Source organism: Manis pentadactyla, chromosome 3 (genome assembly GCF_030020395.1).
Source record: "Manis pentadactyla isolate mManPen7 chromosome 3, mManPen7.hap1, whole genome shotgun sequence".
NCBI classification, from domain to species: Eukaryota; Metazoa; Chordata; class Mammalia; order Pholidota; family Manidae; genus Manis; species Manis pentadactyla.
In genome coordinates, this window is record NC_080021.1 from 33,633,575 (window position 1) to 34,210,290 (window position 576,716).

General features: G+C 36.4%; 1 protein-coding gene and 1 pseudogene across 1 annotated transcript; one reads left to right on the top strand and one right to left on the bottom strand.

Annotated features, from left to right (window-relative positions):
• Nucleotides 1-189,385: 189,385 nt before the first annotated feature.
• Nucleotides 189,386-189,485, bottom strand: LOC118907647 (U6 spliceosomal RNA; annotated as a pseudogene).
• Nucleotides 189,486-198,573: 9,088 nt separating this feature from the next.
• Nucleotides 198,574-473,350, top strand: ANGPT1 (angiopoietin 1). Its single transcript, XM_036876436.2, has 9 exons — nt 198,574-199,154; nt 361,185-361,340; nt 375,330-375,451; nt 404,445-404,674; nt 418,144-418,271; nt 426,143-426,244; nt 435,276-435,442; nt 459,395-459,525; nt 470,809-473,350. Exons 1-9 carry the CDS (start codon nt 198,858-198,860, stop codon nt 470,967-470,969), a joined length of 1,494 nt encoding a protein of 497 aa, XP_036732331.1. The 5' UTR covers nt 198,574-198,857; the 3' UTR covers nt 470,970-473,350.
• The last annotated feature ends 103,366 nt before the right edge of the window (nt 473,351-576,716 follow it).

Consider the following 576,716-nt stretch of genomic DNA (forward strand, 5'->3'; position numbering starts at 1 on the left):
AAGCAAGAACTTTGATTTTGACAGAACATATTGAACCCCGTCTCAGTCATTTCCAGCATTTGAGATCTTAGGCAAACAGCTTTATGTATCTAAGCCTTGTTTCTTCATCTGTAAATGGAGAAAAGAATAGTATCTATTTTACCCAGTTGTTGTGAGGATTAAATTAAACAATGTGGGTAGGATATTATGTTCAATATTTCTCTTTATAGCTCACAAACCCCTTTCCGCCCAAGAATGAAATTGTTTGTCATCACATTTATGAAACAGTTCAAACTAATCAAGGTCTTCAATGGACTTTCACTGGAATTTCCCTGTAGCTTACCTTGCCAAAAATGCCCTTCAGATGGAAGTATGGGGGAGGTTCTTTTTACACGTCTCTAAGTACTGAGGTGCTTCTAAGGCTCTTTAATCATATTCATGATCCACTTTAACTTTCACTGACATCACATTCCCTGACACCTACTTATTTTCCATTAATCATACTTTTCTTATTTTCAGTTGCTTAATAAAGAACCTTGATGGTAATGAAAGAAAATGTCTTTGAATGCCAGCCATTCATTGATGAGCATTAATTTATTTACTCATCTGGAAGTTATGGGATGTTAGGGAGTCGGTGAGTAAATCCCTGCTCTCCCAACTAACTATGGAACACATTTAGAGCTAAGTGCAGAAGGACACAGCTTTAAATATCTTGTTACATTGACAGCACTGATTCTAGATTACGCCTTTAAGTCTAAAGGGGAATGGGTTTGCTAATCCTTTATACTATAATGAAGTTTAGCCGCTATCCCCAGTACTGGTAAGCTAGACAAATTACAGGCATCCCCCACAGAAATAGACTCCCAAGAGCACAGATGGAGCAGTATAGAAAACACTAGTTCAGCCATGTGGTAAATCTCAAGAGGAACACGTTCGAGGGAGCATGCTGAGACATGAGGTTTGTTTTTGAAATTCCCCATTCAGATATTTGATTTCTCCTTTCCCTGTGGGAAGAGTGAGCAAGAGATGAGGGAGACCCTGCTCATCTAGGTAGAGTCCTACACGGAAAAACAACAGCGTGGAATAAACGTTTCTCTGTTCCCCAAGAATAGTTTCCTACCATTCACGGAGCAAGTCACTGTTCAGAGTCAGGGAATGATGAGTTCCTGTCATATTAGGTGCTTGCATGAATCTGGGTCCCTCCATACTACGTTCCTTGGAGTCAGCGTCCTGGTTCTTTCTCCTTTTCCCTCAGCTCTGGATAGAGTGCTTAACACCACGGAGCACACAGTGATTTTAAAGAGATTTTTTTCTTTTTTTTAATAGTTGATACACAATATTGGTTTTAAGTACACAACACAGTGATTCAACAGTTACATACATTATTTAAAAAGTGATTTTATTCTTGAATAAAGAGGTATGGCAAAAATAGAGATAGAGGAATTTGTCCTTGGTTGTCTCGCCAGGAGGGAAAGGGCTAATCTTAACAAAACATTCCCCTGCTGTCAAGGCTTTCCCTTGGCATTGGAGGGGACCTCTCATTTACTATTACATTCATTGAGAACTTCCAAGAAGGAGCATGTTTCTTTTCCTCCTGCACATGAAGATAGCATTTCCATTTCACAAACTCTTTTAAAAGAGAGAAAGAAAGATATAAAGGTTTACAATCTGCCAATTTCAACCTTTGAAGCTTTCATGCAGTTTGCTCTGCTGAAGTAGTTGATATCAATGGATTCCACACCGGCTCCATTCTGGAGAAAAGATGCTTGTCTGTTCAGAAATTGCTTCTCTGTTGAGTCATCTGATTACAGCTTTATTCTAATCATGTTCCAGCACTGATATTTTATAAGGAAGTTTTTAATCCTAAAAAAGTGCTTCAATAAGAAACAGGAAAAGAATCAGTGTTATGATCAAGGGTTACTTGGGATTTTCCCTTGTGAAGTTATGATCTTTAAGTTTGGAGATTTTGCTAATATCTATCATGCAAGGATAAGCATGTGGGTTATTTCTATTCTCTGAGGATCAAATGATAAAAATATAAGCATACAGTGAAACACCAGTTTGCATCAAATTGAAGAACAGAGTGTGGAAAAGAAGCCAAATTTCAATCCTTGTATTACAATTACAATCCATATTATGTGTTGTGTAGGCAGAGAGAAGACCTGGTCATTTTGACTTGAAGATTTTTCCTTCCAATTTTTTTGCATAATGATTAAAATGATACAGAGATAAATTGTTTTATCTCTGTTAATTTCCTGAATCTTATTCAACTAAGAAATGGCAATTTTCATTTTTATAATAACCACCCACGAGGGATCAAAATAGTCCTCTACCTTTTTTCCAAAATACGTCATCCATTATCCTGCTTGTTCTCTCTCTTTTTCCACATACAAGCACCCAGAAACAACGCAAAAATAAATAGGTAAGTTGTTGCCATGAGTATATAATGGCTATTATTTTATTTACATCCACCAAAATATTCTCTATTTTGTTTCTGTGGTAAATACTTTAAAACCCTAGTTCATGGCATTTGTACAAATACAAAGAAGCTCTGCACTATGTCTCCCAATGTCACATTATGCTTTTGCTAAGGAAGAAAAATCACAACTTGATATATAGCGTTAGTTCACCCATCAATTAAAGAAGCTTAATCTAAAATGTTTCAGTAACTTCTAATTGCTAGCTTATAAACAGTCCCTGGCAAAAGCAACATTTCAGATGACAGGCATTAATGACTTACTTGGAATAGAAAAAAAGTATTCTGATCTTTTTCATGATTCAAAAGCAAACAAATCTCAGGTTTTCCCCAGGATGAGATATATGATCTGTTTTAATGTTTTCCTGTACTTACTAGGAAGACAATGATTTGGAGAATCCAGAGTCACTTATGTCATGGGTACTTCCCTAGGCCAATTAAGCCTGGGAATTTAGTTAGGATACAAAATAATCAGAAGTTTTTCTGATTTTTTTTTTCTGTGGTGGTGCCCCATCTTCTCTAGGATCTTATTTGCTTCTATGTACCAGATGATCCTAATTAATCCTGGTTCCCAACTCATGCCCAGAGAGACCACATGCCAGAATCCCAACAGCCTCCTGAACTGTGGTTATTAAAAGAGATTCCCCTGCACAGCTGGAAGGCTTCTTCCTCCATTTTCACCACTGGCATTCTTGCTCTTGCCTTATGAGGAGGACTCTTTTTTCCCCCCATGTAGAGGTACATAATGCACTTCTCAGCAAGGACGTACTAGATAGCTTAAGAGTTTTATTTGGAGTTAGATACTGATTTTAAGATCTGATAGCCATACTAAATGAAAAGAAATAAATCACTTGTTAATAGGCACCTCCAAACCCATGCAAAGGCACCATAACTGGTTGCTAATTGCTGTCCCAATAGAGGCAGAGACTAAATGGAAGCAAGATACTTTTGTGAGCTTTTGGAATTATTACATATCCGACTAGGTTGACATATTTTATTTGGTGATTAATCTTGAATCCAGACTGCTATTTAGCAGAAATAGTTATGTGGGCCGAAGAATTATTTTATTCTACTTTAAAGTTGGTACAACCAGTACTTAAAAGGTACTAACCTGACAAATGGTGAATATTGGTTTGTCACGAGAGGAGAAGCTTTTAGGGATGTTATGTGATAAATTAACTGAGAATGCCTTCCATAAGGGTATAATGATAAAGGATTCGTCCTCCATGACGACACATTAATGTAAACTTCTCTGATTAACTCATTTGTCTCTCAACCATGAAAGCTTTGCAATATTTTTGCCACCATCTAAATGCTAAACTCAGTGCATAAGAGATTCCTGTCCTGGCATTTGTTTTTCCATGATGAGCAATATTCTGTTATGGTTCAAGAGTATTGGTTTCCTGGGCTATATTTCAGACACAACTTTGAAGAAATCAGTATCTTTGTTTTTGTTTTTTCTGTTTCATAACCTTTTTGCTTTTTGAGATATACTTGGTATTTAACATTATATTGTTTACATGTATACAACATAATGATTTGGGCTATGTATATATTACAAAATGATCACCATAATAAAGAGGACTCTACCACAGCATTGTCTCTATGCCTCTGGGGCAACAGGACCAAGGATGGAGCCAAGACCTGGGTAAGTGCAGGTTCCTTTTCTTCCCACAGTTTGCAGAGGAAGTTAACTTGCTAGGCCTGTTTGAGACTGAGCAGCATCCTCAAGCAGTCAGTCCATTTTGCTTCAGCCAGTGGTGGGATCCAGAAGCCCCCTGAAAACTGCTAATTTTCTCCCCCTTCTATCTAAACATATCCCTAGGGTTCAGGCCTGATACAAGCCTGCTATTTCTCTTTGAGGCAGGAAAACTACTCCAGCTAAGAGAAAACAAATTCTCTAACAGAGATGTCATTGATTCTTGAAAGAAGAGTCATGTTTTCCTAATGCTCTGTGTAACAGGAAGACTATATTTACTAGACTACACTAGCAGTGGGGATTAAAGATTGGAAATGCTGTCCCATACTTAGAGCAGGATTTCCAGTAGCAGATCACATATCACCATGCTATTCACAGCTCATGTAACTCACAGTGGAGAAACAGAGATGGTAGTTGAGCTGTGCTTATGTATTAGTTATTCTTAGGCAGTTACACTGAATTGTAGAAAATTATTTGTAGATGGATAGTTGAAACTCCTGGATTTGAATATACTCTGGGTTCAGTGTTAAACAGGGAAATTCAGGTACTATTAAACATTGTATCTCAGTTACAACTATGAAATATTCAGATGAAATATCCTACAAGATTTTGTAGGATTAAAAATGCCACTCATTTTCACTCAAATTTTAGTCATTTTTATGCTACTAATAATAGATAAAACATTAAGCACATCATTGAAGAAAATCACACTCTTAAATTGTTCTTTGAAGATTTGCATTGTATATTTTCCCTTTGTCCTCTCCCTTCATATTCCCTTGTTTACCTTGTCTAAATATTCTTAACTGCACATATTTGAAAAAGAATTATCATATGTCAACAGTGCCCTTAAGCACTCTGCCTGATACACAGTAAGTGATCTATAAATATTTGTTGCATTTTATTGAAGTAAAATCTAAACATGGAATTAAATTCTTTTAGCAAATTGGTAAATAGATAAAAATTAATCTTAGAAAAACATCAAAATATTTATTTAAATATCCTTACTTAATTATAGCACATTTTTGGAAGTGGTTTAATATCCCAAAACAAAAATTTGGAGACATTAATCAATTTTAGTTATTCTGCTACTTTGCTTTCAATCAGTGTATATACAATACAATTTCAAGATAGTCAATGTTTGATAAATCTGGCTCACTTGTAGGCATATATCTGCTTAAATGAAACTGATGAGAATGTGCTCAAAGTTATTTAATTTGAATTTATTTGAAACTCACAGTGAGTTCTATTTAGTTTAAAGGTCAGATATTTGGATGCTCTGATTTTTCTGTCATACACACATGCCATTTTTGATCTGTACATACTGTTTTTTTATTCTTTAATAGCTAAAACCAGAAATGGAAGAGGCAAAAATACCGTGAGAACAGTGGTTTTCTTGTGGTATTTCCAGCTCTTTGGAAGTGGAGTAAACTGGAAATCACGGGAGACAGGCCTTTCCCAGGGGGCTCTAAGTACAGCAACACTAATCCAAGATGTTTGGTTTATTTAAAGCAGTCCTTTCAGGCTCATCTATCACTTGTCTCAAGACCCTGAACAAAAGCCCTAGCAGTCCAAGCAATTATACACATTTTCTGGCAGTCTTCTCTCTCTATGCGGAATTAATGTCCAAATGCACAAACGTTTTCCTTTCAACAAATATGAAATGGGTTTTCATAATTCTGAAAGTGAGGTCTCCAAGTGTATGTTCTCTTTTCATGTCCTGTGTGGACGTTTGGACCACTTTCTGATAGCAAAATGGAAAATAAACTCCCTCTCACTGTTCTAACTCTTTCCTCTGTCAACTTAGTTTTTGTGATGTGACGCCACTGCCTCCAACTCTAGGGCAGGGCACACAAAGAAATCTGAAACACCAGAGATGTGAGCAGTAAATGCAGGGTTTCTCAGTCACCAAGATTTCTTTAAAAAAGTATGTTTTTCTTTGGTCACAAAGAAACAATTCAAGGCCAGAAACATGTAGATAGTGAGAAGGAAATGCAATTTGTTTCAATAAACATTTCCCAACACCCACTCTGTGGCAGGTTCTGAGGATTCTAAAAGGAGTAAGACAAAAATAGGTGACATTTCTGAATGGTGTTTGTTTGTCAGGAGGTCTTCTAAGTCTGCACATGTTATCGCATAGAAGCCTAACAACAACCCTGCAAGGTAAGTACGATACTGAGCGGATTTTGCAGTGAACTTTGGGGTGCAAAGAACTAACTTTCAGTTAACTTAAAGTTTCACAGGTAAAAAATGGTAGCACTGGGATTCAAACCCACATAGACCATCTTTAGAAACTTTGCTTTTAATCACATACTCTTTTAAAATACTGACATTTTAAAGTGAGAGATAGATGTACAAACTAACAGCACAATATAAAATGATAGGAACAATGATTAAAGTATAATCAAGATATAAAGTAACAGTGGGAAGGGGTAGAGGGTAGAAGAGAGAATAGGCCAGGATTCAAGAAGTGATATTTGGGTGGAGGTAGAAAGGTGAAAATGGAGTTCACCATATGGAACATCCAGACAGAGGTATAAGATGGGGAAACTCCTGTGAGAGAAAAACAGCATCTGAGATACATGGACACATGAAATAGCAGGGTGATGCTCTGGAAATCACAAAGGATGCAGCATTTCTGAAACATAAGGCATCAATATGAAGGCAGACAGCAAGAAGTGAGTCTAGAGATACAGGCAAGTGCCAATTCACAGGGGATCTCATATGACAGGCTGAGAGGATATATTTTATCCTGTAAATCAGTATTTCTCCAGACTTTCCTTCAATTTTATAGATAAAATAAACACTGATATTGTGGCACCATAGCTCATGTAGTCCAAAGTCCTCACATGGGAAAAACTTTTGAAGCCTATGCTTTTGTTTAAAATTTATGCATTTCCTTTCAATTACATAATACAATTGTGCTTATATTAATAGGTATACTATTGTTTCAAATTATTTCTCACTAATGGAAATCAGTATTTTAGAATGATTTGTATGTTTCATCTGTGACAATGTACCCTGTGTTTGAGAAGTTCAGCTGAAGATATTGGTGGGACAAGAGGCAAAGCAATGATATCATCATATTTGCCTTTCTGAATGCTAATTTTAAAAGGACAGAGGAAATTTTAAATTTTAAAGGAAAGAGGAAAATACACCAGACCAGATAGAATTGCTGAGGGCCACATCAAGGCAAAGACAGTGATGATTAAGAGAGAAATGATTTTAGAAAGATGTGAAATGACAATTACCTAGTGGTCAAATGGAGAGGATATAAGGGTTAATGGAGAGGACCAAGGTGAGGCTGTGTTATCAGTTAGTGAAAGGGCAATCTCATCAACCAAGATAGAGAACATAGGAAGAAGAAAGGCTTTCCAACAATTTTCAAGAACTTCATTATAAGGAAGTCTTCAGACAGTCACCTTAAATTCATGACAGTTAAGGACACGAAATTTTCATCACTTTCCAATTCAACAAAATCTCACTATGAAATTCTTGATTTTCTTTTACAGTTTTTGAAGGTCTTTCTTCCTAGAATTTAAAAATAATATATGTGTATTATAAAGAATGATAAAATTCAAGGATATTATAAGAAAACCCAGATATTAATAAGTATTGATGAGGATGTGGAGAAACTGGAATTATTGTGCATTGCTGGTGGGAATATAAAATGGTGCAGCCTGTATGGAAAACATGGAGGTTCATCAAAATAAAAAATAGAATTACCATATGATCCAACAACTCCACTTCTGGAATTGAAAGCAGGAACTCAAAGATATTTGTACACCAATATTCACTGTACATTACTCACAATAGACAAAAGATGGAAACAACCCAACTGTCCATCAACAGATGAAAAGACAAAACATAGCATTACATATGATGGAATATTATTCAGCCTTAAAATGAGTTAAAACTTGGAGGGGCAGAAGATGGCGGCGTGAGTAGAGCAGCGGAAATCTCCTCCCAAAACAACATATATCTATGAAAATATAACAAAGACAACCCTTCCTAGAATAAAGACCAGAGGACACAGGACAATATCCAGACCACATCCGCACCTGAGAGAACCCAGCGCCTCGCGAAGGGGGTAAGATACAAGCCCCGGCCCCACGGGACCCGAGCGCCCCTCCCCCCAGCTCCCGGCGGGAGAAGAGCAGGCAGAGCGGGAGGGAGACGGAGCCCAGGACTGCCGAACACCCAGCCCCAGCCATCCGGGCCAGAGTGCAGGGCCCTCGATACTAGGAAAACAGGGCAGCAAGAACAATGAGCGGGCACTGGAGGCTGGGCGCCAGAGGACATAAGAAAAGCGCGCGACCATTTTTTTTTTTTGCTTTTTTGCTGTTTTGTTTTGGCGAGCGCTTTTTGGAAGTCTTAAAGGGATAGGGACCCCAATACTAGGGAAACAGGGCAGCAAGAACAGTGAGCAGGCACTGGAGGCTGGGCGACAGAGGACATAAGAAAAGCGCGTGACCATTTTTTTTTTTTTGCTTTTTTGCTGTTTTGTTTTGGCGAGCGCTTTTTGGAAGTCTTAAAGGGATAGGGACCCCAATACTAGGGAAACAGGGCAGCAAGAACAGTGAGCAGGCACTGGAGGCTGGGCGACAGAGGACATAAGAAAAGCGCGCGACCATTTTTTTTTTTGCTTTTTTGCTGTTTTGTTTTGGCGAGCGCTTTTTGGAAGTCTTAGAGGGATAGGGACCCCAATACTAGGGAAACAGGGCAGAAAGACCGGTGAGCAGAGGCCTGAGGCTGGCACCGGAGAATAAAGAAAAACGAACGACCACCCCCCCTTTTTTTTTTTTTTTTATTAAAAACTTTTTTTTTTTTAATTAAAAAAATTTTTTTTTATTATTACTATTTTTTTTTTGTGGTCGCTGTTTTGTTTTGGCGGGTGCTTTTTGGAAGTCTTAAAGGGGCAGGGCGGGTCACTTAATCCAGAGGTAGGGAATCCGGGATCTCTGGGCACCCTAACCCCTGGGCTGCAGGGAGCAGGCAGGCCCCTTACGGAGATAAATAGCCTCCCAGCAGCTCCTGCTCCAACGCGACTCCACCATTTTGGAGTAGCTGCCCGAGCCAGGCCACGCCCACGGCAACAGCGGAGATTAACTCCATAGCAGCCGGGCAGGAAGCAGAAACCCTGTCTGCACGCAGCTGCGCAGCACAAGCCACTACAGGTCGCTGTTCCCCCAGGAGAGGAGGGCCACAAACCAACAAGAAAGGAAGTCCTTCCAGCCGTCACTGGTCCCAGTTCTGCAGACTATTCCTATCACCATGAAAAGGCAAAGCTACAGGCAGACAAAGATCACAGAGACAACACCAGAGAAGGAGACAGACCTAACCAGTCTTCCTGACAAAGAATTCAAAATAAGAATCATAAACATGCTGACAGAGATGCAGAGAAATACGCAAGAGAAATGGGATGAAGTCCGGAAGGAGATCACAGATGCCAGAAAGGAGATCGCAGAAATGAAACAAACTCTGGAAGGGTTTATAAGCAGAATGGATAGAATGCAAGAGGCCATTGATGGAATTGAAATCAGAGAACAGGAACGCATAGAAGCTGACATAGAGAGAGACAAAAGGATCTCCAGGAATGAAACAATGTTAAGAGAACTGTGTGACCAATCCAAAAGGAACAATATCCGTATTATAGGGGTCCCAGAAGAAGAAGAGAGAGGAAAAGAGATGGAAAGTATCTTAGAAGAAATAATTGCTGAAAACTTCCCCACACTGGGGGAGGAAGTAATCGAACAGACCACGGAAATACACAGAACCCCCAACAGAAAGGATCCAAGAAGGACAACACCAAGAAACATAATAATTAAAATGGCAAAGATCAAGGACAAGGAAAGAGTGTTAAAGGCAGCTAGAGAGAAAAAGGTCACCTATAAAGGGAAACCCATCAGGCTAACGTCAGACTTCTCAACAGAAACTTTACATGCCAGAAGAGAATGGCATGATATATTTAATACAATGAAACAGAAGGGCCTTGAACCAAGGATACTGTATCCAGCACGACTATCATTCAAATATGACGGTGGGATTAAACAATTCCCAGACAAACAAAAGCTGAGGGAATTTGCTTTCCACAAACCACCACTACAGAACATCTTACAGGGACTGCTCTAGATGGGAGCACTCCTAGAAAGAGCACAGCACAAAACACCCAACATATGAAGAATCGAGGAGGAGGAACAAGAAGGGAGAGAAGAAAAGAATCTCCAGACAGTGTATATAACAGCTCAATAAGCGAGCTAAGTTAGGCAGTAAGATACTAAAGAGGCTAACCTTGAACCTTTGGTAACCACGAATTTAAAGCCTGCAATGGCAATAAGTACATATCTTTCAATAGTCACCCTAAATGTTAATGGGTTGAATGCACCAATCAAAAGACACAGAGTAACAGAATGGATAAAAAAGCAAGACCCATCTATATGCTGCTTACAAGAAACTCACCTCAAACCCAAAGACATGTACAGACTAAAAGTCAAGGGATGGAAAAACATATTTCAAGCAAACAACAGTGAGAAGAAAGCAGGGGTTGCAGTACTAATATCAGACAAAATAGACTTCAAAACAAAGAAAGTAACAAGAGATAAAGAAGGACACTACATAATGATAAAGGGCTCAGTCAAACAAGAGGATATAACCATTCTAAATATATATGCACCCAACACAGGAGCACCAGCATATGTGAAACAAATACTAACAGAACTAAAGGGGGATATAGACTGCAATGCATTCATTCTAGGAGACTTCAACACACCACTCACCCCAAAGGATAGATCCACTGGGCAGAAAATAAGTAAGGACACGGAAGCACTGAACAACACAGTAGAGCAGATGGACCTAATAGACATCTATAGAACTCTACATCCAAAAGCAGCGGGATATACATTCTTCTCAAGTGCACATGGAACATTCTCCAGAATAGACCACATACTAGGCCACAAAAAGAGCCTCAGAAAATTCCAAAAGATTGAAATCCTACCAACCAACTTTTCAGACCACAAAGGCATAAAACTAGAAATAAACTGTACAAAGAAAGCAAAGAGGCTCACAAACACATGGAGGCTTAACAACACGCTCCTAAATAATCAATGGATCAATGACCAAATCAAAATGGAGATCCAGCAATATATGGAAACAAATGACAACAACAACACTAAGCCCCAACTTCTGTGGGACGCAGCAAAAGCAGTCTTAAGAGGAAAGTATATAGCAATCCAAGCATATTTAAAAAAGGAAGAGCAATCCCAAATGAATGGTCTAATGTCACAATTATCCAAATTGGAAAAAGAAGAACAGATGAGGCCTAAGGTCAGCAGAAGGAGGGACATAATAAAGATCAGAGAAGAAATAAATAAAATTGAGAAGAATAAAACAATAGCAAAAATCAATGAAAACAAGAGCTGGTTCTTCGAGAAAATAAACAAAATAGATAAGCCTCTAGCCAGACTTATTAAGAAGAAAAGAGAGTCAACACAAATCAACAGTATCAGAAATGAGAAAGGAAAAATCACGACGGACCCCACAGAAATGCAAAGAATTATTGGAGAATACTATGAAAACCTATATGCTAACAAGCTGGGAAACCTAGGAGAAATGGACAACTTCCTAGAAAAATATAACCTTCCAAGATTGACCCAGGAAGAAACAGAAAATCTAAACAGACCAATTATCAGCAACGAAATTGAAGCGGTAATCAAAAAACTACCAAAGAACAAAACTCCCGGGCCAGATGGATTTAACTCAGAATTTTATCAGACATACAGGGAAGACATAATACCCATTCTCCTTAGAGTTTTCCAAAAAATAGAGGAGGAGGGGATACTCCCAAACTCATTCTATGAAGCTAACATCACCCTAATACCAAAACCAGGCAAAGACCCCACCAAAAAAGAAAACTACAGACCAATATCCCTGATGAACGTAGATGCAAAAATACTCAACAAAATATTAGGAAACCGAATTCAAAAATACATCAAAAGGATCATACACCATGACCAAGTGGGATTCATCCCAGGGATGCAAGGATGGTACAACATTCGAAAGTCCATCAACATCATCCACCACATCAACAAAAAGAAAGACAAAAACCACATGATCATCTCCATAGATGCGGAAAAAGCATTTGACAAAGTTCAACATCCATTCATGTTAAAAACTCTCAGCAAAATGGGAATAGAGGGCAAGTACCTCAACATAATAAAGGCCATCTATGATAAACCCACAGCCAACATTATATTGAACAGCGAGAAGCTGAAAGCATTTCGGCTGAGTTTGGGAACTAGACAGGGATGCCCACTCTCTCCACTGTTATTTAACATAGTACTGGAGGTCCTAGCCATGGCAATCAGACAAAATAAAGAAATACAAGGAATCCAGATTGGTAAAGAAGAAGTAAAACTGTCACTATTTGCAGATGACATGATACTGTACATAAAAAACCCTAAAGACTCCACCCCAGAACTACTAGAACTGATATCGGAATACAGCAAAATTGCAGGATACAAAATCAACACACAGAAATCTGTGGCTTTCCTGTATACTAACAATGAACCAACAGAAAGAGAAATCAGGAAAACAACTCCATTCACAATTGCATCAAAAAAAATAAAATACCTAGGAATAAACCTAACCAAAGAAGTGAAAGACTTATACTCTGAAAACTACAAGTCACTCTTAAGAGAAATTAAAGGGGACACTAACAGATGGAAACGCATCCCATGCTCGTGGCTAGGAAGAATTAATATCGTCAAAATGGCCATCCTGCCCAAAGCAATATACAGATTTGATGCAATCCCTATGAAACTACCAGCAACATTCTTCAATGAACTGGAACAAATAATTCAAAAATTCATATGGAAACACAAAAGACCCCGAATAGCCAAAGCAATCCTGAGAAAGAAGAATAAAGTAGGGGGGATCTCACTCCCCAACTTCAAGCTCTACTATAAAGCCATAGTAATCAAGACAATTTGGTACTGGCACAAGAAAAGAACCACAGACCAATGGAACAGACTAGACAATCCAGACATTAACCCAGACATATATGGTCAATTAATATTTGATAAAGGAGCCATGGACATACAATGGCGAAATGACAGTCTCTTCAACAGGTGGTGCTGGCAAAACTGGACAGCTACATGTAGGAGAATGAAACTGGACCATTGTCTAACCCCATATACAAAAGTAAACTCAAAATGGATCAAAGACCTGAATGTAAGCCATGAAACCATTAAACTCTTGGAAGAAAACATAGGCACAAACCTCTTAGACATAAACATGAGTGACCTCTTCTTGAACATATCTCCCCGGGCAAGGAAAACAACAGCAAAAATGAGTAAGTGGGACTATATTAAGCTGAAAAGCTTCTGTACAGCAAAAGACACCATCAATAGAACAAGAAGGATCCCTACAGTATGGGAGAATATATTTGAAAATGACACATCCGATAAAGGCTTGACGTCCAGAATATAGAAGGAGCTCACACGCCTCAACAAACAAAAAACAAATAACCCAATTAAAAAATGGGCAGAGGAACTGAACAGACAGTTCTCCAAAAAAGAAATACAGATGGCCAACAGACACATGAAAAGATGCTCCACATCGCTAATTATCAGAGAAATGCAAATTAAAACTACAATGAGGTATCACCTCACACCAGTAAGGATGGCTGCCATCCAAAAGACAAACAACAACAAATGTTGGCGAGGCTGTGGAGAAAGGGGAACCCTCCTACACTGCTGGTGGGAATGTAAGTTAGTTCAACCATTGTGGAAAGCAGTATGGAGGTACATCAAAATGCTCAAAACAGACTTACCATTTGACCCAGGAATTGCACTCCTAGGAATTTACCCTAAGAACGCAGCAATCAAGTTTGAGAAAGACAGATGCACCCCTATGTTTATTGCAGCACTATTTACAATAGCCAAGAATTGGAAGCAACCTAAATGTCCATCGATAGATGAATGGATAAAGAAGATGTGGTACATATACACAATGGAATACTACTCAGCCATAAGAAAAGGGCAAATCCAATCATTTGCAGCAACATGGATGGAGCTGGAGGGTATTATGCTCAGTGAAACAAGCCAAGCAGAGAAAGAGAAATACCAAATGATTTCACTTATCTGTGGAATATAAGAACAAAGGAAAAACTGAAGGAACAAAACAGCAGCAGAATCACAGAACTCAACAATGGACTAACAGGTACCAAAGGGAAAGGGACTGGGGAGGATGGGTGGGTAGGGAGGGATAAGGGGGGGAGAAGTAGGGGGGTATTAAGATTAACATGCAAGGGGGGGTAGGAGAAAAGGGAGGGCTGTACAACACAGAGAAGGCAAGTAGTGATTCTACAACATTTTGCTATGCTGATGGACAATGACTGTAAAGGGGTTTATAGGGGAGACCTGGTATAGGGGAGAGCCTAGTAAGCATAATATTCGTCATGTAAGTGTAGAGTAGTGATACCAAAAACAAAGAAAAAAAAAAAAAAAGGGCAGTTCCTGTGTGGTAACCTCCAACGAGTTCTACACAAGGGTATAAAGGGCATATAAAAGTGTAGGCAAAGGGTCTGTTTGTGTTTATACAGAGGATCAAAGCCTAATTGGGCTACCCCAAAAATGAACTAAGATACTATATGAAAAAGAACTTCCAACATCAGCACTCTCTGGAAGACTCATGCCAGAAGATGATCATCAAAAAACCCCAACAAAGATCCACGCACTGCTACAGCTGTAGATGCACTCATCCCACCCGTTCCTGGACTTGCCATGGGAATGAGGAAGGAGATATCTAAACTGGCCTGTGCATACAGTAAAACAGCAAATTTGACTGGATCTATACTGTTGGAACTCAACCAAGAATTTGGAGAAGTGCAAATTGTAGCGCTCCAAAGTCTTACAACTACAGACTATTTACTGTTAAAAGAACATATGGCATGTGAACAGTCCCCAGGAATGGGTTGTTTTAATTTGTCTGATTTCTCTCAGACTGTTCAAGTTCAGTTGGACAATATCCACCATGTCATAGATAAGTTTTCACAAATGCCTAAGGTGCCTAACTGGTTTTCTTGGTTTCACTGGAGATGGCCGGTAATTACAGATATGCTTTGGTTATGTAACTATACTCCTATTATGTTAATGTGTGTGCGCAATTTAAGTAGTAGCTTAAAACCTATTCATGCTGAAGTTACTCTACAAGAAGATATGCCAAAGAAATAATCAATCTTCCCATGTTTTCTTCCGCCTGCTACTTCTACAGCTTTTCTTCTTCCTTCCTAATTACAACCCTTAAATAGAATTCGTGCCTCGTATCAAATTTATCGAGTATCATAATTCTTCCAAGTGGTAAAGATACCTCAAGACAAATGCTGGGCAAAGAAGCCACAGGGCATAAATATGCAAAGATGTAAAAAGCTAACCTTTTCAAACAATAAGGCTTCTCTCTCACTTACCAACTTTACATTTCCCTGTATGGCCCCGGAAGATGACTGGTTAGCCAGAGACGGGTAAGATTCCTCAAGGGAGGAACAACCTAAGACAGGCACAGTCGCAGGGGGGCCATCAGGTGAGAAATTGGGGATCAACAGAGGTGAGGCTTAGAACCTCACCCCCCCGTTCTGAGAGAAATCTTCTGCATACGTGGATGTTTTATTGCCCTGGTCTAGCTTGGATTAACACATAGTCTACAGGCACACACCTGATCATCTACATTTGCTCTCTTACAACACTAAACTATGTTTTCTACCTTTATCTTGTATCTACCTACCACTTCAGCATTTTATTAAAAATAATAATAATAAAGAGAGAAATGTAGTATCCACACATAAATCAAGTATAAAAACCAAATGAGTATTCATATTTGAACTGACTGTTTAGAGTTCATAATGCATGAGCAAAACTGAAAGTTTCTGTGATGACTGCCCTTGGACTGTTCACTATGTAACTTACTCACTATGTAAGAATTTGTTCTCCATGTAAGAACTTGTTTGTTATGCATCAGAAGATTGGAGACTGACGAAAATTAGGCTTGGGGTGGATTAATGATTGTGCATTGAGCATTGACTCCCCTATACAGAATTTTATTGTCGTTAACAATCATTTGATCAATAAATATGAGAGATGCCCTCACAAAAAAAAAAAAAAAAAAAGGACAGACTTCCAATGGTAAAATAAATAAGTAACCGGGATGTAATGTATAGCATAAGGAATATAGTCAAGATATTGTAACAGCTTGGTAGGGTGATAGCTGGAACCTAGAATTATGTGTATAAATGTTCTACCACTGTGTTGTACACTTGAAACTAATGTAATGTAATACTGTGCGTCAACTACCCTTCAATAAAAAAATAATTATTTAAAAAAAAAAAATGAGTTAAAACTTAAAAAGCTCTAAAAAGGCAAATTTAAAAAGCCTTAAAAAGTGACCGGCTTGTTTCACTTTTTGAAAAGCTATGATAAAACAAAAAAGTCAACTGTCTCAAATTGTTCCATTAAATGATCAAGCACTTCCCCATTGGTTTATGATCCTTATCATGAATCAATTTCATATTTATATAGGGGAATATTTCAGGACCATGTCTTCTGTTGCATGGACCTGTATGGATGGAGAAGCTATGCAGAGCTATGTAGAGCTGAGAATATTGGTTTTGAGTGAAGTGGCTTGTGTTGAGTTGAAGATCCATATATTTTCATTGTGTGGACTTGGGGAAGTTATTTAATCTTTATTAGCCTTGGTTTTTTTATAAAATAGGGATAATAGTATTACCTACCTCATGGATTGTTGCCAGGCCTGAAAATGGAAGCTTTGCAAAGTACCTTGCATATAATCATTGTTTAATCAATGTTAGTTATTATTTTACTGCAGTTTGGCACAGTTATATACATTTATCAAAAATCTGTCTTAATTCAATCATAATATATTTGGTTCCTACAACTTTCAAGCACTTCATTATAGGGAAATACTGAGGCTGACACTGTATTACTGTGTAGTTTGCAGAGCTCTTTTGCCTATGTTACTGATTTCCCTTTGATCCCACAATAACACTATGATACAGTATATTTTTTCTTCCCTATGAAGATGAGGACGCTCTTAAAAGTCCCAAGAGTTGTAAGGTGGAGACTTAGGACTTCAGCTAAAAGCATCCAATTTTCAAATTCAGTGCTTTCTCTGATTTATCATGCTGCCTTTGGGAACAGAATCTCTTGGATCACGTAGCTGTGTAAACTGTGAACACGGTCTTTTTATTTAGGAAAATGTTTATTTTATCCATGAAAAGAATCTGTCTGATTCTTCTAGGGCAGTCCAAATGTCCATAACTGAAATATCTCTAACTCCTAAAGTATGAACAGGAGAGATTAAAGAAACCACTGGAATAATGTATATAATGAGCAGGTGCTTGATTTATCCCTCTATAACATCTCTGGAGGATTTAGGAATCTTACTGTGAAAGTGGTGTCAAAACTAATTATAACACCTGACTCAAGATAGTCATTCTTCAGACTTCTTTCTGTCGGGTGGGAGTTTTCATGGCAGCTTGCTCTCATCACAAAAAGGTGTTGTGAGAGGGAAATTTTTCTCTGAGTAGCCAAGTTGTACTACAATTCCCAGAGGGGAAAAGTGTGTTTAAAGTTTTTCTCATTTATTAAGAAGTAACTGGAATCTTCTTGCTGAATATAAATTGCCTTTTTCTACCTTTCCTGCCCTAGTTTCTCATGTTGACATAACTTTTTACTATAAATTAAATCTTTCAATTCAATCATACATAATAAACAAATTATTTATGTGTTTAAATTATTTTAACATTTTAGAGTTACAATTACATAAAAAGTGCTATTTTTTGCTATTAGGATCCAGAATTAGCTATTCTTCCCAAAATGTTTTCTGTGTTTCCAACTTATTGAGGAAATTAAATCAAGTTTAAAATATCATATTCAAACTGAAAGTTTAAGTCAAAGCCTACATAATCATAAATTCTTTTTGTACTCTGCAGAATGCAGCTTGAAAATAAGTTTCATTTTATTATGCAGAATTGTAAAAACCTAAATGAATTTCAATTTAGTTCCCAAAGAAACCTAATTTACAGGGAAAGATTAGCTATATCATCATATAAATGAGATTTAAAGTGTCTGTAACTAGATTAAATGGCAAAGCTGTAATTTCTTAACCTGTCACAGAATTAATTGACTTGTACAGCCATGTAATTTATTTACTATAGTGGATAGTTAATTTTGTTTCTTGCATTAATTTTTTTGGTACCAATAACTCTTACTTTCTGAAGAACAACCTGCTATTACTCCATGTGGCTCTCATGGAATGAGCTCCATCTCTGGCTCCAGAGATAAGTGTGTTACTCAAGCCCAGTTCATCGGAGCATCTTTTTTACCTTGGCTGAAGTGATTACTACAAGAATGGGCATGTGGACCAGTCAGAGCTAATGGCACTCAATGAGTATTTTGCTGGGACTTCAGGGAGAGAAGACACTCTTTTCCACTGGGATTGAGAGAATGTAAACCTTGCACTGTTGGCAGCCATGTTTGCTAACAGGAGCAGCCTGAGACTGAAGCCAATAGGCAAGAGAGCAGAGCTGAGAAGTCCTTTCAGCTGAAAAGGACTGAAAACTAGCCATGTTATGGTGACCTTGTTTGAAGCCCTGGATCTACCTGGTATGCAAACCATACCTACTGCGGACATTAACTTTTTGACTTGATTGCTAAACACTTATAATTCTTTCAAAGATCTTAACGTATAAAAGATAGTACAAATTGGCAAATACAATGCCAATTTGTAGGCATAGGTAGGTCAAAGCAAGGTGCTACAGGGGAAATTAGGGATGCCTTGGAAGGATCAGACAAGAAATTCAGGAGGAGGTGATCCATTCTTGCTGAGATCTAAACAAAGGGCAGAAAGCAGTAATTATTTGGGAGGAGGGGAATGGCGAGTAGAGGAAAAATTTAGAGAGTGGGGAGAGTTTTGGAGTCATAAGAAATCAAGCTGGGGCACTGATCAGAAGCAAGATGGAGATACATATACATGATGATCTTAGAGATCTGGTATTTTAGAAATATGACTGATAGCTGTGTAGAGAAATGGTCTGAGGGGCAGCAAAACTGAAGGTGATTAAATCTGTTATGGGAGAGATGATGGTTTTATGGTCTGACAGTGACTCTGTGAATGGAGAGAATCACATAGATTTCAAAGAGATTATGAAAGGATAAAAAATTAGATCTTCTGACTGATTGTACTTAACAGGAACCCAGGATGTATTATTAGGAGACTTTAAAATATGAGATGGAGGTTTGATAATTAAATTCTCTTCTAGTACTAAGGCTCTGCTCTATGAAAGGACTCCTCCTTTTTTGTGACTGTTCACAGTAAATAACATCACCAGCCACCCAACTGTTTCATCCTCATCCTTTCAAGTTATTTGTCTTTTTGCCTTGTGGGTGCATACACTACAGTTCTCTGCTAGTCACTATTAGGAAAACAAAACAATCTTGACCAAAAAAAACCCCCTCTCTATATATATACCAATGTAGACGAGAGAGAGCACATGATTTGTTATTGGAAAACTATTAACAGATCTACTTGCTTATAATGAAGTATGAAAGTGACTACAAAGTCCCCACAGAACTTCACACAAATTTCCACAAAAAAGTAGAAGAAAGAACAAGTAACTTCTCTTACCACCTCAAGACAAATGACGCTTTGATTTGCAAAAGAAACTGTGATTGCTACTTTCTGAAAGAGTCCGGTGTTCATTTTGGAGATACATGCTTAGAGTTCCAAGGGTCAGAAGGCCTGTGACCTTATATTGTAAAATCAAAAGGCCTGGCCTCTTCTTGGGCCTGTTTTTAAGGAGGTACCCTAAGAATGGGTGGGTGGGAAGGGAGCCACTTCCCATTTCTTTACTAAACAAAATTCATCATTTTACTCTTGTATCACCAAGCTCTATTATACCCCATCTGGTTCATCCTGCCTCTGTTATCTCCATGAATTCAGTAACTGAGACTAATTTTGATATTACCTAACTCAAATGTAAGGGTAAATGACATACGACGCTAAGTCTCTAACACAGAGATTTCCAAGACCCCACTCAAGTTGTTGGTTGATTTAGTAAATCAGAAGTCCTATCACAGCTTTTATTGGGTGTCTTCATGTGGTTGGTCAAATGTGTTTCCAACCAAGGGACAACATTCAATTCACCCTGGAGGGAGAAGGCCAGGTTCCTTGAACTAGAGTTAGACCAGGCAATGGATACTTGTTTCTCCCTCACTGTTCATCCTCTATCTCCGGGCATCTCAGTTTCTTAATAAACTGCTGTAATGGGTATGTCCCAGGGAGAAGAAAATACGGTGAATCTTAGGAAGGTTTATTTTGTTCTCTGTTGCATTTTACAAATACCTTTCAAGGATATGTATCAGAAGGAAAGATGGAAAGGAGTGCATCCTATTCAGGTACATAGAAATTCTTCCTCAAATCAAAAACCTTCTCATCCTAGTTAAATAAGGCAATTAGTGATCTGACAGCTTCACTGTACATTGGTCTCTGGGTTCTACCTGATGTCTCCCCTGCTGAGAATCCTAAGGGGGATTTTGACTGCAACCTGTAACCTTCTCAAAGACTGGAATTACCATAGTTTTTTTTCAGTTCTCTGGGGTAACTGTAATTCTTACCTATTTCAGCTTTTACTTCCCAAATTCAAAGATAGTCTATTTCATAGCAATCAGTTGGAAGAAAGAAATATATAACTTTCTTGTTCATTTCAGGAAGTTTCTGAGGGACCCATCAACTTTTCAACAGAAAACATCCCTTGACAGTTTACATTACCAGATGTGTTGATCCTCTTGTCTCAAGATTCTTATCTTTCTATGCTCACCAATTCTAAACTACTACATCATGATCCTTACCCAAACCTAACCAAGTCCTTGCACTGATAGATTTACCTTAAACCAAACTTCAAAATCTCAATTAACATCCCAACTTTGACCTTTAAGGACTACAAAGGCTCTGAGAAATAAGTTACATAGTAAAAAATTAACTCAGCTTCATTTTATCAACAGGCTGTTTTGGTGACATTTTGGGGAGTCAGCATTTGACACTTGGAAGATTTAAGAGGAAATGTGCTAAAGCTCTTCTATCACCTTGAAATTGTTAAAAATATGGATTCCTGGGGTACGGTCTGGAAATCTGAATTTGTATACACTCAGGACTATTTCAATATGAGTGCTTCATGCACTATACCTAAGATACACTGGGTCGAACCAGACTATAAAAATATAAAAGCACCAGTTCTTTTCTAAGTGAAATGAACATATTTCAATAATAATTATACTGAGGTTCTCTTTGGGAACCTCAACATCACTATTAATCACTCAACACACTGTTAGAATTGAAAAACACCAGTGTTGAAAAAAATAATTAGTGTCTTAAGTATTTCAGCTTATATATAATCAGACTGTAGCCTTGATGAGACAAGTAGTAATGGGAAATGAATTGTTTATGTTTTTGAGCACTATTACTTGTCAATCCAGTACTGTCCTTTAAAAATAATAATAAAACATTCTTTTATCAAGTTTTTTGGTATCCATCATGTGCTAATCAGGCCATGGAAGGTGCCCATCAATCAGAGACTGTTCTAGGTTTGACTTTCAACTTTATCTCCCAGTCTCAGTTTTCTTATCTTTAAACTGGGAGAAATAATCTCCAAACGACCGTTTACGGTAGTGAATTTGTGACATACAAAATACAAGGAAGGCAGCAATGCTAATTTCATTTCTCTTTCTGAACTTGACCTCCTTTGTTCGAAAGTAAAAGTATGCAATTGGTTTTCTTTTCCTAAAAACTGTAGATATGATGTGAAGGCAAACTTATCTTATTAGTTGTTGAAACATTTATGCTAACTAACATCAGATGTTCAGAGTTCTGGTTGTTGCTGTTGGAGGGGGTGCTATTTTTCTTTTTAGTCGTAATTTTCTTCATGAAATTTGTTTGGGTCTTTTTATTTCAACCATCCTGCCCCAAATAACACTATTTGTTAATCCAAATTTATTTTATAGCTGTGTTACTTAGAGTGGGTTTAGTTTATGAATTCCAAAGATGTCAAAGAAATAAGGTAATTTTGGCAATATTCTAGATTCGTGTAATTTCAATTCTCTTTGAAATAAATCTGCTCATTTCTTTTCTTTTGGATTACACCTGTAAACTGAAAGCCTGTGATGATTAACTATCATTTAAATTTGGATTCAGATTGTTTTGGTAATTAAAAGCAGATGGCAGAAGCTGCAGAAAAATTTGTAGCAGCTGATCAGTTGAAATAAATTAATTTGGAGATATTTAACTTCCAGATAATAGATGGGTCAAACACAGTTTATATTCCAGTGGGTGTGCTTTTAGAGTAATTCCAAACATGATGTTTGATAATGTATCAAGAAGTAGATGTTTGTTCTTCATCTTCTTTTGCTGTCTGTCCCATGACAGAATGCTCACTTTCCTTGTACAGCATGTGAGCCAACACATCAATTTCAGTTCCACTTGGTTACTTAGGTCACCAGGGGCTTCTTGATAAGGATTTTCTTTGCCTGGGGGGATATCATGAAGCTAAGTATGATGTGTTGCTCAGGTTTTTCTTTATGGAGCTTGGTATTAGCTCTTAAAGTCAGTATTCAGCAAAGTTCGGCCACCCTATGAAAGTTCATCTGTCAGCCTAATAATTTTTATTCTAATGCTGAAAACAAAAGCCTTCCTTAGGTAGGATTAAGTTGTTAAGTAAGTTAGACACGTTTTAGATATGTTTATGGGCTGATGTCCATTCTCTCTCAGATTGATGGTAAGATTCTAATTCCCACTCTTCTGGACCTGTGAAATCAATTTGAGAGGTGTAGGTGACTCTAATTTCAATAAACTAGCAATAGGACTTGTATGTCCACAAAGGCTAAAAAATCCATTCTAAACATCAACCTACCAAGGCACTGAATATTCATGTTCCATAAATGAAAGTCACCAAAATAACCCACTCTTTTCACAGAATTTTTAGGCATTCTTTGGGAAATGTCTGCTGGAATGGAAAAAAGTTAGAGAATCAAAAAACATGCCATAGATTCTCTTTTTCAGGACAGTCATCCTTTATTCAAGAATTTTATTGACTTTGGGATTAGCTCTCTTTTTTTTCTTCATATAGTTTTGCCTTGACAGAGAAGGTAGTATATGATACAAATTCTATTATTTATTATTAAAAATTTCACAAGAGCCATTCTGTATGGGTTGAACTGTGTCCCTCCCTCTTCCCCCAGAAGACGTTGAAGTCCTAACTTCCAAAGTCTCAGAATGTGAGGTAGTGTGAAAATAGGTCTTTGCAGATCTAACACAGTGAAGATGAAGTCATTAGGGTGGGCTCTAATCCAATACACCTGGTGTCCTTATAGAAGGGAAATGTGGACAAAGATGTGCAGAGAGGGAAGATGGTATGAGGATGACCTTGTGATGACAGAGGCAGAGATTGGACTGATGCAGCTGCAAGACAAGGAATGCCAAGGATTGCTGCCAACCCCATGAAGCTAGGAAGAGGCAAGGAAGGACTCTACCCAGACTCTCAGAGTAACATAGCCCTGCTGACACCTGAATTTGTGACATCTAGCCTCTAGAAATACGAGACAATATATTTCTGCTATTTTCAGCCACCCAGTCTGTGCTACTTCATTATGATAGCTCTAGCAGTAATACATAATGCATTGTCCATCATGAATATCTTTAAGAAACACATCTGGAAGATTAGATTAGTAATAGAGAATATAATACTCTGTTTCTCATTAATAGATACACTTCCCATCTATTTAAAATACTTTTAAGTTAGAGATTTATATTATTAATACAAAAGCCACATGTTCATCATGGAAAATGTTGAGAAAGAGATAGGTGATTTTAATTAGACCTCACCTCATATAGTCTGTTCTCCAGAGCAGCTAGAGTGAATAAGTTAAAATATTGATCCTGCCTCTTCTCTCATGGAAACCTTCACTGGCTTTTCATCTCTTTCAGACAAAATCCACAGAATTACAGTGACCTATATATTATCCATATAAAAATCATTACAGCAATGGTTCTCAATAAAAGGGGGGCATTGAAAACTGCTGCTGTGTGGGCTCCATCCTAGATAAATTCAAATAGAATCTCTGAGGGTGCAGACTGGGCATGCGTATTTTGAGACTCTCCCCTAACTTATTCTAATGCACTCTAAGATGAAGAACGAAGAACAACTGTTTATCATAATTTCTCCTCCCCATTCTGAAATCCCTCCTTTTTGCCCTTATGTCTTTGACTTCATCTCCTACTACCCTCCACTTTTTTTACTCCACCCTAGCTACGCCATTCTCCTTGCTATACCTTATACACCTCAACCCTCTTCTCACTTGCTTTTTATTCTTGTACCACTGCAGCAGGTGTCCATTCACATACATAACTGGCTCCTTCACTTCATTCACATCTCTGCTCAAAGGAAATTTTACCAGTGAGGTCTTTTCTGATCCCTCAAAAAAAAAAAACTTCTGACATCTCATCCCCTACTCCTACTAAGGTTCCTTTTCCCCCTCTGCCTTTATTTTTCTTTTCATTTACCAACCTTTGATATATTATGTATTTGCTTATTTTTTGTCTGCCACACCCAACTATAATATAAACTCCTTGAGGACAAAGACTGCGTGCTGTTCATTGCTATACCCCAAGCATTACATGTGACAAAGAGTAAGCACTCAATATGTATTTGTTGAATCAATAAATTAATTGTGATAGGATTGGGGAATATGCTAAGATGGAAAATGAAATCATGTCCTAATGGATTCATCTAAGTTTTCTTTCAACTCTGGAGTTAACTATGTATCTCAGGACTGTATATTAATCATCTTATTATAATAAATAAAACAAAATTAAATAAGAGAAATTCATGAACATTCTGAACTATTTTCAGTATTTTCCTGACATTTCTGTTTGTATTCCCCAGTCATTTCCTTTTCTTGACATTTTAATCCTTGTTTTTCTTCCTACTCCAAAAACTCTGGATCAGTCTTCTTTATCTTTGTCCTTTACTGTTTTGAATGTTGGCAATTGCTCTGTACTCATTGCAGCCATCCTTGCAGGTTCCTTTCTGCCCCCAACGGCTTCAGTGGTTTTCACGTTAGCTGCCCTTTAGAATATCTGGAGAGCTTTTTATGCTCTCCAATGACTAGTTCCCACTTTAGACCAACTGAGTAAGAACTTCTGAGTTGAGGCTCCATCATTGGTTTAAGAAATTCCCAGGGTAATTCTAATGGACAGCCAGAACTGAGAACCACATATAGATGTTGAAAACTTTTCAGACCACACTTTAAACTTTTTCTGTATTTTGGGAAGTAATATAAACAAGATGTAAGTTAGCAAGATAGAAGATGGATTGTGTTAGTGAAAGTCAGTTAGGGAGAGAATGGACGGAGGGAAGAGAGTTAGCTATTGAAATACTCTAGGCAAGTGATAAGAACCTGAATTTAGGAGACTGATGTTAGGAGTATAAAGACAAACATATTATACATAGCTTAGGAAGGATGTATCAATTATCCATCATCGCATTGCAAACCACCCCCAAACTTAGTGGTTTAAAAAAGCAACGACAATTATTATTTGCTCATAAATTTGCAATTCGGCTAGGCTTCAGTGGGAATGGCCTGTTGGTACTATGTGGTATTAGCAGGATGGCTGAAAGGGGCCTGCAAAATTCTGCTTTTAAGATGGGTTACTCACATGTCTGTCAAGTTGGTGTTGGCTGTCATTTTAAAGCTGAGCAAGGCCTGGGGCTGAGAATTCTTTTTTAGCTTCTTAGATCTGCTGGGGACCAGGAGTGGTACACATTTGGGAAGACGTCTCAAAATTAGCTCCGAAGGCACCTCCCAAGGGGAGGCCAGCTTTCGGCTGCCCGCCCCTTCTGGGATCCCAGCCTCTGGCCGGAGAGGTCCCGGCCTCCCACGCTGGGCCGTGGACTCATCGCGCAGAGCAGGCTGGGCGACAGCCACAGCCAAGCGGGGACAGGGCAGGGCTTTGCAGGTTAGTCTGGGACTGGGCCCGGTTCTCGCGTCTCACTTGCTGTGGCGCTGAACTCCGCCGGTCGGTCAGCCCCTCTGGGTCCTGCTGGTACGCGGGGCCCTCGGGGGCTTCCCGTGGAGTCCGGGGCCTCTCGCGGCGTTTCCCACCCTTGCCTTCCTTGTGGCTGTGCGTGTGCAGCGATGCCGCGGGGGACGACATCCTCTGGGGCAGCGGCGGCTGTGGACCTGCTGGCCGAGGCTCTGCTTGGCTCATCCACTGGCGACGCCTCCTGCCTGGACCCATGCCAGCCCTCCGCTCGGGCTGTGCGGTGCAGCCACCAGGGCCTGGGAGGGTGGGTGGTGGCGGCCGGCGCCGCGCTGACAGCGCCTCTGCTTCTCCACAGCACAGCTCCCCGGCCTCCGCCCGCGCCGCCTCTCTGTGTCGCCGTCTTCAGTGTTTCTGGTGGCGCTTCTTGCTTCTCCTTGAGGAGCAGCTCGATCTCCTCAATGGCTGCATTGTTTTGCTCCACTCTCCGTGTGCGGAAGCCTGTCGGGTGTCCGGCAGCTGCTTCTCCTCTCCGGCGTCGCCATCTTGTGTCTCCTTCGGGCAGCCGGGCAGGGAGGCCTCGGCTGCGCGGCTCCCGCGCCGCAGACACTAACCGAGGTCCAGGCCGAGAGCTCCGCTCTGCTGATATGAGGCTGACCACAGACCGCCTGGGCTTCCTCACAGCGCAGTGGCAGCGGTTCCGGGAATGAGCATAACAAGAGAACCGAGGCGGCAGGAACTGCATTGACGACCGGCCCTGGTGTGTCACAGAGCGTCACTTCTGCACAGGCTGAGGCAGTCACACAGGCCAGCCCGGGTTCAAGGGGACGGAACCCAGACCCCGCGTCTTCGGAGAGGGAGGGAGTGGCAGTCTGGGATGGGGGGCAGTGTGGTGGACATCTTGGGAAACGACAGTAGGCCGCAAGTCTTGGGGACTAACGGGAAGGGAGCAATGAGAGAAGCAGATGAAGGACAGAGGTCGTTTAAGCAAAAGGAACTTTAAAGGTAGGTGTATTTGGGTTATTACCAAAAATAATGTCCTTAGCTAGGCCTTTGGGGAAATAGCGTTTATACCTGTATTAATACGGTCCTAAAGCCTGGAGACAAGTTCGTTTCATTTGCTTTGTTCAGTAGCTGGATTGGACATTGACACTGGATAATCCTTTTAGAAGGGCAAAGATAGTGTTCTGAAAGCTTTTGGAGACTTTTGATAATGAGGCTGTTTTTACACATTCATTCTATTAAATTATTCGATTGTACGTATCATCTCAAACAACTCGTAAGTAAAACAAAAGCAAAATAAATTTAAAACCAATTACTGAAACTTGAATGACTTTTATTTTAAAAGGAAACGGTCATGCTCTTTTTTTTAAAGAAAGCAGGAAGCCAGTACTTCCAATTCACTTATTATTTTAAGGGATTAATACAGAGAATTTCCCGACTTCAATCTATCTTCAGTTCTATGCCTCTATGATTGATAATATAAAATTGGCCCAGTTGAATCACATCTTTGTTTTAGGTAAATTTGTCAGTTCTTGGAAAAAGAAATGGCAGTTAGAATCATTTTGAAAAATGACCTTCCTGTGTCAGTACTAGAGTCAGTAGCAATAAATAATTATGTGATGATGGTGACTATGATGGGTGGTAGCTAAGAACATAGAACAGTGTTTGGGGTTCCTTTTGGCTCTTTTATCTGCATTGGCAAACACTTCAAAAGAGGGGTTTACACCCAGTTCTGCCTTCTGCATGTGAATTCTTGGTTCACACAGTATCTTAAAGCAGAATAATGAAGTAAAGGGGTGAGTTTTGAGAAATATTTTTAATGGTTTCTTTGAGAGACTAAGTTTATCATATACAGTTTGCATTTTTTTGCCATAGTCAATTACTCAAACTGCTGCCTAGATTTGTTGTTTTGCCAGACTTAAACTGTGTGAATCATGTGAAAAGGTTATACTTAAATTTATCAGATATTTTTATATTAGGAAAATAGTGAGTGACAAAACATATTCATGCATTTGGCAGATACCTATGAAACGCCTACCTTGTGCAAAACTCAGTGGTAAGTGAAATTAGAACCATGTTCTTATTTGGATCAAATTTGGATTGAGAATTGATCTTATAACTATCCTTTTTGTAAGGCCACTATTTCACTTTCACTCAGCCAAGTTTACAAAGCAGCAAGCATATTGCTTACAGTTTGACTCATCAAGTGGTGGGTTTTATTGTTGCTTTCTTTTTTCTTAGGCTTTTCATTGACAGTCTGAATATACATCATTAAATCAGCACCATTGCTTTGAAGACATTTATTAAAACAATGCATTTGTGAGAGGAAATTTTATGAGACCTGTGGTTTATAAACTTCTGGATCTGTTAACTCCAGATGATTGGATCCTAATCCTTGTAGAGTGGGACAGGACCTAATGCTTACGGTGTGGGATGAGAGAAGTTTTAAGCTTATCAGTCACAACTGGGGTGCTCTGCTGCTTCTTTATGATTATGATCCTTGCATTTGTTATTTCTGTCCCTTGGTTTAGATCCAGTCAACATAAAGTTAGAAGTGTGCCTATGTGCTAGGTTCTCTTGGAAAAATGGCCTATAACTACTATAACTGTAAAGGTCTATTTTCTAAGTAGCTAAATTTGAGTGGGTATGTATTGCCAAGATCTGTACATTTTATTCATATAAAATGTACCAAATAGATGTGCAGAAGGAGTTTTCCTTTGGTAGTACTCTTATGTTTGGAGGAAGGATCAAAATAGTAACATATTTTGGCAGATGAATAAACCTTCTGTATGCATGCTAGACACTGGGTAGTTACTAGAGAATCAAGATGATCAATTAAAATCTCTTTTTAACACCTATGAGGCCTGATCCCACCTGAACAACTTTGCTTTAGGTCAATGGTTCTTGATTTAGAAATTTTATTCCCCAGAAGACATTTAGCAATGTCTAGAGACATTTTGGCTGTTTTTTAAAATAATTGTGCAGATCCTCTATCAGGGTATAAGTACCATGAGGGCCTGGACTGTATCCCTAGCTCCCAGAATAGTGCCCAGCACATCACAGGTGTTCAGTAAATACTTGTTAAATAAATGAGTGGGTTGCATCCTGGTTCCAGCCCTTACTAGCTCTATGTCTTTGGCAAGTTACTTAAACTTTCTAATGTTAAACTCTTTATCATATGCAAAATGAACTTTAAAAATATTAACCATTAAAAAGTTTTGTGAGAAGTAATGAAATAATATATACTAAAGTACCTGACTTAGAACAGGTTCTTAATGTTAATTCTCTACAGTATTTAACAGTGGGCCAGTTATGCAACACTGTAACAATATAACATTATGATTAATTAGGCAGTAAAATATTTGATTTGTTTATTTAAAAATCAAGTGTCATTTCCAATAAAGAGAGGGTGAAGTAGTCAAAGGCATTGACTCTGGCATCTTACTCCCTTGGTTCAAATCCTAGCTCCACCACTTAATTTCAGGCATTTGATTTAACTTCTCTGTCCTTCATTTTTTTATCTGAAACCTTGACTATTAATAATGCCACTACCTCACAGGGATCTTACCTTGGGTTTCTCCAAAATACTGAGTCTGAGAATAAAGATTATATGTGGGTAGTTTATTATGGGAAGTAATTGTGGAGATGCATTATATCACTAGAATCCTTGAATGGAAGGAATAAAACAAGGAGACAGGCTGATCCAGACATGACTGAGCTGGAACCTGATGTGGAAAATGGTATGAGATTCTGTTGGGCTGTCCCTGTGAAACTAAAATATAGCTTAGAATCATCTGCCTGAGAAGGGACCCCTGTCCCTGTTAGTCAAAGATTGACCAAGGGGATGTAACCTCCTTGCATTTCCAAGTCTGTTCAGGCACCAAGAGAAGTGAGGAGAATGCCCCAGGCACTCTACCCACCAGATTCACAGAGAGAGGCGGCATCGTTGAGGTAAGATCCAGAAGGTTCCGCCAGAACATAATGGCAAGAGCAGGAAGGTAGACTGAGAGGGTGAAAATGAGGAGCATTTATAAAAAATGTCTAGGGCATCCAGCTGTTGTAAGCATTAAAAGATAAGGAGCACACTAGCAACAATACCTGGCACATCAGTAGTAATTTCTAAGAATTATATTAGCATTTTTATGATGATTATTTCATGTTAAAGTTCCTATTGACCTTCTTTTAATAAGGATTGATGATGTAATTATTTGGTAGAGGGAATACTAGACTGAGAATCAGAAAATTTGGCTCCTGTCTGGTCCGCCTTATCAACCTGTTTTTTCATTTTTTTGAAAATATGCTTTGGGTTCCTGCAGTGTCAGGTGTTGAACTGTTATATTAGATTACACAAAATGATTAGACATAGCTGGCCCTCAGGGACTTAAATCTATAGGGGTAGAGATAAGCCAAGTATGTATGTAGCTCAAACATAAGCCAGAAAGAATTAACACATTTCACCTATTTTAAAATGCCTATTCCTCTTCTGCAGCTCAAATTCAGTATCTATGAAATCAGATTGTTTTAATAAATGCCATTTCAGATTTAGTAAAGTAAGGTAAATTTCACCAGAGAGGTACCAACAAAATTCCATGGGAAGCAAAAGGAGGGGATGATTATTTCTAGCTAGAGAGTTCAGGGGACTGAGGAAAGATGGAGAAAGTGTCCACAAAAATAGTAGTCAACCTGAGAAAGTGTCCTTGGTTTTCTTCTCTCTAAAATGAGTAGCTTGGGCTAGACTAGGAGTTCCTCTGTTAGTAATTTGAAGTCTTATGAGATCTGGAAGCTTATTGCAGCTGCCACAGCCCCCCCTTTCCATATGCTCCTCATACGGAGGAATGTCTAGTTTTCTACTTAGAGGGGAATTGCTTGACTGTGGGATTCCTAAGGTGCCTCTAGGTGCTCCCAGGGGCTGTCAGATTCTCATCACCATTATCATCAGGCTGTGGTATGCTTGCCAGTATCATATCCCTGAAACTATAAACTCTCTTAGGCAGGGACTGTGCTTGTTGGGTGTAGAGTTTTGCCTTTTCACCAAGAACACTTCGTGGCACATCAGTAGACCCTCATTGGTACTAGTTGAATGAATGTTGAAAAGTTAATAAATCAGAACCTGCTAACACTTTGCTTGGTTGCCAGTAATTTTAAGCATTTAGGAAAATGGAAAGGTAGGTAAATATTTTAGTAAGTATTTTGGGTCCTCCAAAACTAGATGATTTTTTCCTGCTTTTAAGAAACTGAGTTTTGTTGCTGATTTTTTACTTGTGATTGAAAAGTTCCAACCTGACCTCTTTTTTCTTTAGAAAGCAAGACTGTGGTTAAGAATTTTAGAGTAGCTAAGCTATATGTTTAGACCAATTCTGGTCAAAATTGAATGCCTGTAGTGAGGATAGACTAAGCTTAAAGAACTGCACAGGGCAAGCCTTCTTGGTAACAAAGTAAGGAGAAGTTACTCTCATGGCTGATTTTTTAAAATAATTAGTTTCACAGCTTCCATTTTTGGAAAAAGCCCTGGGGATACCACTGGTTCAGAAACATTATAACGAGACAGGGTTAGAGGATAAAGAAAATGTCACATTTAACTTGTGAAAAATGTTCAGAGATAAACCAGAAATCTTCCCTGTTGGTAAAACACACAAGCCAAGAGCTGGTGAACCGGACCCAAGGAGCCCTGCCAAAGTCAGATTGCCTGCGGACACTTGGCAGACTCATGCTCATTTCTCTTTCATTTGGTTTTTCTCTATCTTTTCAGTACCTCCAGTGTAGAATTAAACTGGGAAGCAATATTTTCTGGTTTATATTCTATTTTTTCATCCTCACCAGATTGTAAAATTATACCTAAGTAAATATTCATGCTGGAAGATAATGTTCTGAACTCTAACCATAAGGAAGGTTGTACATTCTTAGGAAGAATGCTTTAAAGGAACCAATATTATTATTAATCTTCTTATGAACTCGCAAATTTGTTGCCCACAGTGAAAATTCAGGATAGAAATGTTTTGTGTATCTAGCAGGTTTTTTTTTTTAAGTTCCAAAATTTAAAATTCAGTAGATTTTTACACAAAAATTTAAATTTCTCTCCTTTTTTGAAAAAATGCAAAAGGTCTGCTAATCCAGGACTCTTTCAGCCAGCATTTTGTTCAGAGTCAAAAAATATTTCCTGAGTACCTACTATGTGGCAGACACTAAAGCAATCAATCACCTTAGGAACACTGCAGCAGCAATTCCCTTTAAGGGGCAAAGTGGAAGCTGTGTAAGTTCTTCCTTCAGCATGCCAAAGCCCAATCCACTTCACTCTTTTTTTTTAATCATCACTTTTGCACAGTTGATTTTCTCATAATGGAGAAAAAAATCTTTGTATCAGTATGTGGCAGAGACAGCTAGATGTCCAATAATTATTTGCGCTCTCCATTGAGGTGTTATTGAAAAGTGGCTTCTTCACCAGGCACTGCAGTTCATAGTCCCCTTTATATTCAGGTGGTGCACAAAATTCTCCCCAGTGGAATAAGAGCAGAACTAATGGCTTTCATTATTAATAGGACTTTTTTATATACAATTTTTTATTAAGGTATTATTGATATACACTCTTATGAAAGTTTCACATGAAAAATAATGTGGTTGCTACATTCACCCATATTATCGAGTACCCCCCATACCCCATTGCAGTCACTGGCCATCAGTGTAAGATGCCACAAAGTCACTACTTGTCTTCTCTGTGCTACTCTGTCTTCCCCATGATCCCCCCTACACCATGTGTACTAATTATGATACCCCTCAATCCTCTTCTCCCTCCCTCCCCCACCCATCCCCTTTGGTAACTGCTAGTCCCTTCTTGGTTGATAAGACTTTTAAGAAAAAAAGTAGAGTCTACCTACTCTCTTTTCCCTCTTTTGAAGGCTAATTGGAATATTCTAGATCTTCAGAACCATAAGGTGGAAGTAGCCTGAGTACAGAAAGGCACCCCCCTGAGCACAAACACATTCAGTGGACTTACTTTGGTATTTATTTGAAACGAACTAGTATTAACTTAGGTAAGATAGCATCTCTTTTACCAAAATTGGAAAAGATTATTCAAGAGGGTGGTATGTCTCAAAAATGGAAGAGAGAATTACCTGCTTACATTAATAATTTGCAATACCTACTTGATCGCTTAGACCTTGAGTTTGACACCCCTTCCTTAATGAAACTGTTCAGATAATTGGGTTCCCTGTAATTTCATCCTTTGTCAGTTCTCTATTACAGAAGTAAACAAAATTCAGAAAGTTGAAAACAAAGTTTAAAAATTTTAGACAGTAGGAAATGGCTTGAGAAATCATTTTCAAACATCTCATATTATTTTTTCTTCAGAAGGCTATAAAGTATAATGAAATCAAGGATTCATAGAATTGAAGGAGATCTAGAGTGATCTAGTCTTACTCTCTACATCCAATGTGTGAATTCTCTCAGTTGTTATGTTTGAGTCTCACTTCTTTGTAATATGTGCAGTGATTGGGAGCTCCTTATTGCAAGAGACAAATTTATTGAGTAGTCTTTGCTATTAGAACTTTCTTTATCACTTTAAATAAAAATCTGTCCCCAATACCTACCACTGACTGTAACAAAGTTTGTTCTCAAATGCCTATGAAGACATACATAATAAACCTGATTTCTCTTCAAATGTGCCCATGAAATAGCCCTTTAGTTATTGGAAGACGGATATTGGATGTTATATCCATAATAAATCTTAAGTTTTTCAGATCAGAGACTCTCAGTTCTTTGAACTATTACACATATTTATTGTGCCATCATAATCCTAATTGACTCTAGATATGTTCTTAATTATAGACTTTTTATTATCATTTTGCATTTGCTTTGGGCCATCCTTATCAAATGGTTGAAACATATTTGAACATGTCAGCAATATACCCTATATATTTTCTGATAAGTACATTGCAATATTTGCTATTTATTGTTTCAACATAATTTGTTAATCCTTCATCTGTCAATTTAAAGTATTTCTGAAACTTTCATACATCTCAGCACTTAAAATCATATTGTTTGTACTTTTTGGTCTGAGGGGAACATTGATTTCATTTCCATGGGAACCTATATGTTTATTCTTTAACAATGAACTACTGTTCTGTAAGAGATTCAGAGATAACCTTAGATTTAGGGTTTTTTTTTTTTCACTGTTGTTATTAAAACCATCATTTTCCCATTTTCTTCTTCCCATGTCTTAATTACCTTTAGGTTCCTGTATTTCTAAATATCCATCATTTCCTACATAATTTTGAAGCTTTGTGCATTCTGACTGCAATTTGAGGAAAGGACCATTTTATTTTTCAGTGTATCTGATAGGATGCTTCATGATTGTGATAATTCACAATAGTTAGTGAAGCAAAAATAAACCTTTCATTTTATCAATATACAAACTTTCCTAAAAGAGACACCTCCTGCTTTATCTACCTCAGACAATTTATTCTAGATTAGCAGACTGATACTGAAATTTCTTTAAACAGATTTGGGTATTATAGTCTATTTGAAAACTATATATCAAATTTCTATTTCCTTCAATGGTTTTCTTATTCTTTCTTCCTGGTTCTAATTTCTTAAGATGCTAGAGACTTGTAAGGTGTTGGTGGAAGAGGGGACAGGGATTTGTCTATATATATATGATTGCTCACTTGTCAGCACTGGGAGCTATTCCAAATAGTCCAGGAAAGCTTTTATGCTCACTTCCACATAATTCACCTCAAGGTCCCTCTTGGCGGCTAGTGGATTGAGTAATGTGCTCACCTAACATTTGTCACCTCTTTAAAGCTCACAGAAATTTTAGGATTCTTTTCTATACCAAATTTAACTGCAAAGAAAACTATGGTTGGTCCTTGCCCTTTCCAGCCTAGATATGTTTTGCCCCTATCACTTAGGATCCATCCCAGTTTAATTTGCAGGTTTTTCTGTTAAGCAGCTCCAGTTAGGGAGTGGTTGTTAGTGTTCTCTGTACTGAGCCTTTCCCTCAATTTCCTGGGAGGGCAGTTATTTGTGATACTATATTTTTTCCCAGTAATTAACCGAACAACAGCTAAGGCAATACAAATTACTCTATGAATTACCCTCCACTGTTCATCAACTTTTATAGATGGAAAAAGATACCAGCTTTTCAGTCTTGCATATCTTATGCGTGGAGAGCTGCTTTCAAGCCAGTTGGTTAAGCCATCCTCATTTATTAGTGGTCTGTAGAGGGAATGGAGGGAAGAACAAGGATATGGTCAACATATGGTTCAAGTTGAAGCCACATCTATCACTCAGCTACACGTAGTTTTCACAGACAGCTTTTACCTTCGTGGTTTTATTAGCTCCTTTTTTCAAATCATTGATACTCTTAATGGTCAGATTAATGAAATGAATATTTGTGTTTGATGAAATACTATTCTGACAGAAATGTTGAATTTAGGAATCATCTCATGCAATTGTTCATACTTGAAAGACAATTCTGGAAACTGTGTTCCTTTTTTTAATCTTTTAAAAGCTTCTCTTAAAGTTGACACTTTCATAACTCATATAAGTGGAAAATTAAGCCCATCTCTCAGTTCATCTATCTATATTTAGTAAGCTACTTTGTGGTGTGTAAAATTAAGACCTGCTCCTTGTCTTGAGCCAAAAATGGTTTTAGTGATTAAAGAGTAATACAGACTTTGTGGTCTACAAAACCTAAGATATTTACTATCAGGTCCATTACAGAAGATTTTGGTGGACTTCTGCCTTCATCGAGCTCACCAACCACACACCAGTGACATTATCATCTTAGTATGACATTTTCATATTTTTTGTTACTTTTTATTTTTATTAATTACATTTATTGTGTTTGATATTGATGTGATTTTAGTCTAACATTTGAGACATTTCATCTATTTTCATTAATTGTTCTGTGGTTCTTAGAATCTGTTCATTAGCTTTTGACCTTTCCTTCTTGCTATACAAATGTAGGCAACTCTTCTATTAAGTTCATATAGTCATTTTGACAATGTAAAAAGTGTGTAAAGCCTACATTAAAATCATCAAATTGATTTCCTATATTTGATTTAGGCATTTTTTACTTTGACAGCTGCATTCAATAAACAATTTTATATTTTTCAAAAAAATTTATTTGAATGGATTGTCATGCCATTTGACTTTAATTGAATTTTCAATATAGTCAAAATTATACACATATGTAAGTATAGTGTAGATAGATAGATTTTTTTTCCTTCATCCAGGAAAAATGTAGCATATAAAAATGTTGGATTGTCCTCAAGTTGACACTGCTGCATTTCAACATCACCTTAAATTCAGTGCATTTCACTACACATTTTTGGAAAAACTTGAGTTAAAGCCATCTAATTTCAATGTTTTCTCAGGATATTAAAGAAAAATATTATTTTAAAAAATCAAATGAGTTTTAAGTACTTATATTAAAACCATACTTATATCTGAATTTCCTGAATTTGAAGGGTCATGATGGATTATGTCCTATTTAGTATGAAAGGATTTAGAATCTACAGGTGTTTTGGTGTGTCAGCTTTGTATGTATAGTAATTTAAAGACTTCTAAAACTGGTCTAGCACAACCCATATGCTTTTCATCACTACTTTTACTACTTGAATTATTTTAATCGCTATCATTTATCTGTTGATTATATTATTATTCTACATTTGTTATGCCAAATAGAAATAGGAATCACATAATAATTAAATATGCTAAAACATTTCAAATGATTTCCATGCACAACATTCCTGCTAAATCCAAAGAAAATTTAATGCCGTATTAGAATTATCTCAGTTCCACAAACATGCCAAACATTGCGTTCACAGAGGCTTTTGCTTCTCCTCTCTTGGGATGTTATTTCACCAACACTTTGCTCTAGTAATTCTTTCATTTTGCACCAGAAGTGTAGGATCCATTCAGGGTATCCATGTTTACTTGGATTAGGTTCACCCTGATCCATATTTATAGTAGGAACCATTGTATCCTTCCTTTGTGGCACAAACATCTAGGTTAGTTTTATGTATGTGGAGATTTGTTCCAGGTTGTCTGCTGTTTGTTTGCTCACTATTGTTTTCTAGAATGGGCAGCATATTAAATACTCTCCCAGAAGATGAGGCTAATGTGTTCATTGGAAACAGACTTTTGAAAAAAGAGAGTTGCTGTTTCACATGGTCACTGCCAGGAAAAGCTCCTCAAAACCACCAATCATAAACCTACATCATATATTCTAGTTCATGGAGTAGCATCCTTTTGTGATCCTACTAAGATTAGGGAAATAGTGGAGCAGTGAATCCTTAATAAATATTAACATAAGAATTTGGCATGAAATGCTTAGTTTATATCTATGACAAGTCATTTGGTATATATACCTAGAGTGTGAATGTGAATTTTAAATATAGTTATTATAAAACAGTATTTGATAAAGTGCTAACTTTAAATATCAATTATTTAACTTATTTTCTATGTGCCATTACATGGAATTTTATAGCATGCTTTCTTAACAAGGGTGATAAATTGCTCCCAAGGGGATAAAAGTTGGTTCTTGGAGGAGGTGAAAAAAAATCTTACTTTTTATATATAAAGCATATACATAAATACAGCACATGAACATATATAGAGTAAAGCTGTGGTGGTAAAATTTTATGAGGAGGGTAATAAGGAGATAAATGTCTAGGAAGACTCCTTAGGAGATGATGATACAAAAATGGTTGAGAAAAACTACTTCATAGTGTTGTATAGCAGGAATAAATCTCAGTCTACAGATTTAATGTGGAAGAAATATAATTTCTTACTTCTTGTTCTCTGTGAGCAAACCTGTTATTTCATGTTCCCATTCTACTAGGAGGAATAAATGTAATCTGAGAAATTCAGTGTTTCATTGTTCTCCCTTCCCCCATTCGCAGAATCATATCTGTGTGCTGGGGAGCTTATGTAATGACAAAATTTGTGGGTGCTGACCCTTCTTTGAATTCTAAGATCTCTGTGGAGTCAGTCCTCTCTCACCTGCTTCTGTAGCTCTCTGTCGTTCACAGCTCAAAGCTGGCTGCTTCCTTGTTACTCTAGAGCAATAGGAAACTTGGTAGAACTCTCCAAGGCCTTCTGCCTAAATACTCCCTAAAGATAGTTTTGCTCTGTTCACCTTTTTGAACATGGGGAATTCAGAGATTTTGTTCATGTTTGGGATTTTATACAAATTTAGGAGCCAAGAATTCCTATACATTTAGATTTCTCTAAACTTTACTTGTTCATTTATATTACCACTATCCCACCACATGGTTCAGCCTAGGGGTAAAAAAGTTGGGTGGAGTATGCAGAGTACAAGTCCCTTTGAGCATTCTCAATTCTACTATCTCTTCCAGGTGTTTTAGAAATGCATTTTGAAGCTTAAAGGACATGAACTTACTTCTTTGCATTAATATTTTTATTGTAATAACCCCATCCTGATGAAATGGCTGCCTCATGATATAATATAATGGGGAAGGGCTATGAAAATGCAAGTAAATATAATTATGTGAGTGTTAGATGTATGCAGGGAGCATGTTAAATTTTATTAATAAATTATTTCAGGGTATTTTTCTTCATTAATTCATCATATAGCAAATTATTTTTAAAACAACTTTACTGAGGTATGATTTACATACATAAAATTTACCCATTATAAATATATGATTACATAATTTTTAGTGCATTTATAGAGTTATACAACCATAGCTACTATCCAGTTTTTTAACATTTCCACCACTCTCCATAAATTCTCAGAAGTCTATTTCAAGTCAGTCTGGTGGAATCAATACTTCATTACATTTTACTGCAGAGTAGTATTCTCTTTTATGGATATACTGCATTTTGTTTGTCCATTGACCAGTTGATAGACATTTGAATTGCTTTTGGCTATGATCAGTAAGGCTGCTAAGAACATTCACATAGAAGTCTGGGTGGATGAAAGTTTTCATTACTTCTGTGTAGATTTTTGGAGTGGATCTGTTGGTCTCTGTGATAAGTGTACGGTAAACTTTTTCAGAAAGTGCCAAACTGTTTTCCAAAGAGGCAGTATACTACTCTCTTACATTCCCACTGGCATACATGAGGGTTTCAGTTTCTTCACATCCTTTTTGACACTTGATATTGTATATCTTTAAATTATAGTCATTTTGGTGTGTGTGTTGTTATATGTCCTTGTGATTTTAATTTGTATGTCCCAACAACTAATGATGTTGAACATCTTGCATGTGCTTATTATCCAGGAATATGTTTTCTTTGGTGAATCATCTAATCAAGTCTTTTGCTCATTTTTTAACTGGGTTGTTTGTCTGTTTTTATTATTGAATTTATGTTTCCTTTATATATTCTGGGTACAATATTTTATCAGATAAATAGTTTTCAAATACTTTCTCCTAGTCTGTGGCTTGCCTTCTCATTTTCTTAACAGTGTCTTTGGAAGGACAAAAGTTTTAAATTCTGTGAAGTCCAATTTGTCAGCTTTTTTTTTTTTTAATGGTTTGTGCATCTTTTGTCATGCTAACACTTTGCTTAACCTAAGGTTGTTAAGATTTTCTCTATTTTCTTCTAGAAGTTTTATAGTTTTTGTTCTCTTTCAGTCTACGAGCCATTTTGATTTAATTTTTGTGAATGATATAGGGTCTACATTTTACTTTTATTATTTGCAAATATATTACAGTTGTTTCAGCACCATTTTGGAAAGACTGTCCTTTTTTCTCCATTGAATTGACTTTGTGGCAACCTTTTAGAAAACCAATTTACTGTATCTTTAAGGGCTTGTTTCTGGACTATCAATTTTGTTCCATTCATCTGCCTGTCATCATATCTATACACACTATTGTAATCATTATAGCTTTATAATAAAGTTTGAAATCAGGTAATGTAATTACTCCAAATTGATTTTTTTTTCAAAATTGGTTGGGCTGTTCTAGGTCCTTTGTATTTCCAAGCAGTTTGAAAATCAGCCTGTCAATTTCTACAGAAAAGATTGCTGGGGTTTTGATAAGGATTATGATGAATTTATGGATCAACTTGAAGAGATTTGAAATCTTAGCAATATTGAGTTTTTTAATCCATGAACATTGAATTTCCAATTATTTTGACTTTGTTAATTTCTCTTAATGATGTTTTATAGTTTTCAACTTACAAATCTTGAGTTTCTTTCACTAAATGTGCTCCTAAGTATTTTATTTTTCCTTTGCTGCTATTGTCTAGGTAATTGTTTTCTTACTTTCATTTTCATATTGTTCATTTGTGATGTTAATTTAGATTATTCAAGACCCCTATGACTGTATCCCATTCTATAACTCCTCATTAAATCTCTCTGGCTAATTCACCAGACTATAGCTTGCCTCAAACAGGGCCATAACCTCAGACTAGTGGAGGTGCTGTCCATCACTCTTTGCTTGCCATCAAGGTTACCACTTTTAACTGTCAACACTTTATATCAAAGGAGCCCATTCTGGCAGAATCAGCAAAGCTAAATGATTGTTTTTGACAGTTTTGCCCAACTACATAGTTGGTTCTGTGAGGCTGAAAGTTCGAAACAACTTATGTATATATATTTTTTCTCTATTTCAGTATTTAAAGGCTGGCTCTTTTAATATTAGCAGCTCTTATACTTCTTGCTTAGAACTTTATATGGGAACCAGGTGGTTATACATTTTATTATTTTTACCAAATAAACCACTGCAAAAATGTATTTTATTTCTTGTATGTGTTCATGGATATTTTGTAATATTTGAAGGACAGAAGTAACTGGTAAATAACTAAAATGTAACCACATGTTGAAGTCACTGACTGTTAATTAGGTGAGATCATCATAATGTAGTTTGGGTAGTGTGGTACTTCTCAGTGGTTTATTTGTCTTTACAAAGTTTCAATTTTGCTATTCCACTTGAATGCTTGAAGAGCTGTCATGATTTTAATATTCTAAAAATGAGGATTTCCAGATTCTTAGCTGTAGAATTGATTCATTATATGACTGTGCTCCAAAATCCACATACATTGATACAGACACTAAGTCAGAAGTATTTACATGAGTTTTTACTTCAGTATTTTTCATTGAGATTAATAAATATGTATTGTATAATCTTCAAAGTTTTGAATTCTAGAGATTATAATAAATAATATACTTTAATCTTGTCTAAATGTTAATCCCTTTGAATATAGATATCACATTCTTTTAATAATAGTACTTTAACAGTACTCTTCACAGTACCTTACGTATATCACATGTCCCATTATGAAAAACTACAAACAAATGATAAAGTTGCAAGAACCTAGATATTAAAATAAATATATAAAAATTAGTAGTTTTTTTTCCCCATCTAATCAGCTGATAATTTACTCAGTGCCTACATTATGCAAGCTACTAAGCTAGATGCTGGGGTGGTGGTAAACAATAAAAAGCATTATTCCTGTGCTCAGGGATTGTTTCATAAGGAGACAATCAGCAAATAAGAAAAAAATAAGTATTTCAAACTATTTAACTATTACAAAAGGAATTCACGATCTCCTGCCTTCCCCCTACTCATGGGCCCTAGCGTGGACTGCCAGGCCCTGGCTGAAGGACAGGTGTCTGAGCCCCAGCCCACCCTTGAGAAGTTCTGAGAGGCAGAACCAAGATTTGTGTGAGTGTGAGTAGAGCAGCAGAAATCTCCTCCCAAAACCACATACATTTTTGAAAATACAACAAATACAACTATCCCTAAAAGAGAGACCAGAAGACACAGGACAACAGCCAGGCTACATCCACACCTGCGAGAACCCAGCGCCACGCGAAGGGGGTAAGATACAAGCGCCCGCCCAATGGGACCCAAGCGCCCCTCACCCCAGCTCCTGGCGGGAGGAGGAGTCAGAGCGGGGAGGGAGAGGGAGCCCAGGACTGCTAAACACCCAGCCCCAGCCATCCGGACCAGAGCGCAGACACAGTGCATGCTTGAGGTGCTGGAAACTAGGAAAACAAGACAGTAAGACCTGTGAGCAGGTCCCTGCAGCTGGCACCCCGGGAACAAAGAAAAGCGAGTGCTTTTTGAAAATCTTAAAGGGACAGGGACCCCACAGCTGGACGGGAGCGTCCCAGGACACTTAGCCCAGAAGATGGGAATCCGGGGGAAATCTGGGCACCCTAACCCCCTGTGCAGCAGGGTGACTCGGAGACCCCTCACAGAGATAAACAGCCTGCCGGCCGTTTCCCCTCCGACATGGCTCCGCCATATCAGAGCAGGAGCCCGAGGCAGGCCACGCCCACTGCAACAGCGGAGATAAACTACATAGCAGCCGGGCAAGACTCAGAGGACCAGTCTGCGCGCAGCTGCCCAGCGCAAGCCACTAGAGGTCGCTGTTCTCCCAGGAGAGGAGGGCCACAAACCAACAAGAAGGGATGTTCTCCCAGCCGTCACTCGCCCCAGCTCCGCAAACTATCTCTATCGCCATGAAAAGGCAAAATTTGAGACAGACAAAAATCACAGAGACAACACCTGATAAGGAGATAGACCTAACCAGTCTCCCTGAAAAAGAATTCAAAATAAAAATCATAAACATGCTGACAGAGCTGCAGAGAAATATGCAAGAGCTAAGGGATGAAGTCTGGAGGGAGATTACAGATGTCCGGAGGGAGATTACAGAAGTGAAACAAACTCTGGAAGGATTTATAATCAGAATGGGTAAGATGCAAGAGGCCAATGATGGAATAGAAACCAGAGAAAAGGAACGCATAGAAGGTGATGCAGAGAGAGATAAAAGGATCTCCAGGAATGAAACAATATTAAGAGAACTGTGTGACCAATCCAAAAGGAACAATATCTGCATTATAGGGGTACCAGAGGAAGAAGAGAGAGAAAAAGGGATAGGAAGTGTCTTTGAAGAAAGAATTGCTGAGAACTTCCCCAAACTGGGGGAGGAAATAGTTGCTCAGACTATGGAGGCACACAGAACTAAGAGTATTAAAAGCAGTCAGAGAGAGAAAAAAGGTCACCTACAAAGGAAAACCCATCAGGCTATCATCAGACTTCTCAACAGAAACCTTACAGGCCAGAAGAGAATGGCATGATCTTTTTAATGCAATGAAACAGAAGGACCTTGAAACAAGGATACTGTATCCAGCACGATTATCATTTAAATATGAAGGAGCGATTAAACAATTCCCAGACAAGCAAAAGTTGAGGGAATTTGCCTCCCACAAACCACCTCTACAGGGTATCTTAGAGGGACTGCTGTAGATGGGAGCACTCCTAAAAAGAGCACAGAACAAAACACCCAACATATGAAGAATGGAGGAGGAAAAAGAAGGGAAAGAAATAATCATCAGACTGTGTTTATAACAGCTCAGTAAGCGAGTGAGGTCAGACAGTAAGGTAGTAAACAAGCTAACCTTGAACCTTTGGTAACCACAAATCTGAAGCCTGCAATGGCAATAAGTACATATCTTTCAATAAGCACCCTAAATGTAAATGGACTGAATGCACCAATCAAAAGACACAGAGTAATAGAATGGATAAAAAAGGAAGACCCATCTATATGCTGCTTACAAGAGATTCACCTCAAACCCAAAGACATGCACAGATTAAAAGTCAAGGGATGGAAAAAGATATTTCATGCAAACAATAGGGAGAGAAAAGCAAGTGTTGCAATACTAGTATCAGACAAAATAGACTTCAAAACAAAGAAAGTAACAAGAGATAAAGAAGGACACTACATAATGATAAAGGGCTCACTCCAACAAGAGGATATAACCATTATAAACATATATGCACCCAATACAGGAGCACCAATATATGTGAAACAAATACTAACAGAATTAAAGGAGGAAATAGAATGCAATGCATTCATTTTGGGAGACTTTAACACACCACTCACTCCAAAGGACAGATCCACCAGACAGAAAATAAGTAAGAACACGGAAGCACTGAACAACACGCTACAACAGATGGACCTAATAGACATCTATAGAACTCTACATCCAAAAGCAACAGGATGCACATTCTTCTCAAGTGCACATGGAACATTCTCCAGAATAGACTACATACTAGGCCACAAAAAGAGCCTCAGTGAACTGAAAAAGATTGAAATCCTACCAACCAACTTTTCAGACCACAAAGGTATAAAACTAGAAATAAATTGTACAAAGAAAGCAAAAAGGCCCACAAACACATGGAGGCTTTACCACATGCTCCTAAATAATCAATGGATCAACGACCAAATTAAAATGGAGATCCAGCAATATATGGAAACAAATGACAACAACAACACAAATCCCCAACTTCTGTGGGACACAGCAAAAGCAGTCTTAAGAGGAAAGTATATAGCAATCCAGGCATATTTAAAGAAGAAAGAATACCAAATGAATAGTCTAATGTCACAATTATCAAAATTGGAAAAGGAAGAACAAATGAGGCCTAAGGTCAGCAGATGGAGGGACATAATAAAGATCAGAGAAGAAATAAATAAAATCAAGAAGAATAAAACAACCCAAAAAATTCACTGAAACCAAGAGCTGGTTCTTCGAGAATATAAACAAAATAGATAAGCCTCTAGCCAGACTTATCAAGAGTAAAAGAGAGTCAACACAGATCAACAGAATCAGAAACGAGAAAGGAAAAATCATGACAGACTCCACAGAAATACAAAGAATTATTAGAGAATACTATGAAAACCTATATGCTAACAAGCTGGAAAACCTAGGAGAAATGGACAACTTCCTAGAAAAATACAACCTTCCAAGACTGACCCAGAAAGAAACAGAAAATATGAACAGACCAATTACCAGCAATGAAATTGAAGCAGTAATCAAAAAACTACCCAAGAGCAAAACCCCCAGGGCCAGATGGATTTACTTCAGAATTTTATCAGACATACAGAGAAGACATGATACCCATTCTCCTTAAAGTTTTCCAAAAAATAGAAGAGGAGGGACTACTTCCAAACTCATTCTATTAAGCCAACATCACCATAATACCAAAACCAGGCAAAGACCCCACCAAAAAATAAAACTACAGACCAATATCACTGATGAACTAGATGCAAAAATACTCAACAAAATATTAGCAAACCGAATTCAAAAATACATCAAGAGGATCATACACCATGACCAAGTGGGATTCATCCCAGGGATGCAAGGATGGTACAACATTCGAAAATCCATCAACATCATCCACCACATCAACAAAAAGAAGGACAAAAACCACATGATCATCTCCATAGATGCTGAAAAAGCATTTGGCAAAATTCAACATCCATTCATGATAAAACTCTCAACAAAATGGGCATAGAGGGCAAGTACCTCAACATAATAAAGGCCATATATGATAAACCCACAGCTAACATCATACTGAACTGTGAGAGGCTGAAAGCTTTTCCTCTGAGATCGGGAACAAGACAGGAATGCCCACTCTCTCCACTGTTATTCAAAATAGTACTGGAGGTCCTAGCCATGGCAATTAGACAAAACAAAGAAATACAAGGAATCCAGATTGGTAAAGAAGAAGTCAGACTGTCACTATTTGCAGATGACATGATATTGTACATAAAAAACCCAAAAGACTCCACTGCAAAACTACTAGAACTACTAACAGAATTCAGCAAAGTTTCAGGATACAAAATTAACACACAGAAATCTGTGGCTTTCCTATATACCAACAATGAACTAATAGAAAGAGAAATCAGGAAAACAATTCCATTCACAATAGCATCAAAAAGAATAAAATACCTAGGAATAAACTTAACCAGGGAAGTGAAAGACCTATACCCTGATAACTATAAGACACTCTTAAGAGAAATTAAAGAGAACACTAACAAATGGAAACTCATCCCATGCTCCTAGATAGGAAGAATTAATATCGTCAAAATGGCCATCCTGCCCAAAGCAATATACAGATTCGATGCAATCCCTATCAAATTCCCAACAGCATTCTTCAATGAACTGGAACAAATAGTTCAAAAATTCATACGGAAACACCAAAGACCCCGAATAGCTAAAGCAATCCTGAGAAGGAAGAATGAAGTGGGGGGATCTCGCTTCCTGACTTCAAGCTCTACTACAAAGCCACAGTAATCAAGATAATTTGGTACTGGCACAAGAACAGAGCCACAGACCAGTGGAACAGAATAGAGACTCCAAACATTAACCCAAACATATATGGCCAATTAATATATGATAAAGGAGCCATGGACATACAATGGGGAAATGACAGTCTCTTTAACAGATGGTGCTGGCAAAACTGGACAGCTACATGTAAGAGAATTCAACTGGATCACTGTCTAACCCCATACATGAAAGTAAATTCGAAATGAAGCAAAGACCTGAATGTAAGTCATGAAACCATAAAACTCTTAGAAAAAAACATAGGCAAAAATCTCATGGACATAAACATGAGTGACTTCTTCATGAACATATCTCCCCGGGCAAGGGAAACAAAAGCAAAAATGAACAAGTGGGACTATATCAAGCGAAAAAGCTTCTGTACAGCAAAGGACACCATCAATAGAACAAAAAGGTATCCTACAGTATGGGAGAATATATTTGTAAATGACAGATCCGATAAAGGCTTGACGTCCAGAATATATAAGGAGCTCACACGCCTCAACAAACAAAAAACAAATAACCCAATTAAAAAATGGGCAGAGGAACTGAACAGACAGTTCTCCAAAAAAGAAATACAGATGGCCAACAGACACATGAAAAGATGCTCCACATCGCTAATTATCAGAGAAATGCAAATTAAAACTACAATGAGGTATCACCTCACACCAGTAAGGATGGCTGCCATCCAAAAGACAAACAACAACAAATGTTGGCGAGGCTGTGGAGAAAGGGGAACCCTCCTACACTGCTGGTGGGAATGTAAGTTAGTTCAACCATTGTGGAAAGCAGTATGGAGGTACATCAAAATGCTCAAAACAGACTTACCATTTGACCCAGGAATTGCACTCCTAGGAATTTACCCTAAGAACGCAGCAATCAAGTTTGAGAAAGACAGATGCACCCCTATGTTTATCGCAGCACTATTTACAATAGCCAAGAATTGGAAGCAACCTAAATGTCCATCGATAGATGAATGGATAAAGAAGATGTGGTACATATACACAATGGAATATTATTCAGCCATAAGAAGAAAACAAATCCTCCCATTTGCAACAACATGGATGGAGCTAGAGGGTATTATGCTCAGTGAAATAAGCAAGCGGAGAAAGACAAATACCAAATGATCTCACTCATATGTGGAGTAAAAGAACAAAGGAAAACTGAAGGAACAAAACAGCAGCAGAATCACAGAACCCAAGAATGGACTAATAGTTACCAAAGGGAAAGGGACTGGGGAGGATGGGTGGGAAGGGAGGGACAAGGGCAGGGAGAAAGAAAGGGAAAAAAAAAATCATAGGGATAAAGGAAAATAGGAAAATAGTACCAGCTGTGCTAAAGGATGTATTAATTATCTGTGGTCATTATTTCACAATCTTTGTGTAAGTATATATATAATTCATATGTATATCTGTATATAAGTTGTACACATTGAACATGTATATTTTATTTGCCAATAAAAAGAAAAAAAAAGGAATTCACAGGGTGAAGCAACAGAAATAATGTGAATTGGATGATTCAGAAGAAAGGTTTTCTATATTTCTCCCTACTCTTTTACTTTTCTATATTTTTGTCATTTAAAATTTTTATTTGGAATACTTTCAAACTTATAAAAAATCACAAAGATAAATACAAATAACACATATATACAATTTTTTGGATTTACATAATGCTAAAATTTTATATCAATCTCTATATCATTTGTTTTCTAAGTCTGTCATCTATGTTTATCTTTATCCATCTATCTTCTACTTAGTTTGCTTTTCTGAGTCTTTCATGGGCCTTTAACCCTAAATAGTTTTTTGTGTGTTTTCCAAGAATAAGAATGCTTTCTTATATAACCATAGTACCGTTATCAACTTGAGTAAAATTAAATTAACATTGATGAAACAGTTTTATCTAAACTAACAGTACTATGCCTGTTTTGTCAATTTATCTAGTACTGTCCTATGTAGCACTTTCCCTCTATTCCAGTATAGAATCTACCGAGGGTCAGATAGTACATTTAGCTGTCATGGCTCTTTAGTTTCTTTTAACCTGAAACATTTCCACAGCTTTTCCTTGTCTTTTATGACATGGACATTTTTGAGGAATGCCATCCCATCCCTTGTTTGTTTGTTTGTTTTTATAGAACATTATCTACTTTGAGTTTGAAGTTTCCTCATGGTTAGATTCTAATAACTAATAAGCAATCTATAGGATGACATTTTAAGACCATGCAAATATCCTTATCCTTAACAAAATACTTCCTAGATTTAGTATCTATTGACATTTCTTTTCTGGTTCAACCTTTACTGAGATAGTTACAAAATAATGATTTTCTTCCTCTACTACTCCCTCCATGTTCTTCAGTCATCATTTGTTGTTCATTCTCCTCTAAGCAAATCCCTTCTTACTCCTCTTTATTTACATGATTATTACTGATATTCATGTAATATGAATACTGAGTTCATAAATTCCTATTTTCCAATGGTTTATAATTAATTACTGAACTTAATTTTGTTGGTGCTCAAATTATCTCAGATTTGGCCAATGGGAACCTCTTCAGTATGGCTCCTGTGTTCTTACAACACACCCTTTTAAAAAAAATTATTTACCATTAGACAAGATACTCCAAACTCATCTTGTTGCTACCCTGTATTGCCCCTAAAGTCAGTCATCCCTCCAGATACCCTGCTCAATAGCTCTTAAGTGAGAAACAACCAGTGAGCTGTTTGATTCTAAGATCAGCATTTAAAATAAAAATTACATGTAACCAAAATTACCCCCTAAACATCTCTTAGGAAGGTCAACATATTTTCTACATGATAACATGTAGAGAAAATAGAGCAGAAAGGCAAATTTCATTTTACCAAGTGAAAATTTGTTGAAAATTTGAGATATTTGTTGTGTAGTATGGTATTAGACTCAGTGTGGGTGGTACAGTATGAGAGAGGCTAAAACAGACTAAACAATGATTTTTAGAAAAGGGTTAAGAATCACTCACTAAGTTATAGATTATGTAATAATGTCTATTGAGTAGTGTGGTATTGGGCTTTTTTTCCCTCATTGAGAGAGTTCATTTTAATGGATTTTAAGAGTTAATGTCAAAAATTAAATGTTAAAAGAAAAAGAAGTTACATGTGAATATTTCATTGAATTTAGGATCACCAAGGACTTTTTAAGCATAAAAGCAAAAGAGAAAGATTCAAATAATATTTATTGAATTATTATTAATTTCTATAAGGGTTTTACCTTTCTTTTAAGATCATTTTCCAAAACCAGTTTATTTTGCAAACCTTGGAATGAAAGATTCTAATGAAAAAGGAGAAAATAATTTATATATGTTACCAATGTCTCCCTGGGACTTGTGCTTTCTGTGCCTTCTTAGCTTCATGTCTGTCCACACTGTCCCTTTTGCTTGTTTTATGACTATTACCTAGCATACTGCCTGGCATATGATAGGGCCTGGATAAATATTTTCTGAGTGAATGAATCAACAACATGAGGGAGTTGGAATCAGTAATTTATACATCCCCTTCCTGTTGCAGGATTAAAATGAAGGCTTTCTAACTTCAAGCCCAATGTATAATGTTTTCCATTATACATTATCTGTCACATGAAGACTACTACATATATATCTATGTTGGCTGAGATGAAGATTTGTAAATGTGTATCATCAGTTTGAGCCTTCCTCTGCTTGTCTTAACATTAATCTATGTACATACCACCTAATGGGTTGAATGTTGAAGTGGCCCAAGGACCATTTCAATATGTAAAGAAAATGTGATTTTAAGCCTTTTTTGGGTTTTTTAAATATATGCTCTCACACCCTTGGGTTGACTATAGTTTGAAGAAAGAAAAATGATTGGAAATTACCATGGATCCCTGGAGCACAAACGTTATAAGAATAAAGCCACCAGTTTGGTCCCAAAAAAATGCACTGGGGGACTCCAGGCCAGCAGTGGCTCCTACAAAGATGTTAGCTTGGAATCAATTTCATAAAATATCCATAATGAAAATATATCACTACTTTTTGTGTGTGTTTGAGTAGATGAATAATTATAATAATAGTTATATAATTTAAATAATTATAATAAATAGTTATTTTAGCAGTTTTAAAATACTGGTTAGGTAAAACTAATTGTGGGAGATTCTGTCTAGTATTTTTTTTAAACCTTGCATTATCTAGCCTATTTTATTCATGTCTAATTTCTGTATTGGAGAAGTAAGGTGCTACAGAAAATGTACATAGGTATATGGTACCTTCCCTATAAAAAAATTAAAGCCTAATGCCATGAATATCAAAATGCCAATATTATATTATTTTATTCTTATAAAGAAACTGCTGGGTAGACATTATGCCCATTAGTAGATGAGGAACATAGGTCACAAAAAACTCAGGCAGCTTTCCCATGGAGCACACACCTGTGAAGTAGCAAAGCCAGGGCTTATATTTAGATCTACCTGTCTTTGAATGGGCTGCCCTTGGCTTTTATGGCCATAAAACATTGATTGCCATGTGGTTATGAATTCAGGCTAAGAACCCAAATTAATTTATTAAACATAAGTAATTCTTTTAGATATAGGAGCCCTCATCCCCACATACTCTGTGCGTGCTTGTTATTGGCCCTATGAATTACACATACACATAAACAAACACACATTCATGCATGCACACATACACCCTGATTAGGGAAGAGATGAAGAAATAGCTGATATGACAGTAAGATACCTAAGAAAGAGGTATATATGTTCATAAAATACAGAAACTCATGAATTATAAAATGTCCTTGATTCTCAGTTAATTTTGTTAACTCAGGTCTTTTGGCTCCTGATTTAAAATCTGAAATAGTGTCTGTGGTAGGCACAGTTATGTCCCCTTCCACCAAAGGTGTCTATATCCTAATCCCAGGATCCTGTGAATATATTACTTTACTTGGCAAAAGGAACTTTACATATTTGATTAATTGAGGATCTTGAGATGGATAAATTATCCTGGTAGGCCCAATGTAATGGCTACCAGAGACAGGTCCTTGGTCTCAGCAGGAGAAAGAATTGAAGAACAGACATAAAGTGGTTGAGCTTCAAGAGTTTTATTGGAAAATAAGAGTTTAGAGAAAAGTGAAATTATACTGCTGAGAGTTGGGCATAAGCAGACCCTGAGGGAGTCACACAGAGTAACCAATAGGGACCCTTTTCATGTAAAGGGAGATGAGCATTTATCAAGTGGGGATAGGTTTCAAAGGGAACAGGTGCCGTCCTCTTGGAGCTCAGGCTTTCTCTACCCTCTCATTGGGCAGGGGAGTTTTTGACTGTATTTGATTCTCATGAGAACTGTCAAAGCGAGCAGGGAGGCATGATTTTTACTACGATAATAGTGGAGGGGCATGATTTTTATTCTGTTAATGAGTATGTAATGTATTTTGGGGTGAAGTTTGGGTCAGAGTCTCCTCCATGTTGAAACTAACTGGTTTCAGCTTGTCTGTTGTCTACATTCTCACTCTCCACACAGCTTACATGGAATGTGTGGAATATAGTAGCTGAATGGCCGAAGTCCCCGTCCTACTTCCCTGCTTATATCTGGCTATCTGCCTATTCTAACATAATCAGTTTGTAAAAGTACAAGAGAGAGGTAGAAGTCAGACTGAAAGGAAGTGTGACATTGGAGTAGTGGAATTTCTGTTAAGAGGGCCATGTGCTAAAAAATGTGAATGTGGGCAACTTCTAGAAGCTGGAAAGGAAAAGGAAACAGATTCTCTTACTAGAACCACCAGAAGGAACACCGTGCTAATCATCCATTTTGGACTCCTATAGTCAAATTATAAGATAATAAATTTTATTATTTTAAGTCACTGAGTTTGTAATAATTTGTTAATAGCTGTAATAGGTGAGTACTATAGCTTCCCACCACAACTGTAATAAAATCCATTGTCCTCAGCCTTGACTCTAAGGCCCTTTTAGATAATATCTTGCTCAATTCCCTGCCTCAGATCTGAATTCCATGCTTTTTACTCTGCTCTCTACCAAAACTAAACTGCCCAGAGTTGGCTTACATAAATCCTTGGTTTCTCTGTCTTCTGGCTTTGCTTATCTGCCTCAGGCTATACCTTCTTCCCCATTCTCTTCCATGTCATCTCTTACCTCAACCTCAACTCCACTCATAGTGCCACTGCCAGACTGAGTACTCATGCTCAGCTCATGTTTCATTCATGTAGGAAGCCTTCCTAATACCATCCCTAAATCACTTTCTTCTATCCTCCCTGCGATATTGTGATTTATATGTGATACATATTTGCTCATTCAGATGACCAAATTAATGTTTCTCATATATATTTTGTCTTTATCCAGGGCTCCAAGCTCCTAAAATCCTTGGAATGTCATATGATAAGAGTGATAAAAAGTGTCTTTTGTATGCTAATGAGGTAACATTTGGAAAGCCCTTAGGTATCCTAGAGATGGGGTAGCCGGGTGCTGGTTGCAAGGAGACCAACCATGTGACTAGAGGGTTGACATTTTCAGTCCCCCTGCCCCCCAAATATATATCATGTATAAATCACAATATCACAGGAAGGATAGAAGAAAGTGATTTAGGGATGGTATTAGGAAGGCTTCCTATATGAATGAAACATTGCTGAGCGTGAGTACTCATTAGTCTGGCAGTGGCACTATGAGGAGAGCAGAGGGTCTAGAGATTGAGTTCAATTGTCAATGACCAGTGATTTAATCAATCATGCATATGTAATGAAGCCTCCCTAAAACCACAAGAGGACAAGATTTGGAGAGCTTCTGGGTTGGTGAACACATGGAGGTGGTGGGAGAGTGACATACTTGATGTAGACATGGAAGCTCCACACCCCTTCTGTAAATATGGGGGGAAAATCCCCAGGCAAAATACCTCTAAAACCAAAATTAGTCAAAGAGAGAAGTTAAGAAATTCATTTATTTCTTACAAGCAGTCATCCAGTCTGTCTCTCTTGATCAGGCTGCAGCAGAAGAGAACTCCACCCAACCTCTCAGGTCCAGATAAACCCTTACACGCCCTTGTAATTGCCTATTGATATGTAGATGGAGAATTCTTTCCACTCCTTGGAAACACCTATTGATATGCAGATGTACTAAAGCCAGGCAAGGCATTCTGGAAATATCCAATTTTACCCACAGCCCACCCCTTCAGAAATCTTGCATCACAATCTACACCTTTCCCATTTTCTTCAATGGCCCCTGTGTGAGAAAACTGGAGTATTGTAAGCAGGCTAATAACATAAAATAGCAACAGCAATAAAATCATGATAATCCTCAATCTGGAGGCTTCAGCTAGGTTCAACGTCCTAGGCAGATTAAGTCCATAGCTCACCCATTCCATAGGCCATCAGTAGCTGAACAGGTAGGGAGTTCAGAGCAATCATCAGCTGCATCTGCTGCCAGGGGGCGCATCCAGACCACAAGGACTCTAGAAGAAAATAACTTTGAGAGTGATAAGATAACATGTTTTAGTGATACCACCATAGGCAAATCTTGCCCATCAGGTAGGACACATGCAAGAGAGTGGTCCTGTGACAGAAGAGTGGCAGGAATGGGGTCTTGTCTTGGTCTAGTATTCCAGACTTTTGCCCCCTCCCTGTGGGAGTTACAGATGGGTCAATATATAGGGCGATGAGAGGTACATGCTGGCCATAAAAATAAAAGGAAACTTCCCAATAAGATTCTCTTACTTCCTGGACGTTTTGGGTACACTACCATCATATTTGGGGGCCACTCTGCTATTACTCCAGGAACACACACAAGGCCTTTTCCCCAAGGTGCCAGAAGGGTGAGCTATCACTGGTCCATGTGTCAAAATGTCCAGGGCCACATCCATTCAACAGTGTGTCCAGGGTTTAATGCAGTTGGGGCTGGCAGCAGGATGTTGCTCTGCTGACCATATCCTGGCTTCAATAACCCCTCTGGTTTGCACATACAGTTGTATTGGAGAGGCAGCAAGGTGTGTTAGTTAGTATATCCACAGGGCTTAAGGCTACTTTTCAGGCTTCTCATTCAAACACTGTAGCACTGTCCATAAGCAAACTGACCAGCCTCATAGATTATTGGTGTCTGACTTCAGGCAAGATTTCAACAAACCATTGTACCTCTCTATCATTCCTGCCTCGGTAGGGTTATATGGTACATGAAACTTCCACTTAATTCCTAATTTCTGCACACATATCCTTGTAACACAAGTCCAATAAAGTGGGTGCCTTGATTGCTCTCAATCACCTGTGCTGGCCATAGTTTGCAAAGAGATGCTCTAGGCCCCTCTTGGTGGTTTGCTGATCTGCACAATGTACAGGAAAAAGCAACCAATAGACCTGTAGCTGTATCCACTGAAGTCATGGCATACCGATATCCTGATATGGGCAGAGGCCCAATAGAGTCTATCTGCCACCTGACGAGGGGTATCGGTCCCTTTACTATTGTCCCATGTTGCTGTGGGACTCAGTGTAAGTCCCTCTTAACGCACACAATGCACTCACTCCAGGCTCTGCTGACTTCTTCAAAGTTCAATGGCAAGCCCCACTGATGGGCTATAGCCCACATTGTCTTTTGCCCTGCATGTAACAAACACTGATGTAACCATTGGGCTACATCAGAGGCAGGCTTTCTTCTAGCCAGGGCACCTGGGCCAGTGTGTCTGCTTCATCATTCCCTGGGGATGCCAAAGGCAAATGGCTAGTCACATGATATAGAGTAACAGTCAGTCTGACCAGAGGCCCATAGGTCTTGCCACAACTCTTGCCCCCAAAGGGGCTGGTGACCAGCCATCCAGTTGGCATGGTATCATGTCAGTAGCCACAAGGTCAAGACCCAATAGATGGCTCAGCTGTCAGTGCAGACAACTATTGGGGAAGGCTCTTGGGTGATCACGAGCCATACTGCCCTCAACTCAGCCCATTGACTGCTCTTCCTCTCTCCATTCTCCATCCATATTGTCTCAGTCTTAAGATGGAAAGTCACAGCCCTCCACTTTGGGGGCTGTGCATGACTGGAGCTGTCTGTATACCAAACATCTTCAGGTATAGGGGCTTTTCCCTCCTGATAAAGACTCTCAGGTACCGAGGGCTCAAAAGCAAGTTTTTCCTGTTTTCCACTGGCATATGTCACTGGCCCCGGAAAGTGTTAGAGTTCTCCATTTAAGGGGCTAGTAGAGAGGGTGCTACCCTGCTGTAAATATGTGCCTGATATTGGCCAGAGTAGATGTCTTTGCCACGCCACTCCATGGCCTTTGGGTCCTGTCTTGCACCCACCCCACAATGGAATAGGTGGTTATTACCTTCATTGGAGCTGTTCCAGTGATGGGCTCTCTAGCCAGCAAGGCATAGTACACAGCAGCCAGTTGCTTCTTTATCAAGGTGTACCGGCCCTCTGATCCTTTCCGTAGTTGTGACCAGAATCCAATGGGTTGGCATGTCTATTTAAGGCACTGCCAAAGACCCCATCCATAACCATTTTCAGTTGAATATCTAGCTTACAGGTCCTTGATGAACCCATTACACTCAAGGTCTGTACAGCTTTGATTGATTGCTTAGCAGCAGTAAAAGCAGCTGCACATGTCTCATCCCAGACCCACCTGATGCCCTTTCATACCAACTGGTATAAGGGCTTCAGAATTTGTGCAAAGTGCAGGAAAAACTCTGTCTAGTAGCCCAAAAGATCCCAAAACTCCTGTAAGACTGCCACAGTGGAAGGGGTGGGGAAAGCCTGGACCTTGTCTATGACTGCTTCAGGAATAACTTTAGTTTTACTTGACCAGGCAAACTCCAAGAATTTTACAGACAAACCAGGTCCCTGGACCTTGGCGCTATTCACAGCTCATCCTTTCTCTATAGATGTTGTACCAGTCTAGGAACTGCCCCTTCTAAATATACAAGGGAATCAAATGTGAGCATATCATCAATGTAGGGATACAGCCACACCATTTGTGGTTTCTTCCATGTGGCTAAGTCCTGTGCTACAAGTCTGTGACAAATGGTGGAACTGTGGAGGTATCCCTGTAGAAGGGCAGTGAATGTCCATGGCAGGGCTTCCCATGTGAAGGCAAACCATTCCTGAATTTTCTGTACTATGTCAATAGAGAAGAAAGCATTAGTAAGGTCCACAACATAATGTTACATCCCCATTTCATTAATTGGTGTTGCCGTAAGGGCTGCTATTGAGGGCACAACAGCATGCAAAGTGGGTGTGACTTTATTCAATTCCCTATAATCCACAGTCGTATGCCAGCAGCCATCTGGCTTCTTCACTGGCCACACTGGGGAATTAAAAGGACTATGAGTGGGCTTTATGATGCCCACCTTCTACAACTCCTGTAGAGTTTCTCCAATTTCCTTGTTTCCCCCACCCCCAGGCAATTTATACTGCTTATTATCACTCACCTAGGTACAGGTAGAACTACAGGTGGGTGCTTAGCGTGTCCCCTCAATACTACCTTTACCACACATACCCTCAGTCTGAACTCACCCACAATGGTCTGTAATCACAGACCCTGCAGGATATCCACCCTGAAAATATTTTCAGGGATGGGAGAAATGTACACAGTATATTCCTTTGAGGGTAAACGCTCTATCCCCAGTGGGATTTGGGCTTTCTTCACTCTAATCACCTTATCCCTATAGCCATCTATCACAGCAGGGGTCCTAGGAAAACACTCAGGATTGCCATGAATCAGAAACACTCAGCTCCTGTGTCCACCAGCACCAGGACACACAGATCCAGTGAGGACCAATGAATTGCTAATTCTACATGTGGCCTTGACCCTACCCTCAGTTGAACCATGACACCCTATCATCATCTTGTGGGGTGAGGGCCCAGGTGGAGCCTGAGTACTGTCCCCCAGGAAGTCTTGCAGGGACACAGGCTGGACATGGGGCTTTGCCTATGGCTTCCGTGTCCTGGACCTCAGTGGCTGGAACTGCTGCTCTAGGTTTAGTTGGTGCCACAGTTCTAATAAGATCCTATTGGGCTGCCCATCAAGTTTTTCTTTCTCTACTCCAGCTTTTATCAAATCAACCCACATCTGGGTCCTTGAGACCTTCATGGGGCCTTTTGTACCTCTCCTTTCCATTGTAGCCTGTACTTCCTTCTGGGCTCTTATAGTTTGAACTTCCCCCAGGTCTGCTAAAGTATAAGTAGCCTCACTTATGGGTTGCCCTCTGTTGGGGGCAAGAAGACTAGGGAATCAAAGAGAGATGGGGGAGCTGTATGGAGTATCAGATTTCTCATTCCTACAGTGAACAACTCCTCATTGGGTCCCTGGGGGTCCATATTATAGATGATATTTTTCATGCCCAATTCCTGCAACACCTGTTGGAGCTCTAGTGGGTAAGTATGGTAAATCACCCTGATTAGGCCACACTGCCCTGATGGCTGCTGTCAGCCAATCCAGAAGCACCTGATTCCCTGAGGTATGATAGGCACTTTGCAACAGCTGCCAGAGAGAAGGGTGAGTTGTCAGAGAAGCCAGTCTAGTCATTTCAGAACCTGACATAACAATGTTTTCCACCCCCATATCCCAGATACTCAAAAGCCGTGTAGACAGAGGTTCCAATGGCTTCTGCCAATACCAGATGTTTGTGTCCACCAGCTCATCCTGGGTATGGGGTGGATCACAGAATGCTCCACAATCTGGGGAAAGGGCAGCTCCTCCCCCTGAGGAGCCTATGGTTGTTGTGTTTTTACTTTCTTAAAGCAGGAGAGGCTTGTGCCTCAGGTGGTGGCCTCGGCAGCAGATTGGCCCTAGGCCTCACCCCCTCATACTCTCCCAATACCTCTTCCACCATGTCCAGAGCTGAAGGCACCGCTCTTTCCTCCCCCCCCACCCCACAACCTTCTGTAATGCGGACTCTCCTGCTGCCTCCCCTCTTATTGCTGCTAAGGAATTTTCCAGGAGCGTGACTTGTCTTCTCAATAACTCTCTCTTCCTTAAGGGCGTCCCATAGGTCATCACCTGGCTCCTCCAAACCATGTTGAAATGTGTCTCTCTCCTGGCAAAGTCTCTCTCTCTCCTCTATAACCCTCTCTCTTCAGTAACCCTCTCTCTGTCCTCAATAACACTTCCCACTGTCTCGACGAAAAGAGATCCTACAATGTCAGCTGCTACATGGCCACTCAGGGCCTCTAACCAGTCTTCTGTCTGATGGAGGACTAATTCTGCAGCTTCCAGTGTCTCCATTCTTCCCCAAATTTGGGGACAGCCCCAACCCTCTAGGAGATGCTTTGCTCTAGACCAATTCCTCACTAGGGGCTCCCCAACTGAAAGCCCCACATATAGGGGATTCCCAAATGAAGCTGCACCCTCTGCCACTGTAGCCACTGAGGCCTCCCCATCATCCGAAGAGGCAGCCCCCCCAAGGACCACACCCATTTGGACAGATTTCAGGTTCAGAGTTCCTGCCGACTACCACCAGGTGTATCTCTGGATGGAAAATCCCAGGACAAAATACCTCTAAAACCGAAATCAGTCATACAGAGAAGTAAAGTTAAGAAACCCGTTTATTTCTTACAAGCAGTCATCCAGTCTGTCTCTCTTGATTAGGCTGCAGCAGAAGAGAATTCCACCCAACCTCTCAGGTCCAGATAAAACCTCACACAACCCATGTAATTACCTACTGATATGTAGATGGCTAATTCTCTCCACCCCTCGGAAAAACCTATTGATAAGTAGATGCACTGAAGCCAGGCAAGAGATTCTGGAAATATTGCAATTTTTCCCACACCTTCTCTGCTCCTTGTCCTGTGTATCTCTTCCATTTGGTGTTTCTGAGTTATATCCTTTTGTAATAAACTGGTTATCTAGTGAGTAAATGGGTTTCTGAGTTCTATGATTCCCTCTAGTAAATTAATCAAACCTACAGAGGGGGTCTTGGGAACCTCCAGGGTATAGACAGTTGGTCAGAAGTACAGGTAATAACCTGGGCTTGCACCTGGCATCTGAATTTGGTGGTGGGTTGCAGTCTTGTAGGACTGAACCCTTAATGTGATGCTGTCTCTGAGTAGATAGTGTCAGAAATGAGTTGAATTGTGGAATAACCAGTTGATGTCCAAAGAATTGCTTGGAAGTGGGGGACAATCCCTCTTTCATGAATAAAATTGGGATTTAGACACTTCTGTTCCCTTACTTCCACCTGTATCTCAAATTGATCTTTATGATAGCATCTGTTATATTGCATGAAACAATCTATAGTTTCATCATGATATTGTCCCAAGGCCTAACACAGTGTCATCAGTACACAGTTAATACTCATGAAATTTTATCTGAATTGATGTGCTCAGCAAGTCTGCCATGTAAAGGCAATTGGGTTATTTATAAAGGAGGGAAGCCTTCTTGAAAACTAGTCCTTAAAAGCAGCCATAAGTAAATGACTAGTTTGATTGATAGCCTATATGGCTATCTGTGTCCTAGCACATTTATACTCTTAATAGACCTAATGTTAGGCTCTTGAAAAGGGAAAGGTACAATGTAGCAGCTCTTAAAATGATCACATAGTATAGCTCTTTATATCTGAAGTATAAATACATCATAGCTGATGTATCCAATATTTCCAATATGTACAAGAAGCTATATGGTATTTATTACATCTAGATGTCAAAAATTTGTTTTCATTTTAGTAGTACAGACAGAAAACAGTTTCAGGAAGTGAGAACCCTTATCTCATCATAGTGCTAGAGCTGACTTATTATATAGACTGGGAATTTAAGGGACCCTTAAAGCTATAATCAATGAATGAGAGTTTCACACGTGGAAAGGGTTAGAGTCTGCCAGTGAAGACCTGCCATCCTTAGACTTGCATCTCCAGAAAGGTCAAGAGTAAAATAAAACACATGGAAATTTAAAAAATAGTTTTCTATTCAGAAAATTTAAGTTTTACTAAGCTTGTAGTTACAGCTGGTAGGAACAATTATATTAAACAGATACACTGTGGAATCAGGGACAGTTTATCAGCTTTGCTTATCTGAGTCTGAGTTAGGTCCTCCAATGTTTGAAAAGCTTTGATGCTGCAACACGATGTTTGCCAAAGTGGTGTCTATAATGAGCAGCCAAATTCTCTGTATTTCAGGCACTTTCTTTTAAGCTGCTTTTGAAAGATTGTCAAGTGCTGTATGCTGTATGTCAGTTAACACCAGGGGAGTGAAATTCACAAAGGGCACTTATTGTACCTTCACAACAAGGATATCTTTGCCAACACTTCAGAGCTATTTTAAGTTTTGGAGTTGTAAGTATCTCACTCTTCTTAGAAGTGATAGTAGCTGACCCAGGATGCCTAGGTTTTAAGTGAGTTTGCACTTTCAAGACCCGCTGGCACACGTTGAGATTTCAACTGCATTATATGCCCAAAGATTTGTACCTCTTATTACATGACTTCCTCCGTCTTAGAGTTTTAATAATTATTCTTATTATCATGATACCAAAATAAACAATGATAAATAACATTTATCAATTGCATATTAATTACCTGGCACTGTAAGCATATATCTGTATCTAGTGTATAATCTTAATATACACTAGAATTTAGACATGGGTGTTACTAGTTTGGTTTACCAATGAGAAAATTGAAACTCAAAGTTTAAGTAAAATACTTAAGGAAACAGAACTGGTAAAATTGAATTTGTTCAAGGATCGTATGACTTGAGATCCTATACTTTATATTTCTTTATTCTTAGAAGACAAAGCTGTCAAAGGAGGGAAAAAAGGTGTGTGTGGGTGGCATAGAAGGGGTGGATCATATAAAAAGTACTTAGGCACCAATTAAGTTCTTTATTTATCAGTATCCCTCAGTGGAGTATATTGTGTATGTGTGTGTGTGTGTGTATGTTTGTGTGTACTATGTGTATGTACATGTTTTCCCATTTTCCATTTTTCAGTTTTCTGTGTGCTCTAAAAGGTTGTGAGTACTGATAATCTTCTGTGTTTTACTATAGTAATTTAAGATACTTGTAAATCTCTGTCACTCTTGAAATCTATCCTATTGGTAATATTTGAAAATAGTGTCAATTCCTGCAGGTTGGAGCTGGAAATTTAATATGTAGATTTCTTTACCCTTCTCATTGAAAGCTGACCACAAATTCACTTTGTGCATTGTGCTTTTGAGAATAAATAAATACTAAGAATAAAGGAAGGAATCTAAACACTGGGAAAATAAGCATCAAGCTCATTTTGGAGACAATTGTGGATTGGCCTTGCTTTACAATGCCTACACATTTCCCTCTGCTTTTCATTCATTGGTGTTAATTTCTCTGTTCATTTACTAAATAGATAAGTAGCAAGGAAGACAGTAGAATTAAACTGGAACAAAGTGTCCCTTTCTTCCATTCCTCATTGTCCCTTTCAGAATAGGGACATTTAATACCAGGCAGTTTGAGATTATCTGGAGCCAGTACATTTCTACCTCAGTAGTTACTGCTTTCAGCAACAGAAGGAAAAGCTTGTAAAGGGGTAAACATCAAATCATTTGACCACTATGAAGAGAATTAATCTGCCAGAGGAAAAGTTGGACACTGTAGATTTACTCTTTCCTGTGCAGAACTACCTCATTGAAGTGCTAGCCATACACTGCTTACCTTATTTGGAAGACACAGACTTTTTGTGTCTTCAGTGCTTAACTTCACATCATATCCTCTTCCAGCACCTGACCATTATTCCCCTGACTTGTCTATGTTATTTCTTTGCAGAATTGCTGCAATGTCTACCTCTTTTCTTTAATCAGCTTTATCTTACTAATTAGCTATCTAATTAATCTTCCAAAGTACAGGCCTGAGTAGGATATTTTGCTGGTCAAAAAACTTTAATGGCTTGCCTTTCCCATAAACAACCGAAGTCTTTCTGGCTTGACCTTCAGAACTTCCTATGACTTGGCCCTGTTGTACCTTCTCAAACATTTTCTGCCTTGCTGCTTCAACATTTTTTGTTATATTTGTTTATTTGCTTTTTGGTGTCCTTTGCTTCTACCAAAGTGAAATTTTGCCTCTTGCAATAAAGAGTACATTCTTCAAGGACAGGATTTTTGTCTGTTTTGTTTACTGCTGTATCTACAGCACCAACAAGTGGTTGGCACCTGGTAGGCACTGGATAAATATACGCTGCACTGACTGAATGAATAAATGTCCCTTGTCCACATTTCCCTGGCTGTAACTTTATCTCTTCTTTTACCCCCAATAAAGGTTCAGCCTTTGTTCAGAAACCATTAATAAACCAACTCCCTCATGAGGCAATATCACATTAGCCAGAATAAATCTCTCCCCTCTGTGAGTTCCAACAACTCTTTATGTATATTACAGTTCTCATTCACATCATTTTGTCATTTTCATTTTTTAATTGTAATTTAGATGTATGTCTTATTTTGCTAACATTAATGCTAGTAGAATAAAAATCTTACTGAGTAGAATATACATCTAAATTATTTTTATCTCCCTGTCTTTTCCCCTACAGCAATGGTCCTAAAATATTACTGTGCAGATAGACCCTCAAAAAAGCACTTGGTTAAGGATTTTATATTGTACTCACTTATTATTCCATTAAAATAGCAAAATCCTTGCAGTCTAAGATATGCCTTTTAGTGCTCTTTCGTTATATCCCAGTGAACTATGGTTTTAAGGAAATAAGATTTTTTCATTAATAGTCACTGAATTACTAAATACACTGGTAATGGACTATGTCAGCATTTTTGGAAATAAATCATTGAACTTCAAAACCCATAGAATGTACTACACCAGAAGTGGACCATAATGTAAACTATGTATTTTGGGAGATAATGATCTGTCAGTGAAGGTTCATATGTTGTAATAAATGTACCAGTCTAGTGGGGAATGTTGATAATGTAGGGGTCTGTGCTTATATGGCAGCTTTCTATATCTTCCCTTCAATTTTTCTATGAACATAAACTACTCTAAAAAATAAAATATATTAAAAAAAAACAAAATAAATCTTTTACTACCTCTTCCTTTACATTCTGCTGTCAGATTTTAAAACCTGTACACATCCATTCATAGGAAATCAATAGTACTTACAATAATAGTTAACATTTTTAATGCATAAGTACATGCTTGTTATGTTAAATACTGATATTATGTGACAAGTAGATCTTCATTTTAAGATAAAGCTTAGAAAAGCTAAATAACTTGCTTACATCAGCAACTATTAACTGGTGGGTCTGAAACCCAAATCTGGTAGTCTGACCTAGGAGTTGAGCATTTTAAGCACCAGCTTGCTTTTAGCACTCCACATAAGAAGTTGTCTGGGATTCTGTCTCTGCTTTGTCCTCTAACAACAAAACCTTTCTTCCAACATTAAGTCAAGAGGAGTGGAGAATAAGAAGGTACTAAAATACATCTTTGTCCTTGGTTTAAACTTCTTGTATGTTGCAGGCGATAGAATAAAACACTAACACTTATTTGGCTGAGGTTAATTTCATACTGTTTCCAGAGCTTTTACAGATGTATGTGCTAGCACTACACTTCTTATAACCTTTCTTTTTCTGCCATGTTGCTGTTTCTCTAGTCTACATATTTAAATCTTTTTATTGTTTATATGTACCACTTAGGAAAATAAAGAGCAAAACCAAGAGTAAATGAAGTACAGTTTCCAGCAGGCCCTTTTATCTAACAAAATATACGCTTTCTAAATTTTCAGCTCTGATTCCTAAGTTGGTTATTGTCCTCAAAGGCATGCTTCTTTAGGAAAGAACATGTTTTCCTGCAGGCTTCTCTGCATTTGTTCCTACCACACAAGGTAATAATCTATGTAGAGGAATCTTGGCTTTGGCAAAACTCTTTTCAAGATATATCAATGGTAATCAATTGAAGATTTCTGAAAATATGATCTTCATGCAGGCTTTAATGAGTTGAAGTCTAATTTCATGGTCTTGAAAGTAAATTATAGTGAGAGTTTCAGCTCAAGATTGCCAGTAAGAAACTGTGCAGTTGCCAGTGCCTATACGGTTACCCCTTTTTCTTTATTTTCCTTAACTGCTCCACATGGGGTTATTATTATGTTTATTCATGCCATTGATATTATTTCTGTGTTTGAAGATGAATGTCCTTCCACAAAATCTGTTTTCCACAATAGGGGCTGTATGGATTGTCAGCAAGAGGTAAAGGTCTCAGCAGGACCCTGTGAGCTTATAGAACCTTAAGCACAGGCACCTGTTTTTCCTGGGATGTTGCTAGTGTCCTTGGTGAACAGGGAACATGCTGCTTCCTAAACAGTACAAAAGAGGTTTTGTTTAGATTGTTTTCTAGAATATATATATATATATCCTACATGATATATATATCACTGCCTCCTTAAAATATGGCAATGTCTAAATTGAGTCATTGGATTACCCAAGTGCTATCTGTTTTTCAAAATATAAACAGATAGGGGTCAAACAGATTCAAACATCCTCTTAGAAGTACAGAGATTGACAGCCAAATGGAGAAAAGACTGACCCTATTGTTTAATCCTAAAACTAATCTAAATTTCCATTTTTTAAATATTTAGTATTTGTAGTGGTTTACATACATTCCAGAAATTAAAAAGCAAGAACCCAAAATCAAAACAGGACTCTAGTTCTATTTATGGTTGTTCTCACTTACTCAGAGCCAGAAAAAACTGAAAGTATTGCTAAGTCCTATTTCTTAAATACAATTCCTAGAAAATGATAAATATTTAGTTAAACACAGAAATATTTATTTAGATGTTTCAAATATATTGACATTTTGTTGACATAGAAACCAAATCTAGTTTTGGGTGGTCATAGTTTTACAAGTCAGCCATGTACCAGTAAGCATTCATGTAAATTGAGTTTTGCCATTCATATGCTGATTTATTTATTAAGTAAATACATATTCAGTGCCTTCCGAAAGACAGGCATTGAGCTTGCTGCTGGATACTAAATATTGAACAAAATAGGTGTAATTCCTGCTTTCTTGGAGCTCATAGCCTTTTGAAGAAAAAAATCATTAAAAACAAAGAACTGAAATGTAATTATAAGAAGACTAGAAGATAAGCAGGATGAATCTCAGTACCTGTCACTCTATACAGATAGATTTAGAAGCATTTTCCCTTATTCTTTTTATAAAAAACATAGATATTCATTAACCACAGTGAACTATTGTTATGTGACCCCATATTATGATACTATGGCCCCATTATTATTATAATCTGCATTTTTCTGTTAACCTCATTCTCTACTTTCCCACATGGTCAAGGAAATTCTTGCTCAACAAGATATGAGAACAGTCAAATCAAAATGTGCTTTTGGCTATTTAAGGCTGATGTCTCTTTGACTGGCTGCCCAGTTTTCATGTTGAGTGCTATTTGCATCTCTGTATATTGTCCTCTCTATTCACCTCTTTGTGGTGCACTTTGTCACCTGACATCATCTGCTTACTTTCCAGAAATTTTGTTCCCACGAGCTTTTCCTTTCCTGCTAGTCGTTCCCTCCGCACCCTCCCCCATCCCCATTTCTAATCATGTATTCCAATGTCTGGCATGATCTTCACACTTTTCCCAGTCACCTTTCTCAGTTAAACCTGACTACTTGGCAGACAAGCACTTTGGAACTTCATATCTACTCTTTCTCATGCCACTGACATATTCTTTTTTTGGCATACAAATGTCAACAGGTAGGAACAAATGGAAAAGACATGAAAGGTTAATTCTCCATTATCATTGCCAACTTTTGGAAGTATATTTGCAAAATTACAGCTAAGTGGAGCTCATCGAATGAGCTGTGGTCTGTGACAACTATTAAATGAGAACATTTCTGTCACAATGAAGACAAAATTAGGTTGTTTCAACATCATGAGTCACTGGGTGAAAGCAGAGGAAGCTAGCACTTCTTCCTTATACAAGAGTCCTTCAAACATGGGAGGCCAATGTTGACAGACCCTAAAAGTTTAACCAGATTGAGCAGCTGTTGACAGTTTTTTTAAAGCATGACTATCAGTCTTAATCAAATCCCTGTTTGAACATGGCCAGTATCTTACATGAAGAAAAATAAAAAATATAAATTAAAAAGTGTAGAAAAGTGTTGCATTGTTCATAACATTATTTGAGAAACTGTATAACGATTCTGCCTCTAGAATGGAATCTATGTAATGGATTTTACATCTTTTAAAAATCTTTTTAAATAGTGAATCTTTTAAAAAGAGTGAACATGTCATTTGTTAGTTTAAGTTGAAAACAAAGGTTTAAGTTATTTTTTTTTTTCTTCAAAATGTCTCTCCTCCAAATTTCCTCTTTGCAGGCCAAGTTCTCAATGAAATTAATTTGCTATGGGGAGAGCTTCAATTAAGCATGAAGAAGCTCTTTCTTAATAAAATTTTTATAAGAATTTTTTTGTTTAATTATTGATTTAAACAAAAACAGAAAAGTAAAGCTGAACTAGGGATAAAGTTAATGTTCATAATAGTGGATTGGATTGGAGTTTCCTAGCAGTGAAGACCTTACGAGAAAAAATAATCAAGGATGTAATCCACAGATTTTAGTAGCTCAAAAGAACAGTTATTTGTGTACTGATACCTGAAAAATAGTTTCTTGAGTAACTCTAAAAAGAAGACATAGTGTGGTGGAATGAGCAACATACCCAGCAATATTAGCTCAGTAAAAACCTTATGTGATTTTATATATTATTTTCTTTTTAGTGTGCTCTATTAGTTTCTTACTGTACTATAACAAATTACATAAATTTAGTGGCTTAAAACAACAGATTTATTGCTTAACAGTTCTGGAGGTCAGAGTCTGAAATGGGGTTGGATAATGTTAAGATCAAGGTGTCAGTGGAGCTGCTGTTCTTTTGGAGGCTCAGGGAAAAATCTGTTGCTTGTACTTTCCAGCTTCCAGAGTCCACCCACATTACTTGATTCTTGGTTATATCACTCCAATCTTTGTTTCTGTCATTAAATCTTCTTTGATTTTGACACTCCTGTCTCTGTTTTATTAAGGACCTTTTATTGGGTTTACTGTGAAAATCCAGGGTAATTTCCCCATCTCAAGATCTGTAAATCCCTTTTGCTCTGTAAGGTATACAGGAATTAAGAAGTGGTCATATTTGAGGATGATTATGCAGACTACCACATCTGTTTTAGTCTAGGAGGATGATTGGATGATAAAATGTATGTATATGCTGCCCTCTGATATGCTTGTCTAATCTAGAAAAAAAACTCAATTATGATTAATGAATATTTTTATTAATATTGGGAAACAAAAGATTTTGGCTTTGTTGTCTGATGTCTGGAATACAGATACTCTGTGCTGTTGATTAAGGACTGTGGCTCAGGGAGAAAGGGGGTTCCCCAACAGGGGCAAGTTCCTTATGAACCCACTAAAACTGAAGGAAGACAAGGGTGAGAGTAGGTTGGAGATTAAAGGTTTATTTCTCACTGCTCAGTCTCTCTCCTGGAGCACTCCCAAGTCCTCCCTCTACAGCCCCTATCACTGAGCTCTGCTAGCCAACCTACATCCCTCTGGCCAGAACACTCTCCACTTCCCCTGCCCCTTCCTCTGGGAGGAACTCTGTGGCAGGTCCCTGGTGACTGGTAGGTACCTGACCAATTATGCACCAGGAGTGGATGGAGGAGAGAATGGGTACTTTCTCTCCACTCCCTTGCCTGAGATCATCAAAAATATTACATTGATGTGCAAACAGGTCCTTACGTGCATAAGACTACCAAAGCCAGGTGAGAAAGTCTGGTTGAAACTTTCATATGCTTAACAAGGACAGATTCAAAATTTTGCCTTGCACCAGAAACAGGTGACTTTCTGATGAAAACAGTTTTAACCAGGGTTTCAATAGGAAAGCACCTTCCACATAACTGATTAACATTAATAATATATTTTTTTCTTGTTAATTTTTTTTGATATCATTAATATTCATGAGCATAATATACATGAGCAACATTGTGGTTACTAGATTTCCCTCATTATCAAGTCCCCACCACATACCCCATTACAGTCACTGTCCATCAGTGTAGTAAGATGCTATAAAATCACTACTTGTCTTCTCTGTGCTATACTGCCTTCCCCTTGTCCCCCCACCCCACGTTATGTGTGTTAATCATAATGCCCCTTATTCCCCTTCTCCCTCCCTTCCCCCCACCCTCCCCAGTCCCTTTTCCTTTGGTAACCATTAGTCCATTCTTGGGTTCTATGAGTCTTCTGCTGTTTTATTCCTTCAGTTTTTGCTTTATTCTATATTCCACAGATGACTGAAATCATTTGGTACTTGTTTTCTCTGCCTGACTTCTTTCACTGAGCATTATACCTTCTAGCTCCATCCATACCATTAATAATATCTTAAACAATTATTTATTTCATGCAGATACCTGATTGTAGAATATTATAAGATGTATGGTTTATGCCTTGTATTTCTTTCATTTCCTATCAAATTTCTTAGCTAGTTCCAGGTACCTAGTAGATAGACATTGAATGCTTATGCATAAATGGATCATTGAGTCAAGAGTGAATCAGACTTAGATTTAATAAAGAACACAGCAGGAAACTTCAGAAACATATTCTGCAGTATAATGTTATCTTTTTCTCAACTCTACTAGTTAATAACAATGCCCAGTCTTACTGGCACTGAGGTCTCTGATTTATTCATTAAAATCTGATCCTTACTACACTTTGCTCTTTCAAAGTATTCTGTCTGTTATCATTCCTTGACTATGTCATGTTTTGTTGTAATATTTAATTTCATATTCATCTTTAAAGTCTATTACTTAACAGATGTAGCTATCTCTCTGACCTTCTCTTCACCCAGGCTTCTCTTTAAATTCTGCCAAAAAACTACTTGGAATTGGTGTATTTTCTCAAAGAGATTTGAGCTCTGGAATAGATGTGTGCAGACAAGATTCAATTCTCTAATAGTTTCACAGGATCTGGGCAGTCCAGCCTATTCCCATTGCCTCACTGAATAATGTCAGAAGTGAGAGTTGAAAGTTTGGAGCAGATAGTAATGAGGTAATGCTTTGGGGTATAAGAATCACTATAAACTAGAGCATATGTCAGAAAGACAGATGATTTCTCCTTCTAGGAGTTGTTTCTCATCTTTGTATCATAGAATTTCAATGTTTTCTATTTCCTCTCTCAACATAGTTGGAGAATTGTGATCATATTTCTTATATATTATGTATGTGCTTTCCAGATTGAGTCATAAACATTGATTCTAAAAAGGTCATTTAGAAAAAGCACAAATGGAATGGAGAAAAGATGGCGGCATGAATAGTGTGGTGGAAATCTCCTCCCAAAACCGCATGTATTTTGAAATCACAGCAAATACAACTATTCCTAAAAGAGTGACCAGAAGTAACAGTACACCAGCCAGTCTACATGTGCGAGAAGTCAACATCTCATGGGAAAGGGTAAGGTAACAACCGTGACCTGGCAGGAACCGAGCACTCCCCCAACCCCAGCTCACCGGCAGGAGGAAAAGAATCAGAGCAGGGAGGGAGTGGAAGCACAGGACTGCTAAATACCCAGCCCTAGAAATCTACCCTGGAAGCACAGACCCACACTGCATGGTGCTCTGGAGATTAGAGGGGCTTTAAAGCAAAGTCTAAGACTGCAAAGACGTTCTCACAACCAACTGCCCTATGGCAAAAGACAAGCAGGTGCTATAAGGGACCTCCCAACAGTCAGAGGGCTGCTAAAGGGGCAAGGGTTTAGGAGAAGGAACACGGGGACAAAATTGTCTTGGCATACTCAGCATAGCAGGCTGGGACCTTGAGTAGCTTCAGGTGTCCTATGCCGCTGGTTGGCAATGCAACCCTGATGCCCCTCACCACAATAAGAAGCTGCCACTCCTTCCTCCCTGCTGGCACATACGTGCAGGCTGGCTGTCCCCGCCACTGATGCAGATCAGCCAGAGGGCAGCCTCACCTACAGCAACTACACAGCTTAACACAAAGCCTTCTCCCTGTGCATGGTTAACCAACCCAGAGCCAGTGAATGCTCCCTGCACATGGCTGACTGGCACAGACAGCAGAGATGGGCACTGAGACTGGGAGACATGAAGGGGCTTCGTTATTGTGGTGGAACCCACACCGCTCGCCTGCAAACCCACCATTACTCTAGGCCATCCCAAGGGCCACCCCACCCATGGTAGTTTAGGGGATTAACCCAGAGGCTACTCCATGTATGCGGTTGACTGGCACAGACAGCAGAGACCGTCATGGTGACTGGCAAGCTGGAAGTGACTTTGTCCTCCCAGCTGACACCCCTGTCACTCACCAGCGACCACTCCTATCACTCCAGGACCATGAAAATGCAGAGGAATGTTGTTCAAACCAAAATCCCTCAACACTAGAAAGATGGCTTGGTGAGACTGAAATCACCAATCTTCCTGAAAAATAATTCAAAATAAAAATCTTAACAATGCTAAAGGAGCTACAGAAAAATATTCAACAGCTAAGTGATGATCAGGAGGGAGATAATTGAATGAAACAAAAAATGGAGGGATTTAAAAGCAGATTAGGTGAGATAGAGGAGACAGTGAATGAAATAGAACTCAGAGAACGGGAATACAGAGAAGCTGAGGCAGAGAGAGATAAGAGGATCTATAGGAATGAAAGAATATTAAGAGAACTGTGCGACCAATCCAAACAGAACAATATTTGCTTTATAGGGGTACCAGAAGAAGAGAGAGAAAAAGGGATAGAAAGTGTCTTTGAAGAAATAATTGCTGAAAAATTCCCCAACCTGGGGAAGGAGATAGTGTCTCAGACTATGGAAGTCCACAGATCTCCAACAAAAGGGACCCAACAGGACAATGCCAAGATATATAATACTTAAAATGACAAAGGTAAAGGACAAGGACAAAGTATTAAAAGCAGCCAGAGAGAGAAAAATCACCTACATAGGAAAACTCATCAGGCTATCATCAGACTTCTCAGCAGAAACCTTACAGGCCAGAAGGGAGTGGCATGATATATTCAATGCAGTGAAACAGAAGGGCCTTGAACCAAGAATATGGTATCCAGCAAGATTATCACTTAAATTTAAAGGGGGGATTGAACAATTCCCAGATAAACAAAAGTTGAGGGAATTTACCTCCCACAAACCATCTCTACAGTGTATTTTAAAGGGACTGCTCTAGCTGGAAATGTGCCTAAGACTAAATAGCTGTCACCAGAAAAAATAAAATAACAGCAAAGGACGTAGACGAACTAAATACTAACCAAATACAAAATTAAATCAGCTACCCATAAAGTCAGTCAAGGGATACACAAAGAGTACAGAATATGACACCTAACATATAAACAGTGGAGGAAGTAGATAAAGAAGGAAGAGAAAAAAGAATTATCAGACTGTGTTTATAATAGCATAATAAGTTAGTTAAGTTACACTGCTAGATAGTAAAGAAGCTGTCCTTGACCCTTTGGTAACCACAAATCCAAAGCCTGCAATGGCATTAAGTACATATCTATCGATAATCACCCTAAATGTAAATGGACTGAATGCACAATCAAAAGACATAGAGTTACAGAATGGATAAAAAAGCAAGACCTTTCTATATGCTGCCTACAAGAGACTCACTTTAAACCCAAAGACATACATAGACTAAAAGTGAAAGGATGGAAAAAGATATTTCATGTAAACAATAGGGAGAAAAAAGCAGGTATTACAGTACTTGAATCAGACAAAATAGACTTCAAAGAAAAGAAAGTAACAGGAGAGAAGGAAATTACATAATGATAAGGAGTCAGTCCAACAAGAGGATATAACCCTTATAAATATATATGCACCCAACACAGGATCACCTACACATGTGAAAAAAATACTAACAGAATTAAAGGGGGAAACGGTATGCAATGAATTCATTTTAGTACACCTCAGCCCACCACTCACTCCAAAAGGACAGATCAACCAGTTAGAAAATAAGTAAGGAGACAGAGACACTGAACAACACAGTAGAACAGATGGACCTAACAGACATCTATAGAACACTCCACCCAAAAGCAGCAGGATACACATTCTTCTCAAGTGCACATGGAACATTTTCCAGAATAGACCACATATTAGGCCACAAAAAGAGCCTCAGTAAATTCAAAATGATTGAAATTGCACCAACCAACTTCTCAGACCACAAAGGTATGAAACTAGAAATAAATTATACGAAGAAAACAAAAAGGCTCACAAACACATGGAGGCTTAACAATAAGTGCCTAAATAATCAATGGGTCAATGACCAAATTAAACAGAGATTAAGCAATATATGGAGACAAATGAAAACAACAACACAATGCCCCAACTTCTGTGGGGTGCAGTGAATGTGTATCCTGCTGCTTTTGGGTGGAGTGTTTATCTAAGAGGAAAGTATATAACAATCCAGGCCAATTATAGAAGGAAGATCAATCCCAAATGAACAGTCTAAATTCACAATTATTGAAACTGGAAAAAGAAGAACAAATGAGGCCCAATGTCAGTAGAAGGAGGAACATAATAAAGATCAGAGAAGAAATAAATAAAATTGAGAAGAATAAAGCAATAGATAATACTAATTAAACCAAGAGATGGTTTTTGAGAAAATAAACAAAATAGATAAATCCTAGCTAGACTTATCAAGAAAAAAAGAGAATCTGCACACATAAACAGAATCAAAAAAGAGAAAGGAAAAATTGTTATGGATACCACAGAAATACAAAGAATTATTAGAGAACACTTTGAAAAATTATATGCTAACAAACTGGATAACCTAGAAGAAATGGAGAACTTTCTAGAAAAATACAAACTTCCAAGACTGAACCAGGAAGAAACAAAATCTGAGCAGATGAATGACCAGCAATGAAACTGAATCAGTAATCAAAAAACTACCCAAGAACCAATCTCCTGGAACAGATGGCTTCACCACTGAATTTTATCAGACATTTAGAGAAGACATATACCGACTGTCCTTAAAGTTTTCAAAAAAAAATAGAAGAGGAGGGAATACTTCCAAACTTATTCTATGAAGCCAGCATCACTCTAATACCAAAACCAGGCAAAGACACCACAAAAAAGAAAACTACAGACCAATATCCCTGATAAACATAGATGCAAAAATACTCAACAAAATATTAGCAAACCAAATTCAAGAATACATCAACACGAGGATTATACATTGTGATCAAGTGGGATTCATCCCTCGGTTGCAAGGATGGTACAGCGTTCAAAATCCATCACGTTAAAAAGAAGGACAAAAACCACATAATCATCTCTGTAGATGCTGAAAAGGCATTTGACAAAATTCAACACCAATTCATGATAAAAACTCTCAAGAAAATGGGTATAGAGGGTAAGTACCTCAAAGTAATAAAGGCAATATATGACATACCCACAACCAACATCATACTTAACTGCGAGAAGCTGAAGGCTTTTCCTCTAAGATCAGGAACAAGACAAGGATGCCCAATCTCCCCGCTTTTATTCAACAGAGTACTGGAGGTCTTAGGCATGGCAATCAGACAAGACAAAGAAATAAAAGGCATCCAGATTGGCAAGGAAGAAGTTACTGTCACTGTTTGCCTATGACATGATATTGTACATAAAAATCCCTAAAGAATCCACTCCAAAACTACTAGAACTAATATCTGAATTCAGCAAAGTTGCAGCATATAAAATTAATACACAGAAATCTGTTGCATTCCTATACACTAATGATGAACTAACAGAGAGAAATCAGGAAAACAATTCCATTCACAATTGCATCAAAAAGAATAAAATACCTAGGAATAAACCTAATGAAGGAAGTGAAGGACCTATACCCTAAAATCTACAAGAGACTCATGAGAGAAATTAAAGGAGACACTAATAAATGGGAATTCATCCTATGCTCTTGGATAGAAAGAATTAATATTGTCAAAATGGCTATCATGCCTTAAACAATCTACAGATTCAATGTAATCCCTATCAAAATACCAGTGATATTCTTCAACAAACTGGATAAAGTAGTTCTAAAATTCTTATGAACCACATAAGACCCTGAACAGCCAAAGCAATCCTGAGAAGGAAGAATAAAGTAGTGGGTATTACATCCCCCGATTTCAATCTCTACTACAAATCCACAATGATCAAGACAATTTAGTAGTGGCACTAGAACAGACCCATAGATGAATGGAACAGAATAGAGAGCCCAGATATAAACCCAAGCATATATGATCAATAATATACAATAAAGGAGACATGGATATACAATGGGGAAATAACAGTCTCTTCAACAGCTGGTGTTGGCAAAACTGCACAGCTACATATAGGAGAATGAAACTGGATTACGCTCTAACTCCATACACAAAAGTAAACTCGAAATGGATCAAAGACCTGAATATAAGTCATGAAACCATAAACCTTTTAAAAGAAAACATAAGCAAAACTCTCTTGAATATAAACCTGAGCAACTTTTTCATGAATATGTCTGCCTGGGCAAGGGAAACAAAAGCAAAAATGAACAAGTGTGACTATATCAAACAAAAAAGCTTCCATACAGCAAAGGATACCATCAGTAGAACAAAAAAGACATCCTACAGTATGGGAGAATATATTCATAAGTGATATATCCAATAAGCAGTTGACATCCAAATTATATAAAGAGCTCACATGCCTCAACATCCAAAAAGCAAATAACCTGATTAAAAAATTGGCATATGATATGAACAGACAAATCTACAAAGAAGAAATTCAGATGGCCAACAGGCACATGAAAAGATGCTCCACATTGCTAATCATCAGACAAATGCAAATTAAAACCACAGTGAGATATCACCTCACACCAGTTAGGATGGCAAACATCCAAAAGATAAACAACAACAAATTCTGGTGAGGATCTGGAGTAAGGGGAACCCTCCTACATTGCTGGTGGGAATGTAAGTTAGTTCAACCATTGTGGAAAGCAATATGGAGGTTTCTTTAAAAACTAACGATAGAAATCGCATTTGAGCCAGGAATTCCACTCCTAGGAATTTACCCTAAGAATACAGGATCCCAGATTCAAAAATACATGTGCACCCCTATGTTTATCACAGCACTGTTTACAATAGCTAAGAAATGGAAGCAACCTAAGTGTCAATCAGTAGATGAATGGATAAAGAAGAGGTGGTACATATACACAATGGAATATTATTCAGCCATAAGAAGAAAACAAATCTTGCCATTTGCAACAACATGAATGGAGCTAGAGGGTATTATGCTTAGTGCAATAAGCCAGGTGGAGAAAGACAAGTACCAAATAATTTCATTCATCTGTGCAGTATAAGAACAAAGCAAAAACTGAAGGAACAAAACAACATCAGACTCACAGAACCCAAGAATGGACTAAGTTACCAAAGGGAAAGGGGCTGGGAAGGGTGGAGGGTAGGGAGGGATAATGGGATTAAGGGGCACTATGATTAGCACACATAATGTAGGGGGGGCATGGGGAAGGAATTATAGCAGAGAAGACAGGTAGTGACTCTATAGCATCATACCATGCTGTTGGACAGTGACTGTCATGGGGTATGTGGTGGGGACTTAATAATGGGGGGAGTCTTGTAACCACAGTGTTTCTCATGTGATTGTATATCAATGATACCTTAATAAAAAATAAAAAAGAAAAGGCACAAATGAACTTTTTAGCTGGAGCTTAGTGGTCAGATTATAATCACTGTGTTCACTGGATTTGTGGTCAAGCATAAGACTAGAAATTAAGTCTGATATGCCAGTCTGCAAATGTATCAGAATAATTAATATTTTTTATATATGTAATTTATATTCTATATAGTATATTAAAACATGAAACCAATATATATGAGAAGAAAATGCATTTAACAATTGATTCCTACTTCCCATCAATTTCTTGAGATACATATGGAAACTAAATTATAAAAATTATTTCTTAATTTATAATGTACAAGAGTTATCAATTCACAGGTTTTGGCAGAATCCTAACTCTTATTTTAATAATAGTTCTTTTACTGCAGTGTAAGGTTGTTTCCAGCTCATTTTTTACCTAAAATTCAATAACACATCCTTTGATTGAGTAGTAGTTACGGATAGAAAGAAGCAGAGATACACATATAATAATCTGCTTTAAATATTTATTATTGTGCTGCCACTAAGCAACACTTCCTGTTTTAAACTTATGCAGTTATTTGTTTGTTGGTAGACTTGTTTGTTTTGATACAAATTGAAGTCTTCCTCTATATCACTTCTGATTTCTAACTAGTTGATTGTAGACAATTATTCAGCCTTTTCATATGCTTTTATACCTGTATTCTGCTGTAAAGCATATTTATTCTCCCTCTAAAATTCTTGTTGATCATAAATTTAATAAGCACATATCTTTTGCCTGGTTCAAATGATTGATAAATATGTTGAACAAGATGGATTTATAAACAGAGCCCTTTGGCTCTTAGGCATTTACCAAACTAACATTAATTGACTAGCCATGAAAGTTTTTAAACATTTGCTTTATCAGGAATAATCCTGCCATTCTGGATAAGGATATTTTATAATAATTGCTATATGCGAGAGAAAATAGGCAAAACCTTGTAAGAAGTCTGTCCGTTATGATTAATATCAACTCAGTGTCATGGGTATCTATAATTTAGTTTTTTTGTTTTGTGTCCCTTCCCTTCTTTTCATGATAGCCACACCTTGTCTTATTTGAGGAAATATACCCCTTTCCTGGATCCTTAGTTCTGCTGGCATCTGCTGACTACTACTTAGCTTCTTTCTTCTCCCCTAACTGAGTCTCAGTCATAGAGGCTGATCAGATGCCTCCACCAAGAGTATTTTATATACAGAAACTGAAAGAGCCCTTTTCTTTTCTGGGTTTACATATAGAAAATGGAGCCTTAAACTATCAGTATCTTTTTTGAGCCTTTTCTTAAAAGGTTAGTTTGAGCGACAGAAGTTGAACAGAGAGAGGGGCAATTTAGAGATCATTCAAAGTTCAGATGGTAATTCCTGTTTCTGGTTTTCCTGGTTTCCTATTTGCTTCCACAACTCAATAGATTCCCTTTTTACCTAAGCTAGTTTATGTTAGGTTTCTGTCACTTGCAACCAAAAGAATACTGACTAGAATTTTTGTGAACCCTTCTAATAAACATCTATATCTGAAGAAATACTGGTTGCATATACATTTTCAGAGCTAAACTTGAAAATCAGCAGTACATGTAGTGGGTAAATGGTAGGATACTTTGAGAATCTTTCAGATTCCCAAATAAACTGCTCATCTGCCTCTAGTGAACCTTAAGTTCTGACTGTCTGTACCATGTGTGTGTGTATGTGTGTGTGCGTGCACATGTGCACACAGGAGCTTGTTAAGCAGCCTCTGTAATAATATGTTATTTTCACATGTGATGATGAACTTGAAGTCCTATGGAAAGGTAGTTAGGAAGGAAAAGTGGGTAAAAAGTGCAGGTTAGCAAGAATAAGTTGGGAACCTAAAATACCCAGTGGGGGAGTACAGGAACAAGCCCATGACTTTAGACTGAAATCCTTGTCAGTTCTTAACTGCCTCTGACCTGAATGGCAAGGGTTTCCTACCAAAACCAGGGATCTTTATCATAGAGTGAAACATAGACTCTTGTTCTAGAAGTTGGAAATGCTGAAGGACACAGAGGAAGATGGGGGACTTACAGGTCTGGCTACTGCCTCACATCCACGAGGTGACACAGAAGATAAGCAACAATGTGGCTGAGCAACAAAATGACTGTTGCTTTACTTCCACTTTCAAAACCACATGCAAGAACCTCTCTTGTGGACCATCTTATGCAACATATAGAGAAAGGTATTTTAAGATATATAGATATACTTAGCTAGGTTGATGCATTACAAAGTTACCACATTACGAAAAGCATTGAAATGGTTTAACATATTCTAAAGAAGCTAAAAATGTATATTGTGAGTGTGTGTGTGTGTTTGGAAGTAAGTGATGGTCTACGTCTAGGATTGGGAGAGTAGGAAGTAGGTGCTGAGGGAAGAAAAGGATGTCTTAAACGGAGGGCCAAGTTGTCACTATTTGTTGTTTTCAAATAACACTTTGCAGAGGGATCCTTTCTCTGTGCATAAATTTCTTGATGTTGTCATGAAATTCTCTAATGCTATAAACATATATTTTTGGAAGAGAGAGTAGATAACCTCCGAATTTCCTGAAGAAGTGTGTATTTCAACTTCTAGTTACTAGAGTTTCTTATACTGTTCTCTTCTGAATAGTACAAATATAATTTTATGACCATGGTGTTTTGTTTAGTTTAGAGATGGGTACTTTTGGCCACAGTTTGGATATATTTTACATCTTAAAACTATTTTAGTTTGCTCAAGGTTTGATGAAACATGTAGCCTGAAGAGGTTTTCCTTTAACTTACAAGCCATGTGATTTTGGAAGGAAATTCAATCCATATATTTCTGATTCATTTGTACTGAAATCATTAGCATGTTATAGTGTAAAAGTACACTGTTTTAACATAAACCCTTTTCTCTTAAAACAAAAACTTATTTTTCCAAGAGTAAATGAACTTGGAGATCAAAGATCTAAATCCTATTTGAAAATTGAACTCCATGAAATTGGGGTAGGTTCTTTCCCTGTTTGTCTTTTTTATGTCAGAGCTGTCAATCTGTTTACTTATTTTTTCATCTAATTTTACTAATATCTCATTTTTGGGTGGGGTGTCTCCATCCACAAACATTTTGTTAAAGATTATCATTACATTATTGTCTTACCAGAATGATTTTGCTAGGTGTGCTACTTACTACTTAAATCATTATCAAAGTTCTTTTATTTTTATTTGCTTTCTAGTTCCAGTATATCTCTTCGTTGCAAAAATGTATTTTAAATCTATTTAAAAATTTGTTTTTGAATTAAGTCTCTTGACTAATGAAAGTATTTAAATAATACTATCTGAATTTCTAAATAAAGCTTATATAGTTTTATCATTTTTTCAGAAACTTTTTTTTTTTTTTAAATAATTATTTTTTATTGAAGGGTAGTTGACGCACAGTATTACATTACATTAGTTTCAAGTGTACAACACAGTGGTAGAACATTTATATACATAATTCTAGGTTCCAGCTATCACCCTACCAAGCTGTTACAATATCTTGACTATATTCCTTATGCTATACATTACATCCCAGTTACTTATTTATTTTACCATTGGAAGTCAGTCCTTTTTTTTTTTTTTTTTTTTTTTTTGTGAGGGCATCTCTCGTATTTATTGATCAAATGGTTGTTAACAACAATAAAATTCTGTATAGGGGAGTCAGTGCTCAATGCACAATCATTAATCCACCCCAAGCCTAATTTTCGTCAGTCTCCAATCTTCTGAGGCATAACAAACAAGTTCTTACATGTAGAACAAATTCTTACATAATGAATAAGTTACATAGTGAACAGTACAAGGGCAGTCATCACAGAAACTTTCGGTTTTGCTCATGCATTATAAACTCTAAACAATCAGTTCAAATATGAATACTCATTTGGTTTTTATACTTGATTTATATGTGGATACCACATTTCTCTCTTTATTATTATTATTTTTAATAAAATGCTGAAGTGGTAGGTAGATGCAAGATAAAGGTAGAAAACATAGTTTAGTGTTGTAAGAGAGCAAATGTAGATGATCAGGTGTGTGCCTGTAGACTATGTGTTAATCCAAGCTAGACAAGGGCAATAAAACATCCACATATGCAGAAGATTTCTCTCAGAACAGGAGGGGTGAGGTTCTTAGCCTCACCTCTGTTGATCCCCAATTTCTCACCTGATGGCCCCCCTGCGACTGTGCCTGTCTTAGGTTGTCCCTACCTTGAGGAATCTTACCCGTCTCTGGCTAACCAGTCATCTTCCGGGGCCATACAGGGAAATGTGGAGTTGGTAAGTGAGAGGGAAGCCTTATTGTTTGAAAAGGTTAGCTTTTTACTTCTTTGCATATTTATGCCCTGTGGCTTCTATGCCCAGCATTTGTCTTGAGGTATCTTTACCACTTGGAGGAGTTATGATACTCGGTAAATTTGATATGAGGCACGAATTCTATTTAAGGGTTGTAATTAGGAAGGAAGAAGAAAAGCTATAGAAGTAGCAGGCGGAAGAAAACATGGGAAGATTGATTATTTCTTTGACAAATCTTCTTGTAGAGTAACTTCAGCATATATAGGTTTTAAGCTACTACTTAAATTGCGCACACACATTAACATAATAGGAGTATAGTTACATAACCAAAGCATATCTGTAATTACCAGCCATCTCCAGTGAAACCAAGAAAACCATTAAGGCACCTTAGGCATTTGTGAAAACTTATCTATGATATGGTGGATATTGTCCAACTGAACTTGAACAGTCTGAGAGAAATCAGACAAATTAAAACAACCCATTCCTGGGGACTGTTCACATGCCATATGTTCTTTTAACAGTAAATGGTCTGTAGTTGTAAGATTTTGGAGCGCTACAATTTGCACTTCTCCTAATTCTTGGTTGAGTTCCAACAGTATAGATCCAGTCAAATTTGTTGTTTTACTGTATGCACAGGCCAGCTTAGATATCTCCTTCCTCATTCCCATGGCAAGTCCAGGAACTGGTGGGATGAGTGCATCTACAGCTGTAGCAGTGCGTGGATCTTTGTTGGGGTTTTTTGATGATCATCTTCTGGCATGAGTCTTCCCGAGAGTGCAGATGTTGGAAGTTCTTTTTCATATTGTATCTTAGTTCATTTTCGGGATAGCCCAATTAGGCTTTGATCCTCTATATAAACACAAACAGACCCTTTGCCTACACTTTTATATGCCCTTTATACCCTTGTGTAGAACTCGTTGGAGGTTACCACACAGGAACTGCCCTTTTTTTTTTTGCTATCACTAATCTACACTTACATGACGAATATTATGTTTACTAGGCTCTCCCCTATACCAGGTCCCCCCTATAAACCCCTTTACAGTCACTGTCCATCAGCATAGCAAAATGTTGTAGAATCACTACTTGCCTTCTCTGTATTGTACAGCCCTCCCTTTTCTCCTACCCCCCCATGCATGTTAATCTTAATACCCCCCTACTTCTCCCCCCCTTATCCCTCCCTACCCACCCATCCTCCCCAGTCCCTTTCCCTTTGGTACCTGTTAGTCCATTGTTGAGTTCTGTGATTCTGGTGCTGTTTTGTTCCTTCAGTTTTTCCTTTGTTCTTATATTCCACAGATAAGTGAAATCATTTGGTATTTCTCTTTCTCCGCTTGGCTTGTTTCACTGAGCATAATACCCTCCAGCTCCATCCATGTTGCTGCAAATGATTGGATTTGCCCTTTTCTTATGGCTGAGTAGTATTCCATTGTGTATATGTACCACATCTTCTTTATCCATTCATCTATTGATGGACATTTAGGTTGCTTCCAATTCTTGGCTATTGTAAATAGTGCTGCAATAAACATAGGGGTGCATCTGTCTTTCTCAAACTTGATTGCTGCGTTCTTAGGGTAAATTCCTAGGAGTGCAATTCCTGGGTCAAATGGTAAGTCTGTTTTGAGCATTTTGATGTACCTCCATACTGCTTTCCACAATGGTTGAACTAACTTACATTCCCACCAGCAGTGTAGGAGGGTTCCCCTTTCTCCACAGCCTCGCCAACATTTGTTGTTGTTTGTCTTTTGGATGGCAGCCATCCTTACTGGTGTGAGGTGATACCTCATTGTAGTTTTAATTTGCATTTCTCTGATAATTAGCGATGTGGAGCATCTTTTCATGTGTCTGTTGGCCATCTGTATTTCTTTTTTGGAGAACTGTCTGTTCAGTTCCTCTGCCCATTTTTTAATTGGGTTATTTGTTTTTTGTTTGTTGAGGCGTGTGAGCTCCTTCTATATTCTGGACGTCAAGCCTTTATCGGATGTGTCATTTTCAAATATATTCTCCCATACTGTAGGGATCCTTCTTGTTCTATTGATGGTGTCTTTTGCTGTACAGAAGCTTTTCAGCTTAATATAGTCCCACTTACTCATTTTTGCTGTTGTTTTCCTTGCCCGGGGAGATATGTTCAAGAAGAGGTCACTCATGTTTATGTCTAAGAGGTTTTCGCCTATGTTTTCTTCCAAGAGTTTAATGGTTTCATGGCTTACATTCAGGTCTTTGATCCATTTTGAGTTTACTTTTGTATATGGGGTTAGACAATGGTCCAGTTTCATTCTCTTACATGTAGCTGTCCAGTTTTGCCAGCACCACCTGTTGAAGAGACTGTCATTTCGCCATTGTATGTCCATGGCTCCTTTATCAAATATTAATTGACCATATATGTCTGGGTTAATGTCTGGATTCTCTAGTCTTTTCCATTGGTCTGTGGCTCTGTTCTTGTGCCAGTACCAAATTGTCTTGATTACTATGGCTTTATAGTAGAGCTTGAAGTTGGGGAGTGAGATCCCCCCTACTTTATTCTTCTTTCTCAGGATTACTTTCGCTATTCGGGGTCTTTGGTGTTTCCATATGAATTTTTGAATTATTTGTTCCAGTTCATTGAAGAATGTTGCTGGTAGTTTCATAGGGATTGCATCAAATCTGTATATTGCTTTGGGCAGGATGGCCATTTTAACGATATTAATTCTTCCTAGCCACGAGCATGGGATGAGTTTCCATCTGTTAGTGTCCCCTTTAATTTCTCTTAAGAGTGACTTGTAGTTTTCAGAGTATAAGTCTTTCACTTCTTTGGTTAGGTTTATTCCTAGGTATTTAATTTTTTTTAATGCAATTGTGAATGGAGTTGTTTTCCTGATTTCTCTTTCTGTTGGTTCATTGTTAGTATATAGGAAAGCCACAGATTTCTGTGTATTGATTTTGTATCCTGCAACTTTGCTGTATTCCGATATCAGTTCTAGTAGTTTTGGGTTGGAGTCTTTAGGGTTTTTTATGTACAGTATCATGTCATCTGCAAATAGTGACAGTTTAACTTCTTCTTTACCAATCTGGATTCCTTGTATTTCTTTATTTTGTCTGATTGCCATGGCTAGGACCTCCAGTACTATGTTAAATAACAGTGGAGAGAGTGGGCATCCCTGTCTAGTTCCCAAACTCAGCCGAAATGCTTTCAGCTTCTCGCTGTTCAATATAATGTTGGCTGTGGGTTTATCATAGATGGCCTTTATTATGTTGAGGTACTTGCCCTCTATTCCCATTTTGCTGAGAGTTTTTAACATGAATGGATGTTGAACTTTGTCAAATGCTTTTTCCGCATCTATGGAGATGATCATGTGGTTTTTGTCTTTCTTTTTGTTGATGTGGTGGATGATGTTGATGGACTTTCGAATGTTGTACTATACTTGCATCCCTCGGATGAATCCCACTTGGTCATGGTGTATGATCCTTTTGATATATTTTTGAATTCGGTTTGCTAATATTTTATTGAGTATTTTTGCATCTACATTCATCAGGGATATTGGTCTGTAGTTTTCTTTTTTGGTGGGGTCTTTGCCTGGTTTTGGTATTAGGGTGATGTTAGCTTCATAGAATGAGTTTGGGAGTATCCCCTCCTCCTCTATTTTTTGGAAAACTTTAAGGAGAATGGGTATTATGTCTTCCCTGTATGTCTGATAAAATTCCGAGGTAAATCCATCTGGCCCGGGGGTTTTGTTTTTTGGTAGTTTTTGGATTACCGCTTCAATTTCGTTGCTGGTAATTGGTCTGTTTAGATTTTCTGTTTCTTCCTGGGTCAATCTTGGAAGGTTATATTTTTCTAGGAAGTTGTCCATTTCTCCTAGGTTTCCCAGCTTGTTAGCATATAGGTTTTCATAGTATTCTCCAATAATTCTTTGCATTTCCGTGGGGTCCGTCGTGATTTTTCCTTTCTCGTTTCTGATACTGTTGATTTGTGTTGACTCTCTTTTCTTCTTAATAAGTCTGGCTAGAGGCTTATCTATTTTGTTTATTTTCTCGAAGAACCAGCTCTTGTTTTCATTGATTTTTGCTATTGTTTTATTCTTCTCAATTTTATTTATTTCTTCTCTGATCTTTATTATGTCCCTCCTTCTGCTGACCTTAGGCCTCATCTGTTCTTCTTTTTCCAATTTCGATAATTGTGACATTAGACCATTCATTTGGGATTGCTCTTCCTTTTTTAAATATGCTTGGATTGCTATATACTTTCCTCTTAAGACTGCTTTTGCTGTGTCCCACAGAAGTTGGGGCTTAGTGTTGTTGTTGTCATTTGTTTCCATATATTGCTGGATCTCCATTTTGATTTGGTCATTGATCCATTGATTATTTAGGAGCGTGTTGTTAAGCCTCCATGTGTTTGTGAGCCTCTTTGCTTTCTTTGTACAGTTTATTTCTAGTTTTATGCCTTTGTGGTCTGAAAAGTTGGTTGGTAGGATTTCAATCTTTTGGAATTTTCTGAGGCTCTTTTTGTGGCCTAGTATGTGGTCTATTCTGGAGAAAGTTCCATGTGCACTTGAGAAGAATGTATATCCCGCTGCTTTTGGATGTAGAGTTCTATAGATGTCTATTAGGTCCATCTGCTCTACTGTGTTGTTCAGTGCTTCCGTGTCCTTACTTATTTTCTGCCCAGTGGATCTATCCTTTGGGGTGAGTGGTGTGTTGAAGTCTCCTAGAATGAATGCATTGCAGTCTATATCCCCCTTTAGTTCTGTTAGTATTTGTTTCACATATGCTGGTGCTCCTGTGTTGGGTGCATATATATTTAGAATGGTTATATCCTCTTGTTTGACTGAGCCCTTTATCATTATGTAGTGTCCTTCTTTATCTCTTGTTACTTTCTTTGTTTTGAAGTCTATTTTGTCTGATATTAGTACTGCAACCCCTGCTTTCTTCTCACTGTTGTTTGCTTGAAATATGTTTTTCCATCCCTTGACTTTTAGTCTGTACATGTCTTTGGGTTTGAGGTGAGTTTCTTGTAAGCAGCATATAGATGGGTCTTGCTTTTTTATCCATTCTGTTACTCTGTGTCTTTTGATTGGTGCATTCAATCCATTAACATTTAGGGTGACTATTGAAAGATATGTACTTATTGCCATTGCAGGCTTTAAATTCGTGCTTACCAAAGGTTCAAGGTTAGCCTCTTTAGTATCTTACTGCCTAACTTAGCTCGCTTATTGAGCTGTTATATACACTATCTGGAGATTCTTTTCTTCTCTCCCTTCTTGTTCCTCCTCCTCGATTCTTCATATGTTGGGTGTTTTGTGCTGTGCTCTTTCTAGGAGTGCTCCCATCTAGAGCAGTCCCTGTAAGATGTTCTGTAGAGGTGGTTTGTGGAAAGCAAATTCCCTCAGCTTTTGTTTGTCTGGGAATTGTTTAATCCCACCGTCATATTTGAATGATAGTCGTGCTGGATACAGTATCCTTGGTTCAAGGCCCTTCTGTTTCATTGTATTAAATATATCATGCCATTCTCTTCTGGCCTGTAGGGTTTCTGTTGATAAATCTGACGTTAGCCTGATGGGTTTCCCTTTATAGGTGACCTTTTTCTCTCTAGCTGCCTTTAACACTCTTTCCTTGTCCTTGATCTTTGCCATTTTAATTATTATGTGTCTTGGTGTTGCCCTTCTTGGATCCTTTCTGTTGGGGGTTCTGTGTATTTCCGTGGTCTGTTCGATTACTTCCTCCCCCAGTGTGGGGAAGTTTTCAGCAATTATTTCTTCTAAGATACTTTCCATCTCTTTTCCTCTCTCTTCTTCTTCTGGGACCCCTATAATACGGATATTGTTCCTTTTGGATTGGTCACACAGTTCTCTTAATATTGTTTCATTCCTGGAGATCCTTTTGTCTCTCTCTATGTCAGCTTCTATGCGTTCCTGTTCTCTGATTTCAATTCCATCAATGGCCTCTTGCATTCTATCCATTCTGCTTATAAACCCTTCCAGAGTTTGTTTCATTTCTGCGATCTCCTTTCTGGCATCTGTGATCTCCTTCCGGACTTCATCCCATTTCTCTTGCGTATTTCTCTGCATCTCTGTCAGCATGTTTATGATTCTTATTTTGAATTCTTTTTCAGGAAGACTGGTTAGGTCTGTCTCCTTCTCTGGTGTTGTCTCTGTGATCTTTGTCTGCCTGTAGCTTTGCCTTTTCATGATGATAGGAATAGTTTGCAGAGCTGGGACGAGTGATGGCTGGAAGGACTTCCTTTCTTGTTGGTTTGTGGCCCTCCTCTCCTGGGAGAACAGCGACCTCTAGTGGCTTGTGCTGCGCAGCTGCACGCAGACAGGGCTTCTGCTTCCTGCCCGGCTGCTATGGAGTTAATCTCCGCTGTTGCTGTGGGCGTGGCCTAGCTCGGGCAGCTACTCTAAAATGGTGGAGTCGCGTTGGAGCAGGAGCTGCTGGGAGGCTATTTATCTCCGTAAGGGGCCTGCCTGCTCCCTGCAGCCCAGGGGTTAGGGTGCCCAGAGATCCCGGATTCCCTACCTCTGGATTAAGTGACCCGCCCTGCCCCTTTAAGACTTCCAAAAAGCACCCGCCAAAACAAAACAACGCCCACCAAAAAAAAAGAAAAAAATTTTTTTTTAATTAAAAAAAAAAAAAAAAAATTTTTAATTAAAAAAAAAGGTGGTCGTTCGTTTTTCTTTATTCTCCGGTGCCTGCCTCAGGCCTCTGCTCACCGGTCGGTCTTTCTGCCCTGTTTCCCTAGTATTGGGGTCCCTATCCCTTTAAGACTTCCAAAAAGCGCTCGCCAAAACAAAACAGCAAAAAAGCAAAAAAAAATGGTTGCGCGCTTTTCTTATGTCCTCTGTGGCCCAGCCTCCAGTGCCTGCTCACTGTTCTTGCTGCCCTGTTTTCCTAGTATCGAGCGCCCTGCACTCTGGCCTGGATGGCTGGGGCTGGGTGTTCGGCAGTCCTGTGCTCTGTCTCCCTCCCGCTCTGCCTGCTCTTCTCCCGCCGGGAGCTGGGGGGAGGGGCGCTCGGCTACCGCGGGGCCGGGGCTTGTATCTTACCCCCTTCGCGAGGTGCTGAGTTCTCTCAGGTGCGGATGTGGTCTGGATATTGTCCTGTGTCCTCTGGTCTTTATTCTAGGAAGGGTTGTCTTTGTTATATTTTCATAGATATATGTTGTTTTGGGAGGAGATTTCCGCTGCTCTACTCATGCCGCCATCTTCCGCCCCTCTCCTCAGAAACTTTTTAATGCCATTATATTGCTATAATTTTCAGTGGAAATCAAAAAGATCAAATGGTATTCTTCCTGAAACTTTTTCTTATTCCAATCCTGAGTTTAAGATTATGTTATTATTATATACAACTTTTTAAATTTGCTTTCTTCCCCCAGTTTTATTGAGAAATAATTGATATATATCATTGTGTAAGTTTAAAGCATATAGCAAGCGTAATGGATTGATTTATATATGTTGTGAAATGATTACCGTAATAGGTTTAGCTGACATCTTCTCATATAGGTAAAACAAAAACAGAGGAAATACAAAAAGTATAATTCTCTTGATGCAAAATAAAACAAAACAAATCCCCAAATCTAGAAATATTAACCCAAAACAACATATTTAATGTTTAAGCATTTTTAAATTTATTATGACACACATGTATGTATATACGTATACATATATATGCACATATATACCTACATAAGAATACACATACTCATGTATATGTACACAATATATGTATGTATACATATTCTACTGAGTTTTCATGCCTGTATATGTTAATATATTACATTTTATGTGTCTGTATGTGTTTATATGTTATACACTTAAATGCTCTAACAATTATATACAAATGCTAATTTTAAAAATTAATACACATTGTCAGTTAAACAATTTAATAAAGAAAAAATGAAATTCATTTTTCAGCCACCACATGTTTGAAGCAACACCTTTATCCTGTAATATTTTCCATGCACATATAGGTTAATTCTGGATCCTTATCTGTTCTGCTATTAGTCTGTGTCTATTCCAAACTGTGCAAAATACTGTAGCTTTATAATAATAAATGGTATCTGGCAGGATGAGTACCCCCATCCCATATTACTTTTTCAGAATTTCCAACCTATTCTTGGATATTGTTACAATTATTTTTAATTTACACCTTAAAATAAGTTTCTCATATTTGGAAAAAGTTACAGTTTGAGGTTTTATTGATAATAAATTTAATTTGTAGGTTAATTTAGAGAAATTGATGTGATTACAATATTGCATCTTCTCTTAATATATATTCCATGAATATTTCTTATTTCTAGTCATTTTCTTGTTTCTATCTTTAGAGATTTTTTTTCCTTTTATTTTCTAATTTTTGGGAAATATATACAGTACTTTTCAATTATTTGCTTATAATGAGAATTCTTCAATGCATGGTTATGACGCAAAGGAGGAAATGCATAAAATGTTGACATTGGTTGTTTTCATATGTCTTCAGTAACATAAAATTTAAAATATATACATATTGTAAACATTCTGAATATTAGATATTCTATAGATACTTACCAATTGAATAAATGGCTTCTTTTTTCAGTTCTTGAAACATAGACTCATTGTTAAGGTTTTCTGAATCAGGTAGAGTAGATTATAATACTAGATTCTCATTCTAATTTAAAGTAATGTTTCATTCATTATAAATACCATAAGGATTAGAAATTTTTAAAGCTATTCTTTCAATCACCTTTAGAAGGATTTTTCTCCCAAGAAATATAGAAATATTTTCAAGATCTTCATTATTTCATGTAGATTAGGAAGGAATTACATCATCAAGAATTATACCATGTTAAACTGTCAAGATACAAATATGATTTATTTATTGAACTGCACTAATCTGCTTTCTCACTGACATACTTATATTTTTATTTCAAAAATAATATTTGATTTTAATATACTTCATAGTGAAACCAAAATTTAATTATATTTTTGTATACCAACTTTGTGTTACAGAAAAATAATTTTGCATATTTCTTCAAAATAGATCTCATGAATTTGTTAGTTATCTTATTATAATTTATTCCTATTTGTAGATATGCATCAAAATGAAAATATTGGAAAACAAGTATTTCAAAACCACAAAAATAGCTAGCTAAAAATTAGTGGCAAAAGTAGGTCAAGATTTGAGATGGAAAAGAAAGAGGAATAAAATATTATGAAATAGACATAGAGTTTTCATTGTCTTATGCCTAAGGGCATAAGGCTAATATTAAGGCAATGTTGTTTTAAATTTTTCAAATTGCTCTTTAGAATGTTTTGGGAATTAGTGGAAAGAAAATTGCTAGTGGTATTCTGGTACACTAAAGGGAGTAAGTACATACAAATTTAACACAATAGAGAAATCAGATAATTTTAAGTTCTTTGTCATACTTTCACATTAATTCCTCTTTCATTAACAGTAAGAATTGGTTCTAAAAAAGTTTAGTCATTCAGTGTTCAGTTTCTTCTCCTCCACGGAAAGAATATGTTTAGGAAGAACAAGAGAGAAGTAATACCATGTTTTATGCAGCTAGAATAAAATGCACTTAGATTGTATTTGAGAAGTTGTTGGGAATATTGAAGAAACTATAATTTTTAAGTGAGGAGTACAAAACACAGCTTGGCTAATTTAAAGTAAATGACAATAGGAAAATAACTACAAAATTCCTGAATATCTAAGTTATTTTAAATTTTGAGAGTTAAATGCAAACAAATTAGTACAGAACTACCAACACAACCTAAATTAATAGTAATTAGCAATGAAAGATTATATGCCTTTTAAAAACTTCATTTTCAATATAAAAACTACAGATTCGATAACTGTAGAAGGAAGAGTTTAAACATTGGTCCATGTTGCTTTTGTTTTTTTGAATTTTTATTGTAAATTCAACATTTACTTCTTTATCTGATTATTAATTATGTTGTACTGCTGTGGAGGATTGAAAGAGGCTGCATGTTTTTCCTTCCAGAGTCACCTTTCAAAGTACAGTGGATGATCTCTGTTCTCCTTTTAACAGCTTTAAATTTTAAATAAAAACCCGTACATACTTGGGAACTGGTGTTCTAACAGTGAGAGGAATCTGTTCCTCTCTTTAAAAAAAGTAAAAAAAACTAGTTATGTATAGTGTATTACCCAAAACTATTTCTTCCAAAATTGAGATACCATAAACTTAAAAAAAATAAAATTTAACAATAATTGCATGCATGTTCCAACTATTTGTGACTGTAAAGAGTAAGTCTTTAAATGGGCATATGCTTTAAGAAAACTAGAAAGAATAGTAAGATGTGATAACAATTTGAATTAAGAAACCCTAACACACTTCCATATAGAGTATTAAAGGAAAATGGAAGTCTTTCATTAAAACCTGAGTTAAATGTTTAAAAGCTATATAGAAGCTACTACAATATGTAATACAAGCTAAGGGCTGATTCATAGATCAGTGTTGTGCTAAAATGCTTTTTACTAAATAGTTTTTCCATTTCAATGTACTGGTCCTCTAGCAAAGGCATTGCAAAAGGCCTCTGAAATTAGTTTGGATTGTAGACAGAATATGAAGGCAGGAAGAGTTAGTCGATTTTTATTTATTTATTTTTTTGATAATGATTTATTTACAAGTTTTTTCATTATGTATAGAGCTAAAAACCATGGTGTGAAGATCAAATGTAAATCTCCATCTCATGACTTTTGCATACTGTCCATATGCAGTTATGATATAGGGCTCTAGAAACTTGAAACTGTGAAATAACATAGTAAAACCCTTTTACTTGACAGATGAGATTTGGTACTGTCAACAACAGCATTGTATTTATTTCTGTGAGATAAAGTGAAATTCAGGGAGTGAAAAGATTCAAGAAAGAAGTATATAGGCATCTTTTTTTTTGCCAAACCAAGGAACTTTCTTTTTACCCTGAAAGCAACATTTCAAATGGCACATAAAGAACTCAGGCTACAACAGTATGTACTGTAAGTTGTGCTCTCAAAACCTCAGATAGGAGGAAATCTTGTTCAGAGAAGAGTTTGTTGTGGGTGGAATCAAGGATCTTATCAGTTGGACCTACTTAGTATATATATTTATTTTTAGAAATATCAGAATATTTTTCAACTTTGTACTTCATGAAGAAGAAAAAGTCTTGAGAATGACAGACTGCATTATAGAATGAGAACTACATAGATGTATAGGAATGGATCAATACTATTAAATAATATTATAAGGGGGAGGATAATAGTAAACCGAGCATAGACTGCCTGCTGCGTCTTCTGCACCTAATCCTGAAAATGTAGTAAGAGTATTTAGATAGTTGGTAGAATGTTGAGCAATATAGCAACTGAAGTGAAACCTAGGTCCAAATATATAAGCCAACACCATAATAAATGGAACTAATGGAAATGATAGAATAGTGTAGGATCTTAATCTTTCACAAATTTTCCTAGATACTTCTATACATTTCTTCCATAAATTTTTAGAATCAGTCACCAAGTTTCCTCCAAAAATTCTGCATGGATTTCAGTTGAAATTGCATTGAAATACAGATTTATTTGGAGAGAATTGACAGCTTTGTAATGATAGGATAGACTACCCATGAATATAGAGTTCCATTTAGTTGGGTATTCTTTTTTGTTCTTTAATAGAATTGGCTATTTCTGAGAGTCTATTTTTTGCTGGCATAAACTGCATCTGTATTTTCTGTTACATTTTTAATTTATTGAGGAAGTAGAGAAATGTTATTGTAATTTACTTACTTTGTATCAGTCAATTGATTGACTTCTTATAATATTTCCAATAGTTTGTCTAATGATCCTCCAGGATTTCTAGTATAAATCATAGCATATGCAAATCTAAATATTGTCTTTTCCTGAACTCTTTTTTTTTTTCTTGGTTTATTACTTTGCCCATGAGCCACAGGGTTATGTTGCCTAGTAGTGTTACAATAATCATCTTTGACTTGTCTCCAAAGTTAAAAATGCTTCTGAAATTTCCCTATTAAGCACAATGTTTGCTATAAAATTGGCAACTGTATTTTATTAGTTTAAGGAAATTGCCTTTAACATTTTTTTCTAGAGTGTTAACATAACTGGATGTTCAGTTTCCCTTTATTTTTTTCCTGAATCTCTGTTACTTTTTTCTTACAGTTAATGAAGTAAATGACCTCATGGATAAATACAGTACTATGGAAGATCTCAGGCATTTCTGGTTTAAATTCTCCTTTAATATTATGTGGAAGGATTCAATTGTCTGATACAGTATTTTTTTTTTTTTTTGTAGATAATTATTTTTTATTGAAGGGTAGTTGACGCACAGTATTACATTACATTAGTTTCAGGTGTACAACACAGTGATAAAACATTTATATACATAATTCTAGGTTCCAGCTATCACCCTACCAAGCTGTTACAATATCTTGACTATATTCCTTATGCTATACATTACATCCCGGTTACTTATTTATTTTACCATTGGAAGTCTGTCCTTTTTTTTTTTTGTGAGGGCATCTCTCATATTTATTGATCAAATGGTTGTTAACAATAAAATTCTGTATAGGGGAGTCAATGCTCAATGCACAATCATTAATCCACCCCAAGCCTAATTTTCGTCAGTCTCCAATCTTCTGAGGCATAACAAACAAGTTCTTACATGGAGAACAAATTCTTACATAATGATTAAGTTACATAGTGAACAGTACAAGGGCAGTCATCACAGAAACTTTCGGTTTTGCTCATGCATTATGAACTATAAACAGTCAGTTCAAATATGAATACTCATTTGGTTTTTATACTTGATTTATATGTGGATACCACATTTCTCTCTTTATTATTATTATTTTTAATAAAATGCTGAAGTGGTAGGTAGATACAAGATGAAGGTAGAAAACATAGTTTAGTGTTGTAAGAGAGCAAATGTAGATGATCAGGTGTGTGCCTGTAGACTATGTGTTAATCCAAGCTAGACAAGGGCAATAAAACATCCACGTATGCAGAAGATTTCTCTCAGAACGGGGGGGGTGAGGTTCTAAGCCTCACCTCTGTTGATCCCCAATTTCTCACCTGATGACCCCCCTGCGACTGTGCCTGTCTTAGGTTGTTCCTCCCTTGAGGAATCTTACCCGTCTCTGGCTAACCAGTCATCTTCCGGGGCCATACAGGGAAATGTAAAGTTGGTAAGTGAGAGAGAAGCCTTATTGTTTGAAATGGTTAGCTTTTTATTTTTTTGCATATTTATGCCCTGTAGCTTCTATGCCCAGCATTTGTCTTGAGGTATCTTTACCACTTGGAAGAATTATGACACTCGGTAAATTTGATATGAGGCACGAATTCTATTTAAGGGTTGTAATTAGGAAGGAAGAAGAAAAGCTATAGAAGTAGCACATGGAAGAAAACATGGGAAGATTGATTATTTCTTTGACATATCTTCTTGTAGAGTAACTTCAGCATGTATAGGTTTTAAGCTACTACTTAAATTGCGCACACACGTTAACATAATAGGAGTATAGTTACATAACCAAAGCATATCTGTAATTACCAGCCATCTCCAGTGAAACCAAGAAAACCAGTTAGGCACCTTAGGCATTTGTGAAAACTTATCTATGATATGGTGGATATTGTCCAACTGAACTTGAACAGTCTGAGAGAAATCAGACAAATTAAAACAACCCATTCCTGGGGAATGTTCACATCCCTTATGTTCTTTTAACAGTAAATAGTCTGTAGTTGTAAGATTTTGGAGCACTACAATTTGCACTTCTCCTAATTCTTGGTTGAGTTCCAACAGTATAGATCCAGTCAAATTTGTTGTTTTACTGTATGCACCGGCCAGCTTAGATATCTCCTTCATTCCCATGGCAAGTCCAGGAGCTGGTGGGATGAGTGCATCTACAGCTGTAGCAGTGCGTGGATCTTTGTTGGGGTTTTTTGATGATCATCTTCTGGCATGAGTCTTCCAGAGAGTGCTGATGTTTCTGATACAGTATTTACTGAGAAAATTTTCATTTATATGAATATTACTGTAATGTTATTTTCATTTTTCTGTTGCCCTCAGCTGATTTCAATATGAGATAAAATGATTCCAGTAACATAAGGCTGGCAATCTTTCCTCGTTCTGATTTTTTGAAATAGCTTATATGAGATAAAAATATCTATGTCTTAAGAATTTGGTAACATCCACCAGTAAAACCATCTTGTGCTTGAAATGTGGGAAAAATGGATTTTTATTTGCTATTTTCAGTTCCTTAGTGATTATTGGTCTATTTAAGTTTTTAATTTCTTCTTGTGCCCATATTTTCTAAAAATATATTTGTTCAATTTATATTTTAAAATTAGCTGTTAAGTAATTTTCACGGTGGTACTAAGTTTTTGTATTTTCATAGTTATTTTCTTTCACATTCTGTATTTTATTGTTTTTCCTGCTCTTATTTTCAGCATTAATATCGATTGTTTAACTTATCAACACTTTCAAATAACTATCTTAATTTGGTTTTAATTATCTGTTTTGTAAGCTACTGTGTTTTTTCTCTAGATATGTTGTTTTTTCTTTATTTTTATTGATTTCTTCCTTCTATATTCTTTGGGTTTACATGCTTCATTTTTTCTCACTGATTTGAATACCAAGTCCATTTATTTTCAATATTCCCTGTTTTTCAATAAATATGTGCAAAGCTATTTCCCTATAATTGCTACTTTATTATATTGTATATATTTACATGTACTATTTAAATTAAGCTCTAAATATTCAGTTACAATTTTGCCACTAACCCATGAGCTGTTCTGTCATATGTGTTAGTGTTCTCCAGGCATATGGGGTTTTATTTTCCTATCACTTTGTAATTGATTTCTAATTTGCAACTTGGACCAAAAAGTCTACATGATGCTGTTTTGAATCTATTGTGGCTTTCTTCATGCCTAGTTTTTTTTTATAATTCTGAAAATCTGCTTAAAAATACTTTTATTCTATATTTTGGGCGTTTGAAAATATTCTCTTCTTTCTGTAAAATATATAGATCAGTTATCATATCATTCAAAACTCAGTGACTTTGGCTTTCTTTGGTCTGCTCAATTTTTTAGTTTTAAAGAGAGATGCTTTTTATCATTTCTAAAAGCATTCATCTCAGCAGTTCATACAGTTGTTAATTGATATGTTCAAGATCATATATTTCATGATGCATAATTATATCATGATTATTACATCTTCTGGGCTCTCATTCATTCTATCAATTTATAACTTTCCATTTTGTCTCATGATTTTTTTGCCTTAAATATGTATTCCCTTATTTGCCTTAAATATGTATTTAAATCTTAAATGTTAAAATTGCCTCTAATACTTTCTTTTGGCTTATGTTAAACTAGTATATTTTCTTCAATACTGCATTCAACAAATATTGAATGTCTAATGTCAGGTACTATTCTAAACTCTAAATACAAAGAAATAAATAGGTGATGGCCTTGCTTTTCAGGAGCTTATATTTTAGTAGGAAAAAATATAATGACAGATTAAGGAAAACTAGAAGTAAAACATAAGTGTATATCAGATGCTGGTAAGTGCTAACTGAAAAATAATGCAGTGGGGAAGAAACAGGATTATTGGGATTAGGTTGAAATTTTAGATGGTTTTCGGGAAGGCTTCTGTTTTATTTTGGCACTCAGAATTTCCTGCTGGATGCTGGTCAACTGCTATCCATACCCTCTCATCAAGTACTTGTAGATAAAGAGAGGATTGACACATAGGCATCAATGAGATAGGAAACAGAGGTTATTACTCATGTAATAAGCAGCAGAAAGATTCACCAAAAAAACCTCCAATTCAGGTGAGAGTGAAGCAAGAAGGATCCTTGTGGCTTTGGTATTTTTATTGCAGTTAGCAGATGATCCTGAATAGGGGTTTGGGGTCTTGCTGTTTAGAGGTGGGTCAAAATTGTAAAGGAAAGCTTGGGACCTGGAAGCTGTCACTGATGACCAAACCAAAAATGGGGTCTTTGTCTTTATTATAGACTCAGTGTTGGGGGAGGGGGTTTGACGAGACACCTAGTCTTTCAAACTTTCTTATCCTTTTTTGTCAGGTTACTACATTGTTTTAATTCACTCTAGATATCTATGTCTGGATTAGTAAACTTATCCTATTTCTTACTATTATTGTGTTAAAATTGTTTCCATTTATTTAATATTTTTTGTTTCCTATTTTCATAATTTTATTTCTTTTTATCTCTCTTACTGTTTTACCTTAGATGTAATTTTTTTCTATTTTATATTCATCTGGGGTTTTTCTCTATCAAAATATTTTACTAGGCTGTATTTCCTATTTATCTGAAATTTATCAAATTCTGTGTTCTATGTATTCTCCCAAACTGTGTGCCACAGTGCACTTTTAACTTCTAATCTCCCTTTTCCTGAATATCCAATAAAACCAAAACTACCTCTGATATTGGCATACATGTTATCTTGTGAAATAGTGCAAGTTTATTAAGGACTTAAAATGTTAAAAATCATAATTTAATTAGAAAAAAAGGCCTTATTAAATCCTGTATTATCTTTATTTCCCAAGTATCTTATTCCTGAAATAATCTTATGTAGTAAGTTCTCCAAAAATTATTTCAATCAAAATCTATACATATTAAACTTGCCAGATGGTATCTTTATTTTACTTTGTATAGAAAACTAGAGATTCCATATATTCTTTTCTTGGACTACAGTATGTGATAGATGAATATTTGTTGACAGTTGAGTAAATTAGTATGAATTACATAAGGAGAATATTTTCATGGAAAGCCAGAGAAACCAATGCTTAAATTATCTGGAATCACACACACAGTAGCCCAATGCTCTTTCTTAATTACCTTAAGATTTTAAAATAGGAAAACCGATTTATTGTTCTTCATCCACCACAAATTTCACAGAAAAAAAACTATATTTTTTATATAGATATGGGTTACATGGGTGTATGCACTTGCCAAAATTATTCAAACTGTAATAGCTATGCATTTCATTATAAGTGAATGATATTTCAATTTAAAAAAATTTTAAAGATTCTAGAATATCTTACTTGATTTTCTTAAAAACTTTTGAAAAACACAGAGAGAGATTAAAGTTGATGGTGTGAGAAGTGAGACAGAGAACTCCTTCCTTCAGAACCACATATAATACAAAAACAAAGTTAATACAACTAATCCTAAAAGAACAATAGGAAAGAAGGCTGCTCCAGACTGCATACAGTGAAAAAGAGCATACTAGTGAAAAGAGCTGACCTCATGAAACGTTAAGTACCAAAGCCTTGATCCGGTGGGACCCAAGCCCTTCCCCTACCCCAGCTCACTGGTGGGAGGAAGAGAAATGGAGTGGGGAGGGAGTGGAAGCCTAGAACTACTGAACATCCAGCCCTGGAGATCTGCTTTGGGAACACAAACTTACATTGCCTGGTGCTCTGGAGATTAGTGGGGTTGGAAAGCTAAACACAGGCAGAATACTTGGAGAGACTGAGATTCCAGTGATTTGTGGAGGACAGGGATCAACACTGGGCTGTGCTAGGGCAAAGGAAAAGTGGGTGAACTGAGAGGCTTCATAGCAGCAAGAGGGCTGCTGAAGGGGTGGGGATTGCAGAGAGCTTGCTAAATGGGAGAAGGGACCGGTGGAGTAGGTTGTCTGGGGTGCTCCGCACAGTAGGTTGGGAACTTTGAGGAGCTTCAGGTGTTCCATCCCCCTGGCTGGCTACTCAGCTCCAAGGCCCCCCACTGTGATATGCAGCCTGCTGCACCTTCCTCCTGGCCTGCTGGCACCAACTTGCAAGCCTGTAGTCCCTGCCTTGGCATCAGGCCAGCCATAGGGGAGGCCCCACCTACGGCAGCTACAAATGCAAAGCACAGAGGCTTACACCTGTGTGCTTGGCCCACTGGTTCTGAAAGTGGAGACAGGCACTGAAGCCGGGAAGAGGTAACGTTTCTCCCCCCAGGCACCAGCACCACTCATCTGTGAACCCCCAGCATCACTCCAGGGGCTGAACAGCTCCAGACACTAGAGCTTCTGGGCACTAGAGGGCACAACATATAAATATGAAACGTGAAAGGAACCTAGTTCAGACCAAAATCTCACAAAAACTAGAAAATGGCCCAAGTAAAACTGAACTCACCAATCTTCCTGAAAGAGTTTTCAAAATAAAAATCATTAACATGCCCATAGAAGTACAGAAAAATATTCAAGAACTCAGGGACAAATTTAGGACAGAGATTCAATCATTAAGAAATTCCATATCTGAAATAAAACAAACAATGGAGGGATTTAAAAGCAGATTAGATGTAGTAGAAGAGACAGTAAATGGAATAGAAATTAAAGAACAGCAATACAAAGAAGCTGAGAAACAGAGAGAAAAAGGATTTCTAGGAATGAAAGAATATTGAGGGAACTGTGTGACCAATCCAAACAGAACAATATTCTCATTATAGGGGTACCAGGAGAAGAAGAGAGAGAAAAAGGGATAGAAAGTGTCTTAGAGGAGGTAATTGCTGAAAACTTCCCCAAGCTGGGGAAGGAGAGAGTCTCTCAGGCCATGGAGGTGCATAGAACTCCCAACACAAGGGACCCAGGGAAGACAACACCAAGACATATAATAATTAAAATGGCAAAGATCAAGGATAAGGACAGACTTAAAAGCAGCTAGATAGAGAAAAAAGATCACATACAAAGGGAAACCCAGCAGGCTATCATCAGACTTCTCAACAGAAACCTTACAGGCCAGAAAAGAGTGGCATGACATATTTAATGCAATGAAGAAGAAGAGCCTTGAACCAAGAATACTTTATCCAGCAAGATTATCATTTAAATTTGAAGGAGGGATTAAACAATTTTCAGGTAAGCAAAAGCTGAGAGAATTTACCTCCTGAAAACCAACTCTACAGTGCATTTTGGAGGGATTGCTATAGATCGAAGTATTCCTAAGGCTAAATAGCTATCTCCAGGGGAAATAAAAGCATAGCAAAGAAAGTAGATCAATTAATTACCAAGCAGATGCAAAATCAAATCAACTACCCCTAGTCAGTCAAGGGAAAGACAAAGAGTACAGAATATGATACCTAATATATAAAGAATGGAGGAGGAAGAAAAAAAGAGGAGAAAAAAAAAAACCCTTTAGGTTGTGTTTGCAATAGCATACTAAATGAGTCAAATTGTTAAAGAGAGTAAGGGAATTACCATTGAGCATTTGGTAACTATGAATCTAAAGCCTGCAATAAGTATATACTTACCTATAATCACCCTAATGATCTGAATACACCATTCAAAAGACATAGAGTCACTAAATGGTCAAAAATAAAATACCCATCTATATGTTGCCTACAAGAGACTCACTTTAAACCCCAAAACATACATAGACTAAAAGTGAAGGGATGGAAAAAGATATTTCATGCAACTAATGGGGAGAAAAATGTAGGAGTTGCAGTACTTGTATCAGAGAAAATAGACTTTAAAACACAGAAAGTCACAAGAGACAAAGAAGAACATTACATAATGATATAGGGGTCAGTCCACCAAGAGGATATAACCATTGTAAATATCTATGCACCCAACACAGGTTCACCTACATATGTCAAATACTAACAGAAATGAAGGGGGAAATAGAATGCATTCATTTTAGGAGATTTAAAGACACCACTCAGTCCAAAGGACAGATGAACCAGACAGAAAGTAAGTAAGGAGACAGGCACTGAACAACACATTAGAACAGATGGACCCAATGTACATCTACAGAACACTCCATCCAAAAGCAACAGTATCCACAATCTTCACAAGTGCCCATGGAACATTTTCAAGAATAGATCATATACTAGGCCACAAAAAAGAGTCTCAGTAAAGTCAAAAAGGTTGAAATTTTACCAACCAGCTTCTCAGACCAAAAAGGTATGAAACTAGAAATAAATTACGCAAAGAAAATGAAAAAGCCCACAAACACTTGGAGGCTTAATAACAGGCTCCTAAATAATCAATGGATCAATGACCAAATAAAAACAGAGATCAAGCAATATATGGAGACAAATGACAACAATAATTCAACACCACAAAATCTGTGGGATGTAGCAAAGGCAATGCCAAGAGGGAAGTATGTTGCAATACAAGCCTACCTCAGGAAAGAAGAATAATCCCATATGAACAGTCTAAACTCAGACTGAATGAAACTGGAAAAAGAAGAACAAATGAGGCCCAAAGTCAGTAGAAGGAGGAACATAATAAAGATTAGAGCATAAATAAAAAAAATTGAGAAGAATAAAACAACAGAAATAATCAATGAAAGCAGGAGATGATTGTTCAAGAAAATAAACAAAATAGATAAACTCCTAGACTGAATTTTCAAGAAAAAAAGAGTGTCAACACACATAAACAGAATCAGAAACGAGAAAGGAAAAATCACGACACCACAGAAATACAAAGAATTATTAGAGAATACTATGCAAAATTATATGCCAACAAACTGGAAAACCTAGAAAAAAGGGAAAACTTTCTAGAAAAATACAACCTTCCAAGGCTGACCAAGTAGGAAACCGAAAATCTTAATAGACAAATTACCAGAAATAAAATTGAATTGGTAATCAAAAAACTACCTAAGAAAAAAATTCCTTAACCAGATGGCATCACTGTTGAATTTTATCAAACATTTAATGAAGAGCTAATACCCAACTTTTGAGTTTTCCTAAAAGTAGAATAGGAGAGAATACTCACAAACTCATTCTACAAGGCCAGCATCACTCTAATACCAAAACCCAGCAAAGACACTACAAAAAAACAAAATTGCAGACCAATATCCCTGTGAACATAGATGCAAAAATAATCAACAAAATGTTAGCAAACCGAATCATTCAAAAATACATCAAAAAGATAATCCATTATGATCAAGCAGGATTTTATCCAGGGATGCAAGGATGGGACAACATTCTAAAATCCATCAACATCATCCACCACATCAATGAAAAGAAGGACAAAAACCACATGATTATCTCCATAGGTGCTAAAAAAGCATTTGACAAAATTTAACATCCATTCATGATAAAAACTCTCAACAAAATGGGTATAGAGGGCAAGTACCTCAACATAATAAAGGCCATATATGACAAACCCACAGCCAACATCATACTTAACAACAAGAAGCTGAAAGCTTTTCCTCTAATTTCGGGAACAAGACAAGGATGCCCACTCTCCCCACTGTTATTCAACATAGTACTGGAGATCCTAGCCACAGCAATCAGACAAAACAAAGAAATAAAAGACATCCAGATTGGCAAGGAAGAAATTAAACTGTCCCTGTTGCAGATGACATGATATTGTACATAAAAATCCCTAAAGAATCCATTCCAAAACTACTAGATCTAATATTTGAATTCAACAAAGTTGCAGGATACAAAATTAATACACTGAAATCTGTTGAATACCTATACACTAATGATGAACTACCTGAAAGAGAAATCAGGAAACAATTCCATTCAAAATTGCATCAAAAAGAATAAAATACCTAGGAATAAACCTATGGAAGAAAGTGAAAGGTCTGTACCCTGAACACTACAAGACACTCATGAGAGAAATGAAAGAAGATACCAACAAATGGAAACACATCACATGTTCATGGATAGGAAGAATTAATATTTTCAAAATGGCCATCCTGCTTAAAGCAATGTACAGATTCATTGCAATCCCTATGAAAATACCAATTGCATTCTTCAATGAACCAGGGAAAATTGTTCTAAATTTCATATGGAACCACAGAAGACCCCAAATAGCCAAAGTAATCCTGAGAAGGAAGAATGAAGTGGGGGGATTACCCTCCCCAACTTCAAAGTCTACTATAAAGCCACAGTAATCAAGACAATTTGGTACTGGCACAAGAACTGAGCCACAGACCAATGGAACAGACTAGAGATCCCAGATATAAACCCAACCATATATGGTCAATTAATATACAATAAAGGAGCCATGGACATACAATGGGGAAATTACAGCCTCTTCAACAGCTGGTGTTGGCAAAACTGTATAGCTACATGTAAGAGAATGAAACTGGATTATTGTCTAACTCCATACACAAAAGTAAACTCAAAATGGATTAAAATCCTGAATGTAAGTCATGAAACAATAAAACACTTAAAAGAAAACAGGCAAAAATCTCTTGAATATTAACATGAACAACTTTTTCCTGAACGCATCTCCTCAAGCAAGGTAAACAAAATTAAAAATGAGCAAATGGGACTACATCATGATAAAAAGCTTCTGTACAGCAAAGGACACCATTATCAGAACAAAAAGGTATCCTAGAGTATCAGAGAATACATATATAAATGACATATCCAACAAGGGGCTAACATCCAAAATAACTCACATGCCTCAATACCCAAAAAGCAAATAACCCAATTAAAGAATGGGTGGAGGATCTGAACAGACACTTCTCCAAAGAAAAAATTCAGATGGTGAAAAGGCACATGAAAAGATGCTCCATATTGCTAATTACCAGGGAAATGGAAATTAAAACCACAGTGAGATAGCACCTCACACCAGTTAGGGTAGTCAACATAGAAAAGACTAGGGAATAACATATTGGTGAAGATGCAGAAAAAGGGGAACCTTAGTGCACTGCTGGTGGGAAAGTAAACTAGTTCAACCATTGTGGAAAGCAATATGGAGTTTCCTTAAAAACTAAAAATAGAAATACCATTTGACCTGGTTATTCTCCTCCTAGGAATTTACCCAAAGAAATCCACTTCTCAGATTCAAAAAGACATATGCATCCCTATGCTTATCACAACACTATTTATAATAGCCAAGATATTGAAACAACCTAAGAGTCCATCAGTAGATGAATGGATAAAGAAGCGGTAGTACATGTACATAATGGAATACTATTCAGCCTTAAAAAAGAAACAAATTCTACCATTTGCAATAGCATGAATTGAGCCAGAGCGTATTATGCTCAGTAAAATAAGTCAGGCAGAGAAAGACAAATACCAAATGATTTTCCTCGTTTGTGGATTATAACATTGAAGCAAAACTGAAGGAACAAAATAGGAGACTGACAGACTCCAAGAAGGGACTAGTGGTTACCAAAGAGGAGGCATGGGTGAGGGTGCGTCGGGAGGGAAAGAGAAAGGGATTGTGGGGTATCATGATTGGTGCACATGGTGTGTGTTGTGTCAGGGGGAAGACAGTGTAGCTCAGATAAGACAAGTAGTAACTCTGTGGCCTCTTAATACACTGATGAACAGTGACTACAATGGGGTGTGGGGGGAGGGACTTGATAATAAGAGTTAATGTTATAACCACATTGTTTTTCTTGTGAAACCTTCATAAGAGTGTATATCAATGATACCATAATAAAAAAAATGGATAAAAAAGACTCTTGAAAAATATTGATAAGGTATTGGAAGATTTGTAGGTGTTTGTTATGTTGATTAAATAGATGAGATAGCAGTCATCAACATTCAGATGACTTGTCTAAAACCATATGATCCCTACTAGACATTTTAATTACTCTTGCTGATTGCCACTGCCCTGGTTGCAGATTCCTCCTCCAGTGCTTTTGAGCCCGTTTCCTTCTTAGAAAATAAGAACTGTGCAAGAGATGAGGAAGAAAGAAGCAGTTTGCTTTTTTTTTTTTGAAGGGAATTAGAGTTTAGACCTGATAAAAGGAAAAAAAGATTGAGCTCACTTCAGAATCATGTTTGATTAAAAAGAGGAATCCACGTGCTCCACATTGCTAATTATCAGAGAAATGCGAATTAAAACCACAATGAGATATCACCTCACACCAGTTAGGATGGCCAACATCGAAAAGACAAGGAACAGGAAATTCTGGCAAGGATGTGGAGAAAGTGGATCCCTCCTACACTGCTCGTGGGAATATAAACTAGCAATCATTTGGAAAGCAATATGGAGTTTCCTCAAAGAACAAAAATCAGAAATACCATTTGACCCAGGAATTCCACTCCTAGGAATTTACTCAAAGAAAACAAGATCCCAGATTCAAAAAGATGCATGCACCCCTAATTTTATCACAGCACTATTTTCAATAGCCGAGATATGTAAGCAACCTAAGTGTCCATTAGTAGATGAATGGATAAAAAAGAGGTGGTACATATGCACAATGGAATATTATTCAGTCATAAAAAGAAAACAACTACCATTTGCAACAACATGGATAGAGCTAGAGGGTATTATGCTCAGTAAAATAAGCCAGGTGGAGAAAGATAAGTACCAAATGATTTCCCTAATTTGTGGAGTATAACTACAAAGCAAGACTGAAGAAACAAAACAGCAGCGGACTCACAGACTCCAAGAAGGGACTAGTGGTTTCCAAAGGGAAGGTATTAGGGAGGGTGGGTGGGGAAGTAGGGTGAAAGGGATTGAGGGGCATTTTGATTGGCCCACATAATATAGGTGGGTCATGGGGAAGGCAGTATAGCATGGAGAAGGCAAGTCGTGACAGCATAGCATCTTACTATGCTGATGGACAGTGACTGCAATGGAATTTGGGGTGGGAGCTGATAACATGGGTGAATTTTGTAACCACAATGTTGCTCATGTGAAACTTTGATAAGATTTTATATCAATGATACCTTAATAAAAAAATATGCACATTTCAGGGCTGAGAAATATTCCATAAAAAAAAATAGGAAATAAAATGAGGTATCTACAATAGAGCACATGCACCACCCTGGCCTAAACCCTTTAACCAGGAAGCTGAACCTGTAGGGAATTTTCAATACATTCTTCCAAGGCCAATTTATTTTTCTAAAGCTATATGTTTTATACTCACATTTGAGATATATTGGCAAGATTAAGAAATAAAACTGACATTAGGATATAAAGATACAGAAAAAGAAAAAATCATTTCCCATGTCTGCTCAGAATCAAAGGCATTCCAGTGGTTACCATCCATCTGAATTTGGAATGGACTTTGCTATAGATGAAAAGGAGCTGTGTATATTTGAATCAAAGAGAGCCAGAAAGCCTACCTCTACCTTCAGTGGCTGGTATTCCCACATTAGAGTACTTCTGTCATGTTGAGAGAATCAGATATTAAGGATAGATACAAAATTTATACATAATTTTTCATCTCTCCTTGTATACTATAACTTCACCTGATGAAAGGGTGGTTTATTCTCTGTCCTCTCATTGATGGAATCCTCTCTGGTTTCCATTCTGACAGTCATCATCAGGTTTCTAGCAGCAGAATAAAGGAGAAGGGATAACCTTAAATTGTTATTTTTGTGCAGAAAGTTTGGCAACTTTGTTAAGTTGGAAAAACAATCAGTATGTAAAGTTTTTAAATAAAATTATTCAGAGTCTAACCCAGGAATTCCACTCCTAGAAATTTACCCTAAGAATGCAGGAGGCCACTTTGAAAAAGACATATGTACCCCTATGTTTATCACAGCACTATTTACAATAGCCAAGAAATGGAAGCAACCTAAGTGACCATCAGTAGATGAATGGATAAAGAAGATGTGGTACTTATACACAATGGAATACTGTTCAGCCATAAGAAGAAAACAACTACCATTGTTGGAGCTAGAGGGTATTATGCTCAGTGAAATAAGCCAGGTGGAGAAAGACAAGTATCAATTGATTTCACTCACCTGTGGAGTAAAAGAACAAAGGAAAAACTGAAGGAACAAAACAACAGCAGACTCACAGAACCCAAGAATGGACTAACAATTACCAAAGGGAAAGGGATTGGGGAGGATGGGTGGGAAGGGAGGGATAAGTGAAAAAGGGGGCATTATGATTAGCACACATCATGTGGGAGTGGGGCACGGGGAAGGCAATATAGCACAGAGAAGACAATTAGTGATTCTATAGTATCTTACTACACTGATGGACAGTGACTGTAATGGAGTTTGTGGGGGGGACTTGATAATGGGAATCTAGTAACCACAATGTTGTTCATATAAATGTATATTAATGATACCAAAAAATAGAAAAATAAAAAAAATGAAAGGAAAAAATATTCAGCATCCGTACTCACTTTTGCAGATATTATTGATGTAGAGATCAAATAAAGTAATTGTTTGTAATTCTTTCTGTGCATCATTTTTATAGGTTTGGGTCAATGTAATAACCACATTGTCAGAAATGAGCTTGCTATTATTCATCAAAGTGACCCTTGGTCCCTTTTCCCTTGGTTACTATGTACTTAGGACTCAACTGGTTCTTTTCTTAGCAGTCAAGGATGGGATTGGGAGTTCAACTGTTGGCTTAATTTCAGTTGTCAGGCAAAGTCTTGAATTAGTTGTTTCCATTGCAGCCTTAGTTGTCATAATATGCTACATGGGAGATACTGCAATTTGATTTCTGAGGTTCAGAGCACAGGAATTATCCCAGGAATAGGAGATATCAGAGGAAACTGCATCTCAGATCTTTATTGTCCTCTGATAACTGACCATATTTCTTAAGCTGGAAATCAGTGTCATATCCCTTGAAATCAGTTCTACTTACTAGACCAGAGCACAAGCTAGAGATGCCCATTGATCTTTTCAGAATAACAAATGCCAAACATTGGTGTGTTTGTGATATATATGTGATAGTCATCATGATACCTTGAGCAAGTTAGTTAAGCTGAGTCTTTTTTTATCTTGTTTTATATGAAGATTAAATAAGAAATATGCATAAAGCACTTAGCACATAAAATCCATGAAACTTAGTAAATATTTAAGAATGATGGTTATTATTACCACTTTACTTAGATGGTAATAAAAATTTTATAATATTGAATAAAATTTTAAGAAAAAATGGTTAAAATAGCCTCTATGCCTTCTTCAGTTTCTACTAACATCTCCATAGTATGTAAAAAATATGATAGAGATTTTTAGAAGTGAATAATACATATTTTCTGTCCTCTAAAATGTGAAAATACTGTTTTGGGAAAACCACAATTTATATTGTTGAATGTAATTAGCAAGAAACCAGTCTTGATTTGTATTTAGTGTTTATCCAGATTAGAGCATTCCATTATCTACACAGCCAGCAGTCCAAATATTTATGTTCCTCTAATTTTCTATCAAAACAACAAAAAAGAATTGCATTTGCTTGGCTAATCCCAGGACTTTGAATATTTTGAAACACTTGAAGCAGAATTGAGAAATATTAGCTCCACTTCTGAACCAGAGGAAATGCTACAGTTAACATTATCCTTTCCTTTTTCATCAGTAATGTTTAGAAGCTTTATGTTTCCCCCTTGGCATATTAGAGAATTCAGTAAGATAAAATGTCAAAAAAAAAGCTATTAAATACTAACAATAAAAATTAATTCATTGATTCAACAAATATTGCGTGACATGTTGGTGAAGTAACCATAGCTACTGCTTTTTTATGGGAATCTGACATAGATAGCTAAGTTATGAGTATATTTACAAATCCAGGCAGTGAAGTTAATAATCAGTACTATGGAAAGAGTAAAGCCAGGGCAAAAACAGAATGACCGAGTGGGAGGAAATGGCTACTTTGTCTAGGGTGCGTAGGGAAGGCCTCCTTTAAGAGGTGAGTTTGGAATAAAAACTAAATTGAAATAAGCCATGTGACTATCTGGGGGAAGAACACCCAGTATGTAGAATAGAATAGGTATAAATCCTGAGAAATAAAAAGTTCGAATTGTCCAGGCTTGTTTGATTAGAGTGGAGTGAGTGAGCAGAAAGGAATGACTCAAGGTAAGAGTGGCAAGGGAATGTACTTAGAGACAAAGAAAAGTTAAATTCCAGGAAACTTTAGTTTCTTCCTCTAGTTCTCCATCTATTTAAGGTCTTAACTCTTAGCATCTCAACTTGATTTTTCTATTTGCAATACTAGAGCCCTTTTTGTCTTGAGACTGAGACATTTTATTTATTTTAAAATGACCAGGAATAGTGAAAATTGCTAAACAAATCAAAAGATTTTTCCGTATTAAGAATGGCTTAGGTTGATTACACATTAACTACTAATGCCTTTATTTTAAAGAACAATTTATAAATTCTCATTTCTTGTTTAAATTTTCTTATACAAATACAAAGATTGAAATATCTTGAAGTCAAAGTATACTTTAGTCTGATTATGGCTTGTCTACACACAAGATATAAAGTGTATAATTGAGACAATTACTGAAATAATTAAGGACAAATATTACTTTGTTTTTTCATTAAAAATTATTTTTAATTATTTTTTATTAAGGTTTCATTGGTATACAACCTTATGAAGGTTTCACATGAACAACACTGTCGTCTCTACATTCACCCATGTTATTGAGTCTCCCACACAAACCCCACCACAGTCACTGTCCATCAGCGTAGCAAGATGCCGCAGAGTTACTGCTTTTCTGTGCTACACTGTCTTTCCGTGACCCACACACACACCATGTGGGCCAATCAGAATGCCCCTCAATCCCCTTCTCCCTCCCTCCCCACCCACCTTCCCCAACCCCTCTGCTTTGGTAACCACTAGTCCTTTCTTGTAGTCTGTGAGTCTGCTGCTGTTTTGTTCCTTTAGTTTTGCTTTGTAGTTATACTCTACAAATGAGTGAAATATTTGGTACTTATCTTTCTCCGCCTGGCTTATTTCACTGAGCATAATACCATGTAGCTCAATCCATATTGTTGCAAATGGTAGGATTTGTTTCTTTCTTAAGATTGAATAGTATTCCATTGCGTACATGTACCACCTCTTCTTTATCCATTCATCTACTGATGGACACTTAGGTTGCTTCCATATTTTGGCTATTGTAAATAGTGCTGCGATAAACTCAGGGGTGCATATGTCTTTTTTAATCTGAGAAGTGGTTTTCTTTGAGTAAATTCCTAGGAGTGGAATAACGAGCTCAAATGGTATTTCTATTTTTAGTTTTTTGAAGAACCTCCATATTGCTTTCCACAATGGTTGAACTACTTTACATTTCCACCAGCAGTGTAGGAGGGTTCCCCTTTCTCCACATCCTTGCCAGCATTTGTTGTTCCTTGTCTTTTCTATGTTGGCCATCCTAACTGGTGTGAGGTGCTATCTCACTGTGGTTTTAATTTGCACTTCCATGATAATTAGTGGTGTGGAGGATCTTTTCATGTGCCTGTTGGCCATCTGAATTTCTTCACCGGAGAAGTGTCTGTTCATTTCCTCTGCCCATTTTTTAATCAGGTTATTTGCTTTTTGGGTGTTGAGGCATGTGTGTTCTTTATATATTTTGGGTGTTAACCCCTTGTCATGTATGTCATTTATGAATATATTCTCCAATATGGTAGGATGCCTTTTTGCTCTACTGATGTTGTCCTTTGCTGTAAAGAAGCTTTTTAGTTTGATATAGTCCCATGTATTCATTTTTGCTTTTTTTGCCTTGCCCAAGATGTGCTCGTAAAAAAGTTGCTCATGTTTATATTCAGCAGATTTTTGCCCATGTTCTTTTAAGAGTTTTATGGTTTCATGACTTACATTCAGGTCTTTGATCCATTTCAAGTTTACTTTTGTGTATGGAGTTAGACAATAATCCAGTCACATTTTCTTATGTGTAACTGTCCAGTTTTGCCAACACCAGGTGTTGAAGAGGCTGTAATTTCTCCATTGTATATCCATGTTTCCTTTATCATATATTAATTGACCATATATAGCTGGGTTTATATCTGGGCTCTCTATTCTATTCCATTGGTCTATGGGTCTGTCCTCTGCCAGTACCAAACTGTCTTGATTACTGTGGCTTTGTAGTAGAGCTTGAAGTTGGGGAACATAATCCCCCCAGCTTTATTCTTCTTTCTCAGGATTGCTTTGGCTATTTGGGGTTTTTTGTGGTTCCATATGGATTTTAGAAATATTTGCTCTAGTTTGTTGAAGAATGCTGTTGGTATTTTGATAGAGATTGCATTGAATCTGTAGATTGCTTTAGCCACAATGGCCATTTTGACAATATTACTTCTTCCTATCTATGAACATGGGATTTATTTTCATTTATTGGTGTCTTCTTTAATTTCTCTCATGAGTGTCTTGTAGTTTTCATGGTATAGGTCTTTCACTTCCTTCGTTAGGTTTATTCTTAGGGTTTTCTTTTTTTGATACAATTGTGAATGGAATTATTTTCCTGGTTTCTCTGTCTGCTAGTTCATAATATATACAAATGCAACAAATGTTTGGGTATTAATTTTGTATCCTGCAACTTTGCTGCAATCAGCTTTTAGTTCTGGTAGTTTTGGAGTGGATTCTTTAGGGTTTTTTTTATGTACAATATCATGCCATCTGCAAATAGTGACAGTTTAACTTCTTCCTTGCCAATCTAGATGCCTTTTATTTCTTTGTGTTGTCTGATTGCTGTGGCAAGGATCTCCAGTACTATGTTGAATAAAAGTGGGGAGAGTGGGCATTCTTGTCTTGTTCCTGATCTTAAAGGAAAAGCTTTCAGCTTTTCACTGTTAAGTATGATGTTGGCTGTAGGTTTGTTATATATGGTCTTTGTTATGTTGAAGTACTTACCCTCTATACTCATTTTGTTGAGAGTTTTTATCATGAATGGATGTTGAATTTTGTTGAATGCATTTTCAGTGTCTATGGAGATGATCATGTGATTTTTGTCCTTCTTTTTGTTGATGTGGTGTATGATGTTGATGGATTTTTGTATACTGTACCATCCTTGCATCTCTGGAATAAATCTTACTTGATCATGATACATGATGTTTATGATGTATTTTTGAATTCGGTTCACTAATATTTTCTTGAGTATTTTTGCATCTATGTTCATCAGGGATATTTGTCTTTAATTTTCTTTTTTTTTTGTGGTATCTTTACCTGGTTTTGGTATTAGAGTGATGCTGTCCTCTTAGAATGAGTTTGGAAGTATTTTCTCCTCTTCTACTCTTTGGAAAACTTTAAATAGAGTGGGTATTAGTTCTTTACTAAATGTTTGGTAAAATTCAGCAGTGAAACCATCTGGTTAAGGGATTTTGTTCTTAGGTAGTTTTTTGATTACAGATTCAATTTTGTTGCTGGTTATTGGTCTGTTCAGATTTTCTGTTTCTTCCTGGGCCAGCCTTAGAAGGTTGTATTTTCCTAGAAAGTTGTTTATTTCTTATTTCTTCTAGTTTATCCAATTTGTTAGCATATAATTTTTTATCATGTTCTCTAATAATTTTTTGCATTTCTGTGGTGTCTGTAGTGATTTTTCCTTTCTCTTTCTGATTCTGTTTATGTGTGTAGACTCTTTTTTTCTTGATAAGTTGTCTAGGGATTTATCTGTTTGTTTATTTTCTCGAATAACCAGCTCCTGGTTCCTTTCTATTGTTTTATTTTTTCAATTTTATTTATTCTCTGATCTTTATTATGTCCCACCTTCTACTGACTTTGATCCTCATTTGTTCTTCTTTTTCTAATTTCCTTAATTTTGGGTTTAGACTGTTCATTTGGGATTGTTCTTCTTTCTTGAGGTAAGCTTGTAGTGCTATACACTTCCCTGTTAGGATGGCTTTCCTCCTCTATTCCTTATATATTACTTATCATATTCTGTACCCTTTGTGTATCCTTTGACTGACTTTGGTGTAGTTGATTTAATTTTGCATTGCTTAGTAATTAATTGGTCTACTTCCTGTACAGTGTTTTTTTTCCTCTGGTGACAGCTATTTAGCCTTAGGAGCACTTCCATCTACAGCAGTCCCTGTAAAATACACTGTAGAGATGATTTGTGGGTGTTAAATTCCCTCAACTTTTGCTTATCTGGGCATTTTTAATCCCACATTCAAATTTAAATGATAATCTTGCTGGGTAGGGTACTCTTGGTTGGAGGCCCTTCTGTTTCATTGCATTAAATATATCATGCCACTCCCTTCTGTCCTGTAAGTTTTCTGCTGAGAATTCTGATGATAGCCTGATGGGTTTTCCTTTGTAGGTGATCTTTTTTCTCTCTCTGGCTGCTTTTAATACTCTGTCCTAATTCTTGATCTTTGCCATTTTATTATTATATATCATGGTGTTATCTTCCTTGGGTCCCTTGTGTTGGGAGATCTGCTCACTTCCATCACCCGAGAGACTATTTCCTTCCTCAGATTGGGGAAGTTTTAAGCAACTATTTCTTCAAAGACACTTTCTATCCCTTTTTCTCTCTTCTTCTTCTGGCACCACTATAATGCAAATATTTTTCCATTTAGATTGGTCACACAATTCTCTTAATATTCTTTCATTCTTGAGATCCATTTTTTCTTTCCATGCTTCAGCTTCTTTGTATTCCTGTTCTCTAATTTCTATTTCATTTACCGTCTCCTCTACCTCCTGTAATCTGCTTTTAAATCCCTCCATTGTATGTTTTGTTTCAGTGTATTTTTCAAAGTTTCTATCTCTTTCTTGAAGTCCTCTCTGAGGTCTTGAATATTTTTCTTTACCTCCATGAGCATGTTTATGATTTTCATTTTGAAGTCTTCACCGGGAAGATTAGTGATTGCAGTTTCACTTAGCCCTCTTTCTTGTGTTTGTGGGATTTTGGTTTGTACTAAGTTCTTCTGTTGTTTCATACTTGTGTTGATTACTCTGGAATAATAACTTTCTATAGGCAGCTCTCTCCAGTGCTCAGAAACTCTACTCTGTGGAGCTGCCCAGCACCTGGAGAGATGGCGGGGTTCGTGGGTGAGTAGTGCTGGTGCCTATTGGGAGGAAAGACCTCTTTCCTGATTCCCGACTGCAGTGACTGCCTCCACTGTCAGGGCTAATGGGACAAACATAGGGAGGAGCCTCTGAGTCATGCCCTTGTAGCTGCCATAGGTAGAGCCACCCTCCACCTAGCCTGGTGCAATGGTGGGGTCAGCAGTTTTGTGAGCCAGTGCCAGCTGGGTAGAAGGAACAGCAGGCTGTGTATAATGGTCAGGGGCCTTGGTGCATGTTGCCAGCCAGGGTGATGGGGCACTTGAAGTTCCTGAGAGTTCCCAACCTGCTAGGCTAAGTGTGCCAAGACAATTTTGTCCACCTGTCCTTGCTCCTGAGCAGCAGTCTCTGTGTAATCCTTGCCCCTTTAGCAGCCCTCTTGCTTTTGGAAAGTCTTTGAAATTACCCACCTTTTTTTTTGTCTCAGAGTGTCTGGTTGTGGGTACCTGTTCTCCCCAGTGGTTGGAATCTCAGTCTCTCCAAGTATGCCACCTGTCTTTGCTTTCCAACCCCACTAATCTCCAGAACACCACGTAATGTGTGCTTGTGCTCCTGGAGCAGATTTGCAGGGCTGATTTTCAGCCGTCCTAAGCTTCTACCCCCTCCTGGCTCTGTTTCTCTTCCTCGTGCCAGTGGGCTGGGGTTGGGGGTTGGCCTTGGGTCCTGCCAGATCATGGCTTTGCTACTTTACCCTTTTCCATGAGGTCTTCTCTTTTAACCAGATGCAGGTGGTCTTTTGCAGTCTTCTTTCTGCTTGCTCTTTCAGTATTAGTTGTATTTGCTATATTTTCATATTATATGTAGTTTTGGGGGGAGGTTTATCTTCCTTCTCATGCCGCCTTCTTTAAGCCAATCCTGGACAAATATTACTTTTGTCTTAAATACAATTATCCAGTTAGGGAGACACAAAATTAGATACCCAAGTGGGATTCTTAAGTGATATTTGATTTAAGTGTAAATGAATCATAAACTAGGGTTGAATTTCCCCTGAAAGAATCATGTGTTTAAAATCTATGGAGAAATATACTTGGCTGAGTGTATTTTGAGCTATATAAATCCAAGATATATGAAAATATTTTGACATTGTTTGCTGAAACAATAGCTGGGTTGCCACATGTAATAACTGTGCAGCTAGTGCAATTAGCTGGTCATTTGTCAGACATTCCCTTATCATTACCCAGTCATTTATTCATATGTTCAATGAATATTTTTTGAACCTTACTATATGTTAGTCATTGTTCTGGGTTCTAAGTTTACACAAAAACAAGAGAATCTTGCCCTTCACCTCTTAGGGCCTATGGACTCCTGAGAATATTGATGGATAATAATAAATGTCACTCCTCAACTCTCTTCAGAGGAGAGGGGACTTAACTCTAAGGATATAAAACATAAAAAGATTATCTGGTGTTTATCTGTTTTGTAAAAGTTGAGGCACTGCCTATGTGATGGAGTGTGACTTTATCTTCTCTATTGAGAAAATAGATTAGTAATTGAGGTGTAAGGGAAGCATTGCTTGCATAAGGAATGGTTAATGTTGTCACATGATTCAGTTGTTCCTCTTATTAGCAGTTGGAGAAGGAAAGAGACAATTGAACTTTTGGTTCAGTACCTAGTTGTGTGACATACTAAACAGCATTCTCAACCTATTTGAATTCATTCAGAATTGAGATGTTTGCAAGGATAGCATCAAGGAAGGAGAAATTTTGAAGCAATGGATAATAGATGAAAATGAGAAAGAAGGAAGCAGTGGCTAAGGGGAGAAAGACAGACACGTGAATTGGATATGTGAAATTGAAGAAATTTGTGGTCTCGGAGTAGCTTGACAGCATTTCTAATTTTAGAAGTGGAACATTTCTGTGTCCATGTGAAGGATGACAAGTGAAGTAAAGAAGATAAATTAAAACTGTGTTCAGGTTTGGAGGAGTTATCCAGTAGTTGATCACATTACTTGGTATAGCAGGAAATAAATGATTTGAGCAGGTGTCAAAGATTATCTGAATTAAGGGGAGTGACAAGGAGGGAAAAGATAATGTCAAATATGGGTAAAAATGTATAGTCAATTGGCATGAACTTCAAAGGAACAGATATATTTACTTATTTGTTTATATGAAGATGGGAGAGTCAACAGCTGAAAGTTGTTTAGAAATCCTGAAATATGTGGTATGAGGAGAAAAGGTTTCCACACCTAAAAGGACAAGGAGAACTTGTGGAAGGAGCCAGTGTTAAATTAAGCCAATCTGAAAGAAATAATCAATAGAGAGGAATGAGGAACGTGGTATAGAGTAATTTTTTATAATTATTGGGCAAAAAAACCCATATAATGAATGGGGAGGAGGAGTAAGATTTTTGTGGTTTCAGTCTTCAAATGGACTCTTAGGGTCAAATTTACTTTTAATATCATGTGAATAAAAGTCACATAGCTCCTTAGCCTGTAATACCCAAGAAATTACCTCAGTTTACTTCATTATGTAGGTATAGATCTGTGTGAATATTCTTTTCTCAGTATATTGTCTGATTTTCAGATGTCTTGGGTTTAATAAAATCCTGAGTACATTTTGCCAAGCAAATGTCATCTGAGATTTTAAGCATGTTTATTTTAGGAGAAATATAATCCTTGTGTTTATGATTCATTTACACTTAAAATACTGCTGAGAGAAATCCACAGTACATCTAAGAGTTCTTGTCATTTCTTTATCATTTTAGAGCAAGTTTAAGTTATATAACTATGAAGATTAAACCATATCTAATTTATAAAGTTAAGAGATAGGACTTCTCAATTTAGGGACAAACCACATTGAATTATAAACCTACACAACTAGAAGGGACTTTGGGAATCAGCTGATCCCTCATTATAAAAGAAGAAACTGGGAGACAAAGGGGTCACTGGCCATACCTGCAGTCAAACTCGTCTTTGGAAAGAACCAAACCAAATGAGTTAGGTTGTGTTTAATGTTTCACTTTAGAGCACATGAGCACTTAGCACAGAATGTTAAATAAAATAGGTGCCAAATGTTTGTTGTATGAATAGATCAATGTCATTGGGACGCCACCTTTCAGACAAATGACCTCTAGTTTGCCATTTGGCCTATTTATTATCATCCTGATGAGGGGTCAGTCATGGGATTTATACCAAATTGCCTTTTCAGACATAATTATTGGCCTCTAAAACCAGTGAACAAAAATAAAGTGTTCAAATAATAAAGAGACTTATTAGGTCCATATATAAACACATAAATGTTACTTTATGTGGCTATTAATATGAAAATATGAATCAAAATGTGCACATTATAATAATTGACACACCTCTTTTTATTTCAAGTGCAAGGAAAATGTTTATAGAAGAGAAAGATTTAAGGAGCTCTTAAGACAATACTGCTAGAGCAAACATTCTGTGGAATCATTGAGGAGACTGAGAGATCTAGGAGCTGGAGGAAAAATTTAAGTGGAGTTGATGAGGCAGTTTGCTGCCATGTAGCAAAGTATGGTGAAGAACCTATAGGGGTGACAGTGTGAAATGAGTTTATGGAAAGAGGAAATGTTTCAGGAACTCCAGGATAAGGACTAGTACTTGAAGAGGCATATTTTAATGTTTTGGTGCAGAATTTTAGCTCTGTGATTTTGAACCAGGTACTTAATTGTTTAAATATGGTCTCTTGAGATAGTCTTCAAAATTCAGATAAACATGGTAGCTATCTCATGTCTTTCAGAAGGATTAAATTAAATAATGTTTATTCATTGTGTGTATAGATAAAGTTGAACCTGGAAATGAGATGTGCAAGATATGAATTCTTCTGTGTTTTATCCATAGTTAAGAGGTGCTACTTCAATTCCTTTTTAATCATAGGTCTTAATCAGAGAATTTTCATATATGATCATTTTCCATATGCTTTCTCCTACATGAGCTTAGTTAAGGGCAAAATTTTTCTCCCTCCCTGCCCTTTTTTTAGAGGGATGGGGAGTGAAGATTATTATTTGTTGTTCTCTAAAGAACCTGAAGGTTGCTTTAATCCATCTTGAAACTTATGTGATAGAAGGAAGGAGGAGAACATGAGTTTCTTGACAGAGTAGCCCACCCTGTCAAGGCTGTCAAGGACAAAATAAGCAAGAGTCAGGCATGATGACCATATTAGAGTGGGACAAATCCTGACCATTTATTTGGTAGGAAGTGCTAGACTAGAGTGTAGGTCAGAATGAGGATCTCCTGATGTCTTGTTTGTGCACATGTGATGTAGTGGGAGAAGCACTAAACAGAGAATTGGAAGGCTTATGTTTGAAGCAGAAGCCTGCTTCTGCTACTTGCTTGATGCATGACTTTGAATAAGTTACCTACTATTTCTGAGCCCTCATTTCTCAATCTATAAGAGATATTGTAAACCACAGGTCTTGTGGAAGTTAGATGACCTGTTACAAAGAACCTAGTATAGTACCTGACATTTAACAAAATGTTAATACATATCCCTTTGTTCTCCTCCTTCCTTCTATTCACCTGCAGTGAAAGTTGTTAGGTAATTTTTTAATTGAATGTTAATGTAAATCTTCTCATTTAATCCCCTCTGATCTACCTCTAAACTGAAAGTAACATTTAAATGTGGTAGGTATACTATGTTTTAGACATTTTCAGTCTTGTACAAGCTTCACCTTTGTTCTCTAGACACATTCTCCTTCTGAGGATCAAGTGTCATATATTTTGTCTCTCTGTTGGTAAAGTTAAACCTCCATTCTTTTATTCAGTTCACATTTTTGTAAAGGCAGCTGTATATTAGGTATTCTGCTAGAGATTGGCAGTTCATTGGTGAGCTACCTACATAAAGCTCTGGCCTGATAAAGTTTACAAGTCAAAGGGCTACTAGGAAATACAGTGAACTTGGAATTGTCTGAAGAGCAAAGGCTTCCTGTATACTTGGCACTATTTTAAGTACTTAACAGATAATAGTTTTAATCCTAACAGTACCCTTCAGTCAGTGTAATTATTATCTTCATTTTGCCTTTGAGACACAGAGAAGTGAAGTGCCCAGCTAGTAGGTGATGTCTCTGGGATTTGACTCCAGGCAGCCTGGCTCCAGGGTGTGCCTTTTAACCACTCATGACACAAACCTCAGAAAGATCAGTTTCAGGCTGCTTAATTTTCTTGTAGCCAAGGTGAAAAAGACTAATCATCAGTTATGTGTGTGTGTGTGTGTGTGTGTGTGTGAGTGTGAGATATATATATATATATATATATATAGTGTTTTTGATGAGAAAAGTTATATGCTGAGGCATTTTTTTTTCCTGGAGTAAATCTCAACTCTGAATTAATGGCATGGGGTTTGCATATAATATGTGACACACTGGGCAATGGCTTTTAATTCTATCACAGGAGATGAAAAAATACTGTTTAATCAAACAGTTCTTGTATAACACTTCGAGCAAACACAGAGCATCACATCCAGGCACATTGCTCCTTGAGCTTACGTCATATGAGGATAGTATTGGTCAATCTAGATCATGAGATAGCAGATACATCTGTCTTGCCTGAGGGTTTTAGCACTGGGTAAGTTCACTATGGATTCAGTGAGACTGAGATATGACAACTGAATGTTCTTAGAGTAAAGGTTTTTACCTGGCTTTATTCTCCCAGTGGTAGGTTTAGCACTAGAATCACATCTGCATCCAGCAGTTTGCAGGTCTGTAATCCACCTTTGTCTCTGCCACCGCCCAGGTCACTGGTCAGAGCTCTTTGTATAGTGACTCAGTCAATAATAACTTATTGCCTGTGGGTGTGGAAGAATTAGCCTAGCAGTAGGCCAGTTACATCATCAAATAGTTTAGGGTGAGGTGAGGATCCTGGCCATAGGAACTTCAATTTTCCCTACAACATCCATTAGACTGTCTCTCTGAAATATCAGATGTCTTAAACTTTCACAGGTGCTGGATTTCATGAATTTGTAAACATGTCCTCTCATATACCTTAATTATAGATAATCTGTGTTTCTGACTACCATGAGAACCAAGTAAGAGAGGCAGATGGGAACTTCTCTGGGGGAAGTTGGACAACCAGATTATTACATCCTACAGAAAAAGACCAACTCCCTTCAGTAGGGAAATCAGCATTTGACTAATGACATTTTTAACTGGTTAATTTTTTGCTCTGGGGTGCTGTCCTGTGCATTGTAGGTAACCAGTATTACCATCATCCCCAGGTGTGACAACCAAGGGTACAACCCTTGGTTGAGAATACTGCTTTAATAACTTAAAATAATTTAGAGAAAGTGTTAATATGTTTATTTCAAAACAAAAGAAATAAAAACAATAACAAAAATTCTCATAACAGTTTGAGCCAAATATCATATGTTGAGTCAAAAGATACTGGGCCCCCTAAAATGAGAGTTATAATGTGCACATCTAGGGAACTAAAATATGTAACTTACCATTTGTGGATAAAGTGAAGGTTCCTGTGGCTAGGATTCTCACCTGGCCCTGGTCGGCTAGCTCACTACACATGTGTGGGAAATGCACTGTTATTGACTATAGTAAAGAGCTCTGCCCAGTGCTCTGTGTGACATGGTGGCATGGCTGCAAGGCTGCAGGAGAGGAGAGATGAGACTGGAGTGGTGGCAGCACTGAGCACAGAAACTGAGACAGCTGCATGGGTAGAGAGCTCAGAGGCAGAGACCGGCTTACTGCATGCAGAGTCCTTCTGAGTGAACAGGATCCTAGTGATTGATCTGCTGCCATGAAAATAAAGTTGGGTATAACCCTTTCACCCTAAGAACATCCTACTGTCATTTTTTTGGTGTCTTGCCAATGGGTTTCAGCACCAGGTAAGTTCACTATGGATTCAGTGTGACCAAAGAAATGATAGTAGAATGTTCTTGGGGCGAAAGGGTTTATTACCTGGCTTGTTCTCCCAGTGGTAGGTCGAGCACTAGAGTTATGTGTGCATCTAAAAGTCTGCATGTCTGTCATCTCTGCCTCCATGCACACCACTGATCTGAGCTCTTTATATAGTGAATCAGTCAATAATAGCTTATTGCCTATGGGTGTGGAAGCAGTAGCCTAGCAACAGACCAGTTACATCATCAAGCAGTTTAAGTTCAGTGAGGAACCTGGCCATAAAAACCCAAACTTTCCCCACACTCCACCCCTTCAGAATTCTTGCCTCACAGTCTACATGCTTTCAATCTTCCACAATGGTCCCTGTGCGAGAAAGCTGGAGTAGAGTCCACAACAGCAACCAGTTTCCACAACAGCAACAGAGGATAACAACAACTTAGAGATAATAATAAAAATTAAGATACAACAAGATTTTGATAAGGTAACAAAAATTATAATAATCCTTAAGCCAGAGGAAGTTCCCCAGTCCACGAAGACCTTAGGTGTGTTAAGACACATGTTTTAATGACACCATCATAGGCAAATCTTGTCCATTAGGTAGGATGCATGCAAGAGAGCGGTCCTGTGATAGGACTGTAGCAGGAAGGGGGTCCCATCCAGGTCTAGTATACCGTACTTTTACTCTTCTCCCCATGGCAGGTTACTAAAGGGTCTACATGTAGTGCTACTGGAGGTGCATGCACTGGCCATAATGATAAAACAAAACTGGTAAGGTACTCCTACCTTCTGGATGTTCAGGATATACTACTGTGATCTTTGGGGGCCACTCTTCTGTTACTCCAGGAATACACAGGAAGCCAGCTTCCAGGCCTTGTCCCCAAAGTGCCAGGAGAGCCAGCCATCATTGGTCCATGTGTCAAAAGGTCCAAGGCCATGTCCACTCAATGGAGTCTCCAGGGTTTAGTGCAGTTGGTGCTGGCAGCAGGGTATTATTCTGGTGGCTGAACCTCGGCTTCAGTGATTCTTCCTTGGTTTGTACTTGCAGTTGTATAGGGGAGGAAGCAATATGTGTTAACATGTCTACAGGGCTCAGGGCCCCCTTTTGGGGTTTCTTGCTCAAGCGCCATAGCACTGTCTATAAGCGGACCGACCATCCCTGCAGACTATTGGTATCTGACTTCAGTCCAGATTTTAACAAACCATTGTTCCTCTTTATCATGCTTGCTGCAGTAGGACTGTATAGCACATGAAACTTCCATTTGATTCCTTACTGTTGCACCCATTCTTGCAGTGCACGTCCAGTAAAATGGGTGCCTTGATCACTCTCAATTACCTGTGGTCAGCCATAGATGGCAAAGAGACGCTTCAGGCCTCTTGGTTGTCTGTTGGTCTGCACAACATGTAGGAAAAGCAACCAGAAGTCAGTAGCTGTGTCCACACAAGTCATGGCATACCGATATCCTTCTAACACAGGTAGAGGCCCAGTATAGTCTATCTGCCACCTGATGAAGGGTATAGGGCCCTTAGCTATTGTCCCATGTTGCTGTGGAACTCGATGTAAGTCCCTTTTAGACCACACGATACTCTCTTGCTGAGCTCTACTAACTTCTTCAAAGGTCAAAGGCAAGCCCCACTGACCGGCTACAGCCTACATTGTTTTTTGCCCCTCATGCAACAAATGCTGATGTAAACATTGTGGTATATCAGAGGTAGGCTTTCCTTCTAGCCAACCTATCTGGGCCAGTTATCTGCTTCATCATTTCTTGGGGATGCCAGTGGCAAATGACCTGTTACATGATATACTGTAACTGTTTTAGTCTGACCAGAAGCCCATAAGTCTTGCCACAGTTCTTGTCCCCAAAGGGGTCAGTGACCAACCATCCAGTTGGCATGGTACCAGGTAGGTAGCCACAGGGTCAAGCCCCAATAGACAGCCCAGCTGTCAGTGTAGACAACTATAGAGAAGGACTCCTGGCTGATCACAAGCCACACAGCCCACAACTCTGCCCATTGACTGCTCTTCCTCTCACGGTCTTCCATCCATATTGTCTCAGTCTTAGGATAGAAAGCTACAGCCCTCCATTTTGGGGGCTGCCCACAGCTGAAGCCATCTGTGTACCATGCATGTTCAGGTATAGGGGCTCTTCCCTCCCGATAAGGACTCTTTGCTACTGATGGTTCTAAAGTAATTTCTTCCTGCTTTTCACTAGTATATGTCACTGGCCTCAATAAGCATTGGAGTTCTTCATTCAAGGGGCTACTAGAGAGGGCACTACGCTGCTGTAGGTAAGCACCCCACTTAGCCAGTGTAGGTGTTTGTGCCACACCATTCCTTGGCTTTTGGGTCCAGTCTCATACCCACCCCAAGATGGGATAGGTGATTATTACCTTTATCAGGGCCATTCCAGTGATGGGTTCTGTAGCCAGCAATGCATGATACATGGCAGGTAGTTGTTTTTCTATCAAAGTGTATCGTACCTCTGTGCCTTTCCAGAGTTGTGACCAGAATCCAACAGGTTGGCAAGTTCGTTCAAGCTGCTGCCAGAGACCCCAGCTATAATCATCTTTAGTCACATGAACATCCAACTCACAGGGCCTTGTTGGGTCTACCACACTCAAGGCCTGCATGGCCTTGACTGCCCATTTTGCTGTAGTAAAGGCAGTTGCACATGTCTCATTCCAGTCCCACCTGATGCCCTTTCATACCAACTAGTATAAGGGATTCAGGATTTGTGCCAAGTGTGGGATAAACACTGTCCAGTAGCCTAGAAGACCCAAAAACTCCTGTAGCAATACTACAGTTGTAGGGGTAGAAAAGGCCTGGACTTTATCTAAAACTGATTCTGGTATAACTTTGGTCTTAACACGACCAGATGACCCCCAAGAATTTGACAGAAAAACCAGGTCCCTGAACCTTGGTACTATTCACAGCCCATCCTTTCTCCTATAGATGTTGCAGCAGTTTAGGTGCTGCACCTTCTAGATCTGAAAGAAAATCAGATGTGAGCATGATATCATCAATATAATGGTACAGCCACAATGTGGATGGTTTCTCCCATGTAGCCAAGTCCTGAGCTACAATTCCATGACAGATGGTGGGGCTGTGGAGGTATCCCTGTAGAAGGATGGTGAAAGTCCATTGCTGTCCTTCCCATGTGCAGGCAAACAGTTCCTGACTTTCTGGCTCAATGTCAATGGAAAAGAAGGCATTAGCAAGATCTACCATCTAATGGTATGTTCCTAATTTGTGGCTGAGGGTATCCATCAGGTCTGTAATAGAGGGGACAGCAGCGTGCATATGGGGTATGACTTTATTTAATTCTCTGTATCCATGGTCATATGCTTGGGGCCATCTGGCTTTTTTACTGGCCACTCTGGAGTAAAGGACTATGGGTGGGCTTTATAATACCCCCCTTTTCCAGTTCCTGAAGGGTTTCTCCAATTTCTTTATGCCCTCCCAGCAATTTGTATTGTTTGGTATTAGTCAGCTCCCGAGGCACAGGCAAAGCTATGGGCAGGTGCCTAGCATGTCCCCTCAGAACTGCCTTCAGCACACATACTCTCAGTCTGAACTCACCTGCAGTAGTCTGCAACCATATCAATGTACTCTGCAGGATATCAATCCCCAAAATACACACAGGGATGGGTGAAGTATACATAGTATACACTTTTGGGGGTAGATGCCCTATTCCCAGAGGGATTTGGGCTTGTTTCACTCTGATAGCCTTACCTGAGTATCCATCTATGACAGTGGGAGTCCAGGTAAACCACTCAGGGTTACCATAAATCAGTGAACATTCATCCCCTGTGTTCACCAGTGCCAGGACATGTTGTATGTTCACTGGGGACCAATGGATAGCTATTTCAACATGTGGCCTCTGGTCCCCTGCTGCTCCCTCAGGGTAGGCACCTTGACCTTCCCCTCAGTCAAACCATGTTCTCCAATCATCTTCCCATGTGGGCTCGAGTGAGGTTGGCTCACTCTCCAGCAGAAAGCCTTGAAAACATACAGGCCAGACTTATGGCTCTGCCTGTGATCTCTGCCTCTGGTCTTAATGGCTGGAACTGCTTCTCGGGTTTCAATTGTTGCCATAGCTCCAGTAAGGTCCTATTTGACTTCCTGTCTAATTTCCTTCCATCTACTCCTGCCCATATTAAATCAACTCACATCTGGGTCCTCGTAACCTTCATTGGGCCCTTTAAATTCTTCTTGTGAGTAGCAGACATTATTTCTTTCCATGTCCTCATTGCTTCAGCCTCTCCTAAGTCTGCTACTGTATGTGTAACCTCTCTTTTGGGTTGCCCTAAGTGAGGGGCAAGAATGGCCACTAGAGACCCAAAGAGGGATGTGGGAGCCATTTGAAGCACAGTATTTCTCATCCCTGCAGCAAAAGGCTCCTCATCTGGGCCAAGATTCTCTGGATTATAGATGGCATTTTTTATGCCTATCTCTTCTAACACCTGTTGGAGCTCAGCATACATCTGCCATGTAGCAGGGGAGGATGGTAGATCACCCTGATTGGGCCACACAGCACGACGTGCAGCCATAAGCCAATCGAGGATGGAGTGACTCCCTGGGGTCTGATGTGCATTTTTTAATCACTTCCTCAAGGCAGGCTGAACTGTCAGGGAAGCCAGTTTTCCCATCTCTGATCCAGAGAGAACAATTCCATCCACCCCTGAGTTCCACAGATGCAGGAGTCAAGCTGATAATGACTCTGAGGGCTTCTGCCTAAACTGGAGCCCAAATCCACTAGCTCAGCCTGAGTATAGGGGAGGAGCATAGAGTGCTTCATGACCTGGGGAAGGGCATGCACCTTTTGTGGGGAAACCCTCGGTTGCTGTGTCTTTATTTTCTTTCCAACCACTGGGCATGCTTTCAATAGAGGAGGGGTCAGTGCCTCCGGCACCACCCCTTCATCTTTCCCCAGCTCCTCCATTTCCCAGGGCTGAAGGCACCTTTCTCTCCCCTCCCCTCCCCCGAGTGCCTCTTCTGCTACAACCTTTACCTTCTCTACAGTGCCTCGCAGCAATGCTAGCTCAGTCTTCAGCAGTTCTCTTACCTTCACTTCAATGCTTCGCAGCTGGTGTTCTCATGCTGCCTCCTCCTGTGCTTCCCTCAGGAATATATCTTTTTCCTATATGGCCTTTTCCTCCTTCAGAGCACTTGGCAGTGGTGCTGTCTCATTCTATAAGAAATTTTTTACCTCCTTCACTGGACCTCGCATCTCACATTCTTTCACTGCCTCTTCTTGTGGTTTTTGCAGTGTTCCGTCCTTTTCCTTCATGGCCTTTTCCTCTTCAATAGCACCTTGTTGCCAATGTTCTTGTGCCACCTCCTCTTGTATCAATGCCATTTCATTCTTCAATGATCCACAGCAGATTGCAGCTCATGTTCTTGTGCTGCCATTTCTTGTTTCTCTTTCAGGAGTGTGTTCTTCCCATCTGTAGACTTTTTTATAGTGTGAGAAGCAGCCAACCCACAGTCCCCGCTGCTTCATGGGCACTCTGTTTTTCAAAAGACCTACTACTATACCAATAGGTATCCCTACTGCTTCAGGTATCACCTCCACTTACCTCCGGTCCAGGGTTGGGGCCCAGCCCTCCAGGCGGCAAGCCACCTCAGACCACATACCCACTGGGGGACAATCCACTGTCTCCCCATTCATAGGGTTGCCTGATGTAGTACCCCTCCTATAAGGGCAGCCTGTCTTTTTCCTTGGTCAACAGTGAACCCTGCCAGTTGTCACCAATTGTCTTGCCAGTGGATTTCAGCCCCAGGCACGTTCACTATGGATTCAGTGTGACCAAAGAAATGATGGTAGAATGTTCTTGGAGGAAAAGGGTTTATTACTCAGCTTGTTCTTCTAGTGGTAGGTTAAACACTAGAGTTACATCTGCATGCAACAGTCTTCAGGTCTGTAATCCTCCATCGTCTCTGTCTTTGTGCAGAGCACTGGTCCAAGCTCTTTATACAGTGACTCAGTCAATAATAGCTTATTGTCTATGAGTATGGAAGAGGTAGTCTAGCAACAAGCCAGTTACATCATCACGTGGTTTAGGTTCAGTGAGTAACCTGGCCATAGGAACCCAAAATTTCCCCACATTTGGTCACACTGAATCTATAGTGAACTTGCCAGGGGTAGCAACCCATTGACAAGACACCATTTAAAATATTAGCAAGTGCCAAAGTCTTTCTTCAGAATGAGTTTATCCTGGGAATACTATTCCTTTCTCACCCACCTTGAGATGCTTTCTATACCACCTTGGTTACCATACAGGCCTGAAAACTTGTGAATCCTAAATATTAACACACTGGCATATTATTTTAGCCTCTAAATTCAGATAGATTCAAGGTGGTATAAATCAAGTCTCATATACCCAATATCTAGTTAGACTCAGGTGAGATCAACCATTAAATACATGTTGCTGTTTTCCATAACTGAAAACCATGCACCCAAAGGTCTAGTAATAACAAGATAGCATTCACCTTGTAAGCTTTTTGTAACACACAGTGAAATGAACACTCAATGAGTAATTGTTGAATATTTATTTTTTTAAGTCATATACTGCCTACCTCTTTCCAAAAAAGATTTAAGGTAGGTTTCAAAATGCATACAATATAAGCAGATAAAGGAAAAATGTTTTATTTGAGGAGAAGAAAAAGCAGAGTTACAAAAAATGAGTTGAATTACTGTCTCAGGTTAGCACTCAATTTCTTGTTCTCTCAGTTGCCAAAATTAGGCAACAAATTTGAATTTTAGCAGACATTGCAAAGAGTAAACCATAACTAACTATGTGGTTCAGAGTCTCAAAATAAAAACAGATTAGTTGCTCCAGAGAAGTTTAGTGATTTCTGGTACTCACGCTGAGATATATTTCACTTATTGGAGTCATGAGTCACAGCTTCAGTTACATTCATATAATAATAGATACAATGGTGAGCTTCAAAGAGCAGTCTCTTATTAAATCTATCAGAGTGAAGTGATGGTGTAAAGTTCAATTTGGTAAAAGATCGACAGGGCCTTAAAACAATGAGATGTGAAACTCTGCTTCTTAGATGAATCCAAGGGCAAATAAGGATTGGAGGATGGCAAATACTACATCATCTCATGATTTCACTATTACAACACTTGTTTCAAATGAGGGTTGCTGAGTTTTAAGTAGCTTTGAAGTAAAGTTACATTCTCTAAGAAGTACTCAGATCATTGTAGTTAATGTTACCAATTTTTTCACAGTCCTATTCTTAAACAGTCTGCACATTGGGAAGACTAATATTCCTCTTCAAAATTTGAGTGGCCCCTACCAACGCAGTATGCCTGAATAGAAAGTCATCTCAAATCTTCCTGATATTTATTTGGCTAATAAAGTAGACCCCTTGGACTGGGAAGTAATTATTTTTCATTGACTTTTTATTAAAATGTTATTGTTATACAGAATTATATAGGTTTCATTTATACATTATAATTATTTGACAGTTATATACATTACAAATGATTACCATAAGTGTAGTTACCACCTATCACCATACAAAGTTTTTACAGTATTATTGACTGTCTTCTTTATGCTGTACTTTTCATTCCCATGACTTATTATTTTATAATTGGAAGTTTGAACATTTTAAAACTTTGACCTATTTCACTTGTTCCTTTCCCCACCCCCAAGCATCTCTCCACAGCAACCACATTTATTCTTTTTATTTGTTAGTATTTTAAAATTTTGTCTCATTGTTTTAGATTCCACATATAAGTGAAATTAGGTGGTATTTATTTTGACTGACTTATTTCACTTAGCAAAATACCCTCACAGTCTATTCATGTTATTGCAATTGACAAAATTTCATTCTTTTTTATGGCTGAATAATGTTCCTCTGTGTGTGTGTGTGTGTGTGTGTGTGTGTGTGTGTGTGTGTGTGTGTATACACCACATCTTTATCCATTCATCTATCAGTGGACACTTAGGTTGCTTCCATATCTTGGCTATTGTGAATAGTGCAGTGATAAACATAGGGGTGCATCTGTCTTTTTCCAACTGGAGTGCTGCATTCTTGGGGTAAATTCCTAGAAGTGGAATTCCTGAGTCAGATGGTATTTCTATTTTGAGCATTTTCAGGAACCTCCATACTGCTTTCCACAATGGTTGAACTAATTTACATTCCCACCAGCAGTGTAGGAGGGTTCCCCTTTCTCCACAACCTTGCCAACATTTGTTGTTTGTCTTTTGGGTGGTAGCCATCCTTACTGGTGTGAGATGATATCTCATTGTGGTTTTAATTTGCATTTCTCTGATGACAAGCGATGTGGAGCATCTTTTCATGTGTCTGTTGGCCATCTGAATATCTTCTTTAGAGAACTGTCTTTTCAGCTCCTCTGCCCATTTTTTAATTGGATTATTTCCTTTTTGTTTGTTGAGGTGTGTGAGCTCTTTATATATTTTGGATGTCAACCCTTTATCAGATCTGTCATTTACGAATATATTCTCCCATACTGTAGGGTACCTTTTTGTTCTATTGATGGTGTCCTTTGCTGTACAGAAGCTTTTCAGCTTGATATAGACCCATTTGTTCATTTTTGCGTTTGTTTCCCTTGCCAGGGGAGATATGTTCAAGAAGAGGTCACTCATGTTTATGTCTAAGAGATTTTTGCCTATGTTTTTTTCTAAGAGTTTTATGGTTCCATGACTTACATTCAAGTCTTTGATCCATTTCGAATTTACTTTTCTGTATGGGGTTAGATAGTGATCCAGTTTCATTCTCCTACATGTAGCTGTCCAGTTTTGCCAGCACCATCTGTTGAAGAGACTGTCATTTCCCCATTGTATGTCCATGGCCTCTTTATCGAATATTAGTTTGGGTTATTGTTTGGAGTCTCTATTCTGTTCCATTGGTCTGTGGCTCTGTTCTTGTGCCAGTACCAAATTGTCTTGATTACTGTGGCTTTGTAGTAGAGCTTGAAGTTGGGGAGTGAGATCCCCCCCACTTTTTTCTTCCTTCTCAGGATTGCTTTAGCTATTCGGGGTCTTTGTTGTTTCCATATGAGTTTTTGAACTATTTGTTCCAGTTCGCTGAAGAATGCTGTTGGTAGTTTGATAGGGATTGCATTAAATCTGTATATTGCTTTGGGCAGGATGGCCATTTTGACGATATTAATTCTTCGTAGCCAAGAGCATGGGATGTGTTTCCATTTGTTAGTGTCCTCTTTAATTTCTCTTAAGAGTGTCTTATAGTTTTCAGGGTATAGGTCTTTCACTTCCTTAGTTAGGTTTATTCCTAGGTATTTTATTCTTTTTGATGCCATTGTGAATGGAATTGTTTTCCTGATTTCTCTTTATATTAGTTTATTGTTAGTGTATAGGAAAGCCACAGATTTCTGTGTGTTAATTTGGTATCCTGCAACTTTGCTGAATTCTGATATTAGCTCTAGTAGTTTCGGAGTGGAGTCTTTAGGGTTTTTAATGTACAATATCATGTCATCTGCAAATAGTGACAGTTTAACTTCTTCTTTACCAATCTGGATTCCTTGTATTTCTTTATTTTGTCTGATTGCCGTGGCTAGGACCTCCAGTACTATGTTAAATAACAGTGGGGAGAGTGGGCATTCCTGTCTTGTTCCCAATCGCAGAGGAAATGCTTTCAGCTTCTCGCTGTTCAGTATGATGTTGGCTGTGGGTTTATCATATTTGGCCTTTATTATCTTGAGGTACTTGCCCTGTATACCCATTTTATTGAGAGTTTTTATCATGAATGGATGTTGAATTTTATAGAATGCTTTTTCAGCATCTATGGAGATGATCATGTGGTTTTTGTCTTTCTTTTTGTTGATGTGGTAGATGATGTTGATGGATTTTAGAATGTTGTGCCATCCTTGCATCCCTGGGATGAATCCCACTTGGTCATGGTGTATGATCCTTTTGATGTATTTTTGAGTTCGGTTTGCTAATATTTTGTTGAATACTTTTGCATCCAAGTTCATCAGTGATATTGGTCTGTAGTTTTCTTTTCTGGTGGGGTCTTTGCCTGGTTTTGGTATTAGGGTGGTGTTGGCTTCATAGAATGAGTTTGGGAGTATTCCCTCCTCTTCTATTTTTTTGAAAACTTTAAGAATAATGGGTATTATGTCTTCTCTGTATGTCTAATAAAATTCTGAGGTAAATCCATCTGGCCCGGAGGTTTTCTTCTTTGGTAGTTTTTTGATTACCGCTTCAATTTTGTTGCTGGTAATTGGTCTGTTTAGATTTTCTGTTTCTTTCTGGGTCAGTCTTGGTAGGTTGTATTTTTCTACGAAGTTGTCCATTTCTTCTAGGTTTCCCAGCTTATTAGCATATAGGTTTTCATAGTACTCTCTAATAATTCTTTGTATTTCTGTGGGGTCCGTTGTGATTTTTCCTTTCTTGTTTCTGATTCTGTTAATTTGTGTTGACTCTCTTTTCCTCTTAAGTCTGGCTAGAGGCTTATCTATTTTGTTTATTTTCTCGAAGAACCAGCTCCTGGTTTCATTGATTTTTGTTATTGTTTTATTCTTCTCAATTTTGTCTATTTCTTCTCTGATCTTTATTATGTCCCTCCTTCTGCTGACCTTAGGCCTCATTTGTTCTTCTTTTTCCAATTTCGATAATTGTGACATTAGACTATTCATTTGGGATTGTTCTTCCTTCTTTAAATATGCCTGGATTGCTATATACTTTCCTCTTAAGACTGCTTTTGCTGTATCCCACAGAAGTTGGGGCTTAGTGTTGTTGTTGTCATTTGTTTCCATATATTGCTGGATCTCCATTTTGATTTGGTCATTGATCCATTGATTATTTAGGAGCGTGTTGTTAAGCCTCCATGTGTTTGTGAGCCTTTTTGCTCTCTTTGTACAGTTTATTTCCAGTTTTATGCCTTTGTGGTCTGAAAAGTTGGTTGGTAGGATTTCAATCTTTTGGAATTTACTGAGGCTGTTTTTGTGGTCTGGTATGTGGTCTATTGTGGAGAATGTTCCATGTGCACTTGAGAAGAATGTGTATCCTGTTGCTTTTGGATGTAGAGTTCTGTAGATATCTATTAGGTCCATCTGTTCTAGTGTGTTGTTCAGTGCCTCTGTGTCCTTACTTATTTTCTGTCTGGTGGATCTGTCCTTTGGAGTGAGTGGTGTGTTGAAGTCTCCCAGAATGAATGCATTGCATTCTATTTCCTCCTTTAATTCTGTTACTATTTGTTTCACATATGTTGGTGCTCCTGTATTGGGTGCATATATATTTATAATGGTTATATCCTCTTGTTGGACTGAGCCCTTTATCATTATGTAATGTCCTTCTTTATCTTTTGTTACTTTCTTTATTTTGAAGTCTATTTTGTCTGATAATAGTATTGCAACACCTTTTTTTTCTCTCTGTTGTTTGCATGAAATATCTTTTTCCATCCCTTGACTTTAAGTCTGTGCATGTCTTTAGGTTTGAGGTGAGTCTCTTGTAAGCAGCATATGGAAAGGGTCTTGCTTTTTTATCCATTCTATTACTCTGTGTCTTTTGATTTGTGCGTTCAGTCCATTTACATTTAGGGTGATTACTGAAAGGTATGTACTTATTGCCATTGCAGGCTTTAAGTTTGTGGTTACTAAAGGTTCAAGGTTAGCTTCTTTACTATCTTACTGTCTAACATAACTCGCTTATTGAGCTATTATAAACACGGTCTGATGATTCTTTATTTCTGTCCCTTCTTATTCCTCCTCCTCCCTTCTTCATATGTTGGGTGTTTTGTTCTGTGCTCTTTTTAGGTGTGCTCCCATCTAGAGCAGTCCCTGTAAGATGCCCTGTAGAGGTGGTTTGTGGGAGGCAAATTCCCTCAACTTTTGCTTGTCTGGGAATTGTTTAATCCCTCCTTCATATTTAAATGATATTCGTGCTGGATACAGTAGTCTTGGTTCAAGGCCCTTCTGTTTCATTGCATTAAATATATCATGCCATTCTCTTCTGGCCTCTAGGGTTTCTGTTGAGAAGTCTGATGATAGCCTGATGGGTTTTCCTTTGTAGGTGACCTTTGTTTTTTCTCTGGCTGCCTTTGATACTTTGTCCTTGTCTTTGATCTTTGCCATCTTAAGTATTATGTGTCTTGGTGTTACCCTCCTTGGATCCCTTGTCATGGGAGTTCTGTGTACCTCTGTGGTCTGAGAGGCCATTTCCTCCCCTAGTTTGGGGAATTTTTAAGCAATAATTTTTCAAAGACACTTTCTATCCCTTTTTCTCTCTCTTCTTCTGGTACCGCTATAATGTGGATATTGTTCCATTTCGATTGGTCACACAGTTCTCTTAAAATTCTTTCATTCCTGGAGATCCTTTTATCTCTCTCTGCATCAGCTTCTCTGTGTTCCTGTTCTCTGTTCTGTAGTCCATTAATGGTCTCTTGCATCTCGTCCATTCTGTTTTGAAGTCCTTCCAGAGCTTGTTTTATTTCTGTATTCTCCCTCCTTAGTTCTTGCATATTTCTCTGTAAGTCCATCAGCATGGTTATGACTTTTGTTTTGAATTCTTTTTCAGGAAGACTGGTTAAATCTATCTCCCCAGGTTCCTTCTCAGGGGAAGATATAGAAGATGTCGAAGCTGTCTGGGTTAGTCTTGTCTGGATCAAATTTTTTTGCCTCTTCATGTTGATAGGTGCAATGGTGAGCTATTGACTCATCTGTCAGCTGGGAGAGCCAAGTTTTTCCACTTGCTCCTGGCCTTTCTTTACTGGGACAACTGCGACCCCTAGTGGCTTATATTGGGCAATTGCGTGTAGACTGGGTCTCTGTATCTTGCCCGGCTGGTATGGAGGAAGCTCCCTTGCTGTGGGCATGGCCAGCCTCAGGCAGCTGCTCTGCTATGGCGGGGCCCTGGAGGGGTAATGGATGGGGGGCTGTTTGGCTGTTTACCTCCGTGAGGGGTCTCAGAGCTGTTGCTCAGGGGGTTAGTGCACCCGGAGTTCCCTGGAGTTTCCAGCTGCTGGACTGTGACCCGGGATGCTTCCGTCCAGCTGTGGGGTCCCTGTCCCTTTAAGACTTTAAAAAAGCACTCACTTTTCTTCGTCACAGGTGTGCCAGCTTCGGGACCCACTCAAAGGTCTTACTGTCCTGTTTCCTTGGCATCCAGGACCCTACGCATGCACTGTGTCTGCACTCTGGTGCGGATGCTAGGGCTGGGTGTTTAGCAGTCCTGGGCTCCCTCTCCCTCCCCGCTCTGACTCCTCTCCTCCCCTGGGAGCTGGGGTGAGGGGCCTCTCGTCCTGCCGGGCTGCGGCTTGTATCTTACCCCTTTCACCAGGCACTGGGTTCTCACAGGTGTGGATGTAGTCTGGCTTTTGTCCTGTGTCTTCTGGTCTCTCTTTTAGGATTAGTTGTATTTTTTGTATTTTCAAAAATATATATGTTTTTGGGAGGAGATTCCCACTGTCCTACTCATGCTGCCATCCTATTTTTAGTTTTTTGAGGAACCTCCATATGTAAGAGTAAAGCTGTTTAGGACTCTTCAGAGAAAAAGACTTTCTCCTTTGTATATATTCTTGCTTCCTTTGCCGTATTATTACTCATATAAGTGTGGGCTTATTTTTGTGGGTTATCTGTCAGTATTACATGGAAAGGAGAATTATTCAGCTGAACCCTTACACAATCATGATGCACAAATGTGAAATGTCATAAAAAATAGCCACTAAGGTTTAAAAGAGTTAATAACATGTTTACAAATAGGATTTGACTGGCTAGTTAAATTCAAAGAGGTATCTACTAAAATTCATAATTTGAATTTTGAAACATCAATGTCCTTTCTTATTAGAGAACCCTAATGTTCCCCCTTTTGGTCCATATTCAGGGCTTTGATAAAACCTCTCCCTCCCAATTTACCCTTTTCTCCCTCCCTTCCTTCTTTCCTAATTAATTCTTAGTTAGGAATTCTTCCTTCTCCATCTCTCTCTCTCTCCCTCTCCCTTCCTCTATTTCTCTTCTCTCTCCAACTTTTATGTTAGGTCCTGCTTAGTAAATTACTGCAGACTAACTTTTACTATTTGTGTCTTTATAATGAAGACCACGTGTATATACGATGGTCACTTTTACATAGGCAAGCCTGGAAGTGTAGTCTTATTACAAACATTTCAAAGCATCCAAAAATATTCATTATTTTCCATACATTTGAAGTGTTTATGGTGAGATTATTCTCATTCCATACAAAGAGCAGACTGCATTTACTTTCATGATAAATTCTATTTCAAAGCAATTGTGAGAATTAGACATAACAATTATATGTCTGATTTTTTTTGTATCTTAGTTTTATATGTATCATTGTGTTTACTTTATCTAATTCTCCAGCTTGTTTTGATAAAACGCTTTTCCAAAAGTAATAGAATATCAGACTCTCTTCATGTAAACACCTCAAATGAAAAATTAAGAATATGATTCTCTTGATTCATGCCTTATATTGCTTATATTTTAAATTAAATTTAGTTTTGATGACTGTTGAGGCACACCAAAATATTGCAAATATGTTTTTAATGTTTTCTTTAATCTACTTAATTATAAAAAATGAGGATGGAATGCCAATTTTTGCTGCCATTTGGTCGCACGTATCTCTCAACTTTCTCTGAGACATTGTATTTTGAGAACTTAGACTGGAGAATCTATTCTGTCCTTTTTTAAGTCAGGCAGAATTTTTATTCCTTAAAACTACTTAAATTGTATAAATACAAACTTGCCACTTAAAATTTAATATAATTTTAACATACTTTTTATGTATATGTGTTACATTATAACATTACAGCTGGCATTGTAAGTCTGTAATAAAGACTTGAGAATTATAACTCTGCAATAGCTCACTGAATTGAATCATGCCTTTACTGTGAAATAAGCTGACATGAATTATAAATGATATGGGCAGTACAACTAAAATACTTTTGTAAAAGCATGTTTAATTGTGTTAATGTCTTCCCTTCTTTCTATCTATCTTTCTTTCTTAGTAATGACTTCTTTTCAAAGGGAAAATTCAGGGCTGCTTGAAGATTGAAAAATGTAGGAATGATTTAGTTTATTTTTGACATACAATTCAGTGATTCCCTTAATTGTTTCTAAATCCCAAACTAAAACATTTATGCATAAATGTTGGCCTATGGAATAGTAAGGAGAGTTTGCCATAAATTTTCCTTGGAATAATTAAATTATTTAAAAAGAGAGCCCTTTGTGGAGAATGATTGTAATTGTTCACTAGGACTAAATACAATCTCTTAAAAAAATACATCATCAGAGCTTTAAAAAATGTTATTTGCATGACTATGACTATTTTCCTAATGAAGAGATATTTTCAAAGCAATTTGCTTTGACATATTTCTAAATGCTTAAAATTTTGTATTTCCTCTTTCATGAAAATGTATTCTCCTTTTGAAATGTTTAGGGTTCTAGCAAATTGCACTTAATTTTCTGGCTCCTATGTGTATTGCATTGTTAGTATAGCTAACCATAAAATGCTAAAGAGAATAGCAAACCTGTGATATCACAAATGACTGTGGTCATAGTTGAGACTTTATTTGAATTACATAGTTATGTTCATTGGATTAATTAACAGTATAAGTGCATATTTATTCATTAATCCAATCTGCAGTATTTACTAAGTGCTTAAGATGCACAGTCACAGCATTTGGCATCCAGGATACATCTAAGTGAGGATAAATTCACTAGCTAGTTGATGCTTTCAACAAACATTTCATGAATATTTACTACCATATGAAGGGAAACATCCAAGCATTATAGGGACATTAAAATTGCAAAAACGTACACATATTAAAGGAAGGAAAACTGAATCGAAGCCTTTATGAGTGTCTGTATTCACCATCAGTCATGTAATACCACATTGTACTAAAAGGGTGGTAAATGATGTCTGTTCTGATCTGACTGCCTAATTAATGGTTTGCTTATAAAGGCAACTAAATCTATTGATCATGATCTACTATCATGATCTTATACAAATTTTTGGAATTCTAACCATTTAATTATTACTCTGAGTCAAGTATTTTATCTGTCTCAGTGGATGAAGAACCTATATTTTAACTCAGCAAAGGTATGTTTGTACTATAATAATTGCCCAACTTCATGTCTTGAGTTGACCTCTCAAGGGGTTGAATTACAAGTACCTTTTTTCTAACATGTGATGTGATATTTGACATAAGACAAGGGAATTTCGCAATCATTAATTGTAAAAATTGTGGTGAAATGGCACATTTTCATGAATAGAGTTGCTTTGCTAAGATAGGTTAGTGTAATAGTGTAGGGACCTAGAGATTGAGAATGTGCCAAAGGTTTAGCGACATTGGAACCCTGGAATCTAAATTTCTTTCACTGATGCAATCAGGTGATACCAATTGTTAATTATATTTTTTGAAAAATGTCAAAGCAAAATTTCTAGCCAATTATACTTATTTTTCTGATTGAGTTTAAGTTTAATATTCTAAAAAGTCACCTCCCCAATAAAATTACTTCATTCCATTTACAAGAGTTAATTTTATGGGTGAAATGACTTGAGCTTAATTAGCTAAGACTACTCTCTTTTGATAACAGTCACAAAATATATTTCTTGTTTAGTTTGTGGAACTTTGGGGATTCATTTTTGTACTCTTAAAATCCAGCATGTCTAAATAGTACAGTCCATGCGTTCCTTGCTATTAGCTGGATAAGATAGTAACCTTCCAGGGTTCCAGGGGTTTACACTGCTGCTAGTAAATCCTCTTCTGTAACCAGACACCATGATTTGGACTCAAAAGAAAATTTACTTGTAACATGTGGGAATTCATCATGTTCAAATCTATCAACACTTCTCTCATTGGTTCTACATTTGTATTGTGTCCTCTGGTGAACTGAAATAACTTTAGTATGCTTTGTAAAGTGAACAATGAGACATCTACCCTGAATCATGTCTGTTTTGTCAGAAAACAGATAAAGGGGCACAAAGGATGAACAAGCCTCTTTATCCAACTCTATAATCTTAGTGCCCCTTGTACCTCTGCAAGCACTGCTTTTCTCTTTCTGTCATTCCCTCTTTCAGGCTTCCAAAATGGTCTGTGCTTTTCTAACTCCGAAGGTGTTTCCATGCTAAGGGCTCCAACCATGCCTCTTTCCAGATACACCTCAGATCTCTTTTACTTACTCAACTCTTTCATCTAACAGCTTGCCATGTGTCTCTGGTATAAACAAATTTATATTATTGATCTCCCCATTGGCTCAAACAAACCATCTATAATGCCATCTTATACATTTTTCGGAAACTGGCTGTTCCTTCTGCTTGCAATGCCTCCAGATAGTAATAATATCAGCATGCACAGCACATAGATTCTGAAATCAAGTAGCTCTCTTTTATCTCCTTGTCACCCCCAAAGGTTGTTAAAAATTTCTGTAATGTTTTCATACAAAGTGTTTCTCTTTTCTTTTCTAGCCTTACTACCTCACTCCAAGTCTTGGCCCTTTAATAGTCTTTTGACCCTAGCAAAAAAGAATCCTAATATTCACCCCAGTGCTCTTGTTATTATACCCATCTGTTTCTTTATAAAATAAATTCCCTAAATAACACATTGAACTTCTTTCTGAAAAACAGTTCTCAGTGGTCCTCTGTCTTTAATCTCTCTTTCATTTCCAGGAGCCAGAGCAATCCACTGGAGGGAAAATTGTTGTTATTCATAAAATATACTCCACCTTATTTAAGAAAGTATAGAAAGTCATTTGGTTAAGGGAAGAATATGATTGATAGATGGAGAAGAAAAAAGAGGTGATGAAATGAGTTTTATATAAACTCTCCCCAAGTCTATTCAAGTCCAGATCGAACAAAGCAAATTATATAAAGAAGGAATTTTCTTAAGTATATGATGAAATTTCTAATAAGCTTTTAATGCTCTTTTCCTCATTCCTCTCTGACCCTTCCTGCTTTGTCGTTGCTGCAGTCTCTTTTGCTCTCCACTCTCTGGCCACTGTTGTCCCTGAAGTTCTGTTTTCCACTCACTGATCTTATTTTTTCTGTTGTTTCTAGTCAATCTTATCAACTTTCTGTTGTTTCTAGTCAATCTTGCAGCCACTATCGATCGCTATGCTCAAGATTTAGATCTATATCTCTGTGTAGAGCTCAGACCTAAATTTGAGATTAACTAAAAACTCTATTCTCCTCTAATAGCTAGAACTGCTTTTTTCTTCTCCTGCATTCTTGGTCACAGTACTTGGAACCATCACTAAAGATTATCCAAATTAGAAATCAAGTCATCTCGACTTCTTCCTGCCCTTCATGCTGGACTCTCAACCAGTTCTCAAGTCCTGCTGATTTTACTTGCTAAATTTTTCTCAAATCAATTACCACCTTTCCATGCTTTATATAGTTCTAGTCTTCATCCTTCATCCACTGTTACCTTGAGCTACCATTGGGAACAATTTGTCAGCTGGATAGCAAGTTTGGTCCTTGTTATCCTCAAAGATAACCATCCACATAGTTTCCAGAGCAACCCATCTAAACCTAAAATTCTCCATTGTTCATGCCGTTCTTAAATGTTTCAGCAGTTTCCCATTGCCTATAGGATAAAATCCAAATCATTAATATGATACAAGCCTAAAAGACCCTTCACAGTGCAACCTTGCTTAAACATCTCTTTTTTCTTATCTCCCACCACTCAGTGCTTTGCACCTGTCATGTCAGTAATGTAGAAATCCTGTAGTGCAGCCATCAAAACTCACTGCTTCCTGTCTATGTACTTTTAGTTATGCTTTCCCATTTGCCTAGAATGCTTTCCACTGAATTATGCCACCTGTCTTACTCTTTAATACATAGCTCAGGCATCAATCTCCTTCTTCAAATAAGTCTTACTAGTTGTACCAGTTATCTACTGCTGTGTAACAGTATTACCACAAACAGTTGATCAAAACACACCACTTATATTTATTTTTGTTGTTGTTTATGGTTTCTGTGGATCAATAATTCAGGCATTGCTTAGCTGAATTTTGCTTCAGTATTTCTCATAAGGTATAACCAAGGTGTCAATCAGGGCCAAGATTTCATCTGAATACTAGATTTGGGAAGTGTCTACTTCAGGCTTACATGATTGTTAGCAGGATTCAACTCCTTGAGGCATGTTGGACAAATGACTTTTATTTTTCAGTAGTTGGCTGGAAGCCAACCTCAGTTCCTAGATGACTGTTGGTAAGGGGCAGCTAATATCCGTATTCTCATACAGATAAAACAAAAAGAAAGAAAAAATGAGAAAATGAAAAACAGTTTTTCCTTATGATGAGAACTCATAGGATTTATTCTCTTGATGACTTTTCTATAAGTCATATATCAGATTCTCAAGACGGTGGCATGAGTAGGATGGTGGAAATCTCCTCCCAAAACCATATATATTTTGAAAATACAGCAAATAAAACTATTCCTAAAAGAGTGACCAGAAGTTACAGTACATGAGCCAGGCTACATCTGCAAGAACCCAACATTTCACGGGAAAGGGTAAGATACAAAGCTGTGACCCGGCGGGACCTGAGCACTCCCCCCACCCCAGCTCAATGGCAGGAAGAAAAGAATCAGAGTGGGGAGGGAGTGGAAGCACAGGACTGCTAAATAAACAGCGCTAGGAATCTCCCCCAGGAGCACAGGCACACATTATATGGTGCACTAGATATTAGAGAAGCAGCAAAGTAAAATCTGTGATTAAGACTGCGAACAGGTAACCACAGCCGGCTACCCTGGGATAAAAGAAATGCAGGCACTTTGAAAGTTTTAAAGGGACAAGGATTTAACAGGTAGACAAAGTGGTCCTGGCACACTCAGCCCAGCAGGCTGGTAACTTAAGGAACTTCAGGTGCCCTAATCCCCTAGGTGGCAATGCAGCTCTGAACCCCCTCACGGCGATAAGCAGCCTCCCATTCTTCACCCCGCCGGCACTGCAAGCAAACCACCTGATCCACCATTACTGCAGAAGAGCTGGGGAGCAGCCCCGCCTACAGCAACCACACAGCTTAACACAGAGGCTTTTCCCTGTGTGTAGTTGACCAGCACAGACAGCAGAGACAGGCACAGAGTCTGGGATGCACAAAGGGCATCTCTGTTCTTATGGCAGAACACACACCGCTCACCTGCAACCCCCGCCAGTGCCCTAGGCCATCCCGAGGGCTGCCCCGCCCATGGGAGCTCAGGGGATTAACCCATAGGCTGCTCCCTGTGCATGGTTGACTGGCACAGACAGTGGAGCCAGGCGCAGAGTTCGGGAAGCACGAAGGGGCTCTGCTCTCATGGCAGAACATGTGCCACTGGCCTGCGATCTGTGCCAGTGCCCAAGGCCATCCCAAGGGCTACCCTGCACACAGCAGCTCAGGGGATTAACCCAGAGGAATCTCCCTGTGTGTAGTTGACTGGCACAGATACTAGAGACAGGCCTGGAGACCGGGAGGCACAAAGGGGCTTTGCTCTTGCAGCAGAACATGTACTGCTGGCCTGTGACCCCCACCATTGCCCTAGACCATCCCCTAGACCATGCATCACCCATGGTAGCTTAGGGGATTAACCCAGAGACTGCTTGCTGTGTGTGGATAACCGGCACAGACAGTGGAGACAGGAATGGTGACTGGCAAGCAGGAAGGGAATTTGTTCTCCCAGCTGACACATGCACCACTCACCGGCAACCACTCCCATCACCATGAAAAGGCAGAAGAACCTTGTTCATTCCAAAATCCCTCAAACACCAGAGAAAGGGCTTGGTGAGACTGAAATCACCAATCTTCCTGAAAAACAATTCAAAATAAAAGTCATAAGCATGCTGATGGAGCTACAGAGAAATATGCAAGAGCTAAGGGGTGAATTCAGGAGGGAGATAAGAGAAATGAAACAAACAATGGAAGGATTTAAGAGCAGATTGGATGAAGTGGAAGAGACTGTTAATGAAACAGAAATCAGAGAACAGGAATTCAGAGAAGCTGAGGCAGAGAGAGATAAAAGGATCTCTAAGATTGAAAGAATATTAAGAGAACTGTGTGACCAATTGAAGTGGAACAATATTTGCATTATAGGGGTACCAGAAGAAGAAGAAGAGAGAAAAAGAGATAGAAAGTATATTTGAAGAAATAATTGCTGAAAACTTCCCTGATTTGGGGGAGGAAATATTCTGTCAGACCATGGAAGTCCAGAGATCTCCCAACACAAGGGACCCAAGGAGGATAACACCAAGACATATAATAATTAAAATGGAAAAGATCAATGACAAGGGCAGAGATTTAAAAGCAGCCAGAGAGAGAAAAAAGATCACTTAGGAAAGAAAACCCATCAGGCTATCATCAGACTTCTCAGCAGAAACCTTATAAGCCAGAAGGAATAGCCTGATATATTCAATACAATGAAACAGAAGTGCTTTGAACCAAGAATATGGTATCCAGCAAGATTATCATTTAAATTTGAAGGAGGGATTAAACAATTCCCAGATAAACAAAGGTTGAGGGAATTTACCTCCCATGAACCATCTCTACAATGTATTTTAAAGGGACTGCTCTAGATGGAAGTATGCCTAAGGCTAAATAGCTGTCACCAGAGAAAAGAAAACCACAGCAAAGAAAGTAGAACAACCAAATACAATCTAAAGGCAAAATAAAATCCGTTATCCACAAACTCAGTCAAGGGAAACACAAATAATACAGAATAAAACACCTAACATATAAAGAACGGAGGAGGTAGAAAAAGAAGGGAGAGAAATAAAGAATCATCAGATAGTGCTCATAATAGTGTAATAAGTGAGTTAAGATAGATGGTAAGATAGTAAAGAAGCTGCCCTTGAACCTTTGGTAACCACAAATCGAAAGCCTGCAATGGCAATAAGTACATATCGATCGATAATCACCCTAAATGTGAATGGACTGAATGCGCCAATCAAAGGCACAGAGTAATAGAATGGATAAGAAAGCAAGACCCATCTATATGCTGCCTAAAAGAGACTCACTTCAAACCCAAAGACATAAACAAACTAAAAGTGCAGGGATGGAAAAAGATATTTCATGCAAACAATAAGGAGAAAAAAGCAGGTGCTGCAGTACTTGTATCAGACCAAATAGACTTCAAAATGAAGAAAGTAATGAGAAGGACATTACATAATGATAAAGGGCTCAATCCAACAAGAGGATACAACCATTATAAATATCTATGCACCCAACACAGGAGTACCTAAATATGTGAAACAAATACTAACAGAATTAAAGGAGGAAATAGAATGCAATGCATTCATTTTAGGAGACTTCAACACATTACTCACTCCAAAGGACAGATCAACCAGACAGAAAATAAGTAAGGACAGAGAGGTACTGAACAACACATTAGAACAGATGGACCTAAAAGACATCTATAGAACTCTACACCCAAAAACAGCAGGATGCACATACTTCTCAAATGCACATGGAACATATTCCAGAATAGACCACATACTAGGCCACATAAAGAGCCTCAGTAAATTCATAAAGATTGAAATTGTACCAACCAACTTCTCAGATCACAAAGGTATAAAACTAGAAATAAATTGTTGAAAGAAAACAAAAAGGCTGACAAAGACATAGAGCCTTAACAACATGCTCCTAAACAATGGATCAATGACCAAATTAAAACAGAGATCAAGCAATATATGGAGACAAATGAAACAACAGGACTATGCCCCAACTTCTTTGGAACACAGCAAAGGCAGTTCTAAGAGGAAAGTATTTAGTAATCCAGGCCTATTTAAAGAAGGAAGAATAATTCCAAAGAAATAGTCTAAATTCACAAGTACTGATACTGGAAAGAGAAGAACAAATGAGGCCCAAAGTCAGCAAAAGCAGGGACATAATAAAGATGAGAGCATAAATAAATAAAATTGAGAAGAATAATATGATAGAAAAAATTAATGAAATCAAGAGCTGGTTCCTTGAGAAAATAAACAATATTGATAAACCCCTAGCCAGACTTATTAAGAAAAAAAGAGGATCTACACATATAAACAGACTCAGAAATGAAAAAGGAAAAAATCACAATGGACACTACAGAAATACAAAGAATTATTAGAGAATACTATGAAAATTTATATGCTAACAAACTGGATAACCTATAAATGGACAACTTTCTTGAAAAATACAAGCTTCCAAGACTGACCCGGGAAGAAACAGAAAATCTAAACAGACCAATTACCAGCAATGAAATTGAATTGGCAATCAAAAAACTACCCAAGAACAAAACTCCTGGACCAGATGGATTCACCACTGAATTTTATCAATTTTATTTAGAGAATACATAATACCCATTCTCCTTAAAGTTTTACAAAAAATAGAAAGGAAGGAATACTTCCAAACTCATTCTACGAGGGCAACATCACTCTAATACCAAAACCACACAAAGATACCACAAAGAAAAATTACAGACCAATATCCCTGATGAACATAGATGCAAAAATACTCAACAAAATATTAGCAAACTGAATTCAAAAATACATCAAAAAGATCATCCTCAACATAATAAAGGCCATATATGACAAACCCACAGCCAACATCATACTTAACAGCAAGAAACTGAAAGCTTTCCCCCTAAGATCGGGAACAAGACAAGTATGCCCACTCTCCCCACTTTTATTTATCATAGTAATGGTGGTCTAGCCATGGCAATCAGACAACACAAAGAAATAAAAGGTATCTGGATTGTTAAGGAAGAAACCAAATTGTCACTGTTTGCAGATGACATGATATTTTACATAAAAACTCTAAAGAATCCACTCCAAAATGATTAGAACTGATATCTGAATTCAGCAAAGTTGCAGGATACAAAAATTAATACACAGAAATCTGATACCTTCCTATACACTAACGATGAACTACCTGAAAGATAAATCAGGAAAACAATTCCATTCACAATTGCATCAAAAAGAATAAAATACCTAGGAATAAACCTAACTAAGAAAGTGAAAAAGACCTTTACCCTGAAATCTACAAGAGATTCATGAGAGGAATTAAAGAGGACACTAATAAATGGAAATTCATCCTATGCTCTTGGGTAGGAAGAATTAGTATTGTCAAAATGGCTATCCTGCCTAAAGCAATCTACAGATCCAATGTAATTTCTGTCAAAATACCAATGGTATTCTTCAAAAATCTAGAGCAAATAGTTTTAAAATTTATATAGAACCACATAAGACCCCGAATAGCCAAAGCAATCTTGAGAAGGAAGAGTAAAGTAGTGGGAATTACACTCCCCATCTTCAGTAGCTACTACAAAGCCACAGTAATCAAGACAATTTGGTACTGGCACAAGAAGAGACCCATAGATGAATGGAACAGAATAGAGAGCCCACATATAAAGCCAAGCATCTATGGTCAATTAATGTATAATAAAGGAGCCATGGATATACAATGGGGAAATGACAGCCTCTTCAACAGCTGGTGTTGGCAAAACTGGACAGCTACACATGTAGCTGTGAGAAAATGAAACTGGATTATTGTTTAACTCCATACACAAAAGTAAACTCAAAATGGATCAGAGACCTGAATGTAAGTCATAAAAACCATAAAACTCTTAGAAGAAAACATAGGCAAACTCTCTTGAAGATAAACATGAACAACTTCTTCATGAAAGTATCTCCACGGTCTAGGGAAACAAAAGCAAAAATGAACAAATGTGACTATATCAAACTAAAAAGCTTCTGTACAGCAAAGGACACCATCAGTAGAACAAAAAAGAATCCTATAATATTAGAGAATATATTCATAAATGACATATCCAATAAGGGGTTGACATCCAAAATATACAAAGAGCTCACCCACCTCAACAGATGAAAAGCAAACAATCCAATTAAAAATGGGCAGAGGATCTGAACAGATAGTTCTCCAAAGAAGAAGTTCAAATGGCCAACAGGCACATGAAAAGATGCTCCATGTTGCTAATCATCAGACAAATGCAAATTAAAACCACAGTGAGATATCACCTCACACCAGTTAGGATGGCAAACATCCAAAAGAGAAACAACATCAAATGTTGGTGAGGATGTGGAGAAAGGGGAACCCTCCTACACTGCTGGTGGGAATGTAAATTAGCTCAACCATTATGGAAAGCAGTATGGAGGTTCCTCAAAAAACTAAAAATAGAAATACTATTTGACCCAGGAATTCTACTAGGAATTTTCCATAAGAATGCAGTAGCCCAGTTTGAAAAAGACATATGCGCCCCTATGTTTATCACAGCACTATTTGCAATAGCCAAGAAATGGAAGCAACCTAAGTGTCAATCAGTAGATGAATGGACAAAGAAGAGGTGGTACATATGCTCAATGGAATATTATTCAGCAATAAGAAGAAAACACATCCTATCACTTGCAACAACATGGATGGAGTTAGAAGGTATTATGCTCAGTGAAATAAGCCAGGTGGAGAAATACAGTACTAAATGATTTCACTCATCTGTGGAGTATAGGAACAAAGCAAAAACTGAAGGAACAAAACAGCAGCAAACTCACAGAACCCAAAAATGGACTAACAGTTACCAAAGGGAATGGACCTGGGGAGGATGGATGGGAAGGGGGAGAGAAAGGGGAAAGGGGCATAATGATTAGCACACATAACGTAAGGGTGGGGGTAAGGGGAAGGCAGTATAGCACAGAGAAGACAAGTAGTGATTCTATAGTATCTTACTACACTGATGGACAGTGACTGTAACAGGGTATGTGGTGGGGACTTGATAATGGGCAGAATCTAGTAACCACAATGTTGCTCAAGTAATTGTATTTTAATGATACCAAAAAAAATTAGAAAAAGTTGTATCAGTGTTAGCTATAGTTATCATGTTGTACGTCTCTATTATTTATCTTATAGCTCAAAAGTTTGTACCTTTTATTGGCCTTTCTCCAATTTACCTAACCCTCCCTTCTATCCTCCACCCTTGCCTCTGGTAATCACAGGTCTGATCTCTTATTCTATGAGATTTTCTTTGTTTGTGTTTTGATTCCACATATAAGTCAGCTCATACAGAATTTGCCTTTCTATGACTTATTTCACCTAGCATAATGTCTTCAAAGTCCATCCAAATGGTATGATTCCCTTGTTTTTTATGGATGAATAGTATTCCATTGTATGTATATACTACAACTAATGTGTCTAGTCATCCATTGATAGGTTGTTTCCATGTCTTGGCCCTTATAAATGATGCTGTTATGAACATGGAGGTGTAGATATCTTTTTTAAGGTAGTGTTTTCACTTTCTTTGGATGTACTCCCAAAAGCAAAGTTGGTAGATCATATGGTAGTTTTATTTTTAAATTTTTGAGGCTCCTTCATAGTGTTTGCATAATGGCTGTACCAATTTACAGCTCCACCAACAGTGTACAAGGGTTCCTTTTCTTTGTATCCATGCCAGTATTTATCTCTTGTCTTTTTGATGATATCCATTCTAACAGATGTGAAGTGATAATGTCATTGCAGTTTTAAGTTGCGTTTCCCTTGTGCATGACGACTTTCTTTGGTGTTATGGTTGGACTCCTTTCTCTTCATTTTCTCTGTATTTATTATAGATTTTTGGTTTGTAGTCACCATGTGAGTTTATATATGATGTCTTACATATATAGTAGGATATGTTGCTAGTCATTTGTTTGAATGCATTCTAATAAGCATTATATTTTTACCTTACCCTCTATGTTTTATGTATATTATATATTCTTTAAGACCTTTTATTTATTGATTCCCTTAACTAATTTTTAGAAGTAGTTGACTTTACTTCTTTGGTCTTTTAAACTTCATACTAGTTTTTAAGGGATTGATTTTACCTTTGCTATTTGATTTAAGGGATTGATATTACCTTTGCTATCTCTTTGCTTTAAACAGTGAATTTTTTTTCATAATTTTCTTGCTTCTAGTTATGGCTTTTTCTTTCCTTTTAGAGAATTCCCTTTAAAATATGTTGTAAGGCTGGTTTATTGGTGGTGAACTCTAACCTGTGTTTATCTGAGGAATTATTTGTCTTTCAATTCTGAATGATAAGCTTGCTGGGTCGAGTATTCTTGGTTGTAGATCTTTCTCTTTCACATTTTGAATATATCGTTCTGCTCCTTTCTTCCCTGTTGAGTTTCTGCCTAAAATTCAGCTGATAGCCTTATGGGATTTCCCTTATAGTCTGTTGCTTTTCTTTCACTGTTTTTAAGATTCTCTCTGTCTTTGATCTTTGATATCTTAATTATGTGTCTTTGGGCTCTCTGTGCATCCTGGACCTGGGTTTCTCTTTCCTTCCCTAGATTAGGGAAGTTTTCAGCTATTATTTATTTAAATAAGTTTTCCACCCACTTTTCTCTCTCTTTTCCTTTTGGGAGTCCTACACTAAGAATGCTAAAATGGTTGATGTTATCCCAGTGTTCTCCTATTTTCATTTCTTTTTATCCTTTTTCTTTCTGCTATTCATCTTGAATACTTTCCATTACTCTGTCTTCCAAATCACTGATCTGTTCTTCTGCATTCTCTAGTCTACTGTTGATTCCCTCTAGTATATTTTTCATTTCATTTATTGTATTCTTCACTTCTGATTAGTTATTTTTATGTTTTCTCTCTCTCTGTAGAGGTCCTCTGTGAATTCATCCACTCTTCTCTCAAGTCTGGTGAGTATCTTTATAACCATTACTTTAAACTCTTTGTCAAGTAAGTACTTTGCTTAACTCTGTTTCATTTAGTTCTTTTCCTGAAGTTTTGTCATGTTCTTTTGTTTTGGCATATTCCTGTATCTCCTCTTTTTTTGACTTCCTATGTTTGTTTCCATAGGTTAGGCAAAAGAAGTACCTCTCCCAATCTTGAAAGTGTGGCCTTGTATAAGAATGTCCCCTTTATAAATTCTGTGTGTCTGATGGTTTGAGATGGCTGGCTAGTCAGGTTGGGCATTGTCTGAGGTGTTCCAGGGCTGTGGTTCCCAGAGTGTGGACCTGGAGGGTGTCTTGTGTGTCTGCCATCTCCAGCTGTTTTGGTGAGGTGGCTGGTGTGAAAGGGGCACAGTTTGAGGAACTCCCAGGTGGACCAACAGGCTGGGGTCTCTTTGGAGGGGCAACTGGGGAGAGTTGAGAGTTCCTGGGTGGGCTACAGACAGGGGCAAGCTAATGGGGCACCTGAAGGTGGGGTGCATCCAGGGGTCTCCTGGGTTGGCACTTGGATGGGGCCATGCAGACAGGGCAGCTGGGAATGCAAGGGGTTTGGGCAGGGTGAATCTGCATGAGTGTCATGCTAGTACCAGCTTAGTGGGATTGCTGGATCTGTCACAGGCATATTTGGATGTTGGTGGGGACTGAGTGGCTGCCTTCATCACATTTGGAGCTGGTGTGTTCACCCTGACCTGGTTCCTGTCTACATTATCAATGTGCGTGCGGAGTATAAAGAATGTTGCTCACCCTGTGATTCATGATAGGAATATAGGGTAGGGGAACACAAACAGTGGTTCTCACCAGCAGCTCCGATCCTGGAGAGAGTTTCTGCATTCCCCTACTGTTTGGTGATTGGGTGTAAACTCTCCACCTGGCAGCTTTTCCTCTGTGCCCCAGGGCAGGCGAGTCTGTGCTCCAGTAGCTCAGCAATATGTCTCCCAACTGTAGGGCTGTTACAAGCATGGGGCTTCCTCTGCAGCCATGTCCCTGTGTCTCCTGCTATTGTGTATCTGATCCTTTTATGCAGATCTTCTTTATGCTTTGTTATGCATAAGGCATTCACTCAGGCCTCCATTCTTCCTTAGGATGAACTACTCTGTGTGTACTTACAGATTCACTGTGTATGTGGGAGATAGTGGGCTCAGGCTCTTTCTATACCAACGCCTTGGACCCACCCTTTCTTTCAATATTTTGAATATGTCATTCTGGTCTCTCTTGGCCTGAAAAATGTCTATTCAGAAGTCCACTGATAGTCTTAGGGGGTTCCCTTATATATAACTTCTGTATTTTCTTTTGTTGAACTTAAAATTCTGTCTTTCACTTTTGACAGTTTAATTATAACATATCTAAATGTAGCCTGATCTGGGTTCAACCTACTAGAGTCCATTGGAACTTGGAACTCACAGATATGAATGTACATTACTCTCCTTAGGTTCAGAAAGTTTTCAGCCATTATTTTTCAGTTCCTTTCTCTTTCTCTTCTCCTTCTGGAATTCCCATAATATGAATTTTTTTTTCAAGTGTTCTATAATTCCCATAAGCTTTCTTCACTCTTCTTTATCCTCTTTTCTTTTTGCTTGTCTGACTAGATAATTTGCAATGTCCTAATCAACAGGTCATTGGTTCTTCTTATGGCTTAAGTCTACTTTTGAAACTCTCTATTGAATTCTGCAGTTCAGTTAATGTATTTTCCAGCTCCACGGTTTCTGTTTGTTTTTGATGGTTGCTATTTCTTTGTGGAACTATTTCTCAATTTATTTATGCATTGTTTTCCTAATTTTGTTTAGTTGTTTGTTTATTTTCTTGTAGGTCACTTAACTTCTCTAAGAGGATTTTTCTGAAATTTTTTCTCTGACAGTTCATAGATCTCTGTTTCTTTAGGGTCACTTATTGAAAGTTCATTAGTTTCCTTTGGTAGTGTTATATTTGCCTGATTTTTCATGATCTTTGATTCCTTACATTGGTATCTGCACATTTGAGTAATTGGACTTTTCTTCCAGACTTTACAGGTTTGCTTTGGCAGATGGTTCTTCACTTGTTAGTGTTTGGGTTTCTGAGTGCATCTGCTGCTAATGTTCTTGGGCAGGTAGGACCTGACATTATGGTCTTATTTGGGACAAGGCAACTGTTTTATCTCTGAGAATGGGGCTGAGGAGGTGTGCCACTGGCTGAGAACAGTTGGATAGAACTGTTGGCTTGGATCCTTACTCAAGTGAGTCTGTAGAATGGTTGCTAATGTTCTCTCTGGTCAGGCTCACTAAATGGTTAGGACTAGAAGTTATATTCATTAACAGATGAGGCTACTAATTAGCTTCCTTGTCCTAGCAGGGCAGCAGTACAGGACTTAGAGCCTATACAGCTTGTTATTTGGGGATCCAAATCAGGCCAGGGTGTGCTCTGAATTTCCTGGTCAGGTGAGGTCACTGGTTTTGCAGTGCAAATAGGGAAGCCACAGGGTGTGTTCTCTCTGTTCAAGTGCTACTGTATATAGGGCTGTTGGATAGACTATGAAGCTTCCCATGTGCTGTGGGTATATTAAATGGTCAGACAGGCTGAAGGCTATATTTAGCAACAAGTGGGGCTATGAACTATATTCCCTGCTGGGTACAGGGGAAGAAGCAACTCAAAAAGCTGATAAAGCTCTTTGTTGTCTTAAGTCAAGCTAACCTGCACCCTGTTTCCTGATAAACAGGGTCCCTGGCTTTGTTCTACAAACTTTCAGCTCTGTCCACCTGCCTCTTGGCTCATGTAAAACTGGGCTGCACAGCTTCCAAGTTGTTGCCAACCCTTCTGGTCAGATGGGGCCAGAAGATACTCTCCACAGTGAGGGGGATTATCTCTCAGCTTCCTTGCTTGGGTGTGAGGAGAAGGCGCTGCTCCAGGCCTACTATTAGTTTCCCAAACAAGCTTCCTAGTTGGAAGGGGCTGGGAGCTACCCTTGGCCTTGGCTATGAATTAACCCACCTACCTGAGCATAGCACAGGAATGTGCCATACCTGATAATAGCTTTGCTCTGGGAACAATCAGCTCTGCTTTCCCAACTCTCAGCTTGAATACTGCTGGTTTGCACAGCTTCCAGGGATTTTTGCCAATCCTTTTGGTCAGGTTAGGCCAGAAAACACTCTCCATAGGGGTGATCGATCCCCTTACCTGAGTGTAGGTAATCTGGGCTCCAGGGTTGGCAAAAATCCTCATCTGAGGATCCAAATCAGATAGATCTACACCCTGCCAAGTTCCCTGGTTAGAGTGAGCCCCTGACTTGGTTATGCAGATGAGCAAAGGCACTGGTTGGGATTACTACTTGGTTATCCCAGGTATGAACTTGGTCTGTCAAGATCTGTTTATTAAAAGCCCCTCCTTGCTGCTCCATCACAGTCAGATTCCTAGTGGTTAAGTCTCACAAATTCTCCTAGTGGTTAAGTCCCACAAATTCTCCTGAAATCCTTGTTGTGCAAGATTGGAGTAGGGGCTGCTGCAAAGCAGCCAATATGCTGGGTGGGGCTAGTTGTTCCCTTTGGGTTCTCTTTTCCCACTGGAAGAATTGGAGGCTCAGGGAAAACCCTTGCTCATGTGCTGCACTTCACTGGCTTTGGGGAGTGGCAATTGAGTCAACATGTGGCTGCCTCTCTTTCTCTTCTAATGCAGGCTGCCTGATCTCTGTTGTACAAAGGGGTGCTTCAGCCTCACTCCCATGCTCTGTGATTCTCTCAGTAGTGTCTTGTTCTTGAATAGTTGTTAGTTTTTCTTGTTAGGAGAGCGAAGTCAGGAATGACCTATCTCGCTATCTTGGTGATGTCAACCTTTGGGATTATTTTTTATTTGTCCACCACACCTTCCCTTCCTGCTCTTTCTCCTACATCTGGATTAGGAACTCCCTCTCTGTACTTTTAAAATACTTTAAATTCACCCAATTATTGAATATATTAATCCATTATAATTATATACTTTTTTCCTTACTAGGGTATGAACTCCATCAGGGTAGAAAGTCTATTTTTGTCGCTTCTGTATATTATTCCATGTATCGTAAACTTCTATTGACTGACGATTCATTCATTCATGAGACTATAAATCACTGATCCCTATCCACAGATTTGGAATATTGGCTAGCATATGGTAGTCATACAACCAGAGTTTTTGTCAAATGACTGCTTAAATTAAAAATGCTGCTATTATTGAGCTAATTCAGGAGGATTTTATTCAGTAAAGAAGGCTCCCTCTGTTAATTTAATATTGAGAGGCATTCCTTAAAATATCAGCAACTAGACTGGTGGGAAAGTAAATTAGTTCAACCATTGTAGAAAGCAGTATGGAGGTTCCTCAAAAAACTAAAAATAGAAATACCATTTGACCCAGGAATTCCACTCCTAGGAATTTACCCAAAGAAAACAAGTTCCCAGATTCAAAAAGACATATGCACCCCTATGTTTATTGCAGCACTATTTACAATAGCCAAGATATGGAAGCTACCTAAGTGTTTATCAGATATGAATGGATAAAGAAGATGTGGTACATATACACAATGGAATACTATTCAGCCATAAGAAGAAAACAACTCCTACCATTTGCAACAACATGGATGAAGCTAGAGGGTATTATGCTCAGTGAAATAAGCCGGGTGGAGAAAGACAAGTACCAAATGATTTTCCTCATTTGTAGACTATAACAATGAAGCAAAACTGAAGGAACAAAACAGCAGCAGACTTACAGAACCCAAGAAGGGACTAGCAGTTACAAGGGGAGGGGTGGAAGAGGGTGGGTGGGGAGGGAGGGAGAAGGGAATTGAAGGGTATTATGATTAGTACACATGGTATGGGGTAGTCACAGGGAAGACGGTATAGCACAGAGAAGACAAGTAGTGACTCTGTGGCATCTTATTACACTGATGGACAGTGACTTCAGTGGGGCATAGGGGAGACTTGATAATATGGGTGAATGTTGTAACCACCGTGTTTTTCATGTGAAACCTTCATAAGAGTGTATATCAATGACCTTAATAAAAAATGAATAAAATAAAATAAATATGGGTAACTAGAGTTAAAAATATCTACCACTAAAGATAATAGTGCAGATGGCATTAAAATATCTGGGTAGAAAGGGGATATCCCAGAGAACAAGGACTATTATGTGAATACAATGTCTCCTACTTCTATGATATAGCCTGAACGTGTTCTGGACTATGGTGGGGGAATTTGTACACGTCAAATCACAGACTTAACTTCTCATTGTATGCCAGAGCCTGGCAACCATGCCTTGTGAAGCATTTTTGGCACTCTTCCTTTCATTTCTTTCTTCTCATTTACCAAGCAGAATGGAATGACTATATCTGCAGAATTCTCATTTCTGGAGTGGCTGTAATCCCTTCATCCTGCTGAGGAATGTACTTTCCTACAGAAAAAAATAGTATAAATTTTGGTTGGCTTCACAAGCCAGCCCACAATATAGGTCTAACTAATTAAATGACTGAAATATTGTCTTTTTGCAATATTGTCCAAGTTCTAGAATGCAATATTTGGCAAATATATTTATACCACTGTATTCTAGCTACATTATAGATGAAATAGATTTCTGTGGGCTAACCTCAGGGCTTGAACAATAATTGTATACCTCCATCTAAAATATGATTTTCTGTGATGTTCATTAACTAGTTCATTTGTTTAATAAACTTTTCTGAAGCTATTCCTGTGTTCTAATCAGAGCATTGTCAATACATTGCTGTCATAGCCCTCAGGAGGTGACAGTACCAAAATGAGTATCTATGTGAAATGATAGTTATTATTCAATGTGGAATTTATGTCAAAAGAGAGGCTAGCGTTAAGTGCTCTGGGACACCATAAAGGGGTCCTTCCTGGTGGAGAACTTGAACCTATGTTGAAGAATTAGGAGGCATTTATCATAATAGAAGGGTGTAGAGGGCATTCTAAGCCACAAGAATAGTACATGGAAAACCATAAACTTCTGAAAGACATGGTGTCATTTATGAATGCCCAGTAGAAGTCCCCTGGGGATAGATGATGATAAGTGATTGTAGATGTAGAAAATGCTTGTCAGTACCTTGATTGTAAAGGTACTATACAAGGAATTTGAAATGTTTCTTAAAGGGAATCAGTGAAGCAGTCAGCAGGAGAGAGACTAGATCTGATTTTTTGTAGAACATATGGGGCAGAAATCTTCATTAGAAGGCTCATAAAAATGCCCAAGTGAGAGACAGTGTTGGTCTTATTTATATCAGTGGCACCAGAGTTGCAAAGGAAGGAGGACGTTCCTGCAGAGATAGAGCTGAAGTAGCAGTAATAAGATATGAAGACCAGTTGGAGAGGGAGTTGCAGAGGGCAGGATGGGTAATAGTGCTGGAAGGATTGGGGAAAAAAAGAGTAGATGATATTGCAGAAATCTATGTTTGAGGAACTTTGTAAATTATTGCTCATAGAAAATGAGAGAATGAACTATTTGGAGTGATGGATAATCAATAGGTGATGTTTGAAGTTGAATTACAGTTGTAAAACTCAGGAGCCCACATCATTTCATGAAAATCTCTTCCAAGTGTCCGTCTTCCCCTTTATGTGCTCAATATCTTGGGCCCAAAGAAGAGACCAGTTTTCTTTTTTTTTTCTCTAATGCATCTTCTAGACAATAGTCTCAAGACAGTATTCCTTTGAAATCCAAACCAGGCAGCATGACCATCCCTGCCTTGAGCGCCCTCTCTACTCCATGCAGACAGTTTTATATTACTTGTTTACTTTAATGAAAACTTACCAAGACTCATATCTTAGATGATGTATGGTTTTGGCACCTAGAATGAATTGATAAAAGAATGAAAAAATTAAATCTCTTCTTCCTAAACTCCAGGATTTGCCATCTTTTTCTTAGACTTTAAGTTCTCTATCAGTTAGGATTCAACTACGGAGCAGAAACAGTAGGAAAATATATGTTATCTCTGTATCTATGTATCTATCTATCATCCATCAGTCATGTGAATTAAATAATTAATTACAGGGACTTGGCTTGGGGGTGAAGTTCCTGAAGGCTGTCTCTTGATGTCTGGTGCTGGCTTGATATCCACAGGGTAGGAAGTCAGGAAGAGAAGATCATCAACAGGATGGAGCCCCACAATGATGATCTGGAAACTCATAAGAATAGACTGAAATTTGAACTTATTTTTGCTGCCTCTGACTTGGGGATGTGGGTAACCTTCAGAAGCTGAGGCCCTTCTTCACAGAGCCAGGCACACACATCTGCCCCCGCTACTGCTTTATGCCACTGAGAACAGCCAGCAGACCAGCAAAATATGTATGTTATAGAATGGCTGCTGGCTCCTTTCTATTCTCCCAAATCACCCCACCTGGCTTTGAAAGCCTTTTTATCAAATCTGGGCATCATGTTCTATAATTTTAATCTTTATACAAGCAACAGAAGAGGTCTTTTGCCCATTCATCACATTTACTTTGTCAATTTCTAATCTTGGTTAAGCTAAGAAATTAGCTTTGCTGGAGAGAGCAACATCATTGTGTCAACAGATGCTCCTGAATATGCTATCCAAACTCTACTGCTCTTCACTGCCCACTTCTCAGTCTTTTATTATTCCATAGTGATAATATGCTACTGTTTCTTTTCCAAGCCTTTCTCGTAATTGTCAAGCTCTCAAATTCAGCTTCAACCTGACTCTCAGACTATAACCTTTTCTCTTTCATCTCAGAGAATATAGGAAATGAAATTATGTCAATCTCTGATTTTCCTCTCTTTTTTGCATAAGTGAAAAGTAACATGAATCCTTTCCTAGGTGGGTCACTTTCCTAGAACTGGGTGTGGGACTTTGTTATATCAATGATTTCTTCTTCCTCTGAATCTTCACTCTCTTTCCCTCAATAAACTTAACACATGTTCACATCACCCATTTCCTTAAAAATGTATGTATCTTGACTCCCATCCCTACCCCTTTTTCAAACCAGTTTCTACCGCAACCACTCTGTGAAAAGTCCTAAAGGCAAATAATCTCCTAATTAGAAAATCTAGCAGACTGTTCTCTGTCATCATCCTCCCTGGCCTTTCTGCAACATGTGGCAAAGTTTACTTCTTGACACTGTCGTCTTAGATCACTTCCTAGTCTCCTTTGCTACCTCCTCCTTCTCTACCCAGCTCCTAAATGTAATCTTCTCTCAAGATTCTTTCCTTGGTCTGGCTACCTTACGCTGTTCCTTCTGTGATCACTTAAGAATTAAAAGAGATTTTTCATGAGAATAATTAGAATAATGTTATTCTATAGAGATATAATGCAAGACACATATGTAATTTTAATTTTCTAGCAGCTACCTTACAAAAAGTAAATAACATACAAATTTAATTTTATTATACTTTTAAACTCAGTATATCCATAATATCATTTTAACATGTAATAAATTAAAATTTTTTAATTAAGTATTTTCCATCTTTTTTTGGGTGTACCAAGCCTTCAGTATCCATTGATTATACTTAGAGCACATCTCAATTTAGATTAGTCCCATTTCAATCCCTCAGTAGTCTCATGAGGCTAGTAGATACTGTTGTGGACATCACAACTCTGGAATCTATAAACTCTTCCCAAGTTCTGAGTTCCAGAGCTGGGATTCCAACTCATACTAGGATCTCATTTTCAACCTCTTGCTTGTATAAGCTATCATTTGGTGGCAAAAAACATAAGGCAAAAATTTTAGCCCATTGCTCACATATCTTTACGGTTCTCTACTTCATTAGGCAGCATAATGAGCATAAATCTTGGAGTCACAGAAAACTCGATTTGAATCCTAGCTTCACTGCTAACTTGCATGTGAGTTGGGACAAGTTACCTGACCATTATGAGATTCTGTTTCCTCATCTAAAACAGGGGGCAAATAATACTTACCTTTGGTTTTGTTACAGGAAGATGTGATTCACACAGTGAATGACCCATAGTTATTGCACAATAGATGGTAACCTGACAGTCAACATGACTTTCAAGGTTGTCCATTACTAATATGCATTTCCAATTTTACGGCCTACTCTGAAATCCAGCCATACACCTATACTCTCATGCATCTATGCCTTCGTTCCTTCGTTCCTCAAAAAACATACCCCTATGACTAAACTTCCCTTAAGGAGTTCATTTATTCATTCATTTGTTCATTCAGGAAAAATTGATTAAACATAGACTTTGTAGTAACTACTTTTTGGATGGTTGAGATAAATTACTGAATAAAATAGATAAAACATTTGCTTTTGAAGAATGTATTAATTGGGAAGTCAGAAAATAAAGAGTAAATATAACCAATTAGAAAATTTTAGTGCTGTAGAAGCCTGTAAGTGCTGTGGGAAAAAAAAAATAGAACAGTGGGATCAGGAGTGGAGAAGAGTCTCTTACCCACTGTAAGTCTCTAGATACAACAGTGTCTTGTATGCATCCTCAAATAGTGCATAATTTTTGTTTTATAAACACTTACCTAGAGAGCAACTGCATTCAGTGGGAATGTGTGGGGAAGTAAGATCTAATTTCCAATGGAACTATTTAAACATGAGTTTTACGAACACTTTTTATTTTAAATTGGAACTCCTTTGATATTCTCTAGTAGAATTCCTGGACCTGGCATTCTAATGGGTCTTGTCTTCCCAGTTTTAGTTCTTCAGATGGGTGCAGTGAAATAATAGGAATAGGGTATAGATCCTGCACTAATTGGAACTGAATGCTCATGTAACAATAGAGAATTATAGCTCCATGTTGCATTATTTTAGTAATTATTATGGAAAAATGTTTGGCTGATAGTCTGAAAATTTTGGGGTTTTTGGAGAAAGCAAAGTTGAGCAGCCTTAAATATGCGAATGTATCTTAGACTCCCCAAGAAGACTGCTGCATATAATACACAGCTTTTCTCAAACTTGGTTAACCATGGAATTCCTCATATGTGGAGGAATTAGACTTTAGATAATTGTACATTTGGAAATCATGTTCTAGAAAACAAATGGTAACACAGAAGTGCTTAGACTGTAAATAGGATAGTCATATAATTTAAAGGATTTTTGAGAATTAAATGGCACTGTTAATAATTATGCAGGGAAAACAGGCATCAACCAAGATTGTCTCCAGTAAATTGGAACATAGGGTCACTCTATCCTCAAGGCACTCTTGTCTGTAGTTCAGTGTACACTCATATCTTTCCCCACATATATTTTCTTCTTAGTTTCTCCAACTCCCTTGGAAGGTGGGTGCAAGGGGAAACCCTGCATGAAAGGAAGTAATAGCTATGCACTTCTTTTGGATGAAGATCTTTTGAAATCTTCTAAGATAATGCACCATAGGAGAGAAAATTAAAAATGAAAACTTTAAGGAAATATGTGTTTAACAACCTTTTAGTCAAAATAAGGAACTGTAAGATGTAAGAACTCTGAAGCTACTAACAATGAGACTTTTCATCTTAAGGTATTGTTTTGGTTACCTTTCCAGAGATATTATAAGAGAGGTAATATTAGATATATTTATGTATCTGTGGTTATGATGGATATGGGGACCACTTCAATACCTGTGGAAGTAAGGATTTTAAAATTTTTTATTGGTTTGGAAATTTTATAATAAAAAGTAAATAGTAAGGGTGAAAAGAACATGAAATTTGACAAAATAATTGTGCTTTTTCATGAATACATGAGCACTCACTTGTATATTTAAATTTCATGCATCTCATAAGGATCTACACTAAACAGTCTTCTGCAACAAGTTCTTTTTCTGTTCTTCATATAAGAAACAAAGCCAACTAATGACTTGCCACTTTGAAAGTGGAGCTCATTATCCCTTATAGTAATTTTAGCCTTTCTTCAGCAAACAATTTTTAAACACAACATCTAAATTCAGGAACATTGGGCATTTTAAAAAAAGGAGAATCTTATCAGAAATGCTCCAGAAGCTAAAAGGGGTAATATTTTTATAGAGTTTTGCATAAGTTTTTTATGACTATTGGAAGAGAAAAGTTCTGATTTTATTAAAGAACATTATTCTCCTTCCAAGTTGAATAAATAGCAAAAGTCCCCAATGCAAAGGCATAAAGTGCCTGTGTATTCACTAGAACATAATTATTTTGAGGAGACAGTAACATTAGTAACATTAAAAGAAATTCATTATTAAAGTGAAAACTTTTCTGAGTTGGGTTGCAGGATAATCACGTTGTAATTTTTCTGAAGCAGTATTAACATCATCATTTGCATTTTCTGTTTCCTTGATCTGATAGCCTGATTGTCTCCAAATGAAACAACTGGCTTTGACATGTATAGACAGAGAATATGGTTACTTTGGCAACAGGCACCATGGGCTACATATGACCCCTCTCTGAAGAAAGCCTGTGCCTCCTTTTTGAAACAAAACAAAACAAAAAATCTGTCTCCTACTTAAGCAGAATTAAATCCCTGCTTTTTTTAATACTAACAAAAAAAAAACCACTCCCAACTGATTTCAGCTTTTTTATTGGTGAACTGTTTTACTGTGAATTTTGAGATGGAGCATCACTTCTTTGTGCTTATTTCATCACCATCAGTAATCTAGTTGATTGGGAAACTATAAGGTACTAAACCTCTTTCTGGCATTCACAGTCTGAAGATCCAGCAGAGGGAGCCCACACATTATTGTTGTTTTAAAAATATCAGACTAAAATGATGATAAACTTTTGTTTTAAACCTTCTAGTAACAGAATTCTTGATATTTTGGATTCGAGAGATATTCTAGAGACCCAGCAAAATGTAAATACTCTTATCTCATTTTGTTGTTGCTGCTGTTAAAAGGTAATGAAATTCTGGTATTTCTTAACTTGTGATTTGTTTATGTAAGTAAACAATTTTTAGATCTGTTTTGTGAAATCACTTCAAGAATACCGAATGGGACTGATCTGTTATTTCAGATTTCTCAAAGTTACTAGCTATATTGACCCCTCCACAACCCCCTACCCCCTCCTCCCTCCCTCCCAACAAAATGGCTATAGACAGCACAACATCCATGAAAAATGTCATGGAATAGTTTTTTATCTGAAGACAAAAAACATGAGTAATCTCTAGCTGGTTCCATTAAAAGAAAAGCCAACACAAGTGGCATTGTTATCATGTCAAGAAAGATGTCTTTGAAAATGACATGCCTCCCTTAGGAACCTGTGGAATTCCAGGGCCTGCCTTGCTCCCAAAAGACACACAGAGATCCTGGGTGGTGTTCATCAGCCAGACAACAATCATTTTCTTAATCATTCCTTCAGAAATATTCATTGATTTCCTTCTCTATTCCAGTCACTGTTTCAAGTTTGAAGAACATAAGCATAATAAAAATAACTACCATTTATACATCCTGTCTTCTAAGCCTTGTAATAACCAGTTTATAAATGAAAAGCTGCATCTCAGAGAACTTATATTGCCTATGGTCTTAACAGTAGTAAATGACAGAGCTTGAATCTGAATCAAGTTTGTTAAGACCCTAAAGTACACACTGGCAGCCACTTTGAAGTATTGCCTTCCTAGACTCAAGAATTTCACAGCCTGTTTGAATCTAGTCCTTTCTGATTTTAAAATCTTCATTGTCATCCTGCCACTAATTTATACAATTATTTCTTCCAAGCAATTCTTAAGCAAACAAACATTCTTTTTATTCTATTTTTTTTTTTAAGTAGTTACTTGGATTCAGCTCATAGTAAGAAGTACTTTTAAGGAATCTTTCTAATCCTCAACTCAAATATTTATTCACAGTTGTTTCTTGAGGAGTAAGTATATATATATAATGTACACATATATTAATTTTTAAGTAAAAACATGATTCGTTTTACAGTTGTCAGATAATCTAATCATTAACTATTTAAACAAAGAATCATAGAGTTTAAAAATTGGAATGGGCCTTAGCACTCATTTAGTCTGGTTCCCTTATTTTTTTAGTGAGAAAGCTGAGACCCACAGAAATTGTGACTTGGTTGGTTTCCTATCGTTAGTTTGTGACAACACAGAACTACCACTCTGGCCCAGGAAAGTAGCATTTCCCTACCCTGTTTTGAAAAGAATTGAAGATGACTTGAAAATAGGAACAGGTCTAATCTTCAAGTCATAACCTGGATCATAACTTAATGTTGAGTTTGACCACTTAAAGTCATTTTCATGAGGCTAATGCTGGATTATACTCATGGCAAGGAAATTAAAATGAACTTTTATTCAAAGTTAAAAAAGAATTGATTCACGGCTCAAAATTTAATAAAATTAGTTTTGAAATTCTTTTCAAACTAATGAGAGACAATGAAATTCTCAGAACTTTTATTTGGGTAAAACAGAAAGTTAAACCACATAATGAATATTAAAATACCAAGTTCAGAAGACAGTGTGATTACATCATTGGTTTACTATGCTAAACCACTAACTTTAACTATGTATGTATATTGTACATTTTACTTAATTCAACCGTTTTCTACATACAAGTTTTTGTGGCTCCCTTCTGTCATTTGCAGATGAACTGTTTCTGCAAGTAAATCTCAAAACACACACACATACACTCTGCATGTTTACACAGTTTTAAAGCAATCTATGACACTTTTGCCATGTGCTTGGAGTCACAGTGGCAAAGTTGGTGAGGACAGGCCAGTGGCTAAATCCTGCTGAGGTACTGACCATTGATATCTCAAGCAGTTGTGAGAAAGTGAAGACTCTACTGGGGTGAAGGCATTTCAATGGGAAGACAGGTAAGTTTTTAGACGTCTTGCTTTCATAAAGGTGTTCTAATCATATCAGTCTCTTGAAATGTCCATGATATGATCTCAGCAGTAATAGGACTCATGTGTAAGAAAGTCTGACTGAGCCTTAACTGCTATTGGCTGAGTATATACCTCATAAACTTTCAGAATTGGCCTGTGGCAGAGAAAAATTAGTCAACCACTAAGTAATCATTGTACACTAGAAGCCATTCAAAAGAAATTGCAGATGTGGCATACTGTTTTAGAGGAGCTTATGAGACATTGAAAGAAATAGGGTCAATGGAAAAATACCCAAGAATACAAAAGTTTTTTAAAAAGTTAAAAGTTAAAACAATGCTTTAACCATATTGTCATCCTGCTTTTAGTTCTTTTTTTGTTTCCCATAGCTTAGTTCCTGATAATTGTAGACTTTCTGTGATTGTTGACTGAATGGGTGAAACCTGGCAGCCAGTATTTACTGAGTGCTTTCTGAGTGCCAAACAGTATAATGAGAGCTTCTAACTACATTATCACATTTAAACCACATAGTGATTCTATGAGGCACAATGTAGAAACTGAGACTTCTGTTATATACCCAAGGTCACCCAGTAAATAAAGGAAGCAGGATTTGGAACAGGATCTATGTTTCTCAGGGATAGTGCTTCTAATCACTAGGATATGCTGCCTTAAAGCAGATTAAATTTAGAGTGTTTCCATCATGAGCTAAATTGTTGGTGTACTTTCTCATTCTGATCATACAAACATTTTTTTTAAATGACAGTGATTATAGTATGGTCATATTGTTGCTAGAAGTTTTACTAGCTCATTTCATTTTTTGTTTGTTTGTTTGTGTGTTTTTTTGGCTAAAAATGCCTCCCTAAGAAACATAGGGACCCTGGGCTTAAATGTAATTTCAGGTCATCAGTTGACTCAACTCCAAAATTCCTGTGAAAGTATTACCTCCCACAGGGAAACAATACATTCAGTACATAGGAATTGGTGCACAACATTTCAATTCTTGCCATGAACCCCAGAGCTTCTGTGTATAAATGGGCTTCAGATTATGTTATGTTATAGCATCCTATCACCTTGGCACCTGGTTATCACCTTACTGGCATTCAAATTCCAGGACAGCTAGAAAAATTACTCTTTTTCACAAAATAGTACTTTAAACAAAACTTAAACCCCAGGTGGGATTTGGAGTTTACTTCTGAGCCCACAGAAATGTGAGTAAGGTCTAAGACCAGGTCAAAGTGGTCAAACAGCTTGGAAATTGCTCTAACATTTTTCCTTGTTAATTAAAAAGGGGATTATTTTCTCTTGCCAGTGAGTGGGCTTTGGGTTGGGAATATTGTATAACCCAAGAAACCATCTTAATAAATTAGTCAGGAAATACAGTTCAAGCAATCTTGTGTTTCGGCCTGTGGGAGAATATATAAAGTGAGCCCTGAGGTGGAATAGGGTAGGCAATTTCCATGACGAACTTTGGGGAACTGGATTCTTTGTGCATTCAGGATCCATCATAATTCATTGCACTGATCAAATTCCTCTAAAGCAACTTGTGGTATTTTGGATCTATAAAAAGCATTTTCACCATTTTAGAATAGATTGCCATTTGTTACATAATTGAACAAATTAGTACATTTTCCTGACTGTCCTTCCATACAACAAATTAACTATATTTTTTATTTTGAGTTCCATTTTCTCACAGGATGCAGGTTAAGACAAAAATAGGTTCTAACTGTGCACTCCTCTGCTTATTTTGTTTGGTGCAAATATGGGTAAGTGTCTTGGTTCTTCCAACCTATTCCTTTGAAATAGCCTGAATCAAATGTGATTTTCAGAGACAGTTTGGAGATGGAATCTAGAAACAACTAGATTAAGCCACCCTTTTAATCATAGAATCTCCTGGTTGAAAGGTACCTCAGAGGTCACACAGTGCAACCACATTAACTACAGTTTACCATTAACTACAATCAGTTATATTCATCGAATATTTGCCAGCACCATATGCTACAAAGTTGTTCAATTAAAAAATAAATATTTTAATTTGATTTCCTATGCCTTCATTATTTCAAAGCACCTGAAATTGTTCCTGTTCAATGCTCTGTAAGATGCAGTGTAACTGTGGTTGGGAAAGGAGCATGTCTGTGGAAAGTTTGATGGTAGAGTGGTATTGTGTGACTGCTGATCAGTTGTTTTGCCTGGTACTAAGCACAGGGACTTCTCAGGATACAGGCTGTCTGGATTCAAAGATGACTGTGATGTTTGCTAGCTCTGTGATCTTGGGTGCTGTACCAATGTTTATAAGTCTTGGTGTCCTAATGTATTAAAAGGGATAGTAATGCACTGACCTCACAAGTTTGTTGTAAAGGTCAAATGGAATAATATACATGTGAATTAGCCTGGCATGTACTCGATACATGCAGCCATTATTTGTAGCATTATTATTAATATCCCACTATGGACTTTGTGACAGCCTGATATTTGCCACATAATAGGTGTTCAACATATATTTATTGAATGGGTGAGTGAATAAATGAATGAATGAAAGAGATATCTACTTTAATACAAGGTAAATTAATTAGGATCAGTTAATGAATATTCATCTCAAAACATTTATTATACATTACACCTATGGGCCAGCCCATATGTATAAATAAGTTGATAAGGATGTCAAACTCAGTCAGTGATCTCTGCTCACTCTTAGAAACCTAGATCTTGAATACAAAGGCTTTGAGGTTTAGGGTGAAACATGGCATGAGGTAATTTTATCCAGAAGAAAAGCTGTCATCTTTCAGGAACAGCTAAACATAGGAGGCTTGGCTTAGACCTGCTTCATGGCCGAAACAGGTTTGGTAGGTTTGAGGCAAATAAAATTAAAAACAGCTGTTGTTTAAATAAGATCAGTAAAAGACATGTATTCAGTGTCCTTAAGTTGATTTTAGGTAGTATTTATATTTTAAAGTCCAAATGGTGTTGCTAATTTCCACAGTAGAAAGTTGCCATAATGAATATTTTCAGCAGTTTTTTTCCTCCTCATTCACAATAAAGAAAAAATATTTGAATATCTGATATGAATGATTGAAATTTGCAAATGCAATTGAGAAAATTTCATTATAAATCACAAACATTAATAAACAGAATGACACTAAAAAATGAAATGCATACTATGAACTACTTTTAAAATAAAAGTTTTTGAAATATATTTTGAAATATTGAAGGATTTTAGTATTTTATACATTCTTAAAAAGCTTAACTATATTTTCATCTATTACCTTCATCATGGGCTGGTTTATTTCAGTTTGACAGCTGTGTTTTGAATACTTATTATGTAGAAATGATTTGATCTCTAAGGAGATTGACAAATGGGAGAAATAAAGCTAATTTTAGTTAAAATATGTTAAATGCTATGGTGAACAGAGGACATTATGAGAGAAACCAAAGGTAAGTCACAAAGGTCAGAAAAACTTTCCTAGAGGAGATGAAATTTGAGACGTGTTTTGAAAGATGAATATGCATTAGTCAGACAGTGAAAGTGGGTGGTGGGTATTTCAGGTAAAGAGGGCATTTCAGGTAAAGGGAGCTACGTGCCAAAGACACGTAGGAAGGAACATGCTGCTTATGAGGAACTGCAAGTCATACAGGATTCCCAGAATTTGAATTGTGGAGTGGAGAGGGCAGGAAATAAGACAGGGCAGTGGACTGGGTTAAGCCATTTACTTCACTTCTTCAGAATGATCAGATCATAATATGCCAGCATTTTTAGAGTGTTCCAATGCTTCTTAATAGCTGTTACTTGGAAAAAAGATCGTGGGTCAAATGCATGTGAGATATGCTGGGTTAAATAATATTATGTCTATCTTCAAGTATTTTCAGAGCCTTTCTTATATCAGTGGCCTTTGTAATTGTGCAAGAGAGGAGGATATAGTATGCAGCATATTTTCTAAACTTGTTTGAACACAGATCATCTTGCAGGATTTGTGTTCCATGGAATACACTTTTGGGAACCACTGCTATAGACAACAGGGAGTCTGTAAAATTTTTAAATATGGGACTATAGCTCATTCTAGTAACAAAGTAGAGGAGGAATGTAAAAGGGGAAAGATGAGGTGGAGCAGATTATGATCTCATTGTAATAGCCCTGCAGTGGCTTAGAGAGAGATGGGCTGTACCCAACCTTCATCATTAGACAATGATGAAGAGAAAGTGATTGATTGAGAAGCACTTAGGAATACATGGGAAACAAAGATCTCATTATTTCACTCTCCTATTTAATAAGGAGGCTAAAATCAGCAGGACTAGGCAAATGATTACTTGTGAAGAGAGGATAAATGAATCTATAATGAATGACTTAGGTTCCTGATTTGAGAAAGTGGGTGATAAATGGCACCGTTTTTTTTTGAGATCTCAAGTACTGGAGAACAATTTGGAACTAAGAGAATTGAAGAGACCTATAGACATATAAATGTAAATGTGTCTAGGGAACATACATTATTTGTATGTTGAATATATTTAAATGATAGGAATGTGTGAGAAATGAGTATACAGTGGTAGTTTAATCCCTGTGAGTCTATAAATTCACTCACCCAGGTAAGAACATGGAAAATTTTACCAAAAAGCAGTTTGCAAAAAGCCATACCTTTCAGGAAATTGCTTTCAAAGAATTGGCTATTTAGGAAATTGCCTTTTGACTAACTGTATTTGGCAAATTGACTATAGGCCAACTGACCTAGAGCCACCAGGAAAACTGCAGTGTGAAAGGAATTCAGAACAAAGATGAGCCTTTGAATTAAGAGACAGCAGAAAAAAGAGAAGCTTATAACAGAGAAATGAAGCGTTATGAAATGCCACCATATTTTCACCAGCATGATATTTTATACTGCCAAATGAATATTTATTTATATAAAAATGATTGCCTCAACAGGAAGAATTAATACCAAGCTATTTGAGTTGCAAGATATCTGGGAAGGTGTGTTTGTTCTGTAATATATTTAAATGGTCCAAGGTCAGGATTAACTGAGCTACTTTATTTCTATCAACAGTCTGTGGTTAACCATGCCAACCAGTTTTATTATGTATTTTTAACATAGCTCAAACTAAACCTAGACGTTACCTCCTATAATAGTGATGGCTGTACATAGCTAGACACATTACACACAGAAAACTTAACAGCAGCCGGCGTTTTTCAGGACAGAAATAATGAATATTTTATTTCTGAGATCCTTTGCTTAAATAAGAAATGACTATGATCCTTGGATTTAAGTTTGGGCTCTAATAAACTCAAGAGTTTCTTTAGCAATGATCAGTTATCTTCAGAATTAGTAACTCTCTCTTACAAAGCTTCTGCTGGGCCAGAACTTGTGCTTAAGGTCTCAGGTTGTCACCAAAGAATGAGTGTGTGGCCTCCTATGTGTGATGACCATGTGGCCAGTAGAAGAAGCAGAAGACAGGGTTTCTACCTCAGAGTTTATTATTTATTTATATTTTTATTATTATTTTATTGTGGTAGGAACATTTAAAAGGAGACTTAAATTTTTAAGTGGACAGTAGAGTTTTGTTAAGGGACAATGTGGTATGACAAATCTCTAAAATTTATTCATTTTGCATAATCGAGACTTTATGTCAGTGAATTAGCAACTCCCCATTTTCCCATCCTTCCAGTCCCTGGCAACCACTATTCTAGTGTCCAATTCTATAAACTATTTTAGATACCACATATAACTGGAATCATGCACTATCTATCCTTCCATGACTAGTTTATTCTACTTAGTATATTGTCTTCAAGATTCAGCAATGTTGCCACATACAACCAAACATTAGATTGATTTTAGTGAAAAGAGGAGAAAGATGGATATATTGAGTATATGGCCATTGTAAATGCCCATATAGCTGGAAGGACAAAAGGGATCAGAGACCAAACTGAAAGTCAGAAACAAGCTAGGCATCAACAATAGCTACCCCTCTTCTGACTTCTTAAAATTGAGTTTCAATTATTATGATAAACAATGAGTATCCATTCCTAGAATGAAGATCCTGGGTTGCAAGCTCCTAAAAAAATATGACATACTTGTAGACCATATTTGAATGATATTAACCTCTGTGAATTAAATAAATAATTCTAATATTTTGTCCACTTAAATCCAAGCAGCCACAATGGTGTCCTGCACATTATTTAGAGAGAATGGAAATATTTATCCCACATTTCTATTCTGAGCTTTTCCAGCCCTGGTGCATCTGAAATGCTATCTTTCTTTTATCCATGCAAAGTTTTTCTGTCGTTTATGATTCAGCTAAAGAAGTCTTCTCTTCATGAAGATTTTCCTGACTTCTCTTGTTAACATCTCCTTGCTCTATATCATTAGTTCATTCAAAAATATTTATTGATTGCCAACTATGTGTCAGATCGATTCTTGGACCAAGGATATAGGAGTGAACAAAACCAAGCCCCCTTTCTCATGGAGTTTACATTCTAGAGGGGAGAAATTGACTAATAAGATAATCTCTTTCTCTGTAGATACATAGAGATATAGATGGGTGCATGGATGGACAGACAGATGGTAAGATTGATAGATAAGACAGAGTTGGTAAGGGGTATAAAGAAAAATGATAAATAATAAGAGATAAAGATAAATAGCATTAAAGAGTGATCATTGCATGTGTGGTGATAGGCTAATATTTTAGTTATTATAATAAATAACAATATTTGTGTAATTATAAATATCTGCTGCTGTATTGCAAGCTCTTTGAAGAGTGGGGCTCAGTTGTTCTGCTTCCCTTATCCTCTCATCAGTGCCTGAGCACAGGGCTGGACTTGGGAATAGCCTTAACAGATATTTTTTTATTTAGATAATTTTTCACTTTTCATCAAGATATTTTGGCATTACAGAGGCACAGCTCTAGTTTCTGTTGAAATTGTCATACTGGTCTAAACAGACTGACTTAGAGATTTGTTTGGTTTCATATTTATATGCAGAGCAATATGCTCTAAATAAATCCAAAGGGATTCAGTAACAATTTTTGGCAGCAGTTTCTTTCATGCTTCTATTTTTTCTTTCTTAGTTTTTCCCAGTGTCTTTATGTTACTGGGAGATTTCCTAGTGCAGTTACTGTAGCTCCACCCAGTGACCTTTCACCTTTGACCTGAAAAGATGAAGAAGTTTAGCCAGAAAGGAAAAGAGGGTCACGACAAAGGTTACTGAAGGGCCCTCGTTGGGACTGGGAGGAGTGGGAGTGTGGGTGGGGTATTTTCTCTCTTCCATTTATGCCTCACCCTCTTCAGCTCTCATTAAACCTGTGGCAGAAGGGCACATGCTATTAAAGAAAAAGTGGATTTTTGCCACTTATCAGCAACTTATCAGGGGCAGTACCAGGAGGAAAAAAAAAAGATTGAGAGAAAAGGGAAGGAGGAACAGGGGAAAAAATAAATCCCAAGGCATCAAATGTGAACTAGGCGCAAATTAAAGAAAAAAAATGTTTTACCAGTCTCTTTTATCAGACATGGCATCCCCAGATAGTTTTTCAAACCCAGTGAACTTTCAAATGGCATTAGGAAGAATCATACTTGGAGTTTGGGAGAATTTATGGTATTCTTGGAAAGGTTTTTTAAACATCAGTAGTCTGCAAAGAAACAAAACCAACAATACAATTAGCTCTGTACTGTTTGTGTTTACCCTCCTAGTTATTCATATGGTCTTACTTTATTTAAAAATTTAAATACGGCACTAACTGAGACTCTGTGAATACCAGGCATTCTCGTTATGTTATTTCAACCTTTCTATGATCCCTGGGAGGGATACATGGTTACTTCCTTGTAGAGAGGAAGAAATCCAAATGGGAAGCAACTGAGAGACTTCCCCAAGTACACAGCAGCTAAGTGTCAAAACAGGGATTTGAACCCTGCTTTTTGAGACCAATGGCAGAGTCCATCAATTCTTTATATCCATTAACAGGCATCACATTGTTCAGGTGAGAAAGTACAAGTATGGTACTGAAAGGAGAGTCCCTGTTGTCCCCATCACCGACTCTCTCTCTCCCTCTCTCTCTCTCTCTCTCTCACACACACACACACACACACACACCAGATACAGAGGGATGCAAATGGAGTAAAAAGTCATTTTACCTTTTGCCCTTGCCTAGCACAGTACCAATATTCTGCCTAATTTCTTTTTACTGCTCTGAGTCCTCTTAGGCCCTGGACAAGTAGACTGGCTTTTATGGCAATGGTTATTTATAAGTCATATTTTATTTAGTTTGCCATGTAGGAATTTATCCTGAAGATCTCCAACTCCCTGATAAGTGTCAACTGATACCATGGGATTGGAAAGTACTTTTTATAAAATCAGTTAAGAATCTGAAGAAAAGGTATGGAGAAAAGTTTCTAATGAATAGAGTTCAGAGGTAAAGATTAAAAGTGAAAAATAAAATTTCCTTTTGGTGGTTGGATACTAAAATCCTTATTTGGAGCCTGTCTTTCAGGACATAAATTATAAAAATATGGTGAAATATTATGGGAATTTGTCAGCTGGCTTCTAGTTGAAAGCCATTGTAACCTGGGGCAGATCCTTGAGTCTGTTTTATCTGCAAAATAAAAGTGTTTATTTATATCACTTAATGACAGAATTTTATGATCTTTTAGAATTTCTTGTTTAAAATTAATCTTGTTTTTTGAGAATCCAAAATGACTCAAATTTAATCCTAAATATTCTTTTAGAATATTTTATTTTTTATTCAATAACTATCTGAAAGTTAGACTGATTGCAAAAGGGGCCTGAACTTGTATTTTGCATTTATGATTCACTTACAATCACATGGATTCAATCATCATCACTGTGCTATGCTATTTGTGGAAAATGGACCCATGAAGTTTGTAGGTTCAGGGCAATAATAGTTGCTTTCTTCCTCAGGAGATGTCAGTAACGTTATTCAGTCTGTCTGTACAGAATAAGCCTCCCTCAGGACTTTTGACCTTGTAAAATTGACAGAGCAACTTGTCTGGAGGCCAGCATCCAGAAGTAGTAGACTTACAGTAAATGCAAGGAGCCAGTAGTCTGCTTCTTCTGGTGAATAAATGCAACAGCCTCAGCCAAAAAAATGTCAGAACAGCAGTCATGAAGAATTCACAACATAGGGTTACAGGACATGGCATCCAGGAAGTGGTACAAGGACAGACAGGTAACACTTCAGCAATGGCTAAAGACCAGAAAGAAAAGAAGAGATCTTTTCAGCTGAGGGGAAGACGGAGGCATAAAGAAGCATTTATAACAAATAATTTCCAGTGTAATCTAGAAATGTTCTGCGGAAGTCACTGAAACTTTGTAGTGAAACAAACCACAGTTGTTCTGTGGTCTCAGTTCTTAGTCCTTAGTGGGGACTTTGGGTATGCATGAGAAACAGACAACTTTTCTACCAAACTGAGCTCCAGATGAGCAAAAAGTAAGTCAGCAGATGACTGTGCATTTCTGAATTCTTAAGTATTACTGAACATGCCACCTTATATTTATACAGCATATTCTGTTGATAATAGAGATGCATGCTTTATCTTTCCATAGTCTATGGCAATCTGGTAAGATGTGTATTTGTGCTTTTCCTGTTTCTAATACAGGATTCACCAAAGTAGTGTACATATTTCTTTAAATTGTGCTACTTAGAAATGTGTTTATCTTATGGCTTTTATTATCTTTCCCTTTGGAGAGTGATTTGAATAATTTTGATGTTAAAAACTTAATTTTCTTGGTTTCATTTTTTTAAAAATTTAACTTTGTTGCTCCCTTCTGACTGATACCATAACTGGGCAGTTATATAATAGTTGATGTGCTGGGACTTGAAGGAAATGCCACTGTGCATATAGCTGGTCTCAGAGTGTCATATCACAGTCATACTTGAAAAAGATTTACCTCTCAAAATATTTTTAGAGAGAATTTTGGTAACTTTTGGGGGGTTATCTTTTGGGAAATCTGACACTCACCAGCTGAAGCTGGGAATTACTTGTTCTGGAGTTGTAATTTTGCTTAGCAGTGATTTTAGGAAAGGTCTACAGTGTTTGTATCTGCCCTAGAACCATTCTTTTTAAATGAAGAAGTGAAAGATGTGTCTAGAGAAAAGCCCACAGGATGGTGATACTTGCAGGAGAATAGGGAAGCATGGAGTCCATCTGCTGGCAACTCAGACTGTCCACAAGTGGTAGGACAGAGAGAGAATTGGGTTAAAGAGGATGATGAAATGGAGACACCAAGCCCATTTACTGTTAACTAAAATCAAGGGAGGGGGATGATAGAAATTGCTTCCTTATGGGAAGTGTGACTCCCTTCTGGGAACATGTGCAGGAGATCTGACGAAAAAAAGTCACACTATTCAGGCTATGGCAAGGCATAATCCTGGGTACTTGGGTCCTACCAGCCCTAGATTCCTAGGATGAATTGCCAGTCTGCACAGTGAGACCAGTGGAAGCAGAAGCCACAGCGCATGTGGGAGATGAGGTGAATCCAAGGAACTGTTCCCGTGACTCATTTCCTGGCCCCTGCTCCTGGCTGCCTTCCTCAGGGCTGGGAGCCTGGAAGTAGCAGGTCTGGTGGAAGACGAGACAGCAGAGACAGCAAAAGCAGTAGAATAAATAAAAATTTCGTGCTGCAGTGGGTAGCAGTAGATCTCTGGGTGACGGCAGGACAGTAGGCCAGAGGTGTCCGCACAAATGCCTGGCTTCCAGGAGATGGGAGGAAGTTGAGGAAAGAGATTGGAGGGGCTGTCATTCCAGTGATTCAGCTCTTTTGTCCTCACTCTCTGTTCTCTAACTATATCCAGTCCCGGAAGAAAAGCATTTTTGAGTGAGACAGAATTTGAGAAAAATGAATGAAGAATCAGAAGAATGAATAAAAAACTTACACTGAATATTAAAGGTCTCTGTGTTCATATACTTACTTTATTAGATTATGCCTTCTTTGTGTGTTTGCCAGCAAGTTACTTTAAGAAAACGTTAAAGAAATGTCTTCCTTTCATGCCATTTCATGGTTCAAAAGCACTTTAACCTGCTTTATATTATTTACTAAAAAGACAAAAAACGAGATAAGCAAGATTTGTTTTTCCAATTTTATAGACAAACCAAGCTTAGGATGGTTGTTACTGTTCAAGGTTACATTGTCTATTAAGTAGTCAGGATTTGACTCCAGTTCTTTGTTTTTATTTTATTCAATTTTTTTTTTTTTTTGGTTTAGATAGTTCATACATTTTATAAAAACCCAAATGTAACAGCATTAAGAAGTCTCTGTCCAACCCCTGTCCCTTTCTGCTCTAGTAACTCCCTTTTATAAGTGAAATATATCATGCTGTATACCCTTTGTTTTTCAGAACTCAATTAACAATATATCATGGAGTTCTTTCCATGTCCATACTTAGAGCTTCTTCCTTTCTTTTTATAGCTGAATAGTACTCTCTTGGCTCGATGCTCCACTGTATGTATGACAAGTTTGGGTTTGATGACCCTTGGGGTTTTTGCTATTATAAACCAGATTTTAGTGAATAGTTGAACATATATCATTTTGTGCATATGCTGCTTTAGGATAATTTCCCCAAGCGAAGTCTTGGGTCAAAGGATAAATGCATTTATAATTATATAAGAATCGCCAAGTTTTTCTCCATAGGAGTTAGTTTTTCACTTTGACCTGTAATGTATAACACTGTCAGTTTTCCCATAAAATTGCCAAAAAAATCTGTGTTTGACTTTTGAATTTTTGCCAGTATGATTGTTTAGACTGATTTCTTGGTGTATTTTTTTAACTTTTTATTTTGAGATAATTGTAGATTTACATGCAGAAATAAGATGTAATATACTGAGATGCCATATACCCTCCACCCAGTTTCTCCATTGGTAATATTTTCAATAACTCCAGAACAGTATCACAACCAAGAATTTGACATTTATACAATTTACTACTTTATTAAGATTTTAACAATTTTTCATCCATTTGTGTATTTAAGCCTATGCAATTTCTACCATCTGTGAATCTGTGACTAGCAGCATTATCAAGATGTAGAACATTTCCATTGCAAGGATCTGTTTTGCTACCCTTTTATAGCCCTAGTTGCCTACCTCCTGTCCCTGCACCTTCTCTTCAACCATTAAACTGTTCTCCATCTGAATAAGTTTGACATTTTAAAAGCATTTTATAAATGAAATCCATAATATGTAACCTTTAGATACTGACTGCTTCCATTCAGCATAATTCCCTTGAGATCTGTTTAACTTTTTGCATGCTTCAGTAGTTCCTTTTTATTGCAAAGTAGTATTCCTTGATATGGATATACTACAGTTAAACCATTCACTCATTGGATGACATTTGGGTTGTGGATATCCAGTATTCAGCTATTATGAACAAAGATTCTATAAATATTCATGTATAGGTTTTTGTATGAAAACTAATCTTCATTTTCCTGGGATGAATGCCCAAAAAATATAATTGTTGTGTCACATGATAAAGCAAATGTTTAGTTTTGGAACAAACTGCCATACTCCTTTCCAAAGTGATTGTACCATTTCACATTCCTACCAGCAATGTATGAGTGCTCTAATTTCTCTGTATCTTCACCAGCATTTGGTGTTAGGACTATTCTTCTTTTTCTTTTTATTGAAATGTGGTTGCTATGCAGTCTCATATTGGTTACATATATACAACATAGTAGTTCAATAGTTACCCATAGTATTAAATCCTCACCCAAATTAGGGCAGTTACTGTCTGTCAGCATAGGAAGATGTTACAGGATCATTAGCTATAGACTTCATGATGTACTATCATCCCCGTGACCAACTTTTGCATATGGATTGAGAATTTTTGTGCCCCTTATCCCCTTCAACCTCCCCGTCCACCCATCCCAACCCCTCCGTATGGTAACCACAAGTCACTTCTCAGTGCATATGGGTCTATTGCTATTCTGTTCATTCTGTTTTGCTTTGTTTTTATATTCCACAAATAAGTAGAGTCATATGGTATTTGTCTTTCCCAACTGGGCTTATTTTACTGAGCATAATAGCCTTTAGATCCATCCATGTTGTTACAAATGGCAGGATTTCTTTTTTACAGCTGAATAATACTCCATTTTGTGTATGTACAACATCTTTATCCATTCATCTAGTGATGGACACTTAGATTGCTTCCACATCTTAGCTATTGTAAATAATGGGGCAATAGAAATAGAGTGTGTATATCTTTTCAAATCAGGGATTTTGTTTTCTTTGGGTAAATTCCTTGAAGTGGAATTGCTGGGTCACATGGTATTTCTACTTTTAGTTTTTTGAGGAACCTCCATACTACTTTCCACAGTGGTTGTACCAATTTACATTTCTACCAAAATATATGTGGGTTCTCAGTTCTCCACACTCTCACCAACACTTATTATTGTATTTTGGATAGTAGCCATTCTGACTGGTGTGAGGTAGTATCTCATTGTAGTTTTGGTTTGCATTTCCCTGATGATTAGCAATGTGGAGCATCTTTTAATGTGCTTCTTGGCCATATGTGTTTATTTGGAGAAATCTCTTTTCAGGTCCTTCACCCTTTTTTTAATGAAGCTATTTGTTTTTTTGGTATTAAGGCATATTGGTTCTTTGTATATTTTGGGTGTAATCCCTTATCAGATGAATAGTTTACTTTTTGTTCTGCTGGTGATGTCCTTTGCTGTACAGAAGCTTTTTAGTTTGATGTAGTCCCACTTGTTCATTTTTTAATTTTATTTCCCTTGGCCAAGGAGAAGTGTACAGGAAAAAAATTACTTATACTTGTGTTCAAGAGATTTTTGCCTGTGTTTTCTTAAGAGTTTTATGGGTTCACATCTTACATTCATATCTTTGATCCATTTTGTTTACTTTTGCATATGGAGTTAGACAGTAATCCAGTTTTATTCTTTTACCTATATCTGTCCAGTTTTCCCAACACCAGTAACTGAAGAGGCTGTCTTTTCCCCATTGTATATTTGTGACTCCTTTATTACATATTAATTGACCATATATGCATGGGTTTATATCTGGGCTTTCTATTTTGTTCCATTGATCTATGGGTCTGTTCTGTTTAATACCATACTGTTTTTTGTTTGTTTATTTGTTTGTTTGTTTGTTTTAGGAGAGCAAGTGAGAGGCTTTTATTTAGAGATAAAGCAAGAGAACAGAGCTCCTGGTTCATGCCAGGAGGAGACAAGAGAGTCCCAGTACCATACTGTTTTGATTACTTTATCTTTATACTATATCTTGAAGTTAGGAAGCATAATATCCCCACTACTTTGTTCTTCTTCCTCAAGATCATTTTGGCTATTTGGGCTCTTTTCTGATTCCATATGAATTTTAGAGCTATTTGTTCTAGTTCATTGAAAAATGCTGTTGGTATTTTGATAGGGATTACATTGAATCTGTAAGTTGCTTTAGGTAGGATGGCCATTTTGACAATATAAATTTTTCCTCTCAATGAGTATGGGATAGATTACCATTTATTTGTTTCTTTAATTTCTCTCATGAGTATTTTACAGTTTTCAGAGTATAGGTCTTTCACCTCTTTGGTTAGATTTATTCCTAGGCATTTTATTATTTTTGATGCAATTATATATGGAATTGTTTTCCTGATTTCATCTTTCTGCTAGTTCATTGTTAGTACATAGGAATGCAATAGATTTCTGTCTTAATTTTGTATGCTACAACTTTGTTGAATCCAGTTATTAGTTCTAATAGTTTTTTTGGTGGAATTTCTCAGGTTTTCTATATATAGTATCATGTCATCTGCAAATAGTGTCAGTTTAGCTTCTTCCTTACCAATTTGGATATCTTTTATCTTTTTTTCTTGTCTAATTTCCATGGCTAGGACCTCCAGTACTATGTTGAACGAAAGTGGTGAGAGTGGACATCTTTGTCTTGTCCCTGATCTTAGATGAAACACTTTCAGATTTTGCCATTAAGTGTCATGGTAACTGTGTGTTTATCATATATGGCCTTTATTATGTTGAAGCATGTATCCTCTATACCCATTTTGTTGAGAGTTTTTATTATGAATGGATGTTGAATTTTGTCAAATGCTGTTTCAGCACCTATTGAAATGATCATGTGATTTTTATCCTCCTTTTTGTTGAGTGGTGAATAATACTGATTTATTTATGAATATTATACCATACTTGCATCCCTGGAATAAATCCCACTTGTTCATGATCAATGATACTTTTGATGTATTTTTCAGTGCAGTTTGATAATATTTAGTTGAGGATTTTTGCATCTGTATTCATAAGGGAATTTGGTCTGTAATTTTCTTTCTTTCTTCTATAGTTTTCTTTGCCTGGTTTTGGTAATAGAGTGATGCTGGCCTCATAGAATGAGTTTGGAAGAATTCCCTCCTCTTCTTCTTTTTATAATATTTGAATAAGGATGGGTATTAGCTGTTCTTTAAATGTTTGGTAGAATTCAGCTGTAAAGCCATCTGGTACTGGTTTGTTTGTCTGGAGTTTTTTGATTACCAGTTGAATGTTTTTACTGGTAATTGGTGTGTTTAGATTATCTGTTTCTTCCTGGGTAGGCCTTTGAAGGTTGTATTTTTCTAGGAATTTGTCTTATTTCTTCTAGGTTGTCCAATTTATTGGCATATAACTTTTCATAGAATTCTGTAATAATTCTTTGTATTTCTGTGGTATCCATTGTGACTATTCTTCATTTCTGATTTTGTTCATTTGTACACAGTCTCTTTTTTTCTTGATAAATCTGTCTAGGGGCTTGTCTATTTTGTTTAGTTTCTTAAAGAACAAGCTTTCATTGATTTTTTTTCTGTTCTTTTATTCTTCTCTATTTTATTTATTTCTACTCTTATCTTTATTATGTCCCTCTGTCTAGTTTCTTTAATTGTTTCAGTTTTAATTTTGTAGTTTCTTTAATTGTTAGTTTAGACTGCTTATTTGGGATTGTTCTTGTTTCTTGTGGTAAGCCTGTATTGGTATGTATTACCCTCTTAGAACTGCTTTTATGGTGTCCCACAGATTTTGGACTGTTGTGCTTGTTTTCATTTGTCTTCTTGTATTGCTTGATTTCTATTTTAATTTGTTCATTGATCCACTGAATATTTAGAAGCTTGTTGTTTAGGCTTCATGTGTTTGTGGGCTTTGTTGTTTTCTTTATATAGTTTATAGTTTCATTCCATTGTGGTCTGAGAAGCTGCTTGATACAATTTGAATCTTTTTGAGGCCTAGTATGTGATCTTTTCTGGGTAACATTCCATGTACACTTGATAAAATTGTGTATTTTGCTGCTTTTGGTTGGAATGTTCTGTAGATATCTGTTAAGTCCATCTTATCTAATGTATTGTTCAGTCCCTCTGTTTCCTTAATTTATTTTCTGTCTGGTTGATCTGTCTATTGCGTGGGTGGTGTGTTAAAAACTCCTAAAATGAAGATTTTGTAATCTGTTTCTTCCTTTAATTCTGTTAGTTCTTGTTTTACATATTTAGGACCTCCTATATTGCATTCATTAATATTTATAGGGGTTATATCCTCTTGTTAGGCTGCCCCCTTTATCATTCTGTAATGTCCTTTTTGTCTCATGTCTCTTTCTTTGTTTTATAATCTATTTTGTCTGATAGACATATACTTATAAGTATACTGCTACTCCTGCTTTTTTCTTTGTATTATTTGCATGAAATTTTTCATTCCTTCACTTTCAGTCTGTATGTCTTTGGGTCTGAAATGAGTCTCTTGTAGACAGTGTATAGTTGGGTCTTGTTTCTTTATTAATTCTGTCATCCTATGTCTTTTGATTGGTGCATTCATTCCATTTACATTTAAAGTGATAATTGATAGGTTTGTACTTATTGCCATTTTATTAATTGTTGATTTTCTGGTTGTTCTTATAACTCATCTCTGTTTCTTTCTTTCTCTCTTATAGTCCTCTATTGTTATTTGATAGTTTTTTTTATTAAGGTATTATTGATATATACCCTTATAAAGGTTTCACATGGAAAAACAATGTGGTTACTACATTCACCCGTTATTGTGTCCCCCCTATACCCCATTGCAGTCACTGCCCAACAGTATAGTAAGATGCCACAGAGTCACTATTTGCCTTCTCTGTGCTACATTGTCTTCCCCATGATACCTCCGATAGTTTTCTTTAGTGTTGTGATTAGATTCCTCTTTTCTAATTTTTTGTCTACCTATTATAGGCTTTAGATTTGTGGTTACCATAATGTTCAGGGATATCTAGCTTCCTGACTGTATAACAATCTATATTAAGTTGATGATTTCTCTGTTTCGAAGACAATCTAAAAGTACGTTTTTCTTCTTCTTACTGCATACTTCATGTATTTGATGTCATAATCTGCACTTTCTTTGTATCTCTGATTTTGTGTATAGTTGGTTTAAGTACATTTGTTTATTTTAATATTGTAGTTGCTTAGTAATTAATTACTACCTTTACTGTGGGCTTATTTTCACTGGTGGAAACTGTTTAGCATTAGGAACATTTCAATTTACAGCAGTCCCTTTAACATATCCTGTAATGCTGGTTTAGTGGTTATAGATTCCTTGAGCCTTCGTTTATCTGGGAATTGTGTAATCTCTGCTTCAAATGTGAATGAAAATCTTGCTGGGTAGAGGATTGTTGGTTGAAGGTTCTTCTGTTTGAATACATTAAATATTTCATGCCAGTTTCCTCTGGCCTGTAAAATTTCTCCTGAGAAGTCTGCTGATAGCCCTCTGGGATTTCCCCTATAAGTAATCTATTCTCTTTCTCTGCCTGCTTTCTATACTCTCTCCTTATCCTTTATCTTTGTCATTTTAATTATATGTCTTGGTTTTGTCTTCCTGGGATTTGCTTGGTGTAGTTTTAGTTTGCTTTTTTATTATATGCTATGAATTGATATTAATTGTTTCTGTCATTTGTCTTTTGATTTTACTCATTAAGGGTCTTTTAACTTGGTATTCAGACTATTTTTTTGATAGTCAACATGATCAAATTTTTAAAATATGTGAGTTCTGGATTTAACTTCAGACATCCTACTTTAACCTAAAGATATGTTTTTGTTAATAATTTATTTTCCTTAAAAAACTGAAATAAAGGGAGTTTATCTTGCTGTATAGTTTGAAGTATGGAGCCAGCTTCTTTTTTTCAAAATGGCACCTAGTTGTTCTAACACCATTTATTTTAAAAAATTCTTTGCCCACCAGTTTGGGATGTTACCCAGCTCATACACTAAATTTGTCTAAGTATTTGGGAATATGTTTTTGAAAATAGAATTCTTGAGATGCCAACTCCAATTCTGTTTCCCTTTCATCATGTTTCTTCAGGTAAAATAACCTTTGATCAATAGTTTTTTATGTCACATTTGAGTGAAAGAATTGGGAAGGAGATGTGATGCTCTACCATATAAAGGAAAGCCATGTATAAGCCCAGTAAAAAAATTCTCTGGATATTATTGCTAGAAAATTTCCAAACAACAGGTTTATTGTCAAACTGTAAAGACATTGCCAAGTAATTTCATACTGCTCTGGAGGTCTTCTAATACAAGTGGTCAAAGGGGGAAAATACACATTACTTAAGGGGAAAAAAGTGAAATAAGTTATATACCTCTCCAAGCATTATATCTTCTGTTGCTAGTCACTGCTCTTTTTAATAAGAAATTACAAAGTTTTTGCTCTAAAAAAGTAATTCACTTTAAAAAGTCTTATCAAGCCAAGTAAAAGGGTTATATTGCATTCACATGTCTGTACTTAGACTCATTTTCTGGCAGCAGTACTCCTTAGAATACAGCTTGCTTCATTTGTGCAAGAGAGTTTAGGATAGTTTTTTGGCAAGTTTAAAAATATTATTTAAGTAATTCTACTGGCATAACAAGGTATAAAAAAAGACCAAAGCCAGTATCTATAAAGTCAATGTGTCCAGGTTAGCATGTTTCATACCAGGACTGGAGGTTTAAATCTTGTGTCCTTGTTTCCCATAATGTCAGCAGAAAATGCAGGGCAAAACCTTTTCAAATGCTTTTATGGGTACATTGTTCTCTGAAATTGACATTGCTATTTATAGGAAATCTGCTTGAGAAGGCATCATCATTTACTAATGCTAATTCCTTCTAGTCTTTCCTAAACAATTTGTGATCAGAATCAGCACCCCTCATCCCAACTATTCTTCTGAAATTTCTGTTTTCAAGGGCATCTGCTTCCTCCATGTTGCTTAAACCATTTGTCAATTCTCAGTTCTCATATTTCTTGATCTGAAAATTTACATTTATCATTATTGATCATCATCATCCTTGAAATATATACTTCACTTGGTTTCCAGGACACACATCTTCCAATTTTTTTCCCACCTCACTGGCTTGGCTACTTCTCTTCAACTCCTTTGCTGATTCTTCCTTGTATTTCTAATCTCTTAACACTAGGGCCTTCCCACAGTCCTTGAGTAAGCAAGTAAACCCATTCCCTGTATTAGTGTACTATTGCTTCTGTAACAAATTACCACAATCTTAGTTGTTTAAAACAAGAAAAATTTATTATAGTCTTGTAGGAGAGAAGTTGGACACAGGCCTCACTGGGCTAAAATCAAGGTATTGGGAGGTCTGTGTTTTTTCCTATAGTATCTAGAGGAGAATCCATTTCCTTGTATTTTCTAGTTTCTAGAAGCCACCCAGATTCATTGTTTTGTGGTATCCTTTCTCCATCTTTAAAGCAAAAAAAGATGGTATCTTTCTGACCCTTCCTCCATAGTTGCATCTCCTTCTCACCCTAGCTAAGAAAGGGCTTTGATTTTAAGGACTCAATGTGATTACATTACCCACACAGATAATCCCTTTATCTCAGGATTGGTAACTGTACTAATATCTGCTGAGTCCCTTTTGCCATGGAAGATAACATATTTACAGGTTGCAGGGGTTAGGGTGTGGACATCTTTGGGGGAGGGGCATTATTCTGTCTAGTTATTCATCTCCTTCAATACTTGCTCATATATCACCTTTTCAGTGAGGTCTTTCCTGATCATCCTGTTTAAATCCACCACGACCACCACCACCACCACAGTATTTCCCTTCTTACTTTCTATTTGGTTTTTTTATAACACTAGTCACCATCTATTAATAATTTAGTTTCTTTTCCTTTCCCATTATCAGACTGTAAGCTGTGTTGTATCAGGAAAGTTTATCTGTTTGTTTCACTGCTGTACCCCCAACATCTAGAGCAGTGCCTTTCATATGGTATAGCTTTAATAGATACTTGTTGAGTGAATGGATGAAAGAGTAAGGATAAAAACACAATGACCCAACCTTGTTTTTATTATAAACTTTCCAAATCAAGGGATGAAATACATTTTGAGCCAAAATTCTCATGGATCCATTATAGAATACATAAACTTCTTTCTGTTGGACTTTACTCACCATATATTAAGTAATGGAGTTTGCAGAATTTTAACGTGTAATGAATAGTAGATCCTCACCACTTATGATAGTGCCTGATTCATAACAGGGAATAGATCTCATTTGATCTAATATGATCTATATTACTTTTATAACTTTATCAAGTTAGAATGATTCCCTCTATTTCTACTTTTCTGAGTTTTTATTATGAATAAGTATCACATTTTGTCAAATGCTTTTTCTGTATTAGTTGATATGATCAGGTGATTTAAGTTTTTTCGCCTGTTAATATGGTAGATAACATTTATTGATTTTCATATGTTGAGCCAGTCTTGTATCCTTGAAATAAATCTTACTTGTTCAAGGTATGTAATTATTTTTATATATATTGCCATGTTCTGTTTCCTAATATTTTAAGAATTTTTGCCTATATATTCATGAGGGGTATTTGTCTATACTTTTCATTTTTGTATTTGTCTTATTTCAGAGTCAGAATAATAGTGGCTTCACAGAATAAGTTGAAAAGTGTCCCTCCTCTTCTGTTTCCTGGGAGAGATTGTAGAGAACCTCTGGCCAAGGAACTAAGGCAAGAATGGGAAATAAAAGACATATAAATTGAAAAGCCCCTATTTGCAGATGACATGATCTATGTAGAAAATACAAGGAATTTGCAAAGAACTTCTAGACAATATGGAGTTCAGTAAGTTTATAGAATATAAAACAAACATCAAAATATTAATTATGTTTCTATGTACTAGCAATTAAAGTGTAGAAACCAAAATTAAATAAACAATTCCATCTATTATCACTCAAAAAGTGAACTATGTATAAATTTAATAAAATGTGTAGAACTTCCATGATGAAAACTATAAAACACTGATGAAAGGAATCAGAAATTTAAGGTGGAGAAATGTACCATCCATGGGTTGAAAGACTCAATGTACTAAACCAGAGTACACATTTCAGTTCTCCCCAAATTCACATACAGGTTTGTATAAATATCTCAGCAAGATTTTTTAAATAGATACAGATAAAATTATTCTAATTTATGTGGAAAAGCAAAGGAACTAGAATAGCTTAAAACTATTTATTTTTTTAAAGAGTAAAGTGAAAAGAATAACTCTGAGTTTAAGAATGATGTTCTACTACAGAAACAATGAGGATGTAGTGGTACTGGTAAAAGGAGGCAAATGGGAAAAATAAAGAACTTAGACCCATATGAATAAAGTGAATTGTTTCTTTTTCTAAACATGCAAAAACAATTCAATGGGGGAAGAATAACCTTTTTAGTAAGTGGTGTTAGAGCAACTGGATATCCATAAGCAAAAAAAAAAAAGGAACCTTGACCTAAGCCTCACATGTTATCCAAATACTAACTTAAGATGGTTAAGACATTTAAATGTAAAATGTTAAACTATAAGCATTTTGAAGATAAAATAGGAGAAAAATCTATGGTACCTAGGACTTGGTGAAGATTTCTTAAATAAGACACCAAAATGCATGACTCATTAAAATTTGTTTTTGATAAATTAGACTTTATCAAAATTAGGAATTTTTGCTCTGAAAACTTAATTATAAGTAAAAAAAGACAAGCCACAAAATGGGAGAAAATATTTGCAAGCCATATATATGACAAAGGACTCAAATTTTTTAGAACTTGCAAAAGTCAATATGAAAAGCATATATACCATGACAAGCACACGACCAGGAGTTTAGTATCACTAGCCATTAGGGGAGTGAAAATTTAGCTCATCATGATTAGCTGAAATAAGAAATAGTGACGATACAAAATCTACATTTGGCAAGGATGTGGAGAAAGTAGATCTGTCATCTATTGCTGTGGTAATGTAAATGATACAGACACTCTAGAAAAGTTTGGCAGTTTCTTAAAAAAACTAATGTACATTTACCATACAATCCGGCAGTTATACTCCTCAGCATTTATTGCAGTATGGAAATTTATGTCTATACAAAAACCTGTACATGTTGTTTATAGCAGCTTTATTTGTAATAGCCCCAAACTAGAAACATCCAAACTGTCCCTTGATAGGTGATAGTTAGACAGACTGTTGTACCTCTGTGGAATATTACTCAGTTATACAAGGGAATAAATACACAACAACTTGAAGGAATCTGAAGGACATGATAATGATTGAAAAAAGTCAGTCTTAAGAGATCACATCCCACATAACTGGAAAAAGCCAGTTTCAAGAGATCACATCCCAAACAATTCCACTTATATAAATTATTGAAATGACAAAATTACAGAGATGGAAAACAGATTAGTAGCTCTCAGGGGGTAGGGTTGGTTTTGAGCAGAGTGACCATAAAGGAATAGCAGAAAGGAGATCTTTATGGTGGTGCAACATTTCTGTACCTTGATTGTGGTGGTAGTGATTTGTATACATGTGATAAAATGACATAGAACATACACACACATTGTACTAATGTCCAATTCCGGAATATAATGTAATGTTGTAATTATGTAAGATGTAACCAGTGGGGAAGCTGGTTGAAGGGTACGTGGGCCTTCCCTATACTACCTTTGCAGTTTCTTATTTACCTATAATTATTTCAAAATAAAAGGTAAAACAGTACATGTTTTATTTCAACTAATCTCATAGTAAACCAAAGAAAATACAGGTGCCAGATGTGCTTTTAGGAGATGTGGTGCCAATTATTTTTATAATTATGTTTAATTGAGATAATAAATAATATGTGAAATCACATAATATTAAGATTAAACACTTTAAAGCATACAACTCATCGGCATTTAATACATTTACAGTGTGGTACCAACATCACCACTGTTCAAGTTCAAAACATTTCATCATCCTGAAAGGAGACCCCATACTTAGGAAGCAATCACTCTCTACACTCCCCTACTTACAGCCCCTGGAAAACCACTATTTTTCCTTCTGCCTCTACTGTTGATTTACCTTTTTGGAATATTTCATGTAATTGCAGTCATACATTATATAATTTCTTGTGTCTGACTTCTTTCACTTATCATGTTTTCAAGTTCATCCATGTTGTAGTATGTATCAGTACTTCATTCCTTTTTATAGTTGAGTAATATTCTAAGAATGCACCACAGTTTTATTCATGCATCTGTTGATGAACTTTCAGGTTGTTTCCATCCTTCAACTATTGTGAATAGTGCTACTGTAGACAAATGGTTCCAGTTTGATGTAAGAAAATAGTTATTCCTGAAGTTCATGGTTTCCTTGTGGAAAATGTAGAATCCAGGTAGATTATACAACCATAGGGTACAAAACCAGTAACTCTAAAACCTCTGTATTTTATTTGAGCAGAATGACTTGTCACTGCTATTTTCCTGGTTATTCCCTCATCTCAGATGAAAAATCAGATACTGGAGCAGTTAGAGATAACAACATAGACAATGACTGCTTGTTTGGGGAGGAATAAATAAGAACACTTAATGAGAACACAGACAAATGTATCATAACATTAGTTGTAAATTAATTAGAGAAGAGTCAGCATTGGGCTCATGAGTGATCAAGACATAAATATTGTATTCTTTAGGCTTTACAAATATAAATTTAGGCAATAAGTTACTTAAAAAAAAAAACAATATGAACCAAGGAGGTGCTTAATCTCTTCAGCCCAAATTTTTTAATATGTGGTCACCTTTGTGTCCTTAAATGCTACAGAAATTAAATGTAGAACACTTGGAAGTCACTCAGGTCATTGTTTTATAGTCCTAGAATTAAATAACTGTCTAGAAATGTTTTTAGGTGTATCTCCAAGTAAGTTTATTTCTTTGTATGGCACCAGTCCAGCTCTTGTCACAGCATTTCTTGTTAACTTTTTCAATTAAGTGATTGTAACAATGGTTACACATTAGAACCTCCTGATGTATTTTCTTTTTTCTTTTTTTATTGAAGTATAATTGATATATAGTTTTATATTAATTCAAGTATACAATGCAGTGGTTCAACAGTTGCCTATATTATTAAATAGTCACCCAAACTAATGCAGTTACTGTCAACATAGAAAAATGTTACAGAATCATTATCTATATTGTCCATGCTGGTCTACTGTCTCTGTGACCAAATTATATTAAAGTTGAGAACTTTTGTGCACCTTTATCCACCTCACCCTACCCAGTCACCCACCCACCCAGCCACCCACCCAGCCTTCTGCCATGGTAACCACTTGTCACTTCTCAGTGTCTATGAGTCTACTGCTGTACTGTTAGTTGTTTTGCTTTGTTTTTATATTCCACAAATAAATGGAATCATGTGGTATTTGTCTTTTTCTGCTGGGCTTATTTTACATAGCATAATACCGTCTCGGTACTTCCATGTTGTCACAAATGTCAGGATTTCTTTCCTTTTTATGGCTGAATGATATTCCATTGTGTGTATGTACCATATCTTCTTTATCCATTCAGCTACTGATGGACGCATAGGTTGCTTCTATACTTGGCTATTGTAAGTAAACATGGTGGTGCATATACCTTTTCAAATCAGGGGTTTTATTTTCTTTGGGTAAATTCCTAGAAGTGGATCTACTGTTTCAAATGGTATTTCTATTGTTAGTGTTTTGTGGAACCTCTATACTGCTTTCCATAGTGGTTTTACCAATTGACATTCCCATCAACAGTGTAGGAAGGTTACCATTTCTCCACATCCTCGCCAACACTTGTTATTTCTTGCCTTTTGAATACTGGCCATTCTAACTGATGTGAAGTGATAACTCATTGTGGTTTTGATTTGCATTTCCCTGATGATTAGCCATGCAGAGCATCTTTTCATGTTCCTGTTAGCCATCTGTATTTCTTCTTTGGCAAAATGTCTGTTCTGATCCTCTGCTCATTTTTAATTGGGTTATTTAGGTATTTTTTGGTGTTGATTCAAAGAGTCCTTTATGTATTTTAGATGTTAACCCATTATCGGATAAATGGTTTACAAATATATTCTCACATGCTGTAGGTTGCCTTTTTATTCTGCTGATAGTGTCCTTTGCTGTATGGAAGCTTTTTAGTTTGATATTGTCCCACTTGTTCATTTTTCATTTTGTTTTCCTTGCCTGAGGAGATGTGTCCAGGAAAAACTTGTCATGCTTATGTTCAAGAGATTTTTGTCTGTGTTTTCTTCTAAGAGTTTTATGGTTTCATGTTTTACATTTAGGTCTTTAATTCATTTCAAGTTTACTTTTGTGTATGGAATTAGACAGTAACCCAGTTTCATTCTCTTGTGTGTATCTGCCCAGTTTTCCCAACACCAGTTATTGAAGAGACTTTCTATTCCCCAGTGTATATTCATGGCTCCCTTATCATATATTAATTGACCATATATATGGGTTTATATCAGGGCTTTCTATTCTGTTCCATTGATCTGTGGGTCTGTTCTTGTGTCAGTACCATACCATTTTGATTATTTTAGCTTTGTAGTAGAAATCAGGTAGCATAATACCCCCAGGTTTGTTCTTCTTTCTCAGTATTCCTTTGACTATTAGGGTTTTTTGTGTTTCCATATGAATTTTAGAGCTGTTTGTTTTAGTTCATTGAAAACTACTGTTGGTATTTTGATAGGGACTGCATTGAATCTGTAAGTTGTTTTGGGCAGAATGACCATTTTGACAATATTAATTCTCCCTATGTATGAACATGGGATGGATTTCCATTATTTGTGTCTTCTTTAATTTCTCTCCTGAGTGTCTTATAGTTTTCAGAATACAGGTCTTTCACTTATTTGGTTAGGTTGGTTAGTATTTTATTCTTTATGATTCAATTGCAAATGGAATTGTTTACCTGGTATCTCTATCCCCTAGTTTTCTGTTAGTATATAGGAATGCAACAGATTTCTGTGTCTTAATTTTGTATCCTGCAACTTTGCTGAATCCAGTTATTAGTTCTTATAGCTTTTTTTTTTGGTGAAGTCTTTCGGGTTTTCTATATATACTATCATGTCATCCGCAACAGTGACAGTTTTATTTCTTCCTTACCAATTTGGATGCATTTTATCTCTTTATCTTGTCTGATTGCCATGGTAGGATCTCCAGTACTATGTTGAATAAAAGTGGTGAAAGTGGACATCCTTGTCAAAGAAATCCTTGACATTCTGGATTTTAGAGGAAAAACTTTTAGCTTTTCATCAAGTGTGATGTGTGCTGTGGGTTTTCCATATATGGCCTTTATTATGTTGAGGTATGTATCCTCTATACCAGTTTTGTTGAGAGTTTTTATTATGAATGGATGTTGAATTTTGTCAAATGTTCTTTCAACACCTATTGGAATGACCATGTAATTTTTGTCCTTTTTGTTACTGTGGTGTGTGTTGATTGATTTACAAATATTACACCATCTTGCAACACTGTAATTAATCTCACTTGGTCATGAAATATGATCCTTTTGATGTATTTTTGAATTTGGTTTGCTACTATTTTGTTCTGGATTTTTGCATCTATGTTCATCAAGGATATTGGTGTATAATTTTCTATTTTTATGGTGTCTTTGTGTGTGGTTTTAGTATTAGAGTGATGTTGGCTTTGTAGAATGAGTTTGGAAGTATTCCTTTCTCTTCTTTTTGGAATACTTGAAGAAGGATGGGCATTAGCTCTTTAAATGTTTGGTAGTATTCAACTGTGAGGTCATCTGGTGCTGGAATTTTATTTGCTGGGAGTTTTTTTTATAACCTATTGAATTTTTTTACTGGTAATTAGTCTTAGATTTTCTGTTTCTTCCTGGGTCAGTCTTGGAAGGTTGAATTTTTCTAGGATTTTGCACATTTCTTCAGGGTTATCCAATTTATTGGCATATAATTTTTCATAGAATTCTCTAATTCTAATAATTCTTTGTATTTCTGTGGTATCCTTTGTGACTATTCCTTCTTCATTTATGATTTTGTTTATTTGTGTACACTGTCTTTTTTGTTGATAAGTCTGGCTAGGGGTTTGTCTGTTTTGTGTATCTTCTTGGGGAATGAGCTCTTGGTTTCATTCATTTTTTTCTACTGGTTTATTCCTATCTCTTTCATTTATTTATACTCTTATCTTTATTAAGACCCCCTTCTACTAACTTGGGTTTCATTTGTTCTTTTTCTAGTTCTTAATTGTGAGTTTAGACTGTTTGTTTGGGGTTGTTCTTGCTTCTTGCGATAGGCCTGTATTGCTATGTACTTCCCTGTTAGAAACATTTTTGTGGCATCCCACAAATATTGGACTGTTGTATATTTGTTTGCATTTGTCTCCATATATTATATGTCTCCATATATATTATTTGATTTCTGTTTTGATTTGTTCATTGATCCAGTGATTATTTAGACACATGTCATTAATTCCCATGTGCTTGTGGGGTTTTGTGGTCTTTGTGTAGTTTATTTATAGTTTCATACCATTGTGATCTGAGAAGTTGCTTTATACAATTTCAGTCTTTTTGAATTTATTGAGGGTCATTTTTTGGCCTCCTTTCTGGAGAACATTGCATGTACAGTTGAGACAAATATGTATCCTGATATTTTGGGTGGAATGGGTCTGTAAATATCTGTTAAGTCCATCTGATCTAATGTGTTAGTCAGTGCTGTTTTCTTTTTTCTTTTTTGTCTGGTAGATCTGGCCATTTAAGTAGGTGGCCTGTTAAATTCCCCTAATATGAATGAGTACAGTTTATTCTCTCCTTTAATTCTGTTAGTATTTGTTTTAGATTTTTATGTGCCTTTCTGTTGTATTCATATATATTTATAACTGTTATATCCTCTTGTTGAACTGACCACTTTATCATTAGGTAATGTGCTTCTTTGCCTCTCGTTATTTTCTTCATTTTGAAATCTATTTTGTCTGATATAAGTACTGCTACTCTTGCTTTTCTCTCCCTGTTATTTGCATGAACTACCTTTTCCCATCCCTTCACTTTCAGTCTGTATGTCTTTGAGTCAGAAATGAGTCTCTTGCTGACAGTGTATAGGTCTTGTTTCTTTATCCATCCTTCCACCCTATGTCTTTTGGTTGGTGCATTCAGTCCATATACATTTAAGGTAATTATTGATAGGTATGTACTTATTGCCATTTTATTAATTGTTTTCTTGTTTGTTTTTTAGTTCTTCTCCATTCCTTTCTTCCTCCTTTATACTTTTATTATTTAAAAGTTATCTTTAGTGTTGTGATTAAATTTCTTTTCTTTTTTTTTTTTTTATATATCTGTAGGCTTTTTGTTTGTGGTTACCATAAGGTTTATGGATAAAATTGGAGTGCTTCACATATTTGCATTTCATCCTTGCACAGGGGCCATGCTAATCTCTGTATCATTCCAATTTTATTATATATGCTGCCTAAGCAAGGACCTGATGTATTTTCTAAAGCACCATCATCTATACTGCACCCCAGATCAAAACTGAATCAGAATGTTTAGGGACAGTCCCAAGCATGTTATTTATGTAACATTCTCATGTGATCCTAGGGTGCTGCTGGGGTAACAGAGTGGTGAATCAGCTAGTGATTCTTAAACTTGGATAAGCGTTAGAATTAACCTGCAATGTTTGTTAAGAACAAGAAGCTTTTAAAAGCTTGTTAAAAGGAAATTCAGATTTCTGGTTCAGTAGTTCTGAGTTGGGCCTGGATTTTGCTCTATAAACAGTATTGAAAAGATCAAGTGACATTGATGCTACCAGCGCAAGAGTCAGCTTTGAAGAGAATGAATTTACCCTGTCCTTTTCACTCAGTGTAGATGAGAATATGACTGGCTAAATTCCTGCATATAAATACGTCGTAATTGATTTTTTTCACCTATCTTCAAGAATTTTCTTTAGCATATTTATATGATAAACAGGCCCTAAAATCTGATGGCCTGGTTAAAATACTACTTCTATTTAATTTTGGTCATGTTCCTTACTTTCTAAAGCTTCAGTTTCTTCATCTGTGAAATAGATATGATATGCTTGTTTTAAGATTACATCTGAAGATGTATTGACATACAGTAAATATATCATGATTATTACTTTGATAGATAATGATTTTCAACTATCAAAACTTTCTTTTGGTTTAATTGGTTATCAAGTTCTATACTTCTTATGGGTTTAACAAATAAATAAATGTATGGTAAAAGTCAGGAAGATAATTTGGGAATACAAATGATCAGGTGATTTTAAAGGACTTACTGAGAGTTTGTATGTATGTCATAGTAAAAGCTTCATCTCTAGAGTCAGAAATCCCTGGGTTTGAGTATGCACCTGAAAGTTCTGTAAGTCTGTTTTTTCCTTTGTATAATGGTGGTAATACAAATTCCTACATTTTGGGTTATTGTGATTATAACAGAGCAGATAACGCAGGTACTATGATTAGCACAGTCCTCGACGTACCATAGGCACTCAAGAAACGTTAGCTATTACTCAACTGAGGGTAATTGATTCCCAAATGCTCCCTTAAATATTAACTCTCTCCCCCTCCACTCCTTTTGAACTGATGTGTTTTTCTGGCTCTTTGAGAGAAGTCAGGAAGGAATGTAAATTCTCTAAGGGATATATAACTTTTGAAAAGATATTTATTTACTGTTTCCCCAATACTCTTTCAAATGCAAGATGAAAATGTAGAGAAGACATACTTTTCAGACATTAAATAACTTCACTGTTCTTTCCATGACCAGAATTAAGAGAAGAGCTGTTGAAATTTCTGGTTAATCCTTAGTTTCAGTTTCAGACCTTCAGTTGGGCATTTCTGTCAGTGGACAGCCACTGCCAATCTGTAGCCACAACTCCTGGTTAGGATGTAGGCAAGTCCTTCATGTACTCTCTGGTGGCATAAGCGCAGAACCCTCTGTTTCAATGGAAACAACCCCCAAGCACTCTAGACAAAATGTAAACTGATTTTGAGGGAATGCAACAGCTACGACAGTCTTTTTGCACAAATATATTGATGTGAAGTATTGTTTTCTTCATTTTTCAAGAGAGGATGATTCTATTGTGAATGGCACTAACTCATGTTTCCCTAAGTGTGGTAAACATTTCACTGGAGACAGGAAATATTTTATGGGTGGTACATGAACAGATATTCATTTTAATATATTGTATTTACTTTATATATTTAATGTATATGTCAAAAAGCACATCTGCTTAGTTTCCCACATACTCTTCTTTAAGGTAAGTTTAAGATATTAGAAAGCCTAAAATTTCAGTTAAGGAAGCTATTAGATAAACAGTAGTACATGGGACATGAATACAGTAAACTTTTCAGATTTAATGGGTACTTTGTTTAAGTTTGCCATTAAAATGACTGGTCTTTGCCTGTCAATTTATGAACTAAGAATCTCTTTAAAGCTATTATATTTTCATGTTTCTTGGAATTTATATTTCAATTTAATTGCCAAATTTCCAGTCTGAATAAGAGCCTGAGGGGAAGCAAAATTAGTATTGGAGAAAAAATAGATTAAGTTTCCCTTGCTTAGGTATAAGTCATGTCAAACTGTATATTTCTTACAGATTAATTGTAAAAGTGTTTCAATTCTTTTTCATTTTATCAGAGGCAAACACTTGCTACTCTATTTCCCCATCCCAGGAAACAGAATGGGGTGATATATGCCACAAGTCCAGTCATAAAAGAAGCTCTTGAAAATAAGGTCATGTAGATGAATTGGCTGGAACTAAATCAGATAACAAGTCATGGTGATGAAGCTATAAATGGCATCCACATTGTTCCCATGGTTTCCAGGGAATAAAATTCTCCTCATAGTACCAATTGAGACTAGTTTATATGTCTGTCTGTCCTACTACATGTCTCTGTGGAGTAGTGTATTCTTACTGAATTGCTTCCAACATTTTTCATTCATTCAATACATATTTATTGATCTGTGTCAGGCACTCACTGTTGTTCCAGGTGCCGAGGAGGCCGCAGTGAGGCAGTACATTGAAGTCCTTGCCCTCAAGGAAACCAGAGCTCTTTATATAAGCTATACTGTAAATATGATCAACCTTCCATATTAAAATGTGCTTCTTAAATATTGTGATTTTTAAGAGGTTCAGAAGAAATTTTAAACAATTAAAAGGATGAAATGTTAGGGAATAGAGTTAGGTAAATATAGTCATAAAATTCAACTAAGCAAGTTTAAAAGTAGGACCATTTTTGAGCACAAGAAAGAACTCACGTTTAGAAACAGCAAGAAGTAATATTTAGAGCACTTGATGCGCTCTAGATGCTGTGCTCAGTAGTTTATCTCCATCATCTTATTTAATCTTCACATTCCCCTTATAAAAATGATACTATATCATCATCTTCATTTTGTGGGTGAGGAAACTGAGCTTGAATACTTAAATGTCTTGTCCAATCTAATCCAATCTTGTTTAATAGCATAAACAAGAAATAAACAAAAACAAAAATAAAGCAGTCTGTCTCTCATCTTAGCCACTGTGGAACAGTTTATCCAATCTGACAGGAAGGAAAAGAGAAGATTTTAACAGAGAGTATAAAAACAAGACAAAAAGAATGGTAGATTTTTAAAAATTCAGGGATCTTATTTCCACATTTTCATCTGAGTTAGCAATATTTGTGAGTGATCCCTCTTTTTTTTCATCTCTGATGCACAGAGTTTCTCACAATTCACTGTTCACAAACAAAAGTCCTATATCTTTTAGTGATGGCTCAATCGAGGACATTTATCAGCCTAGATACAAGGGTTACCTACCATCCACATGCCATTAGGTACATGATTCATCATATGTTAATTCCAGCCATTCCTTTCAAATACATGTTCTTTCTGAGTTTCTGAGAACATGTAAAATACATGTTCTTTTTTGAAGCTGGAAAAGTTTATACAAAGAGACACTTGCATTTCTTTTGTGTAAGAATCAAGACTCTTGTAGGGAAAAAGAGAAGAAAGGAAATAGTAATTGCGAAGTGGCTTATATGCTTTTTCCTGTAAAAAAAAAAGTAATTACAAAGTGGCTTATATGCTTTTTCTCATCTCACTGGGTATCCAGCAGAAAACTGCATTCTGGTATGAGGGGAATGTTGGCATCTGTATTTCTGCTTGTGCAGTCTCCATCTGTTTGTTTTCTTTATGACTTGGGTACTTGTAGAGGTAATCTCCATTGTAGAATTAACAAGTAACCTTGCACTGGAAGGTATCTCTGCAATGTTTCTTGAATGGTTGGTCTTCAACCATGGCATGTCCACGAGTGGCTGGGAGTGTTAGGTACTATTCCACTGCCACTCCTGGGATTTGCTTTCAAATGTGTGGACTTTGAGTCTCTTTTGTGACTCTCCAGAAACTGAGGTTTTGGGACTTAGGCAAATCAGCACATGAAAACTTCCAAGCGGGTGTGATACTTCTCTGTCTTCAGATCTCATTATCAAGGATTAAAGTAAATAATAGTCAGTTTTCTGGACTGCAAATATTTGTTGAGTGCCACCTATGTGCCAGGAAGGGGAAATAGATTAAAAGACAGACACAGTTGGGGGAGGCTCTAATCTAGTGTGAAAGACTAACATGAAATAACTGACTTCATGTTCACATTAACAGTCTAAGTAACCGAGACGTTAGCTATGTCCATAAATGGCGCAAGGACCAATGGTTCTTCTCATTCACCCTAAAGAAGTCACTTGCCCCAAAGCATATATTTTACTAAAAAAGATAAGAGGGATTTTATCTCACAGGAAACACCATTTCACTGAACCTCTGTGCTCAATATATCTTCCCAAGTGTCTGTAGCCACACAGCCACATGTTTCTTCTCTCGACTCTTCTCTAAACTTCTCTAGATCCCATCTTCCATTTCCAGATCTTTCCTTTAGTCTCTTCTTTCTTAGAACAAACTGATTGTGTCTTAGCAACTTCCAGCTTGCATAGCTACAATTAAAAACTGATTTAACAAGCAAGATACCCATCAATTACCAGGAATTTCTCTCATCAGAAGGCAGGGGAATATTTATATAATAGTTTTTCTTTTCCTCACCTAATTATATGTCTCCAACAATGCAATGTCTTCTTCACCCCTACCCACTACAGTGTCTCCACCTTTTGCCTCATATTTGCTTCATGAAACACTCACAAAGTGCTGTCAGTCACCAGGTGGTACCCTCCATCTTGTTTTTCTCTTTTAGCCCTGTGTGGTGTTGCCATCTGTTGCAGACACCTTAAATGCCTGCATAGTTGAATGAAGGGGTCTTGGCTCTACCTCCACGATTACAGCCAACTTCCCTCCTTTTAGACATAGCTTCCACTGCCATAGTCCAGCTGATATTCTTGATCCCTAACAGTGCCACAACACAGCAGTGCAATATGGTGCCCTAGAATATCAGATACATATTAAGAATATATTCATAGAATATGTGCTGAATTACATTGTGTTCAGTATGCAAGGAGGAGAATGCTTTCCCACCCCATTTGCATATCATTTGTCATATGAATACTAGAAGAGTGCTGGATGATATTTTTGAGAAATAAACTGTATTTTATTTTATATTGTCTGATTTTATTTTGGAGCATGGGTGATGCTTAAGATATGTAATAGGTGATATGGCACGGGACTAACCATTCAGAATGGATCCAAAGTGTAACCTTAACAATCAGATTGGTGCATACTGGTCATCTTAGCTTAATATTAGCTCTGTTTTGGAAGATCATAACATTAATCCATGAAGGCCATGGGAAGAAGGAGAAGACCAGTCTTAGTTATAGATGTGTATTGCTCCTATCGTCTAAATTTAGGAAATGTTTTTTTCTTGTTTCCTAATAGTGAGGTATTGTTAGAGGCATTATAGCTCAGTGAGACATGAATGTGCATTCCAGGGTTAAATGGACTGAGGATCAAATTCCTGCTCTGTGCCATAAGATATAATAGATCTTGGGCAGTTAACCTCTATGTACCACCATTTTCTCACCTGCAAAATGTGAATAATAATGCATAATTCTGAGAGTGCTGTAAATATATTAAATGAGTAAATTAATTTGCTAAGGGTTAAAAAGTGTTATGCATTATTTTTGCATCATGTTCTTGAGTCTAATTCATTCTTTTAGCATAAGTAAGGCACACTCAGCAAAGAAATGCAGCTGAACTGTACTACATGAAATGTATTACATGAACTATAGTCATGTAGTAGCCAGATACTACAGAATTAATTAGCTCACTCACTCATTCATTTATTCTTTCATTCCTTCAACCAGAGTGGAGAGGTAAGTGCTAGGGAATTGATGATGAAAGACAGGAGACACTTTATAAGCTCATAGCTAGAGGGGGAGACAGGCCAAAAAAAGAAATAATTTAAAAAGGGGTATGAGAAGTACTATTATGGAGATCTGAAAAGAAGGGTTATTTTTATAGAAAGAGCCACTTATTTAACCTAGAGAAATTAGGAAAGCTTCACAGAAGAGATAACTAAGGCTAGTTCTTTAGACAGATTTAGGGTCATCAAATTTCCATATAAATGGAGTTCCAATATAAACGGTGGTCCTTGTCCCATAGGAAATTTCTGGATGAGCCTAACATTTACTAAGACTGTTGCAGAAATGAGATCAGAATCTTAAGGCATACACTTCCTTATTCCAGAGCTCTGATAATGCAAATGAAATAAAAAAAATACAAAGCTTTCAAGATCAAGCTACCTTAGTATTTAATTGAATAGACTTAGTTCTTTAGAACTTATTTTATAAACTTTTTTGGAGTTGTGGTAGAGGAATTTTTTTTTTAATCGCCTGTTCTTGACATTACTTCCTAAATTCTAAAATCTCCTAAACTGCACCGTTTCTGAACAATCAGCCATAACCAACAGTACTGTTATTCATTAGGTTCAGGTCCCTGATTGATCATATGGTCTTTAGCATGTCAATAGGGTCCTCAAATGAACCCAGTGTCTCCTCAGCTGAAGTCCCAAAACATGAGTCCATTCTGCATGTCCCTGTGTGTTCTAGTTGCTTAAAGTTGGTCTTGAGACATTTTTTTCTAGATTGACATTAGTACTTCCAATGCCATGTCTTTTTTTGTTTCTTTGTTTTTATGGAAAATAAATCACTTTTTCTCTTACTGTCTCTCTGTACCCTCCCCCATTTTTATTTGCATTCAGCCTTCCCTTTCTTAGTTGTCTAATTTTCCCTCAGAAAATTATGTATTCTTTCCTTTCATTTATTCGGATTGGAAAAGTTTACATGAATAAGCACATGTAGATACATATACGCACATATGCACATGCACAGAGGAACAGATTGTTAACAATCTTGGCTTTTAAAAAAATACAGGAGCACTTTAATGGAGACCTCACTACTCAACCATGTGTCTTCTGCCGATTTTCGGCTGTATTTAATTCTTAGCAAGTGCTTATAGGTGTTGATTTTGGACTGTCTTCTTTCCAGGGATAATTTTCAAAGCAAGCAATGTTGGAAAGTGTTCTTAGACAATCTGTGCTCTGCCAGTCCACTTTGTCCATTGTGAGGCCTTAAAGACTCAATTGCATGGGCTACCTGTCACATCTGTTTGCCTTTTGGGTACAGAACAAGGATAAAATCACTTTGGTTGTATAAACTGGCTTTTAATCAGTCCTTTATCTTTTAAGTACCATCACCTAACCTGCTTCAGGACTGAATCAGTGCAGCTGGAGTCCTTTTGGAAGCCTTTTGTCTAGCTTGTTGTTTAGGCTTGGAATCAGTTGGCCGTAGTTCACATACTGGCACCATCACTTGCTAGGTATATGAGTTGTGACCTATTAGCTTTCTGTGACTTAGTTTTCCTATCAGTAAAATGGAATTAAACATAATATCTCATCTTAGGTATGTTGGGATAACTAAATGAGATTGTGTGTAAGGAGTGATTATTAGCACAGTCCTGGAAAATAGTAGGCTCTTAATAAATGTCACTATTGTTATTGCTAATGAGTAACATATCAGTCAACAGAGAGACATTCAACATCAGGAGGTCCCTATAAAGGCGGTTCAAAGACTATTTCTATGTTTGGTATTACTTGCTTCCATAATATTTCAGATCAGAAAATTATTTGGTATAGAAAGGATGACACATCTCAGCATAAATTTTTTCCCCCAAGTAAATCACATTCTGAATTTGTTTTGCCTTCTCTGTTAACTTTTCCCTACATGCCAATCTCTAACCTTATTGCCCTTTACCCCCAGGACATTAGAGTCAACATCTGTGGCTTCCATTTTCATACTATGACTGCAGTTGAGAAGTTCTATTCCCAAAATCTCCCAAATCTTGATGAAAACCCTTCTTGTCATTCATTTTTCTGCACATACTTGGTAAAGATCTAAGTGCTATAACCTTAATTCTATAATTATCACCTGTTCTTTAGGTTTTACTGATCTCATTGTTCGAATGTTTTTACCCTAGATTTGGAAAATTACCTTATGATAATTTTTGTTTCTTGCTTAGTAGAAGCACATAAATTTCTCCCCTCCAGACCTTTGTTGGCCCATTGGCACACCTGATACATTATTCTCACATAGTTTTTCTATGCAACCACAGAATTTATGCATTTAATCTACCTTTAAAGTATTAATTAGATGTTAAATATCAACATCCAATATTAAAGCATTAGCCATAATAACATACCAGTATTAAAGATAGCCATAACAACACCAAAGATGTCCTTGTGAAATGTATGACCATAGGAATTAATAATTCTCAGGTCCCTGTGTTAAATTGGTAACCATACTGTTTTTTTAAAAAGGAAGTTGCTCAATTTATATTCACAGAGCTACATTCTAGTCAGGCAATCAGTCTCATTTAAAATCCATATCTCAGAAAGTACTTAGATTATTCTGTTTAATATGCACATGGTATATTCCTTTGACAAGTTTTGAAATATTTTTCTAATTTGACTCTCCCTGATAATTTTCTCCAACTCCTAAAAGTCTAAGTGAATAAAATGAAAGAATACTATCTCTAAAAATGGTTTTTAATACCTTCACCAGAGGCCAGAAGAAATTTTTTTAAATTAACAATTATACATATTTATCATTTACTATCAAAAATAATTTTACAGGACACTGTCAATTTTCTTCTTCCACTTCCCCCAATTAAACAGTAACTTTAAAATACGTTGGTAGTTTGCTGAATTTTAGTAGGTCAGCATGCACACCAAAAGTGTATTAAGGTGGACTGCTTTATTTATTGATTTGCAGTGAATCTGCTAAAGACTTGACGCAATTGTCTGCGGAAGGGGCGGGAGGACCATACATGATCGAGGTCATGCGCATCTAGCCAATTTGTAAGACGATCCCGCTGCTCCAAGCCATCAGCAATCCTTCGCAGAGGGGCACACTCATGCATTCCTGTCAAGTCATCTTGTGAAAGGCTGCCTGCTTCCAGCTTGGCTTGGATGTGCAACCTTAATAAAACTCACTGAGGTCTGGGAGAAAATAGCAGATCTGCAGCAGATAGGGTAGAGGAAAGGGTCTAGAATATGTACACGCAGCTGACTCAGGCAGGCTCCACGCTGAATGGTTACACAGAGAGGAAACAATAAATCTCAGCTACTATGCAATAAATATCTCAAGTTTTAACTAAGGAAACTATCATTACAGTGAAATAAAAAAAATAACACTTTAGAACAAAGCTAACAAATGGCTAGTTTTCTCTGATTCTTCTTCAAAAGCTTTCTTTGAAAGGGGAAAAAGTCAAACAAACAAGCAGTTTACCTGAAATAAAGAACTAGTTTAAAGGTCAGAAGAAAGGAGCAAATTTTGCGAGAAGCACGGAAAGAGTTCTGGCAATACAATGACAGTTTTTCTTTCCTTTGCTTTCCTCGCTGCCATTCTGACTCACATAGGGTGCAGCAACCAGCGCCGAAATCCAGAAAACGGTGGGAGAAGATATAACCGGATTCAACATGGGCAGTGTGCCTACACTTTCATTCTTCCAGAACACGACGGGAATTGTCGTGAGAGTACGACAGACCAGTACAACACAAACGCTCTGCAGAGAGATGCTCCACACGTGGAACCGGATTTCTCTTCCCAGAAACTTCAACATCTGGAGCATGTGATGGAAAATTATACTCAGTGGCTGCAAAAAGTAAGTGATTGCTTTCAGTTTCTAATTGCACGGAGCCTTTTCCGTTCTTGCACTGCAGCTAACAGAGTTCCTTTGGAGGCATCTGCGTGTTTACCTTTTGCTTCAGGGGGGCAGTGTTTGCAAATGCAAGACAGCTCCCCCTGTGAATTCATGAGTGAGCCAAGGCTTTTAGGTTTGTGTAAACCTATCAAGGTATGGTGGCACCGCATTTGTGTGCCTAGTCCATGGCACATTTTATGATATTTCTGGTTTTCTTTTATTTACATTTAGCTTTGAGTTTTCTGATTTTCTGACTGTCAAAAAGAAGTATGTCTTCAGCAAGTTGGTGAAAAAAGTAAATAATAATGACAATACTAATTTGGGATCAAATAGATTTTTACATCAGAAAATTATGTGCAGTTTAGATGAGAAATCATCACCAAATACTTTTTTTTTTCAACCTCTAGTAAAGTTAACATAAAGTAAGAGTAAATGCAAAGTATGGTATTCGGCTGGAGAAACTGCATAAATATGTAAAGGAAGCTTAATTTCAGTAAGTAGTAGAATAGTAGAGGACAAATTTCTGTCATTATCTTTCATCTGTCCTTGAAAAAAAAATCAGGAAGATAAATTTATAATGTGAATTTATCAGGAAGAGGCTGAGAAATTAAGCCAGTGGTGACTGTTCCTGAAGATGTGCACCTGCAGATTTGGGCTGAACACAACATGTAGACTTTGCTTATTGCTGAAATACCTCTTTTCTTAGGACATTGTAGTTACAGACAATGGCATGTTAAAGTCTAAGTATCCAAATGAATGTTAATGTTGAGAATGCACTTCATTCCAATTTATATAAATCAGTTTGAACATTTTATTCAGTTATTTAAAAGTTTTTGTTGAAAATATGCTTATTAAAATATGAACACACTTTCTGTAGTTCATGCTCTCTGTTTAATTGTGTAACAGGTAAGCAGCAGATAGCAAGTATATTTAACTATGTCACTAGAGAGGTGGCAACGTTCCCCATTTGTGAAAAGCTTCCTCCCCATCCCACTCCCAGGATCTCAGCTAAAAGTTCACTTGATGCATAAGGTAGGAGCACAACCAGTCCAGTCTTCTTTAAATTATTCTGTTAACAGAACAAATCATTTAAGAAGATAAAAGATAAGAGAACGGACAAATGCTCTTTTTTGTTCCTGGGCAGTGACTCACTTAGATCACCGCCTTCTGAATCATGCCCAGTAATAGTTATTCTACTGTTGTCCACTAGGGACTGAACTAAGATCACGGTTACTGTATTTGACAAGTTAACTGGGACTCAGTAGTTTTAGAATTTCCAAACTTGGAATTACTAATCTTTCTCTTGTAGATTACAGACGAAAAAAATCAATAGGTAGGCAGAAGAATAGAAAGCAAATAAAATTTTGCAGTCTTTTAATAATTGCAACTTAAATTTTAGGCACTAATTACAGCTGTAGTTTAAAACAGGGTATCTGTTTTTTTCTTTGGCAAAACTTATTTTCATGAATTTAGTTGAATAGCTTATTACTATTCTCAACATACTGTCCAATAGCTTTCAATGAGAATTCAATCACTTTAAATTAGTCTGGATTCTCTGACAGGGTGGGAAGGGAAATTTAGTCACAAATTGTATTGAAAGAGCTATTATACTGAAAATGTAATATTTTGTTTGCTTAAAACATACAGTCAAACTGGTGATTCAAACATAGCAATGCATACTTTTTTGTAGCTATGCAGTTATTCAGCAGTGGTAGGGTAAATACATGATTCTGTTGGGCTTAAACCACACATATTTCATATGTTAATTTATTGTGTGAAATAAATTTGTTTTTTGTTTGCATTGTTCTTGTTCAATGATTACCACATAGTTTTCAGACTATAGCCAAGCACAACTATGAAAATGTTCTTTCCTTACACTGACCTTTGTTAGTGTGAATCAAGGTGAATATATACTGAAAATGTCCCTGTTGTTATCAGAGCAGTTTGGCTTGGCTATTGTCTGTTAAATTTGCATATCTTTTGTCATTGTTAATGTGATTGGTGGGAGGATCAAGAAACCAAATAAATGCATTCAGCAAAGAACTTGCTAAAGGCTCTCACAAGTTTCCCTTAATTAGAGGTTTTTGTCATTGGAAGCTCTAAACATATAATGTGTTTATTTCAATAATTCACGTGGAAATCTTTTTACTGTAACTCTTCAGTAGCTTAACACTGTAATTTGTACTACTTCCATTTTGTTATCTTATTAAAATAAGAAGCAATGCACTGCAGAAGCTGAGGCTATCAGTGTATATGCAATTAATTCATCAATTTATTCAATAAAATAATGAGCCAAAGCATGGTGATAATTGTGCAGCTCTTGGCTTTACTGTCAGCAAAATTTTTGTGGCAAGATGTGTGTTATCAATGCTAGATGCAGCTAGATAATTATTTATGTTTATCTATTACCTTCCTCCAAGTTTGGTAAACTGGTTTCTTTTATTTTCCACAAGACAGTGGCTCTTACTAAAAGCCACTTTATGACACTTAAAACTGTGAAATCTTACTTCTTAACTTTTCTGGTCTTCTACTGAATAAGATGAGAAGCAAGGTATGCAAGGGGGCAGAGGATGTGCTGGTCACCACAAGCGCTTAAACTGTTACGGCACTGGTTTCTTGATGTAATGGATTCAGGTCATGTGGGGGGATTTACTTAATGTATTGAATGAGCAGACAGTTGATAAATATTTTTATTTTAATTTGTCACTGAACTTGATGAAAATACACATGCGTTATTTATGTACAGAGAAAAAAATGGCAGTTGACAAAAAATGTTAATTCTTTTAAATCTACTTGTAGAAATGCCCTCACCAACTTTATTTGAGAATAACCCCTGATTTTCAAAACAAGTAGGAGACCTTCAGTTCGTATCTCTGTATTAACTACTCAATGAATAATTTTTTATTGTTTGTTACATTTTAGAATTGAAAGGCCCAGTAAGGGATAAAAGCCTTACTGGGTCCCAGAAATTGGGCAATTGGAGCTATAACAGCCTTTTGGATTTTCTCTCCCCAAACTGTCTATGATGGCTGATCTCAGGTTTTAGGAGCATGGCAAGTAGGTACTTTTCTGTGTGTGATTGCAGCCCTTCCTTACACCTGACTGTGTCATTTCAGTGAGGCTCCTTTTGTTGTGCCCAAAGTTGTGAATCCCAGAAGACCACCAAGGAGCCAACACCGATGCAAAAGCAAAGAGCCTTTATTCGATCTAGCTCGAGCTTAATCTCTCATCTGCATCAACGCAGTGGCAAGATGCCAGAGAAAGAGAGCGAGTTTCAAAAGTACAAAGGTTTTATTGGGGATCTAGGGGCAGTTGGTGGGGTGAGAGGTTGTGGCTCTGGTCGATTGGCAGGGTCTAAGGGTGGTTGGTGGGCTTCTTGCTGACTGGTGAGGAGAGAGCCCAAGCTCCAATTGGCTGAGGTAGGATCCAGGTCCCAATTGGCTGGAGTAGGATCTGGGTCCTGATTGGCTGAGGTAGGATCCTTGAAATGGCAGCACTTATGCTAAGGGGGGTCTGAAAATAAAATTAACTTCTGGGGGAAAAATCTAAGTCCCCTTCACTTTTAGTAGCACTCATCTCATGTGTAATTATTGGTTCAGTGTAATTTAAATGAATAAAAATGTGTCATTCTTTTCCTTAAAATCCACCTACAGTTTTCTGTTACATAAGAGTAAAATGCAGATTCCTCACCATAAGACATTATATGATCAGCCCCCATGCTCCTTTCTGAATTCATCATTTGCCACCTTTCCCTCATTCCAGATGGAAAGGCCTTATTATTTCTCCAACAGACCAGTTCTTTTCTGTCTCAGGGACCTTACACCCTATTCACTTAGTTAGGAAAATTCTTCCCTTAGTTCTTGGCATGGATCACTTTCTCTTCATTCAGGTCTTTGCTGAGAAGTCTCTGAAAGACTTCTCTGAGTACCATTACCTACAACCTTCCCCCACCCTGCTAAATGACTTTCTGTTAAGTTATACTGTATTACTTCTTTGTGGCATTTACCACTATGTGACCTTTTATTGTTTGTCACATTATTCTGTCTCCCTCGACATGAATGTAAATATACAAGAGGCCCTTGTCTATCTTGTTCCCTGCAGTATACCTTACTCTGAGAAGCACACAGTAGGACCTCAATAAATTTGCAGAATATATTCTCCTAGACCCTATACTCAATGAGATAGACTGTGCCAGTGTTGTTCACTAGATTTTATCTCTTATTTTACTTCTTATTTTTGATAGCAGATCTAGTTTTCTAGTGCAATGCCTGGAACCAAGTTGGAAATAATACTTTTTTTCCTTAATGAATAGAGAAATTAATGAATTCCACAGGCAGCTTTAGACTATAATTAAATATATGTATGAAAATGAGACTCAACTATATAACATACACTACCCAGCTAACTATATAATAGGAGGAATTTTAATTAATCTTCTGAGTTTCCACCCTTTATATCAAAGGTCAGCAAAGTATGGCCCTTGGGCTAAATCCGCCTGCCACCTGTAATTGTAAATAAACTTTTAGTGGAATACAAACACACCCATTCCTTAATATATTGTCTATGCATTTGTAAATCAAATTTTATTGAAACAGAGCCACACCCATTTGTTTAGTATTGTCTATTGCTTGTTTTTCCCTACAAAGACAGAATTGAGGAGTTGAAACAGAGAACAAATGGTCCACAAGGCCTAAAATTTAATATCCAGCTCTTTACAGAAAAAAATTGACTGATCCCTGTTCTATATCATAGGAGGAATATTAATATTGGGACCACTGCAAGGTAAGTTGAGAGATTTGTTACATGGGAAAAGACTGTCCTCCAGGAGGCTGTCATCTTCAGGTCCATGCCAGTTGCCAGAGAGCCTGACTAAGCCATTGCTTGGCTTGGTATTAGGACATGCTGTGTGGTGACATTTTAGAGAAGCACAGGCAGGGAAATTTTGTGTCTTCTCTTTCCCCTCTTCATCATCATGTGAACAGAGAAATACTCCAAAAGCAGATACATATTAAAAAGGAAAAGCACCTAAATAGCCATGCAGATCAGCAGCCTTTAGATAAACAAGTCTGGGTGCCAGGGTAGTCTGCTTATGTGCCTGTTTCATCCTGTTGCTTGTGGCATTAGCAAGAATGTTGACAAAACACTGGAGGCATTCTGTTTTCATAGAGGTGGAATTTTACCTCATCTCACATTCAGTCCATTTGGAAACATTTCTTCCTTCTGTCATCTGCTTTAGATATAAACATTGCAAAGGTTCCCACTCGTGTACATGATGAGGGGAGAAACAACAAGTGGGTTGCTGAGGTAGCCACACAGTAGAGAGGTTTATCAGCCCCTGTACTATGATTTGCTAGTTAGGGAGGTTTTGTTTTCATTCTGCCATGGCCTTGTCTCTGTGTGGAGATTTTAGAAGCCTTTTTGTGGGCCTTGTCCTCTTTTCCTTTCTTTTTTTAATACCTCAAGCTATGATGTATCATTTGCTTAGATACATAACCCTAATTACATTCTGAGTCATCTTTGCCTTTTGTTCCAATACAAGATTATCCAGTAGAAGATTTGCTGTGAATTTGGGAAGTTCCAGACGCCCTTTAGTTCTAGCCCCATGATGTGAGGGAGGGAGGGCCTCTTAGTGTTTAAATCTCTTCACAGAATGTACTAAAGATATGCCCCCTCCCTTACCAAAGAGATTTCCAAAGAATGAAATACTCCATGGATTGTCTTTTCTTTATATTTGGAGGCTTTGTACCTAAACAGTTTTCTCTAATTCTTACATAGAAATATTAGAAGTTAGAGTTTTTCAGGCTTGTTTGTTGTTTGGTCTTAGTTGCCTATCTAAATTATCTAATTTCTTCCTTCAAACAAATGAAAAGGTATTTAACAGAGAAAATGATGTAATATATGTAAAGCCAGGCACAAGCCTCCTGGTAACTAATAAATTAATCAATAATATATTTGGGTACATGAAGATCTTTTCTTTTGTCAGTAAGTATTGGAGAATATAGAGTAAATGTAATAAATATTACTTGCTTATATATACTACATGACTGTTTAGGTCACTATTACAGGTCTACATAGGCATGAATTCCCTAAGTTCATGTTGAACTATTGAAAGAGCATGCAAGTTAGTGATGCTGGGGTTCTTGTTCACAAAGCCAAAGAATGAGCTTCACAAACACTCAAGGTAGGAGAGCAAGGTACGGGCTTTTTTTAGAAATAAAGTGAGAGAAAAGAGCTCCTGGTTCACACCAGGAGGGAACAAGAGAGCCCAGGGTGGTGTGTTGTCTAGGGGATTTATAGGCAGTTAAAGATTTTTTGGGAATTGAGGGCTTAGGGTGTGGACTTGTACCACCTGCCCTGCCCTCAAGGTGGGCTGGGTTGTTGTCTGTTTGTTAGGGCTGTTTGCAGTGAAGTCACAGGTTATGCTAAGATACCTTTGCAGAACACTCAAACATTCCAGGCCAAGTTGCTCCTGGCCTTTTGACCTTTAACTGATCTCAATGAAGATATCTGTATTCCTAGTCTGGTATCTTTACACTGGAGAATTAGTGTGACCTTGACTTTGCATAATGCTGAACACAGAGTTTCGATAGGGACTTTACATTGTTACATTGCTTTGACTGTAAATATCCCGCCTTGCTTTTTTCTGGAGGCCCTCACCCTACTCTGACTATACCCATGGGCCGTTTCTCATTAGGACAAGTATCAAGTGGTATCTAAATCAATAGTTATTAATAAAATACAAGTTAAATGTGAATTTCATTTTGAAACACTGTTAATGTATACCTGTAAGCCACCAAGCTCACTGGCATCAAATAGGTACTTACTGTACATTTCTGTGGAATGACTGATGATAATTTTGAAAGATGATGTATTTTTGAAGTTTAGTTACATGTGTACTTAACTCATTAGGAAGGTGTACACTTTACAGTCTTTGTTTATGAAAGCTGAATGCATTGAATGTTAGTATTAAATACAACAGTTATTGGAGGATTTCCACTCCTAGAAAATAAGTAAATATTTTTAAATTCCAAATTACATTTCACTTTTAAGTCTTTAAAGATTGTCCCAAGATTTTGTAAAGTATTTTAACACTGTTTTTGTCCTCCCTGTTAATGTACAGTTGACTAGATTAAAATCTGGTGAGTATTTATTGCAACTAAAGATTTGCTGCCCCCAGAGGACTTTGCTTCTACCTTATCTCATTTGCACAGATGTAAGAGGTAGGAATTGTACCCTTATTACTAATATCAAAAGTGTTTTCTTTCTTTTCCAATTCTACTGTTTTTAAATAGCAAGAACAAAGCTGTAATAAGCAGTAGCTTTAATACTTATTGAATAAGTGAATAATTTATTGAGTAAATTGAGTATTTAATGACTTTAAAATGTTAATAATATAGTGAAGGTTTAATATTTTTGAACAAATGAGCTGAGAGTTCTAATTGTTTCCTACCATTGGGACCCTATTTCCCAGCAAATTATTAGGTGGAAGCTTCATACATAATCTAGAGACAAATGAAGGAGCTAGAGGAGGACTAGAGTGAGGCCCTTCTGTAACACTCTTCCTCAGCCCATCTCCCAGAGGCATCTTCAAGGGACCTTAGGTATTCAAAAGGATATAATTTCAAAATGGCTACAATGAAAGTTACAAATAATCAAATATTAGGTAGGTAAAGCTGCCAAAACCAATCTACTGATAAGCAGGAAGAAACATAGCACTTGGGAGTTTGAATATTTGTTGGCAAGGTGCTATTAGGTGATGTAAGAATGTACAAGTCTGCCATATGCAAGCAGTTGGAGAATATTAATGTATAATTTTTATTTTTAAATAATTTATTATTTATTATTTATTATTTAATTTACTATTTCAGAAATGAAAGTTCTGATATTTTTTTTCTGGCTTCCCAGTGGCCTGCTTTTTTCAAATGCCAGTTTGCCCATTCTGCATTCCAGAGGATTCTGAGACTTGCAAACCAGGAAAGAGAGGTGGTGAGGCAGTCCTCTGAGCTGGAAAGATAAAAGGATTCAAAGGAACCCATTCCTGGCCTGTCTCTCCTCATTCCTCTTCCCTCCTCTGGCATTGTTTTCAGTAAAGTCCCATATAGTCCTCCTTATACTTTCCATGGAGTGCAAGTGCTAGAAAGACCCTGGGTAGGAGGGAGGGCAAATGAACAGGGAGATGAGTGATGGTCCCTTTATTGGGGTTTTGGGGGACACAGTGAGGGACCATGGCACTATAGCAGTGTTGAGCACTGCTCCATAAAAGATGGCAATGAGTTCTGTGATGGGATTTTAGAATACAGATACGAGTCATGGAGCCAAGCACCTGCCATTAACTAAAAACAGACAGCCAGTTAGAAGTTATCTAATCAAATCCACACTGTGTACAAGGTGGTCTGCTAGGTACTGTGAGGTGGCAATGAATCCATTACAGCCCCTGTTGTTGAGAAACCTAAGCCCACTGAAATAGATATGAAAGCAAATGCATTGTTTGTGTCCACTATTTCCTATGTCAAGTCTGAAGACAGTACCACACAGTGATGAAGTGCATTGTACCTAGAGCCATACTACCTGGATTTGAATCTTGACAGCACCACTTCCTTGCTGTGTGACTTTGGGTAAGATCCTTAACTTCTCTGTGCCTCACCTCAATTACTGGTAATAAAATTGAGGTAATAGCAGTACTTACATTATAGGGTGACTGTTAAGAGTAAATATAATTCACATAAATTACTTTGCCTAAGTTCTGTCACATAGTAAATGTTAAGTAAATATCTGTTATTCCTTGGGGGTAGTTCTGGGTTACAATAATAGATAAATGTTGAGCACTTTTACCAACTACTAGGCCTTTAGAAGAACTTACACATATTACTTTATTGAATACCTGAAAATGCCAATATCAGGTAGATAGTATAATTTTCTCACATGCCAAATGAAGAAGCTGAAGCACAGAGAGGGAAATTAAGTTGCCCAGGATAGCTCGGTGGCTAAGTGGCAGCCCCAGTACTGAATCCCAGGCATTCTGGCTCCACAATGCTTGTTTTTAACCAACTGTGAGATTAACTACAGCAACTTTTGCCATGTCTTTTTAATTTAAATTTTTTTTTTCTGTAGTAGTCTTTCTGTCTAAACCCTTTTAATTCTTTCATACTAAATGAGTTGCACCTCTCTCAAATTCTGTTTCAGACAGCTATTTGTCCCCTCTCAACTCTAAAGCTCCGTGGTTAAATTGGCTGTGACATGTAGGTTATGCTGCAGATTGAAGCACAATAGCCCAATTCTCTCTGCCCTCCCACAGGTCTCTTAACAGACTGAGGAATCTCCTGTCTGTAGTACCTCCTGTCTATCTCCTTAGAAACACTGTCTCTTGAAGTTACAGAGCTTAATTGAACCTGACTATTTATTGAAAAACTTCTAAAACATAAAGAAAGACTTACAATTGCTTTACATGGGCTGAAGCTGCCTATTCTAAGTATCTCCCGTTCAATTTAATGACCTCCCTCTTAGATTTATCTGTGGGCAATCCTTCTTGGAAAAGCAAAAGCACATCCTGGAACTTAAAAAATTATCTGCATGCACTTTCTTTTGCAGGTCATTCGAAGAGTTGTAAAAATGAGAAGAAAACCTTGTTTTCTCAGGCAATGACCTTTTATCTTACTTCCTATTTTATTTATCATTGTCCCTATTAATGAAATATTTCTGGCATTTAGGTCCAGGGCCAAAACACTTGCAGACAGTTGTGATGGCTCTTCCTCTCTTTTTCCTGATCTCAGAGGCCTGACCACTCAGATGCCTGTGCTTTGAGGGTTGCTGCCTTCGTACTGGTTAAGTATCAATTGCATGAGGTGAAGAGACTTCAGATAGCCCTAAATTCCCTCTGTCCATTCTTTTTGTGGAGTCCCAAAGAAGAGAGAAGACAAAACAGAGTGGGGACCAAACAGAATTCAGACATGCTTTTTATCCACTTTTGCATAGTAGGATAGATTAAAACTAATAAACATTAAAAAGAAAAAGAAATAAGTAAAACAACTCAATATGTATCCACTTGATTGACCTGAGTTCTCCATGGAATACTGAGGGTCAGTATTGTATGTCACATCAATGTTGTAGGTACCCCATAGATATTGATAGGATACACACATGACTAAATGCATGCTGTGATGCTTGAACTGTTTGGGAGCAAGTTTTTAGCCAGTGAAGGGGTATGAAGGGTTCTAGTGCTAATGCTGAATAACAAGGACCTTTTCCCAATTTGCTGGAAACTAGTATTGAGGAGTACTACTTTCTTAATCCTAAGGGTTTCTTTCTTCATCCCATCCATATTTTTCATCTTTTATCATTTGTGTCTGATGCTTTTCATGTCCTCTCAAGAGTTAGCTGACAAAATAGCAAATACATACTAATGCAAGTTGGGAGGTGACTTACCATATTTAGTTGTATAGTTTGTACTTTATGTGGATGCATGATTATGGTGTGATTTATCTCATCTGTATAACATAATCACATTTCCTGCCAATTAAATTGTTATTGCTTTGTGTATGGAATATATCATTTTATCTGCAAAGAAGGCAATGGATATCTGTCACCAGAGCAAGTATGAAAATGATGCTCTATTTTAAAAAAGATGTTTAGTAACAAATAGAGTATAAATAAGCCTACTTTGATTAAGCAGTAATATTCCAAATAGATAAGCACATACATTTTTATATTGTAGGCATTATCATATCCATTTTGTATTTTAAACTGAGGACTAATAAAATGAATTTTTTAAAATTACCTATTTACTTCGAGACACAAGGCAGATATTCTGAGTGGTTAATTCTAAAGGTCTTCATTGCTCATGCCTCTTTCACTTTTCCTTCACAAATTAAAACTGTTTTTGATTAATGGAGAATGGGAAAGGGTTCAAAGAATAATGCTTTCCTCTAAGTTTTAGAGAATATATCCAGAACAAACAACAACCTTCTTTGGAGATCAGAGTAATTTGCCATACATGTATAAAAATTGCTTTAAGAAACGTGCTGTTCTCAAGAGAGTTAGTTATTAGCACTTTTACTGACAGAATACCATTTTTATTTCAGTTTAAATATGTCAGAGACAAATAACTAATTGATGTTTTTACATTTTTTTCAAAGAAGTGGGTGCTTATGAAAAATGCCTCAGTTAAGGTTACCCTGATGTGAATATACAAATAAAGATAATATTTCAAGCTAGCTTATCTGCATTTTTGCTTATAGTCTTCATGTTGTGGTGCTTGTTTATATTTCTTTCACTTAAAGACTGAGGGACAATATCTAATCGATAGAGGAGATTTTTAATGTTTCAACTTTAATAAATTAGGGTCCTGTTTGTACTATTTTGGGGAAAATGAACAAATGCCATATATGTTATTTTATTTTAGTTTTTCAGTATATAAAAGCAATCATTGATTCCAGGTTTATGCTTAGAAAAAAAAAGTGCAGAAAATGAACAAACACTTGTTTAAGTGAAACTGTCTCTATTTCTTACTGATAGTCAAGATAAACTAATGAACTAAAGAGACTTTGGTTTCAAATAAATGATTAAAATTGACAAAGCAATTGGAAATCCCACACTCAGCCTTTAAAAAAAAGCTCTTAACTGAGAGTTGAGTATGTAAAGGAGCTAAGAAATCTCCATGTCAGAGAAGGGAAACTATTTTGTGACCATTATGTTTCATATGGAACTAATGCTTATGTGCTTTGAGTTCACCAATCAAACTTGCAGTTTGCAGGGGAATGGGAATTGATTATACTGAGCATGAAATATCCCTGTACATTATTCTACTATTTTCAAATGTCTTCCATCAGCTCTAATTTTAAAAATCATGATCAAAAATATATCATAGGCAACTAAAAAATTCAAATAAACTCTATAAGCATATTTTTAAATTGTTTCAAATAATTCACCAAATATTTTGAGAATTTCTCTTTTGTTCAAATACAAAATATCCCTTGTAGAAAATGAGGTTAAAGTGTGCAGAATCCTTCTTTGATTACTGGGCAATTGAGAAGTCATTGGCAAGGAGGTGATTTTTCTATCAGGAATACACAGTAGTCCCACCTACCCACTCAGTGTGGGTGTATCAGAACCACTGAGGAAGATATAGTTTGAAAAATTATATATAGTTGTAAATTTGGAGGCAAAAAAAGTCCCCACTATGTTTGGGTACTAAAACCACGTGAAGAAAATGCAAGTTTTTTTATTTTAACAAGGTGGAAAGACTATATGTTAAATAGATGGGAACAGGTTAGAGAGTGATTGTTAAGTTATTTTTCCAAAGATGATTATAATAGTATTATATGTGTATATAGAATTATGTCATAGTGTATGTCTTACATTCCATCATCCTATAAAGAATTCTCTTCCCTTCAAGTCTGGCTGGGTCATAAAAGGCAATGAGTTTCTATCTTGTTCCTCGCAATGCTCATACTTGGAGCCCTGAGATGCCAAGTTAGAAGTCTGTCTACTTTGAGGCTACCATGTTGTGAGGAAGTCAGTTCACATGGAGAGGCCATGTGTAGGTGATTTGGGTAGTGAGTCCCTGTTTTTGAGTTATTCCAGCTCAGGTTCTGTATGTGTGACTGAATGAACCTTCAGATGATTACAGCTCCCCCACCACTCTGTTACCTCCAGATGTGGAGTTAAAGTCCCAGACATCTGGAGTAGCAACAATCCCCTCTGCCTTTTCTGAAATCCTGACACTTAGTGTCTGTGAGCCTAACCAAAATCAAATGGTTGTTGCAAACCACTAAACTTGGAAGTAATACATTAGTGCAACAGTAGTAACTGGAACAGTTACCATTTGCTTAAGCCTATGTGCAGGGCTTACTGTGGTACCTGTTATTATGATAATCATTGAAGATCAATGGATTATACATGAGCTCTACCTTCCAGAAGCTAGTATTCTATCTAGGAAGGATTATAATGTGGATGGAACACCGTAAGAGTTGGTTTTTAAACCAATGCTTTACTACCCCGTTCTACTCCTATAAATTAACTATTTTAGTTTCACATAAATTAAGATTCAGTAAATGTAACTTGAACACTTCATATATCTTTGCCTTCCTTTGAGTAAAATAGTTATTTGTAAGGATTTTTCTACCTTCAAAATAGTATATGTAAAAATTCTCTGATCTTTCCTAAACTCTCGAGTTGATCAGAATCCATTATACCAAAATTACATACTATATAGTTTGAATATTAACGCTTCAATTATTGTTTGTAATTTTTCCAATCATTTGAAAATTATAAAAATCTCAGTGAATTCAGATTTTTGAGAATCAAGGCATGAAGCTATCTTATAACTATATACTATTTAAACCTGTCATGTTTAGGCTGTAAGTTTAAATCCAGATATTTCTGAAAGCTGTTATTGAGTATGGTTGACTGGTGGTCTCCTAAATGTAAAATGAGTTAGCAGCATCTGTTCAGTTCCCAGCAGTTTGGAATTTCTGCAGTAAAATCCATCCCAGATTCTCCCCCTCTTAACTGATGAACATAGGATCTGGACTAGAATGAAAGAGGCATAAGAACATTCTTTAAATAAATATATGAGGTGTTTTGTCTTTTACATTATATATCGGTTGAAACTTATTGGAAAACAACATAACAGTACATACAAAGAACATAACTAGTTTTATATCCCTTGTCTCAGTAATCCTACTTTTGGAAATATTCCCAAGAAAATAACTGAAAAGAAGGAAAAAGCAATATACATGAACATGTTCATTGCATCTATCATAGCAGGAACATTGGAAACAATAGATATTATTGTTTGGTGTTTACTATGTTATCTTGCACACATGATCTCTAATCCTAAAAAAATTCTGAAAGATAAACAATATAATCCACAGCTTTGAATGAGGAAGCCGTGCACAAGCTCCCACAAACAGAAAATGGTAGAACCAGTGGACACTTCAACCCAGGAGCATCTAAGGAAAGACCACATCTTCAATGACACTACAACTGTAGCTGTTAAAAGTCATGTTTGGCAGGAAAAACTGCCCACAGGATGTTGAGTGAACAAATCACACACTTCAATAATTCTAGCAATAAAAAATAATAGCTAATATTTTGAGCATTTAGGATGTACCAAGTCTGGGACACTTTAAAGGTGTTATTCTATCTTTACAACTCTGTACTGAGATATTGCCATTGTTTTCATTTTAGAAAAACTCTGCGTGAATTTCAGCTCTGACTGTGTGGGGAGAGTAAATGGGGGAGGATGATTGTGTGTTTTTAAGTATATGCATAAAACCATTGATAGAAAACACATCAAAACTTTCACAATGATTTATTTTCATGGTTTAGTTTTTATTCCTATAGAATTTACTGTAGAATAGCATGTGCCACTTTTATAATCAAAGTATACTAAACTTTGTTTTTTAAAGAAAAAAAGGTGTGTCTAGACTGAGGCCAAATAAAAATAAGCAGTAGTGAAGTGAAGATGATAGGGACTTGACAATGTTTAAATTTTCCATCACCTTTCAAAATAACTGTTCTCAGGGAAAGATATATATGGACGGACCTTTAGAAAGATTAACAGAACCTGTAGATAAAAGAAACCTAAGAGAAATATTTTGGACCAGGGTTTTCCTTTAGTAACTTCACATTTTACCACCTAAGCAGCTACCTTGCTATAAGCTACCAGTTCTGAGTCCACTTTCAGCATGTGTTGATTTTATTAATTTTCTACATATTTATTTCTTATTTCCCTTTTTCTCTACTTTTGTGGATAAGTTGATTTTGAAAGCCCTGAAAATGGTGACAGACAGAAATTGGGTTAGCATTATTCACAATCCTCATCTGATCTCACTCTTTTTATTCAAAGAAATACATTAAAAAAATTTTATTTAAGACTTACAGAAAGGTCAGTTATAAAACAAAGGGTGATGGGTGACTTAGGTTGTAGAATATAAAACCAGGATTAAATGCTCCAGGATTTGATGTAGTAAAGAGAGCAGGAAGGTGTATGGGAGAGAAATTAAGGAAGTTATGATTGTGTGGCATGATATATATGAATTTGCTTCACAAGATCTTATTCTTATTGTACTATCTATCACAGTGCATACTACATTGGGCAACCACAGCTTTTCCAAAAGTCAAAACCTAATCATGCCATTTTCCTAGTTAAAATGCATCAGTGGCCCCAAAGTACTCTCAGAATGTTCCAACTCCATATCTGAATAAAGCTGGCTCTTGCTCACCTCTCTAATCTCATCTCTTGCAGTTTACTCCATTGTTCTCTATGTTCTTTGCATCTCTCCTGCCCCATCCTCCGTATAGTGTTAAATAAATGGATGGATAGACAGCTAGATGATTGGAGGATAAATTAGAAATAGGTGTGATACAGGTACTGCAGCCTCTCTGGTAGGCAGTGAAATTTGATAGAAAAGGTGACTAACAAAATGATAGAAATTTACTGTCAGATTTTTAACGGGCATAAACATAAACAGAAATAATGGTGAGAAAATGGTTTTAGATTCTGCAGTTGCATTATGAAAAGGTAAATGACCAGAAGCTGGCATGGTAGAGAGAGTGGCCTGCACAGTTCTGACACTCATCTCAAGTAATAAGAATAAAAAAATAAGGTAAACAGATGAAGGATGGGAAAATAGAGAATTAGGTAACAGGTGAAATTCTGAGGAGGAAATTGTAGTAGCACTTCAGTAAATAAAGATAAAACAGAAGCCTTCGTAAAAAGTAACACTGATATTTTTAAATTGGGAGCATTGTAAGAGTGTGTTACTCAGGCAACGAGTACTGTGACAAAAGGTAAAATTATGACTAAAAACGTTTCTGTATTTGTGGCATATGGAGCTGTTAACTTCAGATGATTTTAAGAGTAATTCTTAATATTATGTATGATAAGATTGACTGCATTCTTATCTTTTCAAGTGAGAAGAAGAAAAGGACAATCCTAAGGTGCTTTAAAATTTCTTAATTCAGAGAGAGGTAAAGAGCCGCATTCTGTGTTCCATTCCTTGGTGTAGCCCTCACATTTACAGGTTATATAGAATATGTTATGGAATTGAACAAATTACTTATTAAGTCTAAGATGAATAAGGCTTACAATGAAGCTTCCAACCACTTAAAAATCTGGCAAGATACATACTATGCTATTCTTTTTTTTTTTAGTAAAACGTATTTATTCAGTTTACTGACAGTGGCGTTGCAATACGGATTTCTGATATTCCTGTTAGCCCTATGCTTCCAGGCTAAGATGAATTTAAGGCCCCTGACCTTCCGTTTGAGCAAACACTGTGTTCTGCTTCTTGCTCAGGCCAGTGTCAAATTCACACAAGAAGTTGGGGGACAGCAAGATGCTAGCACAGTTTTGAGGTCACATACTATGCTATTCTGTCTGTGTTATATACACACTTACATAAAGGACTGATTTGATTCTTTTAAGTCTGTTTGATCTTTGCAAATTAAGTGACTTCCACTGAAAAAATTTCATAATGATTCCATTTTGAAAATAATGACATTAACCATTTCAGTGAATAATTAGTTAAGTACCAAGAACCCTCTGTTCAGAGAGGTTTTAAGGTATATCAAGTGATATTTTCTGACATGTCTATTTCATATAGCATCTTTTTTTCTTTTCAATGACCTGAGTCCAACCTTGTGTTTTCAATTGGCTCCTTATACATTTGTAAGCATGTGCATTTTGTAATAATGAAATGTAAAATGCTCTTCGGCATTAACCAAGTAGATCATGCCTTACAATACATTTCGTGACTTTGTGCAGCACACAGAGATTCCTGGTTAATATTAGGAATATGCATGCCCTGGTAGTCATAAGTTTCAGATAAAATGTTTGAGTAGAAATTGGGCTCTCTAAAAACATAGAAATTCTATGTTTGCTGAGCAACAATAAAAGGTCTTGTAACATGGAACATGTGAATATTTAAGCAAATGTATATTTATGCCCAGAAATAAAATATGCTCACTGGGAAATTCACATCCTCTTCAAAACACACTCTCCTTTTACATTCTCATGGCTTTATATCATGGAGTTTTATTCACTCAAATGACCACAACCCCTAGGGAATTGGATACCTCAAACTAGGTGATGACCAATTTTAGTAGTAGTGAGGATTGAGAAGCCATTTATATCCTTTGTGATGGAAAATGAATGGGACAAAATTAGAAATTGCCAATTAGGCAACTCTTCTCTTCTTTAAAAAAAAGATAAATCAAGAGTCTTTGATGTGCTTCTTGCCTATGCTACATGTGGGAAGGTATTATTTCATATAATGCCCACATTCATGTGTGTGTGTAAGGACATGTATATAGTTTAGTTTTCTTTGGGTTGTAGGTGTGAATGAAGTAGGCTAGTTTACCTCTCTGTGCCTCAAATTTCTGCATCTGTGAAATGAGAATAATAACACCTTCTTAATAAAACTGTTAGGGTGAGTATATGACACAAGATTTACTAAGCACTTAACAAAAAACTCTGGCATATAGCATGTATTTAACAAACTACAACTACTTTTTATATCTTTAAACATTTTATTTATAAACTGTACTCAGCAAAACAAAGTGACTTTCTTAGGGGTACATGGCTTATTAGTAATCAGATGGGGATCCCTTGTTCAAATCCCAGTGAACAAATCTATTGCACAGAAGAATTTAAAAGAATTTAAAATAAGTACTCCACCCTCAAGGAGATAGAATATAACTCTCCACTCTTTAAAGTGTGGGCTGCACATAGTGTCTTCTTTCTAAGTAGTGTAGGATTGAAAGGGGGAAAAGAGAATAACTTTGCAGGGGAGAAACATGACAAACACTACTAGGTGATGAAAGTCAATATCAACAGTGATAAATCATCTTGATAGGATGTCTGCTTCTCAGTGTTATGAGGATAGCACAGAATAGCACCTTATTCTGTAGTCTCCTCAAAGCTTGTAACTCCAGTCTAATCACAAGAAAATCAGAAAAATCACAGTTTAGGGATATTCTACAAAACATTTGACAAGCATTCTTCAAAAATGTCAAGGTCATCAAGAAAGCAAGAGAACCTAAGGAGATATGATGAGTAAATTCAACGTGGTATCATGGATAAGATCCTGAACCAAAAAAAGAACATTAGATAAAACTAAGGAAAATGGATTTTAGTTAATAAAATGAATAAACAAACAAACAAACACAGACAAATTCTAGTGAAAATGTTGTGCCTTGGGTTTGATAGACTTGCATGATTATGTTATTCACTGTATTTCTCTAGATGTTAAAATACATATCAGCTAATTCTCTAACATGAATAATTCTCTCAGTGAGAAACTAAGAACAGTCTGCAGGGCAGTGCTTGCTTCTCACAATTATTTGAAAATGAAAAGACCTGTAAAAGAATATATTTCAACTTCTTAGATCTAAAGAACACATTGTAACATGTATGTGTGATGTGACAGTTAACTGCAGAAGAGATTGCACTTTTGAAAAACAGAGTCCTACATGAGCATATAAAAGTGAATTTGTCAGGTCAATGAAGATACATTAAGTGTACTTGATATATTTTATTTCCCTCCAACAATAATGTAAATGAAACAAATTAGTAAAATTTGCTAATAGCATATACTTAGCATAATGTTACAGTTTCAATAAATGTCTTTCTTCCAGGTCCTTGAGGCTACAGGTTTATACCTTAAGTAAAAAACACTAGGATATAATTTTTCTTCCAAAAAGTATATTCATTTCCTTTGTCATTAAAGGGGCTATAAGTTGCAGCAACAAGAAAACAGAACTATACCATTTTATATAAATATTTACTATAAAACAAAATGTCCTCAAATATTTATTATGTTACATCAGATTTGTAAAATACTCTGGTTTATTTATATGGATATGGTTTTGACTCCTCTATACTTTAAGAGCTGTAATGAGCATTACACAGAGTGTACACATATCAATTGTGAAATATTCTATGTTCATTTTAGCTTACAGAAAGTGGTTAAAGGCACTATTTAAGCAAGCCAGCAAAATTTGCATCATGTTGTCTTTTGTACACATCATGAAAAGGTATTTTTAAGATATGATGTGATGTTATCCATATTGCCTGATGTCAGATCTCAGTGCTTGGTAACTCATGACAAACCTGTTGTGTGTTAGCAAGGAGCTTATGAAGTACAATTTGAAAAGCCAGAAATCTGACTTGGCTTTGAAAAAAAAAAGATTGCTGTTATAAAATTGCATAAATTATGGATCAGAGAACATTCTAGACTCTGGCCAATTTAAGGCTCATTTGTGGGCTGTGCTTACTATCTTTTTTAAGTTTTCAGAGATGACACAATATATGGTAGTATTCCCCAGCAATGTGAGAATAGTTTTGCCTTAGACTTTTCTGCAGAGACATTCTTTGTATGTAGTAAACTCTGTCCTGAAGCATGTGCAAATGATTTATAAAACCTGTGGTTAATCAAAATTTGCTCTCCAAGGTTGTATTCATTAATTTTCTCTTTCGCTGAATATTTATTGACTCGTCTCTTGTGTGCCAAGCATTGTGCTAAAACACTGGGGACAAAGGTGAGCAAAAACAGACATTATCTCTGATGTGGTGTATAGTCTAGTGAGGAAATGGATATTGCCCAAATGGTCATACAAATGATTTTAAACTAACACAATAAAGAAGAGATACATATACAGTGAGCATATACAATTAAAGGACTGGACTTGGTCAAGATTTGAACTGTTCATCTACTGTCAGGCTGTAGACGCTACAAAAATTTACCAAAAAAAAATAGCGAAAGAAAGAAACAAAGAAACCAAAGAAATAGAATTAACCCGTGAACCACATGGGAGTTAGGGGCACCAATCCCCCCTACACAGTCATTAAATCCAAATATAACTTTTGATTCCCCAATCTACTGTTGACCAAAAGCCAATTGATAACACAGTTAACACATATTTTGTATATTATATGTATTAAATGATGTATTCCTACAATAATGTAGGCTAGAGAAAGAAAATATTTTTTAAACTTTTGCAAATCTCAAAAAAAACTCCAACTTATTTATTTTAAAAAATTCATATGTGAGAATATATTTGTAAATGATTTATCTGATAAGAGATCAACACCCAAAATATATAAAGAACTCTTACGTCTCAACACCAAAAAAACCCAAATAACCTGATTTAAAAAAGGACAGAGGATCTTAACAGACATTTCCCCAGAGAAGAAATACAGATGGCCAACAGGCACATGTAAAGATGCTCCATATTGCTAATTATCAGGGAAATAAATGCAGATCAAAACCACAAAGGGATATCACCTCACACCAGTCAGAATGGCCATGTCCAAAAGACAAGAAATAAGTGTTGGTGAGGATGTGGAGAAAAGGGAACCCTCCTACACTGTTGGTGGGAATGTAAATTGGTACAACTGCTGTGGAAAACAGTATGGAAGTTCCTTACAAAACTAAGCACAAATACCATATGAACCAGTAATTCCACTTCTAGAATTTTACCCAAAGAAAAAAAAATCTCTGATTTGAAAAGATATATGCATCCCTATGTTTATTGCTGTATTTTTTACAATAGCCAAGATATGGAAGCAACCAAAATGTCCATCAATAGATGGATGGATAAAGAAAAAGTGGGACATATACATAATGGAATATTATTCAGCCATTAAAAGGAAAGAAATCCTGTCATTTGTGACAACATGGAAGAACCTAGAAGATATTATGCTGAGTGAAATAAGCCAGGTAAAGAAAGACAAATACCATATAATTTCATTTAGTGTGGAATCTAAAAACAAAACAAAATGAATGAAATAGCAGTAGATTCATAGACAGTGAGAAGTGACTGGTGGTTACCCTGAGGAAGGGGTTGTGGTAGGTGAATGGGGTCAGTGAGTGGGATAAGAGGGCACAAAAATTCTCAATCATAATATAATTTGTTCACAGGGATGGTAGTACAGCATGGAGAATATAGTCAATGATTCTGTAACATCTTTCTATGTTGACAGATAGTAACTGTACTAGTTTGGGTGAGAATTTAATAATGTGGGTAACTGTTGAACCACTGTGTTGTATACTTGAAACTAATAAAAATTAAAGTATATCAACTATACTTGAATAAAAAAACCCAACATATAAATTCAAACCTATGTTGTTCAAAGGTCAGCTGTAAATGAATGAGCCCAATTTGTCTGTAATCTATGTCTGTCTCTGTGTTGGTGTAATGGAAACCATAGAGTTTGTGGTTCTCCTCTCCCAGGTAACAAGTATTTGCTCTGGATTCTCCTAGTTTGTCTATTGTTGCTTCATGCATACAACTTATAGTTACTTTTCTTTCTTTTTTTTTAACCACTTGAATTTGACTTTGAAAGAACTGACAAGAACTGAGGGGAAAGGGAGGAACCTGGCTGTGTCTACATAGTCCATGGGTGCCAATTCGATAGGTAACATTCTCTCATGAATATCTTGTAATTTGATCTCAGTTGGAGGGTTTCCCTCCACTTATAACAGGCCTGCTATAATATCTGAGGAATTATATTTCAGGGAGGATGTAGGTTCAAGAAATGATAGAGGACTCTTAAATTCCATTGCCAAACTTTGGCTGAAATTTTCTTTTAATTATGCCATTAATGCATATTCAGAAACAGCTTACCCATTCAGCAGCTTCAAGCTTCTGCATATGTCTAATGTGGGCAGTGATAGATTTTGAAGTAACTGCATTCTGTAACCTTGTGGATAAAGATCCTGTTACTACTTTTGCTACTAATACGGTATATAGTGATATTCATAAAATTGCTTTCAAAAAATAATAAATCTAAATGAAATGTGACCTCACAGAAATAGATTAAAGGACGTCTACATATATTAACTGGAACAACTATTTTTGTTGAAGAAACCTGTCAGTTCTGCATAACAGCTGGTTTGAATGTAAATTTTTGATTTATTTTGATTTGGCCTAAATAGTATATAATACCAAGGCAACAAAAGATTTTCAGAACCAGAGTCATTGATTTAATGCTGGAAGGAAACTTGAGGGTTACATAACACCACCTTTCAACCAGTACAGGAATCCCTTTTTTCTGCAGATTCCTCCCTGACAGTTCACCTCAGCTTAATCACATGTAGCCAAAGAGAACTTGCTGCTCGGAGGGCAGACCATCCACTCTAACGCAGTTACGAATACTAGTTTCTCTTTTATATCAAGTTACAGCTTCCATTCATTTCCCCATGGAAAAAACAAGTCTTTCTACTTCAGAAATGCCTTAAAATATTTAGTAAGACAGTAATATTAGATAATGTATGCTTTTTTGAGCATCAGATTCTTCATCTGAAAAAGGGAGTTAATACTATTATCTTTTAGGAATTTTGTAGGAGTCAAAACAATGAACTTGTATAAAGTGCCTCTAGCTATTTCAGCACATGGAAAGCACTATTTTATTAGTGTTGGAGTTATTATAGTATTATGTTTTATGGTTATTTTACCTCCCTTCCATTTCTTTTTTGCTCAGCTATGCAGTCTTTGCCTCTTCATCTGTACTTACAGGCTTACTCTGGTCAGTTTTATTTTAAATTATAGAGCTGAACACAGTATCGATACATGGTCCTAACAATGCAAAAACCATGGGACTTTTGTTTGTTGGTCTGGACATTCTACTTTTATTTCAAGCTAGACTTTACTCATTCTTAGTAGCTTTATCACAGCATTGGATCACACTGTCCTAAGTAAGTTCCCAGGTTTCTTTATGAAAGCAACTTTTATGTCTGTGCTTCCTCATTTATCCTTTTTTGTTTTGTTTTAAGATGAAGGTGGGGCCTTTAATTTATCAATAGTAAAATGTGTTTTTCTTTGGGTGAGCTTGTTGTTTCAGCCCATTAAGAAGTTTAAAGAATCTTGACTAAGACATAGATGAGGGTTAGCATTTCAGCACTGTGTTTATAATCCAGCAAGATGAAATGTTCTAATTTAGGGTAGTAATGGTGGAACTGGAGGCTCAGGGACTGAATCTGAATATGTCTTTGACTGTAAGTTTTAACAATTAGAGTTCAGATAAATGCTGAAATCCTTCAGTTTTCTTCTTAGAAAATCATTTTAGAATCAGATGAGATTTAAATCAGAATTATTTTTTCAAAATAATTTTAGAAATGGTTCTCTTTTCTTAATTATTTTCTTACTCTCACCCACACAGAATATATGGGAAATGTCAGCCCTAACAAGTTTAAGGGTGGAGCTGAAGGGAACAATAGATGATAGTAGTTTTTAGTAGAGTAAAACCCAAGTTTAGTAGTAAAAACAAAGAGATTATTCTTTTTGACCATAGAATCCAGTTTGTCAATTTCCATGGGGCTAGATGACAGACTCCTGGAGCCATGTCACTCTAAAAAAAGTTTAATATTTTCTAGTGACAGTTGATGCATTTGGGATTCAAAGGGTACTCTGCTAACAGTTTCATCAAGACAATAGGCATAAATGAGAATATAAAGGAAATCCTCATATTCCTGACTCATTATACACTCAGTAAATGGATACTTAAAGTAATTGAATTGCACTTTAGTATTGAGTGGAACTTTAGAAGTCACTTTGTTTTTCTTCTCTCACCATAAAAGCAGCTTCTCACTCAGAGTAACCTGTCACAGTCCATGTTGTGATATCCCTGGATAGATGATTTTGTAGTCTGCTTTAAGGCTTTCAGTGCTAGGAATGGCACTATCTGTAGGGGCAGTGGAAGGGCTCCCAAACAGTTGAGCAATTTTGATAAATAAGTTAAAGTCCACTTGGCAGCTTCCCAGCTATTTGAAGACAGCCATCATCTGGAAAGACCTAGATGAGTTACGTGATGGCAGGACTACCACAATGCACCCTTACCTAAATTACATAATGCTACCAATTGAAGAGGCATTTTGTTTAGGATCAAATCTTCTTAGGAGAATACTATGGTTATCTAGATTGTTCTTTCTTAAATATTATGACTGCTATTGATAACCTTGACAGATACTATATTGCATTAAATTGGAAATTTAGATGTATAAGTGAATGGACAAAGAGGGTGAATTTAGACTCATCAGTCAGTCTGTATTAAAGTAGAGCAAATATTTAGTTACTTGCTTATATTCTTGTGAAATTCTGTTATACTTATTAAATATGTCACATTGAAATATTTATATATACCTTCTTTAACCACCTCTCTTAATTCTTTAAAGTGAGATCAAATATTGACTCACCTGGGAAACTTTCTTGAACCTTCCATAGCACTTGCGTCCTCTTTGATTTATGGTTCTAGCTCCCTGTGCACTGTCTGCTCCCATGCCATCATTATCATACTTACCATTCGTGTCTGTTTTCCTGTCTGACTCTTCTCCTGACAATAGTAGTATTTACTATTTACTATATTCCAAGTTCCATCTACAAGGCTTATCTCTAGTAAGTCAATTTAATCCTCATACCAAACTTATGAGAGTGCAACTATTAGCATTCTCATTTCAAAGGAGATGAAACTGGGACACTGGGAGTTATGGAAATTGTCCAGACTCATAATGCCCTAAATCCCAGAGAGTCTGATTCTAGAGCTTGGGCTCATAACCACTATTCTGTACTGCTTCTCAATATCCAGAAGGCTTTGATTTTAGTGTTATCAATATCAGGTATCCTGCCTAGAAAATAGTAGGGACTTGATAAATAAGTATTGAATGAATGAATAAATGAATGACTACCTGTTTTCTACCTACTCTAAATATTTTGAGTGATGCAAAACAAAAGTAATAACAAATTTTAAGACTGAATGACTTTAAAAACTTGTCTTATTCAAGCTCTTATTTTGTGCCTGTAAAAACCATTACACATAGAGGTAAGGTTATGCATAAGATCACTTTTGTAGTTTAGTTGACATTTTTTAACATTTGCTGTATACCCAAAACTATTCCAAATGCATTACATAAATTATCCCATCTAATTTATTTGAGTGGATATTCTTATTGTCTCCACTTTAGAGATGGGTATTCTGAGGCATAAAGAGATTGTCCAATACCCATCACACTAAATTGATACTCACATGTCTAATTACTGCCAGATCTAACCACAGGTGAAAACCCTAAGTTAATTCCAAGTCTTTCCATATCCTGTCCATATATTTAAAAAAATACTTATTTTTAACTTTATCTCAATCTTTACATTGCCTAAATTTTATAATGAACTTCATATATTTTACTTTATTTGAACTTTTAAAGTCTCTTGATCTTTAGAATATATTTTACATGTCTACAAATATTGAGAGAAATGCTAATGCAGCTTTTAAAACAATCCTTTCATTTACCCTTGAGAAATTTCTTATTTATATATCTTTTAAATGCTGTTTTCCCTATGTGTTTTGCCTTGTTATTTAAATTTACCTCTCCAATGACAGTGTGAATCTCTCAAACATAGGGTTGATTTTTTTAAATTAATTAATTTTGTTGAGGCTCAGTCAATAAAATCCACAAATCTTAGAGTGGAGCTCAATGAATTTTGACATTTATAGACACTCATGTAAAAATCATCCAGGATATCCAAAATAACAAACATTCTATTTTTTTTTCCCCTTTCATCTGTTTCACCCATCCCCCACCGACCCTGCTATGGCAACCACCAGTTTGTTTTCTGTATTTTACATACAAATGAAGTCTACATATATATGAAATCATGTGGCATTTTTTTTTCTCTATTTCACTTAGTATAATATCTTCTAAGTCCATTCATGTTGTCACAAATGGCAAGAGTTTCATTCTTTTTTATGGCTGAGTAATAATCCATTGTGCATATATATCACATCTTCTTTATCCATTCATCTATCAATGGACACTTAGGTTGCTTCCATATCTTGGGTGTTTGAAAAATGCTGCAATAAACATAGGAGTGCATATATCCTTTTGAATCAGTGACTTTGATTTTTTTTGGGTAAATTTCCGAAGTGGAATTACCGAGTTGTATGGTATTTCTCTTTCTAGTTTTGTGAGAAACCACCATACTGCTTCCCATAGTGACTGTAACACTTTACATGCCCACCAACAGTGCATGAGAGTTCCCTTTTCTCTACATTCTCGCTAACACTTGTTACTTCTTATCTTGTCAATATTAGCCACTCTGATTGGTGTGAAGTGATATCTCCTTGTGAATTTGATTTGCATTTACCTGATAACTAGTGATACTGAGCATCTTTTCATGTATCTGCTGACCTTCTGTATGTATGTCTTCTTTGGAAAAATGTGTATCCACGTCCTCTTCCTATTTTTTAATGGGATTGTTGTTTTGGTGTCAAGTTGTGTGAGTTCTTTATATATTTTGGATATTAACCCATTATTGGATATATCATTTGCAAATTTCTTCTCCCACTGGGAAGGTTGCCTTTTTGTTTTGTTGATGGTTTCCTTGGCTGTGCAGAAGCTTTTCTGTTTGATGTAGTCCCACTTGTTTATTTTTGCTTTTGTTTCCTTTGTGTGGGGAGACACAAACAGAAAAAAATTGCTAAGGCTGACATCCAAGAGTTTACTGCCTTCGTTTTCTTTTAGGAGTTTTATGGTTTAGGGTCTTACATTTAAATCTTTAATACATTTTGAGTTTATTTTGTGTTTGATGGAAGAAAGTGGTCCACTTTCATTCTTCTGTGTGTAGTTGTTCAGTTTTCCTAGTACCATTTATGAAAGAGACAGTCTTTTCCTCATTGTATATTCTTACCTCCTTTGTTATAGGTTAATTGACCATATAGAAGCATGGGTTTATTTCTGGTCTCTCTGTTCTGTTCCATTGATCTATGTGTCTGTTTTGTGCCAGTACCACCCTTTTTTGATTATTTTACATTTGTAGTAATTAATGTGTATTTTTCATACTAATGGTAAGACCCAGTTTTTCTTTGTGGCTGAACCAAATTATCTAGTCCATTTTGGCTTCTTCATGGGAGGCTTAAATCATGTTCATGCTACCTAGAGGCAATTTGTTCTGCTTAGTAATGTTATTGAGAAGCCCTAATAGGACCCATTTCAGTTTTGGCCTTCAGCTTTTGTCTGTTTCCTCTATCTCCTCACATCATCTTTGCCAAGGCCATTATCATTGTCACCACCATCTAAGGCATGTACTTATTCTTCAATTAATCTATAAAGTGCTGATAGTTCACTTAACCCCCAAGACAATTAAATTAAGTATAGTCTGTACCATCTGTCCTCCTGAGATTTATAATACAAGGCAAAGTTCTCATATGGTCATTATACAGTTCATGAATAAAAGTCAGACCACATAAATGTCCTTAACTAGTGGCTTGTTTATGCAACTGACACTCCCTGCACTTGTTTTCAGTATTCTGCAATGAAAAAAATGAGTGAACATAAATGAACATCTGTTACCTTGTTTTGAAAAGAGAATGGTATCTGAGACATTTTGTATGTTTTGTTGTTGAAAGAAAGCCCCATATATCACCAATATACATTTGCTTATGTGTTTATTCATTTATTTATTTGTGAAAATAAACCCATCAACAAGACAAATATAATTAGCATCCAGAACTTATTTACCGTTTAGGGCATATTTTGGTTTTAGCATGTATCCCATTTGAACATAGGATAAAAGTAACTGGATTTTGAAGAATAGGCTTAGTAACAATAAGTTCATAATATAGTGGGGTTGTGCAATGATATTTTTTGATGTATTATATTGACTCAGACAGCAGTGATTGTAAGGAGAATAATTATTTTACATAAAAAATTAAAAACTGCCAATTCAGTTATGATGCCATAACTTCTTATCACTTTGATTTTGAATTGTATGCTGACTTGGGAAGTTAAAATGTTTAAGATTGAATCTTAAGCTGATCAGTAACAAAAATTCAGAGATGAAGAAACACTGAATTGCTTTGTTTAAATATCTATTATGATAGTGACAAGGGGCCTGCTACTTAGGATTTTCAGTAGTATGGTACCTTTCACTAAAATTTAATATAGGTTTGTCCTACTGTAATTAATCACCTGAGTTTTTTAAACTTTCCCTTTGAAATGCTTCTAAGAAAAGAGTGGGAGAATGAGAGAATTAAACCCCAAGAGTTTGAAGTTATAGCCTTAAATGATCTAGCTCAACACATAATGTATAAATCAAGAAACCAAATAACTCTAGATCCTGAAAGATCTCTGAAATAAAAGGGTTTAGTGAGCCTTTACAGATGTTAGCCAAATAAAGGACTGAGTCTTGGGACAGTAAGTTTCTGCTTCAGCAGCAGCAAGGCCAGTTAACAGAACTGCCAGACTCAAGAAATAGAGCACATTAGTGATCTCAAGGTAAGAAAGTTCATGAATTCATATTGACTACAGATAAGGGAGGTGGGCTAACTTGAAGCAGGGAGGGTCTGGGGATAGGAGGTTAGTTCATAGAGAAGACTCATGGATTGGTTTTTGATGATGGGTAGGGACTGTTCAGGTGTAAGAGTGATGTGGTACTTCTGGGGGCCTTCCAGATAATTGTTGAAATGACTTCATCCAGGAACGTGGAGTTTCTGGTTAGCTATGGCCCAAAACCATTGATTGATTAACTTCCCTGTCTCCCTCATTCTCTGGCCCTCTGTCACTTAATTCAGACATTTCAGAATTTTTCCTTATCAGAATAGTAATAAAATAGTGAGAAATACACTAAACTATAACTATCAATTTCGTTTAATATGAAATAATGCTTTTATTTTATTTTATTTACACATTAAAAAAATAACTTTCAAAAAAAGCTTTGTGTGTCCAAGGCATGCTGCAATATGCCTCTGAGCCTCAAGTACCCTTGGAGACTCAGGCAACTAGAAGCAATATATAGACTTAACAAGGGATCTTCATGATATTTTACTTACCTTCAAAAAATATGACAAAAGGCCAAAAATAAATTGCTTAGTCTCATTAAACAGTATTAACATAAATTTTCTGTATTGGACTTTATCCATGTAATGCATTCTTCTGAAGAGTTATGTCTATTACTACTTAATTGCAATTTATATCTAAATGAGAAAAAACTGGAATTGCCTTCTTAATCATAAAACTCTTCTATAATTGAATTGAATGTTAGTTTTCCTCCTCACTCCTGTGTGCATTAATTGAGCAGCAAGTTGATAAGCACATGGTATTCTCTGCATATATTTCTTCAGAAAACCTTTCATTTTCTAGGAAGGATTAAAACCGACACCAGTTAAAACAGTGGCAGAGTTACATTAAGATGTGTAGCTGTTTATTTGTCCTACTACAGAGACAAGTTTTTGCTTATGCATGCACAATGTTTGAGTTATAGTTCACTGGTTCAATCTTTTTTATGAGATGTCAATCCCATTTCATCTTTAGTTTTATTCACAACATCCAAATAAGCAGTCACTAGTTCTTTTTTATGCATCGACATATATACAGACATGGTCTGTAAATAGATCTCCCATCCATATTCTATCCCTATCCTGAGACCTACACCTCAACCTTGCCCCCACCAAAAAAAAAATATATTGTGAATCTCTACATGCTATAAAACATGCTTATAGATACAGAATTAAAATAAGCTTTTTACACTCCACCACATTTTGGAATTGTTGAATAATTCTACTTGGAGAATCCCTGGAGTATTTCACCATATTCTAAACTGTGAAAGACTCAGATGCATCTTTGTCCCCTGAATGAAGCATAGCATGGAGACATGAACGTCCAAGACAAAGTCATGAAATTGTGGTGACGCTTTCTGAATGTTTTCATAAGGCAGGCCACATATGCTGAAAATCACTTGGAGTCCATGAAAATCATGATAGATATTTTTAGCACTTAGTCGCCAAATAATCCTTTGTTCTCTTTTCACTTATTTCTAAAGCAAATCGCAGAAATTGAAAATTAGTTGAGTAAATTTACATTTTCATTCAATTCCCTATTCTGTTTAATGTGTCTTTGGAGCCTGCCATTTTTTCCCCTTACTACAGTGACCTTCTGGAAAGACATTCAAGCATGTTTTAAAAGGTCTAAGACTATATACAAAAAATAACTTATTTTATACAAATTGGTTTGATCATGCAACAAAGTAGCCTAAAACTTGTATTTGTTAATATTAAGTGAAAGTGGTCCTTTTTGTTTTGAACACTGAAACCTGTAAACATTGGTAGTAGGGCACAGTGGGTATGCTTACTCATGCCCAGTTCCTACGTTTTATAGTTTGAATTCTAATCAGTTTCTCATTTTTATTGACTGAAAATTTTTTACTTTATTAAAGTGTTGCATATAAAGTCCCATGTAGTTGCTGGCGCAATGTCAGGTTTGCTCCTTAAATATAAAAATCTCCATGGAAATTAAAAATAAAAAAGAGAAAGAAACAATGGATGGAAAGGTATATATTTCTTCAGCTCTTAGAATAAACTGAGCATTCCAGAAAATAGAGATTTATTGAACAGAGTCTAAATTTTCTTAAATGGGACTAATTTTGAAGTTTGGCTTTCTTGGGTTTGAAATTGCTAACTATGTATTGCTTAACACTTTTGGACCATTTTGTTATATATCATATGTGAAATAGAAGATAATAGAATTTATTTCATAAGGTTATTGGAAGATTAAGTGAGATAACACATGCAAGGCAATTAACATGATATTTTATATGTATCTCCTGGACCCTGCTCAATATGCTCAATATTGACTTAATGAGAGGGCAGAGGAACTTCTATTTTATAAAAAATAATTCACCTTCTTTCTTTTTATTTTTAATAAGAGATATATTGCTGTGCCAAGTTATCGTGTAACATTTTGATGCATTTGGATTTTTCTTTTAATATTTTCTGACTCACTCCTTAGATACAATTAGTCATTTTCACTTAACAGAATAGAGATTAACTACTAGGTATAGTTGCAAAGTATTGTTCAAAATGTTCAAAAATTCTTTTCTTTGTTTTAGTTTAGAAAATATTTTATACTTTATGATACTTCTATTTTTTGATTAGAAGCATTTCCAATCTATAATTAGGTCAGAGAACTCAGAGTTTTTTTTTACATGGACAATTCTAAAAACTTTTGATGAGCTTGCTTATTAAAGTCACATGTCAGATTTTCCATTAGCAATTTTCTGTAATACTCTGAAACAGAGAAACATCAGTTATTAGAATCTCAAGGATAAATAAACTCTGTTTATTCTTGTATATATCCTGCATGTTATAATACTATCATAAAATACTCAATCAGGTTCAAAAGGCCACTTAGCAGATTATTGTAATTAATGTCAGAAGTATCAGTCAAATCTTGTTTATCAGTCCTTACTAGAATTTTAGCTACACATGCACAAAAACTGTTCTAATCCTGACTTGGCCTTGTAGAAACTTGAAAATAATTACTGGGCAGAACAGAAATCAGATGCTCTTCTGTCTTATTTTTGGTTTCACAGTTAGTATGAACATAATTTTCTGTAAAAAATGGCTTTTATAGATAAGGAAAGAGTTGAAATAATTGATTTACTTACTAATTTAATTCTATCATTGTGTTAAAAGAATTCCCTTAGTTATTTTTTCCCTCTTTGGGGAGGGAGGGAGGGGCGTGTGTATGTGTGTGTGTGTGTGTGTGTGTGTGTGTGTGTTTTGTGTTGTGTATGTGCATGTGATTTCCTAAGTTATAAACTTCTTGGGAGACATAGTGAATGATTTAAACTTCAGACAGTGATATAGATTACTTGCTTCTGGTAAAGAGCTTTATCCACACATGTTAATAGTTTCAGTTGACTAAGACTGTGAGATATAAACAACTCAGCTGACTTGTTTCAGGTTTAGTTGTAAAGCTGGCAGTTGTGCTTTGCAATTTACCTCTCAGAAAAGAGGTTGGGGTCAGCAAAGATCTGTTCACTATTTTAAATTTTGCTTACTGGCACTAATTTGAAGTGATTAGGATCAATTTTCACTTCAGCAACCACAAACAAGTCTCATGTGGAAATCTGAGTTAACTGACAATAATGTTTCAGTTTATTCCATTGATACTTAATTCCCCTTAAAAATGGTAACTTGGTTAACTGGTTGATTGCCTTACCCCTTAGCAGAACTTCATTGGCTAATACTATATAGCATAATCATATTAGGTTGATTATTATTATTTCCAAATAATGATAAGCCACATAATCATGTAACAATTATTTTTCCTGCTATGTCTACATTAGATTATTGGGAGAATCTTACTTAGGGGTTTTAGGTTTTATACAATTCCATGCAGTAATATGTATATATAAATGTGTAATGATCTAATGAATGTACAATCTGTAATAAAGAATATGTGATAAATGTTATTTTGTAGAATTTTTATTATCTGTCATACTAGTAAAATTATGATACCAACTGTACAGTTGGATTCATAAAATTAAAAGCATATGATACAACTCTACTGTACTAAGGAAAGTTTACAATTTGAGGCACATTTCTCACTGGTCTAATGTAGAAAGCAAAGTAATTTTCATCATAAAAGTACTGCTTTATCAAATACTCTGTTGATCAAACTCCTAAGAAAGTTAACATGTTCAAAATATGAATCATTCCAAAATTTGCTTTCTAATTTTTAGGATTGGATTTCTAGATTTTATATTTCCATTAAAATATAAGGGACTTAGATTTTGGAAAAATGTCCTAGAAATGTTAAGCCCACACTTAACACTTTCATTTCCAGTTCTTGAGAAGAATTATGCAGTCAAGTTTATTGTGCATTTTACCTTCTCTGCTCAGAGTTCAGTATACTAATTTATCTTCTTTGCAGAAATCTCACATTTGGGAAGGTTTTGGGGAAGAAATTGCACTACATAACTAAAAGTTCAAGTTGAGAGATTTAAGTAAATTTTTACTTTGAATCAGTGTGGCTTTTAGTCATCCATAAATGATTTAAAAGAGAAGTCAGAAAAACTTCTGACCTCCTTACATCTCAATTTTGAGAACAGAACTTTTGACTTGAGATGCTTTTTATTCGGGCTTTGAACCCAGAATACCACAGAGCATGGAGTTACTTTTTAAAGAGAAATATGCATGTGGAATGCTGTTGCTAGAGAAAAGATTATGCAAACATCTCAGCTTTGTTGAAAATATCCAAGTTCACAGAAAACTATTTGTGACTTCAGTTGCTACCCAGCTTTCTGTTTTAATGTTGACCAAGTAATTTTTGGTTGACCTAAATATAATAACATGAAAAACATTTTTTGAACCAGTAAGATTTGTTTTTCACTGTTATTCATTCGAAAGAAAGGCACAGTGAACCCTATTTTAAATACAATGCCACTGCTCTCCCATCAGCTGATTTGCTGGTGCACACACTGGGTCTCAAGGGTACATTCTGCATGGTAGGCAGAAAACCAAAGAAGATCAACTTTCTGACTTCTTGTTCTTGTAAAAACATGCTTTTTACAGCTTCATTCCAATCCCAAAGTCATGTGCTTTGGGTCTTTCTAAAGCTGTTTCCATGCTTGAAAATGTTGACAGAAGAGGCTAATGAGGAGGGAGGTTCTCCAACCAGATTCTTGAAGACAAAAGCCTTGATTGTGAGTTTAGTCAGGCCCTACTGCCTCTCTTATTGGAGATACTTTATTGCAAGTTTGGCTACAGGTAAGGGATATTTAACAACCACCACAGTAAAATTACAAACTTTACCCATAATGACTCATAAGGAGAAGACAGTGATTACCATAAATATCTATTTCCTTATTAATAAACTCTCCTTTTGAAACATTGTGACCCATTCAACCCTAAGTTGGTTCACCTAGGGGCTTGGTGCACAAGCTTTTGTATTTACCTGACTTTCATTCCTAGAATGGAAGGCCAGGGTTAACCACTTACCCACCACATTGCCAGGGAATTCAGTGACAGTTATTAATCATAGGATGTGGGAAAGCAGTAGACACTTGCTGGAAATGTAAGCATAGAATTCAATTAAGACATTTAGCAAATGACTTGATGTGTAGAGTTTAAGTCACTTATTTAATATATGAGACAGGTCCATGTAAAATTATAAAAATGTAAATTTTTTTACTTAGACATGCTGCTATTGGACAAGACTGTTTATTTGTTGTAACAGAAATCAATTTCCAGACAAGTCATTTAGAGCAAGTTTTAAGACAGCTTTCACTCACTTTTGAGTATCCTGTTATAGGCACTTTGACTTAAACCTTCAATCATTAATTTTTTTTGTCATTAGAGGAAACTGATATGTACACAGGTATTACTACATGTATAGGAATACACTATAGAAGTACACTGTAAGTAGTTTGGTAGCACATTTCTACTCAAAAGAAGTATCACATATTTTGTTAGCCAACCTGAAACAAACAGTACTATATTGAGATATACTGTACAACGCACTACTGTGAAGGGCCTTGAATTCAGGATGGGAATGTCAGGTTTCTCTGACAATACTCACCCACCTAACATTGCTTCAGTATATTTATTTTCTTGTTTTAAATATGTACATTAATAAATAAATAAATCTACACTACGATTAAAGTGATCTATAAAATATATTTGTTTGTTCTTGGTGAGAAGGCAAAGAACATACAAGGACCATCTAAAAGGAGTAAATGTCTAGGGTGCACTTTCCCAAAATATTGCCCGAACTTGTAAAATGAAGTGGTTTGGAAATACGTTCTGCCTGCTTCCACTGACCTTTGGCTCCCATGTCTTCCTTTCTACCCACCTTCTCAAAATACTCCCTCATAAGCCATTTACTCAACCTAAAAATAGCTGCCAGATATCTTGCTACCTCACTGTGTAGACTCTCTCCCCATTAGTGAAATTGTGTAATTAGGAAAGATAGCAGGAAGGGTTTAACAGAAGGACTTTTTTTTGGTTCAAAATAAGTACATTGTATGCAAGTCCTTTCTTTATCTCTGTGTGAAGGGTTCAGAATGTAAAAAAAATGTTTTCTGTAACTTATAAATAACATTTGGAAGTTGTAGCATACTTCTTTGGTTTATAGTTTAAATTTATGTATCAGTAAATTTACATTTAAATAGCACATTACATTAAGTATCACATTACAAAATTAATTTACATTTACAGTAGCATGTTGTTTCAGGTTGGCTGACAAAATATGTGATACTTCTTTTGAGTAGAAATGTGCTACTAACCTACTTAGAGTGTATTCCTATACATGCAGGAATACCTATATACATACCAGTTTCCTCTAGTGACAAAAAATAAACAATTGAAGGTTTAAATCAAAGTGCCTATAACAATACAGTATACTCAAAAGTGAATGAAAACTGTCTTAAAACTTGCTCTAAATGACTTGTCTAGAAATTGATTACTGTTGTAATAAATAAACCAAATAGTCTTGTCCAACAGCAGCATGTCTGGGTAATAAAAAGAGATAAAATCTAAATGGTGATGATAACATCTCACAAGCCTAGTCACCGTCTCCACAAAGAACATTCTCAACTGTTGTATATTTAGGCTGTTTAAGGTCACTCAAGTACATTTATTTAAAAAAAAGAAAAGGACAGGATTGTGGACCACACCATGTTAGTAACATGCTATGCTTAGTTCTTTGTTAAACCATCTGCTTTGGAGTGTACCAGTGAAGCAAAAAGCAGAAAGGAAAGGAAGAGTTAGACTTTACGTAGTTCTCTGTTTTTCAGTTAATGAGTCTTATTACATAAGTAGCAGGTGTTCATAATTAAATTTTAGAAAATGTAAACAGACTAAAAGAAATACAAATCACTTGCCGTGTTGCAGAGATGATAGCCACTTTTCACACCCTTTTAATAAGCTCTCAGGTTTTTTTTCATTATAGAAGTATGAATTTATGAAAGTGTGAAACAGAGTCATTCTGTATATGGTATTTCAAGATCTGTTTTTTATCACAATATACAATGCACATCTTTTCATGTCAAGAAATATACTTTGCCATCTCCTTGTATTAGCCAGTTAGAATTCAATTGTTTAAATGTATTGCACTTTACTTACTCATTTACTGTTGAACATATAGATTTCTAAACAATTTTTTATATGATAAGTAGTACGGAAATGAATATATTTATAAATGAATTTCTACATAATCTTAATTAGTTTTTTGTCAGATTTCTTGAAAGTCAAATGTCTGAATCAAAGTTATTAATACAGAGGTTCAGAGACCTCTTCAGACAGTGTGTCAAATTAATGTATGTTCACATTAGCATTATGTGAAAGTGACCATTCCTCAACAAGGAGAAACATACACACATGTACATTAAAAACATTCTTTTATTTACATATAGTTGACATTCACTATTATGTTAATTTCAGGTGTATAACATAGTGATTCAAAAATTGCATACATTTTGAAATGCTCACCATGATAAATGTAGTTACCACCTGTCACCATACAAAGTTATTACAGTATTATTAACTATATTCCCTATGTTGTACGTTTCACCTCCATGGCTTATTTATTTTATAATTAGAAGTTTGTACCTTTTTGTCCCCTTCACCTATTTCTCCTATCCCCCCACTTCCCTCCCCTATGATAGCCACCAGTTTGTTCTCTGTATTTATGAACGTATTTGTGTTTTATTTGTTTTTTAGATTCAAATGGAAGTGAAATTATATGGTATTTTTCTGTCTTTGTCTGACATATTTCACTTAGCAATACTCTCTGGGTCCATCCTTATAGTTGCAAATGGCAAAATTTCATTCTTTATTATGGCTGAGCAATATTCCATTGTGTGTGTGTGTGTGTGTGTGTGGTGTGTGTGTGTGTGTGTGTGTGTGTGTGTGTATTACATCTTCTTTATACATTCGTCTATTGATGGACATTTTGGGTGCTTCCATATCTTGGCTGTTCTAAATAATGTTACAATAAATATAGGAGTGCATATATATTTTTGAATTAGAGTTTTTTGTTTTCTTTGGGTAAATACCAGAAGTAGAATTACAGGGTTGTATGATATTTTTTCAGTTTTTTAAGGAACGTTCATAATGGTTTACATAGTGGCTGCACCATTTTACATTTCCATCAACAGCACACAGTCAGTATTTGTTAGTTTTAGGTACAACATACTAGGAAACTGGATATGTCTTAGATGTTGAATACTGTCAACAGACAGAATATTACTTTTCTTCACATCTTTGTCAACACTTGTTACTTCATCTAGTTAATATTAGCCACTCTGACTTGTGTGAGGTGATATCTCCTTGTGGATTTAATTTTCATTTACCTGATAATTAGTGATATTGAGCATCTTTTTATGTATCTGTGGCCTTCTGTATGTCTTCTTTAGAAAAATGTCTATTTATGTTCTCTGCCCATTTTTTAATGGGATTGTTGTTTCGGTGTCAAGTTGTGTGAGTTCTTTATGTATTTTGGATATTAACCCATTATTGGATATATCATTTGCAAGTTTCTTCTCCCATTGGGAAGGTTGCCTTTTTGTTTTGTTGATGGTTTCCTTGGCTGTGCAGAAGCTTTTCTGTTTGATGTGGTCCCACTTGTTTATTTTTTCTTTTGTTTCCTTTGTGTGGGGAGACACCAACAGGAAGATTGCTAAGGCTGACATCCAAGAGTTTACTGCCTATGTTTTCCTCTAGGAATTTTATTGTTTCATGTCTTACATTTAAGTCTTTAATACATTTTGAGTTTATTTTTGTGTTTGATATAAAAAAGTGGTGCAGTTTCATTCTTCTGCTTGCAGTTCAGTTTTCCCAGTACCATTTATTGAAGAGACAGTCTTTTCCCCATTTTATATTCTTACCTCCTTTGTTATTGATTAATTGACTATATATAAATATGGGTTTATTTCTGGTCTCTCTATTCTGTTCCATTGATCCATGTGCCAGTACCATACTTTTCTGATTGCTGTACTTTTGTAGTATAGTTTGAAATCAGAGAATGTGATACCTCCACATTTGTTCTTTCTTAAGATTGCTTTGTGTATTTGGGGTCTCTGGTTCCATGCAAATTTTAAGATTATTTGTTATAGTTCTGTGAAAAATGCCATCATTTTGATAGGGATTGCATTGAACTGTCAATTGCTTTGGGTTACATGGACATTTTGAAAGTATTTTTCCAATCTATTATCATGGTATATCTTTCCATTTATTTGCAGACAAGTACATTTTTATAAACATTGGACACTATCATTTAAAAGAAATTCATTATCCATTTGTCCTTTTTGGATGTGAAGTTATAGTATATTTCTCCCTATGCAGCCAATTCTGGTAAGGAAAAATAGCATTCTTAAGTCTCCATCATAACTCATTTATAAAACATTTTCAGAATATTTAGTGTTTATTTAGTGAAGATCTACTGAGTAGAGATTTCCTTGAGAAGCATAAGAACAGAACTAGCATTAACTGAGCCTGTACTATGTGTGAATTTATTTACTCTCATTTAAACCTTGCAAGTATCTGGCAAATAAAAGATATTGTCTCCACTTTTGAGATGGGGAAGCTAAAGCTCTAGGAGGTTGGGCAGTTCTTGAAAGTTTACACAGATAGTCCAAGGTAAGATGGAATGGAAATCCACATCTCTTCCTTTTGATGGTCCATGGTCTTTTCACAAGATCTTAATTGTGAAGGGCAGGTGCACATTCCATTGCTTACATTGTCTTTAATTTCATCTTCTATTTAGGGGGAAGAAAATTGTGCACACATTTCTATCCATGGAAAATAGTAGAATATGTAATATATACAATATGCTGGATATTGGTAGGCATTGTGTCAGAATGCTTGTTTATTTTATTTTTCTAAATGTTAATGTCCTTATTCTATTAATTCTATAAAGAAGTTGATGTAGCTAATGTGCATACACATAGACACACATATCTAAATATACACATACATACACATGTAAAGTATAAAATAAACATTTGGGCATTAAGTAAGCACAAAGTAAAAATAGGAAAATAGGATCAACATTGTGAAATACCCACAGGCACAAGCAGTCCTTTAAAATTGCTAGCGTTGAATCAAAATTTAGACTAAATTTTCTGACTGTCAGAGGAAATGGTAAACACATCCAGATATATGAACTTAGGAATTTAGGAGAAACACCTTTTACCTGATTCTCTTAGGTCAGTGATCTAGAAGATCTTCCCTTGTTGTTCGACAAAGGATCACCATAGGCATAGGATGATTTCCGCAATACATCCCTGTTAAAATAAGATTTTCATGTGTTTCCCTATTAAAATGTCCTAGTCAGAACCTCTGACAAATGATTGTCCAAATGATTTATAAAATAACAAGTTATATGTTTGAAGGAGTCACTCATTGCAGACACTTGGGGAAGATGCAAAATGAATAAATTTCACCATTTGATATAGATCTATTCCTATAGTATTAAGGTATTTACAATATTGTTCACAATGAACCAGAATCTTCTATCAGTAAAAGCTCTTCCCATTATTATAAATAAAGCTTAGAAGGTGTTAAGACTTAAATCTTTCAGGGCCAGGACATTCTTTGGAAGATACCATGCTTTGTATCATAATGTGAAAAAATGTAAGTGTGGAAGTTTTGGGAGAGCAGTTTCTCTCATTTTTAATCTCTTTCCTACACCTGTACTTTCCTATACCAGTCAATTCTCAATTGATGTCAACAGTTGGTAATCATTATTTAGGAAACAGGTGGTAGAAAAGAGTTAATTGCAAATCCTAGAAGTGTAAGTACTTTTTTGTACTATTATTTAAGAAATGTACTTATGGATACACTTTCTCTGGCCGAAATTAGAGGTATGACCATAGAAAGTGAGGAAGGGGATACATCTTTTAAAATAATTTTTACCTAAATAAGATAGTACTTGAAATAAAAGTATCATGGTGCATTTACAGAATATTCTTGTAAATATGCAGAAGTTAGTTATAAATTTCCTTATCTGTAACATATACTAACTGCAAGGTATGATTCTGGGGATTAAAAAAAGTAAATCAAGGGAAAGCAATTAGCAATGTCAAGCAGTCAGTGCTCAATAAATATGATTTATTCTACTGTTACTGGTATTACTATAGCTTTAATATTTTTCTTTAATGTCTTGATTGAAAATAGTAATACATATATACTTATTCCCATTTTCATATTCTTGGCAACATGCTTGAATATATCTCATTTGGGTCAATTTTTCAGTATTTTTTTCTTAAGATATTAGACTTTGTTTTGTTTGTTTTGAGTGATTTTGTTTTCTTTTTAGATAGTCTTGGCATTTTCATGTGTGCTTGTTATTCTGATCCAAATCTGGGAGGAAAATACCCCACAACACTGCATGATTTACAAGACCACACAGTGATTTATAAGGCTTCCCTTCCCCATCATAGAGGTTTTAATGGGGAAAACCCATCTATATTGCCGTGTCAAGAAATCACCACCTTTATCACATACCACAGACATCAGTGAACCATATAAAAGCAAATAATCCTTAACTCCTCTACAGGAAGCTAGAGCAGAATTTGAGCTTTAGCAGATGCTTAGAAAGTAACTAGCTGTAGAAACTGTGAAATATGGATGGATATGAACAAGGAATAATATAGATAGTTTATCTGGTGCAATGGCTCCTTCAAATCACTTAAAAAACTGAACTATTTTTAACAAAATCAAATGTATGATTCCTTTAAGAACTCAACTCATTTTTAGTTCTGTATCAACTTTGCTTGGATTTAGATATGACACTTTTTAATTTTGTGCTTTTAATCAATATGCTAATTAATTCATTTTCATATTTTATGGATGTTAACAGTTATTATTGGAGTAACACTTAAATCTTGATTTAAAATCAGATATTTAGCAACTTCTAAACTTTGAAAGTATATTCACATTATAGCAAACTGAAACAAGAGAAGCTTGTTTCATCCAAAGAAAATTATTTCATGAATAAATTTCATGTAATCTCTACCCATAATCTAGGGTAAACATGCAAAGAGAGATACTCATTATCACTAGATTTATGTGAGCTAATATATGTAAAGTACTAAGAAAAGTGCTTTGTACAAATTAAGAAATCAGTAAATGTTACAACGTGGCCTGAATTAAAAACCTTTTTCACCTAACGTAATAACTCATGCAAGAGTTGGAAAACATGTTGATTCCAAGCTGAGGTACTGCTTATTTGATCTGATGCAGAGAGAGAAATAGGACTTGTTTCTATTATATAATAGGTAAAGTCCATCCTCATTTGAGTGAATTTTGTTCAGGCACTTGTCCTCAAACACTGCTTATGTGTTCTGTCATCTTTGGGCCCTAGAATCTCAAGTGAAACTGTTGATTTGGGGTCTTGTCTTCTGACACATTTTTCCTTAAAAACATCAAAAATTTTGTTTTCTTTTGCTTTATTAATTAGGGATTTATAAAGGCAGCAAATATCCCTACTGACACTCTGGATTGAAATGCATAGTTTACCACATAGGTAACTATGTCATATATGCAAATAATAGACCAAAAGCATCACTAAGGAGGAAGTCTTTGGTGACACAGTAAGTAGAACAGTAATCATTGTTGATGTTTCCTTGTCACACTGAGCAGCTCTAACTTATATGAAAGATTTCATAAAACCATAGTAGTACAAAGGGATATATATTCACATAGCATTTGGGTATATCCACTGATTCCACTCTTCTCCATTTACATACTCAGTTTGGGGAAGAGATACTACTTTGTTTTCATTCCCCTTTCATATAGGCCCTCTGGAAGTCCTCAGATCACCCTCACTTCAAGAGCAGACCAGGAGCAATCTTCTTCCAATTAAATTTATGCTGTACCTGGATGTTCTGGTTCTCACGTAGACCAGCATTCTATGTACATCATTTCTTCACATGCAGTCAGAATTTGCCTGCATGTGAAGAAATGATGTACATAGAGTACTGGGTCAGACAATGGGGGAAGAAAATGTTATCTGTTAATGATAGAGACCATATAATGAATAATACCTGACATGGGAAATGACCGTGATTAACAACCATTCCCTAACTTACTCAACAATATCACCATCTAGTTAGCTAACCTAAAAGACAAACAGCAAAAATTAGTTATTACTTGAAGGAGAGTAAAACTAATAATTGAGTATGATTTTCCAGGTACTTTCAGGCACTTTATCTCACTTAAGCCTCACATTCTATGCAGTAGATACCATTTACATCTTTTTAAATTAGGACAATTGGTGTCAGAGTAATTAAGTTACTGTCTCAAAGAGACACAGCTAATATGTGATAGATTCAGGACATACTCCCAAGCATGTCTGATCCTGCACGGTTTACCTTTGCATTTTCCCACACTGCCCTTCCATTTGCCTCAAATGGCAGAATAGTGGCCTGTAGAAGCCAAAATATCTGGGTTTCTTTACTGTCCCCACTACTTAGTAGCTTGATGATTTGGGGAAAGCCATTTTTGGTGCTTCAAGTTTCTCATTTATAAAGTGAAGATAATGATAGTACCCTATCCCAGAAATTTTGGAGGATTAAATATGTAATATGTGTAAAGCATTTAGAAGTACATTGGATACATACTAAATGCACAATAAGCATTTGTTATTATGATGTTAGCTATCATCAATTCAGTAATCTCCTTTCTATTACCATCACCACTTTACTACTTAACTCTTTAATCATCTGTCCTTTCATGCAGCAAAGATTTATTGGGAACCTACTTTGTGCCAAGCATGTTCTGGAGCTTGGAATATACCAGCAAACCAAAACAGACACAGATCCATGCTATTATAGATGTGCATTTTAGTTCTAGGTAGATCAGATGGATAATAAATAGTAAACATATGCATGTCAGAAGGTAGTAAATAATTGTTTATATTTTGCTCCATTTTTTTGTTACTCTACCTATTGATCTACAAACATATAAATATATAGAGATAGATTTTTTTTGTTTTCATTAATCTACAATTACATGAAGAACATTATGTTTACTAGGGTCCCCCCTTCACCAAGTCCCCCCCACAAACCCCATTACAGTCACTGTCCATCAGCGTAGTAAGATGTTGTAGAATCACTACTTGTCTTCTCTGTGTTGCACAGCCCTCCCCATGCCCTCTCATATTATAGAAACTAATCGTAATGCCCCCTTTCTTTTTCCCCACCCTTATCCCTCCCTTCCCTCCCATTCTCCCCACTCCCTTTCCCTTTAGTAACTGTTGGTTCATTCTTGGGTTCTGTGATTCTGCTGCTGTTTTGTTCCTTCAGTTTTCTTTGTTCTTATACTCCACATATAAGTGAAATCATTTGGCATTTCTCTTTCTCCGCCTGGCTTATTTCACTGAGCATAATACCCTCTAGCTCCATCCATATTGTTGCAAATGGTAGGGTTTTCTTCTAATGGCTGAATAATATTCCATTGTGTCTATGTACCACATCTTCTTTATCCATTCATCTACTGTTGGACACTTAGGTTGCTTCCATTTCTTGGTAATTGTAAATAGTGCTGTGATAAACAGGGGTGCATCTGTCTTTTTCAAACTGGAGTGCTGCATCCTTAGGGTAAATTCCTAAAAGTGGAATTCCTGAGTCAAGTGGTATTTCTATTTTGAGCTCTGTGAGGAGCCTCCATACAGCTTTCCATAGTGGTTGAACTAATTTACATTCCCACCAGCAGTGTAGGAGGGTTCCCCTTTCTCCACAACCTCGCCAACATTTGTTTTTGTTTGTATATCTCATGTGGTTTTAATTTGCATTTCTCTGATAACTAGCAATGTGGAGCATCTTTTCATGTGTCTGTTGGCCATCTGAATTTCTTCTTTGGAGAACTGTCTGTTCAGCTCCTCTGCCCATTTTTTAATTGGATTATTTGCTTTTTGTTTGTTGAGGTGTGTGATCTCTTTATATATTTTGGATGTCAAGCTTTTATCAGATCTGTCATTTATGAATATATTCTCCCATACTGTAGGGTACTGTTTTGTTCTATTGATGGTGTCCTTTGCTGTACAGAAGCTTTTCAGCTTGATATAGTCCCACTTGTTCATTTTTGCTTTTGTTTCCCTTGCCCGGGGAGATATGTTCATGAAGAAGTCGCTCATGTTTATGTCCAAGAGATTTTTGCCTATGTTTTTTTCTAAGAGTTTTATAGTTTCATGACTTACTTTCAGGTCTTTGATCCATTTTGAATTTACTTTGGTGTATGGGGTTAGACAGCGATCCAGTTTCATTCTCTTACATGTAGCTGTCCAGTTTTGCCAACACCATCTGTTGAAGAGACTGTCATTTCTCCATTGTATGTCCATGGCTCCTTTATCGTATATTAATTGGCCATATATGTTTGGGTTAATGTCCAGAGTCTCTATTCTGTTCCACTGGTCTGTGGCTCTGTTCTTGTGCCAGTACCAAATTGTCTTGATTACTGTGGCTTTGTAGTAGAGCTTGAACTTGGAGAGCAAAATCCCCCCCACTTTATTCTTCCTTCTCAGGATTGCTTTGGCTATTCGGGGTCTTTGGTGTTTCCGTATGAATTTTTGAACTATTTGTTCAAGTTCATTGAAGAATGCTGTTGGTAATTTGATAGGGATTGCATCAAATCTGTATATTGCTTTGGGCCAGATGGCCATTTTGATGATATTAATTCTTCCTATCCAAGAGCATAGGATGAGTTTCCACTTGTTAGTGTCCTCTTTAATTTCTCTTAAGAGTGTCTTATAGTTTTCAGGGTATAGGTCTTTCACTTCCTTGCTTAGGTTTATTCCTAGGTATTTTATTCTTTTTGATGCAATTGTGAATGGAATTGTTTTCCTGATTTCTCTTTCTATTGGTTCATTGTTAGTGTATAGGAAAGGCACAGATTTCTTTGTGTTAATTTTGTATCCTGCAACTTTGCTGAATTCCACTTTTAGTTCTTGTAGTTTTGGAATGGAGTCTTTAGGGTTTTCTATGTACAATATCTTGTCATCTGTAAATAGTGACAGTTTAACTTCTTCTTTACCAATCTGGATTCCTTGTATTTCTTTGTTTTGTCTAATTGCCATCGCAAGGACCTCAAGTACTATGTTAAATAACAGTGGGGAGAGTGGGCATCCCTGTCTTGCTCCTGGTCTCAGAGGAAAAGCTTTCAGTATGATGTTAACTGTGGGTTTATCATATATGGCCTTTATTATGTTAAGGTACTTGCCCTCTATACCTATTTTGTTGAGAGTTTTTATCATGAATAGATGTTGAATTTTGTCAAATGCTTTTTCAGCATATATGGAGATGATAATGTGGTTTTTGTCCTTCTTTTTGTTGATGTGGTGGATGATGTTGATGGATTTTCTAATGTTGTACCATCCTTGCATCCCTGGGATAAATCCCACTTGGTCATGGTGTATGATCCTTTTGATATATTTTTGAATTCGGTTTGCTAATATTTTGTTGAGTATTTTTGCATCTACATTCATCAGGGATTTGGTCTGTAATTTTGTTTTTTGGTGGGGTCTTTGCCTGGTTTTGGTATTAGGGTGATGTTGGCTTCATAGAATGAGTTTGGGAGTATTCCCTCCTCTTCTATATTTTGGAAAACTTTAAGAAGAATGAGTATAATGTCTTCTCTGTATGTCTGATAGAATTCCGAGATAAATCCATCTGGCCCAGGGGTTTTGTTCTTGGGTGGTTTTTTGATTACTGCTTCAATTTCTTTGCTCATAATTGGTTTGTTTAATTTTTGTGTTTCTTCCTTAGTCAGTCTTGAAAGGTTTATTTCCCTAGGAAGTTGTCCATTTCTTCTAGGTTTTCCAGCTTGTTAGCATATAGGTTTTCATAGTATTCTCTAATAATTCTTTGTATTTCTGTGGGGTCCATCATGATTTTTCCTTTCTTGTTTCTGATTCTGCTGATGTGTGTTGATTCTCTTAGTAAGTTTGGCTAGAGGCTTATCTATTTTATTTTCTCAAAGAACCAGCTCTTGGTTTCATTGATTTTTTTCCTATTGTTTTATTGTTCTCAATTTTGTTTATTTCTTCTCTGATCTTTATTATGTCACTCCTTCTGCTGACTTTAGGCCTCATTTGTTCTTCTTTTTCCAATTTCAGTAATTGTGACATTAGACTATTCATTTGGAATTGTTCTCCCTTCTTTAAGTATGCCTGGATTGCTATATACTTTCCTCTTAAGACTGCTTTCGCTGCGTCCCACAGAAGTTGGGGCTTTGTGTTGTTGTTGTCATTTGTTTCCATATATTGCTGGATCTCCATTTTAATTTGATTGTTGATCCATTGACTATTTAGAAGTGTGCTGTTAAGCCTCCATGTGTTTGTAGGCCTTTTTGGTTTCTTTGTACAATTTATTTCTAGTTTTATACCTTCATGGTCTGAAAAGTTGGTTGGTAGGATTTCAATCTTTTTGAATTTACTGAGGCTCTTTTTGTGGCCAGTATGTGGTCTATTCTGGAGAATGTTCCATGTGCACTTGAGAAGAATGTGTATCCTGTTACTTTTGAATGTAGAATTCTATAGATGTCTGTTAGGTCCATCTGTTCTAGTGTGTTGTTCAGTGCCTCTATGTCCTTACTTATTTTCTGTCCAGTGGATCTATCCTTTGGAGTGAGTGGCGTGTTGAAGTCTCCTAAAATGAATGCACTGAATTCTATTTCCTCATTTTGTTCTGTTAGTATTTGTTTCACATATGCTGGTGCTCCTGTGTTGGGTGCATATATATTTAGAATGGTTATATCCTCTTGTTGGACTGAGCCGTTTATCATTATGTAATGTCCTTCTTTATCTCTTGTTACTTTCTTTGTTTTGAAGTCTATTTTGTCTGATACTAGTACTGCAACACCTGCTTGTTTCTTCCTGTTATTTGCATGAAATATCTTTTTCCATCCCTTGACTTTTAGTCTGTGCATGTCTTTGGGTTTGAGGTGAGTCTCTTGTAAGCAGTATATAGATGGGTCTTGCATTTTTATCCATTCTATTACTCTGTGTCTTTTGATTGGTGCATTTAGTCCATTTACATTTAGGTTGATTATTGAAAGGTATGTACTTATTGCCATTGCAGGCTTTAGATTTGTGGTTACCAAAGGTTCAAGGTTAGCTTCTTTAGTATCTTACAGTCTAACTTAACTCACTTATTGAGCTATTATGATCACTGTCTGGTGATTCTTTATTTCTCTCCCTTCTTTTTCCTCCTCCTCCATTCTTTTTTATGTTGGTTCTTTTATTCTATGCTCTTTTGTGTTTCCTTTAACTGCTTTTGGGGGTTGTTGATTTTATTTTTTGCCTTTAGTTAGTATTTGGTTGGTCTGCTTTCTTTGCTGTGTTTTTGTTTTCTCTGGTGGCATCTATTTAGTCTTAGGAGTGCTCCCATCTAGAGCAGTCCCTCTAAAATACCCTGTAGAGGTGGTTTTTGGGAGGTAAATCCCCTCAACTTTTGCTTGTCTGGGAATTGTTTGATCCCTCCTTCACATTTAAATGATGATCATGTTGGATACAGTATTCTTGGTTCAAGGCCCTTCTGTTTCATTGCATTAAATATATCATGCCATTCTCTTCTGCCCTGTAAGGTTTCTGTTGAGAAGTCTGATGATAGCCTGATGTCTTTTCCTTTGTAGGTGACCTTTTTCCTCTCTCTAGCTGCCTTTAGAACTCTGTCCTTGTCGTTGATCTTTACCATTTTAATTATTATGTGTCTTGGTGTTGTCCTCCTTGGGTCCCTTCTGTTGGGAGTTCTGTGTACTTACGTGGTCTGAGCAATTATTTCCTTCCCCAGTATGGGGAAGTTTTCAGCAATTATCTCTTCAAATACACTTTCTATCCCTTTTTCTCTCTCTTCTTCTTCTGCTACCCCTATATGCAGATATTGTTCCTTTTGGATTGGTCACACAGTTCTCTTAATATTGTTTCATTCCTGGAGATCCTTTTATCTCTCTCTGCATCACCTTCTATGCGTTCCTGTTCTCTGATTTCTTTTCCATTAACAGCCTCTTGAACCTCATCCAGTCTGCTCTTAAGTCCTTCCAGAGATTGCTTCATTTCTGTAATCTCCTTCCAGACTTTTTCCCTTAGCTCTTCCATATTTCTCTGAAGATCCATCAGTATGGTTATGACCTTTATTTTGAATTCTTTTTCAGGAAGATTGGTTAGTCTATCTCCTTCTCAGGGGTTGTCTCTGTTATTTTGGTCTGGATCAAATTCTTTTGCCTTTTCATGGCGATAAAGGTAGTTGTGGGGAGCTGGTGCTTGTGTCGGGTGGGAGAACGTCCCTTCTTGCTAGTTGCAGCCTTCCTCTCCTGGAAGAACAGCGACCCCTAGCAGCTTGTGCTGGGCAGCTGCACACAGACAGTGTGTCTTGTTCTTGCCCGGCCGCTGTGGAGGAAGCTCTGCCTGGTTGCTGTGGGCATGGCCTCTACCGCTATGGTGGAGTCACGCTGTAGGGGGAATGGGCGGGAGGCTGTTTATCACTGTGAGGGGCCTCTGAGCTGCTCTGCCGCCCAGGGGGTTGGGGTGCCCGATTTCCCTGGGATTCCCAGTTACTAGGTGCTTCTGTCCAGCTGTGAGGCCCCTGTCCCTTTAAGATTTTCAAAGGGCACTCACTTTTCTTTTGTCCCAGGGGATCCAGCTGTGGGGACCCACTCTCAGGTTTTACTGTCCTATTTCCCTAGTATCCAGCACACCACACACTGTGTGTCTGTGCTCTGGTGTGGATGGCTAGGGCTGGGTGTTTAGCAGTCCTGGGCTCCCTCTCCCTCCCGCTCTGTCTCCTCTCCTCCCGCTGGGAGCTGGGGGGAGGGGCACTTGGGTCCTGCCAGGCTGGAGCTTGTATCTTACCCCCTTCAGGAGGCGCTGGGTTCTCTCAGGTATAGATGTAGTCTGGCTGTTGTCCTGTGTCTTCTGGTCTCTCTTTTAGGAATAGTTGTATTTGTTGTATTTTCAAAAATATATATAGTTTTGGGGGGAGATTTCTGCTGCTCTACTCACGCCGCCATCTTGGCTCCGCCCCTATATATAGATTTTTACCTTGAACTTCTGGGAGGAAGTTGAAGATATTGTACCCCTTCCTTCTAAATATTTCAATGTTTATTTCCTAAGAATAATGACATTTTTAAATGTAATTACATTACCAGGTTATTTGATATTAATATATCAAATTGATAACAGAATATTGATATAATTCTGTTACCTAATTCAGTTTCCCTATTCAGATTTCATCAGTTGTCCCAATAGTGTCCTCTATGGCTTTTTCTTCCTGGACCAGATTCAACTCAGGATCATATATGAATTTTATTGTCAGTTACTTGTTTGACTTGTGTTTCTTAATGGTGATATTTTTGAAAATTCAGGCCAATGGCATTTGATTTGGATTTGCTTTGTTTCTTCTTGAATAAGGTTATGTCTTTTTTTACAAGAAAAGCACTAAAGTGGTATTCAGTCTTTTTCAGTTCTTCATATCAGGTGTCAAAAAATGTTGTCTTGTTCACTGTTGATAATGTTAGCTTCAGTGTCTTGGTGGTGATTCACCAGGTTACTCCACTGTAAAATCAACATTTTCACTTTGTAATTAGTAAGTAATTTATAGGGAGATATTTTGAGAATATTTAAGTATCTGTTCCTCATCATACTTTCCATCACTACTTTTATATACACTGATGATTTTCTAAATTTATTCTATAGCTATTGATTTGTATTCTAATCTCATGAAGGTGTTTCCTTCCTACACTTATGCCAGATGGACTTATGATTCTTACTATATTCAGTAGATTCTGATCCTTTTTTTCCTTACTTTTATACATAAATGGTCCCATATTTGGCCTGTAGGATTTCCTTTAAGCTGGCTTTGTGACCTTTTGAGACATTTCCATGATTCCTTGTACACTTCCTTACTTTCTGATGTACCATGATATTCCAGTTTATCTTGTACTTTCTTTGCCCTTGCCGTGGAGTTAACCAGTTAGCTAAGGACTGTGTTTTTTTTAGTAGAGAAGGGTATGTGAAACCAAGATCTGGGCACTGGTTATACTCATTTTCATTGGTACGACATTGCTTTTAGGCTTTCTCAGTGAACAGTTAATATATCTTTCTCTATTATATCTTTATACCTTTATTTCTCTATCTACACCTAAATCTGTTTAATGTGTGTGTGTGTGTGTGTGTGTGTGTGTAAAGGATTAGTTCAAATTTCTGTCTCCAACCCTTCAACACTATATGGTACTTGACATCTAGTTTTCCTTCTTTTGACACATGTAACCATCTTGTTCAAAAGAAGAAACTTGACTTTCATTATTTACAACATACTAATTTGCTTATGACTCAAATATAAAAAAGACATTTCAGAATTGATAACTGATATCACTGCCGAAAGCAAATTGTGTTCAATTTCTTATATATTTACAGTTTTACTTTGTATAGTAGCTTTATGTGCAGTGATGCACACACATCTTAAATGTACAAATTGATGAATTTTGTCACATGTATACACTCATATAACAATAACCCTATATGCAACATTTGCATGACCTCAGAAAGTTCATCATACCCCTTCATCAATCCTTGGGATAGGGTGAACATGCAATTTTATGGGCTGTCAAAATAGGTCTCATTTAGAAAGTGACATTTAACCTGGGAGATGTAAGTGGGTGATCCATACAGGTAATTAATAACAAGTGGTTTAAATAGAGGGGTCAGCTTTTGCGAAGACCCTAAGATAGGAGAATGCTTGGTGTATTTGAAGAACAATAAGGAGATATAGTAGTGGAAGTAGAGCAAATGAAGCAAAGAATAGCAGGTAAAGAAGGAAGACATGTAAGGAGGGGATGTGTGCAGATCATGAAGGGTGTTATAGGCCATTGTAGGTAACATTAGGCAGCTATGGCTATAATAATGATATAACAAACAATCCCAAACTCAGTAACTTCAACAGCAACCATCTATTTCTGGCTCAGGAATCAGCAGGGATCAATATTTATGTTTTGAAAGCAAAACTCTGATCAGCAAGTAGTTGTGACTCCATTAAGCTTTGCTTGCGTTGCCTGGGTTTAGGTTCAGGTTGCAAGCTGGAATCAAGTCTGTCCCATATGTTTCCTCATTCTGGGTCCAGTAGCAATCTGGGAAGTACTCTTAGTGGATGGCATAGTACAAAAGGGGTAAATGAAAACATAGGATGTCTTTTGAAGCCTTGACATGGAACTGAACACTGTCTGCTCTACTGGCCAAAGTCATTTGCTAAAGCCCCAAATCACTAGGACAGTGGTGTGTACTCTGTTCTTGTGAGAAATGCTGTAAGTGCACATGGCAAGGAGCATGAATGCATATTCTATTACAGAGAGGAAGTTATGAGTTGGAAACAATCCAATCTGTCACATAGGTACTTTGTCTTTGAGTAAAATGGAGAGCTCTTGAAGAATTTCAGGAGATAATTTGTTTTAAATTTCACTAGTGCCAGTTTGGTTTCTCTGATTAAAATACACTCTGGAGGGCAAGGGAAAGAGCAAGAACAAGTAAGAGCTGTTGCAGCAATTCAGCAAAAGGGATGATGGTGGCTTAGACCAGGGTGGTAGCAGTAGAGGTAGAAAGAAATGGCCAGACTGTGGATATTTTTTATTTTTTGAAGGTAGAGTTAACAGGACTTCCTGAGGAATTAGATAAAGGAGATAAAAACTGAAAAATAAATGGAAGATAACTTTAAAGTTTTTAATCTAAGCAGGGAACTAGAAGGGAAGAGGGGCATCAACAAAGATAGGGAAGTCTGCGTAGAGCACCTCTTGGTAGAAGATAAGGAGCTGAGTTTTTGTTATATCAGATTTGCCTACTGCATATCCAGGTGGAGAGGTCAAGTACAAAATTGTCAGGTCTGTAGTTTAGGAGAGAGATCTGGATTGAAGAGTTAAATTTGGGAGACTTGAGCATGTAGATGATATTTAGATCTATATCCCATACTCTTTGTAATAGCCACATAACTGGTCAATGTGTTCTACTGTTTCATTTTCCAGTGCATCTTTCATTCAGCCAACATTTATGTTTTAAAAGCAAAACTTTTGTGTTTAGTTTTTAATAGCAATCTTTTTAACTCCCTGCCTTAAAAACCTAGCTATTGTTTAAAAGACAAATCCAAACTTAACATAGAGTTGTTTTACAATCCAGCTACAATCCATTTTCATTTTATCTAATAAAATTCTGTTTGTCTTTACATGCCAAACTCAAAGGTCAACTCTTCTGATCGATTTTCCAATGGCCCAGGGAGAAATAATCTTCTTTTCCTCCATGTTCCCTCACACCTTGTTCTATGTGCCTTCCTGCATCGTTCAATGTGGTAACCACTAGCCATATGTAGCTATTGTACACTTGAAATATGGCTTGTCCAAACTGAGATGTGCTGCAAATATAAAATGCACATCTCATTCAAAGATTTAGTACAAAAATATATCAATTATACCATCAATAATTTTATATACTTGTGAAATGGTAATATTTTGGACAGATTAGGTTAAATAAAATACTAAAATTATTTTCACTTGCTTAATTTTTACTTTTTAAATGTGGCCTGTTAGAAGCCTTAAAATTACATTTGTCGCCTTTCATTTCTGCCTGTGATTGATTTCTGTTGGACAGTGCTGCCTTAGAGCATGCATAACACTTTATGATTACATATTGTTTGTCATATCGTATCTGCTTTTGTAAAATTTTCTGAGTTTTTGAAAACAGAAATTGTGTTTGATTCCTCTTACCAAGACTCAGCAGGATTCTGACTTAGATGATCAATAAAACTTAAATGAAAATTTTTTGTTTTCTGATTGATGCTTGTCCTCAGACATTGATCTGTGGACAGACTGCCTTTAATAGAAACATAGAATTTTAAAAAGAATCTATGATAGGAGGTCCATAGTATACATTTAAGAAATCCAAATACTTTTCCAAAATCATTGAAAGCTTTAGCTGATCACATATTTGTATCAATATTTCACCATGTCTCCTGAAAATAGTGCATTCAGAATCAATTACAAATTAAAATATTGTGTTGGTTGTAGTAAAGATACAGTGTCATATACTTTTGTAGCTAAATTTGTCAATTTAATTTTTTTGGTTTCATTAATATACAATCACATGAGGAACATTGTGGTTACTAGATTACCCCATTATCAAGTCCCCACCACATACCACATTATAGTCACTGTCCATCAGTGTAGTAAGATGCTATAGAGGCCCTACTTGTCTTCTTTTATACTGCCTTCCCCATGCCCCCCCTACATTATGTGTGCTAATCGTAATGCCCCTTATTCCCCTTCTTCCTCCTTCCCACCCACCCTTCTCAGTCCCTTTCCCTTTGGCAACTGTTAGTCCATTCTTGGGTTCTGTGATTCTGCTGCTGTTCTTTTCCTTCAGTTTTTGCTTTGTTCTTATGCTCCACAGATGAGTGAAATCATTTGGGACTTGTCTTTCTCCACCTGGCTTATTTCACTGAGCATAATATCCTCTAGCTCCATCCATGTTGTTGCAAATGGTAGGGTTTGTTTTCTTCTTATGACTGAATAATATCCCATTGTGTATATATACCAGCTCTTCTTTATCCATTCATCTACTGATGGACACTTAGGTTGCTTCCATTTCTTGGCTATTGTAAATAGTGCTGTGATAAACATAGGGGTACATATGTCTTTTTGAAACTGGGATCCTGCATTCTTAGAGTAAATTCCTAGGAGTGGAATTCCTGGGTCAAATGGTACTTCTATTTTTAGATTTTTGAGGAACCTCTATACAGCTTTCCACAATGGTTGAACTAGAACCCTTTCTCCATATCCTCACCAACATTTGTTGTTGTTTGTCTTTTGGATGCTGGCCATCCTAACTGGTGTGAGGTGATATCTCATTGTGGTTTTAATTTGCATGTCTCTGATGATTTATGATGTAGAGTATCTTTTCATGTGCCTGTTGGCCATCTGAATTTCTTCATTGGAGAAGTGTCTGCTCACATCCTCTGCCCATTTTCTAATAGGGTTATTTGCTTTTTGGGTGCTGAGGTGTGTGAGTTCTTTATATATTTTGGGTGTTAACCCATTGTCAGATATGTCATTTGCAATATACTCTCCCATACTGTAGGATGCCTTTTTGTTCTGCTGATGGGTGTCCTTTGCTGTAAAGAAGCTTTTGAGCATGATGTAGTCCCATTTGTTCATTTTTTATTCTGTTTCCCTTGCCTGAGGAGATGTGTTCAGGAAAAAATTGCTCATATTTATATTTAGGAGATTTTTGCCTATGTTTTCTTCTAAGAGCTTTATGGTTTCATGACTTACATTCAGGTCCTTGATCCATTTTGAGTTTAGTTTTGTGCATGGGGTTAGACAATAATCCAGTGTCATTCTCTTGCATGTAGCTGTCCAGTTTTGCCAACACTAGTTGTTGAAGAGGTTGTCATTTCCCCATTGTATAACCATGGCTCCTTATTGTATATTAATTGACCATATATGGTTGGGTTTATATCAGGGCTCTCTAGTCTATTCCATTGGTCTATGGGTCTGTTCTTGTGCCAGTAACAATTTGTCTTGATTACTGTGGCTTTGTAGTAGAGCTTGAAGTTGGAGAGTGTAATCTCCCAGCTTTATTATTCCTTCTCAGGATTGTTTTGGCTATTTGGGGTCTATTGTTGTTCCATATGAATTTTAGAACTATGTGCTCTAGTTTGTTAAAGAAAGCTGTTGGTATTTTGTTAGGGATTACATTGAATTTGTAGATTGCTTTAGGCAGGATGGCCATTTTGACAATAATAATTCTTCCCATCCAAGAGCATGGGATGTTTATCCGTTTATTGTTATCCTCTTTAATTTCTCTCATGAGTGTCTTGTAGTTTTCACAGTATAGTTCTTTCACTTCCTTGGTTAGGTTTATTCTGAGGTATTTTATTATTTTTAATGCAATTATGAGTCAAATTGTTTTCCTGATTTCTCTTTCTGATAGTTCATCATTAATGTATAGGAATGTAAAATTATTAATTTTGTATCCTGCAACTTTGCTGAGTTCAGATATTAGATCTAGTAGTTTTGCAGTGGATTCTTTAGGGTTTTTTATGTACAATATCATGTCACCTCCAAACAGGGGCAGTTTAACTTCTTCTTTGCCAGCCTGTATGCCTTTTATTTCTTTGTGTTGTCTTATTGCTATGGCTAGGACCTCCAGATCTATTTTGAATAAAAGTGGAGAAAGTGGGCATCCTTGTCTTGTTCCCGATTTTAAAGGAAAAGCTTTCAGCTTCTTGCTGTTAAGTATGTTACTGGCTGTGGTTTTGTCATATATGGCCTTATTATGTTGAGGTACTTGCCCTCTACACCTATTTTGTTGAGAGTTTTTATCATGAATGGATGTTGAATTTTGTCGAATGCTTTTTCAGCATCTATGGGGATGGTCATGTGGTTTTGTCCTTTTTGTTGATGTGGATGAGGTTGATGGATTTTCGAATGTTGTACCATCTTTGCATCCCTGGAATAAATCCTACTTGATTATGATGGATGATCTTTTTGATGTATTTTTGAATTCGGTTTGCTAATATTTTGTTGAGTATTTTTGCATCTATGTTCATCAGGGACATTGGTCAGTAATTTTCTTTTTTGTGGTGTCTTTGCCTGGTTTTGGTATTATGCTGGCCTCATTGAATAGTTTGGGCATATTCCCTCATCTTCAACTCTCTGGAAAACTTTAAGGAGGATGCGTATTTGGTCTTCACTAAATGTTTGATAAAATTCAGCTCTGAAACCATCTGTTCCTGGGGTTTTGCTCTTAGGTAGTTTTTTGATCACCAGTTAAATTTCCTTGCTGGTAATTGGTCTGTTCAGATTTTCTGTTTCTTCCTGGTTCAGAATTGGCATCAATTTAATTTTTCAAAGTATTCGGATTCTGGTTTTTCCTGACTTCAGATTTGAAAGTGAATTGTTATTGCATCTTTATTTTAATGACATTTATTTATTTAGACTATCATAATTCTTCTTAATCTTTGGTGAAAGCAAAATATAAAACATAAGTTTGTATAAAATAAAATCATAAACTTTGAAGGAATTCCTGGGACCTAAGAACATTTTCCAGCAATAAAAATAAGGGTAAGCTTTGAGAAAATAAACAAAATAGATAAGCCTCTAGCCAGACTTATTAAGAGAAAAAGAGAATCAACACACATCAACAGAATCAGAAATGAGAAAGGAAACATCACAACGGACCCAAAAGAAATACAAAGAATTATTAGAGACTACTATGAAAACCTATATGCTAAGAAGCTGGAAAACCTAGAAGAAATAGACAACTTCCTAGAAAAATACAACCTTCCAAGACTGACCAAGGAAGAAACACAAAATCTAAACAAACCAATTACCAGCAAAGAAATTGAAGCGGTAATCAAAAAACTACCTAAGAAAAAAAACCCTGGGCCAGATGGATTTACCTCAGAATTTTATCAGACATACAGAGAAGATCTAATACCCATTCTCCTTAAAGTTTTCCAAAATATAGAAGAGGAGGGAATACTCCCAAACTCATTCTATGAAGCCAACATCACCCTAATACCAAAACCAGGCAAAGACCCCACCAAAAAGGAAAATTACAGACCAATATCCCTGATGAACATAGATGCAAAAATACTCAATAAAATATTAGCAAACCGAATTCAAAAATATATCAAAAGGATCATACACCACAACCAAGTGGGATTCATCCCAGGGATGCAAGGATGGTACAACATTCGAAAATCAATCAACATCATACACCACATCAACAAAAAGAAAGACAAAAACCACATGATTATTTCCATATATGCTGAAAAAGCATTCAACAAAATTCAACATCCATTCATGATAAAAACTCTCAGCAAAATGGGTATAGAAGGCAAGTTCCCCAACATAATAAAGGCCATATATGATAAACCCACAGCCAACATCATACTGAATAGCGAGAAGCTGAAAGCTTTTCCTCTGAGATAGGGAACAAGACAGGGATGCCCACTCTCCCCACTGTTATTTAACATAGTACTGGAGGTCCTAGTCATGGCAATCAGACAAAACAAAGAAATACAAGGAATCCAGATTGGTAAACAAGAAGTTAAACTGTCACTATTTGCTGATGACATGATATTGTACATAAAAATTCCTAAAGACTCCACTCCAAAACTGCTAGAACTGATATCGGAACACAGCAAAGTTGCAGGATACAAAATTAACACACAGAAATCTGTGGCTTTCCTATACACTAACAATGAGCCAATAGACAGAGAAATCAGGAAAACAATTCCATTCACAATAGCATCAAAAAGAATAAAATACCTAGGAATAAACCTAACCAAAGAGGTGAAAGACCTATACCCTGAAAACTATAAGACACTCTTAAGAGAAACTAAAGAGGACACTAACAAATGGAAACTCATCCCATGCTCTTGCCTATGAAGAATTAATATCGTCAAAATGGCCATCCTGCCCAAAGCAATATACAGATTTGATGCAATCCCTATCAAATTACCAACAACATTCTTCAACAAACTGGAACAAATAGTTCAAAAATTCATATGGAAACACCAAAGACCCCGAATAGCCAAAGCAATCCTGAGAAAGAAGAATAAAGTGGCGGGGATCTCACTCCCCAACTTCAAGCTCTACTTCAAAGCCATAGTAATCAAGATAATTTGGTACTGGCACAAGAACAGAGCCACAGACCAGTGGAAAAGATTAGAGTCTCCAGACATTAACCCAAACATATATGGTCAATTAATATTCGACAAAGTAGCCATGGACATACAATGGGGAAATGACAGTCTCTTCAACAGATGGTGCTGGCAGAACTGGACAGCTACATGTAAGAGAATGAAACTGGATCACTCTCTAACCCCATACACAAAAGTAAATTCAAAATGGATCAAAGACCTGAATGTAAGTCATGAAACCATAAAACTCTTGGAAAAAAACATAGGCAAAAATCTCTTGGGTGTGAACATTAGCGACTTCTTCATGAATATATCTCCCCGGGCAAGGAAAACAAAAGCAAAAATGAACAAGTGGGACTATATCAAGCTGAAAAGCTTCTGTACAGCAAAGGACACCATCAATAGAACAAAACAGTACCCTACAGTATGGGAGAGTATATTCATAAATGACAGATCCGATAAAGGCTTGACATCCAAAATATATAAAGAGCTCACGCACCTCAACAAACAAAAAGCAAATAATCCAATTAAAAAATGGGCAGAGGAGCTGAACAGACAGTTCTCCAAAGAAGAATTTCAGATGGCCAACAGAGACATGAAAAGATGCTCCACATCGCTAGTTATCAGAGAAATGCAAATTAAAACCACAATGAGATATCACCTCACACCAGTAAGGATGGCCACCATCCAAAAGACAAACAACAACAAATGTTGGCGAGGTTGTGGAGAAAGGGGAACCCTCCTACACTGCTGGTGGGAATGTAAATTAGTTCAACCATTTTGGAAAGCAATATGGAGGTTCATCAAAATGCGCAAATAGACATACAATTTGACCCAGGAATTCCACTTCTAGGAATTTACCCTAAGGATGCAGCACTCCAGTTTGAAAAAGACAGATGCACCCCTATATTTATCACAGCACTATTTACAATAGCCAAGAAATGGAAGCAACCTAAGTGTCCATCAGTAGATGAATGGATAAGGAAGATGTGGTACATAGACACAATGGAATATTATTCGGCCATTAGAAGAAAACAAATCCTACCATTTGCAACAACATGGATGGAGGTAGAGAGTATTATGCTCAGTGAAATAAGCCAAATGGAGAAAGACAAATACCAAATGATTTCACTCATCTGTGGAGTATAAGAACAAAAGAAAAACTGAAGGAACAAAACAGCAGCAGAATCACAGAACGCAAGAATGGACTAACAGTTACCAAAGGGAAAGAGACTTGGGAGAATGGGAGGGTAAGGAGGGATAAGGGCGGGGATGAAGAAAGGGGCTATTATGATTAGCATGTATAATGTTGGGGGTGGGGAAAGGGGAGGGCTTTGCAACACAGAGGAGACAAGTAGTGATTGTACAGCGTCTTGCTATGCTGATGGACAGTGACTGTAATGGGGTTTGTGGGGGGAACTTGGGGTATCGGAGAACCTAGTAAACATAATGTTCTTCAAAAAAATAAAAATCAATTAATTAAAAAAAAAATAAGGGTAAGCAAGAATGTAAGTTTCTGCTCTTCACTTTCATTTTTTCCCTCTCCTTGTTGTGTCCAAATACCCATTCTGATTTTGTAAATAAATAAAATGAAAATTTCTCTCTGAGCAATGAGATTCTGATTAGACCAGGATCCATGAGAATGGATAACCCAAAGGGGAAGACAGTGAATTGCTTCTCAAAAACTCTCTGCATTTGAGAAACCACATTCTGATATGATAGGGGAATGACAGGGGATGTGAAGCAATTCACTTTAGAAAGTACATGCAGGGAGAACACTGCTGTTGAAAAAGCAAAGCTAGAGAGTGCAAATGAGTTTGTATTGTCAGTTCTGTTCACCGTGAAGTACATTTATTCTAATGGCCAGTGGTAAATGTCTAGACAAAAATGCCCTGCAGAGAAGAAGAATAACATCTCAAGGTATGTCAATTTGATGTAAATCTTCCTTTAGCATGCTAAATTTCCCTTTTATGGTTCAATCAGTGGGGTTTTGATTTGTTACTTGGTCTCAGGAGTGCTCTGCCTTCAGAAAAGGAGTAGAGGCATAATCTATTTTCCATGAATAATGAATAGCCCTCATCTGATCTACAAATCATAGTCCTATGTGCTTGGTTGGACTAAGTACTTTTTCCACTCTCATAATTGTTGTAAAATAATAAAACTGATTCCTGAGTCTGAGATAAAAGGGTGTCCCTGCTAAAACTCATAAATATCTGGGAAGCCCTAAATAAGCATATCTGTTGATCTGCATATCTCTCTTTTTCCATGTCAGCTTGACTTAACCAAGTTTTAAGGATTCTTCTAGACATTACTGATGATAGTCATTGAACTTCAGCTTAGCATAGGGCAAATACCTTGCCAACTCCTGAATCCAAGTCACCTGGTATCCAGTGTCTGCTTGAATCTGCACAGCATGGGAATTAAACTTCTCCCACCCCAGGATTCAGGGGAGCTGAAGAGTTCTGGATGGAGTGGGATTATGTTCTGAGAACTTCCCAAAGGCAAAGAAAGAGCATGATTGTACAGCTGTAGGTCTGTCCAGGTCACTGATGTGATGGGAACATGCAGCCCCAATCAGAGATCTCAGGAGCCCTTCCCTACTTGTCTGAAGTAGAACAGAGAAAGTGAAGACATGTGCTTAAGTCTAGAAAATTAAATGAAATAGCAAAGTGACAAAGACACTTACAACTGGAAGAGTGCAGAGATAAAATGCAGTTAAGTTGATCAGTGAGAAGTGTTTATTTTAGGCAAAGTACACGCTCAAAGGAAGGCGACTACAGGCACTCTCCAAGAGGAGGTGCACTTAAGGGCTTATGATTCTGTCTTTTAAAGCTTTCAAGAATGGGGCAAAGTGGTGATGGTGGGGGGGGCATAGGCTTGGCATGTAGTCTTATGGTGTCTATCTCCAGTGAGAGACATTATGTCTTTATTCATTCAGTCCTCTAGATATTCTGTCAGATACACTTAATTGAACCAGTTTCTTGATCTTGTTCTCCAAAGTAGTGGTTACCCTCAAGCAGTGGGGACATAACATTTAGGACTATTTGCCCTGCCTTAAGAGAGGGTCAGTTATGGGCTGATTACCATAAAGTGTATTAGGAATCTCTTCTCCTAACTCCCTGGTTTTTAAAATGAAATCTTAGCCTTAAGATGGAGTGCCTCTTGTTCTTACTATACTATTTGTATCTGAGCATTTTTCATCATAGGTAGGAAATTTTAATTATGATGGTTCTTCCATGTTACTGCTCTACCTCACTAGTGCAGTAGTAGCAAGGCCAATTAATAGAAACAACTTGTCTATCAGACTCAAGAAACAAGGAATTTATAAGGTGTCTCAGGAAAGAAAGTAGTTTAAATTTGCATTGTCTGCAGGTAAGAAAGGCAGGTTAACACAAAAATGTCCAAGGATAAGACGTTAGTCCATAGAGAAGGCTCATGGATTGGTTGTTGATGATGATCAGGAACTATTCATAAGTAAGAGAGATGCTGTGGGTTCTGGGGGCCTTCCAGATAATTGTTGAAAGTATTTACTTAGGAACACTGAGTCTCTGGTTAGCTATAGCCTATAGCTTTTGACTGTTTAACTTCCCCTATCTCTCTGCCCCATTCTCTGGCCCTATGTCACTTAATTTTAGGACATCTCAGAATTTTTCCTTATCACTTGAAAAGTGATTTGCTTTTTCCTCATTAACTGTGTCCTACTTTCACATGGAAGATGATGATTCTCAAGGTTGAATTTATCCTAAAAACCTGTCCTTGCCCCTGTGTATCTTAAACCAAAATAAGATATACCTTCAAAATTCCCAGTGTAGGTACATATCTTGCTCAACACTTAACAGTTTGAGGTTTAGGGGTTTATGTTTGTCATTAAGCACTGGTACCAGTGATTCAGACATGGTACACCCTCACATGCACATGTTAAGCCATATTCTCTCAGCACAGGAAATATTCTGAGAGCAATTTAGATGAATCTGAAAGGACATTGATTCTTCTTGGGCACTTCTAATGTCATTACATCAAACAGAGTAAATCATACCCAATCATATTCTGAATATGTACTTGAAATTTGAAAGAAGACTCTAACCAGAACTCATTTTATGTCCATCTGTATGTAACTTCATGTTCAGTGATACTAATGACCCAATCTCATTTTATCTTTTTGGTTAGAATAGTTTTCTAATATACTTTCAAAAAATGTATTTCCTCTTTTCTTTCATTACTCCTACACATTATGAAGTACATCATGGATATTTGAGGACCCATGAGTACTGAGAATCAGAATTTTCAATCCAAGGAAAATGTTAAAAATGACTTAGTTCAACCTGTTTATTTGAGGTTCCCCTAGAAATTAATTAACTTTCCCAAAGACAATGACTAATAACTGACAGAATCAGAACTGAAAGCCAGAACTCCTAAATTCCAGTCCCAGTCTTTCTATGACATAATTTTGCCTTAATAATTGAACTAAAGAGATTCACTGGAGAGGGCAAAATATGTTTAGCTAGGTACTGTTTCAAACTTTGGGATGACAAGGACATTTCCCCTGTGCTCAAAAAGCTTATCGTCTAAAGAGGGAGATAGCTAAGTAAACGAATTAGAACTTTTAACTTCTGTAGATAATCTGAAAGAAATATATAAAGTAGAAAATAGGAGCACAAAGAAGGAGTTATCTGTTATGCTGGTAGATGATTGGAACATGCTTAGTGGAGAATGAGTCTTGTGATTTTGAAAGGACTGGGCTGGGCATTCCACATTAGAGGAAGAGTTTTTAATTATGGTCTCTGACATGGAAACATTGTGCAGATGTTACCAGAAATATGAGTGAAGCTGAAAGAATGTTTTCTTATATGCCCTATACAGAAAAATTGTGGCACCTTCTTATAGGCAGATGCTTAACAGGCTTGGTTACTAAGACTCATGGGACATAGTGAAATTTAAGCACAGCTTTAGCAGTCCTTCTATATTGTGTAGTTTAGTGGTATGTGCGTTGAAATGAAATCATTGCCATCTTGCAAAGCAATAGGCTGAAAAAACTGTATTTGTGTATAAGAGAACTAAGGAAGCTAGAAGATACGGAGCGAGGATAATCATATAAGAAATATAAAGTTTACCCAGGAGCTACTGTTGTCTTACAGAAGGAAGTCATATTAACAAGAGAAGCAGTTCGCACTCTTGGACAATATTTTAAAGGTTTTAATTTGCTTGTTTTTACACTTCTTTTTGACAAATGTGTTATCTGGTAATGAGATACACAATGGCAGATGTAGCATTTGTAAAACCTTTAAAATAAACATAAATTAGAATAGGAAGAAAAGTACAATCTGAAACTAGGTTAGGTGGTAGCATAAAAAAATTTAGAAGTGTAACATGACTAACATCAGTTTTTTTTTTTATTGGCCTATACTTCCTTTTACGAAAATGTGCTATTTCTCCTTTTCCTTTTGCTTTTTTGTCCATTTATATTGCCAAGGATATTTTATGTAAATATGTTCTGTAAAGTTTCACTCAAGATCTCTTTATAGAGAATGCATGTGTGTATGCACATGTGAAACATGAAAATATTTAAGTGAACTTCAATTCTCCTTGCTTTCCAACACTCTAACACATGATATTTCACTCTAAGAGGTGATGGGACTCTTATTTTTATTTGCAAAGATCTGACTTCTATTAGGGATATTGGTTTGATGAGAGCTGTACCAGTCACTAGAATATGAATACTCCAATCTTGTCCTCACAACAGGACTCTGAAGTAATTATTCTTATTTCAGATTTGAGAGATAAGAAACAGAGGCTTAAGGAGGTTGAATAAATTGTGTAAGATCAAACAGACTGTTAGTGAGCAAGCAGAGATTCACATAAAGTTCTGTCCAACTCCTTCCTGAGTTGACTTTCTGTGTATCCTACTATGCTGTATCACATTAAAAGTCTGAAGTGAACAGGAGCAAAGTATGTGGAGAAAAACCAATAGAGCAAGGTGCTTAGGACAGTTCCTAGGAGGAATGACCCCAGCACAAAGAAACTCAGAGGAAACCTGATGGCTTTCTTCAAATATTAAAAGGATTACCAGGCCAAAGGAGCTATTATTGTTTTGCATGATCCCTAGGGGTAGAATATGAACCAATATTTATGTGTAAGTTGCAGAGAAACATGATATGAAAGAATTTTCCAAGTAAGGGTAGACTATTGTTTTGAAGCAAATCAGTTTTCCATCATTGGACATATTCAGTCATAGTCTGTGTAACCATCTGATAATGTATTGCCAAAAAACAATAAAATGTAAAACTTGCAGTTCAATGAATTTACTTTTTCTTAAAAAGATTCTGGCTATTGTCACTTGCATAAACTGTGCAGTTAGGATAAGCAAAAAGAAATTGAGTGATTTTCTAAATAAACAACTGAAAACTGACAGTAGAGGTTATTGCCATGCTAGATTTATTAATTTTTTTCTTTTGGTTTACCCAAGTGTGTAAAAGGTGACATGGAAAATAAACTTCTTTTCTCTAGTTTTGAGTGTCTACATTACACATTTCAAATAAAGTATATAACATGGTTAGGATCAACTTTTAAAAATAAGAATCTCATGTGTCCTCAAATTCAAGTTTAGAAAATATCCTACTTTACTTATAGCTTATTCTGACTCATTCCAACTAAAATGAGGAAGTGTTCCTAAATGTGAATGTATTTCAGTACTATCAGCCTCTCATTTTTTAAAGGATATATTAATATTTGTAGAAAACCTTTGGTTTCCCAATTATGGTGTAATGTATGGCTTTGGGGAAATCATTTAAAATATATATACTTAGCACAAGAATGACTAAATTATAGTCACAAAAGGATTGGTGATTTGTAAATAGAGATGCATGTCAATATAGAATTTTAAATCATCCCATATTTGGCACTTTTTTATCTGCATATTTGTGCTTATTGATGAACAAAGTGAAATTTATTTACTCAGTAATCTGAGCATGTCACTTCACAATTATGACTTTCTGTAAAATGAAGGAACTGGGATCAGAAATTTTGCACATTTTCTATCTCTAAATGGATAGGTATGTAAAATTTGGTAACATATTAATCCCTAGAGAGAATCCAGAAATGCTTTAAAAATAATGTCGTTAAAATAAGAAGTGTTTTCATAATCTTCTTTGGTTTGCAACTCGTCCTCTGAGCAGGTCAGGATGCATAAGCCCCCAATTTTATTTACCACCCACCTCTATGCAGACAATTTCCAGATCTCTTCTGCCCTGACCTTTTATATTTTCCTCAGTCACAGATTTCTTTCTGTTTATGGAACATCTTTACTTAGATGTTCTGCCATCATCTAAATCTAAACATGGAGTTACAAAGGAAATTCATGTTCTCCCCTTAGCCTATCTATTATGCTTTCCCTGCATCCTCATTTCCAGGCAGAGATCCTGGGCTTCCCTTGCCCATTTCTATTCATTCACCATCTCGGTCTGGCATCCAGTTCTGCTGATTTCTACTGTTATTTTTATCATTTCTGTACTTAGGCATTTCCAGTTTCAGCCTTGTCCATGCCCTGTGTATCCAGATTATTGTAAGGGCTCCCTGGTGACCCTGCTTGCCCAAATTCTTTCCTTATTTTCATGGACACTATGAAAAGCCATAGAATCCTTTTATTCAAATAAATGCCTTTTGAACAGCAAGACAAACTCCTTTCCTGACTAATAATTTAGCAGCTGGTAGTGCCTTTAGGGTGGTATTTATTTTTATATGTGGATTTCAAACATAAATATTTACTTAGGTAAATTCTGTCTCTCATACTAGATCAGGAGATAGTTTTAGATTAAACCAGGTCTTCCCTCTCTTTTTCCTTCTTTCTACAAATTTAATTAAATATCTACTTGTATAAGATGCTCTACCAAGAACTCTGACAACTATAAATAGAACATGGCTCTTATCCTGAAGAATTCTCCCATCTCTGGAAACAAAGGAAACTAAAATTTGCTGAGTACATTAAGGTGCTGGGCTTAGGCCATAACATAAATTATCTCGATTAAGTCTTCTTCAAAGCTTTTCCCCCAGCTGTTGAGATATAATTGACATATAGCATTGTGTAAGTATCATGATTTAATGTATGTATGTATTGTGAAAGGATTACCACAGTAATGTTAATGTGAAAACATCCATCACCTCATATGTTCTAATTTTGTATGTGGTGAGATCTTTGAAGATCTTTTCTCTTAGCAACTTTCAAATAAGCAGTACAGTATTGTTAAGTATAATCTTCTTGAAAACTTTTGTACAATGATTTTATTATCCCCATTTTACAGATGAACACAATAAGCTTATGGTTTGTATGACTCTGAAACCCTAGTTCTTAGTTCCACTGGCCTTTACTAGAATCTCTATTTAATGGTTCCTAAATTAATGGCATTAATTCTGGTATTATAATAGCCCAACAGTTTTCGAAATGGTTTCCTATAAGTCCAAGTGATTAATATGCATCTAGACTTTCTTTTTTTCTCATAAATAAGTATGCTGTGGTAACTGCATAATAAGTTTATTATTAAGATCATAAACACCATTCTAAGTAGTATTCCACGGTACACAAGACCCAATATATGTGAACAACTTTATATAATAATAATATATTGTATTTGGATACCCAAAATTTATCCTATGTTTTAATTCATTTAAAATTCATTTGAATTAACTTACAAATGTATATTTTGTTAGTTAAATAGCATATGCTACTTTTTAAAAAGTGTTCTCTTATGTTAATTCTTTTATTTATTAGTCCTGGCCTATAAACTTTGGTAGGGCCAATTTAGAATGCTATTTTTTAGCTAAAAAGGGAAATACTTTTTCCTCCAAGACCACACACCACATAAAATGGATTTATGTCTAGAGTGTTTTTTGTCAACAAACTTCAAAAGAACACATCAGATAATTTCTCTGATTACCATGGCCTAAAATCTCTATCAGGTTGAAAGTTATGTAAATAGTAAAGATAAACATGTTTTTTTCTTCCTGCTTGCCAATTCACGGCCTTCTAAAACTACTTTAATAAATTAATTACAGTGTATGACAAAAATTCTTCAGTTTTCTTGTTTAGAATAAAATCACTGCTTCTCTGCTATGAACATATTTTGTGAGAACTTGACATTTAATAATTTTACATATAAATGATCAAACTATTTTCAAAAGTATTTTAAATATGTTTGTACATGGCTAAATAGTCTTCACCAAGAAATATAACTGAAAGTATTTAAAATGAAATTAAAACACATCCCCTCCAAGAAGATTAATAAAGGTAGAGGTGAAGTTGATGACAGGAAAACGAAGGAGGAAGAGTAGAAGGAGAAGAAAGAAAAAGAAATGATAAAGTTAAAAAGTGGGTTTCTACATGGATCATTATTGATGGACGTTTCTGTGATTTCTCAGTTCCTTATCCCTTGTCTGTTCTAGCCCATCTGCCATCATCTACTATGATGATTTATCTATTGCTTCTGTAGCTTGTCAATTAAAAGTGCTCACAAAGACAAAATCTGAAGTAATGTTTTTAGCATGTTTAATATAGTTTGGTTAAATAAACATCCTCAACCAAAGCAGCAAAAGAAACTTAAAACAAATAGAGCTACTGTGCCAGGTTCATAATTACACATTTAACACTCTGCCCATCTTGTAAGCATGGCCATTAAAACCAGATTTGTGTATTTAATATAATTGTCTGGAAACCATAGCTGTTCAAATACTATAGGACATTTAGGTATTTGAGTCTTTTTTATTCTGTTTTATAAAAACTGGAATTTATTTCACAAAACTAATTTTAAGGTAGCTAGTAACAACTCTCTACAACAGGCAGACTAAATTACTGGATCTTGTAGAGTCCACTGCTCCTTGGGAAGACAGTTCTTGTTCAAATCCTCCAAATCAAGTATTCTTTGGGAGAGTACTGAGAAGTTTCATATACCAAATTAGAAGAATATCATGGTTAGTTTCTTAACAGGCCAGTTAAATGATGACCCCAAAAAATATGAATATTGATTGAAATAATATATAATAGCAATATACATTAGAGAAAATTTAAGCTTTGGACAGTCCTAGAGATGTCATCTCATCTCACTGGCTTTCAGTTTCATACCTGCAAAATAGTGGTGATGGGTCTGGTAGTGGGAAATGTATTAGAAGACGATTTAAAAAATCAGAGATACTAATAATATAATTAAGTGTTTTTCCTATTCATCTGCAACAATTGTTAGCTATTATTAATTATTCAAACATATATTAGCATGTAATTTCCCACTTTATATTGCCACCATTGTTCACATTCGTGCAAATATGTTGTTGATTTGCAAATATTTTTCCCATTTGTTTCTAAAAATTTTTATTCTTATGTAAACTGAAGTCGTTTGTACTTGTCCCAGTATGAACACCTTAAGCCTGAGACATTCTTTTGAAGGAATGGATGATTGACATAAAATGTGCACAGAATCAGAGGAGCTCTCCTCATAGGTTGATGTTGGGTTCTATTTTGTTTAACTACATCATTAGTGAACTGAAAAAGGAAGTAAGTATCATGAGAGATAAATCTGCGATGATAAATGAAGATGAACTTCAAATTCCCAAGAGAGGAGAGTATAAGTAGATACTCAGAAGGTTGCTCGTACTGGTAGCAAAGCACCAGGGTGCTTTAATAATGTGAGGCCCAGAAAGAGGAAAGGGCTAAACTAATAGACTACAAATAGACAGTACAGCTTGCCAAGAGCACCAAAGCCCCAACAAGCATAGTATTCTGTGATAGTAAATGAAATCTAAATTTCTCATTTCTTAAACAGAACAATGAAATTGGGAAGAGTATAATTTAGCATAGTGTTGAGGGATGTCTGAGTTATCAAATTCAGCACTGATATGAGTTGTGTGGCCTACTACTCCTGTAAAATTAAGAGAATTATATTACATACCTTGTAGGGTTGTTCTGAGGGTGAAATGAATCTCACACTAGATTATACATTCCATGAAATCAAAAATTGTGGTTTTCTCACAATTGTGTCTCAACTGCCTATCAAAATGCCTGACACATGGTAGGCACAAGTACAAATATTTTGAAAGAATGTTGAATCATAGGGTTGTTTTGAAGGTTATGTAATATATATATATATATATATGAATATGAGAAAACTATCTTGAGCATTTATTTGTTTTCTTGCTTATTATGTTCATCCCTTCCTAGGCAGCCAGTTCTATGTTGTTCCCTGCTATATTCCCAGTGCCTAGAACATCGGCACTCAGATGTATTTTTCAGCCAGCTGATGGCATCATCTGGACATTTGTTAAAATGGCAGAATTATGGACCCAGATCTAGACCTACTGAGTTACAATCTGCATTTATTATTTACTGATAATTCTTAAACACATTAAATTTTGAGAAGCACTGGCCTAGATCATACCTGTGTCTAGTACATAATTTCTCCTCTATAAACTGTTATTGGATAAATGACTGCAAGTTTTACCATCACATTTAGAAGGTTAAAAAACCTTAATAATAAATGTACATCAATAATACTTTTAAATAGATTTAATGAAGTATAATTTACATAGCATAAAAGCCACCCATTTTAAGTATACAGTCCAGTATCCTTTAGTAAGTTTACAGAGTTGTGCAATTGGCACCACAGTCTAATTCCAGAACATTTCATCACTCCAGAAATATCCCTTTTGCCCATTTTTAGTCATTTCCCATTTCCGACCCTGATCTGAACCACTATAGTAATGTTATTTTAATATCCACGTGCATTCCTTATTTTAGATAGAAAATAATTAAAGGGTGAAGAAATAGTTCTCTTTCATTCACTCTTATATAAATAATAGTGATTCTTGAATGAGTTTCACTGTGGTTTGACTTGGCATTAACCATCTTTCAGTGGATTTACTAAATTACCAGGAATTCAAATATGATTCAAGGGGAATGTTTACCACTTTCAGGGAAGAAAACATTTCAAGTAGTTTATTTTCTAAAGTTACTGGATACATGTTTACAAGCACATGCTATCAGTCTGTCAAAAACAGAAGCCATGAAAATTTATTCTTTTTCTTTAATGGGCTTGTTACAAATTATTGCTATCTAATCAGGGCCAGTGCTAGGCCAGCCTACAACCCTTTACTTAGGTTGTTATTTGAAGTTTTGTATTTCTTTAGAAGTTTGTGTTAACTGAGACTTAACTTTCTTCAGGAAAAGTCTCTTTACTCATTTTTCTCTACTGAATTCAGGTCCTTAAGGTCTTTCTCCTGGACTTTCTAAGTAGGCCAATAAAAGATCTGATTGGCCCCAATCACTGGCCTTATTCCCTGCACTCTTTCCTCCCAGCCCCAAAAGGAGATATTTCAAATCCTTTGCTTTAAACCTTGCATGATTTTAAATTACCCACGTAGTGAAGTTGAAACTCCCTACCAAGAATTTGGTCTAGCCTGTTTTTCCTATCTTATTGCTTGCCACTCTCACATTCCCACCTGACCTATTAGACATGCTGTACTTCTCAAAACTTGCCAAGGCTGTTCCCTCCCTGTGTAGTGCTTTCCATTTTCTCCCTATGCAGATGTTGAAATTTTATTATTTGGACAACAGCTCCTATGACCTCTTCTACAATTTTCATCCCTTTCTTCAGTCAGAAATGCATCTTTTTCTATTTGTACTCTCTCAATATTATATTTTAAACTCAAATTTATTATATAGAAAGAAGAGGACTACATCATAGTTAATTATGGGTTCCTACTGCCTTTCATAGTACCTGAAATAGAGTAGGAGTTTAATAAAGAATGTATAAATTTACAAATGGATGAGGGAATCTTTGAAATACTGCCTTTAAAGATTGCTGGACCTAGCCTTGCTCTGACATCTGGATGAAATATGCATGTCTGACTCTCTGGTCAGAAGTACTTAGTAATTTTTTGAGTATGTCCCTTTTGTACAAAAGTATTGAGACTTTTAAACTTCCTGTTTGAGATATGGAAAATCATTAACAGGATGAGATTTTTGTAGAAAATTTTCTAGAAGCCTGGTTTATGATGGAAGTTAATATCCTGTTTCATCCACTTAAAATCAGACTCTATTAGCTGAAAATAATTGAACGATACTTTGTCAATACACCGATTTTCCAGAGAGGAAAATATTGCCCAGTGTCTTTATTTGTAAAATTTTCCTTTTCATCTTGTTTTTCAGGGCATTGGGGTAATCCTTTTGTTTTTAATCTTTTACTCCATATCTCTGTCAGTAACCTAATTAAGTACTATGCATGGAAATCCTTTATCTGCATTGGATTTTGAAAGCCATAGAACTATTTTATAAGGCAGATCTGGCTTTCTGGGGAAGAATTTGGGAAGGAACCCATTATTCCAACCCCTTGCAATAGAATGTTTCTTCCCCAACATTTATTCGACACTTGATAGCCTTTGGACTTTGTGTCTAACGAAAAAGAATCAGGTGGCACCAAATGAAAGGCCTGAAATTCACTTCTGGCTTTTTTTCCCATTATGAATCAACTCTGTGTTTGGGGAATCATTAAAAAACCCTCGAATTCCTCTATGCTCCCACCAACTGGGAAATAATTTCAACTGTTTTTTAAGAAAATTCAGTGCTTAAAAAGTATCTTAAGAAAAAATGGAAAGAAAAAAACCATTCACATGAATGTGAAACATGAGTGTTTATAAAATTGAGGACTTTTTTGAACAAATAAAGACATTGCTGTTTTTATAAGACCTTTCTTTGTAAGGATAAAAATAATAAATTGGCAAATTCAAAGGAACACCTACAATTAAAGCAGAAGATTATATAAAAAGCATACAGTGACACAGAATTCTATAGATGTACATCTCCCTTGAAATAAATAAGTGTCATTAACAGCAATATGAAATGTTGAATGCATACTAAACACTTAATTGAAAAACCTGTAGGTGAGTTAAGTACTCCTGCAGATATCCCTTGCTTTCCTTAGAAAACTGTATTTCAGAAAATTTAGCAAGAAAGTAAATTCTGTTATCTCACCTGATTTCCATTATAGCATTGTTATAAAATGGGCATACTCCCAAAATAACTTATTTAGAATAAAGTTTATTTATATCTTATAATGTCCTGGGGGAAAGTGAAATTGATTTCCATTTTTAAAGGATTTTATAGTTTAGTTATTGTTTTAATTGAAAGACCGTGTTATAAATACTTTTTTTAAAAGTAAACCTTAAATATCTTTCCCTCTTATCACATAATAAAAAAGTTTTCAAATTTATGCTGTTATTATAATTCATTGTGTTATTTGAGAGGTACCAAGGACTTTTCTCATGCCAAAATCTATGCTCAGTTGATTTTCCAGAATTTGCTGAAATATGTACCAATATAATTACTCTTCTAGATTAAAATATTGGGGCAGAGAAAGCTTATTTTAAGATGTAAATTTATTATGAGATAATTGTGTGTACTTGTGGAGGGTCATATATGTTTAAAGTAACTTAAACCACCTGTCACCCTCAAAGACTACTTTATCAGATACTCTAGTCTTTGAATTTCTTGAATTATATCCTCAGTGCCTAGCATGATACTTTGAGATAAAAAAGACATAGCGGTTTCCCTGAAGAACTGGTGGGGAAGCGGATGCAAAATTCAAGAGGATTCTTATGAATGTATATTGGAAGAATTGAAGTGTTCATATCTGTGAGCCTGAGGAGTCAGGGAAGATTTCATAGACCGCATATTCTTGAGGAGGGAGAAAGGGGTTGGTAGTTTTAAGGTGGAGGAGGATGTTCCTGGCAGAGGTTCATGTGGCATGTGCAAAGCTCTGGAAGCCTGGGAGAACATATGTGAAGAAAACCACAGGTATTCTAACATAGCCAGAATAAAGTTGGATTCATCTTGGCCTAAGACAGTGTTACTGTCTTAAGTTACTAAGCCTGTCAGTAACAGGGGAAAATCCAAACTGAGCACTCAGAAAATCCATCCTCACATATATTTTGTGACAACTTCAGTGTAAGATATCTGTAATGGACAAAGTAACAAATGACTTGTAATCAGAATCTATGTTTTTCTAAGGTGTTTTATTTAGAGAATTCATATTTTTATACTTATATTTTCTACTAAAAAACAAAATCCCTGACCAATTACACACACAAACACATACACACACACACTTTCTCTCTCTCTACCTAATTTTTCAGGGAAAGAAAAAGCCTGTAATGTAAGCCAATTATTATCTCCATTTACCAATGAGGAGACTGAGGTTTCAAGGGGTTAAGTGACACTGAGTTCAGACAGCTAATTATTAAAGAGCCAAGATTTGAATCTAGAAAGTTTGACTTAAGAGCCCAAGAGTTTTCACCTTTCACATAAGGCCTCTTTTAAAAACACATGACACCATGAGATTCATCAGAGGGGAGCTTAAGGAAAATAAGTGATTTTTAGTACACCAAATAAAAACAGGTTTCATACTGCTGTTATAACAAATTCAAACTTAGTCAAGATTTTGGCAGGTCTGGTTCCTTCTTCAGGTCCTGAGGGGAAAATCTGTTTCTTTGCCTTTTTCAGCTTCCAGAGGTCGCCTGCAGTCCTTGTCTTGCTGACCACTTGCTGTCATCACTCCAGCCTCTTGTTTCCACAGTCACATGTTTTTCATGTGGCACTGAGCCTCCTGCCTCCCTCTTCTAAAGCTTCTCTGATTGCATTGTGTCTGTCCTGGTAATTTAGGTTCACTGCTTCATACCAAGATCCTTAATCATATTTTCATTTTACTATGTAAGGTGACATATTCATGGGTCCTGAGGTTCGGGATGTGGACATCTTTTGGGAGGCCATTATTTAGCCTACTACAATGATCAGTGCAATCTAAGAAAAATATTTGTGTAATTTTTTAGGTAAGGAAAAGTGAATGGGTATGACCTCTGACCTCAACAAGCTCAAAGTCTAGTGGGGACTCAGGTACATCAACCAAAAGGACAATACCATGGGACAGGATGCTACAGGGTGCACAGGGAATACTAAACAATTAGCCTGAGAATGTTACAGGAAGAGTTACACAGCATGCTCCTGTACTTGAAATATTATCAGGACCCCATAAAGACCATTGCCTCAAATTAATTTTCTGTTGAGAAAAAAGTTTTTGCTTATTCATGATTTTTTAATGAAATTTCCAAAACATTAAGTATTTCCTTAAGAGTTAAAATACTTTTTAAGGCTTTTTTTTCCTACACCCTCAAGTTAAAAATGTTGATTCTAAAAGGAACACAAATCCTTTTAGTACATTCCAAAAGTAAGATTCTAAACAAGAATTTGATTCATATATAACAGTCCATGTTCATGAACATATTTGTGAAAGAAAAGCTTGTTACTTTGAATGAAAAATAGTCTACATGACAAATGGATTTTTTTCTCAGAAATACAATATAACCCAGTTATTGATATAGGCATGTGTTTTTAAGATATCTCTTTATTGCTTTTACTTCATATAAATTATAATAAATGTTGTCATATTGTCAGAGTGTCCTAGAACAAAAGATATGTGAAGGCCTGGATTTCAAAAATAATACTAGTCTACAGAAAACTCCTTTACACTATAAACATTGACTGTCTTTTGACTGTGCTCCAGGAACTTCTCCCTCACAAAGACAACAGCAATCCAAAAACCGTATAGTTGCTGGGAATCCAGCAGAATTTTTTTTTTTTTGCTCTCTTGGAATTCAGCAATAGGCTTTCATACTTTCTTTGAGCTCTGGCTTTTGGGAGAAGAGACAAATAATTAACCCTGATGTAAGAAGGATTTCATTGCAGGCTCTTCCTGCTGAGCTAACAAACATCTCTGAGAAAAAGAGGGAGTGTCTCAGTGTCATTATTGATTAGTGACACCCATTCTCTTAGCAAAGCCTTTGGGAATTTAAGCTTCAAGAGGTTTTGATAATTAGAGATGAAGCTTTCAGTTGCCTTTTTGTCCAAATTTGTGTACTGAACTGTTAAGTGATGAGATGGCAGTTAGAGAGCCTCCTTGGAAAGTTTTGATTTCAGTCACCACAGTAACCAGTCGAGCCTTATGTGTGGCTCACGATGCTCCTTCATCCTCTAAATGATTCTTCTATTTCTCTCATAGCCCTGCGAGGGTTACTCTATCATCTCACAGCTTGAAGTTGTAATATATAAGCAGTTATTAATTAGAATGGCATATAGCCAGTTATCCTTACTAATCTGGTTATTCATTTTCTTAAACCACTTTAATACTACCACTAATTTTTTGCCTTTTTTAGTTAATAACTCTGACATGTAATATGACATGAAGCTTATGATTTAAAATGGCAAATTTCTATTATATCAGAGGTTTTTTTCTAGCAATGAATTCAAATTTTCTAAGTGCATAAAAGGCAATATTGAATGAATAGCTTTTCATACACTTTACCTGAAGGTTTAGGAGAAGGCACTTAATAATATGAGGAGTGCTTTTTAAAATGCTCCTGGGTGTGTTGGGAATTTTGCCAACTTGATTAGAGAAGGAGCCATGAGGTCAAAACAACAAGTGTGATTCTTAAGTTTAATTAATATTGGTGGCATGTCTATTGCCAATTATTGTCAAAATGTGTGCCCTTGCTTATAAAAGCACCTGGCAGGTGTTTGTGATTCCTCGTTAATCTCAGCACCAGGAAGAGCAAAATGAAACAACTGTCAACGTCACCACAAGACCAAGAGAGACCTGAACTGGAAACTACGATATCATTTAAAAAGTGTGGGAGGTGATGTGAGGAGACAGGCTGTAGATGGAACTTTTGGAAAACCTGCTTTTTTTTTTTCTGAATACCATGATAATAGCACCGTTCTGTTTGTTTTGTTTCTGTTGGGGTTTTAATATAATACATTACATTTTGCAAAGCCTATTGTTGTATTAAAATATCTCATGGAGATAATCCTGTTCCTACTGGTAGGCCCTGGACCTTCTATATCCTTTGTAATCTTTCAAGGGGCTCTAGCATGGACTAGACACATAGGAGACATCCACGCACACTAACTGAATTCACATATACTGAGACTCAGTTCATAAATGGCCACGTAAAAGATGAATGTCATCTGGAAAGGAAATCTATATGTTATACCTCATTATTTGTAGCTTGCAAGAAAACATCCCTGCTTCTTAAATATAAAGTCCATTTTCTTCATTAGCTTCACTAGCAAAAGACCATATGAAAGGACAAATTAGAGTTCTGCCTGGTTCCTGAAAATTCACCTACTGGCCTTGTGTAGCTCTAGGAGGAAACATGTTCCCAGCCTTGGGCCAGTCCCCCTGTGAAACTGGTGAAACCAAAATAAGTCAAAGGAAGAGGTAGGTTGAGAGAAAGTCTTTTATTCCTTATGTTTGCTAGCCAGGCTCGGCACCTTCCATCTCCTCTGCACCCGGTGCACTCTCAGCCTCCACTGTGTGCTACTTCCTGCCCATCCCTTCTGAGAGGAACTCCTTGGGTGGGTCCTTCATGACTGGCAGACTCCAGACCATTTACATACCAGGAACAGAGGGCAGGTGAGAGTGGCCATTTTCTCTCTACCCCTTGCCCAGGAAGCTGTCGGAGATAAACACCTATTGATATGTAAATGGACTAAGGCCCAAGTGGGAGGTTATGGAAAGTTCTTCAGACTACAATCTGGGGATCCCTTTGCTTTGATCTACTTGCTGTGTAGACCCCTTCCGGCAGCCTAAGAAAGCCTCCTCCAAGTCTTATAATGCCTTATTTTGTCTCTGTCTTCCCAATTCTGGTGTCTTAATTTGGGAGCTGCATCTTTTCCATAAATGACATTGGAAATAATAAATCATTTACCCTACCACTCCCATTGGAAGAAGATGCTGACCTACCCACAATAATTTTTCTTTACCATAGGCCACACCTGGGTATCATATTGACAATCTATATCCATACAATTTCAAATATACAATAGAAGAGAGAGAGTGATTACAACTATTGAAAAGTCTTAACCTGAGCAGAAGGTGAATCAAACAGAGAAATGTTATGAATGAGGGGATCAGGAAATATACAAAATACTGGATATTGACCTGAAGGATTGGCCCAAGTATATCCAAATGTTCTGAGTAGACAGAAGCATCTTTAGGATGGTATCTACAAGTGGAGGGAGGAAGAAATGCCTTAGCAGATAACTGGTACAGGATGGACCAGAGGAGATTTTGGCAAATATCAGCATCTGCCTTACAAGTGGCTCAGAGCTGGCTCTCTGATGTTTGAGTTTGGATGACAGTTTTATTGGACAGATGTCTGGTTAGGGTTCTTATAGTGTAACAGTGGGATGGTGTGGGAATCTTTATAAGATACTAAATCCTCCTGCTGTAGGAATTTCAAAATTAAGTTCAGTCCTGGACCTTACACAGACTGCTTCTCCAAACCCCATTCCTCCAGAACCCAAAGAAGAGTGCCCTTTGCAATTCTAGGAACCAGGGACCAACCTTTCTCAGGCTGGTCCTGACTACAGTCAGCTGGACTCATCAAGTTCACTGTATTATTATTTTTTATCTGAATCAGGAATTGGGAGTATATCAGTAGCAGAGTTTGCATCCATATTCTTTTCCTATATTAGAAATTTTGTGTAAATTCTGTGAAAAGTTGAACTTATTTTTAATTTTAAAAAAATATGAGGTGTTATTCTTTTCCACTTAAAAATATTTCCTCTGATTTTCCACCCCTCTCCATCAGACACATACTGGTGAACTTTTAATGACATAGTTACTATGTGGAAAAGGGTAGCATTTGTTATTCTTGTTAATTAAGCTTTGATGTCTTAAAGGGTCTTGGTATAAAAGAGAAAAGCCTTGTCATTTGCTGCTGTTCTCCTTTTTTCTTCTCCTTTCTTGAGTGTTCTATTTAAGGGAAGGACAAAATACTGGCATTTGGTGAAGTATCCCAAAAGTAGGAGCACATGCTGCTGTACATAAGAATCCTAGAAGCAAGGCTTTGAAGTACTCCCATGTCCCCTGACCCTTAAGTTCAAAGGCCAAGGAACTGAAAAGGAAGAAGAGCCAAGAGGAAGAGGGAAACCACATATTTAACAGGCATGTTCTAGGGTTATATGGAGAGGGATTCTCCAACTCACTACTGCCGAATCACCTTTTCTTCACATTTAAGTAAGATAAGCTTTCTCTTAACATGCTTTCATTATTTCTTAACAACATAATATAGTGCAATGAACTCACACAGTCTTGGGCCTTAAACCCTTCCTTTGCTTTAGAAGCACTTCCGCCACCCCCACTCCCAGCTTTTGGGTGTATCCAGGGTGGCCTTTTCTCTCTTTATTGTCTCACTGCACTTTAGACATACAAGCAGCTGGAGGCAGATTGAAGCTAGTGAAGCCTGAGCTTTAGCTTCAGGCCCCTAGGAGTTGCTGGTTGTTGTAGAGAGTTCTATGTAGGAAGGAAGCCTGTTTGCAGCTAGGGAGCAATTCTATGTAGGCGAAGTCTGGTAAATTATCAAATAGACAACCCTCCAAGAGACCAATAACTTAACTGTGGTTACTTCCTTGTTTGAAATAATCATGTTTTCACCTTGTTGTGCATTTGTAATTTGTATTCTTTTTCTAAGAGGATTCCCAAATGGTATAAGTTTCAGGCTCCACAAAACCTGGAGCCACTCCTGGTACTTATATAGTGAACACTTTTTGTTGAGAGTTGGAGAAACTTGACCTAGGCTTGTTCAGAAAGGATACCCAGACGGCATCCAGAAACAGCAATAGAGACTAACTTTGGTGTCTTATGGACAAACGCTTGAGACCCATTTCATCTCCTTTTGTCTTGGCTTTATTATTCACACAGTGGGGAAAGTAACTGCCTGCAGCCTTCCAGATCCAAAAGGCAGGTTCTTCCAGAACTTTGGTTGGGACAGTCCCAGGATAGGTCTCTTAACAGATACAGCTTGAGACAGATGTGTCCAGGCATTTCATTTCTGTGACTGGTTGCCCCGAACCAAGGCACATGGAAAGGATGATGAAGATAAAGGTTCTAGGGGATCAGTGTGATGTTATCTCTAAAAACAAACAAACATGTTGGGAAGATTATCTACTAAATTACCTCTATCTGGAATTGAATTTATTTACATGTGTGTCTCTTCTATAAAACTATAGGTTGCGTAAGAGGGATAACCTTTCTCATTTCTCTCATCCTCAGTGCCTTCTGTAGTGTCTTGTCCAGAGCTTTCTGAGTGAACTAGTAAACCAGCAAATGAATAGGGAAAAAATCAACATCCTCCTGTGACAGCACTTAGTCATTATATTGTTAATTGGACCTGAATTCCATACTAGAAGTCAGATACCAAGCAATATTCCTTTAGTGTGCTTTTCCAATGCATGAAACATTTTTAAAATGCTCTTTCTAATGTGTCAGAGATATTTTAGTATATGAACAATATATAAATTATCATGACTTAATTTGTTAAGTTCCTCATAGGGCTTTAAGAAATATCATGATTCCATATAAAATACTCGATCCCTTAGTAGTCATCATGATATTCATGCATAACCAGGAATGTACCCAGAATATTATTTTACTGGATGGCTGTGAACGGGCTGCCCAGTATTTTTCAGCTGGGCTTTGTATCGAATCCTCCCAAAGGGTGTGTTAGGCATAGGTCCTGTGCAGTCTCATGAAGGGGATAATGTGGCCATCACATTCAACTTTTTTCTTTGAAATTGGCAAAGTTTTTATCAGCTAATCAGATCACAGAGGAAGCAGCTCCTTCGTCATCCTTCTTGGAACTGTGGTGTTATAGAATTTACATTCATAATTACAATTAAAAACTCCTGAGTGCAGTGTCTTAGAAGTTATATATCCTTAAGGTTCAACAACCTGCATCTAACAAAACTTAAAATTATTTTATTACGTGAGTCAAATTTTACTATTTTTTCTGTCCCTTAAAGGGGTTTTTACTATATAAAATCCCCCAGGAATTAATTTATTCTGCAGGTTTTTATTTGGCCCAAATATATCCTTCCTTCAGATCCTTCATTTTGAAGAGTAAACTAAGATTGTCTTTAGACAACCATTATTTTGTTGGTGTTTTTTTTGTCCATAATGGAATCATCTTCTTCTCTTTTTTTTAACTTAAAAAGAGGAAAAGTTACTTAAAACCATTTCCCTCTATCTGTAACTACTAGATTAGGAGCTCAGATACAGTCAGAGAATGGTTGCAAATATATTAACAACTAACATTTATTGGGCACTTCCTATTGAGCACTAACCTATGTATGTCTTAGGTTAGATTCCCAAGACAACATACACTTAGAGGTTTCTGTGCAGTTTTGGGGGTTCTGCTCAGAGGAGCAGCACCAGTAGAGGAAAGAGGGAAGCAGGACTGGGCAAAGGGAGAAGTTAAACCGTGATGCAATCGAAATAGCAGTCGGAGCTGATCCCACACGTTGGAATGGCTTTTTGGGGGATAGAGTCATCAACAGCCAGTATTCCCTGCATCTGGAATAAAGGTACATTTCATATTCCCTATAATGTAAATCTCACTTCATCAGAGTTGTACTGATAAATGTTTACTAACTGGCTCAGAATAAGGGTCAGGCAGAGGCAGGCTTGATTTGTAGGCTTTGTCATTTCTGTACTGTAAATAATCCCACTATGCCACTTGCAAGTTATCAACTTGATAGTGAACATAATAGTCGAGGTGTGCACAGAGCTTACAGAAGTATGAGCAGGCTTCAGAACAGCTGTTTTAATCATTGTTAAGTGAAAATATTATTTCCATTTGTGAAGTGGGATGGCATATAAGAAATACATTGTTCAATTCTTCTGTATATACATTGCATAAGTAATTACTATAGAATTTTTCACAGTGACTTTTAGACCTGCCTGTACGTATTTAGTTTCTTAAGTATATATATTTGAGTAAAACCTTTCTTTTTAAATTTTCCAAGTGGTATCTAAATACTGATTTGTTTAGCTAATATAGTGCTTTTATTTTTAGGTTAAGTGAGTTTAGATTAGATTGAATGCTAAGGAAAATCTAGATGTAAAATTTATGTCATAAATCCAGGCGTTTTTGTGTTCCAAGTGTGATATTATTGAGAAGTTTCTGAATATTTGAGACTAAACATAGATTAACAAATGCAGGTGACCATGTTAAAAACTTTTATAAGAAGCTATTGGAAGACACTCTGGAGCAGTGAATCAAAATTTCTGAGGACTGACCAAGAAAACAAGATGAATATCAGCTGGACACTGAATTTAGCCATAATTCCTAGAAACGTGTCTATTCTTTTGCTTGATGTTATTTTTAGAGGTGAAAGTGGGTTTTTAGGGCAATGAAAACATTCTGTATTATACATTATATTCATAATGTACAACACCAAGAGTGAACCCTAATGTAACTATGGGCTTTGGATGACTATGATGTATCAATGCAGGTTCATTACTTCTAACAAATATACCACTTTGGTGGGGAATATTGATAATGGGGAGGCCATGTGTTGGGGCAGGAGATGTATGGGACATTTCTATACCTTACTGTCAATTTCTCTGTGAACCTGAACTATTCTAAAAAGTAGTATCTTCAAAGAAAAAACAAGCTAAATTTACCTTGTGAAAATTGTGGAACAAGTATAATGTGGTATAATAAGAGACCCTGAGTTTTATAGAAAGATTCAAGTTAGAATTATAACTGCATGTCCTTGGGCAAATACTCAAATATTCTGATCCCCAGTTTTTCTCATCTATATAAGAGAAAGTATTACCTTTGTTGCAGGTTGTTGGCAAATTTAAAGGGAATATCAGATTGCCTATCATACAAGTACATAATAAATTCTAATAGCTGTAATTAATGTTGGAAGCTGAGCATTTGGAAGTGAATTTGCAGTTTTCAGTAGACCAAAGTATTTTTTTTATGTTTCTTGGAATTACTCTTAAACATTTAAATGAATTATTTTTATCTGTAGTAGAAGATATTAGTAAACATAAGGAGTATGTATGGTCTCACTCCTCATAGAATGACTGAAAGAAAGAATTCTAATAGGTGTTTAACATGGAACTTATTAAAATTCTAAAGCAGTTGTCCACAGATGGAATGCAAACAGTGAATGGAAGCCAGTACAAATAAGAATGTCCTGGAGAAAAATCAGATGGCTGGGATAAAAGATATGAATTATCAACCTTATGGGCAATGCATAGGAAACATATTTTAATCGTTTTCAATGCAAACATTTAAATTATAACGAAATGACAGGCTTACTTTTTCTCACTGGCTTTACTGGAACTAGCCTGTCTGAAATAATCCACACAGTGTTGTGTTCCTTGTGAAACCCCAAGCAGCAGATACACGCTTCATTCACTGAGAGATCTCATTAAGCATACAAGTCAAAGAGCTGCTGTGCTGTTGTATCAGGAGAAGATTGGTACAGACACTGAAGTTGCATTTTTCTTATTCTTCAACGTGGCTTTAGGATACTTGTAATGGAATAGAAAAAGTGAGACTTCACTGTCTTTTTCTTTTGTTTCCTCAAATTTTACTTTGTTTTGGTTGGTATCTCGAACCATACTTTATATTCTCACAAAAAGCCACGGGACGTTTTTATTAGACTTGGAGAGAAATGTTACTTTACTTTCTTTTGTTGGCAGATTTCCATGCACACTGTGACTAATACTGCTTCCATTGTTATTTGACAAGAGAAGAAAAGACTGTTTTTCACTAACAATGAGAAATGTTAGCAGCTAATAGATGAATAAATGATATACTCTTTACCTTTCCATATATTTCCTTTGTTCTGGTAACATAATTAAAAAATTTAAATTTTATCTGGTAATATGTAATATTGTATTGTCCCTGTCAAAATAAAACAAAATATTGTCTTGCTGTTTCTACAAGTACTGGTAAGATCAAAGTGTCAGAATTTATGACTTTCTTCAGAAAAATCCCAAATGAAAGAAATATTCTGATGGAATATAAGGAATTAAGCATCAAGGGTCATTTTTTTCACATATGTTCTAAGTTATGTATTAATCAACAAATATAGATGTTAGATGAAATATTAATGAAGAAATAATGATTTCCATATGTGATCAGTTCTTTTAATTATTGACACTCTGAACACATGGTATGTAACTATATGTTTTTACATAGAAGGACATATTTTCAGAGCTAAAAAGCATTAGGACAATGAAAATGTAGTTTTTCTAAACTACTTGTGTGTTCTTATGTAACGAAAGGACATTTCTAAACCAAATATCTAATGATTTATTCTCAATGAACCATAGATAAATGATGATTTCAGTGACAGATAGATAACAAAAGTTTGGGGCCAAACCCTTACTCCTCCAGAGTTGACAAAAAGAGTATTATAAGTCTAACAGGGTGTAAAACCTGAGGCTGATCTTTACCTGACTGGGAATGTGTAAAGCTTTAACAATGTAATTGACCAAGTTTATGAATGGAAAGTCAAGTATAGGGAGGAGACATTAATGACTAATAGTGAACCTCTGATGTTTGCTTAGACACAGGAATACTATTAAATTTTGCCGACTCCTCAATTGGAAACAGTAGCAGCTTTTTTTTTTTAAATAACTCATGGGCTATGTCATTTATATTTCATGACTAATATGGTCAGGGATTAAAAACATTTCTTACATTTGAACTGGGGCTGAGCAAAGCAGAAGTGTTTTTCTTTGATTGCTGTCCAGAAGCATTATGTCCAGTATTAGCAATCAGAGGATCAAGTCCTTTTATTCACCTGTAAATAATTATAGATAAATAATTTCAGATGGAAACTCAGATGAATAATTAATTGCATATCAAGTAAATTACTAGGAGTCATGAGAATGATCATTGTACACTGCCAGTTAGGGTTTGTATTCTGTGAAAGCTTCATGGCTGATGACTTTGGAATCTGAATCAAATAAAACCCTAAGGTTCCTTTTAGTCTGTAAAATGGGTACATATTAATTCATAAGATTGTTGCGGAGATTAAATGAAATCATGGATTTAAAGTACTTAGAGGTTGGTATAGAGTAGGGGGATAATACATAACATATTTACAATGACAACTAACAAACATTCTGTGAAACCCTATGAAATTAGTTAAATTTAGATATCTGATCTTTTCTACTTACAAGAAAAGCTTTGAAATAACCCAAAGGTTTTTGGGTTGATGTTGTCTTCCTGGGTCAATTTGCATATTTTCTCTCTCTCTCCCTCTTCATTTATGTGCATGATAGGATAAGGGAGTTTGTAATTGATTTTAGATCTGGAAAATATATTATTGATAAATTTATGAATTAATCCTTGGCTTAGGTACTTACTTAACTTCTTTATTAAAAGAGAAGTAAAAGATAATTTATTTGCCTTTTGTGCACAAAGAATAAATATGTCAAGTGATTCCAAAGGTAGTATTCTTTTCCCTTCACTTTGAGAGAACTGTTATCTTCAGGCAGTTTTATAACTTTGTCTCAATAGAAACAAACCTCTATTACTAATTCAGAAATTCTGAAGGAAGAGCTTTATGGCTGGTCACAGAGCCTGGCCTCAGCTCTCATGTGAATAAAATACAAGCTTCTAGACTGGATTCAAAGTTCCTATTTTTCATGAGCAGATGTTTCAACTTTTTCTTCCCTGACATTTACATATGAACTGCTACTTTAGTTACACCTTCAAAAACCATTAACGTTTTTAATTTCACTATTTTTCTTACTGGATTTTTCAAGTGTGGCATGTGTCAGCAAATATTGCACTATATTCTTATGATTTTCTTTAGGTAGTTAGAGAAGCACGAAGTTGCCAATGCAGATTAGCTCAGCATTTCAGAGGTTCCGCTGGTTCATCCCAAGCCAATACTGAATTCAGTTAAATGTCATGCAATTTCTAAGCAACTTGGTATCATCACAAACAAGGAAACACAGACACTCAAGTGTCCGTATTTTCTAAATTCTTTCATAAGATTTTGTTGATGTTGTCTAAAGAAAAGCAGCTGTAATGCTTTAGTCTTGAAAAGCTTATATTATACTTAGCTAAATATATTTGTCCTGGGAAATGATAAAATTGTAGAAGGGGGATTATCTAGAGAAGATAAAATAAATCACTATTTTCCATCAGATTTGATTCAATAATCTTTGCATATTTTGCCTTATGTTCTCTTAGAAAGTCTAAACCTTCCTTCTTATATCAAAAACAAATATCTGCTTCATACACATTTCATATAAAAAGGAAAAGTATGTTATGGTGCTTCAGTCTCTTGAAGATGCTGTGAGGTTATAATTTCCAGTAAATGATCTGAGGTCATAACATGTTACAGAAGGTAAACATCTATCTCTATGCCAGTATGCAGAGACAGAACAATTCTTTTTGCCTTGCTTGATGTATTTATCATTTTTACAAGACTCTAGGGAAAATTCTGTCCCCTGAGGCCCTCCTCTCCCACTATAGAATTACATAATTTAAAAATGTTGCTGCTCTTGGAATAGATTATTTTAAGTAGCTTGGGACTGAAACCAACTGATCAAATTCTGTCACAGAACATTTCTGCTCCATTTTCTAACTTTTCTCTTTTTGTTGAAGAGAGAAAATAGCAGGCCCTTCAGATATTTTCTGGCCAGATTAGATTCCACCAGATGAATTTGCAGCTTTCTTTAATGAGATAAGATGCACTCTTGCTGCCAGCAGTCCTCTTTATCTTAGCTACTTCTAGGATGTTCACAATCTGAGAGCATTGTAACATTTAAGTGTGGAAAGATGCTAAATTCTCTTCTCAGGAATGAAAATAATGGGGGACGGAAAAGACCTGGAGAGGTTTCTTGATTGAAGAAGACTTGAATTAGAATAATGAGCTTGGAGGCTATCCTTTGGAAGAAAAGAGATTTGGCAAATGCTAATACTGCCCTTTTCTCACTTGTCTCAGAGTTCTACATAAATAACCAGATGTTCCTGGTGTCTTACCGTGTGATAACAGTGTCAATGGCCTCTAACTGGCCTTTCCATTCAGTTTGCTCTGACACCATGATGTCAGATCCTTCCTCCCAAAGTACAGCTCTATCATGTCTTCCCCTTTGCAAAAATTTATAATGGCTACCGCAAGATTATAAATTAAGTAATGTTCCCACTCCCTCATCAGTGCCCTTCACAGTAACATAACAACTCCTCTGTGTATACTTCTTCACTTTACTCCTGTTCTTACTATATGTGCCATGCAGTTGACTACTTACTATATCTTAAACATCTCATTTCCCCATCTCACATCACCTCCCTAAGGCCCTCATTTTTGTGTCTGCCTACTATTCATAATCTTTTTCAAATGCCCCTTTACTTTATGGGTTTTCTTATTCCTTCAGACCAAAGTGACCTTTCCTTCATTTAACCTTTTTATTTTTCTCATCACATTGGTCATAGAGATCTTGAGTCAGAATTTCTATATTTTCTAGTTAGATTCCTTCTCCTCCTGAACTGATAACTTTTTAAAAACAGTGAGTATGTCTTTCTCATTTATTTGTCTCCCACAGTGGTTAGTACATGGTTGTACATAATTGTTCAATAACTCTACTCTGATTACATTGTAAGGGAGAGCCCCCCATGGCCACTTAGTACTGTGTATATGGAAGGATTGGCTTCAAAGCATGGAAGGGATTTGAGGTGTTAAAATAGGCTGGATTATTGATGCCACATAGCATGGGAGCAAACAAGTGTCTTTTCATTGTTTGTCCAGAAAGGGATAAGTCATGACCCTTTACTGGATCACCTTCACCTTATCAGTGATATACTCAATTGCATTCATTGAGAAAGATTTTAACTTTCTGGTTAAAGTAAAGCATGGACATTTTCTGACTTAAATTATGTCATGTAACAGGACACAGAGATACTCGATATCCATTTAAGTGAGGTTTTAATGGGTAATGTAAACCTTTTCTGGCAGTGGGGAATACCTTAATAAACTCACACTCTTGGTCTGACTTAGAAAGCTCTATAATGGGAAACTTGAGTGTGGTCTTTGAAAGGTTTCAGGTTCATTTTATAAAATTATCAATGCTTTTCACTTTGGTTAGGATGTTACTAAAAAAATCTTAGTTGATTCTAAACACAAGCCTAGATAATGTTAGAAGTTATTGGGTTTTTCATTCAAAATGAATAGTCTTGCTCTACAGTTAATACTCTTTGAGAAAACCCTTCCTCTTAGACATAGCCCCTTCTGTAAATATGTCCATATACACTTTACCATAAAATCATGATAAACAGAATCAAAGACAAGCAATTAATTTAAAGCACTACTGATTTAGTACAAGATAGCTTTAAAACATGCTGTTTAGAGTGATGCAACCCACATTCCTTATTAGAGCAGTGAAAACTGAATTTGACAACCACCTAATTCAACAACCACTCAGAATTAAAGTTACAACAAGCAGTGCATTTTAGGCCCTCATTCTATGATTATCTTCTTAGTGTGTTCAAAGAAGTTTATAATACTAATATAATGACCAGTTTGACACAATTTAAGTAGTGGCAGCTCTGTGTAAGATGACCATTATACCCTTTCCTTTCTTAGAACCTCCTTTCATACGCTGTTGCTATCTATAGATTAATCGTCCTTTAGCAGATGAAAGAGATATCCAAAAACTTTAAAGATTTAAGTTCATATTTGTAGTTGTATTAGGCTTCGTTTGGAATTTAGTATTCAGACAGGCACTTGTAGGTGGGAAGTGTACTAGATCACAGAGGTGGATGTTAAGATGTGCTTATTACCTCATTTGGATGAGGCTGTTAGTTTTTTATCCTGATACCTACTTTCTCTGAATTACGCTCTCTTTTTTTTTTGGTGGGCCTATATAGCTGCTTCAGAAGAAAACTCAAAAGAAAAAATTACATTTTTCAGTCTCTATTTCAGGCACATGAAGCCATTTAGCTAAATTCTGATGAATGGAATGATGGCAAAAACATGATGTAGCTGCTTTTGGGAATTACCTTTAAAGACTGTAGACTTGCGCCTTCTGCTTTTAATTCTCTTCTTCTGTCTGACTCCTTAGAATTTATGTGTGATAGCAAGAGTCCTAGTTAGGCACATGGAGAAAGGGGATTTCTAGGAATTAACCCTGCAGAAAACTGGAAAAAATCTGGATTGTTAGGACTTTGTTGAGCAGAGCTTTCTTTACAGACCTCAGAAGTTGTTTCTGGACTTTTATGTGCAAGAGAAATAACCTTCTTTGTTGTTTTATGCTGTTATTTTTGATACCCGTTATCTTTAGTCATACTGAGGTTTCATGGAAAAGTATGGCACTTAGTTGAGAACTAATAAAGAGTTACAGAAAAAGACAGATTTAAAAATGAGAAGGATCAGATCTTGTCTACCTGGATTATCATTGTATTGCCAGGACCTAGAATAGTGCCTGGACCAATCACTATAAAAATATTGAATGAATGAATTTCTGAACAGTTTACAAACAATTTTGTTTCCCTCCATTCAGTAGTTCTACTTAGTTCTGTCTCATACATATCTTACTTCACTGGCCAGAATGTCTAAGGCAGTGTGGGTTTTGGTTTTTACTTTACTATTTACAAAATGGGGTTTCTAGTCCATTCTCCTTTTGAGGAGAGTGTTGATTCTTTAGCTGAATATTTTCCTAAATGCTAGCATTTTTCTGTAATTTTTACATGAGTGTGTTCAATTTTTCAAAATTAAAGGTTTACTAAAATCCTGTGATAATCAATAATAATCTTTGTTATATCCATTTATTAACTAAAAATTCAATTTTATAGTTCCCTTCCTCTCCCCACCCCCCAATATATACTTTATATATTTCTGGAAGTACATTGCTTTTGAATCAGTAAGAATCAGTCCTGATTGACTCATGTATTGTTTATTACTCATAACCTGAAAATGTTTAAATATAAAAGATTATCTGAAAAATATCTGAAATAAGTTAAGAAAGAAAATTGTTCAAAAAGGCTAGCAATTCTCCTGGAAAATTCCTTAGTGCAGATACAAGAAATCCAAGCAATAACAACTTTCCAAAGAAATAATTCATCAGTGGATTCATCTCTGTGGTTCATTAATTAATGTATTTGGTTTATTAACCTCTATGGTTCATCACAAAATGTTAACAAGACCAATTAAAATATTTAGTTTTATTTGCTAGTCTGGATTATTTTGTGAATTTATATCCCTAGAGGTACAGAGCTGAGAACTAAGAGTCATTAGCACAGCTTCACAATTATGAGAATTTAAAGAAGCCGTGATCAAGATTATCTCATGATACAGTTATTAATTATGGATATATTTGTGGCACTGTGTATATCATATTACACCTCCAAATTAAATTTGTGCTTATTTTTAGATTATATAATATATAAAAATTTCAAAGTAGAAAATCAAATTACAAGTAATTTCTGAAACTGATTCAGAAATATTAATTTTTATTACATTTTAAAATTTGTATCTCTTCCTCCATACACCCTAATACATGATCTATGCATGAATTTTTGTATTAATTTACTAAGAGTATCATTGATGAGTGAGAGCTTCTGTTACCTAAGTTACCAGATAGAACGGCTTGGGATTGATTTCTCTAAAACAGGATTCTTCATACTCTTTTCATAAATTATTTATTATCATCTATCCTATCTATATACTAGGTAAATTCATTTAGTACCTTTTTACATATTACAACTAACTTTCCTGAAAGGTGTGCTACCATCAACTTTGTTTATAATCAGTATTTTATTATTAAAGTTCTTGAGATATTTCTGTAGTCATGAGAGAGAAATCTTTTAAAAAATTTTTGTAGCAAAATGTATCACAGCCATGCCCATCTCGTTTTCGATTTATAGGAGAGCCTTGGCAAAAAGTTTAGTTAGATTCCTGTAATGTTACAAAAATAAAAACTGTCTAGTGGGTTGATTTTTATCTGCCCTTAATCTGCAACGCAAATGCGTGAACTCTCAGCCTGTTCCAAAGGTGATGCCTTCAACCTGTAAAAGGTTGAATGAACAATTGATGGGAAATAACGGTAAGTATATGTATTCCGTTCGTTCTTTTTGTTAGTCTGCTTTTTAATCTGAATCTTAATCTGCTTTTTAGTCTGAATTAAGTGGATTTCCAGAAGTGGTGTACTTTTGTTACATTGTTTTGAGGGCCCCACTTACTTCATACCAGATCCCAAAGAATTGCTTTCACTGAGCATTTTCCCTTCAGAGCCCACTGAGGGTTCCTTACAGAGCAATTAGTACTGTTAAGGATATTATCATAAGCCCTGTGCCCACAAATTATGGGCCCTTTGGACATCATGACCAGACAGAAGATTTTTTGGTGCCATAAATCTCAACCATTATTTTTCCTGAATTTACTGTCACTACCAAACCTGCTTATCTTCCTTTGTTCCCTTCTCAATAATGTGAGTAACTGTCCATCTCACCACATCTAGTCAATTATCAAACTTTACCATTCTACCTACAAAATATCTCTAAAATCCATCCACCTTTAACAAGACTCACTGCCCTGACTTAGTATTACTGATAATTTTTCTTTTGCCTCAGGTTCCAATATGGCTCACCTTTGCATTGTCACTGAAGCTGTCTTTATTTAAAATTTTAATGTTTTGTTCATCATGGATTTATAAAAATTTTTTACTTTAAAAATGTTTTCACAATAATATCATTAATATTTAATACCAATTGATAATTAATATTTAATATGTTAAATTTTTTCTGTCATGCTTCCTGAGTTTTTTTGGTTAAACGTTATTCCTGAGACATATAGCCCATCTCAATCTAGTCCCAACGGTGTTTGCCCAGCTCTCATTTCTTGGCTCTGTTAGTACTTTTCTCTAAATCAGGAACAAAATAACTACAAAGGATTAGAGTACAGGACGCAGGGAGAGCAGAGTGATCACGATTTTGTCTTCCAGCCTGATGCTTTTCAAAGGGAGAAACTGAAGAAGATTAAATATAAGTCAAATCAAAGTTTTAATAGTTACCTTGCACTGGCCACTCAATTTCTGGTTTAAGACAATATTTGTAATTTGAAGTCACCATAAACAAAATTACTTAACAGTAAATGGAATAGTCATATGCCTGCTACTGTTTTATCAAGGGTTGAATCAACTTTTCTCCTTCAACTAAATAAATAAAGGGAAGGAAGAAAACGGAAAAATTCTTACATTCTTATGTCATAAACCAGGCTTGTACATATGGAGTATATCTATTTATTTGATCACTATCTCTTTTTTCCTCACTAATTCGTTCATTGCTTTACCTTAATATTTGGCATCCATTTTTTCATTCATTCAATAAATATTTATAAGAATCTATTATGAGCCATATGCTTTTCCATCTGCTGAGTATAGAGAATGAAGCCAGAGAGGCCTTTCTTTATTCTTAAGCAGGATAAAGTTATAATTTCTTGGCATCTGGTGACATAACACTCACCATACTTTTTGTAATGACCTTTCAAGTGTGTCTTCCATAAGTTCCGTGAAATCAGGGAATGTATTCCTCTTGTTTACCACCTTGTCTCTAGTAGCTAGTGGCCAGAGATATGAAATATGCTCAATGAAAATATAAATAATTGTGTCAACCACAATTCTCAGTATTTCTTCTCTGACTATTTACTGAGGAATTTCTTTTATATACACATATAAGAATCAATCTTGTTTGTTCTAAGAAACTGTTTTGTGAATGCTGTTGATTGCCTACTCTGAATCCACTGTGCCTTTGTTTCTTCTTAACAGAACCCTGATTTTGCTCAAGGAATCCACCTTCCTTGGGAAGCTCACCCCTTTTCTATTACCAGGAATTTGACCCAATTAGTCCCAATGAAATTATTTCTTTCTTTCTTTCTCTACCACCCACCTCCCCACCAGCTTTGAGATATAATTCTAATGAAAGTATTTCTAATCTTCTTGGCCTTTGCCTTGATTAGTTTATGTATGGCCATGCAATTCAGGTCAATTTAATCTGAGAAGATGTTTTCCAAGGGCTTTTAGGGAAATTTCCCCATATTTGCCTCGAGGACCTTTCTCTTATATCAGTGGTTCTCAGCTCTGGATGATTTTGCCTCTCAGGGGACATCTGGCAATGTCTAGGGGCATATTTGATATTACAACTTGGGGGATGCCACTGGTATCTAGAGTAGAGGCCAAGGATGATTCTAAGCATTGTAGAAGACATAGGACAACACAAAGAATTATTTGGCCTTAAATGTCAATACTGTCAATAGTGTCAGGGAGGGGAAACCCTGAACTAGCATGTACAAGGAAGCATTTAGCTCTGTCTGACAGTTCCTACCATCAGACAACCATAGGAAAATAAGCTGTAGGATCAAGCCCAATACCACAGATGTTAGAAAGAAGAGAGAGAAAGATGATGGGTTCTGGATTACATCTCCATCTGGTGTTACCAACTAATCTTGAAGCTGGTCTTTTTGTTCCAATCTTAATAACTATATTTTTCACCTGCATATCTGTATTGAATTTTCTACATAAACTTTTAGTTTGATTTATGTATTTTTGTACTGAATGTAGTGCATATTTTTAAGAGTCTCTTTAAATTTTATTGAATGACATAGATGAGATAATATGTAATAAGGAACTAAAGGATATTTATTGAATTAAGAAGAAATGTGTACCAAACAATGCTTTTTTCAATATTAATATGACTTACATATTTAATCGGTTTGGTGGTACTTTAAAAATCGGTTTGGTTTTTAAATTGTATGGTAGCACTTGAAATAATTTGGATATGACATAGAAGTCAAAATTCTATCTGTAAGTCATTGCTTTAAGAGATTAAAGCCTATAGATTAGTCTCTCTTCTTTTTCACCACTGGCATGTCCAGCCCTTCTCTCCTTGGGTAAAAACAAATGAGTAGAATTATGTGAGTTTTCTTATATGTGTTATAAAATAGATCTTTAAATATTTGCTGGTAGTTGAATCAAGACTTAAGGATTTTGAATTCTTAAACCTCATTTTTCAATTTTTATGTTTTGTGATTTTGTTCAAATCCATTGAAACAGTTTTCTTTCTCTCGTATCTCTAAAATGAAAATAGTTGTAGAAGCCCACAAAAAAATTAAAGTGAGAACTAATTGGCAAAACAACTACATAGCATTTTATGAAACCAAAAAGCTTAATAATCTTTATAAGAGATAAATGGGCACACTTTTTGAGATGTATAGCCACAAACTACCAAAGAATCATTTTTTAAAATTAGGTATCACTTTGATTAATGTGTAATAGTTACATTGTTCATATATTTGTACCAGCAGGAGAAACTACCACATTTTCTTTTTTTTTTTTTTTCACATTTTCTATTTTGTCATTGTATCAAATCATTTGCTATTGTATGTAATCTGAAAGCTGCTGTTTTGTATAATTAACATAGCATGAAAAGATTTTAGTTAATTTAGTCTCTTTTTTCAGTTTTCTTTTTTTCTAGCTAGTTCTGAGGTTCAAATTAGCATCTAGCTTTTTTAGACAGGACAGTTTCAGCCTTCAAAACAATTAAGGCCTGGTTGCAGAAGGAGGAAATGAGGGAAAGAGAGGTTCAGAAAACAGAGAAGTTGTAGATATGCATATATCACTTACACACTGGGAGTAAAGGGGGCTCTTTTGGCACATTGCCCTGTGTGGAGAAAGCAGAGCTTGGGGAGGAGGGAATTTCAGAGCCTTAGGAACCTGATCTAGGGACTTTCTCCCCAATTCCTAGACTATCAATCCTGAGATCTGCCAGTTGCTGTGAGTCAGTGGTCGAGAAGGTTATAGGGTTAGAATGTCAAAAGGCTTCTTAGCATGGTGAGTACTAGAGCCTTGAAGTTGAAGGTAACAGTTTTAAATGCTTTCAAAGTTGTTGCAAGTGTCTGGAGCTAGTGATTTGTAAGCTCTGTCCTTGCTTGGGTTTCACCCCTCTAACCTTTGTCCAGCGCCGGCCTGCACAAGTTGGTGTAAGCAGCTGTTAGTGAAGTTTGATTTGAAGGGCATAGAGAGGCCCACTTGGCCCTAATTATTTTCCCCTGGGTCTAACATAACTTCCCCATTACATAGTATAGCATCTGGCTCGATAAATTTTAGATGTATGTATGTATGTATGTATGGGTGGATGGATGGATGGATGGATGGGTGGTGGGTGAATGAATGAATATACTCAGCTTATATATATTTAGTAGCTACTGCATGCCAGGTACTATATAAAAAACAGAGGATCCGAAAGTAAATACAATTAATATGTTCCCACTTTTCATGAGGCCCAAAGTCCAGTTAGAGAAGAAAAGAAGGTGAAATAAATACAACAATTGTTAAGTGGGGGTTCTGGAAGTATAGAAGGAAATAATTGGGTGCAAAGGGAAATAGACATTAAAAAGTTCTTCAAAAGAAGGCACTTCTCATAATGCAAAATGACTCTAATTGAAATGCAAAGATACTGGCAGGAAGAAATATTATCATCTCATTGGCCCGGTTACATGTTAAGAGAGTTTGCTCAGGAAAGACTGAAGTAGAGCACTGAGAGAATCAGAAACTCATGATGGAGGGAAATCATTTCAAGAAAGAAAAGCTGAGTGCTCAGATTGCTGTCCATGTAACACTGGGCTGAATGGGGACTGAAACAGGGAAGGCATTAGCAGGTCAGGAAAGAGCCTCTGAGCCAGTGCCTGGCATCAGGGTGTCAAGGAGCCTGGATGGTGTCCTGACCAACTGGCCAGTCCTACTGACAGACTTGATGGGATGATGCGTCCCAGGAATCCAAGCTGAACAGATGACCTGCAGTAACAAAATCTGACTGAAAAATAGTGAGAACTCCATGGGAGAGTGCTTTTTTACTGATGGAAAGGTGAGACATTTTGCCAGAGATGAAAGCGTTGGCTTTGGGGCCACTGGTTTAGTAATAGTTAAGAGGAAAACCTGGAGCTATTTAAAGAAACTACTATTCTTTTGCTCCAGGTTGGAATCTTTCTTGCCACTTCTGAAGCCATTTGATATTCTTTTTATCAGGTGCTTTTGGATTAATTAGAGGAGTTACATGAATTATAATACAAATGAGCTTTATCTATGATCATGCTGACTTGATCTTTCCAAATTGGAGAAGCAACTACTGATAGTATAATAATAACTGAATGAGTGAATAAATGAATGCATGGTGAGTGGAAGAAAGAACGAATGCTAGAGTAGGATTTATTATTCTATTCATTACACATTTATGTGTGCTATTCTCATATCTTTCCCTCATTCACCTCCCTTTGTGCCCCTGTGAAAATAATACAATAATCTTAGCTCAAATTCCTGGTTTTTGTATTAAGTGCTGGAAGTTTTACTTTTATATGTGATTAGTCAGGTTTGGAAGCTACATTATGTATTCCTGAAACACATAAGTACAGACTGACATATAAAAGATGAAAGTTCAGCTTTGGGGGTAAGCCTCAAACTAAATTTGCCCTGCTTCCTAGTGTCTACTTCAAAATTCCAAAGATAAGAGTTCCATTTATTTGCAATCTATTATCACTGTTTAAACATCTTTCACTACTGAAGCTGTACTTTCAAAGGGTAGGATGGGTTGATTTTGAACAGTAGCAGTTCATAAAGACAGCAGAGCCGTCACCTCCCAACCCTATCTCCTACTTTTTCTCTTTTCAGCATGTAGGCTCTTTTCAGTATCAGACAGAGGAATACATATTTCTTTGTAGAGCACATCAAGGGGAATAAAGTGAAGCATATCCTCAAAAGCAGTCCTTTCAAACTTGTACAGTTTCTCTCTACAAATCATGATTTCTGCTTTCTAACAATAACAATAACAAAAAGCCTCTTGAACATCAAATAGCTCTTGCAAAAGAACTTTTTGAAAGTATTCAATTCAATGTATACAAACTAGAAACATGGATACAATAGCAAACATTTAGAAGTCAGTGAATTAAATGGAAAAACACCTTTGAAAGCACATTTTATATTGTTATTGCAAAACCACAATGTTACTAATATTGAATAAATCCTGAAAACAGATGGACTTTGGCTTTCTCTAATTGTGTCTGACCCTAATTGCTCTTTTTTTTTTCTTCCAAGAGAATAACATTTCTGTATACTACTCTCATTTTCAGAGCTTGAATTCTGGACTATGTGGGTATGCTTGCTGAATTCACTTTCTCCTGTGCATAAATAAATTAAGAGTGAGCCTGCATCCCACTGCTGAGTTCTCATAATAATGGAGGAACAATGGTCTTTGAAAATCACAGATAATCCCTAATCCGCATTGTTGTCTTCTGTTTCAGCCCAACCTTTCTCTAGAATGATTAGCAAGATGTAAAATTGACTGATGATCTTCTTCCTTCCCATCTGACCCTAACACACCCCTTCTCCTAGAAGTGCCAAGGAATCATGAAATGACCAAAAGGCGTGCAGTAGGAGGGAGAGGAAAGAAAAATAAACTTAGTGATCAACCTCAAGAGGCTAAGTTGGCTGTTTTCTATTATTCACTCATTTGAGCTTTCTCAGATGTGTTTTTTTTTTTTTTTGGAAACTTTCATATTGTTTTCTTTCCTCTCTTACAGCTAACCACCTTTTACCACGCACAGGGTTGGGGCAGCAGAGCACTTGAATGAGGTCTAGGTAGGCTGCCAGATTCTTGGGATGCTCAAGCGCAATGTTTTCAGCCTCTTCTGAAATAGGCTCTTAAATTGTGCATGAAGCCTTTCCACTGATGAACAGAAATGAAAGTCATAAAATAGTTGGGTCAGGGGGATTCAAAAGCTGTTTATCAATCTTTGCTCTTCTCATAAAGCTCTAAATAGGATATTTTTTTGAATTATGCCTTTTGGTATTTGTATATCTACTTTATAAGGGGCAGCCTGCAGTCTATTAAAAATATGATTCCCATTGAGTTATGTTTTGATCTACTCTATCAGTGTGCTTTCAAATTCTTATGTCATGAATTAAACATAGGACAATCTCATTCATTTAAATAAAAACCCACCTATTGGGAGCCATATGCAATGGCCTGGGTCCAATCTGTGGAAGCACCATTGTGGAGAAGAATGCCCTCAGACCATGTCTTTTCTGTTTCTATTGTCCAAGGGCTAAAAATGAACACCAAAGAGGAAGGAACACATCAATCTGAGTCACCAACACTTCAAAGATGCTCACTCTTTTTTAAAGGCCAATGCTCTGCGGGCTTTTACCAGACATAAGCTGACTTAATTGAATTTCCTAAAGGAGATAGACTTTATCTAAAATTGCTTTTTGTTTGTTGTAGAAATTACTGGTAAAGGGAATTTCTTTGTAATTAATAAGAATAATTCTAAAATAGACATTATTATGATCTATGGAGTAACAATTTTGTTCTAATTTAGCATAATGCTAAGATATTTACATAAATTACATAATTTCATTATTCTAAAAAGACATAAGAAAGCTAATATTATTACTCATCTGTACCATCATAAATGAAGAAAAGGAAGCACAAAGAAGTTAAGTATCTTGCCAAAGTTCACAAAGCATCATTTAAATTACCTTTATTTTACTCTAAAATTTAAACATTAGGCTTGTAAGAATATATACTTGCATATTTTATTAAGATACTGAAAACTTTCTTAAAGAGCCTACTAATGCTGTTGTAACTTATTGTAATTTATTCTGGGACACTCAAAAAGAATTTCATATAATTTTGGCTATTGATGGTCATTTCTAATAACTTGAAAATGTCACGGTAGAATGCATTTTAGAAACATCAACATTGTGCATATTCCAAGGTTTCTAAGCTAGGTCAATTTTTTTCAAAATTTATTTTTCATTTATATTGTCATGTAGTTTTGCTTAAGTCTGTACCTTATAATGTATAACAGATTTATAAAATAAGTAAATTTGAAAAGTTAAAGAAGCCAAAGACAAATATTAATGTCTACTATATACAAGATTTTATGAATCAATATGAAAATGTAGACAAGTAAATTGAAAAGTGGGCAGAGAATATGTCTAGGAAAGTCAGTGAAGAATAAATAAAATGGTTGAACTTAACATATGATAAAATGTTCAGCTTCAATTATAGGACTGTCAAACTGTATGATTATATTTTAATCTATTAAACTTTAAAAAATAAAATTGTTTCACACCTTTTGTTGCAAGGATATAGAATTATAAGCACTCCCAAAAATCATTAATAGGAGTATAAATTATTAAAATAATCACACACATACAGATAATCTAAGTATAAGTAAAAATCAAAGGACTTAAAAATGTTTATAACCTTTCAGCCTGTAATTATATTTATAGTAATTTATATAAAGGATGTAGAGAAGAATATAAAATTTTACCTATACGAATATTTAGCAAACCTTATTTTAAATTTAGAAAAAATTAAATAGTTCATAAGTTCAAAACAAAATTAAAGCTTGGATAATAAATTTAATATATAGTCATATGACAGTCATAATTTGAAGACTAATTAATATAAAAACATGTATTTACAATGTACTTTTATGAGACAAAGCATATGAAATAATATGTATAATATATCAATTATAAAAACAATGTCTTCTATATAAATATATGTATAATGTACCTATATTATATGTTGCATATTCATATATGCATATATGTAATAGAATATGAAAAAGTTATATAAAAGAGATAGAATGATAGGTGATGTTTGCTTTATTTAAAAAAATTTTTCTTTTATTGAAGTATCATTGATACACGATCTTATATTGGTTTCAAATATACAACATAATGGTTCAGCAGTTACCTATCTTGCTAAATCCTCACCTGCTCTAGTTGTGGTTACTATCTGTAACTTAGAAAGATGTTACAGAATCATTGACTATATTCGCCATGCTGTACTACTATCCCTGTGACCAATTATGACTGAGAATTTTTGTGCCACTTTATCCCCCTTGCCCTCCCTGCCTAATATACTTACCCATCCCCTTCCCTCATGGTAGCCACCAGCTATTTTGTCCATTTTGTTTTGCTTTGTTTTTATATTCTGCAAATAAATGAAATCATATGGTATTTGTCTTTCTCTGCCTGGCTTATTTCACTTAGCGATTTCACTTAGCATAATACCCTCTAGATCCATCTATGTTGTTGCAAAATGGCAGGATTTCTTTTTTTTAAGGCTGAATAATATTCCATTGTATATGTCTACCACATATTCTTCAATTCATATATTGATGAACACATAGGTTGCTTCCATATCTTGGCTGTTGTAAATAACATGGTGATAAACAGGGGTGCATATATCTTTTCAAATCAGGGATTGTGATTTCCTTGAGTAATTTCCTATAGTGGAAGTAGCTGTCTTTTCTATGTTGTATATTCATGGCTCCCTTATTCGGTATTAACTGACTATGTATGGATGGATTTATATCTGGCTCTCTTTTCCATTGATCTATGGGTCTGTTCCTGTGCCAGTACCATACTGTTTTGTGTGGGTCTGTTCTTGTGCCGATACCAAATTGTCTTGATTACTGTGGCTTTGTAGTATAGCTTGAAGTCAGGGAGCATAATATCCCCAGGTTTGTTCTTCTTTCTCAGCATTGTTTTGGCTATTTGGGGTCTTTTGTGGTTCCATACAAATTTTACAACTATTTGTTCCAGTTCATTGAGAAATGCTGTTGGTATTTTGATAGGGATTGTATTGAATCTGTAATTTGCTTTACGCAGGATGACCATTTTGACAATATTAATTCATATTCAAGAGCATGGGATAGATTTTCATATATGTGTTTCTTCTTTAATTTCTCTCATGAATGTTGCACAGTTTTCAGAGTACAGGTCTTTCACCTCCTTGGTTAGGTTTATTCCGAGGTGTTTTATTCTTTTTGATACAGTTGTAAATAGAATTATTTTCCTGATTTCTCTATCTGCTAGTTTACTGTTGGTATATAGGAATGCAACAGATTTCTGTATTTTAATTTTGTATCCTGCAACTTTGCTGAATCCAGTCATTAGCTCTAATAGTGTTTTGGTATAGTCTTTCAGGTTTTCTATGTATAATATCACGTCATCTGCAAATAGTGACAGTTTTACTTCTTTCTTACCAATTTGGATGCCTTTTACCTTCACCTTGTCTAATGCCATGGCTAGGACCTCCAGTACTATGTTGAATAAAAGTGGTGAGATTGGGCATCCTTATCTTGTTCCAACCTTAGAGGAAAAGCTTTCAGATTTTCATTATTGAGTATGATGCTAGCTGTCAATTTTTCATAAATGGCCTTTATTACACTGAGGTCCACACCCTCTATATCCATTCTGTTAAGTTTTTATCATGAATGGATGTTGAATTTTTTTCAGATGCTTTTTCAACACTTATTGAGAAGATCATATAATTTTTGTCCTTCATTTTGTTACTGGGCTGTATTGATTGATTTACAAATATTATACCATCCTTGCATCTCTGAAATAAATCCCACTTGGTCATGAAAGATGATCCTTTTGATATATTTTTGAATTCATGTTTTGCCTGGTTTTAGTATGAGAGTGATGCTGGCCTCATAGAATCAGTTTGGAAGTATTCCCTCCTCTTCTTCATTTTGGAATACTTGAAGAAGAATGGGTTATTATCTCTTTAAATGTTTGGTAGAATTCAGCTATGAAGCCATCTGGTGCTTGATTTTTGTTTGTTGGGAGTTTGTTGATTACCAATTGAATGTCATTGCTGGAATTGCTCTGTTTAGATTTTCTGTTTCTTCCTGGATCAGTCTTGGAAGGTTGTAGTTTTTTAGGAATTTGTCCATTTCTTCTAGACTGTCCAGAGTATTGGCCAATAATTTTTCATAGTATTCTCTAATAATTATTTGTATTTCTATGGTATCCATTGTGACTATTCCTTCTTCATTTCTGATTTTGTTTATCTGTATATGCTCTCTTTTTTCCTTCGTAAGTCTGGCTAGGAGTTTGTCTATCTTGTTTATTTTTTCAAAGAACAAGCTCTTGGTTTCATTGATTTTTCTATTGTTTTATTATTTTTTATTTTATTTATTTCCACTTATCTTTTTTATGTCCCTCCTTCTGTTAACTTTGGGTTTCATCTGTTCTTTTTCTAATCTTCTAAATTATGAGTTTTAGACTGTTTATTTGTGATTGGTCTTGTTTCTTGAGGTATGCATATATTGCTTTGTACTTCCCTCTTAGAACCACTATAGTGGCATCTTGCAAATTTTGGACTGTTGTATTTTTGTTTTCATTTGTCTCCATGTATTGCTTGATTTCTGTTTTGATTTGTTTTTAACTTGTTGATTATTCTAGATGCATGTTGTTTATTTCCATGTGCCTGTGGCCTTTTTGTTTTCTTCATGGAGTTTATTTATAGTTTCATACCAGTGGTCCCAGAAGTTGCTTGATACAATTTCAGTCTTTTTTAATTTATTGAGGATCTTTATGTGGCCTTGTATGTGATCTGTTCTGGAGAACATTTCATGTATACTTGAGAAGAATGTGTATCCTACTGCTTTTGATTGGAATGTTCTGTAGATATCAACATGTTAAGTCAATCTTATCTAATGTATCGTTCAGTGCCTCTGTTTCTTAATTTATTTTCTGCCTGGTTGATCTATTGATGTGAGTGGTGTGTTAAAATTTCCTGAAATGAAGATTTTGCAATCTGTTTCCTCCTTTAATTCTGTTAGGTTTTGTTTTCCTTATTTAAGTCCTCCTATGTTGTATTCATAGATGTTTATAGTGGTTATATCCTCTTGTGTGGCTAACCTCTTCATCATTATGTAGTGTCCTTTTTTGTCTCTTGTTATTTTCTTTGTTTGGAAATCTATTTTGTCTGATAAAAATACTGCTACTCCTGCTTTTTTCTCTTTATTATTTGCATGATATATCTTCTTCCATCCCTTTACTTTCAGTCTGTGTATGTCTTTGGGTCTGAAATGAGTCTCTTATAGGCAGCACATAGGTAGATCTTGTTTCTTTGTCCATTCTGTCACCCTATGTCTTTTGATTGGTGCATTCAGCCCATTTACATTTATGGTAATTATTGATAGGTTTGTACTTATTTCCATTTTATTAATTGTTTTCTGGCTTTTTATAGCTTCTCTTTACTCCTTTCTTCCTCTCTTATACTCTTCTCTTGTTACTTGATGGTTTTCTTTAGTGTTGTGATTGGATTCCCTTTTTCTAACATATTGTGTACCTTTTATAGGCTTTAGGTTTGTTGTTACCATAATGTTCAGGGATAGCTTCCTGACTATATAAAGTCTATATTAAGTTGGTGATTGCTCTATTTCAAACACAATATAAAAGTACTTCTTTATTCTTCTTCTTCCTCCTTCACACTTTATATATTAGATGTCATAATCTGCACTTTTTGTATATCACTTGACTAATTTTGTGTATAGTTGGTTGCACTACTTTTGTTTTAATTTCATAATTGCTTGGTAATTAATTGGTCTACTACCTTTACTGTGGGTTTATTTTCACTGGTGATATCTATTTAGAATGAGGAACATATCCATTTATACCAGTCCCTTTAACATGTCCTTTAACACTGGTTTAGTAGTTATAGATTCCTTGAACCTTCGTTTATTTGGGAATTGTGTAATCTTTGCTTCTAATGTGAATGAAAATCTCACTAGGTAGAGAATTGTTGGTGGAAAGCCCTTCAGTTTCAGTACATTAAATATTTCATGCCTGTGCCTTCTGACCTGTAAAATTTCTGCTGCAAAATCTGCTGATAGCCTGATGGTGTTTCGCTTGTAAGTATTTTTCTCTCTCTGGCTTCTTTCAGTACTCTCTCCTTATCCTTGATCTTTGTCATTTTAATTATCATATGTCTTGGTGTTGTTTTCTTTGGGTTCCTTTTGTTAGGGGCTCTCTGTACTGCCATGACCTGAGTGTCTATGTCCTTCCCTAGATTGGGAAACTTTTCAACAATTATTTCTTCAAAGTGTCTTTCTATCCCTTTGTGTCCCTATTCTCCTTCTGGTACCCCTATTATGAAAATATTGTTTTGTTTGGATTGGTCACACAAGAAGATTGATCATCTTCATTTCATTAGACCTATTTCTTATGTCTTATCCTATAGTTTTGTTTGAAACTCTGCCATCTTTTTTCCTGATCTCCTTTCTTATGATGATGTGGAATGATAAGATGCCTGTGCAATGAGGTGAAGTTATTTGCTTTATTCTCTATATGTTTCTGCATTTTAAAATTTACTACAATTAATGTATGCATGTATGTATGTACATATACATGTATATGCATATATATATATAAAATATCTTTTATAATTACAAAAACATAAAATACCTGAGAGCATATTTCTATAAAGCAAAGATGAATATGGCTAATATGATAAGTGATCAAACCATGATGTTCTCAGGAAATAATACCCCAATATAAATCCATGGTACTGTTGTGGGTCAAGTTTGTTCTAGGTTCTTGTCCTTGCCGAAACAAAGAATCGAAAGACAGAGACACAATAGCAAAGCAAAATGAAAGTTTTATTTGTATACACTTGAAGGGAGGTTGTCCAGGGAAAAGGTAGATATAAGACCTGATCTTTTAGGGGAGTGTCTATTTATCACGTCCTAGCTGGGAGTGCCTCTTTGATTGACAGGGTGAGTTCATTTGATTGACAGTTGTGGTCATGCACCCATTCCTCTTGGTGCATGTATCTTTTCCCAAAATACACACAGAGAAGCCTAATCATGGTGAGGGAAGCAAAATCACAATTTTACTTTAATGAGATTATGATGAGTTATGGTTTGGGTGGTCCTTAGTTATTTTTTATTGCACCTATGCTGTGGTCTAGTTGGGACGTTTGACCTGGTCCCGATAGGCAAGTAAGTAATCTCCCTGTATAGCCTTTGTTGTCTTTAAGTGGGATTCCCTCCTGGGCAGTTTTTTCCTTGAACCTTCCCCTTTCCTGATTGTATAATCTATCTTCTACCAAACAGCACTGTTAATAGTATAAATGTTTATTTGAGGAAACACATGAAGTTCAGCCTCACTGTTACTCACAAAAATTTGCACTGAAACAAGTACAGTGATATTCCTGGACATCTGTTGATGTTCAGTGCTGCTGAAGATGGAAATACAGGCATTTTTAAACCCTCCTGGCCAGGGTGTGAAATTGATACAGCCTTTTTTGGAGGGCAGTGCATCAATGTCTGTTAAAATTTTAAGTGTGTTTACATTAATGTGTATATATTCATTCATTTAAGAATGAAGCCTAAAATTTGTATACATAACAATTTCACTTCAAGGAATTGATACTATGAAACTATCCACCCAAGTGAGCAAAATTGGATGTTCAAAATGTCCATTGTAGCATTTTTTATAAAAGCAAAATATTGGGGGCCACCTAAATACCCATCAATAGAAGACTGTTTAAATAGATTTAATAGCTGCTGAAAAATTTGAGAGTAATATATATGACATAGATATATAAGACATTATGTTAAAAAAAGCATAAGGCACAACAATGTGTATGACATGATTTATTGATTTTTAATTTAATTATTGGCATCATTTGAGGCTTTAAAAGATCTGAATATATAGAAAATACCCAAAGAGTTAAACTGTAAATGTGATAGTGGTTGTCTCTTTGGAGGGTATGAAGACAAGGATTGTTGGAGAATGAAACAGAAATTTCTTTTTTTACTTTTATTCTTTGATAGAGTTTGAAATTTTTGCAGTGAGAAGTATGTATGTATAACTTATGTAATTAAAATGATTTGAAATGTTCAAAGAACCAAGAGAAGTGTTAACCATTTGTTTCAACCAAACATTAAAATCTTGGCAGGTATCATTGTGTTGTTTAAATTGTGAATTACTTTCCCCAGAATAAGAGTATTTCCATTCTTTACTTAAATTATTTTAATTTTTGTGGCCAGCATAAACCTGATTTTGGCAAGAGTGAAAGACATTCTCACAAGATGAGCAATCTGTAAAGCAATGCCTCCAATATATTAAGTTACAACATCTCTTTCTTTAAAGCTTTTGGTTGTGTATCATTATCTCTTAACAAAACATTTTTATTTTTCCAGTTTTAAAATCCTCTTGTGACCATGTTGCTTGATTTCTCTTGTTCTTTCATTTCTTCATGACAGCAATGCAAAACAAATTTTGATAAAAGTGTCTTGTTCATTTTTTGACTGCTCAACTCTCTGCTCCCAAGCTGAGACAAAGAACATTATTTTGATAAGAAATAATTTTTCTCTTTGCATTATGTTGTTTCTCCAAACTGAAAAAAAATCTTTTATTATAAAAGCAATTTATGTTATTTTTAAAAATATTAGTAGATAAATATACGAGAGAAGTAAAAATACCACTCTAATCCTACCATATAGAGATAACCACTGTTAGTATTTTAGTATATATCCTTTGTGTACACCAGATTTCCTATATCTTGATTGTTTTCCTCATGTAATCTACCCCTTATCCATTTTATCACTTATAATAATAGCACAGGATTATACCATATGGATATTCTATTTTTAGATACTGAGGTTTCTAGCAGGGCCAACTGGTTGTCACTGCAACAGCCTCTCCCTCTACCTTGTTGAAAAATCCTGGCTCTCATAGTAGAGGATGATATGCCCATTATTCACTTTCTCAGACTCCCTTGTAGCTAATACATAAGGTGTGAGGTCCAAAAATTGGTCAAAGATGCCAAGTAAAGTTTCTGGAATAGGTTTTCTTCCTAGGTAAAATATAGAGAAGCTTGGATAAACTTGTGATTGTGTGAGGTGCGATGCCTGGAGCTGCAGGAACTTTATTGTAACCATTCACTTAGGAATGAAGGCTAAAAACAAGAGTATGCCAGAGATAACAGGGTGTGAGTACGAAGATTCTGAATCTTTGATGACATTCCTGAGCTGCTGAGCTAAGGTTAAAACCTTCTTTTTAGGATTTCTTATGGTCTAATAAACTATTATCATTTAAGGCACTTTAGTCAAGTGTTCTGTTAACTTGCAGCCCAAAGCAAGCCAATTGATACAGAATTGGTTCCACTTTTTCACTATCTCAATTGCTCATTGTTAAATGTATAATTTTGTAAATCTGTCCAAGTGTTTTCCTGCGATAAATTCTTAGTAGTTGAATTCCTGGCTCAAAGTCAGGCTCACTTTAGCTAAAAATATCAAATTATTTTAAGATTATTTAAAACATAATTTAATATTCTATTCTTTATTTTTGTTTATCCTAATTATCTCAGTGGTTGAATTTAGGAAGTAAAATCATCAACTAACAAGATACTTGACACTGATTGTGTCTTCCTGCCCACATCACTTACCACTTGGTTGATTTTCGTCATGTTATTACTTAACTTATCTTTTCCTTAGGTTCCTCATCTATAAAATGAGGATAAAAAAGAAGCTACTTCATTTTTTTTTTGTGAAGTTTAGATAAGTTAATAACTGTTAAACTATAAAGACTATCTAATTCAGTGTAAGTGTTCTTTGTTCCTCTGTGTAATCTCACATCCCCCACAGTAATTGATATATATAAGTTGCTTAAGAAATATTATCAAATAAATAAATGAGTGAATAATAAATCTGAGCTTATTATCTGGTCTATCATTTTCTCATATTTAAGGATCTCTAGAATCTACTCTGCTCACTTTTGCCTTTGTTATTTGTGTGTTTTGCTAGGACCATAAATTGAGCTGGATTATAATATTACACTTAGAAATTGGTGCAAATTTTTAACAAAGAAGATGCTCAAATATGAAACATCCTTATGATCAGCATAGTGGGTTATATATGACTTTGCTCCACCAAAATACTGACTTGCTCTTTGACAATCAACAAGGAGGAAGCAGGTGAAGCAAAGTTATATCATTGATAGTATGTTGTTTTATCCAATATAAGAATTAAAGCAAAACAAGAACATCACATTTCCTCAATGTAGTTTGAAGCATTAATTGTAGATTTTTTTTCTTAGATCTTTTCACAAAGATTTTTCAGAGAAATATAATCTGTAAACAAAGATTGAGAACATACAAAACATGGCATTTTATATACATATAAACATATATGATTGTTACAGTGTATATATACATACCAATCTGAATTCTATAATAAATTTCATCATATTTTATGTGCACATAGAATAATCCTGTATCAAAGGGCTGTTGAACTTAATGGAAGTTTTATGTGAAGTCCAACTATCTTACTCTTTGGCTAATGACTATCAATCAACCACTCATTGCCCTCAGTTATGTATTATCCTTTTGAGGATTTAGAAACAGGTCCCTTCAGAACTTTAGTGCATTATCTCATCACTCTAATCTACTCTACAGTGTATAACAGTATGTAACAGTAGCTACCAAAATGAAATGACTATTCCAACCTGTAGAAACAGCCAAAATTATTATAGTGGTTCTTTTGATAACAGCATTTAGTGGTTCTATGAGAGTATTTTTATTTGGTAAAGGAAGAGTCTTATCCAATTATTAAGCTTTTTAATATACAATTAATTACAAGAAAAGGAAAAGAAATGCATATTCCACATTTATTCTAGTGTCAGATGATCAATTAATTTTAATGGACACCCAGAATGAACTTCTGAACAGTAGAAAAATTGCCCATGAACCACTGGGGCTTAAAACAAAGGCTCTTTTTGGGTATATTATGTATGTCTTGGTCCTCAAAAAGCAAAATTTATGGGTTAAACAGTGCCAGTCAGCAAACTACAAAACAGTTTGCACAAGCATATTTCAAAAAGTATTTTAAAGCAGAATTAAAAGTTAGAAACTGGTATTTCATGTTAGAATCAATCATTGGTATGTTGGGGGTGCATTCACATTCACGTTTTTAAAAAAGATCAGCTATTTTCTGGCAGGATCTAGTGTAAATCTCATACTTTAAAGTTACTTTTAAAAGAAATTTCAGATGAGAAGAGCTTATTGTACTGTTCCCTCATCAGAAAACTCTGAGTTGACCCATTGTCTTCCCATGTTTTCTAGTTGACAATAACTCTTCTCTAGACAGCTGTGATGCTTGGTGGCCACTGCTACAAAAGACTTTAACTCATTTATTCATCAGCTGTTTATTCAAGACCTACTGTGTGTTAGGCACTGTTGTAGGCATTTAGAACACAGCAGGAAACAAATCATACAAAATGTCTTGCTCTCATAGAGCATTGCCAAAAAACATTTATTAAATTCACCAATTTGACTGAAGGATCAGGATATATTCAGTAATAGTAATGCAGCATACTTTTTGGGGTGGGGACTGACTTAAAATTATGAAATATGTTTTGAAATGTATTTGCATAAATAATTTGAAAGTTTTCCTGTTTTCTAATCTGACATCCCACAAATATGGGTTAGAAGATCAAAGTCCTACCTTGGAAAAAGGCTTAGAACAAAGTATCGACTCTAAGAGTTGTAGATGAAACAGTAGTTGGTATGCATATAATAAATATTTTCATGTTTTAGAGAAGGCTCCTGTCCTCCTTGTAGTGATGTGCAGTAAGTCTGCTGTGTTTCTGGCGAAGCTGGAGTCTGGAAGCAGAAGAGAAATTCTACTCTAATTGCTACTTATTATGCTGGACTCTCCTCTGATGAGGGCCCATCTTGGCATGGCAACATTTCAGTCTCCACGACAGTTTCTAAGCCTTCTAAACCTTCTGAGCCATTTCCATTCCACAAGTGTAGCACCTGGCATCTTAAGTTATTAATAGAATTGCATCTCAAAGCAATGGTGGTGTTTGCTGGTATGTGTGACCATTGCATTGACTCTTTCAAGTCATGCGACTTTGCCATGTGGATTATCAGGATTCACATTCTTGTGATGTGGTGGAAAGGGTATGGAACTGGAACCCTGGAGTGGGAGACTGTGGGGCTGATACCTGGCTCAGCCACTAACCTCTAACGGGCTCTTAGACCAGCCCAATCCTCTTTGTGTACAAAAGATCTTGAAAACTTTTGCTGTTTCATCCCTATGAATTAATGGATCACCTATATTTTAAATGGTGCACTTTCTAATGGAACAAAATAAAAGCCTGACAAACACAGTTTGGGGAGAGAAGTGCATATTTCTTCATGCTAATTAATAGCCAAAGCAGCAGGTAGTATTACAATCACTTATTTTGATAACTTCTTTGCTTAACATGTTACAACACAATTGGATTTGAATCTTGTTTTCAGGGAAAATTTTTAAAATGCCAATTATTGCCCACTTTCTAACTCTTTCCCCAAATACTATCATAGTCTTTGACTTAACCTCACTGAACTTTAAAAGACTGATGTTGGTGATGGAGAAGTTATAGGTTAAAAAAGTCAGAGAACATGAAGAGAAGCTTCTAGAGTAGAAGATGGAATTAGAGTTTCACTCATGAAGTTATCCCACTTCCTCTTTCTTTACAGTAATTATTTACTATTCTGTGCAAATGTTGGTCCCTAGTAATAGCCACTGAATATAACATTAACATATTGTTATATATTTGTCAAAATTTTTAATTAACTTAATCCAGACTAAAATTGCCCTAAATATTTTGGGACACCAGAGGAAACTTTGAAGAGTGTTTTTTTTAAAAACGTGTTTATATTTTAAATGTATATTCTAATTTCTTTTGCATTTTATCTGATCTCATTACTTCCTAATTTGGTTAAATTTTACAGCTACAAAATAACTGCAAAAGAATCTTTCTTGTAATTTTCCCAGAACAGCTAGAATTATGGAATAATGAAAATGTCCTAGTGTCTTCCTAGGCCTTTTCCTAGTGGAATAAAGATTATTCTTCTCCTAGTGGTTATCTTCTCTCCTCCTTTTTCTGTCTCACCCCTTTAGAAGCATACTTGAGAAACCAAATAAGAAGCATTGGTTTTTATAATAATACATAAATCATATTTAGCTTTCTCTGGAAAGTTAAAAAAAAATCTAGGTGCCAGTCTATCCAAAACAATTTTGACTTATGTCTGCTTTGCAACCAGAGCCATGGACAGACCTCTCATGCTTGTGAGTACTGAAAAAAATACAAAGTCTTCGACTCTGACTCACAGGGCATTTTCACACTTGGTAGGAAATTTAAAACTTGGGAAGAATTTTAAAGCTTATGGATGATTTGCCTTTGCACTCAAATAAATCTTTGAGTAAAGTCCTGATGCTGTCCTTAACTAACTGAGCTTAAAAGCAATTTCTTAAAAATTTAAATTTAAAGTATGTTTTTAATATTTACTTGATGGAAATTTTCAAAAGTAGAACATATAGAACACAAAAGTAGAATGCATAATGAATCTTCATGTCGCAATTATCCAGTTTCAACAACTATTAAGCAGCTAAACTACATTTTAGCTCATAAACTAAAAAATGATACTTTGTAGCACTACTGTAGACAGTCTAAAATCATTAGCTTGGATAAAGTAAGAGTTTTCCATTACTATCTCAAATTTAGGCAATTCATGCGAAAATGAAATGGATTGTTAAAATTTTTCCAACTTAGTGTGTTAGGTGCTGATTTTATGTTCTGCTTATCTTATGATTAGCTAACAACTGTAAAACTTACCGCAATGGAATCAAAGCCCTAACATAAAATAAGAACTGTATTGATGGAAACTATTTATACTCTTTTGGGCGTAATAGACTGTGCATATTCAGGTAGCTACATGCTTAAAATACATATAAATCCTCCAGGGATATTTAACACTTAGATCCTGCTCCGGATACCCTCAGAGATATTGTCAGCACTTAGGAGTAAGCCAGTTCAGGAGAATACATCTGACACATGATAAAGGGAAATGGGTCAACCAAACCCTGATAATCTGATGATAATTTGACTTAGTTTTATTCCAACTTTGGTGTTTGAATTGTAGGAAACCAAAGACCTTCCATGCATATGGGCAAGTGGCCTTCTAGAGATTTTAGTGGATTTGTCGAACAGACTGAAATGTTTTGAGTGTGAAAATATAACTATGCTAACTAGGTTTCCACATGGCCATTGAGGACTGATAATATGACCTCAGCAGAACCCAGAGTAAGATTGTGGGTAGAGAAATGGATGCCAGTGAGAAAGTGCTTCCAACATGAATGATTAGTTCTTGTGATCACCTTTCTCAGTATTCTTGTACCCTACTTTAAGCTGGAAGAAGGTAGTGCTGCCTGACTCTCTAGCATAGCTTCCATGATATGGAAGCCATAAAAGAAGTGGTCCTTGGGAACTATTTTAAAGACAAAGTTATGCTCATGAAACCCCTGGTATTCTTGTGAGTTATTACAAACTTGTGACTCATATCTAGAGGGAAATAAAGAGACTTTTTTTAAGAACAGGAAAACCCTCATGTCACTATAAGAAAAAGGTATGTTTGTGTAGGTCAGAATCATCTGGCCTTATTTTGTTTAAGCCTTAAATTTTCAGTTGGCATCATTTTCATATTGCTTGCCATAGGCCTTTCAGACATCCCTGACCCACTGCCCTTACAGGCATTCCCAGGAGAAGGAGGTGAGAAGCAAATGAATATATGTGCATTTCTTCTAGAACAGATACTTTTGTAGTAGTCTTCTACTAAATTAAAAACAAACAAGAAGAAAACAGCAACCACATATTTTATTCCTTCTATATTATATGTCATTATTGAAGACATTGAAAGGAAGTGATGAAAATGCCCAGCTTAACTTTAAGTACCCCTTTAAGGTTCAACAACACTGTAGTTCCCAGTGACAGGTCTGTAGTTCCCTGTCCCTTCCTTCTTTCTGCTATTAGCATTTGTCCTCTTCACTCACTAACAGTCCTTACTACAGAGTGAAAAGGAGAGTTGCTGACCTGCCAATCAGCCACTTTTGCCTCCTTTTAATTCATCTCATAAAATATTTAGAAGGAAATAAAACTGTGAGGACTGACTTTTTAAGTTAAGTGTTTGAAAGAAATATCAAAAGGTCTACCCTTAGTTATATTTGAATTTCATTTTCTTTCATAGCTCTATCATCTCCCATTTCTAAAGGTAATAGTGGCTTACCTTTTATAGTTATTTATTATTATAATTTTGTGGCTGAAAATCTAGACTAATATTTATTAGTGTTTAAGACAATGTGTACCTAAGGGGGCAAAATGCAGAGATGAATAAAAATAATTCAGCTAATTGCATAGGAAAAATAGACATACAGAAGATAGACAAATACCTATCCTGAGTTTCCAGCATGATATTTGGTCAATCTCTGATCCTTTTGTGATGTTGCCAAAGTAGACAAGAGCCTTAGCTGCTAACTGATGTCATCAAGTTACCATTATACACTTGTTCCTTCTACTATTACCTTAGATATAAGCAGATATAGTCTCTCTTTGAAATAGCAATTACAGAGACAAGCTTTTCTCTGTAGTATTCAGATTATGAAGGGCTTTCTATAAAAATCACCAAATATTTTTCCTAATAGCATAATAGCACATACACTTCTATTCTAATACTGGAAAATGGGAATGCTCACTAAAGATTGATGAGGAAAAATACTTCGATATTCTCCTTGAAATCAATTATTTTATTCCCAGTTTCTATTTCTGGGCATACAGTGATTAATAAGTATATCCTGGCCTTATCTTGGTAACTCAACATTTTTCCTGCTGTTGAGAAGATTCTTTAATGGGATTCCCTGACACTAAGTTAAATGTATATGATCCAAAGAAAAAACCCATACATAAATAATCATATATTTTTTACTCATATCCTAACATATAGAAGTGACAATATGTTTTTGTTGTAAATATTATGAAATATCCTGATTTACAGTTCTGGCCAAAGTGAAATATTATGAGAGGTTGCCATTTTTGTTATGACTTGTGTAAATCAATGAAAACTTGTAAAGGTGTTTATTGACATCTTTAATTGGTAAAGATATGGTGAGAAATCATTCAGTGGTAGGAAGTAAAATTATGAAATCAGTGAATTATACATGACCTAATGCCCTTCACTGGACATTTTGAATAAAATGTGGAAACATGAAATTAAAAAGCATAAAAATGGAAGGAACTTTAAAGGTCATTGAAACCCATCGAGTTCAAACCTATCCCCAGCATGAAATACTTTAATTACACATCTGGTAAGGATCTTCAGGTACCAATAATGGAATGGTGAAAGAACAAAAGAAAGAAAACATCTAGGTTCAGCTTGGACATTTTTAGGAATTCATTTCTGAAGGCAGCCCACTATATTTTCAACAGTTTCAACATTTAGAGTACTGTTTTCTATACTATTTGATGGCATTTATTAATTTTTTATTAATATCACCTTGATAGTGTCCAGTCTATAGAAAGACCTCACTTTAAAGAAATACCATAGAGACTATGACAGACTTTATCACTCTTGGGCTTTTTAAGGGGAAAAAAATACATAAGGAAGCTCTAGGAAGAATCATCTTATTTGAAATAGGATATTAATATTCCATATTGTTTTAATATATTGTTATTCTCTCCAAATAATGAATACAAAAATTGGTGTAACATAATGAAAGTATGAATACAGAAGGCAAAGCTTAGCAAAATCATCTGAAGACTATAATGTGCTGGGAATAAAAATCACATAAATTTATTCTGCATCCTGGTAAAAGCAGCTAAAAGGTATTAGGGATAATCTGTTAATTCAGGATGGCTCCTATCAGTTTACTTCCAGATAGCCCACATTTTCACAAGTGAGAAAAAACAGGCACATTGTCATGATATCTCTTAAACCTAGCCTTCTCCTCTTGTCCCCTCCTCCTTGTTCTGGCTCTGAAAATTAACTCCTTTAGGATAAACCCTGATAACATGAAATCTGGAGCTACCATCAGAGCTCTTTCAGTAGATTACCATGCTGAACCTCCTGGCCTTCTGTCTGGGACTGAGACCAGGGCTGGCTTTCTGCAGAAATGCTCATCAATCTTTCCTTGCCTTGGTCTCTGGTTTCTGGGAGATGGCCTAGTTTCTTGCTTTATATTCTTGTAAGAGTCAACTAGAAGAGTTTTTTTCCCTAAAGAGCACTGACAAGAATAGAGAAGGTGAGAATGAGAACACTGGGATTCCGTGGTTATGCCAATCTCATCCTCACTGAGCCTCGGTTTCCTTAAATGGAAAATTACTGCTTGTGTGCTTCCAAGGACCAAACCTCCAGCTCTAACCCCAGCTTTAAGAAAACAACAGTATCTTTCATAGTTCATAGACTGCTTGTAGGAAACTACAAAATCCATGAACTTGTGTAAGTAAATAATTTACTCAGGTTGGATGGTCTTCACAAATTGTTCTGGAGTTAAGACAGGTCAAACACAGATTTCTTCAAAGAACAGAAAATTGAAATTTATCAGTGGCTAGAGTCCCCACAGATTTTCACTTATGATCTGCTCTTGTTTTGTTACAGAGCATTCAAACAGTCAGAATTGGATTCCAGCTCTTCTGTGGTAGGAAGTAGATCACATTTTATCCCCAAAATACAGAAAATGACATATTTCATATATACATTTTAAGTCAAATTTATTGAGATATAATTAGTATACAATTAAATTCACACTTGTAAAGTGGATTGTTTGATTAGCTCCAACTAATACATATGGTTGTTTAACCACCACCGCAATGAAGATTCAGTACATTTCTGTGGTCCTAAGAAGCCCCTCTGTAAACCTTTGCGGCCATTCGCCTCTCTTCACCCCAAACCATGGGTAATCACTGCTGTATTTTTAGTCCCTATAGTTTTTGCAAAATACTTATAGGAAGAAAGTTAAGATATCAGCAAGTGCTGATGGAGAAATAATAAAAAAGTAATGTGATTAGTGCGAAAATTACACTTCGTAGTTTCTGATATAAACATTAACTTTTTTTCTTCCACACCATGTGCATCTTGTTCCAGCATTCACTGTTACCCAGTATTAGGCTCTATTCAGTGAAAAATAAGACCATAATCAAAACAATGCAGTTTGGCTTAGGAGCAGACAAAGAGCTCAGTGGAATGGAATAAAGAGACTAGAAATAGACCCACACATTATATGGAAACTTAATATAAGGCAAAGGTGGCATTTTGTTTCAATGAGAAAAAGATCATTTATTAAGTGTATGGTTTGGCAAAATGAGCTTTCCTTCTGGAAGGGAATAAAGTTACCTCACATGAAATCAATTCTAAGTAGATTGAAAAAATTTTATGTAAATAATACTATAAAACACTAGAAAATAATTTAGGAGAAGAATAGAAGTAAAAGAGATATTCCTAGGAGAAATAGAAAACCCAAAAGCCACACAAGGATACATCAAGGATAGACATATTTGCATTGCAAAAGACGATATAAACTAGGTAAAACTTAAAGATTCATTTATTACAATGAATTAATATCTTTGCCTGGAAACTGATAAGAAAAATAATCAAAAGATAAGAACAGCATTATCTCAGTATATTTATAACCCTGATGGTTCATAAATAAAAGGGTGTTCATCCCCATTATTAGTGAAAAGAAAAATTTTAATGACAAAATATAATGCTTTTCTTTAATTAGATTGGCAAAATTTTAAGGTGGAGCGACACCTAATGCTTTTGAGGAAATGGTGGAACAATATTCTAATAATATATATGGGTGGGTGCAAATTGTGTCCATCACTCTGAAAAGAAATGGCAAAACAAATTTTTCATACCATTTTAGGAATCTTTCCCAATGAAATAAAAGTACCAGTACTCTTACAATTTATGCAAGATTATTTTCAATAATATTTGTTGCATTATTGTCTAAGGGATAAAAGACAAACTGAAGTTCTTTCAAGAGTAGGTTAATTAAATAAATTTTTGGCATGTACATTTGTCATGTGATGAAATGTCATGTAGCTATTAGAACAAGTCAATTATATATATTGGTTGACTCATATCTTGTGTTTTTTGAGAAAGCACATTGCATAGTAGTGTATATAATGCGGTGCCACTTTTGTAAAACAGTATGCATGTATGTTTTAAAATAAATATATGTGCATATATATTTATGTGTGTGAAGTTAAGTATGCCGTGATGTCAGGTTGTTAATCCAGAAGTGTCAGAATGGAGAAGATTATTATTTTTAGAAAATACATCTTTAAGTTATTGCACCTGTTATAATGAACACGCATAAATTTTGAAATTAATAAAAACAAATAACTGGGAATATAAAAAGACAGAGTCAGCTTTCCAGGTGAACTGGGGCCAGAGACAAAAAATAGACTGTTACCAACACCGAGAAACTTGCTTCTTGGTGCTCAGGAGGCCAAGCCCACATTATGGTGGAAGCCAGAAATATAAAGACATACATCATCTGAAGCTCCAGTCGCAGGGGAAATATAGGCTGGGGCTTAGGCAAATATTTATGAGTTAAAGTAATTCTTGATTAGTAGTTAATTTTAAATTAAAAGTTTTCATTTCAGTGGTACCTGTAACTGATACATTAATTTGAAAATGTAACCTTTTAAAAAAAAACATTCAAATGTTAGACATTGGGACTCTCAAGTCAAAAGGGCTTTTTGTTATGCCCATCTGTTTTAATAGGGGAGGAAATAAATAGCAGAGGTATTAGAGCATGCATTCTAGAGCCAGACTTTTTAGATCATGACCTAGCTTGGTCTCTTACAGATCTGTGATTTAGGGCAAATTATTGAACTGCTGTGAACTCCTCAGTTCCTAGATCTGCAAAATGAGCATAATAATTGTCCCTACCACAGAGAGTTGTCCTAAGAATTACGTGAGTTATTTTCTGTAAAACACTGAAATAATGCCAAACAGGAACTGCTGTGCATGTGTTTATTAAATAATGAATAGCAGATACCCTCCTTTATTTTTCTGACTATTCTGTACCACTTTGAAAGCAATGCTTTGGGGATTCATTCTTGGTCACCTTCAGGATCCTTAAACTGGATCTCTGATGATTTAATCCCTATAATGACTTCGGTCTCCCACTTTGGACAATGACAACCATACAGACCATTGTTTGATGCTTTTGAGGATAAGAAAGTGGTATCACTAATCTAAGTATCTCTGTACTAAGCACAGGATAACGTGCAATGCATTCAGTTCAATGTTATGAACCTGAACTGAGAGTCAAATCCTCTTGGTCACAATGAATTAGGTCCTATTTTCCAATCACAAGCAAGGAGTAATTATTGTTTGCTGTCAGGTCAGTGTTACATTCCAGCGTGCAGTTTCATAAAATTCAAGGCTACTTTCAGGCCTCTCTCTACTAGCCACATACATATTAAATGGGTGAGTTGATAATGGAAATAAGTTTTCTGAGAATGAGATTTTTTTTTTTAGTATCATTAATATACAATTACATGAGCAACATTGTGGTTACAGCTCTTCTGTAATTACCTCCCCCCATCTGTATTATCTCCCTGCATTAAGTCCCCACCACATACCCCATTGCAGGCACTGTCCATCAGTGTAGTAAGGTGCTATAAAATCACTACTTGTCTACTCTGTGCTATACTGCCTTCCCCATGCCCCACCCCCGCTATATTGTGTGTGCTAATAGTAATACCCCTTATTCCCCTTCTGCCTCCCTTCCAACCCCCCTCACCGAGTCCCTGTCCCTTTCACAACTGTTAGTCCATTCTTGGGTTCTGTGAGTTTGCTGCTGTTTAGTTCCTTCAGTTTGTGCTTTGTTCTTATGCTCCACAGATGAGTGAAATCATTTGGTACTTGACTATCTCCACATGGCTTATTTCACTGAGCATGATACCCTCTAGCTCCATGCACTTGCAAATGGTAGGATTTGTGTTCTTCTTATGGCTGAATAATATTCCATTGTGTATATGTACCTCCTCTTCTTTATCCATTCATCTACTGATGGACACTTAGGTTGCTTCCATTTCTTGGCTATTGTAAATAGTGCTGCAGTAAACATAGGGGTGCGTATGTCTTTTTGAAACTGGGATCCTACGTTCTTAGGGTAAATTCCTAGGAGTGGAATTCCTGGGTCAAATGGTATTCTTATTTTTAGTTTTTTAAGGAACCTCTATACTGCTTTCCACATGGTTGAACTAGTTTAAATCCACACCAGCAGTGTAGGAGGGTTCCCCTTTTTCCACAGCCCTGCCAGCACTTTTTGTTTCTATACTTTTCTGTTTTGTCCATCCTAACTGGCATGAGGTGATATCTCATTGTGGTTTTAATTTGCATTTCTCTTATAATTAGTGATGTGGAGCATCTTTTCATGTGCCTGATAGCCATCTGAATCTTCTTTGGAGAATTGTCTGTTCGTATCCTCCGCCCATTTTTTAATATGGCTATTTCCTTTTTGGGTGGTGAGCCATGTGAGTTATTTATATATTTTGTATGTTAATCCCTTGTCAGATATGTCACTTGAAAATATATTCTCCCATACTGTAGGATGCCTTTTTGTTCTGCTGATGGTGTCCTTTGCTGTACAGAAGCTTTTTAGCATGATGTAGTCCCATTTGTTCATTTTTTATTTTGTTTCCCTTGCCTGAGGAGATGCGTTCAGGAAAAAGTTGCCCATGTTTATATTCAAGAGATTTTTGCCTATGTTTTCCTCTAAGAGTTTTATTGTTTCATGACTTAGATTAAGGTCTTTGATCCATTTCGTGTTTACTTTTGTGTATGGAGTTAGACAGTAATCCAGTTTCATTCTCTTGCATGTAACTGTCCAGTTTTGCCAAGACCAACTGTTGAAGAGGCTGTCATTTCCCCATTGTATATCCATGGCTCCTTTATCGTATATTAATTGACTATATATGCTTGGGTTTATGTTTGGGCTCTCTAGTCTGTTCCATTGGTCTATGGGTCTGTTCTTGTGCCAGTACCAAATTTTCTTGATTACTGTGGCTTTGTAGTAGAGGTTGAAGTTGGGTAGCATAATCCCCGAGATTTATTCTTCATTCTCAGAATTGCTTTGACTATTCAGGGTCTTTTGTGGTTCCATATGAATTTTAGAGCTATTTGCTCTAGTTCATTGAAGAATGCTGTTGGTATTTTGATAGGATTGCATTGAATCTGTAGATTGCTTTAGGTAGGATGGCCATTTTGACAATATTAATTCTTCCCACACATGAGCATGGGATGTGTTTCCATTTATTGTTATCTTCTTTAATTTCTCTCATGAGTGTCTTTTAGTTTTAAAAGTACAAGTCTTTCATTTCTTTCATTAGGTTTATTCTTAGGTATTTTATTCTTTTTGATGCAATTGTGAATAGAACTGTTTTCCTGATTTCTCTTTCTTGTAGTTCATTCTTAGTGTATAGGAATACAACAGATTTCTGTGTATTAATTTGTATCCCACAACTTTACTGAATCCAGATATAAGATCTACTAGTTTTGGAGTGGATTCTTTAGGGATTTTTATGGACAATATCATGCCATCAGCAAACAGGGACAGTTTTACTTTTTCCTTGTCCATCTGCATGCCTTTTATTTCTTTCTGTTGTCTGATTACCATGGCTAGGACCTCCAGTACTATGTTGAATACAAATGGGAAGAGTGGGCATCCTTGTCTTGTTCCCAATCTTAAAGGAAAAGTTTTCAGCTTCTCACTGTTAAATATAATGTTGGCTGTGGGTTTGTCATATATGGCCTTTATTATGTTGAGGTACTTGCCCTCTATATCCATTTTGTTGAGAGTTTTTATCATGAATGAATGTTGAATTTTGTCGAATGTTTTTTAGCATCTATGGAGATGATCATGTGGTTTTTGTACTTCTTTTTGTTTATGTGGTGGTGATGTTGATGGATTTTCTAATGTTGTAACATCTTTGCATCCCTGGAATGAATCCCACTTGGTCATGATGGATGATCTTTTGATGTATTTTTGAATTCGGTTTGCTAATATTTTGTTGAGTATTTTTGCATCTATGTTCTTTAGGGATATTGGTCTGTAATTTTCTTTTTTTGTGGTGTCTTTTCCTGGTTTTGGTATTAGAGTGATGTTGACCTCATAGAATGAGTTTGGGAGTATACCCTCCTCTTCTACACTTTGGAAAACTTTAAGGAGGGTGGGTATTAGGTCATCACTAAATGTTTGATGGAATTCAGCAGTTCAACCATCTGTGCCAGGGGTTTTTTTCTTCAGTAGTTTTTTGATTAGCAATTCAATTTCCTTGCTGGTAATTGGTCTATTCAGATTTTCTGTTTCCTCCTGGGTCAGCTTTGGAAGGTATTTTTCTAGAAAGTTGTCCATTTCTTCTAGGTTATCCAGTTTGTTAGCATATAATTTTTCATAGTATTCTCTCATATTTTTTTGTATTTCTGTGGTGTCCATAGTGATTTTTTCTTCCTCATTTCTGTTTGTTTATGTGTGTAGACTCTCTTTTTGATAAGTCTGGCTAGGGAGCTATCTATTTTGTTTACTTTCTCAAAGAACCAAGTCCTGCTTTCATTGATTCTTTCTACTGTTTTATTCTTCTTGACTTTGTATATTTCTTCTCTAATCTTTATTATGTCCCTCCTTCTACTGACTTTGGGCCTCAATTGTTCTTCCTTTTCTAGTTTTGTTAATTGTGTGTTTAGTCTGTTCATATGGGATTGTTCTTCTTTCCTGAGGTAGGCCTGTACTGCAATATACTTCCCTCTTAGCACAGACTTCACTGTGTCCCATGGATTTTGTGGTGTTGAATTATTGTTGTCATTTGTCTCCATATATTGCTTGATCTCTGTTTTTATTTGGTCATTGGTCCATTGATTATTTAGAAGCATGTTATTAAGCCCCTATGTGTTTGTGGGCTTTTTCATTTTCTTTGTGTAATTTATTTCTAGTTTCATACCTTTGTGGTCTGAGAAGCTGGTTGGTACAATTTCAGTCTTTTTGTATTTACTGAGGCTGTTTTTGTGACCTAGTATGTGATCTATTCTTGTAAATGTTCCATGTGCACTTGAGAAGAATGTGTATACTGTTGCTTTTGAATGAAGTGTTCTGTAGATGTTCGTTAGGTCAATCTGTTCTAATACATTGTTCAGTGCCTCTGTCTCTTTACTTATTTTCTGTCTGGTTGATCTGTCCTATGGAATGAGTAGTGTGTTGAAGTCTCCTAAAATAAGTGCATTGCATTCTATTTCCCCCTTTAATTCTGTTAATATTTGTTTTACATATGTAGATGATCCTGTGTTGGGTGCATAGATATTTATAATAGTTATATGCTCTTGTTGGACTGACCCCCTTATCATTATGTAATGTCCTTCTTTGTCTTTTGTGACTTTCTGTGTTTTGAAGTCTATTTTGTTTGATTCAAGTATTGCAACTCCTGCTTTTTTCTCCCTATTAGTTGCATGAAATATCTTTTTCTATCCCTTAATTTTCAGTCTGTGTATGTCTTTGGGTTTAAAGAGAGTCTCTTGTATGCAGCATATAGACAGATCATGTTGTTTATCCATTCAGTGACTCTTTTTCTTTTGATTGGTGCGTTCAGACCATTTGCATTTAGGGTGATTATTGATAGGTATGTACTTATGGCCATTGCAGGCTTTAGATTCGTGGTAACCAAGGGTTCAAAGGTAATTCCCTTACAATCTAAGTCTAATTTAACTCACTTATTATACTATTACAAACACAACCCAAAGGTTCTTTTCTTTTCCTCCTTTTTCTTCCTCCTCCATTCTTCATATATTAGGTATCATATTGTGTACTCTTTGTCTATCCCTTAATTGACTTTGGGAGTAGTTGATTTGATTTTGCTCTGCTTAGTAATTAATTTGTCTACTTTGCTGTGGTTTTATTTCCCCTGGTCACAGCTATTTAGCCTTAGAAATACTTCCATCTATTGCAGTCTCTGTAAAATGTACTATAGAGGTGGTTTGTGGGAGGTAAATTCTCTCAGCTTTTGCTTATCTGGAAATTGTTTTATCTCTCCTTCAAATTTCAATGATTACCTCACTGGGTAGAGTATTCTTGGTTTGAGGCCATTCTTCATTGCATTAAATATGTCAGGCCACTCCCTTCTGGCCTGTAAGGTTTCTGTTGAGAAATCTGATGATAGCCTGATGGGTTTTCCTTTGTATGTGATCTTTTTTCTCTCTCTAGCTGCTTTTGAAAGTCTGTCTTTATCCTTGATCTTTGCCATTTTAATTATTATATGTCTTGATGTTGTCTTCCTTGGTTCTCTTGTTTTGGGAGATCTGTGCACCTCCATGACCTGAGAGACTATCTCCTTCCCCAGACTGGGGAAGTTTTCAGCAATTACCTCCTCAATGACACTTTATTTCCCTTTTTCTCTCTCTTCTTCTTCTGGTACCCCTATAATCCGAATATTGTTCCATTTGGATTGGTCACACCGTTCTATCAATATTCTTTCATTCTTAGAGATCTTTTTTTCTCTCTGTGCCTCAGCTTTTTTGTATTCCTCTTCTCTAATTTCTATTCCATTTACCATCTCTTCTACTCCATCTAATCGGCTTTTTAATCCCTCCCTTGTATGTTACATTTCATATATGGAATTTCTTAATTATTGAATCTCCCTCTTAAACTCGTTACTGAGTTCTTGAATATTTTTCTGTACTTCCATAAGCATGTTTATGATTTTTATTTTGAAGTCTCTTTCAGGAAGATTGGTGAGTTCAGTTTCACTTGGCACTTTTTCTGGGGTTTGTGAGATTTTGGTCTGCACCAGATTCCTGTGATGTTTCATATTTCTATGTGGCACCCTCTAGTGCCCAGAAGCTCTAATCTCTAGAGCTCATCAGCCCCTGGAGTGATGTTAGGGGTTGCAGGGGAATGGCGCTCATGCCTGGTTGGAGGAAAGAGCTGTTTCCTGCTTCCTGGCTACAGTACCTCTCTCCAGTGTCAGAGTCAGTGGGCTGAGCACACAGGTGTAAGTCTCTGTGTTTTGTGTATGTAGCTGTTGTATGCAGGGCCTCCCTGTGGCTGACTTGATGCCAGTGCAGTGACTCTTTGTTTGCGAGCCTGTTCTGGCAGACCAGGAAGAAGGCATAGCAGGCTGCATATCACAGTGGAGGCCTCTGAACTGAGTAGCCAGCCAGGGAAATGGAGCATCTGAAGCCCCTGAAAGTTCTCAACCTGCTGGGCAGAGCATGCCCAGGCAACCTTGTCCACCTATCCCTTCTCTGACGCATCAAGCTCCATGTAAACCCTGCCCCTTCAGCAGCCCTCTCACTGCCAGGAAGCCTCTCATACCTCCAGCCTTTCCTTTGTCCCAGAGTTGCTGGATGTGGATCCCTGTCCTCCCCAAACAGCCAGATTCTCAGTCTCTCAAGCACTCTGCCTGTCCCAGCTCCTGAACCCCACCAACCTTCAGAGCACCACACAATGTAGGGTAGTGCTCAAAAGCATGTCTCCATGGCTGGGTGTTCAGCAGTCTTAGGCTTCCACCCCTTCCCTGCTCCATTTATATTCCTTCTTCCAGTTAGCTGGGGTGGGGGAAGGGCTTGGGTCCCACCGGATTAAGGCTTTGTTACGTTACCCTGTTTCGTGAGGTCTGCTCTGTTCTCCAGGTGTATGCAGTCTGGTGCAGCCTTCTTTTCTGTTGCTGTTTTAGGATTAGTTGTATTAACTATATTTTTGTACTATATGTGATTTTGGGAGGAGGTCTCTGTCTCACCTCTCATGCCACCATCTTGAATCGATCTCTGAGAATGAGATTAAAATAAGAAATTCTTGAAACCATTGAAAAGTGGATGATATGGTAAAAATTATTATGGGTAGTTTACCTTATCATATTTGATATGTTGCCCTAAAAGAATGCAGTTATTGAATTAGGTTTAAAGCCTTTGAAATTTATAATTTACAACATATTTTAGAAAGCAAGTAGAACCATGAGATGCTGATTTTTACTCTCAAAGTGCTTGCTGCAGCATGATTTTTCTTAAGGAAAAAACCTGTTTCAGTATTCCTGGCATTTAAGAATGTGAAGAATGATATTACAGCACCCTTACCACATTGCCTGGATTGAAATTACTTTTAGATGGCTAGCATAACCACAATCATTTTCTACAACTCTGTTGTTTAGATTTACTCTATACACTATATGTATTGCTAATTATGTCTTAAATGTTTCTGAAGAGCTACAAACCCCCTCTTTTATACAGAGGTTTACTTTGTCAGTATGTAATAGGTTTTATTGCATGTTATTCTCTATTTCCTTACTGTAAGCTAAAACAGACAAAAGATGTCCAGGAATATTAAGCCAATTCCCAGATGTGGTCACGGAAAAGTCCGTGGGGGGAGGATTTGAAATGGAACTGACAGAGACTAAGGTTCCTCTTTAATTTGCTTTCTTGACAAGTTCTGCCACATCCATTATAATCATTTTACATACTGAATTAACTTCTCCTAAAGCCCTGCAGTATTATCCTTCTCTTTAATTCCCTGGCTAACCTGACTTCAGATAACTGAACTCTAGCATGCTATGCATGGTAGATTTAGATATTCCCAAAGAAAAACAAGGATTGGATGCTGGACATTCAAACAGCATATATAACCCTTGCCATATTTAAGAACAAACCCATGAGGTAGGTGGAAGACTTGTTCTCTCCATTTTATAAATGAGAAAAACTATAGGCCCCAAAGTCACAGTTCTATGTGGTGGCAGTTATGATTAAAATCCAACTTTCTAGGCTCAATAGTTCTCCATTTTCAGGTTACCACATTTTTATTACAGTGAATCATATTAATACTGGGTCATCATGACTATAAACTACAGTCATAACTTAGTTATAGTGCTTTACTTTATTGTGCTTTGCAGATACTGCATTTTTTAATAGATTGAAGGTTTGCAGCAACCCTGTGTCAAGAAAGTCTGTCAGAGCCAGTTACCTAACAGTATTTGCTTGCTTCCTGTCTCTGTAATTCTTGGAATATTTCAAACATTTTCTTTTTTGTTACATTTGTTGTGGTGATCTATAATCAGTAATTTTTGATTTTATAATTATTTTGGGGTACCAGGAACCACAGGCATATAAGACAACAAACGTTTGCAATAAATGATGAACATGTTCTGACTGCTCCACCAACTATCCGTTCTCTCTTCTCTCTCTCTCCTCTGGACTTCCTATTCCTTGATAAAGAGCTGTATTGAAATAAGACCAATTAATATACCTACAATGGCCTCCAGCTGTTCAAATGAAAGGAAGATTCCCACATCTCTCACTTTAAGTCAAAAGTTAGAAATGTTTAAACTTAGTGAAGAAGGTTAATCACAGAAGCTGAGGTAGGCTTAAAGGTAGGCCGCTACAATTTAATCAAGTTGTGAATGCATAGGAAAAATTCTTGAGGGAAATTAAAAGTGCTACTCCAATGAACATGTGAATGATACAAAAGTGAAGCACCTTGTTGCTGATATAGAGAAGGTTTTAGTGGTCTGGGTAGAAGATCAAAGCAGCTGCAACATTCCCTTAATCCAGAGCCTAATCCAGACCAAGGTTCTAACTCTCTTCAGTTCTCTGAAGGACAAGGGAGGTGTGGAAGCTGCAGAAGAAAACTTTGAAGCTAGCAGAGGTTAGTTCATTGGATGTAAGGAAAGAAGGTGTCTCCATAACATCAAAGTGCGAAGTGAAGCAGCAAGTGCTGCTGTAGATGCTGTACCAAGTTATCTGGAAGATCTAGTTAAAATAATTCATGAAGATGGTTACAATAAACAATAGATTTTCAGTGTATATGAAACAACCTTATATTGGAAGAAGATGCTACCTAGGACTTTCATAGCTAGAGAGGAGAAGTCAGTGCCTGGCTTCAGAGCTTCAAATGACAGGCTGACTCTCTTAATAGAGTCTTATGCAGCTGGTGACTTCAGGTTGATGTTAGTGCTCATTGACCATTCTAAAAATCCTAAGGCCCTTAAGAATTGTGCTAAATCTACTCTACATGTGCTCTATAAATGGAACAACAGAGCCTGGATGGCAGCACATCTGTTAACAACATGGTTTACTGACTATTTTAAGCCCACTGTTGAGACCTACTGCTCAGAAAAAAAGGTTTCTTTCAAAATATTACTGCTAATTGACAATCCACCTGGTCACCCAAGAGCCCTGATGAGATGTCCAGTGAAATGAATGTAAATTTCATGTTTGCTAACACAATATCCATTCTTCAAATCTGTGGATCTAAGAGTAATTTCAACTTTCAAGTCTTAAGACTACAGTTGCCATAGATAGTGATTCCTCTGATGGCTTTGGGCAAAGTCTATTGAAAACTTCCTAGAAAGGATTCACTATTCTAGATACCACTAAAAACATTCATGATTCATAGGAAGAGGTGAAAATATCAACACGAACAAAGGTTTGTAAAAGTTGATTCCAACCTTCATGAATGACTGTGAAGGGTTCAAGACTTCAATGGAGAAAATGACTGCAGATGTGGTGAAATAGCAAGAGAACTAGGATTAAAAGTGGAGCCTGATGATGTGACTGAACTGCTGTCATCTCATGGTAAAACATTAGTGAATGAGGAGTTGGCTTTTTGTGGATGAGCATAGTAAGTGGTTTCTTGAGGTGGGATCTACTCCTGGTGAAGATGCTTGAAGATTGTTGAAATGACAACAAAGGATTTCGTGCACCACATAAATTTAGTTGAAAAAGCAGAGTCAGGATTTGAGAGTATTTACTCCAATTTTAAAAGAAGTTCTGTGGGTGAAATGGTATCAAATGATGGCATGCTACAGAAAAATCATTAGTGAAAGGAAGAACCAACTGGTGCAACAAACTTCATTGTTGTCTCATTTTGAGAAATTACCGCAGCCCAGCCTTCAGCAACCACTGTCTTGATCTGTCAGCAGCCGTCAGCACTGTGGCAAGACTCTCCACCAGCAAAATGATTACAACTTGTTGAATGCTCAGTTGATGGCTACCATTTTTTAGCTATGAAGTGTTTTTTAATTAAGGTATGTATATTGTTTTTTCTTAGACAATGCTGTTGCACACTTGATATACTATGGTATAGTATAAACATAACTTTTAAATGCATTGGGAAACCAAAAACTTCATTTAATTCACTTTATTGCAATATTTGCTTTATTAAAGTGGTCTGGAACTGAACCTGCACTATTTTTGAAGTATGCCTGTATATGGAATTTAAATATTAGATCAATTTGGCCTGTCCGAATCCCAGTGACTGTCTTAATTATGTGAATGAATGTACCTACTGTGTCTGCAGTCATTTAGGCATATATCTTCAAATTAAACGACAGAATATTGCAGCCTTCTCTTGTTCAAAGTTTATAATGACCTTTGAAAATACCCTACCTGGTAAGGTTTCACAATTTCACATCACAGAAATTAAAGCACTTTCTTTTTTCCTTTGTACCTGAAATATATACCATGCCCACCACAGTTTAGGTTATTGTTTCAGTTTCTCTATCTAAAAATAAGATTATTAATAGTATATACATCATAAAGCTATTATGCTTATAAACAATAAATGTGAAAGCTAAAAATTGTGTAGACATTGTAAGAACTCCGTGAGTATACTCCTCCTATTCCCACTATTGTTCCACTATTTTTTCTCCTCTTCTTCCTCCTTTTTATTATGTATCCTACTTCTTAGAGTAACCCATTATAATCTTTACTTCTCCATTTTTCTCTCTTCCTCTTACCCATAAAAAATGTACTGATTTTGTGCATTACTTCAAGGACTCCAGTGATTTAAAGAGGAAGCATTTATCACCCTTCCTATCATCTTTTTATTAAACCATGTAGGAACTTTCTAGTTCCTTTCTAGCACTCTGAAGGAGTGCTTTCTGGCATTAATATGATCCATGTAATGCAGAAAGGGCAGGAATGCTTCACACTCTTTAGCCAGTCAACTCAAGTGTACCATCGACTCCTTCCAAGACACAGGTTATGCCTCAATCTCTTTACAGATTCAAGGATGTGCATTGAAAATTCTGCAATAAAGAAGGCCCACTCCAGAGACTATGCTTTATAGAGTTCATTAGGGTGGTGTACAAGGTGGTAGAATCAGGCAGTTTTGTTTAGTCAAATGACAATGGAATATGATCTTTGGGAAGGAAGGCTCAGAATAAATTTATTTTTACAAAATGAAACTTGACTCCTTTTGGGTATATTGGTCATTGATCTAAATATTTTGTACAATGTTTTCCTTTAAGTACTTTTGTCAAAGTTGTCAAGGTTACTGTGTATCCTTCACAATTATGATTTTTTATGCAGTAGATGTCAGAAACCAGGTTATAAAAATACAAATTAATTATTTCCTAGAAAACCTGTATTGTAAGAATACAGTATATAATATAAAGAATACAAATATATGTTAATTGACTGTTCAGTAATGCTTCCTGTCAACAGTAGGCTATTTATAAAGTTTTTGGGGAGTCAAAAACTGCTTCTAAGATTGTATTAAGATGTAATAATGGGTAACATTTGCTGAGAACTTAGTATATGCCAGGCACTATTAAGAACACTTTACATGAACTGTTCCTCCCCAAATTCTAAGACATAATTATTAGCACCATTATTACTTACTTGAAGTTACATGTTTGAGTGAAATTCAATGCCAGGCAAGCTGTCTTCCAGTATCATTGTTCTTTACCATTGGGCTAAGTTGATTTCTAACAAATAATGCTACTGAAACACTGCCTATTGTATCTCCTTCTAATGAATCACAGTAGCTTTTGAATAACTTTAAATTTCAAGGCACTATTTTCTCTTGCTACCCCTTTTCCTATCATATATTCCCAGCAAAATACAACAAAACATTGAGACTTGCCACTACTACAGAAAAAAAATCTGTAGAACAAAACTATGTATTATTGATCAAGAAATTTCACTATTATAATCTAAGTAAAAAAATTACATAATTTCTTATTTTTCTATTCTTTACAATTAACACAAGTAATAATAAGTATATATGTAATGTCTGTCATGATTATGAAGAGCTTTCATATGCAATGTCTGCAAAGCTCTTCCCTACATTCCTGGGAATTAGATGTTACTTTTCCTACTTAACACTAGTTACTCAGATTTCAGAGAGCTTAGAGGTTCTCAACCCTAGATGCGTATAGTAGAATCACCTGGGTATCTTAAAAAACCTTGCTGAATACTGGTACCCCACCCCGACAGCTTAATTCAGAAACTCTGGGCTGTCCAGGACATCAGCATTTATAAACACTCCAAAAGACTCGGGCTGAAATCCACTGAGTTAAATGAATCACCCAATACTTACAAGGTAAACCTTAAGTCCCTGACTTCTCACTGTACAGGCTGTTGGTAGGCCATGTCCACCTCAAACACAAACTGCCTTGAGTGTCTTTTTCTGAGAATTACTGACACCCTTAATTATGTTCCCATTTCTGCAGTGGATAATCTTTATTCATTCTTAAGAGTAAGTTTGGATGAACAATAGCAATGAACAACATCAGCTACTGATTCCCTAACTTTCTTCTGAAAATCTCATTTAGATTATACAAAGATGAGGTGCCATGGGGAGGTTTGTGGGAAATATAACACAACACACACACATACCTCCACCCCCCAAAAAAATAACTCTTATCAGCTCCTGCAAAGCTTCCCAATTAAACAGTTTAATGTTATTAAACAGTATGCTTGCTGGGCATATGTCCCTTAAACAGTATTCTAACCCTCCTTTCTAGAAGTTGGCAGCCCTTTAACACCTCTTGTATAAAATTCTGGAGTTTCCCCTCAATCTTACACTTTCTTTCAAAGTTTTGATGTTGGAATGTCTCTCTTAGGAATCTCTTCTCAGGATGTCTGTGGGTTACTAAGTGTCTGCCTCTTAAGTGATTCTGAATATTTCTGAATGTGGCAGGCAGCATAATAACACCTTCACACTCAGTAATGAATGGGACTTGCAATATGACTTCCTGCTGCTAATATTACTGCCCTGGTAAATCTGGAATTCGGTCCAGCAAGAGTGAGTCCTGGATATTGATAACCTCATTTTAAGATGCTTCTGACACAGCTGTGTTTGCTCAGTTCCTAAGGCTGGAATTCAACTTGGGCTATGATTAGTATGCCAGTTCTTTCTATATGTTTCAATCTCAGCTCCACATTCATCCCTTCCTTGGATTTCTGCTTCTTTGCTAGGCTTCCACAACCGGACTAATGCTTACTGAGTGCCTCTCACACCAGTTTACTTAATTCCTGACTATGTCTTCTCAGGCCCTGGTTAGGATCTTAAACTAAACTAGATAACCACATGATCACCTGAAATCAAAGACATCTCTGCAGAGAAACATTTTATAGTTTCCCTCCCTGTTCTGGTTATCTACTGGTGCATAACAAAATATCCCTAAACTTTGTAGCTTAAAATAAATTACTGTATTTTCTTGTTCTTGGAGGTTAACTGGGCTCAGCTTAGAGGGTCTTGCCTGGTTCTCATATGCAGTTGCAATTAAATGGCACATGGGGCTAGTAGTGACATCAAATGGGCCAGACATCTAAGAGGGCCTCCTTAAATGACTAAAAATTGATGCTGGTTATTGGCTGGGGACTCACCTAGATCTAATGACCAGAGGAACTACATGTGGCCTCTCCATGTGGCTAGTCTCCTAGTGTCCTAGAAATGAACATTCCAAAATACCCAGATAGAAGCTGCAAAGCTTCTTAAGACCTAGCTTATAAGTTTCAGAATGTCACTTCTGCCACATTTTTATCTGTAAAGCCAGGTCAAAAGGCCATCCCAGATTAAAAGAGAAAGGGAACAGACTCTACCTCTTGATGTTAGGAGTGGCATACATTTAACAGGAGAGAAGGGATTAGTGGAAACCATTTCAATGAATGTCTGTCACACACTCACCTCACTGAATTCCCCCTTTTAACCTCTAAATCATATCTCTTAGGAATAGTAGGTCTAGACCAATGGTTCTGAAACTTTTTGATAGCTGAGTCCCTTTACAGTCTTAAAAATTACTGAAGCCCTTTTGTCTGTATGGGTTCTATTGATACTTATAATATTAGAAATTAACAGAGACATTTAAAAAGTATCTTTATTATTTAAAAAACAATGATAAACCTACTGCTTGCTAACACAAAGTTATTTCAATAAAAATAACTATGTTTTCTAAAACAGAATCTTTTAGTAAGAGGAGTGGCATTGTTTTACAGTTTTACAAATCCTTGTAATTAAAGACAGCTGGCTTCCCACATCTTCTTTTGTAATATATTGTTTTGACTAAATTATATGAAGAAACTACAGGCTTACAGAAGTATGCTGGAAAAGGGAGGAGTATTTTAATAACCTCTTCAGATAATTATGAATCTTCTTGTTTGATACTACCCCAAAACTTGAGGAAGTTTCTTTAATGTTCATTCAAATAGTAATCAGAATCCACGTCAGCAAAGTTAGACTCTATTATATTAAAATCCATTGGTCTCTCTTAAACTTTGAATAGACCTTTCATCAATGTCTGATTTTGTAACATTAGGCATTGGTCATTTGGAAGATATTGGTTCACTGAATTAAACAAATCATCCTAATGTATTTCATTATATTAAAAATTCACATTTGTTAATATCACCTATTGCATCAGAAGGCTCTTTAAATATTGGAAAGATGTCTGGCCTACAGTGGTGAACACAAGGTTTTTAATATTCTTTCTCTTGAAAGCTTGAATTTCATCTTTCACAGCAAATACTATCATTTGCCTTCCTTCAAATGACAGACTTCATTCATTTTGGGAATATGGCTATCAAGTATCCAAGTCTGAATAACTTATGACTTGTCTGCCAGTCATTCACTCAAATAAACTTAGTGTTCCATGAGCAGACAAAGGTAGATTGAGCCGAAAATCATACAGTTCATGAGTGTTTTTCTTGGAGGCAACCATTGTACTTAAGTATGGAGCTTAAATACTTTATGCATTTTTGCATGTATTCACACCACAGAATATTTTTAAAAACTTGTATTCAAGAATTAAAATTTAATCAAATTAATAATTTTATTGCTTCATTGAGTGCATTGTTATGGGAAACACTTTTGTTCACCCTTTTTTATTGGAATAAATTTAATATACAGTATTATGTTGGTTTCAGCTATACAACATAGTGACTTGATAATTATAAACATTACTAGATGCCTAAATAAGTGTAGTTACCTCTATATCATACCAAGATATTACAATGTTATTGGTTAAATTCTCTGTGTCGTACTTCTATTCCTATTGCCTAACTTTACAGTTTGCAGTGTGTTCTTCTTTATCCCCTTCACCTATTTCATCTATCCCCTCACTTCCCTCCCTATGGTAATCAACAATCTGTTGTCTATATTTGTGGATCTATTTGTTTTGGTTTTTAGATTCCACATATAATCATATGGTAGTTATCATTCTCCACCTGGCTTATTTCACTTAGCTTGATACCCTCTAGGTCCCTCCATGTTGTCACAAATGTCACAAGATCACCTTCTTTTTCATGACTGAGTAATAATCCATTGTATATCTTTACTACATCTTCTTTATCCATTAATCTATTGATGGGCACTTGGGTTGCTTCCATATCTTTGCTTTTGTAAATAATGCTGCAGTGAACAAAGGTGTGCTTATATCTTTTCATATTAGTGTGGTTTTTTTTGGGTGAATTCCCAGAAGTAGAATTGCTGAGTTATATGGAATTTCTATTTTTAGTTTAGAGGAACCTCCATTACTGCTGTGCACAGTGGCTGCACCAATTTCCATTCTCACCAATAGCGTAGGAGGGTTTCCTTTTCTCCACATTCTCACCAACACTTGTTATTTCTTGTCTTTTGGATAGTGGCCATCTGGTGTGAGGTGATATATCATTGTGATTTTCATTTGCATTTCCGTGATGATAGTGATGTGGAGCATCTTTTCATGTAACTGTTGGCCATCTCTGTTTTCTTTGGACAAATGTCTATTCAGGTCCTCTGCCCATTTTTTAATTGGGTTATTTATGTTTTTGGTGTTGAGTCATATGAGTTCTTTATATATTTTGGATATTAGCCTATTATCAGATATACCATTTACAAATATATGCTCCTATACCATGTGTTGTCTTTTTGTTGTTGTTGTTGACAGCTTTCCTTTGCTGTGCATAAGCTTTTTAGTTTGCTGCAGTCCCACTTGCTTGTTTTTGTTTTTGTTTCCTTTGCCTGGAGAGACATGTCCAGAAAAAAATTACTCATGCTTATGTTCAAGAGATTTCTTCTAAGAGTTTTATGGTTCTATATCTTATATTTAGATCTTTAATCCATTTCCAGTTTACTTTTGTGTGTAGTGTCAGGGACCAAACCCGTGTTTTTCTCTTGCATGCAGCTGTCTAATTTTCCCAGCATCATTTATTAAGGAGACTGCCTTTTCCCAGTGTATATTCTTGCCTCCTCTACATGATAAATTAATTGACCATATTTGCATGGGTTTATTTCTATGCTCTGTGTTCTGCTCCATTGATTTCTGAGTCTGTTCTTGTTTCGGTAACATACTGTTTTAATCACTTGCATTGTGATATAGCTTGGAATCAGAAAGCATGATACCCCCAGCTTTGTTCTTCTTTCTCAAGATTGCTTTGGCTTTTTGAGGTCTTTTATGATTCTATATAAATTTTAGGATTCTTTGCTTCTAGTTTGTTGAAAAATGCCATTGGTATTTTTATAGGGATTGCATTGAATCTCTAAATTGTTTTGGGCAGGATGGTCATTTTGACAATCTTAATTCCTCCTATCCATGAGCACAGGATATATTTCTATTAATTTGTATTTCTTTAACTTCTTTTATCAGTGTCTTATAGTTTTCAGGGTACAGGTCTTTCACTTTCTTGGTTAGGTTTATTTTTAGGTATTTATTGTTCTTGATGCAATTCTAAATGGAATTGTTATCCTGATTTCTCTTTCTGCTAGTTCATTGTTAGTATATAGGAATGCAACAGATTTTTGTATATTGATTTTGTATCCTGCAACTTTTCTAAATTCAGGTATTAGTTCTAATAGTTTTTTTGATAGAGTCTTTAAGGTTTTCTACCTATAGTACCATATCATCTACAAAAAGTGACAGCTTTACTTCTTCCTTAACAATATAGATGCATTTTATTTCTTTGTCTTGTCTGATTGCTATGGCTAGGACTTCCAGTACTATATTGAGTAAAAGTTGTGAGAGTGGAGATCCTTGTCTTATTCCTGATCTTAGAGGAAAAGCTTTCAGCTTTTCACATTGAGTATGATACTAACTGTGGGTTTGTCACATATGGCCTTTATTATGTTAGATATGTTCCATCTACCCATTTTGTTGAAAGTTTTTATCATGAATGGATGTCGAATCATGTCAGATACTTTTTCAACATCTATTGAGATGATCATGTGGTTTTTATCCTTCCTTTTGTTAATGTGATATATCACATTAATTGATTTGCTGATATTGTACCATCCTTGCATCCCTGGAATAAATCCCACTTGGTCATGATGAATGATCCTCTTGATGTATTTTTGAATTCTATTTGCTAATATTTTGTTTATGATTTTGGCATATATGTTCATCAGGGATATTGGTCTGTAGTTTTCCTTTTTTGTAGTGCCTTTGGTTTTGGTATTAGAATAATACTAGCTACATAGAATAAGTTTGGAAGTATTCCCTCCTTTTCTGTTTTTTTTTTTAATACTTTAAGAAGGATAGGTATTAGCTCATCTTTAAATGTTTGATAGAATTCACTCGTGAAGTCATCTAGTCTTGTACTTTATATGTTGGGAGCTTTGATTACCAATTCAATGTTAGTGGTAATTGGTACATTCAGATTTCATCTTTCTTCCCGGGTCAGTCTTGGAAGTTTGCATGTTTCTTGGAATTTATTCATTTCTTCTAGGTTGTGCAATTTATTTGAATATAATTTTTTTGTAGAATTCTCTTATAATTCTTTGAATTTTTGTGGTGTTGGTTGTAACTTCTCCTTTTTCTGTTCTGATTATATTTATTTGTGTCCTCTCTCTTTTTTTTTTGACAAGCCTGGCTGAGGGTTTGTCTATTTTGCTTGTCTTCTCAAAGAACCAGCTCTTTGTTTCATTGATTTTTTTCTATTTTTTCTTAGTCTTTATTTTATTTATTTCCACCCTGATCTTTATTACGTCCCTCCTTCTACTAATTTGGGGCTTTGTTTATTGTTCTTTTTTCTAGTTCCTCCAGTTGTTGGGTTAGATTGTTTATTTGAGATTGGTCTTGTTTCTTGAGGTAGGCCTGTATTACTATAATCTTCCCTCTTAGAACCACTTTTGTTGTATCTCATATATTTTGAGCTTCTGTGAAACTGCCTTTTTTAAAATGCAAGTTTACAGTGGTGAAGAATGCTATGATGACTAATGTTGATAGATAACATTGCCTCGATGCACTGTAAGACACTAGCAGTTTCATTCATATTGCTTTTGCACCATGGCAAATCTTACCACAATAAAAAGGACCAATAACATATTATTATTATAAAAATGTTTTGAACATGTAGATCCCCTGAAATTGTCTCTGGGAATCCTTGGGAACCTGCAGACTATGTTTTGAGAACCACTGATCAAATCAGGTCTGAAGGAGCCATATCTCTGTTACCAATAAAATAGAGTTGCTGCATACTGATAAAGGGAAGCTACATCAGAAAGTCTTGGTACACTGTGGTTAGACAGGGAAGGGTCTGAAGTTTAGTTCTCTTGAGCAGTAGCCAGGTTTTATATGGTATTGATGTGAACCTGGAAATTTCCAGATGACATGAACAGAAGATGTGAGGAGGGAAATACAATGGGAAGAAGGATAGCTTTTCTATAGGCACCAGTGGCTGTCTCAATATTTTAGCTTCTACTATTATCTCTATTTTTTAAAAATATAACTGTTCATTGAAAGAATGATTCAGGAAGATTCATTCATTATATTTTAGTGTACTAGAAGGGGCCCTGAACTCAGAATAATGTAAAGTATCTAATCCCAATTTAGCCACTCTTGCTTGGCTTGACATAAATCACTCTACCTCTAAGCCTCATTTTCTGCTTCAAAAAATTAAGTATCTGAGGTAGAGGACTTCTAAGTTGATTTCTAGTTCCAAGTGTATCTATGTATAATGTGCTAAATTCGGCTGGTACAGACACACAAGAGTCACTTATGCACATCTTTTCCTATCTTGGTTTAGTGACGTTAGTTGGTAGCCTGAAACCCACCATAGAGGGAAAACACTATAAATTTACACCATAGAAAATGGAAAACACTGTAAATAGGGGCATATTTTTTTGAAGAGCCAACTTACTAGCTGAAAACTGTTACATATCTTTAATAGCTTTGTGCTATGGGACACATACATAATAACTAGGATCCTTCCATAGTGCCCACCTCATGGAAAATCACAGCAGATTCTTGTGACAGTTATGGGATTCACAAACACTTGAGCTTGACTTTGATGTTTTTTCCTAATTATCATACGGGGTTTATCTAAACTATTCTTGTAATTTACTTTGTTGAAAGAAGAGAATCAAAATGCAAGAGGGAAATGAAAGTTTTATGAACATATGTCAAAATTTCTTTTTATTTATTCTCACTTATGACCTATTGATACATTTTTTTCATTTTATAGAATTTAAAAATTAAGTTCCTTTGGTCTGTGTGAAATAAACTGGCACTCTGTTTGGGCCAATTTAGAATATAGAAGCAGAAATATATAATAGAGTTAATAATTTAGAATAGCAACCCTTACATAAATCCTTTCACCCTTACCAGGTCTGCTAAATATCTGTCTTTGATATCTATAAAAAAACTTTTGACTACCTAGATGCAGAGGAAAAAATAGGCAAAGAACAGGAAAAATTGGTGAAACAGGCAGAGAAGCAGCATTATTCTAATCCACCATGAAACTTTGCCTAGTTTTTAAAATTAATACTCAGTAGGATATAGGATGGGAAAATATCTTCCCATGTCCCATTCCTGTCATGCTTGCAGTCTTGGTACCAAGTTGTCATAACATCTCACTCTGACATGGAAAAATGTTTCAGTTTACTGTCAGAAATGTGATTCAATCTTGCTGATAGAGATTCCTTTGAAAGATCATTGACCCATTCTCAGGATGCTCTCAGTGTTCCAGCAGCAAGCAACAAAGGGAATGGGACTTCACAAGAAGAGAATTAAAGGAACTTTGTGAATGTAATTCCTCTTCAGGGTTGCCCCACACTTCTGCCAAAACCCTGCAAGGTGCCTTTATGAGGACACCTAGTCTTCTTTTTCAAAGATATCCAGTTACTCAGTCTCCAGGCTGTGAAGTAGGGCTTCAGTAAGTATGAAGTTGTTCTCGGGAACCTCTGGAGAAGCAAACGTTATCAGGTTACACCCAGCTGCCTATCACTATCCAATAGGGTTGATGTCTGGGCAAGTTCCCGGCACATACAGTGTTGCTTTTAAGTCCTGCTGATTTGGATTCAGATTCTTCCCTTTCAGCATTTTGCCTGAAATTTCTGTTTGACTTGGACCTCCCCAACTTCCAAATTAAATGAAATGAACATGATAAAAAAAATTCATTGAAATTTACCACAGCCATTTGAAGAAACGTCCAATAAAACCAGAAAGAAAGCCAATGGTCATCTGCCCAGTGACATGAAACAAAAAGCTGCCCACTAGGAGATGAAATTAAAACATGAAGGAAACCAGGAACAGGAAGAATCCAACTTTTCTGCAGTCTCTACTTATCTAAACTTCAGGCCTTCCCAGGAATTAGCAAAATCTATCCGGAAGAGTACTCAGTACACTCCCTAACAGAGAGGAACTTGCTTGTATTTTGCCAATGACAAAATATTAAACAAACATACATAAACAAAATTCCCATGAACAAACACAAATGAGTAGAATGGTGGGGTCCTTTAAGATACTCTGCTTTATAGTGGTAAAACTCAGTTTTTGTACTCTGTGACTCTGCCCCATATTAGTAGAGGAAATTCATAGGTAGGATGGGTGTGACATGGGGTGCAAAAGATTTTTCTTTCAGAATAATGATATGTCCTTTTTTTGAGATACATTTCCTATATAATAAAATGAGAAAGGATTCATATGCCACCTGAGGAGTTGATTAAAAAATAATATCCTTAATAAGAGGAGCTGTAGTTTATAAAGGATGAATTCATACTGGCTTCAAAATATGTGCATAGACATTTTCAGAGGAAGTTGCAGGTTAAAACATATAGCTCCTAATATAACAATAATGATATTAACAACAATAAAAATAGAAATAAGGAGCACATCCTTCCATTATTTTTTAAACTAAAATTTTCAAGGTGTTTAAGCCCTGGAAAGGCTGATTTCATCTAGTACTGAATCTATCCTAGTTCAGCTTCAGTCTTCATATGGAAAAGTCATAGTTTATAGTATAAATTATTGAGATTGACTAGCAGCCCTTGAGCAATTTTTCAGTGACACACATCAAGCCGCTGGGTGGTTAGGACATCCAAAGCAGTAGTGTATACCTTTGTAATGGAATCAATTTTGTCAATTGATAGGATTTTTTAAATGATAACAATAAAGCTTATTTGGATAGATGTACCCCCTAAGGATTACATTAATTTGACAAAAATATTAGTTTGGATTTGCAAACATTAATCCTTGGGTCATCTTTTCTTCTATTAAATTCACTTATTTGTTTTTATATTCTTGACATGATTCTGTAATTGAAAGCTTTGGACTTTGAGTCAGGATTTTTCAGGTTCAAATCTCACTTCCACTGTGTGTAACATAACACCGGCTTTCACACATATGAGCTTCAGTTTCCTACTGTGGAAAAGATGGAATAACACCTACATCACAGGGTGTACTATAAAGAGTAATGGATTAAACTGATTAAGCCTAGCTTTGTCCCTGCAAATACGATCAGTACTCAAAAATGTGTTATTCTCCCTCACATCTTTTAACTTTCTTACTCTTCGTGATAGACCAAAATATCTTAAGATAGTCCCATAAAGTAGCAACTTTTAAATTTCTCCTCTAATGGGGCTCTTATCTTTAGGAAGTCCCAAGATAAGGTTTGAAGATGGATTAAATTTCAGTATCTGCAGGTGAAATCTGGTCTGGCTAGCCCACACAGCAGATTTATGCAGATGGGATTATGACTGGGAGCCTGTAAATTTCCTGCACTGGTTATGCCAATGTCTTGAGGCATCTGGTGAGGAAATTCAGCCTGTTCATTTTTGAACACAGCACCAAAAAATTTCCAGTATGTTTATTATATAGTTATTTTGGATTAAAGGACAAACAAAGCTATATTTCAACATTAAAAAGATGTTGATATATACTTAGAATTTTTTGTGTGTGCCAAGAGAAATAGAACATTCCCTTGCAAAAGTGTGTATTGAAGTGAAATGAAACAAATGGTCCTTTATTTATTTATGCAAGGCTAGACATTGGGTATATTGCATCATTTAAGGTTTGTCCTTACACTTCATTACCTACTAAAATTGAGCCCTGATTATAAGTAGTTGTATAATCAGTGATGAGCTGTGCTTTGAAATGAAGTGCTGCAGATTAAGCATAAGAAGGAGAAAAAAAAAGAGAAAACTGTACTTGGTCTTCTGGAACATCAGAGAATATTTCCTTCAAAATTGGAAATTTCCATAACTCCAAGTTGAAAAAAAACTTAAAAATACTGTATTTCCTTAATGCACTGACCCACAAATCATATGCTGACAGTTTGAAAAATAAAGTTGCTTGTTGTTATAGCAGATTCTTAAAAATTTTGGAATTTAATGAGAACCCAAAGTCCGTGTTGAAGGCCTATATACTCAGATTTTCTCCATTTTCAGTGGGATGAAATTCAGATTCCCTTCAGCCTAACACTAAATGTTCACCACAGTTTGTCTGAGTCTTTCCTTATTTCTTAGTACCTCCCTTCTAAAGCCTCAATTGTCTGAAGTAGAATATGCACTGCTCCCTCCTGTCTGCACCAGCATGAAGTATGCATTTTTATGGGTCTATGCCTTTGTAAGAGCTGTTCTTTCTACTAACAATTCCCTCTCTATTTCTTTGTAGACATCCATCAGGTTTAACTTTCATTTCTACTTTTCCCATGAACATTTTCCTCTTTGCTCTAACTTACAGCATTTTTCCTGCAATGAACTTATAGGAGTCTCATAATACATACTGAAATTATTTCTTAAAATTTTACTATACTTCAACATGTATATAGATCCTGTCATTTCGACCACATGGTGTGCGCCTTGCGATAAGAAGTATAAATTTAAGTTTTTTCAATGTGTTCAGCATGGTTGTATGCAGAAACATAGCCACAGAATGTTAGGCATAGAAAGAAGAGGGCATTACCATGCTGTGCTCCACCTCTTCGGGTTGTATGGCATATCACATTTGTGTTTTAGTTTCAGTGGTGGATAGGCTGGCCTTCCTAGGCTTTTTGCTCCAGTACAGACCATCTAAGATCTTTGCATTAGAATTTGGCACAAAAGCCCAACTAATAATGTGGAACTTTCTTTTTGCCACTGTCCCTTCGGTTATATTATCCTAGACTACCTCAAGGGGACAGGATTTTGACTGGATAAAGGATTTAAAGATTTCTTATTTCTCTAGCTTAATACCATCTTATGTCCACCAGAACTTCTAACAGGGAAGAATAGATTTCCTTAATCCCTTTTGGACATGATGTTAGTCTCCTTTGGGGACTAAGTATGAGAGCATGTCCAGTTGGGAAGTGAAAATCAGTATTTTTCTCTATAGCAGTTGCTCCCCTTTTCTCTAATAGAATGTTGTTAAAAAAGAAAGATTGCATCTGGACCATTAGTAAAACACAATTTAGGGCCTCAAATAGTCCAGCAGTGACCACCACTTTGAGAGAATTAGAAAACATCCCAGTTCTGCCTCAGACACCAAGATTTAGAAAGCTAGAAGTGGGCTGATTTCAGCCCCACTCCCACGCATGGCTGGGTGCCCTTGGACAGGACAGAACCTGCACAACTGCTGTGGTAACCTCAGGTCGGAACATACAAAGTATGTGGGCAGGGTGGTTTAATTTGTCTTTTTAAAAATCATATTTCTGTATAAGAACTGCCATTGTATAAATTATAATTAAATGTAAATATTATACTTTATAATCTTACAATAATTTACTAATTAAATGTACCTGATAAACTAGTCTTTAACATTATATTAAAGCCTATTGCAGTTGGCTCTCCTGGTCTGTTTGCTTACCACAACTATATTTGATCACACTTTCAGGATGGAAATAACCTGGTCTTAATCCTTTCAGTAAAAAAAGATTGGCAAACTGCTTCTATGAGTAAATGGAAAAGGTTTTGCAAGGCAATATACATAAAAAAGAAACATTAATAGTAACCCTTTACTCTCTTATTTGGAATTAAGGTCAGCATTCTTAAAACAGCCAACCAAAGTGGTGCTAAGTTCAGAAATTCTTTGGAAAGGGAACCAAACAGCTGACTGTAACTAGAGAAAACCATTTCAAGAATTGGGTGCTAAGCACTAGTGATGTCTTTCCCAGTCACTACTTTTTAACTAGATCATCTCTTTTAAGAGTACAATGAAATATCCTTAAAAAATCATTATATTCATCTATTTAATTCTTTATTCTTAATTAGTTCCTTCTCCATTATTAAGTACAGTAAATCAAATTTTTCCTGAAAGCTTGTAAGTTGTTCCCTAGGAAAAAGTGAGGCATTTGGAGAAATCTAGCTGAGTCTTTCAATCCATCAGAAATTAATGATGCCCTAAAGATAACTCAAGAGAGCCTCTAGAAAGAGAACCTTCTATCACAGTATAGAAGATACCAGACTTCTTTTTCAGCTCAAGTGGTGAATAGTATCTATTTGGAGAGGAAAAGGTGCTATGAATGATTTCTCATGGACATCACTTTATGCCTTAAATCTACGTCTCATTTCATCTTCCAGCATGGCAAACAATCATATTCAGACACGCCATCACTGCATCTGCTTTCCAATTCCCAGAGTGGTCACTTGTCTATTTTTCATGTTTCAGCATATTTTGAAATTCAGTCTCTGAATTTTAACTATGGTATTGTGACTTACAAACACATTGGCAAAAAGGTAGTGATCCTTAAAACTTCATATGTTTTCTTCAGATCTATCCAAATACATTCTATTTATGAAGAAAATCTATTTTGTACTTGACTAAAAATAGTGTTGAAGTTAATTCCCACTTAAGAGAGTTAGGAAATTGAGATACTGAAAAGAATAGTCAGGAAATGGAAAAGGATTTACACTTTGCCAAAGAGGCCATTTTTAGCACCTTATCACAGCAACAACATAAACTCTCTGTAAATTTAGTTTTAACAGTATTGGGATTATCACTTTTTCTATATGAGATAAACTTCTTTATGTATTCACCATTTGTATAAGTACCTAAAATATTTTGGTACTACAATATGCTAATTCACATTTTAATCACGTGTGATAGTTTACATAGCCTTCACAATGATTTGGTGTTATCCTCCTGTTACAAATGAAGAAACCAAGGAAGAAAAATTGGGCCTTCCCCCTAAGTCATGCAAATACCTGGCAGAGTCCACAATCAAGCTTGTGTCTTGTGCTTGGTGCCCCTAGGTAATACATAGCATATATAATACACAAACCCATGGGAAATACATTATTTGTAGGGTTGGTGAGCTACCAACCAAACTCCAGTCTACCGACCAAATCTTTTATTGTTTCCACCTCACTCAAGAGCAGATGAAGGTTAGAGATTTGGGTTCTAGTCCTTAACTCTATGACTGAATCTCTGTGAGACCTGTTCTCTGGGCCAGGGTCTTTAAGGAGAGGGAATCTCAGGAGACAGCAGCCATTATCTACTCCAGCCCTTGCCTTGTGTGAACGTGTTTGTATTTTGTAAATATGGCCAAATTTCAGTTATCTTATAAATTAAATAATAGAGTTAAAATTATAATTTTAATTTCTGTGTTTTATTAGATGCAGGAAAGAATTGAACATGCTTGGTTCCATGATATGACAAATTTCAGGAGTACCAGAAGAGTGGTCACCTCCTAAATAACCCCACAACATTTCCTGAAACTTTACTTATATCCTCTTAATAACACACATGTATTTTCTGAAAAATGTAACAATTATTTATACAGTGGTTCTCAACTGGACATGACCTTAACTCCTAGTTGACATTTGGCTATGTTTGCAGACATTTTGGTTGACACAGCTGAGGGTACTATTGGCATCTAGTGGGTGGAGGTTAGTGATGCTGCTAAATATTCTCTAATTTACAGGATGCCCTCCACACACTCCCACACAAGAAAACATTATCCTATACTATATATCAGTGGTGCTGAAGTTGAGAGACCTTATTTAAAGTATAATTCATTTAAGAACAATCCCAACGTTGTAAAAAATTTTTTTTCTAGGAATTTCAGTGTTGGTCTATATAATACAGAAAAGATACATATATTTTCAATTATGAAATCTTCATTTCAGCTCATAACTCTCCTTGAGATTCAAAAATTCAGAATTTAATTGCATCAACAGTTGTCTCTTAGAAAATTAAAATAGCCATTATTCATTCTTACCTATGTGTGAATTAGTGCAATGAGAATTCATTGTAAAAAAGGCAGACCTGGGTGAATGCCATGATAGAAAGGGTTAGGGAGTTGGAAGATAACATGAGAATTCTGAGCACCAGGTGAGGAGGGATTTAAGAAGGATGATGGTACCCAGTTTTGCCTACTTTCAAATTTCAACTAGCCCAACCATAAGCTACAGAGTAGCAGAATTCACATATGTGAGTTTCAGTTCTCTTTTCTTTTCTAATCCAACTTCAAGTGAATGTACCAGTGATTTCTAAAATAGCCAATAATTGGGAAAAATAAAAGTAAAGGAAATGCTGATTAATTGTTTGCCTGACAAATTGCTATTTAAACTGCTTGGGGCTTGTAGTCTCAATGTCATAAACTGGATCACTACCTCTAGTCTACTAGAGGTCCAACTACTGTGTAGTTGGACTTAAAAGCCTAGTAATAACCTATCAGATTTCCTATACCATTCATGATTTGGTTTTCTTTTCTTCTCTCTTAAATTTTTCAATTTGAATGTTCTGTTACCTTTGGATTCCATTTTTGCTATTAAAGGTGCTATGTAACACATGCGGACAAAACCCTGTTGAGGTAGCATCATGCAAAGTTTAAGCTGTAATTGCTTGTATTAATTATCTATTGTTATCTATTAATTATCTATTGCCTAACAAATTATGCCAAAATGTAGTAGCTTAAAATAGCAGACATCTCATGTAGTTTCTGATCATCAAAGATCTGGGGACAGTTTAGCTAGGTGGTTCTGGCTCTAGGTCCCTAGTGAAGGTACAGTTAAACTGTTGGCTGGGGCTCTACAGTCTCTGAAGACCTGACTAGGGTTAAAGGATCCATTCCAAGCTCATTCACCTGGCTGTTGGCCAGAGGCTTCAGCTCCTTACCATGTGGACCTCTTTACAGGACAGTTTGTAACACGGCTTCCTTCAGAGTGACTAGAGAGAGGCCAGGGTGAAAGCTGTGGTATCTTTTATCTGAAGTGACATATCATCTCTTCTACCATATCTTGTTGGTCACACAGATAACTGATGGAATGCAGCCGGGGGCTACACAAGAATATGAATACCAGCAGGAGGGGATCATTAGACCATCTCAGAGGCTGATTACCATACTAAAGTTGCCTTTAAAATCAATAACAAGATGGAATGCATCTTATTGAAGTATCTGTATGTAACAATACACAGACAAGTTCTCTAACTGGTCACTTAAAATGATGACAACAAATTGTTGAGAAGAAAAAGGAACCCATGTTCTAAGAACTACACTGAGTTTATAGTACATGTATATGCACAATGGTCTTAATAAAATATGTTAGGTTCTTCCAGCTTCCTCACTGTAAAAAAAACAGCTTTTTATGTTAATTTAGTCAGAATTTTATCTAGTCTTCTCTGAAATATCAACTTATGACTTTTTGGTGATATAATGAGTATACTTCTGAGTAAAAGAAAGATTGATTTCTGTTCCTTTCCATTTCCTGGCTACACGGCCAGTGCCGAGTTCTATTCTCAGATGCCTCAACTATGAAATAGACATAATAGCACTCCTCTCTCATGGTTGTTCTGTGGAATAAATGCTATGTTGTGAGCAAAGTAGTCAGAACACTGCCTCATACCCAGTGAGACTGTAAGAAATAGTAATGACGAATATCAGCTTCCAATCCAGTGTTTTTAAACTGAACATCATGACCATTAGTAGGCTGTAAAACTAAAAATTGGTTGAATAAAATCTTCTTGTACAAATGATACAAAATATCAAAGCCTCAGGGGATCAAAACCTGGGTTCTATTTACTGTGTCATTGGAGTACATATTTGATGAAACTTTTGTTTCTTACTTATGTGCACATGCAAACTCTGTGTGTGTGTGTATGTGTGTTGTGTTTGTTCCTTGTCATGATTAAAACTATTTCTCTTACTATGGATTACAGTCAAAGAAATGAGAAAGCCAGTACTCTAACTTTGTTATGTTTGTGTTTTCTCCTGAGGAGAACCAGCCTTCCTCTCTCTGTTCTAGTGATTGTGTCTCTCTGAATGTTTTAGAAGTTGAAGTATTTTAATACCTCTTTGTTGGAGAGTCTCTTCCAGTTTTGGATCCCATTTATGATGAAATCCCAGTGTGCATTCCTGTGTTACACCACTAGAAGTGCCCCAGACAGGGAGGGACAAGGCTCATTGTTTCATGCCCAGTAGCACAGTGGTTGCAGATGCATTGATGGTAAGTCACAGGAAGCTCAGAAATCTCAATGGACTTACTCTTTTGGAATCTTTTATATAGCAAGTGTCCGCAAATACTTTTTTAGTTGTGTGATTAAATAAAGAAGTGTTAAGCCCCCAAGTTGTATGAAATTCTAAGCCTCAGTTTATCTTAATGGAGGTACTGCTTCTCATGGAGGAAAAAATGATTTGAGACTCTTCATTGTCAGGTTTGCCAAATGTTCAGTAGTGAACCAAACAAGTAAATTTTCTTTTTGTTGTTCTGATGTCACATTTGCTTTGTCTTAAATTTTTTTTGATAGTTGTCATTAGCGACGTGAATTGCTTCATCTTCAACTTAACAATTTATCATAAAACAAAAGAAAACTTAAACACTTCCAATATTGTTAATTTCCAGGTTGCTGTTATCTTGAATATGTGATGAATACTCTTGTAATGTGAATGATTTTATACTTTAAATTTATCTGCTTTTAAGCCAGATATTTAGCTATAATATTTAAAACGTTAAAAAACAGTCTCTTTTTTTCACTTGCACATTCTTCTCCCAATCCTGCCCTCCCCATCCCACACACACACATACACACTCACACGGTATTTTTATGAAGGACTTCTGAGAACTTTAGTCACTATAGTTTCTCACTTTATTCGTTACTGTCAACTCAGTCTAATCATCATCAAAATCATTATTATAGATATTTCTGGGTTAAAATTGCTCAAGGAGTAAGTTTCTTCTGAAAGTTTGAAACAATTAGCACATGTTGTACATGAGGTTTCCTTATATCCTGTGACCATGAAGTCTAGAAGAATTAATGATTTTATATAATAAATCTCTTTCTGACATTATATTAAAATACAATAAAATATTATTACCTGTTCCCAAACATTTTGGCCACTCTGTTACGCAGATTCCTGAGACAGTGTAAACAGGAAAGATGCTTACAGTTCTTTAAGTGTGAAGATTTTCAAAACTCTTTAGCATTAGGCAGACAGTAGTATTAAGGATCAACAATATGCTGTAATAAATCCTTTATCTTTGTATGACTATGGTTTACAAAAGATTTTCATTTTAAATTTACAAAACTGCTTTGACATAGTATTACTACATGTACTTTACAGATGAGACACCAGGGCTCTGAATAGTTAAGTGACTTCTTCATAATCACAATGCTAATAATAAGTGTTAGGAAGCTAGACCTCTGAGAACAAATTCCTCATCAGTGTTTTGTTTTGTTTTTTTCACTCTCCCATACTGTTTCTTATATCCACACCTGCTAAAGGAAGTTCAAATCTGTTCCTTTTCATTAGAAACTTGTTATTTTATGTCTCAATATAGGTATGTTCAAGAATTTTTCTTGTTTAATCTTCAAATAATATAGTGCTATAATATCATTATTATTCCCATTTTCTAGGTGCAAAAGTTGAAGCATAGAAAGGGAGATCAACTGGCTCAAAGTCACAGCTGATCAGTTGCCAGTCTAAATCTGTTAGAGTCCAGAGCCTCCTCTTCTTTCTCATACACTGCTTCTTCTCATATGCTACTTCTTACATGGCAATAAATCTGAATTTGGTAAAAGAAATAATACTGTGGCTTTTTCACTGTTAATTGTTTTCTCATTCACTGTGTATATAACGTCTTACCAGAGAATTCACAGTTCTACTAGATTTTCAAACTGCTTCTCCCAACTTGGCTCCAGACCAAAGTATAAGTATCTTTCATTTGTATAGCATCTTATAGCTGACTATTTTCACATGCTTATTTCATTTGATCATTACCACAAACTTATGAGATACTTTAGCAGGATGATTTTACTGATGAGACATATTTCTCTAAGAGAAGTAAAACACTGCAAAGTTTGCATAGCTGATAAGTGATAAAAACAAATCACCCAGGCCTCCTTATGACACATTCTGGGAGCTCTCCACAACACCATGCTAAAGATAGTCCAGCATCCCACAAGATTCCACCTGCCTGTGCGAGGTCGCCAAGACCTTTCTCCCACTTGGGAAGAAATCAGGTAGACCAGAATGAAGGTTAACTTCTGATGTGAGACATTTATATAATTGGGCTGATAGGCATGGTGTGTATTAGCACAATCATAGACTCTGGATTTAGACAAGGTGGGGGGAGAGAATAAGGCGAGAATTCTGGTTTTGCTGTGAGCCCTATTTAATCAGTGTTTTTAGGGAAATTACCTATCTTTTGTGGCTCTCCGTTTTCTACAGATGAAAAAATTGTGAGAAACCAAAGTGTGATTTCCTGATACGAGGATGGTTTTCCAGCAAACTCACCTGACTTTAATATAACAGATCTCATGCTGTGGTACAAGACCGCCTGAGAAGGCTTGGTTTTGAGAAGTTAAGAATATAAAAGGCCTCAGTGGTATCTTAGGATGTATAATGTTTAGCCTTCATGATTTCCTGGAAATAATGATGCTGATATAATTTAACTATAAAAAAGGTTGTGATGAGACTCTGAGTGCTGAGAACACCCAGCCCTTGATGTGAATCACAACCCTTCCCTGATGCGAATGGAAATGCACATCAGGACAGAAAAATGAATGATTAAGCATGTGTTTTCTCTAAGCTACGATTGTGCTCAGTCACATTGGGTGAACTGAGAAAACCCACCAAACTCTTTATTTCTTCTCAATGAGTAGTGGAATAAAATTGTCATGGATTTCATAAACTTGGGGTATACTTTCACAGTCTTACACAGGTAATTTCTATTATAACAGTTTTCACATTGTAATGATACTGCTTACTTTTATACTCATCTTTCTCATTAGACAGGGACTAGACTAGGCAAGAACTGTATCTTTTGCATCTTTATATCTCCATGGCACAGGCCTGTTAACATGGAAAACATAGAAGTGACTAGTATATGTTTATGAACTGTGTATCTCATAGAAGAAAGTATTTAAGTGTTTATATTATATAAACATAAGTAATTACATACCCACATCTGTGTGTGCCTGTTTGTCTTTGTTGATATCTAACCTACTATTCTGTAATCTTATACCTACTTGATAAGACAGGACATTTTCAAGGAAAAAATATACATTCCATCATTTTATTCCTTATACATATGCATGTATTCTAACTTAATATTCTATATAAATATATGTATCTGCAAAATTTCTTTTTTATAAGTATATTTAGCTGTAAATACAACTTTACTTTTAAAAACTAAAAATTCTTAAGCAAAAATTATTTTAATTTAGTAGTTTCAATTTAGATGTAGTTCAGCATGTTTTAATTTAGTAACCTACAAAACATTTATTTCCAAAAGAAAAAGGCTCGTTTGAAGATTACTGGTAAAACTTTGTTGGTAAAAATTTTCTAAATCATAATATTAAAGTGCACTCTGTGAGGAAAAGTTTTCAATGTGTATATATGAATATTAGAATTTTTACATGACATTTGTGTTTATTTGAAGGGGTAGTGGTGTAATGAATAGAAGAACAAGCTTGAAATTAATCCATATACCATATGATTATGGTATGTGTTTTGGTTAAGTAAATGAAATAAAATATTGATACTTTTCAGCAAGGATAATTAATGAGATCATAAGTAGCACATCATGAGTTGAGGATAGAAATAAGTCACCTTCTCATATGAAATAATTACTTTATGTTTGGTTTAAGAAAGCCTCAAAGATCCCACTACATACTGACCCAGTCATTCTTTCCATAGTCCTAAGCAGGATAGTGATGAGGGAGAATTTTCATTGTACTTAAAAAGGGAGGACAAGTGAATGAAGAGTTTTGGTTGGTACTGTCATTTTTTTATTCTACCATTGGAAGATGATAATCATATGTTAGGTGTCTTTATCATACACACTCCCATCCCCCCCTCCAACCACAACCACTACCAACAAGAGGTGGCTATTCAAATGCCTTTAGGATCTGGGCAGCTTACCTTAATAGCTAAAAGGTCCAAGAGTTTCATGTCTGAGAGAGGTAGGACTAGTGGCTAATTGGAGACTCCAAATCCTGGCTAACAGCTTGAAACTGTATGTCAACTGGACGGATTTGGGCAGGAAATGTCCTGTTTGTGACCCTTACACTAACCAGGGAGCTGAGGCAAACTGTAGTGGAAATAGAATGGACTTTGACAGCAGGCGGACTTATGTTTGAATACCATCTGCATCAAATGGACTCTATCACCCTGATCACTTTAGTTAAATTCTCAGAACTTCTACAATCTCATCTGTATGAGATGGTAACAATATCATTTCCAAACTGCTGCTGTACGGAATAATTAAAGGAAGTATATAAAGACCTTGATTCATTGGCTAACATGTAGGAAGCACTCAGTGAACAATAGCTGTTGTTACAGGCTTTCCACAAAACCCTTCCTCTTCAGAAGAGACTACCTGTGGCTTTTTCTGCTCTTTTGTTTTCTTTTGTTTAGTTCTCTTGAAGCCAGAGAACTGGAGTGGCAGGCAGGTGCAGGAGTAGGGGGTAGACAGCGGACAGGACTAGAGGAGAAAAACCAACGGGAACCCATGGGACAGGTCTATGGATCAAAGCAGTGTTTTCCAGGTATGCTCTGATTAGGCCACAGATGTTTATGTCTCCCTGAATAGTGCATTCTAGGCACATTTCTTTCTCTCATTCTTTGTTTTTCCTGAAAATAAAATAAAATTATCATTTTCCTGAAGAAAGTGGAAGATATCAAACCATTTTAAGAAGAAAATTAATTAACCTGCATTCCCACCAGCGAGAGATAGGCACTGTTCACAATTCAGTGTTTTTTTTTTCCAATGCATACAATGTATGTCTGAATACACTTACCAGAAAAGAGAACATATTAAATATATCATTTGGTATATTACTTATTATACATAGTATTACTTATTATGTTGAGCAGAAAGTTTTTTTTTAAGCCAGAGAAACCTGGTCCTTTTTAGTCACTTTGTACCGTAAAATCTAGACTATACAATCTATTCAAAAGAAGGCTACCTAAGAAGTTGGGAGAGTTGTCTTTATAATGATGGTTATGGTTATTTGAAAATCTTAATGTAGTTATTTATATTTGAGAATAACTGTAGACCTGTTTTTTTAGTTCTGGTAACTTGTTTCCCTTTCTTTTTCAACCACCTAGTTGCTCTATCTGGGAAACAACTATTTGCCAAAGATAAAAATTACCTGCATGGATTCTTTAGATACAGTGTATAAATGAGGGAAGATTCATTACACATTCTTCTACTTCTTAGAGAAGAAATCTTAGGAACTTTGTGAGTTGCTGAGAAATAATTTGTTCCTCCTGTGAAAGAGGTAGAACTCAGGGTAATGGGTCTAACAAGAGTTTGTACTTCTTTCTTCAAAGTTAGGACTTGGGGTACAAGACTATTTTATTAGCAGTTAAATTACTAATACAAACTCAGTCCCTTAATTCATAATAAAAGTACACTGATAATATGTCTAACCCTCAATAATATTATGTTGATTAAGAAATAAAAGAGTTGAAGGAGCTAGACAATAAGATAATATTTTTATAAACCTTGAAAATACAAGATGGTATGGGTTACTATTTTGAATGTATACCAATGTAGTGTAAGTCCACATCAATTTGAGGATAATATTTAATTCTGGTGTGTGTATGGAGTACATACTTTAGTTATCTGTGTAATGTTTTATTTCTTACTAAAGAAGAAATTCAAAGCAAATATGTCAAAATGTGACATCTGCTAAATCTTAATGTTTGCTTCATGGTGTGTGTCTACTATGTCAATATTTCATGATTTTAAAATGTTTCTAAGATTCCAAGATTTAGACTTTCCGATAAATTACATTCACCTTATTTCACATAGTGAAAAGCAAGGTTTTGAGTGGTCATTGTTTATTGGGGGTGGGGATGAAATCAGAAGGAACACTGTGAAGAGATCTACAGTTCCCAAACATGATTAGTGATTCTTTAAAACAGACTTTTACAAAATTCCTCTAGCAGTTACATGTGGTAGTGAGAGCAGGTATATTTTAACAGTTACTCATGTTTAGTTTGATTCTCTTGTGGCATGTGTTAATTCTGAGAGATGAATTCATTGTAATGGTAATTTATGTTCTCTTGCAATAGCACTTAAAATGTAACAAGCATCACTAGGGTACCAAAATAGGATTTGTGAAAGAAGAAACAATGTCCAGTATCTGTATAGTCTTTGATCAAAATCAAGACAAGTAGGAATTTTATTTCATTTATAAAATGTCAGCAATCACTGTCACTTTCTTATATTTGAATGGCCATTTCCATCCTAATAATCTTCCCAGTGCTTGGATCAAGGGTAATTTAAATAAGAACTACTCAACAAATATTATTCAGGAAAAATTAGTTAGACCTCACACATAATGCTTTGGAATGTTTATTATACAATGACATTGACAGTTGTATGCCTGTACAAACATATAGTATGTTCCATTGAGTAATCTCATATTGTAGGAGAAAACACACAGACTTTTACCATTAATTTTGCCTTGTTTAAGCAGACGAAAGAAAGTTAATTTTTTTAAAAGCAACCATAAAGGGATATTACAAAAGAGAAGAATATGAATAGAACAACTTTATTTCAAGAAAAGAAGCAGCATATATGGAAAGGTAATAGCCTAAAAAAGAATGTTGAACTGAGAGGTTTTATTGGAATGAAGTTAGATTTTAAGTGCTAATACCTTGCAATTTCATATGAAATAACCAGAGTAAAGTGACAGCAATTTTTTACCTAATAATAGTGTTCCTGAAAAACCTATAAATCCCTTAATTATTAAGACTTTTGAACTTGTTACTGTGTATATTATATAATCTGCTGAGTATTTAAACTGCCTGATCTGTCCTGCATTGTTTCATTTAATGCAGGCAGATTCCTTTAAAAGATGAACATCATAAATTACTTGTTTGCATCATCGTCATTTGTCATAGAGAAATAAATGTAGTTTGTCGAAAATGTTCCTTAGAATTATGCTGTGGAGGGTCTCTTGTGCCCCATTAATACCCCAAGGCCTACTGTCTGCTTGGGTGGTCTCTAGTTCAAATGTCAAAGCATTCTTTTTCTAGTGAACCAGAATGAATTTTATGTAGCATGCAGAGGGTTAAATTTCATTCCATATAAGCAAGAAACTAAAAAAGCATTATATTAAAGGAAGATGTGTTTGCAATTTTCTGCTTGAAACAATTATCTTCTTTATTTTAAAAGCTATCACTTTTATTTATATAAAAACAATATGTACAGAGTTGCTTGTGGTTCTTCCATTTTTCCTGTCATCTAAGTGTAAATTCAGAATTTTGGAAAATGGTGTCTCAGTTATTAGGTATAATGCTGGAGCTATCCATAACTGTTTAACAGCAATTATCTATAATGATTTAATTTAACATAAAACATACCTCATCCAAAGGAAAGTTTATTTTAAATGAAACTTTGGTGAAATAAAACTACAGTAAAGTGAACAGACCCATAAGGTATGAATGCAGAACCCAAGACATAGGTTGGGACTTAGGCTGTATATGTGTGTGAGAGCATATGAGTACAAGTAAACACATATATACACACATATTGGCACTTACTTGTGTTATTAATGGGGTAAACTTTATGCTTAGTGTGTTTGAAAATATGATAAAGTACAAAGAAATTATCTTCCTGAGCCTTCTGTATGAATCTCATATTAAAAATCCAGTAGCATGCCTTTGCCCTGTGTGTGTGCCATGACAGCATGTTCTTCCTTCTGACTGATTTATCTCTTGATTTCCTGAACAGCGCATTCTAGTAGGTGGTCAGAGAAGTCATCTTGACTAGCAAGCACAGCTCCTTGTATGTTGTCACAGTCTTCTATCCCCCATATTTCAGGTTTTCCACCCATACTTTTTGTGTGGCAGACATAAGAAATGTATACCCTCCCTTGTTTCATTTGGGACTTGATTCTTCAATTTAGAGGATTCCTTCCTTCCTCCACTTACTCCCTCAGACAGGCAGGCAGCAGGACATTTGTGCCTGCATTCCAACACTTGTAACATACTTACCTTATAGGGAGTCTTGATCATCAAAATCAAGTTTTACTTACCCTTTTGCTTTCATTGTATAGCATAGTGATTATAAACAGAGTTAGTTTTCAATGTGTTTGCTAGGTTTTACTTAATTTAAATAATTACCCATAATAGAGATGATTTGGGGAAAAAAGTAGGGAAGATGGAGTATGACAAAGTGGGGTTATGTGATCCAGTCAGTGAGAATATTTACCTTCAAACTTATCTACTTTTTTCCCATTGACATTCAAAAAGATGTCATTAATAATCAGTAAAATATTTTGTACTTTCAAGAACAAATGTAACTAGGCTAAGCTCACAATTGAAGGCTATTAGTATTTTCATGCACAAGTTCTTTCATTCACACATTAATTTATGTAAATATTATTGAGAACCCTCTATATGCCAGCCACTAAGTGATGCCAAGCTGAATAAGACAGTGCTTGCTCTCAAGGAACTAACAGTGTCCTAGGGTGGTGTGTAATGGTATTATGGGAAAAAAAAGAGTCACGGGATGCTCTGGAAGTACAAAAGAAGGATATAACGGGGAGGGGAGTAATGAAAAGTTTCCTTGAGAAGGAAAGCTTGAACTGAGTTTTGAAAAATAAGGCCTAGCCCAGGAAAAGGGAGGATAAAATGGAAAAGAAATATTCTAATCAGACCAAAGTCATGTGCAAAGGCATAGAAGCAAAAAAAATAATGTATGTTTGGAAAGATGCTAATAATTTGATATGTCTGGGGCATAGAATACATGTGAGTATAGGAAAACCGAGTCCAGATCGTAAAGATTCAGTTCTGATTAAGGGGCTGTGACCTTATCTACAGGTAGTAGAAACCACTGAAAGGTTTAAGCAGTGGAGTGATGAAGCCACGTTTGTGTTTCAGATAGATCCCTCTGGTTATGCCATGGATGATGGGTTGGAGAAAGCAAGCCTGGAGTCAGGAGATCTGGTATGGGGCCATTAACAAATCCAGAAGAAAAATGAAGAAGTCTGACCTAAATCAGTACCAGTGAGAATAGAGATGTGGTAGAGAGAAAGTGAAGAAGGGAGGAGAATGGACCTAAGTCACCCGTCAAGAGATAGAAGTGAAACAATCAGGTACTGATGGATGTAGAAAACGAAGGCAAGGAATAATCAAGGTGACTCTGTAGCTTGGATGAATGGGTAGCTGGTGGTGATACCATTCACTGATATAAGAAACATTGGAAGAAAGCCAGGTTGTGTTGGAGAAAGACAAGGAATATATTTTGGACAAAATGGTGCCTGGGGATTAAGGGAATCAGAAATTCTAGCTCTTTATCTTAAAACAGATGTGCCTGCTGTAGACACTTGACCCAGGGCTTTTCTGTTGTGTTCCTGTATCGTTTCCTAACTGCCGTTAAGGATACATATTATCTTTTATATACAGGCATATATACATCCATATTTAAGTTTTCTATCATAAATAAAAATTAAAATCTTATAGACTCCTGTACTTTATAAAGGAAATTTTAAATCAAGTAATTTGAGACCCTTAGGAGATATTAGAAATAATCTAATACAGCTCTTCATTTTGTACTGTGTGATCTGAAACCAAATTGCTTAAGAGACTTGCCCGAGTTCGTGGAGTAAATCAGTAATAGTACCTGGGTTAAAATCCAGATAACATTATTCCTGGCTGAGTGTGCCTTTTATATATCATCTGTCTTTAAGAAAATGCAAAGGGAAAAATTAAGCAGACACTGATACCTATTTTTTTTAAGTTTCATGACTCTGATTTTTCTGGATGTGAGAAGGTAGGTGTAAAAGTGAGGTTCCAAGTTAGTAAAATATGTTTTTGGCACAGGAAACAATGGCTTTCCTGGGTCCTGGCCAAACTCTAGGGCAGTATATGTGACTGGAAACTTCCAGCAACCACAAAAATGTGGTTCTAAAAGAATCACAATGAAGGACAATTATTGCAGAATAATTTGTTCATAGATTTTCAGGGTGACCTTGATACCTTAGCTTCTCCTTGTGCCTTACTGGGGGTGTTGATACTCCTCACTGGAGGTGATGTTAAAACATCCCCTCACATTATTAATGTCAGTGGCTAAGAGCTTCTCCCTATCAGAGAAAATATTTATAAGAGAAATGCAGTCAGAGGTAAACTCCATCAGAATATTCACCAACTATATAGGAAAGACCCATCTATACATGTCTGTTTCCTGCAAGACTCAACTCTTTGGACTCATTAGACCTGAAACCAGGTTTAAGCACATAGAATGCACTTATTAAATATTTGCTTGGACTAAGTTGAGCTAATGCAGGGTTAATAAGACTGAATTAATCTTCAAGTCTTCTCCCAGATTTTGTCACTTGTGGGTTGACACATAGAATAAAACTGTGGATGCTGAGACTTGCTGGTGGGCATTAATGCTGGGAAGCAAGGATAGAGTCCAGAATGCAAAGTCAACACCCCCAAAACTGATAAGGAATGTATTTGATACTGTAAAAGGGGAGCCTGAAATCAGGAGCCAGCAGAAGTAAAGCAAGTAGCAGGAAGCAAGGAGTTGGGAAATGTGGGGTGGGCCAACAATACCAGCAGCCATTATTTCTGGCTCAGCCCTGAAAGGAAAGGAGTGACACACAGCAGCAATTCACCAGAGAATTACACTTTATTAGGGAAAGGTGCTGGGTTATATAGGAAGGGGCATGGGGTGATTGTGGTGTTACTTCTACAGGGCTGGTGGCTATTGGCTAGGTGCTGGAATTAGGGGGGCAAGGGGTGATTGGGGTTCAGATGGCACCGGCGGGAATCGAGGACCCGGAAGAGAAGCAGGAATTTCGCCATCTTATGGGTGGGGGCCCTTCAAGCCCACTGAGTTTCCCACACACTGAGTGGCCATAGCCTGGCATCTGACATTAGTTGTTTCACCTTGCTTTCTATACCCTTTCTGAACCTCAGTTACCACATCTATAAAAGGAGATCTTTGAAGCTCATAATACTTAATATTTCTTCTAGCTTACTTATTCTAATGGTTTTCTTTCTTTCATAAGTAGTCAGTGTTCCTTTGGATACCAAAATGAAAAATGGATTCATGTCCCTCATATCAGAACAGAAACTGTCTAAAATGTCAGCTAAATAGATCTGTTATCTAAAAAGACAATTATACTTCTCCATTTGGTAAAAGAAGCAGTATACGTGGAGATCTAATAATAGAAATTATTGCAATATAATATATTGTCGCAGTCATATGTTTTGTAAAACCATACACTTAGATATAGTTGCATTTTCAGTATTGCCACTGATTTATGAAACAGTGATATTAGATAAAACCATCGACATTTAAGGCATTTTTTGCATTGTTTTACCTTTTCATTGCTTTCCCATATTTACCCTTTTACTGTATTTCATGGTTGTTTTGCCATAACTGAGTAATTCCATATGCACCAACATTCAGTGTGAGTCTGCTTAATGTACAACATATTTTAAGCGAACAATGCCTTTGTCAATTTTTATAGGGCTTAAAATGTTATTTTTTTAAGAATTACATGGAGAAATTCTATTCTTTGTGCTTTAAGATATGCTCTCGTTTATGAGGTCCCTTGAAGTTATCTCCTTAAGTGAAATGATAGAGAATGCATTTTGCATGCAAGGTATGTCATAACCTCACCCAGGTTTTGGTTCTCATGAATATGAAGCAGCAGGAAATTTGCAGGCCCAGCAAGAGAGTCCTCCAAAACTCTCTCTCATAATGAAAAATGATAACTTTAATTTTCTACTACCCATTAGCAAAAGACATGGGCAAGTGATTTATGAGTAAACTACAAATGGCTGATAATGTCTTAAAACTGTTTTCTTCTATTTAATAATGCTACTTGTCATACAATTGAGTGTATATTTTATCACCAACTACAACATTTCCCAGGATATTATAGCCATCAGTAAGTGTGAAAATGATTAAACCAGAAATGAAAAATTATCTGTCTTTGAGCAAGTTTCCCCTCATCTGTTCCATAGCCTTCATTTTATGTATTCCCTGCATGAACAATATGTGTTACCAGAATTTATCTCCGACATTGGTGGTAGTGTGCTTGTGTTTGGTGGATGATTCCTTTAGAATGAAACACAACCTTCAGGGCCCTAGTCTCTTTCAAAACAACATACAACTCATTGTGTGATCACAGGCAGTTTACCTAACTTCCCTGAGCCTGTTTCCTTATCAGTGAAATGAGGAAAAAATAGTGCAATGCCTGGATTGTTATGAGGAGTCAGATGAGCTGCATAAATGTAAATCCTGGCATATACCTAGCCTTAACAGCATCTTAGTGTGTTATTGTTCCCTTTATTTTACAATGGTTTGTAAGAAATAGAATGGGCAGAAGAAAACTTATTATAAATTACATACTAAGAAAAAATGGTATAAACTAATGAGAATATTTTTAGTGACTCATTGTATTAAAAGTACTAGCAAAGTAAACTTACCACAGACCTGACCCCAGCACCTCTCACATCCCCTCAAATTAGCTTGACCTAAAGTATGGTGAAGGACAGTGAAGTGATCCCCCTTTAATGATGCATGTTTTTCTCAAAGGAATAAGTAAATGAATTTTCAATGAGCTGGCTAAAGTCAACCAGTCAATTAATTAGCCAATCACCCAACCAATCCAACAGCAGCACAGTTCCCGAAATTCTGAGGCTAGTGGAACATGAAAAGATAAATTTGAGTCCTTTCTTTCATCTCTATAAAGTCACCTAAGTCCTCTGAACCTCCATTTCTTAAACAATAAAATGGAGCCAAAACTCCCCTTGAGTTAGCCTAAGGATCAAGTCAGCTAATGTGTATTAAAGCTCTTTGGAGATACTGTATCACTTTACAAATATAACATTATTTCCTTGATCATAATTTATTGTTCATTATTTCATTTCAAAAGACGTTCTATATCCTCTTGTTAGTCTCTTAGCCAATACTTTATAAAACTCTCTGAAGTCTGATACTCAGAGTGACAGTATAGTCAGATAGTTTCATAATTCAGATTGGGAGCCTCCCAATTTATATACTTAAAACTCAAGTCTCAGATGTTTATAAAATATTGAACGTTGAAGTAGTCATCATTCGGTAAACATCTTTCTAAAACTAGTAGGGAATATAAGACAATCAAATGTATTACAAATCTTTCCTGAATCTGGCTGATATGGCATATCAAGATGGATTTCACAGTTGTACATCTACAGAGGAATGTTTAGAGATAAGATGAAAGTAGTTCTTCTTATTAATCACACATTGTATGTTTGACTTCTGCCTCCCTCCTCAGTCTTTAAATCAGTTACATCTGGTTTTTGCAACTTAAAGTGTACCATTACCTTTTGCATTAAAAGGCAGTTACTCCTAGAGAAAGCAGCCTCATTTGATTAAAAAACAATTAACTAGAGTTATATCCATCCATGTTATTCATCATGGCAACCAAAATAAGAATTTTAGTATAAGATGAAGACCTACTTTATTTCAACAATAGGGTCAGCAGAATTGGGAGGCTCTTCATGATTAATGCTGGCATAAAGCAGTTTTGCTTTGCTGTTTTAACTTTTATAGTTTAAAACACAATAATGGAGAATAAATAGATAGGATCTACCACACATAGGATCAAAAAGCTGATGAACCTTGATATAGTCACCCTGTGCCAGAGGTGTCCTCCTCTGTGGAGACTGGGGCATATAATTATTATTATATCCAAAGCAAGTCAAGGTCTGGGAACTGACTCCCACTAACCAATTACGTAAGAGATTCTTGTATAATTACCAGGCAGATCTATACAAGAGATCACTGATTAAATCTCTCTGAGGAGAGGAATTTACATAGGAAACCAAGTTGTTATTTGAAATTTCTTGCTAAGTAGGGAATCTGACATAGAGTAAATCTGATGGTCTAAATCACTGCCACTCAAGGAAATTGTCATTTTGTGAATGAGGGAAGAAGTTGCACCAGAATGTCAATTGAAGCATTAAAGCATTGTTTTTTTCATTGAGAAAATCTTGCTGTCCTATACATACACATATATATGTACAATGTATGTATATGCATATAGTATAAATGAACTAAACCACGTGCTCAGCAACATAGATAATTTGCATTTGCATTCTGGCACAGTTTCCTCATTTCATGGCAGACTGTTCACAAACAATTCTCATATAGGCAAGTTGTTCTATGAAACAGTGCTTAGTGGTCTTTGCCTGAATTAGAATTACATTGGGAAGCTTTTAAAATATATAGTTTCCTAGCATATACCCTTGTAAATTCTGATTCAAAGTTCTGGTATGTTGTACATCTGCATTTTTTAAATGCTCCCCATGTAGTTTGATGAACATACAAGTTCAAGAGCTACATAATAAAATGCGTAGAGTAATTAAGCAGTGTTACACTGAACAGGTTAGAGGTTACAGACATAGGTCTTGTCATTGGGGATTGAGTTGTTATTTGTTCTTGAGAAGTTGTAGATTTTCTAAGCTTCAATAGGCTCACCTGTAAAGCAAACAAAACCTACCACATAAAGTTGTTGTGAGGTTTAAGTGCTGTTACAAAGGAAAGCACTTAGCTCAATGCCCATCACATACTAGACAATTGATCAATGTCAGCTATAAATGGCAGTATCATCTCCATGATGGAGACTTATCTGCCATTTTTGAAAATAGGCACATTCATATAAAGCCTTAAATTTCCTGGACAAGCAAGTAATATACTGCTAACATTTCCCTGTCTGAGTTTTCCTTTGCTAAACACCTGTCAAATTTATCAGGCAAGACTCTTGGTTGTGTTAGAAACCTAAGTCAATATGATTGATGCAAAAAATAATCATAAGTGGGCTGCTCAAGGGAAAATTAGATCACACCATTTACAATTGAATGTCCAAGGGTGGATCTGGCTAAAAACGTGACTGGACTGAGGTGGTCTAAAGGTATCCTTCTATTTCTATCACCTGGCTATATTATCTATCTATATCATCTATCTATCTAATCACCTGGCTATTTCTCTCTCTCTCAATCAATCAATCATCTACCAACCTATCGATCTGTTTTTCTGAGTTGACCCCATTCTTAGTCTAGCTCTGGTTTTGTGATGGCAAAATGGGGCATCAACAGTGTCGGCCATATATGTTACCAGCTTACTAATTACAGAGGAAAAGAAGCACTTTTGTAAGATAGTTAAAATTCCAGAACTGAGACTTAATAGCCTTGCTTACAATATCTTTCCATCCTTAAACAATACTCCTAAGTAAGAGCAAAACACATTGGTTTGCCACGCTCAAACATGTACCACTCCTGAAGCTAGGGTGGGACAACTCCATCCAAAACATTTGTTCTGAAGTAGGAGAAAATAATTTCCCTAAAGAAAGTTCAGGGATGTTAGAGGAAAAGGGGAAACATGATGCAGAATCCAAAACAATCGATGTCTGGTACCCTGACCTACTAGGCCTTTTCCCTACCTTTCCTTTATTGTTTAAGTATGTTCAAATCTAAGATATGATTTAGCCTAGAGACCATACCTTTTGGTAACATAACCTCCAAATATTTATTCTGATTTATTTCATATCTATTTTGTAATAAATTTTTATAGGTTGAATTCTTCCCTCTACTTCTAATCTTGGAATGAAGGAGGAATACCTTATATTGACCAAGAACAAGGCCAGCATTTATTTTTAACAATATAAGTTTGATTCTAACCTTTCATTTTCTTTAGCTTGGGACAAATTCATGTTTGATAAATAGAAATAAGCAAGAAAGAGATGGTGTTAGAAGTGAACTGCCAAAGTTTTGCAAAGGGGAATTTAGTTTTAGACTATATTTATTGTATGACAATAATGTTACTATGGATGATAAAACAGTAGATGTATCATGGTTCACCAAATCAGTAAAAATCACGTAGTGGTTAATGATTTGGAACCCATCTTGTGAAGCACGACTTGGCAGAGCCATCAAGTGGTTATGGGTGTTGGTATGAAAGTTAAGGACTTCAGCACTTAAATCCAAGTCTGGCTGATTTTGTTATGTGTGGCCTTGGACCTGACTTCTCGGATGCAATTTCCCCATATGTGTAATTGTATAATAAAATGTAGTCACCACACAGTGTGGGGAAGAATTAAGGGCACCGACAAGGAGATGCAGGCTTCTTCTGCATTTTTCAAACAGTGTATATGTTCAGTTTTATTCTCTCAGGTGTCAAACAGGCTCCCAAGTAGTAAGTCACTTAATAATTCTTCTTGACTCCTATGGTACCATTTATTTCACAACCATAGTATTCTCTCAGATGGCACCACAAAGGACTAAATCTTACCCAAAGCAAGGGCAAATGCCACTTTATGGACTCTACTTTCAGAGCCTTTCCTTTAGTTTGCAAAGGAGCAGTGAGAACAGTTTTAGCTAGTCCTCAGGCTCTGCAGCTCATTTCTCATGCTGTTTCCTGTATTTTAATATTCGCTTAAAAGCTTGTGTTTTCGGCATCTGTCCTCCTCCAACTCCCATTCCCCTAACCCAGCATGGTCTTTTATTTTTCATTACAGAAATGGAGGCAGGAGACTGAATTTTTCACAGAGATAATTGGCCAATATGGTGAATAGGAAAACCAAGATTTAGATCTAAATCGCTCTGCTAACCCTGGTGCATTCTTGCTGCATGACCTTGTACTCATCATCAGCCTCTGATTCTGTTTCCTCAGCTATAAAATAAAAAGAACAGTGAAGCTGTCTGTGTCTATCTCTCACATCTTTGCTGGGAGGTTTAAATGAGATGATGTGAAAAACAAGCACTATCCAAGTGCAAATTTTCATTTTGATTGTGATGATTTCATATATAGTGTCTATATATAGATATATATATATATGTGTGTGCATATATATAGATATATATATGCACACACACACATACATACACACACACCCACTGATATATATATCTCAGTATATTATGAGTTTGCTAGCAGCTGGATCCCTGTATGCTCATTTCCCCAACTCCCAGAGATGCAGAGGATTCCTGCCAGATGGCTGATTTGCCAGCTGTGTTTTGTTTTGTCATTGTAAATATTATATACTCCAACCAAGAGGCTTTGCTTACAATGTTGTATGTTTGGTCCTGTATCTCTTGCAGATTGAGAATTACATTGTGGAAAATATGAAGTCAGAGATGGCCCAGATACAGCAGAATGCAGTTCAGAACCACACGGCTACCATGCTCGAGATAGGGACCAGCCTCCTCTCTCAGACTGCAGAGCAGACCCGGAAGCTGACAGATGTTGAGACGCAGGTATGTCCCTGGGCCAGAGTCAACAAATTCTAAACAGGGAAGCTTTTTTCTTTTCCCTTTAGCTTACTCCATAAACACAGAGCACATTTCAGCAATGGGATTGGAGAAACATATACATTTTTGTTTATTGGTAATAACAACAATGACTGCCTGACGTGCTATGCATGCTTCCTTTGATGTAATGAGAGTTGGTATATTTAGCTTTGTATGTGTTTGCATAAACAGGACTGGCAAAGGGCTTAATCAGCATTTAAATTCAAATAAACACTGCAGCTACCAACTGTGATATGATATGTGTCAAACAAAATAACCATTTGGGTCAAATTGGTGCCTTTGATGTACATTTTTTACCTGTCCTGTCTCTGGTAGTATTCCAGCCATAATGGCACCTGAAGAGGTTTTGTGCTTTCAGTAGGTAAGAAGGAAAATTCCAAATGAACTAATCAGGAATATGTAGGTTTTTTTAAAATTCAGCTTTATTTTGTAATGAGGAGTCAATTAAAACTCTCTCCATATATACATATGTGTGTGTATATTTACACACACACACATATATACATATGTATACATATGTATGTATTCATATACGTATATATACACAATTATATATTTATGCACAAATCAGTAAAATGTCCTTTAATCATCACTGTCATGGACCTACCATTACAGTTTAGTGAAAATACATTTTTGATGATGAGAAGATGGTATCTTGGCCCCATTTAACCATGGAAATAGTTACTCCAGTTACTATTCTGAAACCCAGAGGAAAATTCTAAGTGTAGTTGGTTTCTGTAATCAATGCTGAAATGTATTGTTAAAAGATAAACAAAGGCAATTAAAATTTTCAAGAGTTTATTTGAGCAAATGTCAATTTGAATTAGGCAGTGCCTAACAAAAAGTGCTTAAGAGCACTGTATTTCAGGAGCTAAGGGAAAGGTTTTAGTAGAAAAGATGAGAAGCAAAGAAATTATTTGATTGGCCATAGCTTAAACAGTTTCCTTATTTGGGAAAGCCTACTTGACTGTTTATGATTGGCTGTTCTTAAGTTTCAGTTTTCTGGCTTCAAGTGCATTGACTCTGGTTTAGTTTGGGTTTACTTACATAGGTTACCAAGGCATCAGAACCCTGTCAATCTAATGGCCTTCTAATTTAATTGTTTGGGCAATGTAAATTCAAAAATAAGATGCAACCTTTTTCTGTTTTATTTCATTTGTGTTAATGGCATCACAGATCATATGTTGATATTTAAAGAGAAATAACAATGGTAATTTATATGGCTAGAGCATTTTATATTCCACAAACCACTTCCCCATGTATGAATTATATTTGCAAAAAACATTTAGGGTAGACAGGTCAGAAAATTTGAGTGATTTCTCATATTGATATATCTAATGAATCAAATCTAGGATTCAAACTGAAGGATACACATTTCTTTTCTGTCCCCCTTGATTAGTAACACTAATAATTAACTAATTGAATGAGAACTTAAATGTGGATTATATTAGAGGAAAAAAAGTACATAGGCTTTAGAAAATAATTTTTGCTGCACGTTAGCATCAGATAACCATGGAGGATGGGGAAAGGAAAAAAAACTACATGTTATAACTAAAAATTATAAAACTTTGATGATTTATCATCACACAAAGCAAGCTTAGTGATCTATGAACATTGGCTTCTTGTGATATAAATAATGGATGTGTATTTTCTCATATTTTTATTAGAATGGAATGCTCACCATAGCCTACAAAGCATTCTATATATGCAAATACTGAAATAATACACAAGTAATATTACCCTACTTGATTGATCTATGAAATTTTCATGCATCTCTATTATAATAAGTTTTATGACATATATGGCAGGGTTTTGCTTTATTTATGGAAAAACATCCTGAAAATTCTCTTGAATTGTTTTTGTTCTCTTTCCACCCAGGAATTAGATGTATGGAGAGAAAAAATTCCTGTTGTCAGCATATTAATCTCCATATTGTTAAGAAGCATACTATATAAGATTTTAAGAGATAACAAACTTGTTCTGCATCTGTAAGGCTAAGAAATATGTACTTTATGGAAAATTGCACAGAAAATTCATGGGAAAAAAGACACCTTTTGATGAGAAGCTACAACTAAATAGTTGTCAGAGACCAGTAAAGGTGTATTAGTTGCAACAAGAAGAATTTGTGATAGCTAAAACCTGGAAAACATCTCAAAAACCACAAATCCATCAGAACTTGTAATGAAAGGGAGGTAGAAAAGGAAGACAATAGCACAGTCAAACTATGTCTTACCCTAAGAAATGAATTCCATGTGTTCTTTTCATTTTCATTTAGTGTCTTTCAACTGTCTGTGCTATTTGTAGCTGTGATGCTCCAAAATATTTTCATGTCAGTGGATACCTAGTGGTATCCTTTGCAACATCACATGTTCTACTTAGATACACTATTCAAGTACACTCAAGTCCTGATGCAGGGTCAAGTTTACAAAATGGGTCCTGAATTATTCCTTAATTTAAATACACTTTTGTAAATAAGCATTAAAAATCAACAGGTCCTTTGTACTATTCAGGTATGCTCATAGGTTTTGCTTCCATATTTATCTTTCCATGTTGGTTAAGTGCTGCCTTTCCTAAACTGACTTCAGGTCCTCAATTATTTTAGGAACTCACGCCAATAGTTTTGCAATATATTTTAGTAACCTAGCTGTCACATGATGATGTTATAAACATACATAACATATTGCTTCCTAGTTCTCTGCTTACTTTCTAGGCCTGAACTTAACAAAAGGCAGTAGAGCCATGGTTTCACTGCAGTGGCATTGGAAACACTCTTGTGCCCAGTGAGCATCATGATCAGAAAAGAGACAGATAATGAGCACACTGAAGTAACACTGCTGGCCATAGTGGTGAGACTCAAGAACCAACACCATATTCACCTCTTCCTCCTCAGTCTAGTTTGCAGTGTTTTTCTCACCCTGTTATCAGTTTGTACCAACATCTCCTCTCCTTCCAGTTCCTCTTTCCAAGTGTACAATATGAAGGGGTTAGTTTCAGATATTATTCATGTCCCTTCCCTTCATCTCAAAAACCACATAGTGTGAGTCTATTTCTGACTTCTTGGACCAGTTTTGATTAGAGGCTCACTAATAGACGAACCATTATCTCAAAGCTCACCTCTAATAATCTATGCTTGGCTCTGTTCTAAGCAATTTTACATATATTAGCTATTTAATAATTTTAAAAATCTTATGGGGTAGATAATATTGCCACTCCTTGTTTAAAGATGTAGAAACTGAAATCCAGAATGTGACTTTCACATTAAATATCAGTGAAACAGTAAATGTCAGTGAAGATTTGAACCCAGGAAGTCTGACATCAGAGTTTGCATGCTTCACCAGCTCTCTGTCTATACTGTCTCTCTCTTGTGATTCCTTTCTCTCTCTAAGGTTTTGCTGACACTAAATGGGTCTAAGTAGGGGCTAAGAGGGAAGTCAGATAACATGGAAACCCAATGTGAACCTAATAGTAGCACCTGAATCTTTTCTATAAATGATGAAGATGCTGCTGCTGTTCATACCACCAGTTTTGCCATTTTACCACGTGCCTGCATATTGTCTCATGTAATCCTAGGATCCAGTGTTTTCCTGGACGCATGCTGGCTGTGTAACTATAGGAAAGTTCCTTAGACACTGAGACTAAGTTTCTTCTAATTTTCAATCCTTTATGTGGAAACCACATTGTTAGAAGAGAAATTTAATCAAATTTAAAAAGATATATTTTGAGTACCTCCTTGATCAAAATATTTATAGGTACTATGTGGAATACAACAATAAGTAAAGCAGTCCCTATTCTCACTGGGCTTAATTGAGCTAATGTGGCAAAACTTTAAACCATGTCTTTCTTAACTTTCCATCAAATTAATTAGCTATGGAGCTTCTCCTTACAGCCTAAAAATGCACCTTTCCAATCTCCTGCTGGTGGGGAGTATAATTGACCAACTGCTGTGCTCTGAAATCCATCACCATGTTGGTGCGGAAGCCACAATTCCAAGGGCTACTTCCAGACAATGACACATTGTGACAGTGACAACGATACTTAGTGGGACCTGTTCCTGGGATCTGTAGGACCCCACTGACACATGGCTTTGACTTACGCACTCTATCAGCCTTACCAAGCATTCTCACACCTGCCCTCCAGGCTGACGGCCATTTAATTTCCTTCTAATCTCCCTTCTTCCGCGTGGCTGGAACTGCATCCCGTCAGAAGGTGTTCCTGGCGAGCTCTGGCTTTGTTCCAGTTTTCCCTCACAGGCATTTCCCTTAGTAAACCTCCTGCATGTTTAGTCTCATTTTGTCATCTGCTTCTCAGAGGTCACAAACTAACATACCTGTTGTTTGGGTTTCAATCATATGATTACAAACTTAAGGTAGCTCAGCAACAGCTTAATCAATGAGCAAGAATTTCTAGGCAGACATAGGTTTGAAAGAGCAGCTCTCAAAATTGACCCACTGGATCCCCAACGTGAAGAGGAAATAGTTGAATCAACATTTACTCTTGGCCTAACTGAAATGGCAGGAAATAAGTTTGCTAATGGGTCATTAAGGAAATACCCTCATGATTAATATTTTTAAAAGGTCTTGAAAAACTGTTTGATAACCCATTAGGAGATGGTTCAGTGAACTATGATGCACAGGTGAAATCTGAGCTACCATCTCTTTTTATAAATAAAGTTTTATTGAACATTTATTAAATGGCTACACTTATTCATTTATATGTTGTGTATGGCCACTTTCACAATAAAACAGTAGAGTTTGAGTAGATGTACCAGAAATCATATGACCTGCCAAAACTAAGACATTTACTATTTGACCCTTTACAGAAAAAGCTGGGCAACCTGACCTTGGATACAGATTCCTAGAGAACAAAGATCTTGTATGTCTCTTTCACTGCTCTGTCCTTAGGATTTAGAAAAGTACTCTGTACACAGCAGGCGCTCAGTAAATATTTATTGAATGATTAAATTAACTATTGTCCCTTAATTTTGGTGGATTTCAGCTCAGTTGTCCCAAGCCCAAGGACAATGTCTTAAGTGTTTTGTGTTGATGGTAATATATGCCCACAAATAGCTGTTGGGCCAGAAATTGAAGAAGAGCAGGCTACTGCAAAGATGTTCTAATAATTTTGGATGAGTGTATTTTGTATACCTGAAGAACATCAGAAATTTGGCCACCTTTAGTGTCAGGGTGAACGGGGAAGAAGTTGGATGCCATCAGCTGCAACAAGCAGACCTCATGGTGATGTGAAAGAAACCATTTTGATAGCAGTTGTACTGACAGAGGGAAGGTGCCTTTCTCAGCCAGAGGGAGGCTTCTTGCATACAGCTGTATGAGTCTACACAAAGCACTCAGACTCCAGAAACACTCTACCTGGGTTCCATTCTGACTCCACTGTGTATTAGCTCTGTTTGGCAAGTTACTTCAACCTACAATTTTTGCATCTGTATTATATACTATCTCTACTAAATTCCCAAACCCAGTGAGGCTATCACTATGTATTATAAATATAATATATGTAATATAAAATACTGAATAGTATATATAATAATTACATAGTAATTATTATATATTAAGACTAAGATTAACTATAATTCTCTAAGATTATCTAATTTTCACATTCAAGTTTACTCAATTGTTCTACCAAAAATTTTATAGGCATTTTATTTTTCAAAACTTAATAGTCCTTTTTAATTTGGAGGAAACTTACACTTTTTTTCTTGAGATTTTAAAGAAGTTGGATTAGTTGTTTCTGTAAACTGTGCCATATTCTGAATTTGTCTGAATATTTCTTCATGATGCATTTTAATTTACTTTTCCATTCCCCCATGCTTCTTTAATTCTTTAAGCTAGAAGTTAAATTGACGGGCTCAATTAGATTGAGTTGAACTATTTCTATCATTGTGGTGAATGTGCTTTGTAAAATTATTGGTTACTTCCTATAGCATCTCATTAAGACGCACAAATGCCAGCTTGCCACACTCTCAGTGATGCTATTTTAACTTGGTGAGAAGCCTCCATATCTTCCCTTCTCATTTGTCCACTTTTCCCTTGGAAATTAACAACCTGTAGGGTGATACTTGGTCACATTGGCCCATCATTGCCTAAATGAATTATTTCATTGATTTTGTAAAGTGGTGATCTTCTTAACTCTCTCATTCCTTGTACATGTATTAGCATTCATGCTTCTATAAAAATCTAATTGCCAAGGTATCATACCTTGTGTCATGTTTTATTTCATTTGAAAAACATGATTGAAATAAAAGGATATGCAAACCCACAAATAAGACTGATTTCAAAGTTAATATGCCAGTGAAGGACATTTTCCTGTGTGGGAAATTTTCCTTTTAAGGAAGATCAGAGGCACTCTCAAAAGTATTAAAGAGAAGCTGGCTGAAATTCTCTTGCTCATTTTCTTTGAGAAACTAGTAATTTTTAGTTTTGTTTATTTTTTAAAGAAAGACCTAAAATTTTATAGTCCCTATGTCCCCAGGTTCAAGTCATACCTTCCTTAAACTGTGGTATGTTCTGGAAGATATAAGCTTTGAAAATGTTTTACATACTCTTCACTCTCCTTTTTTCTTTTTTTTTCTTTTCTTTTCTTTCTTCCTTACATTCTCTTTCTTTTCCCTTTCCTTTTCGTTTTTGCAGGGCTGTGCTTTTGGAATGTGTTTAGGCAAAAGAAGGAAATGTCTTCTGTCATTTTAATGGAACACTTAGATTATTGCTAGGTACCAGGCTCCATAGACACATGGCAAGAGAGTGGTCAGTTTATCATAGTTTCCTGTATAATTCTTTCAGTTGTGTCTGCATTTGAACTTCAGGCCTATTTTAATACATCAGTGGAGACAGTTGAAATAAAGAAACTATTGGGTCAAGGTGATGAGGAAAGAAGAGAAGGGATTGGTATTTGTGCTCAAAATTGGACTGAGATGACCCAACACTTAGTCTGGATTTTTGGATTTGTTTTCATCCTTTTCCCACATTCAAATGTTGCTTTAGATTTGGGCTGTTATCATTGAAATCCAACTTGATACTTATGTGGCCTGTGACCCTCTGTCTGGCCATTACTCAACTTGGAAAACAACTCACTATTCACTGTCCAGTGTATTATCCAACAAATTCCCCCTTTGCCCCAGTGAGCTGGGCCTCTGCTGGGCTCCAGAGGTTTGAAGGGCTCTGGATGGAGTAGTTTTGCCTGTGTTCAAATGACATCGTCATAGGGCAGAAAGACAGCAAATGAGTGAACAGACAGAATGATTTCCAATAGTTATGATTCCATAAAGAAAATAAAGCAGAATGGCCTGATGAGGATAATGGGGGTGTTATTTACAGAGTGGCCAAGAAAGACCTCCCTGAATAAGGCTTAAATGATGAGAAGAAATCAGCTATGCATCTGGGAAGAGATGGGCATTCCAGGCAGGGGAAGCTGCATGTGGAAATGAATTTGGAATGTTGGGGTGCAGCAAGAAGGCCACTATGGTTGGAGCATAATAAAAGAGGAGGACAGTGGCAGGAAGTGAGATCTGAGAAGTAAACAGGGTGCTGGTCACATAGGACTTTGTGGGCCAGGTTATAAACTTTGTAATTTATTCTAATTGCAAAGGGAATCCATTAACCTATTTATCATAGGAGATTACATGATAGGATTTATTTTTTTAAAAAGATCACTCTTGTTGCTATGTAGCAACTGGACTAGAGATAGAACAAAGTAGAGAAAAACTAGGAGCTGAAGTAGTTATCAGACTTAGATACAGGCAGCTACATTTCCCATTTTGGATGGTTCCATTCTGTTCTCACATTCTTCTCAGGCATGGAGAAGAACAATTTCTGTCCTCTGTAAAATAAAAATTGAGCTTTTTGTGAATATCAGGAAGTGTGATCAGAAAGTATGCTGAATAAAGGTGAAATCGATTTTATTTAATGACATATGATGTATTCACTGATGTAATACACTTTTCATTCATTCAATAAATAGTGTCTTCTCTGTCCCAAGCACTGTGCTAAGTGTCCCCAAAAGACACAGATATCTTATCCTCTATTTAACTACTTTATAATTGTCATTCTAGTTAGTAACACACAAACAACTTTCCTGGACAAAAAAAATGTTTAATAGTTGAAACTTTTAACTTGTGTATCCCCAGTCTTTATATTCTCTACAGTTTTTTCCTCTAGGCTCAAATCCCAAATCCTCTTGCTCCTGTTTTTCCTCAAATTACTCAGAGTAGGAAATTATTTTATAAAACTCTAGAACACAATTGAAATAAGTTTCAATTGGTAGTAGTAACTTTTAGACTAGCTTTCAGATCCATATTCAGGAAAATTGTATAAATGAGCATCATCAGCTTAGTTTTTAAAACACAAATGCCCTATCTAACCATTCTCTTCTCTGTCTACATACCCTCACCCCCCAGTTACTTACCCCATCCACAGTAGGGCTGAGACTACAGTGGGGGAGTGAAAGCAAGTTATACAAGACTGAATCATGCATGTACATGGGCAAATCCAGTCTTTACTTTAAAATGATGTTCTATTCAACATGGAAATTTTTACATTAATTTTGATCTTCAAAAATATTGCATTAAAATATTACCTTTAGGATAAGGAAAAGCCCACAAACACATGGAGGCTTAATAACATGCTCCTAAATAATCAATGGATCAATGACCAAATAAAAACAGAAATCAAGCAATATATGGAGACAAATGACAACAATAATTCAACACCACAAAATCTGTGGGATGCAGCAAAGGCCTTGCTAAGAGGGAAGTATATTGGAATACAGGCCTACTTCAGGAAAGGAGAACAATCGCAAATGAACAGTCTAAACTCACAACTAATGAAACTAGAAAAAAAAGGAACAAATGAGGCCCAAAGTCAGCAAAAGGAGGGACATAATAAAGATTAGAGCAGAAATAAATAAAATTGAGAATAATAAACCAATAGAAAGAATCAATGAAAGCAGGACCTGGTTCTTTGAGAAAATAAACAAAATAGATAAATCCCTAGCTAGACTTATCAAGAAAAAAAGAGAGTCTACACACATAAACAGAAACAGAAAAGAGAAAGGAAAAATCACTACAGACATAACAGAAATACAAAGAATTATGAGAGAATACTGTGAAAAATTACATTCTAACAAACTGGATAACATAGAAGAAATGGACAACTTTCTAGAAAAATACAAATTTCTAAGGCTGACCCATGAAGAAATAGATAATCTGAACAGAACAATTACCAGCAAGGAAATTGAATTGGTAATCAAAAATTTTTCAAAGAACAAAACTCCTGGACCAGATGGTTTCACTGCTAAATTTTATCAAACATTTAGTGAAGACCTCATGCCCATCCTCCTTAAAGTTTTCCAAAAAGTTAAAGAGGAAGGAACACTCCCAAACTCATTCTACGAGGCCAACATCACTCTAATACCAAAACCAGGCAAAGACACTACAAAAAAAGAAAATTACAGACCAATATCCCCATTGAACATAGATGCAAAAATACTCAAAACAAAATAATAGCAAACTGAATTAAAAAATACATCAAAAAGATCATCTATCATGATCAAGTCGGATTTATTCCACAGATGTAAGGATGGTACAACATTAGAAAATCCATCAACATCATCCACCACATCAACAAAAAGAAAGACAAAAACCACATGATCATCTCCATAGATGCTGAAAAAGCATTTGACAAAATTCAACATCCATTCATGATAAAAACTCTAAACAAAATGGGTATAGAGGCAAGAACCTCAACATAATAAAGGGCATATATGACAAACCCACAGCCAACATTATACTTAACAGCGAGAAGCTGAAAACTTTTCCTCTGAGATTGGGAACAAGACAAGGATGCCCACTCTCCCCACTTTTATTCAACATAGTTCTGGAGGTCATAGCCACAGCAGTCAGACAACACAAAGAAACAAAAGGCATCCAGATTGGCACGGAAGAAGTTAAACTGTCCCTGTTTGCAGATGACATGATATTGTACATAAAAAGCCCTAAAGAATCAACTCCAAAACTACTTGATCTAATATCTGAATTCAGTAAAGTTGGGGGATACAAAATTAATACACAGAAATCTGGTGCGTTCCTATACACTAATGATGAACTAGAAAAAAGAGAAATCAGGAAAATATTTCCATTCACAATTGCATCAAAAAGAATAAAATACCTAGGAATAAACCTAAACAAGGAAGTGAAAGACCTATGCTCTGAAAACTATGACACTCATGAGAGAAATTAAAGAAGATACCAATAAATGGAAACACATCCCATGCCTATGGATAGGAGGAATTAATATTGTCAAAATGACCATCCTGCCTAAAGCAATCTACAGATTCAATGCAACCCCTATCAAAATACCAACAGCATTCTTCAATGAACTAAAGCAAATAGTTCTAAAATTCATATGGAAATACAAAAGACCCCAAATAATCCAAGCAGTCCTGAGAAGGAAGAATAAAGTGGGGGGATTTCACTCCCCTACTTCAAGATCTACTACAAAGCCACAGTAATCAAGACAACTTGGTACTGTCACAAGAACAGATCCATAGACCAATGGAACAGACCAGAGAGCCCAGATACAAACCAAGTATATATGGTCAATTAATATTCTCTAAAGGAGCCATGGATATACAATGGGGAAATGACAGCCTCTTAAACAACTGATGTTGGAAAAACTGGACAGCTACACACAAGAGAATGAAACTGGATTATTTTCTAACCCCATACAAAAAAGTAAACTCAAAAATGGATCAAAGACCTGAATGTAAGTCATGAAACCATAAAACCCTTAGAAGGCAAAAATCTCTTGAATATAAACATGAGAAACTTTTTCCTGAATGCATCTCCTCGGGCAAGGGAAAAAAAATTAAAATGAACAAATGGGACTACATCATGCTAAAAATCTTCTGTCCAGCAAAGGACACCATCAGCAGAACAAAAAGGCATCCTACAGTCTGGGAGAATATATTTGCAAATGACATATCTGACAAGGGGTTAACATACAAAATATATAAATAACTCACATGGCTCACCACCCAAAAAGCAAAAACGCTATTAAAAAATGGGCAGAGGATATGAACAGACACTTCTCCAAAAAGAAATTCAGATAGCCGACAGGCACATGAAAAGTTGCTCCACATCACTAATTATCAGGGAAATGCAAATTAAAACCACAATGAGATATCACCTCACACCAGTTAGGGTGGTCAACATAGAAAAGACTAGGAACAACATATCCTGGTGAAGATAAGGAAAAGGGGGAACCTTTGTGCACTGCTGGTGGGAATGTAAACTAGTTCAGCCAGTGTGGAAAGCAGTATGGAGGTTCCTCAAAAAACTAAAAATAGGAATACCATTTGACCCAGGAATTCCACTCCTAGGAATTTACTCTAAGAATGCAGGATCCCAGTTTCAAAAAGACATATGCACCTCTATGTTTATCACAGCACTATTTACACTAGCCAAGAAATAGAAGCAACCTAAATGTCCATCAGTAGATGAATGGATAAAGAAGATGTGGTACATATACACAGTGGAATATTATTCAGCCATAAGAAGAAAACAAATCCTACCATTTGCAAGTACATGGATGGAGCTAGAGGGTATTATGCTCAGTGAAATAAGCCAAATGGAGAAAGACACATATCAAATGATTTCACTTATCTGTGGAGCATAAGAACAAAGCAAAAGCTGAAGGAACAAAACAGCAGCAAATTCACAGAACCCAAAAATGGACTAACAGTTACCAAAGGGAAAGGGAATGGGGAGGGTGGGTGGGAAGGAAGGAAGAAGGGGAATAAGGGACATTATGATTAGCACACATAATGTAGTGGGGGCACAGGGAAGGCAGTATAGCACAGAGAAGCCAAGTAGTGACTCTATAGCATTTTACTTGGCTGATGGACAGTGTCTGTAATGGGGTATGTGGTGGGGACTTGATAATGGGGGGAATCTAGTAACCACAGTGTTGCTCATGTGATTGTAGATGAATGATACCAACATAAAAAAACAAGAGGCAAAAAAAAAAAATGTTAAAAAATTGCTCACTCTGCTTCCTTTATGAGAGCAGGATATTGGGAAAAGACTGAAAAACTGAATGTAGAGAAATAAGAGAAATAAGGAGTTAGTATATAAAATGTTTATCTTTTAAATGGGATACTATGATACCATCATGATGTCAAATAGTGTATAATACAGCTGAATGATGCTCCTACTACATTGAGGGAAGAGAATTTGCAAAAATAGTCATGTACTGAATTGTAGCATTTTTATTTTTATATGACATTTTGTCAACTTGTGAACATAAAGGAAGGGTTGGAAAGAAAAGACACATTATTAATTGGGTATAATAAGATTGTGGATGTTTATATCTTGTTTTTGTTTTTCTATACTTTTTTATTAAAAATTATAACTTATTGCTCTTCTAAAAACAAATTGTTATTAACCATTGCCATTTTTTTCTCACTGTCACTGCCTCTACAAAGCATAAGCCATAGCAATGATTATAAGGAATATATATATATGTGTGTATATATATATATATACACACATATATATATATATATATATTACCTTTTTAATGAGTTTTTTGCCACCTTCTTAAATCTTGCAACTGAGGCAATTGCTTCTCTCATCTCACTCTAGTCCCTGTCCCACTTCCCTGCAAATACACTCCTTACCCACCAACCTCCTGTAGTCCAAGTCCATCCTGGTCATGACAGTATATTTGTAAAGGCTTTCTATGTGCATCTAATATAATCCCAGGTTTAGACCTACTTCGCAAGAGGAGGAAAGCTTTAATGGTGTCATTTTTAGAGGACCCTTAGATTGATAGTGATCCTCCAGAAATTTTCTGAGGTCCCTTTCAATAAGTAGTTCTAAGAAAGATATGGTAGTTATAAAAGTTTTCAAAGGACAGAGAGCTTTTAAAACTAATTATACCTCTTCCTTGCCCTTTTTGCCTTCCTTAAGGGAGAGGGGGTGGGTAAAAAAGACTGAGAGAGGAAGGGACAAGGGCACTGGCACAGTTCGAAGTCATCTTGTGGTACTGGAATGTGCAGTGTTTGCTCAGAGGATGGGTAGATTTGGGTTCATGGCTCACAGACTCATGTTATATTAAAACCTGACTGGCACCATGAGTCTCTGTGATTCAGAATGACTTGAACATTTACAGTTTCTAGAGGCCCCAGTGTAGTACAGCTGAAAGTGTAACTACAGTCTTCAGTGCAGTCTGGGTTCCTGGTCACTTCATTTCCTCAGAGTAAGATCCAGGATGGGTTGATTTTCCCTCTTTTAGGTTTCTGTGTAGAGCGTTAGAATTAGAGTCACACTGGGTTTGAAACCCAGCTTTTCTCTTAGTTTCTGTGTGGATTTTGGCATCTCTCTGAACTTTAGTTTCCTCATTTGTAAAGTTACAATAACAATTCCTCCTTCAACAGGTGCCCATATCTATGAAATGATAGGACATCTGGAAGATGACATGACCTAATGTGTGATAGATATTCAACAACTGTGAATCATGAGTCTGTCTAAACTATGTCAAGCGTTGTTTGCACATTCCTAATTGGTTTATACAAGGTGACAGATCAAGGAAGCATATTTTACATGCCTATTAGTTATTCTTAATTATATACAATATTGGAGATAATATATAAAAAGCAACTAGCACAATAGAATATTCTAGGGATTCCGGACATGTAAATTTAAATATTAAAATACACTTAATAATACAATTTTTTCATTCAGCTGTAGCCTCAATCTCAAATGTAATGTCTAATAGACATGTAAAACATTAGTAGAATGGAGATCATTTAATTATTCTAGAGGAAATTTTATTTTAAAAAGAAAACACAGTTAAATAGAAAGCCAAAACAATGTTTCTAGTGCTTGTGATTGAAGTTTGAAATGTTTTTATCTTTTATGTTAAGGTACTAAATCAAACTTCTCGACTTGAAATACAACTGCTAGAGAATTCGTTATCAACATACAAGCTAGAGAAACAACTTCTTCAACAGACAAATGAAATCCTAAAGATTCATGAGAAAAACAGGTGAGAATTATTATATTCCTAAAAATCTTTATGTTTACATTTACTTATATCTTCCACTTTTCTGTCAGCTGTTAAAAAAAAACAGATTGAAGCTGTCTTCAGAAAAAGAAATATAGACCCAAATTAATTTTTAATGTAAAAAGGAAGGAGAGCTTAAGGTGAATACAGCAGGTATGTCAACAGTAGTATTAGTACTGCTCCTTACACTCTTGAAATACTTGCTTTTTAAAACTTCTATCACTAATTTATCTAATGTTCAGCTGTTCAGGTCCCACCATAGCCCCTAAAATTAATTGATTCTGTGGTGAAATTCACTGACACAAAATACTGACAATTTTCAGCAAAATCAACACTTACAGCAGTAGAGAAAAGAATAAAGCCTCTGAAAGTATAACTTGAATTATTTCTCTATCTGCCTTTAAGCTTCTGCAGAGCTGTAAGTTTGTTAAATTCAAAGGCCTTGCACTAGGGAGAAACAAATTTTTTTTTTCCCAGAAAATTATACCTATAAAGTTGATTTAAAGAGTTTCCTCAACCCCACATTTTTAAAAGCCATTTACTCTGGGCTTATTACATTTCTTTGGTTAGCTTTATAGATGTGTTTTATGAACTATGAATCATCTCAGGTAAGTAGAATAGGACTGGATCTTGAAAGCTGGGATGACATAGGGACAATATTATTTTGAAGTCTTTGACATTCATGACTTATGTGTAGGACAAATGTATGTTAAGTGCATTTCTTCTGGATATTTGGATGGCTTGAAGTTTTAGTTCTTGTGTATTATATTGAGTTAAAGACCATCATGTTGATAGAAATGAGTTAAGTATCGTGTTGGTGCAGCTGGTTTCTACCATACCACAAACCAGGATGGCACCTAAGAGGACTGCTAGCTCTCTTACTTTACAGATGAGGGAACAGACTCCGTAGAAGTGAGTTACCTGTGCAAGATTACACAGCTTGTCAGTGACACAGCTGTGGGAATGTAACCCAGGTTTGTTTACTTCTGGTCCTGCTCTTTCCATCATAGCACATAGGCTCTCAATACTATCTACAACCTAGAAGGATTTCCCAACTTTACACTAAAAATAGACCTTAATGACAACAATTATAATTAAACTTTTACAAGAAGAAGATAAACGTGACTGTTGGTTTAGAGTGTGAAAGGACTTACTCATGCTCTATGACTTGTATTTCTAAGTTTTACATTTATTTATCTTTGTACTGTGTCATGGGGTACACTGTAAATCTATAAATAAACTTGACAGGACTTGACCCTGAACTGGTTGTATGATGAAATGTTTTGGAATTGAAAATCCTGCTGAACAGTACCATTTGTCCTAGTACAGTTTCATAGTAACCAGACACATACACATAACGGGTACACTTCTTCAACCATCCCTTAATTTAGGGTCCCACCATGCTTTAACTTTGTCACTAAAAGTGAACAATTTATAGTCATACATTTCAAGATGCTATTGTGAAGGCTTTGCCTAGGAAAGAATAAGTAAAACAATGTTAATTTTACCTTATTTTTAAGTTGTTTTTATAATTATATAAATAAAAACATATATTGTAGAAAAAGGAGAAAGTACACAGAAAATGAAAAACCACAATCCCATCACATTGAGAGAGTTGCATGTGTTGCTGGGTATTACATATAAAATGTATTTCTCACAACAGGTTGTGTCATGCTATACACACTGTTCTGCAGCCTGCTTTCTTTGGAGATAGATATCTTTGCTAATCAATAATATCCCTCTCATATTCTTAATAACTGCCTTGTGTTTCATTTTATAGGTATAACTAACCTAGAGTAGTTTTAAACCATCTCTCACCAAGTATGTTATCCCATTTGATTTATTTCTTAAAAAGTTGTCAGCATGAATTTACATTCTTTAATTATTCCCCTGCTAATTTATGTTTTATCTCTTGGTCTGCATTTGACACTTTAACTATCAGGATACCATAAAAAAAAAAAGCTGGGAGGCCAGAAAGGGCTCACTTGTAACTACAAACACAAATGTCCTCTGCTCTCTCAGTTTCCATGTCTCTGTCACTATCTTTCTCTCCCTCCTTCTCATATTCTTTCTTTTTCTTCTTCTTTTGTTTATGTAACAAATATGACCCTTCTACCCTAATTCTAGAGCATTTTGGATTTTTTGTCTTGCCATCATAATTCTTGACATAGCTCATGGTATCATCTCCTACTATGGAATTCTCACCGTAAAATGTTTTTTTTTAAAAGGGAAACTGCTTAGAAGTTGTTCTTTCTGTTCCATTAGTAAAATAAAGCTAAGTCAAGATTTGAGCTCCCAAAAGAGCTTCACTGTGGGTCACGGCAGAAAGGGCTTCTCCATGTGTCACAACCTCTCAGAGGAATCTGACTCCTGCTCCTGACCATATACATGCCTTCTGTTGATGAATTCTGTTCCCTTGTTAAATTCTAATTTCTAAGGAAAATTCAGGCTTTCTTACATATGTAAAATCACACCATTTATTGCTAATGGTAATTTTTTTTGAACTATAACAATTCCCTTTCTCAGTAATACAGGTATTTCACAGTGAATTCAGGGATTCAGGTTTTAACTTGAAATTCATTTCTGTGCTTACGCTGACAGAAACTTACATTACATGTATCTTTTACTCCTACTCTGTACCCCTTTCCTTTTTGACTCTCAAATATGACATTAGTTTGCATGTGGTTCCTGGGGATATTTTTCTATCAATATTCTGTATCTCCTGGCATTGCCATATCTCTATACTTATCTGTGTCTTCCTGTTGAGGGGTCCAATGCATGTAATGGAGTGTTAGTGGAACATCTATTCTTAAACCAGTCATTCTTCCATGAACCACTTTGGGTCTATCTTTATAAGTGTATATATATATATTCTTATATGAAATGAAACTACAGGAACTCTGCCAAGCACTTTCTAGAGCTAAAAAGAAATGTGCCCCTCTCCCCCCACATTTAAAGGGATAGAGGTCAAAGTCAAACATGAAGCTGTTTATGTCTTTAAAATAGTTTATTGATCATCCCTACCTATTCCTCAAATGAATTTTAATCCTCCAAATGCAACAAAAAGCAATTACTACATTGAAGCATCTCTGAAATGTAGGAACAACATGCCTTTAGTTGGCCAGGTCTGGTTTGGATCAGCTAATATGCTGTGCAAAGGGGATTATCTAAATTAAGCTTTGTTTCCTCCCCAAGGAATGTCAGGGGTTGTGTCTGGGTGTGTGACTTACCAGCTTTGTGTATGATGGGGCTTCAGCTGCCAAGTCGGTGAGCTGGCCCTTGGGGGGGTCCACCACTTCTTTGGCAGAACAAGGAGGAATACTTTATGGACAGGATTATACTACACAATCATGCTGAGAGGTCCTGCTGATTTACATCCTGACAAATTAAATTCATCGCTTGTAGGATTGAAAATGGATTTTTGGCCTCATTAGATTCACTTCTTTATCCGTAAATGGCCAAAGGCACAAAGCAGAAATAGGATTAGCAACATTTGCTCTACTGTTTGTTTTCCTAGCAATCTAGTGGGGGGTGACTCCAAGAAGTTTCCAGTTTGCTTTCTTTAGAATTTTTTTTTCTTCTGTTGGATGCTATCCTAATCTCAAAACTTATTATTGTTTCTTACTTCAAGGAAACAGCATTTATAAGTAAGGGATCATTAACCATATAATTGAAATTTCACAACCAAGAACCCAAGAAATGGGAAGCATTAATATTTACCTTGCACATAAGAGGTTGGTATGGCTAAAAAGTGGGACATATAATTGTCAACTTTTATAGATTCCTCCAGAATGTTTCCTGCAACTTCTCAAAACAATAGAAAATAGAGGTGGACAGGGAAAGATGTTATAATGCAAATTCCTTCAGCAAATTCCTATGTATCCATGTAACTAGATCTTTTGGTCTAAAAAATTCTGTCAGCTGACTGGGTTTCAAGGCACCTGCCCATCCTCAGATTTAAACCCAACTTTCTCCAAAGTGGGAGCACAGACCAGCAAAAAAATATTTCAGAAGAAATCCTTCTACCTCACCAGGGTATTCAAGAAAGAGAATCCATCTGCTCCCCATGTATACAGAGATGTAACACTTGGACTTTCTTGATATTGTGTTGAATTTGCAGAGTGAAGAAAAAAGAAGTCTTCCCTAACACCATTCAGAGTGAAGTGAAACTACACATGTGGTGGCCATTCTGACAGTTTGATCAAAATGATAATATGCTGCCTAGTTATATCAGGTGAACATCTATGCCAGGGGCTTTACATACACTATTGCTAAACCTTCAATTAGTCCTGAAAAGTACCTATTATTATTTCTATTTTATATGTAAAGAAATGGAAGTTCACAGAGGCCAAGTAACTTGCCTGTGACTAACACCTAGTATATGACAGGTTTCAAGTCCATGATTCTCTGTGATAATTATTATAAAAATATTTTCCAACATGACGCAGCTTCACAATTAACTGATATGGATATCAAATTACCCATTTAATACTAACAAATATAAACTTGAAGAAAGAGGCAGGCTAGTTGGTTTATTTATCCCTCCTAATACGGAGTTGGAAATATAAACTATTTTACCTTGGGAATTCACTGAGCTTATTTGACAAGCCTTATCTATCTTCTAGCTGGAGTTTATGGGAAGTTACTAAGTCAGTTAATTTTAGGTGATTGAAGTGTGTGTAATTTCAAGATACTATATTATACCTTGTGTAAGTCCAGGGAAAGGAAATCCCTGGGCAAAATACCCCTAAAAAACCAAAATCAGTCAAAGGGAAAATAAAGTTGAAAACCCGTTTATTGCTCACAAAACTGCAGTGCCAGGAGGTCTTTCTTCTCTGCTCAAGCAGCAACCACACCCTCCCTCCGCCTCCCCTCTCAGGTACAGATAAGCCCTCTGTTGCCCAGGTAATTACCCATTGATATGGAGATAAACTTCTCCACCCCTGAGGAAAGATGCAAATGCACTAAAGTCATACTTCTTTCCACCTCCGAAGGCCTATTGATATGCAGATATACTATAGCCAGGAAGATATTCAGGAAATACTACAATTTTACCCACAATCCACCCTTCCAGAAATCTCCCCTTACAATTTAGTCGATCCCCCTCTTCCGACCAATCCATAACATGCAATAGCAACAGCAATAAAATCTTGATAATCCTCAAGCCAGAGGATTCAGCCTATGCAGATCAAGTAAATGTACTTTACAGCACAATCTCTAAGCACAAAATACGTTTCTACACTTGTTTACTCATTCCTAACAATCATGCTAGATTGCTCACAAAACTTTTACCAAATATTAGACAAACTCAAGCCTCTCCTTAAACATTATTTTCTTGACAACAGCAACATAATCACAATTCTCAAGCCAGAGGATTCAGCTAGGTTCAAATTCCCATGCAGATTAAGTCCAAAGCTCGTCCATTCCAGCCATCACACGGCAGCTGCAGCCAGGGGGCGCATCCGGGACACAAAGAGAGTAGAAGCAAATAACTGTGATTGTCGGGGGCCAATTTGCTGTTATTACAGGAATACACAGAAGGCCAGCTTCCAGGCCTTTTCCCCAAGATGGCAGAAGAACCAGCCATCGCCGGTCCATGTGTTGAAATGTCCAGGGCCATATCCATTTTACTCCTAATTGCTGCACCCATCCTTGCAACACATGTCCAATTAAGTGGGTACCTTGATCGCTCTCAGTCACCGGCAACCCGCCATAGGCTGCAAAGACATGCTCTAGGCCCCTCTTGGTGGTTTGCTGATCTCTACAACGTGCAGGGCACTCCTTCCGGGCTCGGCTGACTTCTTCAAAGGTGAAAGACAAGCCACACCAATGGGCCCACATTGTCTTTTGAGGCGTCTGTGCCACACCACTCCGTGGCCTTTGCGTCCAGCCTTGCACCCACCACGCGATGGGATAGGAGCTTATTGGCTTGGTCGGAGCTGTTCCGGCGATGGGCTCGTAGCCAGCAAGGCGTGGTACACAGCAGCCAGTTGCTTCTCTATTAATTTGACCCGGACCTCTGCTCCTTTCCATGGTTGTGGCCAGGCTCCGGCCGGCAAGAGCAGCAGCAGTGGCAGAAACAGAAGCCTTAGGCTCAAGGCACAGGCCGGGGTCGGCGTGGCCAGCAGCGGTAGTGGTGCCTCCACGACCACACGACTGTAGACACATGTCCGTCGGCGGGAGCACCACTTCTCCCCATCATTTCTAGGGGCGGCCCTCCCAAAGGTCACACCCATTATGACAGATTTTGGGTTCACAGGAATCCTGCCAATACTACGCCAATTGTAAGTCCGGGGAAAGGAAATCCCATGGCAAAATACCCCTAAAAACCAAAATCAGTCAAAGGAAAAATAAAGTTTAAAACCCGTTTATTGCTCACAAAACTGCACTGCCAGGACGTCTTTCTTCTCTGCTCAAGCAGCAACCACACCCTCCCTCCGCCTCCCCTCTCAGGTACAGATAAGCCCTCTGTTGCCCAGGTAATTACCCATTGATATGGAGATGAACTTCTCCACCCCTGAGGAAAGATGCAAATGCACTAAAGTCATACTTCTTTCCACCTCTGAAGGCCTATTGATATGCAGATATACTATAGCCAGGAGAGATATTCTGAAAATGCTACAATTTTACCCACACCTTGCAAACAAATTACTGTTATGGTATACTAAAGTATTGATTTTTATTACTTACATTGTCTAAAGAAATGAAAAGTTAAGTCACAGTCTTTTTAATTGAAGCTGTCCTCCATTTAATAAGTTCTTTAAAAGATACAAGTAAAATCTTGCTAACTTCTAGTATTAAGATTAGGTTGAATTATGTTAGTTTTATGTAGTAGGGATCAAGGAAAAATATTTGAATTCATACTACTCTATTTTATACCTTGCAAATGGAACATTTATAGACACTTATTGAACATTTTTTTTGCTTTTCATGTTTTTAAAAAATTGATTTAATGACATGAGTAATCTTTTTTCCTTTAAATTTCATTAACCTTAAGATTTTAGACTGGGGAAGAATTCTGAATGAAACAAGGAATCTAAAGGTTATCTGAATTTTTCCCTTTCCCTAATTTCTCACACTCACCAATGACTTTCAGTGCCATCAGTTCCATCTACTAACTATTTTTGCAGTCTGTCCTGTTTGTTCTCTTTCCATTGACAATGTCTTTTCTCACTCTCATTAATTTCTGTTTCAGCCATTGCAGTGACCTATATGCCTCTCAAGCCACCTGTTATCTAGAGTTCAGACAAAGTCTTCTTTCTAAAATGCAAGTCAAATTATTTTTTCCTTTTCTTCAAAGCCCTCCCCCAACACACACACTAATTCAGCCCAATTTTTGAAATCTCTAGACAGCATCTTCCCAATCCCTTAAGGATTCTCTGTAGCTAACTGGAGATAGTTGAAGTACTTTAGTACAGAACACAGTCCATGATCATTATAATCCTAATTTTATAGCCTTACTTCCACAAGTCTTTGTATTTTTTAGAAAATACAGCCTGATAGCTAAGAGCATGAGCTCTGAGGCCAGGACCTGGGTTTCACTTTTCCTTGATGCTTCTATAACCAACTGCAACATACTACTGTGTGACTTGGGGCAAGTTACTTAAAATGTCTGTGCTTCAGTTTCATAATTTGTAAAACAGGGATGATGATAAGCATTGTGTGAGGGTTAATTGAGTTAATGCATATAAAACATGGAGAACAGCATGTGTCATACATAGTAAATGTGTTTTTTTTTAACATTTATTTTTATTTATTTATTTTTTTTAATTGCCCTTAATTCTCAATGGCATGTTCATTTTCTCTCTTTTTTTTTCTTTTTTTTGAGAGGGCATCTCTCATATTTATTGATCAAATGGTTCTTAACAACAATAAAATTCTGTATAGGGGAGTCAATGCTCAATGCACAATCATTAATCCATCCCAAGCCTAATTCTCCTCAGTCTCCAATCTTCTGAAGCATAATGAACAAGTTCTTACATGGTGAACACATTCTTACATAGTAAATAAGTTCTTACATGGTGAACAATACAAGGGCAGTCATCACAAGACTTTCGGTTTTGATCACGAATTATGAGCTATAAACAATCAGATCAAATATGAATATTCGTTTGATTTTTATACTTGATTTATATGTGTATCCCACATTTCTCTCTTTATTATTATTATTATTTTTTTTAATAAAATGCTGAAGTGGTACGTAGATGCAAGATAAAGGTAGAAAACATAGTTTAGTGTTGTAAGAGAACAAATGTAGATGATCAGGTGTGTGCCTGTAGACTATGTGTTAATCCAAGCTAGACAAGGGCAATAAAACATCCACATATGCAGAAGATTTCTCTCAGAACAGGGGGGGTGAGGTTCTAAGCCTCACCTCTGTTGATCCCCAATTTCTCACCTGATGACCAACCTGCGACTGTGCCTGTCTTAGGTTGTTCCTCCCTTGAGGAATCTTACCCGTCTCTGGCTAACCAGTCATCTTCCGGGGCCATACAGGGAAATGTGAAGTTGGTAAGTGAGAGAAAAGCCATATTGTTTGAAAAGGTTAGCTTTTTACTTCTTTGCATATTTATGCCCTGTGGCTTCTATGCCCAGCATTTTTCTTGAGGTATCTTTACCGCTTGGAGGAATTATGATATTCGGTGAATTCGATATGAGGCACAAATTCTATTTAAGGGTTGTAATTAGGAAGGAAGAAGAAAAGCTATAGAGGTAGCAGACGGAAGAAAACATGGGAAGATTGATTATTTCTTTGACATATCTTCTTGTAGAGTAACTTCAGCATGTATAGGTTTTAAACTACTACTTAAATTGCGCACACACATTAACATAATAGGAATACAGTTACGTAACCAAAGCAGATCTGTAATTACCAGCCATCTCCAGTGAAGCCAAGAAAACCAGTTAGGCACCCTAGGCATTTGTGAAAATTTGTCTATGATATAATGGATATTGTCCAACCGTACTTGAACAGTCTGAGAGAAATCAGACAAATTAAAACAACCCATTCCTGGGAACTGTTCACATCCCATATGTTCTTTTAACAGTAGATAGTCTGTAGTCATAAGATTTTGGAGTGCTACAACTTGCACGTCTCCTAATTCTTGGTTGAGTTCCAACAGTATAGATCCAGTCAAATTTTTTGTTTTACTGTATGTACAGGCCAGCTTAGATATCTCGTTCTTCATTCCAATGGCAAGTCCAGGAACCGGTGGGATGAATGCAGCTACAACTGCAGCACTACCTGGATCTTTGTTGAGGTTTTTTGATGATCATCTTCTGGTATGACTCTTCCAGAGAGTGCTGATGTTGGAAGTTCTTCTTTATATTGTATCTTAGTTCATTTTCTGGGTAGCCAAATTAGGCTTTGATCCTCTGTATAAACACAAACAGACCCTTTGCCCACACTTTGATATGCCCTTTATACCATTGTGTAGAACTCATTGGAGATCACCACACAGGAACTGCTTTTTTTTTTTTAAGAGAAAGGAATATTATCAGAAAAGTGTACCTCCATAGCCGATCATCTGACACCCTTTAAGTGATCAAAATTAAGGATATTTAAAGCATGCATTAATCATTGATTTACAATTAGTTTTATCCTATCAGGGAGTAATCTCCCTTTTCTTTCTTTCTTTCTTTTTTTTTTTTTGTTATCTTTGATCTACACTTACATAAAGAATATTATGTTTACTAGGCTCTCCCCTATACCAGGTCCCCCCTATAAACCCCTTCACAGTCACTGTCCATCAGCATAGCAAAATGTTGTAGAATCACTACTTGTCTTCTCTGTGTTTTACAGCCCTCCCCTTTCTCCTACCCCCACATGCATGCTAATCTTAATACCCGCCTTTCTTCTTCCCCCCCACTTATCCCTCCCTACCCACCCATCCTCCCCAGTCCCTTTCCCTTTGGTACCTGTTAGTCCATTCGTGGGTTCTGTAATTCCCCTGCTGTTTTGTTCCTTCAGTTTTCCCTTTGTTCTTATACTCCACAGATGAGTGAAATCATTTGGTATTTCTCTTTCTCCGCTTGGCTTATTTCACTGAGCATAATACCCTCCAGCTCCATCCATGTTGCTGCAAATGGTAGGATTTGCCCTCTTCTTATGGCTGAGTAGTATTCCATTATGTATATGTACCACATCTTCATTATCCATTCATCTACCGATGGACATTTAGGTTGCTTCCAATTCTTGGCTATTGTAAATAGTGCTGCGATAAACATAGGGGTGCATCTCTCTTTCTCAAACTTGATTGCTGTGTTCTTAGGGTAAATTCCTAGGAGTGCAATTCCTGGGTCAAATGGTAAGTCTGTTTTGAGCATTTTGATGAACCTCCATACTGCTTACCACAATGATTGAACTAATTTACATTCACACCAGCAGTGTAGGAGGGTTCCCCTTTCTCCACAGCCTCGCCAACATTTGTTGTTGTTTGTCTTTTGGATGGCAGCCATCCATACTGGTGTGAGGTGATACCTCATTGTAGTTTTAATTTGCATTTCTCTGATAATTAGGGTTGTGGAGGATCTTTTCATGTGTCTGTTGGCCATCTGTATTTCTTTTTTGGAAAACTGTTCAGTTCCTCTGCCCATTTTTTAATTGGATTATTTGATTTTTGTTTGTTGAGGTGTGTGAGCTCTTTATATATTTTGGGCGTCAAGCCATTATCGGATCTGTCATTTAAAAATATATTCTCCCTTACTGTAGGGTTTATTTTATATATTCTCCCATACTGTAGGATTCCTTTTTGTTCTATTGATGGTGTCTTTTCCTGTACAGAAGCTTTTCAGCTTAATATAGTCCCACTTACTCATTTTTGCTGTTGTTTTCCTTGCCCGGGGAGATATGTTCAAGAAGAGGTCACTCATGTTTATGTCTAAGAGGTTTTCAACTATGTTTTTTCCATGAGTTTAATGGTTTCATGACTTACATTCAGGTCTTTAATCCATTTTGAATTTACTTTTGTATATGGGTTTAGACAATGGTCCAGTTTCATTCTCTTACATGTAGCTGTCCAGTTTTGCCAGCACCATCTGTTGAAGAGACTGTCATTTCGCCATTGTATGTCCATGGCTCCTTTATCAAATATTAATTGACCATATATGTTTGGGTTAATGTCTGGAGTCTCTAGTCTGTTCCACTGGTCTGTGGCTCTGTTCTTGTGCCAGTACCAAATTGTCTTGATTACTATGCCTTTATAGTAGAGCTTGAAGTTGGGGAGTGAGATCCCCCCTACTTTATTCTTCTTTCTCAAGATTGCTTTGGCTATTCGGGGTCCTTGGTGTTTCCATATGAATTTTTGAATTATTTGTTCCAGTTCATTGAAGAATGTTGCTGGTAATTTGGTAGGGATTGCATCAAATCTGTATATTGCTTTGGCAGGATGGCCATTTTGACGATATTAACTCTTCCTAGCCACGAGCATGGGATGAGTTTCCATTTGTTAGTGTCCCCTTTAATTTCTCTTAAGAGTGACTTGTAGTTTTCAGAGTATAGGTCATTCACTTCTTTGGTTAGATTTATTCCTTGGTATTTTATTCTTTTTGATGCAATTGTGAATGGAATTGTTTTCCTGATTTCTCTTTCTATTGGTTCATTGTTAGTGTATAGGAAAGCTACAGATTTCTGTGTGTTAATTTTGTATCCTTCAACTTTGCTGTATTCCAATATGAGTTCTAGTAGTTTTGGGGTGGAGTCTTTATGGTTTTTTATGTACAATATCATGTCATCTGCAAATAGTGACAGTTTAACTTCTTCTTTACCAATCTGGATTCCTTGTATTTCTTTGTTTTGTCTGATTGCCATGGCTAGGACCTCCAGTACTATGTTAAATAGCAGTGGGGAGAGTGGGCATCCCTGTCCAGTTCCCGATCTCAGAGGAAAAGCTTTCAGCTTCTCGCTGTTCGGTATAATGTTGGCTGTGGGTTTATGATATATGGCCTTTATTATGTTGAGGTACTTGCCCTCTATTCCCATTTTGCTGAGAGTTTTTATCATGAATGGATGTTGAATTTTGTCAAATGCTTTTTCAGCATCTATGGAGATGATCATGTGCTTTTTGTCTTTCTTTTTGTTGATGTGGTGGATGATGTTGATGGATTTTCGAATGTTTTACCATCCTTGCATCCCTGGGATGAATCCCACTTGGTAGTGGTGTATGATCCTTTTGATATACTTTTGAATTCAATTTGCTAATATTTTATTAAGTATTTTTGCATCTACATTCATCAGGGATATTGGCCTGTAATTTTCTTTTTTGGTGGGGTTTTGGTATTAGAGTGATGTTGGCTTCATAGAATGAGTTTAGGAGTATTCCCTCCTCTTCTATTTTTTGGAAAACTTTAAGGAGAATGTGTATTATGTCTTCTCGGTGTGTCTGATAAAATTCTGAGGTAAGTCTTTCCAGCCTTTGTGTTTTGTTCTTGGGTAGTTTTTTGATTACCGTTTCAATTTCTTTGCTTGCAGTTGGTTTGTTTAACTTTTGTGTTTCTTCCTTGGTCAGTCTTAGAAGGTTGTATTTTTCTAGGAAGTTGTCCATTTCTTCTAGGTTTTCCAGCTTGTTGGCATATAGGTTTTCTTAGTAGTCTTTAATAATTCTTTGTATTTCTGTGGAGTCTGTCATGATTTTTCCATTCTCATTTCTGATTCTGTTGATTTGTGTTGATTCTCTTTTTCTCTTGATAAGTTTGACTAGAGGCTTATCTATTTTGTTTATTTTCTGAAAGAACCAGCTCTTGGTTTCATTGATTTTTGCTATTGTTTTATTCTTCTCAATTTTGTCTCTGATCTTTATTATGTCCCTTCTTCTGCTGACTTAAGGCCTCATTTGTTCTCCTTTTTCCAATTTAGATAATTGTGATGTTAGACTATTCATTTGGGATTGTTTTTCCTTCTTCAAGTGTGCCTGGATCGCTATATACTTTCCTCTTAAGACTGCTTTCACTGCGTCCCACAGAAGTTGGGGCTTTGTGTTGTTGTTGTCATTTGTTTCTGTATATTCCTTGATCTCTATTTTAATATGTTCATTGATCCATTGATTATTTAGGAGCATGTTGTTAAGCCTCCATGTGTTTGTGAGCCTTTTTGTTTTCTTTGTAGAATTTATTTCTAGTTTTATACCTTTGTGGTCTGAAAAATTTGTTGGTAGAATGTCAATATTTTGGATTTTGTTGAGGCTCTTTTTGTGAGCTAGTATGTGGTCTATTCTGGAAAATGTTCCATGTGCACTTGAGAAAAATGTATATCCTGTTGCTTTTGGATGTAGAGTTCTATAGATGTCTATTAGGTCCTTCTGCTCTACTGTGTTGTTCAGTCCTTCAGCGTCCTTACTTATTTTCTGCCCGGTGGATCTATCCTTTGGGGTGAGTGGTGTGTTGAAGTCTCCTAAAATGAATGCATTGCAGTCTATTTCACCCTTTAGTTCTGTTAGTATTTGTTTCACATATGCTGGTGCTCCTGTGTTGGGTGCATATATATTTAGAATGGTTATATCCTCTTGTTGGACTGAGCCCTTTATCATTATGTAGTGTCCTTCTTTATTTCTTGGTACTTTCTTTGTTTTGAAGTTTATTTTGTCTGATATTAGTACTGCAGCCCCTGCTTTCTTCTCGCTGTTGTTTGCCTGAAATGTGTTTTTCCATCCCTTGACTTTTAGTCTGTACATGTCTTTGGGTTTGAGGTGAGTCCCTTGTAAGCAGCATATAGATGGGTCTTGCTTTTTTATCCATTGTATTACTCTGTGTCTTTTGATTGGTGCATTCAGTCCATTTACATTTAGGGTGACTATTGAAAGATATGTACTTATTGCCATTGCAGGCTTTAAATTCGTGGTTGCCAAAGGTTCAAGGTTAGCCTCTTTAGTATCTTACTGCCTAACTTAGCTCGCTTATTGAGCTGTTATATACACTGTCTAGAGATTCTTTTCTTCTCTCCCTTCTTATTCCTCCTCCTCGATTCTTCATATGTTGGGTGTTTTGTGCTGTGTTCTTTCTAGGAGTGCTCCCATCTAGAGCAGTCCCTATAATATGCCCTGTACAGGTGGTTTGTGGGAAGAAAATTCCCTCAGCTTTTGCTTTTCTTGGAATTGTTTAATCCCGCCATCATATTTAAATGATATTCATGCTGGGTACAGTACCCTTGGTTCATGGCCCTTCTGTTACATTACATTAAATATATCATGCCATTCTCTTCTGGCCTGTAGGGTTTCTGTTGAGAAGTCTGATGTTAGCCTGATGGGTTTTCCTTTATAGGTGACCTTTTTCTCTCTAGATGCCTTTAAAACTCTTTCCTTGTCCTTGATCTTTGCCATTTTAATTATTATGTATCTTGGTGTTGTCCTCCTTGAATCCTTTCTGTTGGGGGTTCTGTGTATTTCCATGGTCTGTTCGATTATTTCCTCCCCCAGTTTGGGGAAGTTTTCAGCAATTATTTCTTCCAAGATGCTTTCCATCTCTTTTCCTCTCTCTTCTTCTTCTTCACCCCCTATAATACGGATATTGTTCCTTTTGGATTGGTCACACAGTTCTCTTAACATTGTTTCATTCCTGGAGATCCTTTTATCTCTCTCTATGTCAGCTTCTATGCGTTCCTGTTCTCTGGTTTCAATTCCATCAATGGCCTCTTGCATCCTATCCATTCTGCTTATAAACCCTTCCAGAGTTTGTTTCATTTCTGCAGTCTCCTTTCTGGCATCTGTGATCTCCCTCCGGACTTCTTCCCATTTCTCTTGCATATTTCTCTGCATCTCTGTCAGCATGTTTATGATTTTTATTTTGAATTCTTTGTCAGGAAGACTGGTTAGGTCTGTCTCCTTCTCTGGTGTCTCTGTGATTTTGGTTTGCCTGTAATTTTGTCTTTTCATGGTGATAGGAATAGTTTGCAGAGCTGGAACAAGTGACGGCTGGAAGAACTCCCCTTCTTATTGGTTTGTGGCCCTCCTCTCCTGAGAGAACAGCGACCTCTAGTGGCTTGTGCTGGGTAGCCGTGCACAGACAGGGCTTCTACTTCCTGCCCAGCTGCTATGGAGTTTATCTCTGCTGTTGCTGTGGGCGTGGCCTGGCTCGGGCAGCTACTCCAAAGTGGTGGAGTCGCATTGGAGGGGGAGTGGCTGGGAGGCTATTTATCTCCGTAAGGGGCCTCCGTGCTCCCTGCAGCCCAGGGGATTAGAGTGCCCAGAGATCCCTGAATTTCCTACCTCTGGACTACGTGTCCCACCCTGCCCCTTTAAGACTTCCAAAAAGCACCCCCCAAAACAAAACAACAACCACAAAAAAAAAAAAAAAAAAAAAATTGCCACTCATTTTTCTTTATTCTCCGGCGCCAGCCTCAGGCACCCATTCACCGGTCTTGCTGCCCTTTTTTCCTAGTATTGGGGTCCCTATCCCTTTAGCCTTCCAAAAAGCGCTTGCCAAAACAAAACAACAACAACAACAACAAAGATGGCTGCTCGCTTTTCTTTTGTTCTCCGGTGCTGCCCTCCAGTACCCGCTCAAAGTTCTTGCTGCCCTGTTTCCCTAGTATCCAGGGCTCCGCCCATGCACTGTTTCTGCGCTCTGGTCCGGATGGCTGGGGCTGGGTGTTCAGCAGTCCTGGGCTCCCTCTCCCTCCCCTCTCCGACTCCTCTCCTCCCGCCGGGAGCTGGGGGGAGGGGCGCTCAGGACCCGCCAGGCCGGTGCTTGTATCTTAACCCCTTTTCTAGGCGCTGGGTTCTCACAGGTGTGGATGTGGTCTGGATGTTGTCTTGTGTCCTCTGGTCTTTATTCTAGGAAGAGTTGTCTTTGTTATATTTTCATAGATATATGTGGTTTGGGGAGGAGATTTCTGCTGCTCTACTCACGCCGCCATCTAGGCTGCCTCCCTAAATGTTTAATCATGCTAGATGTTAGTGTCACAATGAATACTTGATGTTATTTCAGATATATTTAATATTTGACTTCTCTGGAATTCCTGTAGTTCTTTTTTGTTGTTGTTATCATTAATCTGCAATTACATGAAGAACATTATGTTAACTAGGCTCTCCACTTCACCAAGTCCCCCCCACAAACCCCATTACAGTCACTGTCCATCAGCATAGTAAGATGCTGTAACATCACTACTTGTCTTCTCTGTGTTGTACAACCCTCCCCATGCCCCCCTCACATAATACATGCTAATTGTAATGCTCCCTTTCTTTTTCCCCACCTTTATATCTCCCTTTCCACCCATCCTCCACAGTTCTTTTCCCTTTGGTAACTGTTAGTCATTCTTGTTCTGTAATTCTGCTGCTGTTCTGTTCCTTCAGTTTTTCCTTGTTCTTATACTCCACATATAAGTGAAATCGTTTGGTACCTCTCTTTATATGCCTGGCTTATTTCACCGAGCATAATACCCTCTAGCTCCACCCATGTTGTTGTAAATGGTAGGATTTGTTTTCTTCTTCTTTTAGCTGAATAATATTCCATTGTGTATATGTACCACTTCTTTATCCATTCATCTACTGATGGACACTTAGGTTGCTTCTATTTCTTGGCTATTGTAAATAGTGCTGCAATAAACATAGGGGTGCATCTGTCTTTTTCAAACTGAGCTGCTGCATTCTTAGGGTAAATTCCTAGAAGTGGAATTCCTGGATCAAATGGTATTTCTATTTTGAGCTCTTTGAGGAACCTCCATACTGCTTTCCACAATGGTTGAATTAATTTACATTCCCATCAGCAGTGTAGAAGGGTTTCCCTTTCTCCATAACCTCACCAACATTTGTTGTTGTTTGTCTTTTGGATGGTGGGGATCCTTACTGGTATGAGGTGATATCTCATTGTGGTTTTAATTTGAATATCCCTGATGACAAGCGATGTGGAGCATCTGTTCATGTGTGTGTTGGCCATCTGAATTTCTTCTTTGGAGAACTATCTGTTCAGCTCCTCTGCCCATTTTTTAATTGGCTTATTTGATTTTTGTTTGTTGAGGTGTGTGAGCTCTTAATATATCTTGGATGTCAACCCTTTATGAGATCTGTTGTTTATGAATATATTCTCCCATACCATAGGGTACCTTTTTGTCCTATTGATGGTGTCCTTTGCTTTACAGAAGCTTTTCAGCTTGATAAAGTCCCACTTGTTCATTTTTGCTTTTGTTTCCCTTGCCTGGGGAGATATGTTCACGAAGAAGTCACTCATGTTTATGTCCAAATGATTTTTGCCTATGTTTTTTTCTAAGAGTTTTATGACTTACATTCAGGTCTTTAATCCATTTTGAATTTACTTTTGGGTATGGGGTTAGACAGTGATCCAGTTTCATTCTCTTACATGTAGCTGTCCACTTTTGCCAGCACCATCTGTTGAAGAGACTGTCATTTCCCCATTGTATGTCCATGGCTATTTTATCGAATATTAATTGACCATATATTTTTGGGTTAATGTCTGGAGTCTCTATTATGTTTCACTGGTCTGTGGGTCTGTTCTTGTGCCAGTACCAAATTGTCTTGATTACTATGGCTTTGTAGTAGAGCTTGAAGTTGGGGAGCGAGATCCCCCTGCTTTATTCTTCCTTCTCAGGATTACTTTGTCTATTTGGCGTCTTTGGTGTTTCCATATGAATTTTTGAACTATTTATTCCAGTTCATTGAAGAATGCTGTGGTAACTTGATAGGGATTGCATCAAATCTGTATATTGCTCTGGGCAGGATGGCCATTTTTTTGAAATTAATTCTTCCTAGCCAAGAGCATGGGATCAGTTTCCATTTGTTAGTGTCCTCTTTAATTTCTCTTAAGAGTGACTTGTAGTTTTCAGGGTATAGGTCTTTCACTTCCTTGGTTAAGTTTATTCCTAGGTATTTTATTCTTTTTGATGCAATTGTGAATGGAATTGTTTTCCTGATTTCTCTTTCTATTAGTTCATTGTTAGTGTATAGAAAAGCCACAGATTTCTGTGTGTTAATTTTGTATCCTGCAACTTTGCTGAATTCCGCTTTTAGTTCTAGTAGTTTTGGAATGGAGTCTTTATGGTTTTTATGTATAATATCATGTCCTCTGCAAATATTGAAAGTTTAACTTCTTCTTTACCAATCTGGATTCCTTGTATTTCTTTGTTTTGTCTAATTGCTGTGGCTAGGACATCCAATACTATGATGAATCCCAGTGGGGAGAGTGGGCATCCCTGTCTTGTACCTAATCTCAGAGGAAAAGCTTTCAGCTTCTCACTCTTCTGTATGATGTTGGCTGTGGGTTAATCATGTATGGCCTTTATTATGTTGAGGTTCTTGACCTCTGTGCCCATTTTGTTGAGAGTTTTTATCATGAATAGATGTTGAATTTTGTTGAAAGCTTTTTCAGCATCTATGGAGATGATCATGTGGTTTTTGTCTTTCTTTTTGTTGATGTGGTGGATGATGTTGATGGATTTTCTAATGTTGTACCATCCCTGCATCCCTGGGATGAATCCCACCTTGTTCATGGTGTATGATCCTTTTGATATATTTTTGAATTCGGTTTGCTAATATTTTGTTGAATATTTTTGCATTTACGTTCATCAGGGATATTGGTGTGTAGTTTTCTTTTTTGGTGGGGTCTTTGCCTGGTTTTGGTATTAGGGTGATGTTGGCTTCATAGAATGAGTTTGGGAGTATTCCCTCCTCTTCTATTTTTTGGAGGACTTTAAGGAAAATGGGTATTATATCTTCTCTGTATCTCTGATTAAATTCCAAGGTAAATCCATCTGGCCTGGGGGTTTTGTTCTTGGGTAGATTTTTGATTACTGATTCAATTTCTTCACTGGTAATTGGTGTGTTTAGATTTTGTGTTTCTTCTTTGGTTAGTCTTGGAAGGTTGTATTTTTCTAGGAAGTTGTTCATTTCTTCTAGGTTTTCCAGCTTCTTAGCATATAGGTTTTCATAGTACTCTCTAATAATTCTTTGAATTTCTGTGGGTTCCATTGTGATTTTTCCTTTCTCGTTTCTGATTCTGTTGATGTGTGTTGATTCTCTTTTTCTCTTAATACGTCTGGCTAGAGGCTTATCTATTTTGTTTAATTTCTCAAAGAACCAATTCTTGGTTTCATTGATTTTTTCTATTGTTTTATTCTTCTCAATTTTATTTATTTCTTCTCTGACCTTTATTATGTCCCTCCTTCTGCTGACTTTAGGCCTCATTTGTTTTTCTTTTTCCTATTTCAATAATTATAATGTTAGACTATTCATTTGGGATTGTTCTTCCTTCTTTAAATATGCCTGGATGGCTGTATACTTTCTTCTTAAGACTGCTTTCTCTGCGTCCCACAGAAGTTGGGGCTTTGTGTTGTTGCTGTCATTTGTTCCCATATATTGCTTGGTCTCTGTTTTAATTTGGTCATTGATCCATTGATTATTTAGGAGCATGTTGTTAAGCCTCCATGTTTTGTGAGCCTTTTTACTTTCTTTGTAAAATTTATTTCTAGTTTTATACCTTTATGGTCTGAAAAGTTGGTTGGTAGAATTTCAATCTTTTTGAATTTACTGAGGTTCTTTTTGTGGCCTATTATGTGGTCTATTCTGGAGAATGTTCCATGTGCACTTGAGAAGGCTGTGTATCCTGTTGCTTTTGGATGTAGAGTTCTATAAATGTCTATTAGGTCCAACTGTTCTAGTGTGTTATTCAGTGCCTCTGTGTCCTTACTTATTTTCTGTCTGTTGGATCTGTCCTTTGGAGTGAATGGTGTGTTGAAGTCTCCTAAAATGAATGCATTGCATTCTATTTCCCCCTTTAGTTCTGTTAGTATTTGTTTCACATATGCTGGTGCTCCTATGTTGGGTGCATATATATATTTATAATGGTTATATCCTCTTGTTGGACTGACCCCTTTATCATTATGTAATGTCCTTCTTTATCTCTTGTTACTTTCTTTGTTTTGAAGTCTATTTTGTCTGATACTAGTACTGCAACACCTGCTTTTTTCTCCCTGTTATTTGCATGAAATATCTTTTTCCATCCCTTGACTTTTAGTCTGTGCATGTCTTTGGATTTGAGGTGAGTCTCTTGTAAGCAGCATATAGATGGGTCTTGCTTTTTTATCCATTCTATTACTTTGTGTCTTTTGATTGGTGCATTCAGTCCATTTACATTTAGGGTGATTATTGAAAGGTATGTACTTATTGCCATTGCAGGCTTTAGGTTCGTGGTTACCAAGGGTTCAAGGATAGCTTCTTTACTTTTTTACTGTCTATTTTAACTTGCTTATTGAGCTATTATAAACACAGTCTGATGATTCTTTATTTCTCTCCCTTCTTATTCCTCCTCTTCCATTCTTTATATGTTAGGTGTTTTATTTTGTGCTCTTTTGTGTTTCCTTTGACTGCTTTGTGGGTAGTTCATTTTATTTTTTGCCTTTAGTTAGTATTTGATTGTACTACTTTCTTTGCTGTGATTTTATTTTTTCTGGTGACATCTATTTGGGCTTTGGAGTGCTTCCATCTAGAGCAGTCCCTCTAAAATACCCTGTGTAGGTGGTTTGTGGTAGGCAAACTCCCTCAACTTTTGCTTGTCTGGGAATTGTTTAAACCCTCCTTCATATTTAAATGATAGTTGTGCTGGATACAGTATTCTTGGTTCAAGGCCATTCTGTTTCATTGCATTAAATATATCATGCCATTCTCTTCTGGCCTGTAAGATTTCTGTTGAGAAGTCTGATGTTAGCCTGATGGGTTTTCCTTTGTAGGTGACCTTTTTCTTCTCTCTAACTGCCTTTAAAACTCTTTCCTTGTCCTTGATCTTTGCCATTTTAATTTTATCTATCTTGGTGTTGTCCTCCTTGGGTCCCTTCTGTTGGGAGTTCTGTGTACTTCTGTGGTCTGAGTGACTATTTCCTCCCCTGGTTTGGGGAAGTTTTCAGCAATTATTTCTTCAAATACACTTTCTATCCCTTTTTCTCTCTCTTCTTCTTCTGCTACCCCTATAATGCAGATATTGTTCCTTTTGGATTGGTCACACAGTTCTTAATATTGTTTCATTCCTGGAGATCCTTTTATCTCTCTCTGCATCAGCTTCTCTGTGTTCCTTTTGTCTGGTTTCTATTAAATCAATGGCCTCTTGCTTCTCATCCATTCGACTTTTAAATCCTTCCAGAGATTATTTTATTTCTGTAGTCTCCCTCCCTACTTTGTCCATTAGCTCTTGCATTTTTCTCTGCAGCTCCATCTGCATGGTTATGACCTTTATTTTGAATTCTTTTTCAGGGAGATTGGTTACGTGTACCTCTCCAATCTCCTTCTCACGGGTTGTCTCTGTGATTTTGGTCTGGATCAAATTCTTCTGCCTTTTCATGGCGATAGAGGTAGTTTTGGGGAGCGGGCCTGTGTGTTGGCTGGGAGAACGTCCCTACTTGTTGGTTTGTGGCCTTCCTTTCCTGGGAGAATGGCAACTCCTAGCAGCTTGTGCTGGGCAGCTGCGCACAGACAGGGTATCTGATTCTTGCCTGGCCTCTGTGGAGTAAGCTCCGTGGTTATTGTGGGCATGGCCACTCTCAGTCTGCTGCTCTCCTATGGCTGGTCCGCACCAGAGGGGGAATAGGTGGAAGGCTGTTTATCACCATGAGGGGCCTCAGAGCTGCACTGCCACCCAGGGGTCAGAGGTGCCCAGAGCTCCCCGGGGTTCCCAGCTGCTGAGCTGTGTCCCGGGATGCTTCCATCCAGCTGTGGGGTCCCTGTCCCTTTAAGACTTTCAAAAAGCACTCGCTTTTCTTTGTCTCAGGGGCAATGGCTGCAGGGACTCACTCCCAGATTTTACTGTTCCATTTCCCTTGTATCCAGTGCACCACGCAGTGTGTCTGCTCTCCCAGTGCGGATATCTAGGGCTGGGTGTTTAGCAGTCCTGGGCTCCCTCTCCCTCCCTGCTCTGACTCCTCTCCTCCTGCTGGGAGCTGGGGTGTGGGGTGCTCAGGTCCTGCCAGGCTGCGGCTTATATCTTACCCCCTTCATGAGGCTCTGGATTCTCGCAGGTGTATATGTAGCCTGGCTCTTGTCCTGTATCTTCTGGTCTCTCTTTTAGGAATAGTTGTATTTGTTGTATTTTCCAAAGTATATATGATTTTAGGAGGCGATTTCCGCTGCCCTACTCATGCCGCCATCTTATCTCTTGCCTCTAGTTCTTTACTCAACTCACATACTCCTTTTCAATCTTCAAAAGTCAGTGCAGATGTTAACCCTCCAAGAACCTTTCTCTGACCCTGCCAAATAGATTGAATCATTACAACTTATGTGATAACACTGTACCTTGTTTCCCCCACATCATTTCACTTATACCATTGCATTGTGATATGTGTGTATATGTGCTTGTGTGTATATGTGTATTTATCTGTCTGTCTCCTATTAGGCTGTGACTTTCTGGATCACAGAGTCTTTGTTCTATCTATCTTTGTCTTTGTGCCCCCAAACACAATTATCTACACTTTGAATGTATAGTATTGAATACTTTTTGAATATTGAATGAATGATTAACTGGCAAATGTCACAGTAGTCCTATCCCAACAAGTGTCATTTACCTATGTATATATATGCAAAAACACAACCACTAAAAAAATTTAAATGGAAAACACAAATCGCACAGTTTATATTTAATATTATAAATACATTAACTGTTCTTAAAATAAAATAGACATTGTGTTTACTGTTATTCTGCATCTCCAAAAGCCCATTGCATGGCACCCAAATTTATTAGACCACATTCTGAGTTTCACTAATTCAACTCAATTTTTTAATCTCTAGACAATTTTTTAATCTGCAGACCATTCTAGCCTCATGACTGTCTAACACATCTCTCTGATTAATTAAAAAGTAAAATAAACTTGATCTAAATATTGAATCATGTAGAAGTGTATGCCATTGAAAGGCAAAGTCTCCCTAGTTCCATACTCCTCCACCATCATCCCCTGCAGAGAATCATCTTAACAGATTAACAGTTTTATATACTTAGATACATGTGTATACATTGAGTTTGTATATTTTTGTGTGTTTACATAGACACACACCCATATACAATCATGCCCATGTACAAGTACTTATTCATATGATATACATGTATATGTATAGGTTGTAATTATATTTTAAATGTTGGGTTTATTACTACTTTGCAATAATTTGTCATGGATATGTTACACATGCTACTATGTATAGATAAACCTCTTTCATCATTACAAATGCACTATGCTTGATAATTTATTAGAATTTTTTATGTGATCATTTAAAATTTTCATATTGACAAATTATATCTCAATTTTATGTTCTCCCCAAGTGTGTATGTTCTTTCTAATTTCTTCAAACCTTGCTAGCCATTTCATTAATCTTGTCTTCCTGATAGGTTAGGTTGTGCATCTTTTCATGCTTATTGAACATTTGCATTTCTTCTTCTGTGACTAATCTATTCATGCAAGTTTCTCACTATTCTATTAGATTGTTCATCTTTATTAACTCATATAAGCTCTTTAGTGGATATTAATCCCTTGTCATATATGTTGCAAATATTTTCTCTAGTTCATCACTTACTGTTCAAACTATTTTTTTATAGAAGTATTACATTTTTATGTTATGAGGTATATCTGTTTTCTTCTTGCTTTCTGGCATCCACAACATACTTATTCTTATTAACCTCAAACTTTAAAAAATTTATTTGCTAACATTTACTTACAGTATGCTTCTGCTCCACATTTGAATTACAAAAATATTTAACTTGATGTTTTGAGAGAAAAGTTGCTGTGTTCAAGGATTTAGAAACTTAAAATAAAAGTTTAGCCCGATCTTACTATACCCTTATTTGAATGGGGAAAAAAAAATGACCCTTTAAAACCCACATTTGCAACCCATGTTGACACCTTCCATATTAAAAATAATTAAAAAATTGAAACCTCTGTAAGTAATTTCAGACAGATTAAAATGAAAGTGTTCTATATTTTCAACATCTTCCTCCTTGTTTAAGGGCTATATTTACACACACAGAGCTTAGGCAACTGTCACCACTGTGAATTCATTGGCTGCTATGTTAAGAACTCTATTGTGGGAAACAATTTGAAAAGGAGAGCTTTCTTTGTGAAAGTTTCAAGATGTGTTCAATGATTTTAAATATTTCCAGGAAGATGTGTTGGAGGAGGCAAGCTATAGAAATGAGGTGAAAAAGTCAATGAAAAACTTCAAATAAGGCTCTATATATACTCAATTAGAATCTTTAAACTTCAAGGCTTTTATTGTTCAATTTTATTTTTCATTGAAGGGCACCTCTGCCTCAAACTAGAAGTGCCAAAATTCTATGCATTTTTCTTCTCAAAGTGTTTCCAGAAAGATGGGAAACAGGAAGTACTGAGAATCCTGTGAGAAACTCTGCCTTTGGATTTTTAGCCCATTTGTATAGATTTAGGTACACAGTTTCATAAATTGTTGTCCCATGGAATGTTAATCCTGTAAGATGCATCATCATAAACATTCTTTAATATAGGCTTACCAGAAAACTTGATAATGGTTCTCTGAACAGTGCAACTCCTAATAAAAATATACTGAATGTACTTTAAAAAACAGCACCCTGGAGTTTGGAACCAGCATCCCGGTTTTGGATTACACACAGCTAAACTAAACTTGTTGCTGAAGGCCGTCATCAGGGAAAACATGACTACTTTGCGAACCTAATTTTAAGGCACTGGAGCTGTGATGACCTTCAAATCAACCTTTGTGTATAGAGATCTCTGTGTCAACTTGAGAGATGACTTCTCAAAATTGACCTGGATAGGGAAGATGTAAGAGAAACAATAAAAGGCTTCAGGACAAAATGGGATATGATCAATATGTTGCGTAAGAAAATTAAAATTTTTGTCAGAGGGGTTAAGGCAGGTACTTAAGAAAATCTCAGCTTAGATTTTTAAAAACTGACTTGGCAAATAAATTTCGGTTGTATACATGTAAAAGATGGATAGATTGAAATGTTGTGGAAGGCAAGCTCCCAAAATAAACAGATGGAGAGCAAATACTAAGGAGATAGTAAGGTGATATCTTGATTCCTGGTAAAATATAAATGTGTGGAAACAGGTAGAGATTTGTATTATACTAAACCAAAGTAATGAGATTCTAATGCTAGGTTTCATAGCACTAGGGTGTCGTGGGCAGATTGCTAGTCCAATTTAGAAGACTTGGCTTTTTACCTTGGTTCTGACACTACATATAGAAATGAGCATGATTTTTCTTACCTATAAACTGGGGTTTTTTTGTATCTACTCAGTCTCTATCACTTAAAAATGTACCTTAAAAATCTAAGGAGATAAGGGTCTTAAAATGCTGAACAACTATAATGGTAAAGTACAACAATGTGGTTGAATAGTAGGGATACCATATAAATTTTTCTGGCAGGTAAGATTTGGATTCAAACCAGTTTGGAATAATGAGGAGGAAAGGCTGGCTTCCCAAGTAGATAAGTAACCAATGAATGAGAAGTACAACAAAAAGAGTACATTTTTCAGAAGCCAAATATGAGAAGATGGAGGGAGGGATGAGCAGTGTCAGAGAAAAATGGAAGGGTCAAGAAAAGATCGGTCTTGCTGAAGAAGTCTAAAAAATTATTAATGTAAAAAATATACCTAATAAATAAATTTAATAGTTAATTACTAAAATACAAAAGTTATTAAAGGAAGTTCAGGTGAAGAAATGAGATAAGAAAACAACTAGAAGAGATTATTAACTGGTAAGAGCTGCTATTTGGGAAACAATGTGACATGTTTCTAATTTGTCTATAATTTTTATGCATTTTATTTTTGTATGCATATTTCATTCCAAATCCTGAGAGATGTCTGTAATGCATGCAGGCTTCTTGATTCCATAAGCAGTACAGTCCTTACATGAGTATCTATTTTAAGGTGATAGGCTATGTTGATTTCTTTTGATCCCTGGTAGTGATGGTGCATTGAAGGTTATTTGATGAATTATAAAAATTAATTTTCTTACCAACATGGTAGTTATATATTCCTTGTACTCAGGAAATACTGGCCTTTTCTTCCACAAGCCAGTGTCCAGAATTATTTCCTTTGGTACCAGGACTTTGACCAACTTTTCATTCTTAGGTCTTTCCAAATTATCCTGAAAAATAAAAAATAACAAACAAAAGTTCTTTATTGACATTTCATATAGTACCCATCTTTAAGTATGTCCTTTTGAACAAGGTGCGCATCAAAAGTAGAAAGTTGAAAAATACCGATTGAAAAAATTTTTTAAAATATTGTCTGAAAAGTTTCTTACAGCTGCTGCTATTTTATTTGAGGTTTTCTTTCTAAAAATAAATTATAAGAGTAGGAATAGTGTTATTTTATATTTTAAATAGCCCCAAGAGCACTATTGGTACTTAGCAAGCAATAATACAAATCATAATACAGCATGGTATTTTCCAAACCAGAAAGTTACCTACCAAATAGAAAAACGGAAAGGCCTGTGCTCATCTTATTTCAGGAACAAAATGGTAATTCAGAATGTTTTCCAGTGTTATATTGCTGTAACATCCAAATTTTGATTTTTACATTATTGTCATTTGAACAGTTAATTCTAAGGTTTCTTGATACTATAACTCTTGTGAATTTAAAAGAATTTTCTTCTAAGTTAACTGACTTTACATTATGGGCATCTTGCATCTAATCATTATTTTAGGAGAAACAAAAATAATTTAAAAGTATCATGCTAAATGAAATAAGCCAGGTGGAGAAAGATAGATACCAAACGATTTCACTTACATGTAGATTATAAAAACAAATCAAAACAAAATGAACAAAACTACACTAGACTTGTAGACACTGAGAAGTGACTGGTGGTTACCATGGGGAGGGGGGTTGGGGTGTGTGGGTGAAATAGGTGAACAGGATAAAGAGGCACAGAATATCAGTCATAATATAAATTAGTAATGGGGATGAAAGTACAGTGTAGAGAATATAGTCTGTAGTTCTGTAACATCTTTATATGTTGACAGATAGTAACTACACTAGTTGGGGTGAGCATTTAATCATGTGTGTAACTGTTGAATCACTATGTTATATACTTGAAACCAAGATAACACTGTATATCAACAATACTTCAATTAAAAACATAGGTAAAAACTAATTTAAAACTAAGCAGAATAATCTAAGGCATCAGTTATGATTAATTCTCAGATCTGAAAGCCAAAAATTAATAGGCGCAGAAAACAGCCATAGCAAGTATGCTCACCACTTAGCTAGTAAGTGAGTTGAACTTTAACCAGTAGAGGCTTTTTGCTTTATTTTGTTATGTTTGTTTTTAGCCCCTGACTTCTCCCAAAGCAAATTATTGACCAGGATGATAATAATAGAAGACAATAAATCGTATCTACTCCTTATAGATATTATCTTTTATCTTACTCTGACTTCCTTGCTTGAATTTGTCATTTCTAAAAAATATTTTTTCAAATATAAATAACTATCACATTTTCCCCAAATCACTATATCCTAGATCTATCCAAATTGAATTTGCTTAACGATCATTCAGGGCAGGGCTCCTTGCACTGTTGGTATCCCATAAAATAAATGCAACTCAGAATGGAAGCATGGCTTTTCTTATTGTGCAGCAGTCACAGAACTACCCCTAATGGGTCTCAGTGTGAAACTTGCATATGTGACTCTGGGCATAACCAAAGGTGTTATAAATGAGTAGGGCCTTATTTATAGAACTACTCCAGTGTTTTTCAGGCTTGACTCAACAGGCAACTTTCTTGCCATTTTCTGGCCACATTATCTTAGAGAACAGGTTTGCTGGCAAAGATCCAGAATGCCCGTGAGCAGTTCTCTACAAACTTCTTCATCTATGTAAAGGACAATCAGATATTCCAGCTCGTCCCCCATTACATGATTTGGCTCTTAAAGCATGCTCTGTTTTATGATTTAAGTACTAAATTTAAAGCAATCCCAAGTGTCCCCTTTTGAAAATTTATAGGAATAATTCAGTGCTGTATTTCTCCAAGGTAAATTAAGTGCCCTTTCTGATATGCTACATTTGAATAACACCTTGTAAACTAAGGACTGATTGAACCTTCTGAAAATGAAACTGAGAAAACTGAGAGAGGCTTTCCTCTGAGGAATACTAGTATATCATTCACTCTATAAAATGTAAATTCTTTTATTTCCAGTCAGTTCCTCGAATCCAAGAACGCTTCTGCACTCTTTATCATTTTCTAATGTGCAGTACACAAGGGGAATATCTTTCGAGGAATTCTGAGAGAAGAGTCTCAGTTGAAAATTGAATCACTCTGAGCAAAGCACCCAGGTCCTTTTATAAGACCATACCACTAGCCTATGGTCTTCCTTTTGGAAACCATTTATGTGGTGATTTGGGAACTTGTGCTGCCTTTTGACCTCATTCTGAAGCTTCGGTTGAGAGGTAAAGTAAGCTAGTGATTAAAATACGGTACTAGGTACCACAGATCCTAAGAAATCAAATTCATTGTGATTTCATAGAACTTAATTTCTGGTCCTGTGTGTTTCTGCATCATTATATTCTACCCTGACCCCACAGAACTATTGTGAAATTTAATGGCCATTACTGTTTTGAGAATCCCAAGTGAATGCAGCAAAGTAAGAAAGAAATAGTTTTTATGTTTTGTTCATACTTTTTTTCTGAACTATTCTATTTCTTACTGGACCTATTTCCTTAATGAAAGTTATGCCATAACTTCTCCAGACTATAATCATTTGGATTCAAGTCAGCAACCCTGAGTATAAGCTACACCCCAGGAAATAAATTATATTTTGGAAACAAACATTAATTTGACAACAGCTGCTCTAATAGTTCTTCATTTGACAACAATACACGTGTGTGTGTGTGTGTGTGTGTTGTGTGTGTGTGTGTGTGTGTGTGTGTGTTCTGAGTCTGTCACAAAATATTTCCATGGTGAAATACCTAACTAAAATTTCTAACTTTAAATAAACTCAGTAACTACTTGAATCAGAATTTTTTGTACAGCATTTTTAAAACTAAATTTTATCACCATTTCCTTGTAGTTTATTAGAACATAAAATCTTAGAAATGGAGGGAAAGCACAAAGAAGAGTTGGACACGTTAAAGGAAGAGAAAGAGAATCTTCAAGGCCTGGTTACTCGTCAAACACATATAATCCAGGAACTGGAGAGGCAGCTGAACAGAGCCACGACCAACAGCAGTGTCCTTCAGAAGCAGCAGCTGGAGCTGATGGACACAGTGCGTAACCTCGTCAGCCTTTGCACTAAAGAAGGTGGGAAGAATTTCTTCCTCAGTTTTGGTACAGTAAATATTTCATGTACTATGAAGTAAGAAATATTCAGTATAACTTTCTGTGCTGAACTGATTGCTGTGTAAAAGCAGCAAAATAACTTTATTCTTAAAAGCATTTCATGAAGTTGGCAGTGACAACTTTCTCATGTTTTTAACTTCAAAGAATATATTCATAATCTTGAACTTGCAAAATCATAATATCTTTCTAAACAAACTTTATAATTTTTGCTTCTTTCTTAGTCTTTGTAGCCTTAGGTAAAACTTAAGATACTGTCACAGGTAAATATTTCATGTGGTGGTGGTAGACACTTAACTATAAAGGACAGAAATTAGACAATGTTAAAAATTAGTTCAGAGTGCCAGGGAGAGTTTCAGGACAGTTCCCATTTTAAAACTTACATTGTTTCTTCTGGAGAAGCGGAGAGGGAAGAGCTGCCTGCAGAAAAAAGAGACGTAGAGGTTCCCAATAATTATTATGGAAGAGAAGGAATCTTTGTTGCTAAATGTCTTTATTTAAATTATTTATGCTTAGTGGAGAAAACTTGTACTTACATTTAGTGCTGTGTGGAGAAAACCTAACCAAGGCATATTTATTTGGGGTGTTTTTGTGGCAGTGAAAATACAAATTTTTAATATCACTAGAATATCTGGAGCTATTTAACCACTGGAAATACTGCAGGCCTGTGTCTCTTTATAAGAGACCGATCCTTCTGTCCATCCATTTACCCTCAAATTATTGAATGAGGGCCTTTGTGTGCACTTGTCCACTTCAAGCAAAAGCTCCCCTGAGCCTCAGGACTGCTTTTCAACTTAGCATCATCTTCTATCCTCTGTTCTCTAATCAGCCTTTCTCTGATGGAGATGGAATGGTAAGGGGTGCTGAGTGAAAGAGAACACCACTTACTTCCCCAAGTTATGGTTGTCACTAAGCTGTGACTTATTGACCATTCATGTAATGATCCACTGTGCAAATGAAATATACATAATGTGGATGTTCCTTCAGTTTAATAGTGGATTTGAGCTGTATGAGAAATTAGCTCATTTCCCTACTTTCATGTATAGATATGAATATAGAGGATAACTCCATATTAAGTGATCTTTGTTTTAAAGACATTTCACATTTCTCTATTACACTCCATTACATTGAGTTATATCTCCTTTAGATAGTCTAAACAAGCTCTTAATATACTTTGTAAAGAGTATTTTAAACAGTAAGTTCTCAGAGCTCCATTTGGGTACTCTCAGAAATGTGATTGGGAAGGAAAAAACCTGCTAATCAGTCAGAGCCTGCCAAAACCTTTAGTTAGAGTCCATTGGAAGGGAAGCATGGTAGGGTTTTGCCAGAGAATTTTAATAGAGCTCATGAGTATTTAGAAATTAAGTATGAATATGAGACATATCTATTCTCATATTGAACTGAATACATTGGGGGAAAGATTGAAATACTCATGAGTATTTAGAAATTAAGTATGAATATGAGACATATCTATTCTCATATTGAACTGAATACATTTGGGGGAAAGATTGAAAACATATTTTTCTTATCATCCTGAGAATTAAAGCACATGGAGTTGAGTAGTTCTTTTTTTATGGTAGAAATATCAAGCCCTGGTGATTCTCACAGAGCTTATATATCTGCCTGCTTATCATAATTTCACTTTGTTTCTATTTGTCTAATAAATATGTCTTTAAACTTTAGAGGCGGGGGAGTGACTTCAAAATTAAAATTCTTGGCCATGCTTGGAGTTTGGGTGCAACACCAGGCAACCAAACATCTGTTCAACTCAAGAAACACGTACTGAACAATTACAACTGTGCTCCTGATGGATGCTCCCAGTACCGTCCACTCAGGGTCTGAGGGGAGAGCTGTGTGTATCCTATGATACAACATACCTCAGAAAGTGACAGTAGAGAGAAGTTGTCTAGTACTTAAGGCCTCTTGATATTTATTTTCCTTTTAATGATGCAGTCCTAAAATAAATCCTGATTTAACTACAGCACTCATGATCCTAATGTAAGGCTATTCCCCTGCTTTCCAGTGGGTTCTGTGCTCTCATAATCATAGATTTTATTTTCTTCTTGTTAAACTTTCTTTTGCCTTTAATCCCACAGCCAAGTATTTTAACTAAATATTTGGTCATTAAGGACTCATGAGAAATACCAAAAGGAAAAGTGCCTCCCACTAAGGTTTTCATCACGATTTTAATTCTCTGCATACATTTTCACTGGTGCCATAATCTTTAGTTTTGGTGAATTTAAAATTTTAAATGACTGACAGCATTACGCTGGTTTAAATATCAGTTACTAAAATGAACTTTTATCCCATTCTAATTCTAGAACACATAAGTATAAAACTGTTCCCTACTTTTGTGACCATAAATTCACTTACCAAATAGATTTATTATTTTTCTATATATTCTATTTTTAAAATTAAATATAAACAAATATGCCTAAATCAGTATACCACAATAAATGCATCAATTTTCTAAAATGTGTATTTCTGAAACTTGAATGTGAAAGGACAGATAATAGTTTTGGGAAAGGAGGCATCCTGGGTAGTGAGGAATAAAAAAGAAATTTAAAAGTAAATACTAAAAGACACAAGTGTATTTGTATACTTATTTCCCTAGAATGAAACTTTCTAATGAAGTTCATTTTAAAAACTTCTTCTATATTATCTGAAAGACATAGTAACTGATACATCAAATTTTTAAGTGCCCTAAATTAATTGGCTTAAAGTGTCTTTCCTTGAGGCTGCTTGCTGTAGTGTGGGATGTTTGATCATTATTGTTGGTCCTCTGGGCGTCTGAAAAGGGGAAATGAGGCATTTGCTTCCTTCCCAGGGCTGAGGAGACATTTGGCTCTGTTCTCAGAATAATTCTACCATCTGAAAGGAATTTACCTCCTGTGCAGTGACTATTGAGTTTCTGAAGTAAATCATTCAGTCAAAGGATGAGATAGTTTGAACTCCTGCAAGTCCCTTGAGTTTAAGAATGACTCTAAAAACATCACAAGTGATGGGAGGAAATTAAAATGTTTTGAATGTCACTCATATAAACACTGATAAAAATAGAATATATCATTTTCATTGACTAAGTAAAATATTTGGGTTTTCGTTGACTACTTTTAATGCACAATTTAACATTAGGAAGAAAGAAAAAGAAAAATACAGGAAGTCATCTGCTCAACACTACAGTGAGCACTTGTTCCCATTTAATGAGGGAAATGCTTTATCTTGACAGAAAGTTTTGTGCCAAATATTTACAATTTCCTTAAAATGAACCACACTTTCTAGCACTTCCTTTCATAAAACCCAATGGCTTAAGGGGAAAGTGACTGTTTATTTTTTGGACATAGTATCGTTCTCCTTTTTGATGGAGCATGTTATCTGCCTTTTGAAAAGTGGTTAATTTCTGTAAAAAAAAAAAGTGTGCCTAGTAGATAGCCAAACTAATGATAAAATTAAAAAATAATACAATGCTTGACCTCTCCTGTGAGTTATTTCTAAACCACATCTTTTGGGGGAGATGTGAAATTCTGTGGTTAATTCTCTTTTGGAATTAGAGGTTCAACTTCAGAAACTAGACTTTCTGAAAAGGTATATCTCCTGGTTCCAGCTGGGCCTGGAAATCACCAGGGTGAAAGGCCACACAAAAAGAGTGTTGCCTTAATGTTCCACCGTTTCCATGAGCAAACTCCATTCCTTCTCCTGTGCATTCATGTCCTGCTTGGCTAAAGCAAAGAAGCATAAAATATTTTGAATAGAATTTCAACTAATGGCATTTCCTGGACTCATCCACACTCAAGTTAAATTCAACAGATATTTCCTAAGTCCAAGGACCTAATGGGAGAGTGAACATTAGTTACAGATAAGCCATGGTACTTTACACTGAGCCAAATAATACCTGTAATTACTCAGAGAGAAAGTTAGAAAAAATATTTTATTAACATCATTGACATCAACCACAGAGTGAAACCCTCATGGGATTACTTATGCTTTAAGAAGGGACAAAAAATAAAACCTAAGAAATGTTACAACTATACAGTTAGACTTACAACATAAATAAAATAGATTTTTAGTGTAAAATTTTTCTGTAAGTCAATTACAAAGAACTTTTAAACTGTTGACAAAAAAACATTTAAAGCTTCCTATAGAAGCCCAGCATTTATTTTCAACTAAAGAATACCAGCATCATAGCTAATTCTAAGTACACTGGAATCTCATCCTATTTCTAACTTGGGTATCACATTCTGATTGGGACCATCTCCAAGAAGCATATTAATATGTTACCTGCCAAGAATAAACTATCTTTTTAACGAATTTAAATTATTAAGTGCAATATCAATTAAGTCAAACCTTTTAATTTGTGTATTTAACCATCTCTTTGCATATACTCATTAGTATTTTTAGGCATGAACATTCTGTTTTCACAACCAGTGTGAGTTCCTTTAAAAGAGTGAATTTGAACTTAATGTCAAGTGCAGGTTTGATTCTAAAAGGAAGATTTTGGCAGTTGTTCAGCCTCATGTACACACTTACAAGAACACAAACTGAATCTCAACTACAGGGAATCTTCCAGCGCATTTTCCTAGAGGTTGGGCTTAGATGGAGATGGTGTCTGGGAGCAGCTCTGATGCAGGCCATCTAGAGGGAAGGGCAGAGTGGCCTAGCAGGAGGAGGAATCAGGGCTTCTGCGTTCTAGTCCCCGCTCTGCTGCCAGGCTGCTTACCAGGGAAGGACCACACACCTTAGTGTTTGCCTGGTATCCTAGACAAGCCCACATGTTTTATGACTCAAATCAATCATTCCATTTCTTCTCTTGGTTTTGTATCACTCCAGTGACTGTGGAATCCCTAAACTCCGAGTAGAATTCCATATAGAACCTCAGCTGGTAATCAAGGGCTGTTCTTCAGGAATATTTCACCACAAGAATCAGAATCAAAGTGGCATACCTATGGTGACAGTCAGTCTTTATTTATTTAAAACTTCAAAGTGAAGTGGGGGGTTTTTGTTTCTTTTTTTTTGGTTTTGGTTTGGGTTTTTTTCATCACTTTTCAAAAGCAGCTGGCAACAGCTTTCTATATAGAGTTTGCAGCACTGCCCAAGGACTTTCATTCCATTCTTAATGGCTTTTGCTGAAATCAATTATTTGTCTACTTATGCTAGAGCACAAAAGATGCCCTTTAAGCTTCCCCACATGCATGGGAAATATTTTGTTCAAAATCAATATATTCTAGTCAAGCTGAAAACATTACATGGGAAATTAACACACATGAAACACCTGAAATATCTTTGTTAATGAAATGACCTTCTGAACAAGTAGCAAGGGTCATGTAACACTCATTAACTACCCATCAGGGTGCCCAAGGGGAAAATACAGAAATGAATTTTATGAAAAATGAATATCCCTCAATTAAGTTAAGGTTGTGTGTAAATCCATTTTAAAATTTGAATGTTTTTTTCATTCTTGGCTCCTTTATCTGTAATCTGCATTGACTATAATTCATTTGTATATACGAGTCATTTAACATTAGAGGAACATTAGGAACTTTATTTAAACTGATCAAACTAAAGTAGGAATATTTAGAATTACTTGGTTGCAATATTCTACGCTAAAAAAAGTACTATAAAATTAGCAGTTCATTTACAACATGGGTGCTTTAATATTCACATAGATTTAACTGTTTGTATGCCTTATACATGTATCTTAATATCATTAAAAATACATATACCTGCAGTTATACATAATGCGTAACATATTTTCCAGATTATTAGAATATCTCTTTAAGTGGTAAAATTTTAAGAAAATTAAAAAACATTTTGATGGTAAATTTTCTGCATTTTTTTCACCCTCTCCCTTTTTCAAGAGAGAAGATTGAATATAATTAATGCTTTTTAAAGTAGTTTAATTAGCAGCATGAATTAATTTGCATCATAATAGCATGATGCCTTTGGAAAAGTACATAATGTGTGCCTACATTGTATATTACCCAAGCTATTATCATTTCTTATTTTTACCTACTTTTACAGTTGCTATCTTTTCCTCATAAAAACCAAAAACCTTCTAATTATTTTCTTGTTGTCTTTACACCTGATTCTAGAAGATGAACACACTCCCCCCACAACACACACACATATGTCCACTCTCACCTTCCCCACAGCACTCCTCTCAACCTGTAGCTTCTAGCAAATAGACCAGAGGCTGAGAGATCAGTTAATTAGACTTACGAGAATAATACCTAAAACTAATGAGAGTAAATCCTGATCAGACTTTTAGGATATGGACATTATAAAATGAAATATGGCTTTTCAGGGACCTCTTACTTGTTTATCTTCTGTTAGTTTTTGAAGTTGTGAGCCATCACTGCTTTACATTTCTGCTGAGAGTTTCCTTCTCACAGGTAGTTCTGCTGCCTGTGGCTCTATCCTCATCTCAACATTTTTCTTCTTTATTGTCAACTACTGCCTCACTCTTCCCATAATTCCTCCTTGCCTGAAAAGAGCCTATACCCATTCAGAATTAAGGCCTGTCCTGATCCACCCAGGACCCTGAGTGTGACCTTGTAAGCTGAGATAATTATTGCTGGGGACTTGGTGACAGATGACTCATTTGAGTTTTCTATTTGGTCCAGTAAGAAGTACTTAAGATTCTTAGATTTAGAGTTAACAGTTAGAGTTCCAAGTTTTGGTGAAGTTAGAATAGTATTTTTGAGCCTCAGTTTCCTAATATATAGAACAGTATATTGATAAACTTACCTGATGAGGTATTTAAAAGGATTAAATGAAATGAAGTATATAAAACACACTTGGCATATGAAATTCAGAGCTGAGCAAATAGTAAGTATGCTAATTAATCAACAATTAATACTAGTTGATTTTATTATGATCATGATTATTATAGTTCCACCAAGATGATAATGGATAATTGAGATTTTAGAGATTATCTACAAAATGTAAACACATAAAGAATTTAAATGAAAGTAAAACAGTTCACTTTATAAAAATTTTAAATAAAATAATAATGAAGCAAGTAAATGATGTTCAAATATTTTCTTTACCAGGGTTGAGGATTAGGTTTAAAAAAAGGAAGCTATTGGCTACTTAACCAAAGACTTCAGACTTAAAATACTTACAGATAGAATGTATATGTTTGTTATACTGTGACATAGCAATTCATATTATATATATATAAATACATACATTACACAATTCATAAGTACACATATATATATATTAGAGTAAACCATATTCAGTTGCCATTTTTGTAAGTTAAAACAATCATGCTGAGATACCAATCCACAGTTAGGTTCATATGCAATGCTTTATATGAGATAAAATACCAACTTTGAAAATTTCAATTTAAAAGCCTAAAGCTTTTATGTATTAATGTAGCTATAGATGTGATACATATTTATAATATCTTTGATAAGTCTTCCTCACCCTCACACCCACCTACAAAATATTGAAATATTGAATATTGCCTTCAAATCTTTTCATTTTTCTATACCCTTGAAATGCAAGGCACTACTTTCTTCCATTTCTAAAAGTCCTTCCAAATAAATTAGGAATCTAGTGTCTTTAGATGGCCTTTCTATGAAATGCTAACATACCTGGCTGAAGAATACAAAATCAAATCAATTATTTGCTTGTTTATACCTTGTCAGATATGCCAGTTTACTTATCTATATTCTTACTTAACCTTAGTAACCTGTTGTGTTGAGAATCTGTTCTTAGTCTATGATCTCCCTAATGATGATGGTCCAAAGTACCACAAGGGTTATTATCCTTAAACCAATAACTTGATCCACATACATTCTGATGTTTGCTAAATACTGGAGAGATATGAACCAATAACCACATGTAAGATTTTAAAAAGAATGTTTGAAGAATTGATCCCTTTGTAGCAAATTATTGGGAAATTAGTAGTGTCAAGGGCTTTGGCTTTTTACCTTATTTCCAGTAGCAAGACTAATTGCCTTCTGTGTTCTGTACTAGTTTTCTGAGAATCAGGATTACCAATTCCACATTTGGAAATGTTTTCTTTTGATGGTTCATCTGAATTGAAATGACCCTCTGCCTCAGCTTGCATGGTTCTTTCCTGAAGTCAGCCTGGTGGCAAATATGCCATCTGGGTTGAAATTCATTGAGCAAATGGAAGGAAGAGCCAGATAAAGTCAACAGCTGAAGGAGTTAGGGTCTCAGGTTACTTATTGACTGAATGTTGGCTGGTGAAAGACAGATATGCACCTGTTTATGTCCCTGTTCTTTCCCTTTAGATCACAAAGATTGGCTTGTACAGACAAGGTTAAATGAAAAGAATGAATAATGATTTCTTCCTAAGACTTTCTAGATTTATTTGCTGATATTGGTGTGGGAGCCTTTGAACTAGCATACCAGACTCTTAAAATTTAGTTCAGATAAGCTTTCTAATGTTTTATTCACTCAGATGTTATCTGTTCTGGACAGCCTTCTCCAAGTCTACCTGACAGAGTATATTCTCCCTGAGTCCCAATGCACTTACTTGGTATATACCTCCAAGACAGCAGTTGTATGTATTATCTCTCTTTGGTGCTAAAGTTAAACTAGTAAAGTTATAGTCCTAGAAGCTGTTTGCTAGCCATCTTGGGACCAGGTAGAGTCAAATAACTCAGTCAAGAAAAAGGTAAAACAATTCCTTTTCACATTATATGAAACCTGATTGAAACCTGTTTGTAAGCTTTACCTAAAGTTCTATCCTATATTGCTCAATTACATGATTCAATAAACTATTTTTTGCTTAAGTCAGCTTGAGTTGGGTGTCCTCCTATCATGGAGAATACAAATCATGGATATAGCTATCATAAGCAATCATGGAAGACCTACTAATATAGTAGTTCTTTCTCCCATTAGACTCTGATTACATTAAGGGCAAGTTGTAGTTTTCTTATATCTATATCTCCATTGCCTAGGAAAAGTCAGGCAAATAGAAGATGGCCAATGAATAGTTGTTGACTTAGTTAATCCAATCCATAGGATGGATTAAACTAAGAGAAGACAGGAGGCATGCTTTTTAGTTGACAGGTCAATTAAAAAGCCTCACTGTATTTGTCTTATGTTTAGGCTTTCATTAATTTTTAGCTGATGACAACTGAGGGAGGAGAGCAGGACCAGTAAGAGAAAGAGAAAACACAGGGTTTGGAAGGAAAGATTAGGTAACACTAAACTAATTAAAGCTAGGGTAGCAGTTGGAACTGCCCAACAGACAAATTGAAATGTGCATCTGGTGGTCAAGAGAGAAGCAAACACACAGTATCAAAAATGCTGATATTTTAGAAATCTTCTGTGTAGAAGTTTGAAGCTATTTTATAATAGCTTGCAGAAAGAGCAGATGTATAAGGAATAGATAAATGGGAGTAGAGTCCTGGCAAACATCTATATGGCAGGTGAGGAGAGGGAGAGAACCCAATGAAGATGAAAGAAAGGATAGAGAAGCTGAAAAGGGACTAAGAGGTCCATACAAAAGACCGGGGGAAAGACAAGCAAATACAACTTCTGTAGTACAGAGGAAGGTGGAGGAGATACATCAAATGGCTTTGATCTTCATAGTAAACCATAGAACAAGGTCATATATAAAGAGTGAGAGAAAGTAGGAGTAAGATTTAGTCCTGAAAAAGAGGAAATATTTGAAATACACTTTTTAGGAAATGTAATAGGAAGTATATTAGAAATAGCCAAGGATTTGACTGAGCACCATGAAGGGCACAGCTGAGTTTAGAAAACATGCATTTGGATGACATTAAATATAGCCTCACTTTAGCATTTGCAATCTAGAAATGGGTATGAGAAAGTGAATAAATGGGTCAGGATTTACCCATGCAAGGGGTTAATAGATGAAAGAACAGTGAATGGAGAACATGAATTCCACCTGAACTTTAATGCCTGACTCTGAGATGAGGCCAGAAAGAAAAGAAAGGGAGGCCAGAAAGGGAATTATAGTATTGGGTGGGGATCTAGACTCAATTAAAGGAAGACAACTCAGAATTAAAGAATGGGAGAGGAAAAGAAAAGAGTACATGATCAAAGAAGGAATTTTTAGATGTAACAATCAATTTTTGAATTCAAGCATAAACCACTGACAGATTGATAGACATCTCTGTCAGGCCTCCAGATCGCTTCTCTCAGCTCTGTCCAGATGATGTTTCTTTTGTCCTTTTCTGTTATGTTTTCCATATCTGTCTCTTGTTATTGATCATACATTCCTCTAGGCATTATCTTCCATCCTACTATATCTCAAGTGCTTCTAACAAAGACTTATCCTTATTTCTGACACTTGCATTATTCAGTAAATTCATTTTTTCTATTGTCTATGTTTTAAAATGTTTACTATATGTCCAGTTTAACAATATCTAGTCATAACATGGAATTTCAGAACTCTCTAGTACTTAACAAAGAAAATAATTAGTCATGCAAATTAAGGTTATGAGATTAAAACCTCTGCAATCAACATGTTGGTATATACATGATTTATCATTCTATTTGAAATAACCTTTACATTTTAGCTATTCACATAAAGCTAACATATACATCAAAATTATATTTCCTGGGTTTTTTTAGACTTAAAAAAGGTATGACCCAATGAAGTCAATGAATAAAATAAGCCAATTAGCCAACTTTGCCAAGGAGAAGTCAGTTCAGTATAAAACCAATTATAGCCAGTCAATTGTAACTGCCCTGCATTTAGCCAGTTATAATGTTTAGATTTAAGAATGGAAGACAACAGTATCCAGTGCTGCATTAACTGGGCTGATTGGTCTTCCACAGCCTACTAGCCATAAAGAATAATAAAATAATGTTGCCATTTTTATTATTACTGTAAGAAAAATCATAACTACCATTTCTTGAGTACTTATGATAGCACAGTCTGCTCTGTTACATAATTCACATAGATACATGTGATACATATATCTCAGAAATACATATAACTGCCCACTTTGTAAATTAAAAAAAGAAAGAAAAATTCTGAAGATCAATCTACCCTTATAGAAAGGACCTTCTTCAAATCATAGTATGTAATATAAATATGAAAGGTAAGCTGTGAGTGAAACTTTTAAATTTATTTTAAATGCTTTAATGCTCTAAAACATAGCCTGTATCAAACTTTCAAACATAATGTTTACTAATTAATAAGTAATTAAAAACAAGCAGTCTAAACTTTCCAGAAAAAATGACTGTTTCTTCTGGAAAGAATGTGTTTCAGTTTTTCAAAAATACCATATATATTTCAAGAAAATAAAGTATCTATATTTGATATGTTGCCTTAACAAGAAACAATCCATAGTATAATCATGATACTATTATATCTTTTAGAATCCTCAAACCACCATTTTTGCAGTTACAAAACATATTCATGGTTTTAAGATCATTTTATACAGCTGGCTTCCAGAAAAATAAGATAATATCCAGATTTTTCCTTTTTCTCTTATTATTGAAAATGTGTGATAGTTTCCCTCTCCCATACAACAGTATTTTCACTAGTAAATTGCAGAAGAAAAAAAGAAAAGGTGAGGGGAGGTGGCAGAGAACTAGAGAGAAGATGTATTGTTATTACATAACTAAATAAGGGAGAGCAGGAAGTGGTATATTCAACAAGAGAAGCATTTTCTCCATAGATAAATGACTTTTTCCATCACCCACCCAAAAAAGAAAAATGGGTTTACCGTTGAATTCCTATTGACCACATCTTCCTGTGTTGTTCATCCTCTTAAGAGATCATAAATTTTAGTTGTTTTCAGCTTTTCAACAGAAGATCAAGCATTTAGAAATTAGGAAGGATTTTTTTTGGAAAAATAATCAAGCACAAGTGAACTGTGTTGATGTTTTTTGAGAACAATACCTTTATGCAATCCATTGACATGCCCGGTGCCATTAAAGACAGCTTTTGTGTAAGCATTTATATAGTCATCCTTAAATTGCTATTTGCATACATTCTGTTCTACACTTCTTCAATATTATATGAACCCGTAGTCCTCTGATTACCTACCTGCTCTTTGTTGATATTGCAGTTGTGATGGAGGTGTTCAGATATAATTATTCAGATGTAATATAAGTAGGCAAAACAGTATAGGCATGAGCTATAAAGGAAACCGATTCTGGTAAATGTTGTAATTCTTTATTTTTGTTATGGCAACATATCTGACATAGATATTTTGTTCTTTAAACAAATATTTTTGAAATTTGAAATATTTATATTGAGATAGTCATGTTTTTTACCAAGATTAGACTGTTTATTCTTTAATTACTTATAAATTAGTAACATCATGCATCTTAAGTTTAAGTCAGGCTAGTATTTTAGATTGTTAGAGCATTTAAAATCAATTTGAAAGCATTAATTCACAGCCTACCTTTGATATAAAAGACCATGTGACTCAAAGTGATTGAAAGCAGGTATTTAGAAAATAACATGAGACTTTAAGGGCAAGATGAATACATATTCTTAATCTTAAAAAGCTTCTAGAAAAAGGTTAATGAGACCAATTATTAAAATTTATGTATTAGGAAATAGTGCATCATACTTATTTTATAAATACACCACCTAGACCTTTAGCTAAGGACTACTAAGTATGAGTCACTTTTGTACTTTGATCTCATTAATAAGAACTTAATAATGATTGAAGCTCAGTGAATAAAATAAAGTTCTCAGTAGAGACTATCTTCAGTTAAGTTTCTTTTTCCACTTGACTTCCAGCCTTTCCTGAGCTCTTCCCCTTATATAGTCTAATTTAAAATCTTATCCATTTTTGTTCTTTAATTATGTATTATTTGTCTGATAATTTAACTTGACACTATATAAAAAACAAAGTTCAGTTCCTTTTTCTTTCTAGGTAGTTAATTTGGGGAGAGACTCTTTTCTACTTTCTAAATCTAATGATTTTGAAGTTTTTATTAATTTTTTAAATAATCTGTTCAGAGCTCTTCAATCTAAAGCCATGAGAAAAACAGTACTTCCTATTTTTAGCATTTTTAACCTGCATACTTAATTTTTATGTTTGTATTTGCCATCATTTCTTCTTCCTCCAAAATGCTTTAGCACTCTCTTAAGCATTTCTATGAAATGTAGGTAAGAATGGTTTAGAAATTTTGCAAAAACAATGGCATAATTGTTAATGAATTGGTGGTATTTTAAGATCAAGTCATTTGTCGCTTGAGTCAATATTCTAGAAAAGTTATAGAGAAAAATGATTTAAAAAGTTAAGCAAAATATATATTCAGTTACAAATTGTTCTACAGATTTTTCCTTTAGTTTTTTAATTTTGTGAGTCACCTCAAAATCTAGTCATATCTTCATGATTGATTTTCAGTAAATGCAATATCAACATTTGTTTGGAGGAAATGAAGACTTGCTTATCTATATTTGGGTACTAATGGTACTGATATTCTTATTCACATATTGCTATCTTTTTTTTTTGCAGTTTTACTAAAGGGAGGAAAAAAAGAGGAAGAAAAACCATTTAGAGACTGTGCAGATGTATATCAAGCTGGTTTTAATAAAAGTGGAATCTACACTATTTATATTAATAATATGCCAGAACCCAAGAAGGTAAAACCAGAAGTGTTTGTTTATGATGTAAAGCAGAATCCTAGTTGAATTGCTGAATAATCAGACTGATTTGTGAGCTTGTTAAACCAAAAATATATATACCTGGGCTCTTTTCTCCCAAAGGTACTCTTGTTTCCCATGTCCATAAAAGATTTAAACCCTATTGTACACATCTCCCCCAACAACTGCACCTTCCATCCCTCTTTCACACAGTTTTTCTATCTAGTCTCTGCTCATTTGTGGGATGTCCCATTGCTCATAAATGCTTGCCTTGTACAGATTAGATTACATGTCAAAGTCACATGTGCTTCAAGTACATGGGGAAGAGTTAAGAGCCATCCTCCAAAGTCCTAAGGACCCAGATGGCACTCATCATCTACAGTCTAAATAATATGGAGAGGGAGCCTGCAGCATATAGTTATTGGCAAAATCACTGCTGCTATTAGGGTCAGAGAAACACATTCTATCTTAACTCATAATCTTGAAAGGATTTGCTTTTTTATATTTACCTAAAAGACTGAGTTGGAAGAAAAGATTCATCATGAGTTGAACAGGATCCAAAGTAAACTTTGAAGTAAGCAAAGTATCTTCCTACTGTCACATCTCTTTTATATACTGTTTCTCCCTACTTATTAAGTTATCCATCCATTCCTTCATTCTGTCCATATTAAGTGAATGTCATTCATTTGTTAGTGACTGGCTAGGGACACAATATAAAACTAATAGATCCTGCTGTAGTGGTGAAGACAGACGGTTACGCAGATAATTGTAACATACTGTAGATAAGTTGTAGTATAGTGATAGAGATGGTCTGTTTGAAGCAGGTGGTATGGAGAGACTTGAACAGAGCCCTGCTCTTCAACATGTAAAAGCTTTAGCTTGATGCCCAAGGTAGGGAGACTGTTTGACCTGGTAGTACTCCACCCTCAAAGGATGGAACAACTTTACTCCTCTCTGCCCCACCTAAATTTCCAGTTCCATGTCCCCAATATTCTTGAAAGTATTGAAAGGACTTCTCTAATTCCCACAAGCAACTTTGCATAACTTTGTCACTACCAGAGTGCCATAAGGCAAGGATTGTGCCTTTTTGTCTTTCATTTCCTGAGACCCAACATAGTTTCTGGCACATGGTGATTCTCAATAAATATGTGCTCAAGTGAATGAATGAATAAATTATCTTGTGATGAGATACCAACACTTCTATACAGTATGTAGTAAGTAATCCTAACTTAGTCTTTTTGATGGTTAGTCTCCTTTGATGGATGAGGGAAATGAATCTTGGAGACCAGTTTGCCAGGTGTCACGTAATTGTCAAGAGGAGAATCTGGACTCTACCAGCATCCTCTCTCTCCTGATTTCAATAGGATTAGTAGTTTAAATTAGCTCAAGGGCTTTTTTTCCATTTGCTGGGACAAAATTTTCTTCTTAAAAGAGGCCTTCTATGCTGTCCTATAATGGGGATAGTGGAGAGAAAGTACAGGGGAGAAAAAAGGCAACAGGCACAGTTCCATGCATTGCTACCTAGGCCATCGACTAGAGAAGTTTTAGTTTTACTTGTCTTCTATTTTGGGCTTCTGTGAAGGATTTCACTGAATCAAGTGCTCTTTGACTTTAGGGGAAAAAAATCTGTTGAGGTTACAATAAGTCTAGGGTAAAGAGAAGAGGATAACTTATTGTAAGGAGGAGAATTTGGGATCCTTCAGATCATATGATACCAAGCATTGCTACTCTGCTTGCTGGCATCTTAAAGTCATACTTAAACTTAAATTCAATTAATGTGCACACAGATATATGTGTACACACCCACACACTCATATCCATACACATAGTATGTGGAGTATTAAAAACTGTTCTGGAGGCCAGAGTGGAACTAACATAACTACTCTCTATAATTTACCTATGGTACTGCCCCCGACCTGAAAGAACCCCTAAATTATTATCAGTTCCACTATATATAACTTGATTATAAATATAGAAGTTAACTAAAAATATTTAGACTCTTCCTTTTAGACTCCTGATGATTTATATGAATATAAAAATAAAATCATTTTTAAAGTCTTTAGATTAACATTCACACTTTTAGAATCTTTTTCACTCCATTAACAGAAATTTCACATGGCCTGGGATGGGGTCAGAGGGCAGTACAAATAAAGTTTTTATCATTCCATGAACCTTGATTCATACATGATCACAACTAGTGTTTTGAACTAATTTAGTTCAAAACATTTTGAGATGCACGGGCTATTTTCAGAACACTGGAGCAGTGTTAGGGTGAGAGAAAAATATCCTATCTTAACTTACAGTCTTGAATAAATTTGCTTTTCATGTTTACATAAAAGAGTGGGTTGGAGGACCCCAATTCACTAGTTCAGAGGCTGGCTCTGGGATTGGTTTCATGAGGATAGCATGATTTAAACTTAAACTTCTGAAAAATGTTGCATTTATATGTTATGGAGCTTCAGGGTTCTTGAATAAATGAAAACTAAACATATTAAATCCACAAATGTCAAATATGTCCTGGATTAAGCTTCTAAGGTTTGGGCCTAGTAAAAAAGAGTAGCCTGAGCAGGTTAGCAGGAATAACGGTACAAGCCTGTAAGAGGCAAATTTTATCGCTATAGAAACAGCCCCCATAGCTTTTCAGAGGGGAAGATGGAGGAAGTTTACATACACATCATCTGGTCAGGACTATTATAAGATCTTAATTTTATTGGAAATAGTAGCAGAGCACAGTGAGGAGGGAAGACCACAGAGGGGAATCATGGATCCTCTCACAAGCAGTAGTATTTTCTTATTATGGAGACTTTAGACTGATAAACCTGCACTTTTTCACAGGTAGCAAATTTTTAACTCCCCTACATTAGTGAGAAAAAGTATTATATGAATTTTCCCAATGTAATTTAGAAACTTATTAACATAATAGTTCAAATGCATTTACGGTTTGTCAGGTCCTACCCTAAGCACTTCAGATATGTAAACTCATCTGTTTACTCTTCTCAATAACTCTGTGAGATAGGTATTCTCATCATACCTATTTTAGAAAAATAACTTGCCCAAATCACATAATAAATATTGAGCACAGGCTTTGTAACAAAGGAATCAGGTTCAGGCTGTACCATCTTAACAGACTGAGTAGTTTAATTATATTAGTGATGATTGAAGTTATACCATTCATAATTTTTTAATATAAATCTATGTGACACAGAGTTTATTATGAGAAAATTATATAAAACATTCATGTTCTGACTGTAAGACACCCCACTCTCTTCTAACCTGTAATCTTTTTTTTTCTATTTTAATGTAAATCATTAGTATTCTCTCAATCCTATAAAAAGAGCTTGGAAAATACATCCTTAGACCTTTACTCTTCCAAGTAGGTTGTGCTTTGTAGATGTAAAGTTTGGTGCTACTCTTGGATAGGCTTAGCAAGGGCTTTGCTCTTTGTAATGCATGCAGAAGCTCTAGTAAGGATAAGGGAAGCTCAAAGCAAACCTGTATAAAAATAAAATAAAAAATCTAAATATGTGATATGGGATGTGGCCCAATCAATAAATTGGGCTATTTAGGCATTTGACAAAAACTATTTAAAAAATTATCTTTTTTGGCAGAGTAAGAGTTGCAAGTGTACAGAATTGCTATACAGTTACTTTGACATCATTCCTTTCCAAGAATGTCTGTAAAAATTAGAAAAGTGTTGTTTTTTCAAATGTGGTATGGTCGTCAAAGGTGGTTTTCTAGGACCGTTTAATTTTACAAGCAGATAGAAAGTGAGAATTAGATATTTATATACATACTTTTTTCCTTTTATATTACTAATGGCTATGGCTATTTCCCTCTCTGAATTCTCTTTAATCAATAGTAGTAGGAAATAGGATGTTTTATTTCATTGCGCAAGTTTCTAAAACCAAATGACCTATAGCCAGCTTAGTTTCATCAAAAAAACTATTAAATCATATCTCTGCTATTGTAAAATATTAAAAATTTATTTTTTAATTCATAATTTCCCTAATTCTTGGAAAAGGGCAAAACCAAACATGTTGAGCCTTTTTAATTTAAAGTTATGGAAAAATAATTAACATCCACAAACCTAACTATTCCAAGTTGTATGGAGGCTAAAAGCATAAGAACTATGTGGATCAAATTTCCCCTTTTATTTGGGTTTACGTCTCAATATTATGTTAAAAGGCGTTTAATGCTTGAAAGTTTGACCTTGCCTGGGAAAGGAGCCAGCTCAATCTTTTCTTGGATAGAGTTAAGCCTAAGTCTTATGATCAATAAGTACAACAGGCATAGTAAATGTAGCAGGGCCCTTTTCTACACGAAAAACACAGCTAGATAGTAAAGACCACACAATATTGGCAGATGAACTTTTCAAATCCTTTTATGTCTCAAAGCTTTTGAAACCAACCACCTATTTTCTTGAACTTCCTTCATCTATTAAGCACAAATTTTTTATTTTTCTTCTGACTAGAAATAACACGGCCTTTTTTTTTTGCAAGAGAGAATCCAACTTCTTAAACAGATATATAATAAAAAGCATGCTCAAAGATTAATGATGCCAATATTATTGGTAATAAGCTGATCATTATAATCATTAGGATCACAATCATAAGGGCATTTTTTTCAACTACTATATATTTTAGTTTAATGCATTCTATATTATCCATTATAAAATAAATAACAAATCATACACAATAGTATATAAATAGTAAACTAAATATTTTATGCATATAAAATATAATGCATAATATAAATATATATTATCTTTCTCATATGTAAAAAACATCTAAAAGATAAGAGTAATGACAAAGCCTATATTGTGCCAAAAACTACTCTAAAATCTTTGTATTCATTGACATAGTTGCAAAAGATCTAAGAGGTAGAGCAAAGGTGGGATTCAGGTAATCTAGCAACTAAGTCCATGTCACTAACCAATGTGCCATTCAGCCCTATTGTGCCCATATTCCACAAATGGCAGCTATTATCATTGCTCCTATTAGTAAGTCATAGTAAGAATGGTGGAGTATCTGTCTACCCCCTTTACTATTCTGAACTCCAGCTTCCAATGCAGTAGTCTGCCTGGGTAACTTCTACCTCCCCACATAGTTCTGACTTTCTCTGGGTCTTTAGTTAAGAAGTGCTCTCAGCACATCTGAACATTTTCAGGTTACTAGATGCCTTTGTTTAAAAGGAAAGTTGTCTTTTCCTAAAATATGTGGGTGATTTTAAAACTTTAAGTGCATAGAATTTTAATAACTTAGACAATAGTACTAAAAAAACTGTAAAGATTGTTTTACCTACACTGTATTTATAAATGTACTTATTCCTCTCCCTGAGTATGTAAGTGGACTTTATAGCTTTGCAAACACAGTTTTGCAAACTTTCAGGCAGTGTCCATTAAGAAATAAAAATCTGGAAAAAAAATTGTGGATTAACCGGTCAAGGCAGGGTAAAATTTAATGTTTTAATCAAAAAAATGTTTCCTTGACATTTTCACTTACTCTTACTTAAACTTCACCATTAAAGTTCCACCTTGGCCACTTGTCTAGAATCACCACCTATGCCCTCTTTAAACTATGCCATCTGGATTTTATTCTCATAGGAATTCTTCAGTCTGTCTCCTCAAAGTCACTAATGGCTCCTTTATTTTAAATTTAGGTGTGTGTTTTCTTAATCTTTATTCATCTTGATTTCTCTGGAATATTTGATTAAGTTGATCACTTTTCCAACTCAAAATCTATCCCATTTTCATTGCATTCAGTTAATCAACTTTTCCTATTTTATCTTTCCTTCTTACATCTCTATTTACTCAACACATAGGCATTTAGTACCTGCTATGGGTTAGGCACTGCTCTAGGCACTAAGTACATTGGCAAATAAAATGAAGTATTTGCTACCTAGAGGTTATTGATGTATTTTATCTCCATCCATTGTTCACCAAAGTCCATTCTTGAATTCTCTTTCCCTCCCCCCCCCGTCTCTTTCTACTTTTTTCTTTACTTCTTTATATCATTCACCTTCATGCTATCAACTACTGCATTTAAACAGATTACTCCCAATATAATTTTGAATTAGGTAGACAAGGGTTTCAAGTCCTGGATCCAGTATTTGTTATTAATAATCACCATTGGTAAGTTACTAAAATTTTCTAAATTTTGTTTTTTCCATTTTATCCATAAAATGAAGATGACAGTCATACTTCTATCATAGTGTTGTTGTGAGATAAATTAGAAAAAGTGTTAAAATTATCTGGCACTTATGAGCATACTATAGTTAATAGCTATTCCTTTCTTATTCTCTTATCCATATTCTTATCCTTGGCTTGCCTCCAGTAGTTCATCTATAACCGATTGATAAAGTCCTCCTTTTGGATGACTATGCTACCTCAAACCCTATGTGTCCAACACGGTCATTTTCTTTCCCATATGTTAGCTTTCTTCCTTGAATTTCTCATTTGGGTCACTGTCTCTATCATTCTTCAGGTCACTTGAGTTGAAAAATGTTGACTCATCTCCTTAACCCAACAGGAACAATCACTATTAGACATTTTGAGGATAAGATCCATATTTTATTCATCATAAAGTCACCAACATCATACCCAAAAAATGCATATCAGGTGAAAAATAATGAATCAGAATTAAAGAAGATGAATGACTAGCTAGAAGTTACACTGAGGACAAAGAGCAGGTACAGTAGGGTTAAGAAAATAGTAGAGGGATGGGAAGGGGAATTTCAAATTTATAATCTTGGAGGTGAGTCAACTCCTAGTGGTGATGAAGACATACTGATGGGTGGCTGTTGTAAAATTACAAGGAGGGCCCTCAGGAGAGCAGTTTGCCTGTTCTGTATGCTCACAAATAGGCATGGATCTCTTAGTTTGAGGAAGTACATGGACAATTTGTCCTTTGAATAACAGTTCTTCCATTGTTTTCTTACCCTTTAGCCATTTGTGCCCCAAATTCAATGCCTCAAAAAAACGCTCAAAGTTTTACCTTTAATTGGAGCTTAGTCTATGCCCACACAGCCTGTCTGCTGCTGTTGCATCATATCTACACCTTCAGCCAGCCTCCAAAAGCTTTAGTACTTAATTGCTGAGGGAATGGTGTTCCCACAGCTGGGCCCTTGAATAATCAAACTGCCACATTCATGCTACGTCAATTATAGTGATTGCTCTCTAAAGATAATCCCATTACAGATATGTTTCTCTCCTTGGGTGGACTCTGGGGGAAATGAATCAATTTCTAAATAAATACTATTATATTTGGAATAATTGAAATAAGCATAAGTCTTTGAAAGATTTGGATAACTTTTCCACATGGGAAAGAGATGCTTGTTGCAGTCAGAAGGAATACAGTATGTCATGTTCTCTTATTGCTCATGACGAAAATTCAGGCAAATAATGTGTTCTCCATATGCTGAGTTTTTACCGAAACTTTTATTATTATTATATTTTCATTTCAATTAATTATTTATTTAATATTTCTGAATCTTAGCTTTGGAACTAAAATAGTCCATAATTTTGAAAACTTGAGTTGCATTTTAAAAAATGGAATACACACAAGTGCCTATTATCACTTAAGACAAAGATTTTTTTTTTCAATTTTTTATAGTATGAGACTGACATAACTTTCAACTGATAGGTTTACATTTTTATGAATAACTCATGCACATTTGATGGAATTTAATTGGAAACAACTCAATATAAGAATAACCAATAAAATTAAATGTCTACATTAACATTTTTCAGCATAGTAATTTTTATTCTTTTTATCTATAGGTCTGTCTACCCACTTTTTATTATGAAACATAACTGATACATGTTTATTTAAAGCAGACATAATTTTCACTTGACTGTATTTTCCCTTTGTCAGGTATTTTGCAATATGGACCTTAATGGGGGAGGTTGGACTATAGTACAACATCGTGAAGATGGAAGTCTGGATTTCCAAAGAGGTTGGAAAGAATATAAAATGGTAAGATGGAAGAATTGATGTGGTTTTTGATGTTTTATCATGAGGTTATCTTCACCACACTATGATAAACCCTTGTATATTTATGTTTTTTTCAGTTATTTTAAAAGTAAGATGATACATTGGTCACATTATTTCCATTAAGCACAAAACACTCATAAATCATTTTCAGTAAATGATTTCCATATGTGCATCAGAAAGAAAATTGTATTATCGAAATTATTTGTTGAGTTGTTATGTATTGTCTGGATTTGTTCTTGGTTGGATGAAGGTGGGGGAAGCTAGAGCTCAGTCCCAGGCTGGGCGCATGAGCCAGCACAAAGGAGGAGTGCAGGGCTGCAGGTCAGAGAGCAGGACAGAGAGACACCAGTGGCCTCACTCACGGGCTGGCAAGTTGTTGCTGGCTGTTGACTGAGAGCTCCTCCCTGTGGCTGTGTTGGGCGTCCCCCAGTACCTTGATACATGGTCATCAGACTTACGTGTGTGATAGTTGGCACCTCTAAAGCACAAAAATAGAAGCTTCCAGGTTTTTTGAGGTTTATGAGACCCAGAAATGATATGGTGTCACTTCCACTGCATTCTTTTGGTTAATGTTGATGACAGGGTCAGTCTAGATTCAAGGTAAGAGGAGTACACAGAGGTATGAACTGTGAGGCATGGCTCACTGGGGTCTCCAAAATAACAGCCAACATCATCACCATCACCATAGCTCACTTTTTCAGTGCTTAATATGTGCCAGCCCTACACATAAGTTCTTACATATTTTTTATATTAAAACTATTAGATAATATTATCTCCATTATAAGAGGAAAATGAGCAAGTTCGGGGATCAACTTTCCCAAGATAATGTAATAGTCGGTTGAAATAATCCATAATCCAATAATCACAAAGTCAATGCCTACAATATTAACTATTAAAATCTGCTGACAGAATGTCAGAGCACAATAATGAAAGAGGATTTCTACTTATGAGCTAATCCTCATCTTTTATATGTAAATTTTCTGATTAATTCTTCTTGATAATTTTTGACAAATTTCCCTTTCAGAAGGTAATGAAAAAGGTGAAGAGAAATGTTGTACTAGCCTAAGTTCTGTCTTGATATTCTTGTAGAAAATGTTTAAAAACTGTGGTTGATTCACGTCACAATTTATGCATTAGTTAGGTTCATAGATGGTCAAACAACAGTAAACAAAGAATTTTAATAAATGTTGGGAGGTCTCTAGTGGTATCCTTGTGTCTACAATGTTTTTTATCAGATGTACAATTGAACATTGTGAAAGTAGGTTAATGAATTTTGGAGTTACAAAGTTGGAACCTTGCTGTCTTAATAAATCATAAACTCAAGGTCAAAAGGCAGACTAAAGCCAACAAGTAGAATTCTACATAAGTAAATGTAATCTTTCACCTAGACCAAAAATATATAAAATTAACTGTGAGAATATAGGGTAAAGGTGACAAATTAGCTTAAGAAGCTAGAATTTGAAAGATGGAGAGATTTACTTGGCTATAAGCTCATTTTTGTTGTTGGCTACTAAAAAACAAAGATTAATGTATTAACTCTACATTCATGGTTTTTAGTCGCAAAAAACGCAGAACTCACTGGTGTCTGCAGTGTTCTGGTTACATCAAGAATATGCTTTCTGTTCTGGGCTTTCCAAGAGGTGAACTTATCCTAGTGGGTTCAAGCAGGATGGGAGGAATCTGTAATCCACATCTAGAGCAGGTGAATAGTTGGGGCTCTAAACTAAAAAAAGAAAAAAGAAGGTATAAACCTCTCTAGCTGTTTAATTGACTGGATGGGGTTTATGTGGTACTAGATAGAGCCTGTTCCTCAAATTGTGAACCAGAGACCGGCAGCACTAGCATTGTGTGGGAGCTTATTAGGAATGCAGAATCTCAAGCCCCACCCCAAACCTGAATGAGAATCTGCATTTTTTCCCTGCTTTAAACAGGGAGGCTCCACATGGATCAGGAACATTCCAAAGAGGCAAAATTTGACAAAGTATGAACAAAACTCTCTAATGATTCTTTCCAACATGAATGGACTGCCTATTAAGTGGTTGAGGACCCCTATTCAGTGGAAACACCCCAGTAGAAGATAATTGCCATCTTTCGGCATTGTTATACAGAAACGGAATGTTGGTTCAAATCTAAGTTTTGCCTGTGTGATTCTACGAACATATTGGGGAAAAATGTAATTTAAGTTCTTAAAAGAGGACCTTGTATTATGTCTATATCAACAGTTCAAGTCTTCACTCTGCCATTTACAAGCAGAGTGATTTTTGGCAGATCATTTAAACCCTTAACTTCTCACTTATTAAAAGGGCACATCAACAGTGATAATACCTCACTTGCCTTGCAGGGATGTTGTGAGGATTAGGCATAAATAAAGCACTTGGCACACTGAATGTTCAGTAAACAGTAGCTATTATTACCCAAGATTAAAACATCAAAGACTGCAAATTTTTTACTTAACTGCCAAAAATATTTTGTGGACTGCCTAACTAAACTCATGATTATTTTCACCAGTAAAATGAAATGTGAAGAAGTCACCTGAGAGTCTAACTATAGATAGATATAGGTTCAGGCAAATCTGAAATATATTATTATTAATATTAATAATAATAGAAAAATGAGTATAAAGTTGTCATCATGAGGACTTTCCAAAATAACAAATTATTGCTGCCTTGGCAAACTAGGAAAAGTAAGTAAGAGAGACTGACATATGAAGTAGGGCATTGATTCAGGTCTTATAATTATCTATTAAACATATATATATGTATTTTAAGCAATTCTTTTATTATTGGAATACGACTGAATTATTCTTTAATCATAGCTTTTGTGAAGTTTACCCCTCCCTTTTTTAAATAGAAAAGACTATCATGTTTTATTCAAACTAGAGCAATTTATCAGTAGACTGACAATTCTTCATGGTCAGAAAATGACATAATCTCCAAAATTTTTAAACATTTTGGCAAAAATGAGTCTGATGACTTTTTTGTTATAATTTAAAAAATTCATCATATGTTATAACTTGGTTAACTTTTATCAACACACATGGTACAAAATGTTTCAGTTGTTTCCTCCAGAGCTTTTCTTTGACCTAAAGAGAAAATAACATGACCACAGAGAATGGATGTAGATACCTTATGCCAGTTCTGTTTCAGTCACACCCAGTTCTACTCCCTCTAGCAGACTGGCTGCTGGGGTGCACATCCTTTGTGAAAACTTGTTGGTATGCACCAATTCCTCCGCAGTCTTCACTACTATTATGTATACCAACACACTTGACTTCTTTCTCAGGCACTGAGCTTCATCCCTCCCTCCTTTCTCCTTGCCTTCATAGTAGATGATATGTATGGGCTGCCTCTGGCCTCATAAGGTTGCCGGAGCAATGTGTTAAAATTATTAAGCATGAAATTACAAATGTATATCATATAATTATTAATTATAAACCTCTCTCAATGTGGAAGATTTACAATTTATCTGATTCTTAACAGTGGCTTTGAGCCTACAAAAGTCTTTTACCTGAGCTTTGTGTTAACTTAACCTTACTTGTGAGGAGATGCAGCAAAATCTGGTTTATGGATTTGTAAAGATGTTTGCTGAAGGGAAGTCTGGAGTGGGTCTTTTTAATGAGGCACTTAGGAAACTTTATTAACCCCTTCAAACCATGAGGATAACATTTAGTGGCCTCCAGCAATAACACTTATCAGCAATACTTTTGCAAATAAAGCCCAATCAAGCTAGGAGTTCCAGATAGTACCCTAGTGGCCTAGCTTTATGGAAGGTAGTGACTAATGCTCTGGAGACAACCTGGCTTTGTATTGAAAATAATTAGCCCCATACACAGCTTCCTATTAACACAAATTTTTTATTTGGAGCATCATACCCTATGGGAGTTCTTTGTTTCTGGAAAGAAATTAAGAGCACATTTTCAGCTGCATTTTAACATGTTCACATTAAAAAGAGAAAAATATATAAGAAATTTAAAATGTTGAAATAACTCATTTTGATCTTTTTGAGGTGAGTGTCTCAGCAGTTAGGGGAGATACATAACAGAATTACGTATTAAAGCACCTTTAGAAAACTATAACTCAGTCATCTGCCTTCTTCATTTATTTTCTTTAATCATTTATATGAAAAGAGATGCAACCCACAGGATGCATGGGCTGTGCCTGGTTTCAGTTCTGTTTCAGGAGTGAAAAGTCAACACTTTCTGTGAGCATTATTAGACAAAACAAAGTATCAGAGACAATTATTTTATTAATTTGGAAAAATACAAACTGAAACTGAACATTTCTTCAGATTTTGGAAAGCCTAATGAATATTGGTCTTTACGCTGGTGCATTTCCTTTTTAGCAAAATGTGGTTTTTCAGGCCAATTCTAAGTCAGCATTAGGTTAAATTCCAGTGTCTGCTTTACCTTTTATTAGAGAGCTAAAGGAGAAATAAAATTGATTAACAATCTCTCTGAATTATGGTCTCAAAAGCATTCATGTAATTGTGATTGAAGTAACTAAACAGTACTTTTCATTAAAGGATATATAGCATAGCATCCTTGAATTTTATTTATAAAGAAATTCCATTTTTATTGCTATTTATTCGTTCAATAAGGACTTGCTGCTTTTTCAGCATCAAGACTGAATTTTGTACAAACTTTTATTTTTATAGACCTTACAGGCTATTTGAATAAAATCTACACCTATGGTAGGCTGTTGTGTGTGCAATAATGAGTAAACGTACTTTTTCTGCATTGGCCATCTCTGTATTTCAGACATGAATTTTTTTTTTTTCAAAGACAGCCTTATAATGCATAATCAAAACTTGCCACCTAATAATGGGCTCAATAAGACGATAAAGTTTATCCCCATCTCTTCCCTGTGTTACAGTAAGGTAGTTGATCTGGTTAACACATTCTTGCTCTCAGAGTAGCTATCCTACATCATCATTATATGATTCTCCACCTTTGGTACATGACAGACCCACCTGTGGGACCTTTAAAATGTACATATCTTTAAACCACCCCAGATATACTGAGTCAGAATCTCCGTGTGGGAGCCAAGTCATCTGTATTTGTAAAAAGCACCACAGCTGTTTCAGATATTCACTCCCACTTGAAAGTAACTATCAGAACTATCAATATATTATCATGGATTTAAAATCTCAAAAATTACCTCTTTTGTAGATCTTAAAATTTATGAGATGTAAAGAGAAAGGGATTAAAAGGCATAGAACCAAGGGAAAGTTTAAGGAGACACATTAGGAAACAGAAGTAAGAATAAGAAAGTAGTCTACACTTCGTTTATGTCATGATATGGCCCCAATAGTTTAGCAACCAGCTGGTTTTCATTTCTTATTTAGTAATTACATCTTAGATTAAAATGACAATACTCATTTGTATAAACCAACACTCAATTTTTCTTAAGGTATATTAGTTCCTAGCATCCAAAAACCTTTTAAGTATTGTCTTAGTGTCCCCTTATTAATTTTCAGGCTGAGACAAGATCCTAGATTATGTTTGTTTCCTTTCTTATACAGAGTAGAAAAGCACCTGCTTATCTTCAGGTAGCTCACAGATTCATAGGAGGGAGGCAGGTAAACAGAAAATTACTGTGTATTGTGATATATTCTCTAATTATAATAGCTAGATTTTTGTTAAGTGCTTCTTATGTATCAGCACTGAGCTAAATGCTTTAGGTATGTTATTTCTTTCTCACAACACTATATTTAGAAATGACATTTTTCATCCCTGCTTTGCAGATAAGGAAACTGAGGCTCAGAAGTAATATTGGAGGTTCCACAACAAATATGTGGCAGAACAGGGATTCAAATTGGAGCAGAGATAGGAAGTAAAAGTTACCTAATCAAAGCCAAGTTTTCATTCCTGGGTATCAGATTCATGATCTTCCTGATAAACTATCCAGTAGGCAGTTGCTAATGTAGGAACCCATTTCCCTTTCTTTCTCTTATTTTTTATCTTTCTGATGAAACAGTTGTTTCTGCATCACTGAACTTAGCTGTTAGAAGGTTTCCTCTAAGAACCATTTTGATTCATTGTAGCCAAACCTTTTGTTCCCACAATAAAGCATGTTTAGATGGTTTTCAGGAAGGTGAAATAAGAGTTTTCATTTCTAAAAGCAAACTTTATTGCTTTCTTTTCACTTCTTCCTCCATTTTCAATCAGGAAAAACAAACTGTTTAGGAAGGATTTTACTCTCACTTAGAATGAGGCACAACCCTGCCTACCAAGATGGGGATGGTGGCTCTTAAATGCTCATCCATGTCTGAGGCTCACTGGCCATCACTGCACTTTTCCCTAGAGAAGCTGGAGAGTTTTATCCACGTAACACTTTCAGGAGCTTGGAAGTGACCTGAAACTTAACACGTTGTCATTCTCAGCCTACTTATTCATGTTTAGTATACTTGCTATATCCCTTCTAACTAACTACACAGAAGAGGGCAAGTGGCCAGAGGGAGGGTTTGACACATCTGAGCTGAGAAGAAATGAAGGGAAAATCCCAGCAGTCATCTTTTTCTTTTCAGTGGCTTCTGCAACTGAGAATGTGCTAATGTTTGATTTTCAGTCCTTTGTAACTTTCTGTTTTGCTTATTCATTAGAGAAGGTAAACTTCTTCTCCCTGGTATGTAGCACCAGCTGCCATGAGAATGTGTAAAATTCTTAGTACATCCTAAATTGCTCTAATATTTCCTGCCAACACGGAATTTTTGCAAAGTGTGACTTGAGCATCTTAGGAACAGAGAAGCAAGGAGCCCCTGGAATACTGACTTCAGTGGGTCCCATATCTTTGTTCTGAGCAGCAAAGGGAGCATATGTCCAGTACAGTCGGGAGGAAGGGTGTTCAGTTAATCAAAAACTGAGTTAAGTTATGGAATAACTTAAAAAGTGTGCCTACATCTACTAATGTATTTTATTTTCATTTTAAATATAAAACTACATTCATTACCCATTTTTTAAAATGTAGGGCTGAAGCTTGAAATTCTGTGTCTGTGGTTCTTTGATAAAACTTTCCCATTATGAAATGCATCAAATTTCTACCTTCCATTTTTTTACCACAGCAAGTAAGACACATGCAAAGCAATGCAAATTAAAAACCTTCTAATGTTTTATTGTTTTTGCAGTCTTTCAGAGTTGTTGCAACAGCACATAATTGAAAAAAGCCTTTTTTTTTTGATGGTGCTTTTTTGCTTTTATTGAGCAAACCTAAATATTTAAATTAGATTTTATATAACACAAAACAAAACACCGCCTTTCCCCACTGATATTCAACTTATTTACATAACATTATAAATCTCATCACTACAGCACCAGAACTGCATGAACAGGTTTGGGACCAAACACAACTGCTGAGTGAGTCAGCTGGCATAATGCACAAATGTATTTAACGCTTTTAGTATACTCTGGGCATCACTGAATTTTAAAGAAGGAATGAAGAACACTAATTCATGTGTTAAGTTGGTTAAAAGAGAAAGCAATTAAGAATACTTCTACTGTAGTTACAATTCTATAAAGTTGATACACATTAAATTTGAAAGGAAGCAGAGGTTTTCCAAACTTTATCATCTGTGTTGAGAAAATAAAGATTGCTGTGATTATTTTAGTATTTCCCTCATACTTCTCAAAATAGACAAAGTAAAACCTTGTTAATGAATACCTCAATCAGAATCTGTTTCTTTCCAAAACACAATAGTATATCCTGTGATTACAAGAGGTATGTCTTCCAAATATTAGTGTGGATAAGACAAATAGGGAGCTTGTTCAACTGCAGATTCATGGCCCCACTGCCAGATATTGTGATTCAGTGTAGATGCAGGAATTTTTTTTTAGCCAAAGCTCCAGTAATTATGATTTTAAGAAAAACTTGAAGTGTCTAAAGAACTTTAAGAAATGCTTCCCTGACACTCAACCGAATTACCTACAACAGTAATTGTGTTTTAAGGTTCCTTTTCTAAATGTCATTGCATAGTACTATTGTATTTTGTTTCCTTCCTTCCTCCCTTCTTTTACTCACTTTTCTTTGAACTTCAGTAAAACATATGAATGCCCAAGCATTCCACTTGTCTTTGAGAATTCACCAATACAGCACAGCGCTGTTCTCAAGGGTCTCACAGCCTGGTCAGTAAGACAAACATTAGATCACGAATTATACTGAACTTCAGATATTACCAGTCAATACTTTCTGAGGCATTTGTGGATACCCAGAATCTAGAATGCCAGCAGGTTCTTAAGATTCTTTATTTTTCTTTCACTAACATCACTACCATTAAAAGTTAGCTTTCTTTTGGGGACCACTTTTTTTTCCTACAAAGAAACTATTCTGAACACTTAACCATGACTGGGATATCCCTAAAGAGTACAAGAGCCATATTAAGACTGAGGTGCAGAGCAGCCAGCTAGGTTCACTCACAAGCTCTTACACATGAGCCTCAAAATCCAAATCCATGCCAGTGAAGCATTTAAATAATTAAAGTTCTTGATTCACATTAATTTGCTTATTAATATTAAAAATGAGAACATTAGAGCTAGAAACATCAAGGGTCTGGTAATCTAAGTTATTGTCTGAACATGATTTGACTCCTAAATACTATTAACAACAAAAATGCTAACATTGTCAAATAACTTTTCTGATACCACCCTGATAATATTAATTGAAAAATGTTTAAAGTTATGTTCAAAATATTTCACTAACTGGTATTTTAGAAACATTTTCAAACGCAAGCTGTAATTGAGAAGGGTTTACTGGTTAAACTCATTAGCCAGATTCATTTAATCCAACAACATCTCATCTACACAGATTTGAGTGTCAGGTTTTACTATAAGAATTAGACATAAACCTTGAGGGAGGGAAACATAACAAAAAAGGATTGAATTGGTAACTGGAAAAAGTGTAAAAATTTGAAAGACATATCTTTACTTTTAAAGAATTTTTTTTTATTATTTAGAACATAGTTAAATACTGAGCTAAAGAGGTTCTCTCTAAAATAACAACTGCTTCTTTATCTTCTTTCTCAGGGTTTTGGAAATCCCTCTGGTGAATATTGGCTGGGGAACGAGTTTATTTTTGCCATAACCAGTCAGAGGCAGTACACACTAAGAATTGAATTAATGGACTGGGAAGGCAACCGAGCCTATTCACAATATGACAGATTCCACATAGGAAATGAAAAACAAAACTACAGGTAAGTCCTCCTTCTGTGTAGTGCCTGACTACCATGGGCCTAGTCACTTAATAGTTTTAGTGGAAAACTGAAAAAAAGCAACGATGAAAGTCATCTTTCGAAATGAAAAATCAGGTTGCTTGTCTAGGCCTATGGCACAGAGAGACAAAAAGTCCTGTAGAGTACTTAAAAGCTCTGAATTTCAATTTTCACAGACTGTCCTGATAGTTGGTTCAAATTCTAGAGGTTGGGGTATTAAGTCAAACATATTATTATTTTTATTTTTATTGTTATTGTTGTGAAGGGGCAGTGAATTCATACATATGAAACTGACAACAGATTCACTCAAAACAGTGGCTTGAAATAAATACTTCTATCCAAAGATTTTTGCCTTTATTATAATTTATCTTTCTTAAATTATTTCTTTCACATCATCTTGAAAGTGACAAAAGAGCAAAATACTCTGTTTTTGAATGATTTACATAAAGGATAAGGTGAGGCATAATTTATACTGTTTCAGTAAATAAAGTAAAGGGAAAAAATAAATCCAAATAATGCATCATTGTAGATATAAAAATAGACAAATAAGCAAGTAATGTTGTGTGATAAATTTATTCCACACACCCTTATTGAGTTATTTCTGTGTCCCAGGAACTCTACTAGGTATTGGCAGTTTTGCAGTCAGTGGCAAGATCTCTAGTCTCCCAGACCTCACAGTCCAGCTTTGTTACTTACTAGGTCACTAAGGAACTGGCTGACATCCCTTAAAGGAATCTACTTAGTTACTTTTATATTACTGCTCATTAATATAAGACTTGACACATAACAGGTCCTTAATAATTTTGTGTAACTCAGTTTCATAATCAGTGTATTAGACTTGCAAAATATTTTTTAACTCAATATTGTTGCTACTCTCATTGGTCATAGAAACACAATTGTGTACATTAAAGATCTGGTACATTGCTACAAGCAAAATGCAATGACAGCAGTCAGAGGCTTCTGCTTTTTTTCAACCTGTGTGGCCATCCCCTTAAAGTTTAACTTTCTGCTGCTAATTTGTCTTTTTGGAACATACCATTCTTTAGGAGTTTGAATCTAGAAACTTTTCATGAACACAACTCATTTTATTTTAAAGAATTATGTATGGGATTAGATCCTTGGCAGCATAATAATCATTTTCTTAACAAACAGTGATGATATCATTACACCAGAGGATTAGAAATAGATCTAAAGAGTTGATAGTCTTATGGCAGGGACTGAGGGTGTACATAATGGCAACTCAAGAAACCAAAGAAGAGACATTTATAAAATGCAATGGAGTGTAAGAGAAATGTTTCCAAGGAAGTCAATATTTCCAGAGTTTTGTAACAAGAAAAACCTCTGTAAAACATCAGGGGTACTGTTATGTAAATGTTTTGACCTGAAACTTGAAACTATGGAACTTGGCTAATGTCAAGATAGACTGTCAATAGGATAGCAAATAATTGGTCAAGTCTTTTTCTAGGCTCCTGAAGAATTTGCTTTGGTTCCTTTTCAGAGTGTCTCTCAGGTCTCCATAGATAGGGGTGTGTATGTGTGTGCACGCACTCCAGTGTAAACATGCATGCTTGCGAGGCTGGGTGGTATCAAGGAGACAAAGTGATGAGGCAGGTTTAGGAGGATTATCAGCATCTAAAGTAGGCTTCAGGGCACATGGTCTGAATATCATTCTGGTATCTGCATGAAGGAGGAGCCCTTACCTCATCTTGGAGGGCCCACTGTCCTTGTTGAGCATTTCTCATTCATTCAACATCTGTGTGATTCTGATCTCCACTCACATGATGCAGCTATATGATCAAAAAGTATGTACCCTAGCACGAGTGAGGCTTACCTTTAAGATAAACCCATTTTTATTTCTTGAGAGAATTGTGAGCCTTGAGAATCAGAATTATAAATCCAGAAGGGATTAATAGTGTAATTGAGAACATCTGTCTCTAAGGAAAAGGAAGCTGAGGCCCAGAGGAATGCAGTTTTTTACCAACGAAAGAGATGTTTCCTTCCTAATTATGGTTGTAACATTCCTAAATATGGGATGTTTAACTCCTATCTAGTTTGGTGTGGCTTCCACCCTGTAATGCTGATGTAATAAAGATGGTGACTCTGATCCTGTCCCCTGCCAGGACCCAGCAGAAAATAAGTCTTGTAATCATCACCTTCTCATGCAATTAAGCATTAAGATTCATGTTGGCATCAAAAGAGAAATTAAAACTCATTAAAACATAATGCCTGTTAAAGTGAAAGCTTAGTTAAAATAGCACACTGTAAAATGGTGTTATTCACACTTTCAAGGAAAATCAAACAGAATCTTGAAAAGGGAAGCTACACCCTAGTGACTTCCCCCTAACCTATATCGTCATTCACACATGTTCCATACTGATTCTCCAGGCCCAGTAATGCCAAGTGTGGCCTGAAGTTAGAACTCCAAACTTCCAGCTTTGCCTCTGTTTGCTTTTCCTGCCCTCATTTCTCTTCCTTCTGAATTAGGATGCCTTGTGAAAAATTTAACATATTAATACCAACATTTGTATTTTCTAATTTATTAAATGATTTTTAACACTTTAATCACTTGATCCTCATGGTGAAATAAATTTCAACTAAAGTCAAAATGATGAAATTCATGCTAGATTTTGTTTTATATTTTTAAATTTTTCTGTATTTTTTCTTCTTTCAAACTAAATTCAGAAGTTTTTTTTTAAAGAGTGTTCTTTTTAAAAAGTATTCTAACAACAGAAATTGTGTTTGGGAACTCATGTAATAGACATGGTCATAGTTGATAAACCTAATTTAAAAACTCTCATGCTGAGACACATGTTGATAAAAGTAAGCACTGTTAATGGATAGATGAGCTTACAAATACATGTCTTACAAATGTAAGACATACTTTCCTTTTATCCTCTAAGGAATCTCCAAATGGTTTTCTCAGATAGAAAATAAAATCTATAGAACCCAGGGGAATATAAATAAGAAAAAAACAATAATCAGAGTATCATCATTAAACACATCATATGAAATTATCAAATCCTTTCTCTGGAGCGGCAGTAGTATTCAGATCTTCATCATCTGACACGGGAACTATTATACAGCCTTCCTGCCTCCAGCCCTGACGCTCTCCAGTACGTCTCCCACACTGCTGTTGGGGTGGTTTTTCTAAAAGACAATCTGACTTGGTCTCTTCCCTCCTTCATACATTTCAAGTGTTCAAACATCTATGGGTTGAAGTCGGCCACATCAAAGTCTTCATGGCAGGGCCCTACCCAGTTTTCAACTGTTGCTATCACACTCCTCCCTGATACCATCCAACCAGATATCCCCTCGTGATTATGTTCCAGGAACTACTTGCAATTTCCCTAAACCTTCTATGCTTTGTTTATGCTTTATCCTTACTCTCCCCATGTAATCCCAACTGTGGATACGTCTTCTAAATGTTTCAAGTTCTTTATTCCAGGAAGTCTTCCCTGACACCTGCCGCGGTATGCGCTATGACGTGCTCCCCGATAGCCTCGCTCTGCAGCTGCAGCGCTCCCCGTCCCGCCTCCAGGGAACTTGGCTGCCTGACAGCCTGTAGCCCCGATTACTTGCCTGGGCACTGCTGATGGCTAAGGAAAGTCACATTACCCAAAGGCAATGCTCCTTCCTGCAGGCGGATTGCACCTCACGACTAGTCAATATATAAATACAGAAAGAGCCCCTTGCCCCAGCTTGGGACAGTTTTGAAGGACCGTCCAACATCCAGAATTCCACTTGAGAGTAGCTGAGATATCTTCCCTGTGACTGCATTTAACCCAGTTTCTCCCTCTGCTCAATACTGCCGTCTTCACTGGCACAGGGATTGATTGTAAAAGCTTTCCCCTGTAAGTCTTCTTACCCTGATTTCCCAAAGAAATACAACAGCCTCACCTTCAAGCCAGTTTGGATGCCTTGCCTCCTCATAGATCCATTACAGTCTATAGATAACTGTCTAGTATCCACATTCCATTAAAAAACAAAAGGTTTTATTTATTAAATATTAGTATCCTTTCTCACTGATTTCTAAGCTTCCAGAGTATAGCCATTTTTATCAAAATACAAGTTATGTACCTGAAGTAGTCCAATTATTAACTAATATTTGGTGAGTACATGTAATATACCAGCACTTTGCTTTCACATGAGAAAACAGAAGGCATGGTACTTTGCTCAAGGTCACAGGTACTAACATGAGGAGAAGTTATTTGACCTTTGGCCTTATAACTGTCCATCATATGACTATCTTTCAGTAAAGGAAAATCTATCAGTTAATTCTGTAATTAAATACGTTCAGAGCACTATAATAGATAAAATATGTTTCTGCTAATCCCATTTCTATCTTTAATAGTCCAAATGTTCATGGACACATTATTTCATATTTCTGGTTCTCAGTTTTATGTCCTAAAAATTAAAGTATTTGTAAAGCTCCTTGCAGCTCAAAAATTGTTTTCTAAACTTGCATTACCTTGATGTATACATTTCTTTTTTTATTTTATGGTCCTTCAATTCTTTCATAAATGATAAAATTTTAAACTCTCCAGTAAATACTTCAGTAAGAGTTTCCATCAATTTAGGACCTTCAGTGACCTTCTACTTCTCATGAATACTCTACTAGTTCTAATACTTTGAGTGAAAAGACAAATACACAGCCACCACCACAACAACAAATGCCTAAAAACACATAACAGATCAACTGTGGGATTGGGGGGCTATTACCTGCTGGAAAGAACTCTCAAATAGGAATCAGAAGATGTGGAAGCTGTTAAATAGTGAAATCTGGCTTCATCATAAAACTAACTTGGTTCTGTCAGTCAGTGTTCAGTCAGAGAAGCAAAGCCATAATGGGTGTCACAGAAATAAGGGATTGGTTACACAAGTTCTATCTTACACAAATGTGAGATGAGCCAGAGAAGTGAAGGTATGAAAGGTGAAGGTAGAAAAATCAGAGAAAGTGTCACTAACGCTTATGTCTGAAACCCAGAATGGTGGTGGACAAGCCTGAGCTCGCAGGGAAATCCAAAAGAACAAGCATATCTAGCCACCAAAGCAGGACCACAGCTACAAAGGGGAGATATAAGGAAAGATTACTTTTATACCTCAGGTTTTTCATCATTAAGTGGGAATAATGTCCTTCTCCTTGTCATCCCCACCATTTTGTTGTAGTGATCCAGTCAGAAAGATTACACAAATATCCTTTGTATTGGACTAACTTGAATGCCATACAACTATGAATGATATTTAGATACTTTTAATTCATACTCAAGATATTTATTATTAATTCAATTAAAAATTCAAATGAGGTATCTATATTGAATTCTATTCCCTTCTTTCCCCAGAAATGTCTTTATTGATTGGCATTAATCTCTTTTATTTGGATCAGGACCTAGTTCAGGTTAACTCATGGCATCTGTAGTCTTCTTAGTCCCCTTTTATTTAGAATAGTCTACTAAATCCTGACCAAAATTTATATTTTTAAAGATTCCAGGCTAATTTTCCTCAGAAATGTCTCTTTCTGGATTTATCTGATTATTTCTTATTGATAAGATTAAAATTAAATCTTGTTGACAAGAATGCTCTTTAAACAATACTGTGTACTTCCCATTTATCATGTCCGAAGGCACAAAAGGTCGATTTGTTCCATTATTGGTTGAGCTAAGTTTAATGCACTAAATGTATTGTTTTTTTTCAGTGGAATATGTAGTCTCTTAAAGAAAATTCTTACAAAATATAAAATGTATAAAACACATAATGCTGATCTCTTTGGGTTGAAGTGGTTGTGGGAAACTACCACAATATCCCTTTGACCCTTCCCCTTGCTAGCACCTCAGATATTTGTAGAAATATTTGTGATCACCATTGTATTTATTTATTGTAATTAAAAAGTAAAGATGTATTAACTGGAAATAAATGTATTCGTGCTGCTTTCAGGTATAGAAAGAAAAAGAAAAATATGTTAAAAATTTCCAGCCCTGTTAGAAAGGCATGGATTTAGTGAACATATTTTATTAGATCAAGTGATTCTACATGTTATTTTTTTATGTTTTTGGTTACAGTTTGTTCCTTAAAGTAAATTTCCTTATATTTTTATGGTGTTAACTTAATTAGTAAATTATGACAGATAGTATAATGATAAAAATAGCCTCTCTTGAACCAATAGAAAATATGTATTAGAAAAGTCTGAATAATAATGTATAACCAATTATAATGTACATTTTATAATAGAATCCTACTATAATACTTATATTGCACAATTTGGGAATATTCTTCATATTTCATTATCTCCATATTATTTTGAGGGGGGATAAATGGTACCTTTAGAATATAACTAAGTATGGCTATGTTAAAGCCTTTTACTGGAAGAGATTCCACATGAAGAGATTAATGGAATCTTCAAAACAAAATTGCCAAAAAAACAAGATAAATTTGGCCATTACCTATCTCTATGCACAAAGTTTATTTGTGGCCAAGATCTTTACTGGGAAGCAGTTTGATGTAATGGGTAAAGACATTGTACTGGAATCAAGAGACATGTAATCAAGACTCTAGACTTGTATTTGTAAACTTTTCTGAATGACCTTGGACAAATTACTTCACTTTTCCAAGTCTAAAGTCTTCAGAAGTAAAATGAGGAGGTAAGGATAAAGTCTTCCCTATTCCAAAATCCTTTTTTTAACAAATTAGTGTCGATTGAAAAGAATTCTCTTGAGCCTCTCCCATAAATTTAAGCCCTGCATTTTTGTAGGTATTGCAAAATTTTTTTCACTCCGTTTAGTGAAATGTTTTTCATTTCTCTGATCCTCTGGGCTACATGGTCTTGGCTGGAACCAGCAGCAGATGTGTTGAAAACAAAGAGAGAAGTCACTTTTTATAGCAGTTTCTGAAGTGATCAAGGTAGAAAAAACTAAATAAGGAATCTCCTGGCAGTTTCTACCCTCTTGAATTTTTAGCCTAGATAATCAAGCTCAATGTTTTCAAACAGTTTGACTTTGTATTTTCAAATAATTTCTCCAGTGTTGGAGGTGTATAACTTTTATTTAAACTATGATTTTTATTGTGGTTACTTCCTAAAACAGAGAAGGAAGCATTTATCTACAAAATTTGTATGTTCCTTCAAAGTCACTTTGTACTTTCTTCAGTTATTCTAAGGGCCAGGAAAATCACCTGACTTTAATGCAAATTAATGTCAGTCTCTAGAGTTTTGGATTTTTCTAAACGGATAAAAACAAGTGCCCAGTGCTGTTAGGTCTAAGGATTCCCAGAGGATTCCTGCTCCAGAATGATTAATACTAGGACTCAGACGACTGCTGTTTCAGAAACTATAGGTTGCTAAAATTTGCTAAAACCAACCTGCACTGCCTCTAGGAAGTAGTCTAGAGAGATGTTCTGTCATCTCACTGCTGGGGGTCCTCCTAATTCTGTCTGTCATTGAAGAGATGAAGGCTGTATCTTCAAAGAAGGAAATCTTTGTTATTTTCTATTATGTACTATCCTAAGATGTCCGCAGAGATTTCAGTACATTCTGTGTATGTGTGTTCACACATGTGCATATTCATGTGTGATGGGGAAAGGGGAAAGGGGGAATGGTAGAGAGACAAACAAACAATTACAATTACAACTGCATGAACATAGTGTATTCAGTAATAAAGACCAGTATGATATGAGTAGGGGAACTTAACCAGTTTGAGGAGGTTGAGAAGATTTCCAAGGGATGGGTAAGCTGACATAAAAATGGCTAATTGGAATTATCTGGAAAAATATTCAGAGTTGGTGATAGAAAAGGAAATAGCATAGGTGAAGGCTCATTAAGTGAGACCCAGCATGTCTTGTTAGGTGAACTGCTAGTAGTTAGATACTGATTCAGCATATGGTGTAAGGGGGATAATGACAAAGCATGATGCTAAGAGCAAAGGGGAGAGCCAAAGAACTCTTCATCTGTGGGAGACTTAGAGCTGGTCATTGGTGATAACCCCTGAGGGCTGCCCATCTGAAGTGGTCTTTTCTCTCATGCCAATCAGTTTTTCTTTCACTCAGTATTTTGATCATTCTCTTCAGTAAATATGAGCAGCAACAATGTGCATGATACTGTGGATGAAACAAAACCCACAGAACTCAACCCTTACCCTTCAAGAGCTTAACTTCTTTGCCTGATGTGATTTTCTTTATCCTTTAAGTTGTAGCTCTTAAGTCTGAGGAGCTCTGCTTTTAGATTGGGTAAGGAGCCTTTTTTTATGCTCTACTGTGCCCTGTGCATATCTTTATCAGGGTCTTTATCACATTGGGTTGTATGTAATTGGCAATTATTTGGCTATTCCCTGGACTGCCACCTCTAGGAGGGCAGGGACCTATCCCCAGTGCTTGGCAAATGTCTGGAAAGGAAGCACTTCCGAATAAATATATGAAAGACATATCACCAAATATTTTTAATGCATTCAACAAACACAGATGACAATTATATGGCAATTACTGATCTAGATGCTGGAAATTCAGAGACCAACAAGTCAAAATACCTGTCCTCAGAGGTTTATGGTTTAGAATAGCAGCATGTAGGTTTCTGTTTCCATTTAAGATTTTTTAATAAAGTGCTATGTCCTTTAGTTTTTTGGATTGTTGTTTGAATGAGATTCATTTCCCTGAACTACTCAACTCCAGGCTATTATGGTTTTTTTCTTTACCTGTGAATTATATGCAAGAATTTCTGTGTTGCACGATGCCATGAGAATGGCATAAAATATTAATAAGATAAATATAGAACATACCTTGTTCCCTATGCCAAATGATCCTGGAAAAGGATGCTATGTTATTGTCACTGATAGTTTGCTGTCTACAAGGACTAGGTACTTTGTCTCTGCCTGCAATTTTGATAGCTGCCACTAAGTAATAGCAAACCGAGATTTTTATAGAACTCATCATGGATGAATAACTTGGGCGCTTAAGAAAAAGTACAGGATTTAGTTAATTATATTACATATATATATATGTATATATACACAGACTAGAAATACAGGCATACTTTGAAGATATTGAGGGTTCAGTTCCAGATCACCACAATAAAGTGAATATCACAATAAAGTGAGTCAGCTGAATTTTTGGTTTCTCAGTGCACATAAAAGTTATGTTTACACTGTACCATAGTCTGTTAAGTATGCAATAGTATTATGTCTAAAAAAAATGTACATACCTTAATTTAAAAATACTTTTGCTAAAAAATGCTAACCATCATCTGAGTTCTCAGTGTAATCACTGATCACAGATCACCATAACAAATATGATAATGGAGAAGTTTGAAATATTGTGAGGATTACCAAAATGAAACACAGGGATAAGTTAGCAAACACTGTTAGAAAATGGCATAAGAGACTTGCTCAACACAGGGTTGCCACAAACCTTCAATTTGTAAAAAGTGCAATATCTGCAAAGCACAGTAAAGTGAAGTCCAATAAAATAAGGTATGCCTGATATATAAAAGATTTAATTTACATCATTGTTATGAAATAGTTATTTTAATGAACTAGGCTTTAAAAATAGATGTTATTAAAGATCAAGTGAATATAGTTTGTATACCTATTTATAAAAATACACCTTTTGTTCATAGCAGAACTACATCTGAATGTTGATCGCTTCTTTGACATTCTCTAATATAGATTAAGCTGATAATAATAATAATGCTAAAATATAAATTAATTATTATATTTATTTTTATTATTATTTCCCTGGTACTATTAGGTTGTGTCCAAACTTTATGCATATAGTCAAAGAATGTTTATTTGAAGTGTAGATTTCCAGGTTCAATATCCAGAGATTCTGATGCTGGGATAGGACCTAGACATCTCAGTCCTACAAGTACACCCAGGTGACACTGATGCAGAAATAACACTTGAATGGCACTAAAAGGAGACACCATGCTTGTGGGTCTGTGGGGCTAATAGTTTAAGAGAAGGAAGAAGGCATGGGATAGTTGGCGTAAAACAAGTTTCAGCTGCAATATGTTTTAGCCTGTTTGGTTTTTGTTTTGTTTTTTTATCAAGGAATCACAGACCTTTTAAAAAATTTGATGGAGCTTTGGATCTTCTTCCAAGAATAAGTGAAAAAATACAAAATTTTGCTAACGGTTATGTGTGATTGAGCTCTACACTCACAGTATCTGAGTAAGAATCTCTGGAATTAGGTTATAGTTGAGTATTAAAGAAAAGTGATCAATTCAGCTGGTTTTGAGGATGGATGGGGTACACTGGAGGAGACTGAAAGGCACCAGGAAAGACTTCATAGAGGAAACCCTTGGGGATTTGTGAAATTTGAGTGAATGTTGATGGAACTAGTGTGTAGGATGGTGGCAGAAAAAGAAAGGTCTTGAAACTCCAGCCAGAAGGAGCAATGTGTACAAAGACCCAGAAGTGGGAGAGAGCTTGCCTTAGCTAGAGATTAGCAAGTTATCTCAAATGTACTGTGCTACAGAACATGGAGCACCAGATTCCATGATGAAGAGTTTGGACTCTATCTTATATTAATTGTAGAGAAAAATAAGCATACTGATGATTTTGGTCAACGGAAGAATCTGCTTATGCACACTGGAACCTTACTCGCAAAACTTAGAGCAACACATTGTCCAAGTACAACAAGGAGAAGTATTTCCTCTTTGCAAAAAAACTTCAGATAGTGCCTCTCAATGGTTTTCAACATTCCACTCACTCTTTCCTCTCTCTCTCTCTCTCTGTCTTCCCCTAGGGGATGCTGGAAAGAAAGTTTTTTGCTGCTCTTTAAACAGAAATAAATATGAAAGCGAACTTTACCTCCCTTGAATTTATTTATAATAAAAAAATCACCAATTTCAATCACAAGTTTTACAAGGTCCTGACTTAAATTTAGGTAAAAAAACAAACCCATAAACTCTCTGAGATGGCCACTGGCTTGGTCTCCAAAAACTCACCAGCAGAGAATGCGGTCAGTGAGCCACTCTCTCAGCTACTCTATCAGCCTTGCACGACGCCAAGGGAACTGAAATATGTTTAAGGGACTGCTTGTATTTTTTACAGGGGTCTTAGTGCCACATAATTCATTATAGCATTCAATATTTTTTTATGCATTCTTAGAAATGGGAAGAAATACTGGAAGAACTCTATTTTATTTAGAACTAAAAACAGAATCACCACAGTGTGTATTTCTGAACTTCGGGAAGTGTGGATTCATTGTCACAGATTTCATTTAAGATCTTTTTTTTGTTAATGAACAGAATAGAGCACTCTCTCAGCACTGTGCAAAGAACTCAGAGATAACAGTATGTGAGTTCTCTTTTCTTTGAAGGAAGAATTTATTATGAGTTTTGAACATAGAAATCTTCATGTCATTGAGAAACACTAAAAACTATATTTTGCTGGGATTTTGAAACGGAAGTCACTGGTATACATGCTCCTAGTGTCAAGAGCTTGAAAAGAACTGAGTGGTTAATAAACAAATTTTTATTGAAGTTCTACATTATATTAATATTTGTAAATCAAGAGAGAAGCACTAAAATGTATATTGCCAAAACTTAGATGAATAATTAGTGTAAAATGTATGATGTATAATAAAAGCTAATACATATAAAACAACCAAAACAGAATCAGAGAATAAATGAAACTGGATTTTCTAAAGTTTCTTATTATTTGGGCTGATATTTTCTATAACTCTGAAAATTTATCTTCCTTAATCACAGCACAGATTCCCATGACCCTTGCTATCTCAAGCATTTTTCACACTTGAACATTTTCCACTAAACATGTTCAAAGATAAATAACATACCTACCTCAGGGAATCTGAGGTTTGAGAAGCAAATAAGATAACCTACTTCTTAGCATAATGGCTAGATTAATATACACAAGTTCTGGTGATTCCCAGTGATCCAATTCCATCTGAGAACAAGTGGCACCAATTAAGAAAGATTGAATGTGATAAAGAAAGCTTTCAGGAAGTAGAGATGAGAATTAAAGGGTAGACTGGCATGGGTGATTTTTTTCCCCACTATCAATTATGGTTAAAGAAAGGAAAAAACATGTGCTGGACTCAGCCAATAAAGCACCTTATTATATGGTAAGAGAAACAGGATTCTCAAAAGACTGGAATTTTAATTTATTAAGGAATAAACATTTGAATTAAAGGATCGTTATTCAGGCGTCTGGGTTCAAAATAATGTAGACCTTAAACTACGTAGTCAGCAAAGCCGCTCTTTGGTGTCTTGTTCTTTGTATTTAGTATTCTGCTTGCTATATATAAAATGAGAAAAACTTTTAAAGGAAATGAGGCATTACGGATTTGAAAAAATTGGACCTTTTTCATCCTTAATTCCTCCAGCTTATTGCCTACGTGCATGTCTTAAATTAGCTGAATCTTTATCTCATTGTTTTTATCATTCTCAGCATGGCTATGTATGTCATCAATGTCATATATATTGGTATTTGTTTAATTTATACTTAGTTGCTCCTATAACTCATATTTACCAGGCTGTTGTATATTTTACTGTTATTAGGGAAGTTTTGTTTCTCTGATTAATGTTTATTAATATTTATCAAGTACTCTGCGTGTTACTTTCTTTTTAAGGACTTTTAATTTTCACAACAATATTAAAGCCATTTTCATTACTATTACTAGAGCCATTTTACTGAGGGTCAGCAAAGATGGGGCAACTAAAGATCAGAAAGAATAAGAGAGCTAGGTTGCAGACCCTAACAATTAAGCTCTAAACTCTGCTTGTATTACGTCTCGAGACACAAGTGTACATGAAGAGTCTTACTCTTCAGAAGCTAATGTTTTAGTTATTTTTTTTTTGGGTGGGGAATGGAGAGAGAAAAGAAAGAAGGAAGAGTTTTGATTAGTGACTCTTTTATCAGTTATTTCTTTCATTCATACTTATCTTGTACCATACCACCTATATTTGCTTGATATTTATGTCTTTTTAGGCATCTATAAATCTCTATCATATTCTTAATTCTTGTTTAGTCAAACTGTACATTGTTAGGTCTTGTAATCTCCCAGCTCACCCTTTTTTTCTTTTGAAGTAGCTATGGATATAGGTCATTGTCATATAACTGTCTCTCATAGGCATATATTTGCTCATTTTTTCATACATGCACTGACTTTGCTTCATATATTTTCCCATCATTTTCTTACATACTCATTGACAGACTCTTGCAAATAAATAATTCTATTCACTTATGGAGAGTGGAGTAACAGAATATATCTCCAGTATGTGAAAGAGTTTCATGTAACTACAAACTTAATAGAGCCTGCCCCAACAGAGATCACAGTACTAAGATGCAGCATTGGAAAGTAAACCCTTTGTCTTCTAACAGAGAAGATATAATAAGGCTTTTGAAAAAGATTTTTAAAACAATGCCTAAGTTCCATTGGGAATTATATAATAGAATGGATGTACAGATATAGGTCCCTTTGTAAAACTTTATGATCCCATTTCTTATACAGACTTTTTGTACTTATTTTAATGGTCTTTTCCATAGGCTATGTCTTTAAATGTCTGCTGGAAGCTACAAACTAATTCCACCTTATTTTAGCTATGTGCCATTATGATTTGAGCAGACCATTGTCATTAATATTGGACAAATTTCAAATCAGAAAAAAAAATGCCAATGGGGATTGAATTATCAAACATAATTTTAGAGTTAAAATGTTAGTATATATAAACCATCTCTTGAGAAGAATAAAACTTCAATTATAAAATTGGAACTCTTAATTCATATTTGACTCAATAAATATCAAAAGCCTGTTATGTATACAGGATATGGAGTTTACAAAGATTGCTAGGACATGAATACTTCTCATTAGGAGCTTATAGTGTGAGGAAGGAAAGGCACATATATCACTATGATAGGCAAAATGAGATGTACCACAAGAGAAGCAGTTTCTCTGCATAATATCAGTCTAGAAGAGAAAGGAGAGAATAATTGAGTGTCTTAAGTTTGATTGATTTTGGACTCTGGAAGATAGGGAGAAAGTATCCACTCTACAGTAAAGCTCTGGTCATTTATCCGCACAAGGTACACTTGGACTATTCTGAACTAATGAGAATAAAATCTTCATCATAAAGGCATTATTTTGAAAAAAAAAATAAAAAATAATATTTAGCTATGGATAATTTTACTGTATCAGCCAAGTCTAATATAGGGCTTATCTTATGATAAGATAAATTTATATTCTTCCCTTTATCTCAAGGCTTCTTGTCTTAGTAATTTCCACTGTATAAACAAAAAGGGCATTTTATGAAAATATAGACTTTCAGCTTCAAATACTAAAAAAAGAAAAAGAAAGAAAGAAAAATCTGTCTTAAATGCTTTGTATCTAAGTAAGTTCATTTGTCTGCCTTTCCCTTGATGCTCCCAACACACTCAAATGACTGTTGGAATCCCCTTTCTTTCTTATCTTTTTCTGATGTTAGATAACCCCAAAATTAGTTGTGCCATGAATATCACTTTTTTATTGAAAATACCCTCCTCATCCTTCTCTTAAAGTTCATGTCTTCCATAGCCTCCAAAGCTAATCTCTCCTACTAAACTGTTTGAGCAGTTTAGCATCTCCTGAGTTGTCCCTTACCCTTTTTCCTACAATAAAGTTATTTGTATACCTCCCAGTGATGTCTTCATAACACCAAAGCAATACGTAATGTTGCTAGAAGACTACAGTAAGGCAAACACTGTTTCTCTATATACAGATTGGCAAGGGATCATTTAAATTCAGTGCTAAAATACATGGTCTGATACCCCTCTTTCTGGTGGTGCCCAACCCTTCTGATAGAGTAAGAGTTGCAGGGAAGGATCATTAAAGCACGACAGCCCTAGAACTGCAACCAGGAGACAGCAGCGTCGGAAAATTCTGTCAAATTGAGTCATTGCTACCAGGCTTTGAAAAAGTACCGTGGGGGTCATTTTGCATTTTCTTCAAGTGATTGTAAGAAAGACAAACTATTTCCATATGGTGACAGGGAGAGAGTTCAGAGCCAAAATAAAAATCTGCTCAGCTTGTCAGTCTGTAAGACCTTAAAGTTCAGATATCTGAGAGTCTGTCTGCTGTTTAAAAGAGCCAGGACCAAACTTCAATTTGTCATACATACAACTCCCACTGTCTTGGGTAATGAAAGAGACTCTTGCCCTCCTGAATACAGTGAAGATGTAAAGATATGAGAAGTATGGCAATTTTTTAGGTAGACAAAATTACTAAAAAACTGGAATGTATGACATTCAGCTGCCTATTTTAAAGAAAGGAAAGTTACAGAATCACTTATATGATACATGGGTGTATTTTGAAACCTGTTCTTCCATGATAGAACTATCATTCTACACTCATTAAGAAATATGATTTAGTCTTTCTAGTTATTGATATTCCTACAAATAAAAGAAAAAAGATAACATTTTTTCACCAAGATTGACTGGAGAATCATGATCAGTTTTGAAGTGTATCTGTTTCATTTTGTCTTAAGATGCTAATTTAAAAAATCATAATGTTGAATTTCTTCATAATCATTGACCAAATGTTATTTATAAATGGTTTTTCCCCTTTACTTAGGAAAAATGGTTTTAAAAGGATGAATACCATGATTTTACTTTGTGGCTGCCTTTTTGGTCACATCTAATCATATTCCTTGGAGTTTTGGGGTTTTGGTTTTGTTTTGTTTTGGCATTGTCCATATTTCTGTCCTTAAGCAAAGACTTTGCTCTGGAATAATGTTTGGTTTTTTATCTCTAACACATCATCCTTCATGCAGGCCACATCTACACTGGCAGAACACAAGAAATAAATATCCAGGATTCCCATAGAGTTTTTTTAGGGGAAGTATTATCTCTAATGATTCTCACTTTCTAGTGTCCTTTCACCACAGTCAAGTGAAGAGCCAGTTTTGGCCGTTCTATATATTAACTTTTCTTTTGTGAAGTGAAGTTTCATTAGCAAAACAAAGAAAGCCATGAATAGTTAATTATACATAAAGACCTTAGAAAATAGTGGAGACACTGTTAAAAAGGAACCACCTAAATATTTTGTTTGAGCCTCAATTCAAATAAGTTTTCTTATCTAATCAGAAAAAATACTTGGCATCAGTGAATGGCCAGCCCTTGGTTTGCCTATATCAAATAACCAGCTATGGTTGTTGGCGTTGGGCCAATAGTTGCTATTCTAACTAAATAGTTGCTAAGAATGAATGAGCCTCTTAACTGCAGAGGACCTATCTTTGACAACACAGTTGCTTCCAGAATCCTTGTGGGATTCCACAGAAGCATCATTGTCCTCACTTATAAACTACTTAAAATAGTGTTAAGGAAAATTATTTTTATGAAAAACCATCTGTATTTTCCAGTTTCATGGGGTACCATTTTTTCAGTAAAGCATAGGTCGCTACCCTGTGACATATAAATTACAACTTCTACTAGTTTTATGCAGTGAAAAATCCACTGTTCCTCAAAATATTGGTCTTTGCTACTTTCATTCATTTTTTAATTGAGATATAATGATACATAACATTATATTAGTTTCAGTTGTACAACATAATGATTTAATATATAAAATATATTGTAAAAAGATCACTGCAATTAATCTAGTTAATATGTATCACCATACACAGTTAACAATTTTTATTAGCAACTTTCAAATAATGCAATATAGTATTACTAACTGTAGTCACCATGTTGTACATTATGTCCCTGGGACTTAATTGTTTATTTTATAACTGGAAGTTTGTACCTTTTGATCACCTTTACCCATTTCACCCACCCAACTCTGCACTTGTACTTTTAAATCATTGCAATCAGTATGCCTATTCTGCAGTGTTCACATTGCACCGTCTTGGGATTCTTCCACTTCTGCTTGTTTAAAAGATTCCTAATCTGGCAGGGCCTTAAGGAAATATTTTATACCTTATTAGGCTTTTTCTTTTATTTTTTTTTCAAAATAATTTTAGCTCAAGGATTTACCTTAATCATGTTTTTATTTTGAATTCATTCTTTGATATCAGTTGGCTATGCACACAATATGAATAAATCATACAGTAACACATAAAAACTACTATGAATTAAGACATAGTCTTTCTTCCTTTGCTCTAACTTCATAATATAACAAACATGTTTTCATATCTTGGATCAAGTAGGGTGTTACGTATGTGTGTGTTTGTGTGTGTGTGTGTGCAAGCATGTGTGCGTGCTTAAATTATTTGAGTTGGTTGGCAAGAAAGTGGGATCTTGAGTACCTAGCTGTGATGCAGAAGTTACCCCTCTGAAAACATAGACCCAGGAATACTTTAGTTAGTAAGGTTATTGATCTTTGGTTTGCATTTACTTCCTGCATTCAGCCTACTGAAAATTAATTGCACTCATCATTCCTTCACATCTGTCATTCATTTATTCATTGAACATTGAGCCCCTCATCTGTATTAGACACTGTTCCAGATTCTCTAAGAAATAGCTTATACCTCAGGGACTTCACTGTTTATTATAGGTGAAGACAAGTGAAATGACAATTAAGATACAGTGCAGTAAAATTTCATTGTAAAGGTATCTGTCTGATGTTCTGTGAGGTTATACTCCTAATGAATCTTAAAAATTGAGTAGAAATTCAGCAGCTGGGAAGGCTTTCTAGGAAAAGGCATTCCATGAGTAGGGGACAGCACACACAAATGTACAGAGAAATGAGAGTGTTTTGCTTTGAGGGAATGAGTGATTTATAAGTCTGGAGCATAATGTACATGTGCAGAAATTGTACAAGAGATGGGAGGAGGGGGCAGAATTGGGGGTGGTATGAGAGAAAGTAAATAAGGGCTAGATCTTCAAAGTCCTTGTAAGCTTCATTAAGGAATTTGGAATTTATCTTTCATGAGTTGGGGAACAGCTTAGGGATTTTAACCAGACAAGAGGAGTGATGAGACACATGTTTTTGAATGAGCCACATGGAACATGGATTTTAGGGGGAAAAAGAAGGAATAAGACACAAGACAGTGAAACCAGTTTTAAGACTTCTGTAATAATCCAGAAAAGAGTTGCCAGAACTAGAAGACTGACCTTCAAAACCTGGTTAAATAAATCTGGAAGATATCTCGTTTTCCTCACAGACCCTAGTATACATCGTTGATGAGGTCCATAGAGATGAAGGACAGGAAAACACTGTAGATGTTTATTCTGTATTTTATTCTAACCTAACATATGTACTTGCATACATATTTAGAGATACATGAAGGAACCCTTAAGCTTGTGAGAACTGATGATATAATTATACAATACCTACCAAATGATGTTAAAGAAAAATATGTAATGGCATGGAAAAATGGTCAGAAAATTATATATGAAAGTAGGTTATAAAGAAACATGTAAAGTATGATTTCATTTTCATGTCTATTTATATGTGAGGAGAGACTGTTTTGAAGAATATAAATCTGACATAAAGGTTACTTCTACAGAGTTAGATGAGATGGGCCTGTGGGCAAAATCTTTATATGTGTTGTTCAAAAATTTTTTAAGAATGTAATCAGATAAAAGACCTATACTCTGAAAACTATAAGACACTCATGAGAGAAATTGAAGAAGATACCAATAAATGGAAACACATCCTGTGCTCATGGATAGGAAGAATTAATATTGTCAAAATGACCATCCTGCCTAAAGCAATCTACAGATTCAATGCAATTCCTATCAAAATACCAACAGCATTCTTCAACAAACTAGAGAAAATTGTTCTAAAATTCATATGGAACCACAAAAGACCCCGAATAGCCAAAGCAATCCTGAGAAGGAAGAATAAAGCTGGGGGGATTAGGCTCCCCAACTTCAAGCTCTACTACAAAGCCACAGTAATCAGACAATTTGGTACTGGCACAAGAACAGACCCACAGACCAATGGAACAGACTAGAGAGCCCAGATAAAATCTCAACCATATGTGGTCAATTAATATACAATAAAGGAGCCATGGACATACAATGGGGAAATGACAGCCTCTTCAACAGCTGGTGTTCGCAAAACTGGACAGCTACATGTAAAAGAATGAAACTGGATTTCTGTTTAACCCCATACACAAAAGTAAACTTGAAGTGGATCAAAGACCTGAATATAAGTCATGAAACCATAAAACTCTTAGAAGACAGCATAGGCAAAAATCTCCTGAAAATAAGCATGAGCCATTTCTTCCTGAAGGCATCTCCTCGAACAAGGGAAACAAAAGCAATAATGAACTCATGGGACTACATCAAACTAAAAAGTTTCTGTATGGCAAAGGACAACATCAACAGAACAAAAAGGCATCCTACAGTATGGGAGAATAGATTTGTAAAAGACATGTCTGAGAAGGGGTTAACATCCAAAATGTATAAAGAACTCACATGCCTCAACACCCAAAAAGCAAATAACCTGATTAACAAATGGGCAGAGGAGATGAAGAGACAGTTCTCCAAAGAAGAAATTCAGATGGCCAACAGACACATGAAAAGATGCTCCACATCACTAGTCATCAGGGAAATGCAAATTAAAACCACAATGAGTTATCACCTCACACCAGTAAGGATGGCCAGCATCGAAAAGACTAAGAACAACAAATGCTGGCAAGGATGAGGAGAAGGGGAACCTTCCTACACTGCTGGTGGGAATGTAAGCTTGTTCAAGCAATATAGAGGTTTCTCAAAAAACTCAAAATAGAAATACCATTTGACCCAGGAATCCCACTCTTTGGAATTTAACCAAAGAATACAACTTCTCAGATTCAAAAAGACATATGCACCCCAATGTTTATCGCAGCACTTTTTACAGTAGCCAAGATATGGAAGCAACCTAAGTGTCCATCAGTAGATTAATGGATAAAGAAGAGGTGGTACATGTACACAATGGAATACTATTCAGCCATAAGAAAGAAACAAATCCTACCATTTGCAACAACGTTGATGAAGCTAGAGGATACTATGCTCAGTGAAATAAGCTAGGCAGAGAAAGACAAGTGCCAAAGGATTTCCCTCATTTGTGGAGTATAACAATGAAGCAAAACTGAAGGCACAAAATAGCAGCAGGCTCACAGACTCCAAGAAGGGACCAGTGGTTTCCAAAGGTGAGGGGTGTGGGAGGGCAGGGGGGAAGGGAGGGATAAGGGAATTGAAGGGTATTATGTTTAGTACACATGGTGGGGGGATCACAGGGTAACAGTGTATCACGAAGAAGGCAAATAGTGAATCTGTGGCATCTTGCTGCTCTGGTGGATATTGACTGCATTGGGGTATGGGTGTATGGGTGGATGTAGTAACCGTATTGTTTTTTCATATGAAACCTTCATGAGAGTGTGTATCAATGATACATTAATAAAAAATTAAAAAAGAAAAGATTAACTATCTCTGTTTTTCTTTAGGAGTTTCAAATTTAGTTTAATGCCAAAAATTAGATAAAATGCCAATTTTCATATGTCAATATAGTTTTCAATAATATTGCCTAATGAGATTTCTTTTCAACTAGAGAAAGGGAAATGTCATATTTCAGTCTCCTCACCTGCCTTACCATCATGACATTATTGATGCAATTCATCAGACCATGATGGTTAATCCCAATCTAAGGATAAGAGCCTTCCAAAAGGACTGGCCATTCAGATGGCATCCTGTAATAAATATAACATCTTTCACCATGTTTTTTTCTTCTTTTTTTCTGTTGGGGTATCGTTGATGTACAATCTTATGACAGTTTCACAAGCAACACAGTGGTTCAGCATTCGCCCATGTGGCTGTGTCCTCACCTCCTCCATTGTGGTCGCTGTCTGTCAGAGTGGTGGGATGTTATGGAGTCATTAATTATATTCTCCATGCTGTTCTCCATCCTGAAACTTTTGTTTACTATTCCTTTGAGTTTCTCTAAAGATTTTTCAATAAGTGTATATATGCCCAAACCACATACTATTTAGTTTCACCTGTTTTTAACCTTCCTGTATGGTGAATACATGTGCATGGATTCTTCTATGACTCGGGATTATGTGTAGGTGACTTATCCCTGATGTATGAGGCATAGTTCACTCATTCTTACTGCTGTTAACTTTTACATTTGATGATTAAACCACAATTCTGATATTTTCCTGTTGATGTTTATATGGTTATTCCTGTTTTAGCCATAAACATTAGTGCACATGTCTCCTCAAGCACATAAGTGAGAAAAAAAGAGTATGATCAGATACTACATGTATACTTAAAAATAAATAATATTTTCTATTTAGAGTGGGAAAAATAAGGAAAAAGACTAAATGTATATGAGCCATAATGTCAAGAGTAGTCATATTCAGCAAGATTTGGGTAACTTTATATTTTTCTTTTCTAAACTCCCCAAATTTATGATTATACATTCCTGTTGCCTTGATAACACAAAGAAACCATGAAGCTCAAGCTATAACCCTTATGTGAGAGGATAAAAGTATAAACTATATCTAGCCCATAGCAGTCACTCATTTAATATCAACTCAACATTTGTGCTGAATTACCTGCAAAAGAAAGTGTAAAACATCATTGTATCCTGGAAAGTCTATCCACATTAATGAGATTAAAGTTACCGGAAGGAAAATGGTATTGAACTGAAGGAATGTCATCACAAATAATACAAAAAGCCAAGAGTTGGAGCTGGCATCATTCATCCAAAGCACCTGTGGGCTAAACTTACCTAGTGAAGCAGATTTCAGGCCAGCAAAGTTACAGCTACTTAATTTTGGAATCACTCATCTTCTTCCCCTGATTGATTCTGTTTTTTACCAAACAAGCAACTTTCTGGTTTTAATTTGGCTTTCTGTGTGAAACTCTCTCTAAGGAAGACCCCACAATGTTCCTATTGTGACTGTAAATGAGGAACTGATAGAGGTCTCCTTTAATGTTGCAAGTGTGTCTATCTGAGAGACCAAGAAGGTAATCAAATTAAAACTTCAGGCCAGACCTTGAAGGTGATGGATGCACCCATGTAACATGCCCCAGGACTCCCATTGGTAACTCTCCCCTTTCTTTCCCCTGGTGAACTCACCATCACATGGGCTGCCTACAACCTAAACTTTGAATCTACACTTTAAAATGTGTACAATTTTGCATCACCAGTGACTTTTAGCCTGCCTCTCAGAGTTTAAAAATAAAAGCTTATATGTGATTCAGCATTAGAAGTTTCCTTCAGCCTGCTATTAACTACAGATTCTATTAATCGTTGAAAAATAACAAAACCTGAGTAGGATTTAATTACGTATTTTTCTCAGTCTCAAAGATCTCTGTTGAATATTTGTAAACTATCTTGGCACAAGCATACAACAGTACTGTTCTTTGCTAAAAATATCAATCTCACAAAATAATAATGGGGTATATATATATAGTCTTAAATGCCAGTACAAGTTAAATGTATATATATATGCACATATATATATGTGTGTGTGTATATATATGAATATGTAAGTGCAAATATTAATTGATCTTTACTATTTCTATTTAATAATGATGCAAAATTTTGTTCAGAGCTGGCCTAGGTCCTGGAAGTGTCTCACTCATAAACTATAATCACTTATTAACTATACTGTGGATGGATGGGATTCATAAATAAGGCTCAGGCAGAGAATGGTAACATACATGGATTTGAAGGGAATATTTCTAGGTAATTTTGATGAATGAGAACAGAGGAACAGTATTAGGTAGAGAGAGGGGTGGAGTCTCAACCAGAGAAGACCTTGAGTATTAAGCTGATATTATGGCCAACCCTAGTTTAGCTATTCTGCATCCTGAGGAAGCAGTAACAACCTGATCAAGTTTGCATGTGTTCTGCATGCCCACTGGGCATGAAGATAGCATGTAGAATCAATAAGAATTGAACAGATGTCAGGGAGCGATGTTAGGCAACTACTGGCATTTGTACACTAGTTTTTAAAATTCTAGACCAGTATTCTCCTTGGACAGTCTGCAAAGAGTAATCTAAGATGCTAGCTGAAAAAACAATTTCCTAGGCCTAGTGAAAAGGCTTTTTTCACACATGACCAGATGATTCGCTATATGTACAGTTTTTGGAGGATGCCTGATCTGGGTTAATACAAATTTTATATAAGAGATGTTTCTACAGACTAAGGTAGGTTCTTTGAGGAATCATGTATTTGAGGTTAAACAGTTGGGATTTTGATTTTAATGTTAGGAATAGCACTAGAATGCAAGCCCATGGCATTTTGTCTGTTTTCTTTGCTGAAATATCTTAAGTGCTTAGAGCAATTTTTGGTATATAGTATGTGCTCAACAAATATTTGTGGAAAGTATAATGATCACAAACTTGGATTTTAAAGTCAAATACAGCTAAGCCTGTCCAACTTACTTAGCCTCTCTAAGCTTTGATATGCAAAATTGGGATATTGATGGCTGGATCACATATTTAATATACAACTTAAATCACAGCTGGAAAGAATATAGCAGAGAACTTGACACAAAACAAGTCCTCAATCAGTGAGATTTCTATTTGTATTGCCATTAATAATAATGTTTTGCACATCATCAATATTCATTACTAGAATAGTGATATGCTTACTGACACTCTACAAGGCATTTTTTGTTTAGAGATTAATGCAATAAAATTAACTCATTTTCCTTTTGTGGATCCCACATTATCAAAGAACCACATGAGTTTGAATATGCATAGGGAAATAAACACTAAGCACAGAAGCCGCAGAGAATTTTACCCATCTGTAATTTGAAGTCTTCCTTACCTTCCTTCCTCACTGCCTTCCTCCCTTTCTACCTCTTTCTTCCCTCCTCCCTCCTTCCTTCTTTCCTTTCAGTCCAGAGAACTTGGGTCTTACAGTAGTTTGTTGGGAGGGAGAAAATGATGAAATGAGTTTAGAGAGAGGAGAAAATGAAAAAGGCAAATGTTCAACAAACTGGTCTTCTGGGTTCTGTTATTCTGTTGAATGGCTTATATTTTTGTTTTTGTTTTGTTTTTATTTAACTTCAGGTTGTATTTAAAAGGTCATACTGGGACAGCAGGAAAACAGAGCAGCCTGATCTTACATGGAGCTGATTTCAGCACGAAAGATGCTGATAATGACAACTGCATGTGCAAATGTGCCCTCATGCTAACAGGAGGTGAGTCCTGTGGGGCCTTTCTCTAAGTTATGTTTCATTGGTTTGAGGACTGAGGTTTCCTACCTGTGAGAAAGGACTATGATCTCTCGTTATGAAACTTGAAAGCAAGTTCCACTTGCTTATTCTGGCCACTGATTTACCTTATGTTCTTGTGCAAAACATTGCTAGCACATTTGGAAGTTTGCCTCTTCCTCCAACATCTGTACGGGGGTGTGCTAAGCTTAGTTCAGAATGAATTCTTTAGCCTCATAAAATCGCACTTATTCTACCTTCTAAATAATTGTAATGATACCCATAGTGGAATAAACAACAATTTGAGAGTTCAGCCTACAGAAAAAAAAAAAAATTTTACAAAATGCTTTGCAACTGTGTAGTAGAGTTCATTGACCGTTCTATGGAAAAAGAAAAACGAAGTCATACAATTTGGACCAGTTATACCAGGGCTTTGATTATATGGTATTTACCTCTATAAGACATTCAGTCCGGTATAGATCATTAAATAATATTGTAATCGCTGAGTAAATGTACCTTTTTCATTTTGAGTATTTTGTATTTGTGCAGTATTTTTTCATCCTTCTGATTGTGTCACAGAGAAATTTTTAATCTGGTTCTGGCATATCTGTAACACTTCTTCAGCATGTATCCAGTAATCACCCTTTTAAGCAAAAGAACAAACTCTTTGGCCTCAGTCTTAGGGCCTTGGTTAAACAATGGCAGGTACCTAGAATTAAACAAAGTGATTTCATTTTAATTTTACTGAGTTTTATATCAACCTTTTATTATAGCAAGTGATTCTGATGTCCTCTTTAAAGGAATGAAACAAACTTGGCATTTTTGAATGTATTCACAATATTTGACACTTAATAAATCATTGATTTAAAAAATATTAAATATTAATCAAGGTTATAAATGGATATGGCAAAACTATGAAGTTGATCCATGACTGACTGAAGTTTGAAAAAAATGATGTAGGTCAAGAATGTTATGGGCAAGGAAAGAGCTGGCACCAAACAAAATTGTTAAAGAAACTTCTTTTCTGAAGGTTTCTCCTCTCACAGTTTTAGCATTAGTTCCCTCCTTTAATGGAATAGCAATCACTTCCACCTTCAGCTGTTCTGATTCTCTCTCTGTGTTATTCTACAAAACATGTTTTTATGCCAGTAATGAAAAAATTCCTTAAATCTAATATTTTCCTTCCCCAAATATATTATTATCATTATTACATATGATTAGATGTTACTGCATATATTATAAATTTTACCTGAACTCCAAACCAACTCTGTGAGATAAGCAAGGAAAGAAACTATAATCTCCATTTTGTACATAAAGAGAACACAAGTAAATTAATGTTCACTATTTTATTTCTAACATCTAGTGAAGTGGATTGTGGCACATAGGAACTCAAAAAAAATATGATGCATGAGCAAATGCATAACCATCCACAGCCCTCAAATTTTGAAGCCAAAGAAATAAGTCATTAGGTTGACATTTTTCTCATTAGTTAACAGACAATGGAAGAGTGTTGAGGGAAGGTTTTGGAGAAATCTTTCCACGTTCATTCCAATTCCCAAGACCTCCATTACTATTACCACCAAACCACATCTCACTGACCCCCACTCACTCCACTTCTTTTAACATCTTTTCAATATGAGACCATCTCACAAAGCCAACCTGTTAAGATCCTGCTCTATCATATCCTTCACCTTAAGACTTAAACATGCCATTTTGACATCAACCTTATCAAATAGTTAAAAGTCATCTATATGATATTTTATGACACACTCCCCCCAAACAGTGGTCACAAATTTAGAGTTTATTTTAAATGGCACCTACAGGTTAACTTCTGAACTTTCTTCCTGAAAGAAAATTTTTCTTTTCATTACCTCCCTGATTCCATAAATGTAATTTAGTAACTTTACACAAGACAAAAGCACTTTGATTATCCAGTTTCCTGCCCATTTTAATATTGAAATGTTCTTCATATTCTCAATGTCTATTTTTAAAGATAATTTTTTTATCAAATAAATACAACATATGAAAGGCTAACAGTAAAATCTTTCAAATGTTTCCTTAGAAGAGTGTTCCAATATATTCATGTTCCTATCATAATAATGAAAATATAGAACAAAGCAAAGAGGAGAATGCACTTCTTGGTTGTCAATGAGAAAACTTTATTGCTCAGATTAATGATATTATTTCTGCTTCGAATGATTGAACTTTGTCATGTCCTTTCATCCATAATCATTCTTGGACCTCCTTCTTACTCACCAGTAAACACATATGTTAGGGAGAGAAAATTTCCACTTAATGTTTGGGCTGGAATAGTCTAAGTAAATGTGTTTTTGTAATAAATGCCATTATCCTATCAGATATCCTTTTGAAAGAGTCCAGGCCCTGTAAAGCTATTTACTCTGCAAAGCTAAAATGTAGAATTTAGATAGCTAAGAACTGGAGAACGTAAGCACGAACGTCAGTGACAGTCCAGGTGATCGGAGTGTTGTGTGGAACTTATGTTCTACTTAGCTACTCCGCACCACCACTATTTATTCTCTGCCATATTTTTCTTTCTTTAGAATTTATGTTTGAACTTGTTGCCTATTTAACATAGGATCCTTAAGCAGTGAGATTTCATGTTGTTTGAAACTAATAATTCATAGTTCTCTGTCATCATCAGTTAAAGCTTTATCTTATGTTTTTCCTTTGTTTCTTTTAAAAGGAATTAAGGGTAAAGTAAGATTGATTGCCTGCTAACTGTCCTAAATAGTTTTCTTCAAGTTCATAGAGGGATTTTAGTTGTAAAGTGTGGTATTGTTGTTACACTTATTTGTCAAAGACTGAACAACAGGAGATGAGCTCATTTGAAAGCAGGTGTTTCAGCTAGACATGTGGTAGGACATTTTGATCTTTCTTCCTTCTTTCCTAACATCCTAACTTCTTACCTTCCTTGTTTCAATTTAACATATATTTAATGAGTAACTATTAGGGGTCAACTACTATTGGAAATATGGGCAAGGCAGAATAGAACTTGCATCTGTTGGGGGAGGCCATCAACAAAAACGTAAACAATAAATAACACAATTTTAAACCATAACAAGTTCTAGGGACAAAATATAACAATGTGATGGAGGAAGGGAAGTGGTTTAGATGGAGTGTCCAGGGAGCAAATGCTGCCAGGGAAGACTGTGCAGTTCTGGTTACAGTATTTTCAGAAAAGTTATTATTCTGAAAGTGTTTACTTATGCATGTTCTGTTAATTATGGATCTAGTTACGAATGTCTCTTACATTTTCTTCTTGTTCTGTGATTCTGTTATTCTGTGTGCATATTGTGGCAGCAATAGGGAAAAACAAATAATATTTTTCAATGCATGGGTTGTAATTCCTAGTACATAGTTCAGTGGAAAAGGGGTATAGTGGGCATCAATAGAAGAAGACATCACAATGTTATACACCTGCTTTCCCAGAACTATATGTACTTATTCCTACCTTACCAGAAAGCTAGCAATTCTTCCATCCAGATTTAACATTGACTAATTTTTATATTTCATTACAAATTTCTTATGAGACCAGAGTATATATTTCAAGGTTAAAATTGATACACACATTTTCTATGGAACTTAATCATTAAATAGGGATGATTTGTTAGCATAGATTGATAAGCCAGAAATGTCTTTGTTCTGTGATTAGTTTGACTTCAGAAAAATTTCTGTATTACGTTCCCTCTTAATATAGGGTATTATGGAGAATCTGTATATTTTGTTAGTGGGAGGGATAAATTTAGGAGATGATTATGGGAAATATTTTCATAGTCCCACAGGAGAACTCCTGCTGTGCCTTCCTGAATCCACAGAAAGGAGTAAGTTTCATTATAAATTCTAACAGTTTTATCCATTTTTTAACATTAAGAAAACAAAAATGTAAACTTGCTCAAAGTATGCATCTGTTTATATGGATTTAATCACATAAAAAATGAATGTACAAAAGAACCTCTGACTCCATAATTAAGAAAAATTAAAAATTTTGTTATTAAGTTGTCACAGAGTGAACTTATATTCAAAGAAAACATGGTCTTTGATACTAAATTAACATTCTTCAAAAGAAGTATTTCTAAAAGTCTGTTAGAAACTACAATTACTAAAGGCTGCCGACAAAAAAAACAAAACATGGTATTGTCTTACTCCTTTCTTTACCTTACTTTTCTTTTAAACACAATTTCCATTGTTAGTATATAATATAAAAGCTATGTAAAAATGTGACCTAACCTTCCAGAGAAAGAATCTGTTGTGGTCGAAACTCCAATCTTTTTTCCCACACATAAACTATGTCAGTCGACAGACAAGACTTTGCTAAAGCTAACAAAAGATGTTTCTCAGTTCAGTCCTGAAAGAGGGGATAAAGCCATACACATAAATTTCATAGTACAACCCTAGAATTTACCAGACACTAACAGCAGAAAGTTAACAAATGCTTGCTGCAGAGAATTGATATTGCCTGCAATGTAATCTTGAAGAAGACAGAGAAAATGAGAGAAACTAGCAGCTTCTCCAGCTGGTGAATGATCTGAGTGACCAACATGTTGGTGTAAATAAAATTATCTTACAGTTTTAATAACCCAGGAAGAATGTGCATAGCATTACCAGATAACTGGCATTCCCTAGGTTTTTAGGGCAAAAATGTTGAGAGAAAAACTCTGTATGGATAATTTTAGGTTGACCAGAAAAATCTGTACTGCATTACTTTACTTCAAAGCAATTTCTCATGTAGTACATGATCTGTAAGCCTGTTCCACAAAAGTATATGTTCCTTGAAGGCAAGGACTTCGTGCTCTCTATCACTGTATCCTTAGTGCCTAGCACAGTGCCTGGCATGTAATGAATGAATATGGTATGAGAGGCTCTGAGAGGACATTGCAAAATCACAAATGATCCTGGTGAGAAGCATAAAGAGAAACAATGTGAGTATGAATGTGACTCCTGAGTGAACTTAGATTTAAAATACGTAAGTATATATGTGTGTTTACATGTACACTCATGCAATGCAGTGAATATAGAGGATTGGCACTAAATTTTAAGGTTAACTAAACTCCAGAACTGGAAAAACTTGAGGACTAGGTTCCTGATAACAAATAAATTTGAACATCCTAAGTGAAAAGTTTAGGATTATATTCCTATTCTTTGGAAGAAATTTTCTATTGAAAAAAAGAGCAAAGAATATCAGAAAATATATCTTTTGAAAGGTAAGTGTGGCATGAGGTGAACCAGAACTGATAGCCCTGTAGCTCAGGGCTGCCACCAAAGTTTAATAATTGTTAATGGATGAGAAATAAACAATTAATTTTGTTCATATTTACTCAAATAACAATTAGCAAATATTTAATGCACTTACTGTCTAATGGGTATTCTTGCTTTACCCTAAATGACTTATATTTAATACCTGACATGACACTTCTAAAAACCCTTTGAAATAGGAACCACAAAAATACCTTTGGCAAGAACAGAAATACAAAAAAGGTAATTTGCCAAAGTCATAAAATTAATGTCAGAGGTAGGATTTGCATGTAACCTCCACATAAGCTGCCTTACCCATCCCTTGCTACTGCCTCTCTGAAAAAGGATGGCATTAAGACGACAGTTCAGCTCTGTTTTACTGTTTGCGACTCCTTTTCATGAGGATTCACTCACTTAAGCACTGTTAGAAGTGAAATAAAGTCCAAGGGAGGGAAGAGACTGTAAGAGAATACCTAGAGGTTTTAAATGAATTCAAGAATACTGGCCAGGATAAGCAACTTTTCATCTTTGGAACAAAAAGAAGAGAAAGGGGAAAAAGCCAAGTCCTTGGCCTGCAAGGGACATCGTCTGGGATGACAGAGGGAATGCTGACCTCTAAGGAAGGTCCTGCACAAGACATGCAGCTGCTCCTTGAAGCAACTGTGGGGAGGGCCGGCTCTGTACACGGAACTCAGGGAGTTTTCATGACGATCCCAACTGATAACAGTGGCACCAGTCAGTTTAGTTCAGCCTCATTCTTAGCAATAAAAGAGGAAAATCTTGTTTTCTGTGCAAGTTCTCTTGCATATTACTGATTAGAATGCATGCATTGTAAATGAATGAAAGAACTCCATAAAAACAGATATATCTTTTCATTTTGCTGTACTTTTTACCTTAGACAAGAAGTGGTGAGAGACATTTTGTTTAGGATTAGAAGAATTTGAGTTAGGTTTCCTGACTTTCAAATAAATTTGAGCTTCCTGAGTACAAAGTTTAGAATCAAATTTCTATTTCTGGGCAAAGTTTCATTTATTGGTGATAAAATGTGAGTTTTCTGCTTCAAAGATAAAAGACTGGAATGATTTTTAAAGGCCTGGGAAGCCCGGGAGAGTTATTACAAAACTAAATTTTAATGAGTTAAGTGTAAATGAATTAGAAACATGCATCTCAGATTTCTTATTAAAATATACATGAGGTTACAGGTTATGAAGAAAAATGCTTGGCAAAGTACATCTCAGCAATTGCCAATCTTAAAACATTTGGGACATTTTCTCAGTTGTCCCAACAACAGATGGAAGCTGCTGCTTTCTTCCATCCTTTGCTGCATCACGGGTTCTTTAAAGCGCAAAGTGCCTGTCCTAGATTCACTTTGACAGCATATTGCTCATTTATTATTCCTAGGCACATACAGAACAAAGTATTTCCCCAGGACTGGAGAGGACATATATAATTTAGCTGTTTGATATTGCATCCTTTATATGTTCATACGAAACAGCTTCATTCCAGGCAACCTTAGTTATGTACTGAGTACTCATGAGTGCATGTGATTATCTGTGAATGCCAAGGAGTTTATGTATAAATAACCAGGACCCTGCTATATTTTTGCCCACTTTCAATAAATATGCTTTAAAACCTTGTCTTTCCTGGATTTATGTTTAAATTTGGTCATGCTTAACTTTTTTGAAGAAAGGTAGAAGGTAGACAAACTGAAATATTTGATACAAAGAAATCCCCTAGTTTGTTTTAACACGTGTCTGAGAAAACAGAGAATACTTACCTGCACAGAAATAAACTCCTTGTGCAGCCTTAAAGTTAGCAGTATTTTATAAAGGACATTACATCTGGAATGACCATTCCATTTGTTTTGTGCCATCTTAATTCATCATCTTTATTATCATCGGTTGCTCTCTGATAGTCCAAAAAGTGCAAGGCCCACTGATCTTAAGATAAAGAGATAGACACCTTAAGGTCTTTGATTTCTATATGATCTATCAAAACAAAGTATTGAAACTAATCATTGAGATCATATCAGGTACTTAAATGTGATGTCTTTACAATGCAGACACTGTACACCTGTACACATTTGGGGCCAAATTATTTTCAGATTTCTCTAATAAACTGTACCAGGCAAATAAAGAGGTATGCTGGCTCTGATGACCTGGTTTCCATTATTAAACCATTCTGGTGCCACACAAGATCTAATCCCCTTTGTTCCTGCCCTAAACCTTCCATCCCACTTCCTAGATAACTTACACTAAGAACTGACATAGGACTTTATAGACAGGCCCTAATAAACAATGCATCATTTTATGTGATCCAGACAACTATGCTGTGAAAATGGTTCATCAGATACTATAACCCTCATCTTATAAATGAGGAGCTGACTGGTGTGCAACCTTGTAAAAGTCCTTTATTCTTTGAGCATCAATGTCTTTATTGAACTACTTGCCACATTACATAAGGTTGTTTGAGGGAGAAAATGAGAGAATGCATATAAATATTTTAGCACAGTTCCTGATGCATATTAACTATTATATCAAAGATTATCAAATGTCAAATATTACTTATAAATCAATCAATAAATATCAAATATGTATACTATTGCATAGGTTCTCTTATTTAGCAATTTGTGAAGTCAGTATCAAAATCTAGATATTCTACTTTCTGGTCTGTTGTCCACTAGGCTATCCATTGTGCACAAGGAACTTTCTAAAGATAATATATACCCCCCGTGTTCTCCCTTCTGTGTATTTTGCTGGCCCTGTGTTCTCCAACCCCTTACCCAAGGGCTCTCCAGCCAAGCCCAGTCTCTGGCAGACACTCTCTCCTGCTCTCTCCGAGTCCACTGCATTTAGAATCTCTTTCTGCCCTTGAACTCAATCTATTCAGCAGGACACAGCTCAGGTGATACATGAGGGAAACTTGGGGACCCACACAGAGGACTTTATGCCTCTGTTTCCATCGTTTTTCTCTATCTCTGTTTAATGGTTATCACCTCATTTTTAAACAGTTTGTTGTCTCTCTCCTACACAAAGCTGTGCACTCTTTAAAGTTAGAAACTTTGTTTTACTGAACTCTGAGCCCATGTCTGTCTGTTGGATAATGTTTGTTGAATTGATTCTAGATTCATTTTTCCCCCTCCGTCATGCTGCCACGTATGCTCTGGATGGCTTTGGCAGACCATAGTTATAGAACGAGGGCTCTAAATGATATTTGATTAAACATTTAACCTGACAGATATGGTTCCCCTGGCTAAATATTGGTTCCTATTCCTAGAAAATGTTTTACTTTTTCACTTGATGATAGACAAGTAGACTGGATAAAATATAAAGTTTTACACAAACATTGTTCAACTTTCTGCCAACACTGCCTACTTCTCCACCTCTGTTTCTTGCAAATCTCTCCCTTGTTCACTATGGCCCCGCTACACTGATGTTCTTTCAGTGCCTAAACACACCAAGCTCCCTTTCTTCCTCATGGTAGTGGCATGTGCTGTACTCAGCTTAGAACTGAGTCTTTCCCCACCTTCACGTGGCTGCCTGCCTCTCATCCTTCAGGTATCATTAAAGATCTACTTTGCACCACAGTGAAGTCAATCTAGTGAAAAGTCAAATAGATCTCCTTTTATTTTCCTTCATAGCTTCCTGATTCTTTCCTTTCTTTTCTTTTCTTTTTCCTTTTTTTTAAAAAATTATTATTTGCATTTTATTTGATAACTTTCTGTTAGTTTCTCACATTAGAAGTAAATTCCATGAAGGCAAGAATCACACCTGTCTTGTTGAGTATCGTGTGACTATACTGCACAATAATTACACAGTGAATGAATAAATAAGAAAGGGATCAAAGTAAGTGTGGATGTTCTATATTGAGATGTATATCAAGTATAACTTTTTAGTGAATTAGACTACTGCAGACCATAGAGACTTAACAAAGAGAAACACAGTCAGTCAGTGTGTCAGTGAGCCTGTAGTTGCTTGTCAGTGATTTGTTAAATAAATTGTTAGGTACAGCACTAAGTACGTGAGCTGAGTTCATACATAGATCATTACCTTTCCATTGCTTTTAGGATAATAAACAAAAAGGCTATGTGATTTGATCTTTAGACCTTCTCTTGTTAACTCTGACCCTGGCATTCAGTCTTCTTTCACTGTCTAAAATGACATTCTCTTTACCACAAACATGAGCACACTTCACTCATTAGAAAAGATACACAAGATCAATTTACCTGCTTCTCTCACATGCCCCTACTGTTTCTTGTCTGTTTTCTAAGCTCATCCAGTTTCCCAGGGAATGTGTCCTTCAGCCTGTGCCCTTTATTGCCCAGCTGCTGTTACAACAGACTTTGGATTCCCATAATCTTCCTTCAACTCTTGTGACTTTGTATAAATGAAACAAAAACAAACAGTTTTGCTCTGAGTACCCTAATATACCTTGGAGAATCATTCTATGATTTGTAGTAGTTTTCAAAAATAGAATAACTGCGTTTTGCTTCAGAGACTATGGTGCTATTTGAAAGACTATGAAAGGCTCATTAACATGATGTAAGAGTGCTTCAAGGTCATAGAAGAGGAGGAGAAAATTAAAGCAATCAAGTTGGGTTTCATTTTTGTCCTGTGAGTCTTCTGGGTAAACAAATTCCCTAATATGAGAATGCATTTTGTAATACAAATAACATTTTTATTAGTTGTGCTCACCAAAAAAATTTAAAGGAATTAATCTTAGGGGAAAAAAAGGTGGAATTTTACAGTTCCTCCTTGCCAAACAAGAACCCTCTTGTCCTTCATGTTTTGATTGCATTAATATCTATGTTGTTTGCATAGAGTCGGTAAACCAGCACTGAATACAGTGTCTTTCCAAATTCATCAAGACATACCTTACTGTTCTGTAGTTTGAAGTGATTAGCACAGCTCACTGTGCCTCTGTACTGTGACTCTATAAACACAGCCCAGCTGTATTCATCTTCCAAAACTGAAAAATGAGAACTAGCTTTTCTCCACTTAATTTTTACTAAAGCTTCTACAATACAGTGCTCGTGTTACAGTTAAACATTAGCTGCACAGCTTTCTTTTTCTTTAGCTATTAGTCCCTTAGGTATAACTCTGTAATCAGAGGGAGGTCAACTGTATCCAAATGATAATATGCCAGAATGTCTCTGGCATAAATCTCTCCCTAAAGATTTCAGTAGTGTTACTTCAGGAAAGGGAGAAAAATACTATGTTTATCTTAAAAATATAAGAACTTAATCCATTAAAAAAATAAAATAAAATACTGGATTATCCTTACAGAGAGCTAGGCAAGCATAGGATCTCCAGTTACTCATCAAGTTGTTTTACTTTTTACTAACTTGGGAAAAAATGTGAACAATCACAGAAAAAATACTGCTATATAGGAATTATATTGATTAGCATTTCCCATATTACTATCAAATAAAGAGGTGGCAAAATAATTTAAATTCAGTTTTAGCATTATAGTCATTGCCCAGTATCCAGTTAATTTTGGAAGTTGCTGAGGGCCAGTTCTTGGAAAAATTACGAAATAGATAGAAAACAAAGTAGAAAGAGATGGAAAATCTCTTTCTCTCTATTTAGATGTCAGTTGTCTAATCTTCTGAAATTTTTCACTAATAATTAATTGTTCTATTCCCAATACCAGGCTCAAGGTTAGAATGCCTCTTAAGAATGTTTGCATTTTACTGGCCCTACACATAAATCCAGGTCTGACTTAGACTGTATCTTGAAACTTCCCATCATCACACCGGGAAATGAGTCCCGATGGAATGACACTGAAGCTTGATTTCCCTGACAGCATTCTGCTTTCTGATTGCTCATGCACTGACCCAGATCAGATGCCACTTAAGACTACTGAGAAGATATTTATTGAAGGCCTCCTATTTGCAAATAATCATAACAAGTATGAATAAATTTCCTTTCAGTTAATGCCACTAATTTCCAAATGTTCAATTTACTTAAAATTGTTTCTTCTCCTTCTTTGCTCCTTCATTATCAATTGATTTTTCAGGCTGGTGGTTTGATGCCTGTGGTCCATCCAATCTAAATGGAATGTTCTATACTGCGGGACAAAATCATGGAAAACTGAATGGGATAAAGTGGCACTACTTCAAGGGGCCAAGTTACTCCTTACGTTCCACTACAATGATGATTCGACCTTTGGACTTTTAAAGGCACCATGTCAGAAGCAATAATCAAAGCAACAAAGAAATCTGGAAGAGTTACCAGATAAGAAACTGCTTGAAGACTTCGGAAGCAAGCAATATTGTCTCCCTTCCAGCAACAAATGGCAGTTATGTGAACTCACCAAGGTTCTTGACTGGATTTGGAGCCGTTTGAGTTCACAGAAGTCCCTACTTGGGGTTACCATGTTTATTTGGCATGACTATAGAGAATGCCACTCACTGTTACACCTTAAAAAGGGAAGAAACTGCTCAGCTTGCTGTGCTTTAAAGTACTACTGGATCTTGTTTTGGAACTATGGTAGCCAGATGATAAATATGGTTTATTGCAGGTAAAACCAAAAGAAGAAGAAGAAGGAGAAAATGAATGAAAAAGAAAAGATAAAGAATATACACGAAGAATGGAAACAGTCCTGCCATAATCCTTAGGAAAAGATGTATCACACCAGTGAAATGGTGTTTTTCTATGCAAACCTACTAAAAATAAGTTTATACCATTGTACAATTTTAATAAAATTCAGGAAAAACAGCCCTCTGAATTGGTTATATGTTAATGGATTTCAGAAGCCTAGTTCCTCATTTGTACTTAATGGTTAATTTCAGTTAACCCATCTTCAAATGTAAATTCCACTTTGGTAAACCATAGCAAATTGTAGTGCATGAAGAATAATAGTGTGAGATATGCCCCATTGCTCTTTGATTTCTTGACACATTTTCAGGAAAAAAAGTGGACATAATTAAGTATAGACATATGAAGTGAAAAATTTAGCCCCCAATGCTACAGTTTTCATTTACTTTAAAAACTGACTGATATATATTTATAGCCCAAGTAAACTTTAAAGAATGTGAAATATATCATCAAACTCTTAAAATAGTATACATGCATTTAATATTTCATTTGATATTATACATGAAAGCAGTATTTTAGAGTGTATAAAGTTGAAGTAAAACGAAGTAAACTGGAACAGTTCATTTTACAGTATCTCCTTGTATGTGTACACCTAAGTGTAACTTCATTATTTTTAAAATAACGATCTTGCAGTTCGTCACCCTGCTGTTTCATGCTAATTTAATTTTTGCTAATCAACTGAAACATGCTTCCCAGATTCACTCTGTTCCAGTTTCTATAAAAAGATACACTTTGAAGTCTATGAAAAATAAAATAATTATAAATATTAATTTACATAGCATGTTTATATCCACGGTAAACCCAATAGTTGTTTAATCTGGAATATGCAACATTGTCCATTGTTGATGCAAATAAATGTAAGTTTTCCAAGCAATCTACTAAACTACTTTATGAAGTACGTTATTTCTTAATTTTTTTTTCTCTCCAGCTGTTTCCTTAGGCAATTTCTGTTTTTTAAAAATTATTATTAGTGGAGAAAATTGGCAAACTTTGTATTATACATGAAGGAAACACACAAAAAGGAAAAATAATCATAGTCACCTGACTAAGAGAATTCTGACTGCTAGCTTTGACAAATCTCTTAATGATATATTCCTATGGGATAATCTATTTTAAGTAAATTTGGGGGCACAGATTTCTGTGGCAATTTAAATTTACTAAAGTATTTTATCAGAAGTGCTTTCTAAGTCTTCAAGATTACAATAATGAAGTTTTAATAAAAACATGAGTTACTGTGAGATAAGAAAATTGGAATACATATTGAGTAGTTTTTTTTTAAGTTTTTTTCAAGGCAACAAATCAATTTTAGGCCTGGTGACTTGATCTGTTTTGCTTTCTTAGCTTTCCTCCATTTGAGAGAATAAAGCTATTCCATTTTTAAGAAAATAATTTGTAAAGTTTGTCATGAAGTATTTTTATTTATGCATCTGTATGCAACCCAATTTTGCCTCACAAGTGATATTTGCAGGTATTGCACAGTTTTCCTGTTCTTGGTGACCCCTTCATAACACCCTTCCTCTAAGGTCCCTCTCAATTATTTTCATTTAAGTGAAAGTACGTGTTTTGTTCTTTTGTATTCCTACAAATAACTTTTACCAAACTTTTGATAAGAAGTACTGTTTCCCAACCCATAGTACAAAAATAAAATGAAATAATGTAAAACAACAACAAAAAGCATGATATTTGCTGTTTGTATCTGGATTTGTAAAGTGAAATATTGTTTCCATTTATTTATAATAAAGCAGTATAAAATGTTTTATGACTATTATATGCATTGTGTAATGCCTACATGTGTGTGGCCATTTAACTTGTATATCCTTTGCATTTAATGATTTCAGGATAAGATAACTAGGTAATAGGATTTTGTCTTTAAATTTTTATTTCAGTAAAATTCATGTGGTTTCTATGCAAATTTCTTCATCAATCACAGCTTTATTTGATTTAAATAAAATTGAAAATAATGTACTTGTGCAACCTCATCTCATTTTAAGTAAATGCTTAACAGATTTTTAAATTAGAGATCGATGCAATAATGGAGTCACTGGGGGGAAAAAACAAATTACTAAATGAACTAAAGCTTCAATCTTAGAAAAACATTCAGTTTTGTATGTGATAAAAGCTTACTCCATTAGAATGGTGACCCAAAGCAATATGGCTCCAAGTCCCACATCTCTGGCTGCTAAGTCCGGCCAGTATGAGTGCTCTATTATCATATGACAATTGACAATAAATTCTGAGAACTCTGAATGTGTCATAATAGGATGTGTGCTGAATATCTGAGTTTAATATAAAAATTAAAGAGCTTCAGGGAGATGCTACTCACCAACTATGCCTCTCATCCTGCTGGGGGTCTTAGCAGTTCAGTCCTTTCAAGGGTACTTCCTACCTTTCCCCTTGATTTTGCTCCCACTGCCACCACAGCGATTTGAACGTTCATCAAGTTTCACCTATGTGAGCAGAAAAGATAGCCTTTCTCCTACTCTTCTCTGCTCCTATCTCATAAATGCACAAGCTTATTCTCAAGCCGGAGTTGTGTCTTGCCTGCTGGAAACCCTTAAGTGTTTCCTTATTACCCCCTAAATTTGAAATAAACATGTCAGGTTAATGCCAGCCTACATTACCAGATAGCTTCATTCCACCTACTCAATATTTCAATTAAAATGAAGACACCTCTGTAGGAGACTAATTACAGAAATGACCCCTCTGCTTGCCCTTTCCCTATGAATGCCCTTACAATGTGACTTTGCGGCTCATCCCATAAAGAGATGGAGTCTATTTCCCCATTCCCTGAATGGCTGTGTTGAGACTTACTCTAGCCAATAGAATGCAGAAGTGCCTGTGTGTCACTTCTGAGCTGAGGTCTCAAGAGCCATTCAGTCCCACCCTTTTTCTCTACCAGTAGAAAGAAAAAACAAGGTAGCTTAATGGAAGATTAGAGTCCCCAGGAAGCAAGACTAAGTTTACTATCTGAGACCACCCTTATCCAGCCAGCCTCCTGCAAACCCACCAAATGTCTCCAGATACATGAGTAAATTCAGCTGCAATCAATTGAGTCTGGCTCAGATGAGCAGAACTGCCCAGCAATGTGCATAATCATGAGAAAAAATAAGGGGGTGTTGTTTTAAGCCATTACATTTTGGGGTGATTTTACTCATGTATTTACTGAATTAACTCATGTATCTGGAGACATTTGGTGGGTTTGCAGGAGGCTGGCTGGATAAGGGTGGTCTCAGATAGTAAACTTAGTCTTGCTTCCTGGGGACTCTAATCTTCCATTAAGCTACCTTGTTTTTTCTTTCTACTGGTAGAGAAAAAGGGTGGGACTGAATGGCTCTTGAGACCTCAGCTCAGAAGTGACACACAGGCACTTCTGCATTCTATTGGCTAGAGCAAGTCTCAACACAGCCATTCAGGGAATGGGGAAATAGACTCCATCTCTTTATGGGATGAGCCGCAAAGTCACATTGTAAGGGCACATGTTAATCATTGTAACAATAGCTAACTGATACAGAATGATAACAGCTCCTTTCAGGCCACACACATGAGATTCTAATGCACGCTAAGGATTCAGAACACTCCCTGAAAGGATATTCTCTTCTTTCATGTAGGCAAAGACCTAACAATCATCTATGGTGCATCAAAATATTAGCTACTCCATGAGACTTTCTCTAATGCCCTCTATTAATTGTCACCTTATGTCCATTCATATACTTTTACAGCTCTTAACACATATTGCTTGAGCTTTGTCTTACTCCCTACTGTTTTGTAAATAGGCTGTCTCTTACCTATTTTTAATTTCTCGACAGTACCTACTAGATCTTTTGTTATTTGTTCAATGGAATGAAATTGTCTGAAAGATTAACATTCTCTCTATACAAATTCAACAATATTAGACTTGACCACTATCTTAAGCCATTTATTTTCAGATTTTAAACTTAATGCATTCTACTCCAGAAAAAAAAAAAAACCATGTTCAAACTTACTTTAGTCATCTACAGAAATTCACTTCTTTACCAACTTTGCTGGAACATACATATTGTATAGACTGAGGGAGGTTTATGTGTTTCTTTTCATTCTAAAATTATGTAGCTATATGAAATGTACTATTGAATAATAGTTTCATTTTTCATTATACATTATTTTAATGTAATTATCTGAATTTAGATATATATATTTGGGCAGCTTATTTCAGCTTTATGATTTAAGGTTCAACTGAAGGCTTTTTTCCAGTTGATGCTCTTTGAATAAAAGTCTCTTCTAATTCAAAATCAATATATTCTCATGGATTCCTTTTCATGGATCATTACTTTATTGATTACTTATTTTATACCATCCATTGAGATTATGGAAATGAACATATAAAAGGATTCCTAGGAAATACTGACATTAAGCAAGTCATTGAAGACATTCAAGAAAGAGAGCAATAAACTCATGACAAATCATGGATAATAGTTAAGGTTTAATAAGTCCCAGGGTTTTGCTTTTTAACCCAGAAAAAATAATCTCAAACTCTGACATACTAACTCTCATCAAACTGTGAAAGGATATTTTATTTTGTGGAGAGAATGACTCCTGATATCCTTTACAAGCAATCTCCTACTTCATCTGCTCATAAAACTAGTCTGCCTCCCCAGTCCATCCACTCTATCTTGGCCCTCAGGGATAGTCAGTGTGCATTTTGTGATGGTGGGAAACAGAAGGGTACCACTCTCATCTAGTTCTGGCACAGAATTGTGACTACCTTACCTAAGTTCTTCTTACATAAAGTAAATTAAAAAAAAATGTTTCTGCTTCCAAGTCATGCTGTAAGGAACCAGGATCAACTTAATAAAAAAGTTACTAACACATTGTAAGTTGAAAATGGATTTAAAAGAAAATATAAGCAAGGTATATTCATTTGCATTTTTAATAGAATGTCTAAACATCAAAACAGTGATGTAAAAGATTAGAGAAGAAAATCATCAGTATTTGTAAATTAACTTTAATGTTAGGAGAAAAGTATAACCATAAGAGTCTTAAGAAAATGCTGGATTATAGTTGTATAAACTCTTCCTTTAGGAAATTATTTTATAGCTTTGATTGAATGGCAGAGCATGTATTATATTTAACAAACATATTAAATAATTACTAGCATCCAGATAAAGCATTAGGAAACTACTAGGGATATCAATGATTATGGCATAAAGAAATTCACAATTAGAAAAACAAGGAAGTAGACTTTCATGAGCAGTAGGAATTTTAAATTAATAGAATTAAAGTAAGTATGTTTAAGCTGCAATGAGAATACTGAGACAAGAGTGATTAAGTTATTAAGGTTCTGCTGAAGGCTTTGTTGTATATAATTGTCTATAATAGTGTGTAAAGAAAAAAGTACTACTCAATAGTAAATTTTATAGATACATGTTTTTAAAATTAGACATTTAGTCCACCCTCAATTTACATAACCCATTTCATAGAAGATGGCATTTGAGCTTTATTTTGAAAGTTTCTTGGGAGTTTACAGAAACAGGAGAAAGTGAAAAGGCAAAAAGATGTCAGAAAGCATGGAGTTATGGGAAACTCCAAGTCATTCAGTATGAGTGGACTAGAGTTGCTTTGAGAGAGGGATAGCAGGAGATGAGGTTGGAGATCAAGCCAGATCACGAAGGACTTTAACTCATGTTCCTAAGCTGAAACTTTGTTTTTCTTGATAAAGGGAGAAAATGCAGCATTTTACACACTTTAGAAACACTGTACTTGCCGTAGTTAGTAGACTCATTAGAAAGGAGTAAGACTGGAGAGGTGTGAACCAGTGAGGCTGCTGCCATACAAGTCTGCTATGGTGCGGACCTGATCTGTACAGCAGGGACCATAGGATTGGCCTGGAGAAGTTGGATTTTGAGAGATATTAAGGAAAAAGAATCCAAAGAACTTAACGAACTGATGGAAGATGGGGAAGGATCAAGGTCATTCCAGACCTTTGTTCTAGTTAGAAGGCAGTGCAAAATGTCTAAAATAGGAAACAGGTTTTGAGGAGTGACTAACAAGTTTGGTTTCATGTATTTAGTTTGAGTGAATCAGTTAGGCAATTGGATACATGAATCTGAGTTCAAACAGGACTGAGGTGGAAGATTTTAGACTCCATAGTATCTAAGCAGAAATTAAAATTACTAGATGAGATAATTTCATGAGAACATATAGTGAAACGTATCTCAGTGAAAAACTTGATAAAACAAATATTTTAAGGAACAGGTAAACAAGAAGGATGGGAAAAGGAGATGAGAACTCATGGCCAGATAAGAGGAGAACCAGGAGGGAATGTCATCCCAGTAGACTGCATTAAGAATCAGGATGCCAAGACTGCATACACCTGGAGAACAGAGCAGACCTTGCAAAACACAGTAACATATAAAAGCCTTGATCTGGCGGGACGCACGCCCTTCCCCCATGCCAGCTCACCAGCAAGAGGAAGAGAAACAGCAGGGGCAGGGTGGAAGCCAGGGACTGCTGAACACCCAGACCTGGAGATATGCTTTGGGAGCACAAATCTACATTGCATGGTGATCTGGAGATTACTGAGGTTGGAAAGCTAAGACAGGTGGAATAAGTAGAGAGACAGATTTCAGCCATTTGGGGAGGACAAGGATCTACATCCAGCTGCTCTGGGACAAAGGAAAGGCGGGCGGTCTGAGAGGCTTCCTAGCAGTGAGAGGGCTGCTAAAGGGATGGGGTTTGCACAGTGGTTTACACCTGTGTGCTTGGCCCACTGCCTCTGACAGTAGAGACAGGCACTGCAGCGAGGAAGCAGGAAACAGCTCTTTCCTACCCTGAGGCATCCAGCACCACTCCCCTGAGAACCCTGACCTCACTCCAGGGGCTGAGCAGCTGCAGAGACTAGAGCTTCTGGGAACTAGAGGGTGCCACATAGAAATATGAAATGTCAAAGGAACCTGGTTCAGACCAAAATCTCACAAATCCCAGTAAAAGGTCAAAATGAAACTGAACTCATCAATTTCCTGAAAGAGAGTTCAAAACAAAAATCATAAAAATGCTCATGGAAATACAGGAAAACATTAAAGAACTCAGGAATGGATTTAAGTCAGAGATTCAATCATTAAGAAATTCCATATCTGAAATGAAACATACAATGGAGGGATTTAAAAGCAGATTAGATGTAGTAGAAGAGATGGTAAATGGAATAGAAATTAGAGAAAAGGAATACAAAGAAGTAAGGCACAGAGAGAAAAAAGGATCTCTAAGAATGAAAAAATATTGAGAGAACTATGTGACCACTCCAAACAGAACAATATTTGCATTATAGAGGTACCAGAAGAAGAAGAGAGAGAAAAAGGGAAATAAAGTGTCTTTGAGGAAGTAATTGCTGAAAACTTCCCCAATCTGGGGAAGGAGATAGTCTCTCAGGCCATGGAGGTACACAGACCTACCAACACAAGGGACCCAAGGAAGACAACATCAAGACATATAATAATTAAAATGGCAAAGATCAAGGATAAAGACAGACTTTAAAAAGCAGCTAGAGAGAGAAAAAAGATCACATACAAAGGAAAACCCATCAGGCTATCATCAGACTTCTCAACAGAAAACTTACAGGCCAGAAGAGAATGGCATGATGTATTTAATGTAATGAAGCATAAGGGCCTCGAACCAAGAATACTCTAACTGGCAACAATAACATTTAAATTTGAAGGAGGGATTAAACAATTTCCAGATAAGCAAAAGTGAGGGAATTTACCTTCCACAAACCACCTCTACACTGCATTTTGGAGGGACAGCTATAAATGGAAGAATTCCTAAGGCTAAATAGCTGTCACCAGGGGAAATAAAAATACAGCAAACTAGAACAATTAATTACTAAGCAGATGTAAAATCAAATCAACTAACCCTAAAGTCAGTGAAGGGATAGACAAAGAGTACAGAATATAATACCAAACATATAAAGATGGGATGAGGAGGAAAAAAAAAACCTTTAGGTTGTGTTTATAATAGCATACTAAGTGAGTTAAATTAGACTGTTAGATAGTAAGGGAATTATCCTACCACCTTTGGTAACCACAACTCTCTAGCCTGCAATGGCAATTAATACATACATATCGATAATCACCCTAAATGTAAATGGTCTGAATGCACTAATCAAAAGACATAGAATCACTGAATGGATAAAAAAACAAGTCCCATCTATATGCTGCCTACAAGAGACTCACTTCAAACCCAAAGACATACACAGACTGAAAGAAAAGGTATGGAAAAAGATATTTCATGCAACTAATAGGGAGAAAAAAGCAGGAGTTGCAGTACTTGTATCAGACAAAATAGACTTCAAAACAAAGAAAGTCACAAGAGACAAAGAAGGACTTTACATAATGATAAAGGAGGGGTCAGGCCAACATGAGGATATAACCATTATAAATATCTATGCACCCAAGACAGGAGCACCTGCATATGTGAAACAAATACTTAGAGAATTAAAGGGGAAAATAGAAAGCAATGCATTCATATTAGGAGAGTTCAACACACCACTCACTCCAAAGGACAGATCAACCAGACAGAAAATAAGTAAAGAGACAGAGGCACTGAACAATGTATTAGAACAGATGGACCTAACAGACATCTACAGAACTCTACACCAAAAGCGCAGGATACACATTCTTCTCAAATTCACATGGAATATTTTCAAGAATAGATCATACACTAGTCCACAAAAAGAGCCTCAGTAAATTCAAAAAGGTTAAAATTGTACCAACCAGCTACTCAGATTACAAAGGTATGAAACTAGAAATAAATTATGCAAAGAAAACGAAAAAGCCCAAAAACACATGGAGTCTTAATAACATGATCCTAAATAATCAATGGATCAATGAAAAAATAAGAAAATCAAGCAATATATGGAGACAAATGACAACAAAAATTCACTGCAAAACCTGTATGATGCAGCAAAGGCTGTGCTAAGAGGGAAGTATATTGCAGTATAGGCCTACCTCAGGAAAGGAGAACAATCCCAAATGAAGAGTCTAAACTCACAATTAATGAAACTAGAAAAAGAACAAATGAGGCCCAAAGTCAGTAGAAGGAGGGACATAATAAAGATTAGAGCATAAATAAATAAAATAGAGAAGAATAAAACAACAGAATCAATGAAAGCAGAAGCTGGTTCTTCGAGAAAATAAACAAAATAGATAAACCCCTAGCCAGGCTTATCAAGAATAAAACAGAGTCTACACACATAAACAGAATCAGAAATAAGAAAGGAAAAATCACTATGGACACCACAGAAATACAAAGAATTATTAGAGAATACTATGGAAAATTATATGCTAACAAACTGGATAACTAGAAGAGATGGACAACTTTCTAGAAAAATACAACCTTCCATGTCTGACCCAGACAGAAACAGAATATCTGAACAGACCAATTACCAGCAAGGAAATTGAATTGGTAAACAAAAATCTACCTAATAACAGAACTCCTGGATCAGATGGTTTCACTGCTGAATTTTATCAAATATTTAGTGAAGACCTGATACCCATTCTCCTTAAAGTTTTTCAAAAAGTAGAAGAGGAGGGAATACTTCCAAACTCATTCTAGGAAGCCAGCATCACTGTAATACCAAAACCAGGCAAAGACACAACAAAAAAAAAAGAAAATTACAGACCAATATCTCCATTGAACATAGATGCAAAAATACTCAACAAAATATTAGCAAACTGAATTCAAAAATACATCAAAAAGATTAGATTTATTCCAGTGATGCAAGGATGGTACAACATTTAAAAATCCATTAACATCATTCACCATATCAACAAAAAGAAGGACAAAAACACATGGTCATTTCCATAGATGCTGAAAAAGCATTTGACAAAATTCAACATCTGTTCACGATAAAAACTCTCAACAAAATGAGTATAGAGGGCAAGTACCTCAACATAATAAAGGCCATGTATGAGAAACCCACAGCCAACATTATACTTAACAGCAAGAAGCTGAAAGCTTTTCCTTTAAGATTGGCAACAAGATAAGGATACCCACCATCCCCACTTTTATTCAACATAGTTCTGGAGGTCCTAGCCATGGAACACAAAAAAATAAAAGGCATCCACCTTGGCAAGGAAGAAGTCAAACTGTCCCTGTTTGCAGATAACATGATATTGTACATAAAAAACCATAAGGAATCCACTCCAAAACTACTAGACCTAATATCTGTGTTCAGCAAAGTTGTGGGATACAAAATTAATACACAGAAATCTGTTGCATTCCTATACATTAGCAATGAACTAGCAGAAACAGAAATCAGGAAAACAATTCCATTCACAACTGCATCAAAAAGAGTAAAATGCCTAGCAATAAATCTAAGCAAGGAAGTGAAAGACCTCTACTCTGAAAACTACAAGACACTCATGCTAGAAATTAAAGAAGATATCAATAAATGGAAACACATCCTGTCTTCATGGATAGGAAGAGTTAATATTGTCAAAATGGCCATCCTGCCTAAAGCAGTCTACAGATTCAATGCAATCCCTATCAAAAAACGAACAGCATTCTTCAACAAACTAGAGAAAATCATTCTAAAATTCATATGGAACCATAGAAGACCCCAAATAGCCAAAGCAATCCTGAGAAGGCAGAATAAAGCTGGAGGGATTATGCTCCCCAACTTCAAGCTCTATTACAAAGTCACAGTAATCAAGACAATTTGGTACTGGCACAAGAACAGACCCATAGACCAATGGAACAGACTAGAGAGGCCAGATATAAACTCAAGCATATATGATCAATTAATATGTAATACAGGAGCCATGGATATACAATGGGGAAATGACAGCTTCTTCACCAGCTGGTGTTGGCAAAAGTGGACAGCTACATGCAAGAGAATGAAACTGGATTATTTTCTAACCCCATACACAAAAGTAAACTCAAAATGGATCAAAGACCTGAATGTAAGTTCTGAACCATAAAACTCTTAGAAGAAAACATAGGGAAAAATCTCTTGAATATAAACATGAGCAACATTTTTCTGAACACATCTCCTCAGGCAAGGGAAACAAAATAAAAAATGAACAAATGGGACTACATCATGCTAAAAAGCTTCTGTAGAGCAAAGGACACCATCAACAGAACAAAAAGGCATCCTACAGTGTGGGAGAATATATTTGTAAATGACCTATCTGAGAAGGGGTTAACATCCAAAATATATAAATAACTCACATGTGTCGACACCCCAAAAGGAAACCCTATTAAAAAATGGGCAGGGAATATGAACAGACACTTCTCCAATGAAGAAATTCAGATGGCCAACAGGCACACGAAAAGAGGCTCCACATTGCTAATTATCAGGGAAATACAAATTAAAACCACAAGACTAGGAACAACAAATGTTGGTGAGGATGCAGAGAAAGGAGAACCCTCCTACACTACTGGAGGGAATGTAAACTAGTTCAACCATTGTGGAATACAGTATAGAGGTTCCTCAAATAAACTAAAAATAGGAATACCATTTGATCCAGGAATTCTACTCCTAGGAATTTACTCTAAGAATTCATGAGCCCAGTTTCAAAAAGACATATGCACCCCTATGTTTATTGCAGCACTATTTACAATAGCCAAGAAATGGAAGCAACCTAAGTGTCCATCAGTAGATGAATGGATAAAGAAGATGTGGTACTTATACACAATGGGATATTATTCAGCCATAAGAAAAAAACAAACCCTATCATTTTCAACAACATGGATGGAGCTAGAGGATATTATGCTCAGTGAAATAAGCCAGGCGGGGAAAGACAAATACCAAATGATTTCACTCATTTGTGGAGCATAAGAACAAAACAAAAGCTGAAGGAACAAAAAAAGCAGCAGACTCACAGAATCCAAGAACGGACTAACAGTTAACAAAGGGACAGGAGGGTAGGTGGGAAGGGAGGGAGGGAGAAAGGGAATAAGTGGCATTACGATTAGCATACATAATGTAGAGGGGGGCACTAGAAAGGCAGTATAGCACAGAGAAGACAGGTAGTGACTGTAGCATCTTATTATGCTGATGGACAGTGACTGTAATGGGGTATGTGGTGGGGAGTTGATAATGGGGGAGAATCTAGTAATCACAGTGTTGCTCATGTGATTGTATATTAATGTTACCAAAAATTTTTTTTTAATGAATAAAATAAAAATGTTCAACATGTCAAAAACAGAATGAGGATGCCTAACACCACAGAAGGCAGGAGACATCGCAACTGCAAAGCGTCTCGTGGATTTGGCATTCAGGGGTCAACTGGGGACTTAAGAGGGCATCATTAGAGGTGCAGATGGAAGTCAGATGACAAGAGGATTATGAATAAATGGGAGGAAAGGACACAAGGAGATTTAGAGGTTAGAAACTTGTTGTTTAGAATGTGTTCTGGGACAGCATTATAAGCTGGGGAGTGGTTAGAAATGCAGAATCTCAGGCCTCACGCAGACTATTGAATTAAAATCTTCATTTTAACAATTTCCATGTGATTCTTATGGACATTAAAGTTTGAGAAGCTTTGGTTTAGATTATACTTTCAAAAAGATGGCTGAAAATGGAAGGAGATAGGGAGGGAACTAGAGGGACAACAACAAGGATAGGGATGGTTTGTAGGATGAGTGGTATATGAATGAATTTGCCGGCTAAGGAAAATGAACCTTTAGAAGAGCTGAGGTTGAGAAGAGGAACAGAAAGGTCCTTGATGGAGCAAGTATTTTGAGGTGGCTGAGGATGTGGGATTAAGAATAGATGGAATGGAGGCTTAGTCTGAATGGGAAGAAAAATATGTCTTCTTCTAAGAGAACAGAGTAGAAGGGAATGAAATGCCATGGGTGGGGCAGCCACCTAATGGCCTGTGTTATAAAGGAAGAGGAAGGGAAGAAAGCTTTAGGAGAGCATAAGTAATTCAGTGAAATGGCGTTTGAAAATAGATTGAAATAGCTACTTAAGGTAATGGAAGAACTAACTGTCCACACGAGTTATAACTTTACCAAGTGCTATAAAAGGTTTGAGATTGGAAGCTATGAATGTGAACAGAGTAATTCACTTTTTCCAGTGATTTTCATGTGTGAAAATAATGACATGAATAGCACCACTTAGTTTAACAGCTTCACCCTGTGACACCCAGGTCACTCTATGACATCTAGGACCCACTTCAGCCTACAACATTTGTGCCTATGAATTCTCACACCCAGCAAAAATTGTCTTCTCTTTTAATTCCACCCCAATTACCCTAAACTCAATTACACACCTTTCTTCTGTGCTCCCACACTTCCCAGCATGTTACTTCTACTTATATAACAGGATTTTCATTTTGACATGTATTCTAATCAACTGTTAACATCCTTGTTCTCTCTCCAGGTAATAAACATTTTGATTCAGGTATCACATTTAATTAGTTTTTGTGTTACTAGAACCCATTTTCAACCTCAGCTCATCTAAGGCTCATTGTACCTAGAACATTATTGAATCTCAATTAAATGTCAACTGATTTGTGCTGATTTTTTCCAAACTATAATTCCAGACTATAAACTCCTTGAATTCTTGTTCTGTGTCTTATTTTACCTTTTTTTTTTTCCAGGACTCAGCATAATACTAAGACAGCTTAGGTAGTAAGTAAAGGTTGGGTGGGTGGGTGGATGGATGGATACATGACACCTGAATGAAAACAGCAGAAACGCAAAATTATCTACCAAATCACTTTTTCTCTAGAGTTTATATTTTAAGAAAATTACCTTCCTGCTTTCAACAAAAATGTGTAAAGATGCATTTTCCCCCAAATATCAAAAAGCTTAGGTAAAAAGAACAGATTATTTATATACTAATGAGTATCATGTGGAATACATTTCTTCAAAATTAAAAAACTTTTTGTTTAAAGTATAAGGAAAAAACCAGAAAAAGTACTGGCTAACAAAACCACTTGGTTATATTTGAACTGCCTATGTTCAAACTAGTGATCGATACAGTGAGATGTGCTCAGAAAGCAGGAACACTGGACAGAGCCTACTTCAGGAGGGGAGACCCAGAGAGCGGGATGACAGTGTTTTTTAGGGTAGTGGAACGGGAAAAGGGAAACAAAGGAACTTCCATTATTGTTCAAAAAGGCAAAAGCCTCCATTGTAGTCACTTGAGCTATAGGTTCCAATATCATTGCTTTTGTGAGACTGTAGGTTAAGAGTGGAAGTGAGCCACTCGGGAAGGGTGCTTGGTGTGTGAACAAGGATCAGTAAAAGTTTGTTGATTGTCTCTGGGCCTCAAGATTATCAGAATTATCTTGGCAGACACTTGGTGCCCCCTGGGCATTTCCCTCTACATAGGAAAGGCTGTTAACTGGGAAAAACTGTGATTCTCTAGTGAGAGGTGTTTTGTTTGTTTTCTGGCCCAGAGGTAGACAAATACCTCAGCTTGTCGTCCTCTTGATGGAAGTAATTCTGGGGTACATTCTACACTGTCAGATTCCCTAGGAGAAATGCACTCCCATTGTTCACACTGGCAACTAGCTTGATAGCATACTATTTATTGTCTTATTCTCTTACACATCTTATCTCCAGTCCTTTACCAGTGTTTCCTGGAATCCCCTCCCAAATAAACTATTTACCCTTAATTCCTTTTCTCATGCGCTATTTCTGGCAGAACTCAAACAAAGGAAGTCTACATGTGTCGAGTCTATTCCTGAGAAGCAAAGAGACACCTCCAATAAGACATAGGACTGTTGAATACAGAGTTACAGAGGAGCCTCTGTGAGAACAGATGGAGCTAGTGGTCCCTCAAAGCAGTCATCTAAATACCAGTTGTGGATTATGTTTTGTTTCTGGTACCATTACACTTCCCTTTATAAAGGTTTGTTAAATGTGCCAGACTAAAATCAAATATACTATTGGTAATTGAGAGAAAGATTCGTGCCCACTCTGTGCTAGAGTAGACAGTTAAAAATAATCATCGCTGAGGCAGTTTTGGGGGAGGCCACGGGGACTCAGAAGTTGTCTAAGCGGGAGGTGAACCTGATGTGAAAAGAATTAGAGCAGCCAAGTCATAATGCTCTTCCTCATGAGGAGATGCTTCCACCACTGTACCCTGGGACTATTTCAGATTAAGAGAGTCATCAGATGTCGTTAGAGCACCCCCAATTTAAATGCTTCCTATTTGTAGTGATTGCATTGGCCCAGACCCAAGCCAGTGGCCTGCTTCTCCACTAACCTTTTCTTCCGTTTGGCTTGCCCCTCACTGCTCCATTTCCTTTTCCCGTTTCTTTTCTACTGTTCCAACTTCATTCCTTCCCGATTATATCAACCACAACATTTTTAGTTCTATAAACCAAAGTTCAGTCTTTCTGTTCTTAAAAGTGATTAAATGCAAACCCAAGTAGGTTGCAGTTTTACTGTTTCAGTGGGAAACATGTATTTAGCTTAAAATATCTCTGCAGGTTGTATTGTTTTACAACATAAAAATCTTATTTGTTCACTCCATGAAACATTTTATAAAAATATTTGTTTCAATCTGTCATGTCTGAGCTTGCTGCTCAGAGTCTCACAGGGCTGGAACCAAGGTTACAGCAGGCGACAGGCTCATCTTCCAGGTTCACTGTTGGCAATATTAAGTTCTCGTGGTTGTAGAGCTGAAGTCCCCTTTCCTTGCTGGATGTGAGCTGGGGACCACACTCAGCTCCTGACTTATTGTCTATATGGGCTTGACCTATCCCATAAGCCATTTAAATATGAGTCTAGAGGTCAGAGACAGGAGTGAAGTTCATCACATTTACAGTTTAGAGGATTATACAGAGGAAGTACAACAGGGCATAGGGAATCTCAGGAGCCATGATAGAATTCTGCCTACCATAGATGATAGATCAAGGGTGAACAATACTCTGCTTATCAGGAAAAACATCTAAGGTTTTGGAAATGGTGCAAGTGAAGTGAAACATTGTCATATATATATATATCTGTGTGTGTATGTGTGTGTATGTATATGTATATATAGTTCATGTCTTGAAAAACAATCTTAAACAGATGATAACTATCTGTAGATAAACACCTCAGCTGAAACATATATATATATATATATATATATGTTTCAGAAATATATCCCAGCCAGACTGTTCTAAATGTGATTCCTCAAACACAAAAGTCTTCCTCACCACAAGATATATATCTTCTGATTATATATATATCAGAAAATCTAAGCCAGTGACCTAGCACTGATATTTTACCCTGGAAAATTCTCTTACTCTCTCTAAAATTACTTCCTCAAGTTATTAAACATGGATAATAATAATATCTGCTTTTATTATCCTTTCCAGTATCCTGGTCAAAATCAAATGAGATGTTTTAAGTATCTATTGTTACTATAAATCTCAATTTCATAAGCTCAGGCAAAGTAAGGAATATCACAATACTTCATATTGTGATAATATAATTATACAATGCACTGTATGTTTTAAATCAACTTAAGTTTATCTCCAGACCCCCATGAAGTCAGCAAAGAAATCACCACAGTTATTTCGGGGGCTCCCTGGCACCAGCACAGGGTGAAGGCTGAGGAATCTCACGGAGAGTCACACTGATGGAGACCGCATCTCCAGCCATACTTCACACCATTGGCATGTGAGGCACGCATGGTCCCTACTCCACGCTTCCTCTGGCCCTGGGATGCTGGACAGTTGGGAGCTGGACCAGAAATATATCTCAGCCAGACTGTTCTAAATGTGATTCCTCAAACACAAAAGTCTTCCTCCCCACAAGTTCTGTGTCTTTGTGCTTGTGGGTCTTAATGTCTGGAACGCATTTTGTTATCTACCCTGTACCCAGGACTATTGAAAAATCTCCAGAACATCCTTTGAGACTTTGCTCAAACATTGCTTCTTCTATCACATCTTCCATGACCCACAAAGGCCTTGTCCCCATGCCTGTGAGTGCAAAATAAAAATATAAACTATAGAAGCACCTTAATATGAGGTATTATAGTTATGTTTGTGATTGTCTTCCTTCTCACTAGATCATGGGCTCCCTGAGAGAATGAAGTCTGTTAATTGATTGTCATACCCCTTAAATTTAGTTCAAAACTCAACCTTATTACACAGAATATACCAAAAGAAGAATTTCATTCTTTCCTCTCCCTCTCTTAGACTCTATATTCCAGTTCTATTGAGCTTTCAATTCATCCTGTTGGTCTGGTTCTTTCCTGTCCCTATGCCTTTGAATATTGTGTATATGTATATGATATATTTGATGTATGTACATAATATTGCAGGCAATACCAGGAAGCAAAATTATCACGTTGAAAACTAAAAAATGAAGGGAAACAATAAGGCATTTATCCTGTCCATCCCAGAAAAACTATGCCTCGGGATAACCAAATAGCTGATGTGAATACTTCTCCTTATAGATCAATGGAATTACAGTATCACCATTTGCATCCTAATTAGAGGATCTAAGTAATGGCTGTTAAAATCAAATAAAAATAAGAACTGGATATCATGTGACTCCTGATTGATTCACACATTATGAGGTGTTCCTGACAAAAAGCAAACCTGAATCCCATTCAACCTCTAGGTCTAACTATAGGATCCTATTTAAACAGCTTATAGGATCCCTATTTAAACAAACATATGTTTATAAGGCAATTAGGGAAATCAGACAACAATCAGAGTGAAAATCTAAAAAAGATATGCAAGTCCAAATGGCACAAGGGAATCTGTGAATGGGTTTATTAAGTAAAGAAACTTGTATTTCAACCTCATTCATGAATTATGCAAATGTTTTTGTTGAAATTTGTCTAGTAACTTTTAATCTTCCTTGATGTGATCAGTTTTTCTTAAAAATGGATCAAAAGTAATATATTTGAATACTTTAATAAATGGGCTCCAAACCTTCTTTATTTGTAAGATTTTTAACAGGTAAAACAAATGTGCCCAATTTTTTTAAATGTGCAGAGATTAATGTTTCAGTGTAAATATACCACTTGAAGAAACAAAATCATTTAATCTGGAAAAATGTCTTAACATTCTTTTCAAAAAGATTTTTCCATAACAAATATTCTGTTGAATATCAATTTTATTTAGAACAAGTGTGTGACTTTTAAAATTTTATCCATTAGTAATCATCCTAGTGATAGCCATTTATCAACAAATTTGGAATACTCATTTATGTAGAAGAGTGTGTAGACTAGCATTAAATCCATCACTTTAAAAAAATTTTCTTTATCTCTCCAACTGTAACATCTCTATAGAAAAGATTTTCAAGACTACTCCTTATCTCAATTCAAAGTATTTTAAATATTCTACTGTATCTCAGGTGCCTTATTTTTATATAGAAGACATTCTTTAAGAGTTTATGCATTCTGAGTATTTTTGGATTTATGTACCCTTTTGCCTAAATAGTTTACCTATGAAGGATTCAGGAAATAATGTTCTCTGCACAATATTTCCCTAGAACCTACTTGAAAAATTCCAGTGAAAAGCAGTTGCTTCATCAGTGGTTATACTTACAGTTATTTCCACAAAACATTGTTTTTATTAACAAAATCATTTTCTGCTGAGAATGCATCATCTCTGCTACATCTTTCCTTTGGTGGTTTGTAAAAACAAGTAGTTCTTTGTGTAGTTCATTATTGAAATAGAATGGAAAAAATGCCATCAGTTGAGACATGTTAGTAACATTTGTGCCTTCCTCCAACTGCATTGCAAAATTCCCAAGTTGGGTGGCTTCTTTCTAATATTCATGTCTATTCATCTCTATCAATCTTGTGAATCTTCCAAGATTTAATAACAAAGGCATGCACTTAATATGTAACTATATTTTTATATTTTATTCTGTGTATTGCTTTTAGCCGTTTTCATTGTGGTGGGAAGAATAAGCATGTCTCTAAAATATTTGGCTTCATTAAGTAAAAACCTCAACAAAGTCTTTTAAACATTGTTTTATTTAGCAAAGTTTTGTAAGATCTGGTTGTGTGTCTTATTCTAAACATTACACAAAGGTATAGATGTTTGCTTTTATGTTCTGACTACTTGACTCAGAATTCCTCTTGCTGAATGTGAGTCAAGGCGCCGGGGCCATGGGGACAATTAGTAGTCTTAATTTCTTTGCATTGGACATCTTTGCATTTTATATTTTACTGATGTACTTTTCATAATTCTTATTTTTTTATTTTATAAGCAGAAACAGAAGTTTACACATTTCTCCCTGTAATCAAGTCCTAGTCTTGTAGACCGGTTGGTGTAGGGACCTTACTTTGAAACCATTCCTGTGTCTTATAAGCTCCTCACAATCAATGTTTAATAGTAAGTACCACTGGTTTCATTAAGGTGAGCTATATTTTATCATAGTTCTTAAAAATAAGCTTTCCCTAAATATCTGAAATCTGATTTAGAATGTTACAAATATCAGCTATATTTAGAAGGTAGATTCTAACCATAAAAACAAAAACAAAAACCTACTGTAATATGCTCAGTGCCATTTCTTACACTTAAGGAAACCAGAATGAAAACACAAAATCATTACTAGGGCATGATCTGTGTGATTCTATTGGATTTTTAATGACTATGACCAAAATAAATAATATTTCTTTGCCTCCACTTAATAATATTATTAGTTTAGTCTCTAGAAACATGCTCTAGAAATTTAAGACTTCTGCATTATTAACCACTATTTATTGGCCTTAAATAATAGGCTTGAAGCTATAAAAAGGATAATTTCTACCTTAAGGGTTTGCTGTGTGACTTGGACCAGAAACTGAATGGAAATGTTTCAAGGTAGAGATCCAATTTTAGCTACATTTGTAGTTCACAGATGCAATTATAAGGTGCCAATAACCTCTTAAGTTATGACATTTGAAATTCCAACTTCCCACCAGTCAATATTTACAGAGCACCCACTGTGTGGAAAAAGCCTTAATGGCACATGGATAGCTAAAAACAAAGTAAGCATTTTATTGCAAGGAATGAACAATACAGTTGGGACACCACTGTGTCAGATGCCCAAAATCATGGTAGTCACTCTGATATGAAATTGAAAGGGACATTAATAAGTAAACTCACTCAAGTATTTTTATTTTTATGTAATATTAAGGTCTTGTCCATGATTCTGTTACCCCCTGAATGCTGACTGCAACATACTGAGCATCCACACAGAGCTTGTCCGTCATTTCCACACCAAGTTGTTGGGAAGCTGAGTTAATTTTGCTAGGTTCCATTTGCATGAAGGCTGTCAATTCGCCTTCATAAAATAGTGAATGGGAATTAGAGCCTCGTTGCCAAGAGTAGACTGAAACTCTCAAAGAGGGAAGAATAAGGGAAGGCTGTTCCAAGGTGTTTGGAGGGGGGTGCCTCCAAAGTAAAAGAAACAGCCAATGAGAGGTGGAAGGATCACCCCTAACTAGGGGTTAGTATGCATCACTGAGCAGCAAATATTACTAACAAGCAATCCAGGAATCATGGAAGACTCATTCTAGAAAGACAAGGTTGTCTGGACCAGCATTAATTAAATGAATGTCCGAAAAAGGAATCAATAATGGCATTAGTGTGACAAAAGGCCTTAAGTATGAGTATATATCTGGGTATGTGTATGGAAGCCTGCCAAAGGGATTTGACCTATGGTGTGGGGGGAAGGAGGTAATCATACTAGCATTTTGGTGGAGATGGGGCAAATACAGATCACCCAAAATTATTTTAGGGACTCTGACCATAAACAAGGCAGAAAAATAGCAAAGCCCAGGACAGGGTAGAGTAGGGAGTGAGGCTGGAGAATCCCAGTAATGAGATAGAAAAGTAGTTTTAGAAAGTTGTCATGGATAATAAGTAATGTGTAATTTGGGATAATATTTATTCTGAAGTCAGAGGACATTCTCATGTCTAAAACCCTGGAGAGGAAGTACTGATTTAGTAGGCAAATATTGGGTTAATAAGAGGCAAAGCTTTCTCTTTTCTCTTAGGCCCTAACTGTAAAGCATGGAGGCATTAGAGCCCTACTGGGAGTGTGAAAGGGAATTAGAACCCACCTCCTGCAACCTTTTTTGTTTGTTTGTTAATGAATATAACGAGTAAATTTTATGTACCCAGTATAGGCCTAGGCTGGGAGTGAAATTGTTATATTCTCCACATAACTGATTTTGCATTTTTCTGTGGCAGACTTAATTAGTTGATACATAAATAATTTAATGACATTGTTTCAGAAAACTAAAGATGCGATTAAGAAAATACAGCAGGACAGGAGATGTGAGAATGAAGGGGCAGGTGATGAGGGGGCCATTTTAAGGAAAGTGGTCCGACAATGGTGAGCAGAGGACTTCAGGGGAACTTCCCTGTGAGAGAGTGAACACGGCTGAACCTCTAGGGACAGTGCTCTAGATGAGGGAGCCGTGACTGCAAAGCCCCAGAGGCAGGAGTGGGCTGGGTGTGTTGGGAAAGAGAGAAGGTTAGCGAGGAGGGTGCTGGGTGTGGGGAGTGGTCAAGGAGGTTGTTGAGGTCTGTCTTTCACGACCAGGTCCGGTAGTTTTATAGGGTGTATTAAGGATTTAGGTGCTATGGGAACCAGTGGAGGGTTTTGAGCAGCAAGCAATGTGATCTGACTTAATTCTTAAAAACTATCTCAATTTTTCTACTTCGTGATGAAAACTACAGCTGGTTCTATGATAATCTGCATCCTTTTCTTATCACTGATTCCACTGTGGCACAGAGCATATGCCAAATATTATCCCAAGTATTATTCCAGAAATGTCTACGAGTCAAAAGTTTACATTCTTTTGAAGATATCTACACTGAGGAAAATTTTATGGAGGTAATGAGTAAAATCAATCTTTAAAGCTGAATTTCATGGAGAAAAAAATTTCAAGAAATAAAACATACCCAAAGATAGTAAAATTCTTCTGTTAGAGCAGAATCTAGTAACAATGGAATATACTTTTCTCTTAAAAAAAAAAAATCAGTGCCCAAAATTACTAAATGATGATCAGAATCAAAATAATCCCTTGGAATGGAATTTTGGCAAGAGATGGGGGCTCCCTGATTCGGGACCTACTCCTTAATGTTCTGTCCTTGACTGTGGCCTTCTGTTGGGCACATTTCCCGTTGCATCCGGGCACACCTGTCATTCACCACCAAGACTCGCATAATCATTTAAAACTCCCATTCTTCATGCTTCTTTCTTTTCTTTTCATTCAGGTCAATCACTTTGCTATGTCTCTGTATTGTCAAATCTTCTAGTCAGTTCCTACTACCAATAAATAGAATCTCAATCATTTTTGTGCCCATACTAAGAACTATATTCAGGATAAATAGATGAGCTTTGGGAAGCCAACTTTTTCACATGCAGATAAAACGTTGAATCCCTGCCACTTAATGCTGTGTGACCTTAAGCAAATTACCTGGACCTCAGTTTCTTCATAAAGCTATGATAAGAGTTAAGTTGTAAAAAATGTAAAAGTATATTTCCCATCCCAGAACCATATACATGGTAGATACTGTAAGTGAGAGCTTTTTGTTATTCATAAGTTATTAAAATAGCACTTACTAGTGCAGCTTGGTAATATGAATTTAAAAAGAAGAACATGGTAAGTCTATAACCATTCCTGGTCTTTGAAACACCTAAAGAAATGCCGAGAACCCTGTGAGAGAGGGCTTGTAAGAAAGAAAAAGAAGTTATTTGAACGTGTGAATATTTTTAGCTAAAATTTACATAAATTCACCACATAACAGTTCAACTTCCAAATGTATATTTTAAGAGTTAAATAAAGAATGTGAAGTAATGAATAAAATAACATGACTGAAGATTTATGGAAGAGAACAATCAGAATGACTTCTCTATGACAACCAGTCTTACTTGCATTCCTCTGTTGGCACTCTTAAGTAAAACCCTAGGAAGCTCAAGAGATTATTCCTCTAAGGGTTGGCATCTAGATCATTTTTAAATGACATTTCTTATTTTTAGAAAAATATCACTTATTATTTCCAAAGGAATGAAACAGTTTCTTGGCCTTCACCTCTGAACTCTCACCTTCCCCAAAGACATCTCCAGCAATCTGCAAACCCCTCCATATGGAATGATTTAGTTTGACAAAGGACAAAAATCCCAATTAACTTTATTTTAATTGACTCAACTGTGTGATGTCTGGAATATTTGATGACTCAAAAGAAAATATGACAAGAATGTTTACAGATCAGAGGGAAAATGCAAAACTTTAGGCTGTGCACCACATAGGCAAACTTTGGTAACATCCTGTAATTAACACCAGGGGAAAATTGTTAGGTATGCAACAATATATTCAGGTCGATTTTAAAAAGGTTCCGATTGGATAAAATAGCCTTTTCTTTTTTCCATTTACTCTAAAGTGCCTGTCTGTGTTTAGTATCCTTCACAATGAACTACTAATTAGAACCAGACCTAGTACAAGTATCTCTGAAGTTCTCTTCAGTAACAGTTGACTTGTAACACCCTTTGGATTTCTACTGTAAGCCACTATTATACAGGCACTTGCCTTTTTAAGAAACCTTCCTATATGAGATAGATCAGGACTGAACTGCTTGACTTTCTCCTTAGCATGGGTTTTCCAAAGCAGTCAGTATCCTACTCACCTAATACATGAAAGGTGAGAATACTGAAAAATGATTTGGTATTAAAATGGTTCTGAGCTTGGACTCTGGCACTAATCTAGATCTCCATTTTAATAACATTTTGTGACCCTGGAGCCTATTAGCTAGCCTTTTCACACCTCAGTTTCTCATCTGCAGAATGGAGCTAGCAATATTAATTCCTCTAACTTAGTGTTATATCAAGAATAAAATAAAATAAGTCATGTAAAGTGTTTGAACACAGTAGATCTGATTATATTGTTTTAAAGCTTTGTCAGTTTAGAAAAAAATGATTTTTTTACATTTTAGATCAGCTATACAATCAAATCAACAATTTTCATTATTTCACAGGGTAGTTTAGCTGAAAAAATCAATCTCTTCTGACAAACATTGGTTAGTTTTAATTTGTGGAATGTATGTGAATTTACTTTCAGTACTCAAATCAGTAAAAATAGCTGAACCAATTTTGTCTGTAAACATTGCCTCAGGAAGACGATTATGAAATCACATAGATTTGTTGTTTGTTCCTGAAGCCTCAGTCAATAGCAGTCAGGGAAATGGAACCTACCAACTATTAGAAAAACAATACATTAATTGTTACTTAGGCACTCTTATTATTTCTATCTATTCAGATTGGTTTATCCACCTATAACAAAAATGGAAAATTGATCATAGAGTTCTCATGTCTTAAGAAATGTATATGTATTAAAAGGCACAAGGGAAATAAAATTGCTCTTCTAAAAAGAGGCACACTCTCTGGACTTCCTAGGGACAGCTGACCTAAAACAATATACTCACTATTCTCCGGAAATCAACCACGAGACTCCAAAGTACAGACTTTCCAAAATAGTTGACTCCAGTTGGGATGAGTGAAATGATTAATTTTAATGGAACGTTGGGGGGGAGCAGAAGTGATCTTAAAGGTAAGAAGTTATCATAACACAAGGATGTGCAGTTTCAAACTGACGTCTTGCATAGTATCTAGAAATGAATAGAGTCAAAATAATGACTGCAAAATCTTGTCCATTTTGCCCCAGAAATTTAACAGAAAAGCTTAGGAGGCATGAAGCCTCTGGGATGGTCTCCCAGGGACCTTCAGTGACATCTCACAAGGCATGGAGAGCTTTGGAGAAGATACTACAGAGCTTGAAGTGCGCAGCCCTTTTGGCCTTCTTGGCTCTAGTACCTCGCAGGAGTATATTCAGGCTGTATCACTCAAGGGAAAGTCCAGCTTAATCACTACAGACAACTATTATTTCCTAGCAAGCAATTTCACTTCTCCCTTCAGATCTGACAAATTCAGTTTAGATTTCATCTTTAATTTGAACTCTTAACTTGATGATACATTGAGGAAGTATGATGTGGAAAGAAAGACTCAAATGAGATGGTCTCCTCTTTTAGACTTATATCTTGAAGTTTATGAGTGTCAAGAAGGAAAAGTAGGTACAGAATGTTTTTGTTGCTTGACATAAAAAAAGGAGATGCTTAAAAGATTTGAGAAATGATCAAGATATGGATTTTATGATTCAGTAATCCCAATTAATTTTGATATACAAGTAGATTTGATGTAGGATGGTAGATTTTCTGATGCACAAGGAATTAGCATGCCAATATTTTGGTATTTAAATTTGTCTAAAAGCTAAATATGTTTGACAGTGCTTGATACATTAAATACACACAAGTCATATGTGTGTGTATATATATGTCATATATATATAAATCATATATGTGTATATATAAATCACATATATATATGAAGGTAAGGAAGAGAAGGAAAGAAAAAAAGGAAGGAAGGAAGGAAGGAAGGAAGGAAGGAAGGAAGGAAGGAAGGAAGGAAGGAAGGAAGATAAAGAAAAAGAGAGAGAAAGCAAGGAAAGGAAAAGGGAAAGGGAAGAAAGAAAACGGGGGTTCAGATCAAGGGTTACCAGTTGATAAGACCTCTCTGGAGGAAGGTTTCCAAAAGGCATTCCAAACATTTGCCAATGACTGATGATGTTACAGAATTCCTGTTTAATCAATTTTCAGGCGACATGAAGTAGCGAAGGAGATCCAACCTACTGACCGTCTGTCAGACTCTACCCCTCACCATCCAAAGATAAAAACATAAATAGGGTGAGCAGATGAATTTAATAGAATGTTTAAAAATTGTATGTTAAATATATAGAAGGGCATGCTCACTGTAAAAAAAAACAATTTTAGAAAAATATCAAACAGGACAGAAGGCAATAAAGCAAAACTGAGAGGATTATTTCCCATCCTCCCAGACTCTTATCCACTTCTCAAACATAGTCACTTTTCAGTGTTCCTTGCCTATTCTTTTAGACATTTTCTAGGTGAATATAAGTATACATATGGAGATACATGTATAATATGTGTGTATGGATGTTAGCAGTTGCATAACAATCTATTATATGAAGTGGTATCTATTTAACTATTTACTATAGATTGAAATTCAGGTTGTTTATATATAATGCTGAAATACATATCTTTATACAGATCTGAGTCACTAGAAATATCCAAATTCAAACTCAGGCCAAAAAAAACCTCAATGGAACAAATATAGATCTGAATGAAATACTCAGCAAACAACACAGATAGAAAATAGGAATGATGAAACATAAATGATATAATGAAATATTCTAACATGCATATTGGAGAATCAGAAAACAGGAAACGCATATAATACAGGAGAGGCAAATTTTGAAGAGAATATGGCTGAGAAAATTACAGAATCAATTAGAGGTATAAATGCTTAGATCCTGGAAAGACAACAAATAGGGCTATTATAATAAAACCACAAAGCACTAAAATGAAGAAATTTTAAAAGCAAGTGGGGAGAAAAGACAAATAATATAAAACAGGGGTAAAATCAGACTGATTGTAAACATCCAAAGGGCAACATTGACAGTAATGCTGTGAACTGAAACACAGCACTGGTTAAAGAAAAAAAAAGTGTAGGGTTTTGAGTTTAGATTAAATTCAATTTCAGCCAAAATGATGAAGTGACTTCCAAAATAAACAACATAAACTTTGACCTCATTTATAGAAATAGAGTGACTATAGTAGAATAAGGGGAAAGGGGAAAGAATTGGTACACTACTTACTTGTAAGATTACATTAGGAATACAGGGCTCACCATCTTAGCTTTAAGTGAAGAAAATGAAAGTTCTCTTATTCCAGGAGCAGGTGAAGGAACTGGGGATATTTAACAGAAGTAACAGGTAGAGATCGTGATAGTTTTTTGAAAATATTTATCAATGCAAATGGCTGCCACACAGAAGAGAGATTAGACATGTCCTATTTGGGATAGATTTGAATGATTATCTCACAGAATGGGAATTAAATATGTTCTGTATCTGGAAACTGCATGCGCATTGTCATATTATGAGGAAAAATAACCTGATTATGAGAACTAAACAAAGATGAAATGAATTCTTTCAAAAAATAGTGAGATCCCTTCATTAGGGATAGTCAAAAGAAAAGCAAGAAGACACTTAGTAAGTAGACTATAGAGAGTTCAGGAAGTATATGAAAAAATAAAAGCTTTAAGTTTTATGTTAGTTGGCCTAGAAGGATTTGAACCCCTACTGAGGGTATCTCTGGAGGAAATAATAGAAAAAAGTGGAAACCTGCTTTTAGGAAAAGTCCCACCTTACCCGGGAAAGCCTCAGTCTGGCTGCACCCTCAGACCCAAACCATGAAAATGCAATAGTTAATATTGGCCTCTTTCTACATTTAAAAGAAAAAGAACAATTCCTCCAATGTATATGGATTTTTAGTTTTAAATCCCGTTATGGACATTTACTCACTCTAGCCTATAAAGAGAGAGAGATAAAGAAAAAATCATCAAAGCTCTAATGACCAATTACAATATTGGGAATGGAGATTTCCATGTTTCCAATCTGGTATTTTGTGATTTACAGTGTATTACTTCTTATGATAAAGTTAAGTTATTTAGTAGACAGAAGAAAGGGCAGATTGACCTGCTGAATCAAAATTCTACAAATCAGAGAGAGGTGAGCTCAGGAGAGATGTCAAACTAGCAATCAGGCCTAAATCCAAGTGCTCACTCTGTCATTTACTAATTTACTAGCTGTATGACCGTAATCAAGTTACTTCACATATCTGAGCCTCAGTTTTCCCATCTATAAAATGGGGATAATGGTAACTACCTTGTAGAGTTAGTGGGAAGTTTAAATAACAGGGAAAATCCTAGTTCAGTCCTGGGACAGAATTAGTATTTAATATATGTTGGTTTTCTTCTCTTTAACTGATTGATTCTTGATTTGTTTGTTTTTGAAGAATGAACAAAATGGTTTTATAAGACTAAGCTGCATGAGGTTAAGAATCAAATATGGGTTGCTTGCAATTATATACCCAAGGCTTGGCACAAAGTAGGTACTCAATAATAAGTTAATATTATAATTTAGAACATTCTAATTATATCACTAATTTGTAAAAAATGTTAAGATTAAAATTCTCCTGCCATTTTATGACCTATATTACTATACTAAAGCAATGATACTGTCTCAAAACTTGGAAAAAGAACTTGTTTTTGTATTTTTCTATACTATGTTTCAACTGAAGCTATATTTTCCTTATCTTTCAATGCAAGAGGCCAAGTATTGTATAGACAACTTCTTGGGACAGGCCAAAACCCCAAGAACCCTAACACCTAACCAACAAAAGCTGCCGTTTAAGTGTGTATTTGTAGATGTCATTAAAAAAAAAATCAACTTCCTATTTCAGTGGGAGAGTCGAGGATGATGTTTTTAACAAATCCATCTGGTTTGCATTTAATTTCAGAACTCAAGACCAGGTGTCTTTCATGTGTGTTTAATTTTAAAGGCAAGGAGTACCAAAAGACATGTAATGATGTGAAGTGGTTTATAATACAGATAAAGAATATGCTGACGCTGTATTGCCAAAACACAATTACTTCTTGTTGTTTCTCTTCCTGTTGGTATGGACTGAATTTATATTTTCTTTCAAATTGTAGGCTTGCAATGTAAGACAGTAAGCCTGATTTTAGGTACAGATTGGGCTTACATACATGCATAGATGATTCATAGACTGTATGCATCCAATGAGAATTTCAGTAACTAGACCAAAAAAAAAAAAAAAAGAAAGAAAAGGAGGGAAAGTCTGGGGGGGAGAGAAAAAAATCCTTCACTAACATCTTTATCAAATAATTAGTCATCCTTGGGAAATGTGGCTCAGTTCCTTTGATAGTATGAACTTTAAACAAAAGAATAATTACTACACCAGTTACAGAATTCAAGCTGTCTTTGGGGAAAACTTTTTGATAAATGAAAGGCAATTCCATCTCCTAGTATAGAGTGTGTTACAAAATGATTTCCCTTGGGAGAATAAGCCCACTGCTATGAGTCCATACACAGTGTGTACACCTCTCCTGGTCATCAGATATCATAATCGTATACAACTCTCCAAGTGTTAACACAATATATGACTTTTTTATTTGCTGAAATGAGTAAAGAGCAACAGATACATGACTGCCAAAGAGAGATTCCTTATTGTGGAGAGTCACTAACACTCAGAATTTTTCTTGAAAACATTAGTCAAAATGATTTTTCTTGAACATCCCAAAATAGAAATTGACATGAACATGACAGAACAGACTTCTATGTGGAATTAAGACAATACACATTAAGCCTATTTTAAATAATTAACTACTCAATTAACTAATATATCCAAGAAACTAAAAGTGTAATTTTTTACAACGACAATCAGCTTTGAATCTAAAACTTCCTGTCAAACTTTTCTTGAAATGGTATGTTGTGGCTTTAAAGGATGAGCTTTCAACAAATACAGCCCTTGTTGGTAATTACAACCCTCTATCTGTGTTTCCAAGTAGAAAGATAACTCTTTGCAGAATGCAAAGATACAAAGGTCAAGTTTACCAGGTACAATGATTCATATCACATCTTAAAAAAACATCTCCTTCTCGTCTTGTTACATGCTTTGTAAATAATCAACAAAAAGCACCAGAAAATGTCTCGGTTCAAAAATTCACGGCAGAAAAGCTCAGACATCGTCTTGCATTACAGGACTCGTGCTTCAGGAACCACCTCTTAGCTGAATTCGGCAGCTGACCCCCCGAAGGTTTTAATAGTGCAGCACCATGTTTTGATGCATTAGTCGTATCTCCAGCAGCCTTTCAGGGAGCTCAGCTTTTTGTTCAGCTCATTCATGCAGTGCCAGCTCCATGGCTTAGTAGGTATGTGATACTAAGAAATAATTTCATCTCTTTGAAATATTAGTAAGTATTAATAGTAAATTTTTAGTAGTAAGTATTCAACAAGGTAGTGCATTACAGGCACTTAGCTTATTGACTGATCCACAGCACGCAATCAGGATAGTAATAATAGTGGTAGCACTACTATTATTTTGATTAACCCCCAACCCAAGGGGAAGATTGTTGCTTAGTGGAGCCTCAGAGGGCACAGGGTGATGTATAAGGATTGTCAGCCAACAAACTCAGACATTTTCAGTCATATTGAAATTACAGAATAAAGAAACACACTCCTACAAGCTAATTAAGATTAAGGATCACATTTTCTCTCAAGAAAAGCAGAAATAAATTGGACTTTTCTGACTCTCCTTGTTTAAAGACTATAAGCCTTATTAAAAACACAGTAAATAATGACTTTTCATTAATTTGATTTATTTAAATATAAAGAAACTAGAGGGAAGCACATCCTGAACTTATTATAAACCCCAAACTCCTGAACTGCAGAAAGAATGGAGGAAGATATAGTCCATAATCCAGAAGCAAAAATCAGTGTTTTAAAGGTTGAAACTATTTCACTTAAACTCTAATACCTGGAAAGGATTTTTTTCCAGATATACTGCAAAGATTTGAAAATAAAGATTAATAATAGAAATCCAACACAACCCAAAGGTGAACTTCTTAGGTAAGCCAAGATTCAAAAAGTCAGAGTCATTTCCTTATGACTTATGTCTCACCTGCCTAAGTCCCTTGGGGATCTGCTGAGCTTGTAGTAGTCAGCTGGCAGCAGCTGGGCTGGTTATCAAATACATTTATTGGATTAACATTTATTGAGTATCTATTATATAGCCAGGCTACAGAGACACAAGGAAAACACAGATGCTTCTGCTGTACCACTCAGAATTCTGTAGCAATTAGTGGCCCTGAAACCTACAAATGAGGAGTTCCTGTACAGCATGGGGGCAGGAGTTATCAGAGAGCTTTCAAAATTCAAGGTGCCATGTATACCTACAGGAAGGTGCACTCCAGTCTACCCAAGGGGCAGAAAAGATTTTGCTGAGGTACTAATGCTAGAACCAGTGGTTTTGGAATAGCTGCCTAGAAGAATTTTAGGGGGAAAATCTGGTCCCAAGTGGCTGGTTTGAAGCATAACACTTTTATAAGATTGATAAAAAGTCAGTCATTCACAAGAGAGAAAATGTGGAGGGGACAGAGTGGGGGCACCATATTTGCTGCAAGTCTCTTTCCCCTCTCCATGAGGTACACATCAACTGAGTACTTAAAGATGAACAGAGGTTTGCAGACTGAAGTGATGAGCAAGAGTGTATCCCTGGCAGAAGGCAAGATAGGGAACAGAGGATTGGAAGAATGAACCACAGTTTAATTTGGTGATAAAAAGTGGGTCTCACTCTGGCAGTACATTAGAGTGCTTTCATGGATTTAAAAAGAAATACCAATGTCTTGGCTTTACCCAAATCAATTAAATCATAGTCTCTGTGTAGAGGACCTTGTCCATTCATCTCTTTTAAAAGGCTCGAGGTGGTTCAAATGTACAGTCAGGCTTTGAAATGATTGCTGTAGTACAGTGCACATGGCAGAGAGGGACGGGGATATGGAGAGAGCAGAGAGTGATGCTAGAGATGGGCAGCCCCCATTCAGACCATGAAAATTCAGTCTCATCATATAAGCAAAGTAGAGAACCCCCTAGGAATTTTTAAGCAGAAGATGGTGTGGCAGGATGGACATATTCTATCATTTTGGAGGTATCTGTCATCTGAGGATTAATGAATTAACACACAAGAATGGCATATTTTGTATTATAGTAATTAAAAGAACATGTTTTGGAGTAGGCCTTGGCTGTTTGTTGGCTGTCTGACTATGGGAAATTACTAACTGCCCTAATTCTTCCTTACATCATCTATGGAAGAAGGATAGCAATACCTACTGCATAGACTTGATGTAACCACTAACTGGGGAAAAAAATGAAAAGTAAAATTGCTAACATTTGTTGAGTGCTTACAATAATCAAGGCAGTCATACAAGTATTAATATTTCATATGTATTTTAAAATGCACTTAATCTTCATAAGAACATAGTAAAATACTCATTTTAAAGATCAGGAATCTGATTTATGGAGGACTGAACAAAGTCACAGAGCTAAGAATTGTGGGAGTATGGATACTTATAGTCAGATTCCAAAAGCTTTGCTTTTAACTTCTGGGTGTCTGGCATCTTGGAGAACTCAATAAATAAAGGTGATTATTACTAATATTATTATTTTAAAAGATCATAAAGAACTACATGAGAAAATAGAGTGCTTGTTTTTGAGAAGTGGGCCTATGGATACTATTTTTATTCTATTCTGTATTATTTTTCATTTTTTAATTAACTCTCAACTTTATAGTGCAAGAAAATAAAATCAACTTAAGGTAAAATACAAAAAAAATATGAATCAATTTCTACTTCCACTACTGTCAAAAGTAATTTTGCTGAGGTTTTAATTTTCCTTGAGTGGTTCTTTAGTATTCATGATCTGGAGAGATTTAGTTGAACTGCAGTAACAAGCAATATCAAATTCTCAGTCACATTAGCCAACGGGAGTTTCTTGCTCATGCTATATGTCTAAGATAGATAAATGGGGATGATAGGACATGGAAAAATAGAGATGGTGGGTTAAGGTCCACGTAGTGACTCAGGTTTCCAAGTTAAAGGAGAGTTCCCCATCTCACTGTTTTACTTTCAGAAGCTCATGGACTTACTGGTTATGAGAACAGAGAGACTGCATAATTGCATGCAGTCTTTATTCTCCTTTACCAGGAAGTAAAATGTGTCACTTCTGCTCACACTTCACTGGCTAGTGCTAGTCACATTGCCCAGCCAACAGTGAGAGGATTGAGAAGTACAATCTTCCCCCCACATGGCAGAATATGAGAAGCAATCCTGAAGAAACCCAGCAACATCCACCACACACATCAAGGGTGCCTGAAAGGGTTCTCTAAGCAAAGTTTTGACACATCACTCAATGAAGTATTTGATCATATCCTTTCCATGCAACTAGTCTGTGAGTATTTGAGATCTAGGAAGACTTCCAGTCACTGCCCTTTCTTAATCCTGATTAAACAGGGAGCATGTATCTATATTATGTTGACTCATTGACATTCCAGTTCTTACATTTTTGGGTGTAAACAGATGTCCATTTTCTTTCTTCATGTGAGCACAACCAATCATGTGGTTCTTCACTTTGCTTTTCATTCGGTATCATGTTCCAATGAGAAAAGGGATTTGATGTCAACAAAGAAAAGTCTACGTTCAAATAAATTACAGGAACACTGGATAAAAAAACAAATACGTATATTTATTACAGAATTGCTTGCTTTTCGTATGCTAGTACAGTTGTAATTTTCCATGTGGTGGTTTATAATATGCAGCATTTCCCAGTATGAAAACTCTTTTTCTCATCAAATTATTACCTAAAAGTCACAAGCTCATGCTCTCTAGAACACACTTAAGAACCTACATATTGTATTATATGTTCCCTACAGCACAACCAATATTACGATGTTCATAGTTGTGCTGTGAACCGTACGTTGGCTTATCCTACTGTTTCCAATGCCCTCAATAGCCACAGGAGTGAAGTGCAGATAACCAAGTCCCCAAATCCCAAATCCCACATGATACTGGGTGTGTAGTTGCTTAGCAGCAGTGCCCCTGACCTGACTATAAAGGCGCTAAACAAAAATCCATGCATGGTGCTATGCAACAGGGGACCTAGTTCCCAACACTAACCCTGATAAAGTCTTGAGAAGCACCTCCCATCTTAGGAGGAGCCTGTAACCATGCCCGGAGCCAACAGAGCGCACCCAGAAGAGGAGACAGAATAACAGAGCACTCAGGCCACAGAGAGCCGCAGAGCCCCGCCAACAGACACCATGCCTAGGATTTGACTGGCACATTCCAACATTTTGCAGAACCTTTCCAAGGTAGCAATCTGAATAAACAAATTGGTAAAGACTTGTAGCAAGTTTGTAAATGAGGCCTAAAACTTAGAGTTCCCAAAGAGAGAAGTTGTAATGTTAATCTAGATGGTGATATTTTGTGAGTTAAGAATGTCATGTGTCACAAAAAAGTGGTTTAGTAGAATTCAGTAGATTGAGACACTTTTGGCCAGCATCTATTCCTGTAGACACACTGATTGTGGATTTCCACTAATTCATTTGTGAGAAAGATGCAGCTGTTTTATCAGAACCATCTTTGAGATGAAGAAGAAAATAAAGCCAGAATGCAGAAATGCCCCATTTTTGACCAGATGCCTTTCTTGAACACCAGTTCCAAGATTTTTGCCTATCAGCTAATAAAGATAGGAGTGAGCCCAGGTCCCTCTTTGGTATGCTCTGCTACACACTAGGCTGACTACTATGAGAGAAGTGTGGTTTCGTGTTAAGGCTTGCCTAAACAGACTCATTAGCACCTTTGTCTCTGATCCAATCTTAGTTCTGGAGTCTCATCGCTGTAAACGACACATGGAAGATGAGCCTGAGGAAAATGAGCATATTCTTCTAACTGAAAGAGAGCAGTCCAGGTTTCTCTGTATGCCTGCTTTCTTCTCCTGGGCCTCATCCTGTTCACATGATAATGCCACCATCAGTGCCCAATACTGCAGGCCGACCTCTCCCTGAGGGATGAGTGGGTGACATCAGACAGTGACTCTGTTGTAGAGTCGGCAACCTCTCCTTCCTGTGAGGTACACTGGATGGATTACTCAGACATAACACATCTACCATTCCTCCTTCTCAGCACCCTGCCAGTCTCTTTGGCCTGTCGGTAAGAGAACAGAGTTTATTTGCATCCAAGATCCGAGACACCCTGGTGTGATGGTGCCTAGGCAGAGACAGTGGACTTCCTAAAGGTGGAGCTCAGAATTAGACAGGGTTACTTCCCAGTCAGAGGCAAAGTTAGACAATCTCAAAACCCTACCACATCAGAGGCAGAAACTTCTCCTCGAACCCCATCCCACTGCTGAACCTGTGCTGTCAAGCGCCAGGATAGTCCTGGAGAGAAAAGGGTGCAGAAAGAGCATCACTACAGATAATTAGATTTTCTTGACTACAGATGAGTCACCACACTTGGCAAGGGGAAGAGTGAGTCAGGGAGCAGATGGAGGATTGGATGCTACACAAATGGGAACAGAAAGTAGGGGGAAAGGAGTTTGCTTCAAACAACATCACACGCAGAGTTAAGCCCTAATGATGTCCCTGAGCCTGTAAAGGCTAATGGAGCACAGTGCTGGTTCCTCTCCCTGCCAGCCAGCCATCTGTGATTCCTCCTGTGGGTCAGTGTTTGCCACTCACCCCTCCTATTGCCGCTTCTAATTGCGATCACCTCTATATAGAATCTCATTCTAGTACTTTCTTACTTTGTCTGAACCTCTTTTCTTGTCTCATTCATCTCTTGTCACTACTCTTATAAGCCTCCTGACTAATGCACGGAAGAAATGACATTTATTGACACCACCAGTTAACAGAAAGCTCCTTCCTGCCTGGCAACATGACAAATGAGAGACACCACAGGTTTTCACCATTTAGAGCATCATCATCCTTACAAGCAAAGAAAGACACATTTTAGTAGACTACTTAAAGTTTGGAACATGGTATAGAAGCTTGAGCTTTCTGGAGAGACAATTCTTGGACCAGAGAAGTTCCACACTAGAGCCAAGGGTTAATATTGACTCTAGTTTATAGTCAGCTACATGCTATCAAGAATTTTCAGGATGAGCACTACCAGTGTTCTCCAGAAAGTGTGTCTAAGGGTTTCTGCTGCCAAGGCTAATTCATGGCAACATGTTGTTAAACCCAATATATATTTGACTTGTGTATTCGTTTGTGAATTAGGAAATGGCACAATATATCCTGGCTCCCTCTGGGCAGGAACCCTATTTATCTTGCTTGTGTAACAAAGCGTATAGTAAACATTTGTGAATTACTTAAGTAATTGCCTAGGAAAATGAAGAGCTAGAAAAATTTTCTTTCCATTACATTTCTAGAAAACTTTACCATCAACAACAAACTATGATAAACAGCTTGGAATGAGTCAAATTGCTTTGATTCAAATTCCAACTCTACCATTTAAATAACTATGACCCCAAGCCTTAAACTTATATTCTCTATACTTCAGTTTTCCTTGCCTTTAAAATGGGGAAAACAGTAACACTGAGTAGTGTTACTAACTTAGTTACAGGGATATTAGTAGGATGAGAATCGAGGTATTATTTATTAAGTAAGCACTTGGTAAATGTTTACTACTACTACTGCTGCTGCTGCTGCTACTACGACTATTACCACTACTACTACTATTACTACTACCACTGCTACAACTGCTGCTGCTGCTACTATTTCCACTACTACTACTGCTATAACCACTATTACCACTGCTGCTACTACTACTATTGCTACTACTGCTATTGCTATTACCATGCTACTACTGCTGCTGCTGCTGCTGCTGCTGCTGCTACTATGATGACAATTACTACTACTGCTATTTTCTCTGGATTGCAGTTTACTCACTTATGAAACAATGTGTAACAATAACAAGTAGCTTTCAGACATTCTTAGTATAACAATTATGGTTCTACCAGAGAATAAAATCTCTTTGAGTGACAGAGACTAAAGGACTTATTTTCAGTATTATAATTGCATACAGAAGCCCGAGTTGTGACACAGACATCTGTCTACGGGAGGTTGTTGCATCTATGTCTGGTAGGGGGCCTGAAGCTGTGGTGGGTCAGCAGAATCTGCAGAATCAGCATCTGGGAAGAAGCCTAAGCATGAAGCTGGGAGAGCATGGACTAACTAGATCTCTCAAGGACAGCAGAAACCCAGCTTGTTTGTCACCACCTTTGACTGTGATGATGTGGGTGACCTGCAGAAGAAGCTAGCACCCTTCACCACAGTGGAGTTGCATTGCAACTGGCTAGGACATAGAAAAGCTGAAGGAGCTATGGAACCAGTTGCTATTTCATGCAAACAAGATGATCTGGCAGATCCATGCCAATGTATATGAACTGTCTCCTACAGTGAACTTCGGAGAATAGTAACTCTCCACTTGCCTACCAAATCTAATTCAAACTTTCCTGTGGCCAGTTCTACTTGTATGGTTCCCTGTGGAACTGTACAGAGAAGGGAATTCAGGAAAATGTAGTTGTAGTCAGGTTATGTCATCCCAGTACAAAACCACTGCATTTAGCCACAGTAGAACCATTATAAATCCTCACTTAGGGCCTGCAATATCTGAAAACAAAGGCAGAACTACCCTAGCTGAAACGGGAAAAGGTGAAGGAGCCTAAACTCTCCAGCTTCTTCCTTATAGCTTCCCGACAAGCTATCCGCTCCCCAAAACTCTCCAGTTTGAAAGCTGTTTTCATTGAGCTCTCTTTGTCTGGAAAATACAGATCAGTATGTAAAATGTTGGATAGGTCTTATATCGTAGCAATATATTAATTAGGCATCAGACTGTTAAGTAACATATAACTGGATTTCTGGTCAAGATAATACAAATTATTAAAATTAACTCTAGATTGCATCATTTTTTAGTAGTGATCTGAGATATTCCCCTAAGTAAGAGTATCAACCATGTAGACAACAAATGTCTTAAATTATGCCTATCCTGATGCTTCAGTCTATTATGGGGAGTAAGGAAGGAGAATATGGATGCTCTCAAAGGAGTCTAATCAATCTGTGACCCCAGGACTTAAGTATATTGAATCCATGAGATTTATATTTGCACAATATGTTGTCTTTAGTTGTTCTTTGGTAACTGTCATGATCCTGATGGTAAAAGTAGAGGATTGTTTTCCTAATAATTTTTAAACTTTAAAAGAATATTCAAAATATGAAATGATACTTTTCATGAATCAAAGTGTTTGGAATGAAAATATTTTGACAGGGCACACACCTAAGATACAGTGTGTGTGTGTGTTTATTTGTCCATCAGTGCACATTTTAGTAGCCATCTGGGGTTTAGAGGTAACTATCTCTGGGACCAGCAAACTTTTTCTGCAAAGAGCCAGATTATGAATATTTTCAGCTTTGTGGGCTATATGATCATTGTTCCAACTACTCAATTCTGCTACTAGTGCAAAAGAAGCCTGTACATAGAAATATACATAGAATATAGTTAGAAATATAGTGCAAAATAGATTACACATAAATGAATGGGCATAGTTATATTCCAATAAAATTCATTTAGAAACACTAACGTTTGAATTTCAGGTAATGTTCACATTATGAAATGTTGTTCTTTAAACATTTTTTTCACCATTAAAAAATATAAATATGATTGTTAGATCACAAGATATATGAAAATATCCATGAGCTGGATTTGACTCACAGGCCATAGTTTCCAACCCCTGACCTATCTGATTAGAAATCATTAGTATTAAGAAAATGAAAAAAAGTTTTCACCAAAAAACTGCAAATATTTATCCAAATTTTCGCATGTAGAAATGGATTTAAGAAACTTGAGATCCTTAAAAATCTTATTTCCTATTATTAAAACAAAGTGACTGAAAACTACAATCCATTTAGATACTCAAAATTGCAATATTTTGTTTCCATGGTTGTACCAAAAGAGTACATATGCTTCACATGTGTGCTGTTGTGTTGAAAAATCTATTATATTATTAAAATAAGAAAAATAAATTTTTGTATTGGAGTTTGTTTTTAAATCAATGCATGCCTTTAACAAAGTTAAGATGACTTCTTGGTTACATAGGAGCATGTCAAGAATAATTAAATAATCTCTTATCACATCATCACAGCTAGTTGTTGAGTATCTTACTTTTTCTATCTTATGAAAAAATGAAAAACTAAGCATTCTGCCAATACATTGCTTTCGCTAGTGCTTCAAAGATTTACAAACCCATCAGTTGCCATAGAAGCACAAGAATATAAATTGTAATACATAAAATATGTCCAAACATGATATGGATTATCAGATCAATCTAGTGTGTAAGTAAAACCTTCACAACCCTGCCAGTTGATTATGGGTTTTGCTTCCCATGAGGGATAAGCTTGGTATTCCATGAGGAAATATCATATTACGGTGTTAATTCCATTGTGTTTATCTTCAGCAAGTGTTCTGGGCAATGTTATCAGAGATAACAATTTAAAAAATGGAGTTTCAACCTTTTAGCAAAAATCAGACTAAAAATAAATCAAGATTCAATTTTCTCTAAAGTGAACCTAGACTGCAATATAATATATTTTCAGGGAGGAATAAAACTCTATTTAAAGTTCATGTTTGATTTCCATTGTCTATAGCTATGAATTCTAAAATTCTAAAATTGTGATTTTTATGTTAATTAAATAATAGTAATGTACAATGTGAAGAAAATTATTTCTCCAAATAACTTAATTAGTATAGAAGATCATAATCCAAAAATATTCACATGATTTCATTTAATTTCCCCCAAACTCAGGTTTGCCTAAATTACTTTCAAGTTTTTTTTTAGCTTATCTATTTTGGTTCTTTTAATATTTTTTAATTGAAATCATTTCATATTTATGAAAGTGAATTCATTCCTATAAGTAAGTAATTATTATACAACTTGTTTTAACTGAAAATAAGCCATGTAAATATTGGTCCTCATGAAATAGTAGAGAAAAGGAATGAGAGTCCCTAGGATTTAAAAATAATGCATCAGGAAGTCAGACTAATTAGAGAGACTTAAAAGAGAGTAAATAAAAATATACTGCAAAATGTGGTATTTAAATCTACTTAATTGTACTCTTCGCCATTCATAAATGTGAACTACAAGTGAGGAGTGGACAGTAAAATAAAGTTCTTTCATAGCATTCCAAATTCCTTGTTGCTGTCTAATAAGTGCTTTTTGTATGGATAAATATAAGTGAAAGTATATATGTTTTCACTATGAAATGTGGTATGTATTCATCAGAAATTCAAATAACAAAAAAAAGGATTGAAAATGCTTTTTGAAAAGATAATTGATAGCAGAGGTGAGAAGTTACATAATTGCAAGTCCCAAAATAAATTAATTTTATCACCCCAAACATAAACATATCTATGAGACCTCATTCTTAATCTATAATTACTTATCTTTTGCAATCTTTCTTTCTACAAGGTGTAAGATGACTGCTTCTTTTCTCCATAGAAAGCTCTGGCACTCATGTGAAGGTTTTCATTGAATAATTTTGATGTATCATCAATCTTCTCTGAACTTCAGTCTCTTCACTTATAAAATGAAGATAAGCACATCTACGTCATCATGCTGGCGGAGAATCAAGTGAGATTATGTACATCAGAATATTTTTCAATCTTGAAAGCATACAAGGTAAATCATCTATTGTTTTTATGATCTCTTATAAATATCACATTTCTACAGTTTCCTTCAGTACTCAAATACTCCCTACCACCACTCTCATGGCATCATTGAAATAAGTGAATGATGGGAAAATTCAAGGCCCCTTAATGTATTGCCTCATCACTATTCTTTTGTATATGTTTTTATCTGTGTGGGTAAAGCCAGTCAGGAGATCTGGGACCACATCCACAGTACAGCAGTGATGGAGAGGCGAGGCAGGCAAGGAAGACCTTCCTGATTATATAGCATGCCAGATATTTTGCTAGAACTGTTTGCATAATTAAAAAAAAAATTTTAGGGCAATGCATAGGAAGAAATATTATGCCCATTTAAAAGGTAGGCAAAGTGATAATCAAGGTTCAGCGTACAATGTTACGATATTGGTTCTGCCTCTCCCACATGCTGGTTAAAGAGAGAATTTTCAACCTCTTAACCAACACCTACAAAAAAAGTCCCTCTGCTGGTAACTCCCTGTCTAAGTGGAGCAACCAGCCACAATGCTGTAAGTGTGGTTGTGAATAAAGTGTAGCATGCGTCAAGCAAATGGAAGTTTTGTGGCTGTAAAATAGCCCTCAATGAGTAACTATACAGGTGATTCAGTGACTGAAAGAAAGGCATCAAAAATCATTTCTAAATAGTATGTATCATCACCCCGAAGGTAGCTCCTTCCCAAATCCCTTTCTTCAGGCCTCTCTCACCCAACCTTAGCCTTGCTCATATGTACAACAAAAGTTCTTCTCTTTGCTCCACATGCTGCGGTCACTTACATCTCATCTCCAGTGGAACGAGTTGTTTTTCGAAACAACAGTCACTGTAATAAAATGGCAATGTGGTTAGGTTAGTGCAGCATTTTTGTGAAGAGTAGAACTAATTTGTTACTATCTTTTATATAACCAACATTCATTACCCAAGCCTGAAGTTTACATTTTAGATAACCAAGCAAAACTTTCAGAAGGGCTTCCTTTATCTATTTTTCTCTTAGTTTCTAGTTGCCCTTATTCCTTTCTGATTGAAAAATGAGCAGGCCTCAGTGGTAGTAGACACTTTCTTTTGCTGATCCCTTTCAGTAGAGAAAGAGCTTGGTTCTTAAAAGACTGCAGGCTTGAACTCAGATCTGTAATGACTATTCAGACTCTGTATGATCTTAGCTAAACTTAAAAGCCCCAATTTCCTCATGGGAATGATAATGACCTTGGCTAACACTGTTGCTGGGACAAGCAATTGGGTGCATGTGTGGGAAAGTCCTCTTTAAATGGTAAAACCTTTACCTTTGACATTTTCTTCTATGACTTGTTCTTATTTAGCCATTTGTCCATGGAACATGAAATATTTCTAGAGTACCTATTATATGTCAGGTGTTGTGCTAACGGCATTGAATGATTACATCTATTAATACCTGTATAAAACTAGAAATAGAAAAAGTGATTGGTGTCAAAATTCTAACACATTTTATAGGGAAAGACACTGTGGGCTGTAAAATTTGCAAATGATACAAAAAGGGATATTCATATCAAAGTAATGAAGAATATGAATATGTGTTAGGAGATGAAAGTTTTGACAGAGCAAACAACATGAGATATGTTCAAGGAACACCAGACTGGTTCTCTAATGGTGATGATGATACCATATGGAGCAACTTACGCAGCACACTGAATATCAAGCTAAGGAGTATAGATTTTATTATAATAGGAAATAGAGTGTCTTTGACAATTTTGTATATAATGAGGTATGATCAGAAGCAGGACTTCCAGAATGGGGGTATGAGGGACTCAGGGAACTCCTCCCCAGTGAAGTAACCATTTAACTGATAAAAAGTATAAATGATATATATATTTTAAAAAAAACAATCTCTTGCTTCTGGAAATTTTAAATGGGTAAGTATTTATTCAAGGGAATCTACTAACTCTTAGCAAGAACAGTGAGAGCCTGTGGCATCTGGGTTGCAACCTACCCCTGCCCCTTTCCCTTGATCAGTGTAGTGGCAGCTCTACCTTTAGCAGGTGTTGTCAAGGACACAGAGCTCCCTCTTCTCCAGCTCCTGGTCCAGGATGACAATTTCAACCCGGGAAGGGCTGCTGACATCTTCCATTCCCCCATTCTGTGTTGCAGAAGCTCTTGCAGGCAGACACTGCTAAGAGGACTGTGGCTTATTTCCCTACCAACTCCCAAGTCTTAGGGCAGGAACTGCACCCGCAAATGTGGGGGGTCAAGAAGACAAGGCCTCAATTGCCCCCACCCTGGTTCACTTGTAGGGTAGAGGATGCATGCCAGAAGGGGAAAGCTGCAAGAACCAGGGGCTACTTCCTCATTCAGTTCTCTCCACTGGAAGAGCACAGTGTGTTTGTAGAAGAAGCAGGCCTATGTCCCCAGCCCCAGCCCCACTGTGGTACAATAAAAGCTCCGTCCAAGGAGTGTGGGTTAAGTGGGCCACAAGATCAGAAAACACTGAATTCTCTGTTTCTCTAAGGAAACACACTTCATTTGCAACAGAGCTTGGGGAAGTTCATGCCTGAAGGTGTCACAAACATTGGTGACCTTGGTGGTGAGCACTGAGGGAAAACTGATAGCTCTATGGTAGCCATAGCAATAAGCAAAATGGTAAACAGCTGAAAGTTAAAACGGAGCAAAACAGAGAGCTAAGAGGAGACCTGCAGGGTATGGCAAGTTTCAAAGGCTGGCATTACCCTTCCCCTACAAAGGGGCTGGCCATTAATTGGATGACACTTGGAACACTTTATGCCTGAGGACATTGTCATAAACAACAGAGCAATCAGTTAGCAATTAGGGGAAGCTAACATTTGGAAGTTATATTGAGTATCCTCAAAATTGTCCTCAGTTCCACAATTTACCAGGACAATTCAGAGGACTCAGCATACACTGTATTCAGGGCTATAATTAGTGCAGTGAAAGGTGACAAAGTAAGATCAGCAAAGACAAAAGGTGAATGAGTTGAGGTGCAGAGCAAACTAGGTGCAAGCTTCCAAGAGTCCTTTCGTGGACTCATACAGCATGCATAAATCTTCCAGCCACACAGTGCGATAATACTTGTGAAAAGTTGTCTACCAGGGAAGTTCATTAGAGACTCTGGTTTTTATTGGAGGCTGGTCACCTAGGCACTCTGCCTAGCATGTACAAAAATTCCAGAATCCCAAAAGGAAAGCAGGAGTTCAATGTAAACCACATCCTTTGTGCAAACAGTTTAAGCACAGTGAGCCTTTCTCACCAGTTTTAGTAATGGTGGTAACCCTCCCTTAAATCCAAATCTGTGGTTATGAATTATATTGCAATGAAGCTGTTAAAAATGAGGTAATCAAAGCTGAACTTCTGAAAGTTTAATGCAAACTTAATGTGGGGGACTAGAATGGAGAAAAAGTGAACACAGAAGAGTGAGTTAGGGAGTTTCTGCATTAGTCCAATCAAGAAGTATCTAGTTGCTGAAGGGCAGAGAAGATAACCATCATTTATTAAGCAGTAATTTTGCAAATATCATACTTGATATGGCCCAAACCATTATCCACAGTCTTCTTTTCCATTATTCCTCCTCACGTATCCTATATTGCAACTAAACTCAGTATCCACCTAAGATGGTATTAGTAGGAAATGGTAAAGATCATGATGAAAAATGTGCAGTTACAGTTTTCTTTCTTATACACAGATTAAACTATTCAACAAATTAAAAAAATATTGCCAAGTATTAAACGGGATAGATTAGATTATACTACTGTGGTAGATTTCAAACTTCAGCTTGTGTAAGACTATCCTGGAGGGAATTCCAATACTATAGATTGCTGGGCTCCACCCTCAGAGATTCTGACTCAGTATTCTGGGATGGGGACTAAGAATTTTTCATTCCTAATAAATTCCTTGCTGAAACTGATGCTCTTAGACCACACTTTTAGAACACCTGTGCTATTATAACATTCTCCCACTTCCTTGTCATTTATCATAACAAAAGATCATTTATCACACATGCAACATGTCCATAAAAGGCCACCTATAATGGGGTGGAGGTTGGAGGGTCTATGCTCCACATAGTCACTCAGGGACACTAGCTGTACTCCATTCTGTATCTGGGCCATCTGGAACACACCACATCATTGGTTGCCAAATAGTAGAAGAGAGTCATGAGATCTGATAGCCACTCTTCTCTTTGGCCCAGAAGTGGCACACATCATGTCTACCGAGGCCAGAACTAGTCATATGGCTCCCAAAATCTTCAGTCTGCCCAGAATGAGAAGGAAATTGGATATTAGGAGATCTAATTTTCTAATGTCGGAATTACATGTTTATAGTAATTAACTTTAGCTAACTGAACTAAGTGTTTTATGGAACACAATTGATCTACCTATACAAAGCTACTGACCTTTAACTTTTATAGTGATTGATTAGAACATAGGTACATAAACATAATGTTCTAAAGTAAAAAAAAAATGGTGTGATACTGGCAAAAGATGGACATATAGAGAGACCAATGGAATAGAATAGAGATTTCAAACATAAAGCCTTGCTCATTCAGTCAAATGATTTTTTACAAAGTTTAAAAGACCATTTGATGGTGAAAGAACAGTCTGTTCAAGAAAACTGCTGGGAATACTGGATATCCACATGTAAAACAATGGAGTTAGATTCTTAGCTTACACCACATATAAAAATTATCCCAAATGGATTTAAATTTAAATTTGAAAGCTAAAACTAAAACTTTAAGAGAAAAATATAGGGCAAATTTTCATGACCTTTGATTTCACAATTGTTCTTAGACATAAAGTCAAATCAGAAGCCACAAAAGAAAGAAAATAGATAAATTGGACTTCATTGAAATTAAAAAATTTTGTACATCAAAACACACCATCAAGAAAGTGAACAAGCTACCCACGGAATGAGAGAAATATTTGAAAATCAAAAATCTGACAAAGATTTAATACTCAGAATATATAGAGAACTCATGTAACTCAACAACAGGAAGACAAAGAACCCAATTAAAAAACATGCAAAGGTCTTGACAAGACAGTTCAGGAAAGAAGATATAGAAATGGCCAAAAAGCACTTCAAAGGGTTTCAGCATCATTAATAATTAGGAAAAATGCAAATCAAAACCACAATGAGATACACATACATACCAGGATGACTATAATTAAACAAACAAAAATAGAAAATAGCAAGTATTGCTGATGATATGGAGAAATTGGAACCCTTGTGCACTAGTGATGGGGATGCAAAAATAGTGCAGCTGCTGTCGAAAACAGCTGGCAGTTCCTCAAAAAGCTAAACAGGGAATAAATATATATAACCTAGCAATTCACAAAGAATTAAAAACAGGGATGCCGCCAGCAAAACCTATTTCAGTGTTTTTTGAGGCTTTATTCACAACAGCCAAAAGTGGAAACAACCGAAGTGGTCATAAGCTAATGACTAGATAGATAAAATGTGGAATATGCAATGAAATACTATTCATCCATAGAAAGGAAGGAAGGTCTGACACCTCCCAGAATATAGATGAACTTAGAAAATGTAGTAAGCATAATAAGAGACACAAAAAACACAATTACATGATTCTACTTACATGAAATATCAAGAAGAGGAAAATTCATAGAGACAGAAAGTAAATCAGGAGGAGGATTAAAGATGGTGGTGTGAGAGGCGAGACAGAGGCTTCCTCCTAAAACCACATTTAAAATGAAAATATAATTAATACAACTAATCCTGAAAGAGCAACAGGAAAGAGGACTGTGCCAAACTGCATACACCAGGAGAAGAGAATAAACCTCACAGAACAGGGTAACATACCAAAGCCATGGCCCAGTGGGACCCAAGCCCTTCCCCCACCCCAGCTCACCAGTGGGAGGAAGAGAACCAGAGCGGGGAGAGAGTGGAGGCCTGGGACAGCTGAATACCTAACTCCAGAGATCTTCTGTAGGAGCACAAACCTACATTTCATGGTGCTTGCGTGGTACTCCTGTGATTAGGGGGTTGGAAAGCTAAGACAGGCAGAATTTCTGGAGAGAGGGAGATTCCAGCCACTGGTGGAAAGCAGGAATCCATATCCAGCTGCTCTGGGACAAAAGAAAGGTGGGCAGTCTGAGAGACTCCCTACCAGCAAGAGGGCTGCTAAAGGGGCAAGGATTGCATATAGATCCTCAGGAGAAAGGACAGGTAGACAAAATTGTCTGGGTACACCCTGCCCAGCAGGTTGGGAGCTTTCACGATATTCAGGTGGTCCAGCGCCCTGGCTGGCTACAAAGCTCCAAGGACCCCCTCCATGATACACAGTCTACTGCACCTTTCTCCCAGAAAGCACCACCTGGCTTGCAATTGACAAACCCTACTCTGGCATTAGGCCAGTCAGAGGGAAGGCCTATCTACAGGAACTACAAATGCAAAGCATAGAGGCTTACATCTGTGTACTCAGCCCACTGGTTCAGGCAGTGGAGACAGGCATAGCAGCCATGAAGCCGGAAACAGCTCTTTCTCCCCTCCAGGCACCAGTAACACTCCTCTGCAACCCCCAACATTGCTTCAGGGACTGAGAAGCTCCAGAGAGTAGAGCTTATGGGCACTAGAGGGAGCCATATGCAAATATGAAACACCAAAGAAACCTGGTTCAAAGTAAAATTATGAATACAACTCCTGAGAAAGATTTAAATGACATCAACCTCATGAATCTTCCAGAAAGGGATTTCAAAATAAAAATCATTAACATGCTCATGGAGGTACAGAAACATATTCAAGAACTCAGGAATGAATTCCAGTTGGCGATCCAATCATTGAAGAGAACAATGGAGCATGTTAAAAGCAGATTAGATATGGTAGAGGAGACAATAAATGAAATAGAAACTAGAGAAGAGTAATTCAAAGAAGCTTAGGCACAGAGAGAAAAAAGAATCTCAGAAAATGAAAGAATATTGAGAGAACTGTGTGACCAATCCAAATGGAACCATATTTGCATTATAGAGGTACCAGAAGAAGAAGAAGAGAGAGAATGGGATACAAAGTGTCTTTGAGGAGGTAATTGCTGAAAACCTCCCCACTCTCGGGAAGGAGATGGTCTCTCAGGCCATGGAGGTGCACAGATCTCCCAACACAAGGGACCCAAGGAAGAGAACACCAAGACATATTGTAATTAAAATGACAAAGATCAAGGATAAGGACAGACTATTAAAAGCAGCCAGAGAGAGAAATAAGATTACATACAAAGGAAAGCCCATCAGGCTATCATCAGACTTCTCAGCAGAAACCTTACAGGCAAGAAGGGAGTGGCATGAAGTATTTAATGCAATGAAGCAGAAGGGCCTGGAACCAAGATTACTTTATCCAGCAAGATTATCATTTAAATTTGAAGGAGGGATTAAACAATTTCCAGATAAGCAAAAGCTAAGAGAATTTACCTCCCACAAACCATCTCTACAGTGCATTTTGGTGGGACTGCTATAGATGGAAGTGTTCCTAAGGTTTAATCGCTGTCACCAGAGGTAATAAAACCACAGTAAAGAAAGTAGAACAGTTAATTACTAAGCAAATTCAAACTTAGATTAACTATCCCCAAAGTCAATCAAGGGATAGACAAAGAGTACAGAATATGATACTTAATATATAAAGAATGGAGGAGGAAGAAAAAGGAGGAGAAAGAAAAGAACCTTTAGACTGTGTTTATAACAGCATATTAAGTGAGTTAACTTAGACTCTTAGACAGTTAGGAAGTTAACCTTGAACCTTTGGTAACCATGAATCTCAAGCCTGCAATGGCAATAAGTACATACCTATCGATAATCACCCTAAATGTAAATGGACTGAATGCACAAATCAAAAGATACAGAGTCACTGAAAGGATAAAAAAGCAAGTCCCATCTATATGCTGCCTAAAAGAGACTCACTTTAAACCAAAATACATACACAGACTAAAAGTGAAGGGATGGAAAAAGGTATTTCATGCAACTAATAGGGAGAAAAAAGCAGGAGTTGCAGTACTTGTATCAGACAAAATAGACTTCAAAACAAAGAGAGTCACAAGGGACAAAGAAGGATGCTACATAATGATAAAAGGTTCAATCCAACAAGATGATATAACCATTATAAATATCTAGGTGCCCAACACAGGAGCACCTACATATGTGAAACAAATACTAACAGAATTAAAAGGGGAAATAGAATGCAATGCATTCATTCTAGGAGACTTTAATACCCCACTCACTCTGAGGACGGATCAACCAGACAGAACATAAGTAAGGAGACAGACGCATTGAATAACACACTAGAACAGATGGACCTAACAGACATCTACAGAACTCTCCACCCAAAAGCAGCAGAATACACATCTTCTCAAGTACACATGAAACCGTTTCAAGAATAGATCATATACTAGGCCACAAAAAGAACCTCGGTAAAATCAAAAAGGTTGAAATTGTACCAATGAGTTTCTCAGACCACAAAGGTATGAAACTAGAAATAAATCACGCAAAGAAAATGAAAAATCCCACAACCACATGGAGGCTTCACAACATGCTCCTAAATAACCAATGGATCAATGACCAAATAAAAACAGAGATCTAGCAATATATGGAAACAAATGACAACAATAACTGAAAACCACAAAATCTGTGGGATGCTGTAAAGGCTGTGCTAAGAGGAAAGTATACTGCAATTCAGGCCTACCTCAGGAAAGAAGAACAATCCCATATGAACACTCTAAACTCACAATTAAAGAAACTGGATAAAAAAGAACAAATGAGGCCCAAAGTCAGTAGAATGAGGGACATAATAAAGATAAGAGCAGAAATAAATAAAATTGAGAAGAATAAAACAATAGAAAGAATCAATGGAAGCAAGAGCTGGTTTTCCGAGAAAATAAATAGAATAGATAAACCTCTAGTCAGACTTATCAAGAAAAAAAGAGTCCAGAAACATAAACAGAATCAGAAATGAGAAAGGAAAAATCACTATGACACCATAGAAATACAAAGAAGTATGAGAGAATACTATGAAAAATTATATGCTACCAAACTGGATAACTTAGAAGAAATGGACAACTTTCTAGAAAAATACAACTTTCCAAGGCTGACTCAGAGAGAAACAGAAAATCTGAACAGACCAATTACCAGCAACAAAATTGAACTGGTAATCAAAAACTACCTAAGAATGAACCATTGGACCAGATGGTTTCACTGCTAAAATTTATCAAACATTTAGTGAAGACTTCATACCCATCCTCCTTAAAGTTTTCCAAAGAGTACAAGAGGAGGGAATACTTCCAAACTAATTCTATGAGGCCAGCATCACTCTAATATCAAAACCAAGCAAAGACACCAAAAAAAAAGAAGAAAATTACAGACCAATATCCCTGATGAACATAGATGCAAAAGAACTCAACAAAATATTAGCAAACTGAATTCAAAAATACATCAAAAAGATCATCCATCATGATAAAGTAGGATTTATTACAGGGATGAAAGGATGGCACAACATTTGAAAATCCATCAACATCATCCACCACGTCAATAAAAAGGACAAAAATCACATGATCATCTCCATAGATGCTGAACAAGCATTGAAAAAATTCAACATCCATTCATGATAAAAACTCTCAACAAAATGGGTATAGAAGGCAAGTACCTCAACATAATAAAGGCTTTATATGACAAACCCACAGCCAACATTATACTTAACAGCAAGAAGCTAAAAGCTTTTCCTTTAAGATTGGCAACAAGACAAGGTTGCTCACTCCCCAATTTTATTCAACATAGTGCTGGAGGTCCTAGCCATGGCAGTCAGACAACACAAAGAAGTAAAAGGCATCCAGGTTGGCAAGGAAGAAGTTAAACTGTCCCTGTTTGCAGATGACATGATATTGTACATAAAAAACCCTAAAGAATCCACTCCAAAACTACTAGACCTAATATCTGAATTTAGCAAAGTTGCAGGATACAAAATTAATACACAGAAATCTGTGGCATTCCTATACACTAACAGTGAACTAGCAGAAAGAGAAATCAGGAAAACTATTCCATTCACAGTTGCATCAAAAAGAATAAAATACCTAGGAATAAACCTAACCAAGGAAGTGAAAGACCTATAATCTGAAAACTACAAGACACTCATGAAAAAAATTAAAGAAGATACCAATAAATGGAAACACATCCTGGGCTCATTTACAGGAAGAATTAATACTGTCAAAATGGCCATCCTGCCTGAAGCAATCTACAGATTCAATGCAATCTGTACCAAAATACAAACAGCATTCTTCAACGAACTAGAGAAAATCATTCTAAAATTCATATGGAACCACAGAAGACCCCGAATAGCCAAAGCAATCCTGAGAAGGCAGAATAAAGCTGGAGGAATTATGCTCCCCAACTTCAAGCTCTACTACAAAGCCACAGTAATCAAGACAATTTGGTACTGGCACAAGAACAGACCCATTGACCAATGGAACAGACTAGAGAGCCCTGAAACAAACCCAATCATATATGGTCAATTAATATATGATAAAGGAACCATGGATATACGATGGGGAAATGACAGCCTCTTCAACAGCTGGTGTTTGTAAAACTGGACAGCTACATGCAAGAGAATGGAAACTGGATTATTGTTTAGCCCCATATACAAAAGTAAACTCAAAATGGATCAAAGACCTGAATGTATGTCATGAAACCATAAAACTTTTAGAAGACAACATAAGCAAAAATATCCTGAATATAAGCATAGCAACTTCTTCCTGAACACATCTCCTTGAGCAAGGGAAACAAAAGCAATAAACTCATGGGACTACATCAAACTAAAAAGTTTCTGTATGGCAACAGACACCGTCAATAGAACAAAAAAGGCATCCTGCAGTATGGGAGAATGTATTTGTAAATGATATATACAACAAGGGGTTAACATCCTAAATATATAAAGAACTGACATGCCTCAACACCCAAAAAGCAAATAACTCTATTAAAGAATGGGCAGAGGATATGAAAAGACAGTTCTTCAAAGTTCAGATGGCCAACAGACGCCTGAAAAGATGCTCCATGTCACTATTTGTCAGAGAAATGCAAATTAAAACCACAATCAGATATCACCTCACACCAGTAAGGATAGCCAGCATCGAAAAAGACTAAGGACAAGAAATGCTGGCGAGGATGCGGAGAAAGGGGAACTCTCCTACACTGCTGGTGGGAATGTAAGCTAGTTCAACCATTGTGGAAAGCAATATGGAGGTTCCTCAAAACACCAAAAATAGAAATACCATTTGACCTGGAAATCCCTCTCCTTGGAATTTACCCAAAGAATACAACTTCTCAGATTCAAAAAGACATATGCACCCCTGTGTTTATCGCAGCACTATTTACAATACCCAATATATGTGGAAGCAACCTAATATACATCAGTAGATGAATGGATAAACAAGAGGTGGTACATACACACAATGGAATACTATTCAGGCATAAGAAAGAAACAAATCCTACCATTTGCAACAACATGGATGGAGCTGGAGGATATTATGCTCAGCGAAATAAGCCAGGCAGAGAAAGACAAGTGCCAAATGATTTCCCTCATTTGTCTAGTATAATAATGAAGCAAAACTGAGGGAACAAATAGCAGCAGACTCAGAGAGTCCAAGAAGGAACTAGTGGTTACCAAAGGGGAGGGGTGTGGGAGAGTAGGTGGGGAGGGAGGGAGAAGGGCATTGAGGGGTATTATGTTCAGTACACATGGTGTGTGTGTCACAGGAAAAACAGTGTAGCACAGAGAAGGTAAACATTGAATCTGTGGCATCTTGCTGCACTGATGGACAGTGACTGCATTGGGGTATGGGTGGGAACTTGATAATATGGGTAAATGTAGTAATCATATTGTTTTTTCATGTGAAACTTTCATAAGAGTGTGTATCAATAATACCTGAATAAAAAATTTAAAGAAAAAGAAAGTATATCAATGGTTACAGAAGAAGTAGTGGGGAATTATTGCTTAATGAGTACAGAATATCTGTTTGGTTTAATGAAAAATTTTAGAGATGTTGATGATAATTATACATATTGTGAAGGTAATTAATGCAGCTGAATTGTACACTTAAAAATGGCTAAATGGCAGATTTTATGCTATTTATATATATGTCATAATAAAAAGGAAACACTAATATTATAGTTACTATGTATCATAGTAAAAATAACAAATCTCATTTTAAAATGAATATCAGAACTGTGTCTTGTATAATATATATCAGAACATGGACCATGCCCTCAAATAATAGAAGAAATTTGTTATTATTAATAAATTCTTATTAAAAATTATCCTATTACTCTTTTATCGTTAATGATATTTAATGATATTAAATTATCATTTGATTACAGCTTAAGTCTCTATAAGAGACACCAGATGGAGTCAGGTACCAATCACATAGTGAAGTGGTTATGAGCACAGACCTCCTGGCTGTAGTTCACTGGATTTGAATCCCAACTCCTCCATTCGTTATCTGTGTAAGTTACTTAACTCTTTGTGTCTCACTTTCCTTTATTGACATAGAGCTAATAATAATACCTACCTCTTGCCTTGTTTTGAAGTTTAAATGAATTAAAACTTAATTTAATTAATACTTAATACTTAAACAGTGTCTCTTTCATAGCAAATGCTATGTGTGTTTGTTAAATGAAATAAAATTCCCCAGTATGGTAGTTGGCTGATTTAATCTGGAATAGCCTCTAGATTCCCAAAATAATATCAATGTAGTAGCTACTGCGGTGATGTCATAACTCTCTGCTTGAAACTAATTTCATGGAGGTTATTACAGTCTGAAAAGTTTTTGTATGACGATGAAAAAAATTTAAATGATCCAATTATGTTAAACGGTCTCTGGATCTGAGAAGGATCCAAAGATAACGCAGTTTACTCCAGTCATTCTCACCTCAATGAATGGAAAATTGATGCCCAAATCTCTCTCCTCCCAGGGAATAGGGAAGTTCAATTTAGTCCTCCCCAAAGGCTTCCACAGGGTGGGGTCTGAAGGAGGAGCCTCCTGACACTGAAATCCCAGGAGACAGCTGAACTAAGAGCTGAGAGAGATTCGCAAGTCCAAACAGCCAACAAGCTATACTATGTAGTGGGAGTTAAGAGGGATAACCACAGACTCAAGTCCAAAAAGAGTGAACCTAAGAATAACAAGTCAACTGTTAACAGGAAGAAATCTGGGTCAACTGCCTGCAATTTTATTGTTTACTAAACCTTGCTTTCATGTGTAAACCACAGCTATGAAACTGGGAGGCAGATTCCATCACTTGTTCATTCAACAAGCATTTAGACATATATTGTACCCTGCTCTGAACACTGCACTACAAGGGAAATGACATGTGGAGCACTCAGACACACTGATGTATTGTTAAAAAGGAAAAGAACCTTTGAGACCTAAGAGGGACCCTAGGGAACTCTAATATTATTGCTGTTGTTTTTAAAAGGAAGTGAAAAAGGATACCGAATACTTCTTGCATGATGTCCCTGCAAGGAATTCTTACACCTAGTTAGGAAAAGAAAAAGAAAAAGATTAAATCATCTGTGGGACTAAAGCTCTTTTGACCTGGTGACTTATCTAAGCACAAAGTTGCTTCCCTTGATAGTAGTTGAGATGCCTTGTTTGTACTCACTTGATCCCTGGACTCTTTTACCCTGCCCCCAACTCCCATTTGCCCGAAAATAGTTAAAAGGCAAGCAGTAAATCAGGAAGTCTCCAAACACAGCAGGGTTCAGTTTACAGTACAGCGGGGTTAAGGCTGAAAACCGAAGTAGTCTAATTCCATTTTCAAAGCTGAACATCTAATGGTGGATTATCATTAATGACAGACAGCATGGTGTCAAAGGGTTGTGTTGAGTTCCAGACCTTTTCATGCTTTAAATTCCTATGTTTAATCAAAGGTTAACCAAATCATTGCTGGTAGCAAACTGCTGCTTCAAGGTACCGTGGGTGGCCTGTCTTTGCCACTGAATCAGCCATTTATGATAAGAAAAAGAAGGAAAAGAATACACTAATAGTACATATGTATACATTCCTGATGTTTACCACTTTGCAAAAACTGTAACACATAGCTCATGAGAAATTGGGGCTGGATAATTAGAAGCTATGCCATTATCTTTAACTGGGAGCTAATTTGATTTTTTGAATATATGATTTTTGATTTGTTAAACAATTTCTTTGGTTAAACAAACAAAACGTCCAACACAATTTTTTTTCTTTTAATTTCTCCTTTCCTTTCCAGGCCTTACTTTTTAGCTGCTTGTCTTGCCAATGGGTTTCAGACCCAGACAAATTCACTATGGATTCAATGAGACCGAAGAATGACAATGGAAAGTTCTTGGGATGAAAGGGTTTATTCCCAACTTTATTCCCATGGTGGCAGATCAATCACCAGAATCCTGTCCACTCAGAGCAAGTCTGCATGCAGCAAGCCAATCTCTGCCTCTAGGCCTCTCTACCCCCACAGCCATCTCAGTCTCTGTCCTTGTAGCTGCCACCACTCCAGTCTCTGCTCTCCTGCAACCTTGCAGCCCAGAGCATTGGGCAGAGCTCTTTATATAGAGTCAGTAACAAGATCTTGCCCACACGTGGGTAGCAAGCAAGCCGACCAGGGCCAGGTGAGAATCCCGGCCATATGAACTTTCATTTTCTCCACACTGCTTCTCCAAGTTACCAGTAAACTTAAGGAGCTCCAGCTAAGCTCAATGCTGGGCCTGCAAAGACTTCAAAGTAGAAGGAAGTTCCTGCAGGTGAGTTTCATCTGATGGCAGAGAGGAAACCTGAGCTGGCTTATTATGTTGATGGTGGGGCAAGAATTTAGGAATTTGAATTATTTGGATTGGCAAGAATAAAGAAAGATTAAATTTCCTAAATACATAGTTGGAGACTTCTTATTTTTTATAGGTAGGAAGGCCATAATCAGTGATTCTTAAACTTCAGAATGCATAAAAATCATCTGGCTGCTTCTTGGAAATGCAATTCCTAGTGTTATTAAACCTCTGAGGATTGTTTAATCCAATCCCTCATTTTACAGATGCAGAAATTGGGGCAGGAGAGACAGAGGGCCAAGCCATGTACCTGAGGGCACCAGCTGGTCAGCAAAGCTGGGATTAGAATCTGGGTGTCCTGTCTCTCTTACGTGGGTAACTACTCGGAGTTGAATGCAACAAGATTCCTGTTCTTAACATAGACACATAAATAGAGTATTTAATTCATTGTGATAATTATTATACTAGTGGATAAACAAGGTGTCTTGCCTGAGGGGATTGCCCTCAGCTGGGCAAGTTCACCCTGGATTCTATGAGACCAAGTAACAAGGGAACGTTAAAGGTAAAAGGGTTTATACCAAGTGTCTTGCCTGAGGGTTTCAGTCCCAGGAAAGCTCACTATGGATTCAGTGAGACCAAGAAATGACAATGGAACATTGTGGATAAAATGAGAGTTCCTGTGGCCAGGATTCTCACCTGGCCCTGGTTGACTAGCTCACTGCACACCTGTGGGCAATACATGGCTGTTGACTCTATAAAAAGAGCTCCGCCTAGTGCTCTGGGCACGACATGGTGGCAGGGCTGCAAGGCTGCAGGAGAGCAGAGACTGGAGTGGTGGCAGCACTGATGACAGAGGCCCAGAGGATGGCTATGAGGACAGAGGGGCCCAGAAGATGGCTGTGCGGGATGGCTGTGCAGACATTGGGGCCCAGGGGATGGCTGTGCAGACAGAGGGGCCCACAGGCAGAGACTGGCTTGCTGCATGCAGACTTGCTCTGAGTGAATGGGATTTTAGTGACTGACCTGCCACCTGGAAATAAAAGTTGGGTATAACCTTTTCACCCCAAGAACGTTTTGCTGTCAATTTCTGTGGTCACACTGAATCCATAGCAAACTTGCCTGGGGCTGAAACCCATTGGCAAGACAAATATTCTTGGGGTAAAAGGGTTTATACTCGGCTTTTCTCCCAGCAGGCTGAGCACTAGAATGAGGTCTAAATCCAGCAGTCGGCTGGTCCACAATCCTCTGTCTCTGCCTCCACCAGAGCACTGGGCAGAGCTCTTTATATAGTGACTTAGTCAATAATTGTCCATTGCTAACAGGTGTGGAAGCATTCATCTAGCAGTAGGCCAATTACATCATCAAGTAGTTTAGGGTCAAGTGAGGATCCTGGCCACAGGAACTTCCATTTTCCCTACACAAGGGCTTTGGGATTATAAGAGAGTGACAGCTGGACACAACCAAGCCATGTTGAGGGTGGACTTGAAAAGCATGGGCTTACCAAAGTGAGCACAGTGAAATCTAGACAAGATTGTAGGAACAGTAATTAAAAAAAAAAAAGGATGTAGTGAAGGGTTTAGTGGGGTCAGGAGACTGAAAATTGTGTGTGTGTCTATAATACATGTTGCTCAGTGTTGGGGTCAGTTGCAGGCCAGGGCAAAGACTGAACACAGCTGGAGAAGTAAGTTAGGAATAGAACATAAAGAGCTTTCTATGATGTTCTGAGTCATCACTGCATCCTGTAGTGAGTAGTTATTTAATTTAGCATGTGTGAGATTCACCTGGATGGCTCTTTCAAGCATAGATTGCTGGGCCTACCTGCCTGAGTTAAGCAGGTCGGTGGTGCCCAAGAACTTGCATTTTTAACAAGTTCCCAGGGGATGCTGCTTCAAGGGATCACACTTTGCAAACCATATAGGTAATAGAGAGTCAGAACAGTTTTAAAAGATAAGGAACATGATAGCACTTAAATTGTGGAAAGTCCAAGGTGGGATGGAGAAATTAGAAAATGCTGTTTGCAGGGCAGGAAGAGTTCTCATAGTCCATTTATTGTCATGCACCATGTAGTATTCTGTGCTAAGAGTTTCCATTTAACATACTTTATCTATGCAGTTGCCCAGTATCAGGCATAATGTTTTGATTAGGCTGTGTGTTAGAATTGCAGCTAAGAGCTTCTGGAGTAAAGTCTGGAACTTTTCCACTGAAGTGAATAGGGTTTCGCACAGCTAGCTCTTCACTATCTGTGATGTGGGAAGGGACCCTTGTCCCGCCTCAACTTCATCTAGGCACCACTGGTCCTCTAAATCAGGAATGTTAGCCTCAGTCTGACCTCACCTTGCACATGTAAAGGAAGTCACCTAGACATAGCTTAAATCCTTTCCTTCATCTAGATAACTTTAGTTCCCACAACCTTTAAACAGACACCATTTATTTTTTAGTGCTTGGTAATCTTACCAGACCTCAAATATGCCATTTTTAGTCCCATCTTCAGTCAGTTCTCATTCCAGTAAAGCTTTCTCCTTCCTATCAAGTCAAATCCTACTCATCCTTGAAAGCCCAGCTCAGAATCCTCTTCCTTGAACCCTCTCTGTATTTTTCTAGCCTGCACTGATTTTACAAACTGAAATTTTCTGTAATGGCAATTGGCTTAAAACTCACAATTTAGTCCTTAACTATATATATTCCTTCCCCCTATTCAGTGTTTCTTCATCCATCTTGGTTTCTCAGCCAAGCTGCCAATGCCTTGAAGTCATCTGTGCTACCCAGGAAATTAGCAAGGTGCTCTGCTCAGAATAGGGAAATTAGATTCTCCAGTGCTGATTCATAACATCAATCCATAATGTCAGTGAAAGCAAGTATAATTAAAACCTGAATCAAACATACATTTTAAGTGGCACAGTAAGATGTTGTGGCAAATTACCTAAAATAAAAAAGGTAAAGTAATCTAAACATATCTGGTAAACATCCCATTTGGCCATCCTCATTGTGCTTGGCCTATGGTAACATCTCCATTTTCTGATTATTTGTCCCTATTCTTGCAGACATTTGTTTTCTCTTTGCTTTTAGATTTTTAAAAAATCTGTGCTAGTTTTAAGCTTCTAAATTGCAAACCCCCAGGCATAGGGAGAGGCAGGATTAGTATAGATACAAAAGCTTGAAATTCCAGGCTCCAGGAAAGGCTCCTCTGCACTCCCCCCTCAACCTTCCTCTCCCTGGGTCTGAGATCAGCTCTAGCTTGACTTGGCTCCTGGACTATGTGGCGTCCAGACCTCCTCTCCTTGGCAGACTCTTACACTCTCCCACCTACAATAACATCATTTTCCAGATCATTCCCAGATCTACATTTCTAAGCCAACGTTACTACTCCTCCTGTCCAGACCTACCCTTTAAGCTTTCAGATGTTTTTGCCTACATGTTTCACAGCCTGTAAACCTATCATCATATAGACGAACATAACACTTGCTATTTCCCCCTAGCCATGCTCTTATCTTCATTTGTAGTGTGAGTGTCACACCTTTGCAGTTCTCACAGATAGCCAATGTAGGGATAATTGTAAGTATTTCTTTTGGTTTATCTTTGTCCTCTATACCTTGTCAATAATACATACAACATACCCACATTTACCATAAAAGGTGAAATCTCTGTCTTGGTCATTGCATGGACGAATTATAGTCACTGGTCTCTCTTTTCTTTTGTCCATTTAATTTGTCCACATTAAATATGGTTGATAAAGATACTAACATGATTAATTCCCACACACAAACCATTTATCTACAGAATATTATACATTCTTTAAAAATAACTGGCTTTAAAGTTGGCCACATGTGTATCTTTGTTTTTAGTCTCTGTCTTCTTCCTTCTGACACCTGGAATCAAGATAGATGTTGGTTTACCTTCATCCCTTTCATTCTCTTTAATTAGCTCTATACTTTCTTTTATTATGTCCTGAAATCTAGTATAATCTTCTTGATTTGGAAACTATCTTAGGATCCCTTGTCCTTCAAGAAAGATCAAGAATTGACTAAAGGGGCCACTTGCAATACCAATCTTAAAAGGATAGAAGGTATATGGATTATTTCCAACTTTCCTTTAATAATCAACCTACATTAACTGTCCACACTTCTAGCCAAACCTTTATGTAGATTATATGGGGAAAAAAAATCATAGGCCAAACAGTCTAAAAACTTGGAAGGAATACCTTGAGATAATGAGGGAATCGATAGTGGCAAAATTAGTTTTCCCTTCCATTTCTTTTTGTGTCCTAAGATCTGTTATAGTCTTTGATGCAAATAAGTGCTAAATAAATATTTGTAAAATGAATGAATTATCATGAAAATAATGCACATGAAGCAGGAACACATGGAAATGTTCCTACTGTTTCCAAACTATAGATTGTTCTTAATTCAATATGCTATAGTTTAATTTCTATTTTTTAAAAATAACACTGAGGATACAGCCAAAATGCATCATGTAAACTACATTTTGAAAATCTTGGTTAATTTATGTTTCCTTTTAGAAGAATGGAATTCCCAATTTATTTCTCAGAGTCTTGTCAAGAAAGTGGTATTGATTACAATGTTTTATTTATGCTTTGGAATCTCTCTAAGGTTTAAACTCAGCTCAAAAGCAGGGTCATGAATCTGTTTTTGAGTAAATATAACACAAAACTGCTATAATCAGATAACTTCAGTATTCACATTAAGAACAAAAATAACATTGAAATCATTTTAGGTAGACTGTGTGTAATGACTCCCTGGAGTTCCCTTAAATAATTTTACATTCTAAGATATCTGAAACTTCGATTGATGCATTGATAAATGCTTTCTTCTGTTTTAGATAATGAAGAAGCCATTGACTATAACTAAATTCAAGTTTGGCCCCTAATATACCCTCCAATGAATATCAAACTATATGAAAGCCTAATTCACACTGCAATGCAAATCATGAATATTGTACTGCCCATAAATCCCAGCTTTAAGTCAAGTTCTTACAATGATAACTCTGCTTTCAAACAGTTAGACTGTGGATTAGATCTCTCCAAAGACTGACTGCAGGGATTACAAAGGTCATCTTTAGTTCCAGTGAAATTCATAAACTTGTGAACAAGAAGCCCTTATTTTTCCAGGGTTTTAAGTGTCATGATATAGAATGGAATATGTTAATAATCTGCAGTTAAGGGTTTCCTGTCTTAGGTATCTGGATTTGATCACATCTCGGGTAATAATTTTGCCTCATAATTATTTAAGGTGAATCATTTGGAAACATGGATGGCTACACTGACTCTGAAATAATACTTGAAGTGACTTGGAACTCAAGTGAATTCATTAATTTCCGTCTATTTTAATATCAATCCCAGGAAAATGAACCTAAGTTAATTGAATTTGAGCGCTCCCTTGATTATTCATTTCATTATTAATGCTTGATTGTTTGCTTCAAATTGTTCTTTCTTAAGTGAGCTTTATCTGATACTGAACATCAATTCTAATCCGGATTGCAGTCATGAAGTACACAGAAGCTTTTTCTGTGCCATTTCTCTGATTAAAAAACTTAGAGTTTCTCTCTCACTACAAATGCCATTTTCCTAATCTGAAAATACCTGGCTCCATAGCCGCTTGAATGATGGCCCACTTTTTAGCATGTGCACCTGACTCAGCCTTACACTTTGGGTGCATACACTTGATTCTTTGTGCTGCTGTGCCCTCTGACTTCAGTATCTACCCTTTTACTTTCCTCAAAGTCAAAAGACCTTCACCGAGAGAGTCTCAGCTCCAGGGTCCCATTCTCTTTATTTTGAATTTCCTGACCTTTATACCTATTTGTGTTACTCTTTATTTCATGTGTCACTGGCCTGTCTCTCATCCTAAAAAGGCAGAAGCAATGTGGTTTTTCCTTTGGCATGTCCCCCAGAGCCAGCTGCAATACTCAGTTTATGGCAGATGCTTCACACATGCTCAGTGAGTATGTGAAGAGGACATCGGTGCAACTTGGGAAATCTTCTCAATAGAATTGTCTTGTCCCCTCAAGAATTCTTTCTCTTTGTTAACCCCTAAAGTAACTTTTGAAAACAAACAATAACATGAATTATTATTATTACATTCTCCCATTTCCTTTCTGATAATCATTTTCAATGGAAACTATCTGAAATTATATTGCCCAAGAGCAAGCCCTTAGTAAAAAAGAGGAAGAAATTCAGGAAAATGGTTCATCTTTAGGCTGATGATTCAAGATTGGTCTTATTGATTAATGATTGTAATTTATTATGTAATTTTGAAAGACAAGAGATTTTTAGTTTAGACACATAACTTGAAATAAGTTATTTTATTTATAAAGTTATAGAAAGAAAGAGTCAGGAAATTGTGCCTGCTGGGTACTATGTGTTAGATTTTTCTAGCTAAGTCATTTCCGAAATAATCTAACTATGTAGAAATCTCGTTACTCTTCTGGAGGCCTGATATTGTTTCTTAGACTTGGTAGCAAAGCAGAAGCAAGCTGCTAAATTAAATGGAGCTGGAGCCAAAGGCTTCCTGTTCCACACCTGTTCATCACTGAAACGGAAGGCCAATTCAGGGTGTAACACAACACTGTTGGTAGTCAAAACTGCTTGTGTCACCACAAATCCACTTATGACTCTCTTGGGAGCTTCACTGCTACGAAATCTGTAGAGTTAGAAGCTGCCCCCAAATTCTGCTCAGTAGGGAATGCAAACATTTCACTCAAATAGCACTTGTTTGTCAAATGAGCAAGGGCAGGGAAATTGATGAGGGTACTAATTATTCTTGAAAGAGGCAGAGAGGAGTGGAGAACATTTAAAACTTCATAATGAGGTGTGGAGCAAGGGACTGAATTTCCCCAAACTTTAAAGGCCTTCAGATCCACAGACAGCAGGGTTGATGAGCAGGGCAGGACTTTCTCAATTAGAAGCAGGTCTTATTGAAATCCTTACCATCTCCTTGTGGTTTAAGACAGTTGGAGAATAAATTTTTGAAAATCGTGAAATTTTCTATTTTCTTTCCAGCACTGAGTATTTATGCATAATAGAGAGTTATAGACCATAACCACTTTGACTAATTTTTCTCTTCCTGAGTTTTATGAAAATTAAAACTTTTCTCCTTAAATACCAAAAAGGAACACCATGGTAGTTCAAGTGGTGAAGCCTTTCAGAGAAGTCTCAACTATTCACTGTTTAAGCTAACTCTGCAAATGAGCAGTCCTGGGCCTAAGTGAAATTACTCTGGACTTAAAGCTAAGTAGAATTTGGTTTTTAAGCAAAAGATGCTTGCCTGCATCAAAGTTACAAGTCAAAAATTTCAAGAAGTGTTAGAATAAATTCTTTCCCTAATAGACAAATACAAACTGGTCATAATTTTAAGTTCTATGCAAGGGAAAATAAAATATCCCTATTACCTTCTGCATCCCTTCTCCAGATGTTAGATAAAGGTGATGCTAGAAAGCAAGGACTAGAAAAAGAGAAATACCCTGGGAGAGTGGGCAGCCATTGCTATAAGAGAAGACTTTGGGTTCACTCTGCCCAGCTGTATTTGCACTTTTGGTAGGACACGGTTAAAGGCTGAGAAACTTCCAAGCCTAAAGAAATGACATCCCACTGTTGGGATATCAAGTGGCAGAACTTGTGTTCAGGATGGAGAATATTTAAATGTGTGCTGGAGTAGGCTGAACTATTTGATATCCATAAAATCATCACAGTGAGATAGCAAAAAGTTTTCAGTGAAGGATTACCATTTTCAGAGCACCATTTTATGTTCTATGGCAACTTGTACTGGCCGTCAAATTGCTTATAATTCAGGAGTGCAATAAGAAACACATGGAAACCTACTGAGAAAATGTTTCATACACAGCATAGAAAGAGATGCCACATGAACGTATGAAGATAGGAAAACCAATTCTCCATGTGGAGGTGGTGAAGAAAACTTATGGTAAATAAATGTGCAGTTGCCTGCTTTGCCCAGTTGTAGAAACATTCCTACTGATTTCACTGTGCTTTTCTGCTTTTGACTTGACCCTGAAGTTTTTTGTTATTGATTGAATAGGGAACATAAGCAATCCTGAGAAATCCACTTCCCTTTCTCACCAACTATGTTGCCTCTTGACTATAAAGACTCTCACAAAGGGGTTGATTTAAGAATATGTTTAGCACAGTGGCCATAATTTCTTTCTTTTAACCACTACAAAATGTCTAAACTACCCCAGGGACTCAAAGCTGAGCATATTCAGATAAAAGGTAAGGCTTGGTTATTAAAAGAAACTACCATGAGGAATTATAGTTGGATGACCCCTTTTGAACAAGAAGGTATGTTGGAAACATACTCAACTGGAACAGAAAAGACATGTTCTTCCCAGAGGCTTGCCAAAGCTTGTTCTAGGCCAGTGCACTTGATCTTAATGATCTCCCACAACTATGACTGTTGGCTTAATAAAAAGGAGTCATATTGTCCCTGGCTTCTACAAATAAATATTAATTGTGGGTGCCCTCAGGACCTGCAGGTTCAGCTGAGAGTCTTGTCCACCCTGTGCCCAAGGGAGGGCAGCACATTCTGTCCAAGGATGCCTGATCTATGCTCAGAGATGCAGCCAAAGGCAGGAAACTGTTGCCCAGGCGGGATGGGTCATTCAAAGGACTTGTGAATATTCTATGGTTGTTCAGTTTCACAACCACTAGGTCTGGATTACAGGAAATTATACCTAAACTAGGACAGAAAATCTACACTAGGAGCAATGCAGATGGACTTCCTGATAAGGACAGTGACTCAAATCCTTAGAAAGGGTTTTGCTTTGGTTTTGTTTTGTGTGTTTCCTGGAGAGCTGCTCGAATGGCCAAGCCTAGGTCCATTGAACAGCAGGGTGCTCCCACTATCTCAGGCAGATTATCAACATCTATTTCAGAGAATAAGTCTTCATTCTGTTGCTATAAGTACTTGAGAGTTAATTATATGTGTCATACTCCTTTTTTTTCCAGTTAGGTCTAAAGCAGAAAAAGAATAGGTTGTTCTCTGGCTATTTCCTCTCATGTGAGAAAAGAAATATCAAACAACTAATGCGCTCAGAAATTTTGTGCCCAATTTTGTGGATCCAGGGTACCTTGGAAAGACTCAAACTGAGAGTCAAGCGTGGGTAGGAGAGCACTGTCCCTAGAAGCCAGCCTATTTGAGTTATTGGTTATACGTTCTCTCTCTTCTGCCATTTAAATTATCCCCTCTCCTGTGTTTTCATTTCCCTTCTTTGAACTTCAGGCAATAATCAAGATCTCAGACTCTTCTGACTCTTAGAGGTCCCCAGAGATTTTGGAGAAGATGTAGGTTTAGACTCCTACGAGCCACTTCACACATGCTTGTCACATTAGCCCACTCAAAACTGTAATGTTCTCAGGTCTTCGTTATAGAAGGGCATTTCCCTGGGGTGGAGGAAGATTTTTCTCACCAGAACTTTGGACAGTAAAAAAGCATTTCCTTATTCGAAGCACTTCAGAAAGATGCAAATCCTTCACAGCTTTATAGGATCACAAATGTCTCTCAGTAAGCAGGATGAGCTCCCAGCCCGCACCAACAAGCTGAGTCCCACTCAAAGCAGTAAAAGCACGCATTCTATGCTTTCTCTTCTCTGAAAACAGTTTAGCACCTTTGCAGTAATGATATCCTCAAAGGATTCTCGTGAGCTAAGGAAGGAGAGCGTAGGCTGGCCTCCTACAGACCACGTGCTGGCTAGTGTAGCCCTATTGGATTCCTCAAGGGCTACACAGTTTCTCTCCCCACTGAGATTAGAATGGACTAATGGATAATTTCTGAGTCATTTGCCAGCCTTCCCCCTTTTTATCGTAATGGGGTTATGTTAATCATCATCTCTGTCTTCAGGAATCTCATTTTGAGCTTAACAAATTTGTGAAAATATCAACTGACACTTCTACAGTTTCTACTCTAACTTCCTTTATGAGCCTTGGATGTAAAATGTTTCGCCTGGTGCCTTGTCAGTTATAACATCTCATACTTGCAGAGTCCCAGCCAAAGCTGTTAGCACGGTTTTACTGTTTGATATTCAGAGCAACTGCATCCCTACCTTAGGCAAATCTAACCTCTCTCTGCTCAACATGGGTTTTAGATGGGAGAAGAATTACTATTCTGCAGCTTTCCGACTTCCTTGGGCTTCATTGCTTTCATTTCAAAATTCTTCTCTTTTTTTCCTTTTCTGAAAACAATTGTTGCTACACTATTTATTTATTGTATATAACAGAAATCTGATAAACTAAAAGTTTAATGAAAAAATATATCTCAGCATATCAAACCTCAAGTTATCTAAGGGTATAAAACTATTGTCCTGGAACTATAGTTTTGAGGAAGTGCAAATTAAAACAGACATTATGTATAATTTTGGCTTATCAACTTGGCAATATAAAAAGGAGGATAACTTATTGATGAGAGTGTAATTGGCATACCCTTTCTAAGAAAAAGCAGAAACACATATCAAAAGTTTAAAAATACACATATATTTTTGCCTTAAAATTTTTATCCTGAGATTATTATGTAAAAATTGGCAATGAGATTGATGGACAAGGAGGTTTTGCTTAACTATTACTTGTAATCAAATATCCTACACTAGGAGATTAAGCAAAGTGGCTATTCATGGAATAAAATATTTTGTGGATATTAAAAATCATGTTTTAATGTGAAATTCTTGTACTTTTAAGTAAAAATTAAGCAGACTATAAAACTTTACATCTGAAATAAGGATCTGTCTATTTAATCATACATATATTTATACTGAAACACAAATTTTATATCTCTATAGAGGAAGTTGCTTTTCAAGTGTCAGGTGTTTAAATGTTGAATGCTTCTATTTTACCACAGATCAGAATTACAACATATGATTTCCCTATTTAAAAAGATATGAAACAGTTATATAAGCCTTTGTAAACATAGATCGTAAGTATAAAGAGCCAGTCATTTACAGGCTTCAACTTTTAAAATCAAGTTTATTACCTAAGACTTCAAAAGCAAGGCTAAATGAGTTACAGAATGTATTATATTTTTTAAAAAACAAATTACTAATATTCCTCTAAAAATAGAAAACTAGAATAAATCGTTTAAAGAAAACTATTCTATAATATTAAGTCATTGAATATACAGTATTTTTTTTTCCTTTTCAAAACACTGTGGCTATAAAAGTTTTCAGAGTGGATATGCGGTAGTTGTCTTCCTACAGCTAGACAACAGAATCATCAGCCCTGTCTCTGGGTATTAAGAAGATATCCTAAAAGCAGACAGACAAAAGTAGCTCCAGGTTAATGCTATTGCTCTGGTTAAAGCATATGCAAGAAGGCAAGTTGCCAGCTCCCTTCCAACTCAACAAGCATAGTAATATATAAACAGTGGGCCTCCAATGAAGATTCACTGATTTCAACAGTTATTTAGTGAGCCTCTACTACATTCCCAATTCTTTCTAATCCTTTTATAGATAAGAAGAAGAGGTATAAGCATTGTTGCATTCTAAACCCAAGGATTAAAATAACAAAGTAAACAGCAGCACAAACGAGACCATTAGGAATAAGACAAACATACCTGAGGAGATGGAAAAGTGGAAATCGGAGGCATGAAAAATCAGAGAAATTGTCAAAAAGGTATGAGAAAAATGTCATCGGAAAATAGGAGCATTGTTGGTTAGATTTGAGTTGCCTGCAGGATGTAAACTCGAACATCCACAGGGCCAGGACAGCAAGGGGAATGTACGAAGCAGGCTTCTATAAACACGTAACAGGCAGGGATGGAGGCAGCAGTGAAATGCAAAGGGGGTGCTCACTGCTCTGCCTCATAAAGTCGTTGTCAGAAGGTCACGACGACCTGGTGGTGTCAAATTTGGGGTTTTCAATACCAGTTGTTTGTCTGTAGACAAAAGGGAGCCATGGCCAAGGCAGTGGTGCCAGTACTGTGTATGAGTCGGGGTTCTAATTAGAACAAAACCTTAGGATAATATATATATGAATGATTTATTAGAGGGCTTTGATCTTAGGTAATTGTCAGAGCTTGTTACATAGTTTGCTTGAAGCTCTTGTTTATTGTTTCCTCTTGTTTGTCGTGTCTGTGTCTCCTGCTGGAAACTGAAGTCCAAAAGACAAGGAGTAAAGAAGGGAGAAGGGGCATGAGGGGAGAGCAAGGAAAAACTGAAATCTGTAAGGTTGAACTGGAACCCATGAGGAAGAAACTGTGGGGTGAGTTCCTGCCCCCAGGACACAAGCAGTAAGGTGTCTGGACTGCAAAAGCACCATATACTCTCTGCTGATCTGCACTCATAAAATTGAAAATTAAGATGCCTGCTGCAAGTGCAACCTGCCTAATCCTTGTTCAGCTTCTCTTCTCTTGGAACAGATGTGTGTCAGTGTGGATAATATTGCAACATTTCTAGACTCTTCAGCCTGGTCTTAGTACATCTCCATATCAATAGGTGTTTCCAAGGGTGGAGAGAAGTAGTCCATCTCCATATCAGTAGGTAATTACAAAGGAGAGCAGTGCATATCTGGATCTAGAGGTTGGATGGGGTCCCTTTTGCAGCCAGGTTGTGAGAGACTGGGTGAGCAGAAGTGGTTGATGGCTTGTAGGCAAAACAGGTTTCTCCCGCTTTATTTCTCCCTTTGACTGATTTCAGTTTCAATGGTATTTTGCCCCAGACTGGGAGAATATTTCCCCCCCAGAGTTACAATCAGCTTCTTGACGAAGGGTGCTATGTCTCCCTTAGGACACTGTCATCATCAGAGCTGGAGGCTTGGAAGAGTGGAAAGAACTTGGATGAGACGTTAAGCAATCTCCATTCTGGACTTTGCTCTTGGCTGGATTAAATGAATATAGGCTAGTCACCAAACTTCTCTGGTCCTTAATTTTCTTACCAATAAATTAAAAGAATTTGGGTCACCTCCAAACTGGCAAGCCTAGGAAAGCATTGCCTGTAAAAAGGAAAGTAATATGCAAAAATTGCACTGGGAGAGGCTGCTCATAGCTTGATTACATAGTGGGCATAGGTGCTGAATGGGAGATCAGAAATTAAGACTATAGGTAAACCAGTTCAGATGGAACAGTGTTAAAATAAGGAGAGACAAAAAGACTGGGGTGGAGCTGAAAGAATAGGATTGAGAATTGGGAGATCGGGACTCTTGTCTTGGCTTCATCACAGACTCCTTGAGCTAAATTCATTTAGCTTATGAGGGTCTGTTTTCTCCTCTTCAACATGAAGGTCCTGAGACAGGGGTGCTTACCTTGACTCACAGTGGAATTGTTTCAGGGGCTTATAAAAAATATTGATGTGCGGGTCCCATCCCCAGAGATCCTGATTTAATTGGTCAGAAATATGGCCTGGACATCAAGATTTTTTAAAGCTCTTAAGATTCTAATGTGCAGCTAAGCTTAAGAACTCTTCATTAGAATTTGCTTTGGAAAATGTCAGTATAAGTTAAGGATTGTGGGAAGGCTCCCCCACCCCATATATGTCCATCACAAACCTGTCAGATTACATGATAGTTCATCCTTAGAGATTCATCCTGTTGGGTATTGAAGCCTCTTCATTACTTATTAAAATTCATATACTCCTGCTAAATGTGACACCCTGAACTTAGGGTAACTATATCTTACCTAGAATCATAAAAACTAATTTAGAAAGAATCTCAGAGGTCGCAAGTTCAAACTGGCAAGTATTTTTATTGTGATTTTTATAGATAAGGGAACTGAAACTCAGGGATGTCTTTCTCCACTGTTAGATTTTTCTACAGTATTAATCTTGGTGTGAATGTGGGGAGGGATTTTAATTAATGTCATCTTTCTTATGTAGTATTTTTTAAAATAAGAGGTTTTGGACTTTAATTGAGTGACCATGCATTTTTGAAAGCCACCTATGCTTTTAAATATCTAAATCTATTTTAGAGTTTAAATCCTTTTTGGGTAGGAATCCCCAGGCATGATGGTTTAGCTATTAATATGCCTCATTTATCTAAATAAGCATTTCCTGGCCTGTCTTATCATCACCCTATGATTGCTTCCTATGATCTGCCTTTCATTTTAATCCACAATATCTCTGCTCTGCTGGCCAAAAAGAATATATCATTGCTAAACTCAAAAGCAAAATAATCTCCTCCCTATATCAGAAGACATAAACAGCTGTCATGTAATGGACATGTCTGTTCTCAAAGACATGTTGGGCATTTTGCCTGTCTGGAAATCACCTGGGGTCCCACTGGGGTGAATGGATCCACCCCTATAAATTTGTAACACATCAAATTAATCAGTCACTCAAGGTAAAGTTCTAGTCTGTTGCTTTGGCTATTCTAACTGGAGCACACCCTTTCCCTCCCCTCTAATCAGCATGATCCTGTCTGCATCAAACCATCTAAATCAAACCCGAGGTATCCTAGTACCAGACGCTGGTGAAAGGATGTCTGCAAAGGGATGACCTCATCATGGATTCCACAGCAAGGAATTTTAAGGGGCTCACCCAAGCAGGAGGTTATGACCAATACGTTTATTAGTCTTTGTGGCTTAAATTATAATTGGAATCATATAAATCTTCTTGCCAGAATTCTATTGCTGGTCTACCTCTCCACTGGGGGAAAACAATCAGTTTTCTATACAAAAATAACTGTAAGCATTTAAATAATTTTTATAATTCTTATAAGCCTGATGTTTTTCTTTATTTAATATTTAATCTAAAGCATAAGGATTAGTGCAGTGTTTCAGGATAGTATATTTTGTTTACATTAAGAAATATTATTCACATTAAGGGACTTAACTAATGATATGTTGAGCTGAGAAATATTTGGTATGTTACATGTTCCAGTCTGAAAGAGAAGCAATCCCTTAAGATTTTCATAAATGTCACCAAGGTTTTTCAATTGATGGGCTTCATTCATTTTTTAAACAATTGAATAAGCAATAAAATCTTTAATGATACCTAGCCAGAAAAAACTAAAAAGTGCATTACTTTCACTTGGAAAAGTTGCTAACATAATCTAAGGTGCTACCTTTTTAAGACTTAATATTTTAAAAGTCTCATGAATTTTCCTTGGGAATCTTATAATTTACTTATAAATTAATGAGTTTGCAAATTTCAATTGTCTCTTCTTTATTTTGAATCAAATGATATGCAACAGGTGTTTTAATAAAATCACAGTTTTAAATTACAATAATCAGCATAGAATGATATAATAAGTTTTCCTGAATTCCAATCTTTTTTCTACCATATGCTAGTTGTGTGAAAATTGCCTTTATAAAAAGCTCTAGTATTCTCATATGTAAAATTCATTGTGTGAGAACTAATGATATTGTATGTTAAACACTTTGAAAAGTACCTGACAAAAGAACAGATGCTTAAGAGCTCTTTTAAACAAAACATGTCTATCCATAAGAGAGTTGTTATTTAATGAATAACCCCTATCCATTAAGGATCTGTCAAGCTTTATCTTCTCGAGAATGACATTTCCCAAAACAGCAAAATCTAGAGTAAACCACTTCCTCCTCATTCTTAAGGTATCTTCATACTTTGCTACCTGGTTACATTTAATGTGTTATTATTAAAATGTTTATTCATTTCTGTTTAATATTCTCATAGAATAATAATATGTAACATTAGAAGAACTTTATGTAATAGTCTATTTCTAATACAGAAAGGCATATTATATGTTAGTGCATTTGGATACATTTTATTATAGGGGATATATATATTCAATACCTTTTTTTTGCTTATTTATTTAAATTTGATGGCTTTATTAATATATAACTCACCTGCAATATAGTTCACCCATCTGAAGCATATAACTCAATAGTTTTTAGTATATATGAAGGGTTGTACAACTATTACCTCCATAAATTTTATAGCATTTTCATACCCTAAAAGGAAACCCCATAGACATTAACTGTCACTTCCCATTTTGCCTCCACTTTACCACCCCAGATAACCATTAACTTATTTCCTGTCTCAATAGATTTGCATACTCTGGACATTTTCACATAATTCATTATTTTTCATGTAAAATGTAAAATGATCGAAAATAGTCTGGTAGTTCCTCAGAAGTTTAACATAGACTTATCATATTCCCTAGAAATTCCACTCCTAGGAATACCTCTAAGATAAATGAAAACATATCTCACAGATACTTCTACATGAATATCCATAGCAGTATTATTCATAATAGCCCCAAAGAAGGAACAAGCAAATGTCCATCATCTAATAAATAATAATTATTTGCATATCTTCTTTGGAGAAATATCTTTTCAATTTCTTTCCCCATTTTTGACTAGGATTTATTTTATTATTCAGTTGTAAGAGTTCCTTATGTATATCAAATACAAATCACTATCAGTGCAGTATTTTCTTGCATTATGTGGGGTATTTTTTGACATGCTTGATGGTATCCATAAAAAACAAAAGGTTTTAATTTTGATGAAGTCCAATTTATCTGTTTTTCTCTTGTTGCTTATATTCTTGGTGTTATATCTAAAGAAGGTTTTGCCTAACCCAAGTCACAAAGATTTACCTCTATTTAATTCCTAAATGCCATTTTCACTATTTTTTTTAGTTATTTCTCAGTGGTTGCTTTAGGACTTACCAAATATATCCAAACTTACCAGAATATACTTCAGATATATACTGACTTTATTTAAATTAAATATAGACTTGCTACTCCTATATACTTCCTTTCCCTCTTTACCTTTTTGTGCTATTATTGCCATATATCTGGCATCTACATATATTGCAAGCCAGAAATACATTTTTATGCTTATTATTTTATGGGTTCTAAAGGAACTGAGAGAAGAAGAGTTAAGAATCTATTTATATAACTTGTTAAATCTAAAGGAACTGAGAGAAGAAGAGTTAAGAATCTATTATATAACTTGTTAAATTTTCTTATTGACTATTTCCTGACCTTTCCTTTCTTTTTATGTGTTCTAGGTACTATCTGGTAAGTATTCCTTTAATACAGCTTTGTTCCTACCCACTTTCTATCTGCTTTTATTGTCAAATTCTTTACATTTCCATATATTTTAGGGCAATAGGAATTGTATACATTTTGTTTTATGAGATTACTTTTTAGCTCAATTAAAAGAAGAAAATAGAGGAAATATGTAATTTTTACTGTCTTTTATAGTTACCTACAAAATTGTCTTTAGTGTTTGAGTGGAGCCCTTTGTTTTTTCAGGTGGATGGAATTACTGTCTCAAATCACTTGCTTTAGCCTGAAGAAATTCTTTTAGTATTTCTTTCAAGACAGGTCTGCTTGCAATAATTTTTCTAGGTTTTGTTTGTCTCAGAATATCTTGATATTGCCTTCATTTTTTTTTTTTTTTAGAGGGCATCTCTCATATTTATTGATCAAATGGTTGTTAATAACAATAGAATTCTGTATAGGGGAGTCAATGCTCAATGCACAATCATTAATCCACCCCAAGCCTAATTCTCATCAGTCTCCAATCTTCTGAAGCATAACGAACAAGTTCTTACATGGTGAAAAATTTCTTACATAGTGAATAAGTTACATGGTGAACAGTACAAGGGCAGTCATCACAGAAAATTTTGGTTTTGCTCATGCGTTATGAACTATAAACAGTCAGTTCAAATATGAATACTCATTTGATTTTTATACTTCATTTATATGTGGATACCACAATTCTCTCTTTATTATTATTATTTTTAATAAAATGCTGAAGTGGTAGGTAGATACAAGATAAAGGTAGAAAACATAGTTTAGTGTTGTAAGAGAGCAAATGTAGATGATCAGGTGTGTGCCTGTACACTATGTGTTAAGCTAAGCTAGACAAGGGCAATAAAACATCCACGTATGCAGAAGATTTCTCTCAGAACGGGGGGGGTGAGGTTCTAAGCCTCACCTCTGTTGGTCCCCAATTTCTCTCTTGATGGCCCCCCTGCGACTGTGCCTGTCTTAGGTTGTTCCTCCCTTGAGGAATCTTACCCGTCTCTGGCTAACCAGTCATCTTCCGGGGCCATACAGGGAAATGTGAAGTTGGTAAGTGAGAGAGAAGCCATATTGTTTGAAAAGGTTAGCTTTTTACTTCTTTGCATATTTATGCCCTGTGGCTTCTATGCCCAGCATTTGTCTTGAGGTATCTTTACCACTTGGAGGAATTATGATACTCGGTAAATTCGATATGAGGCACGAATTCTATTTAAGGGTTGTGAATAGGAAGGAAGAAGAAAAGCTATAGAGGTAGCAGATGGAAGAAAACATGGGAAGATTGATTATTTCTTTGACATATCTTCTTATAGAGTAACTTAAGCATGTATAGGTTTTAAACTACTAATTAAATTGCACAGACACATTAACATAATAGGAATACAGTTACATAACCAAAGCAGATCTATAATTACCAGCCATCTCCAGTGAAGCCAAGAAAACCAGTTAGGCACCCTAGGAATTTGTGAAAATTTGTCTATGATATAATGGATATTGTCCAACCGTACTTGAACAGTCTGAGAGAAATCAGACAAATTAAAACAACCCATTCCTGGGAACTGTTCACATCCCATATGTTCTTTTAACAGTAGATAGTCTGTAGTCATAAGATTTTGGAGTGCTACAACTTGCACGTCTCCTAATTCTTGGTTGAGTTCCAACAGTATAGATCCAGTCAAATTTGTTGTTTTACTGTATGCACAGGCCAGCTTAGATACCTCGTTCTTCATTCCAATGGCAAGTCCAGGAACCGGTGGGATGAATGCAGCTACAACTGCAGCATGGCCTGGATCTTTGTTGAGGTTTTTTGATGATCATCTTCTGGTATGACTCTTCCAGAGGGTGCTGATGTTGGAAGTTCTTCATATCGTATCTTAGTTCATTTTCTGGGTAGCCAAATTAGGCTATGATCCTCTGTATAAACACAAACAGACCCTTTGCCCACACTTTGATATGCCCTTTATGCCAATCTGTAGAACTCATTGGAGGTCACCACACAGGAACTGTTATTTTATTTTATTTTTTTAAGAGAAAGGAATATTATCAGAAAAGTGTACCTCCATAGCTGATCCTCTGACACCCTTTAAGTGATCAAAATTAAGGATATTTAAAGCATGCATTAATTGTTGATTTACAGTTAGTTTTATCCTATCATGGAGTAATCCCCCTTTTCTTTCTTTCTTCTTTCTTTTTTTTTGGTTATCTTTAATCTACACTTACATGAAGAATATTATGTTTACTAGGCTCTCCCCTATACCAGGTCCCCACTATAAACCCCTTTACAGTCACTGTCCATCAGCATAGCAAAATGTTGTAGAATCACTACTTGTCTTCTCTGTGTTGTACAGCCCTCCCCTTTCTCCCACCTCCCCCATGCATGCTGATCTTAATACCCCCCTTCTTCCTCCCCACACTTATCCCTCCCTACCCACCCATCCTCCCAGTCCCTTTCCCTTTGGTACCTGTTAGTCCATTCTTGGGTTCTGTGATTCCGCTGCTGTTTTGTTCCTTCAGTTTTTCCTTTGTTCTTATACTCCACAGATGAGTGAAATCATTTGGTATTTCTCTTTCTCTGCTTGGCTTATTTCACTGAGCATAATACCCTCCAGCTCCATCCATGTTGCTGCAAATGGTAGGATTTGCCCTCTTCTTATGGCTGAGTAGTATTCCATTGTGTATATGTACCACTTCTTCTTTATCCATTCATCTACCGATGGACATTTAGGTTGTTTCCAATTCTTGGCTATTGTGAATAGTGCTGCGATAAACATAGGGGTGCATCTGTCTTTCTCAAACTTGAATGCTGCATTCTTAGGGTAAATTCCTAGGAGTGAAATTCCTGGGTCAAATGGTAAGTCTGTTTTGAGCATTTTGATGAACCTCCATACTGCTTTCCACAATGGTTGAACTAACTTACATTCCCACCAGCAGTGTACGAGGGTTCCCCTTTCTCCACAGCCTCGCCAACATTTGTTGTTGTTTGTCTTTTGGATGGCAGCCATCCTTACTGGTGTGAGGTGATACCTCATTGTAGTTTTAATTTGCATTTCTCTGATAATTAGTGATGTGGAGCATCTTTTCATGTGTCTGTTGGCCATCTGTATTTCTTTTTTGGAGAACTGTCTGTTCAGTTCCTCTGCCCATTTTTTAATTCGATTATTTGATTTTTGTTTGTTGAGGCGTGTGAGCTCTTTATATATTTTTGACGTCAAGCCTTTATCGGATCTGTCATTTACAAATATATTCTCCAATACTGTAGAGTTCCTTTTTGTTCTATTGATGGGTCTTTTGCTGTACAGAAGCTTTTCAGCTTAATATAGTCCCACTTGTTCATTTTTGCTGTTGTTTTCCTTGCCCGGGGAGATATGTTCAAGAAGAGGTCACTCATGTTTATGTTTAAGAGGTATTTGCCTATGTTTTTTTCCATGAGTTTAATGGTTTCATGGCTTACATTCAGGTCTTTGATCCATTTTGAATTTACTTTTGTATATGGGGTTAGACGATGGTCCAGTTTCATTCTCCTACATGTAGCTGTCCAGTTTTGCCAGCACCATCTGTTGAAAAGACTGTCATTTCGCCATTGTATGTCCATGACTCCTTTATCAAATATTAATTGACCATGTATGCTTGGGTTAATGTCTGGAGTCTCTAGTCTGTTCCACTGGTCTGTGGCTCTGTTCTTGTGCCAGTACCAAATTGTCTTGATTACTATGGCTTTATAGTAGAGCTTGAAATTGGGGAGTGAGAACCCCCCTACTTTATTCTTCTTTCTCAGGATTGCTTTGGCTCTTCGGGGTCTTTGGTGTTTCCATATGAATTTTTGAATTATTTGTTCCAGTTCATTGAAGAATGTTGCTGGTAATTTGATAGGGATTGCATCAAATCTGTATATTGCTTTGGGCAAGATGGCCATTTTGACGATATTAATTCTTCCTAGCCACGAGCATGGGATGAGTTTCCATTTGTTAGTGTCCCCTTTAATTTCTCTTAAGAGTGACTTGTAGTTTTCAGAGTATAGGTCATTCACTTCTTTGGTTAGATTTATTCCTAGGTATTTTATTCTTTTTGATGCAAATGTGAATGGAATTGTTTTCCTGATTTCTCTTTCTATTGGTTCATTGTTAGTGTATAGGAAAGCTACAGATTTCTGTGTGTTAATTTTGCATCCTGCAACTTTGCTGTATTCCGATATCAGTTCCAGTAGTTTTGGGGTGGAGTCTTTAGGGTTTTTTATTTACAATATCATGTAATCTGCAAATAGTGACAGTTTAACTTCTTCTTTACCAATCTAGATTCCTTGTATTTCTTTGTTTTGTCTGATTGCCATGGCTAGGACCTCCAGTACTATGTTAAATAGCCATTGGGAGAGTGGGCATCCCTGTCTAGTTCCCAATCTCAGAGGAAATGCTTTCAGCTTCTCGCTGTTCAGTATAATGTTGGCTGTGGGTTTATGATATATGGCCTTTACTATGTTGAGGTACTTGCCCTCTATTCCCATTTTGCTGAGAGTTTTTATCATGAATTGATGTTGAATTTTGTCAAATGCTTTTTCAGCATCTATGGAGATGATCATGTGGTTTTTGTCTTTCTCTCTGTTGATGTGGTGGATGATGTTGATGGACTTTCGAATGTTGTACCATCCTTGCATCCCTGGGATGAATCCCACTTGGTCATGGTGTATGATCCTTTTGATATACTTTTGAATTCGGTTTGCTAATATTTTATTAAGTATTTTTGCATCTACATTCATCAGGGATATTAGTCTGTAATTTTCGTTTTTGGTGGGTTCTTTGCGTGGTTTTGGTATTAGAGTGATGTTGGCTTCATAGAATGAGTTTGGGAGTATTCCCGCCTCTTCTATTTTTTGGAAAACTTTAAGGAGAATGGGTATTATGTCTTCTCTGTGTGTCTGATAAAATTCCGAGGTAAATCCGTTCGGCCCGGGTGTTTTGTTCTTGGGTAGTTTTTTGATTACCGTTTCAATTTCTTTGCTCGTAATTGGTTTGTTTAACTTTTGTGTTTCTTCCTTGGTCAGTTTTGGAAGGTTGTATTTTTCTAGGAAGTTTTCCATTTCTTCTAGGTTTTCCCGCTTGTTGGCATATAGGTTTTCACAGTAGTCTTTAATAATTCTTTGTATTTCTGTGGAGGCTGTCATGATTTTTCCATTCTCATTTCTGATTCTGTTGATTTGTGTTGATTCTCTTTTTCTTTAATAAGTTTGGCTAGAGGCTTATCTATTTTGTTTATTTTCTCAAAGAACCAGCTCTTGGTTGCATTGATTTTTGCTATTGTTTTATTCTTCTCAATTTTGTTTATTTCTTCTCTGATCTTTATTATGTCCCTCCTTCTACTGACTTAAGGCCTCATTTGTTCTTCTTTTTCCAATTTCGATAATTGTGATGTTAGACTATTCATTTGGGATTGTTCTGCCTTCTTCAAGTGTGCCTGGATTGCTGTGTACTTTCCTCTTAAGACTGCTTTGACTGCTTCCCACAGAAGTTGGGGCTTTGTGTTATTTTTGTCGTTTGTTTCTGTATATTCCTTGATCTCTTTTTTAATTTGTTCGTTTATCCATTGATTATTTAGGAGCATGTTTTTAATCCTACATGTGTTTGTGAGCCTTTTTGTTTTCTTTGTACAATTTATTTCTAGTTTTATACCTTTGTGGTCTGAAAAATTGGTTGGTAGAATTTCAATATTTGGAATTTGGTGAGGCTCTTTTTGTGTCCTAGTATGTGGTCTATTCTGGAGAATGTTCCATGTGCACTTGAGAAGAATGTGTATCTTGTTGCTTTTGGATGTAGAGTTCTATAGATGTCTATTAGGTCCATCTGTTCTACTGTGTTGTTCAGTGCTTCCGTGTCCTTACTTATTTTCTGCCCGGTGGATCTATCCTTTGGGGTGAGTGGTATGTTGAAGTCTCCTAGAATGAATGCATTGCAGTCTACTTCCCCCTTTAGTTCTGTTAGTATTTGTTTCACATATGCTGGTGCTCCTGTGTCGGGTGCATATATATTTAGAATGGTTATATCCTCTTGTTGGACTGAGCCCTTTATCATTATGTAGTGTCCTTCTTTATCTCTTGGTGCTTCTTTGTTTTGAAGTCTATTTTGTCTGATATTAGTACTGCAACCCCTGCTTTCTTCTCGCTGTTGTTTGCTTGAAATGTTTTTCCATCCCTTGACTTTTAGTCTGTACATGTCTTTGGGTTTGAGGTGAGTTTCTTGTAAGCAGCATATAGATGGGTCTTGCTTTTTTATCCATTGTATTACTCTATGTCTTTTGATTGGTGCATTCAGTTCATTTACATTTAGGGTGACTATTGAAAGACATGTACTTATTGCCATTGCAGGCTTTAAATTCGTGGTTACCAAAGGTTCAAGGTTAGCCTCTGTAGTATCTTACTGCCTAACTTAGCTCACTTATTGAACTGTTATATACACTGTCTGGAGGTTCTTTTCTTCTCTCCCTTCTTATTCCTCCTCCTCCATTCTTCATATGTTGGGTGTTTTGTTCTATGCTCTTTCTAGGATTGCTCCCTTCTAGTGCAGTCCCTGTAAGATGTCCTGTAGAGGTGGTTTGTGGGAAGCAAATTCCCTCAGCTTTTGCTTGTCTGGGAATTGTTTAATCCTGCCATCATATTTAAATGATAGTCATGCTGGATACAGTATCCTTGGTTCAAGGCCCTTCTGTTTCATTGCATTAAATATATCATGCCATTCTCTTCTGGCCTGTAGGGTTTCTGTTGAGAAGTCTGATGTTAGCCTGATGGGTTTTCCTTTATAGGTGACCTTTTTCTCTCTAGCTGCCTTTAAAACTCTTTCCTTGTCCTTGATCTTTGCCATTTTAATTATTATGTGTCTTGGTGTTGTCCTCCTTGGATCCTTTCTGTTGGGGGTTCTGTGTATTTCTGTGGTCTGTTCGATTATTTCCTCCCCCAGTTTGGGGAAGTTTTCAGCAATTATTTCTTCCAAGATACTTTCCATCCTTTTTCCTCTCTCTTCTTCTTCTGGAACCCCTATAATATGGATATTGTTCCTTTTGGATTGGTCACACAGTTCTCTTAATATTGTTTCATTCCTGGAGATCCTTTTATCTCTATGTCAGCTTCTATGCGTTCCTGTTCTATGGTTTCAGTTCCGTCAATGGCCTCTTGCATCTTATCCATTCTGCTTATAAATCCTTCCAGAGTTTGTTTCATTTCTGTAATATCCTTTCTGGCATCTGTGATCTCCCTCCGGACTTCATCCCATTTCTCTTGCGTATTTCTCTGCATCTCTGTCAGCATGTTTATGATTTTTGTTTTGAATTCTTTGTCAGGAAGATGGGTTAAGTCTGTCCCCTTCTCTGGTGTCTCTGTGATCTTGGTTTGCCTGTAATTTTGTCTTTTCATTGTGATAGAAATAGTTTGCAGATCTGGGATGAGTGACGGCTGGAAGAACTTCCCTTCTTGTTGGTTTGTAGCCTTCCTCTCCCCCTTTGCGAGGCGCTGGGTTCTCGCAGGTGTGGATGTGGTCTGGATGTTGTCCTGTGTGTCCTCTGGTCTTTATTCTAGGAAGAGTTGTCTTTGTTATATTTTCATAGATATATGTGGTTTTGGGAGGAGCATAGATATATGTGGTTTGGGGAGGAGATTTCCACTGCTCTACTCATGCTGCCATCTTGGCTCCGCCCCCCTCTGCCTTCATTTTTTAAAGATAGTTTTGCTGGATATAAGATTCTTTTAGTTTTTTTTAATTTCCAGGATTTTAATATCATCCTATTGCTTCTGGCCTCTGTTGTTTCTAATGAGAAAACATCTATTAATATCATTGCTCTCTTGGAGTAATGAGTTGTTTTTCTTTTAGCTTTCAAGATTTTTTCTTTATTTTTGACTCTCATTATTTTCTCTATAATATGTCTGGATGTGGATCTCTATCTGCTTATCTTATTAGGGATTCCTTGAGTTTCTTCAGTGCATAGATTAATGTTTCTCATCATATCTGGGAAGTTTTTTTTTATTATTTTCTCTAACCTTCCATTCCTCTCCTTTTGCACCCCTGCTAGATACATGTTGGTGAGTTTAGTGGTGTCCCACATTTCTCTGAGGCTGTGTTCATTCTTCTTCATCATTTCTTCCCATCTGTTCTTCAGATTATATAATCTCTGTTGATTTAATCTTCAAAGTTACTGATCTTTTCTGTTAGTTCAATATACTATTGAGCTCCTCATGTGAATTTTTGTTTTGGCTGAAATTTCCATAGGCTCTTTTTATAATTTCTATCTCTTTAGTGATATTCTTTACTTAATGAGACATTGACATCATATTTTTCTTTACTTCTTTAGTCATGGTTTCCTTTAGTTCTTGAACATGTTTATAATAGCTGCTTTGAAATTTTTGTCTCTTAAGTCTGACATCTGGGCCTTCTCACAGGCAGTTTCTGTTAGCTTTTTTTCTTGTGTATGAATCACACTTTCCCGTTTCTTTGCATTTCTCATGATTTTTTTTTTTTTGCTGAAAATTGAACATTAAAAAATTTATATTTTAATGGCTCGTGATGCTACACCCCTTACCCCCTACCCTCTGCCCCCAGGCTTACTGCTGTTGTTTTGTTATTTATTTGTTTAGTGACTTGGCTGGCCTATTTGAGTGAAGTCTATGTCTTTTGCAGTATTAAATCTCTGATGCTGGCTTCTCAGAGGGCAGAACCTTGGTCATGTGCACAGTCTCCCTGCTATGACAGCAGTTTTAGCAAGGTCTCTCTTTGCTTTTTTCTCTGATCTGTGTTAATCTGGCTGTTTCTTTTGGTCTCATACCCAGCTGTTAGCTTCCACTTGTTCCTATTTGTTGCCCAATTGTTTTCAACAATTCTCTGAGTCAGAAACTGCTCCACATTCTGGTCCTATTAAATTCAGATATCTTTGAAGAAGTGCATTTTGAAACCAGGCCTTAAGGTTTGCTCTGGACACCCAGAAGACTCTTCTTTGTTGTCTCTTTTTGCTTCTTTCTGTGAACCAGCTGGCTTAAGATTTAGTTTGTTACTGTCATGGAGCTACCAGCCCCCTCTTTATATCTAACCACCATGGTTTTCAAAGGTGCCATTAGGCTGAACTTCCCCTCTGTCTATTTTTAATAAAGTCAGTTCTTTTGGGAGAGCCTTGGGACTCTGTAATTATGATCTCCTCTTCCCCCTCCAGCCCCAGGAAAATTCGAAGAGCTCCTACTCCAGAGATTGAGTTACAGTCTGCTTTATGAGCATGTCACTCAGCAGGGATCACTCAGCATCTAGTTTTCTCAACTTTTGAATTAGTCAACTCTCCCAGAGTGGAATCTTTTTCATACAATTGAGCTGGGATGGGGTAGGATAGGGGCCCAATTTCTGGTCTGCCATACCTGGAATAGAGCCTCAACCCTCTGAAAGGGGTCTTCTGTGTGGATGAAGCCCCCTTCCCCTTGACCTCTTAACCTCACTCACCTAGAATACAGCCTCTACACCACAAAGCTGAGGGAATGAGAAGTGTCCTACCCCACTTGGAGAGGTACCATATCCCTCTCCCTCAACTGAGAGCTGGGGGGCAGGGAAGGGAGAGCAAGAGTCTTGCATTCTTGTTTTACTGACCTAAAGTGGAGCTTGCATCACACTGAGCTGGGGGCAGAGGAGGGAGGGAGCAGGTCATGCTCAAGCACCACAGACTGTCACTGTTCTAACTGACATTTAATAGATTTTCCTGAATATTTTTTTCCATTAGTTATATGCCCAAGGAATATATTTCCAGATACTTTAAATGGCTGTCTTCTTATAATTTTTATCAATAAGGTTTTTCTGTGGGGAGCAGATCTGCAGATTTTGTGGTTTTGAATTATTGTCGTCATTTGTCTCTATATATTGCTTGATCTCTGTTTTTATTTGGTCATTGATCCATTGGTTATTTAGGAGCATGTTGTGAAGCCTCCATGTGTTTGTGGGATTTTTCATTTTCTTTGGGTAATTTTTTTCTAGTTTCATACCTTTGTGGTCTGTGACACTGGTTGGTACAATGCAATATTTTTGTATTTACCAATGCTCTTTTTGTGGCCTAGTATATGATCTATTCTTGAAAATGTTTCATGTGCACTTGAGAAGAATGTGTATTTGCTGCTTTTTTTCTGTAGATGTCTGTTAGGTCCATCTGTTCTAATGTGTTGTTCAGTGCCTCTGTGTCCTTACTTATTTTCTGTCTCATTGATCTGTCTTTGGGAGTGAGTGGAGTATTGAAGTCTCCTAGAATGAATGCATTGCATTCTATTTCCCCTTTTAATTCTGTTAGTATTTGTTTCACATATGTAGGTGCTCCTGTGTTGCGTGCATAGATATTTATAATGGATATATCCCTTAATGATTATGTAATATATTTCTTTGTCTCTTGTGACTTTCTTTGTTTTGAAGTCTATTTTGTCTTTACAAGTACTGCAACTCCTGCTTTTTTCTCCTATTAGTTGCATGAAATACATTTTTCCATCCCTTCACTTTTAGTCTGTTTATGTCTTTCAGTTTAAAATGACTCTCTTGTAGGCAGTATATAGATAGGTCCTGTTTTTTTATCCATTCAGTGACTCTATGTCTTTTGACTGGTATATTCAGTCCATTTACATTTAGGTGATTATTGATAGGTATGTATTTATTGCCATTGCAGGCTTTAGATTCATGGTTACCAAAGGTTCAAGGTTAACTTCCTTATTATCTAAGAGTCTAACTTAACTCATGTAATATGCTATAACAAGCACAATCTAAAGGTTCTTTTTTTATCCTCCTTTTTCTTCCTTCTCCTTTCTTTATATATTAGGTATCATATTCTGTACTCTTTGTCTATCCCTTGATTGACTTTGGGAGTAGTTCATTTAATTTTGCATTTGCTTAGTAATTAACTGTTCTACTTTCTTTACTGTGGTTTTATTACCTCTGGTAACAGCTATTAAACCTTAGGAACACTTCTATCTATAGCAGTCCCTCCAAAATGCACTGTAGAGATGGTTTGTGGGAGGTAAATTCTCTTAGCTTTTGCTTACCTGGAATTGTTTAATCCCTCCTTCAAATTTAAATGATAATCTTGCTGGATAAAGTAATCTTGGTTCGAGACCCTTCTGCTTCATTACATTGAATACATCATGCCACTCCCTTCTGGCCTGTAAGGTTTCTGCTGAGAAGTCTGATGATAGCCTGATGGGCTCTCCTTTGTATGTGATCTTATTTCTCTCTCTGGCTGCTTTTAATAGTCTGTCCTTATCCTTGTTCTTTGTCATTTTAATTACAATATGTCTTGGTGTGGTCTTCCTTGTGTCCCTTGTGTTGGGAGATCTGTGCACCTCCATGGCCTGGGAGACTATCTCCTTCCCCAGATTGGGGAAGTTTTCAGCAATTACCTCCTCAAAGACACTTTCTATCCCTTTCTCTCTTTCCTTCTTCTTCTAGTACCCCTATGATGCAAATATAGTTCCATTTGGATTGGTTACACTGTTTTCCCAATATTCTTTCAATCTTAGAGATCCTTGTTTTCTCTATGCCTCAGTTTCTGTGTATTTCCCTTCTTTAATTTTGACTTCATTTATTGTCTCCTCCACCATATCTAATCTGCTTTTAATATCCTCTGTTGTGCTCTTCAACCATTGGATCTCCAATAGGAATTCATTCTTGAGTTGTTGAATATTTTTCTGTAACTCCATGAGCATGTTAATGGTTTTTATTTTGAAATCCCTTTCAGGAACATTCATGAGGTCAATTTCATTTGAATCTTTCTCAGGTGTTGTATTCATAATTTTACTTTGAACCAGGTTTCTTTGGTGTTTCATTTTTGTATATGGCGCCCTCTAGTACCCAGAAGCTCTACTCTCTGGAGCTGCTCAGCCCCCAAAGCAATGTAGAGGGTCTCAGTGAAGTGGTATTGGTGCCTGGGGGGAGGAAAGAGCTGTTTCCTGCTTCCTGGCTGCTGTGCCTGCCTCCACTGCCAGAACCAGTGGGTTGAGCACACAGGTCTAAGCCTCTATGCTTTGCATTTGCAGTTGCTGTAGACAGGGCCTCCCTCTGGCTGGCCTAGTGCCAGGGTAGGTTTGCCAGTTTGCCAGCCAGGTGGGCTGTCTGGGAGAAAAGTGCAGTAGGCTGTGTATCATGGAGGGTGTCCTTTGAGCTGTCGCCAGCCAGGGAGCTACAGCCCCTGAAGATCAAGAAAGTTCCCAACCTGCTGGGCAGAGTGCACCCAGACAATTTTGTCTACCTTTCCTTTCTCTTCAGCAGTTAGCTCTGTGCAATCCTTACCCTTTTAGCAGCCGTCTTGCTGTTAGGAAGTCTCTTAGACTGCCTGCCTTTCTTTCATCCCAGAGCAGCTGGATATGGATCCCTGCTTTCCACAAGCAGCTGGAATCTCCGTCTCTCCAGGAATTTTGCCTGTCTTAGCTTTCCAACCCTCTAATCATGATAGTACAATGCAAGCACCATGAAATGTAGGTTGTGCTCCCAGACCAGATCTCCAGAGTTAGGTATTCAGCAGTCCCAGGCCTCCACTCTCTTCCCACTCCATTTCTCTTCCTCTCACAAGTGAGCTTGGGTGGGGGAAGTGCTTGGGTCCCTTTGGGCCATGGCTTTGGTATGTTACCCTCTTCTGTGAGGTTTATTCTTTTCTCCAGGTGTATGCAGTTTGGCGCAGCCCTCTTTCCTGTTGTTCTTTCTGGATTAGTCATATTAATTATATTTTCGTATTATATGCGGTTTTAGGAGGAAACCTCTGTCTCACCTCTCATGCCACCATCTTCATTTCTTACTATTTTTATGAGCCTTTACATGATATAATATTGATAAAAGCTATTCATATTTGTTACAAGTACTTTTACTTAATGTGTTTTCACTGTTTTACTTTTAACTGAGTGGATTTTTTATTATCTATACATATACATAGTCAAATAAGCAGACCATCTATTTGATTTTTGAGGTGAGAAAAAAGAAACAAATACTTATCCTAGAGATCACGATTGTGAAAATGACAGTATGTCACCTTTGGTTCATGGGCACTTCCCTGGGAGTGGCTCCCCTTGAGAGCTGCAGGTGCATTGCTTCCTTTGCAAGTCATGCCTCTCCTCAGGCATCTGACATAAACCATTGATGGGTATCTCATCAATACACTTTTTTTCTGGTTAACTCTCTTTTAGGGACTGTGCTTAAGATTCCAATTCCAGTGGACTGAGCAGTAGATTAGCTCTCTCTGCATCTTTTTGACCCAAACACTTTAGGAGCTCTGATATTCTATATTGTAGGTATCAATTTTTCTTTATCTAGGAGACACATCTTTCAAATCATTTGATGCATTACCTAGGAGAAGCTTACTGGGTAATGTAAGCAAAAGCACATTTCTCAATTCTAACTGTTTCTTTCATTTACCTGGTTGAATGAGAATACTTCAATTCATCTTGAGAAAGTTTTGGTGACTTATCTCCTGAATATTCCTTAATGTGAGGGCACCTATGTGTGCCCTCTAAAAGATATACTTCACCATTACCTTACGATCTTAGTTCCTAAGTCTTTCTTAGAAAACATCCCCACCTATTTAAATGCCTCCCATACATGTCTTCATTTCTTTCCTTCAAGAGGGCTACTGTATTTAGTCAGTCCTTAGTGGTTATCTGTCTATACTTCTAAAACTACAGTGTTCTAGTGACTATATGCTTCTAGGTCAGCTGTGAAGACAGATAACTGCTGATGATCCACCCCCATCTCCAAATCCAAACTAAGAGGCAAATGAAAACACAGGCACATACCCTGCAAATTACTTACTTCTTATTATTAATTTGAGATGGGACTAGTGACAAGTGTGATTTTTTTTTTCTTTCCCTAAAATATCTGACTGGTAGTGATATTAATAGAAAATATTGATCAAAATATCTAACAGTTAATTTGGGATCGTAGTCAACTTCTAAGAATAATTTTACTCTTCCAGTATGAAATAACATATAATCACATTAATTTCATCCAGAAATAAGTTTAAATTTTGTGTTATTCTCCATTCTCCCTAAATACACATCATGGGCTATAATAACTTGCAGTTTTCTTCTGCAATGAAAGCAAAACTTTCTAACTGAAAACTTTAGAATCATATAACCTATATTTTATTTGTGGGGGTGGGAGGATATCAAATATGGAAATTCCAAGCTGGCATTTTCTCCACAATCTTTTCAGATGTGACCTTATCCTGAACTTCTGTGAAATAGCATAGTCAACTGAACATATTTGGCTCTATCAGTTCACTAAAATTTAAAGCCATATATCTATATCTGTATCTGTCTATCATTATAGATCTATAGAAACAGACCAGTTATTATTAGGGAAATGAAAGTCCAAATCTTTAGGCATTCAAGACCTCTTCACATGGAAACATGAATGGTTGTTATTAGTAATTGAAAATACTCTACCTGTTATTATCAGTTCCTGTGTGGGTCTTCCCTTCATATGCAAAGACCTTAGAAGGATAAATAATAAAAAACATAATAATGAATATTAAATCCCCAGAGTGTGCTGTTAGCCTCTGCTTTGAGTAGGGAGAAGGAAGTCAATGACCAATTTTATTTCAGGTAATTGCTATAGCCACAGTTACCAGGAGAAACAGAAATGCTTCATAAACAAACTCACAATACAGACAGTGTGTTTTTCCTTCAGAGAATAGGTATTAGACAAAGGTCCTACCCAGACGCACCACAACATATCATGCTGTGCCAGCACATCCTTACCAGAACCATTCTCAATGGCTCAGAGGGAAAAAACAATAGAAATTCCTCTGAGCAAGAATGTGAACCAACAGATCCTAACCCAGTGGAGAATGTTCAGTGATACCATTTAAAAAGTTTGTTTTTATGAAAGTGGTTTCATAAGCCTTAATATATAGACTCATATATTTTGATAGTGAACATTTTTAAATAAATATGACACAGATTTAGTTTATACATCCAACTTTTGACAGGACTGAGAAAAAATAAAACCCTCCAAAAGGGAAACATGGCCATCTTTTGTTGTGAATACTCATATGTCTAAAAGCATGTGGTAAAGAATACCCTCTCGCAAGCACCCTTGGCCCAAACATCTGTGCTCCATTGTGTTTTCCTGAACAAATCAACCTCTTCAAGGACCATAAAACAAGAATTCATATAAAAATATATGTAAGGAAGATATATTTCTCTTTTTAAAAGCTCGTTTATCCATGATACAGCTATGAAAAGAAGGTTGAAGTTAAAAAGAACAAGGGATGATTGTGTGGATACCATAGGGAAGGAGCAGACAAATGGTGGTGGGATTAGAATGAAGAGGACCCTGCACCCAGACAGACCACAGGGATATGTCAAAGATTCATTGAAAACAGCTGACAGACATTGCAGCTAGCGAGGGAAGCATGGTGCTTGGGTGTGCTGGGCTTATAAGAGGAGAGGCAGAGCGTGGGGAAGGTGGTGGAAAGGAATGAGCAGTAAGCAGCACACAGAAGTTTAGAAGGAAAAGCCATCAGAACCTGAGAAGCACAGTTCTAGCATGTACCAGGGGAGGTATGTTCAGGAATAAATCTCTGATACCACAAAGGGCCCTGGTTCTAAACAAACGGGATCCTGGGGAGGCTCACAAAGCAAGGAGTAAAGTATGAGTGACCCTGTCAGAAGACAGCAAAGAGCCCAGAAGGATTCTGAAAAATGGGAAGAGGACACTTCTCTCTAGGCAATCTCTTTCAGGACCTGCTTCAGGTAAAGCCATGTTCAAATTATACAATTATTCTGCCCTGTCTAGGCTTCATTCTGCTGCAATAAGCCCCTGTACTGATGGACAGCTTCTTACTGTGCTGGGGCAAATAACAAAGGCAGAATGCTGAAAAATCACTGAAATAAGGGCTTCAGCATAAAAAAAAGCAACCGAGGACCTCAGTATAGTTCCTGAGTGCAGGAGCAGAAACACAGTTGCATTTAGGCCAGTCTTAATGCTGAGCTGTGAGCACGAGGCAGCTGATACAACAGGAAGCTCATGTACTTTGGAGTCATATTGGCCAGGGTTCAATTCCCACTCTGCTGTGCCACAGGCTTATTTTTAAGCTCACTGACTCTCATTTTTGTGCTGCTTCTTTTGATCCCCACAACCATGTGTTTAGAGAAAAGTATACATCTGGTGGTCCAACATGGGATTCCAGAAGCATATTTTTCTGTACTCAGTTCTTCAGTGGTTTACAATGTTCTTCCCGCTACCCCTCCTTGATCTGTTCCTTTGCAACCAGCTGGAACTCAAATTCTCTGGGGGTGGAGCTCAGGTAGAGGATGCAGTGGCAGGAGCAAAAGAAATGATGAAGAGTGAATTGGGAGATAGATGGGCAGTAATGATAGTGAAAATGGGCTCTCGGCAAGTGAGGGGAGGGCGGTGCTGAGGAGGACCTGGGGCCCATGTGTGTGAACCCCAAGGGGCAAATGACACGGCCAGAGGCAGATGACTCCATTGTGCTCTTCTCAGGTCCCCAGCCGCAGCCTGCCATCTGTGACGGGGTCTCCTTATCCCTCTCCTCCTTGGTTCTCTGAAGACTATTGTTTCAAACATGAAAAATCAATAAATGACACAAATAAATATATAATTACAAATCAAGGTAAGATAAGTGCTAAGTAAGAAGAGAAGAGAATGCAACAAGAGAGTACAGTGGGGATCTGATTAAAATTTAGGGGTTGGGTTGAAAAGCAGGGCAGTTCCCCAACCTGCTACTGATGTTTAAGGAACTTAAACCCTTTCACATCCCTCCAGAACAGTGTCTCACATGTGCTCAATGGACGAGGACTCTCAGCCTCTTCCATTTTGTTCATTGTCTTCTTCTGGCTAATGAACCGTAGAGCAGCAACGCTGCTGGGCACTCACCTTCCCTCCTACTGGGCTTGGCCAAAGGCTGATGGGCACCAATGGAAGGCTTTGCCAGCTTGCAATGTCTGTCTTGAGGCAACTGACTCATTATATCAAGGGCTCCACTGACTGCACCTAAGAGTGGCTTCTATCATCATAGAAGCTTCTGGCAGTATTTCTTGTTAAAAGTTTCTGATCTCATTGTTTCACAGAGATTATTACACTGGGAAATAAACTAGGTTTTACTTACCATTTCTGCAGAGCTCCTCACCTGAGAATTAAGTCATGAGTCCTTTGGACTCTGGGGGTAAAACAAGTGCAAATGATAAGTATAATAATCATACACAGGGTTGCCTTAAACATGAGCAATGGGCTTTTCCTTTTGCCTTTCTCAGTACAAGGTATTTATCCCCTTTGACCAAAGCATCTACTAGCCTTAGGAGACATTTGGATATTACGGGAAAAGAGTAAGGTAGTACCTGGCCTCTGGGATGAGAGTAGAAGTTTTAGGTTCCATAGAGCCTTTGCTCCCCTTTGAGGCTATAAAAAATGTGCTCAGAGGACACACTATGATGTGGAGACTGTGCTCCATCTGAGCTAAGTGAATGTAAAGAGAAGATATGATATGGAGCAAAAAGAAATGTCCAACCCTTTTCAGACCTAGGAAATTTGTTGGAGGTAGAAGAGAAGAAAAAAATGAGAACATTGGATCTATAGGTATCTTCTGATTTCCTCTCTGTAGTGAAAATCAAAGAACATTCCAGAAAGGTGAGGGAAATATTGAAGGCAGAGAAGGGCTCTGCATTCTCCACATTGATGCCTTTAGAAAGAAGTAATCTCTGAAACATCCCCCAGTTACCAAGCTGGGAATCGCCGCAGCAACTTGGCAATGTTAGGTGGTCTGGCAGAGGAAGGCTTCGACTTTCTTGAGTCAACCTGAGTTTCAAAGCAACTGAGATTCTGAGTGGGGAGCTTGTCACAGGTTTCACAGCACAACTTTGTACAAAGGGTTACTGAGCAGACCGCAAGTTAGACCCTGCAAGGTCTGAACACAAGCAGAAGCCAACGTGAGGCTTGTTTGCCAGAGGGGACTGCTCACCCCTGACCATGCTGAGAAAGACCAGCTCATGAATCGTACCAGCTACAAACTTGAGCTGCAAATAACAAGAGGACTAGGAACACAATCTGGGTGAGGGACATTGTCCTAAGCCCAGCATGACAGACAGCATTGAGCCTGAGGCCCCAGCCCTCCCCATATGCTCATGTACTGACTGAGGGGGAGAAAGAGTGACAAGACATGGTATTTGAATGACTTTTATGACACTTAAATGGGCTATTTAAATTAGATGAATATTGATATAAGTGGTTTATTTATTATTATTGTTTGATTTTCTTTTTTTGAAAGTTGGTGAATTGTGTGAGCACCTATATCAAGGATTATGCTTTTTCATTTTTACATCTCTTCCAGTACCTGACACATAACTCTGCATGTAAAAAGAGCACCAAAACAAAATTCCCTGTAAATAAGTAAAGCATAAATAGATATCTTTAAATTTCACTGGTCCACAAATTCCTAGAGAGCAATGCACAGTATTTTAAAGTTTTTCTCCCTATTTCCACACTTCCTAACTTAGTACTCCAAAGATACAAATCAACTCCAGTGAGAAGAGACCATGTCTACATGAGTGGATTTTCAAAATTTAAGAATTTTTCTGTTTCCCAGTCATTTTTTAAATTTTGGTATCATTAGTATACAATCACATGAGCAAAATTGTGGTTACTATATTCCCCCCATTATCAATACCCCCCATCACATACCCCATTACAGTCACTGTCGATCAGCGTAGCAAGATGCTATAGAGACACTACTTGTCTTCTCTGTGTTGTACTGCTTTCCCTGTGCAACCCCCCCTTACATCATGTGTGCTAATCTTAATGATCCCTTTTCCCCCCTTATCCCTCCCTTCCCACTCATCCTCCCCAGGTCCTTTGCCTTTGGTAACTGTTAGTCCATTCTTGGCTTCTGTGAGTCTGCTGCTGTTTTGTTCCTTCAGTTTTGCTTTGTTCTTATGCTCTACAGATGAGTGAAATCATTTGGTACTTGTCTTTCTCCACCTGGCTTCTTTCACTGAGTATAATACCCTCTAGCTCCACACATATTGTTGCAAATGGTAGGATTTGTTTTCTTTTCATGGCTGAATAATATTCCATTGTGTATATGTACCACCTCTTCTTTATCCATTCATCTACTGGTGGACATTTAGGTTGCTTCCATGTCTTGGCTATTGTAAATAGTGCTGCGATAAACATAGCGGTGCATATGTCTTTTTGAAACTAGGCTCCTGCATTCTTAGGGTAAATTCCTAGGAGTGGAATTCTTGGGTCAAATGGTATTCCTATTTTTAGTTTTTTGAGGAACCTCCATACTGCTTTCCACAATGGTTGAACTAGTTTACATTACCACTAGCAGTGTAGGAAGGTTTCCCTTTCTCTGCATCCTTGCCAGCATTTGTTGTTCCGAGTCTTTTCTATGTTGGCCATTCTAACTGTTGTGAGGTGATATCTCATTGTGGTTTTAATTTGCATGTCCCTGATAATTAGCGATGTGGAGCATCTTTTCATGTGTCTGTTGGCCATCTGAATTTCTTCTTTGGAGAAGTGTCTGTTCATATCCTCCACCCATTTATTTATATGGTTATTTGCTTTTTGGGTGTTGAGGCATGTGAGTTCTTTATATATTTTGGATGTTAACCCCTTGTCAGATATGTCATTTACAAATATATTCTCTCATACTCTAGGGTGCCTTTTTGTTCTGCCTATGGTGTCCTTTGCTGTACAGTAGCTTTTAGCATGATGTAGTCCCATTTGTTCATTTTTTATTTTGTTTCCCTTGCCTGAGGAAATGCATTCAGGAAAGAGTTGCTCATATTTATATTCAATAGATTTTTGCCTATTTTGTCTTCTAAGAGTTTTATGGTTTCATGATTTACATTCAGGTCTTTGATCCATTTTGAGTTTACTTTTGTCTATGGGGTTAGACAATAATCCAGTTTCATTCTCTTACATGTAGCTGTCCAGTTGTGCCAACACCAGATGTTGAAGAGGATGTCATTTCCCCATTGTATATCCATGGCTCCTTTATTGTATATTAATTGACCATATATGATTAGGTTTATATCTAGGCTCTCTAGTCTGTTCCATTGGTCTATGGGTCTGATCTTGTGCCTGTACCAAATTGTCTTGATTACTATGGCTTTGTAGTAGAGCTTGAAGTCAGGGAGCATCATCCCCCCCCTACTTTATTCTTCCTTCTCAAGATTGTTTTGGCTATTTGGGCTCTTTTGTGGTTCCATATGAATTTTAGAATTATTTGCTCTAGTTCATTGAAGAATGCTGTTGGTATTTTGGTAGGGATTGCATTGAATCTGTAGATTGCTTTAGGCAGGATGACCATTTTGACAATATTAAATCTTCCTATGCATGAGCTTGGGATGTTTTTTCCTTTTATTGGTATCTTCTTTAATTTCTAGCATGAGTGTCTTGTAGTTTTCAGAGTATAGGTCTTTCACTTCCTTCGTTAGGTTTATTCCTAGGTATTTTATTCTTTTTGATGCAATTGTGAATGAAATTGTTTTCCTGATTTCTCTTTCTGCTAGTTCATCATTAGTGTATAGAAATGCAACAGATTTCTGTGTAGTAATTTTGTATCCTACAACTTTGCTGAATTCATATATTAGATCTAGTAATTTTGCAATGGATTTTTAAGGGTTTTTTATGTACAATATCATGTCATCTGCAAACAGGGATAGTTTAATTTTTTCCTTGCCAATCTGGAAGCCTTTTATTTCTTTGTGTTGTCTGATTGCCATGGCTAGGACCTCCAGTACTATGTTGAATAAAAGTGGGGAGAGTGGGCATCCTTGTCTTGTTCCCGAACTTAAAGGAAACGCTTTCAGCTTCTCACTGTTAAGTATTATGTTGGCTGTGGGTTTGTCATATATGTCCTTTATTATGTTGAGGCTCTTGCCCTCTATACCCATTTTGTTGAGAGTTTTTATAATGAATGGATGTTGAATTTTGTTGAATGTTTTTTCAGCATCTATGGAGATGATCATGTGGTTGTTTTCCTTCTTTTTGTTGATATGGTGGATGATGTTGATGGATTTTCGTATGTTGTAACATCATTGTGTCCCTCAAATAAGTCCTACTTGGTCATGATGGATGATCTTTTTGATGTATTTTTGAATTCAGTTTGCTAATATTTTGTTTTGAGTATTTTTGCATCTTTGTTCATCAGGGATATTGGTCTGTAATTTTCTTTTTTTGTGGTGTCTTTGCCTGGTTTCGGTGTTAGAGTGATGCTGGCCTCATACAATGAGTTTGGAAGTATTCCCTCCTCTTCAACTTTTTGGAAAACTTTAAGGAGGATGGGTATTAGGTCTTCACTAAATGTTTGATAAAATTCAGCAGTGAAACCATCTGGTCCATGGGTTTTTTTCTTAGGTAGGTTTTTGATTACCAATTCAATTTCCTTGCTGGTAAATGGTCTATTCAGATATTCTGTTTCTTCCTGGGTCAGCCTTGGAAGGTTGTATTTTCTAGAAAGTTGTGCATTTCTTCTAGGTTATCCAGTTTGTTAGCATTTAATTTTTCATAGTATTCTCTCATAATGCTTTGTATTTCTGTGGTGTCCATAGTAATTTTTCCTTTCTCACTTCTGATTCTGTTTATGTGTGTAGACTCTCTTTTTTTCTTTATAAGTCTGGGATGGGGTTTATCTATTTTGTTTATTTTCTTGAAGACACAGCTCCTGCTTTCATTTATTCTATTGTTTTATTCATCTCAATTTATTTATTTCTACTCTAACCTTTATTATGTCCCTCCTTCTACTGACTTTGGGCTTCATTTGTTCTTCTTTTTCTAGCTTTGTTAATTGTGAGTTTAAACTGTTCATTTGGGATTGTTCTTCTTTCCTGAGGTAGGCCTGTATTGCAATATACTTCCCTTATAGCACGGCCTTTGCTGCACCTCACAGATTTTGTAGTGTTGAATTATTGTTGTTTCCCAGTCATTTTGTGTTAGAAGGAGGCAATCATATCTAGTTTGTGAAACTCTGGTTATAAGAGATTTTCAATCACCACACAAAGGTTCACAGAGGTTTTTATTTCCAAGAATAATCTCCCAGGACCCCACTCAACAATAAATATTGCCCAACTTCCCCATGCAGAAGTCAGCATAAGGCCGCAAACACTAAGGAAATTGCCTCTGCACCAAGCCAGCTGATTTTGCAGGCCAAGAGCCAGTGCACAAAGGTCTGTCTGTTTTCTTCATACTGTTCCTCCTCTCTGAGCAGTAAGCCATGGAGAGTTATGAAAAAGCCTGGGAAGAATGTGTTAGAGACTCTATCTTCTCCATAGACCCGCTAATTATGAAGAACCAAAGTTTTTGCTTAAACTGGCTGGGTAGTCATGATTCTGACCACTGAACATACTGCAAACATGGACTTATGTGAACCCTAGTCTAAAAAGAGTCTGGAGAGAGGAACCTCAGTGTTTTTATTCATTTTGTTTCATTTTCAGTCTCCTTCTCTCAGCAAAATTAAAATACAAACAGCAGCCATTTTATGACTCATTGTCCTTGTTACCCAGTAGAATCCTAAGGAATAATCTCCTGGTGTCACAGAGGGAAAAACAAAATAACAGACAGTTGGCCATCTTAAAATGAGAAAAAGTCAGTATTCTAGCAACTTAGCTTGTGATTCTAGTATGAATAAAGCCACTAGCTTTCTTCATGGCATGAGCCTAGTACCTTTACTTCTCTGGGTCTGAATTTCCATCCTGAAAAAAAGCAAACCTTATAATAGTGTTTGAGTTTCACCATATAAGATAGTTTTTTCATTATTAACTGGACATAAATGTTGACACTTTTTCCTGAATTACACTTTTTTTTGCAAGAATATTTTTAGATGATTATTCTAAATCCATTTCTTGAACTGATTAGCTTATATTATTCTCTAAATAAATTTTTTTCACAAGGTATTTGAATACCTTAAGATAAAATTCATATAGGAAATGTAGGATAACATTTTTTTCCCATTTTCATGCATTATATGATGAAAGCCAAGAGAGCTGTGATTCATGCATAGAGTTGTTCATTTGTGATTTTCTCTTTGGAGTTCTGAGTAGCTCAGAATTCCCCAGAAATAATTGTGTTTTATGCTATAAAATCATAAAAGAAGCAGATGCAAGATGTACTTTGTTGCGATATTCAGCTGAAATAAGATATTTGCTGGAACCAGGATTGGTTCATTTACTAATTTCTGAATAAAATAAAGCTAATAGCTTTATTAATCTAAAGGCTCTATGTTGTATAATCTTCATTCTGGGTCATAAATACCTATTCAGATTATCTAGGTAGTCTCAATAAGAGAAACAATGCACCTGATAGTGAAGAAATAACAATGTCAGTGAGATATTGAGATGCCAGTTCAATAAAAGCTACCTGGTATTAAGAAATGCCATTAGAAAGAGGTTTGCCTACACATTCAGAAGTATATGTAAAAAGTGATAATACAAAATTGTTCCCACAATTTGTACTCAGTAGGCAAAATGTATGTCAGTTTGTTTGAATTTTGCATAGTTATTAGAGGAAGGGCATGCTTTTAGATGTTTTAACAAAAGCGTACAATTTTTTTAATGTTAGATTCAATATACTCTAAGCATACTGCTCTATTATCAATAGTCAATTGATTTTATTAAGTTCTCAAGAATATCTAGGTTAGCAACATCCCATACTTACCCTTGGCTCAAACAAGTGCAAATATCTAACAGAAATCAGTAAAGAACATGACATATGGAACCATTACTTCTCTGGTTAAAGGGATTATGTTCAGAAAAGAATGCAATAATTCCTTTAATGTTAACTTTACTTAAATGTTCATTTTCACCTTTGTCTCTTGCCAGCAGCACAATAATTATTCCAAACCTGGACTATTTAATAAAAGTCTGGGAATAGTTTACTTGCCTGAGCTGTTTCTCATACTAAGACATAGAACATAAGGTATTCTGCCATCTGGGTCCTTTATATATGACCTTTCCTAGTAATCCACCAGAGTTAGTCACATGCTCAGAAATACAGTAATGCAAATAACAAGATAATATTTCACCTTTGGCTCAAGATGTTATTCAAAAAGCCTAAGCAAGTCAATGAAACTATTCATTTGAGGTAGGATTGAAAAATACTTTGTTGGAAAATAATTCAGAAGGTGCATTTGTCTTTTAAATTTCTAAAACCAGTATCAAAGTACTGGGAGTTTACAGCTTGATGGTAATCCTCCAAAAAAAACCAGGTAGAAAGGCAGTTCAGAAATCAAATGGTCACATTTTAATGTGTAATCAGGGAGGGTGATGAAAGCATATTAAGAATGAAGAAAAGCCAAATACTAACAGATGTGTAATATTATTCAAAATACAAATCCTAGGAGCATCCACATAGAAAAGAACCATGGGAATGAAAAGCTAAAAGGAGTTTTGTGAGGTTGTTTAAGTCTGTATTCAAGTAATTTGGGCTCAGTCTTTGCCTAGACATTTGCATTAGTCTGCCCAATCTGGATACCTGATAAATAGGTCTTGGATGTAATGATAAATGGTCAGCCCAGTGGATGGAAGTATGGACTGGGAATAACAGAGGAAACATTCTAAGTGCTTTAATATATAACACTATAAGCATTATATTACACAGTGTACTCTTTAAAATGAGAAAGCTCTTCCTTCTGGATACTTCACTGTGGACAATGCTCCTGAGAGTTGTTTTCCTTGAGTTTCACCCTGACCTTTTTCCTGGGTCCAGACTGAACATGTCTATACATAATCTACCAAGCAGGTATCCCCTTGGAATCATCACCTGGTTTTACCAGGCAATCATCAGAGGTCTCCTCACAAGCAGCCTAAGATTGTTTTTCAAGAGTTTGCTCTGACCTGCAGAGCGCTCATGGGATCTAGCCCCAGCCTACCTTACCACATTCAGTAGGAAGCACTGTGTGTTATTCTCCAGCCACACTGGATTTCTGTCAGTCTGTAATATACCACAAGCTTTTTCCTGCTGCTTGCCTTTACTCTCTCCCCAGGTTCTTTACATGGTCAAGTTGGTCTCATTCTTCAGATATCAGCTTAAATATAACTCTTCTGAGAAGGCTCTCTTGAACACAAGGAAGAATGCTTCTACTTCAGGGAGAAAGGAATCAGTCTCCATTAGTACCTATAACAAATAGCAACCCACTACTCTCCTGACTATGACTTTGTTTACTTGTTTACTATTGTTTTCCTCACTGGAATGCAAACTGGGCAGGAAAAAGTTTTGTCTTGTTCATTACTGCATCCCTAGTGCCAACAGCTTCTCAAACACGGTTGGTCCCAGCATGATGTTGTTACGTAAGTGAACAAAAGGAAGAGTGAAAAGGTTTTATAGTGAAATGGGAAGAAGAAAGGAGGAGAGAAATCCATATACAGAGTGAAGGAGAGGAAGGAATTAGGACAAAGTTTCTTTATTTCCTTTATTTTCAAATCCTTCCTTCTCACCTCCCACTGCCCAGAACCTAATGGACAAGAGAAAGGTGCATGTCAGCATATCTCAGGATCCTTCTGGGACATAAAAATGGGATTTGACCACACAAAGGATAAAAAAATGAGAGGAATATCCAAAATACAACAAAAACAATTCTCCAGATACTCTGTAGGAACTAACTGAGCCTCTTGACTCACTCATAGACTGGTTACCTTACCATCTACCCTGTTTATAAATTGGGAAATTTCAGCTAGAATATTAAAGTTTGAACATCTTAGATGTGTTAACTCAAATGATTAATGAAAATGGAGGGCAAAAATTGGAACAAGGTTAGAAGAAAGGACACGATAAAAAGAGTGCTTATTATAAATCCATATAATTAAACCTTTGGGAGTGGGGTAAGATTAGAGATGTACATGTGAGGAGGTGAGTGAGAGTAAAAGCCAGAGCCAGAGGTAACTGAGAATAGCCCCGTGGCAACAGGGAGGCAGGCCCCCTTGGTTCCAGGACACCTGCCATCTCCCTGTAGGTTGGTTCAGGAGTTCAGTGACCTCCAGTTAAGAGCTGTGTTGGCGCAGGCGCAATGTGCCCGTGAGAATGGATGTGTCCACTGCTACTGAGGATGAAGCAGCTTTTTCCCGATGTCTATTAAGTGGAACTTAGATGGTAAAACAACAGCAACAAAGAGAGAGCAGACAACTTAAGCATTTTCCCATAAGCACAGGGCTCTCATTCGTCCTGCCAAGGGCTCTAAGTTATTCCGCATTGAGCAGCAAGCTGAAATCCGCTGAGCAGACAGCTGCTGCTGGCCTGGAGCCCACGGTGAACCTGAGGAAAACAATGCTCCCTAGTTCACTCAGGGTTTAAAATAAAGCTGAATCACCACTTTGGAGATACAGAATGTGTCTGGGAGGGCTGAGGTCATTGTTTGAGATCTTGGGTAGGATAGGAAAAGAGGTCTTTGGAAGATATGGTAACCAAGCCACAAACTGTATTGCTTCAGTTCACTGATTTGAATTAGTTTCCTATTTACTGTGCAGAAGATAGATGAATTTTTCAAAATAATTTTGCTTCTCAGCTGATTTCAGAATGTTAAGGATGACTTTCCATTATATATTTATAACTATTGAAAAATATTTCTAAAATAATGCTTTCTGAAGAGATCATAGTGATCTCCTAGACCAGTGTGTTTGTGGTCCTAAATATCTAGGGGCATGCAGGGCCCAAGGGTCATTGTCAGAAGCCCCTCTGTTTCCTTCCCCTCATGCCCCAAGGTGGTGGCAGAACTTCAAGAAATAGATTCAACACATATTTTTGCAAATGAAATTTGTTAACCAGAGAAAAGATGAGACCACAGCTTCTTAGAATACCCAAGCAATGTAACTATAAAGATTTTCTGGGATTTGGCTCCCAGAGATTCATCTTCTTTTTTGACAAAGGGTCCTTGAACACATACAATAACTCTCTGCATACAAAGGCTCTGTGTCATCAGAGGCAATTTATGAAGATGGAGGAGGTTGTATATGGCAGTATATTAAACACTTGTTGAATACATAAACAGCTGGGCTTTTTTTTCACATGAAAGTAATTTTTCTATTATTCATCTCATGAACTTTAGAGGAAAATGGATACATACAAATGACACAGGAGCACTGGTAGATACTGAAACATCTTATGAATACATCTAAGAAATGATAACATTTTAATGATGTGTATTTTGTTATAGACTGTTCTTTGACAGTTGCAAACTACTGCTGTTTTTAACAGAGGGACACAGATGGACCAGAATGTTCCAACCTCTGTTTTTTAATCATTCATTTACTAAATATTTGTTGACATGTACTACATTCCAGGCACTGTGCTAGAAACTAAATGTGTAAAAGTAAAAAAGGAAAGACAAAATTCATGCCCTTACACAATGGGTTATTGGAGGAAGCAGACTAATTTTCATATTTAGCTATGTAATTATGTCTATGAAAAGTGCCCCTTAAAAGAAATAAATGAAACTCAAAGAACTTAGGCAGGATATCCTGCCTACTTCAAATGAGGGTTCTCTGATGATGTCACATTGATCTGAGATCTGAAGGATGACTAGTATCAGATAAAGGAGCAGCAGAACATTGTAGGCAAAAGAGCAGCATGTGCAAAGATTTGGGATAGAAAGAAGCTTAGCAAATTTAACCACCAAGTGCCAACATGGCTGGATCATCAAAAGCCAGAAGGAGAGTGATGGGAGATGAAGGTGTTAATGTAAACAGAATCTTGTTGATTTTTTTATGTTAAAAATTTGCCATTTTATTTTAAAAGTCAATGGGAAGTACTTGATATACTGGAATGCTATGATTAGATATTCATTTTTAAAAATCCATTTGTTTTTCTATTTAAAAACAAATAAATTGAAGAAGGATATATGTGGAGAGGTGCATTTAACAGCTATTGTAAAAATCCTGAAGAGAGATAATAGTAGCATGAGTTTGGGTCATATCAGTGGAAATGGAAAAAGTAGGTGGCTATGCATAGAATGATTAATATTTGATTTATCTATTATCTCTCTTCAGGATTTTTGCACCTGTTAAATGCACCTCTCTACATATATTCTTCTTCAATTTATTTGTTTTTAAATAGAAAAACAAATGGATTTTTAAAAATTTACATACTAAGCTTCAATAAATACTTATTGAATCAATGACTAATCAGTTTTACATTTAGGAAGAGGAAAAATCAAGGATAACTCTTAAATTGGTTTATTTGAGAACTTATTATACATATAATATGTATAATATAGTATTTATAACAACTTATAAAGTTCTCTATTCAAAGTGTTGTTCACAGAACCAGCAGCATCAGTGTCAGCTGAGTGCTTGTGAGAAATACAGACTCCAGCCCATGCAGACCTCAGAATGGGCCTGTTAAGGAGATTCCCCAGGTGACATGTATGCTCATTAAAGTTTGAGAGATTTTCCCAAGTAGGGCAACACTGAGGCTGACACAAAAGAGGTTAAGAGAGCAGATTAATTCAAAACAAAAAGATGGAAACACAGGAACATATTTACATTATACATGGATCAAAAATAAGAACCTATTCAAAATGGGCTTGAGTACATAATTAGGTGAGACTTCTTCTGGAAACTCATAATCGAAAAGCAAAATTTCAAATTTCAACAAGTGATAAGACAATGCTGGTGATAACTACTTCTCTATCTAATAAAAAAATAGCCATAATAATAACAGTGATGATAATAACTAAGACTTGTATTGTTTTACTTGCTTGATTTTACATACTTCTGCTGGAGAAATTCAAGAGTATGGAGGAAAATAGCATTTATCTTATGGGATGTGCAAGAAAATGTTGAAATTCTTTTTTACTCCCATGTATTTTGACAGAAGCTAATTAGAAAAAAAATGAGATCCGTCCTAAAACTCTTCATAAATACCTTCATAAAATCTGTATGCCCTGCGTATGAGAAAAACCATGATAGGTTATTTTTATAGAGCAAGCACAGAAATATTGGAACATAGAAAAGATTTGTGTCCAGGATTGCTAATATCATTATGAATCTTGAAAGGACAAAAATGTCAAAAATAGTTCTGAGCTACATTCTAACTCAAAGTACATGCAAGCAAGATTACTAGACTGCTTACCATTATGTAGTAGATCAGCTCCATATACCCCAAAAACATGGGGGCAGGAGAGAGAAGTCACAATATTTCATGTATCCTTAATATATTGCCAAAAATAGACAAGGTTCAAATGTGGTCAATTTCTCCTGAGGTTATAGAATGTCATTCATTTGTAAAGTTCCAGCTGACAGTTACTTTCTCTTCTCTCATCTGCTCCCTTGTGTTTATTTTATATGCATGTACATGAGAGCAGAGTTACTGAATCAGCCTGTGCAATCTTGCAATTGTTTTCAGGAAAACACACCTGACAATTATTAGATCAACAATTGAATAATTCAAAGCAGTCACTTAATATTAATATCATGTGTGCATAGCTTGAAGAGGGCACAGAGAGGAGTAACAAGAATGTTGCAAGGCCTAAAAATTTGACCTTCAGGAAAGAATGAAAAAATGACTTACTTGACCTTGAACATGAGAGACTGGTGGAGAAATTAGAAGCCTAAAAGTATATAAGACAGGCTTTAAAGGAAGAGGTCCTAGGACCTGGTCAACAAGGCAGCAGAGGAACCCAGTGGAAATGACTTCTAATGACCACAACAGAAGTGGAAGCTAACCCTTCATGGCATTAGAGAACTCTAGCATCGTGGTTGCTAACATGGGGCTTTAAATACAGTATTCCTGGATTTAAATCCTGGCTCTGCCAGGTTAGAATCAAATTGATCAGAAGACTGAGGATGGAGGGACAGTGTAGACAGCTATTTTTGTAATAGTTTAGAAAGGGTTAGAGAATGAGAGGTATGGATTAGATTATTTGGACATTCTTATAGTAGAAGAGCAGAATATATAACCTTAACCTCTATTTTGTATTGATTCTGTCAGTTACTTGGTAAATTCATTTTTTCTGATTTAGAGCCTTTTTTCTTTTTCTTTTTTCTTCCTTCCTTTTTTTTTGAGCACAGCTCTAAAGTCACTCTTTCCTGGGTTTGAGTCCTGCATTTGAATATTTACTAGATATCAGTTCTCTTGAAGTCTCATGCTTGTAGACTAGATGATAATAATAGTACTTACCTTATGTGGTTTTTGAAAGATTAAGTGACACCTTTCAAACACCTTTCAAGCTCTCCATTGGTATCCCTGGCCTATGTAGAGCACTAAGCCCTGTGAAGAATTCAAAGATTGGACAGATAATGAACCTGAACTCTAAAAGCTTTTAGAATACAGATGGGGAAATAAGACATGGATTCAAATGGCCATAAAAAGAGGAATCAATCTGCCTCAGGAAAGATACATGTAATTAATATGGGCATTTAAAGAGAACTGACTTTAAAGGAACAAGGGAGATATGGAAGGGCAATTTGTAGAGAAGGTAGCATTTGAACTGGACTTAGAAATATAAAGAGTTTGGCCATCTGGAGATAGGGGTGGCATGGAGTGATGGAAGGGTAGTGAGATAATGTATTCCTAACTAAGAGAACAGGAAAAGCATTCATTTTGCAATGTCCTCAGACTCTAATGCTGACTTGAAGATTTCTTTCAACAAACTCTCCCTCTTTAGATACTCAGTTTGTTAAATTTCCAGCAGCCAGTCTGCCTCCCACACACCAGCCTCAACAGCAGTGAGACATCAGTTTGTTAAGAAGCAGCTATTTCAAGGCCCAGCATTGGTACAGCCCTCACGAGTTTTCATTGTAATTCTATTATTGAATTTACTTCCAAGTTGTATCATTTAATCATCCACATTGTGCAAGAACAGTAGGTTATTCATGATTGTGAAAAGAAGAAAAAACCTCAAATATTCAAAACAACCTATTTAGATTGTAACCAAGTACAAAATTCAATGTATATCTATTTGGGACTAATGTTCCATTTCACACTGATTCAAATTAAAAAGTAGAAAATCATGAACATCCACACATTAAAGATGCTAGAAAAAAATGGATTAATTTTATGAGACAGAATTTATTGGGATTAAAGTACCAGAGGGAAACATTCTTGGCAAAGTAAATTCTTGATTTTCCTTTAGGCAGATAGTTTGGAAATTTTTTTGCCTAACTGTAAGAGACTGACTCCCAGACATGGTTGTTTTTTTCCCTCCCCTCCTACTTTATACCTATAGTTTTAAAAAATATGTACTAATACAAATATAAATCTGTGACATTTCTGCATTGCAATAAAAACTTTTTTGGAGGCCCCACTAAGGAGACTTGCCTTCTGAGACTCTGATTTTCAGCTAGTCAGAATCAGGCATAAGGAAGGGAGGATGGCACCCCTGTACCAGTTTGACCCAATCAATTCAGACAGGCTGAGACAGAACGGAAGCAGATACAGGCTGAACTAGTTCACCCTGAGGAACATCTGCCTGCTCGGCGAGGTGTCCAAAAGAAGCATATATTGGGTAAACAATTTAACTCAGGTTCTCAGTGAAACTATGGCCATAAAAAGTGGTATTCCCCCTTCTTTGGAATGAATCGAAATTTCTTCTGAATTATGGTATCATAAGTTGTTCAAATTAAATCTAATACACGATCACATTTCCTATGACAAAAATCAAATTTATAATTTCATCAAAATTGATATGAACAGAATCTAATTCCCTGCAGAATCCCCTGAAGGGCTATATTTCTATTGATGATATTGTAACACCCTTTCTCTTTTCTACTTTGAGACACAATTTCATTTTTTTTTTCAATAAAGGAAGTGGTTCAGAGAATTTCTTAAGTAGGATAATGGACAAATTTATGAAGAATATAATGTCTTGGGAAACATTTTGTTGTAAACATTAAAAAAAGTACTCCTGTGAGGCTGGGCTGTGTACTGTGGGAAATGGAGGGGCTTGTTCTCATCTGCATGTCATATGAACTGATAGTGAACAACTGTGGTGTACATGTGCATTTATTTACATGTTAGAAGTGATAGCTACATCTGAACTCACATTTTCTAAGGAAAACCACATCGAGAATCATCAGATTGTAGCAGCACACTGAGGTTTATCTAGCTTGGGTGAGGACAAAACTAGGTCATGAGAAATGACAACTACCGAGAAAAGAATGCTGTGCCGCCGTATGTCACAAGAAGACACAACAGTATTTCTTTTTTCATCGTTACAGGAAGACATGCACTGTGGAGACAAAGTGAGCTTTAGCGTCATGAACCCGGCTCTGCCACTTAGAAGAATCCTGGTCTTGAGTAAGTTACTTATATCTCTGAGTTCCAGTTTCTTAAACATCTAAGATAGAAATAATATTGTATCTCTTGAAAGCTAATTGTGGATAATAGACAAGATCATTGTGTATCTGAAGTGGTTCTAGATTTCACAAAGCCATAGGTACTTTGGAGTCTCATTAATCCTAACAGTACAGATTTCAGTGTCTCTTGGTCAGTCCCTCATGATGAAAGGCTTACAGTTTGTCCAAGTCTCCCCAGTGACCTTTTGACACTCCAGGGAGATCTCCCCCACAATATTAACACCACGGTGCTCTCCTCATCGGCATCCTCCAAGCCTGAAGCCTCTTCCCTGTCAGTGCTGCTGATGCACTTTATGAGAAGGCCAGTAGCTCGGCTGACAACATTGGCTTCCAGTGCTGCCCAAATGGCACACTCAAAGGTGTTTGAGCCACTGCTGGAATCCCCCTGGATCCATTGCACTGAAGCAGGATGAGAGTACTCAGAAGTGAGAGGACAGTCTCTCTTCTACTCAGCATTGTGCTATGTCACCTGAGCCCAAAAACTGTGTGTGTCACTCTGATATTCAGAGTCACTCACAAAACCAGTTTCTTCACCATATGCTTGCAGCTTCTCTCTCCAAAAGGCTCAGAATGGATGCGCTTTCGCCACAGAGCCTAGCTTTGTGACCTTGAGAAAGTTACTTAACCCTTGTGTATCTCAGTATCCTCCTATATTAAATAAGATATTGTAATTATAAAGTGGTCATAGCCAAATGCATTAATGTATGCAAAACACACATTGGAAGCACTACATATGTGTCAATGGTTATTAGAGCTTTTACAAGTCTCAGAATTGTTCTAATTGTAGACCCTGGGAACAAGAGGAAATTATTGAAAGAGGTTAAATGATGACTCAAACTATTTAACTGAAATATAAAAAGATGAGATTTATACTGTATCCTAGACTGCTACAGTTATCTCCACTTAGAAGATTAAAAAAAAATAAAGTGTTCCGGGGACATAAAGGGAAACTTAATTTGTTCTGGGGAATTTTAAGGGGAAATGCAGAAGGTTCATGCTGGAGTTAGTGCTTCCAAAAGACTTGGAAAAATTAGAATGACATTGAAAGAAGAGAATGTGAAATGGTAAAGCTAGACTGACAACGTCATGGCTATAGAAACAGGCACGAAAACCAACTACACTTGGGAAAGACGAGCAGTCCATGAGGTGAGTGATAGAAATGGCAGA

Coding starts and splice junctions, on each gene's coding strand:
- ANGPT1 (XM_036876436.2), top strand. CDS start 198,858: ATGACAGTTTTTCTTTCCTTTGCTTTCCTCGCTGCCATTCTGACTCAC. Junction 199,155..361,184: donor ATACTCAGTGGCTGCAAAAA/GTAAGTGATTGC, acceptor TATCTCTTGCAG/ATTGAGAATTACATTGTGGA. Junction 361,341..375,329: donor TGACAGATGTTGAGACGCAG/GTATGTCCCTGG, acceptor TTTTATGTTAAG/GTACTAAATCAAACTTCTCG.